At 41.6% G+C, this 576,716-nt stretch overlaps 1 protein-coding gene across 3 annotated transcripts; it reads left to right on the forward strand.

The window, feature by feature from the left end:
* The first annotated feature begins 4,202 nt into the window (after positions 1-4,202).
* NELL1 (neural EGFL like 1) lies at positions 4,203-450,144 on the forward strand. Of its 3 annotated transcripts, XM_065402716.1 has the most exons (20): positions 4,203-4,286; positions 10,589-10,714; positions 35,058-35,208; positions 63,612-63,782; positions 84,847-84,943; positions 91,261-91,333; positions 92,208-92,290; positions 100,229-100,363; positions 101,247-101,349; positions 106,085-106,158; positions 108,605-108,704; positions 118,069-118,197; positions 205,118-205,243; positions 247,283-247,405; positions 336,101-336,196; positions 413,787-413,927; positions 431,362-431,555; positions 439,039-439,215; positions 443,860-444,084; positions 450,094-450,144. In XM_065402716.1, the coding sequence occupies exons 1-20, from the start codon at positions 4,238-4,240 to the stop codon at positions 450,142-450,144; spliced, it is 2,424 nt and encodes an 807-aa protein (XP_065258788.1). In that variant the 5' UTR covers positions 4,203-4,237. The 3 variants fall into 3 exon arrangements, with proteins under 3 accessions (XP_065258788.1, XP_065258789.1, XP_065258790.1); XM_065402717.1 differs by lacking the exon at positions 413,787-413,927; XM_065402718.1 differs by lacking the exon at positions 63,612-63,782.
* Positions 450,145-576,716: the final 126,572 nt, after the last annotated feature.

Genomic DNA, 576,716 nt, shown 5'->3' on the forward strand with positions numbered 1-576,716 from the left:
GCGCTTTTGTGATGCAAAAGTCACTTCACCACAAACATAGCAGAAGTTATCTGCACTGTTCACACAAAGTGAGCAAGGCATCTCTGCTCACTTTGGCTAAACAGAAATGTGTCCCTTTGCAAAATCAAACACTGACAAATAAGAGAGCACGACACTGTATGATTTCTAGAGCTGATATAGGGCAATTTGTTCAGCAGAGTGATGTAAGCTTCGTTATGATTGCATCATCCATGACTTCTAGGAATAACATGATGCAATTCATATCATGTATGACGCAATACCAGCTTCAGATTGCATCATTCATTGTTTTGCCTAAAAAGCAAGTACTATCCAAACCCAGTCATAGATTTATTCATAGATCCAGTCAAAGATGTATTTTAGTCATTTCTGGTTTAAATTGAGATCCCTTCCCTTTATAACTCACTTATCCTCCGCCATTCCCAAGTCAAGGGTCGTATATACTGACCCAATAGCATATCTTGAAAACTAGAGCCAATCAACAATTTTAAGCATCATTTTCGTTCTCGGTGACCCAGAATTAGTAAAGTTTGACTACATTATTTCAGAAGCATTTTGGCTGTAGAGCAGTGTCACCTTACCACCTTCCAAGTGTTTGCAGATGATTTCCTTAATTACTTGCTCCATTATCTTCCCTGGCACAGAAGTTAAACTAACAGGTCTGTCGTTTCCTGGGTTGTTTTTATTTCCCTTTTTATAGATGGGCACTATATTTGACCTTTTCCAGTCTTCTGGAATTTCTCCCGTCTCCCATGATTTTCCAAAGATAATAGCTAGACGCTCAGATACCTCCTCTATTAGCTCCTTGAGTATTCTAGGATGCATTTCATCAGGCCCTGGTGACTTGCAGGCATCTAACTTTTCTAAGTGATTTTTAACTTGTTCTTTTTTTATTTTATCTGCTAAACCTACCCCCTTCCAATTAGCATTCACTAGGTTAGGCATTCCTTCAGACTTCTTGGTGAAGACCGAAACAAAGAAGTCATTAAGCATCTCTGCCATTTCCAAGTTTCCTGTTACTGTTTCTCCCTCTTCACTGAGCAGTGGGCCTACCCTGTCTTTGGTCTTCCTCTTGCTTCTAATGTATTGATAAAAAGTCTTATTTCCTTTTATTCCCGTAGCTAGTTTGAGCTCATTTTGTGCCTTTGGCTTTCTAATCTTGCCCCTGCATTCCTGTGTTGTTTGCCTATATTCATCCTTTGTAATCTGTCCTAGTTTCCATTTTTTATATGACTCCTTTTTATTTTTTAGATCATGCAAGATCTCGTGGTTAAGCCAAGGTGGTCTTTTGCCACATTTTCTATCTTTCCTAACCAGCGGAATAGCTTGCTTTTGGGCCCTTAATAGTGCCCCTTTGAAAAACTGCCAACTCTCCTCAGTCGTTTTTCCCCTCAGTCTTGATGCCCATGGGACCTTACCTATCAGCTCTCTGAGCTTACCAAAATCCGCCTTACTGAAATCCATTGTCTCTATTTTGCTGTACTCCCTTCTACCCTTCCTTAGAATTTCAAACTCTATGATTTCATGATCACTTTCACCCAAGCTGCCTTCTACTTTCAAATTCTCAATGAGTTCCTCCCTATTTGTTAAAAGATCAAAGCACAAGTCACAATATGGCTCAGGTAATGCATTAGAGAATGAAACTGCCCCATAATACAAAGGGTAAAACAAATCAACCTTGTTAGACTTTTGACTTACCCCATTGATCACCAAAGTAAAGGTACATGAATGCAGCATATATATTTTTCTTGGTGTCTTTGTGGCTTAAAAACAGCTGAATGGAATTTAAAAATTAGAATTCTGGACAAAACTGTTTTCTATGTGAACATGACTTATACCGAGCTTCCAGCTGAAAAGACACTGCCCATTACATGGGGAAAAAATCCTCTGGTTTTACAAAGGAAATAGTGACTTAATTTGAATGCTAGCAAAACTAGAATAAAATCTTCTGGGAGGTGGAAGGAGAATTAGTATGGCTTTGTATTCCCCAGGAATAGAAATCACCTTGTTTCTTAGTTTCTGATCCTGTTCCCCTTGACTTCAATAGGAGCAAGATCTGATTCCTAAGTTTTCTGTCAGAATGTTAAGCCATGTTTTATCAGTGAAACTCTATTAGGTAACCTTCATTCATGTGGTGTTATATATTTTTTGACATGAAGACATCCAAATGGGGGAGATGCAGACAAAAAATTGTTTGCAGTTCTACTGTATAGTGTCTTATTGAACATGCTGTCAAAAGCTTTTCAAAGGGAGGTTGTATCCCCATTTTACAGATTGGAAGACTGAGATAGAGCAACTAAGTGACTTGACTAAGGAGATGCAGCAGAAGATTCCCAAGTCCCCCTTCTTTCATCACTAAGACATAAATGAACAGATCCTACATTATTTCTTATCAGAAATAACATTTTCTGATGTAAATTATTTGTATCAACTAATGGTAGACAGAGGCAAATTTTCTGTGAATGAGGGACAGTTAGGTGTACCTTAGGCTCTGACCCTGTGTAAATGTATTGTTCAAAACCTACCAATGTTTAAATGCAAGTCAAAGACTTGAAAGGAGGGACACAATAAAAACAGCACTGTAGAAAGCTTTCACCGATGTGGAATTTAATTTTTTAGGCTGAACAACATATTCTTTCACCTCTCTTTTATGATTCTACATTTCCCATATAAATAATTTACAAGAGCAAGACAAACAGCAGGTTGGTGAATGACAGAGACAAATGTGGATCTAAACACTCTGGGATTCCTGTCATCAGGAGGGGCAGTTAGAGAGGTGAATGTCAGCACCTGTGGTGGCTCTTAATTTTGCATGAAATATTTTTGTTTTAATCAGCGTACAAAGCCCAGAATCAGGGTCAATGCTAAAAGACATTTTAAAGAAAATGATTAACATAGGCATGCAGCAGATGGAGGTTATAACAACCCCTCCTCCCCACACACTAGTTCTGCTTCCCATACCAAGACTTTTCTCAGCAGAAGGCAAATGGGCACCTTTTCTGTCAATCTTGGGATGTTAGCCATAAGGAAACGTGTGTGTGAGGGACAGAGGAGTAGAGTAAACCCACACCCAATGCTGGATGCTTTGGGGAGTTGCCTGATGGTCCTGAGGTTGCAAGGAATGCCATGGTGTAAATGGGTTCTGACATTCTATTTTATACCATTTCCTTCTGGATACAGTGAGTGAGATTACCTGGATGGTTCAAGTTTGAAGATGATTTGCTTTCCAAGATCACCCACAGAGACTTCTTTGTATCGTGCTCTTTACAAACTTAGACCTGATGCTGAAAACACAGGTGCTGAGCTTTTACTATGGCGAATAATCCACTTCATTTCAGCTAGACTACTCATCATTATAAAGTTAAACATCTGTGTGCTTGTAGGATGGAGCCACAGACTAAGAGACAGTCCCAGCGTTCACCATCGATTCGTGACAAAACACTCATGCCCATTATCTATTGATTACACACTCCCAAGTTTATCCCTCTTCATTACATCCCCCTAACATAGGGACAATTGGAATGGGGGGGGGGAATATATCTTTAACAATGCGGGGAATGGACAATTGCAGTTGATTATATATAGAATATGATCACATCGCCTCTGATTTCTCTAGCATCAAAGTGCTTGGCAGGCACCTCTATTGTAGTTTTGGCTTATTGTAGCCACGTGAGCGCACAGTGCGCGGTGTACGAGTGAGGGTCATTCCACGGAACAGGGATCAAGGCAGATCTCGGCAAAAAAACCCTTTTTGGATACTCGCCCCTGCTCACTTGTACCGTTCTTCCAGCAATGCCTCTGCCTTTCTCGATCTCAGCTTCTCCTTTGGGGGTGGGGGGGCTGATCCAATAGGCTCTGAGAGGGGGATCCGACGAGCACAGGAGTCTCCAGGCTGTCTCTGCTAACGGCAGGCAAATGAACCTGGGTGGAGAGGGGGCGTCAGGCAGAATGATGATGACCCGAGATGCCATGGGAGGTGGGGCTTGAGCCGCCCAGCCCCCAAGGAAGGGGCTGGGTGACTTGGGCAGCATCCCTGAGCGAGGCACATGGGCTGTTCCTGGGTAGCAGTACTGGCCGCTGGTGGAGCTGCTGCTCTCTCTCCCAAGCCTGCCAAAACAAGCTCTTCAAGTTTGGGGCTCTGCTCAAAAGAAACTGAAAGCGGGATTCCCTTGCCTGCCTCTCCGGGCTCTGCACGGGGCGCGCAGCGGGGCCAGCACAGATGGATTTAATTCTAGTCCTTTGGGCTTGCGTGGCCTCTGCGAGAGCAGGTAAGAGGGGGTGACCCACCCGCCGGAGGAGGCTAGGGGCAGAGCTGCAAAGTGCATCTTTGCAAAGGAGCAGCTCGCGTCCGGGCGGATGATTGTTAGTAAAGGGCTGGGCTGTCTCCCCGTGCAAAGGCGATTGGCACCTGCAGCTTGGCCAGTGGGTGCGGTGGGGAGATGCGACCCGCTCTTCTGTGCCTTCGCTGCGCTGTTCTTTATTGAATAGCATCGCAAATAATCAGTATTATCACGGTCATCCTCCAGCTGTGAGCTAGCTAATGCTCTGGGCTGTATGTGTGTGACTAGCGATGTCCGGGAGTGGATAGGTTTTCATGCAATCGTATCGGGAAAATCAGCCACATGGATGCAATTAGCTGCATCTGGGAAGGGAAAGTGGCACACTCTTCGGTGCTACGTACCTTGCTGTACCAGGGCCACCAGCAACACCCGAGCCCACGGCGCAGCTCCTCAGTGCCCTGGGAAGGGTTGGGTTGCATGCTGCAGCGACTGGTTAGAGAACTCGGAAACTTTCCTTTGCTTTGGAAATAGCTCGTTTCGGGTCATGCCAGTCTAGCTCCTACCCCACCCAGCCCGGTTGGAAAGCAGGCTTATTTCCACACCCGCTGCATGTTTAAGGTGGTAGCAGGCTGTACTATTATCATTAGTTGCTGCTGCTGGAAACGCCTCCGAGGCCGTGCCTGAAATAAACATGTGGACGCAGCGATATCTGTGTTCAGATTTCCCCCACTTAAAACCGTTCCCATGTGTTTGAGATTAGTGAGATCCGTTCGGACAGGGCATGCACCTGCTGAGGATTTCCCCCTGCTATAGGCTGCTGAAAGCAGCCGACTCCTTTCTCCCAAGGAAAAATCATTTTGCTTAGATTTCACTTTGGGGTTAGGCTGAGTTTTTGTGTGTGTGTGGGGTCCGCCACTGGGGGATTTCAGCCTCGCTTATTATTGGCTTTACAGATGGGTGGTTCCCCTAGCTTTACAGTGGAAATAGCACTTCGGCGAATATTAAGGTTGGGATAGGAACGGCTGGCAGTCTTGAAATCAGAGGTGAAATTGGCATATTAAAACTGCCCTTATAAAACCCACGGTCAATCGCATAAAAATATCAAGCTACCAGGTCTTTGTGCAGTTGCAACTGGCGAGTAGATCAACCCCCCTTATTTGTGTGGGCTCCTCACCCAGGAAAAAATCCTCACTTATTGACTTTTTAATATTCTTTATGGGGATCGTTCTTATTTCGCCAGTCTCCTCCAGGTTAGCCCTTGCTTCCTCTGTTCGCTATAGCAGTATTTAAGAACCGTTCTCTTAGGAAAGGCTTATGTGAGGCAAGATTCAATAATGAAAAGTTTCAGGAGTCTGCCTCTCTCGCTCCCTGCTGTTTGTTCACGGAGGGGAAGGATTTGAAGTAGGGGCAGGTGAAGGCTTAAGAAAGCACACTTTTGAAAAGGAAAAATATCAGCTCTCTCAGGGGTTCTCTTTGACTCAGGCAGACCACAACTGCAGGCAGAATTTTGTGGTGTAGTCTCTCCTTTAATAATGTTGGGAGCATCCTTTACAATGTTGGCATTAAACAGTAATTTGCCAGAGTATTCTAAGACGCAGACCCTTACAACAGACTGACTAAAAAGCTTCCTTATTTTTGAACAGTCTTTCTCCTGTATGAATATAAAAATACATTTTTATTCCGACAAGTGCAGGCTGTTTTTGAGAAGGACTTTACATAAAGTCTCCTGATCATTTTGAAAGCAGGCATAACAGATCACACATGAGCTTATATGTTGATATCTTTCATCTGCAAGTGTTGCTATATTGACTGCAATGGGGGCCATTTTAATTAAAATGTGTGTTTTAGTAGGAACAATGCTTCTTTGTAATATAGCCTCCATGGGCATTTAGGAATGGTTAAAGACCTGGCAAATCCATAGGAACAGTCAGGCTGAGAGTTCCAAATCCCTAATTTAAAGAATGAATAGAAATAATATAACAGAAGCATGACTTTCTTGTGGAGTCTTTGTTCCCTTTACTCTTGTGTAATTTACTATTCTAAATAGGTACTGATTTAGAGTATGTTAGGGGGATGTTTTCTTGAAGATGTGCAAATGATATTTTCAAGGAAACTACTTAGTAAAATTACTATATATTTTCAAAGGAAATCAATGTGTAAAATGGCAACTAACATCAGAAAGTATTACAGTATCACCCCATTATCTAAGATCACTAGAATTTGAAAGGTGTGACATAACAATGTCTAGGGAGAAAATATCTCTTGTTTTCACAGCTAATATAACACCAGTATTGTATGTTGACACTCCAAAAGGTAGTAAAGACTAATCTGAGATTAATTTATTTGGCATTGTGAAGCCATTTGGAAAGTTCTATGTGCAACAATTGCTATCCTGCTGTTAACAGTCAAAGGTAAAATACATGTTCTAGAGTTCACTTCCTGCTACCACTCAACTAGCAAATATTTGTATGAGACTGACTAGATTGTATCAAGACCGTTTCTACTTAAAGTTCCCTCCCCAGTGCAACCTAGATGTGTACATATGTAAAGTATAAAGGAATGTATAATCTTTGTTTTGTGTTTGTACAGTGCCAAGCATAATGGGGTCCTGCTCCATGATTAAGGCTCCTAGGGGGTTCTAAAAGTAATAATTTATATCACATAATTTATGCTTTCTGTGTACCAATCCATTTAATTACAGAGAGTTTCCCATGATTCCTGGACTCAAGTTTCCAAAGTGGTGATAAAGGAGCAAGTAAACAATGCAATTTGTCAGAGATGTTAGATTGATTTAATTTCTTTCAGGGATTTCTTGGTGACATCATTCATATTATTGAGTTATAGGCTCAATCCTGTAACATACTATATATACTACCTTCAGCTCTTCATTAATAAGGGCTGAGTTTTTTTCTGTCCTAACTCAGACAAAACTCTCACTAAGGCTAGGTCTACACTACCCGCCTGAATCGGCGGGTAGAAATCGATCTCCCGGGGATCGAATTATCGCGTCTCGTCGGGACGCGACAATTGATCCCCGAATCGACGCTCTTACTCCACCAGCGGAGGTGGGAGTAAGCGCCGTCGACTGGGAGCCGCGGAGGTCGATTTTGCCGCCGTCCTCACAGCGGGGTAAGTCGGCTCCGATACGTCGAATTCAGCTACGCTATTCGCGTAGCTGAATTTGCGTATCTTAAATCGACCCCCCCCGTAGTGAAGACCTGCCCTAAGTGACTTAAGGATTTGGCCTACTGATTTCAGTAGGAGTTGAGGGCAGTGAGTACCATGTGGGATCCTATCCATAGTTTGCACAACTTTAAAAGAAACAATATAAAGGCTAATAGTTCTCATTTAAAGGAGGAAATGGGATTTTCCAATTTTTTTGTTCTACTTAAAAGACAAAACATAAAATGCTTGATGCTAATAGAGATACATGTGATTTTCTTTGTATGAGTCTTTTACTTAAGATCTCTGAAAAAGAGAGTGGGAGACTCCAGGCGGACCAGAGACCTGCTTATAAAATAGAAGCTATTTGTTGTTTAATTATTAAATAACCAGGGTTTTGAGTGTCTGTGTGCAGTCTCAAGAGCCAGCTTAAGAAAATGACTAGGTATTTAAAACAAAGTATGGGCTTGCTAAAGAACTGCTATGATATTGTAATAGTTTCCTCTTTGGAAAGCTTGTGATAGTTGTTGGAAGGAGGCACAGTATAGCTGGTGGGCCAGACTCTCAGCTTGTGTGAATTGAAGTTAATGGAGCCACATTGATTTATACCAGCTCAAGCCTGCTGCTGTTTGGAATCAGTAGTTTAAAAAAAAAATAGTGAGGCTATTATGCTTAATGTGGTTATCTATTTTTGCTGTGGTAGGGCCCATTGAAGTCGGTGGTAAAACTTCCATTGACTTTAATGGGTTCAAAATTGGAGCTTATTGGGCATGGTTTAGTGGTCCATTGTTACAGTTTAAGACATTTTTGGACTGATCCAGCATCCAACGATAGCGCTATAACATCTCTCATTGACTTGAATCGGCATTGGTTTGGGCCCTTAGTATTTGGAACCACATATTCCAATCTCCGCTGGGTCAGCTCAGCCCTTCATTCTTCCTAAGTAGATCATTTTAGTATCATAGAGTTTATATGGGGTTTTCTTTTGAATGAGACCTTAAAGAAACAAAGTCCGATCTGTTTTGTGTGGACAGTAAAGCTCCCAAGATGCTTTTTTGCTTTGACGTCCTTAGCCAAAATTTGTCCTCCCCTGACTGTTGTTTTTTTTTTTTTTTTTTTTTGGTAAGCTGCTGACCTCTACCTAGAGATGGATGCATTTCTGCTGTATGCTGTGAGGCAGTGTAGGATGCTTTGAGATGAAATGCCCTATGTAATATAAGCTTTAGCATTACCATTTATTATCCTTATCTCTCTCCATTTTGGCCAAAGAGAGGTAGTTTAAAAACAAAACAAAACAAACAAAACCCCCCAACAGTTTCTAGTAGTGGGTTTAGCCAGACAGAGGTAAACTTGTTCAGGATGATTTGCAGTTAGAAGAGTTGGTTCAGTGTTAGGAGTGTTAGCTATCACAGGATGTGGTAGTGCCGGTCTGAAAGAGATGTCAAAGTCTCTTTGAAATTCAAATATTGTAGTTTCTGAGCATCTGGCCTGGATTAAGCCAAAGAGAACCTTAAAGTCCAGTGTTATTACAGAATTTCTAGGAAGTTTGTATCTCCCGGTTTATATTGTAAGATCAGTTTATTCCAGTTGTCTTAATTTTCTACAGAACTGTTTAGTCTTCTATTAATATGAAAGCATTAGGGCAGCACATACTAAATAAACTTAATTTGGCAAGCCAGAAGTGTTTTTATGAAGTCATATCTTCCTGTCAATGGGCTCAATCCTGCAAGGTGCACAGTACTCTCAATTGCCACTGTTGGAGTGAGGTTAAAAGAGACCACTTTCAAGTTTCCTTTTCAAGAGCTTTTATTACTCTCCATGCATTTTGTGAAATGCTGTCTTCTACATTTAGCACAAGATATCATACCAAGGTATTTTAATATTTGAGTAAAGGAAAAGGAGAAAAAAGTGTTTTGTGGCATAATTGATTTATAAGTAGAATTTCTGATTTATTCATGTTCATTATATACCCTGACAGTTTTTCAGAGAGTCTTTTAAAAACTCAAACCAGGATACTTGCTGCCTAACCGCTCAAAGTCCTGAAAGAGAAAAAGAATGAATTGAAACATAAAACTGGAGATCACTTAGTGGAAAGCCATCTGACTATACACTACAGGTGAATTCTTGGCCCCCTTGAAGTCAATGACATTGACTTCAGTGGAGTTAGGATTTTACTCTAGGAGCCTACTCCTTCTCCTAGAATGAAGTTAGTAGCAATGCTTGTTAGGAGCAGGATTGGATTCTACAATAGGTTCTTGCTGTATATGCCAGGCACAGATCTCGTATTACCTCAGCTACCATGCTGATGGATGGACCCTTGTAAGAACAAACCATGCTGGTTTCTTGCTATATCTCTTGTTCCTTACTGGATAAAGGTTGCATATTTAACCACCTAAAGTGTTCTGTGAACAAGCAGCTGTCCTGAGCGTCTGAGCCTAAATTAGTGCAGCAGTTTTGTTACCACTTGGGCATGAATACCCACTGTCACATGATTTCCATACCATCACTACATATATCACCCATTTCCATCAGGATGCTAAAGAATACCCTATTATCAGCAATTCATGGGGTGCATGTTGTCCAGTTTGGAATATATACTACATCTAACTTATAGTGAATGGTGGAAGTAAGTAACCTAATCTATTAATATTAAAGAGTAGCTGCAGCTCGACATGGAATGCTAGCATGCTTCAGTTGATCATGAAAGGAGTATTCAGACTTCAGTAAGTTCTTGATAATAGTATAGCTCAGTGAATATGAGCATTGCTGGTCTGAGTGATTACTCATTTCCTCTGCCTGCTGTTTTCTTTCTGTCTTCATTTTGTTGCTTTTTATTATAATTGGATAAGTTGTGTTTAATTGTGATAGTTCTTCTGCCATGTCATACTTATGTGTTAAATGTAGTGTTTCTATTGTGTTCTAAAATCTGTGAAGATTAAAGGTACTAGCTTAATGGTGGTCAATGGAGAAGAACATCTTTTCTTTACATCTGGGGAGGTTACTGTCTCTTAAGTGATTACTGTCCATAGTATCTGCACATACCCCATACTGTACTAGAAGTTCTTTGTTGTTGTTGTAATGCTTTGATTTAAAATAAAAATTGATTGAACTTTCATTTTTTTAAACAGTTGTCGGATTTGGAATGGATCCCAATTTACAAATTGATATTATCACAGAACTGGATCTTGTGAATACAACTATTGGAGTTACGCAAGTGTCAGGACTACATGCTAGCAAAGCATTTTTATTCCAAGGTAAATCAAACATCTTCATTTACCTAAGACAGCCTCTGTCTCCATGATTACTAAGAGACTGGATGTAAAACATATTCCCTGTACACAGCGCTTGCATTTTACTATGGGTTCTGTTGTTCCTAAGATACTGTTATTCTACTGAAATATGTTAATGGTGTTTTTACAGGGATGAAATCAGGTCATTTAGGCCCAAAATTTCAATGAAAACATTTTTTGGGTGTGTTTAAACATTCCTCTGTTTAATTTCCAGTCGAATACTCCCACTGAGTTCCCTTGCATGGGCCCAGTTGCATGCATAGATAAGAGGACAGTACTGGAGCCCTTTGTAGTGTATTGATGCACACTGATAGTAATACACCAGTCTCTGTCAACTTCAATGGAATTGCATGCATAAGAAAGGCAAGCAATATTTATCTTCACTCTCTGAGCAGAGTGACCAGCACAAAGTAAATGAATTCATGGTAAAAATAAGACTCTGATTTCTAAAGTAATTTAAGTTTCAGTATTGTAAGGTGGAACTGGTAAGTGATTTAAAAATGGGATTTTTAACTGACCAGTGGATGAAGTCCTGGCCTCCATGAAGTCAATGTTGCGTTTTGCCATTGATGTTAGTGGGGCTAGGATTTCAGCCATTGTCTCTTAAAGCCCTAAACAGCAGAAGAAATGAGTTGCTACAATATGATTACATGAGCAAGTAATATGAACAGAGAGATTTTTTCACCTAGCTTAGTATAACTTTTCTGTAACTTGCTTAATACTTACATGAAAGACTGTCTTCAATGGCTCTGGTTTTTTTGCTTTGGTAACAATGTAGAGGGACAAAGGGCCTGATTCTGATCTCACTTACACTGGTTTTATTCCATGAACTTCAGTAGTTATGCATGATTTACGTTCGTGTACATGATACAAGAATCAGACCTATAACTTAGCCTATTTACCCAGCTGGTAAATATGTACAATATGAAGAGAGAGAACAGGTGTTCTAGCAGAGAGATTATTGAAGATCACATTTAAGAAATTATGCAAGGTTCACCTTCCTTTCAGGACTCGGAGTCAAATGGTTTCTGCTAATTCCTAGATGCTGGAATTATTATCAGCAACATCTAGAATATAGACCAAGTTAAACATCTGAAATGTTTTGCTTTGGATACTCTTCCTAAAAAGTCAATTTTTTCATTTTGTGCTGGAGCACTCCGTAAGTAGTTGAGGCAAACAGTGTTAAAAGTGCAGTCATTTCTCAGCAGACTGCAATGTCCTAATTGGCTTAAACTATTTTAAAATTTCTCATGGTGTTTTTTTGGAGTTAATTGAGAACACATTGACAAACTGTCACCATAGATTTTCACAGTCTAATAGTGCCTAACGACAAAACTAAAAAGATCTGCATGTGCAACCCAGGGCTTGTTGCAACAGTTGATATTAAAAGTAAATTTTAAGGGATAATGATTGTGATCTTATATTTCTTTAGCTCCTTTTGTCCTGGAAGATCCCCAGAACACTTTATGAACTTTACAAACTAACATAAAAACTAAACATGCTGTGAAGTTCATCCACCACTGAAATGCAGCCACCTCTGGATTAAATGTTCCTAGAAACTCTGAACAAAAGTTCAGAACAGTAAGTGAAGAATAAAATTCAGGGTCTTAAATTTATTATATAAAGTTCTTTATAACTGAGATTCTCCCCAAGAACAAAATTCTGCCCTTAGGTGCCTGTAGATAACCCTCAGTGCTTGAGCAATTGCCTCTTGCATACCACCCCTCCCTGCCCCCGCTCAACAGGGTGGGTAGGGTTGCTCTAGGTATATAGTTTCAGTTAGGATTGGGTCTGGGACAAGACTCTTGACCCAAGGGTCCTTGGTTGTGTTACTCGTTCCCGGAGAAGGTCTGAAGGAGACCCTTTCCAGCTGCCTTTAGGCTAGGATGCAAATTCTAGATTATTCCTACCTAGTTTTTTGGGCTTTCCCCTCGTTATTTGTTATTTGTTGAAAACCAACAGTGTGGTTGGGGCTTTATAAGATGCAGAAGTCAAATAAAATGTTCCCTTTCATTGAGTAAAGTAGCTGACCATAGGACAGTGGTTTTCAACCTTTTTTAATTTGTGGACCCCTAAACATTTTTGAATGGAGGTGTGGACCCCTTTGGAAATCTTAGATATACTCTGTGGATTTAAAGGGGTCCACAGACCACAGGTTGAAAATCACCACCTTAGCACTGTGATTTGACCTTGTGCCAGATTGTTTGGTTCAGGATAACTCTGCTTGCATCTGGTTGTTTGTTTTGTTTAATGTACATGTTTTTGTATTGGTTTTACTATATGGCACTTGTATATTTATTATTAGCTGGGTTTCCACTGTATTAAATAAATAATAATATTTTTACCAGTTGAAACTTCAGGGAGAATTTGGGAAGGCAGAACATAAATTACCAGAGTTGGAAATTGGCGACACTAGACTGGAGCACTGAAAGATTGAAGTCTTGATCTTTGTGCTTATTTTATTTAACTTTTTCAATAGTTTTTCAGCATTACGGATTTACATTACAGTGCTCCTAAAATGAATGCCTTATAATAATGACTGGAAAATAGCATCCAGATTTTTTAAAATTGCAATATTTTGTTGGAGCATGTCACTAATACACTGCAATTTGTCTCTCCTTTTCTGTGTCCTCCAAGAGGTGATCCTGTCTTTCAGCTGAGCTTTGCTTTGATCATTTATTGGTGCACTTCACTCTTTAATGCCTGCTTTTCTTTGTTTCGCCTCCTTGCTGCACATTGCTCCAATACCTGGCATCTTTCTTTAAGCCTTCAAAGTGGGGGAGCACCTGCTCTCTACCTGACACTAATGCTTCTGTCTGCATAACTGGAAAGGGGTCTGAGACAGATTCACTGGATGGTTGGATCATTGTATCAAGACAACAACTGAGCACTCTCCACTATTTGTATATATTTTATCTGTGTGCCCAGGGAGGAATTCTGAGAGTCAGATCTCTGGACTGCAGTTTAAATGATGACTTTATTTTTTTTTTCTGGATTTCAAAGTCCCATTATACAGTCGCTTCTGAAATTCAGCCGCATTTAAATCCTGAAATGGAAAATGAAGGGGAAGGATTGAGAAATTGTTACTTTTAAATATAGGTTTGGCCTGTGTCATGTGATGAGACTACAACATGGTGTTGTTATGCATAGTACTAATAGGTGGCAGCAGAGCACCAGTTCTAAACTTTCTTGGGCCAAATTCTGCCTTTATTTACACCAGCATAAATTCAGAATAAGTCCACTGACTTCACTGGCATATTAGTTACATTGATGTCAAACCAGAGTAATTTTAAGAAGTCAGTGGAATATTCTGACTTTATACCCGTGCACCTGAGAGTAGGATATAGCTCTGGAATTTGGATTTCAATTTAATACAGACAGAGACATATTCAGTCCTGGAGTGTGAGCAGTTGATAGGCAGCATCCTCTACAGAGAGGAACTGAAGTGGGAGTCGGAAGACATGGTTTCTACCATCTATTCCCATAACCTCATTTTATGTCAGTTGGCAAGTTAATTAGGCTGTGGTCCAGCGAAGCATGTAAGCATGTGAGTAGTCCCATGGAATGCTGGCTGCAGTGCAACAATATGGCTTTTTTCTGTGTGTGGGAGTGCTAGGTCTCCCTCACTCCTTCCCCCCACAACACTCACAGTGAGGGAACCATAACTTGGCCCTTTTGTATTATATCCAGTGTTAGCACCACTTTTATTTAAGGTTGCCTGATGCTTCCCATTATAAGATCCTGTTTTCAGTGACTTATAACTTTGCTAAACTTGAGCTGTTCAGGCTGAAATGTACCGTGTGGGGTGTCTGCCTCAGGCTGAAGTTCTGCAAAAGTGACAGCCAAAACAGTTAAGCTGTTTCTGAGAAGGAGGCTAGGGAAAAATACATTGTTTGAAATGTTTAAAAAAGAAAACCTGTTTAAAAAATGTCTTTGGAAAACTCTAGTGCTCCCATGTTTTGGAGCAGGACCTTGATATTTGCCAGGGAAGTGGCCTATGTGTCAGGGATGTGCTGTTTGCCATCCTTGTAAAAATGCACCCAGATTTGTCCAAGTTTCAAGCCTTTGAAAAATCAGTTTGCACGGGCTCAGTAGAGACTTAGATGTAGCAGCTAAAATCTCTGAAGATTCCATCCTCACTGAGCATGTTTGGGGCTCTTGTGCTGACCAGACTGTGTATGTGCAAGCCCCAGAAAGTAACTGAGCATCCTCCATCCCCTGAAAACTCCTAAGTGTGACCTGACTGCTCATTTGCTATCCTCACTGAGGGATTGAGTAGGCACCAGTCCAAGGCTACAGGAGTGAAGGTGGACTTTCCCCATAACAGCTGCTCTGGGATGAGGCCAGGCACTAGGACTGAGAGCCGGGAGGCTCTCTCTCCTGTGTTCTGAATGACTCCCTTGCTGGTGCCCTGACAGGGTGGAAGAGGAGATGACTGCCTGACTCAAATACAGAGGAGACAAGAGCTGGACCTGGGGGCTGGCAGGGGAAGGCTGGGGAGTAGATGGGTACAAAAAGCCTGGGTGGGGGACTGTGACTGGAGGCTAGCAGGGGCAGAGTGGGAAATGGGGGCTGGAAGCTCAGTGTAGAAACTGGGACTGACTGGTCAAGAAGACTGAGGACAAGAAACTGGGATGGGGGGGGGGTCTGGGAATGACTGGGCAAGGATACTGGAACTGGGATCAGAATCCTGAGGCTTGGAGACTGAATGAGTCAGTGAGGAACATGAGACTGTAATGAGGAAGAGACTGAAATGGGACAGGGAGAGGTTGGAGGGGATGGGGCAGAAGGAGTCAAGTTCGGGATAATGAGCAGAAAAGTCTGTGCCCACTACAGTATGTTTCCCTCCAGAGCCAGGAATGGAACGAAAGATCCTTAAATCTCAGGCAATACCTTTGATGTCAGCAGATATCTGTGAGACCCATTGGCAGAGTGTCCCATCCTCCTCTTCTGCTGGTCCCCATAGAGAATGACATACTGCTACTAGTTACTCCATTAGCTCAAGTTCAGAGGTCTGTGTTGTAGCTCTGAAGGGTCCAGCTCTGCCAATGATCCATGTGGGGGTCATTATGAGGCCACATCATGGAATTTCTATTTTTTCAGTTTGCTTTTTTAAAAACCTGGGATATTCAGTTTAAAAAACAATGTTGAAAGAACATGATTAAGTTTGCAAAATCAAGCACTTAAAAGTTAGGAAATGTCAGAATTCAAGTTGCTTGTGTAACTGTGAGCTGAGGGGTGAAAACATTATCTACTATCTGTTCTTATTAGTTCAGCCCCTTTGTGCATATGCATTATGTTGCAGTCTTTAATTAAGTTATCCCATAATTGTTGTTTGCCCTATTCCATGGATGAATCAGGGTAGTGAAGAAGGCCGTTTGTGGGACTCCTGCCCCATTTGCTGCAGAAGTTGAAAGGCGTGTGCATGGATGAGGCAGGAAAAGAAAGGATATTTTCATGTTGAAGACAGTTAGATGTCATCCTGGAATCTATCCTCGACTCTGCGACAGATTTCCTCTGTGATGCTGGGCAAGTCACTCAAGCCAAACTTTTCACATGTGGTCACTAATTGTGTGTTCCTCATTGTCTGGGTGTCCAACATGATACTCTAAAGTCTGGTTTACAGAAGTGCTGAGTAGTCACAGCTGCAACTGAAGTCAATGAGAGCTGTGCTTTGAACATAGCATTATATAGCATATATTGATAAGTATTCTGAAAAATCAGGTCCTGGACATCTCCCGTTGGGCACCCAAAATTAGTAGATACTCCTAACCTTAATATCTCTGTGCCTCAGTTCCCCATCTATAAAATGGGGATAATACCACCCCTCACCTCACAGAGGTGTTATGAAAATCAATTCATTAATATTTATGAAGCACTGTAGTGAGAAGCATCATAGCAAAGTCCATGGGGAAAGTAATAATTCTGTCTTTAGAGCAGGGTTTGAATAGTGTGCTGTATATAAGACATGGGGGAGAAAACAAAATATTGAATACTTGCTCATTAAGTTAGTAGCATCCATTTTGTGCTCTGAATGAGGCAGGGGTCCTGTGGAGAAATTTGATCATGTAATTAAAGTCTGTATCGTAATGCATATGTAGAAGGGGCTGAATTAAGGTTGCATGGACAATTTTAATTCTTCTTCTCATCCCAAAGCATCATTATAGACACGAGAAGCCAAACAGCGGCATCATTTATTCCTGTTCATGGTTCATTTCTCCATTAAGCTCAGCCTGGTCATGCCCCTGCATATGATGTCCCACAATATAGTTGATGGTCAGTCTCCAGGTCTGAATGACCTTGGTTGCATTGCATTCTTTTCTTTGGCATCTTATCATTCGTCTTCTGCAGTGTCTCCATCACTGTAATCTCTTTGATTGCAGCCAATCCGGTACTCTTTCACATCCTACTCTCCGTCTCTATTTCATTTGTCTTAAAATCATTCCACTTTACCCATGCCATCTACCAAAGAACTCTCCTCTCCACTGCCTCCAGCCTTCTGATGTCCGTTTCATTTAATGGAGCTGCTTCCAGACCATAATACTGTTAGTAAACTGGTTTGATACATTTTCATTTTTATGGATAACAGCTAAACTCTGTGAGTTGGCGTGTTAAAACTTTAATGCTGGCATTTCTTAACTTCTGAGTGCTTGACTTAACAATCTTAATTTTTCTCTGCAAAACTCTAGCTATCTTCAGGAGAGAGAACTGATCTGGATTCAGCTTACAAAGAGCTAGGAGGGGATAAGTGAGATGAATCATCTTCATATGGAACAATTAAAGATTGCTTGAGACATAATTACTGAATAGCATCCCAAGGCTCTGGAGATAGATAAACTGCTGTTAACCTTTTCAGTACCCAAAAATGATGCCATGCTGAATAACCACACAGACTTTACATATCCCCCCATGACCTGACAGCCAATGAATGCTCCTGGGAAGGGTCAATTGTGCCAAGTTCTGTGAGAGACGAGCCCAGCCACGCTTATAAGGGTAGCTTATAAGAAGCTCTGTAGTTCAAGAAAGAGCCGCTTTATCTCTCTTGATGATAGGTCAATGAGAATACTAACCACACCTCTCTGTCTCCTCAGTTCTGGTAGCTAAATTGTAGCACCAGGGGATCAACATGTCCCATTCTCACTGACCAGTGCAGCTACACTGGCTGGGGTGGGAAGTATCTGGGGAGCCTATTGAGGTGATGTGTGCACTGTGTAGAGCTGGGCTCCAGGGTAGAGTTCCCTGTGCACCACTCTGTATTTGGAGGCAGGCTGCAGGATTGGTGGGACAATGGGGATTAAGGTTGTGTAGGGGCTCAAGCAGAATGGAGACCACTAAAACCATGGAAGATGTTCCCAGTTCATACTCTGGCTACTTAGGCTGTGTGCTGGGCTAAGGTTTTGTCTCATTAGAATGGATGGCTCTGGGTTCATGTTGAATTTTATGTGACATTTTGAAAGTGAGGTAATTTACAGTTTTGCCAGGTCTTTAAATAATGCAATTTCTGGCTTTTAGTGACATTTTGTGGTAGTAACCAAGCCAATTTTAGTGTTGTTTGTTTGTTTGTTTATTTATTTATTTATTTATTTATTTATTTATTTATTTATTTATTTATTTATTTATTTATTTTTAAAGACATATTTTTATGGCAGCCAAATACTCCTTTTTCTCACTGGTAAAGCTGACTGGCTGGAAGCTAAGGTCTAGGCCTCTTGTAGACTTTCATGTGGAGAATGGGTGGGGAGGGAGCTTGTCAATGGTTATGAAATTTCAGTTTCCAAATTAAAAACTCAGCCCAGTAATTTTAGCAACACTAAATGAAAATGATCAGTTTTTACCCTGGAGAAATGTGCAGGAGAGGTGAAAATATTGCTGAGCTGCCTCCTCCTGTTATCTAAATTATTTTGGGTTTCCCAACATGTCTGTATTGAATAGGAGAGAACTCTGATCATGTATTGCCACTGCCCTTGCGAGTTATTTTTGCTTTCCTGTGGGACAATAATTGTGTTGCTTGTCTGTCTGCATTGATACCGACGTACACATGGGGAAGAGGAGACTTTCTACAGCTAGCGCTTCTCTGATATGCTAAAAGCCATGAACTTTTGTGGCAATCTATTGACAAAGACCTTTATTAAAGATAAGCAGAGTGAAAACAAAGGATGTTTGTTCTCCACTTGATACAGAGTAGGACATAAGAGGTTAACTACTAATATTGCTAATGGGAGTTACAAGGTTCCAAACCCTAATATATTAATAGTAGCACGAACACCCCTATCTTTAAGGAAAAAGTGTTCAATTTAGATAAAAGTAATAGTAATGATTTTCAGGGTTCCTTGGAGCTCCATCAAAATGAAAAAAAGAATGTGTTGTGCCTTTGTCTTAAAGGGATGCTGTCAAGCTAAATCACATGGCCAAATTCCATTTTTCTTACTCAGGTTGAATAATACTTCATGAATAATCCCGTTGGAGTTAATGGAGTTACTCACTGAATAACGTACTACTTAACTGGAGTAAAGGTATCAATATGTGGCCCATAATAATTATGATAACAGTATCAGCTAATAATCATATATTCTTTTATTCAAACTCAAAATATTAAAAACCTAAATTACAGTAACTCCTCACTTAACATCCTATTTATGTTCTTGAAAAATGCAACTTTCAGCGAACCCAATTTCCCCATAAGAATTATTGTAAATAGGTGGGGTTAGGTTCCAGGGAAATTTTTTTTGCCAGGCAAAAGACATTATATACATATACAGTATAAGTTTTAAATAATTTTAAACAATTTAATACTGTACTCACCGATGTTGATGATGAAGCTTGGTTGAGGCAGGGGCGTAGCGGGGTCGGGGCATGAGGGCTTGCCCCGCTCCGCCCACCCGGCGCTCCTGCCGGGGAGCGGGGTCTCGGGGCGGGGGCTTGCTCGCTCCCCATCAGGAGCATTGGGCGAGCAGAACGGGGCAAGCCCCCGCATCTCCACCCTGCTCCCCGTCAGGAGCGCCAAGCGGGGGAGCCAAACAACGTTATAAGGGAACATTGCAGGACTTTAAAGGAGTATGTTCTCTAACAGGGCAGCGACCTAATAGTGAAACAACATTAACTGGGAGGACGTTAAGTGAGGAGTTACTTGTACTTCTCTTTGTTTATACTGTTTGCTCTTCGCTTGCTGAAGTTCATCCCCATACAGAGGAGCAGGCATATATGCTACTGAAGTTCTATGTATGCTTAGACGGGTTGTAACTGGGACTTTAGAGACTCATCAACCTTGGGCTTGCCCTCTGCATAGGGGTGAATATTGCCCAATGAATAATACTTACTTGGGCAAATAGTTCTAATGGGCCTGTTTCTTAGTTTTACACCTATGTATCTCCATTGACGTAACTTGATTGACACCAATATAAGTCAAAACAGAATTGGACCCATTACTGCTGGGTAAGTAAGGGGTTGTCTACATGGGGAATTATTCCAGAATAGCTATTCCTGATTAACTCCATATTTGGGGGATCTTATTTCAGAATAAGAGAACTTTGAGTGTCTACACATGCAGTTCATCTAGAGTAGTTAATCTGCTTTAAATTCCCACTCTGTTTTATTCCAGGTTAATTGTCATGTGTAAGTGAGCCCTTAGTACTACAAAGCATGAGAGAGGCTTGAAGAGTCAGGCTCTCAGCCTGGGCAATGAGGTGGTTGATTTCACTTTTGTTCTTGTGCACTAGCACCCACAACAAACACCTTTGTATTTGGGCTCAAAACACTGAAGGGGACTGTTAACAGTCGAAAATTCATTTTAATGGAAATTTATTTAAATCAAGTTGATGGAAACAGTTCTACTCACCTCCCGTTTTGTTTAATCACTTCCAAAAGAAGAGCAATATCGTAGACAAAAGCTAAGTTGACAGTGTTTCTTTAAAACAATTATATAGATAAAAATAGTTAAAAACCATTATGTATCTTTAACAGATTATGCTATAATCCAAGCATAATATGGTAACTAGACATGGGTACTTTCTTGGGGGGAGGGGGGAGCCTGCTATCTTGAAGTACCTGCACGGAATAAAAATTAGATGCTACTTTTGAGGCCTCAACATATTGCTTAGTTGCTAAAAATGCAGATTAGTCTTGCCACCAGATGCAATAGATTGTTCACTATGTGAGGTAGGGAAAAGAACTTTATTTTTTATTTCTGACACACCTAATGTTAGGTGATCATGTCATGTGTTGGCTTATGGCATGATGCAACATTGTGTAATAGGACACAAAGGCAAAGCAATGTGACAAAATGTAGTGTCTCAGAAATTACAAAAACATAGAATTATTAGGCACCTGCTAGTTAGTTCTGTAATTCCCAGAAGTATATGAGAGAGTTCCACATCACTATGTACTGAAGCAACCAAAACTGTAGTTGAGCATCTGCTTTTTGGCTTTCCAAAAGGTGCTGTTACTTTTTTCCTGCATTTCTTTTATAGTTACAGATGAATATCCCATTGATCCTTTGAGCTAGAAAAAGATAACCTAGGATCATAATACTTACAGCCATATTAGTCTATCAAGTCCCTCCCTCCCTGCATTTACAGGAAACTGCTCTTTGAAGCTAGGAATTTTCTTATTGACTTCAATGGGAGCAGGCCCTTGGTCCTAATATAGACAAGTTTTGATGTTCCCACTGTTACATTTATTAAGCTTAGTTCTTGTGCTTTTCAGATCTTGAATTTCTTGAATACCCACACTCTGAGTGAAATCAAAGGGAGCTTTGGATGTGCAAAGAATGCAGGATTGGATCTCAAATGTCAAATAATCATTGTCCAGTCACGAACAATTGAAACACAGAAATGCCTCTCTCCCATTTGTTTTATCATACAAATGTAATAATGTGTACTCCGAAATCAAAGCTCTTGGGGGGAGGGAGGGGCGGGAATAAACAAGCAAGCCAAGATTTGTGGGAAGAGAATTTTTTGTGTGTCATGATTTTTCATGTTCTGTGGAGATCTACACAGGTGCTCATTATGCTGCTTGGAAATGTGACACTTCTAGAATTATTTGATAAATGCCCATGATTTGCAAACCTGATATGCTGTACTTTATCTGGAGTGTTGCTTTCCAAGAGCGTACAGGGCTAGTCCTGGAGGCAGGACTTTGGGAAGGCATTAGTTGTCTTCGTGAGAAGTAGTGGGGAGGGGAGGAGGAAGGAAATAGTTAAAGATTACCTTTGTGTAATTAATTATGAAGCCAGTATGAAATTAACATTTGTTTTGTACTGCCTCATATTTAGAAGTCGTGCCCCTCTGTGTTACCTTTTGTTCTTTTAGTGGCAGTGCGTTTAATGTTTTTGATGTGTTGTGATCACTTGCTTTCAGATGGGATATTCTGTCTTTCTAGTTTTATACTGTCCTAATTGTTTTGAGATGTACTTTTTTTTTTTTTTTTTTTTTTAAAGAGTAAACATCAGTGCTGGTGTTATTGCTAAAGGCGAGAAATGCAAAAAGGGAGACACATGTGGCAGTTCTATTTAAATAAAAGCCTATTTTCAGAAACAAAGGCTTATAGAGCAAAAGGGAGCTCTTAGTACCCTGAGCACGTTTGCTGTTACGGATGAACCCACAGCTATGGATGCTATCAAACTTGTCATATTTTATTCATGAGTTGTGGTGTGCTTGGATGAAATAAGAAAAGCAATGCTCCAAATCATAATTATGGTGTAAAAAGATAAAACCATGATTATTGTGACATTTTAAAAAATTCTTAAATCTCTCAAATAATTCATATAACAACTTACAGGGAATGACTAAGTGTGTTGGCTGTGTTTGATTCTTTTTGTTTCTTTGCAGAATGTAGTACAAAGATACATCCTGAAAGAATCTATAAATGTGTGTGAGAGTATACCCACTCATCTAATACACACGCTTTTAAATTATTTCAGGATGTCTCTTTTAACAGTGTTCCACAAAGATACACAGATGATATTGAATTAAAAAATAATTGTAAAGAGGCTGACAGCAGAAATTACACATCAATAGAAAAGGGCTTTGACAAATATTACGTTCCAAGCTACTATAATACAGTTACTAAATAAAACAAAGCAATCCAGGATTTCATTTGCTTAAGTAGTAATGTGTTGTGAATTTTCTTATATGAAGAAATCATAGGAGGAGAATTGTTATGAAACATGTTCTATAGATAATTTGCTACACATTCTTTGCATATTTCTTAGAGTTTTGGATTTTCCTTAAGATGAACTAAAATGCTTTTAAAAAAATAATTTAAAACTCAAATCATTAAGGCCCTGATCCACCAAAGCACATATTTAACTTCAAACATATGAATCATCCTGTTTGATTTCAGTGGGACTACTTATGTGATTAAGAGCTTTGTTGGATCAGGGCCTAAGAAAACACCTGTGTAGACTTAACATTTTAAAATAAATACATTTATAAAAAAAAGTGAGGTTTTTGTTTGCCTGGGCCTGAGTTCAGGGATCTTCATCTGCTGGAAGAGTTGATGAGTTCACTGAGGTTCAGATTTGTGCAAATGCAAGGATCTGACTGAGCGGATCCAATTACAGGATTGAGCCTTACTACTTGGGGATCACACTGTGTGTTGATGGACACCACCTGTAATCCTCTTGACTTCAGTGGAATTGCATGGGGGCATAAATCAGTAATGAATGCAAACCATACAGTGCAATGACATGGATTCCTTAAGGAGGTTGGGCCAAATTCAGCCCTGTTGTAATTCCATGGACTGAATTCCTTGGTGCAAGGGCTGTCTTTGTGCTAGACACTGTACAAACATAAAACAGAATGTGGCCTTGGTCCATGACTAGGGTAACTAAGCTCTACAGCAATATAAATAATTTAACTTCTTAAGGGTCTGAGCCAAAGCCTATTGATTTTGATGGCTTTCACTCAAGCCTCAGTCATCAACTGCATCAGGAGACAGACAGAGCTCTGAACATAGGGAGGTAAGTAAAGAATTACTACTTTTCAAAAAACATATTTTGTTTTAAAATACCTTTATTTGTAATTAACAATAATATAGTGCCTTCTATCTGAGCAGTTCAAAGTGCTTTACAATCATGAATGAATTTGCCTCTCAGACCACGTCTGTTATGCATGTTAAGCAGCATTAAATATTGTAATCTCCCTTTTACAGATGGGGAAACTGAATCATAGAAAGATTACAATTTACCCAAGATTCTAAGTAGGTGTGTGGCAGAGGCAGGGGTAGAATGCTCGTATCTTGACTCAAAGATTCAGGAGTTGGCTGTCCTGTCAATATACCAAATTCTGCATTCCATGTGGTCCCACTGACAATTTACAAAGGAGCTTAAGTCAATTAGTCCCCTCAACTGCTATTCAATTTCAGTGGAAATTGGGTGCCCTGGATTCATTTGAAAAGCCCAGGCAGTGTGACTACTTACCTGAGGAAGGCAAGCAGGATTTCTCCTGTGGTGTTCATGTTGAATTTTAGAACCATAAAGCACTACAGAAGCACTAAATATTACCATTAATTTAGGAGATGTCACCCTGTTGGTAACATCCATTGTATAGGGCAATATTTATAGTCTTTCCCTGTAATATCGAGCTGTTCGGCCTAATGGGAATACTTTTTGATTGCTTAAAATATTCTCTGTTGTTTTTTTGCCTATACCTGCCAGCACATGCTCTTAAAATAAGCTGATATTTTAAAACACAATTCCTTTGTTTCTTACCCATGCGTGGTTAGCCAGCAAATTATGAAGTCATAACGTCAACCCTATCTGAAAATGTTCTTTAAAGGGATGAGGGGAAGTGCCAGGTTGGCCTTGGCAAAAAGCCGGAATAGAAACAGAATTTTCAGTGGCTCATTGTTTGGGGGGGGAGGGCTCAGTGGTTTGAGCATTGGCCTGCTAAACCCAGGGTTGTGAGTTCAGTCCTTGAGGGGGGCCATTTAGGGATCTGGGGCAAAAATCTGTCTGGGGATTGGTCCTGCTTTGAGCAGGGGGTTGGACTAGATGACCTCCTGAGGTCCCTTCCAATCCTGATAGTCTATGATTCTAGTGTGACATTAATGTTTATCATATTCTAAATTAGATCCCAAACGGACAAGCATTTCAGTGAAAAATATAATAAGTCTGTAATAAACCTTAGAAATCACTGCCTCTTCCCAGTGTTGCATACATTGCCTCTGGTGACAGTTCTTCTTGTGATTGTGTTGCCAGGGCGCTGTCTAGTTTCCATAATGCTCTTTAAATACTCATGTGCAAAGTTGGAAAACAATAATTGCAACATTTAGCTTTTGCAGCGATAACACTACTGTACCTTGTGGGCAATACAGATAAACAGTGGGAAAGACCTTATAATCAGTGAGTCCTGAACTAATTAGCTAACAAGGCATGTAATTTGATTAACTCATGATTTAAGAGCAGACGATGTGCTTTTAGTGGTACTGTGACTTCTCAAGCATTTTCACTGGCTAAGGAGTAGGTGTTTAGTTTAAGAGATCAAACAACTGCACGTGTCCTAAATAGTTTTGATTTCAGTGCTAGTATCTTTGGGGAAAACAAACAAAAACAAACCTTGCCTCAAAAGACAAGCCCAATAGCCACCTAAAATCTCTGAAACACAGAAGTAACGGGTGGTAAATAAAGCCGACCTACCTGAGGAAAATACCAGTGAGCCACACATTAGTTAATTGCTTGTGGTTGATCTGGAACACTATTATTCCTTCTTGATTCCTCTACCTCTGCTGATTTTCTGGCCAAATAAATTTTGCAATATAACATACTATCCAGGTCCTCTAGTTGATGGAATGTATGTATTCTTTTGCTGCTGAAGTGCCCTGTTGTTGTTGTTATGTTAGTTCATGTGAGGAAAAAGAAATTGAGGGCTCTAGAGATTTGAAGCCCTCTATGTACCTAAACAAGTACCAGCACCTGCAATGCAGACTTCTCCATAGCATTCTACTAGTGTGTCTCAACTGTCCCCCACAGGGACCTTTCATTGGTGGGGGCTGAAAGAGGTGGGCATTTTTTTTCCTCCTTACTTCGTATTCATTTCCAAGTCTCATATGAGTAAATACTGCTCTGTTTGTCCCAGTGTGCCAAATTTATGTAGTTTAGTTTTGAAATATTGTTGAGGCAACCAAAGGCATTTCTCTTAGACTCTCTGACAGCTACTTAATTAATATGATTTTGGTCATTCTTGCTGGTGCTCAAGTTAGACCAATTTCCCAGAGGTGAAAAGTCAGACATTAATCCACTAAACTAACTAAATTATTGGTTGGGGAGAGACTATGGTTTCATAAGTGGTCTCTTTCGGATATCTTAGTGGCTAAAAATCTTGATTTCTCAGAGTTTGGAATTTGAAATAGCTTCCCTTAAAATAAGATGGCTTTTTATTTCAAATACTAAGTTCATACTGTTAAGAGATACCTAGTCATAAACTAGTTTACAAATGTATGCATATCAGAATGACAGGAAAACCTGAATGTTTAAATCTGGTAAGATAAATTGTCAGGGTAATTTTGCATCATGCAGAAGGAAAGTTTATTTAGAAATAGACTGTTTTCCACCTTCTCTTCTCGAACTGCCTTTGTTGTATAGCCATGGGAACTTACCTTTGAAACATTAGCTGCTCACCCTGGTAATTGCTCCATCCTCTAATTTAATGAAAACCCATTAAACCGAAACAATAATTAAAATGAGACATCATCTCTGTAGGAGGTTTGCATATTAAAATCAGCGAGCATTTCAGTGCAGGCAGATCTTATTCTTGAGAAACAGTGTTTGAAGCAACATGTAAAAAGTGATTTATAATGAATAATAATAAATTAGAAAGCTGTGCTGTTGAACATGATGCCCTACTGTTTATTGAATCTGAGCAGAGCTGGCAACACAGATGCCAATAAAGCATTTAAAAAGACTTTTTTCTCACTAGTGAGACCTCCCCCTTAGCTTAGAAGAAGGGCATGCACGTGGCAAGACATATTACATCCAGGTCAGGCCTCTTTACTAATGTGGTTTTATAAGAGTTTTTGTTCTCTCCTGTGAGTAGGCTGGGAATCTGCTTTAAGTGGTTGTTTGCAGACTGTGATGTGTGTGCCTGCTGTACTGGTGTAGACGATGTTGGCAAGCAAGCAGTGATGGGTACCCTAGGTGATGAGTGCCCTAATGAAGACTAATGTGCTGCTTACTGCTCATGTTCCATGCTGCATAGCATGAGCTGCTTTGTGCTGACTCAGAGCTGTATGGGGATAGTAACCTGAGTACACTAGGGAATCAGGATGGTCATATATACCTGTTCACCTCAGCTCTGTCTGGCGCACATTGCAGATTCCCTCCAGCTCATATTTAAGATAGAAACTTCCACCCATTGTTTCACTAACACTACAAAAATACACACACCGGCCTGGAGACAGAATCGACCTTTCTGTGGGATGGGGCTCTCCCCCCTTGACTACTCCAAGCCAACTTGGTTTTGCCCACGTTTGGTAGGAAAGAATATCTCCCTGAGGCTTTTCTCCTTTTGGCAGCAAAATGAACCGTCACTGGTGACAATCCCTGTGGTTGGTGTTTTTGTCCTTGCATAGCCTTTTGCAGCTCTTTGAGAGTATTGCCTTTTCTAAGGAGCTTTTTTGTAATGGAAAGGAGGGATGATGTTCCTCTGAAACATCTCTATTTCCACCTTTGCTACTTCCATTAAAAGTCTTGTGTTGGGGTGAGCTGGATTTTGCTTTGGGATCCCATAGAAAGGGTTGTGATGAGTCACATCGTCATCTCCCAAGAGATACAAGGGCTCCTAAGATGTGGCTGTCCAGGGAACAAGGATCTGAGCTTAATATTCACATGTCCAACACGACTCCTGCCTGACCAGTCTCTTGTCCCAATGCTAAGTAACTAATCTTATCTGAAAAGCTGAATACAAACAGGGTGATTTCACTATTTTAAGTAATTATAAAAATGAATGTTGACTTAAAAATTTAAAGTTTATTGCTGATGCACAAAATAATGGTATCTTCTTACAAGGTGGGCAGGGGTGAACAAGTTAAAATAGGCAACAAAGGAACACTGCGCTTAAAAGCCAGTACTCTCTGAGCCCTGGGCTACACTACGAGTTTAGGTCGAATTTAGCAGCGTTAGATCGATTTAATCCTGCACCCATCCACACGACAAAGCCATTTTTGTCGACTTAAAGGGCTCTTAAAATCGATTTCTGTACTCCTCCCCGACAAGGGGATTAGTGCTGAAATCGACATCTCCAGGTCGAATTTGGTGTAGTGTGGACGCAATTCGATGGTATTGGCCTCCAGGAGCTATCCCAGAGTGCTCCATTGTGACCGCTCTGGACAGCACTTTGAACTCAGATGCACTAGCCAGGTACACAGGAAAAGCCCCGGGAACTTTTGAATTTCATTTCCTGTTTGGCCAGCGTGGTGAACTCAGCAGCGCAGGTGACCATGCAGTCCCCCCAGAATGTTTCTACGCTCCCCCATCATCTCCGTCCCTGAGGTTATCACAGATTAGAAGACGAAAAAAATGCACTCATGATGACATGTTTTCCGAGCTCATGCAGTCCTCCCGCACTGATAGGGCACAGCGTAATGCATGGAGGCATTCAGTGGCAGAGGCAGGAAAGAATTGCTGTGTTTGCTTAATGGCAAAAGTATCATGCCTCGCTAGCGATCCTGCCCGAGCCAGGTCGCTGTGTCACATGCACTCTGTGCTGTGTCAGCCTAGGCAGGGGCATGACCGCTTTGTGAGCAGGAAGGCTGTAGATATAGACATTGCATTAGGTAGCTTCTGTAGCTAGAGAAAACATTCCTGTGCATTTGGCAAAGTCTGTGGCAAAAAAAGAGAAGCCCCGTAGTGTAGTGGTTATCACGTTCACCTAACATGCGAAACATCCTTGGTTCAAAACCGGGCGGAAACAGGTCACTGTTCCTTTTTCTGACTCCCCTCCTGCCTTTTTAGTCTTAGAACAGACCGTGCCGTGAAACTTTACTTTGAATTATATCAATTATGAGTTAAATAATATGGAAGCTCTCTCTAAGTTATAGTCCCGAGTTCCTTTCAGCTGCTCTGATAAATTAATGTTTTTGTTAGGGGCGGGGGAAAATTTTCATGAAGCCTTTTATAGGGACTAAATGTTATCTAGGACTCTGAAATAATCTTAACGTGGCCCATAGAGTGTAATCCTTCATTCTGGATTTGTCATTCCACAAGTTGAACTGCTCCTTACTACTGTCCAGGCTTCATGAGCCATTGGAGCAAGGGGCAGGCTGGGGTAGGTGCGACTGCACGGTGCTGCCGGCTGGGAGAGCAGCCTGAGGCAGAAGCCTCCAGCTCGCATGATATTCCAGGCAGGACTGAATCTCCATGAGACGAATGACCTGGAGTCACTCCCATTTGCTGCTCTAAGAGGAGGATAGCCATGTCTGTCCAGGCACCCCTGATCGACCTCACTGAGGTCTGCCAGCTGAGTGGGGCTGGCAGGAGCCGGCGGGCTGAGCCGCTCAGACCCGGCGGCGGGACCCCGGAAAAAAAGGCGCGAAATGATTGTCTGTCATTGCTTTCACGGAAGGAGGGAGGGAGGGGGGACCTGAGGACGTACCCCAAACCACCTGCGACAAAGTTTTTGCCCCATTAGGCATTGGGAGCTTAACGCAGAATTCCAATGGGCAGCAGAGACTGCGGGAACTGTGGGATAGCTACCCACAGTGCACCGCTCTGTAAATCGATGCTAGCTGCGGTAGTGAGGATGCACTCCGCCGACTTAAAGCGCTTAGTGTGGACATACGCAATAGACTGTATAAAATCTAATTCTAAAAAATCGACTTCTATAAAATTGACCTAATTTCGTAGTGTAGACATACCCTGAGATTTGAGGTTTTAGTTTCACTGTCCAGTTTGGCAGTCATTGAAACCCAAGCTCTGATTTTGCAAACTTCTGCTTGCTTATCCAGATCTTTTATGAACGTGATGGAATGGAGCACCAAGCAGTCTGAGTATAAATGGTCCATACTGAAAATATATTGAATCAAGCAGCTTCCAAATGGATTGGGGTTAGCGGTATAGCAATAAACTCTCCATGCGCTGAAAAAAGAAACGAATCAGAAAGAGGCGCTTTAGTGCTTTCCCAGACAGGATATTTCAGAACATAGTATAACTATTGAAAGTCATTTAAGACCAGATCATGTCATCTTTACTCACAGGAGCAATTCCTGTAGTCTCATTAACTCCAGTGGGAGTGTTTGTTTGAGGAAAGATTACTCACCAGAGTAAGGATTGTTCACGTGAATTAAAGTTGCAGGTTTGGGACCACAATTGTTACACATTTCTTCCATTGCTTGTAGTACTGGGGACCACGGATTTGAATGGAGTACAGGCATTGATGTTGTGAAATGACACCTTCAGATAATTTGTTCCACTGTGTCAGCCACTTTTGTCCTTTCCCTACTAATTTTGTCCACTTCTATTTGGGGATCATTTTACAGAAGCCAACCTGGCTCTTTTGATTTACTTCCTTGTTGGGGGTTTTAACATCCTCTGGTATGTAAGTGGAAGAGCTTTAAGGATATTTTAGTTGCTGTGAACTGGGGAGAGTTGAGACCATGATGGGTCCATCAGAAATATATGGGCTGAGGGCCAAATTTGGATCCTAAGTGCTTTTAAGGCCTGAGCCTGTGAGATGCTGAGCTCCCCTAATTCCACCTAATTTAAAAGAGCACGGGCTCTCATCACCTCACAGGATCAAGCACTTATTGCAGATACTGTCTGTCTTGCTGTCTTTATCCTCCTCAATTTCTCCAATCACTGTATCTGAACACCCCCTACTCATTAAGAGTCTGATTCTTTGCCCATTGAAGTCAGTGGCACAGCTTCCAGGCCCTACTGTAACACTATAGGAACATTGTTTACGTGGACCTATATTTTGGCTGTCAGAACTACTCAGTGCCAGCAGCATGATCAATTCCAGTGTGGAAAAGGTGTTTAGGGTATTAAGGATATGTGCTTATGCATATGGGCCACTATCCACTGTGTCTCTGGCCATGAAAGAACTGTGGAGTGTGAGCATCGCAGGTTGAAAGAAGAACAACATAACTTGCATGTTGTGGTCTCTTGTGCATTGCTTTTCCGATGAGGTCCTATGTGGAGATTGAATTTGGCTCTGTATTTTGGGCTTTGTGTTCGTCTCAGTGCGTAGTTTCCTTTATTAGATTTATAGCAGTTTTCAGGTAGGCCACATTTTTGGGTTTAAATGACTTGACACTCACTTAATAGGCAAGTGATGGCAGCCCAAATATGTCTGATTAGCATCCATAATAATTATGAAGGATTTCATAAAATATACAGATGAGTATTTCAGATTTATTTGACACTAACAGAACAGTAGAGGCATTAAGCTAGTTATACTGTGTATATGTCAAGACAGAGCTTAACAAAGTGTTAAATGTCTGCAGACATTTAACCATTCCGCATTATGTATTGGTACATTTCCTAATTAGTATGTTCTCTGTGTCTTTAAACCCCCTGACAACAACTCCATCAACTCAGAGGATTTCACCAGAATTTGGCAAAACAGGAACGAACCCGTACTAAATCCCACAATTTGAAATTTATTTGGAGGTGCTTAAAGATGCTAAACACCATTGATAATTGCAGTTAATGCATACTGCTAATTCAGACAGTAAGTGGTGATCTCTTATGCTAAAAAGTAACGTTGCTCAGCATATTGACATTTCCTTTTAGAATTTTAGAATCCCATATTTTTTTAAACAAAAGAATCTTCTGTTTCTTTGCTTTGTTCAAGGTAGAAATCTCCCTCAGTAGATCCTTAGAGAGGGCTTATGATACCAATTTGTGCTTTCAAATAAATATACAGAGCTGCTTATTCACCTAGGTTTGATTTGAGAAACACGGTGACATGTTTAAAGAAACCCCCAAACACCCAACATTTCAAATTAAAAAAACACATAGCAGGGCATGAGAAAGTCATATCTTCATCTCTTTGTTTTTTGCTGAGGTTGCATTATCATTCAAGTGTGAAGTAATATTTCATTGAAGATGACTAGATAAAACAATACTCTATATTACAAAGAAAAGAATAGCACTTTATTACAAGGAGCCAGTCATTTTTTATAGATAATGTAAAAATTATTTTCCCCCTATGGGCAGCTATGTCCCCCCCCCCCCGAGTTAAAATTGACGGAAAATAGAACTCTGAGCGTACAATACTTACAATTCATTTGAATGACATTTTGTCTAGAGATCAGGTAAAACACAGAAGACGGCTCAAAAGCAGATGATGTACATGACAACCATGTGGACTGAATATATACACGTTCTTTTTTTTAGCAATATAGGATCAGATCCTGCAATCCGATCCATGTAGTTGGATCCCTGCACATGTGTGAAGTCCACTTGAACTAGAGAGAACTGTACACAAGCACACTCATTTGTCCACCTGTATGAGTCAGATGGCAGGATTGGGAGTCATATTTACCAGTCAGCCCTTAAAAATAAGCTCTCTGTTTCCAATATAGTGTATGTCAATTATGTTAAAAAGTGTGTCCATAATCTTTTCCATGTCAGAAAGTATGTTCAATTGCTAATGTAAGGCTTTCTCCTGCAAACACTCAACTACAAAGGCTAGTGGTCAGTAGGATTATTCATGGTAATAACAATATACGTGGTAGCTAAGTGTTTGCAGGATTTGGCCCTTACAAGTTATTTTCCCTTTTCAAGAATATACTGTAACAGTGGTCTAAAACTCTATATTAATATTGTTCCAGTGGTTTGAGCCACTATTCTAGAAAACTGTAGTATTTTACATCCATGTTGTATATTCATTTTAAAAGTAGCTGAATGCATAAGAGAGAAAGTAAAATATAAGATTATGACATATTCATGCACTATTAGAAGACACGGGAATATAATATTACATTTCAAAGTGTTTTTCTAAAATGAAGGCTCAGTGTATTGAAACTCAAACCATATGGATTAACAAAAAACATTCTTGAGGTAAATATCCTCATTTTGTTCTGGGTCATTTAATGACCTGGAGATTTAGGATTCTGCAAAGATTCTCTGAAATTTGCCAATGAAAATGTCCCTTACAAAACTACCATTGTTTTTAGTGTGAATTCATTATTATCTGAAAGAACTTCAAAAATGGTTTGAATGTCATATTCTCTTTTTGTTTGTTTGTTTGTTTGGCAGGATTTTCATGATATTGAAATATTTTGGAAACTTCAAATCAAAGAGCAAAAATCTTTTATTTTCAAGGTTTTGGGATTTTGTACTGAATTTTTCACACCTTAGTGGCCCAGACTAATTCCTGGTGTAATTGTGCTGGCTTTAATTTTATGTCCATTTTGCTCCACAGTTTGATGACTGGATCAGCAGACTGATGGTTTAAAAAAAAATTGAACTGTCCTTTCTATACCTTTTTTTTTATAATGGATTAAATATGAATTGAGTTAATTTATTGGGTATGGGAGCATGGAAGACCTTCATGGAGGATATCCTCATGTTCTCAAGGAGGCAGCTGAACACTAATTGACATTTGGATGTACACATTTATATCCCCTGCAGCTAGGTTTTAAAAAGAACTAGGTAATTTTATGACCATTCATAACATTTGTAGCTATGCAAGCTAAACTAAGATAATGATATGGATAATCAAATCTCCAGTTTAAGGTCATAAGCTGGTCACCTACAGTGGACAGGAAGGATTCCCGCCCCCCTCCCCCCCCCCATGGTAGTGTAGAATTTGCTGGCTATATTAGAGATTTTTTTCTGAAGCTTCATGATTTTGACAGGATACAAGACTAGACAGACTAATAGTCTGTATGGTGAATCTTAGGGGTGAGTTTGAGCCAATGGACCAGATTTTTAAACCTGACTAGTGATTTTGGATGCTCCACTTGAAATACCTTAAGTATGCTGGATTTTGAGTGGGGGAGTGGACAGCATGTTCTGAAACTGACTGCTTTAAGACTTTTCAGATTGGGCACCCCAAAACTGAGGTACCCCAAATCACTAGTCAGGTTTAAAAATCTTGAGCACAGAATTTGGATTCTCTCCATGGAGTGGAGTTCCTTCAAAGTTAAGGGGTATTTAGGTGTCAAATTTTTTTTCTGGGCCCATCTTCTGTTGTTCTCTTGGGTCCAATAAACATAATTTTATGGCAGTACATTAGCTTCTTTATAGTGAGGCTCTATGCTGTAAATTTCGTCATTTTTTTGTCCATTACCCTACAGCACTTACACTGGACCAGATCCTTCAATAGTGCTACTCTGATTTATACTAGTTGAGGAACTGAGCCAGAATGTTTGGCTTCAAAGAAAGCCTTTCCAAAGAAGCAGCACTTGGCTTTTTAATTGGTAATGGCATTTGGGAAAAGAAAGTGACACAGGCCCCGAAAATGTGTGACAAAGTGCCAGCATGAAAGACATGACAAAACAAAATAGCAGAGGAGGGTGAAATGATGCGTGATTCATTCCTTTAACAGATTTTCAGTGTTCCCTTCCCTTTTATTATTCACCATCGGTGTGCAATAAGAAATGGTGAGATAGCAGTGGGTGCGTTAGAACAGAGGTGACTTTGGGTCTAAGAAGAGCGGTGAGTGGGAAGGCATGCCACTGATGGACAGCAGCAGAATTAGCAAGACTGAAACATCTCTGGCCCTACCTGATCAGAGTGTAGATTAATAAATATTGTATGAGCTGTCACACATTGCTTGTTTAAACTGAGAAATCCCAGAAATGATAGTGTATTGCAAGCATGTCTTGAATTTATTTTTTTGGGCAAAGGCATAGCTATATAGCATTATTAGCAATAATACATCTCTGCCCTACACAGTGCAAGGACAGGGTCCCTCACATATATTGTGGAGAGATGGTAACTGACTCAATGGAAAATTGAAATCGGAGCTTGGTAAGTGGCATTGGGAGCAGGCAGTTCCTGAGATTCCTTGGAATTTAGGAGATTATTTATCTGACTGCAGCACACATTATTTACAGCAACTTAATCTGCTCGCAGCAGACCCAAATTGCTTAGCATCCTGTCAAAATTTCTGTCAGAAAATCAGTGGCTGGCCAATTGTGAACTTGTCCAAGTGACAAGTGGGCACAGTGACAGAGATGGCATTTTGGGTTTTCACATTGAATGAATGCAGCTGTAGCGTGCAGTAGGCGACTCTTGAAAATGAAAAATATTGATGGGGAGAGGAAAGTTAAAAAGTGTAATCTGAATCCTTCAGACTTAGCATTTTTACTGTGCCATTGTGTTTTTTCCCTCCCCTTCTCTTCTTGTCAATGAAACTCTTAGATGTAGAAAGAGAAATCCATGCAGCGCCCCACGTGAGCGAGAAGTTAATTCAACTCTTTCGGAATAAAAGTGAGTTCACGTTTCTGGCCACCCTGCAACAGCGGGCATCAACTTCTGGAGTTGTACTGTCCATCCGAGAGTTGGAGCACAGGTAAGAGGAAATCTCTTCTTTGCTGAAAGCTTCACTTTTCTTCTATAGCAGAAGTATCTCTGCACTTAATGGTCTAGCATGACATTGAGCTAAAGTAGTTGATGAAACATCTGAAGTGACAGTCAAAGTCTCTGTTTCATAGATTTCAGTCAGCTAATTTTTTGTTAAAACAAAAGGAGGCAGGATACTTTATTTGGTAAAATACTTCATATTACTTTTGATCTTTTAGTTACTTTTAAGCCAACGAGGTTGTTAATAATAATAATAATAATAATAATAATTAATTAATGGAGATATCCCATCTCCTAGAACTGAAGGCTCATTGAGTCCAGCCCTCTGCCTTCACTAGCAGGACCAAGTACAGATTTTGCCCCAGATCCCCAAGTGGCCCCCTCAAGGACTGAACTCACAACCCTTGGTTTAGCAGGCCAATGCTCAAACCACTGAGCTATCCCCACACCCCCCATGTGTTTAACACACCATAGAAGTTCTAGCCCCTGTAATGTCATCTCTATTCATCATGTGTTTCACTTCTTCATGGATGTTAAATCTACATACATTGCACAGTCCCATGCTTCCTACTTCACTTCATTTTGTATCATTTTAAATAGTTTCTGCTCTTTTGAGGTCTAGCAATTAGACCATTATTGAAACCTATGCTTTGGATGCCTTCCAGATGGTGATGCATTTTATGTTCCCTTCCTGAGATATAAATGTAGTGTGAATTCAAAAAGATTTGTCTTCCTTTACTTGCATGTTTTTGCTTTATTTTACTTGGTGACTTACTTTGTTCTGTCTGTTATTACTTGGAACCACTTAAATCCTACTTTTTAGTCTTAATAAAATCACTTTTGTTTATTATTGAACCCAGAGTAAGTAATTAATACCCGGGGGAGCAAACAGCTGTGCATATCTCTCTATCAGTGTTATAGAGGGTGGACAATTTATGAGTTTACCCTGTATAAGCTTTATGCAGAGTAAAACGGATTTATTTGGTGTTTGAATACCATTGGGAGCTGGGTGTCTGGGTGCTGAGATGGGAGTACCTGCTGAGTGGTTTTCAGTTAAAGCCAGGGCCGGCTCCAGGTTTTCTGCCACCCCAAGTGGCGGGGGAAAAAATCCAAAACGATCAGCTGCACTTTGGTGGCAGCTCAATCGCGCCATGCTCCATTCTTCGGCGGCAGTTCGGCGGTGGGTCCTTCACTCCCTCTCTTCCTCTTTGGCAGCAGCTCAAAGAGGAAGAGAGGGACTGAGGGACCTGCCGACGAATTCCCGCCGAAGACCCGGACGTGCCGCCCCAATAGCGGATGGAGAGCCGCCCCTTTGTATTGGCCGCCCCAAGCACCTGCTTCCTTAGCTGGTGCTGGAGCCGGCCCTGGTTAGAGCCTGCAGTTTTGGGGATGTGGTTCAGACCCTGAATCTGTGTTGCAGCAGGCTTGCGTGTCTGGCTCAACAAGACAGTGTTCTGGAGTCCCAAGCTGACAGGGAAAACGGGCTCAGAGGTAGTTTAAGGTGACCGTCCCAAGGGGGTATCTGTGACCGAACCCGTCACAGCTATCATAACCAGAATGGCAGACATTCAAGTTTCTCCAAAAAAGGAGGTAGAACTAATAAATAACAGGTCCAATGACAAAGTTATTCCATTGGTTTTGTGTGTGTGTGTGTGTATGTATGTATATGTAATATATATATAAAATATGTGTGTGTGTGTGTGTATATGAGAGAGAGAGAGAGAAGGCATTGTGTCAAGTGGTCAGATGAAGGGAGTGGGAATCAGCACTTCTGGGTTCTGTTGCCACCTCTGCTACAGACTCTCTTTGTAGCCTGGAGAATGTTATTTTTTCCCCTAGATTTTTAAGGCTGAAAGGGACTGGTGTGATCATTTAGTCTGTCCTCGAATAACACAGGCCATAGGACCTCGTGAATTCATTCTTGTTTGAACCAGAGCATAGCTTTTAGAAAAACATCCAATCTTGAGTTTAAAATTGCCATTGATGGAGAGTCCACCACAACTTTTGGTAAATTGTTCCAATAGATAACTAGCCTCACTGTTCAAGGTTTGAATGTTATTTCCAGCTTGAATGTATCTATCTTCAACTCTATCTTCAACTGCCAGCCATTGAATCTTGTTATACCTACTTACTTAAGTGGGGATGATAATACATGCATACCTTATTGGGGTCATGTGAAGCTTCTTTATTTAATGTTTGCAAAGGTCTTCACATTATAGACACTGTGTACAGTATTGTTACTCTAATGCATTGTCATATCCTGACACAGATGTTGCATTTCCTGACTCTTTATATTAAATGCTAATGTAACTCTGCCTTTTTGGTGGAAGTTGGACAGAGCTAGGCTTTGGCTTTCTATAGCCACTGGCTGCTAACCCTATGAATAATTTTATTAACTAGAAATTTTTCTTTAGATTTTAAGCATCAAATACAGAATGACATGTAAGGTGGTGTAAGTTAGACACCCCCCAGTTTACATTCACTTAGACACCCTAACTGTTAGTTCTCATCAGACCCACAAACCAACGTGTAAGGGAGTCTTAGTGGGTGGAATTTCCCAAAGAGGAACTGGAAGAAAGTGTATATTAAAGTAGGGTGAGGAGGATATTTTTTACAGCTTGTTACTCCCCTGCAGTTCGAGGCCTGATCGAGCAGTGGATTCTTGTGACAGAGGATGATGAAATTAGCATTTTTACCTGTAATTTTGTCTTGATTGAATCAGGACTGGGGCTCCATTGTGCTAAGACTATGAATGTCAGCCGAATCACTACAGATATTTCTCTTGCTCTTTTTGCATTACTGCTAGGCTATTTGTCCATCACTTAGGACAGAGCTGGCACTGCTTCCCTACATGTCTAAAGTTCCTAGCTAAGACGTTAATAGGAACAGTGTTTTTAAATCTGTAGCTCGATGGTGACTGTAGCAATTCTTCAACAGATGGAAAAAGGAAAAAAATACTTTTTAAGGCTGGTGAAGGAAAAATAAAGCAAAGATTTGGGGCATAATACTCCAGTCCTTAGCTTTGATTAGTCATAAGGTTATTGAAGCGGACACAGGCCCTTGACAGATCAGAAGACTGTGGGTTTCAATTGCTGCTTTTGTCAACCTTTGGATTCAGGGCCAGCTCCAGATTTTCTGCCGCCCCAAGTGGCAGGGAAACAAACAAAAAAACGATTGTTGGCGCTTCGGCGGCAGCTCAATCGCGCCGCGCTCCATTCTTTGGCAGCAGTTCGGCGGCGGGTCCTTCACTCCCTCTCTTCCTCTTTGGCGGCACTTCGGCGGCAGCTCAAAGAGGAAGAGAGGGACTGAGGGACCCGCCGCCGAATTCCCGCTGAAGACCCGGACGTGCCACCCCAATAGCGGACGGAGTGCCACCCCTTTGTATGGCCCCAAGCACCTGCTTCCTTAGCCGGTACCTGGAGCCGGCCCTGTTTGGATCATTACTGTTGTGGTTTTATTTTGATTACCAATAGCGTTCTTAGCTGCTCCTCATTTTTAAGACAATAGTCATTGCAAGGAGAGCATTGCCTTGGGGATGGCTGAAGAAGCAGCTGGGCTGGGGCTATTCCTAGCACTGTGCCCCGTGATGTTACTTTTGTAATCTAGAGTCAAAATTACACATAGGACAGGTCGGGGAACTGAGCTGATTCTTTCTTAGACACCTTGCTGCACTTTTAAACCTTGTTCATTACTTAGAGACCACAGAGATAGGTGCTGTATTAAAGAGAGTTTCAGAAAGCAAGGGTATGGAGAGCTTATAAAGACAGTATTGCCTTCATGCAGCTGAAATACTACATAAAATGAGTTGGCTAATCTTTGCCTAGTCTTCAGTGTACAGTAGACTAGAATGCAAAACTACCACATTGAATTTCAGCATGATATGGCTGTCTGTAACAGCTGTGGCAACATGCATACGCAGCACAGTTATTAGCTAACTGCATACAGCGATTGGCTATGAAAAAGCCAAAATATAGCCAACAGTTGCCACTCAGTTGTATCTGAGATTTCCCCTACATATAAAATAGGGAATAACTGTCATAACTGCATGGTATGGAGGATGGAGATGGATGGCAGGAGAGAGATCACTTGATCATTGCCTGTTAGGTTCACTCCCTCTGGGGCACCTGGCATTGGCCACTGTCGGTAGACAGATATTGGGCTAGATGGACCTTTGGTCTGACCCAGTACGGCCTTTCTTATGTTCTTATGTTCTTATGTATCTTTTAACTTTTTAGTGAAACCACTTCTGGCCTACAGAAGTCTGAATCTTCAGGTCCCTAACACTTGAGTTAATGGAGTTAATATTAGAACTATTGCACACTAATAAACAATTGAATAGGTCAGATTCCACCCAGTAGAGGACAGTGGTATGCATACCTCCAACCAGTTGATTACATTAGTGACCAGTTTAAAGGCTGGTATTTCTCAGGACACAGCTAAGATGATTGGCATGGGCAATATATGGAAATTGACCAGGTGTTGCTTTGCTTACACCACATTTTCCCATTATGTAGTTCATGTTAGTATCATGGGACTCCGATTCCAAGGTATGATGTTTACTTTAGAAATAACTAGATAGATAACAGACAGTTCTTAAGTCATTGTGAATAATAGCAAAATTAAATTAAGCAAAAATGAAATGACGAGTATAAAGGCTATTGAAGGAAGATGAATACAACTTACCTAGATGCATCAATTGAAATAAGCTGTTAACTTGTTTTAAATGGATACCTTATAACACTTAGTTAATAGTATTAAGCTATGTTGTTGTTTGATGGGTTTTATAATATATAGAAGGCACAATAAAATAGTAACAGATGAATTTATCTTCTTGAATTGTCTTAATGGTAATGCAGATTTAATGTTTGTTTTTCATGATCCAGATGTGTTAATCTGGAACTCAGAAAATGGAAAACCTAATTAACACAGATTAAGTCTAATTGAACAGTCTGCTAGTATATACATAACTATCTGGACATAATGGTAAATCTGCTGGTTTTCAATCTGACTTCTAAATTATGGATGAAATAAAATTTGAATGGAAAACAGTCTCCGCTGACCTCTAGCCCCAAATGGCCTTTCTTCTTCACTGAAAAACTGTGTTAGGCCCAGTGGTTCGGGTACGTCTTGTGGGCTTTGCTAGTCACAATCTTCTTCTCTCCAAACCTCCAAAACGTAGCTTACAGGGCCAGTGAGGCCTCTTGTGACTCTGAAGTGCTATCTATCACAAACCCCTGGATTTCACAGGGATCTAGTAGAGACTTTCATATTAAGCCTACTTAAGCCAAACGAGTAGTGGCCTTGGATGGCCTGGAACCCATGCTGCTTACCCGGCTTTGCATCTGCCCTTCTGGCAACAGACTTTCCTCAACAATTAAAGGACTTTGTTAACAAACTTTTTTTGATTTTCCCAGCAATAGTAAGTTGTGACGTTAGAAATTATAGTATAGATCATAAAGTAGAGATATTTATAGTTAAGGGTAGTTGATTGTGACTTCTATTTAATTCACCTGAATATACTGTGTAATATGTAAAATGACTTCCCAGATGTGCTGTTTTTCTGCTTTCCCCAAAGGTATCCTGGTAAGGTGATAGGCTAGCAAGCTTGAAAATGCCGAGAACTTTTGAATGCTGAGAATTTTTGGGCTGTAGAATTGTCTTCTAATGGAAATGATGGAAGCTCCATTGCTTTAGACATTTAAAGCTAGGAAGGACAAAGCCCTAGAGAATTGTTAGGGATAGTCCTGCACTAATGGGGGGAAGGACTAGATGTGACTAGGTCTTTTCCATCTCTAGTGAAGCGCATCCCAGAGGTCCGTGAAATGGGAGGAAAGCTTACAAAACAAACTGGGCAGCACAGTATGGGGAGGAGGTGAGCAGCCCTTAGTGGTGAAAGAACAGGTTAAGGATGATTTAGAAAAGCTGGACATACACAAGTCCATGGGGGCTGGATGCAGTGCATCTGAGGGTGCTGAGGGAGTTGGCTGATGTGATTGCAGAGCCATTAGCCTTTATCTTTGAAAACTCATGGCGATTGGGGGAGGTCCTGGATGATTGAAAAAAGGCAAATATAGTGCCCATCTTTAAAAAGGGGAAGAAGGAGACTCTGGGGAACTACAGACTGGTCAGCCACACCTCAGTCCCTGGAAAAATTATGGAGTAGGTCCTCAAGGAATCCATTTTGAAGCACTTGGAGGAGAGGAAGGTGATCAGGAACAGTCAACATGGATTCACCAAGGGCAAGTCATGCCTGACCAACCTGATTGCCTTCTACAATGAGTTAACTGGCTCTCTGGTTATGGGGAAAGTGGTGGACATGATATACCTTGTGTCAAGGCTGTATCCCCACTTTGAACTTTAGGGTACAAATGTAGGGGCCTGCATGAGGACTTCTAAGCTTAACTACCAGCTTAGTTCTGGTCCGCTGCCACCATTCCCTACCCTGGGAAGCTTTTAGAAACTTTTCACCAATTCCCTGGTGAATACAGATCCAAACTCCTTGGATCTTAAACAAGGAGAAATTGACCCTTCCCCCCTCCTTCCTTTCACCAACTCCTGGTGAATACAGATCCAAACTCCTTGGATCTTAAACAAGGAGAAATTGACCCTTCCCCCCTCCTTCCTTTCACCAACTCCTGGTGAATACAGATCCAAACCCCCTTGGATCTTAAAACAAGGAGAAATTGACCCTTCCCCCCCTCCTTCCTTTCACCAACTCCTGGTGAATACAGATCCAAACCCCCTTGGATCTTAAGACAAGGAGAAATCAATCAGGTTCTTAAAAAGAAGGCTTTTAATTAAAGAAAAAGGTAAAAATCATCTCTGTAAAATCAGTATGGAAAATAACGTTACAGGGTAATCAAACTTAAAGAGCTCAAAGGACCCTCCTCTGTCTTAGGTTCAAAGTATAGCAAACAAAGATAAACACTCTAGTAAAAGGTACATTTACAAGTTGAGAAAACAAAGTAAATCTAAGACGCCTTGCCTGGCTTTTACTTACAATTTTGAAATAAGAGAGACTTGTTTAGAAAGATGGGGAGAACCTGGATTGATGTCTGGTCCCTCTCAGTCCCAAGAGCGAACAACCCCTTAAAACAAAGAGCACACACAAAAGCCTTTCCGCCCCCCCAAGATGTGAAAGTATCTTGTCCCCTTATTGGTCCTTTGGGTCAGGTGTCAGCCAGGTTACCCGAGCTTCTTAACCCTTTACAGGTAAAAGGATTTTGGAGTCTCTGACCAGGAGGGATTTTAGTACTGTACACAGGAGAGCTGTTACCCTTCCCTTTATAGTTATGACACCTTGACTTTAGCAAAGCTTTTGATATGGTCTCCCACAGTATTCTTGCCAGCAAGTTAAAGAAGTATGGATTGGATGAATGGACTATAAGGTGGATGGAAAGTTGGCTAGATCATCGGGCTGTGATCAACGGCTCGATGTCTAGTTGGCAGCTAGTATCAAGTGGAATGCCCCAGGGGTCGGTCCTGGGGCCAGTTTTGTTCAACATCTTCATTAATGATCTGGATGCTGGGATGGATTGCACCCTCAGAAAGTTCACGGATGACACTAAGCTGGTGGGGGAGAGGTAGATACGCTGGAGGGTAGGGATAGGGTCCAGAGTGACCTAGACAAATTGGAGGATTGGGCCAAAAGAAATCTGATGAGGTTCAACAAGGACAAGTGCAGAGTCCTGCACTTAGGATGGAAGAATCCTATGCACTGCTACAGGCTGGGGACTGACTGGCTAAGTGGCAGTTCTGCAGAAAAGGACCTGGGGATTACAGTGGATGAGAAGCTGGATATAAGACAGCAGTGTGCCCTTGTTGCCAAGAAGGCCAATGGCATATTGGGCTGTATTAGTAGGAGCATTGCCAGCAGATAGAGGGAAGTGATTATTCCCCTCTATTCAACACTGGTGAGGCCACACCTAGAATATTGCGTCCAGTTTTGGTCCCACCTGCACAGAAGGGATGTGGACAAATTGGAAGGAGTCCAGCGGAGGGCAACAAAAATGATTAGGGGGCTGGGGCACATGACTTAGGAGGAGAGGCTGAAGGAACTGGGCTTATTTAGTCTGCAGAAGAGAAGAGTGAGGGGGGATTTGATAGCAGCCTTCAACTATCTGAAGGGAGGTTCCAAAGAGAATGGAGCTAGGCTGTTCTCAGTGGTTGAAGACGACAGAACAAGGAACAATGGTCTCAAGTTGCAGTGGGGGAGGTTTAGGTTGGATATTAGGAAACACTATTTCACTAGGAGGGTGGTGAAGCACTGGAATGGGTTACATAAGGACAAAGCCATCCCTAGGGGGCAGGAGCGCCGCCAGCTTTTCTGCCGCCCTAGGCGGCGGAAGGTCCCGCCCTGAAATGCCTCCCCCCACAGAGGCGGCAGAAGGTCCCGCTGCCGAAATACCGCCGTGGTCACCGCCCCCCAAATTGTAGTGCCCTAGGCGATCGCCTAGGTCACCTAATGGGTTGCGCCGGCCCTGCTAGAGGGTGCGGGGTCTGGGACATAGGTGCTGAGTTTCTATCTGATGGGGGGTGCTCCCCCTGGCTTCGCCCATGCCCTGCCCCCACTCCACCCCTTTCCCCAAGGCCCCAGCCCTGCCCCACCTCTTCCTGCTCCTACCCCATCTAGTTCTACTCTCCTCCCCCGATTGTGCTGCGCCCTCACTCTTCTCCCCTCCCCCCCAGTGTCTCCAGATGCCATGAATCAGCTGATCGGCGGTAGGCGCTGGGAGGGAGAGGAAGGTGCTGATTGGCAGGGCCTGCCGGCGGGCAGGAAACATTGGGGGAGGGAGAGATTGGTAGGGGGGCTCCTCCTTGCTCCCGCCTCCCTGCCCCTCCTCACGAAGCACGGGGACCAGGGTGGTCGCCCACATTCGCCATACCCTAGGGACGGCTCTGCCTAGGGAGGTGGTGGAATCTCCAACCTCAGAGGCTTTTAAGGCCCAGCTTGAAAAAGCCTTGGCTGGGATGTGGGCCTGGTCCTGCTGTGAGCAGGGGGTTGGACTAGATGACCTCCTGAGGTCTCTTCCAACCCATATCTTCTATGATTCTTCTATGAGACTTCTTTACAAGAAAGAGAATAGCAATGGAAGGGAGAAAATGGGTATACGAACAGTCAGGTGGTAAATAAGTTAGATTACATGCAGAGAATGCAAAAGGGGGTCAGGGAATGAAATTCAGTGTTTGGGGGTGGGGAGGAGGTACAGGAAGGGGACAATAAGGCTTAAGGATAAGAGGCAAAATGAAGCTCTATAGCAGTGATTCTCAATTTCTTGTCTATTATTCATCTCTTTTTGATAGAGATCTCCAAGAGAACTCCTCTTTCTCAGTCCTGATTCCACACCTTTATACTAGAGTTATAGTACTTGGTAACCTACAAGAGTGATATTAAGTCAATATTAAGGAGGAAAGATGAAAAATTCACTTTAATGTGATGAGTGAAGCTGCTTGCTTATGTCCCACCCACTATCTCCTATTTATTTCCCCTTGCTATATGTACCACTTTCCATTTTTTAGTACCAACTCTTCCTTCATGTCCTGCAGTTCTCTTGCCCGATCATGTTGAAATTTGGCATCCCGCCATCGTCAAACAATTTGATTATGGCTGAATTTATACCTGACAAAGAAGTGGGCTTCATGACAGGCTTCACAACTAATTCTGAGGCTTCACAGCTGGTTCTGAATCAGGAGCAAATTCATTGAAATCAATGGAGTTAAACCAATTGCCAACCAAGTGTTCTAAAGTTACAAGATGAGCAAAGAAGGCATGAGTTTTTTAAGAATATAGTATATTTTAGGTTATTTTTATTTGCCTCAGGGATTTGGCCCTGTAGGATTCATGTTTCCAAGCTTTTCTTCCCAATGATGAGGGATACCAACTTGTGCCCTTTTTTTTTTTTTTTTTTTTTTTTTTTTTTTTAAGAATGAAAGATGAGATTCTTACATTAGCACATGACTCTAGGAATTGGGGCTTTAGAAAAACAAGTACCAAGTATTGCAAGACTTGCAATAAAATTGCAGGAGTTAGCTCCACTGCTAGTGTAAAACTTATTTAATAAGATCTGAATTTGGCCCTTTACTTGCAAGTGTGGCAATCCAGACTGGCATAGGCATGCAAGGGGGTCTGCTAGAAAACTTTTGTATGCACAACTGAAATGTATTAAGGAATCAACTGAATGTTACTGCTGCATGTGTTGCACATTCTCCACCATTACAAGCAGAGCAGCTTTGAAGTTCACCTGGAAATGCTTTCTGCACCACTGGTCCACAGACCACAATTTTGGACCACTGTACAGTACACTTACCCCCTCTCCCCCCAGGATAAATATGAAAGAAGCTGCAAGAGAGCTAGTATAAAGGATTGTACCAGATTTTACAAGTAACAAACTAATTAAATAAAAATTGAAACCTAATTAGGAAAAAGGAATCTGCGCAAGGGACTTTTGACCCTAATTGCAAAACTGAAAGATCAGCTACTTAGTGTAGCATTTTTAGTGACTCACTCCAACTTGTATATATGCATATTAGATTCTGGGTTATACAGTATTCAGGAAATGGAAAAATGGCAAATATAGCCATTAACCTTTACGTTTTAGGGCAAAAGTCACAGCTTCATTATTTATATATTGAATCACTTAAGCTGTATGCAGTACACCCAGAATATTCAAAGAGTCTGGCTCATTTCACTTGCCTCTGAATTAGCAGGCATGCAGCATCTGCAAGGTGTACGCACACATTTTGTTTGTGTGGAGTAAAAAGAACCAGTGAACCTGGCTGATAATTGGGATTTGGTTTTCTGTACAGAGGGCCTGATCCAAAAGTCATTGAAATCAATGGAAAGGACTCTTATGAGCTACAATGGACATTGGGTCTGGCCCTGACTTTGTCCTTTGGATTCCAGAATGAAGAAGGAAAAAAGAAAAACAAGAAAGTTAAATCAGTGGGAGCTGTGTGGAGTTTTAAACACTGTGAAAGAAGAGGAACTACCTGCCATCTTGAGGCTTCCTGCTGAGAGCAGGTGTTTTACGTACAATGGACTGACAATTGTTGTCCATCTGAAGCATTAATGCACTGGCAATAACCAGCTGTTGAAACACAATGGCTGGACCTTGTCAGCAATTGGAATAGAAGGGATGACAGTCTGAAACTCTTTAAGGCTGAAATTGGACAGGGCTGAAATGTCAGGGTTGGCTAGAAGCAGGCTGTGTAGATTCCCCCTGGAGCCCTCCCCAGCATTTTGAGTTATTCGATTTGCTTGTTTTATGGCACTCTGTTGGAGTTCCCTGTAATTTAGACTGAAGGCAACTTTCTCAACCAATTGATGAAAGTTTTATAGCCATTCTGCTGGAATTTTGGAATGGATCTCTGCTAAGCAGTGTGTTGGTGTTGCAAATTAGTGGCTGCCGGAGCCACCAGAGGGGCCACACTAGCCGTCAAACTGACCTCTGTCCCATTAAATGGCCAGATTGGTTTTCTCCCTCTGTTTGGCTGGGCTGCAGGCAGTGCTGTCATTTCTGACAGATGCTATTGGGGAGTTAGCTAGTGGCTAACATCTTCTACTCTCAGGCTTCCTGCAGCCATCTGGGTTCAGGGGATGGTTATCACAAAAATGAGGGGAGAGGCAGCTTCCCAGGAGACATTTGGCCCACTTAAGGGGGAGGATATGTTTCCCTGGCACTAATTAATTTGACTCTTCCCCCACAGCAGTTTCAGCAACCTGCTGTATTGTAGACACAATCACTGTATGGTGTCATGGGACAGCTGCTCTTTTGGGGGAATTAAGTCCTAATCTGCCTGATTGCTTTATAAAGGTCGCATATGAGGGTGATTGACTGTCCCAAGTGGCTTATTAGTAAACAAGCACCTAGACCTGATAAGCGACCCAAGATCAGTTGGAGGGAACTCCAAAGGGAGACAGGAGGCTCCTATGGAAGGGAGATACCTAGAGAAACCTGAGCCAGAGGGTTGAGCAGGGACCCTAGAATGGGTAGGCAACCTATGGCACGCGTGCCGAAGGTGGCACGTGAGCTGATTTTCAGTGGCACTCACCCTGCCTTGGTCCTGGCCAGCAGTCCGGGGGCTCTGCATTTTAATTTAATTTTAAATGAAGCTTCTTAAACATTTTTAAAAACCTTATTTACTTTACATACAACAATAGTTTAGTTATATATTATAGACTTGTAGAAAGACACCTTCTAAAAACGTTAAAATGTATTACTGGAACGCGAAACCTTAAATTAGAGTGAATAAATGAAGACTCGGCACACCACTTCTGAAAGGTTGCTGACCCCTGCCCTAGAAGGTGAGCTCTTTAGGGAACCTACTGAGATGGAGAGTATGTAAGAGTTGCTTCTGGGTAGGGGAGAACTGCAACCAGCAGGCATCCAGGAGGGCCTAGTCTCAGCCAGGGGTCCCCCTGATGCTGGCCTGAAGCCCGGCCTGGGAAGGATCACCCATTGTCCTGGAGAAGAGTTGTAATGGACCAATGTCCCCAGACTCCAGAGTAGGATGTTACTTTGGTAGGGGCAAGAGGCCTAACACCAGGGGAAGAGATTGGAACCAAGAGAACCCTGGAGAAAGAGCCTGGGTAGAAGTGAACACTGGATTCAGGTGCGGGACCTGGACTAAGAATGGGATGTTGGTGTGAACGTTTTGTTTATGTTCTGTGTTGACTTTTCCATTAATAAATGAGACTTCCACAGGAGGTGCTCTTTAGCACTTAACTGGCTGTGTGGACTTGTTGATATCCTGGGTGAGAGGAAAATCAGTTAAGGGCTCATCTGCAACACTATGCTTCCTTGCAAGGGGGCACGCTGGGTGAGACTGGAATGGTGAATATGGCTGCTAGAGTGATCAGGGTGAGAGGAGCAGAGGGGTGGATCCTGCAGTAACTTATCTGTAAATTTTTGCCTACTATCTTCCTATTCAAGAACAAGCATCTTTTTCTGAGCAAAATAAGAGGGTTGAAACCCCCTTCCCTCACAAGAGGCCTGAGGTAGGGGTGCAGTCCTGAGTGTTTGTGCAGAACAGCGTCTTCTGTCCGACCTGAACAATCTGCTTCTGAAACTCTGCTATATGGTTACAGGGTTCCCCCCACCATGAAAATATTTTCTGCATTTCGATCAGTTCTACTCAGCATATCCCAGATCCTATTTGTGCCTTGGTGGTATATTCCACACTAGCACAGTGTGTGTCAAGTCCTCTATTAGTAGCTGGTCCATCAGAGGATAACAGCCTAGCACTGCGACCAGCTAAAGCAGTCATTACTTTACCTCAGAAGGTCTGAACTGTGCTGAAGGTCCTAGGTTTGCATGACTACCTAGCATTTTTCTTTTTAGCCAGAGGTATTTAGGTGGGCATTCTGCACACTGAGGAAACAGTCTAGAGTGCCATCTCCACTATAACCATAGGGCCCCATCCAAGGCAGAGCTATGCAAGTTCACCAACAGTAGTGTTTTCCAGCTAAGTTTGCTAGATGCAGATTCATGTTCCACCCAGATGGACTGAGGGTGAGTGGGTCCTTTTGAATAAAGATGTGATGTTGTCATTTTTTCTCTCTGCCATGTACCATCACCTTATTGGTTTAATATGACCAGGCAAGAGCTTGTGTCACCTTGACAGACAATGGGCAGTTGCTCCAACAGTGGAGGAAATGGATGTTCATACATCTGTGATAGGAGCCTAGAATATGTTGAAGTTAGTCTTTCTACCACATACTCTGAAAACAAGTAGTTATTTTGCACTGTACTCTGAAGGAGCTGCCTTTTTGTGCCAGTCAGACTTTAGGGTTATCATTTTCTTTTATGATCACACAAGAAAATAAAATTGTATTGAGATAAATATTTGCCTAGTTGCAGGTACACAGACACATTTGAGTGTCATAAAGGCTAAGTGCCATGCAGTTTGATATACCCCTCCTAAGATATAGAAGAACTATAGGACAAAAAGACACATATACCTTTAATGAACAAACTGTCACAGTGGAGGATTTTTTCATTAAACTTTTCAGGCTAGGTTAATATAAAGTACTCCAATAGAAAAAAAGGGCTGATTATAGTTATTTAATTGACTGTTCCTTTTATTTTAGGGATAGAGGATTTCATTCTCTCAGATTCAGATATTTGGATTTGGAGCATGGTAAAACTCAACTCAAGGAAGTCACATTTTTGTGCCCTCAGATTTCTAAAATGAGAGTGTTGGGATGCAGTAGAGTTACGATCTTAAATCTGCCTCACTTTTTCATTTTCCTGAGAATGATGGGGACTTTCAGAGTTCTATATAAGAGGTTAACCAAGTAATCCACACAGAGATCCTCTGAACACTGACCAAGCATTATGTTTACAAAGATCAGTAGTGGATACTATTGGTAGTCAGGATTATAGCTTTAATCCAAATGACATTAGTGTCCAGTGTTAGATGGCAGCACCGTAGAAGGCAGAATTGAAGTCATTTGTTGTTTCTGCAAAGGCTGTTTAGAAGAATCCATACCCTTTAGACCATCTTTAGTCAGCTGTTTTTCAGAACTGTAGAGCTTTCCTTCTGCCATTTTATTGAATGCATCCTGAGATCAGTAGCATTTTTGAATGAAATTTGTGATCATCTGGCAATTAGAGGTTAGGGTCTGTGCATCAGTAAAGATGGTGATTACATGAAGCTGATTCTCCTAAGGGTATGTCTACACTACGAGGGTATTTCGATTTCACTTAAATCGAATATGTGGAATCGATATTGCAAAGTCGAACTTGTGTGTCCACACTAAGGACAGTAATTCGACTTTGTGAGTCCACACTAACGGGGAAAGCGTCGACATTGGAAGCGGTGCACTGTGGGCAGCTATCCCACAGTTCCCGCAGTCCCCGCTGCCCATTGGAATTCTGGGTCGAGCCGCCAATGCCTTCTGGGTAAAAAAAAAAAAAGGGTCGAGGGTGCTTTTGGGTAATTGTCGTCATCCGTCTGTCACTACCGCCCTCCCTCCCTCCCTCCCTGAAAGCGCCGGCGGGAAATCAGTTTGCGCACTTTTCGGGTCAGTGACAGCGCGGACGCCACAGCACTGCGAGCATGGATCCCGCTGCGACCATCGCTGCAGTTGTGGCACTTGTCAACGCCTCGCAGGTTATCATCCACCTTTCCCAGAGGCAGATGCAGATGAACCAGGCGAGGAGGCTACGGCACCGCGGTGAGGGCCTGAACTCTGAGAGGGGCACAGACCTCTCACAAAGCACGGGACCCAGCTCCGAGGACATCACGGTGACAATGGGTCATCTGGATGTTGTGGAACGGCGATTCTGGGCACGGGAAACAAGCACTGACTGGTGGGACCGCATAGTGCTGCAGGTCTGGGACGAATCCCAGTGGCTGCGAAACTTTCGCATGCAGAAGGGGACTTTCATGGAACTTTGTGAGTTGCTGTCCCCTGCCCTGAAGCGCAATGACACCCGGATGTGAGCAGCCCTGACTGTCCAGAAGCGAGTGGCCATAGCCCTCTGAAAGCTTGCAACGCCGGACAGCTACCGGTCTGTCGCGAACCAGTTTGGCGTGGGCAAATCTACCGTGGGGGTTGTTGTGATGCAAGTAGCCAACGCAATCGTCAAGGTACTGCTCTCAAAGGTAGTGACCCTGGGAAACGTGGAGGTCATCATAGATGGCTTCGCCGCGATGGGATTCCCAAACTGCGGTGGGGCTATAGATGGAACTCACATCCCTATCCTGGGACCGGACCACCAGGTCAGCCAGTACATCAACCGAAAGGGCTACTTTTCAATGGTGCTGCAAGCACTGGTGGACCACAGGGGACGTTTTACCAACATCAACGTTGGATGGCCGGGCAAGGTTCATGACGCTCGCGTCTTCAGGAACTCTGGTCTGTTTAGACGTCTGCAGGAAGGTATTTACTTCCCGGACCACAAAATAACTCTTGGGGATGTGGAGATGCCTACAGTGATCCTTGGGGACCCAGCCTACCCGCTAATGCCCTGGCTCATGAAGCCCGACACTGGCGCCCTGGACTCTGAAAAAGAACTCTTCAACTACCGGCTGAGCAAGTGCAGAATGGTGGTGGAGTGTGCTTTTGGACGTCTCAAGGGGAGATGGAGAAGCTTACTCACTCGCTGTGATCTCAGCGAAACCAATATCCCCATTGTTATAGCAGCTTGCTGTGTGCTCCACAATCTGTGTGAGAGCAAGGGGGAGACCTTTATGGCGGGGTGGGAGGTTGAGGCAAATAGCCTGGCATCTGATTACGCCCAGCCAGACAGCCGGGCGATTAGAAGAGCCCAGCGGGACGCGCTGTGCATCCGGGAGGCTTTGAAAGCCAGGTTCCACAGTGAGCAGGGTAACCAGTGACTTTTAAGTTTCTGTACAGAGAAGCTGAACCTGCCCCCGTTTCTTTACCCAGTTAAGGATGACTATCCTCTCCAGTTACAGACCCCCTCCACTCCCTTCCAAAATAATAAAATCAGTTTTACTTTTGTTATTGAACACCGTTGTCTTTAGTACTGTTTTCGCGGGAATCTTTGAAACCGGGGACGCAGACTGTGGTGGGGAGCGGGTGTAGTGTACTGATGCAAATGATCCTTCTAAACTCCAGGAATGACAGGATTCACAGTAGCGGACTGGTTGTTTCAACGGAGCCTGCCAGCCCTCCTGAGTGGGACTGCGTGTATGTGGGGGCTATGTGACTTTATGGCAGGGGGAGGAGGGTTACAGATCCCCTGCTGCGTGGCTCTGTGATCCAGGACAAGGACCGCTGCATACGATCTGTAACTGCCCTCCCCCACCACAAAGTCACAGAGCAACTAACCCCCCCCCCCCCGCCCCCCACAGAACATGAAAACCACCTCCCAGACTGACCAAGGTAACTAGTCACTGCACTGTGTATGTGCCCCGCTGCTGGACCTGCCCCCGCCTCTGTAGCCTGCTAAAGGTGACTGTCCTGTCCAATTACCAAGCCCCTTCCCCCCCTGCAGACAGACTCTCCCTCAAAACAGCATGACTGAAACAGTAATGAACAGAAACGTATTTTTTATTAACAACCACACATGAAACTGGGGGGTGAAACTTGGACGGGGGCTTGGGTGAGGCGGCCAGGAAAGGACTTTTCAAATTTTGGGGAATGACAGCCTTCTGGTGCTTGAGCAGTCTGCAGGGGTGGAGTGAGAGTTTTCACGGACTCTTCCGTCCCTCCTTCTTTGGACTTTGGGCGAGGGGGGTATGGGACTTGGTGGCGGGGGAGTGCGGTTCCTGATAGACTGCAGCGGGGCTCTGTCCTCCTGCCTCCGTTCCTGCAGAACATCAACAAGGCGCTGGAGCGTGTCCGTTTGCTCCCTCAGAAGTCCAAGCAGCGTTTGAGTCGCCTGCTGGTCTTCCTGCCGCCACCTCTCCTCACGTTCCATGTGTGTCCGGTGCATTTGGGACAAATTCTCCCTCCACTGGTTATGCTGTGCTGCCTGGGCTCGGGAGCAGCCCATAAGTTCAGAGAACATGTCCTTTCGCGTCGTCTTCTTCCTCCGCCTAATGTGCCCTAGCCTCTGGGAGTGTGATGCCAGGCTGGGTTGGGAGACAGTTGCAGATGTGGCTGTGGGAATGAGGAAAAGGCAGTGAATTCCTCCGAAAGATAAATGTAGTTGTGAATCAAGAACATAGTCTTTTTCTGTGAACAAGACCATGAACCACACCTATCACATGCGCACTGAGGACAAGGTCGAATTTTCGAACCTCGCCTTCAGTGCCTGGGCTTTTGCACTGCCGATCTGGGAACCGGGGCAGGACACGGTACTCTCTGTAGCAGGCAAACATGGTAAGCCGTAGACTTGTGGCAGATTAAAACTTTAGGAGTACCACTGGCCACCTTTCACATTGAAAGCACTGCCAGTCTGTGCTGCCAGCAATCGGCCAAGCAGGAACTCTGGCCCTGTCCCACCCCCTCGCGGATGTGCCAGGGAAAGATCCCTGGATGCTGGCCCTCTCCCGCCCCCACCGCCTGGCTGTAAACCAGCGGTCACAGTTCTGTAAAGGAACTTGTTGCAAGCAGTCCCAATACTAACAGTCCCCTACCTAATTCAAAGCAGGTTGTCATGAGCGACATTACTCCCATGAGGATCCCGGACACCGAGATCCAAAGGATGCTTCGAGAGAGCCTGCAGAGACCGGGGCCCTATGCCGCCATGCTATGCAAGGCACTGATACCAGAGTACCTGCTTGTCTCCTGGCGCGGGAACGTCTCGTACTTCGGAGGACCAAGTAAAGCCGCTCTCCCCAGGAACCTGATGAACAGGCTATCCCATTACTTGCAGGAGAGCTTTGTGGAGATGTCCGTGGAGGACTACTGCTCTATCCCCGGACATATAGACCGGATTTTCATCTAGCTGCAGTAGCCGGGACTAAAGAGTGGAGCAGCTTGGGCAGCACAATCATGCACAACCGGACACTGTTTGATTTTTTTATAAATAGTTGTTACTGATTATTTAAGCGCCCAGGGGGAAGAAATCATGAATCACAGATTGTTATTAGTCTTAATATTCAAGTTTTGTAAAAAATAAAGGTTTATATGTTTAAAGCACTTACCGCTTGATCCTTCCCCTGAATCTGTGTCCGGGTTACATGCTGGGGAGGGTTGGTAGGGGATCTCTGTAAGGGTGATGAAGAGCTCCTGGCTGTCGGGGAAATCAGCTTGGTAAGCGCTGTCGACTGCCTCGTCCTCCTCATCTCCTTCCTCATCTTCCCCGTCCGCTAACATGTCCGAGGAACCGGCCGTGGACAATATCCCATCCTCAGAGTCCACGGTCAGTGGTGGGGTAGTGGTGGCGGCCGCACCAAGGATGGAATGCAGTGCCTCGTAGAAACGGGATGTGTGGGGCTGGGATCCGGAGCGTCCGTTTGCCTGTTTGGTCTTCTGATAGCCTTGTCTCAGCTCCTTGATTTTCACGCGGCACTGCGTTGCATCCCGGCTGTATCCTCTCTCTGCCATGGCTTTAGAGATCTTCTCATAGATCTTTGCATTCCGTCTTTTGGAGCGCAGCTCGGAAAGCACGGACTCATCGCCCCACACAGAGATCAGATCCAAGACTTCCCAATCAATCCATGCTGGGGCCCTCTTTCTATTCTGGGATTGCACGGCCATCTCTGCTGGAGAGCTCTGCATCCGTTGCCAGTGCTGCTGAGCTCGCCACGCTGTCCAAACAGGAAATGAGATTCAAACTGCCCAGACAGGAAAAGGAATTCAAATTTTCCCGGGCCTTTTCCTGTGTGGCTGGTCAGATCATCCGAGCTCGGACTGCTGTCCAGAGCGTCAACAGAGTGGTGCACTGTGGGATAGCTCCCGGAGCTATTACCGTCGATTTCCATCCACACCAAGCCTAATTCGATATGGCCATGTCGAATTTAGCGCTACTCCCCTCGTTGGGGAGGAGTACAGAAGTCGAATTTAAGAGCCCTCTATGTCGAACTAAATAGCCTCCTGGTGTGGACGGGTGCAGGGTTAATTCGATTTAACGGCGCTAAATTCAACATAAACGCCTAGTGTAGACCAGGCCTAAGTAGCTGATGGATGAACCCAATCAATCCTGCTTATAATCTTCCCCTCATCTATTTCAGGTGTTTATACGTTTTTGTCACAGGTTTTCTTTCTTTGGTATTGTCTATTCCATTTCCTTTGGTCACTGCATCCATAGCAGCTGTTTCCAGGTTACAGTATACTGCTGAGCATCTTATTCCCGTGACCTTGAACTGAAATGAGTTGTGTCAAGTGCCTGGTTAAAGCTTAAGCGTGATTATGATGAGAAAAGGATAATGATCAAGCAATAAACTTCAATAAGGCGGGCATTATCCCCTCTTAACAAGCCCCTTGTGTGAGGTACATAAGAGTTCCACATGCTAACAGAGGGATTGTAAAACACATTGAGTTGATTGTAGGATAATAATGCCCATCTCCAAAGGACTTGTAATTATTTTAAAATGTCCAACTTTTTATGTGCCTAAAACCCATTCTGCACTTAGCAACATAATTTGGTTTTTTGCTTTCTGCCACTAGAATTTGAATAGGCAACTGATGATACATCTGTAAAACATGATAATGTTCAGATGCTCTAATTATAAAAATGGGGGCTGCAGTAATTTCCATGCTAACAAATAATAGTAACTTCAGCCAGGCTCTCGTAACTGTTCACTCTGCTATTCCTCAAGCAATGTGTTTCCTTAATATACATATCTGAGCATTCTATCTGTCAAATCACATCCTGTATCTGATCATCTTCTTAAAAATATGTAGATCATCGTTCCTTAAAAATACAAGCCACCATCACTCGGTGTTGACCAATTTTCCATCCAGAACACTCTCTCAAGTTTCTTGTTCCTGAATAAGGTTATCAAAAAGGTGATAAAAGGCTGACTACAGCAGTAAGTTGGAATATAGAAAAGAAGACCCTTTTCATTTCAGCATCACACTGACATGTCAGAGAGGCAGGGCTGGTTATGACCATGGGCAGTCTCCATAGGGAGATGTCTGTCAGTATTTCTAGACTTGCTTATTGACCACCAGTTTTGTTCAGGAGAAATGAGTGCTGAGGCCTATCTTGTTTTTCAGTGTGCTGCATTTCCTCCAGGAAACTTAGATGCTGTCAAGAATCAAGACCTGCAACAGAATCATTCTCTGGGCAACCTAATGAGCACAGCTGGTCTGTAGTAGGCTGCCTGATTGACTGGAAGGGTCTGCAGGCCAGCAGCAGTTCAGCAGCAACTCAAAGCATTCACCCATGACCATGATAGCTCCTGTACCTGCTCGTTCCCAGCCCTGCTCCTGCCTTACCTCACTCCAGGTAGCCTGGTTCTCACCCTGGGCTCTGATTCCTGACTTCTGACTTTGGCTCTGACCATTGGCCCTAGCATCTGGCCTCTGACTGCGGTTCTCACCCTGAGCTCTGATTCCTGACTCCTGTTCTGATGCTTGGCTCTGACACCTGGCTTCTGACTCCAGCCAGCAGCTCTGGATCCTTCATAAAACTGAGTGGGCCATGAGGCCTGCCCCCTCTGTGGCTCCGCCCCTGTTCCCCCCCAAAGGCACCACCCCTGTCCAGGCCAGAAGCTGGAGCCTGGCTGGGGTAACAGCCTCCCAGGCCGCTATGGAGAGCCCTGGACCCTCCACCTGCCCTCATGGGCATAGCCCAGGGGGTGGGGACATGGGCCAGGGGCTGCTCTTGAGCCCCCCACCCAGGTCAGGTGGAGAGTCCAGGGCTCCCCACAGTGGCCCGGGCGGCTGTTACCCCAGACAGGCTCCAGCTTTTGTGCCTTTCACAGAAACACGGACCTGGAAGAGCAGTAGTTCACCATGTTAACAAGCTGTTGGCTCTTATTCAGAAGCTAAAAAAAGAAAATGCAGCAAAAGCCTCTAAAATGGTCAAAATTTGTCCCTGATGCAACTCCATTGATTTCTGTGGAGTTACAATAAGGATCAGTTTCCGCTATTTATGTTTAGAATCCAAGGTGAGATGTAAATGAAGGAGATTTTTGACTTCCGTTACTCTTTACTGAAGGGAGGGGGCAGAAATATGGGGGGTGTTGTTTACCCAGGCTTATATTTTCTCATTTATTTGCTCTACAACTCGCAGAACATACACTGGGTGTAACACAGAGCACATTTATTTCAGGAGCAAGTAGCCTCTCTTTGTCATTGCAATTGAGAGAGGCTTTCATCCACCTTCTAAAGAAAGAGGAAGAAAAGACAGTAATTTCATACTGAGGGAACTATTTCCAAGAGAATTAGTACTTTAGAATAAAGCCAGTAATATTCTTTGAGTTTGTTCACTTTTTGCCTTGTATTTGCTTGCTTAGTCAACTTGTGAATGTGGACAATGTTTGTGCAAGTGTATATGTAGCCAGATTCTCTGGTGGTGTGAACTGATGCAGCTTCCCTGAAGTCAATGGAGCAGTCTACACCAGCCCATGTTTTTAAACATCTGCATAGATTGGGCCTGATTCTCCACTCACCCCAGTTTAACTCCATTGAGTACAGTGGAGTTGTTTCTGATTTACACTGATGTAAGTGAGATAAGAACCAGGCTTAGGATTTGTCTAGTGGTATACTCCAGAGAAGGCAAAACCACCAGGGGCTGCATGCCATCCATGGGCACTCTAACCATATAACATATCTACACTATAAAGAAATGGCTGCACTTGCTGGTACAGTGAATCTTCTGAGACTGAATCTTAATTGGGCAATTTTGGATGTTGTTACTCAATGGCTTGACACCAAAATAGGAGGATCATCCCCAAAGGCCAGCGGTAACACCTGTTTTCATTCTCTGAAGTAACCATTACTATTAAAGCCTGCCAAGTGAGAAACCACTTTGTCTTGGAACACATTGTGCCAGTTGACTCATACAGTTACAATACATAATCGAATTTAATCTGACGGATTTTTCCAGAGCTGGGACGTTGTCCTTTATTAACAAACAAAACATTGTGTGGTAGGTGATTAGCTTTGTGGCTATGAGGGATTATGAAGAATTATTGCAGAAAGTGATGCATTTCCTATTATAGCTGCTTGTTTTGCACTCAGTCCTTTAAGCTTCTGCGATAAACCTCGTACATTTAAATATATATATATATTTTTTTCTGCCACATTATTTCTGTACGTGGGCCACCCCCCACTTCTGAAACCTTAGCCTCTTCCATGCTGCTTATGTGAAGAGGAGAGAGAAATCCATTTTAATGACTTCTTTTGTGCTTTGACAGCAGATGGCAATTATGAAACATTTAACTTCCTAAGTGCAACTTCATTGACAGTGCTTGTCCTACTGCTCTTCTAGCTTGCAAACTGCCAGCAGCAGCAGCAGCAGCAAGCAGCTCCTTTATATTGACAGTGCTCTTATTGAGTACCAAAAAATAAAATAATCTCTCCAGAATCTTCTTGATATTGCAGTTTTTAGGTGAACTTTTAAGGCTTTCCTTATCAAAGCTCTGCTCTTCCATTTAGAAAACCTAGATTCTTCTGCCTTTGTTTTGCCTCTTACATAAACAACAAAAGGTTAGATCCTCCACAATACCATCCTCGGTTAATTTTTTAATGTTATACGTTTGTAGAGGTGTGTGTGTGTGTGTGTCTCTGCCATGTTTTCCTTAATTTTTTTTTTATTTTGCTTTTTTCTGCCTCTGACTATCTTGCACCTTGCACTCGGATACGTAATTCAGACAACACTATAATGCTTAATTGCTACTTGGGAAATTTAGGGGAAAACTTCCTTTTGTGTCTGTCCTTCCCTCTGCCTTGCCAGACACACATTTAAAAAAAAAAATCCTAGTCAGCATTTTATAGTATAGGCAAATCCTAGTTCCCCAAATCTTTTCAATTTCCCTGTTCCGTGTTTTAAGTAGCTCTGCATACCTTTTTGGTGGGAAAAAACACTTAATTGACAAATTATGTAAGACTGGTGCAATGTACATTTACCCCCACTCTAAGGCCTATTAGTTAGGGCATGTCTACACAGCTCATGGCTTTGAGCCTTCCAGCCCAGGTCAACAGTCGGGCTTGCAAAGCTAACGCTAGTGCTCTAAAAATAGCTGTGTAGATAGCACTTTGAAGTTCCGGCTCAGGCTGGAGCTTGGGCTCTGAAACCTGGGGACACAGATGGGCTTATGGTGCCACAGTTGTGCAAAGAGTCCTCCATGTAAATGAAAATCAGGCCCAGAGTATTTTTTGTTGTTGTCAATAGTGTACAAGCCTTTTGTGATAGACAAAGCAGATCAGTGACAGGAAAGCATAAGGAGAACGAACGTGTGCACTTTTTGAAAGCAGATGTTATTTTATTACCCCTGCTTTATTCTGAGCTGGCAGTCAAGAACCAAGTGCCACTTTATGGGTTTTTGAGGTGGTAATATCTGAACATCATAAATTGCTCCTAACAATGTTAATTGTCATCACTGTCCACTAGTATGAGGAGATGTCAATGGGGAAACAGATGAAGTGTGGCCTAGTTGGGAAGCTAGGATTGGGTCCCTAAATATTACTGCTAGTTCTGATAGTGACACCCTGTGGGACCTTGGGGCAGATGGTTTAACCTTTCTGTGCCTTATGTTCCCATCTGTGAAATGGGGATGATGATATCTGCCTCAAAGGTATATCTTGTGGCTTAATTTATCAATATTTGTAAGTTCTCTAAGATTCTCAGATGGAAGGGGCCCTGTTCTAAGTGCAAAGTATGACTGGTCCAAATCCTGATTCTTCACTTTTGTACTCCTTTAGTGGCACTTATTATTTTATTTATTTGTGTTATAGCACCTAGGAGCCCCAGTCATGGACCAGGACCCCATTGTGCTAGGCACTTTACAAACACTGAACAAAAAGGCTGTCCCTGTCCCAAAGAGCTTACAATCAAAGTTTAAGACAAGAGAAAACAGAGGGATGCAAAGAGACAATATTGTATAAGGAAACGATGAGACAATATTGTTTAAATAGACAAGTCAGACACAGGGTGTGGGAAGGTATAGAACACACAAGGCGAGTGAACAGTGGTTGGCGGCAAACGGCATGTTAGTTCCACAATTTTTGTTTATTTGGGGAGCACGGTTACTTAGGAGGCGATCAGCTCAATGGAAAGAGAAGGGAAGTGGTGAGTGGGGCAGGGTAAGGGGGAACAGAGGGTAAAGAAGGGCATTGTGGAGTGAAGTTGAAGTGAAGATCCTGGTGAGGGAAATGGAGGGTTGGTGCAAACAGCCAATCAGCCCAGGCAGAGAAAATCAGAGAATATTCTATAGTCTTGACTGGAATGTCCAGAGGTCCCTGCTTTGGCTCCTTCTGCTACTACTGGCGGGACTTTCAGGCTGGCTGCTCTTGGCAGTTTTTCCGCAAGGCTACGTGCTGAGGGCAGAGCGGGAGGTCTCCCCTGCACAGTTCTGTGTCCAGAGGTATTTTAGAGTGAGGGGTATCCCTGGTTGGGCCCCATTTTCACTACTCCCCATAGTGCAACAGTCCCTGCTTTGGCTGCTTTTGCTCCAACCAGATGGAGTCTCTGGCTGGCACTTCATAGAGGGAGCACTCCCTGGAACCTCCCAGAGTAGCCAAAATGCATTGCAATCTTGGGGTGTGCACTAACAAAAGTCCCCTAGGGGACTGTTCTAACTGATATAAATTAGAGCAGTCCTGAGGCTTCTCTAAATTGTATCTGGAGTCAAATCAGTCCCTGGCTGCCTCCAGGGTCATAGGGTGAGACCAGGAGGTAGCAGAATGGGGCTCAGGTGCACCTTAGGATCTGGTTATGTAGGAAACGTAAATGAGAGAATGGTGTATATAGTGTTGGCGAAGAAAAGACAATAAGGAACAAGAAAAGGAAATGGCAAGGAACAGCTTTCTCTGTTTTGGGCTTGACTAGATTTGGTTGTGGTGACCTTGAACCAGTGTTCATATAGTGGGCCCCTTAATAAAAGGGACTACTTCTTTAGGATTAGCTCTCCTCTAAGCCCATGATTCCAGTCCCATACTTTTTCTGCAGCAGATTCTATTGGAAATCTCTCAGATGTTACAATGATGAAAACCACATAAGAACCTAGATAGAATGAAGATAAGCTCATTTTAATGCACTGGGAGTGGCTGTTTAGTTAATTTCCCCGTTTTCTATCTGTACTGATTTATTTCCTTTCCCTGGGCTCTTGGATTTAACATTTGTTAGTAATGACTCTCCCCTTGTTGCCTGTAGCTCCCACTACTCCAGTCTCGCCAGGTCATGCTGCAGTGTAACTCTGTCTCTCCTGTGTATTTGCTGCCCCACCAATTTTGGTGTCCTCTGTAAATTTGATCATGGCTGAGTTCACACCACAGGAACAGCTGACAAAGAAATGGTCACATGAGGTGCGGAGAGAGGCTTGTATTTTTGTTTTTGGGTTTAGAGTAATTGGTTAAAAACATCTCTGAAAATCCTAAAACAATCCGAGACTAAACTGGAATTAACTGGAAGCATCACTGCTCAAGAGTGCTGGTCTCCACACTTGGAGAATCATTGCCTTGAACAACTGGATAATCTGCATTGTTAATTCCCTCTATCTATTTGAAAGAAAATCAATAACTATGTGAAATGTGTCATGTGAAACAGTAGAATGTATCAGAGAATAATGGTTAAGAGTGTTTCTCTTCCATCCTATTTTACTTGCAGGGCTCCTCCGTCCATCGATTTGATGTTTAATTTCATTGTTGTCCATTAAGGGGATGAGAGGTTTGCAGTCTCTCAGATGGCTGGAATCCAGCATTTTAGATAGATATTTCTTCTTAGTTTCCCAATTAATTGGATTGGTACGTGGAAGGAAATCTGAACTGCAACCCCCCCCTTAAATGAAATAAGTCACGGCTCTTCTTTTTATTCCCTCTCTCCTCTTCTCTGAGTGCCTGTCTCTTCATTACAAACTGTTTTAGATTTTACATATTTCTACTGTTGAGTATTTTAGGCCAAAAAGTTAGATTTTTTTTTTTTTTTTTTTTTGGTAAAGATGGGGAAGAAAATATTACAAAACAAGCAAAACTGCATTACGTGTATTTGTCAATTGACGAGTGCAAAGAGTTTTCTGTTTGGATGTAGTCATTCCCGGGAAGCATTTATATCCCAAATGATGCACCATTGGGCTGCTACATGAGAACCAGAGAGTGAAATTGACTACAAACCAGAGTGAAACTGCCAATGCTGTGCAACATGAAAAAAGTAGACAAATGGCATGAATGGCCAAGAATAAATGAGCTGTTTAAAATGTTTTCATTTTTAATAACCTCTGGAGTTTTTAACTAATCAGGCATCTTTCTCCTTTTTATCCCTCAGAAAAGTTTCTCTAAGCCTATATATTTCAGTGGCTTTAAATGCTTCCCTATTTTCTCTCTCCAGTTCTTCCTATTTTTAGCTTTCAAGAGTTGGGCAGGTGTATTACCTTTCCTCCACACCACTAGTTCGTGTTTCAGTCTTTAGTCTTCTTTCAGTATGGGTCCCCGCCTTTCTTCTGTTCATCCTCTGTGATCTCATCTTCCTTCCAAATGCAGTATCATGGAAATCTCCTTTTGGCAGTGGAGAGCAAGGCCCATCAAGACTGATTTTCTTCCCTCTTTTGGAGAGGCTTGCTAGAGAGTGAAGCAAAGCACTCCTTCCTCCCCACACCAGTGATGTAAGCATGCAGTGTCCGGTGCAGCAATCCCAGCTCCCTTGGATGTACCACCAGCAAACAGCTACTGTCTCTTCCTCCTCTCCCATTTCCATTCTTGTCTCTTCCCAATAATTCTGTTTTCTCTCCTCTTTCCTCTTCTTCGAGTCTCCTTTCCTCCCTCTTTCCTACTGTTTAGCTTATGCCCAGTCCCCTCCCAAAGCCCCAGAGCATACCTACAGCATTGGAGGGCTGTGCATTTATGCTTCCTTCAAGGCCACAAGAATTGTGCAGTCCTCATTAGTTCCACTCTGCTCTTGTTAGTTTCTTCCCACATCCTTCCCTGGCAATTTTATGATAGGCCTAGGATTAAACAGGCATAGAGGTCAGTCTCCCCTCTTGTCCCTAGAGGCTGTCCCTGGTAGACCAGCTTGGGGAAGTTGCTCTGGTGCTGGGCGTGACTCAGTTGCCAGACTGCTAGTCTGGTACCTTTTACAGGGACTAAACTCACTTTAAAAATTAACTGGCTCTCTAGTTCCTCCCGCAAGTGTGAAGCAACTATTGATGGAAGTTTGAGCCAAATAAAAATGTTGTTTTGTTAGCAAGAAAGTGCTATCCTGTGACTGTTCTGTTGTGATATATGTCCCAGGGTTCTGCTTGACTGTGCCAGGTTTTGAGAGACCTACTCTATCTGGTGACTTTAATTTCCTTGTAAAGCTGAAACATTACAGCCTTAAAAATAAAAGTCAATACATTGAATAAGCACAAATTTTGGAGGAGAGATTTAAAAATAAGCATTTTAAAATGAGATTTGTGGCAAGTAGATACTACTCTGCTAATTAGCTGGTGCATTCTTCCTATAGTACCTCTTCTTTGGCATTAGTAATGTGAATAGAGCCCATCATTTCTAGGTTGCCCGTTCAAATCCAGCCCAGAGATGAAGCACATTGGTAGAGCAGTGGAGGGATGCTTGTACTGTGGATAAAAAAAGGGAACTTTGATCTTCAGGGCTATCTAATGGTGTTTTTAACATGCGCAATCTTCATATAAGTGATATTATTTAATATTTTATGCCCTATCTCACTCTTTTATTAAAAATAATAAACTACAAGATCTAACACCCATACTATGTAACCTGTTTTACATTTGTAACCTAATGTAGTGATTAGTTCATTTTCAAATGCATGAACTGTTTTTAAGCCTTAGAGCAGAAGGAGGGAAATGGTGGTGATAGCAGGGATAACACAGTCTAAAACATGGAACTGACTCTTCATCTTTCAAATACAGCTACTTTGAACTGGAGAGCAGCGGCCTGAGGGACGAGATTAGATATCATTACAGATTTAATGGAAAAGCAAGAACAGAGGTGTTCCCGTACCGGATGGCAGATGGACAGTGGCATAAGATTGCACTGTCACTTAGCGCATCCCATCTTCTGCTTCATGTTGATTGCAACAGGTAAGACATTGTGTTGTGTAAAATTTTTTTTTTTTTTTTTTTAGAGAAATACAAGCCATCTCTTTCCTCCCTCCCCCTCCTCTCCCCTGGGAACAAAACTGCAATTGGAGAAAAGAAAAAAGCTGTTCTGTATTCTAAAGTGACCAAACGCAATAGAGTAAGAAAGAAAACAAAGCATAAAAATGAAACGGTACATTGTGATTATGAACACATGTAGGAAAGGTCGATTGCTGATTGGGGAGTCTTAAATATACCTCAGTGTACTGTAGGTACTGGCTGATGTTATTTTCAGCTGTGATTACATTTAAGTGTGATACACGGTTGTGCAGTCTGTTCTGTCTGTGGAGTGCTTCACTCAGCATGCCTGGAAACTTGAAGAATATATGAAGATGTTGTTTGAGCTTCTAATTTCATTTCACTTAATCAAGTGTCCTTTTTAAAAAACAAAACAAAAGCCTAAATGCCTTTTCTAAAGGGAAACTTCTAAAAGGGGCTGCTCTTCTTAAAAGTTCAGTATTGGTACCATTTATTTTCTGGCTGCCAGTTCGCTACCTCCCTTTAAAAAGCTGTAAGGATTGCGTATTGCCACCATTAGTGTGCAGACCCCCCCCCGCAACCCTCCACCGCCCCACCCAACAAAAACACAAGCAGGAACAAAAAGCTACCAACCGAGAAACTGCTTGCATTTGGGACTTGATTTTATGATATACTGAGCACTCATCTCTCATTGAGGTTAGTGGCAGTCAAGGACACTCAACGCAACACAGGATTGGGCATTTGAAGACAGTTCTGTGTGTGGAAAAGATAATAGATTCAGTCCTGCTTGCACTGAAATGAACACCAAAACACCCTTTGACTTCAACAGAAGCTGGATCACTCCCTCCCCCCCATATGAGTTTTATTGTTGCGGCGCTTACATGATCTAGGGAGCATAGGTGATGGATCTAGGGGTGCTGGGGATGCTAGCTTTCCATTATACACAGGGTTTACAGTTTGGTTCAATGACTGTTAGCATCCCCACTATACAAATTGTTCCAGTGTCCCTGCAAGGGAGAAGTTATTGCCCTCTACATTCTGCATTTCATTTTAGAAAGGGAACTAGGATGTGATTATGGCCCTATTCCCTCAACAGTAGGATGCAGATCTGCTCCAGCACAGAGAGGAGAGCAGGCCATTATGTGAAAGTAGTGCAGCCTACACCCCCTGTGCTTGGGAAGGGATTCTTCTTCCTGGAGCATCCCCTGGGGTGGTGCAGCTCAGCTCTGCTCCCAGCATGCAGCCATATCTAACTACCTCTATTTGGTTCTATACTTTTGCAATAACTTCCAAGGCAATGGGAATATCTTTAAAGCATGGCTTGAGGGTAGACTGTAGTAGAGGTTTAAATGGAGAGGGGAAAAAAAGAGAGACGATTTTAAGTTCCTGGCTCAACTGTAGCATCTCAATTCAGTTAATTAGAGTTTGCGCCAAGTGTTGGCATGAACAGTTTGCTTTATATCTTAACCTCCTACACCTTTGCATTCGAAGAGGGAATCAACTTTTTTTTAATTGCACCGATATGTCCTGCTGAGACTTCAGTAAATTTCATAAGAAGGTGAAAGTGATCTGTTGTGCGTAAAAACAGAGAATTCCAGCAAAGGATACTGTTGAGAACTGCCAAAAAATCTGAGCCCTCCTAATCTTCAGTGGGAGAAAAACTACAGCTGAAAGTACACACAGAATCCTGTATTAGGTAGGGTAGATTTTTATATATAAATTTCAACGTTTTAGGATGGCTTAGTGTCATAGACTTTGAGCTAATTCCTGAATGTCTAATAAGAAGCAGTGCCCCTACGGACTTAATCGAACAAATTAAATCACAGGAGAAGAGAATGCTATTTTAGTCAATAGATGAATACTTTCATCTCCCTTAGGATGCGATGCTCTCCCTGCTCCAATCTTTCAGTTCAGCCTAAATAAATACTGGGGATGTGTATCTAATTAAATAACTACTAGCCAAGAGAACCACAAATACCACTCTGAGTAGTGTAGGGCCTGATTTTCACTGGGGCCTCAGCGCCGCCCCCACTTACATGTGTGCAGTTTTATGTGTGTGCACACCTCCATATATCCTTTTGGTGTACTAATATCATTGCATACGCTGGAAAGCATTGAACATCTGTGAGGGGGCAGATGGTGGAATTGGAATGTGCAAAAGTGTCACTTCCAAATGTTAGAAACTATCACGTGCACAAGTTAGAGCATTAAAAGAGTATGTGAAAAGGGGTGTGCGTGTGTGTCGTGAGTGTATGTGCAGTCAGGATCAGAAAATCAGCTCTCTAATTGGTGACAAGGTTTGGCTTGATACCCAAGGGTGGTTCCTGCCTATAAAAGTTAGAGAGAGGACCAGGAGGTAAAGGAGCCTGAAAGCCTTTAAATCTTGAACAAATCCTCCAATCCATTTTTATACCTCCCACAGCCCTTTCATACACATCCTGCTGACTCATACTATCACATTGACACCTGGTGCTTGATTAATCATTGACCTTAGTCTTTCAAATTCAGTGTAAAATTATCCTTTTTGTATCTGGATATACGAAAGGAAGATACTTGACAATTAGTGAAAGCCTTTGCTACCTTTTACTTTGCATTAATGAGAAGAATGTAGTGAGGTGAATATATCAAAGGCTGTAAGTTTGCCCAAATTTGTGTCATTTTAATATCTGCTCTTCCCATGTCTTGATTGCTCTTTTCAATGCTCTTGGAAGACTCTCGGAGTAAGAACTATTACAGAGTCTGATATTGGAGTTCTGAGGTGCTCACACAGATAGAAAGATTTGGACCTGGGTTTTGAAGTCTGATGAAGTCAATCGGAACTGTTCCATTAACTGCAGTGGCCTTTGCGTTGGGCCTTTGAATAGCAGTGGGGGGGAACAAATGTTTACACATAGCCAGTGATGTGTTACAAATATTAAGGGTTAATGGGAAATAGATATACCTGCTGACATGCCTTTAATACGCAACTGAAGTTTGTAAGGTACTTTGAAGATGAGCAACCTATAGTTTTGATGGATATTCTTGGTTATTTCCTTAATTTTTTTAAGAGAAATAGAAATAGAAACCAAGCAGACTAAGAAGTGGGGTCCATCTGAAAAAAATATTTTGTCTGCTCCTTTTATGTTTCTCCTGCTGGAGTAAAGCATCAGGGAATAAAAAGTGCATGAGCAATGAGAACTTTTAAATTGGAAACACAAACAAACAAGAAAACCAAACCAACAACATCCAAGTACAGGAATTAAAATGCCCTTTTTTTTTTTTTTTTTAAAGTAAGGTCGGCTGTACACTGGCTGTCATTTGAGATATATTCTAATCTAACACATTCCTTTGTTTCTTACCACTTTAATTAAAAATATAGTAAATAGTAAGGTGGGAAATCTGTTTAAAAGAGTGGATCTATTGCCTTACCTGCTGTACCAAGCTTTTTACTGGAGGAACAGAGGAACATTTAAATATGTGGTCCATGACCCAGTTCTGTTGCATTGTTTTCTTCATTCCTTGTTCTTGTCCTTTAAGATTCTGCCCAGCGGAGTGGCAGGAGCTATCAGAGAGGAGGTTAATCAGGTAGAGTGTTGTGTAGTGTGCTGTAGGCATACCCAGTATCTGGCCTAAAGTATTTATTGGAAATTATTTTTTCTACTTTGCCCATTGAAAGCCCCTTGAGTGTGTCATGAAGGAGCTAAACCTTTTAGAGTAAACAATATCCCCAGATAACATGTCAGTTGCTGTCATGTCTATGAAATTATAGTTATTGTAGTCAAGGTACAATAGGGTATTCCAGATGCGTTCAGTGTGACTCCATTGCCTAGAGAAGGATTATTTTTAACCCACTGTACATAAGCAATGCTAGATAATTATTCAGTAAAGGAAGGCTGGTCTTATGGTTAAGGCAGAAGGCTCTGAGACTGTACATCTTAGTTCTGGCTGTGGTTCTGCCAGAGACTTCCTGTGTGAACCTGGGCAAGTCTATTGACTTCAGTGTTTCTTAGTTTGCCTGTCTGTAAAATAGTGATATAATAGTACTTCCGGGTTTCATGGATGGGATGGGGAAGGCATTAGTATCTGTGAAGTACTCAGACACTGTATTATGGTGATCAGCACCAGAAGGAAGCCATGAAATAAATAAATAAATACATGTGTAGCTGTAGCCTTACCCAGCTGACACTGACAGCTCTGTTTGCTCTCTTGCAAGGAGGTAGCTGCATAAGGTCATCAAGGGGAACTCCATGAACATGCTTATGGAGCTCCACTAGCTTACAAGGGGCACTGGGATGGAGCAGAGATACCTTTCACATCTCGCTGCGTGTTGGAGCACAGCAGAGCACAGCAGAATCCTGAGGCAGCTGTTTTTTTAGGGCATGATCTTATTGCAATTGAAGTTGGTTGGAATTTTGCCATCAATTTCAATTGGAGGAGGAACAGCCTTGAAGTGTGTTTTTTTTTTTTTTTTTTTTTTTTTTTTTTTTTTAAACGTCCTAAATAATGATTTGGCTCCGTGACTGCTGAGTTGTAGAGGTCTACAGAGTTCCAGAACTTGGTAGCAGCAGAGTCTAACTTCTGTTCAATAGAGACCGTAGCAATGTATTTTTAGACTTTGAGACTTGCAGTGCTTTTTCATGAAACTGAAAATGTTGATAGACAGGTTCATGACTTCAGTAGGACAGGAATAATATTGTGTTATGCTTTACTATGACATCTTGTATTCATCATCTTTGTATGCTACCGGTGTGCCGGAGAGAGGATGCATAATGGTAGAGGAAATAAGTTTAAATCAAGACTGACAAGGCTCAAATGAGTTATTCAGTCATTTCCTTAAGTGGGGAAGGAGATATATTACGCCATTCTCAAATATTATGAATTAACTTTTTACATTATTCCAATATGTATTTAGATGTTAGTTATTGCACAGCGATAAACCCACACAATAGAGGTGGTTTCTTAGAGCATGGCTATGGTGAAATTGTGTTTCTGGGGATTTTTCAGAGGGAATCTTTTGTCGTTGCTTGTTTCCACTTTTTTGTTTTGTTTTGTGTGGAGGACTAATGGCATTGTGGAGACAGGAAGGAGATCGGGGGACTGTGAGAATCACAAATGCGTACGGTTTTTCCTTTTCAGATTGTAAAAATAATTATTGTATGCCATTCAGGCAGGTAAATTTAGTTCCCAAAAATAAAGGGACTGTCCTCTGTGGAGTGGTTAGCCAGCCCATGGAATTCAGTGGCGTAAGTGGTCGTGTAGTTGAATACTGGAGCTATATTTACAAAAGGGGCATTGGGCCAGAGCTGAAACAACAGTTCTGAATACCTCCTTAAATGTCTGTTGAAAGCCTAAATCTAGATCTGAGTCCCTATTTAACAAATATTCCCCAATCTTTCTGAATGATCTGAAACCCGCAAAGGTTGGGGATGTGGCGGGGTTAATTCTCTTTTGATGCTGATGTAAATCAGGAGTAACACTACCGGAGTCTAGCTAACCACCCCCAGATTTTCAAAAGCAACTAGTGATTTTGAATGCCTCCCTTTTTCAGTGCCTGATTTGAGATACTTTAATAGGGGCCTAATTTTCAGAAGGTGAATATTCCACTGTCTGGAAATTAGTCTACTTTAAGGTGCTCCAAGCTGGATACCCAGAAATGGAGGCATCCTAAGTAATGTTTAGAAATCTTGGCGAGCATGTATCTAGGTATTTAATTGGCTCGCATCACTGCAGTATCTGAGCACCTAACAAACATGGATGTATAGAAGTGTTGTTATCCCTATTTTACAGTTAGGGAATTGAGGCACACAGAGATCAAATAAAAAGTCTTTGGCAGGATAGGCTGTTGAACTCAGGCATTGGAATTACAGCTGGTAAAACTAGCGTAGTTGAGATCATTATGAAGTCTGGGGAAATCCAGATCCAAATTCTATAATTTTAGCTCAACCTTAATTTGTGAATATGCCAGTTGAGGAAATAAGGGTAATCTAATCTTATGCTTCAGGGAATAAACTGATTGCCGCAGGATTCAAGCAAGTTTTTTTTATTTTTTATTTTCCCTTTTCTCCATGGGCACATTGCTCAATTGGATAGTTGCATTAAGCTATTATTATTTTTTCTGATGCATCAAGTATTGGCCACTACTGTAGGCAAGATCCTGGACTTTATGGACCGTGGTCTGGTTTGGTATTTCCAATCAAATGTTCTTTTGTACTAGTTGGGGAGGAAAGAGAAGTGGTTTGATTCTGAGCATGAAAGCAAAAGAAAATGATGTTTCTATTTTTATGAATGGCTTTCATATCTGAGACCATTTATGGAGGGAGGAATCAGAGGAAAAATGTGGTGTTATTAATTAATTTGTTTTGCAATGTTTACAGTCTGCCTTCAGCATATAAACGATAAAAGAATTTAAAAACACATATAACGAATCAAGTTAACACAATGTAGAAAAATGCCACTTTGTCAAGCCAAGTCACTCAACCTAAAGGCTGAATGAATAGATGTGTCTTGCCCTGGGGTGAAATCCTGGCTCCAATGAAGTCAATGGAAAAACTCCCATAGACAGGTTTTCACCTCTGAAGTCTGTCAGATCCAGAGAGAAATAAGTTCCCGAACTGAGGGCCCTTCCTTGAAAGTGTTCTGCTCCCAATCTGTATATTATCTTTCTCAACACCCACATATCCCAGTTACTGTGAGATCCTGGGTGATCTGAATTCCAAGGTTATTGCATCAATAAATTGTTGTTCTTAACCACTGAGGACAGGACAAAAAGTAATTGGTTTAAATTGCAGCAAGGGAGATTTAGTTTAGACATTAGGAAACACTTCCTAACTATAAGGGTAGGTAAGCTATGGAACAAATTACCGAGGGAGGTTGTTGAATTTCTGTCACTGGACGTTGTTAGGTTAGACAAACGCCTGTCAGGTGTGGTTTAGATAGTACTTAGTCCTGCCTCAGTGCAGGGGACTGGACTAGATGACCTATCAAGGTCTTTTCCAGTCTTGCATTTCTATGATTTTATGAAATGAAAGATGCTATGTAAGTTATTCAGGGTCTAAACCATGTGTTTTACAGACTAAAACCAATACTTTAAATTTAGAACCAATGTAACATTTATTGCATACACTTGTAATCACGGCCAATTAGTCATTATGGAAAGTGCACAGGGAGTGCATCATTGCAGGAAATTAAAAAGGTGGATGAAAATATCATGGGAAAGCTGAGATGAGGATTATATCGCCTCACCACAAGTGAGTTCATAAAAACTAGCTAAGAATGTAAGCAATGCCTATGGAACGAGAGAAAGGAAATGGTTTATGGAAGAGACCAGGTTTGTCTCTGGAGAGACTGCCATGCCATTGCACAGTATCTTAAAAAAATTGGATGAGAAGAATGTTTGATAGGAACATGGGAGCAAATACATAATGCTTCAAAGCCAATCTTGTGGCTCCTCATCTTGTACTTACCTTCCCTTTGTGAGAAATTGACTCTGGAATATCGATGAGATTATTTTGATTATGGGCAAATTATTTAGTGATGACATTATTCTCTTGATAAGATGCTCCTGTGACAAGATATTCTGTAAGGCGATTAACTACTCGGCAGATGATTCTGGAAAGCAAAACTGAGATATTTAGCAGGGACTCTGACAGTGTCTGGCCCATGGTTTTCTTTTATTTTACATTTATTTTCCATAACCGCGTAGCTCAGTTTTGGAGGCTGGTTATTCTCTCACTTTCACCAGTTCTTGTTCTCTTCCTCCTCCTCCTCCTCCTCTTCCTCCCCCATTGTTTTTACCCATATTGTTTTTACCCATTGACTTTCTGGTTTACACAGGAGCAAGTAGGAGGAGAATCAGGCCCAGTATTTTCTAACTCATGCTTGTGGTGAGCAAACACTTAAGGCTTCAAAGGTATGTCTTCAGGTACACAGAATGGAGCTGTAGTGAGGCAGACAGCTCCTGTGTGCCACAGCCACATTGTGGGGGGATTTACTGCTTTGCAGATGTTGCATACGTATCTTGAGGAAGGTGTTTCAGGTTTGCCAAGGTTCACTTTTCGGTGCTTTGTTGCAAAACAGAAATAATGTCCTTAGATTTTCTGTGTCATGGTGGTAAAATATCCATGTAACAATGTTTTGACATTTTTGTTCTAAACTAGTGGTATTTTTGGTGCACCAGCAGTGCCATGTCCCAGTCACATGGGATCAGCGAGCATGAATCATCACTATCAAGTCATAGGATGGGATTATGTCTTTTTTTGTTTTGTTTTGTTTCATAGACACTTGTGTAGTTTTTATTTATTGCCCATCCCGATCCCCTTCTGCCTAAAGATTTCTCTTTTTGCTTTATTTTTTGGATTTTCTTCTTTCTTCCCCCTTTGGAGGACCCATCATATTCATTTCCTCCTTCACTTTCCAGGATTTCCTTTTCTAGTCATTCTTTCTTAGATTTTATGATGATTGGCATCTGAGACGTATTCTAGAGATTCAACTTCTAGGCGGTTACTAAGATGGTTTCTGGGAAAGGATTACTCTGGGGGGTATTGGTATGGTAATAACTGGGAAAGAGCATAATATTGATAGTTCTCCTGCTAGTAAAATGTAGCAGAGGCATTTAGGTGCTATTGTTTGGCACCTGATACAAAGCCCATTGATGTTAAGGGGAATTTTAGGCATTCCAGTGGGCTATGGCTCAGGTCTTTAATATACAAGCTGTTCTTTTTCCTTTGGAGATATGAGTTCTAGACCAGCTTTAGGTCACAAATAAAACAGGGTTTGGTGGTTGTCTCCTACTCCCTGGTGGATATTTGCATGCATCATAAAAACCACTGCTACATGTTACTACATTCAGACTGTTAGCAGTGTCTGCTTATGAGAGGTCAAAGACTGCAATAGCAGAAGTGTTGCTGGTGTTGCTGAGGTGTGTTTCCGGAACTAGGGGAAAGAAGCTTCAGCATATGGCTAACATTTTCAAATGTAGATGGTTAAAGTTAGTCATCTAAATTCATACTGACTTAAATTGGAGTTCAGCTCTTCTGAAAATCAGGGAACTTAGGCATATTTTGTCCTGTGTACTTTCCCACAATACTTTCCCACAGTGTATCTGATTCTAGTCATTCCACTGGGACCCTTTACTTTTGTGAATGCTCTACTTGTTAGTATGAAGATGGGGAAGCAGTGTGGCCTAATAGACTCAGAAGACCAGGGTCCTATTCATTCTATTCTGGCACTGACCAGCCCAAGTCACCTTGGACAAGTCACTTAATCTCTCTGTCTCTCAGTTTCCCCATCTGTAGAATGGGGATAATGATTTTGACCTCCTTTGTAAAGCCCTTTGAGATCAATTGATGAAATGTCCTATATAAGAGGTAGGTGCTACTATTAGTATGGATATTTACCCTCCATATTGTAGTCACCGTATGCTTTAAACAGGTCCTCTCCTCTTCTGTGCATCAATAATAACCCAGTGGCTTTTCTAGGACTGTTTTACACAATCTCCTGTTGATTCTTGCTGCGCTAATGCTCCTCTCACTTCAAAGACTTACACTAATTATGCTGCCCCTAAACTAGCAAGCACAGTCAACTTTTCTTATGGATATTATGTCAGTGGTCATTTGTAGTTTAATAGTCAAAAAAGCAAGGACAAAAGAGTCATCCATAGCTTTGTTAGAGGTTGTGATGGGATGTGTACACCATGTAGGCCATGGGGCCCATGTAGACAAGGGATTAATGGGGCCTGAAAGGCCAGTTTACATACCTGGCCCCTCTGCCAGAGAGAGAGAGAGAAAGCCAGTTGTAAAAGATGATGAAGCCAAGCTGGGGAAGGGATGGGTGGTGATTATAAAGCTAGGAAGTGGTGAGGCGCCTTTTATTTTTTTTTTAAAAGCAGAAAGGGGCTGCAGGGGGAGAATGTGTAGTCAGTCTCTGGGGAATAGAAGAGGTCCAGGGAAGCAGCAAGGAGTCTGAGGGAGTACACCTTGGCTGGGTAGGTATGGGTCTCAGGGCTGGAACCCACAGTAGAGTGAGGGCCTAGTTTCTCCTACCAGCCACCAAGGAAGTTGGGGTGAAACCCTCTGAGGTTAGGGGTGTAAGGGCCAGGGAGCACAGAGACAGACAGAAGGCCATTTAACTATAGGGTTGTTGAACTCTAGTCCATCCCTTCTGGGGTAACAAAGTGTGACCTGGCCGGAGGGCCAGGTTGTGGGAAGGGAGAGCACCCCTGTAAAGGAGTGATGGTCAGCAGGAGCACCATACAGGGAGACAGCCACTATGCCAGGCTTGGCCACAGGGAGGTGCTCCTGCAGTGAGTGAACCCATTTACAGACATTTTAAATGTCAGCTTAGTTGCTTACATTTGAAATATTTATTATTACTTAGATTTAAATGAGAATATTTTGCAAATGAACATTTTAAATAAAGACAGGTCAAACTGGACATGTTAACATCTCTTTGGGGTTTGCCCTGTGCACATGTGTTTTTTGTCAAAAGAAACACTCTACTGTTCTCTTCTAAACACCCCAATTTTGTTTTGTTATGTCTCATTCTTAGGCTTTTTATAGTGAATTGAAAGTTAACTTCCTCTGTTGTTGAAAGAGGTTGTTTAAAGAAACATTTTTGGATACACTTTTTATTTTTAAATTTTGTAGTGTGGGAGATCAGCAAGGGAAAGGATAATTAAACTGATAAGTAGGGAAGCTTATCTTGATGATCGTAATACGAAAATCAGTGAAATGGTTTATCAGAAATGTACCATTATAGTTTAAATGATTAAATTTGAGCTTGAAAAGAACTTTAAACCTGAGCAAGCATTTTCTAGTTTATTTAGCACAATGCTATTATATGACACCTCCCTTTTTCACCCTCCAGAGCCGAACAATAATTTTTTGATTAAACAGTTGGCTATTGTATGTTCCAAATTTAATAGCAACAGTCTTCCTACAAAACCTGAATTTTATCTAAATTGCTTTCCTCTTGTTCAGCGATTGTGAACTCCTATAGCATGACAGAGGAGACAGCATGAAAAATCAGAATTTCTCACAAGAAGATTATTTTTGTCAGAAACAGAGAGCTGAAATCTTGATGAATAGTTCAGTTAAACTTGTTACAAAACTGAAGACACGTCAAATAATGCATCCTATCTGTAAACACTATTAAAAAACAATCACATAGGTATTGGCACATTTTCATTGGGAAGAATATAGACAGCTAGTAGAAAGAGAAGCATGTAGAGACAACCTGGGATCCCTTTCCAAAAGGAGTTCTTAATCCTTTCAAAGGAACTGAAAACACAGACAAATGCCAGTATTGCAGCTAGAGACTTATTTAATGACCTGCTATAATCAGCACTTTCTTCATGCTGTTGGGATGCACAAAATAAACAGGCCAAACTTTCAAAGTTTGATTTTTGGGTGGCCTATGTTAGGAGCCTAGGGCATGACTTTCAGAAGTGCTGAGTACCTGAAACTCCAGCTGAATTGTGGGTGCTCAGCACCTCTGAAAATCAAACCCCAATTGGTGTCTCAGATTGGAACAAACATTGAGGCACCCAAACAAAGAGGACACTTCTGAAAACATTGGCTATGCTGTTAAAGACTATCTCGTTCAGGAACGTGACCTAAGCAATCACCAGCACATTTAAAGAATCTAAAGATATAGATGGATGCAAACAAGGTAAGCTAAAAGTTTGTTTACAGGGGAACATGCCTGTAATGGGGTGGCAAACTTTAGGATCAAGCTGAGAGATGTAGGACTCTTTTTTTTGACGATTCACCCTAGCGTCAGATACTAAGTCCCTGCACAGAAATGTACAGCTTCATCAGACTCTCCCTGGCAGCCACACCTGGTGGGGCCAATTAGCTCCAACCCTGGAGTATAGTAGGATCTGAGTGCCTCTTTGAGGAAACTAGGGATTGGGACATAAGGGTCATTCAGCTCGCAACTCTAGATGCAGCAAAACACAAGCTAAAGTTGGTTTGTTCTTATTAAAGTTAACAGTAAAGAAACCTCAGGAATCAGGTAAACCTAGTTCATATCTAAACCTAGTTCATATCAAGCATGGATGTACTGTTTTAAGAGCAATGCTGGAATATTTAATAATGCTGCTTATGTTTAATAATGTCAGGTATTTTAGATTGAAAAGAAGTTAAATGATTTGGGGGTTTTCTAATTGAAGTATTACCATATTGGATTTACAGTATAACCCATTTATCAGAGTCCTGCTTAATCACAACTCTTGGTTAATCCATGTTTGCTTGCATCTGCTGCCATTAATATGAACAAAGCAGTGTTTCTGGTGCAACCAGGTAATTTGGAATTCCCCAAAGTGTGTGTGTGTGTGTGTGTGTTTTTTCTCCCTAGAACTTGCTGACTTTAGCTTATTATTGCCGCATGTTGTATATGAGAAATCTCCATTGCAGGAGGAAACTATCATATTTGTTAGAAAGGAAGGATACTCTCGTGGTTAGGGAAATAGCCGAGTACTTAGGCGATCTGGGTTTGAATCCCTGCTCTGCCACAGACTTCTTATGTGAGTCACTTATGTTATGTCTACCCTGCAGTGTAAGCTCTGGGGTCAGTGGGATCCCGCAGGCTGAGTGTTTGTAAGCCTGAGCTTGAGTGTTCACACTGAATATTGACTTTAGGTTTAGAATTGCTGGACCTTGGTCTCTCACACATGCTCTGGTGTCTACACTGCATTATGCAGACCTGAGTCAAACCAGCCTTTCGCAGGTTTCCTAGCCCCTCCCCCAGCTCCATCTGCTCTAGCCCTTTGTTCGTGATTCATTGTGGGAAAACTTCATTGTCCATCTTGTGGCAATTGACAGGAAGTTGTCACATCCTGCCAAGAAATGTTTGGGTCTGTACATTTTCAGCAACTGGAGACATTGACATGTAAAAGTCACCATTTGAAGAACTTATCCTGCTTGGGCTGCACTGCAAAAGTTCATGGTGACAATGTTTTCTGCCAGTGGGGTGTCTACCTTCAAGGACAGGACAGGCCACTATTACCACCAAATAACATTGTCATAAATTGAGTAACTGCCCCCATTATTATTCTACCCCCTTTTACCTTGGTTTATGAAACCATATCCTGATCTGGCGAAAGGAGGTTTAATTACACTCTTATTGGGTGTAAAATTGGGTGTGGATTAAATGTGCATTTGACAGACTGAAATCCTGCTGGAACTGTTTACAGACCCGTTTGGATTCCATTGTCATCAATGCTGTCCGCATTATTATGCCTTTCTGTACTCTTTACAATCTTTGTGAATTCACAAAGTGGATAAGGAAAAGTTATTTACTTATTCCCATAATACAAGAACGAGGGGTCACCAAAAGAAATTAATAGGCAGCAGGTTTAAAACAAATAAAAGGAAGTTCTTCTTCACGCAGCGCACAGTCAACTTGTGGAACTCCTTACCTGAGGAGGTTGTGAAGGCTAGGACTATAACAATGTTTAAAAGGGGACTGGATAAATTCATGGTGGCTAAGTCCATAAATGGCTATTAGCCAGGATGGATAAGAATGGTGTCCCTAGCCTCTGTTCGTCAGAGGATGGAGATGGATGGCAGGAGAGAGATCACTTGATCATTGCCTGTTAGGTTCACTCCCTCTGGGGCACCTGGCATTGGCCACTGTCGGTAGACAGATACTGGGCTAGATGGACCTTTGGTCTGACCCAGTACGGCCTTTCTTATGTTCTTATGTTCAAAGGTGAGCTATTTGCCCATGGATGGACTTATGACAGTAATGCAGGGGTCGGCAACCTTCAGCACGTGGCCCATCAGGGTAGTCTGCTGGCAGGCCGTGAGACGTTTTGTTTACGTTGACCGTCCACAGGCCTGGCCCCCTGCAGCTCCCAGTGGCTGCGGTTCACCGTTCCCGGCCTTTAGCAGGATGTACATGGGAAACTGAAATCAGGGATGCTTAGTGCGCTTGCAATGGAAGAGAGAGAATAGTATGTTTATGGATCTATTTGTGCAGCAGTTTTTACAGTAAATGAAGTATTCTTGCTGTATGCTATGAATGGGGGTGTGTGATTGTCATGAACTGTTAATTGTGGATGAGTTGATTGCCTATGCAGTGTGGTGGGGGATGGTGGTTTGTGTGACATGAATTGTGGGGTTTTATTATGGATTGATCTGAATAGATGTATTGAGAAATTGTGTTTGGATGCAGCTTCCCAATTGTGTCTTTTCATGTCTTTATTTTTATTCTTCAAAATACATATTATATGATGTGATGCAGTGATGGTAATAGACTCCTTAAATAAAACAAAAGCCTTTGTGAGTATGGCAGTGTTACAAGAAACACTATTAAAGCATTTTCAGGCGGGCCAGCTGCTTATACAACATCAAAACACCAGTAATAAACCAACACCCAAACCAGTAATAAAATAAAGTGCATAACAAAAACGTTGATTAGTACAAAACATTGGAAACCAGTGCTAACAAGTTGCCAACATTTGTGTGTCCCTTGGACCCCTTCTCACCACCTTCTCCTTTCTAGCATGTTTAGCATACTCTTGGTGCTGCTGCACAGGGGTGGAGGACTGCTGGGGGTACATTTACCCTGTCCAACTAGTGTTCAGTCCCGCTTGCATGGGCCACCCAACCATGATTTTGTCTAATGCATTCCTGGTCTGCAAGACATGATGTTGTGGAGGGGACTCAGGATGTGGTGCCGGTGGAGCAGGAGTCTGAATTCTTGTGGTCATTAGCACAAGCAGCCTCTCAAACAGGTCTTTCTGCTGAGCTCTGTCTTCCTCCCTCAACCAATATTCCTACTCCAGAAACTGTGCTGCAAGTCTCTCCTCACATGCTGCAGTTCTCTCCTAGTGCTCTGCTGCCCATCTGTGCCTTTCCACTTGCCATGAATCCTTTTCCCTTTCATATTGTACCTGCTTGTTGGCTCTGTCCAGGAGGTCTACCATAAGTTCATCATGCAAATGCTTCGTCTTTGACCAGTCCATAACAGTTCAAAATCCCAGGATCCTGCTGGAGTCTGGCTGGGGTGCTGAGGCGAAAGGGCCTGAAAGCAGACCTCAAACAGTACATTTATTGTCTCAGTAATTCAAAAAAATGTTCGGAGCATCCTCAGAAAAAGGTGCCTGTGGAATCTCAAGGTCAAAAAAATGATACTTTGTAAAACTCAGGTTCAATATAGATTTAGAGGAATGCTTCCATTCCCAGAAGCTTCATGGGCCCAACAGAGTGAATCAGAGTGAAAAGAGTACGCGCAAAGTAAGCTGAAACATACATGTGCAATATGTTTAAAAATTGTAGACCATTGTAGGCAGGGGAGGAGAGGTTGCTATGGTTTACTACCTAATGTGACTCAGTTCTTTCAGGCATTCTGGAGAACATAACAATCCTGGAGGTTCCTGAATGGCAGAGATATTCTATTCCAAGCTACTGGTGGCAAGCCACACATGCATGTCACAGAGGTTTTCAAGTATATGGGGACTGAGCAACACATCATGAGTGGAGTGGGCAGGTGTCCTATAGAGGAGGGCCTGGAAAATATGCCCTTCTCTGAAATGTGACTACCTTTCTGGAGTTCCTAGTATGGAAAAAGTTTGCAGCTTATCAGCACCCTGGGTTGGGTTAAAATTCACAGGGGAATCAACGGGATGCTGTGCTAGTGTCCACATGGATTACTGACTCCCTACAGCTTACGATACAGCCTGCTCTGACTACATCTATCTGTGGACTATATACAAAAACACATGATAATATGAACTCTCAAAGAACTGCATAGACAGATACCCTGGCGCACTGGACTGCATACAACCCCCTGTTGTATTTAAGACATTGATTTTTGTCATCCAGGCTCTACATTTCCCCTCACCCCTGTACAGTTTGTTTATAGTTGGCTCGTAATGCTGTGGCATGGGCGAGTTCTCCAGTGTGGTGTGCTAAAAGGGAAGGCAATATATGGTTCTTATTTTGAGCACCCCAGTACATATTTGTAAGAAAATGTGAGTAGCTCGTTAAAAAAAATAATAATAATGTTGAGTGCTCGTTCAACTATTTGTGCTTCCTGGTCTTCATTTTGAATTCTAGTTTGTAGTGGGGTGATGTCAAGTTGCTGGTGTGCATTTCTCCATTATTGGATATACACTGCTACATACATAGTTTGTAATAAAAATTGCATTGGGTCATAAACAAACTCCCATTTGTATATTAATAACAACAGACCTGGAGCCAAACACTTACCTACTTCTGTGTCTTCTGTTTCTGCTGTTGGTTTCAACTTCCATGAAGCTGCTTCTCTGGAAGGTCACCACACAACTCCTACAACTATGGACCCAGGATGTGCTGCAGCTGCTCTGGTGCAAAGCCTCCTTGGGGACTGGTGTGAGCACCATAGTCACTTTGCTAGCCTGATCCAGCACCTGTTAGCTCCCCGTTTATGCTATATTAGATTCAGGGATCAGAAGGTCACCGTCCTGCTGACCAGGCTATTGTGAACTGCTGCGGGCTCAGGGCTTGGTGTAGTACACAGCACCCGGTCAAAGTCCTCGTAAAAGAGGCAGGATGACAGAAAGTTCCCAGAGGTACAGTTTTCATCCCTGGCTTTCTGTTAGTTACTCTTGAGCCACTTGATCTGCTCTCTTCACTGGCACCAGTCCATTGAATCCCCCAGACTGTCAACTTATCCGCTATTTCTTGGTACATGTGGTCATTTCTGATACTCTTACTGAAGTTGAACATGTTGCTCACCTTGTACCACAGATTTACCAGAATCTGACTGTGGTCCTGTGACCACATAGCCGTGTGCTTGGCAAAGGACTTCTTCCTGTAAGTGGCCGAAGCTAATGCAGGTTCACTCTGGAGCTCAGCAATCCATAATTAAATGGAAGAATTAAAAGCTGAGCAGCTGTATTTGAACCAGACACTTGCTTCAGTTTTCTGCAAGTTGATTGGCTAGTCTTGGGATAGGAAGCATATGAACAGTGGCCCATGTGATTGTGAGATACTCTCTGGACATGAATCTGAGGGACCTGGGACCAAGCTCTGTCTATGCTGTAAAATGATGCACTATGGAGCCAAATTCCACTGGGACTATGGCTTAAACCCCTCTTGTTGGGTCCAAGGGCTCAGGTCCAGAGGGCTTGCTGGCCTGAGTCCGATAGATGTGTGTGTGTGTGTGTGTGTGTGTGGGTAGACAGAAGGGGGACTTGGGCTTGAGTCTGAGCCTGGGCATACACTACAGTGTAGACATACCCTCTGACTCAGTTCCCCATCTGTAGAATGGTGATAAAAATACTTCTGTACCTCACAGGGCATTGGGAGGAAAAATACATTAAATATGATGAGGTAATGGAGGCTATGTAAGTACCTAATATAAATTATTATGGAGTGTGTTCATGTATGATGGGAAGTGTGTGTGTACTTATGGTGTTTTATGAACATTTTACAATTATTCCCCTGATAGATCTTATAATTTTAAAAGCAACGTTTTCTGTATTATTCTATTCCTTGTGTCATGGTGGCTATTTGAGATGCTTGCTTGTAAAATATGTTATTTGATTTGCATACCTTTCTTTGGTGAGCTGGAATGTGCAGCTAATGTAGGTATATTTTTTGTATGGGTATTATATACTTTAATCATTTGACAGAAAATAGAACAATGGTGGAGTGAGAGACAACACAAAAAAGGGAAGAGAAACAACCTAACATAGAAGGGAACTGGGAGGGAGAGACCAAGAAAAGCAGGGAAAAGGAAGAGGAGATACCCAGAGTGTGGAACAAGGGAGAGACATGCAAGGAATTTGTAAAGGTTTTTTTTGGAACTAGTTGGGGACAGCACACTGTTTCATGACCAGATCACTCCTTCTACCAGAAAATCCATGTGTGTGTGTGGGGGGGGGGGGGGAGGGAAGGGGAGCAGGGTTTGCTCTCCTGAGAAGTAGGGTACTTAGCCCCTCCCCCTCAATAACGAAAAGCATGGAAGGTCATTTTAGAGCTGCACAGATCTCAATGGATTTGCATGAGACATGGGATCATCAGCACATAGCCCTGTGTCTTTGCACTGGCTTGAGAGCCCCTTGCTCCCAAGTCCTCCTCCAGGGCTTCCCCCATTAGCAAATGCCATTCATAACTTTCTTAAGGGGCTGCGGGGGGCAGGCTTTAGTCTCAATGAAGTCTTCCTTTTCTGGTAGTGCTACAGAACTCTGGTAGTGCTCTCATGATTAAGGCATGAAACTGGAAGGCAGAAGATCTGATGTAGGGGGCAAGTCAGTTAGCCTTACTGTGCTGCTGTTCCCTGGGGATCTACAGGGTTGTGAGGCTTCATTCATTAATATTTGTAAAGTCCTTTGATTTAACCTTCATTAAATCCTCGGATTATTAATCCTTCACTGTATTATTATGAACAATCAATTCCTTCTTATTCATTGACACAAAAGCTTCTTTTTGATACTGGTTTTAGTTTTTGTTCATGTGGATACTTATCCTGTTATCAAAGGCATCTAGTTTGTCTACCTGTTGAGCTTTGCATTATTATTATTATTTTGTTGGCTGTGTGCTGTTTTAGTCTTGGATTTAGTTCTTACATGTTGACAGTGTATTGTATGCAGTATGATATTCCTCATGGTCTGCTATAGTCTGTTTCTTTCTTTAGGAATACAGATATGAGTTTTAACCTTTTAATTTGCCAAGAATGTAGCCTATGTTTTGTTGCAGTGATAGGCTGTGCAGTTTTGCAGTGGCCTTTTCATGTTTTGCTGACTTAAGCAATATGTGGTAATAAGGTTTGTTCACATAATCAGTGAATAAGATATCATCCAAATACCCTTTTTGTAAAAATTAAGCCCACACGGATCAATTTCTACAGTTGACACCTGCACATTAATTATAAATAGATTTAATGGTCAGATCTAGAAAAAATATATTTCATATCTGCCATGGAGCCTACACACACGAAGATCTTCCTAGACATCAAAAGCTACATGGAAGAAGGCACAAAGCCCTTTATTTTTAATCTGAGTGGTCGCCTGAGGGAGAAGCTAGATGCTCGAGAAATGCAATTAGAATGGAACAATGCACAGAGAAAAATGAAGTCAATTACCACAGAGCATATACCATATGAATGGGACCTTCTGAAAGGACACTGGAAGATAGGTCATTATAGCTTTCCCTCACAAAGGACAAAAACCTTTGTTATCTCCTCAGGAAAGCCAAAGATAAACCACTTTGGCCTGTATCTCATTTGTCTTCCTTATATTCTGTTATTGACCTACAGTATAATGCATGTCGATTTGTATGCTTTACATTGAAAAATTCATTCTTCTTATATAATTGAAGACAGATTTCATGGAGTCCCTTTAGAGCATGTTACCAAGCCAGGTAAATAAAAATCCAATATTCTCTCATAAGTAGTGTTGTAGAAGCCACCGTATTGCTTTGTTTAAAACATTGGGGCTTTGTCTGTTAGCAGAAAATGGAGTTCTTCATGGAATATTGACTAGTATTTTACAAAGACTAGACACTTTCCAGAGAGGATGTTATTAACCCAAGTCATGAATAAAGATGTGCTATATATCTAAAGAGAAATTCCTAATGTAATTGTGTAATTCAGTGACTCGCTTTCGCAAGGAGCATGTCAATTACTCTGTGCCTTGTTCAGCCTTTTAAAGCAGTTTTGCATTTGAGTAGATGTTTAATTTTGCATGTGTTTATAGCAGAAAGGAGATGCTTACATTTTAAAATATTGATAGAGATAATACGTGCAAAATTCCCATAATTCCCAAAACATGGTTTGGAAGAATACCGCCTTGTTTTGCTGTCCAAACAAGTAAAATAGCTCAGCATGAGAATTTTACAGATAGGATAGGTAATTACCTAGCAAAAACAAAAATATCCCAGAGCTCTGAATCTAACTTTGAATGCCTTTTTTGTACTGCAGCATGTTAAGAAGTGTGATGAATTAGGGTTGATTGTAATTACCATAAACTTAAGCAATTAACTCACGGAATTATTTGAAGAACTCTTTTGAACTCTCTGCTCATGTTCTTAAGTTGTCGAGTTTCAATGTAACTATTTTCTTATCTCTGAAAAATACAAAGTTTTTTTCCTTTCTGTGGCTTTTTAGACAGATTATTCTCCCATTATTCCGGCAAGCTGTTTCCTCCTCCTCCTCAGGATAAACAAATGTGCAAGGAGTATGTGTCTTTATTTTTGACTGCATTCATGTTGATGTTTAAATTTAGCAATGCTTTTGCTAAAGTTCTTCAAAATTCAGATCATTTTGGAGCTCAGGAAAATAAAAATCAATGATGACATTAGTTGAGCCTGAGCTTGAACAGACGGGAAAATTAGTGAAAGTGTAAATTGAAGGATAACTGTGTAGTGAGTTGTTGATGGACTTGTATTTTATATTGGAAACTGCTCACATTCATTTTAAAGCTACAGCTATAATGCTAATGTGGGAGAGAGGAAGAAAAAAAACCCTTTCATCCATTTCCTATTAAACATACAGATACATTACAAGTCAAAGAACTTGACATGTTCAGAGCCTATTCAATTGACTGGCTTGTTGGTATGATTATGGAACAATATGAGTTAGAGAGTAATGGAAATATATTTCATCATCTTCCTTAGCCTCCCTATAGTACCACACTTGTTCTGATATAAGGCAGAGGGTCTGTGCCTCCTGGCTGTAGAAGAGTGGTACTATAGCTAGCGGTCAAAGCAAAGGGAAGGGGAGTCCAGAGTCTTCTGTTGAATTCCTGGCTCTGCTGCTGGCACTTAACCTCTCCATGCTTGAGTTTTCCGTATTGTAAAATGGTGATAATATTTTACTCACTATTTTAAAGTGTTTTGAGAGCCTGAATAAAAGGTGTTATATAAACTGTCAAGGATTATTATTAATATTATTCATTACACTTTAGCAAAAAAAAAAATTAATTGGTACTATATATGGGTGTTTAATCATAGAGACTTCTTTAAGCCAAACTTTATATCATTTCTTTTTTCATAGATTTTTTTATTAGACTTTTCAGAAGAAAAGAAAGACTTGTTCCAACTAATGACATTTCCCTCCACAGGATTTATGAACGTGTCATAGATCCTCCAGAAATGAATCTAACGCCAGGAAGCAGTTTATGGCTGGGACAGCGGAACAGGAAACATGGTTTTTTTAAGGTAAGCAGATACACAGTAGCAAATGTAGGGCACTGACCTCACCTTCATTACCTTGCACACCCCCTTCATAGGAATTTCAGTAGGGATTGTAGGTATCTGAGGAACACAGGTATGGGTCCAACTTGTCACAAAAGGGCCTGATTCTGCAAGGTGTGGACTGTGCTCTCAACTAAGATTGATTCCACTGTGCCTGAGGAGGTATTCCTTGTCCTCCTGCAGTGTATTGTCCTGGATCACTTGTGACTGGAATGAGGTTGTGGAACATAGTTTTAGGAACCCAACCAAGAGTTACTATCTTAAAAACCTTCAGAATAATTTTTACAATGGTCTGGGTGACCAAGCGATGCATCTCCTAATATTCATAGACCAGTGGGAGCTGGACTTCTTCTCTATTGCATCTAGATTAGCCTCTCACTGTTATTGATGGACTCCATAGTTTCCATCCTTCACAGTTTAGGTCCCATTTGACTTCCATCAGGTAAAAGTCCTCTGTGGGCCTGACACTATTCCAATTGTGCACCGTGCATGTGCCCTGCTGAAAGGCCCAGGAGAGTTAACTTCTTTCCTTAGCGAACTTCCCCTCATTTTGACCTCTTTTCCACATGTCAGAGGAAGCTGTATCCCTTACCAGTGATCAACTAGTTCTGATTTTCTAGGCAGTGGATTTGATCCATGAGCTATAGTTTGTGCTTCATGGCTTTGAGGATCACAGTGGCACAGAGCATGAATCCTGGTAGTAGGGAGCCATACTATACTATCTCCCCCCTGTAGGTCCATGCACATTGCATACTATGTTCTCATATTTGAATAGTGACAGACACTGCTCTGACTGCCATTTACATATAATGAACACACAGGTCCTGGAAAGCTGACAACCAGTTGAAAATGGTTCAGGGCGCTTAGGTCAGGCTTTTGGGATGCACAAGTGGGTCTGGAAATGGATGTTGGAGATGCTCCTTGTGTAGGAGAGTGAAGATATCAAAACTCCCCCTTCAAAATTTTCCTTTGGTAACCAACAATAAGTGTGTGCCCTATGGTTCATCCTCACTGCCATAGCTGACAGAGCGCATGCCTGCTGGTTGCTCTGATCGGCTTGCCCATTTCTGGTTGCGAGACACCCCACGCCATCCGCATGGACTAGACCAATGTAGGGATGGAGACCAAAAAATGCATAGGGAAGGCGCAATTAATGTTGTCTTGGAGGCAAATGCCCTAAGACCTGGGAACCCTATTTCCCTTTTTGTTTCTCGCTTCTGTTCCCTTTATCCCCTGGCAAGCCTTGCTGGCATTATGGTCCAGGCTGAGTTGTTGTAAAACTTAAAAATTAATACTCTGCGTCGTAGGCAAAGTTATAGCTAAAGCTGACCAACTGTCAGATCTAATTTTGTGTCCAGTGGATCCCCAGGTATTGCAATGGATCTGTTGCTGATTAAAGAGCATGGAGTTTAGTCGGTGGGTGATATACAGCTAAACTCCTAATAATAAGTACCTTGTATCTTGGATAACAGAACACAGTCTAAGGATTCATTCAAATCAAAACAGCATCCATTTGATAAAATAGTCCATAGGATAGTGGTGTGCTTATTTACATCCTCTTGAGACTCGCATGGCTTTCCATTATCAGGATGGTTGACCACCAGTTCAGTTTCCTTTTGAAGCATTCATTATTTAAATTGATGTTGCAGTTACTAGTTTTTGAAGAACATCCCCTCTCTCAACTTTGTAGATTTTTTTCAGCGAGCCAAACGAAATATCAAATGCAGTATTGCTTAAATAGTGTAATTGGTGTGGCAACTCTAACTGTTTTACGTGTGTATGCATATGTGTATGCATGCACTACCTCCATCACTGTTTTGCTTTTATATTTAAGTTAAGGTCCAAGAATTGCATTTACGTGGACTTCATTTCTTGTTGTAACAGCTGAACTGTCACTGTGGAGTGAAATTAACGGCATGATTTTATTCTACAGCTGTTGTTTTTTACCTCAGCTGCTTCCCATAATTCCACAGATGGTAAACATATGTTTAGAGCTGCATAGAAAAAAGTAAATTATATTGGATTCACCCATCTTTAATTCTTATTTTATGCAGACAGCCAGATTCTAGGAACTCTGGGATACTATACATTTGTAAATTAATATTTCTACGCATTAACACTTTGGAAACAGCAGGGTAGCTAATGAGCTGCCAGTTTTTATTGATCATAATGAAAGTCGACAAGTGCCTTTCTTTGCTTTTATGTTTGCTTGAATATTTTACTAACTGTCTGCAGGGCAGAAATGCGTAATTGGTTGAATTTTTTTAATACGGCTTGTGAGTTTCAGAAGTCTTAAGGTTTTTTTGTTTGTTTGTTTTGGTTACCCATTGCAAAAGCTTGGAATTTTGCCAGTTTATGAACAGTACATATCTCCATCCATATATTTTCATGCTCAGTAGGATCTCCCTTCCCTTTTCAAAGCAATTTGTTTCAGTGTTTTAACGCATAAAATATATAACTATTTCCCTCATTGTAAACCGAGATCTTCAGGGAAATAAGAGTGGTAAAAAAGAATTAGCATTTTTTGTATGTGTGGTGGAGCTGTGCTAGTATTTGTATGTGAAAGAATTGGGTATTGTTCTGAGCTTTAGCCTAATCATAGTTATTCCAAAAATATTAGAATTTTAATGGTGTAATGTACTATTCATTTTGCTCCTCCTTCTTCTGCCCCTTTTAAAGAAATTAGAAGCTTTCTTAAATGAATATCATTAATGTCTGTTTTAGGTGAGGATTCTCCTGTTGTTCCTCACCTTTATGGAAGTGTCATGTAAGGATCTAAGTCACAATGGGCCAGATTCTGACCCTTTTATTTACACTGAGTGACTTCTTACTCCACAAGTAGTCCCATTTGAGTTTGTGGGACTATTGGTAGAGTGAAGGCCTGCTCAGCATAAGAGGGGATCAGAATTTGGCCCTTTATATAAACATCTAACAATATGTAACTTACCCTGTACAAATACCTCAGACCTCTGCCCTTCCAATGCCCCAGTTCTGCAAAGTGCTGAATGACTTCAGCTCTCATTCAGGTCAGTGGAATTTAAGGGTGCTCACCATCTCACAGGAAGTGCCCTGCCCCTTCCAGGATATTGGCCTGAGGTAGACAGTGGAGCAAGCTAATAACAGAGACAAGATGTTGTTTTTGTTTCCTCTACAAGAGGAAGTGCATGAATTATTCCTTCTGAAAAACAAGGATAGCATTTGTTGACCATTCAGGTTTCTTCAGTGTACCCCAGTAGCAAGATCATCTCTGTGTGCTAGGGATGATACTGGAGTCAGGTTAAGAAACAAAACTGAAGGGAACCCGAGGAAGAATCTTTTCAGTAGCAGGCCCAAAACTTTCAAACACCCTCCCCAGAGGAGACCAGGTAGAATTTTACCCTTGCTAACTTCAGACCATGCTGAAAACCTCACCTCTTCAATAATTTATATAACCCTCATGCAGTGCCCAGATACAATGTTGAATAGGAGCTTTGGAAATATATATTGATTAATAAATGAATAGAATGTACTTATGTGGCAGCACACATGCACAAGATGCTTTACATATAAAAAGCCAAGGTTCCCGCTCCAAAGACTATATAATCTAAATCAAATAAATATGATACAGAGGGCAACAGTTCGGGCACAGGAAAATGATGTGTGTTACCATAGGAAGGCTTTGTGAAAGAAGTGGGTTTTAAAGAGTGAGAATAGCAGTATGAAATCAAGTGAATTAAAATGCAGAAGGTGAGAGTGTTAGTGCACCCTGAATGTATCAACCCTTTCATATAGCATTAATGGAGTAGTTCATTATATAGAGCAATGAAAGGAGCTATAAACATGCCAATGCTTTTCTGTCAAATTCATATCAAATGAGGTTGATATTTAAAGCTCTGCTCCTGCATTGTCTCCACTAGCGTGGAACTCTGCTGACTTCATTGGGACTTCATGCAGCTGAAGGAGTCTGCCTTCGGGTGTGATTAGGTAAATATTTCATATGAAAGCCACATATAGTGATACCCACTTCTGAAGAGGAAAATCCTGATAGGTGCAGAACAACCACAGCTCACATCACAGGCTAAAACCACAGGTCCTTTCTTAGCTTTTACTCAGTCCTTATTTGGGTAAAAGTCCCACTGATGCCAAAGGACCTTAGGATTGGCCCTCATGGGAGTTTTTGTACACTCAATACCCCATATAGAAAACTCTGATATAGTGAAACTTCATTTATAGAGAAGTAGGATGGAAGTTCAAGTTTGTTTAAATGCATTGCAACAATTCTGATTATGCTGAACTTCCATCTATAATGAAGTTTTTCTCTAACAAAAATGACATTGGACAAATACTGCTCCCATTGAAGCTAATGGGAAAGTTCCCATCTGTGCCTGAGCACACCAGCTCATCTGTAGCTGTAATGTATATGATTATATATATATTAAAAATATAATTTCTCTTCCAGACTGTATTGTTCATGCTTTGTTAGAGCACCTACTGCCTTTGACAGGCATCTTTTAAATTATCATTTACATTGAAGTAAATAAATAAAATGAATATGTATTTTTATATTTAAATATAAACCTATCCAAATTGCAGTAATGCACTTAAACATGTACTTAACTTTAAGCACACACTATTCTTGAACAGGGATTCTTTCCTGAGACAGGGCCATTGTGCTTTCCTGGATGGGCTCCTGTCACTATGGTGATATAGTGTAGTGGAAGTCTATAATCTGAGTTATGCTTCTTTAATCATTTCATTGGAGAGAACTGAGCCTTAAAAATACATTTATGTGCTGCAGCTATTAATTGTTCACCAGTGGTCACTGGAAAGAAGTAAAGTAAGTAACATTCAGCATTGTTTTATAGGCTACTTCCCAACCAGTGACAATATCACTTCTCATTATTGTGGGGGCTTCATTATTCTCACAGATGAAAAGGTTAATAAATATATATTCTTCTGCTACAGAGGTGGTATGATCTGGTTATTTCTATTAATATTTCCAATTAATATTTGATCTTGAAATAACAAGCAGAAAGCAGTGCTTGCTGATTACTTTCTGCTGTTTCAGAAAATGAACACATAAATGTTAAATGTTACTGCATTTGCAAGGCTTCAAGTACTATCTGAGGCCTATATTTTATTTATAGATTAACCTCAGTATTCTGAGTAAGCCACTATGTCTTCTGTCTGCTTTTCAGAATCCATTCTATCACAATTTAACTGAAAATAAAACCAGAATACACCCAAATCAATATTTTCATTCTAAGACAGCAAACCTGACGAAAAATTTCTTCTTAAATTAGAGAGGTTCTTCCAGATCAGAGAGGAGGCAGAGCCATAACTCTCTTTGATTTACTGCGAGATGCTTGGACTTCTCCAGGAAAATTCCCAGTTCTTTTAAAGTTCATTAAGGGAAAAGAGATCGTCTAAGATGCTGAATGCCCTCAACTCCCATTAAAGCTAGTGGATATTGTGGGACATGCTTGTAGAGTCAGGCCCTGAGAAAGAGCTTCAGGATTTGGCTCGAAGGAGCAAACCCCAATCCCCAGCACTCACTGTGTGTGTTTTGTCTGGGTTCTGGGGAGATACACAGGAAAGGGGCTAAGATTTCTCTCTACAAAGATGGAAAATGACAACAGGCTGCATTGTGTGGAAGGTGCTTAAGCTTAGAATGTTCCATGCATATGGAGAAATGACATAGGATTCAACAGTGGTGGATCATTCAACCCTTTCACTTCCCCAGCCTGCCACTGCCCAGCTTCCAAAATCCCATGTGTGCTGTTGTTGTGAAGGGACTTCCTACAGGGCTGAGTTATATATGACCCCTAAATCCTGCCCCCTCTCCTTCCCGTATGCACAGGGGGCCTTCCTTACCTTTATGTTAGGAACAAGATTGACTCCTAACTGAGCAGCAGAGAGAATTCATTATGAAATGTCCTTTAAATATGGTTTGATCTCCTAGGCTAATTTGGCTCAATGAATCAATAAGAACATTTCTAGATGGTGTGCGATTTTTGCATATGTTTTATCAAATCCAATGCCATAAACTTTTTTCTTGGAGAAAGGAAAGCTTTTGTAACGATTCATATCTTGTTCAGCTTTACCTGAATTGTTCAGTTAGGGTGGTGCTCTTTAAAAAAAAAACAAAAAAAAAAAAAACCAAAACAAAAAACAAACAAACACAAAAATAATAAGCTGATCCGTTATTCATGGCCTCTTGGCAGAAAACTTGAGAATAATCTTGGAAGTTTTAACTGTCTGACTACAATCTATATTTACCAGCAATCTTTTCTTTTACAAAGGGTATCATTCAAGATGTGAAAGTCATCTTTATGCCCAATGGATATATAACACAGTGTCCTAATCTGAATCGCAGTAAGTAGCAATTTATTTACTTTGGCAGTTGTAGATTTAAATATTATTTCAATATTTTTAAAGATGATGATGCTTAGCTTTGTCCTGTATCATCTTTGTACACTTTCAATATGGTCAGTTCAGGGAAGTAGAAACTCTATTTAAGAAATTGCATTTATGTTAAGATAAGTTATGCTGTTGGAGGTCAGGCATGCCCCATCTCCTCCCGGGGTGGGGCACGAGTCTTGATAGGCCCACAGTTGTGCCTGCGCACACCCAGCTGGGGCTGTGTGGTCTAGTGGTCAGAGTCACTAACTGCCCCCTGGCTCGGGGCTGTGCAGCCTAGTAGCCTGAGTCAGTCTCTGCCAGGATAGGGGGACCCGGGCCCTCCCTCTCCACCAGGTCCCAACCTAGGGCCCTGTCGGTGGCGGGGTTGCCTGCCACCAGCTTGGCGGGGATCCGGCCGAAACACGCTGGGTTAGCCTCCAGTTGTCCAATCAACTCCTCGGGTTAGCAAAGACTCCCTGGGTTACTTCCTACCCACTTCTCCACATCTTGTGGCTTCCTAGTTACCCCGGTTCCTTCTCCCTCAGTAGCGTCCATAGCCTGGGGGTTGAGGGTTGCTGTCAGCTGGCTGGCCTCCGCATCATGAAGTGCCTGCAGCCCTTCAGCAGGAGCCTGTGGCACACCTCCTTCCCCTACGGCGGTCAGCCCAGACTGAGCCAGGCTGCTCCCTCTTATACTGGTGTTGCACTTTGAGCATGCACAGTGAGGGGTTAACCCCCACAGTTCCAGTGCAGGGCACGCACGCCCCATCACACACGAATTAAAGATGTTTTAACAGTAGATCAGTCTTCATTGATTTATGGTTCTTTTCCCCACTTCCTTTATTGAGCATGCCCAACCTGCAGTGATTTCTTAAGTCTGGTGCAAGGAATCATGGATTTACAAGAGCTCCTGGCAAAAATGACTGCAAAAGTAAGTACCTGAACTCCATTATCAGTTCCTCATCCTGTCCCTCATTTCCCTCAAGTTGAGAGCACTATAAAAGCATTTACACCTTTGCATCTGCATTACACTATCCTGGTAGAGTTTTATTCGGACTTCCAGTAGAGCTACCTGTAGTGGATTTTCCGTAATGCCAATAAAGCCTCATTCAACTTCTATAGGTTTCAGAGTAGCAGCTGTGTTAGTCTGTATCCGCAAAAAGAACAGGAGTACTTGTGGCACCTTAGAGACTAACAAATTTATTAGAGCATAAGCTTTCGTGGGCTACAGAATCCGAAGAAGTGGGCTGTAGCCCACAAAAGCTTATGCTCTAATAAATTTGTTAGTCTCTAAGGTGCCACAAGTACTCCTGTTCAACTTCTATAGTATTTTAGAGGACGTTTACAAATGCCTATTAATTAAAAGAATGTGGAATAACGAACATGCTTACTACTAAAGGGTCTGATTTTTAAAGAAACGATAGCATGTGTCCCTTTACGTGCCAACAGATAAGTGCAGGTACAGAAAAAGGGTAAACTCCCCAATGATCTTACTGCTGAGGTTTCCCCAAACTGTCAATATGTGCGCATTTGCCCCAAGTGGAACAGGCAGTGGCACTACCCACAAAACGTGAGGGCTCTTTGAAATCTTCAAGAGGCTAGGAGGGGTCTTCATACAGAGGCTTTGTCTCTCCTTGCCAGTTCTGGAGACCCCAGTGGACCACCCAAATCCAGGCAATTCCATTGGAGCCACTGCATTTGCTCTCTTCAACACACTCTTTTAAGGGAGATGTCTACAGTATGAAGATATTAACAGAAGAATTAACACATTTTCAGGCTACACTAATTCTCTTCTTCCTTGTGGTGGTGGTGAGGGTGAATGGGAAGATGTGCTTCTCCCTTAGCTCTGCTACAGCCCACAACCAGCTCTCATTTTAGCCATAGGACCTCCAACTGAGGGTGCTTGTAGAGTCTGGGGGCTAGGAAAGGAATGGGGTGATCTATTTTAAGGGGTGTGGACCTAAGGACCCTTGTTGCCCAGTGGCAGAGGTCACAGATTACAAGGATCATGAAAAGGTGTCATGTAAGGCCTCTATTGAAAGAATGTCATCACAATCATTGTGAAATGTATGAGCAGATAATGTGTAAGTTATGTATGTTATCTTTTTAAGGCCTTGTAGTTAAAGGCACGTCGCTCAAAGGTAGCATGCATTGAGACAGACTTTTCCAGATAGGAAGTGGGAGACACTTTTATCTCCCTGGTTGACTGTTGTGCATTGTTTCTTACAATGGAAGTCTATTTGCATATTGAGTCAAATGCTGATGAACAGATAGTGACTGCTGCAGGGAAAAACAAAAACAGCCAGGGTTATACTTTTAGGGGTATAACGGAGTACGGTGATACACCGGGCATCCTTCAGTCTTGGAAGACAAGCTGCCAGCAGGCTTGATCTTATGAAAGGAGGTTCTCAGCCATCCTGGTTGAAAATGCTGGGAAAAGGACTTGGGGTAAGCTATCCTTTAGGAAATGGGAATGTCTTGTGAGTTAAGTTTAGGCTCTAGAAAGCATGTTATGATTTTGTTTTATATGTAATCATTTGTTTCCAGTATTCTCTCTTACTTTCATTTGAATCTCTGTTATTTGACAATAAACTTATTCTTGTTTTCACTATAAATATATCTAAGGGCTAGTCTACACTACCGCGCTACATTGGTGAAGCTGCACTGATGAAGACACGCTATCCTGACGGGAGAGCGTTTTCCCGTCAGCATAATTACTCCACCTCAGCGAGAAGCGGAAGCTGTGTCAGTGGAAGAGTGTCTCCCTCCGACATAGTGGACTAGTGTGGACAGCGTTTAGGTCGATGTAACTTGCGTCGCTCAGGGGTTGGCTTTTTCACACCGAGTTTTACGTGGCTTTTTACATCAACTTAAGCGGTAGTGTAGACAAGCCCTAAATGCAGTGAGTTAAGCAGAGTGGCAATCCTGATTTGCATCTAGTAAATTGGTGTGTACTGTTCCTTTGGGAATATTCCATGTGGTTAACATTAGCAAAACCATCTGGCCTATGATTAATTCTATCATCTAAACAAGAATTAGTTATCTCACCTGGCATGCTGCTTATATGCTAATTACTTTTTGATCAATGTGTAACCACAGAATCACCTGTAGGTGCATTTAATTACTAGCATAGTTACTGAACATGATTTTCCAAAAGAATAATCTACATAGTAACCCTGTGTATATATAAAGATGGTAAACTCGTGATATTTTTTTCCTTGTGAATCGTACCTCCTCAGCTGCCCTTAGGACTCTTTCCTTCCTAAAATGAAAGGTTTTAATTTTAAGCACGTTTGTATTATACTGACACTCTGTTCACCCAGCCAGTGTATTTTGGACAGGCTCACTCAGAGAATAAGAAACATTAACCTTTTAGTTCACTTTACTGCTGGAAATGTGAAATAGAGGTAATTTATTTTAAGCCCTGCTGGTGGTATGAGCAGGTCCCAATTATGTACTGTATTGAGTGACTTGCTCTCTCTGCTGTTAATTATATTTTTGCTTGCTAATACATTTTTTGGGCCAAATAACATGCTGTTGATACTCCGAAGATTACTTGTTCCCATATAGCAGTGCTGGGATGATCTTTTTTTTGCTTGTTCCTTTCCCCCGATAAGGTTGTTTTGCTCTCCTTAGTAACGCATTAACTAAGTGTTTTGTTGTATTACTGTTGTCCGGAAAGAACACACACAGCCGTGCAAGAAGTTTTAATTGTGAGACAAATGCAAATTAAAGATGGTGGAATTTAAAAACAGACATTTTAATGGTGGATTTTCACACCACAGTCCTAGGGAGCAAATTCAGGCCCTAAGTGATATTTCTGCAGTTTTAGGTATACACTAATGTCGTGTTAAGATATGTCTGGGCTAGAAGTAGGCTTGGAACCAGTGCACAGCTGCCCATGGAGATTACTTTTGCCAGAGCAAGGAGTATGTATTATGAAATACATAACAATGACCCCTAATTCTCTCCCCCATTCTGGGAGTTGCAGAATATGAACTTGGCAGCATGCAAAAATTGTGTCCCATGTTTCCATGTGCGGCTGTGGTATACCAGAAGCTTGAATTTGTCTGTAGATTTGCATTTGGTTACAATTTAATTACAGACTCAAAAAATCCCAGTGAATGGTGTTTGCAATGTTAGTATGTAACCAAGAAAATTACAAATGACAAGTAAGGCATATAGTAAGTTAAGTATCATTACACTCTCTTTCCCCCACACTCTTCAAAGATTTGAAGTCAATTTGAAGTAGTCAATGTGTTGCTTTAAAAAATGCATAGAAGTGTAGCTTTTCTGAGTCTGAGGTATTTCTTTTCATGGTGGGGAAGGCGTCTGAACTTTTTGCATTACCGCCTACACGCCGCTGTTTCATCTCTTTAATTTTGCAACCTTAAATAGAAAAAGGTAATAGATCAAATTGTTAAAAACTTAATTAAAATATAAATTACCTTGGGACAAGATGGACAGGTTAATTTTCACCATGCCCAATTACTATGCTGGGTACGGAATGTTAGGTGGTGTTGACCCTAAATGGGTTGGATCCTCAGCTAGTGTAAATCAGTATAGCTCTACTGAATCAAGGGTCTTTGAAAATGGAGTGCAGTTCCTTTTTAATAAACTAGCAGGTCACACTAGGAAGTGTCTTTTTCCTTGTAATCAGATGTGTTTCTTTTAGTGGCTGGAGATAGTTACTGGAGATTTCCAGCCCCAAACTTCTAATTAACTTTACTTCTTGCCAAATCTTAACAGGGTAACAATCAAAAGGTTTAGTGCTTGGTTTGGTTGGCATAAATACCTAAATGTTTAAGGGCAGAATTTACTGTTGACATAATCCTATTGGCTTGGTTACACCATAGATTTATTTGGTCACAAACATTTATCTGAAATACATGAACATTTTGACTCAAAGTTCTCTGGAGCTCTCATGAGAACAGAGTTTTCTTTGTAAGATTTCTGGTACTTCCTGCATCCGGATGGCCCACAAGTAATATATCACAAGAATAGTCTTTTTCTTCATCTTCTGGTTTGGAAAAATGAAAAAATGATGGCAGAAATAGTTAACCACACCCCCATTGGTTCATTCCTACTCCTAATCCATCCAAGACTTGAGAGCCTGAGACTTTCCATTGATGTTTCAAATCTTTGACAAATCTTTTAATGCAAAATTGGCAGCATTTGGAATGGCATTTCAGTTTGTAACACATTTAATTTTGAGGATATCATTGTTTTGTTGAGCTTAATAGTGATTTTTCAATTATGTTTGGAAGTTTAAATACAAATGGAACATTTCGATTTGATTCCATATAGCAAATGCCAACTAAATAGTATTTCAGAAAAGATAAACCTGTGTGTGTTGAGATACATCCATTGACCTATTACTATCAGAAAGTTCACTGTTGCGTGTCTTCATATCTATAAAGATAACACTGACATTTTCTGTGTAGTTGCAAAGATAAATGCATGCCAAAGGTAATATTGATCATACACATCTCTGATTTACTAATAGATTCATTTTACATCCAGAGTCATTCTTCAGAGTAAGTGGTAGATGGTGTGTTTTATCAGTGAATTTATATAAATTCAGTGCGACAGTGAAAGTCACAGAATATGCAACTTTTAGTTGATTAGTATTAGCATTTGCTTCTCTTCTTTATTGCTGTTACAGGAATCAACACACACACAAATAAAGCATTAAATGCCTTTTTCAAACCTGGCTTTTGTATAACATCCTTTCTCTTTTTGTGTGCAGTTTATACACAATCATTATAAGAAATAAAAATGATGAATTTTACCTTTTTGTGTTTTAAAAAAAAAAAAAGACTAAAGAAAAGGTTCAGGTTAAATAAACTGCAACAAAACATATAGATTAAACACAATTTTAATGCAGCGAAATATATTCTATTTTATACATTATAAATATAGAAACCCTTTTCAGGTCACTGCTGAAAACTGGCAGGATTAGCAGTTCAGTGAGAGAGGATGATTTTTGCCTTTAAAGTGTGAAAAGCATTTTTGAAGTCACAAGATCATGCTGGCTTTGGGAGGGCTGAGTGTCAATTCCAGTAATATCCCAGAATACCGACTTAAGGAAAATCAAAAGCTTTTACTTGAGGCCCTTTACTCTGGAGAATTTAAGAACAAAAAATGAGGAAGTTTCCCTAGTATCTTCTGCTGATGCTTGAGATTTACCTGACAGGAAGTATGAGGATTGATGGGCAGGTTGGAATATTCCCATTAAAATAGATAATGGTGGAAGTCTTGAGAGCCTTTTTGCAAATGTATAAAATGCAGTAGATACCAATATAAAATTAGTACAGTATTTGTACAGTGATCTAAGCAGTGCAAAAATGCTATTGTAAGCTGTAGTATTTTGAACCATCCTGTAATATACTGTAGTATGCCATTTATAAGAGTGATCAGGGCTAGGATTCATCTCACTTTGGGCCAGATTTTGACACATTGGCTACTGTGGGACTACTCATGCAGTAATGTGGTGCTTAATGTGAGTAAAAGCAGCAGAATTTGGCCCTTTGAGAAGTTCCCACCTGCTCTGGGATTTGTGGATTTCTGGGAGAGATGGCTATTTTGGGGTTTGAAGGACGTGGAAGTTTAGTCCTGCCAGGAAGTTTGACGAGTTAGTAAATGGGACTGAGTAATTTGGTTCTTATTATACATAGAAGAGGATCTTGCATGTGGATATTATTCTCTGTGTTGGACCCCATCACAGGGTAGCTGGTCCAAGTGAGTAGACCAGGCTCAGTGGCCCTGTGTCAGAGCAGGTGTGCCTAACTGAGCCAGTTAAAGAGGTCAGGGCTACATGAGGAACTAACTACAAGGGTCTGTCAGAGGGCAAGAAGAGGAGTGATTGGGGCAGGCTCTGCCTTGGGAGAGGAACCACAGAAGAGTGCAGCCAATTCCTGTGGTGGATCCCTGGAACAAAGGGCTCAGGGAGGTGGTCCTGGGTTTGGTGTTCCAGAAGAGAAACAGAGCTGGCTGAATGAGAACTGGCTGCAAGAAAGGAGCTGGCTGGCACTGGGAAGTTGCAAGAGACCCCTGGGAAGGGAGGTTGTGAAACCCCAGGACAAAGGGTGGGCTGAGGAACTGTTTATTTTAATCTTTTATGTGGACAAATAAACTTATTTAAAGGAGACTGGGCATGACAGCAAGTATTTGTTAAGATGGGGAGAAGCCCTGCTCCAACACATACGATAGAGAATGTGGGCACTTTGATACAAGGTAGATTGAGGAGGATCTTTGGTGCACAGTGGAGAGAGGGAAAACGGAGGCAGGGGGCGATCGGCCGCCATATTACAGATCACTCGGGAATCTTCATTTGCATGGAGTATTCTTTGTTTGGGGAAAGCTTGGGATGACCTATGTAAACATGGTGACAATAATCTGTGTCATAAAGACTGGGAGTGGATGGGTCATTACAAAACCTAATTTTCCCATACTAATTTCCCCTACAGTTACTCACACCTTCTTGTCAACTGTTTGAAATGGGCCACCCTCATTACCACTACAAAAGTGATTTTTCCTCCCTTGGTATTCTACTGTTAATTGAATTGTCTCGTTAGACTGACCCCCCCCCACTTAGTAAGGCAACTCCCATCTTTTCATGTACACCTCTACCCCGATATAACACGACCCGATATGACACGAATTCGGATATACTGCGGTAAAGCAGTGCTCTGGGGGCAGGGGGGCGGGGCTGCGCACTCCGGCGGATCAAAGCAAGTTCGATATAACGAGGTTTCACCTATAACGCGATAAGATTTTTTGGCTCCCGAGGGCAGCATCATATCGAGGTAGAGGTGTACTATGTGTATATATACCTGCTATTGTATTTTCCACTCCATACATCTGATGAAGTGGGTTCTACCCCACGAAAGCTTATGCCCAAATATATTTGTTAGTCTCTAAGTTGCCACAAGGACTCCTTGTTGTTTTTAATAATCTGTGTGGGTGTGTTGGGAAGGAGCACGTGCGCAGAAGAAAATTATAAATTACTCATAGTATGGACAACAACTTGGAGCGATCACCTTCCCTTGTCTTTGCCAGCACACGAACCCCCTGCCTCCTGTTTGTTGTTACATGCACAGTCTCGCCTCCCATTCACTATTACATAGCATTCTTCAGGCAAATATGGCAATTGCTTGCCTGGAAAAATACTACTAGGAAAAGAATATTTTTAGCATCTGTTAATTCATTTTAGCAGCTGGCAATGAGGAGATGCTGACAGTATCATCTGACCAGCCCACTCTCTGCTGTCTACCAGCAAGTGCTCTGTGGGCCACCAGTGGTCCATGATCCATAGTTTGGGAAAATCTGTTATACAACACATTTAAATGTCGTCTTTTCCCTGTAAATCATAGTAGCTTTATATAATGTAAATGTCTTTCTGCAACCTGTTAATGTTAAACAGTGTGGAGATAGGTTGAACAGAAGGAATCAGAGCCAGACAGCATTCATGCTCTTAAATTACGTGTATGCCGGTAAATGAATAATTCAGAATATTACAAAGATTTCAGTTTTTGATGTTTGAACTGAAAGTACCCAATTCATTAATAATCTGAGGTGCCCAAGAGGTACATTTTTAATATCTTGCTGGGGTTCATTAGATTAGAAGAGCCAATCATACAGATCATCAACTGGTGTACATTAGCTGATCTCCATTGAAGTAAATGGACACAGGTTGATTTACACCAGCTTTGGTTCTGGCTCAGTGTCTTCTATTTAGTTTGTTTTTCAACTGGTGTAATAAAATTTGATTCAGCTAAAAGTCAGTAAGCTGCTTCTTTTGTTCTTTGCTTTGTTAAAACCATGTGTATGAATTACAGAAATTACATCAAGTAACTTTCACTTATAGCTAAATTATGCAGAAACGAGGCTTAGTCAATTGGAAAACTGTCATTGTGAGAAGACTTGTCAAGTAAATGGAGTGATCTATCGAGACAAAGACTCATGGGTAGAAGATGATCACTGCAGGAATTGCACATGCAAAGTAAGAATCTTCTAATGGGTGTAAGGGGTAGGATGCCTAATTATAGTGTGAATGGTCCTTGAATACATAATACCAACTCTGAGATTTATTATCTTTTTAGTTTGCACCCAATGATAATGTGAACAATTGAAAGAAGTAGCAAAGAATTGCCATTTCTTATAGGAATACTTAGTAAATAAAATCTGCTTTCCCTTGACAACTCTCTCATTTGTTCTAATTATATCTGGAAGAAGCTCACCATTTTGCAGGGGTGGAGGGTGGGAAATCATGGTGTTGTCTCTGTTTGGTTCAGAATAGTTTCACTGGATATTGTGTGTGTGTGTGTGTGTGTGTGTGTGTGTGTGTGTGTGTGTGCGTGAGAGAGAGAGAGAGAAAAAAGTATTATCTTAATTTTATTCATAGGTGCTCAATTGCATCCTGCATGGTAACAACATGCAGATTCTGTTTTGGGTGTTTATCATGTTGAAAACCTGTGGAACAGAAGAGAATTAGTATGTAAGTCTTGTCTGGTTGAAATTATTTGATAGATATCTGAAGAGAGCCTTTGTTTGCCTGAGAAAATAGAAAACTGATTGTTAAAATTTTGAAGATGATTGACAGAGCCTGCAAAAGGTGGTGTTTATATTCTTGTAAAGATGGTATTATTTTTTGTCTAATCCACGTAAATAGCACGCGCAAGTGGGATAAGACAAAGATGTATATCAAAATGGTAATGGGGGGGCTTTAATTCATATGGGTAGCAGTCAGATAAGACTTGTTGCTGTAGGAAGGATTTGAAATCTTTAATGCTACTTTTATTTTCTGGTACAGTATTTGTGCTTTATATAAAATATAAACTAATACACACACACATCTGAACTTCATCTTTCTAACCTTTGCTTAGAGTGGAGTAGTGGAGTGCCGAAGGATGTCCTGTCCCCCTCTGAACTGTTCTCCTGACACCCTCCCAGTGCATATGGGAGGCCAGTGCTGCAAAGTATGCAGGTGTAAGTACATTACATTTGATATTTTCCTCCCACCTTCTTTTTAACTGGAATCACACTTGTCTTGAAACTAGGAGCAGCTGATTTGTTTTCCCCCTTGATTTTTCACAGGTCCCAATAAATTAATGCAGGGAACATGAGTCATAGTGGCAGCTTTGGTTAAAAAATGAATAAATAACTATTGGCTGAAAAATAAAAGAATCACCTAGGAGATACAATGCAGTACTGCATGTTTCTAAGACTATATTGCTGCATTCTATTGGCATTTAAAAGGCCATGCCCTTGTTTGTACATCGCCAAAGGAAAAATGTCTGGCTTCTACTAGTAGCTGTTAAACCCAATTGATGTTAATTAGCGTGAAGCAGTTGGTCCGTACTTAACCAAACTTTAAGTTATTACCCCTCTTTATGGTATTTGTCATCCTGTTCTGAACTGAAGGTGGTTCTTTGGATATTGTAGTTTTTTTTTAAATAAAATGATGTAATCAGCAGAATAAGGAAAATTCATGGTCTTATCTAGCCTGTAATGATCTATGTTGTGTGCAGTAGTAGTTTATGTAATTTATTTCAGACCAAATGAATGTGGAAAAGAAGATGAGCAGTAAATTCTGTAGTTGGCCCAAGTGATGAAATTCTCTTATGTCATCTGCAAATGGAAGCCCTATGTGAAAAAAGTGTTTAACACTCAGGACTTAAATGGGGCTGAGGGACAAAATCAATTGAGCATGTGTGTGTTCAAGTACACAGGACTAAATTTCTTCTTGCTCTCACGTATGAAGAAAAAGTGAGACCTTTTTTCCTTATCTCGCCAACCTACACATTCTGGGCACAGCTCTTCTCCATTCAGACTAGTCAATGATGTAGCTGTTGGCTGATTTAGGATTAATTAGAACCCTAACCCTAACCTCGTCCCCCCCAGAAAAAAATCAGATTGTCACTCTTTGAATTCCCCCTTCAATTCCAAATGGACATCCATGAATCCTGTCAAAAAATGTGTGCACCTATTCTGCCTAGTTATGAACATGTGCACAGCTCACACCTTTCCTTCCATTATACCCTGGCCCATGAGTAATCTGTGCACAAAAGGACAAATAATTTATGTTGTAAAACCTGTGGATCAGGCCCCGACTCCTAACTTTCACCTCCCAGAACACAAGTACTTGTGATTCACCTGCTGAGAGTTTGTGAAGGGTTCTTTTCATGGATCTGAGAGCTTGAGCATCTCTCTCTGGCTCTGTCTTTTCTGATGTGCACTTAGCAACAAATCCCAGCCAAAATTTGGCTCAGAGGAATTCTGAAGGACTAAACTGTAGATTAAATGTAAGTCCCAAAGTGTAGACTGTTTCTGATTCTTTAATGGAAAGATGAACAAGCTCACTCTTAGTCAGTGATTGGCACCAAACTCAGCTTGTTATTCTGACAAGGACTCAGCATGTCAGTCAATGGAAAAAGATGTATGAAAGTTGATTGAAATTGATTGTAAGTGCCAGCTCCTTGACAGAATGATATGTGAGGGCCACAGTTAGTCATTTTTGGGTATGTAGTGGCAGCCACTGAGGCTATCCACATTATTACACTGCGGGTGTTGATTTCTCTGCAGTTTCCCCATTTAGTACTGGATAGAATCATTACTTGTAATTTTCTGTCTCTAGGAGTTATTGAACAGCTTGATGGTTCTTTTTTTGTATCAAAGTACCAAGCAGTTCTCACACATAAAATGTTTAGGGATTTTAAAATTGGTGTTTCTGCTTTCTTCTCTGCCATCTTGTGTTAACCTCTCCAAACCAGCCTTTGGCAAGAAGACTAAAACTTTATTTGAAGCCCGGTGTCTCTTTTCTGTTGTAAAATTCCTCACTTTCTCTTCTGTCCAGTGTAAGTCCAGCCCTGGGCTACAGGCAGTCAGGTGAGGCAATAGAGAAAGAGTAAAAGTACATCACTCTAGTTCATCTTTCCCCAAACAGGCATCTTGATGCCATCTAGTGTGTTTTTCTGAAGTGAGATCACAGTTGAGCTCATACTGAGCAATATAAAGCTAGGGCCACATTTTCAAAAGAACCTTCTGCATCCTCTTTGGATACCTAAATGAGGTGGATTTTGAAAGTGCTCAGCACCCAGCTTCTCACAGTGGAAGCTGAGTTCTTTAGAAAATCTGGCTGCTTTGCGTATGGTGAGAATTATTTAGATTCTCCCATTTCCAGCAATATGAACACAGAGAAAGAACTCTGGGAGACAGGATAGTGTCTGAAAGACTTTATGGGTTATTCTAGCATTTAGAGATATTTGGATGGAAAGTGCAACAAAAATCCAAAGTAATTTATTATGTAATACCTCTTTGGCACCAGAAGCAAGGGAAATATACAATTGTCATCACAGTATTGAAGAAGGCAGGTGAGGAAGGACCATTACTGGATGTGCCGTAAATGGCTTCATTGAGAAGCAACACATATCTCTCAGTTCTATAGACAAATGTCAAGTCTTACTGACTTATTGCATAGGACTCTAGGTCCCCAACCAGTGCAATAGAGTAGATGCAGGCCATACTTCGCTAGTCATTCCTCAAGAGAGTTGATGATGGGACTTTGTATCACTGTCCAATACACAGAAAAGAATGATATCAGTATAAGACAAGAATCATGGGCTTCACCAGTGATATAGAGAGTAGTGTGAGAACAGTGGGCCTCTTAACATTGTGTATGTGTGTGGACCTAGAATTGTTGGTCAAATTGTGAATGTTTATTTTGGGTACCAATGTTATCCCATTGGAAGGAAGGTGTACAGGACCTTGGGACATTCCTGTGTGTTCCTCAGATTGTAAAATCACCTCTAATTTGGTGAGAGTCCTCTCAGAATCTTCAGACAAGAAGGAAATTTGGACCCATCAAATATACAGACACTTGCACCGATGGCAGCCTGACAGGTTGGGCATATATTTGTGGAACAGTTTTCCATAAAATGATTGGAAGATTTAAGAAGGAACTGAGCATGTGTCCTGCAGGCTGGCCACAGTTGTGTACTTAAAGAATAAGGCTGGCACACAGAGCAAGAGGATGATGAAAGAAATGTCTCTTCACAGCAGTGGAGAAACATCTGGCGTAGACAGAGAGGTGTCACTTGGAGTTAACAGTGGTGTACTTAGCAGTTGGTTGCATAAGCAGGCCAGCTGGCTTAGTTGGTATCGGTTGCACCTGTGAGAGTGAAAATTAATAGTACATGGAATTCCAGGTTCCCTGCTGCCATGAGTGTGCCACAAATTGTTTTGTTTGCTACTCAGAAGAATTGGAAAGAAATTCTCTGTCAGCAGATAGAAGGAAACCTAGACCTGGGCAACAGGGACCTTCTCATGATGCTTGGATTGGAAGCTAGTTTATCCATGAGTCTTTAGTACTACAGTGACAGTGATGAGCCAAGATGATATTTGTGGTCAGGATGAACTGGTTCGTTGAATTCCTACAACTTGGAGTGGAGGAACACATGATGTGGCTCAGCACGTATGACGATAATTTGTCTTTCATATTAGGATCTCAAAGTTTCCCCTAATCCGTCATGCTAGTCTATCAATTCTAATGTACTTATTTGATCCCCATCATAATAGTATCGGAGAATCTCACAATTACTCATGGATTTTATCATCACGACTTCACTGTAAAGTAGGAAGTAGTATCCCCATTTTACAGTTGGGAAATGGAGGCACAGGGTAGATTAAGTGACTTGCCCAAGATCACACTGGAAGTCTGTAGCTGAGAATTGAACCCAGGTCTTTTGAGACCCAGTTGAATGCTTTGTTCACTAGAATATCCTTCCTAGGACTCTAGATCTAGCTATTTCTGATTTAGAGTGATATTGGAGAATCCCCATTCAGTCTAGAAAGCTGCCTCCTTTCTATAGAATATGGGAGCTTTTAAGAGGCTATTTTGACAGACCGCTCTAGGCGCAACAGAAGGAAGGTGTAAATATCTGCAATTAGGAATCTGGGGGCTGGGGGAACAATAGAGAGATTTTTAGGGTCACATCCCAATGCAATCCATTCCAAAAGTTAGTCCAAAATGTAGTGTTGCAGGCTGTATTTGTCCCTCCTTTGAGCCTTGGCATGAGCCCTCCTTGTTCCATCTGTCTGTTAAGACTGTTTCTGACAGTGATTTTTTTTCAGTTTATAGAGTCAGTGAGTTTCAGGCTTTGACTAGTTCTGAACCATTTCTGCAGTTTCTCAGGGACAAAGCTGTGTTAAGGATTCTATCCTCATTTGTCCCCAGGTACAGTCTGGAGGCTTAACTGAAACCCATGCACCTGCCAGTCTCTTGACATACAATGCACCAATGTCTGTCTGTCTGATTTTGAAGTGCTTTGAATAACCTGATGCAGACATATAGTAATACAAATGCACTCTATCTAACGAATGGGAAGTCTATGTTGTGAGTGATTCCGTTAATGAATTGGGTTCAGTATCTACTGAATAATGCTTTATTCTTGTTATCACTTCAGGGCATTAATAGGCTAGTTTGTCAGTATGAGGGGTATAATGTTTCACGATAATAGTTTTTTTTTAATGAATGTACTATTGCACTCAAAATAAATGAAAACAATCAACACTTACTTCAAGTGAAGGCAAAGGGACTACATCATATTTACCACAGTAGGCCCGTATTTGCCTATGTGTATATGCATTGATTTTACTTATATTAATATTTTGCAGTCACTTTCTACCAAAATATTAATTTGGGGGATTTTTTTTTTAATTATAGCTAAGTGCATCTTTGGAGGCAGAGTGTTAGCAGAAGGTCAGAGGGTTTTAACCAAGAGCTGCAGGGAATGCCGAGTAAGTTTTAATTTTATTAACTTCTACTGTTTAAATAAATATGCAGTGCCCATAAATTACAATGATAACCTGGTATATTACTTTAGGCTTCCTTCATGCATATGTGTTATCCATTCTTTTCTAACTCTGACCATAACTTCAGTGGAAGCCAGACATACACAGACAAAGCTGGAACATGGCCTATTTAGGATAATAAAGTGACTTAGGAGGGTATTCTCCTTTCTCTTTGCTCCTTACCTGGGTTGTGGAAAGAGGTGTCATTTTAGGGCAAGATTCTGATCTCAGCCACATTGGCTTAAGTCCCTGAAGTTACTTTGGATTTGAACAAGTGTAACTAAAAGTTTCTGGCCTTTATTTAAGCCCTGACTACTCACATGTTTAAAACTTAAGAAGGTGCTTAAATGCTTTGGTGGGTTGGGGCCTTATTCTAGTGATCCACAGCACTTCTGTTGAGTAGCGCCTCTTCATGTGAAGGAAGCCTATGTTTGTTCTCTGAAAAGTTACTGGCCCTCAGTGGATTAAATCTGAAATTTAATGTCAGTTTATATTAATGGAGCGACACCACTTTATGCCAACAGATTTTAACCCCAAAGTGCTTGTTTAAACATTTTCTTACTATAGAAATAAGGCAAAATGAACTCCTGGATAGGCGAGCTTCTTCTCTCTAGGGTGCAAGGTCACCAGTCACAGAAAATGGGGAAATTTTTAGAAACAGAATTGTTGTTGACACAAAGCAACTATGGTCAGACTTAACTTCATCTCTTTTCAGTGGTTCTCTAATGAAGACATGAGTTTGGTTTGAATTGGTTTTGAGCTTTTTCTGAGTGATTTGATTGTCATAGTCTCTCTTGATTTCTTGCCGTGTGTTTGACCTGACTTATCAGCACTTGCTGTTCGTACAGTAGTATACTGTACCTTTCCTACTGTAATTGTTTTGTCCGATCTTGCATAGGTGGTGAGTTATAGCCAATACCTTTCCAGCTGGGTAGTTTGATAAAATGATTGACAGTGATCACTCAGTTTGCTGGTTCTCTTCTCACCTATGCTGGTGTAACTCCATTGACTCCCGTGTGAGATTCCTGCTTTACACCAGTGAAAGTGGGATGAGAATCAGTCCTAATGTCTGTTAATTCCACTCTTTTCATGTGGGCACCCGCATAACATGGCATGTGCTGTATCCTCTGCAGGATGCCTTTCCTCTTTGCCTCCACTGAAGCATGTGTCCCCTTACATTTGAACACCGCAGTTGACGCCTATGGGCTAATAAAGTATAACTGGGTAGCACAGAGAAATGACTCGGCAGTTGTCAACCAAAGGAGGTCAGGGCTGGGGCGTCCAAAATTTTCCATTTCTTGCCTCTTCTGGAGTAAATTTGCTCTTTCTTTTACAAGTCCTGCCCGTTGTCCCACATCTTGTGTACCTTGCACTTTGTAGGCCTAGTATTGCCAGCCTCAAGCCTTCAAAAATCATGAGTCAGGCCCTAAAATCATGAGATTTATTAAAAGTAATTTTTGGTGGTCTTGTTATTTGCCTTCTTGTTTCTGAGCCTTTAGGGTGAACGGAGGTCACCTTTTCAAGCTTTTGTCTGCAACCATGAGGGCTAGGAATCTTTTTTTTTTTTTTTTTTTTAAATGAAGCTGAGTTCCTCATGTAATCTCTTGATTCCAGCATCTGAACCATTAAGAAAAACACCGAATATGGTGAGACTTATAATAAAACTGACAGTTGGCAATGGTGCTGGCAAACCTGCTCCCTCAATGAGGTCCAGCAGCCAAGGCTGTATGTCAAACATGCAGCAAGGCATCAGGAAGCTGGATGCCTTGAGCTGCAGCTGGGCCAGCAGGCAGCCAGGTGGCTTCTCTGTCTTCCTCACTTTGCCAGTTCCTGGCCTGCAGGGAGCAGTAGAGAGGAATGAGGCAGCAGTAGTGCCACCCAAGCTCCACTGCTGAAAATCAGGCCCTTTAAGGTGCCCAAAACTGAGGCACTGAAATCACTGGTCACATTTGAAAATCTTGGCCATCTAATCTCTCTACTTTGTTTCATTGGTAATTCACCTATCACCACAGTATACAGAATTTAAAATACCTAAAAGATAACAAACAAGTCTCATGTAAAGCAGAAAAAAATTCTTAAATAAAAATCTGGAGTGAAATAAAATACTTTAATTCCTACAAGTGCTTATGCAGCTTAAGAAAGGAAAAAGCAGCTGTACAATCTTGAGTTTAAATGTAGTGTCTTTTCCTTAAACTGTGGGAATAGAAATGTCCAAGTAGATTAATTTTAGATTTGAGTTTATAGTGTAAAAAATGAATTTAGCTTGCTGCCTGTCACTTTACTACCGTTGTTAGTAAAGATTGCTAGAGCTGTGGATAGAAAACTGCGTGACCCTTGCTGTCAGATACATTTTCATCAGTGTCATTTTTTTAAAACATTTATTTATTTTCAGAATGGAGTTTTAGTAAAAGTAACAGAGACCTGTCCTCCATTGAACTGCTCAGAAAAAGATCACATTCTTCCAGAGAACCAGTGCTGCAGCGTTTGCAGAGGTAAGCAGCACATGCTTGAATGGAATGTAGTCATTGGGTCATTTTGGGGATATGTTGTAATGAACCACGCCTCTTTAATTGATGGCACGGGCTACTTACATAAACCTGTGCTTGTAAACAATGTTCTCTATAAACCAACCTGTGCTGTTCCTTTGGGAGGATAAATTTACAGGAACAAGGCAGTAACTTTTCTGGGCTAACGAGAAAGAGGACAATGGACACAATGTCTCCTGTTGCCTACAAGACCCAGTTAATTATTAGTTATGTTTAAAATCGGTATGTTCTGAGATGCTAAATTCAGATCTGAATGTCCGGAGTTCTAAGATGTTTGGATATGGGATTTTTGGTTGGCCTATTATAGAGGTAAGAGCTAGTGTGAAGTTCAGATCTCAGTCCAGATCCAAACTTTGAAGGTGCTTGGATCTGGGGTTTTGTTTTGTCATATTGCTTCCTTAAGGGAAACTTCCATATTACTCATTAAGGGAAAACTCTGTTTCTATCTCTATATCTAGATATATAGCTTGCAAGATAAGGGCCTTAGTCAATAAATATTTAATTAGTGTATGTGTGTAATTAAATATTTACTGACGAAGGCCCTGACCTTGCAAGCAACTCCATGTGGTAGCAGGGGCCTGCACATTTGAAGTAGCTTACAGGATTGGTTTCTAACCATGTAGACATCATCAATTTTTAAGCTGTTTTTAGAAACACCTGTAGCTGTTGAAGTAAGCAGTAAACGTTGCTGCTGCCTATCTCTGAGGGGCCGCTGTCTTAATGACGCTTTATAGCAGGTGGTCCAGTTTGATCTAGTGCAGCTTCGTTACTTAAAAGCATTGGAAATTTGCAAACTTCAAAGAAGAAAGATAAGTTCTGTAACTATAGAGGTAGGTTCTATATTATTGTGGATACTTTTTTAGGTAGTCACCCTAGGTATGTTTTTTAATTATATTATACAGTGCCATGAACGTGCATGCCTACTGGTGGTTTTCAGACATAAAAGAAGGAAAAGTCCCTGCAACTGCTATGAACTCTGATTTCTAGTGCTATCAAATGGTGATGCTGACGTTCAGTCCTATTCTGTATTATCAGAATGTTAAGATGGCAGCTTCCTCTCAGATTGTTTATTTCTTGTTCTTTTTTTATTCGTTTTGTCTTCCTTATAACTGGATATACTGAACAGAATATCTAACATATTATACTGGTTTTTTTTCTTTAAACAGAACACATCTGTTGGGTTACCTCTTGAATCAGTTAGAGAAACCTGAAGAAATAGCAGTTTATGATAACATTTCGGGCTTCAGTTCCCACAAGTGTGAACACGTGGGAAGCACATGATTCTGTCTGTGGGTTTGATCTGCAGCGTTTTAGCACGCTGTCCCTGGTTTAGCAAAGCATTTAAGAACTTGGATTGGAGCAGAGTGCCCAGTAATCTGCAGGATCAACTGTTCTTTGAGCCTGTAGTCTACTTTTATTGTGTGAGAGAGAGATTTTGGGGCAAATTTGAAGAAATGTGATATTTAATATAGTCATTTGGAATCATTGCATTAACTGAAGTCCTAAATGGAGAGTTGTAGCAAATATGCAAAGAAACATACAGCAATTTACATTTGCCTTTCCGAATATATTTAATCCAGAAAACTTCAAAAAAATGATCAGTTGGATTTTCCAGTGGATGTTTATTGGTAACCAATAAAGTGTCATCCATAGTTTAATGGTAAATCAATCAGTTTACACTTATTGAACTATAGAGCAAGTCTTCATTTTTTCAAGTCTCTGTCAATTTATGTTTTCATTAGGGTTCAGTCATTTTATTGTAAGTGCTCATTTAGTACAGCTGTGGGCACTATGAAAAACCCAATGGTAGATAGGTAGGTTCTTACACCACACCTATCCGATGCTATCATATGCTTTCCTTCTTTTTCTCCTTTTCCGCTGCCCTCCCCAACATTTATTTGTCCAAAGCTTCTTACGGTCAGGTTACATCCCTGCTGCCAGAATTTTGGCAGGAAATAGAGTTCATTGTGCATTGCTGGTTGCTGAACTAAAGCAAAATTATTTACAGTCTCATGAATGAATAAATGTGGGGAAAGGGAAAAAAGAGGGAAGAAAATATGATAGCGTTGTGATAACAAGTTCTTACACCATACGTGTCTACCACAGGGTTTTTCATAGTGGCCATATCTGTACTAATTAAGTGCCTAGAATAATATATGATATCCCGTGGGAGAAGAAAAATCTGTTGTTTACATAGATTCACATTGTGAGTCAGCAAAGTACTAGTGAAATACTGTAATAGTCCCAGCCGGTAGACTTGCTGCTCACTCATTATTGTTGAAAATGATTAGAAAAGTCATTACTGCAGATAATTCTCTCTTCCTCTCCTTTCTCTTTCTCTCTCCCTCCCTCCCCACACATTTATAATATAGTGGCATCTAACTTATTCATATGATACCATTTCTGTGTTTTATTGAAATGACTGTGTATGGAGTACAGTATAGAAGATGTAGTAGATCTAATAGAATAAAGAGTTTTCCTGTACAGTGACACTCTCTAGAATAAAACATGTGGGGCTAGACCCCGCAAAGGGATCTGCCTGGATGCAGGGGTGTGCATGACCAGAGCCATGTGCAGGATCTGTCCCTGACCAATTACTAGTAATATATCCAGCTATGTGAGTTCCTCACCTGACAATGCATCAGCAGAGCGGACATTGATTTAAAAGTACAGTTGTAGTGTATAGTTATTTTATAACCTTGACAGGGAAAATTCACAGCTGTACCATTAGACACAACTTGGGCTTGTTTTAAAATCAAAGAAGAAATTTTCAGCACAAAAGGAACAAATTTGTAACGTACTTTCACAAAACTTTATCATTTTCAGTGTCACCTAGGCTTATTTTTATTGCCAAAAGGCAAATACAATAATAACAGTAAAATAGTTTGGCAAAAATGTGTTGTGCCTTTTTTAAATGTTGGTCTCTTTGCTAGAGATAGTGAGTCATTTTGAATGATAGATTGGATCCCACATCTCCTTCCCTTGTCCAATGAGCGGTTCAAATAAAGTTTCACAAGGGTTCTTTATGTTGCTGCTACTTACAGTTTCTTGTGTGTCGCCAACCCCAGCAAACCCAGATTATTCAATCATCCTCTCCTCCTTAAAAGAGTGGGGGAGGGAGAATAATGAAGTGGTGAGAAACGCTCAATTTCTATGTGAAGTAATTTCTATTCAGTATCTAGTAATATGGTTTGGCTGATGGATTTAGATTGGCTACTGACACTGGTTGGCAGCAATTGTAGAATACTCCTGATGAGCTGAAATGTGCATTTTATTGAAGAAAACAGTGGTGTAAGGCAAAAATATGGCTTCTGTCACCCTTACATTTATTGGTTTAAAAAAAAAATGTTTCTGATTTTTCAACTGCAGCTCAAGGAGACACTTCAATTAGCATATTTCTTATCTCTCCCTGTCTAGCTGTGAGGCTCAAGATTTTTCTGACTAGAAGAAAAACTGAGTGCATTTTGCATTCTCAGAACCAGAAATCAAACATTTCTTGTGCATTGCTGTGGGAATGTGAGCTGTTTCAAGATTTTAATTTTATTAAGACTCTGATGGAGGTTGAGACGTATGAATTAGTTACTTCCTACACATAGGTACAAGAATGCTTAAGATTTAAAAAGTGCTTTATATCCCCAAAGCACTCTTCACACATTAACTAATTAAACCTTGAAACACTCTTGTGTTGCTACATAACTACTGCACAACACAGATTTGTTGAAATAGTTTCCACATACATTAAGAATTAGTAAGGATGTTGTTTGATGTCACACCTCTGAGCTCGGGATCCGCAATCTCCAAAGATATGAAAGGAACCAGAAAAGTCTAGCTGCTCGTGGCCTAGTAATACTACTTCACATCATGAAAGGCTAAGGTTACTTGTTCACAATTATATGATTCTTCATCTGAGTTTGCCCTCTGATATTCAAGCTTATGTAATAACAGTTGACACAAATTTGCATTTGTAACAGTTTTGAGGGTGAAACTACTTTTGACATGTAGAACATTGATCAACCCCTGCAAATGAAACATCACCCAGACTTTAAATAAATAAATAAACATTAAAAGCCTCTGAAGTATGGAATAGTCAATGAGTATGATTTCTCCATAACAACCTGTGGGGAAGCAGGTGGTAGGATTTGGGGACCATGTAAGATAGATAGCCAGGAATTTTGGAAAGTGTAGTGAGAGCACCAGCGAAACAGCTAGCAAAGCCCCAGAAAGAGGAGAGATTTAGATGAAAGTTAAACAAGGTCATGGATATGTTGCTTCCAGCCCAATACAATGGGACTTAAGCATGTAGGTACTTTTCAAAAACTCACTGGGTGCCTATCTGCATCTTCAGGGATCTACGTATCTTTTAAAATTTGGCCTGTTGGCCCATATCTACAAAGGTATATAGGCTTCTAACTTCCTTTGAAGTCCATGGAAGTTAGAAGCCTAAATGCCTTTATGGATCTGGGTGATAATGTCTAACTTTAAATAACCTACTTTGAAATTGTTAGTCCTAGACAATTGTGCAGTTTCTTCCTGGCACCACACACCTGAAGCATGAAATTTGATTACTTTTATAGTTAGTTTAACTTATTGGTCACTATGCAGTCAATAACATCAAGGGACAGGCCCCATTTAGTAGAAATAGTAATAAAAAGACACAAATATGCTCTCAGTGGGGGGAAAATCAACTGTAAATCAAGCAAACAGTCAACAACATTGACAAAGGAGGTTGTAATATGATCAGAAATATTTGGAAAAAGAGAGGTCATCAGGGTCATGAAAAATCTAGACACTGTCTTCAGTATTTAATCCCTCATGATAGTATTTAATTGTATTGTAAAAGTCTTGAATGACTTTGGTGGGCTGTTCTGCGCATTCGTGACTTTCTGTGTGTGTGGGGGTGGGGGGTGGGGGGGGAATTGGTTCCTGACATCTGTTGTGAATGTGTTTATCTGTAATTTTAATTCATGCTCACTTGTCTTGTCATCTGTGTTAGACTGAAATTAGTTGAGATTATCAGTTCTGTTTAAGATTTTATATGATTCTGTTAAATCCTCTCCAAGTGCCTTTTTGCTGGGATACAATTATTTTCTTTTTAAGCCTTTTCTTATATCAAGAGAATGGCCAACAGTATTGGATCAGACATTCCTGAATATTCTGAAACCTCGACAGTTCAGTTTTTACCTACCCAATTTGGGTGTATGAACTCTGTTGTTCACTAGCCCTATTGGAAGCTGGGAATTCCAAGATCACATGGCAATTCAGATGATGGTTTCTACTGTGTTTGATAATTTAAGGAACTGGAAAAATGCATTATTACTGCAGAGATCTAATCAAAATTTGCGATTTGTATTCTTTTGAATTCATTATTTACTTGTTTAGTGCTCAGTAATTGCCATCATGAATAGATATGTACCAGCCCCATTCATCAAAGCATTGAAGCCTCTGCTATCCCTGTATAGTAAAGGATTTAAGCACATACTTAATCAACTAATCAGTGGAATGTGCCTAACTGTAAGCATGTGCTCATGTGCTTTGCTGACTATGGATGGATTTAAGCACATGCTTAAGTGCTTTGCTGAATCGGAGCCTCTAGGGGTGAGAAGAGCATAAGAATCCCCATTCCCCCCCAGTACATTCATACAGCAGGCACCCATAATTTGGCTGCTAGCAGGAGGGTTTGAGTACTGCTGACTGCAGTACTCCAGGCTCCAGAGAGTCTAGTACGAATGTAGAAATGGTTTCATTCCCCTACACACAGATCCAGAGCTGCAAAGATGTAGAATGTAGATGTGCATCTAGAAGAGACATAACTGTATTTCCTAGGTATGCTCCCCTGGCCTGTTAAACCTACTTTGCAGGCATTCTTCCTCCGCACATGTAAAGTCCCTGCTCAGGGGATGCTCCTAATCTCTCAAAGCCACAGTGCAGCACTTAATATTTTGTACCTTAATGTACATTCCTTTGCTTTCTAGCATCAATTTTAATTTGTTCTGTAAAAGCCTAGTGACAGATGGTGGATACAATATATATGCATTCACAAAGAGATTTTGCCACTTCCCATTTGTTAAGGTTCTTAACAAGTTTAGTCAAGTGCTTTGGGAAATGAGAAGTTGAGTCTAGCAGCAGGCGATATACTTTATAATCCAGGTCTGATGCTTGTGCTTCACAAGCCACTTGTAATAACAAATATTAAACCAGTCTACAGATGGACTAGGATGTACTCCTATATTTAGGAACTCACAGTGACACAACAAGAAAGAGTTCTCTAGAGTCTCTAATTAAATATAGTTAAGTTAGAGAATTGGAACATTAATTTTTTTTGTTCTGCCCTTTTATCACAGCCTATAAGCTTGGGAAAAAAATGATATAAGAAAGAGGCTGATTTTGAGAAGAATTGAATCTCCGATATTGTTGATAACAGGAGGGGAACAAAAGAATCGAGGACTTGCCTACAGAACTTTACAAGGTAGCAATTATAATGGTCCAAGATAGGTAATTAGGAGAGGGCACATCTATATCAAATTCCTTCTGAATTTCAGAGGTGGCAAACAAGCAAGTGACAGTCCTGTGATACTGAGAACTAATCAAGGACTTTAGACAAAATTCTGATTTAGAGATGGACAGTGGAAGAGATGATGAGCAAATCAATCTACTGACTCCTGACTGACCAGAAAAGGGAAGTATCACTTTTGTAAGTGTGTCGCTAATGAAGAAAAGTGCAATCACCAGGGTAAAGAGAAAATAGAAATCACGTCCAGGGCAGAAATCCAGATAAATGTAAGGACCACTGTTACTAGTGAAACATGCTAAGCAAGGTGAAATTTACTAAGTGTACATGTTTTGGATGAGAGAGAAGTGGTATACATAACAGTAAATCCTAGTGTAGTGTTATCTGCCCAGTTAAAGTAAAGCATTTTCCTATACTAGGTATGCATATGAAGAGGGTTTAGCACTCTAGGTAGCAAAAAATGGTGATATCCTTATTGATTTTATGTGACACAGCAAATGTTACAGAATTCCTTGTCTCGAGTATGTTAGCTAAAGGGCAAACAGAATTTTAATTAATTAATCCTAGTGAAAGGGTAGAAATTCGGTGTCGTTTGGATAGATGAACTTAGTGTTCAGTAGTGATTATAATTACTAAGGCAAAAGCGAGGGGTCAAATCCTCTGAGGGCCTAAATGGGTGAAGTCAAAAGCACACTGCCCTTTTACACCAGTAGAGAAGTTAGCCAGGATTGATAAGGCTTTATTTGGAATACCTGAGTGTTTTTTACCAGACTCTGAAATGAATGTAGACTAGAAAGAATATTTGCAATTTTATTAAAGGAGGCAAAAAAAAAAAAAAAAAAAAAGACAAAGATCTATTTTGTTGTAAGCAGGATCATAATGAAAGAGCAAGCCAACTGTTATCCCTGATTACTATTAATAAGATTAGTCAGAACATCAGGAATTTAGATAGACGTTGGCACTTGGAAAGTGCCAAAGTGTTACTTTTGCCAAGTGACTTCACACTCTGGTGGCGGACGTAAACCTTTCAAGCTACAAATAAAAGAGCACAAAAGTGACAAAATGTGTGTAAGGGTTTTAGTTTATTAATTGGTATTTGGAACTAATTTTATTTTTGAACATACATAGCCAGCCTTGGAGTAAGCCCACGAATACTTGCTTGGATTAGATAAAAAAAATGTCATTTCATAGATGCTAAGGCTTTCAAAAGTTCCCCAAAGACTGTCTAGGCAATGTAAGAGCAAGGGGTATGAAAAATCCAGTATATAAGTCTTAGAACTGTAGGTTTTCTTCTATTTCTTAGCTGTCTGTAGGGGAGCTTATGAAGCTTTAGAATCACTGAACTAGAACTTTTACACAGGGAATCTTTGCTCCATTCCTTTTCTAACCAAAATTGGCAGCACTAGAGTTGTACATTTCATACAAGCCCAAACTATGCCTTGCTCCTAAAGAACAGGGCCCGCTTGCAAAAATGAAGTGTGGGTTAGAATCATGATAAATTTAATAATGGCTTATTGGGAATTTTTGTATAAAATCTTCAAAGGTGTTTTTACATCAGAATCCCATGATATTCTTGGGATTCTGAGATGTGGAATTCAAAGTCCATACTTGTAATTGTATAATAATTCCTTTTTATTGGGAACTCTGAGTGCAAAGAAATGCATCCAGAAGACACGGGGCCAAAATCCTATTTACCTATCACTGCTCTGTAACAAAAGGAAATGGAATTTGGCCCAAGAAAATAAAGAAAAAAACAAAAATGAAAAAAACCCTACCATTACCATGTTCTCTAATCATAGAATCATAGAAATATAAGGTTAGAAGGGACTGCAAGGGTCATCTAGCCAAATCCCAAGATACAGGATGTGTTGTGTCTAAACCATCCAAGACAGACTCTCCCTTCAGTGACACTGGTGTAACTCCAATGTAATGATGTGAGTATTACAGAATTATAATTGAGCACATAATTTGGATCTCAACAGAGTGAATGAAGAGAGAGATTTTGAGACTTTGGGTTCACTTCATGTAAATTTTGTTATGAAATTAATAATGCAATACACCACTACCCTGATATAACGTGACCTGATATAACACAAATTGGGTGGTGGGGTAAATCCATCTTGATAGAAAAACTCCACTACACTGGAGTCACTACATCACAGCAAAATTAGAGATAAATCATATATTGTAAAAGTTTTTTTTATTAGTATCATTAATATTATTTTCAGGATAAATGATGGAATGGAACCCAGCTGGTCTGGCATGTTAATGTGTAGCAACATATTTAAGGAAGTCTTCCTTTTCAATAAATCTTCCTGTTCTAATGCAAAATTTCATTTGCTGTTTACGCTCTTCTAACCAAACTTTTGATTCTCCATTATCATATACAGATTTGTTGAAAAATAGCAATTTAGTATGGCTTAATAGTAACTGTAATTGCAATGATGAATTGTGTCCTGGAAAGGTGGATAGAAAGGAATGCACAGCATCTTTCCTTGGTCAATAAATACAGTAGCATTCATATTTGCTTGGGAGTTGGCTACCCTCCATACCTAAAACCTGAATACTGTTACCAGAGGCATCTAAGATTGAAATGATATTCCCCATAATGAAGTGGATTCAGAAAAGCTCATTTAGACCAGTCTTTGCCAGGCGAAATGAAAGGAGAATTCCACATTAGAATGCCTGGAGGATAGCATCGCAAAACTATACAGAGTGTGGCACAGTGAGGTATACATATTAATACTGATTATTTGAATTCAGCATGTTCTAATACAAGGTTTAATGTACTTTGTATTTCAGGTCATAACTTTTGTGCAGAAGGCCACAGATGTGGTGAAAATTCAGAGTGCAAAAATTGGAACACAAAAGCTACTTGTGAATGCAAGAATGGTTATATCTCTATCCAGGGGGATGCTGCATATTGTGAAGGTAAACAAGATATTCAATGAAGTAACATCTTAGCATCCACTGAAAAATTTACTGTTAAGTAAATGGCTGCAGAATGAATTTAGTTATGAAAGTCCAAGTTTTATGATGGTGTTTGTGATACTATGGATTTATGCGTGGAAACTTCAGATAACCAAGATAGGTGGACAGTATGCTGGGACACTGCCTATCCATAGGCAACCCCACTGCCATGTTATGATCTTCCTCAGACTATCACTTTCAGGCAGTGGCACTTATGCTGTAGGTGGTGTGTAGGGGATGGTGCATCTTTCTCAGATATAGAACTAATTATGGAGGTAGCAGTTTTGGGAATGATGCTAACTGCAACAAGAAAGAAATCCCCAATGCCTCTGATGGTTAGAGATGTTATGGCTGTGCACAAAAACATTAACCTGTTGTGCGTCCTTCAACTCCTGCAAGTCAGGTAATTTTCCAAAATGGTCTTAATGTTGTATAGAGGAGACGTATTTCCCAGGAGGCTCTGTTCTATGTTGCTGAGCTACTTCTATTTGCTAATGATGCACTATTCTGCCTCAGGAAAGAATGCAGTATGGCTTTGCTCTCATTCTCTTCTTTGTGGTGGAGAGAATCCATCCCTATTTCCTATAGCTTGCTCTTATTTTTTGATGGGTTACTCATTACTGTGTAATCTTTTTAGAATGATAAATCAACATACACAGCATTCTGTTTTGCCTCGAAAAGTCTGTGGGTTTTTTAAAAAATGTCCCAGATTTTTGGGTCTTAGTGTTGTGATTTTAGGCTTTTTTTACACTATTTCTCCAGCTTCCTCCTTCCATCAGTGCTGGTGATGGAAAAGAGATGACATTTTTGACAAGCTGATAAAAATATACTGTAAGAATTGGGAGACAAGACTGAAGAATATGAAACAGAGATATGTTATACTGGCATCAGCTGAGCTTAAATGATCCCATTGTTTGGAGATTTTTTTTAACCATATATAAGTGATCAGGACTGTTCTAGACATGATGAACAAAGGCAGTCTGCAAATTAAAGCAAAAATATTCCAAGTCTTACAACATTGTTGGTGCATCTCTTAAAAGAACAAAACCAAGCCCTCAATTCTATACATGCGTTCAGGGAATACAAAAGATTTCCAATCATTTACTTCTTGGGGTAATAGCAAAGATACAGTATATTAAGAAACTTCTGTACTAGAGAGATTGTGGGATTAGCTGCTGTATAGATACTACCAAGACTACAATAATGAACTTTGTCAGGGATGATACAGTACCCAGTAGGTATACTTTTTTTTTTTTCTTTTGGCTGCTCTAAATAAAACCAGAAGTCCCCATTTTGAAAAGTGCTTTCATTAGCATTTAGTGTTTTGTTAACCTTGTAGCAGTTTGTCTAATTCTTTTATCTGGCAGCATTTTAAACATCTTTGCTTAAAATAATATTTGAGACCTTAGCAATATTGGAATGGGGGGAAAAAGCCCAGAAAGCTTTCTGAACAAATTAGCTGAACTTGTGACATTGCCGGTCTCAGAGTCTCTAGCTCTACTATTTGCAAGGCAAATCCAGGCCCTATCTTATACGACTCTGTACTGAACAAAAGACAGCAGAACAAGATTGGGTCTGCTTCTTGGGGTCAGGAGATATGTAGATGAAGAGAACTACAGTGCACCAAAGAGTTGTGTTTCACAGAGCTAAATCATAAGTATTGATCCGCAGGTGAGATCCCCTGGTGGGGATCTATGGCCTGACAAATCCATTAGCCAAGGAGTGACTCTCTTATTGCCCTGTAATACGGAACCCCTAACCACCCACAGGGAACCCCTGTGCAAAGCCTGTTTATCTCACAGATCCGTCTCTCTTATCTAATTACTATAATCTATCTGCCTATTCTATTGAATAGCACTCAGTTCACAGTCATTTGACTAAATTCTGCTCTCAAAGGCATGCGCAGCTGCCATTGAAATCAATGGGAGCCATATATATGCCTTTGAAGGCAGAATTTGCCTTAGTATTGGCCACAGTATTGGGTGTCATGCAGATTTGTATTCATATGAGTATATCAGATTCCTGTATCTATTGTTTAATATTTAAACATAAATACTTCTTAATAGACTGAGATACAAATCTATAGAACCAGAGAAAATGCTCATGTTAAGCACTGGTAATGTTCCAAATTCAGTTCTGTTGTTCCTAAGCATAGAAATATAATGGCATAGAAGATCACTTCTTCTGAGACATGTAGGTTCAAATATCTCATATTATGACATATCTAGGTACAGTGGCACTTTAGTTCAGAATACTGTGGATCATTAATTCTGAGCTTCCAGGTTTCATATCTCCTCTGACATTATTTGAACCTTTTTTGGTGTGTTTTAATGTGTGGCATTGTTTTTCCTTTACCATATTGTACTGGCATTGCGGTTGACTTCCACTGATGTAAGTTTTGCCTTTCTTCATGTTACATTGTCACCCCTTATTTGCCTGCACATTGTTTTGACATTGTAGCATCTCCTCTAAAGACTTGCACAGTATATTCCTCATGAATATTTGTAACTTTGTACCATTATATTTTAAAAATTGCATTGCCATTGTCATGGGAGAACTTTACTGTGAGTCCAAGGTCCATTAAAAACGTTGATGAATACATCATCACATTTTTTAACAAATCTGAAACACATCTACAGTTCATTCTCCTCAACAGCTTCTTTTCAAATGGCGATGTTAAAGCATGCATAATCTATGTGAAAGCAAGCATTTTAATAGGAAAGATCTGGCTATGCCTTCGGAATAACCACCCATTAAAAACTGAAATTTTTTTAGAAATCAAGATGCTTCTTAGCAAAGAAAAAAGTATCCAGAATGAATAAAGAAAGTGATTAGAGATCTGTACTGTATTAAAGAGAGAACAAACCCTACTTTTTTTACTCATTAAAAGTAATAGGTTTTTTCTTTCACTGACTCTTCATCTACCCGCTTTGTGCCTCTATAATAAGCACAGAATTTGACATTTTCAAAGTGATGAACTAACGTTAGTTAAGTAGGCTTCACAGACCCTAGTGGGGAGGAGAATTAGTATTACCTCCTTTTTATAGATGGGGATACCGAGGCACAGATAATTTAAGGGCCTCGTGTTGAACCACACCTCTATTCAGCCATCATTTGCAAGTGATCAAAGTTGCATGTGCACAGACACACTTGAGGTCTTGCACATGTGGGGATTTGCAGTTGTAGAGTGAGGGCACATGGGAGTGTGCAGACTCATCATGGTTTGCCCAATGTGATGTAACAAGTTAGTGGCAGAACTAGAATTAAACCGAAGGAGTTCATAAGTCTCCATGCCATGCTCATTCTTCTTCTAGACCATGCTGCCTCTAAAATAAACATTGTAATACTTCACACTTTTGTAATGCCTTCTGTCCAAGAATCTCAAAGCACTTTACAAATATTAATGAGATCATCCCCACAACACACAACATGTGGGGATAGATATTTCTCTCGCTCACAGACCACCTAACTCCTAGTTCTGTGCTTTAGCCACCTGACTGTCCTTACCTTCTAGATGACGATAAGCAAGGGTCTGGTCTTCCTCTCATTGAAGTCAATGGGAGTTTTGTCTTAGATATCAGTGGGGGGACAAAATTGTTTCTAACTTTTCTCCACCGTTTCAGTTAGATGTTTCCCTCACTTTGTTTTTTAGTTTGTTGGGAGCAAGAGGCTGTTTATATGTTAAAATTATCATAAATGTGTAAGAGTTGTAGTAAAAATGTACCTTAAAAAGAAGTATTTGTATTTAAAAAACAACCAACCAAACACTCTTCCTCTGCAGGAAAAATGCAAGTAAAAATGATTTTAAAAAATCACAAGTTACCTTGTCATGCTGCACAGCAGTATCTTTTCCCACTTTGGTTAACCAATGTCATGCTGAACATTCCTGTGATAATGGATACAATATAAAAAGTCATCTGTTGACCAGAGTAAAGGGAACCTATATGATTCATATTCTCATTCTGTTAGTATTTTGCAAGCTATTTCCCCCCCTCATTTAACAAAGCTGAGTGACAGATGCACTCTAAGTCTTTTCCCAATGGGTCATTTATAGGATATAACTAACAAGCTTTGTGAATTTGAATTGATCTTTTTGAACCAAATAACCAAACAGCAATATTTTATAACAGAAAAAATAAAATTTCCCTGGAACAGCATTGATTGCTTATATTGGCCTATGCTTAGGACAGGACATCCCAGCCAGAGATCTGTAGCCCTTGGGAAGGAGGTGTAAAAGTTTCCTCAGGTTAAATATGGGGCTGGGAGTGGTTAGTACTTGTATCCCTTCTAGAACCAAAGTTGGATAGGTTAAGGCTGGAAGTATATGAAGTTCTGTGAGTTCTAGATATAATTCTGGTTAGTTTCCTTGTATGACCCATTAAATAGTACCTAGATAGGATGTCCTTGATATTCATTTTGTAGTATATGGCTAAAACAGAAAGGTCACAAAGTTTTCCAAAGTTACCATTTCCTGGTGGGTAAAAGAAGTCTGTTGGGTAAAAGATGAGTTCTTAAGTCCCCCATCAAGAAAGTTGTGCTCATTCCACTAGACCAGTGGCATAGGACATCATAGGAGCATCCTCAGCCAATATGGATTTTGGTTGCTAGATTCTCCAGACACTTCTGCTTGTATAATTATTTTATATCTGTTGGTTTCTTTCCATGCACCCACCTACTAACTACTTGGATTGGTGTTGTCTCATTCTCCAGCAAGTGAACCATTATTGTTTTATTTGTAAATTCATCCCATCTTGGGAATGAAGTTCAGCCAGTCCTGTAATTTGTTGAGTTTAATCATAGCAGTGTGCAAATCATGGGCAATCTATACAAATGTTGGCATTGAAACAGTCTCTATGAGAGGCTCCCATATGGCCATTGTCTCAGAGAATGTTTCCAAAGCTAGGAGAAAGGAAAGACAAACAAGAGAAAAGAAGGATAGGGATGAATATTATTAATGGATGTTCATTCAAAGAGAAGACAAACTGAGAGGTAAGACAAAATTGTTTCACTTTATGATCTTCAAGCTTTTATTATATTTTTACACCTTTTTACCTGGCTGCACTGTGAATCACTGATTGACTTCCTAATCCTAATGATAATGATTGCTAACTTTCTATAAGAGAAAATATTTTCATCTCCACATCACCTCTTTCTTGGCTTTATATGTTTCTATACATATCCAGTGTATCATAAAGGCTAGAGGTAAATAAAAATAGGTATCAAGAAGACTAAAGCATGTTACTGACCTTTAGTTCCTATTAAGAACCTTGTAATTCACTGCAGATAGAAGAAAAATTCATTCCATTTGAAATACTTCTTTTACTTTGATGGAGAAGAGACAGAGGACCTAAATTAAAGGATTAATTGGAAACCTCTTAGGTGCACTTGGTGTCTGGTTGACTGAACCAAAGTTCTTTTCTTGAAAGGTCAATGAGTTATTCAGTGATCCTTCATTGCTTAGCAAAAAACCAAAAAAGTACAACTCTTCCTGTTTATTTGTTTTGTAGACCTATTTTTAAGACACACAGTGCAGAATTATGGGCATGAAGACTGTATTCAAATAGCTACCATCCTATTATTTTAACATGGAGTCTTAACTTGTAGACCTGGATGGGAAGTTTCAATGGAAATTAGCTAATTTGCTATCTTTTTCACAGTAAAAAGCTCTGCAAGTCATTTTTTGTGTATACAGTTTTTGTACAATCAGTTTATGCTGTTAAATATTAATACCTTATTCTGATTATTTGCAGTATTTAAATGTTAATTGTTTTAATTTAGATTCCTTCTTAGAGATTGGATAACTCAGAGAATTGATAGGTTGAATTGGTATCTTCAACTCTAGATTATTCATTTCAGTCTGTTTCAAGTTCACAGTGACTGAAAGACATTATGATCTGATGTAGTTCAGCTGATAAAGTGAAGAGAGATGCTGATGTCAGTCTAGTTCACAGTTGGGTTGGCATCTTAGAAACCGCTATGATAATAGACACTAATTGACACCATAGTTGGCAATATCACCTGAGAGGCCAAGGATTGAATGGCATAGAGATTGAATTACTTTTCAGCCTTTAGATTTCATGAGTTTGTTTGGTAAAGTTGCATTGCTGCATCTGTTGAACCTGTTTTGTGGTGAAGTAAAGGACTTTACAAACAGCTTGCTCTTAATTGTATTGGTGTAAATCCAGATTGACTTAATTAGTGTTACCCAACATTTACCTTGGTATAAGTGAGAGCAAAAAGTTTGGCCTCAGTTTCTAATGCTTTCAGTTTGGCAACTTAAATCAACACTGAATTATTGCAGTCCTGCTTACATAGTATATCCGGTAAGGACTAGATTCTGCCACCCTTACTCACGCTGAGAACTACCTTACTCAGCAAGTGGTTTCATTGAAGAAAATAGCAATACTCAGGGAATAAGATATTATTCAGTGAGATTAAGCATGGCAGTATCTGGCCCTAAGTGACTAATGATAAACTCATTAAATCATTAAGACTTGTTGTGTCATTCGTTACAGAAGCCCTTTTTTGTTGTTGTGTTATGCTTCCCTCAAAAGAGATGTGCATTTTGCTGAAGGAAATTAGACTTGTCATTTATTTTCATACCACCACAAGCACTCCATTTGGAAAAAAAAATCACAATCTGGAGGTGAAAGGTTTTTGGACACTGCATCATTTTTCTTTTTCTTTTTTTTTTTTTTTGCTTCCCTCCAAGTTTATTTAGAATTGCTAAAATGCTGAATATGTTTAATTTAATTTGATGGCATTTTTGTGGAAACAAATTTACATGCTAGATTCAGAGTTAGTCTGAGTATATAAGCAGTAATCTTTTCTGGAATAACTTGAGTGAAATTCAGGTGCAGTGTCTGGGGTTATGATGTTCTTCTAGGTCAATAGATAAATTCAGTTCAAATGAGATCTCAATTATAAAATGGCATTGGCTGTTCTGATTTTATTTTCCCCTTATTTTAACAACTGGTCCTTCCCTTAAACTGACCTATTAATACATTGTACATTCATTCTAGGTGATCCGGATTAGAGTATTCTGTTGTTCAGTGAGTGTATCTATGTTTATTGAATGTTCTCAATATTTTCTCTTGGTTATTAGGAGTTTTGTGGCTATTGTTCTGTAAAAGGGACACATTCAAATACAATACTTTTCATCAAAATGTCAGCACTTACCAATTTTTGCCACACAGTGATTTTTAGGATGTTCTTGTAGTTAAAACACTGGACTGGAACCCAGGAAATCTGGATTCATTTTCTAGCTCTTCCACAGACTCCCTGTGAAATTTTGGGCCAATCATTTAATCTGCGTGCCTCCGTTTCCCATCTGTAAAATTAAAAGAACGCTTCCTTTCTCCCATCATTGTTTATTTAGATATTCAGCTCCGCAGGGCAGGACCTGTCTCAGACCAGGTGTTTGTACAATGCCTAGGGTACTGGGACTCCAATGTCATATCTTCTAGACACTACCATAATATAAAGAGTAAATAAGGATGATAATAACAATAGCAAAAAAACAGTTAAAATATCAGTTACTTCCTATTCTAAATATAGGGAAAGTTTGTGATAGCTCATAGTATGTCTACCCTACAACTGGGGTGTGTGGTTTGCAGCATGTGTATACATAGCTGAGCCAGCTTTTATCCAGCTCTCTCAGATATCAATAGCAGTGAAGCCATGGCAGCATGGGCAGTACAAGCCCTCGTGGGACCCTGGGTACTTACTCCAGCAAGCTAGCCTGCCCTGAAGTCCATGTTTCCATGGCTTCATTGCTGTCGGTATCTGTGCTACTTAGATTAAAGCTAAAAACATGGATATGTCGAGACGTGCTGCAGTCAGTCCTCCAATCACTTCCCCCAGATTTCAACCCTCAGTTACCACAGGGGAATGCTCTCTTTAAAGGATCTGCACCGGCCATTAAGAAATGAATATTCTTCCCAAGGCTCTGCTAACATTATTACAACTGATGGTGCTCCAGCAAGGATGTACATTTAAAGGGGTTTTGCTAGTTTCAAGTAGAGCTAGTCAGGAATTTTCCAGCAAAACTGAGTTTAATTAACATAAGAATGGCCCTACTGGGTCAGACCAAAGGTCCATCTAGCCCAGTATCCTGTCTTCTGACAGTGGCTACTGCCAGGTGCCCTAGAGGGAATGAACAGAACAGGCAATCATCAAGTGATCCATCCCCATTGATGGACCTATCCTCCATGAATTTATCTAGTTCTTTTTTGAACCCTGTTATGGTCTTGGCCTTCACAACATCCTCTGGCAAGGAGTTCCACAGGTTGACTGTGCATTGTGTGAAGAAATACTTCCTTTTATTTGTTTTAAACCTGATGCCTATTAATTTGATTTGGTGACTCCTAGTTCTTGTGTTATGAGAAGTAGTAAACAACACTTCCTTATCTACTTTCTCCACACCAGTTATGATTTTATAGACCTCAATCATATTTCCCCTTAGCCGTCTCTTTTCCAAGCTGAAAAGTCCCAGTCTTATTAATCTCTCCTCATACGGAAGCCATTCCATACCCCTAATAATTTTTGTTGCCCTTTTCTGAACCTTTTCCAATTCCAATATATCTTTTTTTGAGATGGGGTAACCACATCTGCACACAGTATTCAAGATGTGGGCACACCATGGATTTATATAGAGGCAAAATGATATTTTCTGTCCTATTATCTATCCCTTTCTTAATTATTCCCAGCATTCTGTTTGCTTTTTTTGACTGCCACTGCACATTGAGTAGACGTTTTCAGAGAATTATCCACAATGACTTTCTTGAGTGGTAACGGTTAATTTAGATCCTATCGTTTTATATGTATAGTTGGGATTATGCTTTCCAATGTGCATTACTTTGCGTTTATCAACATTAAATTTCATCTGCCATTTTGTTGCCAGTTTTGAGAGATCCTTTTGTAGCTCTTCGCATTCTGCCTGGGTCTTAACTATCTTTAGTAATTTTGTATCATCTACAAATTTTGCCACCTCACTGTTTACCCCTTTTTCTAGATCATTTATGAATATGTTGACTAGGACTGGTCCCAGAACAGACCCCTGGAGGACACCACTATTTACCTCTCTCCATTCTGAAAACTGATCATTTATACCTACCCTTTGTTTCCTATCTTTTAAACAGTTACCAGTCCATGAGAGCACCTTCCCTCTTATCCCGTAGCAGTTTACTTTGCGTAAGAGCCTTTGCTGAGGGACCTTGTCAAAGGCTTTCAGAAAATCTAAGTACACTATATCCACTGGATCCCCTTGGTTCACATGCTTGTTGACCCTCTCAAAGAATTCTAGTAGATTGGTGAGGCATGATTTCTCTTGGAAAATCCTGGTTCATTGAACCCAAAGAATGTGGCAGAAACATCTGAGGTTCAACAAATTTTTGTTGAATAACAGGGAATTTTCTGTTGGAAACCTGCCTGGTTCCTGGGGAACCTGGCTTTCCAGTGCCTCTGTCCCCAGGGCCCACATGGACTGCCCTGGGGTTGGGGATCCCAGGCTTCCAAGGTATGGGCTCTGCGGCAGCCCTGCCAATTGTACTGCCCAGTTTTGGCCAGCTCTGGCTTCAAGCCCAAACTTGGGGTGTGGAGATGGATGGACCCCAATGTTTGCCATATTTAAAGTATATTACAAAAAATTCCCATTGAGAAGAAGAAAAATCTCATTTCCTTGGGCATTAGAGAGGGCAGAGAGATGCATTCCTAACACAGGATTAAAATGTATTTGATCTTTAAAATCAATTGTGTAAACTTTACCTTAGACCTTATTCCATCCCATGCTTTGCTGCACATTGGGCTACCCACATTTGCCATCCTTGCCTGTCAACTGCCCTTGTCATAAACAAATAGTTAAGGGTTAATGCCTCTTTTACCTGTAAAGGGTTAAGAAGTTCACCTAGCCTAGCTGACACCTGACCAGAGGAACCAATGGGAGGACAAGATGGTTCAAAAGGAAGGAGGGAAATTCCCTTTGTCTGAGTCAGTTTCACTTTTGACCGGAGTGGGAAAGCTCCAGAATTCAGCCTCTTATCAAGTAGTGAGTATTAGTGAAGGGAATAAATAGCTTTATGTTTATTTTCTTTTGTAACTTGTCTTGTGCAATTAGGGAATAATCAAATTGGGTATTCATTTGTGTAACTAAGTTTTTGTCCAGGGGAACATCCTCTGTGTTTTGAATCTGTTGTCTGTGAGAGTAGCTGGTATGCTAATCTCTCCCAGAGGGTTTTCTTTTACCTTTCATTTCTTTAATTAAAAGTCTTGTTTTTAAGAACCTGATTGATTTTTCCTTGTTTTTAGATCCAAGGGGGTGGGTTCTGGATCCACCAGGAGTTGGTGGGAGAAAGGAGGGGGGATGGTTAATTTCTCCTTGTTTTAAGATCCAAAGGGTTTGGATCGGTGTTCACCAGGGAATTGGTGAAGGAGTCTCTCAAGGCTACCCAGGGAAGGGAATCAGTACTTGGGAGTGGTGGCAGCCAGACCAGATCTAAGCTGTTAATTGAGCTTAGGGGTTCACATGCAGGTCCCCACATCTCTACCCTAAAGTTGAGAGTGGGGAAGGAACCTTGACAGCCCTTCTCTCCAAATTTTTTCATTGCATGTTGAGATGCTTGATGTCATTCAGAACTATTTGTTTTCATGTTATTTGCGGTTGTCTTCTCTTTCTTCTTGCATTTTCTGGCTTCTATTCAAGGGCAGTATTTAGTAAGTGTTCTTTTTCTATTCTCCGCATGTGTCCCAGCCACTGACGTCTTCTTTTGTAGATTATTTGTGAGAGGGTGCCTTGTCCAGTAATTTTTCTGACTTCTTCATTCGTCTTCCTATCTCTTATTCCCAATATTCTTCTCAGACATTTGTGATGAAATGCATCCCGCTTTGGCATATCTTTCTTGGTAAGTTGCCATGTCTCACTGCTATATGTTGTGATGGCAATAACAATTGCTTTGTACATGTTCAGTTTTGTCTTGAGGGAGATGTTTTTGAGTTGCCAGATATTTTTGAGTCTTCCAAATGCAGCGTTTGCCTTCCCGATTCTTCTTCTTGTTTCTTCAGAAGTAATACCATCTTGGCTGATGGTACTTCCAAGATACGTAAAATTGTCCACCTTCTCCAGTTTCTCTTCTTCAATTTTGATTTCTGTCCCTATAGTCCCCATTAACATGACTTTACATTTCTTTGTATTGTATCTCAAACCTATCTTCTCCATTACTTGGTTTGTTCATTTTTGTAGTCCTTTGGCATCTTCATTGATAAGAGCGATGTCATCAGCAAAGTCTAGATCAAATAGCCTTGAATTGTTCCATTTTAGGCCATATGTATCACTGTCGCATTGTTTTAATCCACAGTCAATGACTAGCATAAACAAAAAAGGAGACAGGATGCACCCCTTCCTTACACCTGTCTTGTGTAAACATTCTTCCTCAAATCAAATTCTTATGTATGTATTCGGTGTCAGGTCTGATGACAAAGACACAAAACGGTTTTTACTGCTTTTTTTAAAAAAATTCCTGTTAGCCCTTCAGTGCCTGCAGTGCTAAAAGAGAGCGAGCTGGATTATATTCCAGCTCATGTGTCATCAACAGAACTGTTACTGTTGTTTGAAAGCATTGAGGTTGCATAGGTGCTTCTGCAGTCAGAGTTTGAAGAACAATGGGTTTGCACAGTTATAACTGATGGATAACTTGGCCTGCAAAGCCTTTGTGATATGCAGGAGGGAGAGAATCCAACTTGACTCTGAAATTCCAGATTGCAGAGCTGGCAGTTGCATGCCTCCCCCATCTATTTACTTGTAAACTGGGCACGTTTGATATAGAGCTCACTGAGGAACAGATTCGTATACCTTTACTCTTACAGAGTAGTGTCTGACCCTGGGAGTAGTCAGATAGTACTTCTTCAGTGGGACTAAGGATATCAGGACCTGGCCCTGAGATACCATAAACATGGATTCTTGAGATGCCATTGTAGCAGTCATTTTTCCAACTTGACCCACATTTCTTTTCTTTTTGGTGTGAAAGAACAAACTATTCTGGGCTGTATGCTCCCTTAAGACTTCTTTAGAAAAATGAATGGTACCATATAGGCTCCATCTACACTTATGGTGGCATGTAGATTATAGATACTGTCTGCCCAGCTAGCACAGGTATAAATAGCAGCGTAGATAGTGAGACATGGCTTAGGTGAGTAGCGTAGACTAGAGTGCTCTACATGCTTAAACCCCGAGGGTGTGTATATATACCCTACACAACTCTTGATGCGCCGAAGCAGGGTCTCCCATGTCTACACTACTATTTTCAGTGTAGTGTTGCGCTGCCTGTTCACTGATGGAGCCGTTCCCTGCGGCAGTGAAAAGTTCTGGCATGGGGCAGGCAATGGGAAAAGGTTCTGGAAGCGGGGAGGAAACAGGGAGCTCCCTTCTTCTGGAGCCTTTCCTCGCTGCCGGAGCCTTTCGCTGCCATATGTAGCTACACGTGGAGTGCCTGTGCTCTTACAAGCTGCTGTAAGTGTAGATGTAGCCATAGAAAATCCAGCGGCTGAACCTCCTCATATCAGATATAACCAAACAACTCTTTCCAGCAAAATAAATACATTGTAAATACCTCACTTTCACCAGATTTCAATCCTCGGATACCTCCACTTATCCCCAGAATATGCAGTAAAAATATATGTATTAGCTGGTTGCAAAATAGTAGGGCTGTTGATTAATCACAGATAACTCATGCGATTAACTAATTTTTTTAATTGCGATTAATTTTTTTCAATCGCGATTAATCGCAGTTTTAATCACACTGTTTAATAAATTTCAATTGGTATTCTATTGTTTAATATTTTTGGATGTTTTTCTACATTTTCAAATCTATTGATTTCTATTACAACACAGAATACAAATGGTACACTGCTCACTTTATTATTTTTATTACAAATATTTGCACTATAAAATGATAAAAGAGAGAGTATTTTTCAGTTCACCTCATGCAGGTACTGTAGTGCAATCTCTTTGTGAAAGTGCAACTTACAAATACACCTCTACCCCGATATAACGCGACTCGATATAACACAAATTCGGATATAACGCGGTAAAGCAGCGCTCCGGGGGGGGCGGGGCTGCGCACTCCCGGTGGATCAAAGCAAGTTCGATATAACGCGGTTTCACCTGTATCGATTTTTTTTGTTACATAACTGCACTCCAAAAAAACAAAAACAAAGGGCAAAACTTTAGAGCCTACAAGTCCACTCAGCCCTACTTCTTGTTCAGCCAATCGATAAGACAAACAAGTTTGTTTACATTTATTGGAGATAATGCTGCCCGCTTCTCATTTACAATGTCACCAGAAAGTGAGAACAGGCATTCACATTGGACTTTTGTAGCAGGCATTGCAAGGTATTTACATGCCAGATATGCTAAACATCCATAAGCTCCTTCATGCTTTGGCCACCATTCCAGAGGACATGCTTCCATGCTGATGACGCTCATTAATAAAATGACGTGTTAATTAAATTTGTGACTGAACTCCTTGGGGGAGAATTGTATGTCTCCGGCTGTTTTACCTGCATTCTGCCATATATTTCATGTTATAGCAGTCTCGGATGATGACTCAGCACATGTTGTTCGTTTCAAAAACATTTTCACTGCAGATTTCACAAAATGCAAAGAAGGTAGCAATGTGAGATTTCTAAAAATGCTACAGCATTCAACCAAAGATTTAAAAATCTGAAGTGCCTTCCAAAATTTGAGAGGGACGAGATGTGAAACATGCTTTCAGAAGTCTTAAAAGAGCAACACTCCAATGCGGAAACTACAGAACCCAAACCACCAAAAAAGAAAATCAACCTATGCTGGTGACCTATGACTCAGAGGATGAAAATGAACATGGATCGGTCTGCACTGCTTTGGATTGTTATCGAGCAGAACCTGTCGTCAGCATGGACGCATGTCCTCTGGAATGGTGGTTGAAGCATGAATGGACATATGAATCTTTTGCGCATCTGGCATGTAAATATCTTGCGAAGCCGGCTACAACAGTGCCATGTGAATTGTTCTCTCTTTCAGGTGACATTGTGAAGAAGAAGCAGGCAGCATTATCTCCTGCAAATATAAACAAACTTGTTTGTCTGAGTGATTGGGTGAACAAGAAATAGGACTGAGTGGTCTTGTAGGCTCTGAAGTTTTACATTGTTTTATTTTTGAGTGCAGTTTTTTTTTTACATAATTCTACATTTGTAAGTTCAACTTTCTTGATAAGGAGATTGCACCACAGTACTTATATTAGGTGAATTAAAATACTATTTCTTTTGTTTTTTACAGTGCAAATATTTGTATCTGAAATAAATATAAAGAGAACACTGTACATTTTGTATTCTGTGTTGTAATTGAAATCAATATATTTGAAAACGTAGAAAACATCCAAAAATATTTAAATAAAAGGCATTTTATTATTGTTTAACAGTGCGATTAATCACAATACATTTTTTATCATGTGATTAATTTTTTAATCTCTTGACAGCCCTAGAAAATAGCATTTTTAAAAAACCCTCACAAATTGTCGTTAAAATTTTTTGTTGAAATTTCAGTAATTCAAGAAATGTCTTCTGCCATCCTTTAAATATGGCTCTTGTGGCATGTCATGAAAGTCAGCAGGTTTGATTTCTTCAGAAGGAGGAGGAGAATCAGTTCCAGAGTTGAGGAGCCTGGCAAAATTTACAATGTGTACATAAGGGAAAACCAAAGAAAACAGTTGTATGGGAAAGAAAGTGTTTTCTAATTACTAAGGAGTTATTACCATCAAAAGGAAGTAAATACAATATAATTAAGACTGCTTAGAAATGGAGGTGCGGATGTCTGCATTTTTAAAAACGTTTTCAATTTTCATTTTAGGTAACCCTGTTGTGTAGTATGCAGCAACAACAAAATGCTCTGTGTGACACTGCACAGTATCTGTTGCAGGTAGAATTAGAAAACCACCCTCTCTTTCTTAGGTCAAACTTAATCCTTTGATTAAGTACTTGCTGAACATGAGCCACTATTATGTTGTGCGTACTCAGACAAAGCTCCCGTTGACATCACTATGAGTTTTAGTTGAATAAGGAATGAATAAGGAGTGCTGAATAGGGCCCAAAGGATAGAAGTCAATTAAAAATCTGCTGAGTTTCCACAACTGGACACATTTCCTGCTACACAAAATAAATAAAATCTATTGCTGCTTTTTTTCTTCCTCTATATAATGTTTTCATTGTAATGGATACAGTTTCATTACATTGTGGCTCCGGAGATAACATTAATGTTATATGGTATCACTTAAACCTTTTGCATGGCAGTGATGTATGACTGTATTTTTGGCTGATGTCCATTGGCTTGACTTCTGGATCAATTTTTAATGATTATCCTTCTGTTTGTCGTCTTCTCTTCACAAAAGCATTCCATACTAGATGTTAATATTTTCTGTAGCCAGCATACAGTTTATTCCATAATAAATCACACCCCAGATTCTCCTCTACCTCAAAATGTATTTATGAAAGCACACTGAAAATAAACATTATATTTTAAAAAATCCTCATTACTGATAAGTTGACTTAGGAGAACTTCTATGGTTTTAAAAATCCCATTTACCTTGCAACATATATGGTCTTGGATCCTGCAAAAACTTAACTTTACCCACCATGAGTAGACAATGAAGTTACTCATAGTGAGTAAAGTTAAGCATATGTGCAAGTCTTTGTAGAATGAGGGCCTAAATCCATTGTATACTTTTATGCACTGCTTTCATCTTGTCTTCTTTGGCCTTGTCTACACTACGAGAGTACTTCGATTTTAGTTAATTCGACTATGTGGAATCGATATTACTAAGTCGAACGTGTGTGTCCACACTAAGGACAGTAATTCGACTTTGTGAGACTTTGTGAGTCCACACTAACGGGGCAAGCGTCGACATTGGAAGCGGTGCACTGTGGGCAGCTATCCCACAGTTCCCGCAGTCCCCCCTGCCCTTTGGAATTCTGGGTCGAGCCCCAAATGCCTTCTGGGTAAAAAAATGTGTCGAGGGTGCTTTTGGGCGCCTGTCGTCATCCGTCCGTCACTCAAGCCCTCCCTCCCTCCCTCCCTCCCTGAAAGCGCCGGCGGGAAATAATTTCGCGCGCTTTTCTGATTACTGACAGCGCGGACGCCACAGCAGTGCGAGCATGGATCCCGCTGCGACCATCGCTGCAGTTGTGGCAGTTCTCAACGCCTCGCAGCTTCTCCTCCACCTGTACCAGAGGCAGCTGCAGATCAATCATGAGAGGAGGCTACGGCACTACCGTGACGGCATGAAGTCGGACACTAGCTCCGACCTCTCTGAGAACATGAGACCCAGCGCCCAGGACATCTCGCTGTCACTGGGTCTTGTTGATACTGTTGAACGGCGATTCTGGGCCCGTGAAACCAGCACGGAATGGTGGGACCGCATAGTGCTGCAGGTCTGGGATGAATCCCAGTGGCTGCGCAACTTTCGCATGCGGAAGGGGACTTTCCTCGAACTGTGTGAGTTGCTGTCCCCTGCCCTGAAGCGAAAGGACACCCGGATGCGGGCAGCCCTGACTGTCCAGAAGCGAGTGGCCATAGCCCTCTGGAAGCTCGCAACGCCAGACAGCTACCGGTCCGTCGCTAACCAGTTTGGCGTGGGCAAGTCTACCGTGGGGGTTGCTGTTATGCAAGTAGCCAGGGCAATCGTCAAGCTACTGCTATCTAAGGTAGTGACCCTGGGAAACGTGGAGCTCATCAGAGATGGCTTTGCCGAGATGGGATTCCCAAACTGCGGTGGGGCTATAGATGGGACTCACATCCCTATCCTGGGACCGGACCACCAGGCCAGCCAGTACATCAACCGGAAGGGCTACTTTTCAATGGTGCTGCAAGCACTGGTGGACCATCGGGGACGTTTTACCAATATCTACGTTGGATGGCCTGGCAAGGTTCATGACGCTAGGGTGTTCAGGAACTCTGGTCTGTGTAGACGGCTGCAGGAAGGTATTTACTTCCCGGACCACAAAGTAACTGTTGGGGATGTGGAGATGCCTACAGTCATCCTCGGGGACCCTGCATACCCGCTAATGCCCTGGCTCATGAAGCCCTACACTGGCGCACTGGACTCAGGGAAAGAACTATTCAACTACCGGCTCAGCAAGTGCAGAATGGTGGTGGAGTGTGCTTTTGGCCGTCTCAAGGGCAGATGGAGAAGCCTACTCACTCGCTGTGATCTCAGCGAGACCAATATCCCCATTGTGATAGCTGCTTGCTGTGTGCTCCACAATTTGTGTGAGAGCAAGGGGGAGACCTATATGTCGGGGTGGGAGGTTGAGGCAAATAGCCTGGCTTCTGATTACGTCCAGCCAGACAGCAGGGCGATTAGAAGATCACAGCGGGACGCACTGTGCATCAGGGAGGCTTTGAAAGCCAGGTTCCTGACTGAACAGGGTCTCCAGTGACTTTTTACTTTGTGGACACAGATGCTGAACCTGCCCCCGTTTCTTTACCCAGTTACTGTTGACTATCCTTCCAAGTTACATACCCCCTTCCCCACCTTCCCAACAAATAAAATCTGTTCTGTTCTGTTAATGAACAAGGTTCTCTTTTTTACTGTTTTCGCGGGAATGTTTTAAACCGGGGACGCAGACTGTGGCGGGGGGCGGGCTTACTGTTTTGATGCAAATGATGCTTCTAAAGTAAGTCCGGGAATGACAGGCTCCGCAGTGCTGCATTGGTTGTTTCAACGCAGCCTGCCAGCAGTCCTGGGCGGGACTGGATGTATGTGTCGGCCAAGTGACTTTCTGGCAGGGGGCGGAGGGTAACAGATCCCCTGCTGCGTGGCTCTGTGATCCAGGATAAGGACCGCGGCATAGGATCTCTAACTGCCCTCCCCCGACACAAAGTCACAGATCAATCCCCCTCGCACCCCAGAACAAGAAAACCGCCTCCCAGACTGACCAGGGTAACTGGTGACTGTGCTGTGTATGTGTCCTGATGCTGGACCTGCCCCCGCCTCTGTAGCCTGCTACAGGTGACTGTCCTGTCCAAGTAACAAACCCCTTCCCCCCCTTCAGACAGAATCCCCTCCAAAAGACACTCTCGGAAACAGTACTTAACAGAAACCGATGTTTTATTACGAACCGCACATGAAAAGGGGGGGGGGGGGAAGGAAACTTGCACATGGGCTAGTGTGAGATGGGTAGGAAAGGACTTTTCAAACTTTGGAACGAGAGCCTTCCATTGCTGCAGCAGTGTGCAGTGGCCGACTGACAGTTTTAACGGACCTTGCCGCCCCTCCTTCTTTGTACTTTTGGTGAGGGGGGTGTGGGACTTGGTGGCGGGGGAGGGCGGTTAGAGATAGACAGCAGCAGTGCTCTGTCCTCCTGCCTCCGGTCTTGCAGAACATCCACTAGGCGCCGGAGCGTCTCCGTTTGCTCCCTCATTAGTCCAAGCAGGGTTTGAGTAGCCTGCTGGTCCTCCTGGCGCCACCTCTCCTCCCGTTCCATGACTGCTCTGTGCATTTGTGACAAGTTCTCCCTCCACTGTGTCGTCTGGGCTGCCTGCTCTCGTGAGCACTCCATAAGTTCATAAAACATGTCTTCACGAGTTTTTCTCTTCCTTCTTCTAATCTGCGCTAGCCTCTGGGAGTGTGATGCCAGGCTGGGTTGGGAGACAGTCGCAGATGTGTCTGTGGGAATGGGAAAAAGGGAGTAAATTCCTGAGACAGATAAATGAAGTTGCTAACAAAGAGCATAGTCTTTCTCTGTGAACAACACCATGCACTGCACCTTTCACATGCGCACTCAGGACAAGGTCGAATTTTCGGCCCTCGCCTTATGTGTCTGGGGTCCTGCAGTTGCGATCAGAGAAGCGTTGCAGGACACCTCTACTTCTGCTGCGGGCAAACATGGTAAGCCGTAGACTTGTGGCAGCTTAAACATGTAATAGTAGCACTGGGCTCCTTTCGCACTGAATGCAAGGCCACTCTCTGCTGGCAGCAATCAGGGAAGCATGAGCTCTGCCCCTGTCCCACCACCTCGCGGCTGTCCCCGGGAAAGATCCCTGTATGCTGCCCCTCTGCCGCCTCCACCGCGTGGCTGTAAAGCAGTCCAAATACTAACATTCCCCTCCCTAATTTAAAGCAGGGCGTCATGTGTGACATAACCCTCATGAGGATCTCGGAGACCGAGAGGGGAAGGATGCTGCGTGAATGCATGCAGAGGCCTGGGCCATATGCCGCCATGCTGTGCCGCGCACTGATCCCCGACTACCTCATGGACTCATGGCGTGGGAACGTGTGCTACCACGGGGGACCAAACAAGATTGCCCTGCCGTTGAACCTCGTGCGCATGCTGGAGCGGTACCTCCAGGAGAGCTATGCGGAGCTATCCCAGGAGGACTGTCTGTCCATTCCCGGGCACATTGACCGCCTTTTCCTTTAAGTTGAGCATAACGGACTACAGAGTGGAGGGGCCGTGTTGTGGACTAATCATGAATATCCGGACAGTACTTGATTTTCTATACATAGTTAGTAGTAAAAAGTTTACTAAGCCAAATAAATCATGAACAACAAATTACTGAAATAGTTATTATTCCTGTTTTGTTATAAATAAAAGTTTCTATGTTTAACTGAGTGACTGAAAAGCCCATTCTTAACAATATAAATATTCCACTTATGTTAAAATGAAATGTTTAGATGTTTAAAGCACTCACTGCTTGATCCTTCCCCTGATTCGGTGTCCGGGGTAAGGGCTGTGGACGGTTGGTAGGGGATCTCGGTAAGGGTGATGAAGAGCTCCTGGCTGTCGTTGAAATCAGCGGTGCAAGCGCTGTCGACTGCCTCGTCCTCCTCATCTCCTTCCTCATCTTCCCCGTCACCTAACATTTCCGAGGAGGAACCGGTCGTGGACAATATCCCATCCTCGGAGTCCACGGTCACTGGTGGGGTAGTGGTGGCGGCCGCACCTAGGATGGAATGCAGTGCCTCGTAGAAACGTGATGTGTGGGGCTGGGATCCGGAGCGTCGGTTTGCCTCTTTGGTTTTTTGGTAGCCTTGTCTCAGCTCCTTGATTTTCACGCGGCACTGCGTTGCATCCCGGCTGTATCCTCTCTCTGCCATGGCTTTAGAGATCTTCTCATAGATCTTTGCATTCCTTCTTTTGGAGCGCAGCTCTGAAAGCACGGACTCATCGCCCCAGACAGCGATGAGATCCAACACCTCCCGATCAGTCCATGCTGGGGCCCTCTTTCTATTAGATTGCACGGCCAACTCTGCTGGAGAGCTCTGCATCGTTGCTAGTGCTGCTGAGCTCTCCACGCTGTCCAAACAGAAAATGAGATTCAAACTGGCCAGACAGGAAAAGGAATTCAAATTTTCCCGGGGCTTTTCCTGTGTGGCTGGTCAGAGCATCCGAGCTCGAAGTGCTGTCCAGAGCGTCAACAGAGTGGTGCACTGTGGGATAGCTCCCGGAGCTATTACCGTCGATTTCCATCCACACCTAGCCTAATTCGATATTGCCATTTCGAATTTAGCGCTACTCCTCTCGTTTTCGAGGATTACAGAAGTCGAATTTAAAAGAGCTCTATTTCGAACTAAGTAGCTTCCTGGTGTGGACGGGTGCAGGGTTAATTCGATGTAACGGCGCTAAATTCGATATAAGCTCCTAGTGTAGACCAGGCCTTTGTTTCACTTTCTGTACATATTTTCACATTCTCATTTCAAAGAACAAATCAAGTGTTGTTTTGGTTCATAACACCGTGGGGGATGTTTAAATTAAAAATCACTCTTTTCACTGAGACTTTAAAAAAGGTGTCTCAAACATTTGGGTTTTGTAAACCTTCCTTTTCTTTTTTAATTAAAGTCAAACCTACACTTTAGTTCCAAACTATTTGACAGTGCCAATTTGAAGATGCAGTTCTATTCTTCATAGCTGAAATTCACTCCTGTGGGATAAAACTAAACTTGAAAGCTTATGTCTCTCACCAGAAGTTGGTCTAATAAAAGATATTACCTCACCCACCTCGTCTCTCGAATATCCTGTGCCCAACACAGCTACAACAACATTGTATATTTTCACTCTTGTGGTCATCTTAATCACTGGATAATGTCAAACCTGTCTTTTATAAATGGATCACAAGCTACAGCTTGCCATTATTCAGTCAGCCTTATGCAGTTGTAAGTAATCAGCCTTTATTACAATGAGACTTCCATCTGCTTGATGTTGAGCATGAAACTTGTTGTGTAGGAGTCAGATTTTTCTAAATATCAGCAATCTAATGGGGCAGTAGAAGGGGAGAGCTCTGGCTTACTACTATGAATTCTTTCCTAAGCGTCTGGCTGGTGGGTCTTGCCACCATGCTCAGGGTCTAACTGATCACCCTATTTGGAGTTGGGAAGGAATTTCCCACCCAGGTCAGATCAGCAGAGACCCTTGCATTTTTACGCCTTCCTATGTGACATGCGGCACTGAGCACCCTGCTGGTTTGAACTAGAATAAATGGTGGAGTTTCTGTAACTTGAAGTATTTAAATCATAATGTGAGGATATCAGTAAGTCAGCCAGAGGTTAGGGGTTTATTACAGGAGTGGTGGGTGGGTGAAGTTCTGTGGCTTGCAATGTGCAGGTCAGACTAGACGATCACAATGGTCTCTTGTGGTTTTAAGATGTATGAATGACACATTGGAAAGGCGGAGCAAGTGCAGTCGCTAATTGGAAAACAGGTTTGGAAAGGAAAACATTAAACAAATTAATGATACCTTGTGAGTAAGAAATAAATTATGCAGGCTCAGAAACTTGTAGGAAAATGGTAACATTTGTGCCTGTGCTTGCCTGTAGATGGATTATTTGTGTGATCAAAAATAGCTTTTGTGTTTACAAGTGAATCGGTTTAAATTTCATATTGCAACTGCCAAGCCCTAGAACAGTTTAACTGAAATTATTTGCTGTCCCCTGGAGTTACTTCAGTTATTTTGGTGTAATATCATGCTGAGATTTATATGAAAATGAATTTTAATTTCTAATAAGGTAACCATATGTTTTGGAGTTGTTGTAATAAAGTGTCATAAATAATTATTGTTCCAAAGAAATTCAACCTTGCAGCCATACGTTCTTATGCTTAACAGTGAACATTTGAAATGGATTACAGCCATTGCCATAGATTAAAAAACCCCATCAGAATTGCAATAAAAAGCTTCTGCTGAAGTTGTGCAATTTTTTCCCTTCCCTCAGTCAAAAAAAAACATCCTGTGCTTTAGAATTACATGCATCATCAGAGGTGATCGGATGTCTATAAAGATGTACCCTTACTTTCTGCATTTTATTAATTGCCAAGAAGAAGCTGATCATTTTTTTGCATAGGATAAATCAATTTGATGATCCAGTGCCCATTGAAGTCCTTCAATAGCCCTAGGAGAACTATTTTTTGAACACCTGTTATATTATGAAAGGGAGTATGGTCTAGAGCAGTGGTTCTCAACCTTTCTAGGCTACTGTACCCCTTTCAGGAGAATGAAGCCTGAGCTCCACTGCCCAGGCTGAGCCCCCCCCAGGGGCTCATGACCCCCAGGTTGAGAAACATTGAACTGGATGAGTTGATATGCCCCCAGGGGTATGTGTATCCCTGCTTGAGAACCATTGGTCTAGACTCTAGAGCAAAGTTTCCCAATCTCTAAAAGCTAATTGACCCTCTTCCATACTTAGGTCATTTATACATTATATGGACTATAGTGGCATAGCTATGGCACCGTAGCTATGCCGGCATAACCCAGTAGTGTATAGACAGCCTACAGCAATGGAAGTGTTTTTTTCTGTTGTTGTAGGAACACCACTTCCTCAAGTGGTGGTAGCGAGGTTAATGAAAGCATTCTTCCATTGACCTAGATGCATCTACACCAGAGATTAGGTAGACATAATTGTGTTGCTCAGGGGTGTGGACTTTTTACACACCTGAGTGCTGTAGCTATGTTGACCTATGTTTTAAGTATAGTCCAGGCCTAAGAAAAGTTTCATAGTACCTTCCTCTTAGACTATTAACTCAAGCTTTTTGTATGGTACTTAGCTTAGTGAGGCCTGAATTCTGACTGGGACCTTGGGCCACTACCATAGTATCAATATTACATAACGTTGATCAAGCAATTTAAAAAAAATTCTAATTGCACCAACATCATTAATTATAAAGGCTTGAAAAGTGAACTTTATTTATAAAGGAGGGTTAAAGAGGATATAAAGCAGAAAAGGGGGTTAAATTACTGGTTCTCTCTCTCCCTCCCCTCTCTACTGTAAGTAAACTAAGTAGCCTGTTGAATTATTTACTTAGATTTCTAAAACAAAACGACACTCATCCAAAGCTCTATCCATACAGCATTATACAATCCACCCATAATTAAATAATATATAAACAAGCAAATTCTCCCTTTCATTTCAGACCCTACCCTCCAAAGTGCATAGTCTGTTCTTTAGGACTTTGAGTGGTGCCTAGGTAAATTTCACCCTGTATTTATGAACATGAATGGTAATTGTGAACAGACATCCTGGTGTATTACTGTCATCCTGCAACCACCTTGCTATGGAATTTGCAATGTGTGTTCAGATTTACCCCAGTTAATTCTAAACTCCTTCTGTAATTTTGATGGCCCATTGTAAGAAAGCCCGGGAGACAGATTCGAACTAGAGTGGCCCTTCATCTTGGCCCATAAGAACATAACATAAGAACATAAGAATGGCCGTACCGGGTCAGACCAAAGGTCCATCTAGCCCAGTATCCTGTGTACCGACAGTGGCCAATGCCAGGTGCCCCAGAGGGAGTGGACCTAACAGGCAATGATCAAATGATCTCTCTCCTGCCATCCATCTCCATCCTCTGACAAACAGAGGCTAGGGACATCTATGGATGTCGTGGGGAGGGATAGCTCAGTGGTTTGAGCATTGGCCTGCTAAACCCAGGGTTGCGAGTTCAATCCTTGAGGGGGCCATTTAGGGATCTGGGGCAAAATCAGTACTTGGTCCTGCTAGTGAAGGCAAGAGGCTGGGCTCGATGACCTTTCAAGGTCTCTTCTAGTTCTAGGAGATAAGATATCTCCATTAATTTTTTATTTTATCTTCTTTTTCAGAAACAGCTAGTACAAAGGAACCTGTAATTTATACATTCGCTCTGTATTCTCACATGACTGTGTGGATTATTTATTGGGTACATTGGTTCTTCTTATAAATGAGCCAGGGAAATACAACAGTCTGTTCTCCTAAAGAGAATTAATCCACAGGCTGATTCACCAGAGTGTTTTGAATGTCATTTGGTGGTTTAGTTCTGATACATCTCCCTTTCCCATTACATCTTACTTGTGTTAAACCTCCTATTATTTCTCCACTGTGGTAACTTTGGGAGTTTGCTATAAACAAGATTTCATACTCCTAGCTGTTTTGTTAATCAGGTTCCTCTTGTGCTGCCCTTTAACCTACTTTCTGTGCAATCAGTCCTATTATTACAAAAAATAATCTTCTTTCTCTAGGCTTATCAGGTTCTGGACAAAAACACAGCAAAATCTTATGGGCTATTGAATAGTAGCAGCCCCTAATTTAAAAGCACAAGGCTGGTCAATCATGCTGACCAATGGGAGAAAAATAGCAGTATTATGTCTTCCTGAAACCAGTGGGTATGTACTTGGCACAGCTAAGCCATTGCTGTTGCTGCCCATGCTAGAATGGCTATGCTGCTATTTTTGTTTGTACTGGGTCAATAAGGGCTAACTTGAGTATTTGTAGGTGAGAAGAGTAATCAGACCACTAGCTTGTAGTGTAGAGCTAGAGGGCAAACACCCATACTGTTGTTCACCAGACAATATAAGGAACACCCTAGTATTTTATGCCATTTCCCATGTTAATCCCACAGACCAGTTTAGAACATAAGCTTGTTTAAAATCTTATTGGACAAGTGGTCAAATGAGTCATTGGTGAAATTCACCTTTGTGCGTAGGGATATAACAAGGCTAATAACCACTATGGTAAACTCACAGCATAGGCTAAAGAGGAACTAAACTGGTGTATGTCGCGCTGTCCCTTTGCATAGATATACACTCCATGCGAGTATTTCTGGGAGCTATATCTACAGGAAAATCCAGGCAATCTCAGTGGCACTAAGTACAAAGAACATACATTTTGAGAACTCTCGTTTTAAAACAACTTTAAGAAATGAGAATGTCAGTCAGCACATGATAAAGTTGCTTCAGCTGTCCCTTTCTTTCATTAGAGTATCAAAGTTTTAGCTGCTAGTCTACCACCTGTTTTGTAAAGGACATTATTACTCCAGAGAGCATAGCTAATTATATTTCACTGCTTGAAAGGTCATTTCTTATAAATGCTAGTGTTTTGTGACCGTTTTATGCTATGTATCTTCTTGTCAATTTAGAGAGAGACAAAAACAAGTGAAATCCATGGACCCAGTGGTTTTTATTAGATGGTGGCAGAATTCTAAAATTATCCGTGGCATGACTGCACATGTGCTTAATAGACTTAATGAAATTAAATTTTGTTCTTTAGAAGACGAAACATGAAATGAAAATTTTCATTTGTAATTGAAATTTTAGTTTTGTTTTATTTTTGAAAATCAATAGTAAATAAAATTTTGGTACCATATTATGCACTATAGTTACTGACATGCCATGAAATAGTGTAAACATTAAATATAAAAATAAACAAAACAAAATAAATTTCAAAACTACAATTTGGTTTTGAAGCGAGTTTTTTCCAAAATGAAATTATTGAAAACTATTATTTTCCCTTTTGAAATGTTTGTTCTTTGGGACATTTTGTGAAATCAATACAAATTTTCAAGAAATTTGTTTCATTGTTATGGCATTTTTGCAACAGAAAACTGTTTTCATGAAAACTTTCTAACCAGTCAATTCTTTGGAATGAGTTTACTACATAGATATTCATAATACCTTCTGGGATGTTGGCATTTTGGTTTAGGGTCCTTGTCTTTACAAATGCATCATTTTTAATCCAGCTCCTTCATGATAAAGGCAGTTTTGCTTTTCTGCATTTACCAATACTTTTTTTCCCTCCAGCCCTGAGGTTAAAAACTTTCCAATGTCTCATTAAATCACAGCGTTATCTCACTTTTAACATTGATTATGCGCCTTCAGTTGAATCATCATAATTCAAGTAACTTTTGTTTGCAGAACAACATTTTAATGGTTATAGATGTTTCATAGATACTGTACTGAAACTATACAAAAAGGATTTCTGTAGATGCCACCTTTGCATATGTTATTTGTTAGTTTACATCGGGGGTTCTCAAACTGGGGGTCGGGATCCTTCAGGGGGTCGTGAGGTTATTACATGGGGGGTTGCAAGCTGTCAGCCTCCACCCCAAACCCCGCTTTGCCTCCAGCGTTTATAATGGTGTTAAATATATTAACAAGTATTTTTAATTTATAAGGGGGGTTGCACTCAGAGGCTTCCTATGTGAAAGGGGTCACCAGTACAAAAGTTTGAGAACCACTGGTTTACATTATGTTGTAAGTGTCTTACAGTAGAGTAACAACATCAAGCTTGAATTCGCATCTTCCCGGCATTGTAGAAATCAATTTATTAGTCATTAGATTAATTCATATGCATAGGCAGAGTGCATGTTCTATCAGTAGCTAAGGAAAAAATGAAGAAGGTTTACATGGCCACATATCAACATGAAGGCAGAAATCTAGGTAGTGGATTTACACCTGGCAATGGACCATTGATGTGGAACATGAATCTTCTTATATTCAGAGACTGGCCTATTAACATATAGAAGTTACACCATGTCCTATTCTGAAAAATATTCTTAGTCTCCAAACAGTCCCAGAAGTTTCATTCTGCACAAAACATATATAGTGGGCCAGATTTTTGCCCTCAGTTACACTGTATTTGCATCACTGTAATTGAGGACAGAAGCTGGTGCAGTAAATATAATCTTGCATCTTTTTCCTTATTATGTGAATGCATTTTGTTTTCAGTAGATGAAAAACAAAAATGGTTCTAGAAATCTAGATTCTTTAAACCTATGACAAATATTGATTCATAGTAACACATTTTCCCTGCAAGACATAATATGTGACACATTTGATAAGATTCTGGGTACTCAAAGCTAGTGTGCATGTAACAGGCATAGTGTATAAAACTGCAGAAATTATTGGAATGAAAATTATTGGTAGCCTAAGACTGCACTTTGCAGTAACTTCTGCATTCTCCTTTTGGAATTTAACATGCATATTTTACACCCTTTCTTGGTCTCACTCTTTGAAACCGTATATATTTTATGCTGGAGTAACTCAGACTCTAATTTCATTTTGTTTGTATGGGGCATGTCTGCATTAAATTCAAACCACCATAATGCACTCATTTAAAGAGACATTGAGCCTGAATCGTATGATGTAAACAAGGAGTAATGCCATAGATATCAGTGGAGTTACACAGGTGTACAACAATCACTAGATATATGCCATTCTCTCTCTCTCTCTCTCAAGTAAAAAAAATTTCATAACATAGATTTTGCAAGAGATTAATGTTTTAGTTTAAAAAAACCCAATTTTTCCTTTTCCAGTCGTACATTAATTGCCTAATTCTTTAGTTATTTAATATTTTTCTCAACATTTTAATTAAAAGTTTAAACAAAAAATGAAAAACATTTTGTTTTAAATGAAAGCATTCCGTTGCAATGTTGTGAACTGAAGTATCAAAGCATTGAGAGACATTGAAATTGACTATAAATAAAAGTGAAACTCGCCAGTTTAATTTAAGTGTTCAACTAGGGAAGGAAAGCACTGAACTGGGTCTTTGGATATCTGGGTAGTGTTCCTGGTTCTGCTAGACTTCCTGTGGGACCCTGAGCAAGTCATGTATTAAGATCTCTCTCTCTCTATCTTCGTTTCCCATCTGCAAAATGGGCATGTTAAAAATATCCTTCCCTGCCGCACTGGGGTGTTGTGAAACTAAATTTATTATTGTGCTCAGATTCTTAAGGTGATGGCCACCACAGAGAGCCTAGAAATAAATCAGCTGAATGAAGTGCAGAAAAGTAAAACAAACAGCAAACATAGTAAGACATAAGTTCCCCCCCCCCGCCCACATTTACTAATCTGAACTAGGTGTTAATAACACAAAGGCAAGGGACTTACATTTGTATATATAGAAAACCGTATTGAATTTTATATGGATAATCCCTCTTTAAATGGAAAAAAAAATCAAGTTTTGTTAGTTACTTGTCAGAGGGATCTATTGAAAGGCTCTGTGTAGGCTAAACCTTGCCCCAATGCCAGATTTTTAAAGGTATCTAGGAACCTAAGGATGCCAATAGATGGAAGATAGTGCCCAACTCCCAGACATCTATTGGCATCCATAAGTGCCTGGAACAAGAGTAGCCTGCACAGAGCCTTTCAGTAGCACTTTTGAAAATCCCACTAACTGCTTCTGTGAATCTTTAGGTTCCTAAATATCTTTAAAAATGGGGTGCCATCCAATGCCTGAACCATGTGTATGGAAGAAAGAATCACAGTAAGAGTCCAGGCTTGCATAGCTAGCAGAAGCAGGACAATTGAAAACGTATTTTTAACAGTGAAGGAGATTAAAAATTGGAACAATCTGCCAAGGAAAGTAGTGGTTTCTCTTCAGGTCAAGACTAAGAAATGCCTTAGTCAAACAATAATACAGGCATAACTGGGTGAAATTAATGGCCTGTGATATACAGGAGGTCAGACTAGATGATCTAATGGGTCTCTCTGGCTTTAAACTCTATGAATCTATGAGTAAGCATGTCCAGTACCTAGGAAGATACACATTTATCTGTGTTTTTATCAGTGTGCCTTTTTTTTATAGAGTCAGCAAGTCCACTGAAAACATTAATAAAAAATGTGTCCACTAAGCTACAATTCTACCCTGCAATAGCTCGTTAGTTGCCACACTCCCTTTCTATCTAAAGTATCGTTTTCAGGTAGCATTGTGTTTAATGTGCTACCTTTTTACTTTATTTTTCTAACCTCTTTTTGTCTCCTACTTTGACCTACTATTTCTTTTGTAATTTTCCCTTTTATTTCTACCTGAGAAATTTCTTTCATTCTCACCATTTATTAACTTGGTTGATGATTATAGTGATGCTATGCCTTGATATTGTGGTCAAATTCAGAATGGTTTAATTACATCTTGCCAACCTAAAATTCTCCCTAATGTTACTGTTGGATATAGTACTATTTCTACTTCCAGTCGTAAACTTTTCTGCAGCGTGGCTGTGCATTTTATGGCTGCAACTTGTAACCATAGAGGTAGCTGCATTTCAGTAGTGGTAAGTGAATTTATCTTTGTATTTAGTTTTTAAAAAGTGCTGGGAGATTGTTTGAATGAAATCAGCTATATTAAATGAAAGCCAGGTTTATGTGTTCTTATTGTCATTACTATTTATTCTCATTAAGCTGTTTTTTTTTCTTTTCTTGCTTTAATATACCACACTCCTTTTATTCAAAAAAAAATTATACTTTTTTTTGGCTAATTTTCCTTCATATCTTCATGTTGTTTGTTTTGTTTCCTTCATTCTGATGTCATTTCTTCCCTGCAAGTTTTTAAACAGAGATTGTAACTGAATGCATTGGTTGTATTTCTTGCTGAAATCGTGATGTAAAATACATGCAATAGCATCTTCAGAGGTAAATGTGAAGTGTCATCTCAGATTCTGATCTTTGTAGGTTCTCATACCAAACTCATCACTGTAGTATTTGAGTGCCTTCCAGTAGTGTACTAAGCAATGGGACTAACATCTGTCACCAAGTTGTTTGTCCTTTCACCCTTTCCCTGAGGGAAAAGCATGTGTCTTGTTTTGATAGGGTTTTACGTTTTTGGAATAAAAAAAAAATAGGTTGCTATGTGTTTGTTAGAGAAGGCGAAATCAAAGATACGATCCTTGTGCTTGGAATGGAATGTGTTGAGGTTTGGGATGGTTCTTTAGTTCATGGGGAAGTTCATTCACCATCTCAGACCAGCTCCTCAGAAAGCTCTGTCTCCTGCACAGATGAGCTTTGCCTTCATTGTAGAGAGTTCTGTTGTGCCAGTTGAGTGCAGTTACCAACCCAGTCTTCCTCCCAGCTCTTTAGCTGGGCTTTTTAGATACCTTGGTTCCAGACTATGGAGCTCCTTGAAGAAAAGGACCGAGGCCTTAAACTTAATTTGAAATTGTATGTGAAGCCAGTGTAGGGAGTGGAGAACAAGTTTGATGTGCTTGCGGTAATCTGTGTTGCTGAGGAGACAAACTGCAGCATTTAATACTAGTTGGAATCTTGTAGGTGCTGAAGGCTTAATTCCCAGGTATATTACATTGCTATATTTCAACCAAGAGTCCATGAGCGAGCCACACCCCCTGGTAGAAATTTAGACTTTATTGGTGGAATCTGAGGCACATAGGGACTTTGTGCCTATAGTGTTAAGCAGCTGCTGAGCAGGGGGTTTTGTGAATGCCAGTGGTGCTTATGTTGGATTTATGTAGCCAGTTACATGTCTAAGAGACTGATCTTGCATTGAAGGCAGTGGAAGCAAAGAGTGTCTAGTGCTTTGCAGGATTGGTCTGTGAGGACCTGATCCAAATCTCATTGAAGGCAATAGGATCCTTTCCATTGGCTTCAATAGACTTTGGATCAGGCCTTAAGGGCATAATCCTGAGAAAGTGAGGAAAAGCCAAGTAAAAGAGCTGTGTTTGTATAACTGTCATGGAGCTAGGGCACTGAATACTAATACTCAAACTGAAAGCTAGTCACAGGCTCATTTAGCATAGCATATGTAACTTCCCCAAGTTGTGGGGAAGTATTGGGTACAGATTGCTGCTTCCTTCATTTGCCGACTTGGCCTGCATGGATCAGCATTGTTCAGTCACCACAACCCTGGCTTGCCTACATTTATCCTTCTCCTGTGTTTTGCAGAGACCAACCTCTGAGGTCTCCTTGGCAGCAGAGTCCTTCTGCATGGGTTCTAAATAGCTTCACCCACCTTAATTTCCTGGAGTAATGTAATACTGTACGGTGCCCGATTCTGCTATTCCATAAACTATGGTAAATCCTGAATATTACACTGATATATAGGTCTGATTCTCCATTGCCCTGCCCCTTGTGTGGTCATTAACACTTATACAAAGTGGCTGTAAATCATTACTGTTCTGATATAGCAGCATTTTACACATGCTTTGTATAGATGTATGTGAATAAACAAAGTGGCAGGCAGTGGAGAATCAGGCCCAATGTAAAACCAGTGTGAGAGGAGAGAATCAGGTCCATGGCTTTTAAACTGGCTTTTAGTCCTTCTTCATCCAAGTGACAAACCTTAGGGCTGACATGGAGCAGAAAGGCACTCGCCTTAGATATGCAAAGTTGATGTGTACAGATTGTTTTTCAGCAGAATGCACACTGCTTTATGAAGGAACCTGCACTGGTGATAAACACTCTCCTCCATTTGGTTTGGGGGCTGATGACATATGAACCTTTGAAGGTCAAGCTTTCTACTCTGTTCTGCAGCTGGCTTTAACCCGTTACCCTTAGGTGACTTTATTTGCTTCTTGGCTTTTCAGTCCTGCTAGCTGAATCAATGCTATTGTGAAAAGGTCAGCAACGTTTTGAAGTGCCTTCAGTTTGTAATGGAATGCAAGGCACAGTTTCCAGTCTTTCTTTCCCACAGGAATCAATGCACTGCTACTATGTGTGTGGTTTTCCTATAATGATTTTTCTGTACAGGTGTTAATATCAAATTTGAGTAAAACATGGTCACATCTCCCTTTTTAGTAGGCCATTTCTTGCTTGACTACAAAATGGGCACAACATCCTAGCATACCTTTTAGTAATTAGCCCCTTGCTGTCTTTGTGTTTTCTGTCAGTGATATGCTACATAAAAAGTCACTGAACATTGGTTTGTGTGAAGAAAATGTACAGCTTTTGTATGTGCAGGGAGCTACATACTTTGCGTGGGTTGGTTGGAGTGTTTTGCTTGTGTGTTGCAACTACAGTGATAAAGCAGTAGCTCACCTTGATCTGTGTGTTTGTGTTTGTTTGTATGGAGGGGTAAAAGGTTCTATCAGTTGTTTTTTAGTATTGGTATTATTGGATATTCCTTAATGGGCAGCAGGCAACAAATGTTGAAGTAGAATGAACCCTCCTCTCACAGTAAGCGTTTGGGTACAAATGAATGTCAGTGCAAGGTGAGTGGAATTGCTTTTTCTCTATTGAACAAAAAAAATGTAATGCTCAGTTGTATCTGTTTTGAAATTCACAGCATCTTGTAATGAACTAACTTGGAAATGAAAAAAGAAAGCTATATCTCGCCCTACATAGGAATCTAATCAATATAAATCCTCACGAACTGTATCTGACATAGTGTGTTATACCCCTTGATTTCGAAAACATTTTAATCATTATTCTCTTTGTTGAGGAATTTTAATTGTTTTCCCCAGCAATGTCTCCTACATTTTAATTGAATTATAAAATAAGTTATCTGGAACGCTATCTGTTTTATAAATGCAAATGAGGAAATTTCAGTACATTGTCTCCATACCTCTCCATAGGACTGATTATTGTTCCCATTGGGAGTAGAAGTATTGCCACTGAGTTCAGTAAGTTTTGGATTGGGACCCTTTTGCCCTTAGGTGGAAGTATAGGTGTTGAAGTCAGGACCATGATCCTGATTCCTATGTGGTGGTGTATTTCTTTGTTGCTTGACCACTGCATGAGCTGTGGTCTGTCTGTCAGAGAGTGACCAGCCCCTTTAAGGGGAGACTGGCCCAGCTCCTCCTGTGACTGATCAGTTGCCTCCCCACTGAGGCTGTCGAGAACCTGAAGAGCACCACGTCCTTATAAAGGATAGCAAGAGCTCAGTTGAGCTAGAAAACTGAAGGGAATTAAAAAGGCTCCTGTGAGTGTTCCTTGGTCCCTGAGAGAACACTCAGGGAAAAGCCTCTGGGAATTGTAACCCACGTGGGGTGGAGAACTTTAGCCTCAGTTTTTGTTTAACCATTACGTTGTTACTTGAGGCAAGGTACTGAAACAGATTCTGGTGGGGGCATCGATCCTTCCTGAGCTGGAGAGCTAGCCCACCGGCATAACACCATCATTCTAATTGGAATACACAGGCATCATTAATAGGCTTTTTTTCCCTGTTAATTTGGATTAGATTAAAATGAAAATTTAGGACCATTTGTTTGGCCATGACATATGGTTCATTCTGAGGAATGAAAATTCCCCACACTGGCTTCACATTACAGAACTCCTCAACCCTTCTTTTATAAAGCCTCCTAGATTTGCTGATTGCTTAGCATTACCAGTGGTTTTAGATGGAAGTGTTTTGCATTATGTTGTTCCTGATCCTGTATTCCCTGGGCATCTAAAATTCTGCTTGATTTAGTGGGACTTGTGGGTGAGGAAGGAATAGAGAAGATCAGAACCATTGCTTATGTTATATTGAAGGGTAGTATTAGATGTTCCTGCACGCCTCATGAAAATGAAGCTCCCTCTCATGTGGATATCCTAGTGAGAGAAATTATAGTTTTTTTTAATTTACCATAAATAAATTCGGAATTTATAGTGGTGCACAATTCAATAGAACTTGCTACCTTTTATTGGTTTCAAGGGTCTATCTATAGAGGGCTTGTAGAATCCAAAAAATGCTGGAGCTAATGCTGGGAATCAAAGTCATACGTAATGTCGTTACATTCCCAGTATTCCAAATTTTCTAACATTAACAAAATTTGCTTGCTAGATTTCTTGTTCATGAGTTTGGTTTGATTGTACTGATCAATGCATTTTTCTCTCTGGAAAAGCATTTATGAATTCAGTTATTATTTTGGTAATATAGATAATCTGAAAGTGTTTTGCTGTGTTGGGGAAAAAAAGAAAAATATCTAATAACTAGCGTGAGAGCTGGCAGTGCCATAAATATAAACATCGCAGTAGGAGATATTTTGGCCAGTAGACAGACAGGCTATCATCTGTTAAACCATTTGGAGCTACAGGGGACAAACTGTGTTAATGTTGTTAAAGCCACAGCAGTGTCAGATGATAGTGTTTGATATTCTTGATTCGGAGTACATTTAAACCTTAGGGGAATTTTGTTTTACTGTGTGTCAGTTGTGTCTCATCACAGATGGTTTTTGTGAGGCGGGGCATAGTAGAATACGATTGCACGGTATTAAAAATGAGTTAGTTCTTGAAAAGTGGAGAACACATATTGCCCTTGCAGTCATTTAACCACCACCCAGTCAGTGTAGAAGAGAAAAATCATTCGAAAACTCTTCTGAGGCAGGATTAAACAGACATGTAACTGAGTCAGATAATTGCAGGAGTAGTCTATCGTGATGTGCATATACACATGCAACATACTTTATATGCATAATGTATACAATATAGTAACATATAATTCAGATTTTGATCTTGAATAATGTGTTTGCTTTGTGTTGTCAAAATACTTTTTTTGGAATTGGGCCTTACTGAGATGCCATTGTAGCTCAGCAGTCTCTGATTACTACTTTCTTATTCATGGATAGATATGTTAGAAAGTGAGTACGTGTGCGATAGCATGGAGAGTCCTAAAAACAGAGGGGCTGACCTCTGCAGCAGGCAGAATGGTTTATGCCTAGGATGTACTGTGCAATATGGATGTATTGTGCAAGTGTCAGACATATGTGGCTACATTCTGCTCAAATCACACTGATTTAAATCTGGAGTAAATTCATTAATTTACACAGAATTACATGGATATAACTGAGAATAAAATCTGACGCAGGAACTTTGAGTGTTCTGGGGAGATCACACAGCATTGATTACTGCTGTAGCATTCAGCAGAGGACAAGGTATACTTGCATATGTCAGCTCAGCCCAGTTTGCTGGTGGGGAAGGGGCCAGAGCTGAGGAGATGGCCCTGCCCCATACCCTCCTTTTGGGTTTCTAGTGCCACAAGTGGCATTGGAGAGAGTCAGTCTAATGCCAGTTCAGGGACACACAGAAATAGGAAAGGCTGCTTGTGCTCTGTGCCTTCTTTGCACCCTTCTGTAAATCCATGATCTACTCTCTAATCTGCATACTGCTAGCCAGGCTTGCCTATGGGATTACCATGCAATAATTGTGGACTAGCATTATAGCCTGAGCATGGAGAGATGTAGGACATGAAAATAATAAAAAGGCTTTTGCCCTGCAGGGTTTAGTACTTCCGAAGCATAAGTGAGCTACAGTACAAAGTTCTCAATACGTGGTGAAATAGGGATTATACATACTTTGGCTGCAGCTGTATAAAAATGAGCTAAATTTACCTAAAGAGTTGAGATTAATTTTAGCTTAAATATCCAGTGCTGTTTTCGTGTTCCTCTGCATTCTGATTCTAGCCCCTTTAATATTAAACACCATGGTTAGTTTGAATGGCAATGTGTAAACAGAGATGTAAGTATGAGTTTAAAACTTTAATATTTATCTGAGTGGGAGAATTATGTACCACATGGTTGTGTAATTGCATATTCTCTTTTAAAGAACTTCAGCCTATTTGAATTTATCTAACTACAGCACCCTATGACGTATGTTTCCCTATAGAAAACAAAATTCTGCCCTTGCTTACCTATGCTGAGTGACTGAGGTTCTCTCGGTTTCATTTAACTAATGGCAGTGTTTAGTCACTAGACTATATTATAATGAAGTTATCTTGTGGCAGGGGGGAAAGAAAAGTTTTGGGGGACATGTATGAAGGACATATGAAGGTGCCAGAAAGTGGTGAGTGTTAAAGAAGAGTGTCTAGGCGTGATCACATAGTTGCTTGTTTATAGAACATGAACACATGCCACAGCTACACGTGTGCTCTTGCATATTTATGCATTAGTATATGTTAGTTGTTTGCTGCATCTATACCTTCAGGCTGTTGTTTTGCCTCTTGTAATTTTGTTGCTGTAATTAAAACATCAGAGAAACAAGAAAAATAAAACCCCAGCACATTTTAGTCTAATAGAACGTATGGTGCGTGATTTGTGTCAGATGAAGGTAATTAATCCACGCAGAAGAAATATACAATAGAATCTGCCATCTCTTTTATAGTATCCCCAAGGTTTCAAGTACAATTTTGTGGGACTTTTAGTTAAAGTCCAGTCTCTGGTAGGCAATCTTAACTTGCTCTTCCCCCAGATGGTGTAGGAGTGAGGGTGATAGGCAGAACTATTTACCCCTGTAAAACACTAGAGCCGTAAACATCACAAAAAAGTTACTCCGTGTTACTGCTGTGGCTGATGATTTTTGGTTTCTGACTGATTCAGAGAGAGGTCATAAAATTCAGCCTTGCCCCTAAGAGAATGAAATTAAAAGGCTTCTAAATCCTGTTGAAAACATGGGATAAGCTTAGCCACTCAGGGAGCTGCAGTATCAAAGCCCATATAACGTGATCAGTCATAACAAAGGAACTCCGTTTTTTTAATTTTTTTTTTATAATTTCTATAATAAATTACAGGAAATAAATTAAACGAAATTACATTAAAATTGATAAATTTGATAAAATTGCTCCAATTGCATGGGTTCTTTGTGACTTTAAACCCAGCCCATATGATGGGGGAGAAAAGAAAAAACATAAGAACAGCCATACTGGGTCAAACAACAAACCCACTTTGTGAGGTTTACATGCTTCTGAACCCTAAGAAACCATCTGCTAAGGTTTAACTGACTGCTTATCACCTGGAGGAAGGTACCAGTAAGAAAGAGTTGAACTTGCTGATATGCCTTTCTCCTGCCAATTTTTTCATCTTGGAAAAACGTCAAACAAGGGTGCAGAAAGAGGCTGACACCTGGAAGTGAAAAGTTCAGTGACTCATGAAACCACTGGTTTTTCTTTGCAAGGTTTACAGAAATCTCACGTAGTGTAAATGGTATGTTTCCTTCGGCAAATGCCAGTGATAAAGTTTTATTTTAAATTTCACATCAAAATTATGACAAGCCCTAAGCTCCTCTTCTGTGATTTAAGCCTCTTATCACTTTGGTCAGATTGGTTGTATAACCACCCTATCATTTTTTTTATTAGATTTCTTTGTATTAGCTGGGATTACTGGTTGATTTGATTCACTTTGCCAGAACCCGACCTATGCACATGTGTCCTAAAAGCTCAATCCCAGCAATTTCAGCCATTGGGGACTGACCCTGGATTGGAAGCGAGTTATTTAGCATGTTGCTTCTGCTGCACTTGCCTTGCTCATCATTGGTGGGAGGGTTGAGTAGGTGATATAACATTGACAGTTTAAATAGGAAACAATTACTTTCCTAAGTTTTCTACCATCGTTTCTGTCTCTCAGGACATGGCAGTATTTTTCTAAACTAGTAAAAAGGTTTCTAAGACTCCCTATGTGATCCATAAACTCCACTTTCAGTGGAACCAAAAATCAATGTGGTCCAACAGAGAGAGAGTACTGCACAGGTCTGTCATTGTTCTGTTGCTGTAGTCCCCCACATGCTGGATTCCAAGAATATGTCCCCTAGTGTACCTGAAGTTAACTTTACAAAGCAGTAATGATACAGTAGCTTGCATAGAGACATGGGAACAGTGCTGGCAAATGATCAGATTAAAAAATGTCTTTTCTGTTTTCAAGGGAGATGGAAAATTTTCAGCAAATGCCATATTCTAACAAAAGGAAAAAATATATGTCAGGGTATAATTGGCCACTACAGAACACTTTTCTTCCATAAAAAAAATTAAGCCGAATCTCCACAATCTAATTGGCATGATTTAAAAAGCTCAGGAGGTCACTGAGAGTCACTAGGGCATAGTTAAATCAAGTTATCTAAGACTTATTATGATACTTCAGGTGACAGGAACCTGCACATCTGGGAGAGGTGACAGTCTGGGTCACTGAATGTTATCTTGTGAACTGAACTTTAAAATTATATTAAATATTTATTTTTAGGGTCAGCAAGCAATGCCTTCGTAGGAGTGCAATATATAGTAAGAGACTTGTAAAAACCAAATTATAACCACCTTTCCATGTCTGTAGATTAAATACCAAGGTACCTGATTTTACAGCTTGTTCTGAGCCTTGCTTGGTTTTGTGGTGTTTTTTTCTTATTGACACACATTCCTAATGTTCTAAGACACATAGGCTCAGTTTCTCAAAGATATTTAGATGCCTAAGTCCATCATTTAAGGGCAACTGACATTTTCAAACTGCCACTCAGCTGCTATCTAATCCCTGAGGCCCCTGCATTTTTACAATGTTACCTAGGCCCTGACGCCGCCCCACAGGTGATGAGCAGCTCAGAGCCTTACCTCAACAGTTGGGAGTACAGGGTAACATAGGACGATCATGAGAGAGGTATTAAGAGCAGGAGACAGTTTCAGCTGCTAGGGCATTGGGCTACCTAAACAGCCGGCTTAGGTGCCTAATGCCAGGAGAGGGTTTGTGACTGAGGGTCCTGAACAGAGGTGTATGAGGATCTTGTCAGCCAGGCATGCCAGGTAAGCCCTTAGGGTAAGTCTACACTGGGAAAAAAAACCAGTGGCAGTAATGTTCCCTGAGAAAATCTAGGGCATCCAAGGCTGGTTTAATATGGGGTGGGGTGAGTTGGGTGGGGGCTGATCAGGTCTCAGGCCTACAATAAATCAGAGTCCAGGGCAACTGATTCAGACTCATTCTAGAGGACTAAAAGTAGCAGTATAGAAGTTTCCGCTTGGGCTGGAACCTGAAGTTTGAGATACCTCCCTCCCCACCCCCCTTGCTGGGTTTCAGAGCCCGGGACTCCAGCCCAAACGGGAACATCTACACTGCTATTTTTATCCTCTTAGCATGAGCCTGAGTCAATTGACATGGACTCTGCTCTGTCCGCTGCTCAGTGACGTTTAGCATTTTATGCATTTTAATGCATAGACAATTGTTCTCTTTGCACATTTGAACAAGATAAAGATGTGGTAGTAAAATTTACTATAGTTCTTATTGTGTTCTGAAGTTATGTATAAGTAAAATAGGTAGAAAATGGAAGATCATGAAATAGTCCCAGATGCACAATAATTTCTTAGAATAGTTCTTACAACAACAGAAAGGACTCCAGATGATCCTAATATTGGTGATTGATGACTAATATGAATGACTGCTCAACAATGCATGATGTGCACATACCTATATGCCCCTGTTTCACTTGTGCCTATCAAAATTCCTTTGAGGCACACACAAAGTCAAATTTATCCTAACTGATGAAATGACAAGTGAAAGGAGCCCCAGTGTTACTGGTGGTCAAATATCAAAGTGGCAAAAAATGCCTACTTCTGTCTCTGAGGATCCAGGAGATTCTGTCTGCCAGCCACAGATTTGGCCACAGTGATCCACACATTCCTGGCCTCTAGGCCAGGTTATTGCAACTCATTGTATTAACAATGAAGCCCCAAGCCATGAAAAAGCTTCAGGCTGGTGCAGTATGTAGGTTTGTTTCTGTTGGTGTCCCTAGATCTCTTGTCCAAGTGGGACAGTCTGTACTTAGTGGTTTGGAATATGAATTTATGATTGAGGATGACTTTGAGTTCTCTTATGAAATGAAGTTGGTGTTAGAATCCAGCAACCATCTGTTAAGAATTACGCACTGAAGAGGAAACATGTTAACATCTCAGGTTTGTCTGATTTCAGTCATGTTAAAATTTCTTATGGCTGATCCTTCATTTAGAGTCTCCATCAAGGGCAAAATAACTTTACATCCTCCTCTGAAATACTTGCCAAAATTAGGCTTGGAATTCTATTTGACTCAGGCAATTTACAAGCGTGTTTTTCTTTCCCCCAGTCTTCCTAGTGATGCCAAGTTTCATGATTTGGATTTAAAAGAACTATTAGTTACCACCTGGAAAGATCAAAGGTCTTTTGGAAGTCATCCCAGTTATTTGTAACTTATAGGGAGAAGTACAGTGGGAAAACAATCTCAGTTCTAAGTTTGTCTGTATAGTTGTACTTCACCCATCACTGTGATATCTAAGGACGAGGGTACCTGAATAGAATCAGCTTCTATATCTCAGCCTGTTATGACCAGATTGGATTCAATATCAAGGTTCATGACTCAGAATTTATTCCACTAGAGCTGCAGCTGCCTCTGTGGCTCATCATCATAATGTGTGAGATCTGAGGTTTGTAAGGCTGACACCTGGAATTCCATCCTCTCAATACTGATCTCTTGATATTGAAGCCAGATCAGATGATTATTTGGGAGGGCAGTTCCTCAAAACTTTTAAATTAATACTCGTCAGAGAAACTGAGTATTTCTATTATTTGCTAATCTCCTACATTGGGATTAGAAAAGGGAATTTGTGATGGAGAAATGAAGGTTGTTTACCAGCAGTTAGTTATCTGAATATATTGACTTTGCAGATCCACACAGATGCTTCCCTCCTCCCCCTTATTCTTTAGTATCCAGAGCTAGATTTTGATCAGATAAAGAGGATTCTGGGAGAAGACCAAGGACAAGAGCCTCTTACAGTCTTGGTGAGGATGCTCAGATCCACTAGCAATGCATATACCCGGCCCCAAATGGTTCCAGGACCTGCAAGGCACAGCACAAGATTCATGCTGTATAGATGTACAGAGGCAATATATTCAGAGAATTCTTGTTTTAAATAATCCCATGGTTTCACCTTGGAACTCTCCTTCCCTTTTCAGCTTTTCCTTTTGTTCCCCTTACAAACATTGCTTTTATGGGGAAAGCAAGAGAAGACAAATTGGTCTGAAAGCAGCCATTTTATATGTAAAATTAGTGTTAAATTATAATCTTAGATTTTCCCTTAAAACACAGTAGATTTCATGCAGCATTTGTCTTCTTTCAGAAATAGTACAGGTCTTCTCTGATCTGGTAACTGCTTAGAATAACTCTGGGGTGAGGATAAATGGCAAGCGCAGTAAATAAGTATGTAAAATGCTTTGTAAATTGTTAGGTTCAAAGTTACTGTTATGCTGAGGCTTCAAGATGCACTATTGATTCTTTACTCAAAAATTGTCTTCATTGATTATATCTATCATGATATGAATGCTCCTGGTGGACTCCATACCCTTTGGGAGTAAAGGCAACATATCCTCAAATGGTGTAAATCAGCATAGCTCCATCAAATCCTAGGGCGCAATTCATCAAAGCACTTCCGTATGAGTTCAGCTTTAATCAGGTAAGCACTCCCATTGAATTCATTGGAGCTATTCAGGTGCTTAAGGAAAAGCACATGCTGAAGAGCTTTGCTAGATCAGGGTCCTGGTCAGTAACACTTTATTTTCATAAAGCACATTAAGTTATTTCTGTGCCTTGTCTGATGCAATTATTCTCATAGTTCAGTATTTTCTCTGATGGATCATAACTTTCTAAACGGCAGTGCATTAGAAAAATAGAATAGATAAGGCTGTATTTTGCAGATAAAGATATCTTAACCACCCCACAAATTCCTGATTCCCCAGTGGTAGCATTTACTCTAAAAATATGATTGTATGGCAATGCAGTACAAATTGGAACCATTTTTTACTGTGAAGAGGCTGCTCCTTCAGTTACTATGCTCATGTGCTCTTCTAGTCATTGTTGAACTACGCTGAATTTGTCCTGAACATTGCTGGTGGTGCTGCTTAGATTAAATGAGTCTCCCTCCTCCAACCATTTTTGAATTTCAAACAGCATGCCTAGAAGAGGAATTAAAGTATCTGTTCGCATTATACATGTGGGTCAAGGTTGTTGAAGATTCTCTCTCACATTATGGGCTCACTGTACTGTGAATCATTATTGTCAGTGTCAGTACAAGTCTCTGGAGCAATTGGTTGCCTGAGTAGCTGGATTTTCGCTGTTGTAGATGGTTAAGAATAGGAAATGATGTCATGTCCTTAGTAGCAATTGCTGTGCATTGTTATGGGTTCTTTCTATGCTTTTAGTCTTGACTAATATTGTACAAACCAGATAATACTGCTTCCAATGACATACTAGACGGGGACTGAAACAATATATATTCTGAGAGTTGGATTGTAAATGAAAATTCTTTTACATTCAGAATGATTAAAAATGTTATCTGACATTTCATTTAAACATTGTGGTGGTTAGCAGCAGATCATCCTCAACACGCTGTCTTGAGCTTTTCCCTTGTTATGTTATGAACGAAACTTTCAGAGCATTGCTGCATATCTGATGGGAAGCACGCATATTAGAATCTACTTGAGAGAGAAATTGTTTTAAATGTGGAGTTTTGACCAAAAAAATCAGAGAATCAGTAAATACTATAATTGTATTTCTTGGTCCTCTGTCTATAGCTGTTAATAAAGAGCCTCTGATGGTTTGTCAGATTTTGATGAGACGGTGAACCTAATACATGTCCAAGCGTTTATGAAATGACTCTTTTAACAGTTGAAATGAATGGGATTCAGGAAGAAATATTTTTTTAAAAAAAACCTAACATTTCCCCCTCATAAATAGGCCTAGTTAAAGCAGACTATTTTGTTTCATCTTTTAAAAAACAAAACACCCCAAAACCTTGCAGTTATGTATGGCCTATGTGCTAAGCTTTATGAGTGCAAATACATCTTAGGAATTAATGGTAGTGGCCAGCTGTGTAACACTACACAAGAGTTTAAAGTTAATTTTTTAAAAGAATCTTAATAAAATGTTAGCATGACGACTGATGAGGTTGCACAGAAGCAGAATGTCAATCAGTGACATTCATAGATGGAGTTAAAAGCTTTGGAAGCTTTTCTTTGATCAAAAATAGGAAATAATTGGTGTCTGCCATGGTAGCAATATTATTTATCTTGACTTTTTCCTTTTGTTGCAATGGGAGGATAGGTATAATTTTTTTTCTTTAGCCTTGAGATATTGTTAATAAAGCAGTGTGTTAGGAAGCTATAAAGTGGAAATGGGGGAAGGTTGACTGGAACTTCTTTCTGTATGTATTTATAATTTAGTAATATTTCTATAAATTAAAATATGACTAGAAAACTTAACTATACATGTAATTTTCAAGATAGTACAATGTTTGAATCTGACTTTCTCAAAAGTTGATTCAATAAGTGCTATGTAAATTGTACATTGTAGCAGACTTAGGGTATGTCTACACTACGACATTAGATCGAATTAATAGAAGCCGGTTTTATAGAAATCGGTTGTATACAGCCAATTGTGTGTGTCCCCACATAAAATGCTCTAAGTGCATTACGTCGGCGGACCGCGTCCACAGTACCGAGGCTAGCGTCGACTTCCGGCGCATTGCACTATGGGTAGCTATCCCACAGTTCCCGCAGTCTCCGGCGCCCATTGGAATTATGGGTTGAGATCGCAATGCCCGAATGATGCAAAACAGTGCCGCGGGGGGTTCTGGGTACATGTCGTCAGGCCCCTCCCCCTCCGTCACAGCAACAGCAGACAATAGATTTGCGCCTTTTTACCTGGGTTACCTGTGCAGACAACATACCACGGCAAGCATGGAGCCCGCTCAGCTCAGCTCACCGTCACCATATGTCATCCGGGTGCCGGCAGACGTGGGACTGCATTGCTACACAGCAGCAGCAGCTAACTGCCTTTTGGCGGTAGACGGTGCAGCATGACTGGTAGCCTTCATCGGCGATCTGGGTGCTGGTAGCTGTGGGGCTGGCAGCCGTAGGGCTGCATTGCACCAGCCCCTTACCTTTTGCCTTTTGGCAGTAGATGGTTTATTACGACTGGTAACCGTCCTCGTCGTACAGCAGTGGCTATCAATCATTGGCACCTGGGCAGACATGCTCTGTCCTATCGAACTGTCTTGACAATGATGGCTATCAGTCGTAGTATACTATTTTCTGCCAAGCGCCCAGTATTTTCTGCTAAGCACCCAGAAGAGGCCGAGGGCGATCTGGGTGCTGGCAGACATGGGGCTGGCAGACGTGGGGCTACATTGCTACACAGCAGCAACCCCTTGCCTTTTGGCAGTAGATAGTATATTATGATTGGTATCAGTCATCATCATACTGCAGTGGGTATCAGATCGTGCAATAGGCCTGAAGGCTAACTGCCAAGCGCCCAGTATTTGCTGCCAAGCACCCAGAAAATGCCGAGGGCTATCAGTCATGCTGCACCGTCGTCTTAAGATGTAAAAAATAGATTTGTTCTGTATTCATTTCCTTCCCCCCTCCCTCCGTCAAATCAACGGCCTGCTAAACCCAGGCTTAGGAGTTCAATCTCTGGGGGGGGGGGGCATTCTGTGTGACAGTTGTTTGTATTTCTCCCTGATGCACAGCCACCTTTCTTGATTTTAATTCCCTGTACCTGTACGCCATGTCGTCACTCGCCCCTCCCTCCCTCCCTCCCTCCCTCCTTCCCCTGGTCCTTCAGATACTAGTTTCGCGCCTTTTTTCAGACCAGACGCCATAGCTAGCACTGGGATCATGGAGCCCGCTCAGATCACCGCGGCAATTATGAGCACTATGAACACCACGCGCATTGTCCTGGAGTATATGCAGAGCCAGGACATGCCAAAGCAAAACCAGGACCAGCCGAGGAGGAGGCGATTGCAGCGCGGCGACGAGAGTGATGAGGAAATGGACATGGACCTAGACCAAGTCGCAGGCCCCAGCAATGTGGAAATCATGGTGTTCCTGGGGCAGGTTGATGCCGTGGAACGCCAATTCTGGGCCCGGGAAACAAGCACAGACTGGTGGGACCGCATCGTGCTGCAGGTGTGGGACGATTCCCAGTGGCTGCGAAACTTTCGCATGCATAAGGGCACTTTCATGGAACTTTGTGACTTGCTTTCCCCTGCCCTGAAGCGCCAGAATACCAGGATGAGAGCAGCCCTCACAGTTGAGAAGCGAGTGGCGATAGCCCTGTGGAAGCTTGCAACGCCAGACAGCTACCGGTCAGTCGGGAATCAATTTGGAGTGGGCAAATCTACTGTGGGGGCTGCTGTGATCCAAGTTGCCAGGGCAATGAGAGACCTGGTGATATCAAGGGTAGTGACTCTGGGAAACGTGCAGGACATAGTGGATGGCTTTGCTGCAATGGGATTCCCAAACTGTGGTGGGGCGATAGATGGAACCCATATCTCTATTTTGGCACCGGAGCACCAAGCCACCGAGTACATAAACCGCAAGGGGTACTTTTCAATGCTGCTGCAAGCCCTGGTGGATCACAAGGGACGTTTCACCGACATCAACGTGGGCTGGCCGGGAAGGGTACATGATGCTCGCGTCTTCAGGCACTCTGTTCTGTTTCGAAAGTTGGAGGAAGGGACTTTCTTCCCAGACCAGAAAATAACCGTTAGGGATGTTGAAATGCCTATCGTGATCCTTGGGGACCCAGCCTACCCCTTAATGCCATGGCTCATGAAGCCGTACACAGGCAGCCTGGACAGGAGTCAGGACTTGTTCAACTACAGGCTGAGCAAGTGCCGAATGGTGGTGGAATGTGCATTTGGGCGTTTAAAAGCGCGCTGGCGCAGCTTACTGACTTGCTCAGACCTTAGCGAAAAGAATATCCCCATTGTTATTGCTGCTTGCTGTGCGCTCCACAATATCTGTGAGAGTAAGGGGGAGACATTTATGGCGGGGTGGGAGGTAGAGGCAAATCGCCTGGCCGCTGATTACGCGCAGCCAGACACCAGGTCGGTTAGAGGAGCACAGCAGGATGCGGTGCGCATCAGAGAAGCTTTGAAAACTAGTTTTGTGACTGGCCAGGCTACGGTGTGAAACTTCTGTTTGTTTCTCCTTGATGAAATCTCTCCCCCCCCCATGCACCCGGTTAACTCTACTTCCCTGTAAACCAACCACCCCACCCTCCCCTACCCTCCCCCCTTCAAGCACCACTTGCAGAGGCAATAAAGTCATTGTTACTTCACATTCATGCATTCTTTATTAATTCATCACACAACTAGGGGGATAATTGCAAAGGTAGCCCGGGATGGGTGGGGGAGGAGGGAAGGAAAAGGGGACACTGCAGTTTAAAACTTTAACACTTATTGCTCGGGAAATCATCTAGGGTGGAGTGACTGGGTGGCCGGAGGCCCCCCCACCGTGTTCTTGGGCGTCTGGGTGAGGAGGCAATGGGACTTGGGGAGGAGGGCTGTTGGTTACACAGGGGCTGTAGCGGCGGTCTCTGCTCCTGCTGCCTTTCCTGCAGCTCAACCATACGCTGGAGCATATCAGTTTGATGCTCCAGCAGCCGGAGCATCGACTCTTGCCTTCTGTGTGCAAGCTGACGCCACCTCTCATCTTCAGCCCGCGATTCAGCACGCAACCTCTGCTCTTCAGCCCGCGATTCAGCACGCCACCTCTCCTCTCGCTCATATTGGGCTTTTCTATAATCAGTAATTGACAGCCTCCACGCATTCTGCTGTGCTCTGTCAGCGTGGGAGGCAGTCTGTAGTTCTGTAAACATTTCATCACGCGTCCTTCGCTTCCACTTTCGAATATTCACTAGCCTCTGTGAAGGAGAAAGATTTGCAGTTGGTGGAGAAGGGAGAGGTGGTTAAAAAAGATACATTTTAGAGAACAATGGGTACACTCTTTCACGTTAAATTTTGCTGTTCACATCACACAGCACATGTGCTTTCGTTACAAGGTCGCATTTTTCCTCTTATATTGAGGGCCTGCCGGTTTGGTGTGAGAGATCACTCACGCAGTGCCAGGCCACAGATTTCAGCTTGCAGGCAGCCATGGTAAGACACAGTCTTTTGGCTTTTTTAACCTTGTTAACATGTGGGGATGGTTTAAAACAGTACTGCTCTCATTAACCATACCAAGCACCCGTTGGGTTGGCCATTTAAAATGGGTTTGCAATGTAAAAGGAGGGGCTGTGGTTTCAGGGTTAACGTGCAGCACAAACCCAACTAATTCCCCTCCCCCACACACCCAATTCTCTGGGATGATCACTTCACCCCTCCCCCCCCACCGCGTGGCTAACAGCGGGGAATATTTCTGTTCAGCAGAGCAGGAAGGGGCACCTCTGAATGTCCCCTTAATAAAATTACCCCATTTCAACCAGGTGACCGTGAATGATATCACTCTCCTGAGGATAACAAAGAGCGATAAGGAATGGATGTTGTCTGCATGCCAGCAAACACCGGGACCATACGCTGCCATGCTTTGTTATGCAATGATTCCAGACTACGTGCTACTGGCCTGGCGTGGTAAAGTGTCCTACCATGGCGGACGGGATAAGGCAGCCCTCCCCAGAAACCTTTTGCAAAGGCTTTGGGAGTACATGAAGGAGAGCTTTCTGGAGATGTCCCTGGAGGATTTCCGCTCCATCCCCATACACGTTAACAGACTTTTCCAGTAGCTGTACTGGCCGCGATTGCCAGGGCAAATTAATCATTAATCATTAAACACGCTTGCTTTTAAACCATGTGTAATATTTACAAAGGTACACTCACCAGAGGTCCCCTGTGTGCCCACAGGGTCTTGGGTGAGTTCGGGAGTTACTGGTTCCAGGTCCAGGGTGATAAACATATCCTGGCTGTTGGGGAAACCGGTTTCTCCGCTTGCTGCTGTGAGCTATTTACATTATCTTCATCCTCATCTTCCTCGTACCCCGAACCCGCTTCCCTGTGTGTTTCTCCAGTGAGGGACTCATAGCACACGGTTGGGGTAGTGGTGGCTGCACCCCCTAGAATGGCATGCAGCTCCGCGTAGAAGCGGCATGTTTGCAGCTCAGCCCCGGACCTTCCGTTTGCTTCTCTGGCTTTGTGGTAGGCTTGCCTTAGCTCCTTAATTTTCACGCGGCACTGCTGTGCGTCCCTGTTATGGCCTCTGTCCTTCATGGCCTTGGAGACCTTTTCTAATATTTTGCCATTTCGTTTACTGCTTCGGAGTTCAGCCAGCACTGATTCGTCTCCCCATATGGCGAGCAGATCCCGTACCTCCCGTTCTGTCCATGCTGGAGCTCTTTTGCGATCCTGGGACTCCATCACGGTTACCTGTGCTGATGAGCTCTGCGTGGTCACCTGTCTCTCCACGCTCAGCAAACAGGAAATGAAATTCAAACGTTCGCGGGGCTTTTCCTGTCTACCTGGCCAGTGCATCTGAGTTGAGAGTGCTGTCCAGAGCGGTCACAATGAAGCACTGTGGGATAGCTCCTGGAGGCCAATAACGTCGAATTCCGTCCACACTAACCCAATTCCGACCCCCTAAGGCTGATTTTATCGCTAATCCCCTCGTCGGAGGTGGAGTAAAGAAACCGGTTTAAAGGGCCCTTTAAGTCGAAAGAAAGGGCTTCGTCGTGTGAACGTGTCCAGGCTAAATTTGATTTAACGCGGCTAAAGTCGACCTAAACTCGTAGTGTAGACCAGGCCATAGAGAGGAAGTGCTGAACTAAAATATACAGTGTTGACTGATTCAATAAAAGAAACTCCTGTGTTTCCAGATCTATTTTGGTTGTATTCAAATATAAAGTTCTGTTGTATAAATTTTGAAATTTTTTTCTTTGACACTGACTTGGGAACAATGCCATGTGATCAGTGCACCTTCTGGCAGTCACACCATGCCAGTCTCTGAGCTTGAAAGATCTCATACTGAGCAAGGGTTGAGCTGGATTAGAATTTGGATGGCAGAGCTCCAGATTGCAGTCAAAACTGGTGATGTTGCTTCAGTAGGTACTACTTTTACCGTTGAGCAATTACCTCAGAGGGGTGTGTGTGTGCAGGGCCGGCTCCAGGCACCAGGCAACCAAGCTGGTGCTTGGGGCGGCACCTGGAGGGGGGCGGCGCGGCGCTCGGGCGGCCGGGGAGAGCGGGGCCACAGCCGGGCTCGCCGCCCTCCCCCCGGCGCTCTGGCCGCCCTCCCCCCCGCGCCCTCCCCCCGGCTGCCGGGGGGAGAGCGGCGAGCCCCTGCCGGGGCTCGCCGCCCTGCGCTCTGGCCACCAGGGGGAGAGCCGAGCCCCAGCCGGGGCTCGCCGCCCTGCCCCCGGCGCTCTGGCCGCCGGGGGGAGAGCCGACCGCCGGGGGGAGAGCCGAGCCCCCGCCGGGGCTCGCCGCCCTGCCCCCGCCGGGGCTCGCCGCCCTGCCCCCGGCGCTCTGGCCGCCGGGGGGGGGGGAGAGCCGAGCCCCCGCCGGGGCTCGCCGCCCTCCTCCCAGGGCTCCGGCCGCCCTCCCCTCCGGCGCCCTCCCCCTGGCCGCCGGGGGGAGAGCGGAGCCCCCGCCGGGGGTCGCCGCCCTCCCACGGGCTCCGGCCGCCCCCCCCCCGCGGGGGGGGGGCGGCGGAGGCTTTTTTGCCTGGGGCGGCAAAAAAGCCAGAGCCGGCCCTGTGTGTGTGTATGTGTGACGGAGGAAATGTGTGAAATGTAAAACTGTCCTGGCTAGTTATGGTTACTAAAGATTCCATGATAGGTTTGGTAAGTCTTGGTATCGTGTCTTATTACTGGTTTGCGTAACTTCAGTCTGTCCACCTAAATCCCCTTTGAAAGTTCAGCTGTAGCTCATGTTCTTCAGTTCCTTCCTAAACCTGCAGTATGGCTTTGGGCTGTCTAACAGTTTCTGCATTCTGGGTTTTAAGGTGAAATTTGAATGTGGAGGATGGTTGGCACATATTGCAATCCATAATCTATTGTATTACAAAATCCTGGATGGATTTTACATGGATGCTAATTCAATAGGGAAACAGCAGCTATTGTGGGCCCAATCCTGGAGCTCACTGGCTTTAGTGGGATTACTTAATGTGTTCAAATTATCTTCTAGTGTCCTTGTTTCTTTAAGAAGGTATTTTGTTTCCCAAAGACAGAATATGCACCAAGTGGCCTTGTGGTTGCTATGGTATTTCACTAGCAAGCTACCTGTTAAATAGCCACGGCATAGAAAATGGTCTTTCTAACTAGGCTTACTCCTTATGGAAGTATTCATTTTATTGAGCTGCACTCTGTTGTTCTGCATTTTATAGTTTGGTGCAGGAAAAAAAAACCTCTATTCTTTCAGTGAGTTAAATTGCTTTTGACAAGTATGCTTTTCAGTTGGCTCCCTTTTGTACATTCATTGAAGAGTGGGATAAACAGTCTTTTTCTCCTTAGAGCCTAACTTAGTAACCAGAATAAACTTTGAACAAGTTCCAGGCAGGCTTAAATTACACAACTCCCATTTTGGAAATTAATTTTCTGTAGGTGTGACTTGTTCATTTGAGAGAGTCCAATTTCATTTTCAGTTGTAATTTCTTTCTTTCTTTTCTTTCTTGTTCAGCTCCAGGATGTATAATGGAGGAATAACCAGCTGTGTAGAAGGGAGTGCAGAGTCTAAGTGTGGATATGTGATCAGAGGAATGGAGAGAAATAGTTAAATCCCTATGTTTTTTTGCAGATGTGAAATAATGTGAAATAAAATTAAAACCAACGTATAAAAAGGAAAAAACCCTCATGCAGCTCTTGGCCTACGGGCTTGGGTTCCTGCTCTGGGCGTTGTGATTTGGTGCACGGGGTTTCATGGTCGCTCAAGTTTGGCCAGGCACGCCCCCTATCATGATCTTGGGCTGGCCAGGCAAACCTTGAGTGGGGCTGGCCAGGTTACAATGCCCAGAGCAGGGAGCCTGGCGCAGCCCCATGTTACAGGAGCTGCCTCTGCGGGGTGAATGTGCTGTGCAACCCCTCCTCAGAACCTCCCATCCACCCTGGGGGCAGGGCCCACCCTTCCCCCCACAGATAAAACAAAGTAAGATGAAATTCCCAAATGAAAAATTGTAAAAAAAAATAAAATAAAATGATGATGATAATAATAATAATTAATAATAATATAAAAAGGAATTTCATATGGCTCTAGAAATAGTTACCAAACAGCAAGAGAGCATCGTCTGAAAGTATATTTTTCCTCTTCTCTGATCCTTTGTCTAAAAAGTCAACATTATTTCTTCAGATAGACTCCTTAGTTACTGAAAGATCTTAAAAGGGAAGAAAGTTTTTTTTTGTTTTTTTGTTGTTTTTTTTTTTTTAAGGGAAAAAAATCTATATTTTACATATCGAAATATCCAAAATAATATGGTTATTTATCCTGCAGAAGAGAGTCTGAGTAAGAGGTGCTGCTTAAACTGCATAACCCCAAGAGCAGCCACAGAAGGTGTTATGTCTCAGAAGCACCTCTTCAGGGTGCATCTACACTGCAGCTGTGGGTGTGCTTCCCAGCTACAGCAGACAACTCTTCTTGAGCTCACACGCTAAAAATAGCAGTGTAGCTGGGGGTAGCACGGGCAATCTGGGCAGGCTTGACTCAGACAGCTAGCCTGAGCTGTCACCTGTGATACCCCCAGGTTCACTGCTATTTTTAGCTGCTATTTTAAGTGCACTACTATCTTGAGCAGAGCTAATGTGTGTCTGACTGCCTGAGCTGGGAAGCATGTTCTCTGCTGCAATGTAGATGTACCCTATGTCACAGTTCCCTACTGCTACTACATTGTTCCGGGAGCTGGGGTATTGTGGAGGAGTAATTTCTTGCTGGCCTTTACGAGCAACAAATTATGACTGCTGTGCTGGCTAATGCATGGAGAGTGGGCAAGTGGGTCTTGGCTCCGCCCATTCCGCATCCCACATCCTCTATCTGGTCAGGAAGGTTAGAGAGATCTGTGTAGCCTGAGAAAGCTACATTATTGTCTTACACCTCTATGTGATATGTACTCCAAATCTCAATGTAGACCCATGGAAGGTTTGACTAAGGTGTTCAGAATTATGAAGGCAGTGGTGAAACTGATCAGATGCTTATTTTAACCCTATTCCATGAAAACAAAAGGCTAATTTTAAAAACCAATTACTGACCAAATGCAGAATGCATAGTAAACTTGTGGTAGTCGTTGCTGCAGGTGGTCATCAAATCAAATATCGTGGCTGAGTTTTTAAAATGCTTGGATAACTTTATGACCAACAGTAGCATTTGTAGTTATGAAAGATAAGATAAAGACAATCAAATCTCATGCTTCAAGGCATAAGATAATCACTGCAGTGGTCTAAGAAGAATTCCCCCCGACTCTGTGCATCATTACACAGTTGGTTATGTGCCTTCCTCTGAACTAAAACATTAGCCAAAGGCATGGTTCTGGACCTGGTAGGCCAATGGTCTGATCTATTATGGCAAATCTCGTAGAAGAATGCTTTTATGTAGGTTTGGCAGAATTAGATTTTTTTTAAAATAACGGTTGATATTATCCGTTGAAATTATTTTAAAGTAGTTTTTTCTGTTTTATCAATTTAAAATTTCACAGTTGTGGAAAATTATAAGGGGTCTGACAGTATAATGGAGTCAGACAGTAATTATGTAATGACACTATACATTGTGAATCAAAAGTTAAAAGCTTTCTAACCATTAAAAAACAAATGGTCAATAACACCTATCAAAATATACAAAGTAAATATCCGTAAATCAAACTTTAATAATTTCTCAAGTACTGTTTTTTCTGACTTTTCCTATCTGTAAATTTTGGTTGTTATTGATAAAAGTATATTTTTGTCAGTTTGCATGTGTGTCTTGAAATCAACGTTTACTGACATTTACTGATAAAAATCTAAGCTTTCCAAGCCTACTTTGTTGCATTACATTATCTTAGCTGGTGTTTACATGAATGTCAATTAATTAAAGAAACAGTAAGGATTAGGACTTGTGATGGGGCGTCCACCCCATATTGACATGCAAGGGGCCCTAGGGAGGCTGTGCAGGAAGCAGCCAATAGGAGAGGGGTTGTGAGGAACAGCCAATCAGGGCTCAGCAGAATCATCTAAGAAGAGCCACAGGGCAGAGCAGGGTGAGTGACTCCCTGGGGCTCAAGGAGGGAGAACTGGGTGCCTGGCAGGCAGAAGGAAGCTAGTTCCCTGGACAGAGCAGTGCTGCTAGCAGGGACCAGGGTAGTTAAACAAGAGCTCCTTACTGTCTGCTGGGATTTTCAGGCTGAAGCCCTGAGGCAAGGGTGAAGAGGATGCTGGGGCAATGGGGAAGTGGCTAGACAATTGGCTGCAGTTCCCACTGTGGAAGTGATGGGACAGTTGGACTGCAACACTTGCCCCCAGAAGGAGGGAGCACAGATGATATGGCCGAAGAAGGCCAGCAGGAAGCACCAGTGTGGTAAGTGGAGCCCTATTACAGGGCTCCAGTTCTGGACCTGGAGACCAACTGTGACTACACCAAGGCCACACTGACTACTAACATATACAGATGCTCCCCGAGTTACGTAAACCCGACATACGCAAATCCGAACTTACGGAAAAAGTTCCGTAAGCTAGAAATAGGAGGGTTTTTTCCCCCCATAATGGTCGGAGATAAGTTTCTGACTTACGCAAAATTCGAGTTAGGCAAGGTGTTCTGGAACAGAACGCTTGCATAAATTGGGGAGTGTCTCTACAAACTCATCTATCTCAACAGTAGAACTGGCCAGATGTGTTCTGGGTGTCTTTTTTTCCCTTTACTTTGAAGCATGAGAGGTTGGCCATAGCTGGAGATGAGACACTGGACGGGATGCTCTGAGCTTGTACAAGAATCCTCTTTTTAGATGCCTGGCTGCGGTTTCTTGCTCAGGTTCTCTGGGTTTAACTGATTTGCCAGATTTAGGTTCGGAAAGGAGTTTTCCTTTAGGTCAGATTGGCAGGGACCTTTTTTGCCTTCCTCTGCAGCATGGAGAATGGTTCGCCTGATGGGATTATCTGGGCGTATCTCACCTAAGCAATTTTCTGCCATTGCAGGGGCCTCAGGCATGGTGGCGCTTTGGTCTCTCCTTGTGTACACGGTTTAGTTTCCTGTGGACTGAAATGGTTTAGTTAGACTAAAGTCTTTGGGCTTAATATGGGGGGACTGGGTGAAAATGGCCTGATATATACAGAAGGTCAGACTATATGATTTAATGGCCCCATCCAGCCTTGTACTTGAAACTACTGCAATAATAATAAAATTGATGGTTTCAGCACAGTCAAAATAGAAAATGGCAAGTTAATGTTGTTTTTCCATTTTAGATTGCCTTTTGTTTATTTATTTATTGTGGTTTATATTTTTGTGTAATTTTGATGTGCTCATGCTCTTGTTTAATTTAGAAAATAGATATTACATGGAAAAGAAGGTTAGGGTGTTATTTCCACCCTTTCACCTGGTTTTTGAAGCTCAAAAGCATGATACGCTTCCAGACTCTTTGGGTGCATGTGTCTGAAGCTACAAGTTACGTTTTCAAAATGTGGCTGAGTAGAACAAGTCCTGAAGGCAGAAACTGAATGTGGAGTCTCCATGCTTACTAAAAACTGCTTTCACTTAATCTGGAGTGGAGATTACACTTGCAGGCCAAGACCTTGATCCTATAAAGATTTATGTAGGTGCTTATCTTTAGTCATTTTTCCATTGGTTTCACTGAGGTTAAGTGCTCTCTTGAATTGGGCTCATGGGCAGAGAATATGTTCGTGTTACTTGTTCGTACAGTACAGTGAGGCATTGGTTTCTGATCTCTTAGATGTAGTGCAATAGAAATAAAGTAATACTGATGTTTTCATGAAGAACAAAATGCAGAGCCTGGCTGCTACAATGAAGAATATTTTGTTAATTTAATCGTAGCTCTTACAAAAATATTATCTGTACCTCTATATCTTTATGATGTGGTGGTGGTTTTTAAATGCAGCTCTTTTCTATGGCCAACACTCCCGGTTTGAAGACCATAACAATTTAGGATTTTTTAAAGAGTGGCATTTTGGGTCTACTGTATCCACTACTGTCTGCAATTTACTTTCTATACCCAGTCAGTCACAGCACATGAGAAATTATTAAGCGGATGTGAAAGGGGAAAGACAAAAACATTGATTTTTGCCCTTGATAATAAATTTTCAATTTTCAGTTTTTTTCGATTGTTTGATTGCACGTAGCAAAATTTGAGATTAATTTTCATATGTGGTACAATGCTTAGGGCACATTATGGCCATACCAGTCCAGGTGCTGCCATAATCTGGCTGGCTGCATGGTGTAGCATGGGGAGATGGTTATTACTGTTGACCATTCTAGTTGACCATGTTCTAAGAGACTAGGAGGAGTGCAGGGAATGTGTAGCAAGTCCTACTGTCCATTATACTTCACCAGTCCCTGTCATGGCATTTTTCTTTACAAAATCCCCCCACCAGTCCCAGCATAGAATACTCTTTAAGGCCAGATCCTATTGCTCTTACTCATGCGTAGGAGCGCCTCGTTCTGTGATTAGTTTCACTGAAGGCAGTATGAGAGTGACAAAATCTGGCCCTCTGAAGCTGTAATTGAACATGCAGGATTGAGTTCTGGGTTAGACTACTGTATATGCTTTCATAAAAACAAAAAAGCCCCAATTAAAACAGTTTATTTCTAAATTTAAATATTACTTGTAGTGTTGGAAACCCAGACAAAACAGTGTTTTGGGGGTACATGAGAACAGACTGAAAAAGTGAAAACAATTATAAACAGAAAAGGAAAGTGATCAGTGTAGAATGCAGTTGAATCCAGTTGAAGATGGTTCATGTTGGTTCCAGATAATCAATTAGGTTTTGGTGCAGTGCAACAAATGTATTGCTTGAAGGGTTCTGGGGGCTAATGGTCCTATAAGAGAAATCAAGAGGAGACCAGTGGAAGGGTTCTAATTTGGTCTACTGGAACTACTATTAGGGTGCATGATGGGTAAAAAGTAAACAAACAGCACAAATATAATTTTAAAAATTATTTTGGTTTTACCAACGTAAGGTGTTAGTAGTAACAAAGATAGAAGGGCATTTTAAAGAAAATATAATACAGTTGTCCTCTACTTCCGGTTTTGATTTTGACTCGTGGGACCAGCATTGGCTCCAAAGAATGTTTTCTAAATAATCTAGACCAAACTCTGCTCTGACATTGGTGTAAAAATGGAATCGTTTCTTGAGTCCATTTGAATTACTTCAGATTTACGCTGATGTAATTAGAACAGAATCTTGTCCTCTAGGATTATATCTTTTGTTAACATTATGTTGTTAGGTTATTTTTCTTTCTTTCTTTGGTATATGGCTTTCATTTAGAGTATTGGATTTTAAACCTGTCTTGTTTTAGGGATGCATAGACTGAAACATTGTTATTAAAATTCCAAGAATAGAATTTCTATTGATACATCTTTACATAGAATATAGCTCTCTGAATGTAGTTCATCAAATTTTATTGCCCCCTTTTGTCTATTTGCTTTGGAATCTTCTCCAGTAATAAAATAATGGATTTTTTAATCTGGACATTTAGAAGATAAATTATATCGCTTTTTGTTCAGCCCAGCAATTTTAAAGGAGGACACAGAACAGTCACTCTGCATGACTAGCTAGGCAAAATTTTTACTACAATAACCCTTCTTATTAAAATCCAGTTCATGACCAGGTAACAAATGAAAGTAGAGTAAACAGTACATAGGCTCATTTGCTACACTGCTATTTTAAAAACAAATGATTTGTATTTATGTAGAGCCATTCTATCTAAAGGATAAACATTCACGGCAATGCTACAGCTTCTGAGGTTGTGTGTGTTAAGTAGCTCTTTAACTGTACATGATCCACAGTCAAACTAACCACATTTTAGGTCAGGAAGTAAAGAATTATTCCCTGACCTACTGAAACTTCATATAGGGTGTTGGATCAGTAATGAATAAAAGGAGAGAGTGCCAAATATGGAGTCACCCACACCTAATGCAACTGTGTTTTTCCTTGAGGTTTTTCCATGTAAATGATGACCCAGCCTTTCCTGCTTAGTTTGTGAAATCTAACAAGTTGACAGCCCAAGGTCCTAAGAATGTGAAGATTCTTCCTATATGAATTTCATGTATTATTTCTTTTAAAATAACATTTTGATGAGTGAATTAGTGACAAACTCTTATTTAACATATAAGCATGTGTTTTAACATTTGAAAACATATAAGGAATGTAATATATAAAAGGAAAGTAAGTGATCAAGTGAAACATCTGCACATGGAAGTTTCTCAGGTGTCCTAGATTCAGACTACACAAGGGAGTCTAAATATTTTTAGATTTTTAGGCACTAGATTTATAGAATGTCTTGCATTTTTAAGCAGTGTACATATCCCTAGATGAGACTAGAATGAAAAGAATATCTCTATTTAATTGGGATAAGACTGCTTCTGTTGAAAGGCTCAGTATGAGGGGGAGAAAGAGACAATTCAAAATTCACAGAGGAATATCTTAAAAAAAAAAAATCATTGTAAAAATAGTATTAACAGTCTCAGGGAATGCAGTATGGTGTCCGGTATAGAAAAGGATATAGAGAATAGAATATTTGGGGAGGGGGAGAGGTGTCTATAAGTGAAAACTGACAAAAACTGACTAAAATGGAAAATGACTGTTAGCTGAAACTGTAGATGTATCCTGAATAAAATATGGTTCTAAATCAGATTGTCCCCAAATTGACTTCTTATAAAATTGGCACATTATAAATAGATTTTATTTGTAGCCATTACAGCTGACTGGTTAGTACCGCCCCCCTCCGACTTGTGAGTATTTGCATAACTAGGAATATGTATTGCTTTGCAGTAATTCTATTTCCATTCTATTCTAGATAGATACTTATACCACAATTATCACCACAGTATCTGAGCACCTTCCAGTAATACGTAACATAACTACACCTCTTAATATGTTTGTTCTCTCATCTTCTCTTCAGGAGAAGGAGTTTGTGCAGTGGAGTATCTTGTTTTGGTAGATTTTTGGGGATTTTTATTTATTTATTTTTAAATATACTTGTTGATGTTAGAGAAGGCAAAGTCAAAGAAATGTGCCTTCTACTTACAGCAGAAGGTAGTGAAGTTGGTGATGTTCCTTAGTTCTTGCTGAAGTTAAATCCACAGTCTCAGACTCACCTCCAAGAAACCTCTGTCTCCCACAGAGATTAGCTTTCCCCTTGTAGTAGAGTTTTCCCTGGTGCCAGAGGAGCATAATTGTCGACCCTGGTCTTTATTCTGGATCTTTAGCTGATCTTTTAGAGATTGTGGGCCCAGGCCATGGAGCGCTTTGAAGATAGGGACCAAGACCTTGAATTTGATTTGATATTCTGTGGGAAGCCAGTACTCATATCCAGCTATGGGTAGCAAGTGGAGGACATGTTTGATGTGTTTGCTATAGCATGTGTTGCTGAGGAGATGCACTGCAGCATTCTGTACTGGTTGCAGTTTCCTAAGCACTGAAGGCTTCATGTCTAGGTATATCTGCGACACTGTACCTCAAAGCAGCACCCTGGAGCCCCCATATTCACCACTGTCATATAATTATGATATGTTTTGTACAAAGTATGCCTTGCAAGATATCATTTTAAAAGTCTTGACCTGTTGAACATTAATATCCTGTTGGATCGTATGTGCTATCATTGTATGTGGAGTTATGAAGTTTTGCTATGAGTGTGTGTTAATGAAGTATGTTGTGAGGTTGGGAACACCAACAATCAGCCTTTCAGGTACAACAATGGAATAGCCAGATGTGCTAATGGCCCATTAAAGGGAATTCACTCTCCCAAAGGCCATCCCAGAAGACTTCTCAGAGAGATCGCGTAGACAATGGAGACTGCTTGACCAATGTGGGTGGAGCCAAACATCATAAGCATAGATCTTTCCAGTAAGCTGGAAGAAACTATAAAAGAAGGGAAGTGACATCATCACTTGGCTTCACTCAGCCCACAATTCAACACCTGGAAACATTTTTGGAGGACAAAGACTTTGAATTTGGGGAAGGTGGTCCCAGGCCAGGAAAGAGTTTCAGCCTGTGTATTGAGGATCTATGACCTGTTCATACCATCTGTCAGGTTGAGATATTGCTTGATTCAAATCATGTTTAGTTTGTAGAACTCACATTGTGAATTTATTTTTATTAAGTTGCCAATTTGATCTCTATTCTTGCTACTTCTAATCAATTAAAATCTTTCTGTAGTTAATAAACCTGGTTTATATTTTGCCTAAAACAGTGGGTATTGGTTGAAGTGCTTAGGAAATCTCAGCTCAGTTTACAAAGGCTAGTGTGTGTCCTCTCCACATCAAGAGAGGGGTGGACTGGATAATAAACTTTACACTGGCCAGGCTTTTGACCAGTGCAAGATGGTACAGTTCTGGGGTGCAAGGCTAGGAAGCTGCGGGGAATTGGCTGGAGTTTCTCTATTGTTGGTTCATGTGTGGCTGCAAAAGCATTCATGTAACTCAGTTGGGTGTGTCCCTGCCTGTAGATGTCTGTGTAAGTGCAGTACCTGTAAGAGGTTTGTGGCTTGACACAGCATCACAGACTGAGAGGGATACCCCAGGTTGGTGAGACAGAGAGCTCAGCAGTCCCATAGTCCAGGTTGTACCCTGAGACCCCGTCACAATGTCACATTACTATAGTCCAGCAAAGGGATGACAAAGGTTTTAATAACTGAGGCAAGGTCATTTGCCAGGATGGGGCAGTTTCCTAGCCAACCAGAGATGATGGAAAGCTTTACTTGTGTATGCTGCTGTGTGAGAGTTTAGTGTCAGTGAGAAATCCAAGAATACTCCTAAATTACAGACCAAATTTTCAAGTTGTGGATGCTACCTTTAACTATGGCTATGAACTCTTCTAACTGCTTTCCTCTGCCCATCAGTATCACCTCTGTCTTGCTTGGGTTCAGCTTCAGCCATCTGTTCTTCATAAGCTGATTTTATCCAGACACTGGGGTATCTTGGTGGTAGTGAGGTAGAAGGAGGTCACCCACCAGTGCCATTAAAGCAGTTTCAGTTCCATTTCCTGACGTGAATGCAGATTGTGCTGGGTATAGAATGTTAGCTTCAATTAGATGGTCCTGTAATTGACCTTTGGTTAGCTTCCCTATGAGCTTGATCAGGAATGGGGAGTTTGACATGGGATGGTAGTTGGCTAGAATCAATATATCCCGGACGGTTTCTTCAGTGTTGGTTGGACTACTGCATGTTTGAAGGAGGAAGTGATGAATTGGCTGTTTTGGGCAGGAGTGGCACTTGTTCATGACTCTTTCACAAACAAGGAAGGACATGGATCACATTCACAAGACTTAGATTGAGACTCATTTAAGGTGTCCAGAACTTTTTGATGAGTGAATTTACTGAACTCTGTGCATGCAGATCGGCTTTTGGTTGGTGTGGGTGAAGCCAGATCCATGCCGTTCTTGAAGCCTACCTGTGTGTGTGTGTGTGTGTGTGTGTGTGTGATTGCATCAATAAATTAGGATGATAGTTTTTTGCAGTGGTTGGTACTCGGTTCTGATGCAGGTTGTGAGCATTTAGGATTGAACAAATGGTTTAGCACCCTGGATAACTCCTTGGGGTGGAAATGGCATTTTCATTTGAGACTGCTAGGACGATTCTTTTGAGGTTGTATTACAGGCCAACAAAGGCTTTGGCTTTGGCTTATTTGTTATATTTCATCCTGTTTGAATTGGCCTTTGTTTTCTGCCATTGGAACTTGAGTTTCTGCTCCCTGTCTTCATCTGGTGCAGGGTGTCAGAAATCCAACGAGATCTCTGTATGTGATGAGGAGGAAGGGGCCCTTGGGAGCCAGCATGTCAGTGGTTGAGGCTAGTGTACAATGATGATGACTCACCAAGTTCTTTACTCCTTGTCCTGCTGATGGAGAGCTGTTATTTTTAGCGGGCTCTGGAATTTGTTGGATTCCATGAGAATTGGAGCAGGGGGACTGGACCCTGTGTCTCCTACCTCCCTTAACCACCAGGCTACAGAGTCATTTTCTAAGGCCCAATAAGTCTTTAATTATAATTATTTATCCACAGTGAAACAGCTGGAACAGAAGAGATTGAAGGAGCCCTACATCAGAATATCCCATAGCTCAATGGTTAGATATCTCTCCTAAGAGCTGAGACCCCCTATGCAAATCCTTTCTTCCTGATCAGAGGGGAGGAATTAGATCTAAATCTCCCATATCTTACTAACCACTGAGCTAAAAGTTAGAGTGAGCCCCTCCACCTCCTCTGGCTGTCTTGTGTGGAGTGAGTAACTCATTTTCACGGAAACCAATTTAAGTGCCTAAGCTGCCTGACTCCAGGAGACGGGTTTGCAGTTGTGGATCACTAACAGAGGTAGGCACCTCCTCACAGCCTGGACTTAGGCACCTACATCCATGAGAGGGGCAGGACTTGGCATACTCCCCTCTCATTGGTATCTCCCACTGGCTAGCTTAGGCAGCTCTCTGCCTATTGTGCTGGCTTTTGTGGATCGCATTCTAAGCGACATATCTCTCTGCATTTATTTTATAGGGAGCCTAGCAATCTAACTCCTCCTTTGTGGACTGCAGTTTTGTTCCTGTGATTTTTCTAGGCACTGAGTGTCACAACACCTAAGTCCCTTTGTGAATCCATGCCTCAGTGCCTTAGTTCCCATGGAGCTGCTATATAATAATTTTATAAATACTATATGTGGCCTAGTTATTGAGAGACACTGTATATTAGGGTTAGCATAATGATTATTATATGCCTACATTGCTTTAATTCAATGGGGGCTGTCTCCATGAAGAAAATAACTCCTGGATAGAAACATCCCAGCACACTTTAAAAGATAATAGGAAAACCATAAGTTTTGAAGATCCTGTCTCCAGTGAAGCTACTAGGCATATTTGCCAGTTATGAGAGCTAATGTATCCAAGGGCTATAAACGGTTAAAAAAATGACTTAGTCCCTTTTAAGGCTGGTGATCAAAAAGACTGAAGAGGATTTAAAGACACAATTCCTGAAGCAAACAGGAGTGAACTGATTTGTAAATTAAGGGAACAGATTATGCCATCCAGACCCTAGATGTCTTGGGGTTTCTTTAGGAAGCTTAGACATACCAGGAGCCTCTTGTGGAAGATGGATAAGCACCTGATATGCTGGACATGTGTATAGTTCTTTTTATTTACAAATCTTTTTGTCTGAAATGTTTTGGTTCTAGATAAGCAATATTTGCTTTAAGAAGGGTGTCACTGGATGCTACTTGCTAAGCCTTCTGGAGAAAAGAGAACTGTGGGTATTAAACCTAATTTAGGCTTGTTAAATTAGCAGCTCAAGGCCCCTCTGAGAGTGGAAGAATTGCATGATTCCACCCTGAGAAAGCTAGCAGTTGGAGCCCTGAGACCTAAGAGGGGTGAACTCAAAGAAAACAGGAGGAGTCAGGGGGTCATTAGGTCAATAACTGTAACATTCCCCATGTGTAAAACAGGGATAATAGTACTTCCCATCCTCACTGGGCCTTTTGATCTACCACCCAGACTTCTTGCCTTCTTTGCTCCTATCCGATATACTTTATATAGACTCAGGTTCACTGAGCACCTTCTTCTTTAATAAATTTCTGAAGACCTAATTGTTCCATGAACCATTCCTGTTATAAGGACCACAAACCTACTCTGTGATTGTTATGCATTGTGTTGTACTGTATTTTACCCACTTATAAATTCTTCAGGGGAGGGACTCTGTTCTTTATATGGCTCATTTAGCCCTTGAAAGGCACTCTGTAAAGCATTTAGGGGGCTATATAACAATAATGAACACTACAGTTTAATATGACTCATAATCTCTGCTCAGGTGTGCTAAGACTGCATTAACAGGGAAAGCTATAATTCCATATTAAGTACATATGGAAGGTTGCGTGTTGACTGTTTGCACTATGTCTGTCTCGAGTCTCATTATCAAATGAGAAAAATGTCTCATTTGTATAGGGACCAAATTCATTTTTTGTCTTGATTAGAAAATAGGTAAAATCAGGTATGTTAGAATGAGCTTTTCATGTTTACATTTGGTACAACTGTGAAAAGACAGGGTATTGCCAACCTTATTAACAATGAGTGTCTCCTTACTCCATGAGGAGTGTCATTCATTTTAATAGGGCTACAATCTGATTAAGGGCCCATAATAAATCTAAATTTTACATCTGTGGCACTCAGTATTAAAATGCCACAATTTGCCATCAGTTAACACCTCCCTTTACTCTATATTTAGAGTAGGCAATAACTGTAGTAATTAGGTGATAGAAGTTGGCAAATGTTGACTTTTTAATGGTGACCTCTGTCTGTCTGTCTCTACTTTACTTTCTCTTTTGTTCAGAAGACCAGGTTTAAAGGTTCTTTTCTGTTTAAAAATTCTATGATCAGTAAGTCTCATAGTCTCAGATGCTAAAAGATTTTGCAGAGAAAAAAGGCTGTGAATTCTGAAACAAACGTGTTTCACCTTCGGATCACTCATTGCACATGAAATTGTTATATAGTGTAAATGCCATTTGTTGATATGCTTTCCAAAGCTCTCACTTCCTCTGAGAGATCACAGGTAGTGCATCTCTTTGAACTCCAGTTTTGAGCGCTGGGATGATGACAGGCTGTTTTAAGGCTGCTTTTACCAGCAACTTTGATAGCTTAGGGTGTTGTCAGATAGATATCAATGGAGGCTTACAAAACTGCTTTCCAGTGCCATTCTGCCTTAATGTTTAGGGGGTTTGTTTTTTTACATCTCTCTCTCTTTTACAGCTGGAGAAAGTCAACCTATGCTATTCCTGCACTGTCATGTCCACCAGAGATCCAGGGCTCTTTCAGTGTGCTATTAAACTCAATTGGGCTGTTCTTGTTAGGTGGTTTAGAGAGCTATAAGGTGCTGGGAACCCCTTGTCCACTAACACAGTTATATAGAAGGCAGGCAAAATGCTGCTGCTTCCTGATTGCAAGGTGAAAATAGGGGCATGACTGGATGGGATGAGGGGTATGGGTTCAGGCATGACACCTAACCCTGTATAATCAGTAGAGTCTCTAAGTTTAGCAGTGGGGAGTCTGCATGCTTCTCTCTAAATAGGTGGCGCAAAAGCTCTTGAGCATGTTCCCTTAGCTGCAAATCCCTCTGTACCCTCCTCCCCCACCTCAGACCAGCAGTACAATCCATAACTGGGATCATTATTCTCCGTTGACCTGAAGTAAAAGAAACACTTCCCACTGGACCTTCCTCTAATGTCAATGTGAGCAGAATATCAAAACTGGGAATCACCATGAGGCTCTAAGTGCAAAATTTGGTCCCAATCAGCGAGAACTTTTATTTCCTTTTTGGGAGGCATTCCTTATAAAATGTGAGATCATCCACATCAGGATCTCTCTCCTTTGTCATTTCTTGCAATACTGTCTTCCACTAGTGCCTGTGTCTCATCCTGCAGCACCGAAATGCATTGACGTGGCATGTGATTTTTGTATTTCTGGGTCGCATTGGCTGGTGCTAAATCCATGAGAGGCAATGGTAATTGGAAGTGACAGCTCCCACATTATCATGAAAATGCAATTGTGTTAGCTCCTGATAACATGGAAGTTGTCACTACTGTGTGCAGGGGAGAATGTATTTAGGATGGCAATTAAAGCATGTTTATCAAACCATCTCAGTCTATTAAGTTGCTTGGTTTTGCACAGGGAATCATTACAGCTTTTAATATGCCAAGGGTGGACAGGTAATGCAGAGGTAAAGTCAGAAAATATTCCTTAAATTGCAGTGTTTTTATCTGTAACAACAGAAATACATGGTTTGTACATAATAGCTGGCTAGGAGATTAAAACATCTGAATTATGGGCACCAAGACTTCCCTATTACTGCATTCCTGTACTATACATCCAGAAGGCCTGATACTCCTGATTTTCACCCATGTGGGTACAAGGGGATATCTCCATTGAACCTGATGGAATTTCATCAGTGTGAAACAGTGAAGTTGAGATCAGAATCATGTCCCTCTGTGTTTTTTACTAATTCATAAGCTTAGCAGACAAGAACACTATTATTTTAAGCAAGAAAACACTGTCTTGATTATGTGTCTTCATATCACACATCAACTTGCATCAACAGTCTATTGTCCAATGATGTACTTTATGCCTTCAAGATGTTTGGGGCTTTTTGTGCACAATGTAATGCATGAACAATTGTTCTTTATTTATATGGACAGGAGATAAAAAGTGACAGGTTAAAGTTAATGTGTTAAATTGCAGAAACACATTATAAATCGCTGAGAAGATTTATACTGAAAACCAGAAACAGTTTCCTCATCAGAATAAAAAGTAGGAGATCTCAAAAAATCAGGTGGGGGAAATATGTGGTGGGGAAGAGGAAGCATTTATGTTTCAAGGATGTAATGAGGTAACTATGCCTAAGGGAAATTCAGTAAGGAATAACATGTTCCATTTTGGTTGCCTAAGAAGCAAAATATTTCTCTATCATTGAATATTCAAGACAATTTCTTTTACATCATTCATTAGCCATATCAGCAATGCTGGAGGATTCCGTGCTTTAATATTTGTCAGTGAAATAAGCTCAATTTACTAATAGGACTTCAGGAATGACTTCAGGATTTGGGCAATAGTACATTGTGTATTCTCTTAATGTTATTCTTTACCAGCCATTTCTCACTTTAATTACTCAGACAAAATTCCCATTGACTGAGTAAAGATGGCAGGATTTGGACTTATTTATGTAATGTGTGTATACGTTTCCATGTGTTTGACTATCTTTTGATACCGATTTCTGCATAATTTCAACAATTGCTGTCTTGCTGTCCGTTTAATTCCATGCATGTATCTAGGGTGGCTGGATGGGGGTCTTTTGTCTTCAGAATTTGAAATAAGCCCCTGATCCTGCAATTGGATGTGTGCAGATGGATCTCTGGCTGGGTACTGGGATCTGCCAGGTTGGAAGCAGTTGGGGGCTAAGTGAATAAATACGTACATTCCAGATCTTCAAATGGTGTAAATCCATGTAGCTCCATTGACTGTATTAGAGCTACAGTGTTTTACATCAGCTGAAGATCTGGCCCATGAACTTTCCATTTAGCCTAATGAGTTGCATATTGACTTTATCAGTAAAAAACAGAACTCTGCCATCCATAAGATAATCTGTTTCCCTGTTTCTGGTAGTGTCAGCTTTAAGGTAGGTTTTTATGATTAGATGAATTTATTACTGAATGCTTTTTTTAGCCTAGTTGGAAAACAGCAAAAGGATTTGTATGACCCAGAATTTGCAGGTGGTCGCAAATTACATGTTACATAATTATGATTATCAGAGCTTCGCATGAGCTTTCCTTTGATTAGAAGATCTTTATGCCACTGTGCAAACCTCAAAGTAACTCAAAACCTCTGATTTTGTTATTTCTGTGCAAATTTCCTTTATAGTACCTCAAAAGTTAATGTATATACTGTTAAACGGAACCTTTTTTATATAGATTTCCAAGGTCAGATTAACAAATAGTTTTAATTTTGCATAATCTTTATGCAGCTTTTTGAGCAGAGTTCAAGGCACGTGGAAGGCTGAGGCAAATGTCACAATCAAAAGATTTAAAATTAATAAATTGAAAGATATTCAGAGAAGAACTATTAAATGATTAAAGGCTAGATGAATTAATGTATGAAGGAAGAATAAAAGCTGAATACATACAGCTTGGCTGAAAGGACAGATGGAATCTGTTTTCATGTTCTTCAGGGATATAAATACTTATCACCTGATATTGCTGTCTCTACTCAAGGAAACCTCCCAATGAATTCAAGTGTGTGGAATCTGGATGCAGAGGAATTGCTTTGGTGGGGGGTCAAGCTGGGGATGAGACAATGAGTGATGGAAAGTTATGGAGAAAAAGAAAATTTAGACTGATTGTTGGGAAGAAATTCCCTTATGCTTAGATCATGAAATAATCTCCAAAAGGAGGGAGTGTAAATTCCATCATTTAACTCATTTAAATCTAGACTGGGGAGATCACTTGAGGGGAGCTGTAGGGAATTATCCTTCATCAACAGGATGAGACTAGGTCTTTTCCAACTTTAATTTCAGTGCTTCTGGAAAAGGCTGGATGTTCAGGGAGAGCTCAGTGTACCATGCCAATTTCACATTATTAATTTTTCCTCTGCATTTATTGAATTCAGGTAACATCAGTGCAGTCTGACATCCATGGGTATATTAGTCACAACATTCCTTTGAACTACTAGGATTTCAAGTGGATTGTAGTAAAAAGTGCTGATACTTACATTAAATGAATTTTCTCATGGAATTAGGTTTTGAGCCCATCATATTTTAATGAAAAACAATGCCTAATTAATTAAAGTACTGCTGGCTCCCCATTAGCTTTATCCTTGAAAGATTTACATGTAGTGAGGATTTTCCAATACAGTGACTTTTCTTGAAAACTCATTAACTCACCTTCCCTTATATTTAAATGGCCTCTGTGTTCCACAGATACTGTGCCAGTGCCCAATTAGTATAGTAAAATTAGATGATAGACAAAGAACATAGAACATAAGAACGGCCATACGGGGTCAGACCAAAGGTCCATCTAGCCCAGTATCCTGTCTTCCGACAGTGGCCAGTGCCAGGTTCCCCAGAGGGAATTAACAGAACAGGTAAATATCAAGTGATCTATCCCCAGTTGCCCATTCCCAGCTTCTGGCAAACAGAGGCTAGGGACACCATTCCTGCTCATCCTGGCTAATAGCCATTGATGGACCTATCCTCCTGGAACTTATCTAGCTCTTTTTTGAACCCTGTTATAATCTTGGCCTTCACAACATCCTCTGGCAAGGAGTTCCACAGGTTGACTTTCTCTTGTGTGAAAAAATACTTTCCTTTGTTTGTTTTAAACCTGCTGCCTATTAATTTCATTTGGTGACCCCTAGTTCTTGTGTTATGAGAAGGAGTAAAAAACACTTCCTTATTTACTTTCTCCATACCAGTCATGATTTTATAGACCTCTATCATATTTCCCCTTAGTCGTCTCTTTTCCAAGCTGAGAAATCCCAGGATTATGGTGAGGGCCAGAAAGATAAATCTTTGGGAACCCTAACATTGTTACACCTTCCTTGTCTCCCCCCAGAAGGAAAGATCCATTTTAAATAAAAATGGTCATTGCAGAAAAGAAAATATTGGGGCCATCACCAGCTTTCTCTGCTGCAGGAGAAGTGAAAGACATTCACTGTTTCTTTCATGTTTATTCCTGCTTCTCTATTGTACATCCCCTTTGGTCTTGCTATTACCATGTTATATTGTCACTCCACCTAGTCTGCCCACTTTGTACCCTATATTCCCACATCTGTGCATATCTGTAGTCCATTGTCTCTCCCTCCCCCAACTGGATCTCTCTCTTCAACCCAAACTCTGTCTCCCTTTCTCTGCACATCCTTCTCTGCCTCCACCTTTCTCTCCCTCCCCTACTTCTCACCAAACACGAGGACGTCTCCTCTTTTCCTCACTCATCATGGTTCCTCTGCCTGCACTCTGAGGTTCCTCTCTTCCTCTCCCATTGGGGGCCCTGTGTTGAGGCTGGAAGTGGAGAAATTGTCTTTCCCCCCATGGAGGGGCTGCTACTACAGTGCATGGAGGCAGAAGTATGGCTCTCCTAGCTCTCTTCCTAAATTGTCTTGTCTCCTCACCCTTCTGGAGGACTTTCCCTGCTGCTGCTAATAGTGAGGTTTATGCTGGTTCCCTGCCCACAAATATTACTGCTCCTCTCCCTGGTAAGGAGAGGCAGCTGCCCTCACTGGAAGTAGCAGAGGAATAGGTCCCCTCATCCTTTGTCCACCTTTCCCCCCCCCCCCCATATTGTGCTGGCTATTTGCAGATGAGCCAGCTTGTCCAGTGTGCTGCTTCACCATGAGGTCACAGGTTGCACTTGCAGCTCGGTGGGAGGCTAGTGGGTCAGAGAGAGATTATGACTGCCCTAATGCCATCCGTAGCAGCCCCAGAAAAACCCGCACAGTCTAGAACGGTGTCTGTGGCAGGGACTATGTATGTATCCCTTTAGGCATCATGACCGCAGAACAGAGTAAGGGATACAGCATGCTGCTTTGCCATTCCAGGAGTATCCTAACAAAGGAACTGTGGCTGAGAACAACCAATTCCATCCCTATTCCTCCCTTGTTCCAGAGGGGTAGTAATTTACTGCTGGCCAGCATGTTGGGAAAGGTAGGCAAAGCTCACTCATTTCCTCTCCACTCAGCATCCACCCATCTGCTCCAGATTCTTATGCCCAATTATGTGCTGGCATGGGCAAGCTGGGGATGACAAATTTTGAATCCTAGGGATTGGTTTTATATTTTCAAGATTATTTATTCAATAATAAAAGTCAGAAATTTAAGTTTAAAAAAAAAAGAGAATGAGGGGTACCTAATGTGAAGGGGCTCACTAGTCATAAAGACTGGAGGTGCTGGAGCCTTTATTCAGGAAGTTTGTTCCTGTGCTTTTACATGGCTCTGTAGCCATTATATGGTAGCACATTTCTGTTAAAGGAGAAGCATCCTACCTGGTCATATTGTGTGGGTTACTTGATGCTACTCAGAACACCACAACTAGGCTAGAGTAATATAAGCATGCTCTCCCTCACCCCCACCAACACAGTAGCTTGAAATGTATCTGTGCTGAGGGAGGGAAGCTGTGCGAAATGATGAAGCTTTTTAAAAATTCTTCTTTTTGATATTGGTTTTGCTACTCACATCTCATTTAGTTGTGCACTGTGTATGCAGCTTGAATTTTTTATAGGTTATTTACAGCTACTCTAGAATTGCCAGTGAAATCGGATTATAATTTTACTACTTTTTAATAGAGGTCAGGTAAATGCATCGTGGGTATATATGGAAATCTCCTACCCCCTGGTGCATAACAGAAGCTTTACACTGATTTCATAACCGTTTTCTCCAGGGACAGAAAACACCAATCTTCCATCAACATTCATCTCAGAATCAGAATGTTTTAAATAAAACTTACTGTAACTTTGGAAATTGAGTGGCAGAATTGGCCTAGTGAACTGCATATAGTGCTCAAAGCCAGGAATTGCTGAGTTCTAGTCCCATCTTTTCTGCTCACTCACTGTGTGGTCTTGAGTAAGTTACTTACCCTCTCTGTGGCTTAATTTTTCCATCTGTAAAACATTTATCAGTTGGCAAGATGAATTAAGCAGCACTTTGTCCAGTACTGTAGGCTTGATCCAAAGCCTGTTGTAGTCAATGGGAATCTTTCTGTTAACTTCAAAGCACACTGGCTAAGGCTCTCTTGGACTAACCTGCTACCCTAATGCCTATTGGGTAGTACCAGACTTAAGAGTCCCATTGATTTCAATGGAACTGCTCAGAGAGAGCGAGAGTCTACTATCCTTACTCACATTGAATAGTACCAAGCTTTTCTAGTAGTTTAGTTGAAATGGACGTGTGAGAAGGTGGTAGAGTATAGCCCAGAGTAAGGTACTGCCCAATATTAATGTGGCTGGTAGAATTGTGCCCTATGTAACTTCTACCTAATATTGCTAATGCAATAGTAATTGAGGGCCAGAGTGATACCCTTACTCATAATGAATAGCACTGTGATGGGTCCCTGTTCCAGAACCATACTCACAAACATCAGGACACAGTCTATTTGGGAAATAAAAAACCTTCTTTTGGATGAGTCTCAGGGAGCCAACATCCAGTAGAAGTACTGATTCCTTTAATGACTTACTGTAAATGCCAGGCTCCCAAATGCTTAGTTAGAAAGCCCTCCTATCAGGGAATAAAGAGTTGTTTCTTTCTGGCCACCTTCTACCAAGTTTGCCTTTTTATATCTGCTCCTAGTAATTGGGTCCAGCTGTTCCAGCTTCCTGCCCTGTCAATACCTGGGAGAGCTGCTAATCTTGTAATCCTAGGTTTCTTTTGTTTGGGCACACGTGCTTTTAAAAGAAAAACTGGGACATGGGGGAGCCATGCCTCTGAAGGTGCCCTTTTGTATCCCAAAGGGTTGGTACTGTCTGTCATAAGCACCTTGTTCCATGAGTGGCCCCTCTGATTTCAGTGGGCCTACTTGAGGAGTAAGGGACTATCCAACATGAGCAGGAATATCAGAACCCTGGCCCTGGTGCAGCATGTACGAGGGAAGGCACGTGTCATTGACTGGAGATGGTCATCTTGGATGCAATCATTCAAACCCTTAGTGATATTAGAAAAGAAGTAGCAAAGAGTTGAGAGTATTCCAATTTAATGCTTTTTAACTACAGCAAAACTTTGACTGTGTTATCGAAGAGAGAAGAATTACATTGCTAGTTCAGTTTCATAGCCAAAAGCAAAGCAATTAAAATAAAATTTCTTACTAAGCATTGAGGCAAGAATGAAGGTGGGGGGAAAAGTCTTATATGATCATTGTTGGATAGGGTTTTTTTTCTTTGTGTTTTACAGCTCTTCTAGTTCAACTCACCTGAGGTTATGCCTAAGGTTAGTGCTGATGAGATCTGCAGAACTAAAACGCCTGTTCTAGTAACCAGTGTTATAAATCATGCTCGATTACCAAATTTGCTAGGCTGAGAAATCTATCTTCCGTTTTCAGTTATGCTGATTAAGGTTATACTTATAAGAGAAAAATGATTTTTAAAATGTGAGGACTCTTTTTGCTGACACTATTATTATTTTTGTTTATGAGAGACTAAATAAACTGTACCTGGATTTAAAAATACATAAACAATAAGGACTAGATTGTGTCTGAGGAACACAGCACAGGAAAAAAGGGTACAGCGTGTTGCCATGTGCCATTCCACGAATGTTCCAAAGAAGGAATTGTGGTTTTAGCACCTAAAATTCCATCTGTGTCCCCTTCATCCCTTGCTGTGGGGGGTAACAATTTACTGTTGGCCAGCATGTTGGTGGAGAGAGGCAGAAGCTCCATCCCTTTCCCACTTCCTCCTCACTCAATCTCCGTCCACCTGCTCCAGATTCTTATTCCTGGGGCAGACATGCATGTTGAGGGATAGTTCTTGCCCTCTGGAGCTAATGGTAGTTCTCTTTGCATGTGGGGAAGAGACTATAACTCCAAACCTTAAATACCTGAAGGCTTATAATGTACATTTTATTCAAATCTGGTTCAGGTCAGTAGTAGCTCAACTTGGTTGCTTTTTTCAGGCAGTAAAATGGCCTGTGTGAAACAAGGTGAGCATCTCAGTACCTGCTGCAGAAGGGGACTAAGAGGGAATGAATACTGCTTCAGTCAGGATTGACTCTCATGTGAATACCTGCTGGGTTATCGGCAAATGGTGCCAGAACAAGTGCTCTGCCCCCTAACTGCTCGGAAATCTGATGAATGTGGAACCACAAAATATGGGGCGAGCACATGAGATTAAAATCAGAGAGTCAACTGGCATCTTAAGTAAGCTGATATTCTTGCAACTTACTTTAGGAAGGTGGTGTGGCCTTTAGCTACGTTAGCAGTTATGTTTTTGTCAATTAATAAACTTTGCTGTTTCATTTTGGGTTTTGCTGCAGAGGTCTTGTTGATAGATGACCGAACGGATAGATGTGAGTGATGATGGCTCTTGATGAGCGCTTGAAAAGACACAGAGACACAGTTTAGGAAATGTAAATAGTCTTGTGGAAGCCATAAATAGGAAAGATAGGACACAACAAATGTATACCAACATGAGACAATATTTTTCCATTAACTGCATGCTGTTTTACACTGCATGGATTGGTCATCAGGTGAATGAGTTATTTCAGCAGCAAAGTGGTAGAGTATTAATTTTGTATGATGGCTTGCTATTAATGTATCACATTTCTCATTTGTTATAAAGGTATACATTAGAAATGGCTATGAGATGTAATACCAATGATTCTTCAGGGACTGCGGATATTCCTAGGTAGGGCAAAGACAAAAAAAATCACAGTTTTCATCACTATTTAATTTTTCAGAGAGATACAGAGTCCTTCAAAATGCCACAGTAAAAGGTTGCCAGGGGCACAGGGATTCTAGATCAATTATATGGGTAGCCTGCAACAATTTATCATTTGAAGATAGCATCTATGTGGATTTGAAAGAGTAAGCTAGTCAATATCACAGGACATAGAGAGAAGGACACAAGGTAAGAGTATTAGAGATAAAAATAGAGCAGCAAAGCAAAAATTGTGGGGGATGGTATAAGATAAATGCTGATGGAGCCAGGTATTTTAATGTAATTGCTTTGGGTATAGCAGTGTTAGGAAAGAATTATTCATTTTGAATACAATAATCCATTGTTCATCTGGAGCCATTAGTAAAATCAGATAGACTGGAAAAGGTAAAGTATGTATTAGCTAAATGAAAATGGATATAATTATTTTAATATATCTATCTTGCTTAACTAATGTAGGTGAATGAAAGAGCTTAAAAAAATCTGAATAGGAATCCCCTAAAATCTATAAGAAATCTTTGAGAGGATTAACAGAAAATGACAAATTAGGTTGTAAAACTATTAGATAAGTCCTTCACAGCCCTTGTGAAACAGCAGTCCTTATTTCATCACTGCTTATTGAGACCCAACAAGAGAGTTTCATAAGCAATATCAAAAAAACGAAGCAAACAACGTGGTGGAACTCATGTATATAATCAGTAAACCAGAGGCAATTTTTCTAGAGAACATGGTTTGATTTGTAAGAGTGAAGTGATTATTATACAGGTTTGTTTTCTAATGGGTTACAATATATTTGGGAGCAATAGTACTATACTTTTATCTCTTATAGCCAAGCATGAAGTAGCTAGTTTTAGAATGATATCTGAAACATAAAGAGCCCGTGAAGAAGAGAGATGGCAAAAGAAATGGTATTAAAATGCTAAGGGAGAGTAGTCTAGTTAGATTTATTAGATATAACTCTGCCTCCTTCTATTCCTGTGGTAATTTGTTGTCATGGGTGTTAGCCAGGGAAAGGCGGTTAACTCCCTCTGTGTTCTGGACAGGCAAATTATGTTGTCCTGATGAGCACCATTTAGATAATTGAAAAAGTCTTTATAGACTATTCACCTGTTTGTTGATTTTAGTATATTAATTCATTGTAGGAGCATGGGGTACATCAGACACACTTCATCAAATTCAAGACTTCATCCAAGAAATAGTGGAGAATAGTTTCAGAGTATTGATCTCAATCTTTAGAGCTGTCAGTTGGCCAGATTCATGCTTTCTCACAGAGTTCATCTCCCTACAAATCCCACTGCAGCAGCTATGAACGGTTGGGACAACACTGCCTACAGGGTTAAATTTATCAAATAATGATCAAGATGAGCCCTAGTCTTGTCATGTTTAGGGATCATGGTGAGTGGATGACCAGGATTGTGAGCTGGTTAGACCTCACTCCCTCCACAGTCTGGAGATTCCCAACCCTTTTTCACCTGAGGGGAGGATATGAAGGAAACTCTGTGAGAGGAGCCTCATGGAGATGTCCTACTTCTGTAGCCCTCTTCTGCAGGATGGAAAGATCCAGCAGCTTTCCTACTATGGGGTATCATTCCACATCTGATGAACTGTCAAGAGTTGTCTGCTGTTTAACTTCAGCAACATTTTCTTTTCTCCTCTCCACCAGGAAATATGTCATAGGCTTTTGCCTCGTGGCCTTTACCCCAAACCAACATATCCATTGGGATTTTTATTTATTTAAGAATTGGCATTCAGATGGCAAAAATTTAAATAATCCTGGTCTGTTTAAAAGGAACTGACATGTACAGAGGAAGTGGGTGGGGACTCCTCTGATTGGTACGGCAGGGACCCAACCCCTCCCCACCCTAGTCTCATAGCCCACCTTAACCCTCTTCTGAGGGTGGTGGATGGTAAGGTCCAAGCCATGGGTTGGCTGGGGACCTAGGTGAAAACAAAGGGGGGGCTGGTGGAAGCCCTGGAGAATTGATTTGAATAAGCATGGATTTGCCTGCACTGTACACTTTATCTTCCAGGTAGTCTCAGACATCTAATAATAAAGTTGCGGCCTGATTAAAATCCATAACAAGTGTCTCCTGTCCTTCTTGTGGTGTACCCAGACAATGGTCTGCTGTTGAACTTCAGCAACATTTTCTTTTCTCCTCTCCATCAGGAAATATGTCATAGGCTTTTGCCTCATGGCCTTTACCCCAAACTAACATATTCATTGGGATTTTTATTTATTTAAGAATTAGCATTCAGATGGCAAAAATTTAAATAATCCTGGTCTGTTTAAAAGGAACGGACATGTACAAATGTGGGTAGCTGAATCTTAGAACAAATATATAAGTGGAGTGACAGGGAATATTACGTGCACTATAGAAACATTTGTCCACCTATGGAATGCAAATATTTTGGGTCATCTTCTAAGACAGACAAACTCTGAATGGATTGTGTAATAGGGAGGTTAATAGCATTTGGGACCATTTTTAAATGATATTTTAAAAATGCATCCTATACTTTGTGCTGTTAATCTTTACTCTTCCTTTGAATCCAGCCCTTTTCCCATTATCCTGTCCTTGGCAATGATGTCAAATGTGTTACTTTGCCTACAGATGGAGGCAGGTGCAGAGAGATGGCTTCCCACTGCTTAATTACAATGCTTCCTTCTGGCCTTGGAATCTATGCATTAAGCAGCCTTGCTATTAAGTGCCTGGGTGAAACAGTGACAGCTTTGCATCCCACCAAGCTTCTTCTGTAAAGTTTTATCCAAAGAGACAGCTCCTTTGCCAAGAATGGGCTTGGTCTGCAAAGTGCCGAGAGCCCACAACTCTTAGAATATCTCCATTTATTTATTTATATCTATCTCCTAGAACTGGAAGGGACCTTGAAAGGTCATCGAGTCCAGCCCCCTGCCTTCACTAGCAGGACCAAGTACTGATTTTGCCCCAGATCCCTAAGTGGCCCCCTCAAGGATTGAACTCACAACCCTCGGTTTAACAGGCCAATGCTCAAACCACTGAGCTATCCCTCCCCTGGGCCTGATTTGAGTTAAATCCAGTAATTTGAGAATAACTCCATTTTTTTAGTTAATGGAATTACACTGGTGTAAGTGGAATCTGAATCAGACCCATTAGTTCAGCTGTGGCTCAGGGATGCTTGACACAGCTGAAGATGACACACCAAGTGCCCTTTGCACTCCTCTGATATTGGGGCTAATGTGTACTGGGCCAGTCCCCTGGTGTAAATGAGAGCTCTAACCTGTGGCAGCTGCCAACAGTCTGTTAAGGGTTTGTTATAGCAGCTGACTATCAGAAAGGAGCCTTAGCTATTTCCCCAATCACCGGTCATGTCCTCTATAATAGTAGCCTTGAGCGGTGATGGTACAAGGAGGCAATATAGCAATCTTACGCCATCCAAAAATTCCCCACTGCAAGGGTGATTCTCTGGGTTTAAGGCTGAGTTGCTCTGGTAGAGCAGTGCATAGCAGCCAAAGCTGGCTCAGGATGGGGAACCATTTATGGAGCAGGAGTTTAGGTTATTCACTACCTTACCGGCTCATACTCAATCATTTGAGAAAATACTTCTCTCATTACCATGGCCTTTTGCAATACAACTTGTGGAGGAGGCAGTTAAACAGAGGCTTTGAAGAGAAGTCTTTACACCCACTCAGATCCACCACTTTATAACCTTTTGTGTTGTGCTATCTTCTAAACACATACTCATGGCACACGTCCAAAGAGCAATTTAAAAGAGTAAAAGGCTGAATAATACTGGGTAAAAACAATTGGGATTTCAGTTTGGCTCTAAACACTGGTGACTTTGCTATTATTTTCAATTTAAAAAAGGATAGTCTTAATTTCTTTTAGTTAATTGCTATGATATATTTGAGCAATTGACTGAGTGTGTCCTGTTATCCAAAACCTGGATTTCCCCAATGTTTCCATTCTGCTTTTGATTATTTTTAATCTGCTTTCTCTAAGCTGTATTATCATATGTGAATTCCAGCTGCATATTTTTAAAAATAATTTATTTGTAACTGTCATAGCTACCTTATGAATAAGTTATCAACCAACCCTGAGAACTATACTGGCAAATATTTTTTTAAAATAATGTTTATACGACTATGAATATTTCCCATTAATGCATTTATCAAACAGTTGCAGCCATTCACTTAGGTTTAAGAAAAGATTTCCTTTCTATTAATGCCTCCTCCCCTGCAAAAACCCAACATTACTTGATTTTTTTAATACTAATGCAGCAGCATTCCAACTAATTTTAATTATCTTTTACGACAGCAATTTCATCTTATATAACCCCTTCTGCTAAGAAAGGCACTTAAATATACAGACCCTTAATAATATACCCAACTGTACCAAGCTAATGATGAGACGTGAAGGGAAAAATGAGGGCATCTTCAATCATGATTTAAAAAGTGGCACTGTTCCTGATATCCTCAGGCAGGGAATTCTAAAAAGGGATTATGCTAAATTTAGGTACCAGGATGATGGGATTTTGGGGGAATGGTGAGACAAGTGACCTCAGCTGACACATGCTGGGTGCAAGAGGGTGACCAGATTAATTGAGGCTCAGGTTGTGATGAGCTTTACAGGTTTAAAAAAAAACAGTGTAGCATAACTAGATTGATAATTGGTGCATCTGAGCTTGAACTGAAATTGTGAGAACATTAACAAGAGAGAGGGGATGTGGAGAAGTAGGCACGTGCTGTACCCTGGCAATATTCTGAAGGTGACAGAAGGCCAAATTCACCAAGTCAGAGCACATTTTAGCAAGCAGATGCCCTGTAAGAATGGCTGCTTGCTGGACTGTTCCCAAATGTAATAGAGAAAATAAGCACTTTAGGAATATTAGAAGTCCTTAGACTGAAGACAACTATCATCTGAAAGCGTGCCAGTGAGTACCTCTGCTTAATGTAGCCAATAGGTTAAAAAAAACTTCAACCCCAACAGCATTAAAATGATCATTTATACTTTCAAAACAGCTGTAACAAAACACCATTTTCTCCAATAGAGAGAAGTTGTTTATATTTACATGGCTGGAAAGGGGAGGAACATGCAGGTCTGATTTTGGTTTTTCAATGGGTGTAAAAGGGGACAATGTGGCCTGTACTATAGAGAATACTGTGCCTGCCTGAGGCACCATGGCCTCTAGAAGCTTCCACACAGCTCATGCCACACTGCTTTCCAGCCTCAGTTTAGTCTTAACAGGAGTTGGAATTGGGAAGATTACAAGGTCCATATGATCATGTGCAGCTAAAATTCAAGGAGTTTCTGGACAGTTTCCAAAGGAACAAACACTGGGAGAGCTTAGGTTAAATCATTAAATTAATCATTCATTTAGCTTATCCAGGGCCAAATCCAGAGGTGAGTCTAAGTAGGTGTAATTTACACACAAGTATTATAATTTATTATTAATGTTACAGTGGCTTTTAGGAACCTCAATCACTGTGCTAGTGCCTGACCACCGGGGAGTCTATATGTCAGACAAGAGCTAACATCTAAGAGGGAGAGGGAGGATAATTTAATTCACACTTTCTTTCATCTTCTCAAGAAGTATGTTGTTCTAGCTAAGGCCTAGCCTACATATGAAACTTTTACCAGTAAAACTTGTTCAGGTAGGGGTGTGATTTGATTTTTTAAATCAGTATAATTATACTGGAAAAAATCCTAGTGGATTTATGGATTTATACTGCTATATGGCTAAACAGATGTAGTTATACTGCTATAAAGGTGACTTATTCCTCTGCCTGTACAGAAATAGCTATATAGGTATTAAAGCACTTTTGTACAGCTATAGCTGCACCCACCTGCAGGGATTATGCTGCTTTGATTATGCTGGTATAGTTAAAGAAGTACAACTTTCTAGAGTAGGCAAGGATCTAGAGTCTCTTTAGATTCTCTTAAGGCTTTTTTTATCATTCATTTATTTATTATGTTTTATTTTTGTCACAGTGGCGACTAACCATTTGGAGCATCCAAATAGAGACTGACAAAATGCTAGTAGAAATAAGTAGGTTTTGAGGCAGAATTTGAAGATGAAAGGCTGTGGAGAAATGAGTCTCTCTCAGGCATGGGGTGCAGTGGATCTGTGTGAAAAGAATGCACAGTTGTGAGTGGGAGAAGGAGACTAAAGGAGCTGAAATCAAGTGAAACTGGTAAAGGATGGAGTGACTAAGAACAGTTAGAAATGAGAGGCAAGATCTAAGAAGGGCAGAGTGATCGAGAACATTGAAGATGAGGAGTGAATATGATAGGAAGCCAGTGGAGCAAGAATACTCTGATATCTGGGGTGGGTTTTTTTAGGTTGTTTGGGACTCCAGGATACCTCTTATATTCCATTATTTAGAATACTTTACTTTTGTGGTATCACCAAGCTTTCAACATACATTAAGATCTGCTGTGGGCCTTTCAGGAGCTTACCAGTGAGGCTGTTAGTCCTGCTGGCAGAAAAAAGTCCTAGGTCATTTAGACCGGAGGCTAACATGACTGTGGACAAGGGCAAGGTACAGCATATGTCTTAAAAACAACCCATACCCCTTTTTCATGTTCCACATAACAGGCAGCATCCATTTCTAGTGGCAGGGGTCAGAGAAGAGAAATTTTGGAGTTGGGAAGGGGAAGAGGAGTTGTGGGATGTGCTCCCCTTCAAAGTGTTTGCAGTTTAAGATGAAATTTGGCACAATGTGATCCCAAATAAGAAAGCAAATAGGTTTTGAGAGGAGTTTTTTAATGGCAGCATTTGATTCTGAAATTAAGCCCGGCAGGTAGAAAGATCCTGCATGGATTTCCAAAGATATTGCCTATTGTTGTGCTGGAACACTTTTTATTTATTTTGGTAAATAAATGTTACTGCCTCCCATTAGATAAGCACTAGAATCTCAAACAACTAGTGATGACGTTAACCCTGTCTAAGAAGGTTATTTTAAAATGCATGCAATTACCAATGGGTCATTTGAATTGTTTTGCCTGCAAGGTTATTCTGACAGGCTGCATATTTGTATTACACCTAGCAGCCTCAAAGATAGGGGTAAAAAACCCACATAATTTCATTAGGGCACCAGGCATCGAAAAAGGAAGATCTGGACAGTCTCTTTTTTTTTTTTTTTTTAATTGCTAATGTTTTTACAATATGGTGGGGCAGTCTGAGCAATCAGGTGGAAGACTCACCTCAGTGATTAGACTGGTGAAGGGAGTTGGTCTGCATATCAATATATACAGAGGGTCATATTCTGTGTCTGCTTACTTAGGTGCTTATGGGGTTAACACAGTGAAAATAATTAGTCCAATTCATCCCAAGGGAAAATAGACACAACTCCCTTTGCCGTAACAGGAGTTGCACCCACTTTACGTTAAAGATGAAGTTGGCTTGATATGACTCAAAACAGCAGAGAAACTGAACAGAGTACATCACTGTAAGCTGTGTATAATATATATTTGTGGCAATATGTCTCCACAGTGAAACTCTGAGAGGGGAAGTGGGTCCATTCACTGTAAAGATCCACATGGCCAAACCACATGTAGGAGAGGAGCAGCTGGCTACATGAGCTAATTTGCTCCCAAACCCAGCATTAGATACTATCATGTCTATTTGCGTTCCATAGCTCCACAACACATTGGGGCTGAGGATTCATTGGCTGGTCTACACTGGGGGGGGGGGGGGGGGAGATCGATCCAAGATACGCAACTTCAGCTATGCGAATAGCGTAGTTGAAGTCGAAGTATCTTGGATCGAATTACCTGGGGTCCAGACGGCGTGGGATCGATGGCCGCAGCTCCCCCGTCGACTGCGCTACCGCCGCTCGCTCTGGTGGAGTTCCGGAGTCGACGGTGAGCGCGTTCGGGGATCGATATATTGCGTCTTAATGAGACGCGATATATCGATCCCGGATAAATCGATTGCTACCCGCCGATACGGCGGGTAGTGAAGACATACCCAGACCACTGTATTTCAGCACATTTGCAGGTGAGGAAAAACTCTTTTAGAGTGAGTATTGCTTTTTTCAGCATACAAAAACCTAATGTTGTTTTAGCGCTAGAAATGTACCAGGGGTACATACTCAATATGTTAATTTATCTTGCTTTCTTTCATCTTGGAGCAGGCTTGATTTTTCAGGGTTTACTTCCGAATTCATTTGCCATCCCTATTGTACCTAAAATGGATTTCTCCCAACTTTTAACTGAATTGAATGTGTTTACCTGATGTACATTTAATAACTCAATAGTATTACAATTTATATATATTTAATTATTTTTATAGTAATAACATTTCTTTTCCCTTGACTCTCTAATTTTCTCCTGCCTCCCACCGCGCACCCCCCCTACCCCCATAGATGTTGATGTCAAGGAGGGCTGCACAAGAATAAGGTCATTCATAGTGATATTTTCTGGCATTTAAAAAAAATTAGGAATGATTAGACAGCAACTCTTCAACACTGAGGCTGATAGGGGACTGTCCTATGCTGATCACCCGGAAAATAGAGGGTCAGATCCTCTGCTAGTGTAAATTAAGGCAGCCCCATAGAGGTCAATGGATCTATGCTGATTTGCACCAGCCAGGCATCTGCCCCAGAGTAGTGCTTCTGTTTCCATTTTTATTATTAACATCACCTTTTTGAGTACATGAATCCTATTTTAGGGACAGAGGAACTATAAACCCTAAGTGGGCTGCTATATTGTACTGAGCATTGCACTAAGGAGCAATACCCTCGCTCTCCTTATGAAACCAAACTATACCCCATAATTCAGTGATCCTCATTGAAAACCTCTAGCCCAAATGTGTCTTTGTTATTGTAGAGAACTAGCTTATGCAGATGGAAGTTGGTGATATGTGAAGGATCATTATGCTGTGTCAAGTTTCATTTTAAAGACCATATGTAGACCTTTTTCAAAGGAAAACAAACTACTTCACCAGCCTAGAGAGAAACATAAATCATGTATTTTTTATCACCTCAAAAGACCACCAGAAGATGAGCTCTGATATTTCAAATACGACAAGCAATCTATACACATGAATCACAATGAGTTCTATTACACCCATGCTGATGCATACCACTGAGTGGTTTATGGATGCTACTCTAACAATGTTAAGTAAAAAAACCAAAGCTTTTTGTCGTGGATATCTAGTCCTACACAAGACTTTGCCAGAAATTGTGGGCTAAGTAAATGGCCCTAGCACTACTCCTCAGACTTTGTCCCAGTAAAATACTGTTGCCAACTTGTGACTTCTGATCACTACCCCCTGAAAAAGCAACACATTGATTAGGCTTAAAAGTACTACAAAGGCAGTGGAGAATATAAAGAACTGAAAGTTGTAGCCCAATTTTTTAATGGTTATTAATTATTTTTGATTTCCAATTAATTCTCATTTAAAGATCTGGGGGATTGTGGAGTTCTAGTCTCTGAATTAGGCACAACAGAACCAAGGTTATTAAGTTCAGTATCTGGTTGGGAACCTCATTGCACAATGAAGCAGAGTTTTAACAACTTTTATTAACACAGTTAGTAAAGACACAAAAGCTCCAAACCTCATAAAAAGATAGCAAAAATGCAGCATTAAGGTGATGTCTCATACCATTCCTCATGTATGTACTCATATACTTACATACTCACACCCTTCTTTGGTGATCTGGTGCCAAGAGACTAAGAAACTGCTCTGTCCTTGGCATGCCAAATGATGGTCCAGGTCCAAATCAGTTGATGACAACTTCCTGGTACAAGTGCTGGAGGAACCAACTAGGAGCCATGCTCCTCTTGACCTGCTGCTTACAAACAGAACAGGGAAGAAATGGTAGGGGAAGTAGAAGTGGGTGGCAACCTGGGCAGCAGTGACCATGAGATGGTTGACTTCAGGATCCTGACAAAAGGAAGAAAGCAGAGTAGCAAAATACGGACCCTGGACTTCAGAAAACAGACCTAGACTCCTTTAGGGAACTGATGGGCAGGATCCCCTGGGAGGCTAATATGAGGGGGCAAGGAGTCCAGGAGGGTATTTTAAAGAAGCCTTATTGAGGGCACAGGAACAAACCATCCCCATGTGCAGAAAGAATAGCAAATATGGCAGGTGACTAGCTTGGCTTAACAGTGAAATCTTTGGTGAGCTTAAACTCAAAAAGGAAGCTTACAAGAAGTGGAAATTTGGACAGATGACAAGGGAGGAATATAAAAATATTGCTAGAGCATGCAGGGGTGTAATCAGGAAGACCAAGGTACAATTGGAGTTGCAGCTAGCAAGGGATGTGCAGGGTAACAAGAAGGGTTTCTACAGGTATGTTAGCAACAAGAAGGTCAGGGAAAGTGTGGGACCCTTACTGAATGGGGGAGGCAACATAGTGACAGATGATGTGGAAAAAGCTGACGTACTCAATGCTTTTTTTGCCTCGGTCTTCACAGACAAGGTCAGCTACCAGACTGCTGCACTGGGCAACACAGTATGGGGAGGAGTTGAGCAGCTCTCAGTGGTGAAAGAACAGGTTAAGGACTATTTAGAAAAGCTGGACATGCACAAGTCCATGGGTCCAGATCTAATGCATCCAAGGGTGCTGAGGGAGTTGGCTGATGTGATTGCAGAGCCATTGGCCATTATCTTTGAAAATTTGTGGTGATCGGGAGAGGTCCCGGACGATTGGAAAAAGGCAAATATAGTGCCCATATTTAAAAAAGGGAAGAAAGAACCCCGGGAACTACAGACCGATCAGCCTCACTTCAGTCCCTGGCAAAATCATAGAACAGGTCCTCAAGGAATCCATTTTGAAGCACTTGGAGGAGAGGAAGGTGATCAGGAACAGTCAACACGGATTCACCAAGGGCAGGTCATGCCTGACCAACCTGATTGCCTTCTATGATGAGATAACTGCTCTGTGGATATGGGGAAAGCTGTGGATGTGATATATCTTGACTTTTGATACAGTCTCCCACAGTATTCTTGCCAGCAAGTTAAAGAAGTATGGATTGTACGAATGGACTATAAGGTGGATAGAAAGCTGGCTAGATTGTCGGGCTCAATGGGTAGTGCTCAACGGCTCAATGTCTAGTTGGCAGCCGGTATCAAGCGGAGTGCCCCAGGGGTCGGTCTTGTTCAACATCTTTATTAATGATCTGGATGATGGGATTAATTGCACCCTCAGCAAGTTCGCAGATGACACTAAGATGGGGGAGAGAGGTAGAGAGGTTACCTAGGGAGGTGGTGGAATCTCCATCCTTCGAGGTTGTTAAGGCCTGGCTTGACAAAGCCCTGGCTGGGTGTTGGTCCTGCTTTGAGCAGGGGATTGGAGTAGATGACCTCCTGAGGTCTCTTCCAACCCTAATATTCTATGATTCTATGATCCCATGCCCCACTCCCCCATCTTAAATGGTGGTCTGGCCTATTATAGGGCCTAGAGCCTATCATGAATATTAATTTAAAATGCCTATCCTCCCTTGTCCATATCTAACTTCCTCACCCGAATAATGTTGGAGTTTCTCTTTCCTATAGATTAGTATATTAATAATGTCAACTAATTATCATATACACCTCTACCCCGATATAACGCGACCCGATATAAAACGAATTCGGATATAAAACGGTAAACCAGCTCTCGGGGGGGGGGGGGGGGGCTGTGCACTCCGGCGGATCAAAGCAAGTTCGATATAACACGGTTTCACCTATAACGCAGTAAGATTCTTTGACTCCCGAGGACAGCGTTATATCGGGGTAGAGGTGTACATCAGTTTGTTGCCAAGGCAAGTTCATGGTTAAGCATTTGCCAACATTTTATCCTAAAATATCCAAGCTTAGCATCAGTTCAGTGTTCTTGTGATTACTTGGTATCATTATGCATAAACTCCCGACTTAAGCTATTCCCTGTTCCCCAAGACTCAGGATAACTGTTGGGCCATTTACCTGGGCAGAAGTTCAGTGGTCTCAAAGTTTTATGCTAACTGCTTAGTTAGTGTCTTATGAGATACAGGCCTGACTAAAATAAAATGCTAAAGCTAGTTTTGTGGGCTACAAGGGGCAATATGGAATATAAGAGAAAAAGGCACAAAACGTGATTGAGGATGGGCCTATGTGAGTGGCAAAAGAGGGGAGAGGGCTTCATCTCACTCCTTACACCTCTTTTGCCAGGCGCAGACTCGGACGAAGTCTTTTCACTACCTGAACATAAGGACTGCTGCTGCAAACTAGTAATCAAATCGACTTTTGAAGTTCTTAGTCTCCTTTATGAGTTTTAACAGGATCAATGTGCCACATAGATATTTTTCTCGGGGGTTGTAAATTTCCTTTTAACCACTGGTAACCTGGAAGCAGCCTTATTTATTTATTTATTGGGGGGGGGGATTGTTAGCATTTTTCTTATAGTGAATCAAAATGCCAATTAATTTCTCCATCTTCAACATTTTCCAATACCCCCATTTTTATTTTTTTGGGTCATTGTCCAAAGACTTCCTTAATGAAGCTAGAGACAAGTGTGGGGTAATTTTCAGGTGAATTGGTTTCTGTTTTGATGTTCTTGTGTTTTTTCAGGCATCTTTCTCTTCCCTCTTATGCCAGAAAATTAGTAGACATGCAAGAGCAAAATCCCTCAAAGCTAAGCCAAAAGCCTGTTAAAAAGAGGCAGCAAGTGTAGCAATGTATGTCCCAGGTGGCCCTAGCATGCACTGATGTGATAAGTAGACATGGGGGGATTTTTCTTGGCATTTGCCTTTTGTATCCTGCTGCTTTTGACATTTTTATACATTTTATCAAGAGGCTCAGCATCAGAAACAACAAGAATGAGGATAGCGGGCTAGCTCAAGGTTTTTTTAAGGGGATGTGGAGTCCTTTGCTTCCAGGCCATCATTTCAAATTCAGCCCAGGTTGGTAGTGATCAAAAGTCAGTACCAACTAACAGCTGTTTGGTGGCCAGTATGAAATGATTTAGTTAGTGGTCCCAGTCTAGTTCCTCGTGGACAGCTGTCCAATAGCATAGAAACCATGAGCACAATTGGCATGTTTGTTGAAACTCACAGCACAAAGCCTAGGGACTGTATCAGCATGGAAACAGAACTGCTTTCTCACCCTTACAGGTTCCTTCAGACCAGAGTTGTGGCATGTGGTAGGAGGGCTCTGGGGAAGCATGCAGTGTTGCTGTCTGATCTGTACCTATACAGTGGAGATAAAGAGACTTCAGTCTCCAGTGCTGCTGTCAATTCAGTTTCTTGAGCATGGACATTCAATAAAATAACTTGTAAGGAGAATGTAATAAGAAAAAATGGGTCTGAGTCTCCTTTCACTTATTCTGACATACATAAATCAAGAGTAAATCTTCTGAAGTCAATAGAGTTGCTTCATAGAAAACTGGTGTCAGTGAGAGAAAAATCAGTCCCAATCAGAAAAAAGCCATTGTTCAGTCCTGAAGTAGAAGTACCTTACATTTTGGGGGAAAAGATTGCCTCTAAGTGAGCTCTACAATATTTAGTTAATGGCAGTTTTAGTCCCCCTTCTCCAGCAACAAAAATTGTATTGAGTTGTGGCCTTGCAAGAGGTACTGTGATCCACTAATAACAAATAGAGTTGTAGGGCCAGGTCCTTGGCCCTGCTAAATCTGCTTTGTCCCACTGGGATGATGCAAAGCAGATAAAAAGCTGGTTTAAGTGGCCATGTGAGATTCCTAGTTGTGTAGGAGGATTCTTCAGTGGCACAGCGCTGAAGTAACTGGCCCAGTTCTACCTACCTTCTTGTAGTCCACAGCGTAGGGCTGTGTCAGGGGAATGGAGACATGACCTGAAGTGCTGTTGTGTTATAGTGATCCTAGGCTCCCGGAAGGGCCCCTTGGTAGCTGTTACAGCTTGTGCAAATTAGGAACTTGCAAAATCAGAACACCTTTTTGCTACATAACAATATTTCATATCTGTCCAGCACTACTCCTGACTGATACTCTGTGAGACTTGGTTCACAAAGTATCATTTTATGTGGAGCTACTGCGTCTTCATATTCTAGCTTCTTTATGGGGGCAGAACTAAAGTTGTCTGGGTGTATTGTTTGGGAAGCAGTACCTGAACTATTCATCTCCTGGTTCTTTTTAGTTTGTGATTATTTTTGTTGTAATGCTAACATTGTCTAAGAAAATATGGGGAAGGACCTTAATTCAGTATTTCCTGGTTTTCCAGCAGTTAAATTTAGGGTTTGGAAGTGTACAGCAGAGAGACATTATTGTGTTTCAGCAGCCTTAACTCCACCTTAAGAAAGCTTTTGCTACTAAATTTATGCTAGTATTAGAATTTAAGACGTTGCTTTTTTGAGGTTCTTCTGGGGCTTGTAATTGGAATTTCTCTTCTCTTATTTCAGAATTGAGTCACTGTGAGCATTTAACTGTGCAATTGACTGGTTCTTTCCCCCCCCTCAGATATTGATGAGTGCGCTGCGAAGATGCATTATTGTCATGCCAATACAGTGTGTGTTAACCTGCCTGGATCATATCGTTGTGACTGTGTCCCCGGATACATCCGTGTGGATGATTTTTCATGTACAGGTGAGCTTTTTAAGTCTTTGTAAGAGCACCATGGTACTCTATTTCTTGTGTACTGACCAATTCGCTAACAAATCACCCCTCTGGAATACAAATTATAGTTGGCCCTGAGCAGGTATGTAAGTGGGTGAGAATGCGCAAGGAGCCTTCCTTCCTTTGCACACTTTTAGGGGACAGATACAGAATGACCCAAAGAGCTCAGGCACTGTTCATGGTTAACACCATCAGTTTAGGTGGTCTACCTGGGAGGAATGATGGTGGCAGTATGGCATCTGTCCATCTTACTTCTGCATTGCATGTCCAATGGAACTGACTGAGTGTAGGGGAAGCTCATAATTCATCCAGTTTCTAGCCTTGAAGGGTACCATGATGTTACTCCACACACCCATCGCTTCACTACAGGGCCGGCTCTAGGCACCAGCAAAACAAGCTGGTGCTTGGGGCGGCACATTTTTAGGGGCAGCACGGCCGGCGCCAGAATGCCGCCCCTAAAAATGTGCCCCGGCCGCCCTAGCTCACCTCCGCTGCCGCTCGCGTGCCGCTGCTCCCCCTCCGGCCCAGGCTCTCAAACCTGGGAGGGAGGGGGAGATCCCGAGCGGCCGCGGCGGCGAAACAGCCGTTTCGCGCGCCGCTGCTCCCCCTCCCTCCCAGGCTTGGGAGCCTGGGAGGGAGGGGGAGAAGCGGCGCCCGCGCCGCGGCCACTCGGAGTCTCCCCCTCCCTCCCAGGCTCTCAAACTTGGGAGGGAGGGGGAGATCCCGAGTGGCCGCTGCTCCCCCTCCCTCCCTCCCACCCAGACTTGAGAGCCTGGGAGGGAGGGGGAGAAGCGGCGCCCGCGCCACGGCCACTCGGAGTCTCCTCCTCCCTCCCAGGCTCTCAAACCTCGGAGGGAGGGGGAGACTCCGAGTGGCCGCGGCGCGGGCGCCGCTTCTCCCCCTCCCTCACTCCCTCCTAGGCTTGAGAGCCTGGGGGGAGGAGGCAGGGCTGGGGATTTGGGGAAGGGGCGGAGTTGAGGCGGGGCCGGGGGTGGGGTAATTAAAAAACGGGGGGGGGGGGGGGGAATTGTTTTTGCTTTGGGCGGCAAAAATCCTAGAGCCGGCCCTGCTTCACTAAGGCTGAGAATTATCCATCCCATGCTTCAGACCAGTGCAATGTTTTTTGTGGTGGGGAGAGGATAGGGTATTCCACATGTTTCTGAGGGGAAGAAGGAAATGTTTCTCTAGCAGTTCTTTGGAGTTGCTCAATGGTTTGAAACACCAGAAATAGTCATGGAGGAGATGAATTAATGAACAGAGTCAAGGAGCAGTGGTCAAAGATGTGAAGCTGTAGGTGAATTGTATAGGTCATACCAGACGAATACTGATTAAACCTTTATTCCACACCACACAATCCTGTATTCTGTAGAGGCTACGTTTGCTGCAGATAAACTAATCAAAAATGTTAGAGAGTTTGACAGTTTTACTGAGATTAAATTTTGTATCCTTCTGCTGTAAAGCCAGTGGCCTTAGTTGCCATGAGTCCAACACTACAGGGCTCAAAGGAAGAAGAAAATTATAATCACTATAACAAATAAAATGACCTAAAATCGTTTTACTATACATAAAAATATCATGACTTTACAATCTGATATCTCAGATATTCTGGGACAGAAAGATATAATTATATCAGTTTACCACATAGATACCATCCTAGATGTAGTGATATTTGTGTCCATATCTGTATAATGCCCTTAAGTATTTGTTTGTCTGACTGTCTGGAACAAGTTAGTGTTAATGCTGGGAGTTCATATTTCTACTGTTTCTAGGTCTATGACGCAGATTACTCAAGGGTAGAGAACAAATACAATAGTTTTATACATTGAAGTAGATAAATTTTTAATAACTGTCAGCAAAATCAGTCCTTAAAAGTCTTAGGGGATCTTGGATGACTCTTTATTTCCATGTACACATCTGAAGGAGGTTTCACTGACTATCAGAAAAACTATTTCTCCAGAATGTGAGAGTCTCTTCAAGTGCTCTGTCCTATCCATACCTGAAATAACCTCTTTCAATGAGAGCCCTCAATCAAGGCTGTGTTCAGAACTATTTTGGTGTGTCACAGCCTCATATGGTAGGGGCAGCATCAGACATATTTACTGAAATAGAAATAAGAAAACTTGACACAACCCCAGGTTTTGATATTATATTGGGCAGTCTATTCTCTCAAGTAGAAAGATGGCCAAGAAATGTTCAATATGAGAGTGATTATTTCAGGGTAGAAATCATGCTATAATGTACACATTATCCTTAGGGAAAGTCATAGACACTATCTATTTCATGATGACAGCACGTCTTATCATTATATCTAGCACCAGGTAGCTTATAGAAGCTTTAGAAAAGTCCTCCTCACTTCTTGACAATTTACATTCAACAGACATTTTTTTTCAGACAGTTGTGTGTCTCTAAAGCCCTTTCTCTGCCTTGTAAGTAAGCCCTGAGTTCTCATTGATCTTTTACAAACTATTATGCAGGAAAAATGTCAGCCATTGAATTTTGTAGGGTGCTTTCTTCTGACCCCTTGTACACCAAATAGGGTAATCATTTTTATAATGACGGTAAACCTTTTTGATAGTCTGACACTAGCTTTCTAATTCCCTAATAATCCTTTCATTCCAGCAAGACAGTGTCATTAGACATGGAAATGATTTAAAACAGAGTATTTGTGATTTACAACAAAAGTGTGGAGTAATAAGACAAGTGCTTGACAGTAATGGGTGAACAATCATTTGCTGCATAGACACACACAAATCTCTGTAAAAGTAAGAAATAATGGAATGAGTGAGAACAAATATTCCATGCAGTTTTCATTACCTTGCTAAAACCATTTATTTTTTGTCATCACGAGTAGGAATACTGAAAGGGAGCATGCATTCCACATAGTTTAGGAGAAGCTTGGTTGAACTGGTAGTTCATAATTAGAAATAATAGCGAGTTAAAATGACAAATGTATTTAAATTAAGTAATTGCGCAATGGAAGAAATATTCCTTTCTTCGTATTTGCCTTATATGAATGTAGCTTAGAAAATAAATGTAGCAAATACTTAGCTTATGCCTCCAGACATCAGTTGCTGCTACTGATGTCTTTACAAGCAACATTGAATGCAGCAATTACTCAGCTATCTAATGTATTCCTAGTTACTGAGTCAAAGCAAATGGGAAGCTCTGGTTTTGGTGAATTATGTATTTTGGAACCAATCCTGAGAGCCTTGCTTATGTGAGTATTCGGATTTCTTCAATGGTACCACTTATGTGTAAGGCAAGCAAGCAAGCGTGGTCTCTTTAGACCCAGAGACTTATCAATATAAACCTTCCTGGGTTTCATATTTTATTTTCCAAGATATGGGAACAGTGCTGAGTTTATTTTATATAATACTGAGCTAAAAGCAGAAGTTCTAGTGCATAGAGTAAGTAGCATCCTTCTTCTGGAATAACTGGCAAAGGGCCCAATTGTGCAAAGTACCGTGAGCTTTCAACTGCTACTGAAGTTATTGGGCCAGATTCGGTGAAGTCCAGAGGACCATCAATTCCCATTGATATCAATGGGAGTTGAAGGCACTGACTACCTCAGAGGAAGTGCTCAGAACATCACAAGATGTACATTAACGATTAAGGCATGAAGCTGTATATTTAAAATGATAAACTGAATGCAAGTGATGATTATCTCAAACTCTGCATTCAGTTTTAAAATGATATAATGTAGATTGGAGTCACTAAACAGCCTTAGCTCGCATATAAGCACCAGAGCTGGTGTGATGGGGTTCGCCCCAGGGTATTTTCTCATCATTCTGTTCAGTCCTGTGATGCTCTTGACCTACATTCATCAGCAAAGGTATGTTAATATTTTGTAGTCTCCTATTCCTGGAGCTGTGAGTTGTGTATGTTAATTAAGCCTTTCCATGAAAGACCGCTTTATTAACAAAAGTTATTCCTCAATAAGAAGCTTCTTGCAATCTTACTTCATTATATTCACATGTTGGTTAACTACTGTAAGTTAAATCGTGTCCCAGCCCACTCAGTAAGTGGGAGCAAAAATACTTCTTTGTGTCTTCAATTACTGGAATCTACTGACTAGAGAAATCTACTTCCAAAAGTGGCACCATAGTGTGAGATTTACAGTCCATCTGTACCATTTGCCAGTTAGTGCTTGCTGTTGACCACAGCATACTAACCTGCTGGCTGATAGAGATAACCATGCCATCTAATAGGTAAGCCAGGCCATCTCGAGAAAACAGGTGGATGCAATAGCTGCCTTTTCCTAGCCATATATTTACTTTTGTGAAAAGATTCTGCCCTGTTGCTTATATTGGAAAAGAAGTCCAAAAGAAGCCCCTGTGATCTTTCTTGCTCTAATACACTGGCACAGGAGTTATTCCCAAATATATACTACTCTTTTCTTTCCTAAAGTGTTGTTATAAATCTTGTATTTTCATTTTTGAAGGGTTGCATCTATCCTTTGAGATTTTAGATCTTATCATATAAGCGACTTTCTCTGTATCATTCTGTGCCACAATATATTGCTTCTAACCTGCCTTCTTCCATTGCATCAGCTGAATGAATCAACTGTTTTGAAGTCTTCAAATTCTAATATCTAAATATATAATATTTATATGTAGAGCATGCAGGGTGAAGTCTGGCCTAGCACATATTAACACAATACGGGCCTCTGTTATGCAAGAGATCAAACTTATTATCATAATAGTCCCTTTTGGCGATAAAAATCTATGACTATCAGAGAAAAGGTAAACCTAGATTTGACAAAGGATTCCTCAGGGCGGGAGGAAAATCTGAAATCTTCATAAAGTCATGGTTTATGGATTATTGTAATGTAATCTAATGTGGAGTCTTTACAAACCTGATCCAGGCAAAACTCCCACTGCAGCCAGTGTAGTTGCACCTAAATGAAAGCTGTACAAAGGCCTCAAGATTTGGCCCTGTGAATATAGCAAGCATCAAAACCATTGCAAAACTGGCAGTTTTAAGTTTGAAAAGCGAGTTTTGTATTTGTACCTGGGCCGACTTAGCACGTAGATACCATAGTGATGGGTGCTATAGACTTGCTGATAATTTAGATAGACAGAATAAACTTTCGGATTTCATTCCTGCTTAGTGAATGTTATATAATTGTAGTGTTTGACTGAGATCATCGCAGCTTATACTGTTACCACATCACTTAGCTCAGAATTGCCTGTCAGTCTTTGTTTTGGTTTGTATTGTTTGTATTATTTCTTTTTTTCTTTAGCTTTGCAGAAGCGATGAATCATAAACAAATTACATATTTCCAAGAAGCAAACTCTTGTGTACTGTAACGCGACTGTTATTTTCAAAATATATCATTTACCCTAGTGTTTTTTCCTCTTGTGAAAAAAATGACCTTTGATAGAAACACACTGTTTAAAAAATAGCCTTACGATTTAAATGTTACTTAAGTTGCAATTTGAGGTATAGTGTGGTGAGACAATAGCAGATGACAGAACCTAATGACTTTTGTGGGTTATACTTAAGCCCTTTCCTATTTATTCTCTGTGGTATTTGGAGTAATATGTAATTTTGAATCTAATGCTTTATCCAAAGGGATCACAGTGCCTCCTGTATTACTTGATGTTGACAATAAGCAGAATGGGAGTAAAGCACAGAAGTACCTGGAATTCTGAAAAAGCTGGGCTTTGAGGGAACAAAAACTCCAGAATAGTATCTCAAAATTACAGGAATTTGATCCTATAATTTGAGAAAAAGTTGGAGAAATTGTTTGCACTTGCAATAATCAGTGTCTTTACAACATGGCTGTTGTACTTTTCCTGTCAGAGCCCTGAAGTGTTGTATTTGACCCAGTAATAATAAATAATAATAATAATAATAATACAGCAGCTTTCACAAAGGTGAAGCGGCAGTCTGAAAGGGCAGACAACCAGCCGGTTAACCAGAATCAGAGTGTTGTTGAATAGGTCTCGAATGGACATTTTCAAATCCAGGCAACAAATAGATACTACAGCCATTCTTGCAAGGAAAACACTATCACTGAAATCTTTTCCACTAAACCCATTACCTCCCCAGCTTGGTGAATTAAATAACCATTCAAAGAGGAAGCATGAACATTTTAGGTGTAAAGGCACAGATTTGCAAAGGTCTGAACAGTGTGTGGTGCATTTGCATAAACCAACACATATCATAACTAAAAATGTGGTTGTCTAGAATGAAAGAATTGAGAGAAACGAAATGACATGTACTGAATGAAGGCCTAAAATTTGGGCCAGTGAGCAAACAAAAATGTTCACCGGTTGAAAAGCTTCCAAAAATATTTAGAGGGGATGTTTAAAACATTCGCCCTTGGTGATATATTGAAATTTGTTTCTTGTGGATAAAAATATTATTTGGCACTTATCTAGTGCTTTATAATTTCCAAAGAGTATCCAATTATTAACTAAGTAATCCCAACTACAGCGCAGAAAGATTATTACAGAACTATTTTTCCCATTTATAGACTGGGAAATAGACCCAGCTCCAATTTATTTATTATAAATGTGTATTGTGTTAGTGACTAGAGGTCTCAAACAAATCAGGGTCCCACTGTACTCATGGGAATGACTATCACGGCCTCAAAGATTTTAAAATTATTCTCCCATCTGGAAAAACGCATAGAATATGTTTAGTATGGAGGAAATATCATAAAGGATATCAAAAACTGTATAGTACCCCAGTGTATTGGGACCCCGAGGACAGAATTTGCTCTCTTGTTGTCCCTCCCCAAGCTCTCTTTAGGGTTGTATAGCTATGCACCTCCCCTTTCTCAGGGATGTGTCTTAAAAGTCCTATTTAGTCCTAAATGCTTTTGGAAGCTGATGAGACAAGGTGGGTGAGATAATATCTTTTACTGGACCAACTTCTGTTGGTGAGAGAGACAAGCTTTTGAGCTATACAGACTCTTCCTCAGGTCACTGGTCTCAGGCCACTCTTTCTTCCTTAACCAGAACTGAAGTCTAAGAAGTTTCAGTGTAAATTTATGTAAGGGTTATTGTTAACACAGAATATGTGAAATTTAATGTCTAATATACAGCATGAGATTAAACATCTAATCCCACATGCTGAATTTTCAACTTTGAAAACTAGTCCCTGAGCATCCTGAATGGAAATACGTACCCTGTTTTTAAATAATTACACAAACAACTCTCTGACTGTGACTTCATTGCCTTCCTAATACATGTAACACAAACATTAGTTTCCTGGTCTCTTTCCTTCTGGAGATCCCTGTATCAGGTGTTGGAGCGAAGGACAACACTTTGTTTCTGGTGCTAAACGGTACAATATTTTGGTTTACAGTCACGTTGGCACTTTTTCTTACAACTGTGAAGAAAAATGTGAGTTCATTCCTGGAACCTTTAAAATGCAGCTACATTTGTTTGAATCCCTAAATTGGTTGTTGGTTAAATTTAGCAACATGAAATCTGTATGCTGATGGGCATTGCCATCACCAGCGAGCATTCATCTGCTCGGTAGGGCAAGTCAACATAAGACAGAGGCAATTTAGAATAAATCCAGCCAAATGAAAAAGGAGGAACCATAAATAAAATCACTTCAAATGGCTTAATCCGAAGCCCATTAGCTCAATGGAAGTCTTTCCATTGCCTTCATTTGGCTTTTTATCAGGCCTTAGTAGTAAACATGTGCCCAAGCTCTATTTATGACTATACTAAGAAGAAGAATTTGTTTGTATTTCCAGATCACTTTTTTTCTAAGGCCTGGAAAGTGGTGGACTAACATTAATTAATTATGCTTGTCAGCACGCCTTTGAGGCCAATAAATATTTTAATCTCCAATTTACAGAGGGGAAGTTGAGGCACAGAAAAACTGAGCAACTTGCTTATAGTCGTACTGAGGCAGGGATGGCATTGGAGACTCCATTTAATCAAACCATAAAAATTAGAGGTGGAAAAGACCTAGAAGTATGTTTACAAGAATTGAATCAACAATGAGATTTATTTCATATGAATTTACATTCTGTACAAAATCAACACAAATACATTTAAACACACTGTTCATGATCTATTGTTGTACCCTTGTCCTTCTCTCCTCATGCTCGCCATACAATTTTGTAAGCTTCTTTTTGAATCATCTGAAGTTATGCCCCAATCCTCCAAGCTTTAAATGACTCTCTATATTCTTTAATTTCCAACCTACCCCATATCATTCACTAAGTTTGATCACCAGGCGCAGTGCCTTCCTCCCTTTAAAAATTATCGGGTCAGACTGGCTTGTTGTTTGTTCTCGAAGCCTTACACTATTGTGGGAAATATATGCCAAATAAACCGAATCTATGGTTGCAGTGACATCTGCCTCGCTGGTAAATTTCTGACTTCAAACTTGAGACACAATGGAGCTACACGTGGAGGCAGTGCTAGGTTATCAAGAATATTTGGTTAATCTTTCAAGTCTTCTTGTCTAATTCATTTACTATAACTAATACTACTAAAGAACTTAATTATAGAACAGCCTGACTGAAACAATGTAAATATTTAAATTTCTTGAAACTGTGTTGCCCTCTAATTATTAAGACTAAAAATTTAGATAAATATGTATAATACAGTCTAGGATAATTAGTATTTGTTAGGTTTTCGTAGCTGCCAAGTTTTGTGCAGCTCCATTTGTGACATAATTATTTAGTGAAGTAATTTGCATATTTAAAAGAAATTTGCTTATGTATGTCAACATCAAGTTAAAAAATTACGCGGTCTTATTGCTCCTTTAGCGCCAGTGAGTGAAGCTCTCTGTTTATCTACAGGGAAGCAGCAGGGCATGCTTCTCACATAAACTGCTATGCCAGCATGCCTCAGCCTTATCTGGGAGGATTTCCCCTAGGAGATACAGGGTAGTTCTGTCTTCATGGCCTATGAAGTTCTTGTCTTGTCTCCTGAGTCTGTCAATTAGTGCACAGTGTGGGAGTGCATTTGTGACATGGAGGCTGGATCTGAGACCCCAAAAAACTCATTTCCTATAGGGCCACCAACATCCATTAGAAGGGAAAAACTTGTAATCCCTGCTGAGATGGACTGGAGTCAGACTGGTGACCTACAGACACATGGTGCTGAAGCATCATAGCAATATCTTGAAGCAGCCAGTTCCTCTTCATGAGTGAAGTTTGCTTTCTGGAAAGATAAGACTTGTTAAATCTTTTGGGGGAAAAATCCATGTTCCCTTTTAATGTGGAAGAGCTTTGGCTAACAGGCAGATTTACTTGGGGCATAAGACAGACAGCCTTTGGGCTGAGAGAGAGAGAGAGAGGTTTTGTTCTGCCATGTGGGTAGTTTGTAACATGAGCTTTTTGCCTCCTAGCAATGCTTCTGGACAGAAAACCACTAACTACTTATAGTTGGGATGAAACTTTCTTTATAGGAATATTATTACTTTTAATAAAAAAATCCGTAGCTGGGGTTTTACACCTTTCTACAAAGTGTCTGTTGCTAACCATTGTCAGAGAAAGGGGACTAGACTGCGGACAACAATGGCATGATCCTGTCTTGCAAATCCTTCTTGTAGTCAATTGGATTTATTTATTTATATTTTTCTTTTTGTGTTGGTAATTTTCCAGTAAAGTTCAGTTTTATGAACAACAGCTCAAATTGGGGTTAAGATCCAGTTAGTGACTGGGATACTCACTAGCTTCAGCCAGTAGTTGAACTTTGTTCTCCTGGAAGGAAGTATCAGAGATGGGTAATGGCTGGAAAACAGAGTCACAGGTAAAGGAAAAGAGTGGGCACAGGGAGAGCTGACTGACTTGAAAGGTGCTATGCAGTGACAGAATAACTTTATTTTTCCTATCTAGTGGTACTAAAGAGTTGTTTTGAGCAAAGAGCAAATTCATTTGACCTACTGTGTGCTTCTCAAAATTAAGATAGCAATTTCTGAAAGTATATTTGTGCTAAAAGGTAGATTACAAAGGGGAAAACATGGATTCCTTTTCTTGCTCAATTAGGCTGTATTTTAGTAAGGCCTGAAAGTTTGTTTGTATTTAATTTGTTTATTTTTTACCTTTTAGAAATATCTCAGATGTTGAATCTTCTGTCGCATAGGCAACATACTAAACCAATTTGCAGTCCCTCTATTTCTGAGTTTTTTTTTTCTATACTAGAAAAGAAATGATACACACAAACTTGTGTGCCAGAAGCAGGGAGAAAGAACCCTGTCATTGTTGGAACTTTCAGTGGTTTCTTTTCGAGCACTGAAGATATCCGTTCACTGAAAGATGTCTAATCTAACTTCAAAAAAAAAAATCAGTGTTTTACTCCTGCTGTAAACGTGCCTGTGCAAAAAACAAAGATGCTCAAAATGCAGTCACATTTCAACTAATTAGCTGTGAGACTCCTGCCACAATTCTAAACTTCATAGTATTTATTTTCATAGCAAGGAAAATAGCTGAGCACAAAACCAACAAATACTCTATACTGGTGCTTCGGGATCTACATGCTTGTAGGAATCTATGAAACAATTCCATTTATGCTAAAAAAAATAAATAAATCTTACAATCTTAGCCAATGGCTTTATTCAAAATAATAAAAATTAATTGGGGCTGGATTATGCCCTTTGTCTCTGAGTTGATATTGCCAGTTAGAGGGTCTCCTTTTGGGCAGTTGTGATATGGACATCTATCCCCTAAGAACTGGACAGAGATCATAGATTTATTGCACTGAAATCATTAGCAATCCTGAAACTAGATCCACTTGGCAGACCTATGAAGAAAGCTTACATTAATGTTGCTTTTTCTTTCATACTTATTTTCTCCCTTAGAAAATACATATTTGATGTTCATAAATATTTCTGATATCTCTATCCAGGATTTAAAGAAATACAAAACAAAACACCCCCACCCCAGTTGTAAAATGTACAGTTTATTTATTTGAATTAAGGACCCAGACAATATGAAAACTCTTATCACAAACAGAAATCATGGGTCTTAAAACTGAATTGTTTGATCTCTATGGATATACAATGGGGTGTAGTTTACATTTTTTCCTTTGGTTATTGGCACTTCAAGAAAATACATGAAACACTATGTTTTATGATGGCAGTAACAGAGTGGACCGCTTCTGTCCTGGGATGCCACAAAGCATCACTGGTTTTTGAGGATTAAGTTTCCATAGCTGAAACATGGTTGATGATGATGGTTAGAAATTAGCAACTCAGATTCCTTATACCAAAGGGGCTGAAGTAGCTGGATAGAACAGAATGGTTAAACAAAGTTATCTGAAAAGACCATAATCCAAGATTTTAATGAAATTTGAGAAAATCAGAAAAGGAGAAAAATTGCCTCCTGTAATGTTACCATGAATAAAAGTTCTAACATTTAAAAATATGCAGGGGCCAGGTTTTCAAAAATGCCATCTTTTTGCAAATTTTGCATCCACAGATGCATGTATGTACATTTTTGCCCTTGCAGTGAATTATTAGTGTAAATATATGGCAGGTAGACTTATTTTTGCATGCATGTGGCTTCAGATGAGGAAGTTTGATGTGTAAGTACTAACTTAGGTAATAACTGCAGATGCAGCTAAAAATATGGTCAAGTTGCATGTGCAAAAACATAGGCTGGGTTGATGATGCTCAGCTGAAAACCAAGTTGTGGCTGCTTATTTAGCTTCCTTTTAGATCAAATTCTGGGAACAAGTCTAAGTTTAACAAGGTACATTTGATTAGTTGTGGTTAGATTGATTATTTTTAATAAAATAATCTGTACCATTAGATTATCTCTCAGCATCAATAAATTGGGTTCAGGAACAAGGGCAGTTATTACCCTTTCTGGGTTTTGTTTTTGTACTGGAGAAAAAGGACAAATTAATTCACCGACAAAATGAATTTCTAATCAGTTTGAAATGTGAAGCTCTTATCTGATTATTTCCATGGTTCATAAGGGTATTTATTTTACTTAAATTACTTCATGAAGTTCAATCCCTTTAGGTTCTGAATTTCCTGTTTTGACGGAAAGTTTAGTGTCCTAGCTGATTTTACCCGAGATCTTGAATTTAAAACAGGCTAACAAAGTACAGCAAAGTATGGAAACTAATGCTGCATGAAGGTTAAGTACTTGATTTAATGTGCTTGGCACATCAGTATATTCAGACAGCTCTTGAAGGACATTGGTGAATCAATTTTGCGTACCCGGTATAACTCGTCACAGTTATGTAGGTTTTCCAGCAACAGATGTCTTAGGGGTAATACATTTAGGTTAACAAAAAAAATGAGCTTTCCTATGGTGTGAGTGGTGCTGCAACAAAAACTTTAGTGATTTTAATACACAGTGCAGATCAAATTCACGCCTATTCAGAGGGCCAGCATAACAATGTGAACTGCTTATGTCAAAGAAAAGATCATGAGGCCCCCTTAAGTGATACTAACTTGAGAGATGCTATAGGACTTCAGTGGTGCATAATCCTCATGCTAACCCTCTGCACAGATGGAATTTACCCCACATGTACACATGCAAGTGGGGCTTTAACTTGCAAGGTGCTGAACAACAAATAAGTATGTCTACATTGCAGCTGGGAATGAGTCTCCAGCCCAGGCAGAGAGACTCATGATAGCAGGGCTTGCGTTAGCCTGCTAAAAATAGCAGTGTGGATGTTGCAGCTCTGAAGGGGGTCTCTGGATAGTCACCTGAGCTCAACCTGCTAGGATGAGACTGTCTACCAGGCTGGTAGGCTCACTTTCAGCTGCAGTGTAGACATAAGTGCACTCACTCTCCTAGACTTGAATATGGGTTGAGGGCTATCAGCACCTCTCCAGAGACACTTTGTACCTTGCAGATCAGGTCCATTAAAGGACTGTTTTCATCTGAAGGCAGTGTAACTAGTACTCCATGCACTGGTGAAAACAGGACTCTGAAGGTAAAGTCAGCTTGGGCTGAACCTAAGTAATGGAATGTTGGCTCAGGAACTGGAGAAAGCTCAAAAGAAGAGTTATCAGAATATACTCCCCCTCCCCCCGTCACAGACTCCTTTTCTAATCTAGTTTCTGTGCCTGAACTGGAACACTCGATCTGATCCCTTGAACTCCATGAAATGGGGGATCCAAGAGATTTCCCTTACAATAGGACCAAACAGAACACAGAATCTGAACACTCCCAGACTTTTTGACTGTCTCTGGTTTCTCTGTGTTATGAAGGTCAGAAAACTAAACAGCTTTAAACAGTGATTATGGGCATTAACTCTGTTGACAGTTGGACAAAAAACTACTAATATTTTAGTCTTTTAATACAGCAGTTTTCTTTTCTATCCGGCTTATGGCAGAGAACACAAGCAGCCCTCCGCACAGAAGCTGTCAAAATTGAGACATTCTTTAATAAGGCATCAAAAGTAGAAATACATTTCTACTCTGAGAATGAACATGAAAAAACATTCATTCAATTTGGCACATCAAAGCTTCTTTAAAAAAAAAAAAAAATTCTCCAGTCCCTGAGGAGTTTGTCTAATTGTTTCTTGAATGATTCCTGCCTGTGTACACTTTCCTGGGAGACAGCTCTGCACATGTAATAATTCTGTGCACGGAAAGGTCCTTCTTCTGATATCTACTCTGACTTTGTTTCCTTTAATTTTCATTTATGTCTTTTCTTTCCGCATTCTCTGGAAAATAGTACCTTGGGCTGACCTTATCTAAACCATTTATTTTATATTCTTCAATTAAATCCTCACTTGGCAATTTAAAAAAAAAAAAAAAAAAAAAAAACTGCAGCCTTAAACTTCACAGAGCTCATGAATTTTGGACCAGATTCTTTTTACATTTTTGTACCCTTTCTATTACCTTCTCAAATTATAGTTGTGCATATATACAAATATTTGATTAGATGTATAAGAGATGGACAGTATAATAGGAGTCCACTTACACATTTTTCTCTATGCCACGTTATAAAACGCTATGGTTTGCCTTCAGACACAGACCTGAGCAGAGTGTGGGCATATATTGTACTGCCCCAAGAGTAACTCCCAGAGTCACATATGCTCCCCTGCTCCCTCCTTGCTCTGGAGGGAGTAATAATTTATATCTGGCCTATACAAATAACAAATTAACTCACTGCCCTTTATACAGTGTTGTGGTCAGTGAGTAGTGGGGGTGGATCCACAGCCGTACCCATTCCCCAATCCTCCCTGCCCACCTAGCAGTGCCCATTTACACCCCTGTGCCCAGACCCAGGTAGCCCATATAGAGCATAAGGGGGTGGTTCTTATTCCCTTTCACTCTCCTGTGTAGGCGCATAGACAAAGATACAACCAAGACTTAGGTTGGTTTTTATATATGAGAGTTTAGAAGACAAAATTAGAAGTTGAATAAAAAGAATCAGAACCTTTCATCTTTGCGTCATGAGTTCTAATCCACTCCATGTTACTAGTGGCTGAAATTCATAATGATCAGGAGTCCTTAGTGACTGTACTGGAGTTACACCAGTGTAAAATAGGAGTAAGACAGTAGTGCATCAGGCCCACCGTGTACAGGAGATTGTATTGGCCAATTTACAAGGGACTGGTCCAGGAGGCAGGAAACCTGAGTTATATTCTTGGCTAGGCCCCTGACCCATGTGTGGTCTTGGGCAAGTTACTTCATTTTTTTTTGGTCAGCTGATCCATCTGTAAAATGGTGAGATGAATACCTTCCCTTGTAAAGCACTTACAGATCTGTGGATAAAAATCACTATATGAGAACTAAGTATTATTATAGTGTGTTGATATATATTATATTTTTCAATTATTCTGATGACTATCATGACTAATTATAGATGGTTATAATCATGTTGATTCTTCTGTGCTCAAATACTACATCAATTTTCTATTAACTGGCATCCTTGTTGGCAGTCCTGGCAGACTGGAGGCTGAACTATTCTCTCAGATCTAGAGGTGGTTTCTTCACATCAGAACTAATGCACTGGCAGGGTAGTGTGTAAATGCTTGCCCAGATGATGCCTGTGTATAGCTGGCTTTAGACCACTTATTCCCTCTTCCCGCCCCATTACATATGCAGAGCATAACAAGGGTGGAAGGGGACAGAGTGAATAGTGCGCTGCTAGATCCTCTGGCTGCAGCCAGTGTAAATTAGAACAGCCCAGGGCTTCTCTAAGTTACTCAATGGGTCATTTTAGTCCCTAGGGTGCCCAGTATAATGGCAATGGGAAGATGAGTGGCAATCAACTTCCCCTCCCACTTGCACCTCAGTTACACTGAGTGTAAACTTGGTGCAGATGGAGACCGAGCCCAGAGAACGCAAGCCATCTGAATGCAGGTCTCAGTTAGAAAACCAGATGTTACAGATGTTAATGAAGAATGCTCACATCCCTGTGACAACCAAGATCTCTTGAGAGAGCAGTCTAAAATTCATGATTTGTTTCTTTTCCCAGATAAAATCCATCACCATTTTATTAGGAACTGCCATCTTGAACAATGGTCTGTCTAGTGTTTCTGACAGTGGTCAATGTTGGTTCAGAGGAAGTGTAATCCTCCATACAGCTATATCATTGGAGGAAAGTTCTTCCTGGCTCCATCTGGCTATAATCTTGGGACTTGTACCATAAGTACTGATAGCCTTTATATTAAATCCTAACTAGAACCCTAAACCTATTTTTGAATATTATTAAAAACTTTCCCTCAGTAATATCCTGTTATGGAGTTTCACAAGTTAATTATTTTTTGTTGTTTTTTTGTAAAGGAGTATACTTCCTTTTATCCATCTTAATTTTTTTGCCTTCTAATCACATCAAGTGCATAGTTGTTAAACATCAGAAAAGGAGTGCCTTCTATTTACAATTCAGCATTTTACATACTTTTGTCATATCTCTTACTCATCTTTTTGCAGAATATTGAATAATCATAATCTTTTAAATCTTTTTATTCATTTGCTTAAAGAAAACAAATGGGATCTTTAGAGGAAGCAAGTTAAGTAGATACATGAATATTATAGTGACCTTAGAGCAATAATCATTTTTATCTTTTCATTTCTGCTCAACAGAGAAAAGGATAATTGCTGCTATCTATTTAAATCCTTCTGATTCTGTTTGTGGGTGTGTTTTCAATTGGCCACAATACGTAATTTTGAATGCGCTTGGATTTTAATCTCTAACATAAAATTTTGATCACTTAAATTTTAAAAAGAAATTTGTCAGGATGATTCAGTCAGGTCATTATGAAATAAGTAATTAGATTAGATGAATTTGATGTAATTTAAATAAATCTGCCAGAACCAACAATATGGGAGGAGAATAACAGCCAGAAGGTTTTTAATAATAATAATTGTTTTATAGCGTTTCCATCTGAATAGCTCAAAGGTCTTTAAGAACAACAGTGGATTGAGCATCCTGTCACCCTTGTGAGGTAAACAATTATTATTATCCCCATTTTACAAATGAAACACAGGTCGTATGGAAATCTGTGGTAGAGCATGCCAACCCTTCCTCCTTTTATTTTAAATCACTTGGGTCCAAACTCAGCCCTTTGGCTGCGTCATGCATGCATGTTGTGACGGGGTTCACTCGCTGCAGGTAGTGCCTTCTCCTGGCCATCCTGGGAATTAGCTCTGCCAGGCACTGATCCCTCCTGTGTTGGTGTCTTCCCTCGTCCCTCCCACCCTGTGGCCTCTCCCGCTTCAGGAACCGTAGCCTACTCTTCATGACCCAGCCCTCTGGCTGGGTCACTTTGTGGTTTCACCGTCCAGGGGTTACCCAAAGTCCTTCCACACAAACCATCTCAGTCAGTCTTCTCCAGCATCTGGAAATGCCCTGATGGTGCCACTTCCCATGTGGCCAGCAGGGGAACCCGGGCCTGCCTGCTACTTGGGGGTCCAGCCCAGGGACCCTATACTTGCAACTGTGGCCTGCTTTCCCACAACCCTTGTTGCTCCTTCCTTCGACTCTTTCCTACAACAACTGGTTCCTCGCCTTTCCCTGTGTTACCAGCTCCAAACCCTCTTCCCACTTTCCAGGGAGTGGCTGCAGCCTTTCCCAGCAGCCTTTGTCTGTTGCCAGCTTCCTGGCTTTATAGACCCTCCCTGTTCCTGCACAGCTGAGCCTGCTTTCAGTCACTTCCCTGCTCCCTGGCTCCATAGTGCTGGAACTAGGGGTGCCACACCACCTGGCTTGAAGTGGTTTCCATCATATACAGGATTAACAGTTTGGTTCAATGGCTCTCAGCTCCCTCACTGTACAAACTGTTCCAGTGCTCCTGCCTGGCTCCCCCTTCAGGTGCAGCCCGTGGAGTTAATTGGCTTGCTTTGCTATCTTAACCGCTTCCAGTCTTGTGGGGGTAGACACATGTATATCGGGGTGGAATTTGGCCCTGAGAGGGTATAAACTTCATATGCAGTATAATGAGTTCATTTATATTTTTTCTGTGTTCTGTTGACATTCATGCCTGAGTATAGGTAATTATCCTATTGATTCTTCTTTTCTTTTTCAAGCGCGATCTCATCTCTCTTATAATGTGGTAATCAGAACCGAGTAGATGTAACTTCCTAAGAATTACTTCTATACACTGTCTTAGTTACGCATCCTTGCATTCCGTGTGACATTTCAGCTGTGACACGATATTGTCTAGACATGTTTTTGGAGAACTCTTAAATCCTCTTGATCTAGTTCATCCCAGTTAATTTTTCATTTGTTTGTTCTATTTGAGCCCGACTCCACTACCTCAGATTAGTTAATATTAAATTCCATTTGTTATTCATTAGCCCCATTTTTAAGGTGCCTTTACAATCTATTTACATTTTATTAAACTATATTCTGTGTGACTGCCTCTCTCTTGTATTGACAAGTTATTGGCAAATGTACACAATTTGTATCTCATTCCCCTGCCTTTATCTATCTCTGTAGCAGATTGAAACTCATCAGAGACATGTTGTTCCTGTAGCAACCCAGAAGGACTCAGTTTAGAGTTTTTGTCCCTTTTCCATTCTTTTCTTGTCATCAGCACTATACCCCTGTAGCTGCTTTTGCACACTCCAATAAGTACAGCGTAATGAACAGTTTTGTGCTTATTTTGGTTTAATCTGAGCCTTGCCCCCATGCTAGCAGTGACCATATATGTAGAAGTCCCTGTCAGTCTAGAGAGCAAGTGACTGAAGGCTGGCCCAGGAAGCGGTGGTACTGAGGATGCTGCAGTAGTTAATTGCCTTCTTCTGATAGTGATATTGTTATCATAGAATCCCTGGTGTGCCTTGTCAGGCAAGAAGTGAGCAGGAGGAAGAATCCACAGAAAAATAGCTGTTGCAGTATGAAAGGGACATTGAAAACCTCATAACAACCATACCCTTGGGCTATAATATCCGAAGTGATTCTTGAAGAGGGTGAAAGATCCAAAGCATGAATTCTTCCTTGCCTGGGAGGAAGGGCACTCCAGGGATAGTGATGCTTCCCAGTAATTAGAAATGGAAATGACCTACTGGGTTAACTAGTTCATCCCCTCTCAGTTCAGTATGTTATCTAATGCTCCAAGCAATGGGGCTTCCACCATTTCTCCTGGGCAGGGGTTCTCAAACTGGGGGTCGGGACCCCTCGGGGATTGCGAGGTTATTACATGGGGGGTCGCGAGCTGTCAGCCTCCACCCCAAACCCCGCTTTGCCTCCAGCATTTATAATGGTGTTAAATATATTAAAAAGTGTGTTTAATTTATTAGGGGGGGGGGTCACACTCAATGGCTTGCTGTGTGAAAGGGGTCGCTAGTAAAAAAAGTTTGAGACCCACTGCTTTATATGAATACCCTGTAGCTAGCAACAGAGAGTCCTGTGGTACCTTTAAGACTAACGGATGTATTGGAGCATAAGCTTTCGGGGGTGAATGCCCACTTCGTCGGATGCCACGAAAGCTTATGTTCCAATACATCTGTTAGTCTTAAAGGTGCCACAGGACTCTCTGTTGCTTTTTACAGATCCAGACTAACACGGCTACCCCTCTGATACCCTGTAGCTAAGTATTCACACAACCTTCAGGATTGAGGGAGTGCTACCAAGGCTGCTTGATCCATGATAATTTGACCTAGTTATGGGATGGGCACCATTTAGTCTGCTAGACCCATGTAGACTGCAAACAGGCTTCCAGCATGTCTTTATCTGCATAAATTGAATACACCCTGCATAATATTAGATAAAAGAATCCCATCAGGACAAAATAAACAAAGGAAACTATATTGGAAACAATTTATGCTTAGACATTTTGTCGTCTTATGGGATGGAAAAAATGAGCTTGTTGCCTATTGATAGCTTCCCTTGCTCATTCTTCTACTGCTATCGGATTCCTGGCTCTGCAGCAGTGAAAACATCAATCAATTTATGCCTACTCTGTCCCACTCTTAACTTCTGTTCTGAGACACTAGTTGACAGCCATAAGGTCAAGGCAAGTCCCTCCTTCCTGCAGGGTAGAGGAGAGGATGGCCACACATTCATTTTCTCAAATCTTTATTTGTTGCTTTTCTGTTGTTTGGGTATTCTTAAAATGTAACAGCATGATTTACATTATTGTAAATAGCCATAATCCAGTGTCTTTAATATCACTTCTTGGCAGACTGAAAATGAAAATTTTCAAAATTTTTGGCAATTTGGAAAGTTTCATTTTGGGTCAAACAATGTTTCATTTTGAAAAAATCAAAATGTTTCATTTCAATTTCAATTATTTTAAATGTTTTTGATTTTTTAAAATAAAATTAAAGGAAATTTTAAAAGAAAGTGATTTAAAAACAAAAAAATTAAAACATTTCATTTAAAAATGTCAAAATGAAATGTTTCAGTCTTTTCTGAATTTATTTCTTAAACAAACAATTTGGTGACATAATTTTCAGATTTATTCTTGTGTTTTTAAAATGTAGTCCATGTTCCTAGAAACTTTGTGGCAAGTGCAGCATATAAATGGGGAAGATAAATAAAGTCGGCCATGTTTTCTAGTGATTTAAGTAAGAGGCTGGATCCTGGCTCGGAGTTCTGTTCCCAGCTGTGACATAACTTGCTGTGTGATTCTGGGAAAGCCATCTAATGGTTCTGTGCTCCAGTTTCCTCATCCATATAATGGGGATGATAATTGTTCCTTACCTTATGAGGGTGTTGTGAGACATAATTTTTTAATGTTTGCAAAGTGCTTTGAGCTTCTTGGATGGAAGGCACTGTAGAGACTGCAAGGTGTTATATACCTGACTATATTTCTTCAATTTTTTGGCAGGAGAGTGGGGCCCTCTCTTGCTTTTTTCCCCCCCTCCTGGGGGTTCTGCTGGGACTTCACTTTCATCCTCTGTCCGTGGAGTGTTCCTGGAGGGCACAATCACATGAAGAAGTGTTTGTGTTGAACATTGTCCTGCAGTGCTTGGGGTCGAAACCCTCTGGCAGGATGGCCATTTGTTCCATAAAACATGTTTGTATGTATTATTTTTTATTATGAAAACAAGACACAAGTGCAGACTGAGAGGGAGATACTGACCATTGCCCCAGTTGTCCTCATAACTACACTCTTTTACAAAAATATATGAAACTTTTCACAGACAGGAGGGTTCCTCTGGAGGGTTCATAGCTATCTCATTCCATGGAAGATGTGGGTGCTGAAAAAATAATATGGTATTCAAAAGAAGGCATAGCCTGCAACTGCCAGGCTAGCATGGTGTCATACACCCACCCAGCATGCACACTACCTCGTTTGCCAAAAGCGTGTTGAGTGAACCAGGCAGAGGCAGCTGAAAATCATGTTCAGCAGCATGAGTATCCTCGCCCTGAGCAGAGTTAAAACAGAGATGCACACTGTCATCATGTGCAGCAGCCAAGGCATATCTGTCAGCCCAGAAACAGTCAGCACCTTTGGGCTATGCATCTCTACACTTGTGTTGGTGAATATGGATACAGTAAACATTTGATGGGCTTTCTGTGGGACATCGGGATTAATGTGTCTGTAATGCTCTTTAGTGAGTGTATCCCCCTTGGGTTGTGCTTCAGTACTCTGTGCTCCATTGGTGTGATGATTTTCCTTTGTTAATATATTGTCAGTCACTTTCCCAGTGGACTTGTCTGATTTGCTTCAGCTATCTCCTGTACCAGTAGATCATTATCTGCTATGCTCTTCAGGTTGTCACTTGATTATTTGCTGTCTTCTGTATTTACCAGCCATTTCTGGAGTATTAGTTCCATTGCCATAGGTCATGAACCTTCACCTAACTCCACCTAGCTGTGCTTTGAGTATTCTGGGTCCTGATCTCTTGTTCCAAATACGCTGTCCTCCAGAACCAGTCTCCTGGCCATTGTGTGGCCGATGATGTTGGTAAACAGTTTGGTTACAGTGGGGAGTTAAGAGATTTTTCTTACACTTTGCACTTGAATACTATCTTTCAAACATTGACATCAACACATTTTACAGAATATGTGTAGATTGCACAACCATTTAAAAGAACAGGAATAGAACCCATGTCTCCTGACTCACAGCCACATGCCCTAATCACTAGATGTGACACTACCTTCTTTGTGATGCTGTTCAGACAGACCCTTTTACAACACTACTATTAGCCCCCTGCCCCCTTTTCTGAGGTACAGTGCTCCTATACTCCTGCTTTTGTTGCCTGTCGCTTATGCTGGAATAAGCTTTTCAGAAACACAATAGCACGTAATGTGCACTAGTATTTTGGTGCTTCGTTTGGAGGCAGTTTTCTTTCAGACCCTGCTTGCCTGCTTTTTAATTCACTTTGGGATGATCAGGCTATATATAATTGGTTTTATTTCTAACCCTTACCAAATGCTGTATGGCCAGACGCTTGGTCATACTGAGTAGCACCTTACTTTGCAAATAGTTCTATGGAAATCAGTGGAGTAAGGGTACTGCCCAATGTAAATAAGGGTGGCACAATCTGGCCCTAAATGTGCACATTGTAAACACTTTATTTTTATTTTAGTTATTAATATAAAGCTTTCTTCATATATTTTTGTCTCATTTCTTCTGCTCACCTTAACGAAGTGTGATGTCACATCATTCAAAGAAAAAGAGGGATTTAAGACCAATTTAAGACCTAGGCACATTGCACATCTGGACTGGACTTGGAATTCAGGCTGAATCTGAATCAGGGAAAAAAAGTTCCTTAACTGGCCCAGAGCAGGGCAGAGAGAAGTCACGGAGACAAAATACATAGGATTAACTTGCTTCTGAGGCTATTTTACCTTGTATTTCAACATTTCTTGTATATGAAGTGGTGCATAGGTCATTCCCAGAGACATCACTCCTCTCTAGCCAGACTTGATGGCATGGGGAGAGTTGCACATTGGCAGCTCCCTTCCTGCAGAAGACAGTTGGCTGTGGTTAGAACTTCCCCCTGAAATTATTTTGGGGGTACAAAATGTATGGAAAATATAAATAGTATTAAAAGATAAAGATACTTATTAAAGCTGGCAAATTTGTAGTAATTTTTTATTAGGAATCTAGCTGCCGGCTTGCTGGGCTTCTCTGGCTACACAGCTGTAGAGACTGCTCTCCCTTCCAAGGAGCAAGCAGGTACTTCCTTCTCAGTCATGGTCACAGCTTTTCAGATTCCATCTCTTCTATTCTCTTGGCCTATGGCTTCCAGCTCTCTCAAATAAAACACTCTAATCCCACTCCCTGAGGCTACTGGCTTCCCTTGTACTCAGTTGTACTCCCAGAAACTTAGTCATTCACTCTCTCTTCACTTCTTGCCTTGTAATGAATTTGTGTGAAAGTTTCTCCTGTCTGGCTTCCTAGACGCACAGAATGAACATGTAAAATCTAAATTTACATTATTTTTTACTGTATCATCTTTTGTAAATGGATTTTTGTAGTGCGCCTTTTGCGCTTACATTTTTCTTGCCTTTTTAATGATCTTCTCCTTTGCCAAAGGCTGCCTACAGTGGTATTTTCAGGTAGTATTTTATGAATCAGACAGTGTTTAGTGCTGAAAAGAAAGGGCAGCAAGTGAACCACTCCCTCCCTCCCTGAAGGCCCCTACCTTAAATCTGTAATGCACTTGTACCGCTGTCCTTAGATTTCTCCACTTGATATTTCAGGTTATTGCCTCTATCCCTCCTAAACTCCTGTGCTAAGCTTTCCTGGAGAAAAGACACTTCTCTTACAGCTGTCGTCTTGCATAATCCTGTGCTTAAATTCTTATTTTTCTTGGCTAGCAACATGGTTTGTTAGCACTTCCCTATGGCTGCCTGTGACTTTTTCATGCATTCAGAGTATAAATCCTTTAGAAATGAGCTCCCTATTTGGATTAACATCAACCAACCATGTATTTTTTCAATGTAGTGCATCATATGTCTGGATATTTAGGTTATTTTTATTTATTTTTTTAGTTGTGATAAGTTTATGGAATAAATTTGTGCTGTGATTATCTAGTGGCAAGTGAGTCCCAAATGCTAGAGCAATAAACAGCATATAATGCTGTCTGACCTAGCTTTCAGAGTACTTTAAATATTTCACTGATATAATATGTTGTGTAGCTGCAGCCAAAACAATTCAGGCTGTCATGGGTCAGATCTCATTAGCTCCCCACTTTCCCCCTCCCCTTCACAACAAGCAGGAGGCTCCTGGGAGCAGCTGCAAGGCAGAGGACAGGAGCAGCACATGGCAGTGGAGGGAGGGACAGCTGAACTGCCGGCAATTGGTAGCCTGCTGGGCGGCTGCTGCACAGGGAACATAGGAGAGCGGGGAGCTGATGGGGGGGCTGCAGGTCCACCCTGGTTCCAAGACCCCACGAGCTAGCTGCAATGGGCTGCTCTTCCTGCAAGCAGTGGACAAAGCAGGCGGCTGCCAAACAGCGTTATAAGGGAGCGTTGCACAACTTTAAATGAGCACGTTCTCTAATTGATCAGCAACATAACAACGAAACAACGTTAACCAGGATGACTTTAAGTGAGGAGTTACTGTATGGATCTAGAAGCCTAACTTTAGGCACCTGCTTTTTAAAATCTTGGCCCAGGTATCACAGCCAAACTCCAGTTTAGGTGAGACATTCTGCATATACACCTCTACCTTAATATAACGCTGTCCTCGGGAGCCAAAAAATCTTACCGCGTTATAGGTGAAACCGCATTGTATCGAACTTGCTTTGATCCGCCGGAGTGCGCAGCCCCCCCCCCCGGAGCACTGCTTTACCGCGTTATATCAGAATTCATGTTATATCGGGTCGCGTTATATCAGGGTAGAGGTGTATAACAGTGTCTCTCTGTGTCCATCTGTACTATCAAAAAGCTGCAACGTTATGACCCAGTTCCTGAAAGGACTTAAACTCATCCTAAAGTTCAACCTTCTTCTGGAAAACACCAGATATAAAATACACCAATGTAATACATCAATATAAAATACACCAATACGTTTAGTGACATTTAAGGTTGTATTGGGACACATCCCCCCAACTCAAAACCTGAAAGGCATGGAAATAGTCAGTTAAGGGAAAAGTCTTCTGCAATCTTTACCACTTTCACATTGCCCGCAATGCTGTCAACACTCACTCCAATACTCTACAAAGCTTCCAGTCCAACAGATACCAAAAAGTAATACGTGCCTGAGTTCATCAGATTTGCACTCTAACACAAAACCTTAACAGTGACCTCAGATACTTTTCAGATCAACAGACTGGCACATCTGATTGTCTCACATTCCATATTTTTGGGAAGTGATTCTGTCTTAATATTGCTGAGAGGTCGCTGTTACTCTTAAGCTAGAGTGCAAATTTGATGAAGTTGGGGTATATGCTGCTTTTTGAAGTTTGGTTCAGGTAGAAGTGAAAGCCTTCTGGAGTGATGGCGTGAGCCAATGGAGTGAAAAACTAAAGGTGGCGGGCGGGGTCCTTTTTTTTTTTTTTTTTTTAAGAACTCTTATTAACCCAATTTTCATCAGGTCACCATGAAAAATGTGTCAAAGTTTATATTGTGTGTTTCACTTTTATCTCTTGAGATTTCTACTAAATAAAAGTTTAAAGCTCCTGTTAAACTGAAAACTTCTGACTCAATGTTAATGATGGAGTTGCAACCAGCGACTCCATAATAGGTAAAGCTTATTTCATATTACCCTTTACTTTCCTTTGGTAATACGGAATGAAAGTATTTGAACCATCTCTTGTATATTTTTACAACACATGGTCAAAATAAAATGGTCTCCTAAGATGTAATGGTAACAGACACATTTCTGTAAAGTGTGAATTAAGCAGTTGTAATTGGAAGACACATTCTCAGTTTGCTGAATTGTGTCATTACCTCTGATTTACTAGTTGCACCTGATTCTCCTCAGTGTTTAAATTTACAGTATGTCTGACATGATTTTCATCAGAAACTTGCTTTCTACTTCCGCATGCTGATAACTGTTTAAGTATTGTGAGGAGAAAAGATTTTATGTATTAGTTTTTCCGTGATTAAGGCAGGTGAGAACTTCATTGTCCTGTCCTCTTCTTTAGCTTGATTTTGATTAGTACAATTCCTTTAGTTGACAGTTGGCTTATATAGCTGGAACTATGCATTTGCTCTCCTGTTTAGTATGTTAAACTGAATTCCAAGACTCAGGGTATACAGTATATACATTCAACCTGGGGGGTAGATGTATGTGTGCTAGCTTTGATTGTGCTGGCGCACTAAAAGTAGAAGCGTAGCCATGGTGGTGCAGCGGGTGGGACGGGCTAGCTGGCCCCAGTACAGTTCTTACTGTGGTGGCTAGCCCATCCCACCACCCATGCTGCTGTGGTTACACTTCTACTTTAGTGCGCTAGCTTAAATTAAATTCAGATGTACCTTAGATTGTTCTCTTTACAAGACTCAATATTCCATTTTCACAATTAAAAAAGCAATAATTACACAGAAAATGCAGACAGGCTGTGCTTTCGGGATAATCACATTTCAGTAGTTTGTGGTTCTGAGTTTTGGGAAATTTTTTTTTTTGGTACGGCTAATTCCTGATTCCACTGAAGTCAGTTGCAAAACTGTCATTGACCTTAATGTGATCAGACTATAGCCCATAGAGAATGATTCATCAACCTCCTTGTATACTGATTAACCAAATGATTTGTAGAGAAGGGGGAGTTTACTTTCTAAGTATTATCTCCAAAACCAGCAGTGCTAATAATGAATATAATAATACTTAGCACTTAGATGGAATGTTCCCATCCATATATCTCAAAGCCTTTACCAAAGATGGTAAGCATAATTATTTCTGCTTTACTGACGGTGCAAATGAAATACAGGTAGGATAAAGTGACTTTCACAAGATCACAAAAGACAAGAGTGGAATCTCTTGACTTCCAGACCTGTCCTCTAGCCATTGTACAACACAGCCATAACATATCATACACAAAGGCTACAGAATGTATCTGGTTATCTAAAAGTATGAAATTACCAAGCAAATTAATAAGAAATATTAGTTGTAAACTTCCAGAAATTGACACCAATCATTCTTAAATCTTCATGTTTATAAATCTCATCAGACTATGATACAGTTCTACAATATTCAGCACTGTGGATGTTTACCCTCTTTCCATTGTTAAACTTTTGGCGTTTTTTTCTTTTGTGTCTTGGTAACTTTGTGGTAGGTCATTGATATCTCTTAGTACAGTGTAAACCCTATTTACTGAACTGAGATTAACTACAACTCTTGACCAAGTTAAACTCCCCAGGGTTGCACTGTGTGTAGAGCTAAGATTTGCAGAAGCAGAGCTTCAGTCCAGGACTGGCAGCTCCTCTGTAGCTCAGTTCTTGTGAAGTTTAGGAATTCCTCGGGAGCTTTAGCTTCTAAATTCTGAAGGGCTCGATCTAGGTGCCAACAAAGTGCCTAAGCGCCATATAGCTCAGCATTTAAGCTCTGCAGGTCTGAAGCTACCTGGCAGCCCTCTCCTTTACTGAGGCCAGGTGTACACCGGAAAGAGTTTGCTGGTATAGCTGTACTGGCAAACCTCCCTAATAGAGAAGGAGAGTGTCTTTTCGGTATAGCTTATACCAGTTCCCCAAGTGAAGTAAGCTATAATGGCAACAGGACCTTTTTTGCCAGTTTAACTGCCTCTATACCATTTTGCTGGTGTAAAAATGTCATGAGGAATCACACCCCTCACTGATACTGTGACATTCCCTAGGATACAATCTGGACTATTGAATAGCTGTGTCCCCTCAATTCTCCAACCTGGAGTGCCTTTTACACTACTTCACTCTGAGAGCAACAACTACTGATCTGCCCACACACAGCCTCCAGCATATAATTCACTCCCAGCTATACTCTGAGTGTTATAGCCAGCCACCCATGAATTACACTGCAGGAGACACCAGGAACCTCCCAGTCCCAGACTTTCCCCCAGAAATGTTTGTCTTGTACTGCCCAGCCTGCTCCTGGACAACACAAACTCATATCAAATCTGTCATTTCATTAAACACTTCAATCGAAACACGTACTGAGGAACTCGTTTGTGTCTGCTTTTCTAAACTTGAGCATGTCTCAGCAATGTCTTACAATAGAATTTAAAAATGTTGCCACACACATTTTATCAGGACAATAATGATCATCAAATTGAGTTTTCAAATGATGCTTCACAAGGTATACATTGTACAAAATCCATTATAGTTTTGTAAAGAGGGTGAGTATAGGGATACAGACTAGGGTGAGCAGATGTCCCGTTTTTATAGGGACAGTCCCATTTTTGGGGAATTTTCTTATATAGGCGCCTATTACCCCCCACCCGCTGTCCCGTTTTTTAACAGTTGCTATCTGGTCACCCTAATACAGACTGTCTCAGATGATGATATAGCGGGAAATGTTTTTAGTGTAGACCTGGTCTGAGTTGAATTTGATCATCCACACAATTTCACACAGCTTTTGGTGTCCCAATGTGTAAAATTAGGTTTCCAGAGAGAGAATGGGTTAGTTTTCTTACATAGAAGTATGCTAAGGTTTGATTTTTCAGCCCTGTTTGGAAATAATAATAGATTTAATTTCTAGCACCCTAAGAATGAGGAGGGTCACTTAATTGAGGGCCCAGTTCTAATGAGAGCCCTGTTGTCTTTGTCACTAAATCTTTTCACAAGGTTGCTTTTTAAAATTAGGGAGCAATAAAACACTAGAGAGGATTCTCCAAATTTATTGTAAAACCTGCGAAGTCTGAATCTCAAAAAATTCCCCAAAACTCCAGCGAAGATAAGCATCTGACTTAAACTGAGGAATTTATCAATTTTATTGCACGTTTCACCACAGGAACATTCACTTGCTAAGGGCTCATTTCAGAATTTCATTAAATATGTCATTGCTGTTACTGTACCAGTCACTGGTATACATATCATACACATTAAATGTCAGAAGAAAACTGATGCTGTGAGTGTTAACACCAATAACCCAGTAGCTATTTTTCTATATTAATAAAAAGATTGGGAGCACATTTGTGGGACAAAGTGGTAAAGGATGAGAAAATCAATCAAATGTATTTTAAGAAAGAAGGGAAATAAAAGGGCAAAAAAAGTCCACATGAGAAAATAAAAGAGAAATGGCACATGAATTACACCGCCACTGACTCTATCTTTAGCTAGAGCTTGAAGCAAATCCCCTTCTAGTCAATGGTGATCTTTGCACTGACTTCAGTGGACTCTGGATTAGGCCCCTAGTGTTCAAAATTTAACAGTATCCTGAAGGCCAAATTTTCAGAAGTATGGCCCTCACATTCTGATGTCTCCCACCCTTTCCCCCCATATGCACACATCAAAATATTTTGTATTTGCTGATTGTACCCGCAGAATCCAAATTTGTGCACATTAACAGGCATTTGCTCATAAAGAATGGATAACACGTAAATATCCATTTGCATACATAATGGGTACCACAATTTGTAGGCATAAATTAGGATTTTTCAGGGGCCAAGTGATGCAGCAGATGTTTTGGAAACAATTTAGAAGCCCATTTTTGAAAATTTGGCACTTAGATAGTGATACAAAATATCTGGTAAAATATATTCATAATGAACAATAATTGCCTAGTACTAGATTGATGAGTTACCATGAGCCTTGTGTAAGGGGCATTATGCAGATGCCTTGCAGGAGACCATGGACTGAATTGTGACCCAGGCCTTGTCTTGACTAGATAGCTTGTAGTAGATATGCCTGTCCTAAAATTACTTTTCCTAGTCCAGATGATGTCCCAGACAGTCACAGTTCAGTGTCCCAGAGGGTCAGCAAGCTGTGTCCGCCCTTGACATGGCAGTTTACTTCACTAGCCAGTGAATTTAGAGGGATGCAGCCACACCTCTGCTCACTCATTGATCTCCCACACTCCGTCCACCTGTACCAGATGGGGTATAGCAGCTCTGCAGAGGCTGCTCTCTCCTCTGCAAGGGTGCTCAATAATGGTCACAAGTTGACCCATAATACGGTAGGTGAATGAAGTACAAACAGATACAAATAAGTATCCACCACCATCCCAAAAAACAGACTCTGTTTCTCCTCACCACTGTTTGACTTCTGTGTAAAAATACACACACAAGGTGAAATTTTGGCATGGAAAGTCAAATAACTGCTGAAGAAGAGGTTACTCACCTTTAGCAATTTTCACAAAGTTGTGCAGCAAAGCAGATTTCATGGCACAGAGTATGATTTAAGATTGTCCCTGTGATAAGGACAAACCTGAGGATATGTACTGCTGTCTTATATATTAAGATGCCTATTGCATGAGGAGCTCAGAGCAAAATGGCTTATGGTTATTGATAGGAAATAAAATATATTTGTGTGAAGATCTGGTATATTAGTTATTTCAGGTAAATAAGAAATTTGAGTTTTATGCTTTGCGCTCATTTGTAGAACTGAAAACAAAATATGAAATGGCAAAAATGCACTATTAAAATTAACTGGATAAGGGTTTTTAATTTGGAATCTGTGATTGATATAGTTTTGTGTATGAAGTTTGGAATGTAAATTGTATTTATATTGCTTTGTGAAGACAAAAAGTAAAAGGTATCGTAAATGCTTCTTTTTCGGACATCTTCCTTACCTAGTTTTTTAATTAAATTTTAACTCAGAATGCTCTGAATGGTAGGGTTCTATATGCTAAATGAATGTAAGTATAAGGGAAAGAGCACAGTTACAGAATATTGTTTGGGATCTTGCACAGTATAGAAGCTCTCGGGGAAAATGTAGATCACATTTTGTACTTATACTATTACATGGTATAAAAATAATATATATGACTTTGTCTGCCGGGTTATTCTCACCTGTTTATGCACATACTTGGCCAGTGGAGCTATTGGGATTTACGCCAGCTTGAGACTGTGGTATACTACATCAGTGATTATTGTTAATGAGATCTATTTACACATATTGTGAGGCAAGGACCCTGACGTTTGAAATCTATTTTGTTTTTGTTGCTAAGGGAAAATGAGGGAGCCTGGATTGCTCAGGGCATTGGCAGTGGGATAGGAAGTCTTTTAGCTCTAGGTCACCAGTTAAACCCCAGTTCAAGACAGTGGTGACCAAAACCCATTACCATCTGCTGGCTGTGAAGTGACCTGTGTGAAATGAGTTGGTAGTCTCAGTCCAGTTCCTCCTGGATGTGTCCACACCACTGACATCACCATTAAACTTGGCATTGAGTATCTTGGCTTGAATCAGTGTGGGGAGACACCACTGCTCTTTCACTGTTAGATTTGGTTCATCTGGGTCCAGATTGGGTCATATTGGTAACTCAGTATGGGCAAGATTGCACTACTTCTGTCCACATTACCCTGTTATGTGACTAAGACCTGGTCTACACTAGGGGGGGTGTTGATGTAAGATACGCAACTTCAGCTACGGGAATACCGTAGCTGAAGTCGACATATCTTATTCCGACTTACCTCCTGTCCTCCCGGCGTGGGATCGACGGCCGCGGCTCCCCCGTCGACTCCGCTACCATCGCTTGCTCCGGTGGAGTTCTGGAATCGATGGGGAGTGCGTTCGGGGATCGATATATCATGTCTTAACGAGAAGCGATATATCGATTCCCGATAAATCGATCGCTACCCGCCAATACGGCGGGTAGTCTGGACGTACCCTAAATAGAGGACGTCAGTCTTCAGAACATCTAGAACCTTTCACAAGCACATATAAATTCACAAGAGTAGAAGGAAGAAATATGTATGTATGTACATATATTTATGTTTAGAGTAAGAGATAAATCCTTGGAATAATCTCTCACTTTGCATGTATTTTCCAAATCTATTTCTAAGGCCCTCTTGACTCTACAAATACTTCTGGAAAAAGAATCTCTGTATAACCTATTGCTTTGGATATAATCCCCTCACGCGCTTCTTACTACGCATCCCCAGCTGAATGCAGCATAATATACAGGGCATTTTTCAAGTGGTAAAATATCCACCTCAGTAAGAGGACCTAGTTTTGTAGCTTTTCACCAAAAAATTAGGCCAGAAAAGTTGAGAGATGGGGGATGTGAAAAGGAAATGGGTGCCCTAATATTGCTGACTTCTTTGGGTTTTGTCAGGTTTTGTTTGCCTTATCCAATTTACACTTTTCATTGGTGTTATTTGCTGTCAACAGTGTTCTGTATTTATGAGAAAGAAAGAAAACTCAGTTGGAGCAGATAATGCTTTGATGTATGCAAAATACTGTATTGCTGTCACCTACAAGCACTTTACCCTAATTCACATAAAGTTTCCTGTGTTTTGAAAAAATGCTAAAAATCTGTTTAAAATCTAAATATGCGAGTCCACAGGAAAAGACTCCAAACTCTGATATGCCCAAGAGGGCATTGTGAGACATATTGCTGTCCTTAACTTCAATGTTCAATCTTTCATAGTGAATTTCTCTGATGAGATGTATTAATGACAAAACTTACCTGTAGGGTTTAGTTCTATTGTCTGGACCATAGCTGCCCACTGCCTAAAATCTCACTCATTTATTGTTTTAATGCACATTTGCACAATGAGTGATTTTTACATGACTAGTTGTAGAATATACTTGTTGAGTAAGTGGAATTGTGGGGAACCATGTGGTGTATATTTAGCTATCCAATCTAGCTAGGCTCGGTCAGAATTCCTCCAAGGGGTTGCACTCGCGTCTGGCAGTTGCATCATCTTTGGCTCCATGCCTGGCCAACTATGCCATGGTGATTGGGGATTACCTGTCTCTTTACCTTTTCAGGCATCTAATGTGGTTGGGATGCTAACAAGAAACAGGGCCTGTACTCTCCCTCTACATTATGGCTAGCTCTTCCATGGAGCTCAGGAAAAGGGTTGACACTTCATGTGCCCCTCAGCCCCCCATTTGTATTCTTACAGAGGTACCAGACAGACACAAATTGTCTTAAATCTGTTCTTAATACTTAGGCCTTGTCTACACTACGAGAGTACTTCGATTTTAGTTAATTCGACTATGTGGAATCGATATTACAAAGTCGAACGTGTGTGTCCACACTAAGGACAGTAATTCGACTTTGTGAGACTTTGTGAGTCCACACTAACGGGGCAAGCGTCGACATTGGAAGCGGTGCACTGTGGGCAGCTATCCCACAGTTCCCGCAGTCCCCGCTGCCCATTGGAATTCTGGGTCGAGCCCCAAATGCCTTCTGGGTAAAAAAATGTGTCGAGGGTGCTTTTGGGCGCCTGTCGTCATCCGTCCGTCACTCCCGTCCTCCCTCCCTCCCTCCCTGAAAGCACCGGCGGGAAATCAGTTCGCGCGCTTTTCTGATTACTGACAGCGCGGACGCCACAGCAGTGCGAGCATGGATCCCGCTGCGACCATCGCTGCAGTTGTGGCAGTTCTCAATGCCTCGCAGCTTCTCATCCACCTGTACCAGAGGCAGCTGCAGATAAATCATGAGAGGAGGCTACGGCACCACCGTGACGGCATGAAGTCGGACACTAGCTCCAACCTCTCAGAGAACATGAGACCCAGCGCCCAGGACATCTCGCTGTCACTGGGTCTTGTGGATACTGTTGAACAGCGATTCTGGGCCCGTGAAACAAGCACGGAGTGGTGGGACCGCATAGTGCTGCAGGTCTGGGATGAATCCCAGTGGCTGCGCAACTTTCGCATGCGGAAGGGGACTTTCCTCGAACTGTGTGAGTTGCTGTCCCCTGCCCTGAAGCGAAAGGACACCCAGATGCGGGCAGCCCTGACTGTCCAGAAGCGAGTGGCCATAGCCCTCTGGAAGCTCGCAACGCCAGACAGCTACCGGTCCGTCGCTAACCACTTTGGTGTGGGCAAGTCTACCGTGGGGGTTGCTGTCATGCAAGTAGCCAAGGCAATCGTCAAGCTACTGCTATCTAAGGTAGTGACCCTGGGAAACGTGGAGCTCATCAGAGATGGCTTTGCCGAGATGGGATTCCCAAACTGCGGTGGGGCTATAGATGGGACTCACATCCCTATCCTGGGACCGGACCACCAGGCCAGCCAGTACATCAACCGAAAGGGATACTTTTCCATGGTGCTGCAAGCACTGGTAGACCATCGGGGACGTTTTACCAATATCAACGTTGGATGGCCTGGCAAGGTTCATGACGCTCGGGTTTTCAGGAACTCTGGTCTGTTTAGACGGCTGCAGGAAGGTCTTTACTTCCCGGACCACAAAGTAACTGTTGGGGATGTGGAGATGCCTACAGTCATCCTCGGGGACCCTGCATACCCGCTAATGCCCTGGCTCATGAAGCCCTACACTGGCGCACTGGACTCAGGGAAAGAACTATTCAACTACCGGCTCAGCAAGTGCAGAATGGTGGTGGAGTGTGCTTTTGGCCGTCTCAAGGGGAGATGGAGAAGCCTACTCACTCGCTGTGATCTCAGCGAGACCAATATCCCCATTGTGATAGCTGCTTGCTGTGTGCTCCACAATTTGTGTGAGAGCAAGGGGGAGACCTTTATGGCGGGGTGGGAGGTTGAGGCAAATAGCCTGGCTTCTGATTACGCCCAGCCAGACAGCCGGGCGATTAGAAGATCCCAGCGGGACGCGCTGTGCATCAGGGAGGCTTTGAAAGCCAGGTTCCTGACTGAGCAGGGTCTCCAGTGACTGTTTACTTTGTGGACACAGATGCTGAACCTGCCCCCGTTTCTTTACCCAGTTACTGTTGACTATCCTTCCAAGTTACATACCCCCTTCCCCACCTTCCCAACAAATAAAATCTGTTCCGTTTTGTTAATGAACAAGGTTCTCTTTCTTACTGTTTTCGCGGGAATGTTTTAAACCGGGGACGCAGACTGTGGCGGGGGGCGGGTTTAGTGTTCTGATGCAAATGATGCTTCTAAACTCCGGGAATGACAGGCTCCGCAGTGCTGGATTGGTTGTTTCAACACAGCCTGCCAGCAGTCCTGGGCGGGACTGCGTGTATGTGTCGGCCAAGTGACTTTCTGGCAGGGGGCGGAGGGTAACAGACCCCCTGCTGCGTGGCTCTGTGATCCAGGATAAGGACCGCGGCATAAGATCTCTAACTGCCCTCCCCCGCCACAAAGTCACAGATCAACCCCCTCGCACCCCAGAACATGAAAACCGCCTCCCAGACTGACCAGGGTAACTGGTGACTGCACTGTGTATGTGTCCTGATGCTGGACCTGCCCCCGCCTCTGTAGCCTGCTACAGGTGACTGTCCTGTCCAAGTAACAAACCCCTTCCCCCCCCTTCACACAGAATCCCCTCTAAAAGACACTCTCGGAAACAGTACTTAACAGAAACAGATGTTTTATTATGAACCGCACATGAAAAGGGGGGGGAGGAAACTTGGACGTGGGCCAGTGTGAGATGGGTAGGAAAGAACTTTTCAAACTTTGTGGAACGAGAGCCTTCCAGTGCTGCAGCAGTGTGCAGGGGCGACTGAAAGTTTTAACGGCCCTTGCCGCCCCTCCTTCTTTGGACTTTTGGTGAGGGGGGTGTGGGACTTGGTGGCAGGGGAGGGCGGTTAGAGATAGACAGCAGCAGGGCTCTGTCCTCCTGCCTCCGGTCTTGCAGAACATCCACTAGGCGCCGGAGCGTCTCCGTTTGCTCCCTCATTAGTCCAAGCAGGGTTTGAGTAGCCTGCTGGTCCTCCTGGCGCCACCTCTCCTCCCGTTCCATGACTGCTCTGTGCATTTGTGACAAGTTCTCCCTCCACTGTGTCGTCTGGGCTGCCTGCTCTCGTGAGCAGTCCATAAGTTCATAAAACATGTCTTCATGCGTCTTCCTCTTCCTTCTCCTAATCTGCGCTAGCCTCTGGGAGTGTGATGCCAGGCTGGGTTGGGAGACAGTCGCAGATGTGTCTGTGGCAATGGGAAAAAGGGAGTGAATTCCTGAGACAGATAAATGAAGTTGCTAACAAAGAACAACACCATGCACTGGACCTTTCACATGCGCACTCAGGACAAGGTCGAATTTTCGGCCCTCGCCTTCATTGCCTGGGGTCCTGCAGTTGCGATCAGAGAAGTGTGGCAGGACACCTCTACTTCTGTTGCAGGAAAGCATGGTAAGCCGTAGACTTGTGGCAGCTTAAAAATGTAATAGTAGCACTGGGTTCCTTTCGCACTGAATGCAAGGCCACTCTCTGCTGGCAGCAATCAGGGAAGCATGAGCTCTGCCCCTGTCCCACCACCTCGCGGCTGTCCCCGGGAAAGCTCCCTGTATGCTGCCCCTCTGCCGCCTCCACCGCGTGGCTGCAAAGCAGTCCCAATACTAACATTCCCCTCCCTAATTTAAAGCAGGGCGTCATGTGTGATATTACTCTGATGAGGATCTCGGAGACCGAGAGGGGAAGGATGCTTCGGGAGACCATGCAGAGGCCAGGGCCGTATGCCGCCATGCTGTGCCGTGCCATGATCCCGGACTACCTAATGGACTCATGGCGTGGGAACGTGTGTTACCATGGTGGACTGAACAAGATCGCCCTGCCGCGGAACCTGATGCGCATGCTTGAGCGGTACCTCCAAGAGAGCTATGCCGAGCTATCCCAGGAGGACTGTCTGTCCATTCCCGGGCACATTGACCGTCTTTTCCTTTAAGTGCAGCATAAGGGACTACAGAGTGGAGCGTCCTGTGGTGGCCTAATCATGAATATCCGGACATTATTTGATTTTTTTATACATAGTTAGGACTAAATAGTTGACTAAGCCAACTAAATCATGAACACCAAATTGCTAATATAGTTAATATTCCTGTTTTGTTATAAATAAAAGTTTCTATGTTTAAATGAGTGAATGAAAAGCCCATTCTTAACAATATAAATATTCCAGTTATGTTAAAATGAAATGTTGAGATGTTTAAAGCACTCACTGCTTGATCCTTCCCCTGATTCGGTGTCCGGGGTAACGGCTGTGGACGGTTGGTAGGGGATCTCGGTAAGGGTGATGAAGAGCTCCTGGCTGTCGGGGAAATCAGCGGTGCAAGCGCTGTCGACTGCCTCGTCCTCCTCATCTCCTTCCTCATCTTCCCCGTCACCTAACATTTCCGACGAGGAACCGGCCGTGGACAATATCCCATCCTCGGAGTCCACAGTCACTGGTGGGGTAGTGGTGGCAGCCGCACCTAGGATGGAATGCAGTGCCTCGTAGAAACGTGATGTGTGGGGCTGGGATCCGGAGCGTCGGTTTGCCTCTTTGGTTTTTTGGTAGCCTTGTCTCAGCTCCTTGATTTTCACGCGGCACTGCGTTGCATCCCGGCTGTATCCTCTCTCTGCCATGGCTTTAGAGATCTTCTCGTAGATCTTTGCATTCCTTCTTTTGGAGCGCAGCTCTGAAAGCACGGACTCATTGCCCCACACAGCGATGAGATCCAAGACTTCCCGATCAGTCCATGCTGGGGCCCTCTTTCTATTAGATTGCACGGCCATCTCTGCTGGAGAGCTCTGCATCGTTGCCAGTGCTGCTGAGCTCTCCACGCTGTCCAAACAGAAAATGAGATTCAAACTGGCCAGACAGGAAAAGGAATTCAAATTTTCCCGGGGCTTTTCCTGTGTGGCTGGTCAGAGCATCCGAGCTCGAAGTGCTGTCCAGAGCGTCAACAGAGTGGTGCACTGTGGGATAGCTCCCGGAGCTATTACCGTCGATTTCCATCCACACCTAGCCTAATTCGATATTGCCATTTCGAATTTAGCGCTACTCCTCTCGTTTTCGAGGAGTACAGAAGTCGAATTTAAAAGAGCTCTATGTCGAACTAAATAGCTTCGTGGTGTGGATGGGTGCAGGGTTAATTCGATGTAACGGCGCTAAATTCGATATAAACTCCTTGTGTAGACCAGGCCTTAGGCTGTTTCGAGCTACTGTGTAAGATGTAGTACTACTTTCTTTGAGTCTAAATGTCATATTCAACTTGCTATCTACTTGAAGCTAACTATTGGTGGATTAATTTTGCTTTTTATATGATTATTATTTATGTAAGGGCATGTAGTGTTGAAAAATAAGTAATCCTCTTGGATTACTTGTTAGAAGATACGCCAAAGTGTTCTAATAATCAAGAGAAGCGGTTAATTTCATTAGGTTTCCTATGAGCATGGTAGAAATATCTACAGCAGAGATCTGTAATTACTGTGCATAGCATTATATATCTCTAATGGTACATAAACAACTTTAGTTTTCCCAAACCCATAGTGTTATCGTTGTAGATTTCTGTTCAGGTTTATGCTATCTCTGTTGCCTGAGGCAGGTCGTTAACCGGGGCTGACTTTCCAGTGACAGCATTTTCAAATGGAAGTTTTCTGTGGGGATTTTACTCACTTGATGGGTATACAGCGGGCTTTGACTTTGGGAACAACAAAGGCAGGAGGGGGAACATTCTTCCTCAGAAATATTTTTGTAAAATAAGTCTAATTTCTTGGAAGTAATTTTTCAAGCATACATGAAAGCAAGAGTGCTTCCCTAGTCAATGGCCAAGGGGAGAATATGCCATTTTTGTCTTTTCTTCGCAAACTATCTTGCTGCAAATATGAACTGAGAAAATACTGTGCTTGTAAAATAATCCTCTTGTGGATTTTGGGAAAGGTCATGAAAGGTTTTGAAATTCTAGGAGACTTTTACTGACAACAAACAGCTTAGTAATAAATTATTAGTTTGTCGATTTTGGTTGTGGCTGGCTGGATAGGCAGAAGGAAAATGTGAGGTGTTCTTTGTGCTTAGTGATCCAACAAGGAAGAAGTAAAAAAGCAAAAGGTAAGCCAGCAGCAAACACTTGATTCTCAGATTTATACCAATAAAGTAGTAGTAAGAATACCCTAATTGTCTACAGTATCTTGCATGTGAGCATTTCAAAACAGTTTATTATTGTTAGTTAATCCTCAGAACATTTCTGTGAGATAAGTATATTTCTGTGAGATAAGTATTATCCCCATTTTACAGAAGGAAAAAATGAGGCAAGTCTCTAGCACAGGTGAGAATGTAATCCAGATCTCCTGACTCCAGGGCTACTAGGCCACACTTCTTCCCCATTATAGGTTAGTATATTATTTAGATACAAGATATCTAAGACCTGAAAAGACAACCTCAAAGGATTTCATAAAGAAATTAACATGTCTATAAGGACAAAGTATTATTATAATAATAATTATTGCTCTTGAATGGTTACTGTTTCTTGAAATGTATGTTTAATACTCCAGGGAATGACTTCAACTTAGGAAATCAGTAAATCACATCTCTCATTATCTCTGTTCCCAGTAAGCCACCCATGCTCCCATTGGGTATGTCTACACTGCTGTTAGGCAGCCCTGGCTGGCCTGTGCCAGTGGACTTGGGCTCTCAGGGCTCAGACTGCAGGGCAGTTTAATAGAAGCATAGATTTCTGGGCTCGGGCTGGAGTGTGGACTCTAGGACCCTCCGAGGTGGGAGGGTCCTAGAGCTCAGGCTGTGGCCTGAGCCCAGAAGTCTAAACTGCAGTTAAACAGCCCCTAGCCCAAACCCCATGAGCCTGAGTCAGCTGGCACAGGCCAACCATGGGGATTTTAATTGCAGTATAGACACACCCTTTGTCTGCTGCTAGCTCTTTCACCAACTTCAACTTTTGTCAATATTGTATAGTAAATCAGGGATAGATGAAACCAGTCAGGTAAAATAGTGACCACCACCCCACATATACGATCTCTGTACCTACCCTGAAAATCCACTTTTTGAGATTATATTTTTTTTATTTTTACATGCCCCTTTCTGCGCTTCTGGGTTCCAGCTAAAAGAGTAATTGCCAAAATAAGACATACTTTCAACAAGTAGTGACTCTGAATTCTCTTACCTCAGATCTTTTGTTTTCTTTTTAATTTCTTTTTCTTTTTCAGGATCTTCACATTCCATCTTGGGTTGCCATCTTGTCTTGTAATTCTCCCCTTTTGACGCTGAATTCCACAGACCTCACTGAGCCAATGATGCAGCACGGTGTTAATTGCCCCATGCTGCTGGAGGAGGTGTCTTTTGAATGAATTGCCAAACTAAGCCATTTGTCGCAAAACACTTGCAATAATTAAAAATATCATGGCAGTTTCTTGCGAGAGTAGCAGTGCTAATCCTGGTCAGTCTGATTTGTCTTCTGTTCTGCTTCTTTGAAATTCTCTTTGTAGATTTATTTCACTTTCTATGGACACTGATGTAGGTTTTCGGGCTACAACTAAGCACTAGAGAGTTTTGCTAATACACATTATGAATCATGCCAAGGTGAGGCCTTAAGGGAATTTCTCCAAAATGCTCTTTTAAAAAAAAAATAACATCGCTCTTTGGTGAAATTTTAAAAGGACGAAGGAAACACAACCAAAGTAGGATACTGACAGGGTCTTAAGCATTTTTCCTTTTCTCACAGGTTAATGTGTTTGAAATACAAGACTTTTGTTAACCTGACAGAAGATCAATGCTGACTCATTCTCACTAGGGCTGTAGCTAACTCTTCTATAGACTTGTCTACACTAGGGAAATTTAAAAAAAAAAAATTCCCACCGTTGCAGCTGTCCCACAGTTATCAATTTTGGAAATTCTTGCATGGACAAGGATCCCTTAGTTGCACTGGTGTTAGTAATGCTGGGTTCTCTTGTATAGGGCACTTTCCCATGGCCAGAACCATTGTTAACACCGTGCCAATTAAATTTCTCAGAACATATCTAATTGACATCAATGTTAAAAAAAGGCTGCAGCTATGGAACCTTGTCTACATTAGAACCCCTATTGTTGTAAACACCTGGGAAGAGCTCCGAAGGGGTGAAGGTTTTGTATGTTTTGGCAAACCCAAGTTTTTCTCTTCAGATGGGATATTGTTTTTACTGTAAATGGTGAGAGGGGAATCTAAATAGATTGTCAGTTCTTTAGGGCAGGGTTGATTTTATTGGGTGTGTGTGTGTGTTTATAGTGCCTAGCACAATGGGGACCCCTGTGTTTCTGGTGCTACTGAAATACAGATCAATAATTATAATTACACCAACTTTCCTCTGTAGGTGAGATTTAGGGGAAAATGTTGTTTTTAAAAGAAAATATGTTTTAAGAATAGAATGGTCTAATTGCCTCCGGAGGTGGTCAGAGGGTTACCACTATAAAAGCTTCTCCTTAATCTGCCACCATGGGCTGAGCTGTGTGTGGTGCTTTTCTTAATTGAGACAGGAGTTGCACAAACTAGGCTGCTGCATAGTTTCCTTTGAGTTCAAGAAGAAGAGTTTATAGTGCCCAGGAAGGAGCCTAACATTCAGAATATCTAAGGGTCTGAAAAGCAGAGAGTAGCTAAAGTGAATTCTGCAGCAGAGCAAGGGACCAGCATAAACTAAAGAGCATAAACATAAGTCTGAATTTATCAGCTGAAGCCAGATACATTTTTATGTATGAATTTTCTGTTTTAAAAAAAGTGAAAAGGAAAGAGCAAAATATCCCTATGATACTCCTTTGAAAAATTATGTAAATCCCATATCACTTAGCTATCGAATGTGTTTGGAAACATTATATACCCAATAGATAATGTGCAAAGACATATTTATGCTCTTTTAAGAACATTTATTCTAGCGGAGCCTTTGCAATCCGTCACTCAGACAGTTTGAATTATCCTGAAGTACAGTGTCAACCTGGAATTTGGGAGAGTCTGTTTATAAGGCATAACCCTTTTCCCACTAGAGGGTACCTTTCAGCTACGAGTGTCCATTAAGAGAAGTTCATAAAGACTAACTTGACTTTTGTATTAGCAACAATAAAGACAAACACTAGCAAGAAGCATTTCAATTTCTGCTTTGTAATTACACCCATTTTCTTGCACCCATAGCTATGCTTTCTGGAAGCATCACTGCACTGAGATTCCTTCCCATAAAGAAGGAGTTAACAAATTAACTTCAGTTAACATTAAATCATCATCCTCTTAAAACATGCAAGAGGCAGGCAAAGCGTCACCATATTTCATCTGGGATGATGCGTCAGCGGCTCTTCTTTCTTCCCCTCCCTCCAACTCCTGCCACATATGCAGAGGGAGGAGCTGGCTGAGCTATATGAGAAGTGGGAGGCTGGCAACCTTAAACTGGTGCTTTGCTGGAGCGGACTGCAGCATCACACATATGGATGGGAGGGAGGAGATGGAAGGGAGGGGAGAGTAAGTTGCAGGCCCTTCAGCCCTGTTGGCAGCTTGAGTAATGAGAGTAACACATGGCCCATATTTCTGGAAGGTGCTTTGGGAACCGTTGGTCTGGAAGGTGCCTTAGAAATACAGAATATTATTATTTTATGCCAAGCTTTAGCACAGCATACATTTGTGCATGTGAATGGTTTTAATGGAAGTGCTGTTAGACCTTTAAAGACTATGCCGTCAATACGCCCCACTGTAAGCACTTATCTTGTATTTATATTTACCACACTTGGTAGTGGGCAGTGATGGTGAGGCTTATCACATCCGAGATGCTGCAGTGATAATCTTCTTCCTGTGATTATTATGGTAGTAGCCCTGTGTAGTCTGCCCAGATAGTTTTTTCCTCTTCAGTCTGAATAAACAAGCTACTCCTGCCATGAATATGTCATTATGTCGTGGAATTGAAGCAGTCCATATTAGGCTCTTACATTTGAATCCCTGCTGTGTTCAGCCATTGTGGCATCCTTAATATTAGTTCTAACTCAGTTTTCAAATGTCAGATCAGCAAACTGAAAAGCAGATCTTTTTCTCTCTTGTATTTTTTTTCTGGTAGAGCATGATGAATGTGGCAGCGGACAGCACAACTGTGATGAGAATGCAATCTGTACTAACACTGTCAGGGGACATAGCTGCACCTGCAAACCTGGATATGTGGGGAATGGGACCATCTGTCGAGGTAGGTCTGTTAATCTAGGAACTTGAGAAAAGCCACAGACTCTATTAATATTTTTTGACAGTCACCTAAGTTCTGGTAGCGCATGATGCTGGGCTCTGTCAAAGCTTCATTGTCTGAATTATCACCTGGCAATTGTAGGATGCATAGAGATAACTGATTTGTGAATAACCTCCTATCACAGGACAGTATTTTTGAATTGTTTTTAAAAAACCCTTTAAGTTTATTGCCAATTGAAGTTGTAATTTAAGTCTGTTTCATGCAGCTTTTAAACTGTGTTTTGTGTCTTAAACTGAGTTAGTGTCAGATATGCCATAAGTTACCACCTTCATGTTTTAAACTAGGTTCATGTAGCCTTTAAACTGGTATAATCTTGTAGCATCATGTAGCAATGCCATGGGCTATTAAAGTTACAGAAGTGATTGATGGGGATGTTTTTGTCCATGATGTGTTTTAATTTACAGCACACCTATAAAGTGAAGATCTGCATTTGGTAGATTTCACTGTAGCTTAGACCATGAGTATCTGGAATCAGTCCATCTTGCTGTAAAATGGCAGTTTTTGTTGGTCTTTTTTTAAGAAAGAAAGATTAAACTGTTTCATAAAGATAGAAGAGGAAATATACACCATCAACCAGCTGGCTCACTAATGACTGCAACTTGGAAATGTCATTGAATTGTGCCTGCAATGCCTGTTGTTGTTATGTGTTTTAGGAATGTCTCACGGTTGTCTCATAAAATGCTATTAATTGCTCCATCATTGATTCCACAATTCCTGGCTTCCAAAACATTATTGCCATAATGGCTAATTTGTTGGAAACTACTGCTGATGTAAAGTAATAGTGCATCCAGAAAACATTCATATGCACTTGGCATTGGGGAGAAATATTAGCTTTCTTTCAGTGTTATGAATTGGTAGAATTGTCTTGAAGTGATGGATGGTGAACCACCACTTCCAGATTAAATTCTTCACCAAGGTTTTCACAGTCTATCATGTGTCAAAGTAGCATGTGTCATGTGATAATCTCTCCATCTGACTAACTCTCTGGAATGTACAACAATGTCAAGATATTTAGAAAAAATAAAATGGTTTCTAAATGAACATAGCAGGGACTGCAAAAATGAGAATGTAATGAAGACAATAGTCCAGATTCATCCTATAGAAGTCAAAGAAGTCACACCAAGAATCAGTTTTGCCCAGTATTTTCCCAATTCTTGCTTGCATGGATTGTAAGTTACAACATTTCCAAATAAAGTTTCAAGCAGGGGTGAATGAATATACTCTCTAAGTTTGACAATGGCTTTTTCCCCCTGTAGACTATAGGGTGTGGGACAACTCTTGACCCCGCTGTGTGCAACAAGGACATTTTTGATTGACTCAAACAGGACATTTTTTTGGTTTTACTTTGCTGGATTTGTACACCCAGAGTTTTACTTTGAGGTTCAGGTTGAAAGGGCTGAAAAAACTTGAAGCAAAACTCATCCAGCCACCATTTAGTTTAACCTGGTAGTTTAATAGGAAAATATTCAGGGTTCTTTTTTTTTTTTTTTTTTTTTAACTCTTTTAATGAACTTGTGCTGAGATTCAAGCTTGAAATGAAATCCCAAAGCAGATGAATTTCCATTTCATTTTCAAATATTCTCCCAGCTTTGTTCTCAACATGCCTAGAATTACACAACTGAATGAAGATATAACTGCCTTTTAAAAAAAAGTGGCTAACATGGAAATGCAAAAAACAGAGCTGTGGAATTTTGTGGTTGTTTACGTCCCAACTGGGAAATATATCTACAGAACCCATGTTGAAAAATTTTGGACCTTGAAAAAGTGAGTGATATTCTCTAATATTCCAGATGGGAAGAAGCCCCTTCATGGGAAGCTATGGAGAAATTCTTCTCTCTCTACAGAAGGAGCTATGGATAATTTAGATGGTACTCGAGTGGTAAGAGACTTGGTAATCAGTAAACACAGAGGCTGTAAAATAATGGGCTAGATTGCTTAGTAGTAAAATTGCATAACACCAGTCAAGTCAAAGGAGCAATGCTGAGGATAACACCAGCTGAGGATCTGGCCCATATCATAATTTACTTGAATGGTCTAGAAGTGTTTTGTAAACTTTTACAAATGGTATATATACACAACAATCATTTCAGCCACTAATGACGTGATCCACCTCTAGGGTGGATCAAGGCAGCTTATTATCATCACACAGCAACACCACATGCCAACAGGGAAAGGATGATTTTGTAGCCAAAACACAGGCGTGGGAGTCTATTCCTGGTTCTGCCACATACTTTCCACGTTGCCTTGGGCAAGTCACATGACCATTCTGTACCTTATTTTCTGTATAAGTAAAATGTGGATGATGAAAACCATGTTGTGAGGCGTAATCAACAAACTCAGCAATCCTTGGAAGGCTCTATAGAAATGTAGAATATTATTCTTAATATTTTAGGATAGCAAGTATAGGGGAATAATGCAGCCAAATGAAACTACATGGAGAGCTTTGGAGTAGGCATAATGAAAGTAGCCTGATAGGAGTTTGTCCAGGACACCTGAACTAACGCTCTGTGTAGGGAGGGGGCGGGAGGAGGGTGAGAAAGAGAGAAATAGTCAGGTAAAGAGGAAAGTAGAGAGAATCTGGGAAGTAGAGACGGCAATCTGTTTTGATTTATGAATAAAAATATTAGGAAGAGGAAAACAAAATCATTAATAAAAGTACACAGTAACAGGCAGCAAGTAGGAACATTTATTTCATGCACAAAGGATTGTGTCTACTTCATAAATATAGTGGACTAGAGAATTTCAGAATGTAATTAAGGACAAGATGCTATCAAAGTGGACATGGAAATAATCAGTAAGAAGAATGGTGTAAAAGGATGCAGACAAAAACAAAATGCATGTCTGTTTAAAAAAATATGTAACACACAAAAATATGTACTACTTAAGTTTAATTGACATGAAAATAGCAAGAGACCTGAAGATGAACAAAAGTAAACCTTTATAGATGCATAAGAAGCAAACACATAGGCAAAGAGACAGGAAGGTCACTGCTGGGCAAGTGTAGCACTGTAAAGACAAATGTGGCCTTTATTTGCTGTGGGCATAAACAAATTCTTGGTCTCAATGTAGAAGTGGACTATAACATTGCAGAGAGGAACATCTTGTTGGGGGAGAGATGGGAAAAGAAGGTTGAGGTGAAGTGGAATGGCAAGACTGTGTGATATGGTGTCACAGCAAATAATAAACTTGACAAAATACCAGGTGCAGAGTCAGATAAATTACATCCTGGGACTTTTCAGGCAGTAACAAGGAAAATGGGAAAGCCTGTGGCAAAAGTATTTATAGCGCCAAAGACAGAGGACTGGAATGTGGCTAATATAATATAGATTATATACCTATAAAGTTGCTTTTAGCTACAGAAAAAATGTTGGTAAGGAACAAGAATGTATAATATTATATATTGCAGTTCAGAAAATAGAAACTAGCACAGATACATAAAGGAAACTCATGCCAAGCAAGTTTGCTTGAATGACTTGAATACACTATGGAATTAGTAGGTCAGGATGAAACCATGGCTGTAGAGCAAATCAGCTAGACTTCAGGAGAGGACTTAATACTGTAGCACAAAGCCAATTAATTTACAAAGACAGAATGCAAAGTAAAGTGGTTTAGTAATAGAGTCTCAAGAAAATGGAAAAGTTTGAGGGTAGAGGATGGAGAATCATAAAATTGTAGGACTGGAAGGGACCTTGAGAGGTTTTCTAGTCCAGTCCCCTGCATTCAAGGTATGACTAAGTATTATCTAGACCATCCCTGACAGGTGTTTGTCTAACGTTCTTTTAAAAATCGCCAATGACAGAGATTGCACAACCCCCTAGGCAATTTATTCCAGTGCTTAAGCATCCTGACTGTAAGGAAGTTTTTCCTAATGTCCAACCTCAACTGCCTTTGCTGCAATTTAATCCCATTGCTTCTTGTCCTGTCCTCAGAGGTTAAGGAGAACAATTTTTCTCTCTCCTCTTGTAATAATATTTTATGTACATGAAAACTATCATCATGTCCCTCCTCAGTCTTCTCTTCTCCAGACTAAACAAACCCAATATTTTCAGTCTTCCCTCAAAGGTCATGTTTTCTAGATCTTTAATAATTTTTGTTGCTCTTCTCTGGACTTTCTCCAATTTGTCCACATCTTTCCTGAAATGTGATGCCCAGAACTGAGGCCTAATCAGCACAGAGTAGAGCGGAATAATTTCTCGTGTGTTGCTTACAACACTACCGTTAATACAGCCAAGAATGATATTTGCTTTTTTTGCAACAGCGGTACACTGTTGACTCATATTTAGCTTGTGATCCACCATGACCCCCCAGATCACTTTCCGCAGCACTCCTTCCTAGGCAATCCTTTCCCATTTTGTATGCATGCAACTGATTGTTCCTTCCTAAGTGGAGTACTTTGCATTTGTTCTTATTGAATTTCATCCTATTTACTTCAGCTTGTCCAGATCATTTTGAATTTTAGTCCTGTCCTCCAAAGCACTTGCAACTCGTCCCAGCTTGGTATTGTCTGCAAACTTTGCCCTTATCTAAATAATTGATGAAAATATTGAAGAGAACCAGACCCAGAGCTGATCTCTGTGGGACCCCACTTGATATGCCCTTCCAGCTTGACTGAGAGCCACTGATAACTACTCTCTGGGAACGGTTTTCCAACCAGTTATGCACCCACCTCATAGTAGCTCTATCTAGATTGTGTTTCCCTAGTTTGTTTATGAGAAGGTCATGTGAGACAGAATCAAAATCCTTACTAAAGTCAAGATATACCACATTTACCACCACCCCCACCCTCCCACAAGGTTTATTACCTTGTCAAAGAAAGTTATTAGGTTGGTTTGACCCAATTTTTTCCTGACAAATTAATTGGTTAATTATTTGCTCCATTATCTTTCCGGGTACTGAAGTTAAGATGACTGGTCTGTAATTCCCCCGATTGTCCTTATTCCCTTTTTTATAGATCGGCACTATATTTGCCCCTTTCCAGTCCTCTGGAATCTCTTCCACCTTCCATGACTTTTCCAAGATAATCACACTAATGGCTCAGATATCTCTGCAGTCAGTTCTTTGCGTATTCTGAGATGTATTTCATCATGCCCTGGTGACTTGAAAACATCTAACTACAGATGTTCCACTTCTTCAGTTTGCTGTACATGAGTGATCCTGTAACAGGCCATCATTTCAGTAGTAGATAGAAATAGAACCAACAAGTTTGAAAATTATTTAAGAAGATCAAATTTATGGGGAAAATGTCACCCACTGATTTGTCTAGAGAAGAAATAAGGATAGGCATGCTAAAGTGTCTTGAGGGTTACAAACATATCTCTGTGTTAGTGGGGGAGATGATGATGTAAGAAGCCCTCTTCTGGTCCCTGTTTACAGCTGTGTAAGAGTAAAGCCACAGTCTTGATTCTTGAACAAGGTCTGGGCATGTGTAGCACAGACAGTAGCATTAGGCACACCAAAGAAATCAGAGTGACTGTATTATAGAGGAAGGCATGCTGCTCCATTACAGAGATTTTAGCTCCTGATCAGCGTGAACTCTTTTGGTGTTCCTGTGTGAATTCTTCTCAGGGCTTGAATATGGGTTTTGTGTATGTCAGTATGAAAGGGGTTTGCAGACCTATTTCTCAGAAAGAAAAGGCCACTATCAAGTGTGTGTTTGGGTTGAGATGAAATGGATTGGTTTGTATTTTCTTGTTTTATGAGCTGAGACCTTGACGCAGTATGCTGGCCTTTCCTAGCTCATAGTTCCTGTTCTACAAATTTTTTTCATAGGACCAGATTCTGCCCATGGATGCATTTAAAGTGATTTGATTAACTTCTTAAACAAGGTAAATCTATAGCTATTCCCCTTAGGGATGAGAGATAAGTGATAATCCTTGTAGCTCTCGCTCCTCCAGAGTGAGCTGAACTTAGACAAGTGCCTGCACTTGTCTATTGCATTTTGAGTACTGTGTCTAATTGTTAGAGTTACTATTTTATTAATATCTCATTTTGGGTTTTCAATGAGGTGTAAATTTAGGAGAAGAGTTAAACTGATTTTTAAAAACCCCTCAGAAACATTGGAAGCATTTTCTTATTCTCTCAGCAAGATTACAGCTTCTGCATTAGACTTTAGTCACTTATTCACTGATGAATTTAAAATTATGGAGCTATACTTATCTCATAGAACTGGAAGGGACTTGAAAGGTCATCGAGTCCAGCCCCCTGCCTTCACTAGCATCCTACTTTCTATAGATGGAGGTTCACATAGTTAGATTACAGTCCTAAGCATTGGAGCAAACAGGTGCATCCTAATCTTGGTACCTGGACAGTGAAACCTCAAAAACTTTCAGAAGTTCTGGTACCAATTGTTAGGGACAGCCTTATTATGATTGTCCCTAGGAAAGGCTGAGATTTGGTGTCTCTTTTGTTATATTCCCATACGTTCTCTCAGCAAATTCACCAAGTCCATGATTTTTCCAGTGGCCACCAGGCACTTTTATTTCCCAATCATGTTTCATAACCTTTCAGTGCTGCAGCTTGTGTAAAAGATGGTAGGGTGCAACCAAGTCCCAAAGAGGAATACCATTATTTTAAAATGTGGGGAGGGGTCAAATGCTACTGGAAGATCAGGGAAGATCTGGACTGGCCTGGAATTTAGTTCTGATCCCTTCATAGATATGTGCCTTGGAAGATGCCTATGGCTACCACTGAAAGTTGTAATTCCACTTAATGGCCATCTCATTTGTATGTATAGACAGCTGTGGAAGAGTGACAAAAACACAGTGGGCAGTAGGCTGTGTCTTTTACAAGGTAACAAGAATGTGGAGATTATAATTTTAATACTTTCAAGGTGGCTACTGGATGATAATGATAGGGGCTTGAAAATGACTTTTTCTAACTTACATCAATAAAGCAATTCTTTTTCACATTGTCTAAATAACATTTTAGATAAGTGGATGGACAACTTGTTTATTCAAACAGGAAGTACTGTCCTTTCCGTAATTATACCCTTCTTGGTAATTTCAAAAATGGCTATGTTTAACAATATTGAAATGCAATACATGAGCTGACAGAAATGTCACCTAAAAGAGGTTTAATCTGAGTGTGTGAACTGATAACATTTTTAATATGGGAAAAAAACCTACATGCTTATGGGAAATGATAGTGAAACAGATAGAGGAGAGAGAAAGTAAAATGAACATAGAGAAAATACAGATGAGAAACTATTGGGTGAAGAGAGTATAAGTAAAAGGACAGGTAAATCTTGAATGGAAAAGAGGAAACATGAGATCATATTTGTCAGAACCTGTTTCCACATTAGGCAGACAGAGAAATGCCATCAAGTTGAGTGTAGGGACCTGCTTCACTTGCCCAATAATAGATAATTATAATTAGTTGATGTGTATCTCATTAGTTGTTATTGTTAAATAATGTATTTACTGCACAGTAGTAAAAAAGTAGGAGAATTTTTTTACCAAAATGCAATAATAAAACCACTAGTAGATATGAAACAGGTAGTGTTTCTACTGATTTCAGCAGGTACGAGCCATCAAGACTCCTTTATTCAGATTTTTTTCTCACATTCGTTTTACACTGTTGTAACTCTAGTGGTTTAATTGTAACTATTCCTGGTTTTTGCTGGTGTAAATGAAAAAAAGATCAGGTCACTTGGTTTTATTTCTGCCTCTGCCACTGACCCACTTTGTGACCTTTGGTAAGTATCATTGAATCTCTTTACACCACAGTTTGCCCATCTGTAAATAGGATATTCTGCGCTTTAGTTATTGTTGTGTTACAGAGTTCAATTTTAGCAAATGTGTGATGGGGCATTCTCCCCACACTAACCCTGTAGCAGTTAATATAAGAAAGAGAGGCCAATTAGCCATAGGCTGCACCTGGGAGGGCACTAGGATACAATATGGCTTAATTGGGAATGAAGTTTACCTGGGCAGAAAGATATGGGACTTCTGCAAAGCCAGGGAGCTGGCAACAGAGCCTGCAGTCACACTCCCCGATACAAGGGAGGAGAGTAGGCCCTGTAATAGGAAGTGTAGGAAGCAGTCCAAGGAAGGAGCAGTAAAGGCTGGGAGAATAAAGACCTGAGCTGCTGGGTCAAGGGTCCCTGGATTGGAACCTGCTGGAGAAGGCAGGCGTGGGTTCCTCTACAGTACGCTGTAGGAGTGGCATGCCAGGAGCAGCCTATTTGGGGACTGCTGGGGACAGTTTGATAGTAGCCCAGGAAGGGGGAACTTCAATGTGTTTTAGCCGGAGGGCTAAACCATGAAGAGGAAAGCTCCAGGAGCATGAGAGAGCCCATGCAGTGAGTGAATGGCATGATGGACTCAGCAATCGTCAGACTATGTGGCAGGGCCGCCCAGAGGATTCAGGGGGCCTGGGGCAAAGCAATTTCGGGGGCCCCTTCCATAAAAAAAAATTGCAATACTATACAATACTCTATTCTCGTGGGGGCCCCTGTGGGGCCCGGGGCAAATTGCCCTACTTGCTCTTCTCCCCCCCCCCACCCCCCCACATAGGTGGCCCTGGGAAAAATAAACCTTCCGCATCTTGGCGCAAACCCAGTTTTGAGAAAACTTCTTTACAAGGTATCACTGGTTCTCAGCATCAGCTAGTGCTAAAAGGCACTAAAGCTCATTAAAAGGGTTGGACAAATATTTTCCGTCAAAACTTTTTTTGGATCGAAAACTAGGGGTTTTTAAAAAGCAGAAAAAATCACAGACAATGTCTGTTTTCCTTCAAAATTTGTTGTGGTTTTTTTAATTGAAAAGCTGAAATTAGTCTGCCAAAACCTGAATATGGTTTGGGGTTTCAGAAGTGTGTGGCCAAATATTTGCTGCTTGCTGTGTTTGATTGTTTAAAGAAACAATAAAAAAAATTCTGCTTAAAAAAATCCAAAACTTTTGAACCACCTCAGCTTGTGACCAAACGCCTGAGCCCATCCAGTCAGAGATGTTTCCAGGTTTCTGATACTCTGCTGGCTTCCTTGACTCATATCTGTCTCCATAACTTTGGGTTAATTTAGGTTAGAACATAAGAACAGCCGTACTGGGTCAGACCAAAGGTCCATCCAGCCCAGTATCCTGTCTACCGACAATGGCCAATGCCAAGTGCCCCAGAGGGAGTGAACCTAACAGTTAATGATCAAGTGATCTCTCTCCTGCCATCCATCTCCACCCTCTGACAAACAGAGTCTAGGGACATCATTCCTTACCCATCCTGGCTAATAGCTATTAATGGACTTAACCTCCATGCATTTATCTGTTTCCTAGAGACTAGCTCCATGGGGTCCCTCACAAACTGGAGACGGTTACTGTGGGTTTGTCTTTAGTATAGCTTATGTACATACTCCACGAACTGAGCATTTGAGCTTGTTCCAGAATCTGGGATGAGCCTATGTTGTGAAAACTGAAATGCTCAAAATAGCACATGCATGTGAATGGACACAGGGTGCTAAAATTAAATTAACCCAGGCGGTCTCAAACTGGGGGTCACAAGGTTATTACTGGGGGTCACGAGCTGCCAGCCTCCACCTCAAACCCCGCTTTGCCTCCAGCATTTATAATAGTGTTAAATATATAAAAAAGTGTTTTTAATTTATAAGGGGGGGTCACACTCAGAGATTTGCTATGTGAAAGGGGTCACCAGTACAAAAGTTTGAGAACCACTGAATTAACCCCTCTGAAGCCTCAGGGAATGCAGGGGAGGGGGATCTCCCTTGGTAGGGTTGGGAAGGAGGTAGGTAGTGTAGGATATTGCTCTTCTCGTATGATCCCTCCCCCAGTGGCTAATTTTAAATGAAGCTACCCTCCCCTGATATGAATCTCCCTATAGCACTGAAATTAAATATAGACTATAATTTGGCATTTGAGAAGTGAAAGGGACGGCAGCCCTAATGGAAAAGCTAACAGCTTGGCTCTTCTGCAAGCCTCAAACTGCTGATAAGCTTTAGGGTAGGGAAAGCTGTGTCTCCCAAACAGCCTGGCCCTGCCCCCCGACTGCCCGCCCCCCTCAGAATCCCCGACCCATCCTGCTCCTTGTCCTCTCTGTCCCCCAGAGACCCCCCCAACCACCACCCCGGGACCCCACACCCACCAACCCCCCCTGCTCCCTGTCCCCTGACTGCCCCGACCCCTATGCACCCCCGCCGAGTCCTGACAGACCCCCAGAACGCCCACGATCCAACCCCCCTGTTCCCTGTCCCCTGACCGCCCCCCCAACCTCTGCCCCCTCCCTGCCCCTTATCCAACCCCCCGGCCCCCGGCCCCTTACCCCCGGCTCCCCGCTCACCCGGAGCCTGAGCGCGTCGCATCCAGGAGCGTCCCTGGACAGCGCTGCAGCATAGCTCTGGCGGGGCTCTTTAATCACTTGCCCCCCCCCGGGCGGCCCTGCTATGTGACAAGCTAATCCCCAGGAGCGCCAGAGCAGCAAGAAAGCGTGCTCTGTCACAAAGCACTTTAAACCTTTATTTTGTAAAAACCTTATTGGAAATGGCAAAATCCAAAATGTAGAATACAAACTTTGAACACAATTTGAATTTTTCATGGTGATTTAATGAAAAAATGAATTGCTAAGAACGAATAATAAAAGTTTCAAAATCATCCCTGTTGACAATTTTTTCCCACTGGATTGTCTCACTTTTCTTTGTGTCCCTTTTGCACTGACCTTGACAGCGTTAAGGCAGACTGACATCCCAAATGCCTGTATTGTGTGACAAGCAAATGTGCTTGTGTGTTCATATAATTGCTATAAAAGCATGTGGTTTTGCTGAGGCATGGATGGCTTTTGGTATCCATTGGAGGTGGAATTGAAAGCCTTTAATGGCATATTGGATTATATTATTGACAGCATTATAGGTAACGTGAAAGTGGAAAGGAATGCACAAGGCTTTCTCCGTAGCTTCTGATTGCCGTGCTTTTGTAGGTTTGGGGTGGACTAATGTGTACATTTAAACTACAGGTTTTTTCCCCACACTCTTTAATCTACTGCCTAAATAAAAATTTTAAAATGCAATAATACAGAAAATTCTATATTTTAGGTTTGTGATTATACATCAACTCAGCCTGCTGGATTTATTATAAGTAAGAGAAAAGACTTCCTCCAGTTCATTATTTTCCTCTCTTTTCCTTTCTCAGTATGGAATGCTAGATTTTTTTTTTTTTAAAGTTGCGTCCATTGAGATTCATGTAGTCTGAAGAAAGACATTTACACAAATAGACTATGTAAACTTTCTAAACTATTGCAGCTTTGAATGCTGTCCTTGCATTGGTTTTAGAATGTAATAAAATTAATTTTTTTCTTGTCCATAGAGCACCAAGATGTAATAGAACAGATAATCTGGCAATGAAAGAAGTTGAAAGTCTAGGGAAATATTTTTACATTCAGCTCTAAATTATACCACACAGTCTGAGTCTTCAGCCTTTACAGACACATAAATAGTTCTTCTAAATTTTTCAGGACTCCATCTCTGAATAAGAGGCTGGAGAATTGCATCCATGAATGGATCCAGTACTACTTGTGAGCTTGTTAAAGGTGGTTTATTAATTAGTATAAATCATGACAATGTATCTTTTTAAAGTATGTATCATGGGCCCTGCCAGGGGCCAGATACTGCTCCTTTTACTGGTCTGTACCATCAGCTAGTGGAAATCAGTGTAACACTGATTTACATTGGCTGAATTCAGAGTGGGCCAGAGCAAAACAACTATGAATTGTATACAAGAAACAGCCTTTGGGTCCAAATGATGTAAAGCACCTATTTGCAAGGGAAATAATTTATAGCGTGATCCTGCAGTGTCTTACTCCTGTGAGTAGTCCCATTGAGTTCAACAGGATTACTTAAGGCTGCTTGTAAAAGAAGCAGTGAGAGGAAAAAAGGCATCTTTAAAAAGTGGAAGTTAAATCCTAGTGAGGAAAATAGAAAGGAGCACGAACACTGGCAAATTAAGTGTAAAAAGACCAGTAGGAAGGCCAAAAAAGAATTTGAGGAACAGTTAGCCAAAGACTCAAAAAGTAATAATTTTTTTTTAAGTACATCAGAAGCATGAAGCTGAACAACCAGTGGGGTCACTGGATGATCGAGGTGCTAAAGGAGCACTCAAGGATGATAAGGCCATTGTGGAGAAACTAAATGAATTCTTTGCATCGGTCTTCACAGCTGAGGATGTGAGGGAGATTCCCAAACCTGAGCTATTCTTTTTAGGTGACAGATCTGAGGAACTGTCCCTGATTGAGGTATCATTAGAGGAGGTTTTGGAACAAATCGATAAATTAAACAGCAATAAGTCACCAGGACCAGATGGTATTCACCCAAGAGTTCTGAAGGAACTCAAATGTGAAATTGCAGAACTATTAACTGTAGTCTGTAACCTATCATTTAAATCAGCTTCTGTACCAAATGACTGGAGGATAGCTAACGTGACGCCAATTTTTTTAAAGGGCTTCGGAGGTGATCCCGGCAATTACAGGCCTGTAAGCCAGACTTCAGTACCGGGAAAACTGGTTGAAACTATAATAAAGAACAATATTGTCAGACATATAGATGAACATAATTTGTTGAGGAAGAGTCAACATAGTTTTAGTAAAGGGAATCATGCCTCACCAATCTACTATAATTCTTTAAGGGGTCAACAAATATGTGGACCAAGAGGATCCAGTGGATATAGTGTACTTAGATTTTCAGAAAGACTTTGACAAGGTCCCTCAGCAAAGGCTCTTACGCAAAGTAAGCTGCCATGGGATAAGAGGGGAGGTGCCCTCATGGATTGGTAACTGGTTAAAAGATAGGAAACAAAGGGTAGGTATAAATGGTCAGTTTTCAGAATGGAGAGAGGTAAATAGTGGTGTCCTCCAGGGGTCTGTTCTGGGACCAGTCCTATTCAACATATTCATAAATGATCTGGAAAAAAGGGTAAACAGTGAGGTGACAAAATTTGTAGATGATACAAAATTACTAAAGATAGTTAAGACCCAGGCAGACTGCGAAGAGCTACAAAAGGATCTCTCAAAACTGGGTGACTGGGCAACAAAATGGCAGATGAAATTTAATGTTGATAAATGCAAAGTAATGCAGATTGGAAAGCATAATCCCAATTATACATATAAAATGATGGGGTCTAAATTAGCTGTTACCACTCAAGAGATCTTGGAATCATTGTGGATAGTTCTCTGAAAACATCCACTCAATGTGCAGTGGCAGTCAAAAAAGCAAACAGAATGCTGGGAATAATTAAGAAAGGGATAGATAATAGGACAGAAAATATCATGTTGCTTCTGTATAAATCCATGGTACGCCCACATCTTGAATACGGTGTGCAGGTGTGGTCGTCCCATCTCAAAAAAGATATATTGGAATTGGAAAAGGTTCAGAAAAAGGCAACAAAAATTATTAGGGGTATGGAATGGCTTCCGTATGAGGAGAGATTAATAAGACTGGGACTTTTCAGCTTGGAAACGAGACGACTAAGGGGAGATATAATAGAGGTATATAAAATCATGAGTGGTGTGGAGAAAGTGAATAAGGAAGTGTTGTTTATTACTTCTCATAACACAAGAACTAGGGGTCACCAAATGAAAGTAATAGGCAGCAGGTTTAAAACAAATAAAAGGAAGTGTTTCGTCACACAACACAGTTAACCTGTGGAACTCCTTGCCAGAGGATGTTGTGAAGGCCAAGGCCAAGACCAAGGTTCAAAAAAGAACTAGATAAATTCATGGAGGATAGGTCCATCAATGGCTGTTAGCCAGGATGGGCAGGAATGGTGTCCCTAGCCTATGTTTGCCAGAAGCTGGGAATGAGCAACAGGGGATGGATCACTTGATGATTACCTGTTCTGTTCATTCCCTCTGGAGCACCTGGCACTGGCCATTGTCGGAAGACTGGATACTGGGCTAGATGGACCTTTGGTCTGACTCAGTAGGGCCATTCTTATGTTCTTATGAATGGCCTGATCTTACTCTGATAGGTTCAAATTCTGATACCTTTACTCACATTGAGTATTGGTTTGCTCCAGATTAGCTCCATTGAAATGAGTGGGACCATTCTGGGCTCAGAAGTATTGTACAACATGAATAAGGGTATTACAGTAAAGCTTACTGAAATCAGTGAAGAGATTCTCAGTGTCTTCCTTGGGAGTTATATTGAGTCTTGTGGAAATATGGTTTTACAGGACCAGATCCTTGATTTTGACATCGTATTGTGTATTTTGGGATGTAGCCCTTTTTGGTCTGGACTTCTCAACATGAGGCTTGCAAATGCAGACTGGTGTTCTAAATATTTATTTATTTACTTAAACAGCATAAAAGCACCATGTTTTTCATGCTGATGATGCCCTCTCGTCAATTTAAAAACCCAGTTCAAAATTAAGATGGTCCAAACAAAAGATTTGCTTTTTAAAAGGGAATAGTAGCCTCATTTGACCTCACACATTGAACTGTATTGATCCAGTAACCTTTATAGGCTGGGAAATAATTCTGGGAAGATATTTAATTCCCCAGGCAGGTTTTTCTTTTCTTTTTGTACTGAATGATCCACATGAGATAAGCTTGCCAGTTTAATTCAAAGCAATAGCAATTTCATAACCACTCAGTCAGTATCAACAAACAAGAAGCTTAAAAAAGACCCTGCCTTTATATATTGGTTCCAGACAATACATTCTGTTTAACACTGCTGGGAATCCAAGACTTTCAATATTAAACATATTCATTGCTTTTCTCTTGCTTTTTTAAAAGAGGCTGTGCTTTCTAAAAGCAAAAATATAATGATTTTTCTTGGTTTTAATCACATTATTATCCACTTTTCATTTACCCCAGTTCTGGTCTGTTGTGACACCATTTCCATAAATAACTGTTTCCATAGCTGGGGGTCCTGAGACTTCTCAGAACTCCAGTATAGCAAAGGAGACTGATCTGAAGTCCATTGAAGTCAATGGTAGTCTTTCCAGGTGCCATTGAATGGTTGAAACTCACAGATGCCACCTTACTTAATATTTTCTTTCTTCCCTAGATATTAAGATCTTGTTTGAGTTTTCAACAATATCTAGAACGGTTCAAATCCTTGAACATGCTCTTCACTTGAAAGGTTGATTTGCTGTCTTTGAAACAATAGAGTTTATGCTCTAGTCACTCAATCTTCAGTATCTAGTTGGTTTCAGTTTGTAATTGTTAGAATGTACTGTTACATTCCTAAATATGAAAGGTAGAGCTAACTGCACCAGGGAACATGAGGAGCCTACCTGCAGTTACTTGGAACCAGAGTGCTTAGTCTTTTCATGATGGGTGTAAAATCATTTTACCGGGAGCATCTTGAAATACCTCATTGCAAAGAATCTATCAGGACATGGGCTCAATCTTTCTCCTGGTCCCAGTGGTATGCAGCTCTCTGTGTCATGTGAAATGAGTTAGTTATGCAAACAGTTCAGCACCAGTGTATGTGAACCAAACAGCCCATATTGAATGGCAAAATGAGGCCATGAATCAAAGTATGAATTCCTATGTATTCACAATAGGAAATAACCAAACAATATTCAAAATTGAGTGTTCGTAGCGCAGCCAAACATAACAATAATAACTGCAATGTTAATTATAATACTAGTTGTTATTATTTAATTTAAGGGCAGATGCTATTGTGGATGAATTTGGCCCACTAATTTATCCTTACAATAGGTCGGTAAGGTATGTAAGTCTTATTATCCACAGTCTACAGATAGGAAAGTTGAGGCAGAGAAGTTAAGTGGCATGTCTGAGGTCACAGAGGGAATCAGAATCTGAGCCAGGATTAAAACGCAGAATTCCTTGATTCTCAGTCCTATTCTAAACCACTGGACCTAATTTCCTTCTATTTATAAATTGCACCCAAAGTATGTTAAAAGAACAATGTTTGCAAAGTAAAGCATTCAAAAGTTAGAAAATGCCAGCTGAGTTCTCATTTCAGAAAAAATCAGGGGTTGTAGTGGGCAAAGTTGTGTCTGCATATAGAACATTATATATAATTATATCCTGCAAAGTTGGGGGGGAGGGGTGGGAGAGGCAAAAAATGGAAGACATAATGGAACATATAGACCTATGAAAAGTCAGAGGGCAACTGTCGTCCTTGCCCCCAAAGCAAATGATGACCCTGATGCCAGCATTAGCTCCACAGCACGGTCCTCTATTGTTTGAGCTGATGGGGTAACTGATAGCAATAGCAGGCGGATATCTTCTATGTGTACCTGCCGCTAGAGGGGGTGGAGTTGCACTCTTTGCTAGCATGTTTCACAGTTGTTTGCTAGGCAGCAAAGGAATGTTGAGACTTGGGAATAATAGATTTGGATTCCATGTTGTGGAATGGAGTGTGCTGTAATGGTTGTAACACTTCCTGGGGGTACCCAGGGTTGTGAGGCACCTGCTATTGCCTGACCTTAGCAAGAGAAAGCTTTGTCTGTGCCTGCTGTGGGTCAACTCCTTGACTCCACCAGCCGTGGGCAACACAAGCACTGCCCTCTTAGCCAATGTAGGCTCTGCTGTCTCTCTGCAGGTTAGCAATAGGCACGCTCCATCCCCCAAGCCCTCTGAGCAGCCCACTGGAGCATCCACTCCCTGATCCATGGGACACTTGCAGTATTCATAGATCTGTTGTTCCCAAAAGATGCAGTACTCCCCAGCTTACCAGTTACATCTCAGATGACCACTGCACTGAACATCTTAGTTAAGAGTATAGTAAAAACAAGTTTATTTAACAAAGTATGGGTGATAACAAGTAGAAATATTGGAAACAAATGGTTACATATCAAATAAAACCATAACATGCATTCTAGAGCCTAGATTTAATTAACAAATTAACATTAACATTAATTAAGCAAAATTGTCAGCTTGTCTCCTCGGTGAAGAGACTCTGCACCCCCAAATATACACCAATGTTCCTTCCATTGTCTTTACTTGTAAAGATAATGCCCTCCTGCTGTTTATTTTTTCCTGTGGCCTCCCTCCCTTGTCGACTTCACAAGCTCTTCATTGGCATTTGACTCAATATACCAAAAGATACCCATTGTAAGACTACAATGCCCCATACGCTTGTGACCAGAGGGAGAGAGAAACCTTGTCTGCATTCTGTTTTAAAGACGCATGTCACCTCTTGGTAACCTGCTTTAACTTCAAGGCTTTGAGAACATAATTTCCAGTTTAGATACATAACTCCTTAAATACTATCCTTATATACATTTTGAAATAATTATTATGATCAGTGGGCTACTGGCTCTTGATAGAGCTCTTGCATGCCACCATTTGGTAAACTTAATATGCCTACATCTGACCCTTTAAAATTCTATACCCCTGGAACCAAGAGGTCCGTAGGTCATAGTGGTTACATTACAGACCTCTCTGCCTCTCTCCCCTCCCCAGCTTCTCCCTGCTAACTTCTGCTCCTATCTCCACTTTCCCTGCCCACGTTCCTTTCTCTTCTGTCTGTTTCCTATGCTCCTACCCATCTGCCCACTCCACAGTTCCTGGCCCTCTCCACTCTGTTCATATTCTCTCCACCATCTTCTTCCCCCACCAGGTTCTCATTACTCACCCCTCGGCATTCAAGTCATGCAGCTTCCTCTTTCTCTTCCACTCTGCCTGGGCAACCACAGAGGAAGCATTAAAAATACAGAAGAGACATTCTCCCCACTTTCAGTTCTGGTGCCTAGGGCCACATTGGCCCCTAGTAAAAGGATGGAGTAATGGCAGCCCCTTTAATCCTTGGATGGAGCATCTCCAGTTGCTCTGTGCAGATGACACGTACAAGGTCTTGTCAGCATGTCAGAGTTGTGATATGGTAGAGCATGCTCAGCCCATATGGAACCTTGAGGGAATTCAACTTTCAAACTCTTAATAGGTCTGTACTAAGATTTTTCAGAGGCTCATAACTTGGCCGAATTTGGTTAGATTTTTACAGGGATGGGAAAAGGCACAAAAAGGCTGACACAAATGTCACCCTGATGCCAAAATTAATGTCTCTGCTTCAAAGCATGGGGGAACTGGAGCTTCTTGTAAGAATGGTTTTAATATGGGCAAAACATTGTACTGTTCCCTATTTTTTTTCTGAGAAATGACTGACCTGTTTTTGTTGAAATTTTGCAAAAAAAAAAAAAAAATTCAGTATATTTAATATATACTGAATATAATATATAAAATTTAATATATAAAATTCAGTTTAAGTTGAGCAATGTTAACCGGGTACTATAATGTAGAGTATTGGGCAGCTTTAACTATAGGCATCTACCGTTCTGCCTAGATGCTTAACAGGTTTAGATTAAGCCCTGCTGTTGAAATTGCTACTTATTTGTTGAGTATTAGATATGGGAAGTCTAGAAGCCATGTGGGATGCTTGACAGGCCCATTTGCATGCTAATACCCAGAATGCTTTTCCATCTCACAGCTGTTTCACAGTGGTGCTGGTGTCCTAGCTCCTGGAACATGCTGAAAAGTTTAGGCACCCTTGTGTGTTCAGAGTTTTTATCTATAGTGTTGTGCAGTAAAAATAATAAATGTTTCTATGCTAAGTGAGCATATGCTAAGTACAAGACTAATTGCTAGACTAAATAGTATACCCATAATGGTACCTGAAAAAAAATGCAATGGTGAAAAACATCCATTTCAGAGTCTACTAAAAAAAGAAATTGTTATGAAGAGTGTGTCATCAAAATGAATGATTGGACAAATTCAGTGCATAAACTGCAATGAAGATGCAAGTTAAAATAGCTTAGGACACATTACATGTAAAGAGAATGAAAAGTTAAGATACATCAAGGAGATGTAGAGGTTGAAAGGGGCCGCCTTTAACATCATTTGAGATTGAGTCATCCCAAAGGTAAAGCTGAATGTTTCATATCTCAGAAAAACTGGTGGGCTTGCCTTAGATATTTCTGAAGTGGTAGAGCTCCATGAGTTCTATGGTGACCTACCATGGCCTGCATTCATCACCTAGCTTGTGAAGACTTCAGCAGCCAGGTGCATCACCTTGATAGTACTTGCAGCTTTATCCTTTAAATTGTGTCCATACAGATGGAAATTGTTGGACTGAGTTTTTGAAATTAAGCTTCCTTATGACTATTTATCACCAGAACCCTATTCCTACATGGCAGATTTAAACCTTGACATATAGAATCCAGATAGATTTCAAGGCTATAAGATTTTAACTACAAGTAACACAGGATCACTTATGAACTTTTGAAAAAGTCTGTTGCAAGCCATGCTTTACCTGTGTATACAGCATGTATCCTAATTAACTGAATAAAAGATCATATTTTCTTGTTTAATCTTTTCCTACTGTAGTTCTCTTAAGAACCATTTCACAAATATAATGAAATTCGTACTCTTTATTCCCCTGATCTTAAACTAAGATGTATTTTGAAATTTTAAAGTACACTTAGTACAGCAGTTGAAGGATGGACTTCTGGCTAGGCTGCTGCACTAAGGGACTGTTTGATAGCTGTGGAGAACCCAGCTCTACTGTCCCCCTGTCCAGCAGCTTTGGGTTATAAGACAGGAACATCTAGAAACTTATTTTCAATTCTGTTGTAGGACAATGGTTGGAACCAGAATAAAAATGGATGGGAATTTGAAAAGATGTTGTCCCTCGAGCCTGACAAAGTGATTTTGAATGCTCCATTTTTTTCATTGTATAAGCATCAAAATTCTGAAATGGCTCAGGCATTAAATGTTTTCCCATTACATATTCTGTTTAAAATTGGCTTGGTTGATTACTCATGTCCCTGGAAGAGTTACATCAGTACCTGTTGTAAACAACAATTTACACCCACAATCCACATCATAAGGAATCTAATAAGCCATCCATGCTAAAGTTAGATTTTACAAATCTGGAGCAATATTTCTTCATGTTGGGTGCTTAAATTGAAAATAAAATGTGCATATTAAGCAGAAATATGATATACACGTGGAGACATGATTTTGGATGTTTTTATGATGTGTTGCTAAGTTCTGAATTGTGATTTTTTTTTAATATAGATTTTAAAATCTTTTATATTGCTTTTTCCTGGCAGCCACTGAGAAATATACAGGCCTTCAGTGCTAATAAAATATGCCATAGAGTGTGACAGAATTTAATTTTAAGCAAACCTGGCATATTATATTTGCATCTGAATATAGTTATTTAATTCTTATCACTTAATATTCTTCCTGACATTCCGACACTGATGAGCACATAAACCATGTCTCCTAGGTTATATCAGACAGGCCCAGTCATGATTGCATTCATTTTAGATAGGCTTGTTGAGCACATGTTAATAAGGTAATATATAAGTGGACAGATAGTCTATTCTTCCCTTTGAAATTAGGTTTGACAGACAGTATTTCAAGTTGCCTCATGAGCCTAAAATATTACTACCCATGAGATTGTCTAGGTATCATGAAAGAAAGCATCTTCATTAAGAGTTCGTTCATGCAGTCTAAAGAGTGCATGCACTTTCCCTGAATTTTCACAGTTTATTTGTAACATAGTCTAACACTGAAGTGCTTCATAATACTGATTGTCCTGAAGCGTAGTAGATTGGTGTTCATGTCTCATATTGATAATTTCAATGTATTGCAAAAACAACATTTATCTCCACTTAGATGAGCCATTTAAGTATTTTCCCTCATCTAAATACTGATTCACAACTGGTGCACAAGGTTGAAAATACTTCTAATATAAGGGAAATTATCTTAACCTTCAGCTGGTAAAACAGCAGTTTATTAAATATGCAATAGATTAAGGTTTCTGAAGTTTGTGGCTGTACAAGCAGTTATTCATGTTTATGTAGAGAATGATATTTGTTCCTGAGGGCTGCCGAACACATGCTCCCAGTCTGATCTATCTAATGATGAATCAAATGGCTGTGGATGTGAATAATTCAAAAAATTAGGCAGTTGTATTGAAAAGCAAGAAATCAGAAACCTTCTTGGGGGCTGCTTAAAAGAGATATCAATCAATTCATCATCCATTTATCATCCACCAAGGCAAAAGACTAAATGTGAATTGAGTTATTTTTGGTTTTTGTCTTTTTTTACTAAAAGATGTACTAATATTTTTCCTCACACTTTCTAAAACCATTAATTGTTTATGTAATTAGGTATAGAGGCTTTAAATGTTACATTATCAGAGGAGCGATTGGTGAATGCAGTCTAACTGTCTCTTCAATGAAAGTTCACAGTTCAGTAATCAACCTTATTCAATCATGTAGGCATTGCTCATTAAACTTTAGTAATTATATATTTTGGAACGTCTGCCAGTGATTCTGGTGAGAATTTCTCATGAATCTATGGTGATTATATTGGAGATGGATTGAAAATAAATGTTCCCTACATCAAACAGAAGTTTGTTTGCATTTCGCTTGTTTTTGCAATTGGCTTATATATAATCACTGTATAGTATATTGCATTTACTCAAGCATGGGGGGAAGAGGGGAGGGGAAGGGGGATATAAAAGAGCTTGAAACATATGAAACTGGTAGGTTTGAACTAATACAGAGCCTGTTATGCAAATCATTTAACAAGCCACAAGAAGACAATACTTGTAATTCTAAAGGCTCAATTAGGACCTCTAAAAGTCATATATATGACATAAAATAATGTATATCATATCAGTCCATTTGAAGGCCTAATAGACACTTCTGTGTTATATAATTGTCTCATTTTTGAAATGTAACTCCTGGGTTGCCAAAATACAGTTGTACTAGGAAACTGCTGGGTTCTGAAATGTCATTAGAGAGAGAGAGAGAGAGAGAGAGAGAGAGTGTGTGTGTGTGTGTGTGTGTAATTAGTGATACATAAACTATAGACCTTTTTTCTTATGTAATCCAAATATAATTCAATACAAATTATAAGCAATAATAATTTATAATTTTCAGCTATTTCAGACCAAGTGTGGGAGCAAACAGCAGAATAGACAAAAGAGAAGTGACTCCAGCTTGTTTTGACATGTAGCTGGCCTCATGATGTAGTGAAGAACATGTCATGCTCCATTTTCTAGTGAGATATGCAATAGCCTAGGTGATGTCACAATGAAACAAGCAGTTGATGTCAAGACTTTCACTTTATCTAGAGATATGTCAACAAATCACAAAATGATATAACTGTAACAGCAAAAGATTTCAGCACCAAACTGTAATGTTGCTGAACGGAGTCTAATTTGTGACTACAACAGTAAAAGCTGAGATAATGGGACAAGTATTGTGTGCACACACACTCATTGCTTTTTGATTAAGAAATGCCCCATACTTTGTAGATATGTATGCTGTATACATATTTGCTATATGGTGGGCATTGTTAGCACTGACTTTCTGAAGTTGGCACTCCGGGGTTTGTGTTGTTTCAGGTCCCCAGGGTTTTGTGTGGCCCAAAGGGGGTTAGGTCTTTGCGTTTGAGGATTCCAGAATACTCAGGTATTGTCAAACGTTAGCACTTTATGACAAGCAGAACAATGCACATGATGGATAGGCTAGAAGCAACTATCTCAGAGAAGATACAGAGAAGGGTATAGGATGAACATTGACTGTATGAGGCAGAAGCACAGATATGGAAATCTTCCCCATGCCCAGATCAGCAAGCACATATATTGAGTCAAAAAGATCAGTATATGGTTGAAATTGTGTGCCCTCCCCTGATGCTGCACTTACTTTGCCCAGTTCAGTTTTTGCCCAGAGATCCAAACCAAGTCCTTAGTTTGTTAGCATTGTTGTCAGTGTCTCGGAACACCAATTAAGGTCATTGAAACAGAACTGGTTACCAATGGCTGTCACTGCTTGCAGACATCAGTGTAGTTATAAACGAAAGGAAATGAGAACAGAACACATAATAATTTAAGCAAGCAACATAAGCAATTGTCAGGTTTTTTTTTTTACCTTATCAGAATCAGAAAGGGAAATATGTCTGACACAACTAGGGGTTAGGATCTTGACCGCTTTGTTATTTTGGTCCATCTTTGGTCATTTCTTTCCTCTCTAACTTCTAAATAGATGCCATCATGACACAGGAGCTTCTTCTGAAAGGACAGGGTTTGTGAGTTATCCCAACGGTGTCCTCTGTACTGCTTCACAGAACAGCTAGCTAATTGTGTTGTAGAACAGGGACTCTGGCTTCACTCCACTACAAGATGAAGCACATTAACTGTTTCAATGCATTTATTTTCCATTAGCTAGGTAAGAGGGCATGTTAAGGTTGCTTCTTAACCTGGGCCTCCCAGATGGCAGCATGAAGTGTTGCTGCTTCACCACCATGGTAGCTTTTCTTTCACAGTCATATGATTCCAAAGGTAATGTTGCCTTTTGTCAGTCTGGATGGAAAGATAGATACCTTTGCATATTGGGTTTATTGATTTGAAAATACATGCTGGGAAACTAACTGCATAGCCAAACATTAAGTGAATAGTAAAGAATGTCCCTAAGTGTCTTTCAGATTAGCATTCATCAAGAGAGAGATTTCATATTTTAAATCCAGCATATAAAGTATTGTTTTCTTTGTTAGTGTATATGATGAAAGCTGGATTGACAGTCCTCTATTTAATTTATTCACAGAGCAGGTACAAGACAGCAGTAGGGAAACCTTTTCTACACTCCCCAGTCTTTAGTTTTCTTCTGGAGGGTAGTATGGTATCTATGGCCCATCAATCACTGGTATGATGGGCGAAAACGGCAGCAAGATCACCAAATAGTACCTGTTATTTTGGTGGGGTTTGTGATTAGGATATCTGTCTAATGAAAGCTACCTCATTTAACAACCTTTCATATGTTAATTCTGTAAGAATCTTAATCCCCATTCTTTCATCCCAGAGAACCTTTATGAATATCTCATCCTAATTAAAGAAAAATAAGCGATTGTAATTTGTGTGTCAGAAAACCAAATTTAAGATGGAATAAATGTTTATTTAAAATGAACACCTGCTAACATAATGTCAGTTTTATGCATTTTAAGCAAAACCATTTTCCCTTATGATTAATTTTTCTCCCAACATTAGAAGTTTCTGTAAATCTGAACTTTAAATTAGAATAGAAGTGTGGCCAGTTTACATTTAGAGAAAATGTTTAATTTCCAATTAAATATGAGGGCTGTGATGCCTTTGGGGGAATTGACTGGCTTCAGTTGTCGACTGTGTGATTATTAGCAATAGAAGATATTGAGACTTAATTATACTTCTGTGTATTATGATTAATTATGTCTGGAAAGCTGGTATTTCACATTTTTTCTTTTAATTGAAATGTACTGACTTAAAGAAGCAATATTTTTAAAGCTTGCAAATTTTAAAGATTTGAGCAGGAGGAAAAAAGAAATATTGCATGCATTGTTCTGAAACCAAAACATTTACAAAGGTATGAGCTAAGAGAGAAAAAGAAAAAGCGCGTTTTGATTAGAGGAAACAATTGATGGCCTAAAGGAAGTTAAATGGCTGTGACAGGGCAGCTGCCCCTCACTGGTTGGCAAAGGGTTAATAGCAGCTCTTGGAGTGGCTGAGCAGAACCCAGCCAATCAGAGGACGGCTTAGAAGCAGCCAATCAGGGCCAGTCTGGGCCCTATAAGAAGGGCTGCAGGGCAGAAAGGAGCTCGGACTCTCCCTGGAGCTTGAGGAAGAAGTACTGTCCACCTGTAGAGAGAAGTACCTGGGACAGAGCAGTGCTGGTCAGGGGAGCAAGCGGAGCTCCAGCCTGGCTGGCTCCCAGACTGAGGCCTTGATACAGGGGCCGAGTAGGTGCTGGGGCTACGGGGAAGTGGCACAGGGAAAGCAGGTAGTGGCAGAGGGGAAGGAGAGGCAGTGAACAGCTGCCAGCTATTGGGTCCCTGGCCCCATTGGCCAACAAGGGAAGTGGCCAGCCATAGGACTGCAGTTTGCCCCTGAGCGAGGGGCTGGACTAGGGGCAGCAGTTCGCCACTGTGACAAAAGGACAGGCGAAGGACTGCCGGTTCCTCCGGCAGGGGGCAGACAATGGAGTTGGGGCACAGCCGGAGGGCCATGCTCTGAAGAGGACGCCGTGGTCTTGGAGCAATGCAGGTCCCCACAGACAGTAGAGATGGTGGAGAAGCAGTGATGGAAAGTAAGACACCAGTAGAGGAGGGTGCCCTGCTGATGGACAGAGCTAATTCTTCTAAATCATTACTAGGCCAGTAATGTGGCACAGTGTGCTGTTGGATGAACCATCTTCGAGATTAAACCAAAGCCCCAGTCCTAGGGAGCATGAAGGATCTTGTGTTGGCACATTTTGCAAGAGTTCAACTGTTAGCCCTATGTTTTGGCCAAATCCCAGTTGCTGTTAGTATTACTTTGTACTTTTGAATAGTTAAACTCCAGAGATGGATACATTTCAGTAGTGGAATAAGCGATTCCTGTAACAGCTTTTACAACACATATTCAGGATTAAATTAATTATTCAGGGCTAGACCCTGCACAATTTGAGTGGAATGTTACACATATAAGGTAAAAAAGGATGAATAGTACAGGAAGCACACAAGAACCCAGGTGAGAGTTGCTTCGAGTTTGCTGAGCTGTTTTGAAGTTACTTCTAATATTAATTGCAAGAGTATGAATCATAGAATCATATGCTCACCTGTATCTCCATTGCTGGTACATGGACGCTCCTCTGACCTCCAGAAGAAGAAAGAGGAGCGTCCATGTACCAGCAATGGAGATACAGGTGAGCAACCGTTTTCATGTTCTCTCCACTGGTACTAAAGCGGAGAGTGGACTAGATTATACATCTGAGGGAAGGGAGCAGAAGGAGACTCCACCGATTGGAAGGCATGAGATGCACTGTCCTAGGGATGGGGGTTCCACGACCACCGCTCCCAAGAGAAGGAGGCAGGTGGTGGTGGTCGGGGACTCCCTCCTCAGGGGGACTGAGTCATCTATCTGCCGCCCCGACCGGGAAAACCGAGAGGTCTGCTGCTTGCCAGGAGCTAGGATTCATGATGTGACGGAGAGACTGCCGAGACTCATCAAGCCCTCGGATCGCTACCCCTTCCTGCTTCTCCATGTGGGCACCAATGATACTGCCAAGAATGACCTTGAGCAGATCAGTGCAGACTACATGGCTCTGGGAAGAAGGATAAAGGAGTTTGAGGCGCAAGTGGTGTTCTCGTCCATCCTCCCTGTGCAAGGAAAAGGCCTGGGTACAGACCGTCGAATTGTGGAGTCAACAAATGGCTCCGCAGGTGATGTCGGAGAGAAGGATTTGGATTCTTTGACTATGGGATGGTGCTCCAAGAAGGAGGAGTGCTAGGCAGAGATGGGCTCCACCTAATGAAGAGAGGGAAGAGCATCTTCGCAAGCAGGCTGGCTAACCTAGTGAGGAGGGCTTTAAACTAGGTTCACCGGGGGAAGGAGACCAAAGCCCTGAGGTAAGTGGGGAAATGGGATACTGGGAGGAAGCACGAGCAGGAGAGCGCAAGAGGGGAGGACTCCTGTCTCATACTGAGAAAGCGGGATGATCAGCGAGTTATCTTAAGTGCCTATACACAAATGCAAGAAGCCTGGGAAACAAGCAGGGAGAATTGAAAGTCCTGGCACAGTCAAGGAACTATGATGTGATTGGAATAACAGAGACTTGGTGGGATAACTCGCATGACTGGAGTACTGTCATGGATGGATATAAACTGTTCAGGAAGGACAGGCAGGGCAGAAAAGGTGGAGGAGTTACATTGTATGTAAGAGAGCAGTATGACTGCTCAGAGCTACGGTATGAAACTGCAGAAAAACCTGAGAATCTCTGGATTAAGTTTAGAAGTGTGAGCAACAAGAGTGATGTCATGGTGGGAGTCTGCTATAGACCACCAGACCAGGGGGGGTGAGGTGGACGAGGCTTTCTTCCAGCAACTAACAGAAGTTACTTAGATCGCAGGCCCTGGTTCTCATGGGAGACTATTGTTCTTCCAGCAGATATCAGGGTGATTATACAGCGGTGCACAGACAATCCAGGAAGTTTTTGGAAAATGTAGGGGACAATTTCCTGGTGCAAGTGCTGGAGGAACCAACTAAGGGCAGCGCTCTTCTTGACCTGCGGCTCACAAACTGGGAAGAATTAGTAGGGGAAGCAAAAGAGGATGGGAGGCAGTGACCATGAGATGGTCGAGTTAAGGATCCTGATACAAGGAAGAAAGGAGATATGGACCCTGGACTTCAGAAAAGCAGACTTTGACTCCCTCATGGAACTGTTGGGCAGGATCCCCTGGGAGAATAACATGAGGTGGAAAGGAGTCCAGGAGAGCTGGCTGTATTTTAAAGAATCCTTATTGAGGTTGCAGGAACAAACCATCCCAATGTGTAGAAAGAATAGTAAATATGGCAGGCGACCAGCTTGGCTTAACAGTGAAATCCTTGCTGATCTTAAACACAAAAAAGAAGCTTACAAGAAGTGGAAGATTGGACAAATGACAGGAAGGAGTATAAAAATATTGCTCAGGCATGCAGGAGTGAAATCAGGAAGGCCAAATCACACTTGGAGTTGCAGCTAGCAAGAGATGTTAAGAGTAACAAGAAGGGTTTCTTCAGGTATGTTAGCAACAAGAAGAAAGTCAAGGAAAGTGTGGGCCTCTTACTGAATGAGGGAGGCAACCTAGTGACAGAGGATGTGGAAAAAGCTTATGTACTCAATGCTTTTTTTGCTATGTCTTCAGGAACGAAGTCAGACTGCTGCACCGGGCAGCACAGTATGGGGAGGAGGTGACCAGCCCTCTGTGGAGAAAGAAGTGGTTCGGGACTATTTAGAAAAGCTGGATGAGCACAAATCCATGGGGCCGGATGTGCTGCATCCGAGGGTGCTAAAGGAGGCGGCGGATGTGATTGCAGAGCCATTGGCCATTATCTTTGAAAACTCATGGCGATCGGGGGAGGTCCTGGATGACTGGAAAAAGGCTAATGTAGTGCCCATCTTTAAAAAAGGGAAGGAGGAGGATCCGGGGAACTACAGGCTAGTCAGCCTCACCTCAGTCCCTGGAAAAATCATGGAGCAGGTCCTCAAGGAATCAATTCTGAAGCACTTAGAGGAGAGGAAAGTGATCAGGAACAGTCAGCATGGATTCACCAAGGGCAAGTCATGCCTGACCAACCTGATTGCCTTCTATGAAGAGATAACTGGGTCTGTGGCTGAGGGGAAAGCAGTGGATGTTTTACTCCTTGACTTTAGCAAAGCTTTTGATACGGTCTCCCACAGTATTCTTGCCGGCAAGTTAAAGAAGTATGGGCTGGATGAATGGACTATAAGGTGGATAGAAAGCTGGTTAGATCGTCGGGCTCAACGGGTAGTGATCAATGGCTCCATGTCTAGTTAGCAGCCGGTATCAAGCGGAGTGCCCCAAGGGTCGGTCCTGGGGCCAGTTTTTTTCAATATCTTGATTAACAATCTGGAGGATGGCGTGGACTTCACTCTCAGCAAGTTTGCAGATGACACTAAACTGGGAGGCGTGGTAGATATGCTGGACGGTAGGGATAGGATACAGAGGGACCTAGACAAATTAGAGGATTGGGCCAAAGGAAATCTGATGAGGTTCAATAAGGACAAGTCCAGAGTCCTGCACTTAGGACGGAAGAATCCCATGCACTGCTACAGACTAGGGACCAAATGGCTAGGCAGCAGTTCTGCAGAAAAGGACCTAGGGGTTACAGTGGACGAGAAGCTGGATATGAGTCAACAGTATGCCCTTGTTTCCAAGAAGGCTAACGGCATTTTGGACTGTATAGGTAGGGGCATTGCCAGCAGATCGAGGGACGTGATCATTCCCCTCTATTCGACATTGGTGAGGCCTCATCTGGAGTACTGTATCCAGTTTTGGGCCCCACGCTACAAGAAGGATGTGGAAAAATTGGAAAGAGTCCAGCGGAGGGCAACAAACATGATTAGGGGGCTGGAGCACATGACTTATGAGGAGAGGCTGAGGGAACTCGGATTATTTAGTCTGCCGAAGAGAAGAATGAGGGGGGATTTGATAGCTGCTTTCAACTACCTGAAAAGGGGTTCCAAAGATGATGGATCTAGACTGTTCTGAGTGGTACCAGATGACAGAACAAGGAGTAATGGTCTCAAGTTGCAGTTGGGGAGGTTTAGATTGGATATTAGGAAAAACTTTTTCATTAGGAGAGTGGTGAAGTACTGGGATGGGTTACCTAGGGAGGTGGTGGAATCTCCTTCCTTAGAGGTTTTTAAGGTCAGGCTTGACAAAGCCCTGGCTGGTTTGACAAAGCCCTGGATGATTTAGTTGGGAATTGGTCCTGCTTTGAGCAGGGGGTTGGACTAGATGAGCTCCTGAGGTCCCTTCCAACCCTGATATTCTATGATTCTATGCATTCACACTACAAAATTAACTTAGGTGATCTACCCTTGTGTTAGTGTATCATGTATCTCCTTCCCCTGTGCTTACATGGAGGTGGAGTGAGGTAAGGCTGGCCAATGCACTTCTTTCATGCATGCACTGCCTGAGCATGGACTGCCTGAGCCCCACTTAACATGCATAATCTGTGTAACGTGATAACATGGCGTTGATGTGATTGGAATCTGATTTCGGCCACTACAGTTAGGCGGGTGTGTCTTGAAGTGTGCGGTCAAATATTACAGAGTCTCTCAAACATGTCCCTTTAGTAGCTGCAGTTTCTTTCCTTCATTTCCTGTTCTTGTTTCCTCATTGCCCAGTCATTCTGCAGATAGTTGTCCACTATCTTCTCCTTCCTCTCCAGTATCTTCTCTGCTGTGGTCTGGTTTTGCAGTTCCGATTCACAGAGCTTCCCCACTCTGCTGGCAAACTCCCTTTTGCATCTCTGCATCAAGTTTTTGCTACTGCTGCAAAGATTCAACAGCCACTGGCTTATTGCTTATTGCACAGCCAATTGCTTCCTGGGCAGAAGCCTATTCTCCTTTGAGTTTGGCCCTGGAAATGAAAAATATATATACAGACAAACATTTTCACTGTGTTTCGAGGAAAAAAATTCTCTTCCACTTTCTGCATCATAAAACCCCATAAATTACAAGTTTTATTTCACACTGAATTCCATATAGCCTTTCACTTCTCCGCTTGCTGCCTGCTCTGAGCCACCGTTTCCCCTTCACAGCAAGAAAATGGCAAGTGATTTCTATATATTTTACCAAATGTTTTGGTTTTACATGGCAGGGGAGGCACACGTATAATCTGGCCAGGACTTTTCAGAAGAGGGGGGAAGAAGCAGAACAGTACTAGTGATGATCTTAAAAAAATGCAGATTGTCGTGGTATGAGATGATATGAGCTTTAGCAATCCTAGAATGGAAAAGAGGACAGTAGTGCAAGACCTCTGATAGAAAACCATCCGTTTGTGCCATGGAAATATTTTGTCATCTGGTGCCCAATTGACATATTACTGTGGGTAGAGTGTGTGGGGGAGATTGAGAAAAGTTGACCCAGGGATCTGACTGGTATTTGTTAATGAAAAACTCCCCAGAATCAGTCCACAAGAGTGGACCAGAATGAGAACCTACGTAAACAGGGTGCTGCGCTAGGATGCAGCAGCAGAACCACCATGGATATGCCATTACACGTGCTTTATTCCCTTCGATTGACGACAATGGGACTGCTTCTCATGCTTAAAGTTGTGCTTAAGTACCTTGCTGATGCATGGTCTACATGCCTAATTTTGCATTTTGAGGATTGTGTTTAAATCCTTGTCTCTTCAGACAAACACTTCTTTGTCTTCCCATGGCATGTAAGGGACTTGAGATTTACAGCTGAATGGTATCGAGGACTATAACCTTACTTGTATCAGTGCATAGTTTCCATTCACACTTGTACTGGAATGCAACAGGTTTTGCACCCTGCTGTTCATCACACAAGTGTCTCTAGGATAAAGGGCATAAGTCATAGAAATTAGAGCCAAAGAGGATTTATAAGATCATCCAGGGCCTGATCCAAAGCCCACTGAAGTCAGTGGAAAGACTTTCATTGACTTAAATGGGCTTTGTCTCAGAACCTTACTCTTTATCACTCCCAATGCAGGACCATTCCCTATAGTATATATTTTAGGTTTGGTTTATTTAAGATATTATGTTATTGCTGGTATTATATAATCACTTTATATGTCAGGAGAAGGAATGAGCAGGAAGGCTTACAAAATGTTCATTACAGCAACATCCACTGCAGCATCATGAATGTTTCTTTTTTAAACTGGATCATTGTATCCTGCAGTGATTTAAATGGGTTAAGGCAAGGTTGGAATTCTGTCCTCTGTTACCCATAATTTACAGCTTTCCCAAGATAATATGGTATCATTAAATAAATCATCCCCATTTGTAACATGGGACTTTTGGATATGTTCACTGATCTCCCCTTTATCTCTTTTATTAAGATCATCAGACAGCTAGGCTGTAGATAGGGTCTTGCTTTATCTAAAGATGTTGTTAATGAGTTAATTAGTATAGTAAACTTGAACTAAATGGTAGATATTGTAGCCCTGATAATAAATAAAGTAACATAAAACCACTACATTTCTGAGTTACTTTTCTGCTTTGCTTTGATTAGAAGTACTGCTGACGCCACTGGAAAGTTAGCTCTTTCAACTGAGCTATCCCTTTTTCTCTCCCGTCTTTGCAATGCTTTGTCTGTTTTGTTTAAGCATACATTTATGACAATTTTACAGCTGTCCTCTTTTTGGAAATTATATAATCCAAAATTTTACCATGTATTGTATTTGTTTATGTATATGTTTTGCCTGATTATTTTGCTGTTGCCACGTAGGAGATGGGGTAGATCGATGTATGAAAGCATTATTTTATTGAGGGCAGTTTGTGCACAGGACTGAAAAAAGAATGACAGACTTCATTCATGAACAGCTAAATGACAATAGTCTTCTAAGGGGCAGTGATTCTGTAAAAGTAGAACTTTCTTACTCAGTAGGTTCCCTTCTCAGTGAGACTGCTGGATAAGCCACATAGTCCAGACAGTGGGACCTCAAGGTCATCTCTGTAACCATCCATAAGTTGAAAGAACATTACCTAGCAACTTGGGAGGTCGCTCTGGTTACTAATCCACAAAAGTCTTCCCAGAGATCCATATTTCAGGCAAAAGTGATTTTTGTTTTGTTTTTTGTTTTTTTGTATTCGGAAGGTCTCTGTGTCCCTGATCCTATGCCATTAAAGCCAATGGGAGTTTTGCTATTTACTTTAGCCCTGTGTGATAGTATGAGTGTGGCTGGTAGCACTGTTTATAATTAAGGTTGTTTGGCACTTTCCTTTGTGAGACCCTCTTTTCAATTGCTTATAAATTTGCCAAAGTTGGTTTTCTGTCCCCTTGAAAACTCCTTGGCTTTCTGTCCTCTTGAAACCCTGTTGGCTTTGGGATCAGTGGAACTATTTTAAAAGGGGTTAAAAGGAACAGGTAGCAAAGCAGAAATATGGGTTGCATTTCATCAGGAAAGGATCAAACAGACAAACTATCCTCATGTGTTACATACTCTTTAATAATGTAATGAACTAATGGATGAGGAAAAACTAGACTACAAGATAAGTGCTGTTGAACCAGAAATGTGAATGAAACTCTGAGGAGGAAAAACAGCAAATGGAGAAATATGGGAAGGTTAGTTTCTCATTTCAGACAGAAGTTCAGAGTTGTATACATTTTTTCCCCCTGCACAAATGATTTTTGGAGTTGTCCCTTGGAATGCAGTGTGTGGGAGGGGAAGGAAGAAGGAGGGATGTGCAAGAAGAGTGCGGCTAGCAATTTGAAATTTGTATACATTGGTCCCCTGCTTGGACTATGTTCCTATCCTTAGACATAACATGATCCTTAATGTAGTGGTTGTGGTTTAAGATGTCTGTCTCTAGGTTCTTATATGGTCCTCATTACTGGAGCGCGTGTGATAGAAAAATGTATGTGTAATGAAAATTACATCTTCTCTTTCATCCGAAAGAATCCCAAGGCTGTACTTTATGCCACAGGGCTCAGTTTATCTGCTGTTGAAATGCAGTCACCTCTTGACTGAAATACAACAGCTGTGAGCAACACCACTCACAATATTTTATAACAAGAAGTGAAGAAGAATGTTGCATCCAACTGAAACTACTGGACAAAAAAACCAAACACCCTTATTGCCCCTCTATGCTGGCTCCATGAAGAGAAATGTTGACTCAGGAGATTAAAAATAATGCCCTGTGCCAGATTCTTAACTGCCTCTATCTGTGGTTGTACTAGTGTAAAGAGGAGCAAAAACAAGACTTGACCTGAATGAGGAAAATTGATATTCACAGGGACAAAACTGTTGAAAAATTGGGATCCTATCACCACATTTGCAAATGTTTAAGAATCAACACAGCACAAGCCAGAACAGTGAATAAAGAGGAGCATTGAAGTCAGAGCTTGCATCATTTAAGCATCTGGTCTACTACTGTTAATGCCAAATTTAGTTCATGTAAAATAGATGTAAATGAATGTGTGTTGCAAAAGAGAATAAAAAGTGAATATCTGCTAAATGGAATGGAGCTGCGGCAAAGTGACAAGAAAAGAGATTTCAGAGTTATTGTATAGAAATCCCAAAAGCCGACAGCATTTTATGCAGCTGCAGTGAGGATGGCAAACAGGATTCCGAAATGCAATGGTAGAAAAATTCAGTCAGATGTCAAAAGAAATGATATTAATGCTATTTAAGACACAGGCTAGGCCTCACCTAGGATACTTTATCTAGCTTCTGTCTGTGTTCAGAATATTAATTTACCTTGAAAAGGTGCAGCACATAATACTCTGCTTCAAATAAGATTCCCTCTCCTATATGCACTTAGGTCTGGGCACAAGAGAAAGCAGGAGCTGTGTGCCTGGTGCGTCTTCTCAAGCAGGTGGGCAGGAAGAGAACAGAGAGGGACAGAGCTGAGCCAACGCATGATTTGGGGGGGTGGGAAGGAGTTGCTGAACCAAATAAAGGCTGTAACGAATTTCTCTCCCTTAGGACGAAGGAGGGAGAAGGGTTTAAAGTGAGATGAGGGTATTTCTACACTGGCATTACAGCACAAGTAGACTTTAATCTAACTAGCTAGCTAAGGGATCAGTTGTAGTGAAGACATGGCAGGGCTTGTACAGTTCATGCAGAAGTCCATGCTGCCACAGCTTCACTGCTATCTGTACCCGAGCTACTTAGATTAAAGCAAGTTCAAGTATGTCTACACATGCAGAAATCACACACACACTGATTGTAGTGTAGAACTACCCTGAGTCACAACTGCTCCTTGGCTAGCACTGCCCCATATTCAGGGCAATGAGAATAGGCTCAATTAAGCCCTCAAACATTGGACTTTTGGAGAAAGAAAAATCTCCCTGAAAGCCTTTTTGAAATATAACAGCGTTTAGGGTTGAGATAGTTAACACTGAATGGTAATTTGTTTACACTTGCAAATACGGAGAGTGGTGTTTGTAACAGAAGCCACTGGAGTCAGTTGATTGTTCCCCATGCTGTGTGACAGGCCTATGTAATGTTTTGCAGTGCTGATCCATGTCAAGTAACTGAGTCCAGGAGATAATAGATCAGTCTCTTGCCAGTGATCCTGTGCAGCATCTTTATTATATGACATCAGAAGAAAATTTCTTTGGGCAAAATAATGGAGCAGTAGAGTTGGATCTGACCCTGTATAGCTTAGACTCTCCTATCTGAGGGGTCACTTATTTCCTGAAAACCCACCATGGCAGCTCAAGTCCTAAATAATTTCCAGGGTTAGACATGAGGTGGCTAGTGCCATTCTAAGTGGATTACCTAATGCACTCCTCTGGCTGGTCCAACACAGGCCAGATTTAAGACTCCCCACGCAGCAGGATTGGGAAATCTCAGACTCTGCCTCCAGATAAAGTGAGTTGTCACTGGGAATCCTCAGGACATCTTCCTGGACAGTAACTGAGAAGAATTGTTGCCTCTGGATTTGACTGGTCCCTTCAGGCATAGAATCATAGGACTGGAAGGGACCTCGAGAGGTCATCTAGTCTGGTCCTCTGCAGTCATGGCAGGACTAAGTATTATCTAGACCATTCCTGACAGGTGTTTGTCTAACCTGCTCTTAAAAATCTCTAATAATGGAGATTCCACAATCTCCATAGGCAATTTATTCTAGGGCTTAACCACCCTGACAGGAAGTTTTTCCGAATGTCCAACCTAAACCTCCCTTGCTGCAATTTAAGCCAATTAAGGACTCTTGTCCTATCCTCAGAGGGTAAGAAGAACGTTTTTTTTTCTCCCTCTTCCTTGTAACAACCTTTTATGTACTTGAAAACTGTTATGTCCCCTCTACCTTCTCTTTTCCAGACTAAACAAACCCAATGTTTTCAATCTTCCCTCATAGATCATGTTTTCTAGGCCTTTAATCATTGTTGTTGCTGTTCTCTAGACTCTCTCCAATTTGTCCACATCTTTCCTGAAATGTGGTGCCCAGAACTGGACATAGTACTCCAGTTGAGATCCTAATCAGCGCAGAGTAGAGCAGAAGACCCTCTTAGTCAAATAGTGGACCTCTGGCTAGGGTCCACACCTACTGAATGGGGGGAATCAGGTTTTGGCCTATGGTGCCAAGTTCAGAGATGATGTGTAAGATAATGTAAAGCAGATTCTCATTTGACTTCAATGCATTGGGTGCAAATGTAAGGGGCTCGGTGGGGAGGCTACTTTACACTACTGACCACTTCTGAACTAGGTCTATGGCAGTGGTTCTCAAACTTTTGTACTGGTGACCCCTTTCACAGAGCAAGCCTCTGAGTGCGACCCCCCCTTATAAATTAAAAACACTTGTTAATATATTTCACACCATTATAAATGCTGGAGGCAAAGCGGGGTTTGGGGTGGAGGTTGACAGCTCATGACCCCCCCTGTAATAACCTCGCGACCCCCTGAGGGGTCCCAACCCCCAGTTTGAGAACCCCTGGTCTATGGGCTTTAAGGAGCATACTCACCTATTTCAGTACCTTTACAATGATGAGGAAAAAAAGAGCCAAAGATGTTGGAATGCACCTTATAACGAATGCCTGAGGGAGGCAAAATCACCCCACAGTTCCCCCCTAATGAAAATTTTAATAATTTAGCTTGTGATGCCCATAGTCACCAAATGAAATGTTTTCCTATCCTCAACCCCAACTTGAAAAATGTATTCCTTTGAGGAGAAGATTTGGAGTTGAGACTAGAAGCTATTTCCATACAATTTTTAGAAAATTCTTTTCTTTATAGGTAGCACAAGATAACCTCCACAAATCAGGGCATCTCTTGAAGGAAGGATGGGGTGGTGGGCTCTTTAAATTTACAGCTCTTGAACTCACTACCTCTCCAGTAATTTTGGTAATGTAGCTGTAAGAAATGTAAGATCCTTCGATTCTTTCTGTGGGGAGAAAGGACTGTATAGTTTGGATGGCCTCCACCTCAGAAGAAGGGGAACCAATCTCCTTGTGAACAGGCTGGCTAGAGTAGTCAGTAGGGTGTTCAACTAATAGCAAAAAAGGGGGGTAAAATACAGAAAATACGAGCACTCAGCACAAAATCAAGATGTTGACAACAAAATTAATCAAGGAACCAAAGGACACAAAGGAAAAAAATTCTTGAATTGCGTGTACACCAATGCTAGGAGCCTGGGAAACAAACAAGAATTGGAATTGCTCATTTATGAGCATAAATTTAATCTAGATGCTATTACTGCAACCTAGTGGGATGATTTGCATGATTAGAATGTTAAAATCAAGGGTTATAACTTATTTAGGAAGGATTGAGTGGGCAAAAGAGGTGGGGGGAGTGGCACTCCATGCATCAAAAATGGCATTACCTATTTCAGACTCATTAATAATTCAGACAAAAATGACCTTGAATGCTTATGGATCATTGTCCTAACAGATAACGCACAAGATGGGATTAGTTGGTATCTGCTATGGGCCATCAAATCATACTAGAGAACAGAATGACCGCCTCCTTAGCACTTCTTCTCTATAATGTGTAGGGGGGGAAATGAAGGATCATGGGGGACTTCAATCTGAGTGACACACGCTGCAGATCTCATGCTGCCAGTACTAAAATATGCATGGAATTTCCAAATATTCTAGATGATAATTTCCTAACTCAAAAAGTGTTGGAGCCAACACAAGGAAATTCTTTGTTAAACCTTGTCTTTACACATAAAGAAGAACTGATCACAAAACTAAAAATTAATGGTAGTTGAGGTACAAGTGATCATGAGTTGATCACATTTATAATGTATAAGCAGAATAAAGTGCAGACCAGTAATATATATATATACTTGATGCTTTAATAGGGCCAATTTCAAAAAGCTGAAAACAGCGGGGAGGAAGAATTTATTTAGAAAAATGTGAATGATACTGGGAATCATTTAAGAACATTTTACTAGATGCCCAAAAAGCCAAAATGCAGGAAGAAGGTTGTACTGGTTAAATAACAGACCTGGTTTAGAGGGGAAGTGAAGGCAGATACGTGCATCTGCCTTCACTTCCCCTCTACACCAGGTTGGTTTTATATATTTGTGTGTGTATGTGTATGTATATGCATGCCCTAAAAAATTATGTATATATATTAATGAATATATGAAAATAGAAGAAAGGGGAAGTTGATCATAATGAATATTAATCAGAAGATAGGAATTGAAGAAAAGTGATAAGAGAAGCAAAGAGACACAAGGAGAAATCTATTGCTAGCAGAGTTAAGGAAAATAAGGAGTTTTTAAAATATATTGGGAGCAAAAAGAATCCCGAATTGAACACCTCTCCCTTTTCTGCATTATTATTGATAATTCTACCATTTCTAGTAATGGATCAACGGTAATGGTAGAATTATCAATAATGCAGAAAAGGCAGAAGTGTTTATTAAATATTTCTGTTCTGTATTTTGGCAAAAACATATATAGTCTCATCATTCCACTGGTATTTCTGGAGGATGTTAAACAGAAGCTAATAAAGTTAGGCATTTTTAGATCTGTAGGTCCAGATAACTTGCATCCAAGAGTTTTAAAAGAGCCGGCAGCTGAGCTTGCTGGGACAATTAATGTTGCTTCTTCAATAACTCTTGAAGCACTGGGGAAGTTCCAGAAGACTGGCAGAAAGTTAAGGTTGTGTCAATTTTTAAAAAGAGTGGATGACCTGGGTAATTAAAGGCCTGACATTGATCCTGGGTAAGATAATGGAGCAGCTCATATGGGACTTGATTAACAAAGAGTTAGAGGAGGTTAATACAATTAATCACATGGGTTTATGGAAGATAGAGCCTGTCAAACTAACTTGATATATTTTTGGATGAGATTACAAGTTTGATTATTAAAGGAAATAATGTTAATGTAATATACTTAAACATCTATAAGGCATTTGGCATGGTACCACACTACAATTTGATTAAAAAACTAGAACGATATATTAACGCGACACACATTAAATGGACTAAAAATTGGCTGATGAATAGTTCTCAAACTATAATTGTAAATGGGTAATTTTCATTGAGCGGGTGTGTTTCCAGTGGGGCCCCACAGGGATCAGTTTTAGGCCCTAAGCTTGTTAACATTTTTATCAATGACGTGGAAGAAAAATAATAAAATAATAAAATTGTGGGACTGGAAGAGACATCGAGAGGTCATCTAGTCTAATCCCCTGCACTCATGGCAGGACTAAGTATTGTCTAGACCAGAGGTTCTCAAACTGTGGTCCGCGGACCAACTGTGGTCTGCGAGCTCCATTCAGGTGGCCGCGGATAGTTCCCCCTAAGGTGCGCGCCTGGGCGGCCGCACACAAAAGAATGAAGGGCCATCCACCTAATTAGTGGAGCCGCACAGGCGTGGCTTCACTAAATAGGTGCCTGGACCCTGGAGAATATGCACAGGTGAGGTGAGGTGGTGGCCTTGGGAGGAATAGGTGGGAGGGGGCAGTGGGGTGATAATGAGGGGGGCAATTTGGGATGTGCAGGGCTGTGGCGGCCAGAGAAAGAGGTGACTTTCCCCAGCTCCAGGGCTGCGGCTGCCGGGGAGAGATGGCCCTCCTTCCCAGCCTCAGCTCTGTGGGTTCTGTGGCAGGGGAGAGACCCCCCTCCATCCTAGCCCCAGCTCGGGGGATGCTGCGACAGGGAGAGAGGGCACATCCATTGCATTAGAAAGGTAAGATTACCAATATTAAAATATGAGTTGTGTGCTTTTATTTGTAGAACAAAAAAAATTAATTAAGGGTTTTTTTATATAGCATTTTCATCCAAAGCGCTTTATAATAGTTAGCTAATGGTACAAACAACATTTGAAAAGATCATTAAGTGGTCCTCAGCAATTTTCAAGTGGTCCGCAAAAAAAAAAGTTTGAGAACCACTGATCTAGACCAACGATTCTCAAACTTTAGCAACCTGAAGACCCCCCATTTTTATTTAATTTTTTTCAGGGACCCCTAAGCCCGCCCCGCTCAGCCTTTGCCCTGCTTCCTTCCCCAAGGCCCTGCCCCTGCTCACTCCGTCCCCGCTCCCTCCGTCGCTTGCTCTCCCCTACCCTCACTCACTTTCAGCAGGCTGGGACAGGGGGTTGGGGTGCAGGAGGGGGTGGGGCTCTGGGAGGGAGTTTGGGTGCGGGATGGGGTGTGGGTTCTGGGTGGGTTTGTTTAATTGTAGTGTAGATGTTTTGGCTCAGGAGTCTGAGCTCTGTGACTCTCTCACTTTGCAGCATCCTAGAGCCCGCACTACAGGCGAAGCCTCAGGGTAGGTCTACACTTACCCGGTAGTTCGGCGGCGAGCGATTGAACTTCTGGGTTCGACTTATCACGTCTTGTCTGGACGCGATAAGTCGAACCAGGAAGTGCTCGCCGTCGACTGCGGTACTCCAGCTAGACGAGAGGAGTACCGCGGAGTCGACGGGGGAGCCTGCCTGCCGCGTGTGGACTGAGGTAAGTTCAAACTAAGGTACTTCGAACTTCAGCTACGTTATTCACGTAGCTGAAGTTGCGTACCTTAGTTCGAATTAGGGGGTTAGTGTAGACCTGGCCTCAATGTCTACACTGCAATTAAACAGCCTCTTAGCCCAAACCAGCTGGCACAGGCTAGCCACGCATGTCTAACTGAAGCGTAGATATATCCAAATTGCTCAGTCTATTTAGCTTAAAAAAGAGAAGGATGAGGGGTGACTTGATTACAGTTTATAAGTTTCTGCCTGGGGAATAAATATTTAATAATTGTCTCTTCAGTCTAGCTCTCAGGTGTAGTGACTTTTTCATGAAGCCACATTCTTCAGTGACAGAGAGCTCCTTGAATATTTTCCCCCACAGTCATTGATTTATAACTATTAAAATGAAATGGGCAAACTTCTTCTGTTTCACGTGTGAAACCGCCTTGAAATCAGTAGCATTGTTTGGGTATCAGAGAGAGCCTAACTTAGCTCATTGTTTATATCCATTTTGGTTTTTAATGATAATAATGAGAAAAACTTCTCTTTCAGAATTCTTTCCACTTCTGTGTGTTATATATAAGAGGGTAGCGACTGTCTCTGTCCCTGAAATTTCTCCCAAGGTTACCTCTCTCATTCCTGTGGAGTGTTTTGGGGGTACAGACCAGTACACCCTTGTTTGGGGTTTTCCTCCTTTATCTTTCCAAGTAGACATTGTTGACTTTCCTCTGTGATTAGTCATCAAATATGAGAGGATATTGTTATAAAAGAGTTTGCTGCTAATAAATAAATATTCCACATGCACCTCCGAGTGATTGGTATTTAACCAGTTTAATAGCAGTTGTTGGCCCACCATTTTTCTTATTGATATCCTTTCCATGGTATTTCATTTTTCTTCCACTTTGCCACTTTCTTACACCAAAGATTGTGGGTTCTTTGTTCTCTTGTGCCTCCCCTTTGTCTTTTCTCTCTGAAAAGAGAATTAAACCAGACCAGCCTCTTTTGCCAGTGCAGAGTTCCTGAGTAAGAGTCCAACTGCTCTCGCTGGCCTTTTCTCCCTTCAGAAATAGCTCAGGAAGGTGGTATTGGAAATTCTACCTGAGTCATTTGTGTCTCAGTTCCAAAATGCTTTGTTGTCCTCTCATGTGTGATTTAGCATGTACTTGTAGGGATGAGTTCTATTTAGTACCTCCTATTATCTGCTGATACTGATATGCTTTTTCAGTGATAAAGGAGAAAGATGGAATCTGTGCCTCACTGTCAGCCAAAGACTACCCACACTCCCTTTATAAAGGAAAATCTTTCTAATAAGGATTGATTCCTCCTTGTTCCTTTAGGCATTTTCTTCCCTTTGTTTCCAGTAACTCTCATTCTGGCAGATAGGACAGTAAAGTTTCCATTTTTCAGATAGGTTATTTAGACTGAATGTTGTACACTGAATTCCAGTATACATCCTCCAGAATATTAGCATCACTTTGCCACAGTTATGGTTTTTATCCAGACTGGCAGCTGCTTTTACAGGCATGCTGAACTTCATAGAAAACTAACTTAAAATGCACAGAAAGAGAAAAATGCTTCTTTTGTAGGGCTCCTGCTGAGCTGATAACAGTCTACAGGAAGACATCTATTTAAACAGAAATAAACATGCCTTAGGATGCTTGGATCCTATTTTCAGCTTTATTAAGCTATTTTCAGCTTTATTAAGAATGCTGTGTTTAATTTTTCCAGCATATCCAGCCCCATTAATTTAGTTTACACCACATTTGGATCAATTAGCACACTGATGATAATGTAGTATTTGCCTCTCTGCCTATTTAGAACAAGAGAAACAAGATGATGGATTTTGATTGGATTAAAGATTCTGGATTTCTTCCAAGGGCTCTGTTTACTAAAAATATTAAATCTCACAGTCTGGTCAAGTGGAAACTAAAATCTATGTAGGGTGGCTGGTTAATGGATCTGTCTCCTTTCTCCAATGGCTTCTCAACTCTTTGGCTTGCATCCTCTTATTTTTGTTTTTAATCTGATGTTAGTGTGATCTAGTGTGATGGCAGATTGCAGTTAGCAGAAGAAAAAACAAGTGACTCACAGTATGAACGACAACTATTAAAACTAAAAACAAGGAAAATTACTTTAAATGTGAAGATGCTTAACCATTCTGTGCTCTGTTGCATGCATGCAACCTCATTAAAAATTAGTTGAGGTTACAGGCTCTTTGTAAGTCTGTACTCCATATTTTCAAGAAGATCTTTATACAGCTCCTTTTCAGAAGATTAATTACTAACCTCCTTTTTGTTTTAAAAAAGCAGAATGTTTGGACAGAACTCAGTCATCTCACCCTTACTTGAATTGGCATCTTGTTACCCCATTAGGTCCACATTCAAAAAAATGCATCAAAATGCCAGTGTTAAATTTGGGTCTCATTGGTCCTTTCTAATCTGTCATAAATGTGGGTTGAAGTACTCTTGGTTTTCTTGTTTTAATTGCCTTTTTAAAAAATGCCTACCATAAAAGGCAAATGAAAGACTTTTATTTTATTACAACATTTGCAAATGTAAGTTAGTACAATTCCAGACATTAACACTGAAAGTTCTTGCTCTCTATCCAAGGTTATTGGCAGTTTGCACTAAGATTTTATTTGGGATATTCTCCCTCGTATGCTATGCAGTGTTAAGATACCAAGGCAAGAGAAGTGAATTCTAACAGTCGGAGTATGGGATTGACAGGATCCTTAGGTTCTGTTTCCAATTCTGCCAACAACTTTCTGTGCAACCTGTGACATGTCACTTAATCTAGCTGTGCCTCAATTTACCTAGCCGTAAAATGGTCGCAATAGTATTCAATAACGTCATGGTGGTTTAATGGCCCAGGTATAATAATTGTTTGCAAAGCACTTTGAGATACTTGGATGAAAAAATCTTTAGAATGGCAAACTCCTAATATTTTTTAGAGATTTTTTTTTTCTATACCTCTGTATTCTGATACTTTTGGTTTTGTACCACATGAACAAATACCCAACCTTGACAGGACTGTAGGGGCATGTATTGTTCCCTTGGACTTGTTTATGCTCCATTTATTGCCACTTTAGCTGACACGAAACATTTATGAGTTTCCATATGTTGAGTCCTGTAATCCCATTTGCCTTCCCAGGCTTTGTATGGAGCTCTGAAAAATATTTGTTATTCATTGAAGTGCTTGTTGGATGGCAAAATATAGAAGTTGGATACAGGCCACAGGAAAATCTGTATTGTGATGCTGAATCCATCATCTTATTCACCAGTAAAATAACACAAAGAAAATTGTTACTGTACCCAGGCTGAGACTCCAGCCAACATCTGAGTTTTAGATTCCTCTATGTCCCTTTTGGGAGATATCATTGCCTTCCTAAGCATATATGCCCAGTTTGTATTAAATTGGTGGTTCCAACTCCCTTATACAGAACAGCTGAGTATAATGTAGTTGTGGGATACTGAAAAAGCAATGGAAATCTCAAAAGCCAATTTTATTTGTGTACAGTATTCCACTACAAGTAGTACGTTAAATCCTTATCTTATCCTTCAGCAGTTTTGATGCACTACCAGCTCTCCAGAGCTTGAGACATACTGTGCTGGGTAAATAGCACATAAAGCACAGTTTAAAAGGTTTATTTTGGAGTAAATATAAAAGTCCAGTTCAGTATTGAGGCACACTAGTATGGTGACATGAGGGAACTTGCACTGCCACTGACTATATCTTTTTTTGAGGATAAACAGATGACTTCGGACTCAAGGGATGTCAGTCTGCACACTTGAGTCACTAACCAAATTATGTGAAGGAGGAACAAGTACCCAGTCAGATGTTCATCCATATGCAGAAGACTTTCTCTGTATGGGTTCTAATTTGATGTTCAAGTAATTTTCCCAAGCTTTTTCAGTACCAGTACACATACTAGAACCCAAACTTTGCTGCTGTGGACCCTATCCAGTTAATCATATGGCATATGCTAGAATGAAGCTCAGTTTAACTGGATGTTTGATTTCCCCTCAACATTTATTTTTGTTAAAGCTTTCCCTTGTCATTTATCTAACAGCAGGAGACCATTATCTTATTGTATTATCCTGTGGGAACTTTTTTTTTCTATTGCCATCTCTGATTATATACATTGTAAGTGGCTTAATTTTTTCTTTCTTTTACCTATTATGTACAGTGTAGTCCAAAGCTCTCTAGCCATTTCATGTGTGTAACAATAAATTGCAGGAGGTTCAAAACAATACCAATGTATCAAAGTAGCATGAAAATATTGCAAGTAAAGCTAAAAGCTTTTTGCTGGGAGTTTAAAAATAAAGAGGGGGAAAAACCATCACCACACATCTAGGTACAAAGTTTCAGAAAGCAAAGAGCTTCACTCCCTCTTTCCCCCATCCATCTGAATCTTGTCAGTGTACATTAGAGATGACCTGTTGACATTTTTCTCAGTAAAATCATACTTTTTTCAAAAGATCAAACCCGGTTTAACTCAAAGATGACTTCAAACAGACATGGCTTTTGTTCCTACCCAGTTTCATGAAAGTGAATATGGTAAATTTTGAACTTTCAGCGTTTTTCTTTTATTTTCACTTGAATGGAGCAATTCATTTCAAGAGGTATCTTTCCTCTGCTAGAGTTGGCATTAGTTAGAGCAACCTTAATGATGTCAGACAATATTTAAGTATTTGCTTTTTCACCACTCCAATTATATTTTCCACTATACATTATTAGATATGTTTTCAGCTTGGCACACAGGTAATTGGACATATCAATCCAATTTGTTTAAAAAAAACAACTAGTACTGCTTGTTTACATTTCCATGTATTTCACTTCTGGCATAAGTAGCATCCCTTGGTGCTAAGCTAGCTCTCATTTTAGATATGCATAGGATACAGTGATTCAGAGTATGACAGAGAAATAGATATAGAGGAAGAGGGAGAATATATGATGGTGTAGTGTATTATAACAATTTTATTGGCATGAGTTTGGTATAGCTTCATTATACACAAGTGATGAGTGACATGGTAATGTCTCACTAATAAGGTGTATAGTGTTGAGCCATGAATAAGGTAAACATTTCAAAATATGTTTTCCTTTTGTGTCATTTAGAATGAATGGATCAAATAAATATGGTCTGCTGTAATTTCATTTCCAGACTTGATTCTAATTATTCAGGATAGTCCTGGAATATTAGGAGGTAATATTCTGCAACAATGGGTAAATAAGAGCTTGTTTTTTCCTTATTATAGAAGTATTTCTCCTTCTCTGTGTGTCTGTTTGATGAGTATTAAATGAACTTTTAACCTGTTTTGGGGGAAGTTGTTCCTATTATTCATCATGTGTTTCAGGGGAGGTCATGCTATGGAACTTATTGTCCCCATTTTTTTAAGGTGACATGCTGTGGTTAGCAAATTGAAGGGATATATTTTTGGAAATACATTTTTAGGACTGAGAGTTTAGCAAAGCATAATGGAGCTCCACCAACAAGCCTTTGTGACATCCCATTGAGAGCTAATAGGAGTCAAATTTTTTGGGTGTGGCAAGACCAGGAGCTCACCATGCACAGGAGCTGATGCTGTTAAGGTGCTGAAACAGTTAGCATGAAGAAGATTGCAAATGTGCGCACATGCGCACACCCCCACGCACAGTCATCTTGAAAACTGCCTTACAATCCATGACAAACAAACCCTAGGTCACTGAACAATTGGTGCAAATTGTGGCTTCTCATGTAAAAAGACCATAAGTCCCACCTTCTTCTATGTTACCCTTTATGTGTGAAATGCCCTCCCAAAATCAAGCTACAACCTTTTCTTTCTTCAGATCTCTTCTTAAGACCCACCTCTCTCATGTTGTCTATAGTAAATGGCCTAATGATAATGGCTAGCCACATGGACTGTGTAGTGTGATTCATTAAAAAAAATATATATGGAGATATACCTATCTCATAGAACTGGAAGGGACCCTGAAAGGTCATCAAGTCCTTGTCATATCCTATTATTTTATTAAAAAATAAACCTCATGAAGCCTACAGATTGTACATACAGCTAGTATACACAATTTTCTCTTACTGTTATTAGCACCCTTGTCTTTCCACTCCACCCCCAGCCCTACTGTCACTGGTTGCTTCGAGTGTCCATATGTAGGGCCTATTTGTGATACCTGTATTCCCACTGAGCAGTGTCTTATTCCTCAAGCAGTCCCACTGAAATCAGTGGAATTATTTACGGAGCAACATTACTACTAGCATGATTAAGGGTATCAGAATATAGCCCTTAAGCTTTCTCTGCACTTAAACCGCTACAGTGGCACAGCTGCGCTGCTGTCATGTTTCAGTGTAGACACTTGCTACAGTGATGGGAGGGGTTCTCCCATTGCTGTAGTTAATCCACCTCCACAACAGGCAGTAGCTAGGTCTATGGAAGAATTCTGCTTTGATCTAACGCTGTCTATGCCGCGGGTTAGGTTGGCTTAACTACATTGCTCAGGGGTGTGGGTTATTCACACTCCTGAGCAACATTGCTGGGGCGATCTAACCTTTTAGTGTAGACCTATCCTTGGACTATAAACTCTTTGGGACAAGAATTAACATTTAATTTATGTTTATGCAGCACCCAGCACATGGGATTCTGATCCTGCTTGGAGCACCTGTATGCTACTATAATAAAGGTTAATAATAATGTCTGTAATGTAAACTAATGTGCTGCTGCCTTGTTAACCCAGTTTTGCAGAGTTCGAAACAATAGTGGCCAAATAGTATCAACAAAGGTGTGAACTTTCTCCCCCTCTAGCCCATTCATCTCAAAGACGTGTGAAACATATGTGTGTGTTTTTGCTGAAGGTGTAAAAACTGTTCTTCCTTAAAAACATTTTGGTCTCTTTTGTAAGTAAATCTCAGCCTCCAGAGTATTCTCTATAAAGTGAATTTCAATGCCATATATTCAGTCCCATACAAAGGGCCAGGACAAGGCCTAAATTGAAGTTTTATATTGGATTTAAGTGTATTTAGGACTTCTGTACACAGTAGTAAATTTAATCTTATATAGAATACTTTGGATACTGAGATTAAAATGTTTAAGAATTTCATTTTAGTAATGTTAGAAAACACTGGGAATACCACTGTAATATTATGTAGCTGCAAATGCAAAATTGGAACTTTTTTTGTGGGTAACCTCTGTGCACATATATCTCTCTATATATAGGTGTGTGTGCTTGTTGCTTTGTAGTGTGTGGGATGTATAGAGTTATGAGCAGTAGATTAATCTGCATGTTTCAATAACAAAAATAAATACCATAGTTTTACTAGTTTCCCACACAGTGTTTAATAGCTATGAAGCAGTTTATTGATGATATCAGGGAACTGATACATTTGTTAAAATAAATATATTATCCATGCCATAAAATTAAATGGTGCATTGCAAAGTAATTTACCAAGTATCTCTTTAGTCAGTTTTTGCAAACTAAATGTTGTGATATGATATTGGAACAAAGATGTATAGAAACATATTCTATTAGAAAATATATTCTTGTAACATGCACTGCATTTGATATATGCACTACTTTTGCACCAAAAATGTACTGCTTCCTGTTAACAGGCTTCCATTATGACATTTTAAAAAATCCTTTACATTTATATAGAACCTTATCATTAGAAGGGAACCCAAACTATCACATAAGAGCAGCTCTATTGGGTCAGACCAATGGTCCATTTAGCTTAATATCCTGTCTCTGACAGTGGACGGTGCCAGGTGCTTCAGAGCGAATGAACAAAACAGGACAATTTTGAGAGATCCATCCCCAGTCATCCAGTCCCAGCTTTGTGCAATTGGATTTTTAGGGATACCCCGAGAATGGGGTTGCATCCCTGACCATCTTGGCTAATGAAGATTGATGGATCTATCCTCCAGGAACTTAATTCTTTTTTGAACCCAGGTATATTTTTGACCTTTACAACATCCCCTGGCAACGAGTTCCACAGGTTGACTATACGTTGTGTGAAGAAGTATTTCCTTACATTTGTTTTAAACCTGCTACCTATTAATTTCATTGGGTAACTCCTAGTTCTTGTGTTATGTCAAGAAGTCAATAATGCTTCCCTTTTCACTTTCTCTGCACTATTCATGATTTTATAGACTTCTGTCATATCCTCCGTTAGTCATCTCTTTTCTAAACTGAATAGTCCTAGTCTTTTTAATTTCTCCTCACATGGAAACTGTTCCATACCTCTAATATTTTTGTTGCCCTTCTCTGTACCTTTTCCAATTCTAATGTATTTTTTTTTACATGGGGTGATCAGAACTCTATGTGGTATTCAATGTGTGGGTGTACCATAGATTTATAGAGTAGCATTGTCATATTCTGTTTTCTTATCCAGCCCTTTTCTAATGGTCCCTAATATTCTGTTAGCTTTTTCAATTGCCATGCACATTGAGTGGAAGTTATCAATGAACTATCCATGATGACTCCAAGATTTCATTCTTGAGTGATAACAGCTAATTTAGACTTCATCACTTTGTATGTATAGTTGGGATTATGTTTTCCATGTGCATTATTTTGCACTTATCCACATTGAATTTCATCTGCCATTTTGTTGACCAGTCACACAGTTTAGTGAGATCCCTTTGTAACTATTTCCAGTCAGCTTTGGACTTAACTATCTTGAGTAATTTTGTATCTTCTGCAAAATTTGGCACCTCACTTTTTTAGATTGTGTATGAATATGTTGAACAGCATTGGTCCCAATACAGATCCTTGGGGGACCTTGCTGTTTACCTCTTTTCATTGTGAAAACTGACAATTTATTCCTATTCTTTGTTTCCTGTCTTGTAGCCAGTTAGTGATCCATGAGAGGACCTTCCCTCTTATACCATGATTGCTTAGTTTGCTTAGGAGCCTTGGGTGAGGGGTCTTGTCAAAGGCTTTCTGAAAGTCCAAGTACACTATATCCATTGGAGCACCCTTGTCCACACGCTTGTTGACTCAGTCAAAGAATTCTAATAGATTGGGGAGGCATTTATTTCCCTTTACAAATGCCATGTTGACTCTTCCCCAACATATCATGTTTCTGTATGTCTGATAATTTTCTTTACTATAGTTTCAACCAATTTTCCTGGGGCTGACTGGCCTGTAATTACCATGATCACTTCTGCAGCCTTTTTAAAAAATCAGCGTTACGTTAGCTACCCTCCTGTCATCTGATATTGAGCCTGATTTAAGTGATAGGCTACATATCATAGTTAGTAGTTCTGCAGTTTCTTATCTGAGTTTCTTCAAAACTCTTGGGTGAATACCATCTGGTCTTGATGTCTTATTACTGTTTAATTTATCAGTTTGTTCCAAAAACTCCTGTATTGACACTTCAGTCTGGGACAGTTCCTCAGATTTGTTACCTAAAAAGAATGGCTCATGTGAAGGCTGATGCAGAGAATTCTTTTGCTTCTCCATAATGGCCTTGTCTTCCTTGAGTGTTCCTTTAGCATCGGAATGGTCCAGTGTACACAAGGTATACATTTAGTTTGAGCCTCTATTATGGTGTTTTCAAATAGTCTCCATGCAATTTACAGGCACTTCGCCCTTTTAATGTCTCTTTAACTAGCTGCTTCAATTTTGTATAGTTCCCCTTTTTGAAGTTATGTGCTACCATGGTGGACTTCTTTGGCATTTCCCCCCGCTCCACAAGGATGTTAAATTTAATTACATTATGGTTGCTGTTACTGAGCGGTTCAGCTATATTCACCTCTTGGACCAGATCCTGGGTTTCATTTGGACTAAATCAATAATTGCCTCTTTCTAAGCAAACATGTTTATTTTCAAGGTAAAAGAATAACAGAAAAATCATATTAAAAGCAATACAAGAATTTTACATGCAAGCATAATAAGCTTACTGGAGATCACCCCCTGTCTCCAGCAAGGGCTCTGGCTGGTGAACAATCCTCCAAACCCACCAACAGGTTTTTCTGTGGTTATCTGGTCATAACCACTTTGGCTGAGAACCAGCAAACTCACGAATCTAAGAATTCCACCTTTATGCTGTTTGGGACTTTTGATCCTGGGAATAGGTAAATCGTAGACAAAGGTCCCCTCCCCAGGGCAGCGTGTCAAAAGAGCATGTCTCTTCTCCCAAGTATTTACTAGGAAATCTCCACAACTAACAGTTGATTCTTGTTTTAGCCCATTGCTTAAAAAGAGTCCTTTGGCGCTCATAACGCTTCCCAAGGTTTACATTAGTCATGTCTCCTACATACAGTCCCCCAGTAACATACAAAACATTTTCATTTTTCATACAATGAGCTTCTAAAATACTTAATTCAATAAGAGTTAATTTAATAAGGTTTGTCCAGGATATTGCAGGAAATTGTGGCATCTGTCATAGCAGCTTGCTGGGCAGCTGTAGGTGAAGGGAAATTTTGGTCAAACATGGGAACATGAAAAGTTCCAGAGGATCTTTAATGTGCCTTAGGCCCTGATCTGAAGTCCATTAAAGTCAATGAGGGCATGTGTACACTGCATAGTAACCCCAGTTGGGGACCTGTGCCTACAGACTTGGTGTTTCCAAGCCCATGCTTGAGCATCCACACTGCATTGTAAACCTGGGCCTCACAACCGGTGCTAAGTGTCCATACAGCATGAGGCAGACCTGAGTCAGAAGAGTTTCTAGCACCCTCATGAGCTGTAGCATGTAGCCCCTCTAAGACTTAATTCCTCGTGCATTGTGGGAGAACTTGATGTAGGACTTCTTGTTAGTGCTGGCCACATTGAGCAGCTTGTGTGGAAATTAAGGGTTAGATGCTGAGCAGCTATATTCAAACCAGGATGTTGGTTCTGGTTCCTGGGAATTGAGTAGGATTTTGGGGGGATGGAAGGGCTGGGAAACTCAAGCCCAGGGGATTATGGGATAGCATTGGTGGACTTTTCAGGCACAAGTCTGGCGACCTAGGATTGAGCTGCAACCACACTGCAAAATGCCCAGGCTTGGCCCCACAACATAGTGTACTCAGACCCATACTCCTGGCTGGGTCATTGTGTCCAATTCCTGAGTACTTTCTGGCCCAACTCACAGATTTGTGTGTAGATGGTAGAGAGGCTTGGCCTTAAACCTGAGTCTGAGCCCGTGTATACTATTCAGTATGTACATACCTGGAGAGTCTTTCCACTGACTTCTCTGGGCTTTTGATCAGTCCCTGGGGCTGGATTCACAAAGGGTTTTAGGCATTGTAATGCTAAGCACTGCAGTGCCTAACATTTAGGTGCCTTGTCACCCAGTGGAATCCCCAGCCTCTCTATCCGATACATGGGGAGAGTTAGGTGCCTAAAGATAGAATCCACAAAAGCAAGCATATTGAGCAGGAAACTGTGCTAAGCTAGCCAATACAAAATGTTGAGGAGTGGTGCCCCTCTCCAGGAGATAGGCATGCAAGTCCAGGTCAGTGGAAGGTGCCTGTCTCTGCTTGGGGTTCTCAGCTGTGAACCTTCTCCTGAAGCTAGGTGCTGAAGCATTTTTTTGCAAGAAATGTGGGGTGCGGTGTGGTAGGGGGGAGGAAGAAGAGGCAGCCTCCCGATAACCTTTAGCCCAGTGGTTAGGGAACTCATTTGGGATGTGGGAGATGTAGCTTCAGTTCTCTCTTCTACCTGATGTGGAGAAGAAGGGCTTGAACTCACCTCTCAGGTGAGTGCCTTAACCATTGGGCTCTGGGTCTCTCTGGTCTATTGAAGCTGTTTCACTGTGTCTAAATAATTAAATATGCTTTGGGCCAGAGAGAGATTGATTCTCAGTCTATAGTACAGTGATTAGGGCACTCACCTGACAGGTGGGAGACTCAAGTTCAAATCCCTTCTCCACATCAGGTGGTGGTGGGGTTACGAACCAGGTCTCCGACGTCCTGCATGAGTGTCCCAATAAGGGAGGTCACTGCCACCTCTTCCTGAACTCTCACCCTCAGCTGTTCTGTGTGAGTTGAGGCATGCGCTGAGCACACCAACAGATCAGGCCAGAGCTGGGGCAATTCTAGCTTGATGATCCCACTGGTGCTTAGGCATGAGATAGGTGTCTGTGTGCCTAGACTGAAGTGGCTGTGCACATGCTCAGTGGCAGAAACTTAGGTGCCTCGGGTACTCTAACAGTAGAAATTTAGTTGACAAAGGACTTTGGGTGCCCACAGGATTAGGCAGCAGCTGAATGGGCAATTTGAGAATTTCAGTGCTGTCACTTCAGGCACCTTGTCCTCTCCTGGTCTAGCCCCTGGTGTCATGTATGGTTGTGTACACAAGAAGGGGGACATTTTCAAAAAGAGCAACGGCTCAGTCTCCCTTTTTGTGGACTCCGATTGATCTCAGTCTTTTGCAGATACAAATTGTGTCACTTACCCTCTGATTGAGGGTGCAAATCACATAGCTACAGGCACCAGTAGCCTGACTTCCTCCAGTCATTCAGCTTGTGGGTGCAAGAACCCAAAATAGCTTCCAAAATGGAAGTGCAGGTACAAGTTACACATGCAAAATTGGAGGCCACTCTTGACATTTTGCTCCAAAATGTTGTTTTTTATTTTTTTAAACAAATCAGTCCTTTGCCTCCTTACTTCGGCATTGTATGGAAGGAAGCAAGACTCCCTATGATCCTTGATACACACACACACTCACATATGTGGTATGTTAGTTGATCCTATGACAAATTACCATGCATGCATGAAGTACATTTTTAAACATTTATGTCCCGTTGACAGATCAGAACCAATTCCACTGAAAGGGACATCTGTGACCTAGGAACCACGTCCCTGCCAAATTTCGAATTTTTAATATTTACCGTGTGGCTCTAGAGGTATTTTAAAGAAAGGTCATAGAGCTTATTTTTTTAATAATGAGAATTTTCCCTTTCTACACACTATGTATGCTTTCAAAAAATGGTAGAACAATTCTAGTTCAAACTAAAAATAAATATCACTCCTGAGTTAAGAAAAATATGACCAATAATCTGAAAGGTTGAATTTTCAGGAAGTTATAAACATTTGAAATAGAAAAGCTTTGGCATCTTAACTATAGGTGATATGCTTAAAATAGTTGTCTTTGTCTGTCTGTAACTATGGATCAGATTCCTGGGTTCAGCTGAACTGTGTTTTGCATAGGACCTGAGAAGAGAGAGAAAGATGACCCTAAGCAACAATTTCCCCAGCTCCCGGTGTTGGGGTCAGCTGTGGGGACCAATTCAGTACCCTAACCTATCTTACAGCTGCCTCAGCAGGCCATTATTCTAAGGCCCACTCCACTGGCTCAAGATTGCTGGAGCACAACATGCTCGGATAACATACACTACTTTCCTTGGCCCACCTCCTTATGCCAAGGAAACTAGGAGTAAGTGGCATAGAGCCATCTAAATCAAATTTATGCCAGCTGGTCATTCTTTATGGGGGGGAGGGGCGGCAGCTGAGGATCAGACTTTCTATTTCATGTTCCCCCATTTACCGCTGATTTCATAATCCAGTCACTACAGAATGAACTCTCCCTAGAATAACGGCAAAAAAAGAAGAGTGGAGATAGATGGCAGTAATATTATTAGTGTTTTTTATTTGTATTACCATAGTGCCTTGGAACCCTTGTCATAGACCAGGATGCAATTGTGCTAGGTGCTGTACAAACACAAAACAAAAAGTTGGTCTTGCCAGAGAATGGCTGTACATATTTTCACAGTTACTAGCTTAGGTATGTCTGTTCATGTATATCTATATCCAGAAAATGACATTAATGGCATTTTAGATTGTCAAACAAGCATGCACAGTACATTCTGGAAATGCAAAGACTAAGGGGCCAAATTCTCAGTGAATGTGTACATTGGTGTAGCTTCACTGCAGTTGCCAGTTTATAAAAGCTGCGAAACTAGCCCTTAATGTTTCTCAGTAATGTTAGCTTAGCTGCATTGCACAAAGATAGTATTTTCTATTCCTCGTTTTCCTGTTAAACATGTAGTTTAATATAATTTCATTTGTGTAGTTAACTCTGTGTCATAAACGTACCTAGAAGGATCAGATCTTTAATATGTGTCTATTTCACAGGGGGTGTTGTAAGGTTTAATTGTTTATAATGGGTGTTGAGAGCCTCAGATGAAAGGAGTTATGTTAGAACAAAGTATTATGATGATTATAATGATGATGTTGATACATACCGTACCTGCTGTCACACCAGATTGAACAAAGCAGTATCAGCCTTCTGACTTTCAGATTTTTGCACAGCAGTCACTACAGCATAATTTCTTCTGTGTAGTTTTTTTGTTTCGATAATAATGTGCTTAACTAAACTCCTTGGAAACAGATATAATAATAATAATAATAATACCTACCTCCTCTATAGCACCTTTTCATCAGTTGACCTAAAGCACTATACAAAGAAGGTCAGTATCATTACTCCCATTTTTACATGTTGGCTGAATCTCAGTCGAGTGCTCTCTGCATTAGGCCACAATTGCCTCAGTGATTCATGTCAGTTTTGGGGTCATAAATAAGGGGAAAATAATTTTAACCCAAACTGCCATCCAAAAATAAGTTTGTGTATCTGCATTGTCCATAGTCGTGGAAAACTCCCCTAATGGAATATGTTCAAATTTACAGAAATCTAAAGGATTTTGAAAAGCTGGATAGTTTCCTCACATGTCTTTCAGTAACTCCTATGGCACTTGCATGTGAATATCATCATGATTCACTCTGTGTGAGGATGTCCCAGCCCCAGAGATGTTAAATGACTCTTAAATGAGAAGTTCACACTTCAGGATTTAACTACACCACTACCTCAATATAACGCGACCCGATATAACACGAATTCGGATATAATGCGGTAAAGCAGTGCTCCGGGGGGGGGGGGGGGGGGGGGCGGGGCTGCGCACTCCGGTGTATCAAAGCAAGTTCAATATAACACGGTTTCACCTATAACACGGTAAGATTTTTTGGTTCCCAAGGACAGCGTTATATCGAGGTAGAGGTGTACTACGCAAATCATTAAGTAATGAATGTGTGTAGTCTGTTGGTTCGACGATGTTTTCATACTCTCTCTTTTTGTGGATTCTGGAGTGACTCAAGTCCAAAGCATTACGTGCATGCTCATGAGCAGATTGGGCAGACAAAGTCATCGGTGAGTGTCTTAATAGCTATAGCAGTAGTATGATGCTTTTCCCTTGCAGCTAACAATCAATTATTTCTGTCCTCTTCTGAGGCTTGAAAAGCTCTAAGTGTTGTGTGTTGCCATGCTGATCTATTTAATGCAGCCTTCTCAAGATCATACAGTTTTATTGCACTAGAGTGAATACTGTTCTTGATGCTGTCCTTGTAGCCCTTTCTGGCGCAGCCTTGATTCCGGTGTCCTTGTGCCAATTCTTCATAGAAATTTTTTCTGAGGAGTCGATATTCAGGCATCCTAATGACGTGTCCAACCCAGCGTAGATGGGCTTTTATCAGCATGGCCTTGATGAATGTGGCATTTGACTTTTGGAGAATCTCCAGGTTGCTAATTTTGTCCTGCCAGTGGATCCCCATAATGGCACGCAGAGACCGCATATGGAAGGCCTATAGCTGTTTGATATGCCATTTGTATGGTGCCCAGGTCTCACAGCCGTAGAGGAGAGATGTGAGCACAAAAGCATTGTGAAGTTTTATTTTTGTTGAGAGGGTTATGTTGTGGGATTTCAGGACTTTATGTAACTTTCCTAATGACTGAGAATCTTTCTATATTCTGTTCATGATCTCTTTGTCAAGAGATCCATCATGGGAGATGTTGCTGCCAAGATAGGTAAAACTGTCAACTTGCTTTAGTTGGTTTCCACTAATGGATATGCTAGGGGATATAGCACAGAGCAGTGAAGATGATTGGTGCAACACCACAGTTTTCTCCAGGTTGATTGTGATGCCAAACAATTTTGATGCTTCAGCAAAGCGATCTACGATGCACTGGAGATCTCCCTCTGTGTGTGCTAGGAGAGCACAATCATCCGCAAAGAGTACTTCTCTTAGTAGTAGTTTTGTTACTTTTGTTTTTGCTTTAAGCTTTGTAAGATTGAAGACTGAGCCGTCGTGTCCGTATCTGATGTATATGCCTCTGTTGAGCCCATCTGTAGCATGGTTGAGAACTTGAGTGAAGAAGAGGTTGAACAGTACAGGGGCAAGGACATAGCCTTCTTTGACTCCATATGAAATGGGAAAGGAGTCAGTGAAATCTCCATTAAAAAGTACCTGACCTTGCATCCCCTCATGAAATAAACGAATGATCTTTACTACCTGTTTTGGTGGGCAACCAAGTTTGCTGAGGATCATCTATAATCCTTCTCTATTGACTTTATCAAATGCTTTTGTCAGATCGATGAAAACACTGAACAAATTTAATGTTTTGTTTGATACATTTTTCTTGTATTTGCCTGATACTGAAAATCATGTCTATGGTTCTATGACCAGGTCTGAATCCACACTGAGTCCCAGGTAGACTGGCTTCTGAGACAGATTAAATCAATCGTGTCAGGAGGACCCGAGCAAAGATTTTTCCCGCAACAGATAGGAGAGAGATCCCATGGTAGTTCTCACAGACCATTTTGCTGCCTTTGTTTTTAAATAAAGGAATAATTGTGGCATCTTTGAAGTCTTGTGGCATTTCTTCATTGTCCCAGATGTCAGTAAGGATCTTCTGGAGTGTTGTTACCACTTTTGGACCCGCAGATTTATATATTTCTGCTGGTATTCCATCTCTGCCTGAGGACTTTCCTGAGCTCATCAAACTGATTCCCTTTTCTGTCTCTTAAAGTGAGGGTGGTGAGTCAGGGTAGTGCTGAATAGGCTTTTGAGGTATCCGATTAATAGCACTTGTTTCAACTGAGGATGGTCTGTTCAGTAGTTGGCTGAAATGTTCAAACTATTTCTGGTCCATGCCATGTTTGTCTTTGACTGTCCTTCCATTAGCCATTATGAGCAAACCTGTGCCCACCTTTGAATGTCCATAGACTAGCTTCAAGGAATCAAAGAACTTCTTTGTTTCATTTTTTTCTGCATATATTCGAGTGTCTTCTGCTATCTTCTCCCATCATTTATCTTGTATCAAGCGTAGTTGTCTTTTTGCCTTGCTTTGCAGGTGTTTAAATCTCTCTCTCTTTGAGGAGGACTGAGTATCATTTTGCCAGATTTTTTTTTCTTTCAAGAGTACTGTGATTTCCTCATCATTTTCATCAAACCAGTCACAGAGAGCCCTTTTCTTCCATCCAAGGACGTCAGTTGCAGTTCTTTGTACTGTCTCTCTAAATTCCTCCCATAAGACAGGATTATCACCAAGGTTGGTTTCTAGTGCATTTTGTAGCTTGTCTCAATAGGATGCATGGTTTAGCTTAACAATATCAGGGGATATCTTGATTGTTTTGGGGCGTTTCAGGCGTGTGGATACAACGTGTAGATTCAGTATTGACCTAATCATTCTATGATCCATCCAACATTCTGCTCCACGCATGGCTCTGGTGATCTTGACATCCCTTATTTCACATTGTCGGACAATGATGTAATCTATTAGATGCCATTGTTTGGATCTGGGGTGTATCCATGTAGTTTTATATTTGTCTGCCTGTCTAAATATGGTATTTGTAATTGTCAGGCTATGTTCTGCACACTTGCTTAGGAGTAGGAGACCATTTTCATTCATTTTTCCAATGCCATTTTTCCCAATGACATCTTGCCAGTTGTTGTTATCTTTACCTACTCTTGCATTAAAATCTCCTAGGATGATTAGTTTGTGGTGTTGACTTGAAGAGAGAATCAAGATCAGAGTAGAACCGTTCCTTAGCATCGTCAGGATTTGTTAAGGTAGGTGCATATGCACTGATGATGGTAGCAAATCGTGACTTATTTAGTGGTAACTATAGTTTCATGAGTCTTTCGTTAATGCCTATTGGAAAGTCTTCAAGACATTGCAAGAGTTTGGTCTTCATGGCAATTCCCACTCCATAGATTCTATCTTCGTGGGTTCTTTTCCCTTCCAAAAGAAGGTGCAACCCCCAGCCGGTTCTGTAATAATGCCCTCATCTGCCAATCTAGTTTCACTGAGCGCTGCAATGTCAATGTCATACCGGGCTAGCTCTTTTGAAAGGAGAGCTGTTCTTCTTTCAAATCAAGAGGTGTCGTCTTTGTCTATCATAGTCCTGATGTTCCAAGCAGCAATCTTTAGTGCTTTTTTAGTCATCTTTGGTTTTCAACCGCATTGAGGATGATCTGCCAGCCACGGTAAGCTGGCCAGATTTAATTTGGGCAGGCAGTATTTGAGGCACCGTTTCTAGCCCCTTCCCTCACAAAGGAAGGAGCAGTGCAATCCTAAAAAGGGCTGCTCTGTCACTGGGGAGTTGCCGAGCTTCCCTGTTGCCCTTGGGTCAGGGATGGCCAGCCAATGTCCCAGGCCGCCTGCATGCAGGCTTGTGGCTACGACTGCCAGTAATTCTCTTCACCTGTCGCTTTGCCACTCCCCCATCGCCACAGGACTTTTGACGAGAGATGTGCATGAATGAGGCGTGCGTGAAGATTAAAATGGGAGAGTCGTTGCACTGGGCCCGCATTCTCTTGGCTGTTGAAGCTTGGCCCAGTGCAGGGGTGGCTCTAGGCATCAGCGCAGCAAGCACGTGCCTGGGGCGGCAAGCCGCAGGGGGCGGCGTGCCGGTCACCATGAGGGCAGCAGTCAGGCAGCCTTCGGCGGCATGCCTGTGGGAGGTCTGCCGGTCCCGCGGCTTCGGCAGCAATTCGGCGGCGGGTACGCCAAAGGCGCGGGACCAGCAGATCACCTGCAGAAACGCCGCCAAATCCGCGTAACTGCCGAAGGCCGCCTGACTGCCGTGCTTGGGGCAGCAAAAAACATAGAGCCGCCCCTGGCCCAGTGGCCCAAAGACTGTTGCAACTGGAGGCTTCTTTAGCTGCAGTGGATAGCCATGACTTCTGTAGTGCTCCATCATGCCTTTCACCTTTCACAATACGTTGCTGCACTGCTTTTCAAGCTGTTGGACCAATATATGGTCTTTTTCACCTTGGCTACCAGAGCAGTCTTCGTATGCTTGGGAGGACAGTCCTGAAATGACCGTCAGTTTCCACACTTCCGGTTACCCTAATTGGGTAACCAGTAATCAATAGATACAAGTATTACCCTGTGAGGGGGAAAGGAGGCTAATTTAAGGATGTGGGATTATTTATTGTGCCATTCACATGTTGAGTTAAACATTAAATATTAATCAACACTTATCAGCTGACTCTGGGTGGCTAGTTATGATCCAGCTTTGAGATAAGAAATGTGAATAATATATCAAACTGGTGTAAATTCCACATTCTAGATGTGATAGAAGCTCTGCAGCCAAGAGACATACAGCCCAGACACAGAGCAAAGCAAAGTAGCTGGGGGGGGGGGAAAGAAACACCTGCCAAGTTTAAAAATGTAAACATAGCTGTTAGTAGTACTAACCAGGATAGAACAGCCTCAAAAATGGACAATGTCCTAAACTTTAATGACAACACTTCTTCATACTAAGGCATCTCAAGATGCTTCACAATAATATTAAAATTAAAAGATGATCCATCCTATGGAATTAAATTAGTTAAAATCAGTTACAGTCCAATGAAACAAATACATTGTGTGTTTATACCATTTATACCATTTCCTCAGCCCTACCTAAGTCCCCTTTGTACTTACTGCTGCAGTGGTGCAAAGGGAACTACAAGCTGATTCGAACAGGCGGCTGATTCCCTCCTATGCTTTATACTATTTGCTCTTCCCAGTTTGGGCATAAAGGGGTGAGTCAGGGGCATCCCAATGACAGGAGGAGCCAGCCAGGCTGTAGTGCACAGCGCTCCGGGCTATCCTTGGCCACTACAGCAGCCACTGTGGGACTGCTCTAGTCAGCATAACTTAAAAAGGGAGCCGTTTTGGTCCCCAGCATCAGTGTAATGGGAAAGTGGCTTAGAGCCCAAGAGGAAGCTATTAGTAGGTGTCAGTGCACAAATGCTCAAAATTGTTGCCATGCAATATGACACATTCTGTTTCAGTTAACCTTTGTCAGTGGCCAGTATAATTAAGGGATCACTGATTTGGAAAAAGAGAATAAAAGCACCGGGACAAATTCTGTTAGTTACATTTGTGTGACCCTATGGCCCAAACTATGTGATTTGAATGAACCAGAGGAAGCATGCAGGTCTATCATTCACAGCTACAATGGAACTGATGTTAACTAGAGATGTTCCTTTTGGAAATATCTGGTTTTATTGAGGGTAAAGTGGTATCTTGTTGCTCATAACCTAGAGTGCACGCCTGCATGCTGAGAACTGGGATGGCCCTAAACAGTTTCTGTGAAGAATTGGAAAAAAAACTTTTATAAATATTGTTTTACTATATTTTTAACCCTAAGATATTTTCTTGTTCCATTAATGGAAATTTGTCCATGTAGAACTGTACCCAGTTGCCTATGAATTCCTCCTTCTTAATGGTTCAAGAATACTAATCTTGAATCTTTGAAACAGGTGCCCAGTGCAGATAGCACTAGCATTAAACACTGTAGAGTTCTTCTAGTTTCCAGAATTGATATCAACTCTTCTTTGAGGTTGACCATGGTGACTCATCTGCAATTCTAAGTGGTTGTAGATGGCACTAGAAATGACAACTTCTCAGTCCTACATTTTTTTTTCTTTCACTCTTTTGTTCCCTGATTTGCGAGTTTTGGAGGTGCTGTCAACCAATAAGAGGAACAAAGAAAAATATATCAGCTGTTGGATGATCTTGCTCCAAAGCTTGGCTACTATAGGGAACTCCCATAATTTATGTATTAAGATTCCACATACATTGAAACATTTTCCACAAACTGTAGATTGTAGGAGGCCATCCTATGATTTTGTAAATGTATTTCCTAAATAAATTAAGCACAGTTCCTCTTGTACATAGATCCATGCAACCATAGAGAGAACAGCATTCCACTTTTTTAACAGATTTTGCAAAAAACACATTTGCTGTAGAAAAAAAACAGTTAAGACAAAATATTCCCAACCAGTTCTAGGATTAATACTTGCATTCTCTACTCTTTGCATTCTCTTGTACCCTAACCCAAGAAATAGAAAGTTAAAAGTGGAGCAAATGAGTGCAGAATGTCCTACTGACCCACAAGGGAAACAGGAGATGAATCAGCATTAAATATTTTGTCTGTGAAGTCAAACCTTTCCTTTTAATTTTTCTTTTTCACTGCCTTAATCGTTCTCCCTTTCCCTTATACAAATTTGATTTGACTGGGACAGGATGGCTTGGGGCATTGTTAATAGAATGCAGAGCTGTTCATATTTGGACCAATTCATTAGCGATTGCAAATCATTATATGTTAAAGGCTGCTTGGTAACCTAAAGGAAATGGGTTGGTAGCCTCTTAAGTCATTTCCTAGAGGGAGATGTCTATATCTAATTTGGCATCCTTCTTGATAGTCTCAGTGGGAGATTAAGGACTGTATGGACATGGAGAATGAGCTGCCTTGTCATCCCTGCTTTTTGAGCAGAGCTGGGCAGGAAATATGTTTCCCAAAAAATGTCCAAGACACTGAAAAATGTCCCATCCCAAATGGGGATGAAAAGCCAATATCAAATTTTTTTGCAAACTGAAAATCCAGGGAAAAAATGGGTTCAAGTCAATTGGAACATTTCATTTTGATCATTTTTTTGTTTTACATTGTTTTACTAGAATTAGCTTAAATTTCAAAATGAAGTGTCATTTCACACTTGAAAACTGGAATTTTTCTTTTTGAAAATATCAAAACAAAACATTTTGACAGTTTCAAAACCTTTTTCCAAAATACTTTTAAGTCTAAAAATTTGTCAAAAATGGACCCTTTCCTGCAAACCCCCCCCCCCAATCAATTTCAATGAATTGGCATTTACCAATGAAAAAACATTTTCATAGAAAATTTCTGACCAGTCCTGTATTTAAGTTCCATTACTTAGGCATTGTGAAGATGCTCCTTTCTGTGTTCTGTCTGTTGTGTGGACAGGGGACTTCAGGGCTTGTCTAAACAAGCAGTTAGGGCATGGCAAGTTCCAATGGAAATCCGCTGAAAGTTCCCAAGTGCGCGTTGACGTACTGCTGACGTCAGTGTACACTATGGAACTTTTGTGCATGGCAGCAGGATCCATGTGGATGGTTAGCATGCGACCCACTGGAGCGCTGTAGGTTTTTACCTCAGCTTGCTGTGCACTGACTGCACATTTTGACATGCTCTTAGTTTCTAGAGCTTGTTAATCCAGCACCTTTCTTTAGTATTAAACAGTTGATTTAAAAGAAGAAATTTGACTTTGTGGGGGATATCGGCCAGGGATGGGTGAGATTTAGAAGATGCAAAAACACATTTCAGGGCATTTTCAGAGCTGCAAGCAGGGACTTAACTGTGAGCCTATCACAAATATCATGTAATGTCAATATGCAGTGTTGGTCACAGAATGTTAGAGAGAGAAGGTGGATGAGGTAATATCTTTTATTGGACCAGCTTCTGCTGGTGAGAGAGAGAGGCTTTTGAGTTCTGTATAAGCTTGAAAGCGTCTCTCTCTCACCAGCAGAAGCTGGTCCAATAAAAGATATTACCTCATCCACCTTGTCTCTCATGCAATGAATGTCAAGATGGTGACTAAAGCTCAGTGTGATTCTTTGAAAATGTTTGACCAAAGGTCTCTTAAGGACTTGTCTGGCTTTTAATATAGTTGTGAAATTGCCATTGTCATTTTACTTCTGGTGTACTTTTTTTTTTTTTTTTTTAACTCCGCTGAGCTGTCAGTAGTAACTTAACAAAGCAGAATCAGAGTCAAGTGCGGTGGAAACAGAAATAAACAGTTGATTTCAGTTCCAGTTCTTATTTTCACTCTAAGACTTTAGTAGCCCTTTAAAAAAACCCAAACAGTTGAGTTTAATTCTGTAAAAGTTATGATTATTCCAAGAGCAACACCATCTTCACTCCCAACTAATGACAAATAAAAGATGCACTCCCTTCCAAGTTTCCTTTTAGTGTTCAGATGATAATGCCCTTCACCCAGAGAATTACCAGTTTCCAGTAAAGTGATGTTTTATTGAAATGCTGGGCATATTTTGCAAGTGGTGAGACTATTCTGCACTCAAACTGTTTAATAAAACATGATTATTTGAGTTGCCATGAAGTTTCCATTAGGTACTATACAGTAAATATCTCAAACTGCCTTATTTCCTATAGATAAAAACAACATTATGGTTTGTTGGTAAGGTCTCCCATCGACAATGCAGCAGTATTTAAGGAGAGTGATTTTAGGGATTGTAATATAATAAGTATGTATGTAAATATTTTCATTTGGGAATCTTTTACATGGATAGGTCATGTGTATTTTTGTGTGTGAAACTTTTAAACTGCTTCTGTTATATTTGAGTAGAATATATCTGCTCTTGTGCTGTATGCGTGTGTAAGGCCAGGGAGAATATAACTGCTTTTCTGGTGAATGTACCATATAACACGGCCAGTTGGAACACAGCTGCTGTGCTGTTTGAATGCGCTTTGTACCATATTCTGGAAGCATGCTTCTGGGACTTGATCAAACAAAAGTTCACCGAAGTTGCTCTTTCTAAAGACTTTAGTGGGCTTTGAATCAGGCCTCTGTGATGCTGGTAGAATGTACCACGTAAAACACTCCTGTTGTGCTGCCTGGAAAATGCCATCTACCAATTCCCTTGATTTCAGAAGAAACTTGAGAGGCACAGGATCATTATGCACATTTGTATCCACCTAGAAGAAAAGGAACAAAGGCATACAAATATAAAACAGGAGTTACTGTATGTTTTCTCAGTCAGAAACAATAAATATTCAACAATAGGGCCAGCAAATATAGTAATACCATCAAAGTGTATGTTGTCCTTCAAAATAGTGCCAGCAAAACACAACTGACTTTATTCCGGCTTTGTGTCTATAACTGGGGGTTGAATTTTACGACAAACTGGGATATCCAGTTTTTTCTGGTATGTGGGAAATGCTTTATTACACCCTGTTTTGTTGGGTTTCATAGCAGAGATCTGGGAATAGTGCTCCTGCTGTCCTATAACCATGTATTGAAATTGTTAGAGAGCCTTGCTTTAATTATACAATACATAGAAAGCATGGCAATAAATTGGCAAAAACACCATTTGTTTAAGATACCATGGTTTGAGGATATGGAAGAGAGAGTTTCAAAATGATATAATAATATATCAAAATACATATTTTATTACAATTTTTTGTCTTTTATTGTTTCAATTAATTTTATTTATATTCATATACATTGTTTGATGCATTACGCCCTTCACGAGAACTATAAAACAACCTAGACTTTAACAGATATATTTCATCTATGTATTTTACCCAAGAGCAAAGAGTGTGAGAGATCTTTAATATTTACATATTGTATTCATTCCACATACTTTGTCAGTTTATGTAATAAAATATATTTATATTTTGTGTGTCCGTTCGTCAGAAACGTTTTTTGCTGTGAGAGAATAGTGTTAATCAAAGCAAGTAATTTATGCATTTGAAAATAGGCTCCCCTGTTGGTAATCCAAGCAAAGTAATTAGTGTTTATTACTGTGGAAGTATCAGGGATTCATTTTATTAATTGTGGGGAGCTGATGTTTCAGCGTTCAAAAATATAATGTCCCTAGCCAACTGCACTTGACTCTAGCCTTAAAGTATCCTATAGATGAAGTGCTACCTCTGCAGTCTAATGGTCACAGCTTGATTATAGCATGTTGATCAAGCAGATGTAGGGGAGAAAGGGGAGTAGTAATTTTAAACTGTTGGATGCTGAGTAAATTCATTTAAAAATACTAAAAATACTAAAAATATTTACCCTATAGAACAAAAATGGAAGACCAGCTCTTACTAATTGTGTCTCTTATTACCAGTTCAGGCATGTGACCCCCACTATTTTAGTCACAGAGGTTCTTTTACATACCTCAAGGGATACCGTGTTTAAAATAAAGCAAAATAATCATAGTTATTAACCATGGATATTTTATTATTGAAGAAAAGGAAAGAAAACCTTAAACGAATACAAATGACAGAACACAAATGATAAACTGGTTACTTCCATTACAATCTCTTCTGTACGCCTCTCCATGGAGAGCTTTTAACAGAAATTATACCTTTGAGAGTGGATCTGCCTCTGGGGGCATTCTTCATTTGGTAAGTTAAGACCAGAGTATATTGTTACCCATGTTTATTGTGAGCCCATCTTAGTATCTTACAGATACTTAAACTGTTTATAACTGAGCAAATAATTTGTTTATGGAAAGGTGGGTCCTGTCTAGTCTGTCACTGATAACATAACCCATTTATAATTGGGCAAAGTAAGCAACCTTAACTAAATCCTCTGAAATCAAAGAAAATATTTAAATCAGTTACTTAAAAAAAGCCATTTAAGGAATTGTCTTAAGACAGGCCCATTATGAATATTCAGAATGTTAAATCCAGTTAAATCCATACGATTAGTATAATAAATTACAATAGGATTTCCATATGCAAATAAAATCATTACAATAGTTTTAAATGTAATCCCTTGGCATTGTCTTTGTTTAATTTCTCTCACCAATTTATGCCGAAGTCTTGGAGTGGTTTACCTTGGGTAGGTTTCTTCTTGAGTCTTAGCTGTCTGTGGCAGGTTGCTCGTAGAGATGGACAGGATGGGTTGTGTTGGGTGCTGTGTTTGAGCACTGTAGCAGAGGGCATGTGCATGAAGTGTGCTCACTTCAGAGTTTTTGTACTCTTCTCCTCCCTATTTCCATGGAATTATTGGAATATCCTCCTCTTTCAGACTTGTTTAAATGTAATGATAATTGCTGTAATTCTTTCACTGTCTCAGTACTTTCAGGCGATGTCCTTAGGACCCTCTTCATCTTATGAGTAAGTAGTTTTGTTAATGCATATATGCATTAGAGTTGTAATTCTTTTTTTGACAGTTTTATTTCCTTTGTCTTTATGGCAGGAAATTCTCAGAACTCTTTCTTTATATTGAGTCTGAGATATTTCTTTAGTTTTATTGGAGTTCAAAAGGATTTTTTTTAATTTAAAAAAAACAGACCAAAGACTCCTGTTTTTTAGTCATGATTTTAGTTCTCAAAACAGGGTTTTTTTTAAATCAGTAATTCCTAAAGAGAGTCTTTATCTTAGAATCATATGAGTGGAAGGGACTTCAAGAGGTCATCTAGTCCAGTCCCCTGCACTCATGGCAGGGCTAAGTATTATCTAGACCAGGGTTCGGCAACCTCTGGCACGCGGCTCGCCAGGGTAAGCACCCTGGTGGGCCGGGTCAGTTTGTTTACCTGCCACGTCCTCAGGTTTGGCCGATCGTGGCTCCCACTGGCCACGGTTCGCCGCTCCAGGCCAATGGGGGCTGCGGGAAGCGGCGCGGGCCGAGGGATGTGCTGGCCGCGGCTTCCCGCCACCCCCATTGGCCTGAAGCGGCGAACCGTGACCAGTGGGAGCCGCGATCAGCCGAACCTGCGGACGCGGCAGGTAAACAAACGGGCCCGGCCCACCAGAGTGCTTACCCTGGTGAGCCACGTGCCAGAGGTTGCCGATCCCTGATCTAGACTAACCTGCTCTGTTTGTCTAACCTGCTCTTAAAAATCTAAATCTCCAATGATGGAGATCCCACAACCTCCCTAGGCAATTTATTCCAGTGCTGAACCCTGACAGGAAGTTTTTCCTAATGTCCAATCTAAACTGCCATTGCTGTAATTTAAGACCATTGCTTCTTGTCCTATTCTCAGAGGTTGAGAACAATTTTTCTCACTCTTCTTGTAACAGCCTTTTATGTACTTGAAAACTGTTATCATGTCTATCATGTCTCCCCTCAGTCTTCTCTTCTCCAGACTAAACAAACCCAATTTTTTCAATCTTCCCTCAAAAGTCATGTTTTGTAGACCTTTAATCATTTTTGATGCTCTTCTCTGGACTTTCTCCAGTTTGTCCACATCTTTCCTGAAATGTGTAATCAGCATGGAGTAGACAGGAAGAATTACTTCTTGTGTCTTGCTTATAATACCCCTGATAATACAGCCCAGAATGATGTTTGCCTTTTTTTTTTCTTTTTTTCCCAACAGTGTTACACTGTTGACTCATATTTAGTTTGTGATCCACAATGACCCCCCAGATCCCTTTCCGCAGTACTCCTTCTTAGGAAGTCCTTTCCCATTTTGTAGGTGTGCAACTGATTGATTGTTCCTTCCTAAGTGGAGTACTTTGCATTTGTCCTTATTGAATTTCCTCCTATTTACTTCAGACCATTCCTCCAGTTTGTCCAGATCATTTTGAATTTTAATCCTATCCACCAAAGCACTTGCAACCCCTCCCAGCTTGGTATCGTCCGCAAACTTTATAAGTGTACTCTCTATAAAATTATCTAAATAATTGATGAAGATATTGAACAGAACTGGACTCAGAACTGATCCCTGCAGGGCCCCACTCATTATGCCCTTCCAGCCTGACTGCGAACCCTTGATAACTACTCTCTGGGAATGGTTTTCCAGTTACGCACCCACCTTATAATAGTTCCATCAAGGTTGTATTTCCCTAGTTTGTTTATGAGAAGGTCATGCAAGACAGTATCAAAAGCCTTCCTAAAGTCAGTATATACCTCCTCTTCTGCTTCCCCCTATCCACAAGGCTTGTTACCCTGTCAAAGAAGCAATTAGGTTGGTTTGACATGATTTGTTTTTGCTGACTGTTACTTATCACCTTATTATCTTTTAGGTGTTTGCAAATTGCTTAATTATTTGCTCCATTATCTCTCCCGATACTAAATTTAAGCTGACTGGTCTGTAATTCCTTGCATTGTCCTTATTTCCTTTTTTATAGATTGGCACTATATTTGCCCTTTTCCAGTCCTCTGGAATCTCTCCCGTCTTCCATGACTTCTCAAAAATATCTCCTCAGTCGTCCTTGAGTATTCTAGAGTGTATTTCATCAGGCCCTGGTGACTTGAAGACATCTAACTTGTCTAAATAATTTTTAACTTGTTCTTTTCCTATTTTAGCCCAATGTTCACTGCCATTCACTATGTTAGATGTCCAAACTCTACTATCCTCCTTGATGAAAACTGAATCAAAAAAGTCATTTAGCACTTTGCTGTTTCTACATAAAATAATTTTTAAATACGTTGTTGATTCTTTACAACAATTTTGGGAGATATGATTCTTCTTGACTTCCTGAATTAGGTGAGAGAGTAGCTTGACTGCTGCCAGTAATTAATTAATTCCCCATTAATATAAATATTCTATATTTAAATGGCTTATTGTTTTAGTAATCAGTTTAGCAAGGTCATTAGATTTCAGGTTGGGACATAAAGCTTTTTACCAGTTAGATAGCAATGATATTAGGAATTGTATTAGGAGCTTTGCATTTAGCTAACTAGTTACAAATATGCATTTCACAAAGGTATTTGCCATTTTTAACATAAACAAAAGGTTTTAAATATTTCCAGCTACACTTTCCCCCTAGAGGCCTTTCTTTGCAAAGCGGGGAAGTCAGGACTCACTTTACCCTTAGGTTTTTATGGTTTGATAAGTATCTGCAGTGTTACTTCTCTTTGAAGTTCTTTTAACCAAATTGTGTTTACCAGTTGCAGTCTTTACAGTTAAAATATTCACAGCACCAATCACAGCAACCAAACTTACATCAGTTTTTCAAAACACAGTATAAAAGAAATTGGTATAGAAAGTTAAAGCACAATAAAGTTTAAAATGCAGCTTTTCTCAATTTGTATGAAAGTACAAGATCCATAATATAAACTCACAAGGCCCTGCAAAATCTAGTTCCTCCCTACATCTTTGCCCTCATTTTTCCTATATCGCCCACTGCTACCTATGCTCCTCTGTCATTTCTCCTTACTGCCCCTTCATATACTCTCAGTTCATGCCTTCTGTCATACCACCCCTTAAACTTGGAAGTGTTTCCCCCGTTTGATGTATGCTAAGTGCTCTCAGAAAATCCCATCTTCAAATCCTCCCTAAATCCCTGTTTATGAAGCTTTCCTATACTGATCTGTCTACATATTTTCCTATCTATACCCATATCTGGGCTGCTGTCGAGTCTTCTGACTTGACTGTTCTACACCGGGTGGGCACTACGTCTAATTATGTTTCGTAAAGTATCTTGTACATGTATGGCCAATGTAAATATAAAACGATGGTAACAACATTGCAGCCAGATATTAAAATGTCTGAGTGTCATGGGCTCTTCCTGAACTGAACTAAACTTGACATGTACCATGTATATAATATGAAGAGTTAAATGCCCAGCTAAAGAGAGATCTTCTCATCCTCTGTCATTGAATGACCTGTTACACTCCTTCCCACCCCAATACATGGGATCGGATTTTTTCTAAGAGTGTTCTATTGGCCCACAACTTTCTCTTACCACGTTTGTCCTTTCCTGACTCCAGCCAGCTGTAAAGGGGCTTCAATGGCATTTTGCAGGCTTTATGTTAAATAAGTCTGACCCTGTAACCAATGGATTCAGTTCACTGAACCAAGAGAGGGTCTTGTACTTTTATAAATGGTTATGTCACACTTCAGTACTGAGAAAGAGAACAGAAACTCTACCGTTCCTTTGTTTTGCTTGTTCCTTGTCCTTGGTTTTTCAGCTCCCTTCTAAATCAGTCTCAGTAACTGCTGTGATCTGATTATTCTGGTATTTGGCATAAATTATTGGAATACTACCAACTACCATCTTGTGTGTATTTGGCTGGCTAAACCCATTCTGCTAATGAAATTATGATCTCTCCCTCAAATGGTTATCAACTTGCTCAGATGGTTCACCTAGCACATTTTTCTCTTCCATATCTTCCTCTATGCATATGATACATATGTAGCCTTTACCTTGCCCTTTCTTTATGCCCATCCTTCATTAGCATATATACCAATAGTATTCAGTCTTTTTATCTGGCCAAATGTCAGTGGATTTTTTAGTTACAGTACTTGCCAGCCTGTTGGAAAAGAGTGTAAGTCTGTCAAATATGGAATATATACCAATTGTGACTTGCTTCATATTTTAACTTAGAACTTGGTTCCCTTTGAGACTATGTCCATATGTAAACATAACACTGGCAAGCACGCATTTGCCTAACTTAGGGCCTGATTCTGCTTCCCTAGTTCACACTGGTTAATACCATAAAAAGAGCCAAATTCTGCCTGGCACTTACAAAGGGGTGCACATTTATGTAAGTAGGTACCAGGAATCTGCCCACCCTAATATGGCAGATGTAAGGGCTGCCACAGTTGCTGTCCTTGTACCCAGAAGTTCACAGTGACTGATTTGTCCCTACTCCACTAAGGGCCCACAGCAACTGAAAGGGGGGCGTGGAGCCATGACTCTACTCTCAAACCAGCCAAAGGGGGCTGTAATTTGCATCTCATAAAAGGGTGTGGCAGTTGGTTTGTAGCATCTGTTCAGAGAGCCCTCAGTGAGCAGCCCCAATGCTTTCAAAGATGATGCTACCCAGGGCTTAAATTCTCATATAGTAATTCCTGGAGTCCCCCTGACCCCCACGTTCTCCCACCATCCAGGGGTCCAGATTCAGCTGCGGGGTAGGGGGTGTCAGGGCTTTAGCCCCATGGGTTTGAAAATATTTACCAGAGCTCTGCTCCAGACCACTCCAGCTGCCACCCTAACGTGTCAAGTAGTAACAATTTCAGTGGGGCTAGTTGAATATTATTAATTTAAAGGAAGGGTGGCAGATTGACATTCCTTTGAATTCATGCTTCCTAGATAATTACTGTGGGTTCAGTTGTCACTGTAAAGCATAGCCATACATTGGGGATATAGCTGGAGCAGATTACTTTTTCAACACATGTGCCTTTGTAGCCCAGGCACCCAGGTAAGGGTCAGCTACCATCTGTTTCTGTATGAATGAGTGTTACTATGTAGTAGTTTGAATTGAGCTGCAGAATTTAGAAAGGCTGTGGTTTACTTTACCACTGCAGCACACTAAAAACTGGCATCACATTATGACACATAAAGTGCATCCCCTCATCTCTGGGCCACAGCTAAATGTATTGGGATCACAGGAATTGCCATACCAGATCAGACCAATAGTCCATCTGGTCTGATGTCCTGACAATTATACAACTTGCCTATGGGGGCAAGTTAGTAATTGGCTTATATCCTGAAGCATGAGAGTTGACATCCCTGGTAAATCTTAGCCAATGTAATGATGGCTATTCTTCTTATTCATATAAGTATATATATTATTCCATATATCCCATCTGGCAAACTTCTGTTTGCGTGCTTTGATTAACAGCTTCTTCCACTGTGATTTGTTTTGAAGCACTGCTGCATTATTTGCTAACTCTGAGCAGGCTGAAATACATATTCTTTTTCTGTACTGCTGCTCCTTTTGCTGCTAATGGAACCTATTTCAACATCCTAAATATTTTTCCTACAAAACTAAATAAATACGTACATACATAAATCAGGGTAAAAGCAATCAGGAATACCCTCAGCTAAATGTACTTATTTTTGGCCCACTTCTAAATCTGTGTGTTGCCAGATTAAAGAGGTCGGCTGCCTAGTGAACTAATTGTACAGATGCTTTTAAAGCACTTCTGGAGATGGATTTTCTCTTACAGAAGATGCTGTTTAATGTTTGCTGGTGTTGCTTTCTTTATGTGACATTGGTAGGGAAGCGATCTACCCACTTGGAATAATTCCAGTCGGATGTTTCTCTCTCCAAATATTTGGCTCCCAAAGAATGAAAGATAAATGGAGAAATTTTATTTGTTCTTTCCTAAAGTAAAGGGAAGATAGGTTGAAGGAGAAGGGGACATATTGAAGACTGTATAACCGTGGATAAGGTAAAGTGTTCAGTAATACAGGCAGAAAAAGAGAAGGTGCATTATGCTATGTCAGACGCACAACAAGTATATAAAAAAAGACAACAAATTACCCTTGATATGTCATTAATCAGTCATGTCAAAAGAAGAACTGCACACACTTTGACTTTGAGAGGAAGTATTTCTTCATAGTCTAGTGGGCATTGCTCTTCAAACTCATAGAAACATCTCCTGTGATTGAATCTTCTTTATTGGGACATGGCATTTGAGTTAATAGATTCTCTTTATGGTGATTATTGCATTACATTTGGGAGTATGAGGCATCCAGTGCATCATAGGTAGGTCATGCCAGAGTTCCAGTCTCCAATTCCTCGTACTGTGAAGAGTTATGGTTTTGTGCTACTTTGCAGCAAAGACAGAGCATCATCGAGACAACTATTCCAGCTCTGTGGAAAAAGAGTTATGGACTGGCTATAGAGCTTGCATATACACACCAGATGTGTTCCTCAGAAGGCTCTTTAATGTTCTCCCTTATATGGCAGAGGTTTGTTTAAATCAGTGGTTCTCAACCTGTGGTCTGCGGATTCTTAGGGGTCCACCAGTATAATCAAGAGGGTCCATGAACATGCTAGCAACCAGAGGTCACATGCCCCCCATCCCCCCCATTTCTGCCTTCCATTTGGCCCTGCTCCCTGAAGTGCTGATCAGAGAATCATAGGACTGGAAGGGACCTCGAGAGGTAGTCCAGTCCCCTGCACTCGTGGCAGGATTAAGTATTATCTAGACCATCCCTGACAGGTGTTTGTCTAACTTGCTGTTAAAAATCTCCAGTGATGGAGATTCCACAATCTCCCTAGGCAATTTATTCCGGTGCTTAACCACCATGACAGTTAGAAAGTTTTTCCTAATGTCCAATCTAAACCTTCCTTGCTACAATTTAAGCCAATTAAGGACTCTTGTCCTATCCTCAGAGGGTTAGAAGAACATTTTTTTTCCTCTCTCCTTCTTGTAGCAACCTTTTATGTACTTGAAACTATGTCATTTCCCCTCTGTCTTCTCTTTTCCAGACTAAACAAACCCAATTTTTTCAATCTTCCCTCATAAGTCATACTTTTTAGACCTCTAATCATTTTTGTTGCTCTTCTCTGGCCTTTCTCCAATTTGTTCACATCTTTCCTGAAATGTGACACCCAGAACTGGACACAATACTCCAGTTGAGGCCCAATCAGCACGGAGTACAGCAGAAGAATTAGTTCTCATGTCTTGCTTGCAATACTCCTGCTAATACATCCCAGAAGGATGTTCACTTTTTTTGCCACAGTGTTACACTGATTCATATTTAGCTTGTGGTCCACTATGACCCCCAGATCCCTTTCCGCAGTATTCCTTCCTAGGCAGTTATTTCCCTTTTTGTATATGTGCATCTGATTGTTCCTTCCTAAGTGGAGTTCTTTGCATTTCGTCCTTATTGAATTTCATCCTATTTCAGACCATTTCTCTAGTTTGTCCAGATGATTTTGAGTTTTAATCCTATCCTCCAAAGCACTCACAACCCCTCCCAGCTTGGTATCATCCGCAAACTTTATAAGTGTACTCTTCATGCCATTATCTAAATAATTGATGAAGATATTGAACAGAACCGGACCCAGAACTGATCCCTGTGGGACCCCACTCGTTATGCCCTTCCAGCATGACTGTGAACCACCGATAACTACTCTCTGGGAACGGTTTTTATGAGAAGGTCACGAGAGACAGTATCAAAAGCTTTACTAAAGTCAAGATATACCACTTCCCCCCTATTCACAAAGCTTATTACCCACAAAGCTATCAGGTTGGTTTGAGACGATTTGTTCTTGACTGTTACTTATCACCTTATTATATTCTAGATATTGGCAAATTGATTGCTTAATTATTTGCTCCATTATCTTTCCGGGTACAGAAGTTGATGTAGTAGGGCAAAGCAGGCAGGGCCGGCTCTAGGATTTTGGCCGCCCAAAGCAAACACAATTATGGCCGCACACCCCCCCCGTTTTTTAATTACCCCACCCCCGGCCCCGCCTCAACTCCGCCCCTTCCCCAAATCCCCAGCCCTGCCTCCTCCCCCCAGGCTCTCAAGCCTAGGAGGGAGGGAGGGGGAGAAGCGGCGCCCGCGCCGCAGCCACTCGGAGTCTCCCCCTCTCTCCCGGGTTTGAGAGCCTGGGAGGGAGGGGGAGACTCCGAGTGGCCGCGGCGCGGGCGCCGCTTCTCCCCCTCCCTCCCAGGCTCTCAAGCCTAGGAGGGTGGGGGAGCAGCGGCGCGCGAAACGGCCGCTCGGGATCTCCCCCTCCCTCCTAGGTTTGAGAGCCTGGGAGGGAGGGGGAGACTCCGAGTGGCCGCGGCGCGGGCGCCGCTGCTCCCCCTCCCTCCCAGGCTCTCAAGCCTGGGAGGGCGGGGGAGCAGCGGCGCGCGAAACAGCTGTTTCGCGCGCCGCGGCCGCTCAGGATCTCACCCTCCCTCCCAGGCAGCAGCAGCGGAGGTGAGCTAGGGCAGCCGCGGCACATTTTTGGGGGCGGCATTCTGGCACCGGCCATGCCGCCCCTAAAAATGTGCCTCCCCAAGCACCAGCTTGTTTTGCTGGTGCCTAGAGCCGGCCCTGAAAGCAGGGGTGTGTCTCTTTGGCTAGCTGCTGCCTGCTTGTGGAGTCAATGGCTTTGAGGCAACCCTTTCTGATGGGAGAGGGAGATCTCTGTTTGCAGTGACATTGCAATTTTGGATTCTGCCCCCCCCCCCCCCCCTCCGCACAACCCGGACAGGCAGGATGGCCCACTGAGATGGTGCTCTCTCCCTGCTGAGCCCCACTGTGTGGGGCTGGCCCAAGCTGCCTGGCATCAGTGCTAGCCCCCTCAAACCTGCAGTTGGAAAACCTGTCTAGGAACAAAGATGCTAATAAATTAAAGAATGTGCCAGTATGAAACAACACCATTAAAAGGCGAATTACAGATGTTGCAGCTGACATGAAAGACCAGTTGTTACGCAGGATTCAAGCAAGTGGGAAATGCAGCTTATTACTGGACGAATCTTTGGATGTGTCAGGTGAGGTTCAACGTTTGGTTTATGTGATACATTTGTGATGGGAAAATAGAAGAAGAACTGCTGTTTGGCAGATCACTACTGACAAAAACAACATGTGATGAGAGTTTTAAGTGCCTGAATAATTTCATGATGAGCAATAATCTAGACTGGGGCAGTGTTATGGTGTGTGCACAGACAGTGTTTTTGCAATGACAGGGAGGCATAGTGGGGTTGCAAAAAAATTACAGATGCTGGACCATTTGCAAAAGTAACTCATTGCATGGTTCACAGGGAGAACCTAGTCATGAAAGAGATGCCAGGTGACCTGAAAGATGTACTTGACGAGACAATAAAAATTGTTAACTTTATCAAAGCACACCCATTAAATGCATATATTTTTTCAGCAATGTGTGCAGAAATGGGTGAATTGCATCACAATCATCTCACTGAGGCCACATGGCTTTCCAGGGAAAGGTTTTGAATTGTGTTTTTGAGCTTCGTGAGTCTCTGAAGGTATTTTTAATCAGCAGATAAATTCTCGGAGGAAAACTGGCTTGCTCAGGGTGCTTATCTTGTGGATATCTTTGATCACCTGAGTCAGCTTATTATTAGCATGCGAAGGTGCCAGTCAATTTTTGTCACACTGTTAAACAAAGTGACTGCATTCATTGAGAAACTGGATCTAGGGCAGAAAGGAAACATGAGCATGTTTCTGCTCCTTCAAGAATCTTTGAACTTTGATGAAGTCAAGGCCAACTGCCTGGCTTTGTGCTATTATGACAGAACACATCGATTCCCTTCTTTACCAGTTCAGAACATACTTCAGCGACGTGGTAAGCAATCCTGAAATGATGTGGATCATAAATCCCTTTTTATCTACTTATGTGGAATTGCTTGAAATGATTCCTAAAGAGGAGGATGAATTTATGGAGCTGAAAAACAACACTGATATGAAATGTACCCATGAAACCATGCCTGTTGTTGAATTCTGGTTGCATGTGTCTGGTAAATTTCCCAAACTGGCTAACCATGCTCTGCAAGTCCTCCTTCCCTTTGCTACCACCTACCTTTGTGAAAATGGATTCTTGGCCCTCACCAGCATTAAAAATAACACTGTTCACGAATGAATGTTGAAGATTACTTTCGTACTTGCCTAACTGAAATTACTCCTCAATTGGATAAGCTGTGTGCTGCCAAACAAGCCCAAGGATCATGTTAGTATCTGGTAAGATGTCAATATTTTAATTTGCTGTGTTTTTTTATTTATCTGTTCAAATAATATTAATTTCTCTACAGTAATATCAATGATAACTATTAAAGTAACGTGAAACAAACAAGTTATGAGCAACAAAATAATGAGGGAGGAGTTTGGGGTCTGCAAGTTTTTCTATTTAAGTTTACGGATCCCTGGGTAAAAAAAAGGTTGAGAACCACTGGTTTATATCAGGTTTCAGAGTGGTAGCCATGTTAGTCTGTATCAGGAAAAACAACGAGGAGTCCTTGTCGCACCTTACAGACTAACAAATTTATTTGGGCATAAGCTTTCGTGGGCTAGAGCTCACTTCATCAGATGCATGAAGTGAAAAATACTGGAGCAGGTATAAATACATGAAAGGATGGGGGTTGCTTTACCAAGTGTGAGGTCAGTCCAATGAGATAAATCAATTAACAGCAGGATACCAAGGGAGAAAAAGTAACTTTTGAAATGGTAAGAGAGTGGCCCATTACAGACAGTTGGCAAGAAGGTGTGAGTAACAGTAGGGAGAAATTAGTAATGTGGATATTAAGTTTAGGTTTTATTCCATCAGGTACCATCCCCGATACCATCACGGCAATCCTGGTGGCTGAACTTTGTGACTTTGTCCTCACCCATAACTATTTCAGATTTGGGGATAATTTATACCTTCAAGTCAGCGGGACTGCTATGGGTATCAGCATGGCCCCTCAGTATGCCAACATTTTTATGGCTGACTTAGGACAACTCTTTCTCAGCTCTCATCCCCTTACGCCCGTATTCTACTTGTGCTACATTGATGACATCTTCATCATCTGGACCCATGGGAAGGAGGCCCTTGAGGAATTCCACCAAGATTTCAATGATTTCCACCCTACCATCAGCCTCAGCCTGGACCAGTCCACACAAGAGGCCCACTTCCTAGACACTACAGTGCTAATAAGCGATGGTCACATAAACACCACCCTATGCCAGAAACCTACTGACCGCTGTACTTACCTACGTGCCTCCAGCTTTCATCCAGACCACATCACACAATCCATTGTCTGCAGCCAAGCTCTAAGATACAACCACATTTGCTCCGATCCCTCAGACAGAGACAAACACCTACAGAATCTCTATCAAGCATTCTTAAAACTGCAGTACCCACCTGGTGAAGTGAAGAAACAGATTAACAGAGCCAGAAGGGTACCGAGAAGTCACCTACTACAAGACAGGCCCAACAAAGAAAATAACAGAATACCACTAGCCGTCACCTACAGCCCCCAATTAAAACCTCTCCAGCTCATCATCAAGGATCTACAACCTATCCTGAAGGATGATCCCTCACTCTCACAGATCTTGGGAGACAGGCCAGTCCTCACCTACAGACAGCCCCCCAACCTGAAACAAATACTCACCAGCAACTACACACCACACAACAAAAATACCAACCTAGGAACCAAACCCTGCTACAAACCCCGGTGCCAACTCTGTCCACATATCTATTCAAGGGACACCATCATAGGACCTAACCACATCAGCCACACCATCTGGGGCTCGTTCACCTGTACATCTACCAACGTGATATATGCCATCATGTGCCAGCAATGCCCCTCTGCCATGTACATTGGCCAAACCGGACAGTCTCTACGCAAAAGAATAAATGGACACAAATCTGACATTAGGAATCATAACATTCAAAATCCAGTAGGAGAACACTTCAATATCTCTAGTCACTCAATAACCGACCTAAAAGTGGCAATTCTTCAACAAAAAAACTTCAAAAGCAGACTGCAATGTGAAACTGCAGAACTGGAATTAATTTGCAAACTGGATACCATCAGATTAGGCCTGAATAAGGACTGGGAGTGGTTGGGTCATTACAAAACCTAAACTTAATTTCCCCATTACTAATTTCTCCCTACTGTTACTCACACCTTCTTGTCAACTGTCTGTAATGGGCCACTCTCTTACCACTTCAAAAGTTATTTTTCCTCCCTTGGTATCCTGCTGTTAATTGATTTATCTCATTAGACTGACCTCACACTTGGTATAGCAACCCCCATCCTTTCATGTATTTATACCTGCTCCTGTATTTTTCACTTTATGCATCTGATGAAGTGGGCTCTAGCCCATGAAAGCTTATGCCCAAATAAATTTGTTAGTCTCTAAGGTGCCAAAAAGACTCCTCGTTGTTTTTGGTTTATATCCGGTATTTTACACATACTGCCACCTAATGGCTGAACAGTATAATACAGTTTAGCATTCCCTTACATCTCCACCTTAGGTTCTATATTTCAACCATTTACAATATTTACACTATCACACTGTCTTTGAAGTTCAGAACATATCAGTCTGTTAAGTGTCTCTGAATCATACTGGCTTTCTAATTACATGACCCAAGCGCATAACAGCTTGGTCATCTGGCTGGCTGCTAGTTGCAGTGATTGTCTGTGGGGTCTGGAATTCTTGAGTCGTCGTCTTGTTCTGCATCTGCCTGCCATCTGTAGAGTTCGCTCTGTTGATTGTTTTTTCTGAGTAACAAACTGCAGTTGTCAACAGTTTCTGTTGAACTCTCCACTGTCCGTCTCAATCACATATGATCTGGGCACTGAATTCATTTTCTTTACAACAGCTAGAGTTGTCCATTGTTTTTCTCCATCCAATTTGACATGAACATGGTCACAGATTTTAGAACTGACAATTCTCTGAGTTGTGTTTTTTGTTTATAAGCTCTTTTAGCCTTTTTATCGAGTTTGGCTACTCTCTTCATGTCTTGCCACTTTGGAGATAGTTTCATTTCCAATGTTGGAACAGTAGTTCTGAGTTGTCTTCACATCATAAACTATGCTGGACTATATTTAGTAGCCGCTAGTGATGTTGATCTGTAATTCAGAAGAGCAAGGAATGGAGCTTCCTTCTGTAAGATTTTCTTGGCTGTCTGAACAGCTGTCTCACCCTTTCCATTCATATTGTGGGTAACGTGGCCTGCTAGTAATATGATCAAAATCGTATTTCGTTTGAAGTGACTTAAATTCTATTGCAGTGAATTGTGATACGTTGTCCATCACTCGCTGTTCTGGAATACTGAAGTGAGCAAAAGTGCACTTCAGTTTCTGAGAACACTGTGACATGTTATGGCTTTCAAATGCATTATTTCTATATACCTGGGAAAATAGTCCACGATGACCAGGTAACGATGTCCTCAGGTGGTGTTACTAAAGCTTCTTATTGCTGTGTTGGTCTGTTCATTCTGCAGTGTTCACATGCAGATACTTTTTTTCTGTATGTCCTTTGTGGATGAGATTTAGGATTGCTCCTCTCATTTCATTTGGAATTGCATTGTAATTGCCTTTAATCATGAGTCCATTCCACTCATTTAATTGTCCACGCACCACAAAGTAGTGTCCCGTCACTTCCATAGTATCCTTTAGATATGTGGGCCGGCTGCCCCTAATGTAACTTAGAAATCCCTGAAGCTGCACGTCAGTCAAGGTTGCTTTTTGTAGCTGGAGTAGTCTCTTTTCTGACTTTGGTCTGTATGCGTCTACAGTATCCACATATGCCTTTCTGTCATCATTGATCTCACGGGTAGTTGAGTGTGATGCTGGGGTCCTTGACAGAGTATCTGCAACTATCAGATATTTCCCAGGAACATATTTAGCAATTGGGTTAAATCTTATTAATCTTAGCAATAGATGTTGGCATCTCAATGGTGCTTTTCTGGTTTTGAGGGTTACAAACAGTTTATGGTCTGTAAATTAATCCAGTCCACACAGATATCCATGAAAGTTCTCACATGCACATATGCTTGTCAGACTCGCCTTTTCAATCTGTGCATATTGTTTGTCTGCTTCTATGCAAGATCAAAATGCAGCTGGCTTCCACTCAGAGCTACTCACTTGCAACAATACACCTCCTAGGCCATTGCTGCTTGAATTTCCACTGACTTTTGTGACATCAATGAGAACTGGAGCTGTTAAGATAATTTCTTTTACCTTTTTGAAGGTGATTTCTTGATTTGGCCCCAGAGCTAAGATGTGTTGGACTTTAACAGTTCATTCAGTGGTTTTGGCACCGTAGATATGTCTTATAGGTATCGGCCAAGGTAATTTACCGTCCCAACTATGTGTCTCAGTACTGGTACATTAATCGGTGCATTCAATTCTCAAATTGCTCTTACTTTCTCAGGGCTAGGATTGATTCCATCTGTGTCTGTCCTAAAAACTTGATTTGGGGGTAGGTGTAAAACGCATTTTTCCTTGTTTAACTTCAGTCCAGACTGACTGATTAGGCTTTGGACTTCATGGAGGGTTTTGTTGTGTTCTTCCATCAAATATCCATATATCAGAATATCGCCCATGAATACTACAACTCCATTTGTGTTAGTAAAAATTCTGCTACCTTTCTTTGGAAATTTTCAGCTGAACTGGTGCTACCAAAAGATAACCTTTGAAAGCAAAATCTCCAAAAGAGCATGATAAATGTAGTCAGTTTGCTAAATTCCTTGAGCCAAAGACAGTGCTAGAATCCGCTCAAGGCATCCAGCTTGGAGAAAACTGTCACTCCTTTCACTTTGGGGAGGAAGTTATCCAGTGTTGGGAGGATATATTTTTTTCACTAACAAATGTTTCATTAAGTCTTTTAAGAGAGACACATTCATATTTTCCCCCTTTTCTTTATAAGTGGTACATTGGGGCATACTATGCTGTTGGTCAAAGATTTTCTCGAATATCCCAACCTGCTCCATTCTCTTTAACTCAATTTCTACTTTATGAAATATTGGGATAGGAATCCAGTGAAGTGTATGTATACTCTATGGTTCAGCGTGGTCTCTTAAGGTGTACTGGATCACCTTTCAAAAGTCCACTATCACCAAATATTCCATTGAGATCTTCCACCTTGCTTGTTAGGCCTATCATGGCTTCCATGCTACAGCTATGAAGGCTGTTGGTCTGTGGTCCTTTGACCACACACACTCTGAACATATAGCTTTTGTCTTTTAAGTTGTTTCTGTGGTGAACTGGCCCATGCAGTTCCCAGGGCTAGTCAGAGCTGTGTCAGGTGACTTCAGCTCTGGGAGGGGTTGAAGATGATTGTAAGTCTCTTCTGAGATTATTATGATTGAGTCAATATTAAAGTCATAATCTTCCCATGAATATTCAGTTTCACTCCAAGAGAGAGATCCCAGAAACAATGGCTGTTGATTGTATCCAATATGAGTCAACTCCCTGACTGCAAACAGCTGCAAAATGTCCATATTTCATGCATGTATTACATCATGTGCCTTTGGCTGGATGTGCGTCATCTCTTGGGCTCTGATTTTTTTCTACACCTTGTGCATGTAGGCTGGAATTTGTCCCTCTTAACCTGGGAGTTCTCTCTCCTTGGGTCAGGGTTTTTTATGATAATGACTTTTTACACTTAAGTGTCTGTTCTATAGCTTCTAAGCTAGTTTCAGGTTTTTACAAGATGCTCCTGCCTTTTGTTCTGTTTGACTAATTCTGACTTTTGCTATCTGAATAGTTATGTCTATGGTTAAATCTCTTCAGTTGTAGCTGCTGTGAAATGTTTTCATCTGCTAACCCAATAACCAGCCTATCTTTGATATTTGCATGTTTTGCATTCCCAGAATCACAGTTTTAAGCTACTGTAAGCAGAGCTCTTATAAAACATTCAGCAGTTTCTCCTGGTTCTTGAATTCTCTAGTGAAAACAAGCTCTTCATAAACCACATTTCTCTGGGGTATAAAGTATGCATCAGACATAGCTAGACCTCTTTCATAGTCATCCTTGTGGCTGTCTTCAGTAAAGTCAAGGAATTTAAAGATACGCTCTGCTTGCTTCCCCATAGCATAAGTTAAAGATGATATATCTCTAGTTTCTTTGTGCAGCTTGGTAGCAATGCAAAATCTTTTTTCCAGTCTGTACATTCTGAAGGTTTGTCAAAGCTCAAGTTCTCTGGGGCATTGAAGAGTAGCCTGTGTGATAGAGCTCTTTCTCTGCCTCGGTGGGTTCCACACTTCTGCTTAGTGGGGGAGGGATAGCTCAGTGGTTTGAGCATTGGCCTGCTAAACCCAGGGTTGTGAGTTCAATCCTTGAGGGGGCCATTTGGGGGATTTAGTTGGGGATTGGTCCTGCTTTGAGCAGGGGGTTGGACTAGATGATCTTCTGAGGTCCCTTCCAACTCTGATTTTCTATGATTAGGGTGACCACATTTCTCAAAGGGAATAACAGGACACTGCATGGGGCTGGCATTGCCGCTCAATTAGGGGTGGAGGGATAGCTCAGTGGTTTGAGCATTGGCCTGCTAAACCCAGGGTTGTGAGTTCAGCAGTCCTTGAGGGGGCCACTTAGGGATCTGGGGCAAAATCAGTACTTGGTCCTGCTAGTGAAGGTAGGGGGCTGGACTCAATGACCTTTCAAGGTCCCTTCCAGTTCTAGGAGATAGGATATCTCCATTAATAATTTTTTTTTTTTTTTTTTTTTTAGTGGCAGGCTAGGGTATTCCGCTCTCCCTCTGAATTTCCCCATGCCCCTAGTCTACACCTTGCCTGAGCAGTGTTCCTCCCGGCCTCCTTGATAGGGGGAGGGGAGCCTCTTAGTCTCTGGTAGCCCCTCCAGGCATGGGAGTGACAGACCAGACACTCAGTTCAGTCTCTCCCCTCTGGCAGGGTCTCTTCCCTCAGACCTCTGGGCCTGGAAGGGCTGTTTGCCCTGTTGGGCAGGGTTTCTCCTGCTCTTTGCCTCTGTACCGGTGGGGTTTCTCTCCTGGTGCTTATCAGTGTCTGCACCATCCAACTCTCCAGTAGCATGCCTTCCTCCCACAGCTCCTATCACGTGTCCCTATCTGGTTGGAGGGGAGGCTCTTAACAGGTTCTGGCAGGCCCCTTGATTGGCCCCAGGTGTCCTATTAACCTGGAGTAACCCCTGTTCAGTTACCAAGGGAGCAGGGATCTGCTTATCCTGGGGCTAATATACCTGACTTCCACCACTCTCCTTTAGCCATCTGGCCTGACCCTGTCAAACATGTTAATGTCACATGTGGAGAATTACATGGTATCAGGAATAAGAACAGGAGTACTTGTGGCACCCTAGAGACTAACAAATTTATTTGAGCATAAGTTTTTGTGGGCTAAAACCCACTTCATTGGATGCATGCAGTGGAAAATACAGTCGGGTGTCAGGAGTAATGGTGTCAGGAGTAAACTAAGAACAGAATGAACAAAGCAACAAAGAATTCCTACATCCCACTGCTAACACCATATCATGCTCCTGTACCAGATATGGACTGGATACAGAGCTTGCTTATACACACCAGATGTGTTCATCATAAGATCCTTTAATGATCTGCCAGGTATGGCGGAGGTTCCTTTAAATAAGGTATTTTGCACACAGTGCCACCTAGGGGGCCTGAACAGTATAATACAGTTTAGTGTTCCATTACACTTGGGAAATAGAAGTAGAAGAGCTACCAAATTCCTTTCAGGTAAGCCCTCATAGTTTGATGTTGGGGTTGAGGGAACCTGGTGAGATACTTTGAGATCCAAAGCTCTGCATTTCTGCAACCTTCCCACTGGCTGTAGGGTTCAGGAAGTGGTTCATTCCAGAGCAAGTCACCACAGTTCCTTTTTGTTGTCCTTGGTGAGAGAGAGAGAATTTTGGAACTCTGTATTCAACTTGGATAATGATCAAGGCAGAATTTCCCTTTCATACAATGGTCAACATGCTCCTCTTTTGCTTCTAATGATTAACATATGAGTGTCAGAAGCCTCACTCCAGTTCCCGAAGCAGGGACACCAGCCGATTGCTAACTATGTTGCAGATTTTTGGTGTGGGAGCATCAAAAGGACAAAGGAGACAGTCCCCTTGCTCTCCATGCCTGTGCCCAATGCAATTACAGGCAAAGTCCTGCTCCACCCCCTGTGGTCCCAGGCTGGAGCATGCTCAATGCAGATGGATTTTTGGTGAATTTAGATGCCGTTCTCTAACAAGCCTCTCCTGAGCAGCTGTGAACTGAGATTTTTCAGAGGCCTTAACATATCTGGGCAAATTTTCACGGGGACAGAAAAACTCACATTCCTGACATTAGGGCCACTCTTCTGCCAAATGTCAAGTCCCTGCTTCAAAGCACAGAGTTTAGATCTTCTCAAGGAAATAGTTGTACAGACTTTTTACCAAGGGTGAAACAATGTATTTTTTCCCAAATCTTGTTCTAGGAGGGACTGAACAACGTTAGCGGAAACATTCCAGAATAATTCAGCCTTAAGCAGAGACCTGGCATTGGTTGTTTCACCCCAAATGGTTAAAGTTTGGCAAAGTTACAAGCAACTGAAATCAGGGTCTTATAACGAGAAATATTGACTTACCTTAATTTTAGGAGGTGCTACCAACTCTACCTATAATGCTGCAGACTCTTTCCCCAGCAGTTAGAGAAAGTAACCTTCAAACAAACATCTCTGCTTTCATAGCCACTATTTTCTGGGGGGTTAACAGGCTGATTCCATTCCTTACAAACCCAGATTAAAAGGATTAAAGGGTATGTAGCCAGTGGGCAGAATCACCAGCTGTGGAAGATGATTAATGCTCTTACCACTAGCAGAGTTTGTGCCTTTCCTCAGGCCGTTCTTTTACCGAGTCATAAACAAAGGATAATAAACAAAAACAAGTTACTCAGAACAGTGGGTCTGAATTTCTAGAGATCTTTTTGGACAGCAGGGAGGGGAAAGGACTCGCCCTGCCACAGGTAACTGTTGCCGAAGCCTCTTTTCCTCTACCTTAATATCCTCACCCACGATCACTTATGTGACAAGCAGGTGTCCATGCACAGGGGTTTGTGGAGTGCCTTTCTTCCTCACCACAGGATCGTGCAATAGCATACCACTCAAAGCATCACTATATTGACATTATCACTGTGCGATGATGTTGCAGCTCATCAGTGATGTGGCATTGTGATGATGTGACAAACTGCAAAATGCTGATGCAGTTGTGATGCTCCCCATGGGTATCCACCTAGCCACTACTTGTTCTTAGCGTGAAACAGTCTTGTCTGTGCCTGTAGTAGTTCCAACTCTCTGAAGTAACAGCCTCTGGGCACACAAGCACTGCCTTTCTGGTCTCTGCAGAATCAACCCTCTTTGTGCAAACTGGTAATAGGCACACACCAACCCCCAAGTCCTCAGAGTGTTCCGTGCAGTGTCCAGCCTTTAACCACTGGACACTCACAGAAATTACCAGGTAAGCTGTCCCCAAAAGGAACAGTGCATACAAAAGCTTGTTTGTTTCAACTGATGTTCAGCTCCAATATAACAACCCAGCACTGAAGTACATGTATTGTAAAAACAGTCATAAGTTTATTATAGAGACAAGTGGATGAGGTAATATCTTTTATTAGACCAACTTGTGCTGGTGAAAGACAAACTTTCAAGCTACATGGAGCTCTTCTTCAGAACAACTTTTGAGCTGTGTGTAGTTCGAAAGCTTGTATCTTTCACCAACAGAAGTTGGTCCAATAAAGTATATCATCTCATCTACCTTGTCTCTCTAATTCCTTGGGGTCAATGCAGCTACACCAGCACTGAAAAAATAATGTTATTATCAAAGGCAAAGCTTAAGAGGGAGGGAATAATGGAAATAGAAATGGTTATATATAAAATAAAATACAAACCTGGATTTACACTTATCAAAGGTTGTCTTTCCTATTTAATAGAGTAGATTTCCCCCCAAGGATTCATTCTTTTGGAGAGCTAACAGGTTTTCATTCAAATCAGGATCCAAGCATTCATGAACACCCCCTCCTTTTTCAAGACATTTTTTCAGTAACTGAAATAACAAAATGTCTCCTTGCATTCTATTTATATTCTTCAAAGTTCATTTTTTCTCCCAGAGAAAGGATAACCCACCGTAGTTTAGTCTCCAGTGTTTTTCTATCCTCTTGCTTACTCCGTATGCAGATTTGGCTTACATTGTATTGGCTTGCAGTGCTTAATTTATATAACTGATAGCAAGACAAATGAAGCAACTTCCTTTGTCTGATTCAAAACCTGTTTGTCAACCCTGCCTTGATTTAGACATTAGAACATATGTTTAGTACATGTATACGACGTCTTCAATATCATCCATACAGACATCACACAATGATTATGAGGATCTGTGTGATACTGGCTTTAATTTAAGATCTCACATGACATTCTTAATAGATAACTATTATGAAAGCAGTGTGCTAGATGCAGTGAGTTTGTCAGGCCTGATAGGACAGTTACAGAACAGTGAATTCTTTGCCAGCTGGTACCAATGGGCCTCTATGTCACAGCAATGTCATCACATTTTGCTGTACGCACCTCAGTACTGTGAGGCATGGTCTTGTCCCAGTGCCCAAAGCCTCAAAAATGGCAACCCTGTTCATAAACCACTTCCTCCTGGAGGAGGAGCATTCTTTGGTTAGCATGAAGGATAGCAAGAAAGTTAACCAGTTTCTATACAGATCTAGAAATAAGTGTCATTCTAAGAAACAAACATGTCATATTCAGACTCAATTATAGCAGTAAGGAAACACAAGAGACAATCCTTCCTAATTGAGGTTGTAGTCTACCTTCACTACATATGTGTATATCCCATTGGCTCTAATAAGTCTTATGTATGTGTATTATGAGTTATGAGCAATAAACCTCTGTGTCTCTTCTCCGCCTTCTCTTGTCTCTCCTATGTATTTGAATGATCTGTCACTTTTATGAAATAGTACAGTATATGCTGTTGATAGACTGTTTACTTTTTGATGGTGAAACTGATTGAAAAACAACAACCTGTTTTTTTCTTTTCTGTATGACTTTTGCTTTTTATAACCTCTGTGCTGCAAATACTAATGATCTTCATGCCACATAGAATTTTAATGTTACTTCCGTAAGGTCCCTACTTAGCTATCACTTTCAAGCAATAAAGATTAAATGTTTTAGTTTGCACTTTGTCAAGTGCTAAGGAATTTATTTTCCCTGAGAATGCTAAGATTGGAACTGAACACAATATTCTAGGAAACATTGCATAAGGAAATTCTGTAATCTCATCATGTTTTTCCTAGATTTACTGTCTTTGTAAGGCTGTGTGCCTTAATATTCCTTTCTGTCTTGTGTGAAAGTTCTTTTTTGTTCATATTTTGGAAAATATTCAGTGAGAAATCAAAATTAATGTTGCTCTTTAAACATCTCTCTGCCCTGTACTTATGAGTTAGAACATGACTGAGATGAAACTAGAGTAGATAAACTTCCAAATGACTAATACATGGAATATGTGCAGCAGGAAATAGCGGATATCATTCAGCATGTGGTTCCCCCATTCCTAGAATTCCTTGTGTTCTTCCATTACCATTTTTATACATCAGTTTAGGATTCCCCTTCCCACACATCTTCACCAAAACAGAATGCTGTGCTACAAGGTATATTGATAGAATGACAGATCATTTTAGCAATTAATTCAGTCAGGAGATATGATTTGCTTCTCTCACCTTCAAGCAGTTACAAATTACAAGATAAATTTTCTTAATGTTTGGTATTTTATTCACCTTGTTATTCTTGTTAGTACTTTGCACACACACAAAAAATCTAAAACACCTCATCTGTTATGTAACACTTTAAGTCTTTTCATACTGTTTGTAACATCTCGTTGCCAACACTCCATCTGTGATTTTAGCTTGCAGATGCACTTTGTGCTTCTGTTATTAACACAGATGCTGAATTCTGTTTAAATATTAAATTTAGCTTCACTCACTAGTGGGGTTTAGTCTACTGAGTGCCTCAAGAACTGCAATGTGTGTTGAGGAAGGGGCAGGAAATATGCTCTTAAGAATGTGCTTCGCACTGGGACCATTCTTGCTCTCAATGAAGTCCTTGCCAAAGCTTTCTGTGGGAGCAGAAGCAGGCTCATTTTGACCTCTCATTGAAAAAAGTAAGAATAGTTTTTGAACAGAAGGCCTGATTCTCTTCTCTTTTAGTGTAACTGCATTCAGTTGGTGGAGTTATTCCTTATTTACAGTGGTATAAGAGAAGAACCAGAAGCATTGTTTATAAGAATGGGCCTGATACATTGGTTTTCTTAATCATAATTACTGGATAGTTAAGTTTAGGGCAGGGGTTCTCAAGCTTTTTCATAGTGTGAACCATATCTCCATAGAGAAGTTGTCTCATGATCCATCTCCCTTCCTGTTTTCGACTGTGGAGCCCACTTAGCCTCCCTTTTGTGATTACATAACTTCTTTATGGCAACTGCTTAAACAGAAAAATGAGTTCAGGAGAGAGTTGTATTTTGATGGGCTTCGAATGAAATTTATAAGCTGGGAGCAAGGAGGAGGAGCCAATACCATGTGACCAGCCAGCTGTCTGCTGGCCACCACCAAGTGCTGTGTGGATCAGTGCACCACAATTGCAAAACTCCTGCTGAGTTCACTTGAGCTAAGATCAGCTCATTAAATGTTGTTTTATACTCTATTTTTTCTCCTCTATCATTTGCAACAGGTGGATATTAATCTTTTATTAGAAGGGTGCTTTGCCATGAGGGCAGTCAGGTGACCTTCCATACCAGCTACCTGGATTCCCTGCTCCTTTGTTTGCAGATGGGTTGGATTTTAACATTTTGAATTCTGTTTTCTGTTATACAATATTAGGAAGATTTTCTTTGGCACCTCACAAATGTATAATAAATGTAGAAATTGTGTTGTACAGTAGCCTGCTTTTCTCTTTCAGCATTCTGTGAAGACGGATGCAGATACGGTGGGACGTGTGTGACCCCTAACAAGTGTGCCTGCCCTTCTGGATTCACAGGGAGTCATTGTGAGAAAGGTAAAACTCTCTTGAAACTGTTCTTTTGTAATAAGAAAAAGATTACTTTCAATGGTCAACTGTTGCTTCCTATTGGGGAGGGATAGCTCAGTGGTTTGAGCATTGGCCTGCTAAACCCAGGGTTGTGAGTTCAATCCTCGAGGGGGCCACTTAGGAATCTGGGGCAAAATCAGTACTTGGTCCTGCTAGTGAAGGCAGGGGGCTGGACTCGATGACCTTTCAAGGTCCCTTCCAGTACTAGGAGATGGGATATCTCCATTTATTTATTTAATTTATTGGTTTAGATTCTGGATGTTGTTCTTTCTTCAGTGAGTGTGTAAATTTTGATTATTTGGTAATTGACTTTCCCTACCTGGAACACACTGTTTCATTTAACACGGGTAATTTTAAAAGATCAAGGCAGTGCCTGCCACTGTTTACAGTGGACTTCGTTAGTGCTTATTGGAAATAAAGCCAGATGAACCAGAATTGCCACACCTGTCATGCCTGGGGTGTCATCTGAAGGTGACCTTCTGATTTTCTCTCAATCTGTTGCACAAATTAGATCTAAATTTGGACTGTTTGCTTGCTTGCTTAAATTGTCATTAAATAATCCCACTGGCAGTTTAACCTGTTGCACTCTTGGGATTTGATTTAAACATGAAGTTACTGAGATCATCATCACTCACAGAAGTGAAAATGTACAAATGTATCTGAGTGATGCAGGTTAGGCTCTTTTCAGCGCCATCCCAAGTCTTTTTCTTTCCAGGCTATTTGGTGTTTACACGTTGTAATATTTACTGCACTTCACTATCATCATCATTCCTCTCAAAATCCATCTCAGGGAGAGACCAATTTGGAAGCATCTGATGCATCTGATGTCTGTGCAGATATTGACTGACTCCAAATGCCAAGAAAGGGCTAGATTGTCCCAGGCCCTTGTGCCAGTCCATGGCTGAGGGAAGGCAGACTAGGCCTTCCACCCCTCCTTTTACATCCCGTTCAAAGGCTACCGACAGTTGCAGTCTCTGCACTCAAGAGGTTTCAGGTATTGTTCCCTCCTACTGGCTTTAGGGGTGCAAACCAAGCCAAGTGTGAGGGAGGGGCAAAAAGAAAGTATGGCAGTGCTTCTGCCGTGCCAGCCAGAACTGTCCAAATTTGCACCCTGCTGAGGGAATGTGCATGCTGGCGGAAAAATCCCTGCGGAACCCGCTGGGGGTGTATGATTCCACATCACACTTCCCAGTATGGTTTTGTGTAATTTGCACAATCTGGTCCCAAATGTTTAGTATGGAAACTAAAGAACCTATCTGCAGAATAAAGATGATAGTACATGTACCTTTCTTGCTAAATAGATGTTTATTATAAGGGAAAAGAGAAGTAGAAAGAAGCAATAATCCAGAGACTGATAAGATGCGTACATTGATTTAGCTAAGTAAATGCTTTAAAATGTGTAAGAGATCAGTTGGGACAGATTCTATGCCCCATTCTGTTCTTTTGGGGCTGCTTAGATGGCACATAGAGAGCAGAGACTGGCATCATCCCCCAACCTGGGGATTCCTTCAATTCCCTGTGGGTTCAGAGGTAGCATAGATGCTCCTACACCACTCTGCCCACAGCTCATGACTCAGGGAATAAATGTGTGTGAGGAGAAGGCCTGGGTGTAGTCGGCTGTGCTCTGCTGGCAGATGGTCTCTTGGGGGCTGTTGTCAGCTGGCCCATATTAGAGCATTCCCAGCTGCTCTGTTCTGCACCTTGGGCCAGAGTTGTTATTGGCTCCTTGACAGCACTCTCCCCTGGGCCCTTTTTTCTGTGCATTCAGCAGAGACCCTGGTTCATTTTGCCTGTTACTAATAAGAAGAAAGGGATGCCAGAGGAAGATGTAAACCTATTTGCTCAGGATACCAAGACAATAGACTTTAGATTTTATTTTCTGTGTGTTTCAGTGTCTTCAGTGCAGCACATTATGTAGTAAATGCTGTGTGTTTGTTCTTCCAGTCTGAAGTGAGGCCAATACTGAAGCAGGCTACATTCTGCTGTTTTGGGTCATAATTGGCTGGGTTTAAAAACAACAAACAAATGGAACCATTTCTTGTATAAAAACTGTCCAGTAATTAGTGTATTGTTATTGTCTGTCTAATATATTGGCCATGCTACTATAATGCAAAATGACTTAAATAATTTCTTGACAATGAGGCTTATCTTTTATCAGTTAGCTTTGACAGTGGATATATTTTATTTTTGATGCATATACTAAAACCAATTTTAGTGGACTGTTAGGAATCCCCATAAAGATGTTCATATTTAGTTGATTCTATTGTGTCTACAGTCCACCAGAGAAGTCTCATTCCTGTAACTTGAATTCTTAATCTAGCTTGCTCAATCAGTTCAAGCACATGAGCTCTCAGCTCTGGGCTGTGGTCATTATTCAGGCTTTACTCATTTGAAACTCCCATTGATTTGGGACTCAATTATAAAGTTAACATTTGTTGACATACTTGTTTGGTACCTGTGTTGATGGAAATACAAAAAGATCAGACGACTTGCATAAGGTTCACATGGAGTCAGCTACTCTGAGTTAGCTCCTTGGGGCATGTCTACACTGCATCTGTGGGCAAACCTCCCAGCCCAGGTTCCACAAACTTGTGCTTCGCAATAGTGCACTAAAAATAGCTATGCAGATGTTTGACTTGGGCTGGAGCTCAGGCTTTGAAGCCGGGTGGAGGGGGGGAGCGGGCTTGAGAGCCCAAATCCCAACCCAAGCCCTAGTGTCAGAGCAATGTCTACACAGCCATTTTTAGAGTGTTAGCACAAGCCCTGCTAACACAAATCTGTGGACCTGGGCTGCAAGGCTCACTTCCAGATAGTGTAGACATGCCCTGGGTTCCTCTACTCTCTGTCCCTTTGTTTCACCAATGAATCTTACAGTTTCCTTCCTGTAGGGGTTCTAGGAGCCTCAGTGAAAAATTTTGATTAAGGACTATAGTCTTGAACTCTTAGATTTTACAAATGTAGGGTTTCTCAGCACTGCTAGAGAGGTCTGAATCCAGCTCTGCTGGAACCTATACTTTTCACCATCGCATCAAATAACAATATAAGAAAAGTCTTAACTATCTCTTGAAAAGAAAATAAGTAGATGAGAGAATGAATGGATGAACAAAATGCAGGTAGGTACAGGACAGGGAGGAGGCAGATCTATAATTCCATATGCTATCACCTTAAGAGTAAAGAGACCAAGTGGAGAAAGAGTGACAGTGGCAATACTCCCATTGTGCAGTGAAAACATGGTTATTACCTTCTACTGAACAATTAGGGATATATTTCAGGAGAGTGGCTACCGTTTTGCAGATACAATCTACACAACTGTGAGCTATGAAAGGGGATCCCTTTGTTGTGGAGATATGTAGGATGTGCCACTGGACTGTGGAATTGGGATCTGTTGCACAAAGCTGACCTAATCATGAGTGAAGTTTATGAATCTGGTATGCAAACTGATTGCAGAATGAAATGGAGCTGTGCATCTGTGAAATCATTGCATATATGTAGTACTAGAGATATGTCTGATTTTCAGATGTGGCCTCCCACATTGAAGGCACAAACAAATGTATGCACATATCAAGTCACTTACATGTCTCGCTAACTGACTCTATGAAAATCAGGATTATGTAGTAATAATTTCACCCAGAAATATGTGTGCCTGAGAAAATTACAAGCTCAAAATTGAAGGCTGCATTGAGACTCTTTTACAAAACAGGCCTCCAGTGCCCACCTGCTTAAGGATCTTTGGAAAAAATAGCAGATTTGGTAAAAGGAGAATTAAAGGGAGCGGGGTTACTTCATTGAGAAGTTCTTCTTTTTCACCACAATTTTTACAGCATGATTTTTGTGTCTCCTCTAAACAAGCCTGTATTTTTCTGCTGCGTGTGATGCTAAAAATAGATACCTCTGTATACTTTAACATGTGGTATCATGCTCTCCATGACTGCTATATTGTCCAAAGAGAATACAGTGGTCGTACGCTACTTTAAATTAAAGCTTAAATCTTTCTGGTGAAATCTTCTACGGAAGCTCATTGTAAACTGATACACATCTGAAACAAAATGACACATATCAATAATGTGTTCTGTTTGCCACACTGTGTTTGAAGATGTCCTTCAATAACACAGCAATCCCATATATGTTATTTGTAAGATGAGTGCTTTCCTCATTGGCTAAACTTGCTCTGACCCAAATTGTCTTTAGCACAGAGAAAAGTGTAAAATGAACTGGCAATTAAAATCCCCATTGAAAAGCAGGTGGCTTTATTTTTTGAATGTGGATAGTCTATAATTTATGACTTTAGGCTGCCCTACTGAAGTGATGATATCAGATTCACTGGGAATTCGGTGATGTTGAAATAGTAGGATTTATGCTGATAATTGCCTCTGGTTAAAAATGAAATTAATACAGGCATTTAAGTCAAATATGCAAATGCATAATGCAGCATGATGTTAAGGAAAATGAACCACTGCTGGTGGCGTTTGCAATCTAGATCCAAATTAAGGAAATATTACAGCCCAACTGTGGGACTACGTGTCCATGTTGCAGTTCAGGTGTACTTGCAGATAGCTGCAGACATAGGTACTGTCAGATAATTTTTTTTCTAATGTTTAATTTTTGTGTTGGACATCCCATTGCTTATATTGTTGTATTAGAAGCATGGATTCCCCCACCCCCACTTTTCTATTCAGCAGTTATTGTCTGAACTGTACCTGTATTTTGAATAGAGATCAAATTTAATGGGGGTTTTTTGGTTTGCTATCAAGGGGGTAGACAAGATGATCCATATGCTGATTATCATTTGTGATCATCGTATGAAACACTTAAAGTCAGATTCTGAGACCTTTGCTCATGTTGAATAGTATCTTACTCCTTGAGTGGTCCCACTGAACTCTAGGTGAGAGAGGATGGCAGAATTTGTGTGTTAGATAGTGTCTTGGCATGCCAACGCATATCTGCTGTAGATGCCTTTTTATTTAATATTTAATGAAAAACAGATGAAATAAAATTATTGTGGATCCTACAAAAAATAGCTGCTATTGTGTACTCTTTCAGTATCTCAGTGGTGGAATGCTGAACTACATTTTTTTAAATGGTACTTAGAAATATAAGGGGATACCAGTCTATTAAGTTAGTGGGTATGTGCCTTCATAGGCCAGGAGAGCCATGAATTTGGCTCCTTAAATATTTCATTCTCATTGAAGAGCAAAGATCTTTACAACAAGCAAACCAACATGAAATGCTTTCAGTATATCAGAAGCAGGAAGCCTGCAAGAAAATGAGTAGGTCTGCTGGACCTCCAGTAAAATAAAGAATAATTAAAGGCATAATAAAAAAGCTAAACAATTTCTTGTATCAGTCTCCACAGCAGAGGATTTTGGGAAGATACCTACTGCAGAGCTACTCTTTTCAGGTAATAAAGATGAAATACTATCGGGAGGAGGTGCTGAAACAAACTGATAAATGAAAGATTAACAACTCACCATGACTGGATGGTAAAGATTCAAGGGCAGCTGAGCTCCTAACAAAAAAAAATGCAGTCTGTCATTACATTCAGCTACTGTACTAGAAGATTGGAGGGTAGCAAATGTTGTGCATTTTTAAAAGGTGCTAGGAATAATCCCAGGAATTACAGACCAGTGAACCTTACATCAGTGTGGATCAACTGATTTGAAATTATATTTTAAAATCGACTTAGAAAATGCCTAAATGATCGTGATGTGAAAGGGTCTAGCTAACATGGCTTCTGCAAAAGAAAATCATGGCTGTCTAATTTATTAGAGTTCAGTGACTGTATCAACAAAGTATTGGATCAGGAGAATCAGTTGGTACAATTTATTTGGTCTTTCAAAAAGCCTTTGAGAAGGTCCCTCACAAAAGGGACCTTGAAGAAAGTTGCCCAAACTCCAAGACCCTTAAGCAAAAGATGGCATATTCACTAGTTTTACTAGTCTCTTTCTAGAGTAAGAGGGATGCCATGTGTTCAGGCTAACACTAAGCTTTACCATGCCAAATGGAGCACTTGGAGGCATTCTCTCTCAGGATGTATCCTGGAACAAATTTGTGCACGACCTTTCCATGCCCATTACTCCACTCTGTAGCGGGGCAGTTACCCCGCTCCTGAAAAACAAGGAGAAAAGGTAGGCTGATTGGGAAGACAGCCACAGCTGGGGCCGCGCCCAGTTAGGCCATAGCTGGCCCTATAAAAGGGCTGTGAGCCAGGAGCTGGGTCAGTCTCTCTCTAGCTTTGGAGAGAGATGGACCTAGCTGCCTGAAGGAGCAAAGGGTACTGTGGACAGAGCAGTTCTGGGGAAGGGGCAGGCTGAGCTGGGGAGCTCAGGCCTGGCGACTTCCCAGGCTGTGGCCTGACAGGAAGGCCTAGAGAGGTACTGGGCTGCAGGGAAAGGCAGCAGGTCCAAACCCCCCTTGCCAGTGATGAGTGGCCATTACACTGCAGTCTGCCCCAGTGAACAGGGGCGGTAGCCACTGAGGCGAGGTGAGCTTAGAGGGTTGGGGGTTCCCCTGGGAGGGGAGACCCAGAGCGTGGGGATACTGCTGGGGCAGAACCCCAGGATAAGGGGCACCAGGGTCCAGGAGGGACACGGGGGCCTGAGGCAGGTGAGCCACTGGCCAGCAGAAGGCGCTCCGAGCTGGAATCAAGCTAATTCCCAGGACAACCAGCAGGAGGCGCCACACCAGTGAGTCTCACTTCGCTACACACTCCTTTATGGGGTGTGCAGCTGCTGTGTTGCTGGTCAGTTATGCTGTCAGGTACATAGGAAATAGGAAGGGATTGATCCCTGTATTTCCCAGAGCATGGGGCTGCTGCACTTCTCTTTGACTCTTTTGCAGGCATGTGTCAAGGTTTGTAAAGCACCCTGTGTCCTCCTCCTTCCACTTTTCCTCAGCTTCACAGCTGTGCAAGGGCCAAGTATAATCTGGCCATTTAGTGCTTAAGGGCTAAATTATGCCGCCCCAGTTTGGATGTGCTAACTGTGTTAGAGGGCATGCCCAGACACGGGGCAGCCATAACGTGGCTGGAAGATTGGAAAGCATGGCGGTGGGGCTGCTAGCATTCACGGACAAAATGAAGTTGTCTGTGTTTGGAAATGATAGAACCATGCTGCTCCCTTCCAAACACTGTCATGTTCATGCCATGAGGAACCTAGGCTACACCAGTTGAACAGGTAAACAACCAGTGGGGCCCCTTGACAATCGAGACAAAAAAGGAGCACTTAAAGACAATAAAGTCATTGTGGAGAAACTAATTCTTTGCTTCAGTCTTCACAACTGAGGATGTTGGGGAGATTACCAAACCTGAGCCGGCTTTTGTAGGTGACAAATCTGAGGAATTGTCACAGATTGAGGTGTCACTAGAGGAGGTTTTGGAATTAATTGATAAACTTAACAGTAACAAGTCACCGGGACCAGATGGCATTCACCCAAGAGTTCTGAAAGAACTCAAATGTGAAATTGTGGAACTACTAACTATGGTTTGTAACCTGTCCTTTAAATCGGCTTCTGTACCCAATGACTGGAAGATAGCTAATGTAACGCCAATATTTTAAAAAAAGGCTCTAGAGGTGATCCCAGCAATTACAGACCAGTAAGTCTAACATCAGTAGTGGGCAAATTAGTTGAAACAATAGTAAAGAATAAAATTGTCAGACACATAGAAGAACATAACTTGTTGGGCAAAAGTCAACATGGTTTCTGTAAAGGGAAATCACGTCTTACTAATCTATTAGAGTTCTTTAAAGGGGTCAAAAACATGTGGACAAGGGGGATCCAGTGGATATAGTGTACTTAGATTTCCAAAAAGCCTTTGACAAGGTCCCTCACCAAAGGCTCTTACGTAAAGTAAGTTGTCATGGGATAAGAGGGAAGATCCTTTCATGGATTGAGAACTGGTTAAAATACTGGGAACAAAGGGTAGGAATAAATGGTAAATTTTCAGAATAGAGAGTGGTAACTATTGGTGTTTCCCCAGGGTCTGTCCTAGGACCAGTCCTATTCAACTTATTCGGAAATGATCTTGAGAAAGGGGTAAACAGTGAGGTGGAAAAGTTTTCAGATGATACTAAACTGCTCAAGATAGTCAAGATCAAAGCAGACTGTGAAGAAACTTAAAAAAAATCTCACAAAACTAAGTGATTGGGCAACAAAATGGCAAATGAAATTTAATGTGGATAAATGTAAAGTAATGCACATTGGAAAAAATAACCCCAACTATACATACAATATGATGGGGGCTCATTTAGCTACAACTAATCAGGAAAGAGATCTTGGAGTCGTCATGGATAGTTCTCTGAAGACGTCCACGCAGTGTGCAGCGGCTGTCAAAAAAGCAAACAGGATGTTAGGAATAATTAAAAAAAGGAATAGAGAAGAAGATGGAGAATATCTTATTGCCCTTATATAAATTCATGGTACGCCCACATCTTGAATACTGCATACAGATGTGGTCTCCTCATCTCAAAAAAGATATACTGGCATTAGAAAAAGTTCAGAAAAGAGCAACTAAAATGATTAGGGGTTTGGAATGGGTCCCATATGAGGAGAGATTTAAAGAGGCTAGGACTTTTCAGCTTGGAAAAGGGGAGACTAAGGGGGGATATGATAGAGGTATATAAAATCATGAGTGGTGTGGAGAAAGTGAATAAGGAAAAGTTATTTACTTGTTCCCATAATATAAGAACTAGGGGCCACTAAATGAAATTAATGGGCAGCAGGTTTAAAACAAATAAAAGGAAGTTCTTCACACAGCGCACAGTCAACCTGTGGAACTCCTTGCCTGAGGAGGTTGTGAAGGCTAGGACTATAACAGTGTTTAAAAGAGAACCTCCATGAATTTATCTAGTTAAGTCCATTAATGGCTATTAGCCAGGATGGGTAAGGAATGGTGTCCCTAGCCTCTCTTTGTCAGAGGGTGGAGATGGATGGCAGGAGAGAGATCACTTGATCATTACCTGTTAGGTTCACTCCATCTGGGGCACCTGGCATTGGCCACTGTCGGTAGGCAGGATACTGGGCTGGATGGACCTTTGGTCTGACCCAGTATGGCCGTTCTTATGTAGGTATAGCCGTATGGAACCCCTCTCTGCACTACCCGTAGTGCTCAGAAATCATTGGTATCATCATAGGCACTTCTAGGTGTAATTTGTTTATTGACCGATAAATTATAGTCATGGAAAATATCAAAAGCATTTTTGCAAAGGAGCCGTGTGTTTAGAAAGAGAGAGTTGGAAAAACAAATAGCGAAAAGTCTGAAATCAAATCAAAACCCTTTATTCCTCTAAATGTTCTTATAGCACCTAACCCAAGAAATCAGGTTGTGTGCAGTAAACTTGGTTGGGGTAGACTTCCTGCTACAGGCTTTCCCTGCATGTATTCCCTTCTCAGAGGTTCTCAGTCACTGGATCTGCTGAGTTATCCTGTTCACCCTAACCCACCACAACCCATTCCAAGGCTCCCCAGCATGGCTACTTCTTCCATAGTCCCTCTGTACAGTTTCACTTTGGGTCTTAAGGAGAACATCAGATATCAGACTTTTCAAGTTGCTAAATTAGATGTTCCTTTTCAAAGGGTGACTATATTGGTGAATGTATTTTAAGGGGCCCAATCACTAACTGAACATACCAGAGAAACATACAGTGCTGCAAGGCACTTGACAAATACTATCTAATTGGAGCAAATGCATATGTAATTAGGATTTTACAAGAGATATCTATCTATGAAGCTTTCTTGTAATGGTGTTCAAAGTGCAGGAAAGGCTTTTGCTACATTGCTCACTATCTCTAACACCATGATGAATCAAGCTGTAAGATCTGTGCGTTCACTGTACTTAGGTTTAAAAAATCACCTGCATCAGGCTCAGTGGACTAATGCAAACATTGTGCATCCTATGGTAATTTCTGCTTGTTATTTAGCCAGTCCCATATCTAGTCCCAATATCTAGTCCCATATCTTTCTTTGGACATTGCTGCTTTTTGCCTGGGTTCTGCATGAGAGGCTGGTGTGTGAGGAAGCAGACAAGTAGCTTAGCAGCAACAAAACTCACTTGCTGAGGCTGAGTGGGGTAACACAGGGACTCTCGGGTCTGGATTCCCCCCAAGCAGGATATCACAGGGAGGCACAGCCCTTCTGAGAGGCGAGGAAGCAATTGATGGATTGCATCAAAAAAGATGGTAAACAGGTGGACTTTAGTGCCTCCTTGAACAGATGAAGAAGATGGATGCTTGAACGGTGACCTGACACCAGATGGTGGGATAAGTGAAAGAAGAGGAAGAAGGCAAATTCTTTATATTCAGTATTAGACCAATGCATTTATGTAGAGGAAATATATAATCAGAAATGTTGGTAACAGAAAAACAGGCAAACCCCCTTCACACTTTCTAAAACTTTTTATGTATAATATGAAACCATTTTTGTTGGCATGAACCTATTTGGTACGCCTGTTCTGCTGCTGTATGTATAAGGTTCATCCTACTGCTCCTATAGTTCCAGTGGAGTCTTACTGGATAACTACAGCATTGCAAGTGTGGTGGATTGCCAACTATGCAGAGTCAATAGGCTCATGTTCATTAGACGTAGAAAAGAACTATGAATCCGTCTCCCCACAAGTGTAAGATATAGGATCTGATTCAGATTGAGCCCATTGAAGTCAATGAGAATCTTTGCATTGATTTCAGTGGGTTTTGGATCAAGCCCATAATCTCCAGAGAGAGAGGAAATAACAGATATTTAAGCTGATACTACGTTTGATATTGGACAACTAACAAGCATAAAAACAGTCGTGGTCTTCATGTTATCTTAGCCAGTTGCCTTGTGTTTGATATAGCTTAAATGTAACAAAAATTACTTTACCTCAAGGCAGTAAGCATCAAAGATATTTCAAACTTCTTATAATGTTCAGATGAAAATCTGTCCAACCCTTAAGCTTTGCTGGAATAAAGAACTCCCTAAGTACAGCAATCATTTCTCCCTTTGAAAAGGAGCATCTAATTTAGCAACTTGAGCAGTCTGATATCTGGTATTCTTTACTATTTAAGCAGCGTAACATCTGACTTAGTAGATATTTCATTCTGAAAGGACTAAGTGGATCACACGTTTCAGAGTCAAACATAAACGATGGGCTTTTTATGTGAAAGAGTGAAATCTCCTTTCTTATTTGAACTTCCTGATGAGCCATTTTCTGTACGCTAGCAGCCTCGTGTTTTGCACTTTGGAAATGATACTCATCCATCTTTCGAATGAAGCATAAAACAAAAGACCTAAATGCTTGTGGTCATTAAAGATCCAGTGGAACCTGGATCCAATTCCAGCTTGGGTAATTACATTTTACGTTCCTTAGTGGTTTCAGTCAGTTTCTCACTTGCCCTTCTGAAATTGTTGTGTTGTGTGGCTGGCACAATAATGACCGCTATGGTTTTACCTCAGAGGTGGCTGCATTTTACAATAGTTTAAATACAGAGTAATTCCATTGAGCTACATGTTCAAGATTCTTCAAAATCTAAATCACTATGATTACTAGCAGAGGTAGTTGGATACTGAGGGGGAAATCATGAATATTTCACAAATACTAGGATTTTGGTAAAATTCAACCATATTTGAACCCATAAATATTCATGAATTCATGAAGTGTCAGAACTGATCTAGACGATTCAATCAGATTGAGTATGTCTATGTCCACTGTGTGGATTCTACCCACTAATGACATGAATGACCAATTCTGAAGCTCAAATTCCAGGGACCAAGGTTATATACTTTGCAAAGAATCCATAGGCTGTCATGTGTTCTCTTGTGATATTTGTTGAATCTTTTCAAATACCAAATAGATTTTTAAATACGAGGACAGGTTTGCTTTGCGAAGCCAAGACTGCTGGGGAAAATATAGTAGTCATAATAGTAGATGATTATTTGTTTGGCCAGATGTAATTATCATTGCGTTTCCTGAAGAAATGCCACTGGACATTTTTCTTTTTACTAAAAAAAAGAATGTTCCATGATTTGGGTCAGAGCCCTACAGAAATTAATTATGTTTAGCAAAGCCCTCCACTCAGTGACTCCCTAAAACAGATGCCCAGTGCACCTAGTGTTGCTTCCTTAGCTATAGAGACACTACTAGTCAGTCCAAAACAAAAAGTATCTCTGCATGCCTACCAGAGCCTTGTGTGCTGAGTCTTTTACAACTCAAATGGATGGTAAGCCCTTGGTTTACAACATCTTTGCTCCCAAAAGTCTATTGAGAAAATAGATAAGACTTATATAGCGGCTTCTTTCTCCATTTTCCAAATCTACTGCTTGTTTTCCTTTAAACTATTCTGCTTCCCACTCACTTTCCCCTCAAAATCTCTCATCTGCTTTGGTTAAATGTGTGTGTGAAATATAGACATAAAACCCATACCTGAGAAACTCTCTTCCATTTTCTGATCTAGATTCTTGATTGTCTGACTTTTTGCTAGTGAGCTCACAGCTGAGGCAGTTTGTGATATTTGAGGGTTGATGGCAATAACAACCCTCTGTGATCCTATTAATCATTGCTAGGCTAGTGAGTCAGACACAGTGTGGTGGTGCCTAGCTGTTCGTATGGCCTTCCATTTCAGATGAATACGTGAGTCATGTGTCTCTTTTTGTAGATAATTTCTGGGGGGAGTTTAAATGATTTTTCTCTTCTATCTTTTCTCAGCAGACTTCACTAGATATATTCATCCTCAAGTCAGATGAAGGAAAATTAACAATAAAGCCAGATAGTAACACAGTATATAGCAGGTGTGGCCACACTGCGGCTCATGAGCCACACGCAGCTTTTTTGCAGTTAAAGTGCGGCTCACAGAGCCCTCCCCACCCATTCTTCACCTACCAGACTGGGTGGGGGGTTGGAGCTTGGGGCTTCTGCCCTGCAGAGAGGTGGTGGGACCATGGGGCTTTCTGCCCTGCGGGGTTGGGGGGGGGGTGTCTCAGGGCTTTAGCCCTGTGCCCCGGTAGCCACCATCCCGCAGAGCAGGTTGTGCATGTCTTGCGGCTCTCAAACTTCTGAAGGTTATCATATGCGGCTCAGTGGGTCAGTAAGTTTGGCCAACCCTGGTATATATACTTTTACCTCTAAGTCACTGAGGAAATAGAACCTGATCACTAGTGACTAAAAGCTGTTACCATCTAATGATTGTTTGATTCCTTGTTTGAATGAGTAATTTGTTTTTCAGCTCCCACCGTGGTGGGTGATTTATAAACATGTAAAGAATCAAATACAAAGTTACACAAAACAGGTGAAGTCCAATAAATCACCAGCCCTGCCTCTTCAAAAAGACATCTGCAGCTATCCAGGCCTTATGCTGTCATCTTAATATGTACAGTTAGATTGCTGCCTGTGAAATGAAATTGCTGCTTGGCTTGGCTTGAAAGCCAAGTCCACTTTTTACAACCACCACAATAAAATGGCCCTCAATTAGCATCCTTGTTAGTAGTCTCCATAGTGAGCTGAATGGCCATAGGAAATAAATTGCTGTTTCTCCAGTTGAGGGGGTACCTTCAGGACAGGACTAAGAGACCCATTGACAGGGCTATATAATGGTGGTGCTCTTTTCTTTGCTGCAGCTGTCCTAGGTTAAAACAGAAGACATTAGTCTTTAATGCATTTAATTTGACACTTTTCATGAATGCTAAATGCAATTTAGACCAAATATATAATATAGGATGTTCACCTTCTTAGATTTAAGTTTACAGTCTTTTCATTCTTCATCGCATTGCCAGATATTCACTGCCCCATTTAAAGGACAGACGAGGTTTATAAGTCCAATTGAGAGATAAAAATGGGAAGGAATTATAAAAAGGGCTTTGTATTTATCAAATCTAAAAATGACCAATTTCATAAGCTGGCCATAGTATCAATAACACATTTCACAATTTGCCAGAGTACAGAGGACAGTATTTTTGAACCATTGTAAAAGGGACAAACAAACCAGGAATAAGTAGTCCCTAATGACCTTTTTTCCTCTTAAAGTTTATGATCCTCCTGTACAAATCATATTCTAATTCCATTGAAATGCTGCACCATATCTGAACCTTAATGTAACACACAAAATATCTTACCTATGAAGAGATAAAAGTTGATAGGTTTTGTGGTTTCTACGACAGTTTGACAGCATTTCATTCAGAATAATAAAATCATAAAGTATCACAGAAGTGTAGGACTGGGAAGGACCTCCATAGGTTGTCTAGTCCAGTCCCCTGTACTCAAGGGAGGACTATGTAATAACTAGACCATTACTGACAGGTGTTTTGTCTAACCTTTTCTTAAATACCGCCAATGACGGAGATTCCACAAGCAATTTGTTCCAATTTGTACCCTGATCATTAAGAAATTTTTCATAATGCCCAATTTAAACCTCCCTTGCTGCAATTTAAGCCCACTGCTTATTGTCCTATCCTCAGAGGTTAATGAGAACTTTTCAGCCTCCTCCTTGTAACAATCTTTTATGTACTTGCTAACTGTTGTTATGCCCCTCCCCCCCCCCCCCCCAGTCTTCTCTTCTACAGACTAAACAAACCCAGTTTTTCCCATCTTTTCTCAGTCATGTTTTCTAGACCTTTTAATCATTTTTGTTGCTCTCCTCTGGACTTTCTCTACTTTGTCCACAACTTTCCTGAAAAGTGGCACCCAGAACTGGACACAATACTCCAGTTGAGACCTTATCAGCATGGAGTAGAGTAGAAGAATTACTTCAGTATCTTGCTTACAAAACTCTTGCTAGTACATCCTAGAATGATGCTCGCTTTTTTTTTTTTTTTTTTTTGGCAACAGTTACACTCTTGACTCATATTTAGCTTGTGATCCACCATAACCTCCAGATCCCTTTCCGTAGTGCTCCTTCCTAGGCAATCATTTTCTATTTTGTATGTGTGTAATTGATTTTTCCTTCCAAGTGGAGTATTTTGCATTTGTTCTTATTGAATTTCATCCTATTTACTTCAGAGCATTTCTCCTGTTTGTCCAGATCACTTTGAATTTTAATCCTACCCTCCAAAGCACTTGCAACCCCTCCCAGCTTCGTACTGCCTGAAGACTTTATAACTATACTCTCTATGCCTTATCTAAATAATTTATGAAGCTATTGAACAGAATTGGACGTAGAACCGATCCCTGCAGGACCCCACTTGATACGCCCTTCCAGTTTGACTGTGAACCCTTGATAACTACTCTCTGGGAGCGGTTTTCCAACCAGTTATGTATGCACTTTATAGTAACTCCATCTATATACCTGGATGCTTTGTATCATTTACATAGCAAACTTTCAGACCAGGTCACAGTTGTGTCATTTCTGTTGTCCCCAAGAATTATGCTAAGGTTCTAGCTATCTCAGCAGATTGTTTCAAGTTTCCGGGTGCTATTGTTTGATTCAGAAAGTTCAGATTGACCAAAATATATTCCAAGCACTTGCTGGAATTATGAAGAATTGAATGGCTTAATTCAAAGCTCTGAAGATCTGCAGTGGATGAGTTTTAACATCTTCAGCAGTGTAATGACACTTAATAGAAATTGATTTGAAGAGTTCCAGGGATAATTAAACTACTCAGGGTGGGGGGAAATAGACATGACCATATAGTTACAAATTTGACATCTATTAAGTCCCAAAAAAGAGTACATTTAAATAATGCTTGGTTGGAGGGCCTGACTAAACTTCACAAAGGCAAAGAAATTTAGAGTTAAGACTGCAATTCCCATTTCTGTCTCCTGTCACTTATTGTATATAAGTATCAGATTGCACATTATGCAAGTGCATGCACTGTTTGCAAGCCACTCCAGTACTAGGTACCATGTTACAAGTAAAATCATAGTGGTTAATTGGCTCAAAACATTTTTCATTTAGTTTAAGTCAAGAAGCATAACCTCTTTGAGTATTTTTGCAAGGTGTTTAACTCACTTTTTTTTTTTTTTTACAGTAGAAAAAAGTGAGAGGAAGGCAAAAACACATGGAAGTCTCTGAAATCTGGCAAAGAATTAGCATAGGAGATGATTTTATATAGCACTTTGCATTCTTTATAGCTGTACAATCTGTCTTAAAAACCTATTTAGACACTATAAATAGGGACTGTAGAAACAGAATTTATTTACCAAGCACACTCTAACAGTATGCTAGACACTTTTAAAAATTGGATTTTAAATTTAGACTGGCTATTCATTAGTGTGTTGCTTGATTCTTTGGCACAATATTTTGTAACCTATTTTGATCCAGAGCACAGAACCCTTGTTGGTTATACTGTACTAATTATACAACTCCATAGGAGTGCATGGAACTTTACAGGCAATTAAAGATGTTGTTTCCTCTCTGAACAGCCATTATTGTTCATGAATCTGGATGTTTATGAATCCGGAGCCTGAGCAATAGTGCATCAATTTTAAGAAGTCTGCCATTTTAAAAAAATCCCTCTGATGTCATCCCTAAGCCACAATATGTGTTCCCTCAGTCTTTAGGCAGCCCTCCATTGGCCACTATGAGAACTACTCCAGCTTACTCCGGCTGTCTGTGGCCCCAGATGGCAGTTACAATACTTGGGCCTCCGTGTAGTGCTAAACAAACACCCCAGACCAAACTGCTGTCGTCTTGTATCATCCAGTGCACAGGCTGTAAGGTAAGGAGGTGGCATAGCTCTGCTCAGGGAGTAGCTGGTTAAGCTGGCTTTAAAGAGAAGTGTCAAACGGCAGCCCAGGATTTAGCCTCAAGTTTTTACAGCCAAGGTTCTAACTCCTGACAAGAGATGTTTAGTTTGGAAACACACGGTTATTACTGTGCTAGCAGGGACTGAGCTACAGTTGAGACAGTTTACTTATACTAGAGCCAAAATCACAAGCACTGCATTGGTGTGGGGTTGGGTTTTGCAGCTCTGCATAAGACTGGAGTAAGACTGCAGAATTTGGCTGTATATGTTGATGTATGACTCCAGCATTTATGACTTCCCACCATTCTTTTTTCTTGTCTTTTTTTTTTTTTTTCAGCACAAAACACCCTTGTTATAATTAGCTTTCCATTATTTTCAAAAGTGAATTTAAAAATCTAATCTATTCTAAATAAATTCTGTCCAAATATCCTTTCAGGACTAAATTAGGGATAAAGGTTGGGTTGCATATTTGAACTTAGATGACAAAACAGTTTTTGGTTTACAGTGAATTGTACATTGCTAACTGTTAAGCATGGTTTATAATCTCTGTATAAGCTTGCTTTATTCATTGAAATTTTATCGAGATTATTGCAAAGAGCATACAATATAGGTCATTCTGCTGATTTATTTTTCTTACAGTTTGGTCACAAAAATGTGACATTGGAAAGAAAAATGTCATAGATTCATATGGCCAGAATCTGGTGCCTGGCTGAAGTGAGAGACATAACGCATGTAAGGGAGTGAAAAAGTGGCATAAAACCTGAATGCTACTCTGATTTATACTGGCTGACAATGGCTCCCAGGGCTGAAATAGCAGACAGAAGTAGGTGGGGCATAAAGAAACCCTTGTCATACCCTCTTTCACTTGGCCATGGTCTCTACATTGGTGGCAGAGGGGTGGCCAGGCTGGCATAGGGCCCCCTATGATGTCTTTGTGCCATTTGACATTTCCCTGCTCTGATGCAATTCTCCGATAGCTAATTTAGCCAGCTTTACAAGCAGAACCCACTGCTAGAGTAATGCAAAGCCATCACATGACACCCTCATAATCTGTATCATCCCCTTCTAGTGCAGTATTGTTCCCTACAGGTCATGTTAGTATGAAATTCCTTTTGTAGTACTGTATGCATGGCTAAATACGTACACTGTACCGATTCAGGTTGTGGAAATATATGCATTTTTTTTCTCTGTAGCTAGGGAGCATGCCTAAAGAGCTTGATAAACAGCAATTTAGTGGTGAAAAGAATAGCATTTTTAAAATGATTTATTTCAAATCTGGCTTCAGGCTATCATCCATCTGTGTTTTCACATATTGTAATAGCTATGTAATATGTTTAAGAATTATCAAATGAATATTATTGCGTAGATGTCTCAGGTGGACTAAACGAATCACAATCTGTGCTTTCATATTGTAATGCAGAATCCAGTATACAAGGTAACACATTCATTAATATTTTAAAATATTTGAGTAGATGTAATTATTTGTGTTGGCAGGGAGATTTAAAAGTGAGAAATTGTCTCCTGAAGTGGAGTTATCCTAATGCTCCTTGGCTATGAATACGTTGTATATCTGTAACTTCATATACAACTTTTCCATCCTGCAATCTTCATTTAATACAACTTCATTAAAAATTTTCCATAGTTTTCTGCTTTATCCATAGCCTCTCAGTAAAATGTTGTGTTTAACACAAATTTACATTACTGAACATGAGTAGGACATCACTCATTTTAGTCCCGAAGTTACCTACACATTTTGTATCGTCTCATTTTTGTTTTTAAAATTACTTATATCAGAAATAAAGACTAATGAAAATGAGGTTATAGAAAGAGTTATTAATACTAAAGAAACGGTTTTCAACCTTTTTTCATTTGTGGACCCCTAAACAATTTCAAATGGAGGTGCGTACCCCTTTGGAAAAAGGAATGAATCCCAACAGCATTTTCTGTTTCCTGCATGAAAAACATTCGTGTGCCCTTCATTTTGGGTCTTTGTCAGATGCTGTGTCCTACATTTGGTCCTTGACGGACTGAGAGGTATGTTGCTGAAGATAGTTCACAACTGAACTCCAAGTTTTGGGAGGAAAGCCAAAGGTAAAAATACCCCTAACTAAATCTTAGGTGCTGGTGTGTGTGTGCGCGCTCTGGGGGATGCTGCTGCTCCCTGGGTGGGGGTGGCCCAGGGCCCTGCTGCCACCCCTCCAGCCTGGGGGGCAGCCTGGAGCCCTGCTGCTCCTCTGGGGCGGGGGCGGGCTGGGACCGTGTCGCTGCTCCTCTGCCCGGGACTAGTTGCCTGGGACCACTGGAGAAGCAGATGGTGTGACTGGCCCCAGGGCTGCCCCAGCTGCTCGGGCAGCCCTGAGGTCATCCACACCAGCTGCTGCAGCTGTGGAAGTCACGGAGGTCCCAGAAAGTCACAGAATCTATGACTTCTGTGACCTCTGTGAAAGACTTGCAGCCTTATCCATAATGCATGCAGGTGCTGGGCGAATGTACCATGTACATTTCTGAAAGCTCACCTACAGGATTCCTGCTGTTTCAGTCTTCAGACCCTCCTGACTTTCATTCATGCTGAATTTTGTAGTGGTTACTTGTGTCCGCTAGGGGTTAGGATAAGACTTGCCCATACATTTCCCATTATGACCTACTTGGATTAGGATTTGAATCCAGGGCTCCAGGGAGGGAAAGCAGAGGATTTTTAAGCAGCTGGCTGGCAAACAGGTCCATTTGGTGCATGGACATAGCATTTTTCAAAAACTGTCTGTTCAACCAGAAAAGAAGAAAAAGCTTTTGGCATTACTCATGGACCTGTATAAACACACACATTTTCAGTTTTGTCATAGGTAAATTTCTTCATTGGAGAGAAGTTCTCTGAAGATTAGTATGAGATGTAGGTGCATAATAATAGACTGAGGAAAATAAAATACATTACTTGAAACATACTCATTATCGTGAGAAGCTGATAGTTTGCTCATTGTATTGAAGTGGGGTACAGGATGAGGAATAAGGTGCAACATAACATATGAAGTGCTGTACTGGATCAGACTAGTGGTCCATTTAATCTAGTGTGCCATCTCTAGTATTGACCAGAGATGCTTTGTTGGTAGTTATGGAATAACCTGCACACAGGGAAGCTTTTTCCTAAAGCCCATTAATAAAGGTTGGCTTACGCTCTCAAGCATGATGGTTTACAGCCTTACCGACTCTTAGGTTTTATTTTAATCCTTGCTATTGCAACTCTAAATGTTCTCATTATTCATATAAAAGTCCAACTCTTTTTTTTTATTATTATTATTATTTTTTTAATCCTGCTAAGCTCTTGACCTCAATGTTGTTTTGTGACAACAGAGGTTAGAGCCCTTGTTTTTTTTCAAGGCGGTATGGAAATTAGGGAATAATGAAAGAAAATGTAAATTTCTCCAGCAAGATGGTTTAAAAGCTGTAAGGACATGTCAAAGGTGGCAGTAAGGGTCAATGCTGAAAGAAATTGGTTGAAACCTTATTGTTTTCTTTAACAAACAGTGTAGCAACTACTCCTCAAAAATCTTTTACCTGTGTCTGACACAGAGGAAATGCAAAATGTAGAACTGTCATACCAACAAAGGCTGCTGTTATTTCACCGAGGTCATGGAAGTTATGGATCCTGTGGCTTTCTGTGACCTCCATGACTTCCACAGAGGGTGGTGGGGTTGACTTCAGGGCCACCCGAGCAGCTGGCCCCAGCGCCCCATGGCCAGCTGCACCAGCCGCTGCTGGAGTGAATTAGGGCCAGCTGCTCCGGCAGTCCCCAGGGCTAGCTACACTGGCTGCTGCTCCGGAGGTCTTGGGCCAGCTGGCTCCAGGGACCATTTGAGTAGCGGCCGGTGGGCCCAAGCAGCAGTCCAGGGGGCTGCCCCAGAGAGCTTCACCACCCACTGCTTGTGTGACCCCAGACAGCTGGCTCCAGGGACTGCCGGAACAGCAGCTGGTATGGCTGGCTCCAGTGGGTGCCCAAGCAGCGGTCCCGGGGTTGCCCTGGGGACCACCCAAGCAGCAGCAGTCCCGGGGTGGCTGGAGCAGCGGCCCGGGGCGCCTGGAGGCCATCCGGAGAGTGGTCCCCAGGAGCAGCAGCCAGGGGACAATCAACCCCCGGGTGATGTCGTGGTGGGCGTGTGCTATAGACCACCGGATCAGGAGGATGAGGTAGACGAGGCTTTCTTCAGACAATTAACTGAAGTTTCCAGAACACAGGCCCTGATTCTAATGGGGGACTTCAATCACCCTGACGTCTGCTGGGAGAGCAATAAAGCAGTGCATAGACAATCCAGGAAGTTTTTGGAGAGTGTTGGGGACAACTTCCTGATGCAACTACTGGAGGAACCAACCAGGGGCCGTTCTCCTTTTGACCTGCTGCTTACAAACAGGGAAGAATTGGTAGGGGAAGTAGAAGTGGGTGGAACCTGGGCAGCAGTGACCATGAGATGGTTGAGTTCAGGATCCTCACAAAAGGAAGAAAGGAGAGTAGTAAAATACGGACCCTGGACTGCAGAAAAGCAGACTTTGACTCCCTTAGGGAACTGATGGGCAGGATCCCCTGGGAGGCTAATATGAGGGGGAAAGGAGTCCAGGAGAGCTGGCTGTATTTTAAAGAAGCCTTACTGAGGGCACAGGAACAAACCATCCCCATGTGTACAAAGAATAGCAAATATGACAGGTGACCAGCTTGGCTGAACAGTGAAATCTTTGGTGAGCTTAAACACAAAAAGGAAGCTTGCAAGAAGTGGAAACTTGGACAGATGACTAGGGAGGAGTATAAAAATATTGCTCGAGCATGCAGGGGTGTAAGGAAGGCCAAAACACAACTGGAGTTGCAGCTAGCAAGGGATGTGAAGGGTAACAAGAAGGGTTTTCTACAGTTATGTTAGCAACAAGAAAAGGGTCAGGGAAAGCGTGGGACCCTTAATGAATGGGGGAGGCAACCTAGTGACAGATGATGTGGAAAAAGCTGAAGTACTCAATGCTTTTTTTGCCTCGGCCTTCACAGACAAGGTCAGCTCCCAGACTGCTGTCCTGGGCCACACAGTGATGAAAAGTATCAGAGGGGTAGCCGTGTTAGTCTGGATCTGTAAAAAGCAACAGAGAGTCCTGTGGCACCTTTAAGACTAACAGATGTATTGGAGCATAAGCTTTCGTGGGTGAATGCCACGCATCCGACGAAGTGGGCATTCACCCACGAAAGCTTATGCTCCAATACATCTGTTAGTCTTAAAGGTGCCACAGGACTCTCTGTTGCTTTTTACAGTGATGAAAGAACAGGTTAAGGACTATTTAGAAAAGCTGGACATGCACAAGTCCATGGGTCCAGATCTAATGCATCCGAGGGTGCTGAGGGAATTGGCTGATAGGATTGCAGAGCCATTGACCATTATCTTTTAAAACTCATGGTGATCGGGGGAGGTCCCGGACAATTGGAAGAAGGCAAATATAGTGCTCATCTTTAAAAAAGGGAAGAAGGAGAACCCGGGGAACTACAGACCCATCAGCCTCACCTCAGTCCCTGGAAAAGTCATGGAGCAGGTCCTCAAGGAGCCCATTTTGAAGCACTTGGAGGAGAGGAAGGTGATCAGGAACAGTCAACATGGATTCACCAAGGACAAGTCATGCCTGACCAGCGTGATTGCCTTCTGTGATGAGATAACTGGCTCTGTGGATATAGGGAAAGCGGTGGATGTGATATATCTTGACTTTAGCAAAGCTTTTGATACGGTCTCCCACAGTATTCTTGCCAGCAAGTTAAAGAAGTATGGATTGGATGAATGGACTATAAGTTGGATAGAAAGCTGGCTAGATTGTTGGGCTCAATGGGTAGTGATCAATGGCTCAATGTCTAGTTGGCAGCCGGTATCAAGCGGAGTGCCCCAGGGGTTGGCCCACATCTGGAGTTTTGTTCAACATCTTTATTAATGATCTGGACGCTGGGATAGATTGCACCCTCAGCAAGTTCGCTGATGACACTAAGCTGCAGGGAGAGGTAGATATGCTGGAGGGTAAGGATAGGGTTCAGAGTGAGCTAGACAAATTGGAAGATTGGGCCAAAAGAAATCTGATGAGGTTCAACAAGGACAAGCGCAGAGTTCTGCACTTAGGATGGAAGAATCCCATGAACCGCTACAGGCTGGGGACCGACTGGCTAAGCAGCAGTTCTGCAGAAAAGGACCTGGGGATTACAGTGGATGAGAAGCTGGATATGAGTCAACAGTGTGCCCTTGTTGCCAAAAAAGCTAACAGCATATTGGGCTGCATTAGTAGGAGCTTGCTAGCAGATAGAGGGGAGTAATCACTTCCCTCGATTCGACACTGGTGAGACCACATCTGGAGTACTGTGTCCAGTTTTGGGTCCCCCACTACAGAAAGGATATGGACAAATTGGAAAGAGTCCAGTGGAGGGCAACTAAAATGATCAGGGGACTGGGGCACACGACTTACGAGGAGAGGCTGAGGGAACTGGGCTTGTTTAGTCTGCCGAAGAGAAGAGTGATGGGGGATTTGATAGCAGCCTTCAACTACCTGGAGTTTGGCTGTTCTCAGTGGTGGCAGATGACAGAACAAGGAGCAATGGTCTCAAGTTGCAGTGGGGGAGGTTTAGGTTGGATATTAGGAAACACTATTTCACTAGGAGGGTGGTGCAGCACTGGAATGGGTTACTTAGGGAGGTGGTGGAATCTCCTTCCTTGGAGGTTTTTAAGGCCCGGCTTGACAAAGCCCTGGCTGGGATGATTTAGTTTGTGTTGGTCCTGCTTTTAGCAGGGGATTGGACTAGATGACCTCCTGAGGTCTCTTCCAACCCTAATCTTATATGATTCTAACCCAGGGATAGGCAACCTTTCAGAAGTGGTGTGCCAAGTCTTCATTTATTCTCTTTAATTTAAGGTTTTGCGTGCCGGTAATACATGTTAACATTTTTTAGAAGGTCTCTCTCTATAAGTCTGTATTATATAACTAAACTATTGTTGTATGTAAAGTAAACAAGGTTTTCAAAATGTTGAAGAAGCTTCATTTAAAATTAAATTAAAATGCTGATCTTACGCTGCTAGCCTGCTCAGCCCGCTTCCAGCCTGGGGTTCTGTTCACCTAGGCCTGCAGTGGGCTGAGCGGGGCGACTCGAGGTCCGGGCAGAGGGCTGGGGGGGGGTGCAGGGCAGAAGGCTGGGTGTTTGGGGGAGGTCAGGGCAGAGGGCTGGGGGTGTGTGGGGGTGCAGGGCAGAGGGCTGGGTGTTGGGGGGAGGTCAGGGCAGAGGGCTGGGTGTGTGTGGAGGTGCAGGGCAAAAGGCTGGGTGTGGGGGGCAGGTCAGGGCAGAGGGCTGGGGTGTGTGTCGAGGTGCAGGGCAGAAGGCTGGGTGTTGGGGGGAGTTCAGGGCAGAGGGCTGGGGGGGCGTGGGGGTGCAGGGCAGAAGGCTGGGTGTTGGGGGCGACTCGAGGTCAGGGCAGAGGGCTGGGGGTGTGTGGAGGTGCAGGGCAAAAGGCTGGGTGTGGGGGGGGTTCAGGGCAGACGGCTGGGGGTGTGTGGAGGTGCAGGGCAGAAGGCTGGGTGTTGGAGGCGACTCGAGGTCAGGGCAGAGGGCTGGGGGCCGTGGGGGGTGCAGGGCAGAAGGCTGGGTGTTGGAGGCGACTCGAGGTCAGGGCAGAGGGCTGGGCGGGGTGGGGGGGTGCAGGGCAGAAGGCTGGGTGTTGGAGGCGACTCGAGGTCAGGGCAGAGGGCTGGGGGGCGTGGGGGGTGCAGGGCAGAACGCTGGGTGTTGGGGGGAGGTCAGGGCAGAGGGCTGGGGGGGTGTGGGGGTGCAGGGCAGAAGGCTGGGTGTTGGGGGGAGGTCAGGGCAGAGGGCTGGAGGGTGTGTGGGGGGTGCAGGGCAGAAGGCTGGGGTGCTCGGCTCGTGGGGGTGCTCCCAGCCCCCTGCCCTAAGTGGCTCATGGCAGGGGGCTGGGAGGGATATGCCCGGTTACACCCCCTTCCCCCAGGCCTGTCCCTACCTCTCTCGGCCTCCTCTACAGAGCAGCGAGCACGCTGCCGCTCTTCCCCCTCCCCTTCGCTAGGGCCATCGCGGGCAGGGAGAGGGAGGAGGAGGGGCAGAGGGGCCAGAATGCAACAAGCCGTGGGAAGAAGCAGGGGAGGGGGGAAGCTTGGCTGCCGCAGGACCAAGCTTCTGCCTCCTGCCCCCGCAGGGGAGAGCGGTGGACTGAGTGGGGCGGAAGGCCAGGACCTCCCCCCTCCCCCGCTTCTTCCCCCAGCGTGGCGCTTTCTGGCCCCTCCGCCCCTTCTCCTCCTCCTCCTCCTCCTCCTCTCACCGGGCAGGCAGCGTGCCGTGTTTGGCACGCGTACCGTAGGTTGCCGACCCCTGTTCTAACCTTTAGCACTGGAGCAGGGACCTCCCCCAGCAGGTGCCCCTTGGAGCAGCGGGGCCCCAGAAGTAGAGATTTAGTCAGGGACTAGTCACAGGCCGTGAATTTTTATTTATTGTTCGTAACCTGACCATGACTTTTACCAAAAAGACTCAATCTTAGCCTTAGTCATACCTCATGTGTGATATCTCTGTTTCTGACATCCAATTAAACTCTTTAATTCATACATTTGGCTGTTTTATTGATGTTGGGGGAACAGGATTGAGAGTTGAATAATATAGTAAAGTAAAGCAACTCTGATGTGAGTAACTTGTAGACTATACTTGCTCTTGCTTCTCTGCTGCCTTCTGCTTTTCTCCATGGGTGTCAAATGAAGAGCAGTCCCACAACTAAAATGAGCCTTTGTTGTTTGCCTTTCTGATAGGAAGGTCTCTAAATCTCCTAAATCTGCTCACTGCAAATTGGTTGTGAATATAGGATTATACAAGGCACACCTTGAAGCAGAACATCTCATGTCTCATGGCACTCAGCATCTCTAAGAAGATGTGTTCTACTTGCCACTTCAAAATCTGAGAGTTGCTTTGCTATTGTTTTTAGAAGTTATTCCTTTTGCTGTAAAGTTGGAATGTAGCTCTTCACAGTATTGAAGAGAACATAATATTCTGCCTGCTTTACCCTTATGCAAGCTGTTGTCATGGTGTGAAAAGAATGACTTACCCAGTGCAGGCAAAGGAGAGAGTCTTTTTCCTGGTTTAGAAAAGAGGATTGAATTTGTCCGCATGTAGCTAATAACATGAGGCAGTTTGGTAGGTTTTAATACTTTATGATTGACAAGTTTCTACTCTCTCACTATCTGCATGGGTCTGGATTAAAACTGCCATGAATGATGACTCTCATTGATCTGTACCTCCTTTGTTTTTTTTGGGGGAGGTTGTTGTGTGTGCGTGTTTCTTGGTTAGGCGGGGCATTCAAGCTGTTACTGATTCTCTTTATCATTTCCTATGACCTGTACTGTACTTAATCTCTGTAGCTGAAAAGAGTAATCTTTTTGGCATTTGTTTTCACCTTAAAGAATGAAAGGGGGGTAGAGTGGGAAAAGGAAGCGTCACATTAGCTTTCAGGTTTTGAAACTTTAAACAGGAGGCAGAACTAGAGGCTTATGATTGTTTCAGATCTGTATAATGTTCAAGGAATGCTGTGTTCACTCAGCAGTTACTAATTAGGTATGGTCTACCATGTATTTTGTGTCTCTGTGCTCCTTAAAATTCAGTAAGCATTCCATCTCTGGAAGGGTGGAAGAGGCTGCTTTGTAAAGGCAACTTTTGGTGCTCTGTGTCTAAAAGAAATTATGGTTCTTTTGGGTTTGAGGTACATATTCTTGGTCTTGCATAGCTGTCCTGCTGCTCAAATACACTGGGGGGAAAAATGCATTTCTCCTGTAAGAGAATAAAACCCAGAGTTAGTCTTCTCAAAGCCTGTTTTGATCCTAGGCTGAAAACAAGATTGTCTGTTTCCCTGCCCATGTTGGCTGTTGATCTTTCTTCACATGGTCTGAGAGCATGTTATGGAGAAAAAATGAGTGAGGGAGGCAGTGATGTCAAGGAGATTTGTTATGACCAAAATCTTTAATATAAAACTTGAGTGCTGCTAACCTTCAGATAAATCCACTTCCTTGATAAGTAGCTCTATACACGAATTCGCTTCGTCTCAAGGAGCACAGTCCTGTATATGGCTAGAGAGTTATTATATTATAGAATCATAGGACTGGAAGGTACCTCAAGAGGTCATCTAGTCTAGTCCCCTGCACTCATGGCAGGACTAAGTATTATCTAGCACTATCATGAATTAGCCATTGTTAGGAAGAAAACATCTGAGCTAAATCACACATTTAAACCTGACTTTTGTTGAAGATGTTGACCACAGTGGACATAATTAAATAGTAAACATTTACTAACATTTGCCACACAACAACATATCAGGTATCTGTGCTGATTAGATCTATCACTTGCTTTTGAGGCATAACCTCAAACCTAATGTCCTATAACCACTTTTATTCAGTATGTTTATGAGGCCGTGAGGAGATACCAGTTGTTCACTATGCTATCGCATATTTCTGTTCATCCAGCGCAGAGTGTGTAGTTTAATATCTCCCTGGAGTCTGCATGAGATTAGGGCATAGAGAGCAAATTGGTTTAGAGTTAATCCTGAGAAGACTCAAGATTTTTGCAGTGAATTGGGAGAAGCATCTGAAATCAGCTGGTGGAAATAATATATTCCTGGTTCTGCCATTGGCCTGCCAGGTGACCTTGGGTAAGTCACTTCACCTCCCTGTGCCTCGGTTTCCTCGTCTGTAAAATGGAGTTAATGATCCTGACCATTGTGATAGACCCGGCCAGTTGGGTACAGCAGAATAGCAGAAGGCAGATATACTGGCCACTGGATTAACAGTTTTCTGTTCCCTGACTGACCAGAGCAGGGGCTGCTCCATGCTAATGAGAATACCTGACTCCATTTAACCTGCAAAGAGTCAGGTGAGGCCATTAAGCTAATGTGACCACCTGACTCTAATTAAGGCCCCGCTGATACTATAAAAAGGGCTCACTCCAGTCAGGCAGAGGAGAGCCAGGGAGCCAGAGGAGAGGAAGTGCGGCTGAAGGGCTGGTTAATGAAGACACCCTCAAACCATCAGTAAAGGAGCCCTAAGGGAAGGGTGAAGAAGGGAGAAGCAAGAGAGCTGTGGGGAAGTGGCCCAGGGAAATGTAGCAACTCTGTCAGTGAAAGGTTAGCTGCCAACAGCTGCTACCATTAGGGTCCCTGGGCAGGAACCCGGAGTAGAGGGCGGGCCCGGGTTCCCCCCAGCCCACCACTACAGGAACACCTCCTGGGAGGGGAAGTCAGGCCCCTGTCAGGACAGGAGGCTAAACTGTTCTAAAACAAGCCCTAGGGACAACAGAGACTGTGGGAATTCTCTCACCAACCTCCTTGCTGGCTTATGATGAAAAGGGCTCAGTAGACTGTAACCCTGGCCCTAGAGAGAGAAGGGCTACGTGGAGGGTCACAGAGAGCCACTGAGGCTAGCATATACCGCCTAGAAGCGCAGGACCCACGGGGACAAGGTCAGAGCTCTGCCACACCATGCTTTCATTACCTTCCAGGTTGGGTTAGTACAATATGCTATATGGATTGCTACACCTAAAAACCATTCAGAAACTTCAGCTAGTGCAGAATAGATCAGCCACTTCCTTACCAGAGCTTCTCACATGTAACCTCTTGTGTCTGTGTCCCCAAGACTGCACGCATTTCCAGTTCATTTCAGAGTGCAGTTCAAGCTGTTGGGTTTGATCTTTACCACACAAGCTGACAGTGCCCAAACAAGTTTGTCCCTGGGACTTAGAGTATTCTAGGTGGAGAGCATGCTTGCTGAGCATGTTGCAAAGGTTATGTATTTTTCCAGGCATTCTCTAAGGTAGCAGGATGAGTGGAAATGAAAAGGTTGGGATGGATTTTTATTGTGACCATATTTATTTCAAATATTGTGTGTTTTTAAAATGTCTCAAACTCTGGATTGGTACTTTTAAAAAACGGAAATAAATGAAATCTGAGATCACTGATGCTGCCTATTCTTCTTAGTACAGGTGAATACAACTGTATGGTAACTGTTGGTAAGCACTGATATTTTAATTGAGACCATTTTATTTAATATGTCTCAATTTTCAACCACATATTGTTCCCTGGGACTTGTATCCTACATGTTTCTGGGCTCAGGATATTGGGTGAGATCTTCTGCTATAGCCAAAGTGCCAAATAGGCCAGACATTACTTGGGGCTGATTTGTAAAAAGCTCATCTTTGCAGTCCCAAGGTTCTGCTACTGCACTGTGCAGGGCCCCTTACCTTACTCTGAATTAGGGCAGCCTATTCACTTCTGAATCTTAGCCCCAGGGTAGAAAATGCCGCCAAAGACCATTCACATGTATAAGTAGAATGGGATCTGGCCATTAATTCATGGAAAAACAGAGTCCTTTCATATAAACACATTTCTGATAAAATGCCTCACAATTGTAAGGCAATGATTATCTTCCTTTGCTCAAAAGAAAAACCTCAAAAATGTATTCACTTTTATGGGGTTTGAGTTATTAGTCTTTCATGTTCCTGAAAGAACCATAATGACTACCCTTCACAGGTGATCTGTCACTGTTTATAAGAGATTGGGTAATTTATATGAAAAAAGTACAAAAGGGGAAAATAATTATGTCCAATTTAAAAATGATTAAAGTAAATCCAAATGAGAATCTAGCCTGAAACACATTCAGCTGACCTCAAAGTCACTAAGAGGCATGTATCTATGCAATACACAAAGTTGTTCTTTGATTTTTCTTGGCCTCAGTAACTTATGGATCAGCTGCCTGGTATTGTTGTGCATTTGGTGTAAAAAATCTCACTAAGCACTAATGTTGTAATTTTGCATGGAAGTAGTTAAAAGCTCTGACAGCCACTTCTATTACAAGCCTCTTTTTCCAGGGGTCTCTTTTACATAGTCATAAAAAGTCACTTGCCATTCAGGGTCTGTGCCTGGGAACACGTTTCTTTTAATACAAAAGTTTGAAAAAATATATTTTACTATTTCTGAATTAGAAAAATAAGGTTTTTTCCCCCCAATTAAAGGGAGAGAATAGATCTTAAAGACATGTTTTTGCTCCCCTCAGGACTAAATCAGATGTCTGTGTTTTTTAAACAATGAGTTACATTATACAGTAATGTTTAATTGTTCTGCCCCAGGCACTGCCTGAGAGGTCGATTGTGGCTCAGTGAGTCACAATTAGAGCTGGGTGAATAATAGATTTTTCAGTTCTCTGGCAATTCTGAAACATTGAAAAGATAATGTTGGATCAAACTGAAAACTTTTCAATATTTTCATTGAGTCAAAGTGTTTAAAAAATAGTTTTTGGTCAAACAAAATGTTTTGATTTCAAACTTTTTTTATCTTACATTTTTTAAAATAAAATTAAAGGAAATTTTGCAACAAAAATCATTTTGAATAAAAAACCTCAATATTTTGTTTTGAAAATGTTGAAATGAAACATTTTGCATTTTCTGATTTTTTTCTGATTGAAACAATTTGGTGAAATCAACATAAATTCACGAAATGTTTGTATTACTGAATTGGTGTTTTTCCCTGAAGAAAGTTGTGGTCAAAAAATTTGCCCAGCTCTAGTCACAGTCTCCTTCCTTGTTCTCCCGTTGCAGAAAGAACTACACAGCCCTCTGCATGTGTGCAGGGGTGAGGGTGGAACTATGACTTTGCTAATTCCTTTCCAACTTGTTACTCTTTAATTAAAAGCATGTGGCTAACAGACACCATTCTAGCCAGATCACAGAGCATGTGCAGTCAGCTTCTTAACTGAAAATGCCCTGATAATGATTTTCTAACATCCCTAAACTTTCTTTGTATATAGTATTTTATTTATTTATGGTTTGTGGCATCTGAGCACTTAACATTCTCAAAATCAATAATTACCCCATAAAGATCATATAATTACCCAATAATTGCCCTTAAAATGATCAAATATGTTGCTGCCCTCAAGACATGGAGCCTGATTTTTCTTTCTCACTTATGCTGGTTTTATACCACTGTAACTTTACTCCTGACTTACATTGGTGTAAATTACACCAGAAGCCACCCCTTTAATATTTGCCACCTTCCACTAGTGGCCTTAGCTTAAAGCCATTTAAAATACTATAGCCTGGCTGAGCAGATGTCTTACCCTCTGCTCTGAAGGTCATGGGACTCTGGCTGTGGTGAATAAATAGAGAAGCACAGGTGAGGCTTCTCAAATGATAACATTCTGCAGCCAATCCCTAGATAATCAGTGTTCAGATGCCATGATGAAGGGTGCAGTACAAAGAAAGAATAGAATAGAATCCTATAAAGCTAGATCCTATGGACCAGCAGCAGAAGCAAACCACTGAGTACCCAGTTAGGAGAGGAGGCAGCGAGCAGCGGCCCCCAGGAGCCGGCCAACAGGGCTGCTAACAGGGGAGTTTAAGTGGGAGTTTACAGGGGGAGGTGGAAGGGGAGGCAGGTGTGCTCTGTTCCCTCAGAGGCTGCAGGCAGAGACCACAGCAGCCATGAGCCAGGCAGCAGGGGACACAATGCAGATGAAAGCATGTAGCAGCTGCGGTATGTATATAGTCCTAGCAGGTGCACCTGATCAGAGGTATGTCTGTATGAAATGCCGCCTACTTGCCCTGTTAGAGGAAAAGGTTCAGGGGTTGGAGATGCAGGTAGAGACCCTGGTAGAGTTTAGAAGGGGGTTTGAGCAGCTAATGGAGCAAAGGCAAGGGGTGGCTGAAGGGGCATGCTCAGGGGTGCAGGTGGAAGCGGGGGCTATGGTCTGTGAGGGGGGAATGTCGGGGGGAGAACAAGAGCAGTGGAAGCATGTGACCGTGAGAAGCAGGCCAAGGAAAAGGAGGGCTAGTGAGGGGGAAATAGAACTCAGGAACAGGTTTGGGTGTTTGGCTAACGAGGAGGGGACGCAGCAGGTGGTACCTGATGGTGGGAGGCAGAGGAAGAAAAGAAGGGCAGCTAGTCCAATACACAGGGGGGAAGAGTTGATGGAAGTAGCATCAACACTTGGCCCCGGGAGGATTCAGGATGGCAATAGGGGGACTATAAGGGAAAATAGAGACAGACAGGAGTTACGGCCGCAGGGAACAGGGGATAGATTGGTAGATTGCGCTGCCCCCAGGCAAAGGCAGGTTTATGTGATTGGGGACTCCTTACTGAGGAGGTTAGACAGGCCTGTGACCAGGGCGGACCCGGAAAACAGAAGGGTGTGCTGTCTGCCGGGCGCTAAGATACGGGATGTGGACCTGCGGTTGAAAAGGATCCTAAAAGGAGCGGGTAAGAACCCCTTGATCGTCCTTCATGTAGGAACGAATGACACGGCTAGGTTCTCGCTAGAGAGAATCAAGGGAGATTATGCCAGGCTGGGGAAGACGCTTAAGGAAGTCGAGGCTCAGATTATCTTCAGTGGGATTCTGCCTGTTCCTAGAGAAGGACAGCAAAGGGCAGACAGGATTGTGAGGATAAATAGCTGGCTAAGGGAGTGGTGCTATAAGGAGGGCTTTGGGATGTATGGCCACTGGGAGGCTTTCGGGGACAGACAGCTGTTCTCGCGGGATGGACTTCACCTGAGTAGGGAAGGAAATAGACTTCTGGGAGGGAGGCTGGCTCATCTCATCAAAAGGGCTTTAAACTAGGAACTTGGGGGAGACGGTTGGGAGATGTCCAGTTGATCTCCACGCCAGATTCCAACACTGAAAAAGAGGGCGAGGAGAAAAGCACAGATATAGGTAGGGGTAGGGAATTGGACATAAGAAGGAGGGGGCAGATGGACACTACTGGGTCCGTACCAAAGTGCATAACTAATGGGAGAATGGATAGACAGCATATGGTAAGATGTTTATACACCAATGCGAGAAGCCTAGGTAACAAAATGGAGGAATTGGAGCTCCTGGTCCAAGAAATGAAACCTGATATCGTAGGAATAACCGAAACGTGGTGGAATGGTAGTCATGACTGGAGTACAGGTATGGAAGGGTATGTGCTGTTTAGGAATGACCGGAAAAAAGGTAAAGGTGGGGGTGTGGCATTGTATGTCAATAATGAGCTAAAATGTAAAGAAATAATAAGTGATGGAATGGATAAGACGGAGTCTGTCTGGGCAACAATTACACTGGGTAAAAGAACTACTAGAGCCTCCCCTGAGATACTGCTTGGGGTGTGCTATAGACCGCCGGGATCTAGCCTGGATGCGGACAGAGAACTATTTAATGTTTTTAAGGAAGTAAAAACTAATAAGAGCTGTGTGATCATGGGGGACTTTAACTTCCCAGACATAGATTGGGGAACAAATGCTAGTAACAATAATAGGGCTCAGATGTTTCTAGACGTGCTAGCAGATGAATTCCTTCATCAAGTAGTAGCTGAACCGACGAGGGGGGATGCCATTTTAGATTTGGTGCTGGTGAGTAGTGAGGACCTCGTTGAGGAAATGGTTGTAGGGGACAACCTTGGCTCGAGTGACCATGAGCTAATTTGGTTCAAACTAAATGGAAGGGTTAACAGAAATAAAACTATGACTGTGACTAAGGTTTACGATTTCAAAAAGGCCAACTTTAATAAATTAAGGCAACTACTTAGGGAAGTGGATTGGGCTAACATACTTAGAGAGCTAAAGGCAGATGAGGCCTGGGATTATTTCAAGCTGAAGTTGCACGAGCTGTCCGAGGCCTGTATCCCGAGAAAGGGGAAACGGTCAGTAGGCAGGGGAATTAGACCCAGCTGGATGAGCGGGCGTCTCAAAGGGGCGATTAAGAAAAAACAGAAAGCGTACAAAGAATGGAAGAGAGGAGAGATCGGCAAAGAAACCTACCTTATTGAGGTCAGAGCATGTAGGGATGCGGTGAGAAAGGCCAAAAGCCGTGTAGAGTTGGACCTCGCGAGGGGAATTAAATCCAATAGTAAGAGGTTTTATAGCCATATAAATAGGAAGAAAACAAAGAAAGAGGAAGTGGGGCCACTGAAGCTTGCAGATGGAGTGGAGATTAAGGACAATCTAAGCATGGCACAATATCTAAATGAATATTTTGCATCGGTGTTTAACAAGGCTAATGAAGGGCTTAGGAATAGAGGGAGCGGGACAGAGGGGAATAAAGGAGGGGCAATTGACATTAAAGTATCAGAGGTGGAAGCCAAACTTGACCAGCTAAATGGGACTAAATCGGGTGGACCGGATGATCTTCATCCTAGAATATTGAAGGAGCTGGCGCGAGAAATTGCAAGCCCCTTGGCGATAATTTTTAATAAATCTGTAAACTCGGGGGAGGTACCGATGGACTGGAAAATAGCTAATGTGGTTCCTATTTTCAAGAAGGGGATAAAAAGTGACCCGGGTAACTACAGGCCTGTTAGTTTAACTTCTGTAGTATGCAAGGTCTTGGAAAAAATCTTGAAGGAAAAAGTAGTTAAGGACCTTGAGGTGAATGGCAATTGGGACAAATTACAACATGGGTTTACGAAAGGAAGATCGTGCCAAACCAACTTGATCTCCTTTTTTGAGAAAGTAACAGACCTTCTAGATAAAGGAAATGCGGTGGATCTAATTTACCTAGATTTTAGTAAAGCGTTTGATACTGTGCCGCACGAGGAATTACTGGTTAAATTAGAAAAGATGGGGATCGATATGAAAATCCAGAGGTGGATAAAGAACTGGTTAAAGGGGAGACTGCAGCGGGTAGTACTGAAAGGGGAACTGTCGGGTTGGAGGGAGGTCACCAGTGGGGTTCCTCAAGGTTCGGTTTTGGGTCCGATTTTATTTAATCTATTCGTTACTGACCTCGGAACCGAATGTAGGAGTGGGCTGATAAAGTTTGCGGATGACACAAAGTTGGGAGGTATTGCCAATTCGGAGAAGGATCGGGATATTTTGCAGGGAGACTTGGATGACCTTGTAAATTGGAGTAACAATAATAGGATGAGATTCAATAGTGGGAAGTGTAAGGTGATGCATTTAGGGATGACTAACAAGAATTTTAGTTATAAGTTAGGGACGCATAGGTTGGAAGTGACGGAGGAGGAGAAGGACCTCGGAGTCCTGGTTGATCGCAAGATGACTATGAGTCGGCAATGTGACGTGGTTGTGAAAAAAGCTAATGCGATCTTGGGATGCGTTAGGCGAGGTATTTCTAGTAGGGACAGGGAGGTGCTGCTTCCGTTATACAAGGCGCTGGTGAGACCTCATTTGGAGTACTGTGTGCAGTTCTGGTCTCCTATGTTTAAAAAGGATGAACTCAAACTGGAACGGGTACAGAGAAGGGCCACTAGGATGATCCGAGGAATGGAAAACCTTTCCTATGAAAGGAGACTCGAGGAGCTCGGTTTGTTTAGCCTAACCAAAAGAAGGCTGAGGGGGGATATGATTGCTCTCTTTAAATATATCAAAGGGATTAATACCAAGGAGGGAGAGGAATTATTTCAGCTTAGTAGTAATGTGGATACGAGAACGAATGGATATAAACTGGCCGTGGGGAAGTTTAGGCTTGAAATTAGACGAAGGTTTCTGACCGTCAGAGGGGTAAAATTTTGGAACAGCCTTCCGAGGGAAACGGTGGGGGCAAAGGACCTCTCTGGCTTCAAGATTAGGCTTGATAAGTTTATGGAGGGAATGGTTTGATGGGATAATGTGATTTTAGTCAAATAGGCATTAACGGGCCATCGCGGGTAAAATGAGAGTCCGGCTGTAGAATCTTGCCTGTATGCTCGGGGTTCTGCTGATCGCCATATTTGGGGTCGGGAAGGAATTTTCCTCCAGGGTAGATTGGCAGAGGCCCTGGAGGTTTTTCGCCTTCCTCCGCAGCATAGGGCAGGGGTCGCAGGCTGGAAGATTCTGTTGTGGGTGAGTCAGCTTTTGTGGCCTGCATCATGCGGGAGGTCAGACTAGATGACCATATTGGTCCCTTCTGACCTTAAAGTCTATGAGTCTATGAACTGCAAAGACTTTTTAAAATATGGAACGCCGTTTTTAAGATCTTAACAGAATATATGTGTAGACCTTAAAAAGACAAATACATCTTGAAACAAAATAACTGAGAAATCAGTTCTTTCTCTGTCAAGATCTGAGTTCAGGATTCTGTTTTCCCCTGATAATAGTTTATAGCGTCACAATGCAAGAAGTAGATTGAAACAACCCCACACACACTTATTGGTCCGATCCCAAACCCACTGAAGCCAGAACTGGTCTGTTTGAGTAGATCTCTGACAGGTGACTTAACACTGATCTCTGTTTAGGACTAAGAATGAATTTTAAAAAATTATGAAGCCACTGAGATGGGGACACACATTAGCCCCGTGGTATGTGACAACCTTTAGGCACCTGAGTTTGAAAATATAGACCATAACAACTCTTTACTAGGACATACACATTTACTTTGTGTGTGTAAATGGTGCTGTGTGTTGGCCAAATTTCTGTTGAATAGATCAGAAGGTTTGTGTGAAATTGCTTCTGAGCAGTGTATTCAACGAGCATCATAAACTGACTGCTAATCAGCATATGGAATGATGAGCCTTTAGGTTCCATATACTCCCATAGACAGGTGGATCATATTTAGGTTAAATGCAATATTTGGATTTGCCAGCAGAACTATATTAATTGTTCCCATGCACTTGAACAGCTACATATGCCACAAGGAGATGAGTTTTTAGCTATGGGGACTGCAACAGCACATCAAGATCTCACACTTGGGCATTCCAATTGGACGTGTCAGTGCCGCTTTTATGTTCCTTTGTGACTATCTGCAGGTCCAAATATGGAATTGGTATAACCTGTAGTGGAGCCAGTGGTTGAAAATTGAGCCCACATTGTGTGCACTCTGAAAAACGTGAATAGAAAAGCAATGCATTTCCTTCTCATGTATTAAATAGCGATGGCTGCTCAGAAAAAAGAGCAAGTCTGCATTTTGCTTCCTATCCCCCCTACTTTGCCTCTCCATTTTTTCCCATTACCTGCTAGGCATTTCTGCAGTCCAGCATCCCCCACAATTCTGAGTGATACTATTCTATTCCCCTCCCATCTGCAGTTTCTAGAGGTGATTCAAAGCTGTAGCATAGCAGCTTTGGCTTGCCACCAGATCCTCTGCAGCAGCAAAGTGTCAGTTCACTTTGCTTCCACCTTTAAATTGCATTCATTTTTTCAGGCAGTAGCAAAGGGATTTCTTTGTTTTCTCCTCCACCACCATGGCAGAACAGCCTCACAAGCAACGGGCTAAATCCAGATGGTGTTCCATTGATGAGGAAGGTTTTACAGGCTTTTCAGAGGGCAAATTATGTCCTGCCTGTTCTCAGCCAGCTGACCTTAGCCCTGATAGGGCATGGGGCTCTGAGTTGGAATGCCTTAATGCCCCCAAAAGCCAAAACTCCAACACAAAAACACCTGGCCAGGAGAGACGGAGCAGAACAGAGAGAGGCTCTAAGGATGAGGAGAACTTCAGCCAGCCATCCCAGGGGGGTAAATCTGAGGGTAGCACAGGACCAGAAAGATAAGGCCCTTCTAGGGCTCCTAGTCCCGTCCCTCCAAGTCCTAAAATAAATCCTAAATTTTCTGTGGCGAGAAGCACAGCTCACATCTAGCTCCCCTCCTTTCAAACTCATGTCAGGGAATTCTGGCAATGAAACCCCGCTGGGTAGGGGGAGTGGGACCTTAATGGGAGGACTAGGGGGGAGAAATTTCTAGAGAGCTCAGGGCTTTGCATAAGGCAAGTTGCAAAAGACCTCACCCTGGCCACTAACTGGCAGCAACACCTGCAAAGTGTGTCAAAAAGACACAAACTCAAAAAGAGTAAAAGGGATGGAGGCAATCATGATGTACTTGTTCTGACTTACAACAGAGGGGAATCGGATTCTCTGAGCAGGTCTTGGGGGGGAAAAATGCAACAAAGTGTTTTGTCCCACTGGGAGGTTTGAAACAGTGTACAAAAAGGTTGTGTCCACAATCCAGATTCACCCTGAGCAGGTTCTTAAAGACAAGCCTGAAAGCAAATACCTTCCTTCCAAATCCATCCCTGAGGCAACAATTCCCTTGCACCCATCCTTCTAGAATGTGATCAGAGTAAGCACATCTGTGTGGGTAGGCACACATGCAGGCATGCACTTAAATTTTACAAACTGGGAGAGCCAGAAAATGCCAATCCAGGTGCTCCAAAGATCGATGCTGAAGTGACATCTTTGGTGAAAGAGATATCTATTGCATCAGAAAGGGATTTCTTTCCTGAAGATCCAATAGATAGGAAGGTGAAAGCCAGCCTGTAAGAGGTCGGACTCACCCCTGCGGCGCCTCCTACTGGTTGCTTCGGGGAATCCACTCAATCCAGCCCGGAGCACCCTCTGCAGGCCAGTGATCTGCCTTGTCCTCTACTGGCCCCCATGTCCCTCTCAGGACCCTGGTGCCCCTTGCTCTGGGTGCTGCCCCCTGGCAGTACCCACACACGCTGGGTCTCCCCTCCCAGGGGAACCCCCACCCACTAACCCCACCTCAGAATAAGGCTATTGCCAGTCACCATCTAGCCCCACTCCCTGGGGCAGACTGCAGTATCAGCCACTAATCACAAGCAAGGTTGGGTTTGGACCTGCTGCCTTGGCCTACCTCTGGGCTGCCCTCTGCAACCCCCAGTACCTTTGGCCCAATGCTAGGCCGCAGCCTGGGGCTTTCCAGGCTGGGGTGAATTTCACAGAGAGGTGAATTGGCTTGTTCAGGGTCAACGAGCAGGCCAGTGGCAGAGCCAGGAAGGGAACATCTGAAATTTCCCAGACCTCCTGATTTGCTGTCCAGTGTTCTAGTCAGCAGTCAACACTGCTTTCTTTTTTCCTAGTGAAGACAAAGCCATAGTAAAAGCAGTCATAAGGGACAAAACTTGCACTGTGTTCTGAACTTGGTTTCTGAATCAGTCTGACTTCTGGAGGGAAGGTTTTTAATTGGCTGCAGAAGGGGCCAACAGTGTGGGGTGTTAAGTCCCAGAATCCATGTGGAATCCCAGCTCTAGGGGTGACCAGGAATGCAGTACTGGGCTCACACTAAGGACCAAGAGAGATTCGTGGGGTCACATGACTGTCTTAGTGGAGTGAGGAAGCAGAACTGATGTAGCAGGAGACAAGCTCTCCTTAATTGAGCTAGCATGCTAAATATAGTAGTGTAGCTGCAGTTGTAAAAGCAGCAACAAGTAGTGACGTGGGCAGCAGTGAGCGGCAGCATGAGCTAGCCACCCTGAGTACAAACCTGCCAGGACTGCATGGGTACATACAGGTGAGTCGCATCATACGTGCTTTTAACTTACGCAAATTCAACTATACGCGCTCGGCAAAAAAAAGAAAAACAACAAGATCCCTGTAAATAGTGCGGGCGATTCCACCCAATGAGCGTATGCCCCGGAGTGAGCGTGAGATGGGAGACGTGAATCTGCTGTTCCCTCAGTCCGTCTCAGTTCCCGCGTGCCTCTCATAGTGGGAGCATCTCGCCGCGCTGTGTGTGATTCTAGTGTTTAAAGATACGTATTTTTCATACAACATGGCCCCTAAACGCAAGCCAACTACTTCATCTGGTGCTCAACCGAAGAAACAGTGATCTGTTCCAACGCTGGAGGAAAACCTGGCTGTGTTGGACTTATTGAGAGACGGTATGTCGGTCTCCAACATGGCGCGTAAATATGGCTGCAACGAATCTAGCATCCGTGCCATCAAGATTCGAGAGAGAGAAGTTCGTCAAGCCGTGGCATCAAGTGCTCCAATAACTGCTAAGGTGATGAGCCAGGTGCATGATAAGACTTTAGTGAAGACTGAAAAGGCATTAAACTTATGGCTGGAAGACATGAATCGTAAACGTGTGCCTATCGATGGCAACACTTTGCGAGAAAAGGCTCTTAGCCTCTATGCGCTGTTCGAACCTCCTGCCAAAGAGGGACAGCCTTCTGATGAGAAGGAATTCAAAGCCAGCCAAGGTTGGCTTAACAGTTTTAGGACCTGCTTCAACCTCAAAAACGTGCATACTGGTGAAGCTGCATCTGCCAATGAAGAGGCAGCAAAAGCCTACCCCGAACAATTAAAGAAAATCATAGCAGAAAAGGGCTATCTTGCATAACAAGTTTTTAATGCTGATGAGACTGGGCTCTTCTGGAAAAAAAATGCCCAATCGCACTTAAATTTCAAAATCAGAAAGCCAAGCCCCTGGCTTCAAAGCAGCTAAAGACCATGTGACTGTGTTGCTTTGTGGAAATGCGGCTGGGCATTTAATAAAGCCGGGCTTGCTCTACAGGGCTGCAAATCCCCGTGCCCTAAAAGGCAAGAACAAAAATCTCCTGCCTGTGTTCTGGCAAGCAAATAAAAAGGCTTGGTTGATGGCAGCATTATTTCTGGATTGGTTCCACAAGTGTTTCATTCCGGAGGTCAAGCAGTACCTCAAAGAGAAAGGACTTGACTTTAAACTGTTGCTGATTGTAGACAATGCTCCTGGCCACCCTGCTGCACTCCTGTTTGCACATAACGACGTTGAAGTCGTCTTTCTCCCCCCCAATACCATCTCCATCCTTCAACCTCTTGACTAAGGTGTGATTTGCTGTTTCAAGGCCACGTACACGAGGCTTACGTTCTCACGGAGACGTAGCACTATGGATGCTGATCCCAATCTTAACGTGATGGAGTGTTGGAAGTCCTTCAACATTGCTGATTGCATCCACTGCCTGTTTAATATAAGTGATGCAATCAAGCCTGAAACAGTCAATGCATGTTGGCGAAACCTATGGAAAGAATGTGTGAATGATTTTAAGGGTTTCCCGACCATTGACAAAGAAGTGAAATGCATTGTTCAGGTGGCCAGGCAAGTGGATGGTGATGGCTTTGTCGACATCCTTGAGGAAGAAATTGAAGAATTAATTGAGAGCCATAGAGAAACATTGACTAACAAAGAGTTAGAGAACTGATAAAATTGTCTACAGAAGACGAAGATGATGACGACAAACAGGAAGAGCCAGCAAGTTGGAATCTTCATAAATTTGCTCAAGTGTTCCAAGCAGCGAAACACTTGAATGATTTAATTTTTGAATACGAAGCCTCAAAATCACATGTAGTATTACGGATGGTTTGAGACCATATTAAGAAATGTTTGAGCAGCTCGAGACAACAGCGACAGTTGCCTATCACCATGTTTTCCAAGGAAAAACAGCCAGCAGCAGATAAGCCTATGCAATCAACTTCTTGAGCTGAACCAGAGCCAACCACTTCGTCTACGACTCGCTCTCCATCACCTAAGCTCTCCGTCACCTCCATTTCCTGAATCGACATCAAGCCCTGACGACCCCCTGTAATTACCCCCTGTAATTAAAAATACAGTACTGTAAAATTATATTTTGCATATGTACTCTTTATTATATACTGTACATTACTGTATACATTTATACATATTACTGTACAGGGCTGTATACACAAAACCATGTACAGTATACATGTTTATTTATGGGCGATTTAAGGGATTTTCAAGGATAATTTTTACTATACGCAATTTTCGCCTATGCACTGACTTTAGAACCTAACCCCCGCGTAAGATGCAACTCCACTGTACAGCAGGTGGCCTCACAGTCAATACATCTTCCCCAGAAATGCGGGTAATTATTGGCAACTCTGTATGGAAAAACACAAAGGGGAAGGAGAGCAAAAGAAGAGGATAATATACAAGCTAATGAGTTGAAGGCAGAAGAAGATTCAGCAGCCATAGAAATGGCTAATAAAATAGTGGCACATATTACTGCCAACTTTAGTGTGGTTCTGGAAACCCGCTTCAGCAAGTTTGAAGAAAAATTAAATGATAAACTGGACACCATGAATAGTCAAATAAATGGACTACCAGTAGTCATTACAGATGTGAACTCAAGAATTACCACCATAAAGGACGGGCACAGTTGAGAGAAGAGATTTGCAGCCCTGGAGTCTCAAAACAATGGCTGAAAAACTAGTAGATTTGGAAAATAAAGACCATAGAAAAAATATTAGGATTCTTGGGCTGCCAGAGGGAGCCAAATGCAAATACCCCATAAAATACGTTGAAATATGGATTCTGAAATGTTGATGAAATCAGATAAAATTAAGATTGATAGAGCACACCAGATTGGTGGACCAGTAAACAACAAAAGTTTAATTAGACCACATCCTGTCATAATATGGCTATGCAACTTTCAGAGACCAGGTTTCAACACTCTACATAGCCAGGAAGTTGAAAGAAATAAAGAGTGGAGGACAACTGAGCCTCCTTCTATCAAGACTGCTCTTTAGCTTTACAGAGGAAAAGGGATGAATTTTCAGATGTCCACAAACAGGTCCCTAGGAAAAAGCTTTGATTTGCATTGATTTTTCCCAGCAATCCTGAAATACATCAAACAGGTCAAAGTCACATCTTTTATATGCCAGTAGAAGCACAAAAATTCCTGAACTCAGTCCTGGAACCAAGCACAGGAGACCAAAACAAACAAACAAGTGGTGACTACATTGAATGTAAATGCAGGGAAGCTGATAAAAAATACTGTAGATATTTGAGGAGGTGGGGTGCAAGGGGAGGGGGGAAAATACTACATGGTAATGACAATATTGAATTGTTGGGAAAATGGGTAAAAAATAATCAGCAACAATCTGTAAATTTTCAGTTCCCATTAGAGAGAAGTGGTATACTAATATGTAAACAAGTATCATGGCAATGTAGAAGTACCAAAACCGATTGAGAAAGCAGAGCAGATGGGTTTTGGTGCAGGTATGTGAGGATGTGTAGAGGTTAAACCTGTTACAATATGTCCAACATCTGTGCCCAATATGAGGAGAATATTTCATTTTAAATATTATTTTTTGAATGATTATACCCCATTCCAAAATTCATGGGTGATAGTGGCAGGTCATTTTAGCTGTTGTCTTAACCCAGTGTGGGACAGGCTACAACTTAGATAAGGAGCTCCATCCAATAAACCTGTAATGAGCATATATAAATAAGACATGATAGGTATTTGGAGCCTCCTATACCCCAATGCGAGGGACTTCCCTTTTTTCCCTCAGGAAATGCCAAAGTTTGATATCAAAACGTCTTTTACATGAAATGTTTATTGTTCTAATTGGATTAATGCATATCCTTGACAGTGCACCTCGTTTCATGAAAATAAAGTCTAATTCAGGAAAGAAAAAAAAAAAGAAGTTTGATACTGTTAAAAGACAGACTTTGTGAATAAAATTGAAGACTACATTGACAATTATATTAAGGTTAATCCCCTCCTGGATATATCCCTTGGAACTAGGTGTGAGGCCTTTAAAGCAGTAATAATAAGACATATTATCAAATACAATTATAGGGAAAAAAGACATACACAAAAACAGGCTTGTCTACATGAACATTTAATTGGAGACAAGCTGGGATGTGAATCTCTCCAGCACTAGCCTGCTGCGGCCTAACTGTCCAGGTGGACCCTGCTGACATGCATTAATAGTTCATTAGTGAACTTTGATATTTCCTTTTCGAAATGGGACTTATCAAAGCACATTAGCGAACTGTTAATGTGCGTCAGCAGGGTCCCCCGGACAGTTAGTCTGAGGCAGGCTAGTGTGGGGAAGATTCACAACCCAGCTTGCCATGAACCAATTGTTGGTGTAGATAAACCCTTAGAGGAACAAATTTACATTTTGCTGAAGCAATATTATGTGACTAATAATGCAGAGTTGTTGCAAGGGATTAAGAATGCAAACAGAACACTAGAAGCACTGTTAACAGAAAGAACCCAGGCAGCTCTCTTATTTGGCAGAAGACCCAGAACAGCCAGACCATAAATTAAGGACAAAAATGGAATAGTCCAAAAACAAAGGAATTAACAAAATACTAGTTGAATATTTCTGAGATGTATTTACTGGCAAATATGTAAAAGTGCACTTACTATTAGGCATATATGAGACACTTGACCAAATGGAAAAAAGCACATCTCAGTAATATTAAAAAAAAAAAAAAAAAAAAAAAAAGTAGTGCTTTCAAATCTTGGCTGAATACGGTAGCTTTTAGATATTGGGGAACTATCACTATGATAAGTAGAAGGAACTCTTTACAACTGAACAACCAAACAGGTGTAGTTGATATACTTAAAAAGACAAGAATGTACAATATGAGTTTAAAAACACCTTCAGAGAAGAAAGGAACCATCAAAGCTATCTTTATTAGAAGATGTCATACACGGGCTTGAAATTTCAGCAATATATGGAGATATACCTACTTCATAGTGGCCCCCTTAAGGATTGAGCTCACAACCCTGGGTTTAGCAGGCCAATGCTCAAACCACTGAGCTATCCCTCCCCCCAATCAGGATTATGTCTAGAACATATAATCTCATGATCCTTTTTTTAAAGGACAAACTGCAGAAAGCTATTTGTTATAGAGTGCAGGCTCTAACTATGAAATAACAGCAAAAGAAGGAAAGAGATAATGCAGATGATGAAGAATATTGTCTCTAATACCAAATACACCTCTACTCTGATATAACGCGACCCGATATAACACAAATTCGGATATAACTCAGTAAAGCAGTGCTCCAGGAGGGGCGGGGCTGTGCACTCCAGTGGATCAAAGCAAGTTCGATAACGCGGTTTCACCTATAACGCGGTAAGATTTTTTGGCTCCCGAGGACAGCGTTATATCGGGGTAGAGGTGTATTGTAAATTCAGTACCATTTAATTTATGGAATATATGTTTCCCCATCTCTAAATAATAAAATACATAATATTGCCCCATATATCAGTATGAAATGCAAAACAGCCAATGCCACTTACATACATGTGATGTGGGGCTGCAGGATGGTTTAAAAAAAAAATGGAAAGCCAACCTGAAAAAAATACTAGAGATAGAAATTGAACAGGATTTAAAGATGTGTACTGGGAGTTAGCCTTTTCAATAGATTCAAACTGGGATCAAGGAAGCTACTTCTAGTTTTGCTCTTTATAGGAAAAAAACACAATCTTAAATTTGTGAACCCAGGCAATGATTCCTACTGTAGAGCACAGGGGAAACAAAAAACTATTAATAGACTTCCAATACTGGAAGACTTAACAAATTTTGTGAGAACAGTGCCAGACAACTTCACAAAATAAATAAATAAAACAGTAAAGTAATACTGTACCGTGCACAGGAAAACAGTGTAATAGAAACATTGAAACCATTCGGATGCTCTGATACCAATACTGGAATCCTATACTTATAGCATAGTCAAAAAGGCTGTGTACCCATAATAATAATTGAATTACATGCCCCTCTCCGCTAGTTTCCTTTCTTTCTATTCTGCTGAGACTCTTTTCTTCTTGCTCCCTACCCCAGGAAAACATTCAGCTTGTCTGCTGCCTCCCCCGCAAAAAAAAAAAAAAAAAAACCCCTAAGGTTGTGTTTAAATAATTTTTGTGGGAAAATAAGGAACGTTAATGAGATAATATATGCTCAATATAAAATGTTACTTAATACTGTTAATTCTGTATTGAGATATGTGCCTAGATATATTGAGACCATGTAACTGTATTGTTTTAAATGAACCAAAATATTATATATAAATATTAAATATATTTTTTTCTCCACAAAAAACAAGAAGTACTTGTTCTTTGTTGCTACAAATTTGCATGGGTCTATGGAACATGACACTTTACAGTGATGAAAAGCAGAAATCAGGCAAATTTGCAGTCAGCTCTGTGGCATGCTTATAAAAATGCTTCTGAATTAGATCCATTTCAGACTATAAAACAGCCTCCTTTAGGATTTCTGTATGTGGTAGGATACTCAAGCACAAATTGGTCCATTATCATCCTAGTTCAGGTGCATTTTCAGTGAGTTCTATATTTACTCTCACTTTCCTCCTCTTTTCTTTCCCCTTTTTCTCCTCTCTACCTCATACCACCCTCATAACTTCTGAAGGTTAAAGATGTCTGAAACTACCAGTTTCTGCCTGCTTTTTCTGCACAAAAGCGCCCTTTTTTGCCTTCTCTCCAACTAATGCTATCTCACCAGTTTCGCAGGTGCTGGGATTTGTGTTTATGCCATTCTATTTTGAGTTTGGATCTTTGTACTAATTACCATGTAATTAGAATGGGGTGGGATCAGGGCTGGCTCCAGCACTTCTGCCGCCCCAAGCAAAAAAAAAAAAAAAAAAAAGCCACGATCGGCGGCGGCAATTGGGGGGGGGAAAAAAAAAGCCGCGATCGGCGGCGGCAGTTCAGTGGCAGGTCCTTCGCTCCTAGAGGGAGTGAGGGACCTGCCGCCCCCGAATTGCCGCAGGTGCCGCCCCTCTCCCTTGGCCGCCCCAAGCACCTGCTTGTTAAGCTGGTGCCTGGAGCCGGCCCTGGGTGGGATGCAATTTTCTCATCTGCAAACTTTTCAAGAATTCAAAAACTTTCCCATTCCTTCAGGACAAAACAGACCTTGGAAATATTTCACAAAAACCCAGCAGTAGACGAGAATAACTAATAACCTGGTGCTTAGGGCTCACCCAGGTTCAAATCCCTGCTCTACCATTCTCCGCCCTGCTAGGTGAGTGCCCTAGCCACCAGACTATATGGTATTCTGGGCTGGGGAGAAGGGGGACGGGTCTCTCTCAGTCTCTCCTGATGAAGCTGTTCCACTTTGTATAAATAATTAACCATACATTGGAACAAGTATTTGAACTTGGGGTCTCCTATGTCCCAGGTAAGTCCCTTTTGCCAATTCTGGAGTAGAGATGAGTCTCTCCCTCTCTCTCTGATTTTTGACTAGAAGTTCCATCTTGGACCTGAGAAATCTGTTTAGTCAAAATTGGTATATTTCTGTGAAAAGTTTCAGTTTTGACAAAGCATCATTTCTGACCAAAAAAAAAAAATGTTGTCAAAGAATTCCCAATCAGCTCTACATGTAATAGCCTCTCTATCACACTTATGAAGTTTAACAGGGTTAATGGTGGCTAGTGCATGGCACTAGAGTCAGAGTCTGGGTTTTATTCTTGACCAGTTCACTGATTTATGTGACTATGGGCAACTCACTCAACTACTCCATGCCTCGGTTTACCTACCTGTGAAATAAATATAATATATATACTTACAACATATGTCTGTGAGACTTAATTTATCATGCTGAGGCAACTCAAAATTCCCAGAGATGTAGAAAGAGCATAAGATGAGACCCGCAGTTTTTGCCTTTCAGGGCTTGTTTATGCCCGGGTGGAAGGAGGGTGGCGTTAATCCACAGATTTTTACTGCATTACGCAAACTGCAGTAATAGCATGCATACAGGACGGTATGCCCTCTGTGAATCTTTATGTACACATGGCAGCGGTTTACTGCGAACTGAGGGCGTAATGTTCGCGGAGGATATACCATACTCCTTTGCTTCACTGCTGAGCAGCATTCTGCGACTTTTCTCTCTGTGCATTGTGGGATACATACTGAAAGCCAGGTTAGATCAAATTTATTAACAAATCCCATGATTTCTCTGGCTTCATCCTGTTACTGCCTTTGTGGGTGGACTAAGGCCATTTTCGAATTGCTGTCAGCCAACATAGATCCAACAATGCTCCACACAGTTGTGCTGGCAACCTCAAATGCACAGGCATTGCTTGGGCCATATTTCAACACTCAAAGCTGAATGAATTCCAGCTCAGTAGTTGCAGAATGACAGTGGGGTGTTTACTTGGCCATTTGTGGACTAGTTTGGAAGCAACAGAAATACAACACGCTGCTATAATCTTTGGCATGTTTTATTTTGTGTGAAAGTTGTGAGATAGCTTAGGATATTTGCCTACAATGGCATGTGGCCCATCTGCAACTGCTATTAGCAAATATCTCCAATGGCCAGAGGTGGGACACTAGACTGGGAGGGCTCTAAGTTACAACTGAGAATACTTTCCTAAGTGTCTGGCTGGTGGATCTCGCCTGTGTGTTCAGGGTTTAACTGACTGCCATGTTTGGGGTCAGAGAGGAATTTTCCCCAGGTGAGATTGGCAGAGAATCAAGGGAGGGGGCAGGTTTGCCTTCTTGTGAAGTGTGGAGCATGGGTCACTTGCTGGCTTGAACTAGATTAAATGGTTGATCCTCGGTAACTTGGAGTCTTTTGAGGACTTTAGTAACTCAGCCAGAGGTTATAGGCCTGTTGCAGGAGTAGGCGGGTGAGGTTCTGTGGTCTGCAATGTGTAGTTCAGACTAGATGATCATGATGGTTCCTTTTGGCCTTAGTCTATGAGCGTAAAGGAAAAAGTCTGAGCGATGGGTGGGAGGTTGGAGTGTAGAGACTTGCTTAGTAGTTCGAGAAGCCAGCAAGGCATTCAAAACAAATGTGATCAGCTGGGGCAATATTACTAGGGATGCCCGTTGCTCTTATTTTGAATCTCAGGCCTAAAATTGTGCAGCTATACATCCTGCTGTTAATATACGGAGGTGCGGGTGGAAGTTGTTTGTGCAGTTCAGTGTTCCTGGGTTGTGGAAGTGTAACATTGTGGCAATCTCTATTGTACCTTGTGTCTTTGCCTACATCTGTTTGTAAAACCTTATGAATTATATTAACTTTATTATTTTCTGTGTAAAAATGAACTGTTGACTCCTTTATGAATGAAATTTTAAAGGCTTTTTATTATTAAACAATCTATTTTGTAACAAACAGAAATGACCCTTCAACTGAAATGAAAATGAAAAGCAGCTTTTAATTATGAAATGGCACATTATAAACCACTCCATTATCTAGCTCCAGGGAAACCTTTCCTTAAACCAGCAGTGAAACAGAACAACCAAGTGCAACAGTGCTACACTGGGCACAATGCAGGGGGCAGTGGGGTTTAAAGCCACAGGCAAATATACATCTTGGCTCTGCCTCTTCTGGTTCACGGGGCTTCTGGTGTGGAGTGCCAAGGCTCAAAGTTACCAGGGGCAATAGAGGACTCAAAAGAGCTGGCGTCCCAAGTGCCGCTTGTTCAGTGCCGTGAACTGGGGTGTAGCAGGGGAATAGTGCCTGGGAGGACTGTGAGGAAGGAGTTGCTGTTGTTGCCAGTAGCTGTATTGTCCGGGGGCTGCATAACATGTCTGGGTGTTGGTTTACAGTACTGCACTGCCTGCTGCCCTAATAACAACATATGCTCAACAGGGCATTTTGGCTTTGTATTGTCTCCAGGAGTTGCCTCTGCCTTCAGCCGCAGCAGTGCTTTCCCTGACAACTGCCACGATCTCTTTAGCCACTGCAACGATCTCCCTGAAAAGCTCATTATCAGTTTCCCTCTCAGTCTTCAGATAATACCTCCACCTCTCTGCATTTTTGGGTTTTTTTTGGACTCTGTAATGAGAACTGCAAACATGGCATCGTAAGTTTTCTGTTCCCCTCCCTCGGGTTTGCCAGATGCTCAGCTGTTGATAAAATCCCTGTCCTTGAGCGTTTGGGCAGTGCAGTGGGGGTAATTTTTTTTTAAAGGACAAGCGGCTATGGTTCATGTTCTCGGGAGGCCAAGGTAACATTTTTTACATGCATTTCTAGCATTACATCCCTGAGATTCTTCCCAGACTTGGGAGAACCTCAGAGATGGTCAGCGGTGTGTGCCTTGGGATTTTTGCCAGTGCAGTATATGCTGTGTGGTTTTGCCATTGTGCCTTGGAGGCTGCAGGCGAGGGGGAAGTTGGGAATTATGTTCCTGGTCTGGATATGTAGTTTTGCCATGCCTGGAGGTGCTTATATGGTGTAGGAGGGGTTAGCGGGGTGAATCTGAGGGTAAGATGGATAGTAATCCCCTATAGGCAGCCAGAGTAGCCACCATTTTGGAAAAGTGGACAGTGGTGGACAGATAGCAAGAGCCAATGGAGAGAGGGAGGGAGGGAGGTGGGGACCTTGGACTCAAAGGGCTTCTCATCCACCTACAATTGCTGTGCTCATGGATCATTTGGAACAGTATGTCATAATGACCATAATAATAATAATATTAATAATCAAATAGTAAATTATTTATAAAAAATAATTTTAAAATGTACATGCTGAGGTTCCCTCAGCCCTGGTCTGGGATGCTTCCTGGAAATTGGGATTGGTTGCTGCAGGGGAGGAATTGGACTCACCTTCTACCTGGCCAGAATCAAGATCCCTAACAGATCCTGGCTTTCTAGGGAGACCTTGTTACTGGCCGCCTCATACTTCTCCCACAGTGAGTCTTACTGGTTATCCGCAGAGTGGGGGAGTGGAAAAGGCAGCCAGCAGGCTCCATAAGCTGCCTGGGTTTGGTGGTCATGTAGTTGGGTAAAGTCCTGTCAAGCTGCTCAAAAAATGGGCAAGTTACATGTCTCCTGCTGGATTTTTTTCCTGTTGTCCTTCGTTTGAATGTAGATGCTCCTGACCTGTTTGCTCTTTATCTGGCATTGTTTGGCATCGCAGTAATGGCCCCCCATGGACACATCTCTAGCAATGTCAGCAAAAGGGTCTTTATTCCAGTGGCTGGTCATGAGAGCTTCCCGCAATGATGCTTCTCCCCAGATGACGTTGAGATCCAGGGTCTCAGCCCAGCTCCAAGAAGCTGCTCAAGGCATGTTGTAGGGCTTCTGAAGTATTATCAAAGCCAGGGCCGGCTCCAGCCCACCAAGCTTGTGCTTGGGGCGGCACCTGGAGGGGGGCGGCGCGGCGCTCCGGCCGCCGGGGAGAGCGGGGCCACAGCTGGGCTCGCCGCCCTCCCCCCGGTGCTCTGGCCGCCGGGGGGAGAGCCGAGCCCCAGCCGGGGCTCGCCGCCCTCTCGCCGCCCTGCCCCCTGCGCTCTGGCCGCCGGGGGGAGAGCCGAGCCCCAGCCGGGGCTCGCCGCCCTCTCGCCGCCCTGCGCTCTGGCCGCCGGGGGGAGAGCCGAGCCCCAGCCGGGGCTCGCCGCCCTCTCGCCGCCCTGCCCCCTGCGCTCTGGCCGCCGGGGGGAGAGCCGAGCCCCAGCCGGGGCTCGCCGCCCTCTCGCCGCCCTGCGCTCTGGCTGCCGGGGGGAGAGCCGAGCCCCAGCCGGGGCTCGCCGCCCTGCCCCCTGCGCTCTGGCCGCCGGGGGGAGAGCCGAGCCCCAGCCGGGGCTCGCCGCCCTCTCGCCGCCCTGCGCTCTGGCCGCCGGGGGGAGAGCCGAGCCCCAGCCGGGGCTCGCCGCCCTCTCGCCGCCCTGCCCCCTGCGCTCTGGCCGCCGGGGGGAGAGCCGAGCCCCAGCCGGGGCTCGCCGCCCTGCCCCCTGCGCTCTGGCCGCCGGGGGGAGAGCCGAGCCCCAGCCGGGGCTCGCCGCCCTCTCGCCGCCCTGCCCCCGGCGCTCTGGCTGCCGGGGGGAGAGCGGAGCCCCCGCCGGGGCTCGCCGCCCTCCCCCCCCCCGGCGTCCTCCCCCTGCAGGGGGGGGGGGGCGGCCGGAGGCTTTTTTGCCTGGGGCGGCAAAAAAGCCAGAGCCGGCCCTGATCAAAGCTATTGTGATAACCTGGAAAGCAGGAGTGAATGGACAAAATCTGGCTATGTACTAGCTTTTAAATGGGAGAGAGGGCATCTGAGCTACTTGATCCTTGAAGGCACACAGGTAAAAAAGAAGTCAATAATCTGCCACAAAGCATTATGGAATAGCCATTGGAAGACTGCTAGACTAGTTTCTGGCTGCATTGTGTGCACATGAACAATAGGCTGAACTAATATGCTTCACAGCAAAGTTAGTTCACTTTGAAAGAAGACTCCAGAGTGGTGATAAATGCAGAGTCAGGGTGTTATGTGTACACAAGTGTTTTCAAAGGAGATTAACTTGAAAAACTGTGGATTCATCCTACTGCAGACAAACCCTAAGTATTGACAATTAAAGGTTTATGATTCTCACCATATAATCTTAAAGACTTAATCTCCTTTCATTTAGTTTGTTTTTTCACCAGTGTAATTCCCTTAACTTTAATAGAGTTACTTATGATTTACACCAGTCTGAGATTAGATTCAGGACCACAGAATAAGCACTTCACTTTTATTGATTGGCAGTCATTTATTAAAATCGACAAATGTTTCCTATATCATGTGCAAGACTCTTTCTTCTGCTGACTTATCAGTAAGTAATACCAGATGTATGAATACAATTTGTAGGCAAATTATAAATCAATAAAAGCAGAAGTTTATGCTAGAAATGTTTGGCCTGGCATTTACTTTAGTGGAGCAAAAGACACAGAATAATACCCTTGCATCATTTCCAAATGCATAGTTTTGCTTTGTTTTGCTGTGCACGGTTCATGGAAGTGAAGTGGACTTGTAAAATTAAATAGAAAGTGCATAGGTTTTCAGAACCTTAATGAAATCACAGAATAAGAGCAGGGATGAAAAAGATAATACACAGGACAATGAATGTACATCTGAACAATTCAATTGTTTAATTGTACATGGAAATTGTTGTTTTTTCTGTGGGTTTTTTTTTTGAGATGACAAACACTCTTTTAATTCAAAGCAATAGACAAAGGCATGATCCATTGTTCTGGATGACATGGGTATGCTCTCTGTTGTAGCAGTAAGCCAGTTACGTGTTATATTCTGCTTCAGTTATAATCCTTGTGTTGGAACTATAAAGAAGAAAAATTATGAAAATGATTACTGAAGTGGATTTATTTTTACAGTTGAATTACCGTGAGTGTTGATGTGGTGTCTGCAAGTGCCCTTTGGTCTTTTTGCACAAGAAAAGAATGAGATTGCAAGGTTGTCACAGTTTGGATATGTCCACTGAGCATGTGCAGTAACTGACCTTTCTAGAGCTAGAATGTGGCTGGCTCTTATACAGGTGGGCAGGGTCCAAGCAGCCTGCTGACCTCCCCTTGTACGACCAACCTGAGGGCATGCCATAATTGCATTCCTGCTCTTAGGTAAGCACAAAGGACTGCTTCCTCACTATGCTCCTGTAGACTTGGTGCCCCAAAAGAAATGTGGAGGGAGCAGAACCAGTGCACCCTGGGGACAATATGCTGCTCCCCTTCTAGGGTGCAGGAATAGGCGCACTCCTCCTGCGTGCTAGAGGATTCTATGCACCACCCCCAATGGGATGTGCAGATCTCCACTGCCCCCAATGCAGGGCTGTGCATAAATGGCACAAGTGAGCCCCTAAAATTTTCTGATAAGCTTATCAGTACAAATGCTGGAATGCTTCCAGAAGATGCACTATTTTAAAAGATGCTGAGATACACCTGTACATGAAACCCTTAGACAGACCGCAGCATATAGCGGTAACTGATATCGTTTGGGAATTGTGCCCAGGGCTGCAGCATATGATCCATAGTGTGAACAGTCTCTGGGCAAGCTTCTCTGCACAGCTTTGCTTATGCATCTTGAGCTGGATCTGGTGAGACTCTGATTTCATCACATGAGGCACTAGCTCCTAGCCTGAGCACTACTGCTATTCCAGTACGCAGGCTCTTGGCTGAGAATACTAAATATGCTAAATTGTATGATGGTTTTTCAATATGGGCAAAGTCACTTCATCTGTGGTGCACATTTAGGACCAAATTCTGCTCTTAGTCTGGACTACCTCTGTTAATTTAATGGATTTGCTCTGGATTTACAGCAGCATTGTTGAGATCAGAATCTGGCTCTATATGCAAAGTGGAGAATTGGTGCCTTACACAACTGAGCCAGGGGCAGTACTATGCTTCAGTTGTGTCGTTGTCATGTCTTGTAAAATCAGTAGGGTTGGGCCTTGTTGAGATGCCTGAAAGGAAAGTGCAGGTGATGCAGTAGCTGCTTTGTGCTGTCTAACTGGTAGATGATTTCCTGAGTGTAACTGCAGCTCAGGCACTGCTCAGTATTTAAGACATAGTACTGAACTGATCAGTATTGCATTAACACATTGTACTTTTACAGGTGCTTTGGTTAATTGTGCCCCTGAATCTTTGTGGCCATAGTTTAACACAGACCCTTTCTTTTGCAAGATTGAATTATTGCCTTCAGGACAGTATCCTGGCCAAATTGCACTTTGGGCAATGACATTCTGTCTCCAGGAGGTTTGCCTGCCATTTCATTTAATGGGATATTCTTCTTCACTTTCCATCCTAAATTGTTGTTTAACACAGTTGTGTGCCATGAAATAAGTGCTGCGTTCCACTCCAGAGAGTGAGCTGTATTCCATTGTTTTCCAAAGTGATTCCTTAATATACTGTGCATCATTTGTAAATTGCTTTGGGATTCTTTGGGATGAATCAAACTGAAAATGGTATTGGTAAAAAGCACCTAGTATATTAGATAGGAGTTATATTTAACCTGAAAATAAAGATTCAGTTCTATTCGGGGGGCTTGATTCTTATCTCACATTACCGTTATGGTATAATTCCTTTGACTTAAATTGAGTCACTCCTGATTTACTGTAGTATAAGTGAAATCCGAATTAAGACTCAAATGAGGTAAATACAATATAGAAATGTATTATACTAATTGGCTAAATGATGGTCCAAGCTCAGAAAGAGAGTATTTGATTTAAAAATCCAGGATTAATTTCTGTGATTGTTTATTACTAAAAAGCTTTGTGGCAGCAGTGTTTTTAAATGAGGGATTTGAATAATGAGTCGGTGATAATTGTAGTATATTAAAAAAAAAAAAAAAAAAGAGGGAGCCAGTTTGTTCTAACATTTGCCAACAGAACATAAATTGACCTTTGCTTTGAGGTAACTTTGCATATATTCTTCTGGAATTTCCAGAGCAACCAGAAAAACCCAATAAAATGTACTAAAAATACGTCAGACATCATCCCTGAAATCCTTTAAACCCAGGTCCTCCTTTCCTGTATGTGTAGCTGGTCTCTTCATTTTTATTTTTACTTCTACCTGAATTTGTTGATGTATTGTTTATACGTTCCTGTTTTTTTTTTTAAAACATGGATAAATGAGCCATAAAAACCAGGCAAAGGCTTATTGTAGTATATATCTTCCTTAAAGCATTGTTAGAGGCACTATTGTTCATATCTTTCCTACTGCTTCCTTGATCTAATATCTCCCGTTAGTACATTAAAGAGACCAAAACAGCCCCAGTAGCTTCCTTATGTATAAGCCAGCCAAACAATGCCTCCCTAAAGAAGATCTCTCCTCATTCATCTTCAGCTTGCTGAGCAAATGACCTCACATCAGTACTGCAGAGTCCTTCCCTGTAGCTGATGCAAGCTATTAAGATTATTATTGCTGCCAGGACTAGGGAAGTCCATCAGCTGACAGCTCACAACATGGTGGCTCAAAAGGGCTCATATGAGTGTCCCACAAGAGTCTGGCATCTACAATGTAACAAGCAAAGGGAAAAGCAAAGGAAGCATGAAACAGGCCTTTAAAACACCAGCAGTGGTCAGGGAGTAGGCAGCTGCCTGGAGGAAATCAATCAGAAGGAGACAACCAGCTGCACAATCAACCATAGCAAACAAAAGGAGGAAGAATTTCATAGCCCACAGCGAAGCCAGTCTCTAGCAAGAGGAGGCTGCTGAGTACTCTACCCCCCCCCCCCCCAAGTACAGTCAGCCACTTGGATCACCCCCTCTATCTCTCAGCAGGATAAGCTGCATTCAACTCATCGGCATATAGACTAGACAAAAACATTAAGTGAAATGAGAGTACTGCAATAAATAACCTGATGCATTATATAAATGCAATTTTTAAAACCCCTAAGTATTAAAAATTGTACAAATGACCAGATACAGTAACTTACATAAATATTGTATTATCCTCACAGTTCATATACTGATATATTCAACATGCACATGTACAGTTTCACTATATGCATTCTCTTTACAACCTTGACGCTGACCCATCAAATACACTTACAGACCTTTTAAACATAGGCATCACTAAGTGATTACTTTACATAGTAGAATATATGCATATACTAGTGATGCCTGTGTTGAAAGAGTTTGTATGTCTTGTGGGTCATATTTAAGGTTGCCATGGGAACACTGAGGATAGAATTAGGCCTCACAAAGATTAGTTTTTAGCCATACAGAATGTGGAATAGATCATGAGCACACTGGTGGAAACTCAGAGCCCAGAGAGACCATTTTTAAAACTAAGAGTCAGCTTCTCTGCTGGTGTAAAAGCCAGTGGAGATGTGCAAGTTTACATCAGCAGTAATATGGCCCTTTATGTTTGCTTGCAAAAACTGGGAATAGTCATGCCTACTATCTACTGCTGGCTACGCCAGCAGCACTTCTGTGAAATGGGTAAACCTCCAGCTGTATGTTCTCCAGCTGTATGTTCACTTTTTCCTAGAGGGTGAATGTGAAGTGGATGGTTGGCAGTAGTGGGCTGTAGTAAAAATGCTTCAATGTAACATCAAGGATACAAGATATTGGAACAAAAGTAACTTTTTCCAGAACAGAAATCATGGGTGTGATGGGTTGGATCAAAGAAACCCCCTTGGGGCTGCCAACTGATGTGCCAAGACTACTTCTGACCCCTGCTTTCCTGCCCTGGCAGCTTGGGACTTCAGTGCCCTGCCTGGTTTGAGCCAGGCCTGCTAGCCTGCTGCAAACCCAGACCCAGGTCTGAACCACGTCCCCTAACAGCTGTAGGCTTAAGCTGAAAGCAGCTTAAGAAGTGTTCCTGTCTTTAACACTCAGATGCCCAACTCCCAATGGGGTCCAAACCCCAAATAAATTCGTTTTACCCTGTATAAAACTTATACAGGGTAAACTCATAAATTGTTCACTCTCTATAACACTGATAGAGAGGTATGCATGGCTGTTTGCTCCCCCAGGTATTAATACATACTCTGGGTTAATTAATAAGTCAAAAGTGATTTCATTAAATACAGAAAGTAGGATTTAAGTGGTTCCAAGTAATAGCAGACAGAACAAAGTGAATTACCAAGCAAAATAAAATAGAACACACAAGTCTGTCTAATACAGTAAGAAGATGAAATACAGATAAAAACCTCACTCTCAGAAGAATTCCAGGAAGCTTTCTTGTACAGATTAGTCTCCTTCTAGTCTGGGTCCAGCAATCACTCACACCCCCTGTAGTTACTGTCCTTTGTTCCAGTTTCTTTCAGGTATCCTTCAGGGTGGAGAGGCTATCTCTTTAGCCAGCTGAAGACAAAATGGAGGGCTCTCCCAGGGGTTTAAATAGACTTTCTCTTGTGGGTGGAGACCCCTTCCTCTCTCCTATGCAAAGTCCAGCTCCAAGATGGAGTTTTGGCATTACATGGGCAAGTCACATGTCCATGCATGACTCAGTTTTTACAGGCAGCAGCCATTGTTTACATGATACCCTGAACGTCCTCAGGTAGACTTCTTATGTGGATTGGAGCCTTCCAAGATTCATGGTCCTTTAAGTGGTTCTTGATTGGGCACTTAATTTGCACATTCCTTTCTCAAGAAGCTCACCAAATGCTTTACTACTTAGAAATCAAGCAAGTACACAGCCAGTATTCATAACTTCAAATACAAAAATGATACATGCATACAAATAGGATGAATAGATTCAGTAGATCATAACCTTTACAGAGATATGTTACATGGCATATGTATCATAACACATATTCCAGTTATGTCATATATACATTCTTAAGCATATTTCCATAAAGCCTTATGGGGTGCACCATCACAACGGGTTAAATTAATTAAATGCTGGAGGGGCCTTTCAGGGACTCCCATAAGCCCCTTGTAAAATTCTGCCACCAAACTGAAGGGAAGGTTGGACTGCCTCTGATGGCATTTAGCCCACTCACTGAATGCAGCTAAATCCTCCCTGCCAGAGCTGACTTATCCTTGGGGTAGTTGTGAACAGCAAATATTTTGCCATTGGAATGCATGAGATTGCAATAAATAGCCAGTATTTTCAAAATATTCCTGGTGACTTTAGCCTCAAAACTTTTATTTGTAATTACAAGATGAATTCTGTGGTACATCATCAATCTACACACACTAATTTTTAGAAATAAAGAACTGTTTTGCTGCAAATGCACTTAAAACAAATTTGTTTGCCAAGCAGGGCTGCTTCCCTCCTTGGTTATAAGATGACAATTTGGTTTAAATGGAAAAAAGAATGTAAAAGATTCCCTGGTTTCTCATCCCCTTCTGGTCTCCACGTAAATGCCCCTTCACATCCTTTTGTCTACAAGAGATGGTGAGAATTGCAGCCTATGATGGAGATGGTATGCAATGTCTCATGTGACTGACTAGTCCAGTCCAAGATTTGTATGATCTTTGGCAGTTATTGCAAATGTATGGATTTTGGTTGGGAGCTGCTTGCTTCCTATGGGCTCTTTGCTCTTCAAGCTGTAGGAGCCAGCTTCTGTCATGGACTTTGATACCCTGATGGAGACGATGGTGCCGCTTTTTACGATCACTTGCCAAGATTTCCCATTGGTCAGGATCATTTCCAAATTCCTTCATATCTCGCTTGCATGTGTCTTTATAGCGAAGCTTGGGACATCCTGTTGTTCTTGTTCCTTCTGATAACTCCCCGTATAGCATGTCCTTGGGTATTCGTCAATCTTCCAACCTACTCAGATGGCCCAGTCAAAACAGTCATCTTTGCTATCACAGAATAAGAGGGATATTTTTGTGGGAGCTCCTGGTTAAAATATTGGGACACATTACCATTTTAAAATGAGTGAAGTCAACATTTTAAAGTCTGTGGCCTTTTTCTCAGGAGTGGTATTGAGCCAGATTATAATTAAGATGTATGTTTGGATACATTGCTGAGCTATGGTGTTCAAGCTGCAGATGGCCTTTGAACTAAAAACATCTTGGTAGCTGAAAATTTTGGAGGACAGGGTCAAATCCACAGTTAGTGTAAACTGGGTAGCTCCACTGAGGAAATGGCCCAAGGAGTATAAGAAATGATTTCTAACAAAACAAAACACAATTGCCACTTTGGAAAAAAAAATATAAGAGAGAAAAACTCAATGTAAAGCATGTGTATTTTGTGGATCATGTAGCTTGTGTGTAAGTAATGAAGACCTCTCCTTGCTATATTTAATAAGTTAGAACAGAGCTTGTAGGATTTGTGAACTTTAACAAGAAAGTATCAAACGAAATCAAAATTGTCCACTTTATCATTGTCATGGTTGGGGCACGGTCAGGAACCCAGAACCAGAGCCCAGAACCAGCCTCAAGGGCCAGGAGTTAGGAAAGGGAGCTGGCCTGGAGCAGAGTGGAGCAAAGCTGGAGAAAGGTCTGTCATAGCAGCTAGCTGGGGCTCCACCTAGTTGCACAGACAACTGCCAGGCATTTCCTCCAGGATTGGGTAGTGTATTTGGACAATCAGGGACCCTGGGAGCACTGCTAGTCAGCCCTCTGTGGGTGACACATCATGTGGTGCTTGGGCTCACAAGGCTCATAGCCTGTTAATCAGGGATTTGCCAAAATTGTTGGGTGGTGGTGGCGATGCGTCAGTCCCTCAATGCCAAGCTCTAGAACCATGGATCTTCCCAGTCATGTCCTCATATTTATTTCACTATTCGTCTGAAGGCCTCATTGCAGACAGCGAAATACTTTCTACATTGCTGCATTTAAAAGGCTATGAATTTTTGTAGTTGTTTTAAATAGATTCGAGTCCTCTGCCTTTACATACAAATTTGCTTTTGTCTGTGATCCAGAAATCCTTTGAGAATGAAAGTGTACAAGCTTTAAAATATATTTTATATCAGAATAGAGAGTTCATCTGAGTTCTTTTTTTAGGACTGACTTTTGCAAGGGGTCAGTATTATGCAGAGAGAGTAGCAACTTTTCTGATGGTTTTCAAGCCCCATCGGCTTCACAAAAGCATACCGTGCTGTCTCAGCACACAATGTTGATGATAAAACTTCCTGCCCATTTACACTTGCTGGCTCAAGTCATACTTCCAACTTTTGGAAAAGCTTAACATTCTCCTTGCTCTGATCATCATCCCTCTTGTTCTTCCTTTCCAACATTTGACTGCAGCTCAGTCAATCATTGTTTCAGGTGAAATAGTTCCAGTCTTATTACAAAATGATATTTCCCTTTTGCAGACATCATTGTTGAACTTTAAAGGTGTGTAGACATATAACATTATTCTAACTTATGCTACTCATTCTTTTTTATTGTGACATAAGCCACAATCTTGTCATTGTCTAGTGCCGTGTTACAACTGTAAGTCTTGGTTAGGATTTTATGATACATGGTGAGAAATGTAGTTGTCATAGACGGATTATGTAGACTTTGTATAAGAATAAATTACCCATTGTAATTAGGAATAAAAATCCAGGAGCCATTTGGGATGTTTAATGAGACAGTTGTATAGAGATTTCAGCTTTTGATGAAAAATTATTTTGTCAAAGACAGTAAAATTCTTCCTCCTAAAGACAGTGTGCGGTATGTGCGTATCCCAACATTTTCAACAAAGGCTATTTATTTTGCATGCTTCAGTAAGTGGGTGTCCAATTTGCCATAGCTCAAGTTGAGCACCCATAGATTAAAACACTGAAAATCAAAGGCTGTGTGTATATATACACAAATGCATTTGTAGTACTGATATTGTGCCATATATCCATTATCTAATCTTCATAACCTTCGGAGGTAGATGCTGGAGGCTAGATTCACAAGGGGGACATAAGCTCCTAACTTCTACTTTAGGCACCTAAATCCAACATTTATGCCAGCTCCCCTCATTAACAAAACCACCACCTAGCTCTGTAAGCACCTAAAATCACCAGGCACCTAAGTTTTCACTGATAAGTCTCTTCTGGCAAATACCTCTTTTACATGGTAGATTGCAGGGCTGCTACTAGCAGGTCAGACTCTTGTACCTGATATGGTCTGACTACAGAGCTTCCTTTATAGAGAGAGAAGCTAGGGGTGTGTCTTACATTGGTGACTCTAGCTATTACCAGCTCAGGTCCCGGTATGTGACACATAGCGCCACCTAGTGGGTGAACTGTATAATACATTTTAGCATTCTATTACACCCTCAGCATGTAAATTTCTGCAGATGGGAATGCCCACAGCCACCAAATTTGGCGCTGTCAAACTGCTCAGCGCCTAACTCACCCCTAAGCCCTAGCAGAATTCACACACTAAGAATTCTCCCAACTCTCTCATCTGCAGGGTCCAATTTTATTGGCCTACTCACAGCATGCCTAACCCGCAATAAACAGTGATGCTGCTGCCGCCCTCCCTCTTATACCCAAAAGCCCAGTGGTTAAAGCAATCACTCAAGATGTGGGAGATGCTGGTCCAAATCCCCACTCTGCCTGATTCTAGGAGGGAACTTGAACCGGGGTCTTCCATCTGCAATGTGAATGCCCTAGCCATGTGGCTCTAGGATATTCGGAAGGGGGAGGAGGGGTCCTCTCAGTCTCTAGTGTTGAAGCTGTTACACTGTATAGGACATACTTAAATAGTCATTGGGCTAAAGAGAGAGTAAGAACGACTCTATAACTCAATGGTTAGGGCACTTACCGTCTCCTCCTCCTCAGTTTTATTTGAGAAAGGGCTTAGATACCTAACTTCAGGAGAAGGTTCATGGCTGTGAATCCCAAGCGGGAGATTGGTATCTCCCTTCAGCTTGGGCACCCAACTTCCTTTGAAAAGCACTAAACTCATTGAAGTTCTACAAAATTCTGGACTATTTTTTCCCATTCTAATTTTAATAAAACCTAATTTCAGTTGTCAGCTTTTGCAGAACGGTTGCAAAACTTAGGATGTGTTTGCAGGATGGCTGTCATAGGCAAAGCTACTAAGTTTTGACAGATTGAGTTGTTCTGCTCCAAAGTTCAAGGAAGAAGAAAAGCAGCTATTATGAGAAATTTTGTATTCATCTGAATTCCTTTTAATCTTACTTTATTTAATGCTGTTGACTAGCAACAGTGTTCAACCTCAGAACTGACTGAATTTCCGTGGTGAACAAAATCATGCTTACATATACACCTCCACCCCGATATAATGCTGTCCTCTGGAGCCAAAAAATCTTGCCGCGTTATAGGTGAAACCGCGTTATATCCGAATTCGTGTTATATCGGGTTGCATTATATCGGGGTAGAGGTGTAGTAAAATTTTGTTTACCCAAATGAAACGAAGGAGACACAACTTAATTTGGATAAATGAGATTTTGATGAGTGGAGGACTTCTTATTCATTTAACATACACCGGGAACTATAACTCCATGTTGGATATGAACATTCTTTGGATAATCAAGTAAGCAAGGCTTCATTGTTCCCCTTACCTTTCTCATAAGGGTGTTGTGAGGCACTATTATTATTTAGTGCTCATAAAGTGCTCTGAGATCTTTGCATGAAAGGTGCTATATAAGTGCAAAATATTTTTTTATTATTAAAACTTAACAAGTGCCTTGGCTTCTCTTGCAGGATTTTCCACTTATTTCAGTTGTGCCTTTTTAATTACTTAGAGAAATGATGAAATCATATCTCTGTGTTGGTTTAATTGGAATTATTGATGTCTGAAGTAGCATCTACTCTGAGAGAATTGAGTTTGATCAAAGTCTAACACAGAATGGTTTAGTGAAGTTAAAAATTCAGCTCCTAATTAAAAAAACAAGAGTGAGAGCACACCCCAGATGCACATTTTCTACTCTGGAAATGGTTAATTATATTTGGGAAAATAGAATCCTCTTAGTGCTTTTCAAAAAAAAAAAAAAAAAAAAAAAAAAAAAAGTAGACAACAGTGACTTTCAGCTTCTAATCCTGGATATTTGCTAATGACTAAAACACTCACTACTCCACTCTTCTTTGGATTTTCATCTAGATACATTAACAGACACATCACCTAACAGTCTCTTACATTTACGCATTCTTTAGTTTAAACTAGAGCTGTACGGTGATTAAAAATTCCATTTTGCAAAGAATTTTGAGAGTTCCAAATATGTCTTTGTTCCAATATGGAATGAAAATCAAAAATTTTGACATTGTCCAGGAAGGAAAATGCTGGGGGGAAACATAGTTTTGGGTTGATCTAAACTTTTAGTTTTGATTTTGACGTTTTGATTGTCTGTTATTTTGTAATATATGATGCAAAAGAAAACAAAATGTTAAATAAAAAGTCATTTCAGAATGAAAAATCAAAATGTTTCATTCGAAAGATGTTAAAATGGGACATTTTGACTGACAATTTTTTTTTCAGTTTTCTTCCAAAATGAAGTTCTGGTGAAATCAATTGGTTTCACAAAGCACTTGATACAGCTGGAACTGCCTAATCCAGCAGGATATGGCTTTGTCGAACTTTCTCCAACTAGCTTTAGTTTCAACTTCTCAGACTTCCCAAACAAGAAGATGTAATAAACAAAAGAAAAAGATATTGAATGTATTGACTGGATTGTGTGTGGGATATGCTCTGCAGAAAACCGCTTTCATTATAGTGCATGTTGAGAAATGCAAATGGGCTACAGAGGAAGCTTTAACACCATTGGGGTGAGTGTGGTTCCAAGCAGGGCACAACAGAGAGAGGCTTGTACTGCCATTGTGCACACAAGGCAACTAGAATGCCACCGATGTGTGTGCTGTATGTAGGGTGACCAGACGTCAGACAATAAAATCGAGACCATCCCGATATTTAGGTGTTTGTCCCGCGTCCCAACCGATCTTTGTCCCGATACTTCGCTCCGCCGGCAGCACTTGGTTTTTTTTGTTTTTTTGCTTCGCCGGCGGACCCCCTCCCCCCCATGTGTCCCGATATTTTCTTCCTCTCATCTGGTCACCCTAGCTATATGGTCTGTGTTTAATTTTCTCCAAGCAATCCTTCCAGCCCTTCACAGTCTGACATTTCAAATGGTCTTTCTTTGTAGCCTCTCCTCTATGGAAAATAAACATGCTTATTCCATGATGGACAACACTAACCACGAATGATCTCTGGAAGGCTTTTTGCATTGTCTGTTTGTGGATTTATTTCATAGAATCAATCATAGAATCATAGAATATCAGGGTTGGAAGGGACCTCAGGAGGTCATCTAGTCCAACCCTCTGCTCAAGGCAAGACCAATCCCCAACCTAATCATCCCAGCCAGGGCTTTGTCAAGCTTGACCTTAAAAACCTCTAAGGAAGGAGATTCCACCACCTCTCTAGGTAACCCATTCCAGTGCTTTGGAAAGTTTAAGACTATTGAAAATGCTCTCCTGAAGCTTAAAAAAATAGTGTTTGTTTTTTTTAACATTCAACTGGCTTGGAGGCTTATTAAAGAGACTGGAGCTGTCTATAGGGCATGGGTACTATATACATTTAAGTTAGCATTTGGCTTCTTTTCTTACCTTAGGGTTAGATACAGGAGTTTTGAGGATGACAGCTGACACTTTTCGTAGTGGAAATAATTTGCCTTTTATCGTTTTCTTACCAACTGCTGCCTCCTGTTAACAGTGAAATTGTTTTGAAAAGTATGCTGTGGTATTGTTGGTGTTCTGTTGTGAGAGAGACACATTTTTGAGCTTACCATTTGGTCCCTTGACGTGTTATCTACTTATGCTAAACAGACTGTTCCACCTTGTACTCAGATGTGACTTTGTACTCTGAGTTCATTTCCCAGACCTGAAGAAGAGCTCTGTGTAAGCTCAAAAGCTTGTCTCTCTCACCAACAGAAGTTGGTCCCATAAAAGATATTACCTCACCCAATCTGTCTCTCTGTTTTGAAAAGTGTTATTTAGTCTCAACCATATTCTCTTATGACAAGGCTCAAACTAATCAAGAGAACTTCCTAATAATGTGGATGTAAGCTTCCCAGTGAAGTGGTAGGAGCTCCATCACAAGTCTTTTTGACATTAAACTGGGAAAAACACTGAAGAATATCTTGTAGGGAATATTTCTGCACTGTCACAGGATGGGACTAGATGAGATAATTAGCTATTCCCACTCCTCTGTGATATTGAACTTAAACATTTTAAGTGCTGGGTTTAGTGATATATTAGCTGGTAGTACACCTGAAGATTGCCCATGGGATAGTCTCCTTTCAGCAGTATAACAATGCTAAGGCTTATCAATGAAGCTATTTCCACCGGAGAACTGTGTCATTTGAACATTGTTTGTGGAGCACTTTATTGCTGGGCAGTTGGTGCATCAAAGGTTATGTGGAATACGGTCTGTCAGTATGCTAATGCATAAGAGGCCAAATTCATCCACTGTGTAATTCCCAGATTTCACTGGTGAATGGAGTTAAACCATGGATCATTCACTTAATTTAAGAACTCGCTGTGAAGTAACAATTTCCTCTGACACAATCACTTTCTTCATTCCCTCAGATATTATCCTTTCAGCTACCTCTGTTAGGCAACTGTTGTCAACATTTACGATCTCTGGTAAGAGTGCTAAGTCCCTTAATTTGTAGTGTAACAGAAGGTTCAGATCAGGTTCCATTTCTGAACTTCAAAGCTAGCCCTTATTTTTCTAATAAACCAGACCAAAACTCCAGATGCAAGCACCCCAGAACTCTGGGAAGTTCACATCCAGTTGTGAACATTGCAGCTAAGGCACATCTCTCTCCACCTTTTTTGGGTGGAATCATTTTCTCCTAACTTCTCTAGTCAGTTTTGATCTAGTTTATTAGAAACGTAAACTATGTTTTTGCATTCCTAGAGGAGTTTTTAAACTAAAGGCTTGGGGAAAGCCCACAGGTGCGGACAGAAACTTCACTTAAGGGAGGATTTATTAAAGAGGGTCCTCTATATCATAGTAAAGAGGAGAGGCTAGAAGTTGATAAAGTACAGGTAGAAACTGACAAACAAAAAAGAGTCCCATTCAATTACATTACATAAAGGCAGACAGCTACATATTGACAAATTTTATAAGTGCTGATGCAAATGCTAGAAGCCTAAGTACTAAGTTGGGTGAATTACAGTGTGTGGTATTAAATGAGAATATTGATATAATAGGCATCACAAAAACTGAAGGAATGATGATAATCAATGGGACACAGAAATACCAGAGTACAAATTATATGGGAATGACAAAGTAGGTCATGCTAGTGGGGGAGTGGCACTATATGTGAAAGAAAGAACAGAGTCAAATATAGTAAAAATCTTAAATGAACCAAACAGTACCATAGAATCTCTATGGATAGAAATGTCATGCTTGAATAATAAGAGTATAGCTGTAGAAATATACTACCGACCACCAAGCCATAATGGAGAAGATGACTGTGAAATGCCCAGGGAAATTAGGCTAAAAAAACAGAAAACCTAATAATCATGAGGGATTTACAACTATCCTCATGTTTACTGGGTACATGCCACCTCAGGATGGGATGCAGAGAGAAAATTTCTAGACACCATTAATGACTGCTTCCTGGTGCAGCTAGTTCTGGAACCCAAAAGGGGAGAGGCAATTCTTGATTTATTCCTAAATGGAGCACATGATCTGCTCCACTATTTGCCAACTGTTTGGGAATAGCAACCATAATGTCATGAAATGTAACATCCTTGTAGGGGAGAAAATACAAAAGAAATCCACCAGAGTAGCAGTTAACTTCAAAAAGGAGAACTATGCAAAAATGAGGAAGCTAATTAAATGGAAATCAAAAGTAATAGTCACATGAGTGAAATGTCTGCAAGCTGCATGGAAACTATTTAGAAACACCATAATAGACTCAAACAAAATGTATACCCCCAAATAAAACAAAACAGTAAGAGGGACAAAAAATGCCCCCATAGCAAAACAACAGTATAAAAGAGGTAAATAAAGGCAAAAAGGCATCCTTTAAAAATTGGAGGTCAAATCCTAATGAGGAAAATAGAAAGGAGCATAAACTCTGGCAAGTCAAGTGTGAAAGTATAATTAGGCAGGCCAAAAAAGAATTTGAAGAGCAACTAGCAAATGACAAAAAAAATAGCAGCAAATGACAAAAAAAATAGCAGCAATTTTTTTAAAAATGTATCAGAAGCAGGAAGCCTGCAAAATAGTGGAACCATTGGATGATCGAGGTGCTAAAGAAGCACTCAAGGAAGATAAAGCCGTTGGGGAGAAGCTAAATGAATTCTTTGCATCAGTCTTCACTGCAGAGGATGTGAGGGAGATTCCACACCTGAGCCAATCTTTTTAGGTGGCAAATCTGAGGAACTCTTCCAGACTGAAGTGTCAGTAAAGGACGTGTTGGAACAAATTGATAAATGTAACTGTGAAAAGTCACCAGGACTGGATGGTATTCACCCAAGAGTTCTGAAGGAACTCAAATATGAAATTGCACAACTACTAACTGTTATATGTAAACTATTGCTTAAATTGGCCTCTGTACCAGATGACTGGAGGACAGTTAATACAACGCTGATTATTTAAAACAAAAAAAACCAAAAAGTTCCAGAGGTGATCCTGGCAATTACAGGCTGGTAAGCCTCACTTTAGTACCAGGAAAATTAGTTGAAATTATAGTAAAGAACAGAATTATCAGCCACACAGATGAACATGATATTTTGGGGAAGAGTCAACACGGCTTTTGTAACGGGAAATCATGCCTCAACAGTCTAATAAAATTAATTGAAGGTGTCAAACGTGAAAAAGAGTGATCCGGTTGATATAGTTTACCTGCACTTTCAGAAAGCCTGTGATAAGTTCCCACACCAAAGGCACTTAAGCAAAGTAATCAGTCATGGAATAAGAGGGAAGGTCCTCTTATTGATCAGTAACTGGTTAAAATATAGGAAACACAGGGTAGGAATAAATGGCCAGTTTTCACAATGGAGAGAGATGAATAGCAGGGTCCCCTATGTATCTGTGTTGTTCAATTTATTCATAAATGATCTCGTAAACAGTGAGGTGACAAATTTTGCAAACAATACAAATTTACTCAAGATAGTAAGTCCAAAGCAGATTGCAAAGAGTTACAAAGGGATCTCACTAAACGGGGTGCCCTGGGCAACAAAATGACAGATGAAATCCAATGTTGATAAGTGCAAAGTAATCCACATTGGAAATCATAATCCCAACTATACGCACAAAGTGATGGGGTCTAAATTAGCTGTTACAACTCAAGAAAGGGATCTTGGAGTCATTGTGAATAGTTCTCTGAAAACATCTGCTCAATGTGCAGTGGCAGTCAAAACTAACAGAATGTTGGGAATCATTAGGAAAGGGATAGATAAAAAGAAAGAAAATATAATACTATTATATAAATCCATGGGATGCCCATAACTTGAATGCTTCATGCAGTTCTAGTCACCTCATCTCAAAAAAAAAAAAAAAAAGATATATTAGAATTGGTAAAAGTACAGAGAAACGTCATAAAAATGATTAGGGTTTTGGAACAACTTCCATATGAGGAGAGATTAAAAAGACCGGGACTGTTCAGTTTAGAAAAGAGACAACCAAGGGGGATATGATGGAGGTCAGTAAAATCATGACTGGTGTGGAGAAAGTGAATAAAGAAGTGTTATTTACCCCTTCACATGATACAAGCCAGGGGTCACTGGATGAAATTAAAAGGCAGCAGGTTAAAAAAAACCATAAGGAAGTATTTCTTCACGTAACGCACAGTCAACCTGTGGAACTCACTGCCAGGACCAAAAGTATAACTGTTTAAAAAAAAAAAAAAAGAATTATATAAATTCATGTAGGATAGTCCATCAATGGCTATTAGGTAAGATGGTCAGGGATGCAACCCTATGCTCTGGGTTACCCTAAACCTGTGACTGCCAGAAGCTGGCAACAGAGGATAGATTACTTGATAATTGCCCTATTCTATTCATTCCCTTTGAAGCATCTGGCACCTGCTGGAAGAAAGGATACTGGACTAGATGGACCATTGGTCTGACCCAATATGGGTACTGTTATGTTCTCCTCATTCCATACACTAGATCAATGAAATTTGTGGTCAATGATGATTTTTGCTTCTGGAAGCAAACAAATTGTCTTTTTAGTTTTAAATACAGGTAATATGGCAAGATTGGTGCTAAAAGTGTCTGCTATGGTCATCGTGGATTAGAATGGATCTCCCTTATTAATTTTGTTCTTTCATTCCCAAGCAGTTTTTGTCCTAGTGCTCCTATCTAGTATACTGTAGCACTGCTTGGGTATTGCACATGCAGGTATAACAGTATAGTGGCCTAATTGAATTGATTTTCAAGGGCCAAGATTTCCAATATATCTTTAAAAATTGGACCAATTTTTGCTGATGACTCACCAGTACAGGTAACACTGCACAGCCTTGGGTCTGTTTGGTTGTTTAAGTATCGGCTTTATAGTAATTATGTGGTGGAAGGATGACCTCACTGTTAAGACACTGGTCTGTGAATCAAGAGATAGGAGTCTATTCCTGGCTCTATCATAAGTTTTCTGTGTAACCTTGGGTGACGCACTTAACTCTTTGTATCTCAGTTGTTCCATCTGTAAAACAGGAATACTACCTACCTACCTACGCTACTATAGGAAACCCTATAACCTACCAACTTTGAAGCCAATATTTCTTTGTGGCTTACAGAGGAATGGCTAAAATCTAGTTCATATCAGAAACTCAAATACAACCTTAATTGTGGACTACTATGGTTACTCTCATTCCCTGATAATTGGCTGCTAAAATTTTCCATTAAATACTATGGCAGTATTCGTGTTTCCTAAATAAGTCTTTATGCTTGGTATGAAAGAATCCAAAACTTTGTCTTAGATAATATATTGTGAATTGACAACCATCTGGCTAGCTCAGCGACTTTTAAATTGCAGCCTTCAAGTGTACTGCAGATTTAGCATACAAATAGACTAATATGAAGAGACATGCACTAAACTGATAAAGAAATCAGTTTGGAGTGTTTATAAAAATGGATTTCAGTAAATGAGGTGTGATATATTAAAAGAATTAATCTTAAAAATTGCTGGCATCCAATAGTCTGTTATCCTGATAGCTTCAGTTAATCTGCTCTTGGGTTAAACTAATACTTTTAAATTTACACACACATTTTCCAGCTGATTAACAATCCTGATAACACTAATCCACAGTTGCACAATAACTATGTTACAGCTGCTCTTTAACTGTAATAGGTGCCCGGGCACACCATCTACCTCTGAAGTACCATGTAGCTGCTACATATATTCAGTTTTTATTGGGACCTCATGAACATGAGTTGTATTTGTTATATTTACAAACTGCAGTTTTTTATTTTACTTCCCTGTCCTCATGCCCTGGAGCCTGATCCTACACTGATACCTAGAACAAACTGCCACTGCCAGAGTAAGGACAGTAGGATAAAGCCCAACGTAAATATGGCATAACTAAAATCACGACTTGAAAAGTGCCACAAGTATGGAGTAGGGGAAAGAGAAAGAGGAAAGAATGTTAGCACCATTTGGTGCAGACAACTTGCTCAATATCTCTTAATGGGATGAAATTAAGAAAGTTAAAAGTAAGGCTCGATGGAGAAGGAAAACTTCCCTTGAGTGACTATTCCAAAGACAACCACAAGCTTCCACCAGAAAGCAGTTGAAGCTCCATCACTTGGAACATTTAAAACTAGATTAGACAAAAATAGACTCTAGGGAACAATGTTGAATGGGAAAGAGGTTGAGATGACCTAGTAGCTCTTTTCTATCTCAAATATCTGTGATTCTGTGATGTACTGATAGGTGTGAGCTGATTTCTCAAGGTTGAGAAACACTCATTAGTCCTTATTCAGTTGTTACCATTAGAATGCTGTCTATTGGTTCAGATAACTAAGGCTACATCTACACTACAGGGGGGGGGTCGATTTAAGATACGCAAATTCAGCTACACGAATAGCGTAGCTGAATTCGACGTATCAGATCCGACTTACCCTGTTGTGAGGATGGCGGCAAAATCGACTGCCGCGGCTCCCAGTCGACGGCGCTTACTCCCACCTCCGCTGGTGGAGTAAGCGCGTCGATTCGGGGATCGATTGTCGCGTCCTGAGGAGACGCGATAAGTCGATCCCCAAGAGATCGATTTCTACCCGCCGATTCAGGCAGGTAGTGTAGACCTAGCCTAAATTACTTTACCTGAGTATTATCACTATTGTAGGTATTTACCCCTATAGTAAAAATATAGACGTGTAGAGAATGCTGCAGATAGTGTAGTAAACTTACATTTTCCTCTAAAGCAAAACTGGCAGGTTTTAAAGGGTGACCACTAATGACAGAATTGCAGTTTTCATTATAAACATTTGAGAGTAAGCATAATTTCTTCATGCCAGCTGGAAAGGGGCACCAGGGCCAACAGAAAAGGTAGTACCATAATAATAGACCAAATTCAATCCTGAGATAAGCAGATGCAACTATTGAAACTAGAGGAGTGATGGCCACTTACATCAGGACTGAATTTGGCCAAGTAAGGTTTTAGGGGGTTGGTTTGTCTGAAGTTTTTTTGGTTTGGGGAATGGCTGTTGGTTATTGTTTTAATTTTTAGCTTATTAATCTGCCAAATGGGTAATAGTCAGATCACATGCCCCTGCTTCATGCCGTTTTTTTCAAAGCAGTTGTATTCTGTGGGAGCATGGAGGGCCTCTTGAAGTGGGTGCATGTCTCCTCTGAGGTGTGTGGGGGAATCACATTTGCATAAAGCTCTTATCCATATTCAGTTTTCCCTGTCTTAATTTTATGAAAATGGAGGGAGATAGGATTCATGCCTCACTTGTCCAGATGGATGGTCATTAAGCAATTTTATGATGAAGAGACTCTTTAGGGTGATGTTCCTTTGGAACATACAGCTATGATACTCTCCTGGAATTAGTATACTTAACAATCAAAGAGTGTGATTTCAGTTTAGGATGTCCGAGACCTTTGTGATGCTGTATTAATTGGAAAATACCTTAATTTTGTTTTTACCAAGTCTCCTATTCAATAAAGAGCTAAAGAAAAGGATTTCATACTTTTTTTTTTTTACATGAACAGCAATACTCTAGAAATTTGATGAACAGAGGCTTTTATTTTAAAAACTCTGCTGTCTCATTTTGTGTAGAGCCTCTGGTAAAAACAGCATAAGAGTATAATCACATAATGACAGAAATATGGTGAAGCATTTTAGAAGATTGACTTATTTTAATTCTCCATTTTTCATCGGGTTCTGAAACCATTGTGTTTTATTTTGAGGTAAATTATCCTATTTATCATGTCTGCGTAAATACCCCTATGAATAATGCAGGAAGCTGGAATGGTAAAAGTAAAAACTACAGACCTGTCCTCAAAGGACAGGATTAGCATCCTGCAAGAGCTTATTCAAAACCAACTGGTGTCCCTGTTGTACAATGGAAAAATGCACCACTTCATACCTTCTGCAAAATCACCATAATGGAGTGTTGTCAGATCCATTAACAATCCTGTGCTAATGACAGTTAAATAACCAAGTGGGATAAAAGCATGCATTCGAACCTGCTGTACAGTAACTCCTTCCAGATGGGCATTGTGAGCAGGGCTTAAACTGAAAAAAGGTTGGGAGGAGAAGGGCACCACGGGGTGGTGTGGGGGGAAGAGCTGCAATGCCCCTTGTTAAATTAGAGTTAAATAGAAAATGTAAAAATTACATTAATGCAGACTTAATGTTCCACACAGCTGAAAGTCACACATTCATGATAGACAGAAGTTGAGATTCCCACAAGAATATTCATTTGGCTGGGTTGCACATGCACACTATTTTTTTTTATACTATATATTTAAAAATGTAGCGCTTGATCCAAAGTCCATAAAAGTCAATGAGTCAATGGGAGTCTTTCCATTGCTTTCAGTGGGTTTTGGATTAGCCTCATAAAGATGAATATACAGTAAAAGCTGTTTTATCCAGCACATTACCACCCGGAAAACTCTATAAATTGGCATTTCTGACCTCCATTGAGATTCCAGTTTATAGTCTGGTTGGTGCAGAGCCGGAAGGGGGTTGGGGCGTGGGAAGGGGTGTGGAGGGCAGGCTCTGGGAGGGAGTCTGGGTGTTGAAAGGGACTCAGGGCAGCGGGTTGGGGCGCAGGAGGGGATGCTCTTAGGAGGAGGCACCACCTCCGCAGGTCTCATTGGCCGTGGTTCCCAGCCAATGGGAGCTGCAGAGCTAGCGTTCAGGGCGGGATGGGGTCAGAGCCGCCTGCCGCACCTCCGCTTAGAAGCAACCAGGACAGGTCGCCGCTTGTGGGGAGCCACCCAAGGTGAGCACCCACCGGATCCAGCACCCCGCACCCTCTCCCGTGCCCCAACCTGCTGCCCTGAGCCCTGTCCCACACCCAAACTCCCTCCCAGAGCCCATGCCCTGCACCCCCTCCCATGCCGCAACCCCCAGCCTCGCAACCCCTCCCACACCCAAACTTCCTCCCTCTTAGTTATCTGGAATTTTTCACTTACCAGCACCCCCATTCCCCCAACATGCTGGATAAAACAGCTTTTACTGTATTAAGCTATATATTTAAGGGGGCATCCTACTATCTCCTTTCCTTTCCTCCCACTCCCTGCCCCCATAAATGCTTGCAGAGGGCATTAATGTAGTGGAACTTTTGTGCTTCTCCAGCGATCTGTGCCCTTAACATACAGAGAATGTGGAACATTGGTTTGGGGTGGGCTGGGAGAGGAGCAGCGCACATGGACCTGTGACTGCACAGGTCCAGCAGTCATTTCCCGACAGCTGCGTTAGGGCATAGTCCCAGAACAGTTTTGTAGTACTTGTTTGGGGAATCAATACAATTTTGTTGTACAGTACTGTTTTTATTCTTAATTTGTTGCTATATATTTTCCTCCCTTTACTTCCGTTTAACACATCTTTTTGTCTGGAAATCTATATATAATACGCACACTATAGCTTTGTAGGCAATTGAATCATATACTGTAGTAAAAAATCTGGCACTGATATATGTGTACCATATGCATATAAATACTGTGTACTTATGGCATCTTTGATCCAGTGATCTGAAAGTGCTTAATGTGAGTGTATAAAGATGGGAAAACAGAAGGGTGAAGTGACTTATTTGAGGGGGCCAGTGACAAACCTAGAATAGAACCCAGATCGCTTGATTTCCAATCGTCTTATCCAGCCATTAGATATTGCAAAATCTTCTTATATACAAATACCCCACATAAAAGTGCTTCCAAAAACCATAGTACGATAAGATGGAAAATATCCAGCTAGGTCATCTAGCCAATGCCCCTGACAGTGTGGGCTTGCTGTCTCCATTATATGATTTATATACTTTAAAACATCCCAGTTTACAAAGACCTCTTTGTTCTTAAATCACTCAGTATTTACAGAACAAATTCATAAATATTGTCCATGTACGACTTGCTAAAAATAGGGTAAGGGACAATAGGATCAGCTGAAGAGCCTTTTCTTTTTTTCTTTAGCCTTTGTGGACATTTGTGCAAGTGTGCGGGCTAACCAACTGTAATGCATTAGACAAATGGAAAGGCTGCTTTTTATTTTCCCCTTTGCCTTGCATACAGTACTCTAGACGTTTATCAAAATTTCATCGTCTAACCCTTTTCTCTATTCCTGTAGGAAGCTACAGACAAAGATGGTGTTGGTAGGTTAAGGAAGTAATCAAATCGAGAAATAATCAGTGATATCATTTTATTTTTCCCAACATAATGTGCATAGCCTCATGTTCTGACTCTCTTCTCCATTCTTTAAATAGGAGCAAATGCTCTAAGCAGGAGAGCTCTCTAAAAAGTAATCTACTAATGAGCATCCTGTACCATAAACCTAAATCAAACATTCTTTCAAAGGGACTCTGCTTTGGAGATAAACTTTAGGAAAACTCTATTGATTTCATAAATTAAAAACAGTAGAATTGAAGGGAGGGGAGGTCAAGTAAAGGACTGACCCAAGTAAACAATTTTTAGATCAGAGCGCTCTTGGATTCAATACAAGGGAAGAAAAAGAAGCAAGAAGGAGGATTCATTTGCAAATAACCTGCAGTAGCAAAGTCATGCACTTCCCAAATAGGATTAAACTTGTTCCATCAGCCATGACATGTGAAAAGATCATGGTTATAAATTCCATTTGCTATAATGAATTGAAAGCATCTGAATTTGCAAGCAGCGCTCATCATTGATGGACAGTTAGATTTGTACATTGTTTTTATGCTAAAATTAGCTTCCACAAAATATAAAGTACAGAGGGGTGGCAGCAGCAACAGAGTTTAAAGAGTAAACAAGCTGACTTTATTATTAGACAGATGTTGAAGAATGCTAGAAATAAATGGTAGTTGTATGCCAGCACTGTAGAAAATTACATTGCTTCACTTTTAAGCAGAGTATGAACACAAAAATGAAAAGGGGGCTTTGTTTAGATTCCTCAGTTAGATTTAAACAAGAATAAATACTATTATTAAACAAAAGAAAGATGGATCTGTCCTTTTGTGGTGCACTGCTAATATAAAATAATAAATATAGTTAAATTTGGAAAATACTAGGTTCTAATCTATACTGGTCTACATCAGAATAAATTTCACAGAAGTCAATGGAGCCACACTGGTGTATAATATTTGTAAATGGAGATAAGAATCAGACTCAGATTGCTCAATAAGATCCCAGTCTTGCATCAAGATCCAGGGGTGAGAGCCCTGCACCCATGCTCAAGGCAGAATTGAGGCCAAAGTCTGCAGATTTCCATTGTGTTTGTGATACAAGCTTTTATTCTTGTTTTATATGCTGTTGACTAGATAGGAATAATTCTCAGTGGATGAAAGCAGCTCATCCTTGTTGAGGAAAAGACATTCATTTATAATTGGAAAGATCTCCTACAGCGGTGCTGAAAACTGTCCAAGATTTTTTTAAAATGGTTCTGGCTAAACAGAAGAATAAACCATTTTTTATGAACATCATGAAAATATAACAGCTTCTTAATTACTGGAAGGTTAACATAAAATTAATTTGCTAATTTTAATTATAACCCTCCAAAATATACTGCATAAATGCTCAAAGGAGAACAACAGCCAGGTGCCAGCACTAATCAGCCAAGGTTGTTGCAGATTATGATGTTAAAGAAGGTTTAGAAAAATCCTTAGTAAAAGCAACACATGTTTACTGGAACTCTGCAGGGAATCAAACTTTCTGTATATTTCCACTGCTACAAAATTACAGGTATATTGCCATTTGTTCACTCTTTTCCAGAGGATCTTATAACTGCAGCTGAAACATATGATTGCCTTTTCTTTCTGTCACATGCTATTACAATGTATTAACTTTCATCACAGAAACAGTGTGAAAATTGTAATTTCAGCAAGGTGTTAGTTAATTTTTGTAAAGTCTGTTGAACAAATAAAGTCCTGTACAGTGGCCAAGTATTAACTCTAGAGCAGAAATCCAGTTGCTGAAAATTTGTCGTCTTTTGCAGGCTGTACTGGGATGCCCAGTTTGGAGATTAGGCATATTATTAACACTGATTAGGGACCATTTCTATCACCTTTGCTCACACTGCATCAGACTGTCTGGTCCAGCCAAACTCTAGGGCCCAGAGGGCCTTCCTCAGTCCTTGACCAAGCTAGTGACCCGGTCTGGTTCCCAGGGAAAGTTAAAGTAGTGCTGTCAAGGCTGTATCCCTACTTTGAACTATAGGGTACAAATGTAGGGGCCTGCATGAAGACTTCTAAGCTTAACTACCAGCTTAGTTCTGGTCCGCTGCCACCATCCCAAAGCTAATTCCCTTTCCTGGGTAGCCTTGAGAGACCTTCACCAATTCCCTGGTGAATACAGATCCAAACTCCTTGGATCTTAAATAAGGAGAAATTGACCCTTCCCCCCTCCTTCCTTTCACCAACTCCTGGTGAATACAGATCCAAACCCCTTTTGGATCTTAAAACAAGGAGAAATTGACCCTTCCCCCCTCTTTCCTTTCACCAACTCCTGGTGAACACAGATCCAAACCCCCTTTGGATCTTAAAACAAGGAGAAATCAATCAGGTTCTTAAAAAGAAGGCTTTTAATTAAAGAAAAAGGTAAAAATCATCTCTGTAAAATCAGTATGGAAAATAACTTTACAGGGTAATCAAACTTAAAGAGCTCAGAGGACCCCCCTCTTCTGTCTTAGGTTCAAAGTACAGCAAACAAAAATAAACACTCTGGTAAAAGGTACATTTACAAGTTGAGAAAAACAAAGTAAATCTAAGACGCCTTGCCTGGCTTTTACTTACAATTTTGAAATAAGAGAGACTTGTTTAGAAAGATGGGGAGAACCTGGATTGATGTCTGGTCCCTCTCAGTCCCAAGAGCGAACAACCCCTTAAACAAAGGACACACACAAAAGCCTTTCCCCCCCCAAGATTTGAAAGTATCTTGTCCCCTTATTGGTCCTTGGGGTCAGGTGTCAGCCAGGTTACCCGAGCTTCTTAACCCTTTACAGGTAAAAGGATTTGGAGTCTCTGGCTAGGAGGGATTCCATAGCACTGTACACAGGAGAGCTGTCACCCTTCCCTTTATAGTTATGACAAGTGCCATGGACCTATCAGCCAGTCTCAGAGGCTTCCAAGCCATGATTCTTTTTGCCCGGCCATCCTACCTATATTTGGGGTCAGGAGAGGCATCATGGGAGTCGCTACAGCAGCCCTACACCAACAGAAAATTTCCCCTATGCCAAGAGAATCTTAGAGGGATGGAGCCAATGATTTTAAGTCTGCACTGCTCTGGAGGACTAGTACAAAGCAGACCGGGTGGAATTGAGATCATACCCAGTAGGACTACTTTTGTCGTTAAATAATATTCCATGTAATGGTGGTAGAGTAGGGCCCTTAGGATCATAATTGTACACCACCTGTACAGCACTTTAAAACACCACCAGCAGCAAGAATGATCTCATATTTTGTTTTAGATCATTAAGCTTTCATTCTACAGTGATACTTCAGGATTCTCAGAAAAAGATACAGGGCCAAATTCTCAGTTGAGAATCTTCCTCAGAATGTTTTATGTACATGGAAAAAATAGTTCCTTACCTCTGAATAAAAACACCTTATTTACGTATTATAGTAAAAATTTTATTTACTTTTTATGTTTCAGATGTCCTACTTGTTGTTTTTGCTGTTGTTGAACCAACTGTGTGTTTGGAACCATAACAAAATACAATCCATATTTTAAAGGAAGACTTAAAAAAAAAAAAAAGCATCTAAAATGTTGGTGTCAAAGGAAATTAATTTTCTGGCTGGCTTGTGTTTTTCTCTGAGGCAGATATTGATGAGTGTGCAGAGGGGATCATTGAGTGTCACAACCATTCACGCTGTGTTAACCTCCCAGGGTGGTACCACTGTGAGTGCAGAAGCGGTTTCCATGACAATGGAACCTACTCATTTTCCGGGGAATCCTGTATTGGTAAGCAAAGATCAGCATAGAACTTTTTTTCCTTCTGCATGGTGTCATACACTGACTATTTGAGACAGCATGTCCTGAATGGTTATTATATTTAAGGCAAAAATTAGGATGTAACTAACCATTTGTTAAGCTCATCAGCATCCTTAGTAATACAATGTAGACATTGATAAAAGAGATCCGAACCATTGCATTTCTGAATGGTTATGTGGAATACGGACAATCAGAGGCCAAACGTCTGACTTACTGTCCTTAGCCATTTATCACCATAAGTAAATAACAGGGCCCCTTGTAGGTTGTTTTGCAAGTGTGACAGGCTACAGAATATGAACCATCGCTTTCAGATTTCAGCACAAAGATTTGGGAACACATTTAATCATAAGTCAGTGTTATTCATTGTGTATTATCATTTGTATTTATCTTGTTTTATTTTTAGGGCTATTCAAATAGCCTCAAATGCTTTCTATGCTGTACGTACTGTATTTGGAGGACAAGGTCATAAGGACACAGATTGAAGGCATTTTTGAAAGTCTGTAGGAATCCCATTCTATCGTTAGGCTCTGTGATCTAGTGCTGAAAGTGGGGACCAGGAGTCAAGATGCCAGGGATAAAGTCCTGGTTCTGCCACTTTTATATGCTATGTGTAAACTTGGTTTGGTCACTTTACTTCTGGGGCACAAGACTGCATGTAAAAGTGCCAAGCAGTGGGAACACCACAGAGCGGATATTGAGCAGGATATACCTCTTCTGTCACCACATTACTTCCCTTCCACCACCATAGATGTGACTCTTCACTGCCTCTCCATATGACAGTGTGTTGAAGAGACCTTGGCTAAAGGACAGGGAGGCAAGACAGAAACACATACACCAGCTACTATGTTGCATTCTTCTGAATACTGTGTTCTTAGGAAAATCTACAATGTAAGTTTCTATAGTTCCTTGTAGCAATTTCCCCACAAAAAACCTCACACCCAATAAACACCTTGGGCCCTGCTCCCAAGTTCATAGAGTCATAGAAGATTAGGGTTGGAAGAGACCTCAGGAAGTCATCTAGTCTAATCCTCTGCTCAAAGCAGGACCAGCACCAACTAAATCATCCCAGCCAGGGCTTTGTCAAGCCAAGCCTTAACAACCTCTAAGGATAGAGATTCCACCACCTCCCTAGGTAACCCATTCCAGTGCTTCACCACCCTCCTAGTGAAATAGTGTTTCCTAATATCCAATCTAAACCGCCCCTACTGCAACGTGAGACCATTGCTTCTTGTTCTATCATCTGCCACCACGAGAACAGCCTAGCTCCATCCTCTTTGGAACCCTCCTTTCAGGTAGTTAAAGGCTGCTATCAAATCCCCCCTCACTCTGTAGACTAAATAACCCAAGTTCCCTCAGCCTCTCCTCGTAAGTCATGTGCCCCAGCCCCCTAATCATTTTCATTGCCCTCCGCTGGACTCTCTCCAATTTGTCCACATCCCTTCTGTAGTGTGGGGACCAAAACTGGACGCAATACTCCAGGTGTGGCCTCACCAGTGTTGAATAGAGGGGAATAATCACTTCCCTCGATCTGCTGACAATGCTCCTACTAATACAGCCCAATATGCCATTGGCCTTCTTGGCAACAAGGGCACACTGCTGACTCATATTCAGCTTCTCGTCCACTATAATTCCCAGGTCCTTTTCTGCAGAACTGCTGCTTAGCCAGTCAGTCCCCGACCTGTATGTGATTCTTCCTTCCTAAGTGCAGGACTCTGCACTTGTCTTTGTTGAACCTCATTAGATTTCTTTTGGCCCAATCCTCCAATTTGTCTAGGTCACTCTGGACCCTATCCCTACCCTCCAGCATATCTACCTCTCCCCCCAGCTTAGTGTCATCTATGAACTTGCTGAGGGTGCAACTCATGCCATCATCCAGATCATTAATAAAGATGTTGAACAAAACTGACCCCTTGGGGCACTCCGCTTGATACCGGCTGCCAACTAAACATCAAGCTGTTGATCACTATCCATTGAACCCGACAATCTAGCCAGCTTTCCATCCACCTTATAGTCCATTCATCCAATCCAAACTTCTTTAACTTGCTGGCAAGAATACTGTGGGAGACCATATTAAGAGCTTTGCTAAAGTCAAGATATATCACATCCACATCCAGCTTCTATATGCTCAGGTTCCGGATCATCTCCACTCTGCATGCCCCTCCAGTGCCTTCAGCTTTCAATCTACTATCTCTCATTCTGATTTCTACCCTCCCTTGTCTCTCATCAGGCTCTTCAACCCCTTGATGCTCAGTTTCAGCACCCACTCACTTTCCTGTGTAGCCACCCCGAGTTCCCAATTACACTCATTGTCTCTCCCTCAGAGATTTGCTCACATCTTTCATACTGGTGGAAGTTCCACATGAGGAGATATGCATGCTGAGCAAACTCTGCATCTCCTTTCCTCCTGGTGGCCCCAGGACTCTGGTTTGGCTGTATGTGTGGACTGTGTTCTTTCAAAATGATGTAGATTCTGTATATTTCCTCTCTGATTCAATGGAAAAGATGCTAGTTTGAGTCTGATCTCTGGCCTGATTCAGCACCATTGACATCCATGGGAGTTTGCCCTTGACTTCCAATGGGAGCAGGTTTAGGCCCTTGTGCCACTCTTTACGCCTATAGAAACCAGTGATTTCAGTGCAGTTTCTTCCCATTGTGTAAATTAGATCAGAATCCGTCCAGATTCCATAGATAAATGTTAAATTTGAAGGTGCTAAAGTAATATTCATTTTAAAATTCTGCCTTTACGGAAAAGTCTGATAGATTTAATAGAGAATTACATCTTCTTTACAGAACTTTTAAACCTGTCTATATAATTCTATAACAGGGATATAATATCTCTTTTAAATTTTATCATTTGGTTTAAAATCTTTAGAAAGGAGAGATTTAGATTAGCTTCTTAGAATTCTGTTTGATTTCTTTAGAATTCTGTTGATTTCATCCCTATTCAATTCTGTGAGAGTTTTCCATAAAGGTGATATTTGTGACAATGCTATATATTTACCATGAAAAACTTTATTTTGCACTGTAAATGCATTTTGAGGTTTTGTTTTGTATACACAAGTGAGAAGGTTCTCCCTACTAATAAAAAATGAGAAATTGTAAATTTCAGTTGTCCATTGAGAAAAAAATTAGCCAATTAAGGCCTGATTTTGTGCTAAGTAAAGTTAGTGGAAGTTTGATGGAAGACTGGGCCTATAATTTAAGAGAAAAATCTACAATTAACATTCAAAAGCAATACTTTATAGACTGTCCAACAAAATTATATTAGCTTTTTATGCTTTGTCCTAAACAGACTCTTGCTACCAGGCAATGTATGTACATAAATTCCCAATGGTCAATTTCATGAGGGTGGTTGTGTCAAAAATAATGAATTTCACAGCATTTCATGGTTTAATAGATACAATTCCACATGAAAGTCATTTATACTCAAACATATTCTTAGATATTTAAAATTCTGCTCTATTTATTTAAGTATTGTAAAAGGAGTGTCAGAGAGTCTAATTTTATCACAAAGTAAAGCAACATGAAATAACCCCAAAAGGTCCCAAAGAGTACTAAGCATAAAGGACAGAGTTCCTTCATGCCTGCCTGTCTCAGATATTTCAGAGATGCCTACCATCCTGCTGTGTAAGCACTGGTAACAAATGTAATAAAGGCCTTGGACCAAACCATGATTGTAATTCCACTGTCTACAGTCTACACCAAGAATGTATTTAGTCCAGTGTTGTCACAATTTTGCATTGTCCAATTTCCTCTTTTATAGATGGGTGCACTACCTGCTAAAGTCAGTAGTCCGAGTTGCAGATGATGGGAGTTGTGCTCATGTAGTAAGGGCAGAACTGAGCCCAAAATGTTACATTCCATGATATACTTAGAAGATTGAAGAGCAGTGTGCTTTCTTCAAAGCAAACTGCCCTCGTTTTGACCTGCACAGTGTGTTGGAAGTTCACGAGGTGAGACATTTTTCTCACCATGTGTAAGCAGTAAATGGAATGTGAAATCGATGGGATTTTTTTAATTAAATAGCTTTTCTGAGCCATCTGCTGCTGAGCACCACAGCCAAAGAGAGCAAACCAGTTTCTGATAATCTTTTATACTGGTTTAACAGTTAGAAATTAAACAGAGAATTCTGCTATTCAAGTAGATCATTTAAAGATTAAACTGTTAAATTCTTTTAAAAAATATTATTATACTATGAATGAAACATGGATGTTACAAGCACATTCAAGCTGAAGATAAACTATAGCCATGTTACCTGAACACTGATTTGAACCACTTTATAAAGTTTATTTCCATGATAAAGTATTTAGAGTCAAGGCCAGAGTCATTGAGCTATTTATTCTAGATGAGAGAGGTTTCATCTGCATAGCAACTGTCTTTGCTTTACAGTCCCATGTGCATGAGAAATTGTGGGCCAAAATCACAGTGGAGTTACTCCAGGGATGAATTTGGCCCAGTGTTTAAATATTTTGTGATTAGTCTAAGAACATAAGAATCTAAGAATGGCCATACTGGGTCAGACTCAAGGTCCATCTAGTTCAGTATTCTGTCTTCCAACAGTGGCAAGTATCAGATGCTTCAGAGGGAATGACCAGAACAGGGCAATTATTGCATAATCCATCCCTTAATGTCAGCTTCTGGCAGTCAGAGATTGAGGGACAACCATACCATATGATTGCGTCCCTGATCATCTTAACTAATAATCATTGATGGACCTATTCTTTTTTGAACCCAGGTATATTTTTGGCTTCCGCAATATCTGTTGGCAACAAGTTCCACAGGTTGATCGTGCGTTGTGTGAAGAAGTACTTCCTTATGTTTGTTTTAAACCTGCTGCCTATTAATTTCATCGGATGACTCCTAGTTCTTGCGTTATGTGAAGGGGTAAATAAAAACTCCCTATTCACTTTTTCCAAACCATTCATGATTTTATAGACTTCTATCATAATCCCCCCTTAGTCATCTCTTTTCTAAATTGAGCAGTCCCAATCTTTTTAATCTTTCCTCATATGAAAGCAGTTCCATACCCCTCATCATTCTTGGTTTGTTTGTTTGTTTTTTGTTTGTTTGTTTTTTGCCCTTCTCTGTACTTTTTCCAATTCTAATCTTTTTTGAGATGGGGCAACCAAAACTGCATGAAGTATTCAAGATGTGGGTATTTCATTGATTTATATAGTGGCATTATGATATTTTCTGTCTTCTTATCTATCCTTTTCCTAATGTTTTCTAACATTGTTAGCTTTTTTGACTGCCGCTGCACACTGAGCAGATGTTTTCAGAAAACTATCCACGATGGCTCCAAGATCTTTCTCGAGTGGTAACAGCTAATTTAGACCCCACCATTTTATATGTATACTCGGGATTATGTTTTCCAATGTGCGCATTACTTTGCATTTATGAACATTGAATTTCATCTGTCATTTTCTTTTCCAGTCAATAAGATTTGTGAGATTCCTTTTTGGCTCTTCACAGTCAGCTTTGGACTTCACTATCTTGAGTAACGTATCATCTGCAAAGTTTGCCACCTCATTGTTGACCCCCTTTTTCACATAATTTATGAATATGTTGAACATCACAGGTCCCCATGCAGATCTTTGGGGACCATGCTATTTACTGCTCTGTACTTTAAAAACTGGCCATTTATTCCTACCCTTTGTTTCCTAACTTTTAACTAATTACTGATCCATGAGAGAACCTTCCCTCTCATCCCATATCTGATTATTTCACTTAAGAGCCTTTGATGTGGGACATTGTCAAAAGCTTTCTGAAAGTCCAAGTATGCTATATCCATGGTATCACCCTTGTCCATATGTTTGTTAACCCCTTCAAAGAATTCTAATAGATGATGAGGCATGATTTCCCATTACAAAAGCTATGTTTACTCTTTCCCAGCATATCATGTTCATCTCTGTGTGTGATAATTCTGTTCTTTACTATAGTGTCAACCGATTTGCCAGGTACTGAAGTTAGGCTTACCTGCCTGTAATTGCCAGGAACACCTCTGTAACCTTTTTTTAAAATCTGCATTACATTAGCTATCCTTTAGTTATCTGATACAGGGGCTGATTTAAGCAATAAGTTACATACCATGGTTAGTAGTGCTACAATTTCATATCTCAGTTCCTTCAGAATTCTTATGTTGATATCGTCTGGGACTATCATCTTATTACTGTTTAATTTACACCTCTACCTCAATATAACGTGACCCAATATAACACGAATTCGGATATAACGTGGTAAAGCAGTGCTCCGGGGGTGGGGCAGGCTGCGCACTCTGGTGGATCAAAGCAAGTTCAATATAACGCGGTTTCACCTATAACGCGGTAAGATTTTTTGGCTCCCGAGGACAGCGTTATATCGAGGTAGAGGTGTATCAGTATATTCCAAAACCACCTCTATCAACATGTCAGTCTGGGACAGTTCCTCAGATTTGCCACCTAAAAATATCAGGTGTATCAGGTGTGGGAACCTCACATTCCCTGCAGTGAAGACTGATGCAAAGAATTCATTTAGCTTCTCCCCAATGGCCTTGTCTTCCTTGAGTGCCCCTTTAGCACTTTTATCATCTAATAGCCCCACTGATGGATTTGCAGGCTTCCTGCTTCTCATGTACTTAACTATTTCCTGCTGTTAGTTTTTGTGTCTTTTGCTAGTTGCTCTTCAAATTCTTTTTTGGCCTAATTATACTTTTCTTGGCAGAGTTTATGCTCCTTTCTATTTTCCTCACTAGGATTTGACTTCCAATTTTTTAAGGATGCCTTTTGCCACTAACTGCTTCTTTTATGTGGTGGTTTAGCCATCATGGCATTTTTTTGCTGCTCTTATTGTTTAGTTTTTATTTGGGGAATACCATTAGTTTGAGCCTCTATTATGGTTTTTAAAATCATTCGATGCAGCATGCAGGCACTTCTCATGACTGTTCCACATTTATTGTGTAGTTTCCCTTTTTGAAATTAACCACTACTCTGGTAGGTTTATTTTGTATTTTCCCCCCTACAAGGATGTTAAATTTAATTACAGTCACTATTCCCAACCAGTTCAGCTTTATTAATCTCTTTTGGAATATTGGAGCAGATCCTTGCTCCATTTAGGACTAAATCAATATTGCTTCTTCTATTGTGAGTCCAGGACTAGCTGTTCCATGAAGCAGTCATTAATGGTGTCTAGAAATGTTATATCTGCATCCCATCCTGATGTGACATTCAACATGGGCATAGTTGAAAATCCTCCCTTATTATTGGGTTTTCTGGGGGGTGGGGGGGGGTTAGCATCTCTAATCTCCCTGAGTATTTCACAGTCACCATCACCATTCTGGTCAGGTGGTTGGTTGTATATTCCTATTGCTATATTCTTATTATTCAAGCATGGAATTTCTATCCATAGAGATTTTATAGTACTGTTTGATTCATTTAAGATTTTTACTATATTTGACACTATACTTTCTTTCACGTATAGTGCTACTCCATCTGCGTGACCTACTCTATCAGTCCTATATATTTTTTACCCCAGTATTTCCATGTCCCATTGATTATCATCATTCCAACAAGTTTCTGTGATGCCTATTACATCAATAGTAATAGTAATAATAGTCTGTTGAATAAACAGTGTTGGATGCAACACTGAGGGCCAAATCCTGGAGAACAGAGTGTAGCCCAAGAATTTTTCTTTAGTAAAGTTCACTCAAAATTCACAGTGCAGAAGGAAGGATTCCTCAGCCCCAACAGACAGTACCTGGTGCACAGCCAGTGCTACTGCTAAATATTGGGAAGTAGTGGAGATTGCTTGTTGCTGCTTAAAACTCCTTTTGGGGATTTGCAGTTATGGATCTGCTCTGTGTGGGCTCTCTATTCTGCTCTCCCCTCCCTCATGGTAGTAGACAGATGGCCATGGAGCTGAGCCATCTCTTGAGTGGGTTATCTGTCTTCTGATCCAGAAACACAGAAGAAATCCATAATTTCTGCTATGTTTGGATTTTACAGGGTAACTTAAGAGTTCAACCCAAGTCAGTATTAAAATGGAATATGTTTCCATCCTGATATTCTCACAAATGATGTCACTTTAACAAAATGGTGGCTACCAGCAAGGAGCTCAGAATTGGAGAGTTTATTTTTAGTTCCAGTATGTGCATGATATTATATGCCTTTTATAATACCATGTTCAGGGCAAATGATGGCTGCTTTTGTGTGTTGTTTTCAGAGTTCATTGTGGAAATCAAAGCAGATGGGCTGTTTTATTTCCCCAATCAAAAATCCTGCAGTTATACAAGTAGGAAACCTTCTACTTTCTGGTCTTTACTAATGGAAAGGCCATTCAGAGAGTTAAGAATGTTCATGTGATATATTGTGTGTGTTTTGCCATTTAGTGGTTACTACACACAAGTATTTGAGATCTTTCACTATTTCCCTATTCTAAGTACCTATCAGATGCTGCTGTCTGGCAAGTGTATGTAAATGTTGACTTCTTAATGGCAACCTCTGTTGTTACCACCACCAAAACAAGGAAACGTGAATCAAGGACAACACTGTATCCTGGTGATCTTATACTAAATGAAACATATTCCTGTCAGGCCACATACACCTGTCTATTGGAGACAGATAAAAAGATATTAGTCCAGTCCATACAGATTAATCTTTACCCAATTCTCTGTACATAAAATGCTGCTCAGCAGTGCAAGGCTGCTCAAAGCCTGAAACACTCACTTCCTGAAGTGGTTCAGAGCCTCACTCTTGCAATTTGTTTTGCAAGCATTGGAAGCAACCCAACCCCTGTAGCAGGTCCCTTGCATGTTTGAGCAGAATAAATTCCAACCTCCTAGGAAAGCCCAATGCACCTACTCACTGTACCAGAACACTGCAGGATTCTGTCATTTTAATCTTAAAGGGGTGTGTGAGCCAGGCCTTGCTGTAGCGATAGGATGGCTTGTGTTAAAATGAGGGAGACCATCTAGGGAACAGGAAGAATCACTGGCTTTCCAGCTCTAAGAGAAATCTCAACTCATGTTTGTCAGAATTTAGCATATTCTGGGTGCAAGAATGCTTCAAATCCAGGGTTTGAAATTTGATTAATATAGCTCTAATGTATAGCATGCGACAGCATTGTCTCTTAGCCACTGTGTAGATTTGAAAACAAAAGAAGAAAAAAAGCTTTCTCTGCAAAAGATTTCTTTTGAAAATCCTCCCACATAATGAATTGCTCTTCTGTCACTTCTTTACTGTTAGATGGGTGGGTTTGAACCAGATACAAAAACAATAAGCCGAAGAGATATCCAAGGAAAACCTCTAGAACTTACTGTATTGTCATTGCTCTTATCTATTGTACCAACTTAATTTATTCATGCTTGTAATATCGGAGCCCATATCTGCTGCAGGTAAACTATGAATAACCATAGCTCACTTCATAAATATCAAGAGACAACCTCTCACACATTCACTGAGGCTAACTTATCCCTCAGTACTCCTGATGCTATCACAAGATTGTCACTTAACCTCCATAAAATCTCAGAAGCAAGCTTCATTTGTCTACTTTCTTTTTCAGTATCTGAAGTGCCTTAGCATTACCATACATTTAGCACCAGCTACCTGACTCCTGAATAATCAATCACCTTACTGTAGGAATTTCTTAGTAGAATATAGAATAGCTAAGGAAAACCTGCTTGAGGGTTGGGTGGAACTCATGATTTAAATCCCATTTGAACCAATGGCACTTTTCACAACAAGAGCTGAAACAGAAGTGTTTTGTTAGGCAAGTTTTGTATCTTACATGTATCTATCTCAAAATTCCTTAAAGAGACACTTCCATGACAAAATTCACAGAGTAGATTCTGTACTCTGGCCAAGCTTTGCTTGTTTCAAGACTGGTATGGAAGCAAACATGGCTATAAGCCAGGATGACACCTTCATGCTTGCTACCTGAGCAAGTCCCCCAGGGTAAAGTAAAGCAACCTCAAGCTATTGTATTTTGTACTGACTGCCAATGGCCAGGGTTTGTTCCAGCAACTGGAGATTGCCAGGACTTAGGGTTGCCCCATCCACATCCTTGGGACAGCCCATATAGTGGCTTGAGCAACTGGAGAATTCCCCTATGTGGGAGGACTGGATGGAGGGAGGGTTTTATATCAGGGGGTAGCCGTGTTAGACTGTATCTACAAAAACAACAAGGAGTCTGGTGGCACCTTAAAGACTAACAGATTTATTTGGGCATAAGCTTTCGTGGGTAAAAAGAAGTGAGGTTTTTTTTGGAGGGTTTTATAGCTGCTCTGTACCACCAGACTGATAATAAGGAGCCAAGGCTCACCTGTAAATAAGACCCCATGTGTTTACTTCTGGTGCAATAAGACCTTAAATTGAAAGACTGAAAGAATTTTAAAAATCTGCTATACTTTTCAAACAGTTATTCTGTTTGTTTCCTTTATGGATGTCATGCATACTTTCTGTTCACAGTTACTTTTTCTGGTTAGTTCTCATGCACTAAAAAAAACCCTGCCCTTAGATTGATTTTTAAGTAAGCACTTTTAGTCATCTCTGGATTTGTATAAGGAATTTTTAAAGCAAAACCTACATTCTGAACCTAACATACTTGACACTGTTCTTTTAATAGGCTGTTATGCCTTTATGGATAAAAGTGATAAAAAGTTTTTCTGAGTAAAAATGGATCTTTTTTGTTATTCCCTTTTAAACCACAAGCACCTTCCATTAATTTTGATTTAAAAGAATAGCAAATAAAGTGCTAAAGTGACAAATTTCTTGTGAAAAATAATTTGGTCAGAACAGTGTTCAGCTTTAACTTGTACATACATTTGTTACATCAGATTATATTTTAGTGTCTTAATGGACTATAGAAGTTGAAATTAGCACTCTAGTAGGGTTTTTTTTTCTGCAACAGTTTATCATGATATCAGAGTACCGTATTGCGCTACTCACATGCACACATTGCAAGATGCTATAGAAAAAAATGAAAATTGAAGTTTGGTGGCAAGGGATCAGTTTAATATTTCAATGAAAACAAGCTAATGAACTTGTGTTGGTGTGTATATTCATAGAATCGTAGGACTGGAAGGGACCTTGAGAGGTCATCTAGTCCAGTCTCCTGCACTCATGGCAGGACTAAGTATTATCTAGACCATCCCTGACAAGTGTTTGTCTAATGTGCTCTTAAAAATATCCAATGATGGATATTCTACAACCTCCCAAGGTGATTTATTCCCATGCTTAACTACCCTGACGGGAAGATTTTCCAAATGTCCAACCTAAACTGCCCTTGCTGCAGTTTAAGCCCATTGCTTCTTGTCCTATCTTCAGAGGTTAAGGAGAATAATTTTTCTCCCTCCTCCTTGTAACAACCTTTTATGTACTTGAAAACTGTTATCGTGTTCCCTCTGTCTTCTCTTCTCCAGACTAAACAAACCCATTTTTTTCAGTCTTCCCTCATAGGTACATATTTTCTAGACGTTTAATCATTTTTGTTGCTCTTCCCTGGATTTTCTCCAATTTGTCCACATCTTTCCTCAAATGTGGCACCCAGAACTGAACATAACACTCCAGCTGAGGCCCAATCAGCATGGAGTAGAGCAGAAGAATTACTTCTCGTGTCTTGCTTACAACACTCCTGCTAATACAGCCCAGAATGATGTTTGCTTTTTTTTGCAACAGTGTTACACTGTTGACTCTCATTTAGCTTGTGATCTACTATGACCCCCAGATCCCTTTCTGTAGTACTCCTTCGTAAGCAGTCATTTCCCATTTTGTAGGAGTGCAATTGATTGTTCCTTCCTAAGTGGAGTACTTTGCATTTGTCCTTGTTGAATTTCATCCTGTTTACTTCTAATCATTTCTCTAGTTTGTCTAGATCGTTTTGAATTTTAATCCTATCCTCTAAAGCACTTGAAATCCCTCCCAGCTTGGTATCATCCACAAACTTTATAACTGTATTCTCTATGCCATTTTCTAAATAGTTGATGAAGATATTGAACAGAACCAGACCCAGAACTGATCCCAGTGGGACTTCACTTGGTACACCCTTCCATCTTGACTGTGAGCCACTGAAAACTACTCTCTGGGAATGCTTTTTAACCAGTTATGCACCCATCTTATAGTAGCTTCATCTAGGTTGTATTTCCCTAGTTTGTGTATGAGAAGGTCATGGGAGACAGTATCAAAAGCCTTACTAAAGTCAAGATATACCACATCTATTGCTTCCCCCCATCCACAAGGCTTGTTACCTGGTCAAATAAAGCTATTAGGTTAATTTGACATGATTTGTTCTTGACAAATCCATGCTGACTGTTACTTACCACCTTATTATCTTTTAGATGTTCACATCCTTCCACAATACAATGGCCATGGGAACTTTTGTAATACCTGAGGCAAATTACATCTGCATTAAAGGAAGAGGGAAGCTGGCGGAAATTGCATTTTTTGATAAATGAATCCTTCCCTAATCTATATATGTTCTTAATATGCCCTCCTCACTATAGTATCCTCAGAAACATTCATGCAACCCTGTGACAAACATCTGTCACACATGGTTCATTCTCTCTCTCATCCTCTCCCCTTAGGGACAATTATGTGTACAGTGGACTGTTTTGTTTTGGTTGGAGTTTATTTGTTTTAAAAGTAATGTTCCTATGTGTTTAAGTTAGAGAAGGCAAGGTCAAAGAAGCGTGGCTTGCATTTGGAGTAGAAGGTGGTGACATTTCTGACGGTCATTAGTTCTCTGCAGTACTCTTGCCACCCCTTAACATAGGTTGTGTCCTTGTGGACAATCTAATACAAAGATTGCAAGCAAGCAAGCCACTGAAGGATCTATTCCCATGCTATCTCAATTTGGCATTATGTGCATTTGTTGAGGGGAGCAGTGATTGTGCCACCCTTACTCATATTGAGTAGTAACTTACTCCACAAGTTCTCCCATTGAAATCTGTGAGAGATACTGCTTAATCAGGCCTCATGTGTTTTCTGTAAATGAATTAGACATATCCAGAGGAGAAAGATGGGAGTTAAATTAATCTCACTTCCTTCAGTGGACCCTCAATGAATTTGTCCCAAGAAGTGAAGATAACTGCTAGTGTTGTTCTAATCAGAAAGGGGCTAAGCAGGCTTGCTGCTTTGTATATAGTACCTGCCTCTTCAATCATAGCTGCCTAGCTTTATTAACAAACAATTTTTTCCTTCAGTACCACCACATAGAGCTGCTATGGCTGGGAAAGAGCAGCTTTTGCACAGCAATGCCTCATGCATAATTAACAGAGTTCTCAACTCTAACTGATCCCCTTCCCAGAACCTTTATGGCTGATAACAGAGAAAATAGCAGTTGGTTTCACCAAGTGGGTGGTGATATGTTGGCATTTATCAGATATTCTCAATTTAAGTCAAGCTAGGATTTCTGTGATAATGATGGAGATGATATATGAGACTGTGATATCATTTTTATCACTTAATTTCAAATTCACATACTTGAAGTTCTATATTGGAATATTTAGGTCTGTAAATTGGGCTAACTTTTTGACAGCATTGTCACTCAACAAATTATTTGAGCCTAGTATCACTTGGACATCATAAAATGACTTTAAATTGCTGCAATATCCAAGGCAGAGCCAATTCACTATAATGGAGAATTCAGTCCACTTTCCTGTGGCTATCCCAGCAAAGCCACTCTTGTAAGATCATTTAGTGGTAAATATGGATTATTTTCTTCCATATTTTAAAATTGATTCTCCATGTTCTTTTACTATGTATTCAATTACTCATTTATACCTGAGTAATTCAATTTGCTCTCATTTATAATGGAATAGCTCTATTGAGATAAGTGAGATTGGAATCAGGCCCTTAATCTGTTTACAAAACGCTCACAATTTAATGTCCAGTGGTGCAAAAAGGAGAATATCAAATTAAGCTTAAACTTTTTTTTTCTGAAGTTATTGGCAATGTGGATGGTTTATTCAGATGCTCAGAAACACAGTCCACAAAGAGAGAAAACTGCCACAGGGATGTTCTGAGAAAATTAGTTCTATTAAAAGTTCAGCTATCGAATGGATGCAACTTCTAAGCTTTTTATATTTGATTAATGACTAAAATATTTAAATAATAAATGCAATAAAATAATAGGGAACCATCATTTGCATTAAGAAAGAAAAATGAACTGAGCAGTGATTAGAGATTTGCGTAGAAAATATGTTGCTTGGCTTTTGCTTGATTGGTTCTTTTATCATGAATGGCCTGCTTGCTAGTTTGGGCAACTCTCGGTAGGGTATCGTCTTTGTGTGCACTCAGCAGAGAACAACAGTTGCAATATGTAAATAGGGTACTTCTTCCCTTTTGGATATATATAATAGATTAAGTTGGCTTTGTTCAGTGCAAACAGGTCTGTAGTACTGAGAATATGAATAATGTCAGTTTCCATAATTGCTAACATCTGGCTTTCCATAAATCTGTTAAATTGCACGGAAGCAGAATTAGATTTCTGTGTCATAAGTAAAGCAATTACATGGAACTCTGTAGGCAATATGGCTCTATATTCATCTGTGAAATCCTTTTAGTTTTGAACAGTAAAAGCTACTCTTCTAATCTGCACTCTAATCCTGCTGCATATTATATATATATATATATATATATATATATATATATATATATATATATATATATATATATATATATATATAATATGCTATTCAGGGAGGTCTTAACATTGTGGGGAAGAAAATATTGACAATGCTTGCATCTATTAAATGTGAAATCACCAAAGGCAAAGAGTATGTCACATTTGTTTTCAAGACAAAATACAAGGTCAAGCACTGAAGAGACAAGTAGAAGAGAGGTTTTTTCAAGAATGCTCTTAGACTCATTGTAGCTAATTGGTTATTGTCTTCCATTGAAATCACTGATTCAGTATCAGCTTATTCATGGCCCAATTTATGTCACAATTTGTTTTTGTTTTTTTCTTGTCCTTTTGTCTTTTTCTTTTCCTGGTACTCTGTCACCTGAGAAGTAATGGGACACAAGATTTGTTTTTCATTCATAAAGCCCCTTTTCCATCACCTGTAGTGGCTCTTCCAGGTGGTGTCCTTTATTATATGAAGATTGGGGAGAACACTAAGGAGGGTAAGGGTGGGTACATGGAGATACTCCCCCCAAAAAGTCAAATTATAACTAGTTGCTTTGTCAGAGATAACGCAGCAAAATAAATCAGTGCCAGGGAAGTCTAAAGGCTGAATTGTGCCATTAGAAACACTTCTGAGCAAGAAGAACAGGAGTACTTGTGGCACCTTAGAGACTAACAAATTTATTGAGCTTAAGCTTTCATGGGCTAAAATCGGATGCATGCAGTGGAAAATACAGTAGAAAGATATATATATACACACACAGAGAACATGAAAAAATGGGTGTTGCCATACCAGGCTCTGTCTACACTACACAGCTTTTAGCGACATGGTTGTGTCGCTAAAGCCCTGCCGCTAGAAATCGTGCAGTGTAGCTGCTGTTTGTCGGCTCTCCTGCCACCAAAAAACTTCCACCCCCAAAGAGCGGCGTTTGCATTGTTGGCAGGAGAGCGCTCCAGCCAACAGAGCACTGTTCACACTGGCACTTGTCACCGGAAAAACTTTTGCCTTCAGGGGTGGGGTGGGGGTTAACACCTCTGAACGACAAAAGTTTTATTGTTCAATTGCCAGTGTAGACATAGCCTTAGAGACACCCCTCTGAGGCATGACTCACTCTCTGCTTCACCTTTTTTATCTTCATAACACCCCTATGAGGTAGGAAAGGACTACTTAGAGATGGGGACCAGAAGGTCTAACTGACTTGCCCAAGGTCACAAAGGAAGTCTGTGGCAGAGCAGGGAATTGAACCCAGTCTGCCAAATCCTAGGCTAGTTTCCTAACCACTAGATCACTGTTCCTCTCTGGGGAAGGTTTTACTCAAAAGAAAACCAGGTTGATATAGGAAGTACTGTTGGCGATGGAGTAGATAACAGTCTAATTTCTGAGTTAGAACTAGCTCTGTACCCTTTGTGTTTGAGAGGATACCATGCTTATAGAAATGCTTCTCTGGGATAAAATGTAAACCAGGGTCCTGACTGCTTGTGGAGATCATTAAAGATCAGATGGTACTTGCCACAGAAGTATCTTCATTAGCCCTATTATCCTGGCCAAATTCTAGATTAGGTTAGGTTACTTACATAAATCCCCTCAGCAGTTTCAAATGCATATTATATCATTCACTTCTTTCCCTAAACTCTTGTGTAGTGGTGCTGCATGAAATTAAACAGTTGCCATATTTCAGCCCAGAAGTAGCTGCTTCAACTGGTAAGTGTAGTGATTCTACGGTGTGTTATGTAAAGTTTTATACAAACGAGCTTTAGAATTCTTCAGGATGAAAAAAGCACTGTGTAAGATTTGATCATCTATTCCCATTCATATTTTCACATTTACTTGTGTGTGTGTGTGTATATATATATATATATATACACACACACACACAAAATGTATTTCATATGTATATGTATATAAAATGCTTCATCTCATCCAAATCCAAAACTTTGTGCTGCAATGTGGTTAAGCTTTTGGCAGTTATATACAGTATGAAAACAGGGGTAATCTATTCAATTGCATTTTAGCTGGAAATTCTGTCCATATCTTCTTAAATACTGCTCGAAAGATCTGCTGGAGAAACATGCCTATTTTCCAGATTGCACTTAACTCAAAGATCTCATAGCCTTGTCTCCAAGAGATCTCCTGGCCACATTCCAACTTGGAATAATTACATTCTGTCTATCAGCATGTCCCCAGCAATTTCAATTGGATACAATATTTCACTTCTCCTCCAGCATTAAGTTTGGTAGTTTAAAGTCATCTATGAAAAGTAGATGCTTTCTCCAGATTTTGTTTATGCTAAATTCCCTGGTGCCTTCCTCAAACTTGCTTTTACTGCGTGGCTTTGTATAGCTTGGGAGCTCTAGGATTTCTTTTCTATATAAAGTACCTTTGATTTCTTTCCTTTTATTCCCTTCCTCCTCCTCCTCCTCCTCAGTGGGTAAAGACTGTGATTGATTGCCTTTAGTAGGGGGAAGCTTAGATCATGCTTGGAGTTTATGAAGAATTGTGTCTTTCTAATTCAGTCTAAAACTCAGAACAGAATGTGGCCTAATTGCAGAGTCACTCTAATTGTCCACTTGCTCCTGATCACTGGGAGATCACTTTACACCTTGCCTGGCCGATGAAGTTTGTCATTGCTATTTAGCCCCAGTAGGAATGTCAGCTTTTACAATTAAGCATACGGTACAGGTGAAATTCTGTGTTTCATACTCTCGCACCACCAAGACAGACAAGCAGTATCTATTCAATAACAAATTCCATGGTACAATTTCTCACTTGAAACCAAGATTAGCACTATAAACTGGCTGTGTTTTGCAGATATTGATGAATGTGCCTTAAGGACCCACACCTGTTGGAACGATTCAGCCTGTGTGAACTTGGAGGGAGGTTTTGACTGTCTGTGTCCCTCAGGACCGTCTTGCACTGGTGACTGTCCACACGAAGGTGGCTTGAAGCGGAATGGTCAGGTGTGGACACTGAAGGAAGATAGGTGCTCTGTCTGTTCCTGTAAGGTGAGTTCCACAAGGCCTGCGTTTGTGTTTTCTTAGATTTTCTAGTGTTTTCTCTCTATGAAGAAGCTGAGCTTTAATTCTTATACACTTTTGCGGAAGCTAGTCATAACCGAAGTAAATCCACTTCAGAACTAAGGTTTATACTGATTCAGTAGCAATCCTGTTTTGACTTAACCAGACCTCTAGGAAACTTAGGTTAAAAGGTATTGGGCCTGATTCTCTTCACTTACATTGGTCTAAGAGAGGAGTAACTCCACTGAAGTCAGTGGAGTTACACAAATGTAAATCTGGTTTCAGAGAGACATTCAGAACCGGATTTATATCTTAGTTATACCTGTATAAATCTATGTCCCAAACCCACTCCATTGAAGTCAATGGACATGATCCTATTGGCTACAGTAGGAATAGGACTGAGCCCTTGTATAGGTATAGGTGAGATGAGAATATGGCCCACTGGAAATATGTTGGAAGGGGGGGGGGGGTAGAAATGGAATATTGCTCCAGCTGGTGAGGGTCTGTGTGCCAATTAAGGTCTGTTTGTTGGAAGTTATAAAGAGGCTTTTAACTCCCATAAAACTAGAATAGCACAGTGGCGGATCAGGCCATCAGAATCAATACAACACTCAGAATTCACTGCTATTTGTTTTAGGTTAGAATGGAAACATGGTCAGATTAACACCGTACTGTGTTATTACTTCTAGCATTGCCAGACACCATACAAATCCCTCCCTTCAGAAGTGGAAGTCTGCAACTCTGTTGAATATATAGTGAGCTTGTATTGTAATCGTAGAGAATGTCTGGTTCTATGAAAGGATTTCCTGTCAATGGAATGAACAGCTTAATATATGTGAAGACATCTGGTCTGCCTTTGTAGAGTTTTAACGATTCGTATTCTCATCTTAGTTAGTCTTGTAATTTATGCCTTATTTGTCATGTTCTCATTGTGACTATTTCTTATGCCAAGTTCCTCTTATTAGTATTTGAAAATATGTGATGTGACCAGCTAGTAGATAGCGGCATATTATGTAGCCATTGTTCCTCCTTGTTTTATTTTTTTTCTTTATATCTTCCTCTCTCACTCTCATTTCTTTCTTCTTTAATATTTGCACTTTATTTTATTTCAGGATTTGCTTTATTTTCAGGAGCCAAATCCTGGACCCTTGCTCAAAGCCAGCTTAAGGGGGTGTCCTTGGTCCTTAACTGCTAGTGCACAGAGCACCACTTGAAAGGCTCTTTCAGCCCATAGGTTGCAATAGCAGCCACTTTGCTCCCAGTACACCCAGGATTGGTCAGTGAATCTGCAAAATCTCAGACCCACTAGCCACGACTTCACCCGTTGACTGCTGCCACAACACTTAGGCAGTGTGGAATCCCTCTGCATGTCCTGCACTTGGGGATCATCCACTCTTACAATCTGGGGGAGTGGGATGAGGGACAGGATAGGGCCAACTATATTATTTCTTTTACTTGTGTCTATCTGAGCTTTGAAAAATGCTACTCGTTTTGCCCAGAGCAAGTAAATTATTGTTTTGTATATATGACTAAAATACCAAAAATCATTAAATAATTTTTTAAAAGGTCAGGTGAGTAAATTTTGTCCCTGGTCTGGTACATTTCTATGATACTTTTGCAAGCCTGGTTTGTATGAAAACTAACATAAAATTCTTCATTCAAGAAAAGACATGCTGTTCTTGGTAAAGGCTATGAGAATTATGTCATTGACTTCAATGAACCAGCTTCTAATACCTTATTCCACAAGTAGCCCCATTGACTTGACTTCAGTGGGGCTATTCAAGGAGTAAGGTATGAGCCAACATTAATAGTTATATCAGACTCAGAAGCCATTCCTGCTCACCCTGGGCCTGAGGGGATACAGTCTTTTTTTTTTTTTTAAGTGAAAGACAAGGGATTACGGTAGCACTTAATCAAACATAATATGGTAGATAATCCCTTGCAACCATATTTATTCCCATGCATGAGGACAAAATGAATAAAAACATTAAAATTCATAAAGCTTGATAGTTGAATGCAATAATTAACAAAGTAACCTGAAGTAGATTGCTTTGCCTTCTCCAAGTGCATCCCTAAAGTCTTATGAGAATTACTATATAGGACTGGCAGAGACTTGTGTTTTTTAATCCTGGTTTGTTGTTGTTCTAGCATTTTGTGAATAAAGCAGCCTGGCTGGAATTATATATTTCAATTGTTTCTTCATATGCATATACTTCTACTTTCCCTTTAAAGAGAAAGAATATACAGTTTTTGCAAGTGAGGAGGACAAGCATAGTCCCAGAAGGGGTGGGATGGAACTCTGAGTGAAAGTGCATCCACTTTAGAGAGTGCAGTGTAGTAGATTACAGGAGGATCTGGATTCTATCCCTGACTCAGATTTAAAGGTCAGAAGGAACCATAGTGATCATCTAATCTGACCACCTGCGCATTGTGGGCCACAGAACCTCACCCACCCACTCCTGTAATAGACCCCTAACCTCTGGCTAAGTTACTGAAGTCCTCAAATCATGATTTAAAGACTTCAAGTTATAGGTAATTCACCATTTACACTAGTTGAAACCTGCAAATGACCCATGCCCCATGGTGCAGAGGAAGGTGAAAAAAACCCCAGGGTGTCTGCCAATCTGACCGGGTGAAAATTCCTTCGCGATACCAAATATGGTGATCAGTTATATCCTCAGCATTTGGGCAAGACCCACCAGCCAGAAACCTGGGAAAGAATTCACTGTAGTAACTCAGAGACCTCCGTACCTAGTGTCCCATCCCCAGTCATTGGAGATATTTGCTGCTAGCAGTCGCAGATCAGCTACATGCCATTATGCCCGTTTTTTAATTACCCCACCCCCGGCCCCGCCTCAACTCCACCCCTTCCCCAAATCCCCAGCCCTGCCTCCTCCCCCCAGGCTCTCACGCCTAGGAGGGAGTGAGGGAGGGGGAGAAGCGGCGCCCGCGCCGCGGCCACTCGGAGTCTCACCCTCCCTCCGAGGTTTGAGAGCCTGGGAGGGAGGAGGAGACTCCGAGTGGCCGCGGCACGGGCGCCGCTTCTCCCCCTCCCTCCCAGGCTCTCAAGTCTGGGTGGGAGGGAGGGAGGGGGAGCAGCGGCCACTCGGGATCTCCCCCTCCCTCCCTCCCAAGTTTGAGAGCCTGGGAGGGAGGGGGAGACTCCGAGTGGCCGCGGCGCAGGCGCCGCTTCTCCCCCTCCCTCCCAGGCTCCCAAGCCTGGGCCGGAGGGGGAGCAGCGGCACGCGAAACGGCCGCTCGGGATCTCCCCCTCCCTCCCAGGTTTGAGAGCCTGGGAGGGGGGGGGAGACTCCGAGTGGCCGCGGCGCGGGCGCCGCTTCTCCCCTTCCCTCCCAGGCTCCCAAGCCTGGGAGGGAGGGGGAGCAGCGGCGCGCGAAACGGCTGTTTCGCCGCCGCAGCCACTCGGGATCTCCTCCTCCCTCCCAGGTTTGAGAGCCTGGGCCAGAGGGGGAGCAGCGGCGCGCGAGCGGCAGCGGAGGTGAGCTAGGGCGTCGGGGGCACATTTTTAGGGGCGGCATTCTGGCGCCGGCCGTGCCGCCCCTAAAAATGTGCCGACCCAAGCACCAGCTTGTTTTGCTGGTGCCTAGAGCCGGCCCTGTCTTTGATTCTCCTCTTATAAGGTAGATTTTTCCATTCCTCAGATCATCCTAGCAGGCCTTCTCTGCACCTGTTCCAGTTTCAATTATGAATTAATCTTTCTTAAACATGGGAGACCAAAATTGCACACAGTATTCTAGATGAGGTCTCACCAGTGCCTTGTATAATGGTACTAACACTGCCCTGTATCGTAGGATTGCATTAGCCTTTTTCACAGCCGCATTACATTGGCAATTCATAGTCATCCTGTGATCAACCAATACACCCAGGTCTTTCTTCTCCTCTGTCACTTCCAACTGATATGTCCTCAGCTTCTAGCTTCTAGTTGTTAATCCCTAAATGCATGACCTTGCACTTTGCACTATTAAATTTCACCTCATTTCTATTACTCCAGTTTTCAAGGTTGTCCAAATCTTCTTGTATATGATATTCTGGTCTTCCTCCATATTGGCAATACCTCCCAACGCTGTGTCATCTGCAAATGTTATTAGCATATTCTAACTTTTTGTGCCAAGGTAAAAATGTTAAATAAGAATGGTCCCAAGACCGATCCCTGAGGAAATCCACTAGTAACCTTCCTCCAACCTGACAGTTCACCTTTCAGTAAGAGTAGACTCTTCCATTGACTCTGTGTGAGAACCTCAGTCACTTATAAATCATACCATGCCACTGTTTTTACATCTTTAATACTACTACTACTTTACCCCAATTAATTAAAGTTTGTGAAGCACCTAGAGGCTGTTGGGTGGCAAGAACTTTTTAGCATCACATGTATTGATTGAAGCCTTTGTATGCATATATTATTATTATCCCACCAAAAGAAAATAAATGATTTTCTATATCTTCATTTTTACCATTTGTACTTTTATTTGCCAAAGTTATTTTAGAAATAGCAAATTAGAATTCCAAAGAAGTAAGTGGGATGCTGCATCTGAAGAGGCTTTTTGACTTGGAGAGGGTGCCATGATTCTTGCCTTGCACAGACATACCTGTGCTAGCTCTGCTTGAACTAGCATGGTGAAAATAGTAGCATAGCTATAGTAGCTTGGGCAGCAGCGAGAGGTGGCACTCTAAGTACAATCTGCCTTCATCCCATGAGTACATACTTGGAGTGGCTGCCCATGCTACCACATCTACACTACCGTTTTTAGCACAGTAGCTCAATGAAAGCTAGCATGAGTACATGTACTCGAGCTGGGAATCGCTCTCCCAGCTCCAAGCGTAGTTGTAGCCTTTGTGTCATAGCATCGTGGGAATCAAAATGCTTTCTGTAAAGCATGAGGCCTAACAAGGTTGCAAACAAAACATGTGATGCTAAAAAGAATGAAGAGGGAAGTAGTGTGGTGTTATTATCAAAGGCTCTCCAGCAGAATCATGAAACATTATCAGTGTTCTGAAATAAATAGAGTGACGGCAATGTAAAAGGTTAGTTATTTCCTAAGGAATGCAGGAGTCGTGAGTAGCACAGAACCACCAGCGCTGTTACTAATTAAGAGGGGTAATTTTAAAAATAATCTGAAGGCAAAAGGATGTAATTCTGAACAGGATGGACAGGTTATTGCTAACAGTTTTTAATCAGAACTCCCACATTCAGATGGTGAAATTATTTGTCACTGTGATTACCTCCAAGTCACATAGAGGGCCTGCACATCCCTGAATGTATGGAGCCAGTCATCATGTTGGAATGCTTAGGCAAGATTGTAACTTTACAATCTCCCTGAGTGCGGGGCAGCACATAGGTCAGATAATCATAATTCCTCCTCCTCTGAGACTCGCAGTTCCTTGTCTGTTACTCACTTGCTCTAGGGAGAGAGGAAATGACTTCTCTCCCTTTCCTGAAATAGTTTATTCCTTTTGCCACCCTGCATCTAGCTTGCTGCTCTGGCCAGCAAATCTGATTGGGGAATGGAGTCAGAACTCCTCCTGCTTTCCCTAACATTTGCTCTCTGGAATATCAAATGAATAGACCCTGCTCTCTCCCATACAGGTGGAGTGACAAGCTCAGCAGCAAGCAAGGGAGAGCATTAGTGCTTCATACTACCCTGCATTGCTGAGTAAGGGATGTGACAATCTAGCCCTTTGCACTGTTGGTGGAAAAAACAATTGAGTCCAGCATTTTATAGGTGTTGTGCTCTCTACTTTTCCATGCTTCAGTGATCTGTTTTGTTTTGGGTTTTTTTTGTTACACATAATAAGCAATTTTAATTATTCCTGCAATCAAATGTAATATGCTAATCATTTCAGGAATATTATTGAACACCTGCAGTGTCATTAGCTAAGATGAGCATTATGATTCCTTGCCGCTGGTGTTCTGCGCATTGCTTTGCAGCAAAGTTTGGTTTTGTTTTATTGGATTTTTTTTTACAAATTAAAACTTATGAATACAGAAAATCTAAGCAACTGCCAACACAACTTAATGTCGTTTTGGCTATTTAGCCTATTCAACCTGCATATGGAGAAATCAATTTTGGCTTATCCCCAATCGTCTTAGTAATCACCCCTTACAATAATTATGGGGGCTGATTTAAGAAATACTCTGATTAGTCAGTTCAGTAATATCACTCTAGGAAAGCTCCTTTTACTTGTAAGCATGATGTGTGAAGGTGGCATTATTAATGGATGTTTGTATTTCTGCTTAGTTCAGGTACAGTCCTACAGCTGTTATTCAGTAACTTAATTCAGAGTAACTTAATGAATTTACTCAGGAATTAAACCAGTGTAACTCAGAGCAGAATCTGGCCCTCATTCCTTACTCAGCCAAGCCTTTCCTTGCCTGCAATTAAAACTTTTCATGAGTAAGAATTGAACAAATCAATAATCTAATTAAAATCAAAATTTTTCAATAGCACTCTTCATTATAAACTAGGATTTCAGTTTCCCATTCTGTATATAGAGTAACAATGTGTTGACTCACCTATAATGAAGGGTATAATTTATAACACCGTTTATCCCTACAATTTTCATCACTAGAATTAGAATTTTGCACCAAATGGATATGTCCTCTCCATTTTACATTCAGAAGACATTTCTGTGTTTAGTATGAGAATTCTGATTAACAGTATTTATCACACTGTGTGTAAATACTTAGCACCTGAAATAGGAAAATCATATTTTAGGGAATCTGTAGAATAAAAATACATCTTCAATGCATGATTCCAGATTATTATGCGATGTGATATGTTGTGGCCGAGTAGTTTTTGTCTGATAAATGGAAGGTCCAGATTTAGAGTATAACTAGAGATAAATTAAGATTAAGGAATACTTCATGCCACATGATTTTGCTATATTAAGTTCCTTTGACAGTACTGGCTTTCACTGAGTTTTTAATGTAGTGTGTTCCTATTAAATTTATCGGGCCACCTGCACAGTTTCAATTTATATAAAATGTTCTTGACAATCACACAATTATTCAAAAGACAGTGCAAAGGAAACTATTGTTCTGATACGTGCTAGAAAAAGAGGTAAGATTTCATTCATAAAATTACTTCATTCCATCTGAACCTGAGAGGCTGTTCATTTTTTTTATCTAGTGGGTTAGGAACAAGAGGGGACACAGTAACATTTTTCTCAGCCTCAGAGGATACTGGTTTAAAAAAAAAAAAAAAAAAAAACAACCTCTACAGATAGCTAAATGTCCACTAGTATCAGTGGGGTGATTTTTACAACAATGGGAGCTAGGGAGGCTCATTTCTTGGAGGATTGGGCCCTATACGAATAACTTCTGGGTGGTCTGCAGTATCTTCCCTGAAATACCAATACATGCTTTGCTATCTCTGATGACCTTTCCTAGTCATCTGATAGTCTTCTGCTATTTACCACTTGCATGATACCAGTGACAATTTGTTCTCTACAGAATGGGAAGATATTCTGCCGGCGAACAGCTTGTGATTGTCAGAACCCCAGCGTTGATCTCTTTTGCTGCCCAGAGTGTGACACACGAGTGACCAGTCAATGTTTAGACCAAAATGGTCATAAGCTGTATCGTAGTGGGGACAACTGGACCTACAGCTGTCAGCAGTGCCGTTGTCTGGTATGGAAATAAATTAAACATTTTCGAGAGAAACAAAAGTAGTAAAGATTTTGATTATAGCAACATACTTTATATTATGACATTATTAACCCTATCGTCTCCTCCCTTCCGCTATTTGACATATTAAAGTGATTTTAGTCAGAAGCAAGGTCAGTCAGAATATTGGCAGACCACTTCTCAGCTCTGTGTAAATAGACCTGGACAACAAACAAACAAATTTCACAGAAAGCTTGAAAATTTTGAAACTGTTTCCATTTTGTTTTGTGTAAAAAAAATTGATGCTTTTCTCAATTGCAGAATTTATATTGGGATTTTTTCATTTTGAAGTTGATGGCTTTTGATGGGGTCTAAATTAGCTGTTACCGCTCAAGAAAGAGATCTTGGAGTCATTATGGATAGTTCTCTGAAAACATCTGCTCAGTGTGCAGCGGCAGTCAAGAAAGCGAACAGAATGTTAAGAACCATTAAGAAAGGGATAGATAACAAGACAGAAAATATCATAATGCCTCTCTATAAATCCATGGTATACTCACATCTTGAATACTGTGTGCTGATCTGGTCACCCTAACTCAAAAAAAGATGTATTGGAGTTTGAAATGGTATAGAGAAGGGCAACAAAAATTATTAGGAGTATGGAACAGCTTCCATATGAGGAGAGATTAAAAAGACCAGGATTTTTCAGCTTGGAAAGGAGATGACAAAGGGGTGAGATGATAGAAGTCTCTAAAATCTTGACTGGTGTGGAGAAAGTAAGTATTATTTACTCCTTCACTTAACACAAAAACTAGGGGTCACCCAATGAAATTAATAGGCAACAGGTTTAAAAATAAATGAAAGGAAGCACTTCTTGACACAACACACAGTCAACCCGTGGAACTCTTTGCCAGAAGACCAAAAGTATAACTGTGTTTAAAAAAAGAATTATTTAAATTCATAGAGGATAGTCCATCAATGGCTATTAGGTAAGATGGTCAGGGATGCAACCCTATACTCTGGGTTACCCTAAACCTGTGGCTGCCAGAAGCTGGGCGTGGACAACAGGGGATAGATTACTTGATGATTGCCCTATTCTGTTCATTCCCTCTGAAGCACCTGGCATTGGCCACTGTCGGAAGACAGGATACTGGGCCAGATGGACCTTTGGTGTGACCCAGTATGGCCGTTCTTATGTAAAATATTTGATTTTGAAAAAAATCCAACCACCTGACTGCTCTTCCTTATCAAAACTGGCAGTGCAGAAATAAAAAAAACCAAGTCCTACAAACTACCATTGAAAAACAACAAAAGAGAATGCTGGTGAATAGTGACCTAATGCAAAAGGGAAGGATGAAGAAAACTGGAAAAGACCACCCAAACATACATACTAAAAACAAAAAAAGCAGGTTACCCTTTTAATTCCCAATTGCCATAAAAAATAAAAATTATTCCTTCACTTTTTTTAAATCAGTCTAACAATTTTTATTTAAAAAAAAGGACCATTTTTTATTTGAAAAATTTGCTCTGCTCTGTATAGAAAACTGTCTTGGTTTGGAGAACTCAGAATCCTCTGCACATAATGGATTGAGTTATAACATACGGAGTTTTGTCCTGTAAACTGAATCACCAGTGCTTTGTCGGAGTACTGCAAACCCTTTACTTGAGGTTTTGAGTTTACTTTCCTGATCTTTTTTTAAATGCTTGCATAAGGAAAGAAAGGGGAAGAGATTTTCAGGTACATATTTAATTATATTTCCAAGGTATGCACAACTCAGTTGCAGTATCTTGTTTTCAGAAAGATTCCTGGTTTTACCTAATTTCATAGCTGGGTTAACAGTCGTAAAAAGGCCAAGAGATTGAAGGTAATGCACTAAGACAGTGGTATAGCTGAGATTTGGAGCCAATCCTTAATCAAAATAGTTTAGACTTTCGGTTTTTTTGTGCTAAGCAATGCCCAAACGCAGCTTTCATTGCTAGTCTATTTTATTATTTTTTCCATTGAGTTTGTAAAAGGCATGCACAGCCCCAGTGGGAATGTACATTTTGTGAAACACTGTCTATTTAACAGACCAAATCTCTAAAGTATGTACTCAAAGTTTTTTTTTAATTTTGATTATTTAATTTTCAGTTGTGGGAGAATAGAAAAATAACTTTTTTGTTTTAATACTTTCTAGCATTCTTTTTTCTATGGTGTGCTATAAAAATGACTGGAGTTTGAAATCTGGTATGGACACAGTTCTAGTGAGGGCTGCCTCTTCTTGGGGTGAAAAAAATCATTTTCCTTTAACAAAGTAAGGGGATTTTTTAATAAGTTATATAAGACCATCTGCTTCGGGACAAATCCTTTTCTTGACATCTGGCTGCTCAGGTAGCACAAAGCAGCTGAAAGCTGCCTTAACAGAGTGTCCAGCTGTAGAGAATTTCCTGAGTAAAGTAGGCATAGCTGGCTTTGCTTATTGCTTACCCTTTTCTCAGAGTGTGTGGGGGGGTATGGGGCGAGGAGCAGGAGAGGGTGTTCTGAGGTAGGCCGGAATCCCCTGCACTCCATCTGATGCTCTCTGACATGATGGCCCTTGAGCAGCACAAGCAGTCTGATTCAGGGATGGGTATTTTCCGCCTACTGCATACAGCAGGTACATCATTTAAAAACAATCTCGTAACTTTGTTAAATGAAAACTAATTCCTTCACCCCAAGCAAAGGTGCTGCTGACTAGAAATGTGTCCGTACCAGTTTTCAACCTAAAGCCAGTCCTGCCCTCAGGTTCCTTTCACGGGCTTGGGTTTGTCCTTTGGCTGCTCCAAGGATGGGCAGGAGCGGTTGAAAGGTAGTTTCAGAACCAACCTTGCTTCCTGCCAACCTCATTGAGAAATAGTATGTGATCACACTATATTTTAACACCAGGCATGCTATTTAAAGTGCTTATATCATCACACACACGTGTGTGCACACCCTAGTATTTAAAAATTCCAATTGAATAATTACAGCAACCTTATCCCTGTAGCCAGGGGCGGCTCCAGGCACCAAGCGCGTGCCTGGGGCAGCAAGCCACGGGGGGCGGCCTACCGGTCGCCAGGAGGGCAGCAGTCAGGCTGCCTTCGGTGGCATGCCTGCGGGAGGTCCGCCGGTCCCGCGGCTTCGGCAGCGGGTACACCGAAGATGCGGGACCAGCGGACCCCCCGCAGGCATGCGGCCAAATCTGCGTTACCAGCGGACCTCCCGCAGGCGCGCCACTGAAAGCCACCTGACTGCTGTGCTTGGGGCGGCAAAATACATAGAGCCGCCCCTGCCTATAGCAGATTGTTTTAAAGAAAAAATACTTTGTTAAGGGATCCATTTAAGAGTGTATTTGATGTTCCTTTGAAAGTACCAGTACATAGACACGGGGAATGCCCATTGGTGAGTTATGTTAGTTACTAGCTAGAACAAAGTCTTTTGTGAAATGTAACAGCAAAGGGACTGAGCAGGCAGGTACCCAGAGATTGTTGGGTGCTACACCATCTTCACTTACCAATCTCTTCCATGTGTATCTTAGCTTTGGAAATCCTCATGAATTTGCAGGTTTGGGATTACGTACATATCAGAAATGGTAATATTAATTCAAGCAGCATTGTAGAGTACTTGTCCCAGAATACCTCAAGACTATTTACATTATACTACAGTGATTCACTCTAAGCATTAGAGACAAGATTTAAGGCCACAGCATCTATGTACTGTCTTTTCATTACTCTAATCAAACACCACTTAAATCCATGAACTGGCGTGATTTCGAGTATAATGCATCATTAAATATGCTTTTTTCATTTGTTTTGATAATTGTAGTTTAATGTTTAGCTACTAATTATATTAAGATATTTGGCAGCATATTTGTTACAAAAATATGAAGTTTGGTAATAAGAGATGTTACTTTTAAAATTTAAAGATTGTAAATTAGCAAAATGCAGGTTAGTAGTAATAGTTCAATGCAGAGGATCTCAAAGTGTGATGCCTGGATTCTTTAGCTGGTCTACACAGAGCTGGGTGGTGACAGATTCTGGCTCCTCCTTATTTCCAGCTGTTAAACTGCTTTTAAAGAAGTTAAAAATATATTTAGAATGGGATTTTCAAGAGTGCCAAGCCCTGGTCCAACTGTTCCTTTTGAAATCAATGGTAAAACTTACTTAGACTACAATGGGAATCGAGTTAGGCCAGTGTGGAGCGCTTTTGAAAGTCCCTTCCCGCTTCCGCTAAATATTTTCCTAATGTTACTTGTCTGTGTAAGCAATTGCTGTAGCTGCCACAGGGATGTTATGCAACCATGAATGGAAGACTAGATAGTCTGCAAAGCAATAACTATATTGAAGTATGGTCCATACTTTTTCACAGTATTAGTGCCTGAGTTTAAAAAAAAAAAAATCACTAAGCCAGGAAGTCTATCATGATGAGGAAGCTGCAGATTAGGTTGCTTCATTAAAAAAAACAAAACAAGAAAATTATATTGTACTGTACATAGGAAACCTAAGTTTCAATGTCCAATGGTGTGGCATTCAGTCTAATATGATATATATCCCAAACATTAATCTATTATAATTTGATGCAAAAAGGAGCTTTCATTATATCAGAATTTATTTTTTTCCTCAGTAACTAATGATTGGAAGAAATTTTCATGGGCCTTATTTCTATTTCTACAGGAAGGGGAAGTGGATTGTTGGCCTCTTTTATGCCCAAATCCAAACTGTGAGTACACAGCAATCTCAGAAGGAGAGTGTTGCCCCCGCTGTGTCAGTGATCCCTGTCTGGCTGATCAGATCACTTACGATATCAGAAAAACCTGTGTAGACGGCTATGGAATCACAAGACTCAGTGGCTCCATATGGACAATGGCTGGATCTCCGTGTACAACTTGCAAATGCAAGGTATTATGAGTACATAGTAGTGATTTGAACTGGATCATAAATATAGAGTTGTATTCTACCCCTGGAAGTTCACACACAACTCCCATTGAAGTAAATGAAATTCAAGGGCAGAGAATGTAATCTACAGTATACACGTTTTCAATGTATGGTATGCATAGTGGAAACAAATCGTGGTAATTCTATAGTTATTTTCTTGGAAATTTGAGCACAGATATTTAACATCATTCTGCAACTTTAAAATATTCCATCTGAAATCCCTGCAGATATATTTAATATGAATCTAGGATAGCTATTTTAAAAATTGCCAAGTTTTATATTTATTAAAATGTATTTTACAGAATATTTATTAGAAGCTAATACAATAATAAAAATTGCACTGTATATAGAACTGGAGGATTTTAAACCTCCTTTGCCTCTTCTCCAAGACAAACATTTTGAGAGCATGACCAGATAAGGAATCACTCGGACAAACTCAGAGGTGATATGTAGGAAGGAATAATTTACATGTTGGTTTCACAGATGTAAATGACTACACATGGTATAAGATGGTAGCAAATTGGGCCCTTAGTCTGTAGGTTACATTAACTTAGAGTCCCTTACATCTCTTCTCTGTTCATTCCCTTAGCACTTCTTAATTTCCTCACAATTATAAGTCGGGGCAGAGGGGAAGGAACATTCTTACAGTAAAAACAGAAAATACTATTTTCATGAGATTTCCAGTCTAATTTTGAAATGTAAGAAGCTTCACGTAATCAAAGCAGAACAGTAAGGTTCTGCCTTCATTATATGCAATATAGTGAAAAATCAATGTGGAATGATACTGTTTCTAAACACTATAAAGCTAGATCAATGCTCATGGGAGTCTTTCCATTGATTTCAGTGTGGTTTGGATCAGGCCCTTATATGAGTGGGGAATTGAGGGAATACACTGTATTTGTAATCAGTGTGTTGCAAACAGGCATAATCATTAGATAAATCACACCCATTTGGGATGCTGAAACGAAAATCTTGGTCCTTGAACTTCAAAAATCTATCATTTGAATGGAGGGAGAGCTTGCTTAATTCTCTGTGTAGGTCATAGAATCATAGGACTGGAAGGGACCTCAAGAGGTCATCTAGTCCAGTCCCCTGCACTCATGGCAGGACTAAGTATTAAGTACTAAGATAACCCACTAAAAGGCAGTATCACACATACATAAACTAGGGAAAGCAAATAATGGAAATGTGGTCTAGATGAAAATTCTATAAAGTGATTGCAAAACTGGTTGAAAGACCATACTCAAAGAGTAGTTATCAATGAGTCGCTGTCAAACTGGGAGCATGTATATACTGTAGAGTTCTGCAGGGGTCTGTCTTGGGTCTGGTACTCTTGAATATTTTCATGACTTGGATAATGGAATGGAGTGTATGCTCATAAAATTTGCAGATGAAACCAAGCTGACAGGCATTGCTAGCACTTTGGAGAACAGGATTAGAATTCAAAATTACCTTGGAAAAATTGGAGAATTGGTCTGAAATCAGCAAGATGAAATTCATTAAAGAGAAGTACATTTAGGAAGAAAAAAATCAAATGCACAAGTAGAAAATGGGGAATAACTGGCTAGACAGCAGTACTGTAGAATAGGATCTGGATGGTATAGAGGATAACACATAGAATATGAGTCAACAATGTGACGCCATTGCTAATATCATTGTGGGGTGTATTAACAGTGGTGTTGTATATAAGACACAGGAGGTAATTGTCCCCCTCTGTTCAGCAATGATGAGGTCTCAGTTGGAGTACTATGTCCAGTTATGGATACTACCTTTTAAGAAAGATGTGAACGAATTGGAGAGAGTCCAAAGGAGAACAACAAAAATGACAAAAGGTTTAAAAAACCTGACCTATGAGAAAAGGTTTAAAAAGCTGGGCATGTTTAAGTCTTGAGAAAGGGGGAACCTGATAAGTCTTCAAATAGTTGAGTGCTGTTATAAAAAGGATCAGTTTTTCTCCATGTCCACTGAAGGAAGAGCAAGCAATAATGGGCTTAATTTGCAGCAAGGAAGATTTAGGTTAGATATTAGAAAAAGCTTTCTAGCTAGAAGGATAGTTAAGCACTAGAGTAGGCTTGCCAAGGGAGGGTGTGGAATCCCTGTTCGGGATTTTCTAAGGTTAATTGGAGGTTTCTAAGAACAGGTTAGACAAACACCTGTCAGGGATGGGTTGTTTGTGCTTGGTCCTGCTTCAGCACATGGGGCTGGATTAGATGACCTCTCAAGGACCGTTCTACCCCTACGTTTCTATGATAAACACAATTACACACTGTTGAAAAATCCAGGCCTAACTTCATATTCAGCGGCATGTACAAGATTTCCTACAACGTGCGCCTCTTAGTCCAGAGTAAAGCAGAGATCACTTAAGTCTATTCTACAATGAAAAGTTATATTGGCACATCTACGACGAACAGGGGTGTGAAAAAACACACCCCCTAACTGATGCAGCTACGTCAATGGAACAGGGCTCTGTGAACACAGCTAACTTTGGTCAGGGAGGTAGTGTTCCTACACCAAAGAAAAACCTCTTCTGTCAGTGTGTGTTTACATTGGGCGGTATGCCAGCATATATGTGTGCTCCTATAGTCTCCCTAGTGTAGGCATACCTTTAGAGCAGTTAGTGTTACCTAAGAAGATATTCATTTGTATAAAAACGGGGACTAAATGAACATGGAGCAAAATAGTCCTTTTTTACTGCTATTAAAGCATAGCTTTCTAATAGCATATGGAAGGTGAATTACAATTGTCTGTGCTTTATATCACCCACACAGAGAAGTGCTTTCCCTTGTTCATTCCTTGATCACTGAAAGTACTGAATGTAGTTTTATGAAACTAAGTGTGTTATATAAAATGCTGTATGAAGTTCCCCCCCCCCTTCCTGTGCCATACTGTAGAACAAGGGTCTCAAACTTAATTTACCTTAGGGCCAGTGTCAGTCCTCAAATCCTCCCAGCAGGCCAGTGTCACTCAGGCCACCCAGGACCTGCCCCCAAACCCCCCCCCCCCACCTGCCTAAGGCTCTGGGAGGGAGTTTGGGTTGGGGAGGAGGTCTGGTGTGGGGGATTGGGGTGCAGGCTCTGGGAGGGAGTTTGGGTGCAGAAGGGGTGAGAGGTTGGGTGGGGGAGGGGGTCTGGGATGGAGTTTGGGTGCTGGGTGCAGGCACTGAGGTGCAGGAGGAGGGGGTGGGGTTGCAGGCTCTGGGAGGGGGGACAAGATGGGGGTGGGGAGGGGGGGTGTGTGGGAAGGGGAGAGGGTGTAGGCTCTGGGAGGGAGTTTGGGGGCTGGGGTGTGTGGGGAGGGGGTGCAGGCTCGGAGGGAGTTTGGGGGGCATGTGGGAAGGGGGTAGGGGTGCAGGCTCTGGGAGGGGGTCGGGGGATGCGTTGCTTACCTCGAGCTCCAAGGCGGGGCAGGGGGCCTCCGCGTGCTGCTGCCCCCAGACACTGCCCCCGCAACATCCCATTGGTCGCAGGGGCGCTCGGGGTGGAGGCAGTGCATGGAGGCACAGCCTTGCCCCACCCTGGGGCTGCAGGGAGTGGCCGGCAGACACATGGAGCGAGCAGGCAGAAGCCGCTCAGCTCTGCTGCGCTGCCAGTGGTGGGCGGGGCTCCGGGCCATTGTAAATTGCCTGGGAGACCCGGCTGGGTCTCTCCCTTGGCCCTGCCACATGGCGGGGGGGAGGGAGCACCCAGGGGTGGCAGGCAGGGCCAAGGGAGAGACCCAACCCCAAAATTGCTGGAGCCCTGCGGACCACATTGGGGAGGTTCTCGGGCCGCAGATGGCCCGCGGGCCGGGAGTTTGAGACCCCTGCTGTAGAAGGAGGTGTAGCTCTTCCTTCTGGGCTTTAATTCACCATGATTAGCTTTCCTGCCCCTTTTTGGTGGCATTTCCCCTGAGGCTTTGTGATGGGTTTAAATGATACTTTTCTATCAGTAAGATTCCTGGGCATTTGACTAGATGCCGCAGACTCAGCTCCATGTCTGGTGGAGTTAAGCTTGGTATGGCATGGGAATTGCTATCACAGTTCTCTTCAGCAAATTGAGAGTCTGGACTACTGGCATATGTTCAAATAGGCCGGAAATCTCTTTGTTCAACAGATCTTAGCAGAGCTTATTTTTGACTGGTTTCAGAGTAGCAGCCGTGTTAGTCTGTATCCGCAAAAAGAACAGGAGTACTCGTGGCACCTTAGAGACTAACATTTATTTGAGCATAAGCTTTTGTGGGCTACAGTCCACTTCTTTGAATGCATAGAATGGGAGATATATATACACATACAGAGAGCATGAAAAGGTGGGAGTTGTCTTACCAACTCTGAGAGGCCAATTAAGTAAGAGAAAAAAAACTTTTGAAGTGATAATCAAGATAGCCCAGTACAGACAGTTTGATAAGAAGTGTGAGAATACTTACAAGGGGAGATAGATTCAATGTTTGTAATGGCTCAGCCATTCCCAGTCCCTATTCAAGCCTAAATTGATTGTATCTAGTTTGCATATCAATTCCAGCTCAGCAGTTTCTCGTTGGAGTCTGTTTTTGAAGCTTTTCTGTTGCAAAATTGCCACCTGCAGGTCTGTCATTGAATGACCAGACAGGTTAAAGTGTTCTCCTACTGGTTTTTGATTTTTATGATTCCTGATGTCAGATTTGTGTCCATTAATTCTTTTGCGTAGAGACTGTCTGGTTTGGCCAATGTACATGGCAGAGGGGCATTGCTGGCACATGATGGCATATATCACATTGGTAGATGTGCAGGTGAATGAGCCCCTGATGGTATGGCTGATGTGATTAGGTCCTATGATGATGTCACTTGAATAGATATGTGGACAGAGTTGGCATCGGGCTTTGTTGCAAGGATAGGTTCCTGGGTTAGTGTTTTTGTTCAGTGATGTGTGGTTGCTGGTGAGTATTTGCTTCAGGTTGGGGGGTTGTCTGTAAGCGAGGACAGGTCTGTCTCCCAAGATCTGTGAGAGTGAGGGATCATCTTTCAGGATAGGGTGTAGATCTTTGATGATGCGCTGGAGAGGTTTTAGTTGGGGGTTGAAGTTGACAGCTAGTGGTGTTCTGTTATTTTCTTTGTTGGGCCTGTCTTGTAGGAGGTGACTTCTGGGTACTCGTCTGGCTCTGTCAATCTGTTTTTTCACTTCAGCAGGTGGATATTGTAGTTTTAAGAATGCTTGATAGAGATCTTGTAGCTGCTTGTCTCTGTCTGAGGGATTGGAGCAAATGCGGTTGTATCTTAGAGCTTGGCTGTAGACAATGGATCGTGTGGTGTGTCCTGGATGGAAGCTGGAGGCATGCAGGTAAGTATAACGGTCAGTAGGTTTCCGGTATAGGGTGGTATTTATGTGACCATCGCTTATTAGCACAGTAGTGTCCAGGAAATGGACCGCTTGTGTGGATTGATCTAGGCTGAGGTTGATGGTGGGATGGAAATTATTGAAATCATGGCAGGGCCTGAGGAGACTGATAATTTGGGAGAAAATAGCAAAATAAAAGATCAACTATTTTATTTTATTCAGGTATTCTCTGCCATTTTAATATTGTTGGGTTTTTTAGAATATATGTTATGCTCATGAAAGGGGACTGGATGGCTCCAGGCATTTGTAATGAGGACTATTGAGCCTTTCACACATACGTTTCTGGTTTAAGCGCAATTCAGGTCAGATCTGATGCAGAATCATTACAATCTGACCAATGGGAAATGAGTTGGCGATTTCAGTCAGGTATATAACGGAAAAAGATGCCACATCATAAGAAAAATCACCATAACTATCTCCTTTGAGAAATCTCAGCAAAAAGGCCATGGCCTGAATGGGCATGGCAACTGTACTAACTGCTATGGGGGCCAAAATCACACATTCCTTTCTGTGTCTTGTGAATATATATATAGGATACCCATCTCCAGGTCTTATAAGCCCCATGTTTTCTGTTTTTTAACATTGTTCTGTGTGGATAAGTAACACTGATTTGTTTGTTGTACAGAATGGGAATGTCTGCTGTTCTGTGGATTTAGACTGTCTTCCCAATAACTGAAGCATTAAGATTGGACTCTTCTCTGTGAGGAAAACTGATGCAGTTAACATCTTAATGAAGTTGTAAGAGTTGATGTTTTATACAACAGACAATTACCAAAGTCTCCACCTGAGGAAGATGTTTGGGAGTTGCCTTTGGGACCTACCACTATGCTATCCTTGTCTGGGTGACTTTACAGTACAAAGCATATAAGTCTATAGTTGTTAAAAAAGTTTTCAGTGTTGTAAATTATACACTTTTCCTGTCAAATCATTTACAAATACCTTTAAATTATTTCATGGGTAAACTAATGATGTAATTTTGGTTTAATTTGTGTATTGACAACATGATTGAAACTCAGATTATTTTACTTTGGATCTAGATTCTACAACTAAGGCTGCCTGTTGTGATTTTGTCCCATAATACTGCATACTTAGTTCTGAGGTCCCTGTCAGATGTATTTATGAAAATATGTATGTATGTACAGTCAAATTGCATAATACTTATATTTCATAGCTGTCACACATTGTAAAACATTCCAAAGTACATTTGACTTGTACAGGCTGGGAGTAATCAAACCTAAGTCTACCTTTAAAAAAAACCAAAACACACAAACGCATTTTCTTTTCCAAACATACGAACTAGTAGCAGAATTCCTGTATTGAGCAGTAAAGCACATATCCAGTGCCCTTTCAACACATATCCAGGAAACAATGCCCCTTATTGATATCAGGTTTAGCAGAGTGGTCTAGTTTGCAAGTGACACTACAAATACTGGATGTTGGTGGCATTCATCTGGATTGTGAAGCAATCAAAGGGCTTTACACTTGTATATTTAGAATGGGGTGGGCATGTCTATACTGCAGTTGAACATGCACTGCTGGTCTGTGGCAGCTGATTTGTGGGGGTCAGGCTACTGGGCTATAAAATTGCTATGTAGACATTTGGGCTCGGGCTGGAACCTGGGCTGTGGGACCCTCCCCATCTTATGGGGGATCCCAGAGCTCAAGCTCCAGCCCAACCCTGAACATCCACACTGTAGTTTTGCAGCCTGAGGCAACTAACACAGGCCAGGTGTAGATGTTTAATTGCTGTGTAAAAACTTACCTAGTTCCACCAGTGTAGATGAGTTCACCATCTCTCCCAGTGTACTTGCTTTCCTATAATGAAACCTACCATTCATAACAGGCTGAACCATTGTAGAGATGACAAGAAATGGTGTAAATGACAATTACATTTAGCCTGAATTTCAGCAGGCTGCGTGCTAGCCCTGGGAGATTGGAGACATTCTATGCTACAATTTTTATTACATGTAACATATTCAAGAAGCAATCTGGCCCCTTTTTGTACTCTTCTGACGTTCAAAAGAACATAATCTATTAAGTTAAAAAGCATTTTATGCATGGTTAAAACCCCAAACCTAGCCGGAAGTCCTAATTAAAACTCGAACAAAAGGTTAGATTTTTGGATGTCATCAAAGGAAGATGTAACTCTTTCTTTGTTTTCATGAGGCTAGAAAGTTTGTAGTACTGGAACAAAAATCTATTTCAAATCTGATGGCATATACACCTTAAATGCCACATTTTCGATGTGCTGTTGTACTCTGTTCTGCTTATTTGTATAGTGTTCTTTGCCTCCCCAACCCCTTTTTCTTTAATTAACTAAACAGCAGGTGTTTGGGAAAAGATTGCAGATATAAGCATAGTGGCTATACTTTGGAAAAGTATACATTTGTGAGTTTTTCATAGCTTTATCCAGGAAATGTGAAATTGATTTATAAGAATGGTGTGTGACTGTATATAATGGAAGAATATTAGAATATTCTTTTAAATAATGTACTTTCATGTTTCCCCTAAGGGGTTTTTGCAAAATGCTATAAAAATTACTTGCAATCATTTAGCTATTTTTAGTCCACTATTCATTATTAGCATTGATAATTTACTTAGGTTTGTTCATGACTGGGATCCAGCTTAAACATACAGTCATTATTTTCTTTAAATGTCCAGTCGTTTTCAGCTTCTCATGTGTTGTTTACATTTGCATTGTTTTAATGATTGTATTATAAGGGAAACAGTTGTGTTTTATATGATACTCAAAGGATGTTTGTAAATCATACTGTCAGTTCATTTTGTAAATCACATTGTAAACCCAAGGGTAATTCAATTGGAGGAGACAGTCAGTGGGCTGGCATACAAAAGGGAATGATTTAAAACTTGTGGGCCTCTAAATAAACTCCTATGTACAGATTGCCTTTCCTTAATCTTATTAACAATATTGTAAAAACCCAAAGATGGTTTTAAAGCCCAAGTTTATTACAAACATTTTTCCTTTCCCAAATGCATTAGCAGAGTAGTAAGTTACTGCTATGGCTACAAAGAAGGATTGTTTGAGATTTAGCAACAGAGCTCTAGGAAATACTTCCATTCACCCTCAAACCAAGCCCTGTGTTCTAGGTCTGGTCCATTTGCAAACCTCACCACCTGATGTTCTGTGGATGCATCTGGAGAGTTTGGAAGCCAGCAAGTCTTTCTTCTCTCAAAGAGCCCTTATTTCTCTGGATGCCTTCCGACAGTCCTCTGACTTTCCAGGAATAAGGCAGAGCCCAGCTGAGGAAACTTGAACCTGGGAGGTTCACGTTCTGTGCTCGATGAACCCTCAGGGGTCAGTTAACAACCCCTTGGTGTACTGAATCCTGCAGGCTTGTGTAGCCCTGTTTAGCAAACACTATCTCCTGAGTTATAAAGATTTACATCTAGGCAGAGAATGGATACTAGGGTTCTCTTATTTATACTGCGTTAACTTGACTATGATGAATAATTCCTTGTGGAGAGAGAGTTACTGGGGACACCAGAATTATGTGAACACAGAAAACCTATAGAGAGAAATATTCATCTCAAACAATAGTGAAGGACCATCAGTTCACTATGTTTCATTGTCAAAAGAATGATGAGATTTTGTAATATTTTACTTTAACTACAAAGTCTGGGAAGACATTTTTCACCTAAAAGCCTATTGAGACAATGAAAACTCTTCAGAGACCAGCCTGTGTATTTTCTGAATTTCTCTTCTTCATTTGGAGCGTAGTTTTGATGCTAACTTCACTTGGGGCACAATAGGCTCAGATCATTATTAGAGATATCTGCACAAAAGCAGGATCTTTGCTGCTTAAGGAAACAGGCCTTTTGTCCTTACTAAGGACAAACTCTCACTAGGGCCTTGGCTACACTTGCAGCTGTACTGCGCTGTGAGGTAAACCTGTCTTCGTAGCTGAATAGGGAAAGCGCTGCAGTCTGTCCACACTGACAGCTGACAGCGCAGTGGCGTGGCCACACTTGCACCATTTGCTGCTGTGTTGGGAGCAGTGCATTATGGGCAGCTATCCCAGCATTCATGTGGCTGCAACGTGCTTTTCAAAATGGGGTGGGGGGGGGGTGGAGTGTGACAGGGAGTGTGGGGGGAGAGTGAGTGCTTTTTGGAGCGTGTCAGCATTCTATTTTGCAAGTTCCGAACTCCCGGCCCCCTGCTCATTCATTTACTCACTCAAAGCAAACAGCAAACTGTTTGCTTTTTCTCTGTGGTCCGAGCTTTGAAACCAGCACTTCCACATTCCTGCAGCCGGTCACAACAATGGAGAGGATTGGGCACTTGACAAGGTGATCAGTACAGCGCTGCAGGTTGATTCCTGGTACACACTCACAGGGAAGAGTCGTAGCCACTCCGCTGTATCTCTTATGCTTCTCGGAGACGTGGAGTACCTGCAGCGGTGTACCCAGGGAGAGACAGCGCTGTAAGTGCCCTGCCAGTGTGGACGGGGAGTGAGTTACAGCGCTGGGGGAGGCTTTACAGCGCTGTAACTTGCAAGTGTAGCCAAGGCCTAAAGGTAGTTGTAAGCATTCAGCTGATGACGATGATGATGATCACGTCTCTCACAAAAAAATTGTGGCTTCAGCTAATCATTTCAAAGGCAGTTAATGAGTTAATGTTGCAAAGGAGTCTGGCTTCATGAATAAGGATTGAGAAGTAGGGGAGCAAGACCAAAGAACAGCAGCAAAAATGCAGAGGAGCTGTTACTAGTAGAACTATGCAAAGTGTGAGAGATGCATTATCTCAGTGGTTCTCAAACTTTTGTAGTGGTGACTCCTTTCACACAGCAAGCCTATGAGTGCGACCCCCCCATTATAAAGTAAAAACACAGTTTTTTTATATTTAACACTATTATAAATGTTGGAGGCAAAGCAGGGTTTGCGGGTGGAGGCTTACAGCTTGTGACCCTAACAACATCGTGACCCCCAGTTTGAGAACACCTGCATTATCTAGTGGCCTGAGTACAGGACTGGGACTCAAGAACTCTGATTCTCTACATGGGCTTGGGTAAGTCACTTAATTTTCAGCCTCCGCCTCTGAGTTCAAATGCTGGCTCCTGGAATCATCTCCCGTGCAGCGTAACTCCACTAGTTACACTATATCAGGACCCTCCGCACTCAAAGGGACAGTTTTACTCCCCTTATTCAATTCCCCCAATGTTCCTGTGAGGTAGATGTGTAGTGCTTCAAAGATGAAGAGCTAAACATTGTCTCTAAATAAAATGTTTTGCTGTGTTTTCCATTATGAGCTGTCAGTGAATTTACAAGCTTAACGGTAAAACAGTAAAACATTTAGCTTAATTAGCATTAACTTTCCAATCATATTGTGGCTTCTAAAAAAATTAAATTACAGCTGGATTTCAGTGTAGCAGACAAGTTATATTTCACAAAATGATAGGTAAAACCTCAGGAATAATTCAATAAATGGTAGAGGAAAGGGTGTAAACCATAACTCCTGCTAGACATGTGAGACGTCTCACATATGTAATGGCACTTCCATAATCATAATTAATTAAGAGCAATCCGTGACACAATTTGATGCAACTTTTTTCCTAAATGTTAGACAATTGTTTCAGGAACACATTCTGCTCTTGGAAAGATAAGGGCCTAATGTTCCTCTTGCTCACATCATGTTTAAACTAGTGCAACTTCAGCTTTATACTGTCACCTATGTCAATCAAGGCTAATTCTACTGGAATGTAAATGGGTCAAGAATAAGGCCCAAACTGTCAGGCACAAAGTATTCTGACTTTTCTCTCACACAAGTGAGCATCGGCAATAACTCATTTAAGTCACTGGAATTACACCAGGGTAAAAGCAATGCCAGACAGACAAGCAAGGCCACATTGCTGCAGAGATCTACTAGTAAAAGGCTGATCTTTCTTTGAACACAGGAAGTAAATGAGTTAACACAGGACTTGTTTGTGTTGCTGTTGGAATCCACCAAGTAATATGTCAACAGTAGTTCTGCTCATGATTATCTTCTTGCATACATCAGCCCAATATAATAGTCAAGAAAAAGAATCTTCAGGCATCCACTCACCCAAAGCATCAAGGCAGCATTTCTGAGATTTTGTGGAGAAGTGATTTTTTTTCCCTTCCAAAACCGTGACTGGTAAATCCATCTGGAACATTTTCAACAGGTTGAAATCCGGTTATTCCCCACATGAGTCTCTATCAGGGAACCATTCCAGTAACGTGGGATTGGTGGTGTATAGCAGGCTCATATATGAATAAATTAACAAGAGCCAAATTCTGCTCCCAGTTACCCCTGGGCAACAGTATTGAAGTAAATAGAAATGCATGGGTATAAGCGAGATTAGGGTTTGGCCCTAAATACATACATCATTCTAAAAATCTTTGCTGCTATTTCAAATGCACTATAGCATGAGTACTTATAATTTTAATGAGTGGGGTTCTGGGTGATCAAGGTTCCTGCATTGGCTGTACCACAGATTTTTTCATCCTAACTTTGTATGTGAGTTGTTTTAGTGTTCTTGAGAGGCAGCCATGGAGTCTCAAATTCTCTTTCTGAAGAGAGCAGCAGCAGCACACACTTCTCCTCAATGACTCTAGTGCATCTATTCCTTGTCCTGGAAGAACCAACTCTAGGAAGCAGAAGGTAAGTTACTCTCCGTGCCCATTCAATGGGATCTCGGCTTCTACCACCATCTAGACTGATCATACAATGAAAACTGCCACCCAAAATGGACACACTGTCTACCAAGAGCTGGCCTGGGATCACTGACACATTTCACATATTCCACTAAACAGCTCTTTGACAGCAGTGGCATTTAGTTATCTCCCATAGTATAGCTAGTTTTGAATGGACTCTTTGGAGGAGAGACTCTGTAGTCATCCTACATATATCATAAGATCTGCAGCTTTGTATTTATAAATTCATGCATGAATATATAGAGACAAGGTAGGTGAGGTAATATCTTTATTGGACCTACTTCTGTTGGTGAGAGACACAAGCTTTCGAGCGTACTCAGAACTCTTCTTCAGGTCTACGTACTCCAAAGAAGAGCTCTGTCCAAGCATGAAAACTTGTCTTTCTCACCAACAGAAGTAGGTCCAATAAAGATATTACCTCACCTACCTTGTCTCGCTAATACCCAGGGACTGACAGAGTATAACAACACTGTATATAACAATGCATCACACATACACAAACACACACACACACACACACACACACACACACACACACACACTTTACCAGCCAGTGAAGTGCACTGGCATTTGGAAGGCAGCTGATATTCAGCAATGCGTGAAGATGATAAAGTTTCCCTTTGTAGTTTCAGCAAAGTTTGAAAACAGTCAGCAGATCCTCTCTGTTTCCAAACAAAGCAATTATTTACGGCTCTGAGAGTGCAAAGCCAGCTTTAAAATTTATCTGACATTAATAACCAAACATCTGACTTAATGTAGTGCCTCTTTGTACTGGTTTTTGACAGATTTCCTTTTCACACCTTTTGGTGTTACATATGCTATTTGGTTTGTTCTATGAATATGTATTCTTACATCACATCTGAGTGCTGGGAAGCATGATGATTTTTACTATTGTCATGTCTTTAGAGTTGGGTTGGAGAATTTCAGCATACATTGCAGTGTGCTAACCCTGGGAGATTGGCAACATTCTAAACTGCAAAGTTTTATTATATCTTCTAGGGCTTCCCTTCAGTTTTGGTAACCTAGACTGTCCTGTGATTTAACATTAATAGCATATTTTTCATCTTCAAATCAAAAAGATTTCAGGCAAAATTCTGCTTTCACTTACGCCCATGAAAACCCATATAATTTGTTGCTCTGGGTTTTCATGATGTAAAAAGGATCCCAAAAAGGCTGAAATTAGAGTTGTGGGATCAAATGTATTATTTATGTGAGAAACCCACATTACGCATAGAAATTTGTGTTTAACACTTCAGATGTCAGTTTTAAGGAAATGCTTGGAATCAGGTTATTTGCTACACAGTTTTACCTTTAAAGAACATTCAGCAAATATGCGTGACAGTGATACATGCAGGTGTAGCTTTGGTCAAGCATCCAAAGTGAAACAAACCCTTGACCTTTCCATTTCAGCTGCCGCACATGTTCAAGTCTAGGATGTATTGAAAGATAAAAAATAAACCCTCTAAAACAAGCAGGTTGAGTAGCAGGACAGCATGATATCAACAGTTCGCTGGGGAGACTAAAACTAAAACCCAAGAGTCCTTATACTGCAACCTGTCACACTGTGCTATTTCCCACCCATAACCACAACTAAGTTTCCATCCAGGTCTTAGAACGGAACCGGAGTGAAAGTAATAGACATCTTAGAATACAACACAAATTATCTCTCTCTCTCTCTCCTTGTGGTCCAGCACTTACTAGTCCAGTAGCAAGAATTATTAATAAATCTAATCAGGGTAGGACAATATCACTGAAGAACTACTAACATCATACCTCTTTTAAGAAAGGGAAAAAAGCAATCTGGGCAATTACAGGTTTGTAACTCTGCAGTAGTATGCAAGGCTTTAGAACAAATTATGGAGGCAAGAATAATTAAATTCATGGAGATAAATGGTAAAGGGGATGTAATGCAATGTGGTTTACCAAAGGTAGATCATACCAGATTAACCTGATTTCCTTTGTTGAGAAAAATAAAGGATTTGTTTTAGATAAAGGAAGATGTAATATATTTGGACTTCAGTAAAGCATCTGACACAGTACCACATGGCAAATCATTAGTTAACTGAGGGAAGATGGGGATCAGTACAAGAATTGTAATGTGAATAAGAAACTGGTTAAAGGCAACAGGTTGTGCTGAAAGGGAGGTTACTTGTGGAGTTCCTCAAGGATCTGTCTTGGGATCAATCTTATTGAATATTTTTATTAATTACCTTGGCACAAAAAGTAGGAGTGCACTAATGAAATGGGCTGCTGATACAAATTTGGGAAGCAGTCAATACCGGGCGGATCGGAACATCGTACAGGCAGGTCTGGTCTGGATGCCCTAGGAGGCTGGAGTGATAGAAATGAAATGAAACAAAACTCAGCAGTATAAAGTGCAAGGTCTAATAATAAGAATTTCTACAACAAACTGGGGGGGATTGTCAGTTAAAAGCGACACAGGAGGAAAAAGACCTGGGTGTGTGGTAGCTGTGAAAAAGGGAAACGTTATTCTAGGATAGAATATAGAACTGGAAGGGACCTTGAGAGGTCATCTAGTCCAGTCCCCTGCACTCAAGGCAGGACTAAGTATTATCTAGACCATCCCTGACAGGTGTTTGTCCAACCTGCTCTTAAAAAGTCCCAATGATGGAGCTTCCACAACCTCCCTAGGCAAGTTATTCCAATGCTTAACCACCCTGACCATTAGGCAGTTTTTCCTAATGTCCAACCTAAATGGCTGCAATTTAAGCTCATTGTTTCTGGTCCTATCATCAGAGGTTAAGAAGAACAATTTTTCTCCCTCCTCCTTGTAACAATCTTTTATGTACTTGAAAACTGTTATGTCCTCTCTCTGTCTTCTCTTCTCTAGACTAAACAAACCCAATTTTTTCAATCTTCACTCATAGGTCATGTTTTCTGGACCTTTAATCATTTTTGTTGCTCTTCGCTGGACTTTCTCCAATTTGGCCACAGCTTTCCTGAAATGTGGTGCCCAGAACTGGACACAATACTCCAGTTGAGGCCTAATCAGCGCGGAGTAGAGTGGAAGAATTACTTCTCATGTCTTGCTTACAATACTCCTGCGAATACATCCTAGAATGATGTTTGCTTTTGATCCACTATGACCCCCATATCCCTTTCTGCAGTACTCCTTCCTAGGCAGTCATTTCCCATTTTGAATGTGTGCGACTGATTGTTCCTCCCTAAGTGGAGCACTTTGCATTTGTCCTTATTGAATTTCATCCTATTTACTTCAGACCATTTCAAATTTTAATCCTTGCTTCTCAAGGACATATCAAGTGAGGCATTTCCAACAGACATAGAGAAGTACAGTATTACCACCATTATACAAGTCACTGGTAAGACCTCATTTGGAATAGTGTATACATATGGTCACCCATGATCAAGAAAGATTAATTCATATTGGAACAGGTAAAGAGAACAGCTAGTAGTACAGTCAAGGGAATGGAGGGCCTATCTTATGAGAGGAGACTGGAACTTTGGCTTGTTCAGCTTAGCAAAACAAAAGGCTGAGATTACGGTCTATAAATACCTCAAGGGGGTAAACACCAGGGTGGTTCAAGAGCTATTTAAACTAATGGACAATGTTTGCATAAGAACAAATGGTTATAAACTGGCCACAAATTCAGGCTGGAAATTAGAAGGTTTCTAACCATCTGAGGGGTGAAGTTCTGGAACAGCCTTCCACTGGGATTTGTGGGAGTAAAACAACTTAATTAGTTTTAAATGAGACCTGTGCCTTTATGAGTGTATTTGTATGACAGCGTTGCTTCCTGTGGTAGGGGGCAGGGCTTGGCAGACCTAGTTCACATCTGGTTTATGTTCCTAAAAGCTCATGTTTCAGGGCTTTAGCTGGCCACCTGTAGGGGTCATCAAGGGATTCCTCCCCAACCCCAATGTATTTGGGGGAAGGTCGGTCATTGGTTGTCTTCCTCTGAAACACCAGAGATGGCCCCAGCTGAAGATGGGACACTGGATGGGGTGCTCTGAGGTGGCACCAAGCATCCTCTCTCTCTCAGGTGCTTTGCTGGCTGATTCTTGCTCCCATGGTTAGGGTTTAACTGATCACTGTATGTGGGGTCAGGAAGGAATTTTCTGCTAGGTCAGATTGGCATGACCTTTGGGTAGGGGGTGCAGGAGTTGCCTTCCTCTGCAGTGTGTGGGTGTAGGTCACTTGTCAGGATTATCGAGATCTACCTCTCAATCATTTTCCTGCCATTGTGGGGGCCTCAGGCATCGGTGCACCACAGTCCTTACTATTGTCTTGGGTGGGGCACCATAGGCTACTGTCCTGTGTACTGTAATACTTGGCCTAATTTCAGTTGTTGGGTTTAGTGTGTTGGGTGATATTGGTGTCCTGGGATACATAGGAAGTTGGAATGGATGATCTGGTGGTCCTTTTCTCTACAACCATGAGGACTAGATTCTTACCTTAAAAAAAAGAAAAAGCTGAAATTCTTACCAAAAAAAAAAAAAAAAACAACCCCCCCCCCACATACACACATGACTCCAGCAGCTGGGAACTTAAGAAAAACACTAGCTATTGTGAGAGTTAGCAGTGCTAAGTGCAGCATGCTGAGGCAGTGCCATTTGTCTCCCTGCCACAGCACCCCAAGCCTTGTATTCCTTAGTCTCTAGTCACACTTATGCATGTCCCTCTTGAAACCTTCATCCTCCCTCTCTAGTTCCAGTCATCATACTGCAGAATTCTCAATCCATTTCAGTGCAGACAAGTGGGCATTCTTCCCAGCAGTCTCAGGAGAGGCCATAATATAAATTGAATGAGAATAGAAAATAAACTATGTTCATGTCACAGCTGATTCCCCACTCTGGCACTTCGAGTGCAGAATGTGGGGGCCCGCAAGGACTCTAAATATTAATACTTGCCACTCCAGGCTTGTATTAACCTCCCAAGGTTACAAGGTCAGAGAAAAGCTGGATTAGTAGATGCTGCCACCACCCAAGTGCAGAACCCCTTTGAGAGACCAGGAAGGCTCACTTGAGAAATCCTTCCTTTGGGGTACCCTCCAGCCCTTTCACCCCCCCCCACCCCCTCCGGGGAAGAGCTGAGAAAGAAAAAAAAATGGAAATCAGCTGTTGCCACCAGCTAATTAAACATCTGCACAAACCTCTTAAGACACAAAAATTAAATTTTGTTCTTAAAAAAGGTAAATTTTATTTTTAAAAAAGGAAAGAAAATACATCTGGAAACTCAGCTATTGCTAGATTTTAAAAGAGCAATTACAAGTATTAAGCACCAAGAATAGTTTTCTTGAGGTCCAGCTTAAAGGTTACAAGCAAAACAAAAGTACCGGGGTTAGCACAGAGGAATTCACAACCCATAAAGAAATAAAAGGGATAAACCTAATTGCGTCTTCCTAGACATTTCCTGATCTACTTACATAGCTGGGGTTTTTAATGAGTAGTTTCTAGGTATGATTCTGATCATTTTTCATACCTGGCCCCAAGCTTCTTACAGCATCGCTGCTCTTTCCCCCTCTTCCCAGGTGAACAACCACAGACAGACAAAGGGGAAGTTTTTTCTCAATTTTAAAAAGTTCTACCTTCCCATTGGCTCTTTTGGTCATGTGCCCACTCACTTTCTTTTACCTATGCATAGCAGTGAGACTTTTCAACCCTTTACAGGTGAAGCAAATAGAGAACAGCTACTAAGAGGGATTTTATAGCTAGCTGGCTGGCTGGGTGTCCATAGAAGGGAGCTACTGCCTCCACCCCCTTAATTTCTCACAGCTCACCATAAAGATTAGTCCCTTCAGGTAATGTTGCTATCTGATGGGTAGTGCTGAGGGACTTACACTGCCAGTAATCATCATCACCTACCAGAGCTGTGGTAAAAAGAAGATTTTAGGGGGAAACTTTCAAAACCTACTATGCATTTTAGGAGCTGACTTTCAATGGGAATTGTACTCCTAAATCCTCTAAGGGCATTTGAAAATCCCAACCTTAGTCTCTATGGCTCTTGATTCAGAACTGGTCAGAAGCACTGACAATTCAATCAAAAATGTTAGGAGTCAACGCTCAGGATCAGCAGGTGGCCTGAATGGTGAGATTGTGCACTGGCAATCTTTGCAGGATTTGGCGGAGTGAGATGAACCCTTCCTCAGGCTTTGAAGAGGTAGCAGAGCCATTGTGCATCCTCATTGCTCCAAAAGCAACCATAGCCAGAGTGTAGTGGAGGATAGCTAGAGCACAGGGTCCTCAAACCTGTCCATAGTGGAATGGCACCGGTTCTGGGGCCTCCACACACACACAGAATGGGGAGGGGAAGACTTGGCCCTGAAAGAATTATACAAATGTTTGGCCAGTCACTGACACGCTTGCTCTCATATAATTCTGGTCTGATGCCCTCTGATCCCCAGAAATGGTTTGCAGGTTACCACATTTCTTTTTCTTTACCTTGTAGCAATTATGAAATAATAAAGTACGCTGTATCAAAGGGGATTAAGAAAAGCATCTTACTAAACTATAAATATGAAACTACCAGCAGAAGAGCTGAACAAGAAAACTATTGCATGGTCCCTGTTGTGAAGGATAGCTCAGAGTTTGAGAATAAGAAAAGCCACAAATAGGTGAGAATGATTTAGGAGGGCACCAGCCAACCCTGTAGATTTGCTTTGTGGGAAAGATGACCCCAAATAAATTCACACTGATTAAAAGGGTGGGTAAACGGGATTGGTTAAGGCATAGGCATGTGCCTCTGGCCCCTGCTCTTGGAGTTATGGGATTACATCAGAATCTCAGTTTATTTCTTTAAAAAAAAAAATTCTAGCTCTTACAGCTGAGAAAAAAACACTTGAAACTGAGACTCAAGTAGAACAGGAGTACTTGTGGCACCTTAGAGACTAACAAATTTATTTGAGCATAAGCTTTCATGGGCTACAGCCCACTTCATCGGATGCATGTAGTGGAAAATACAGTAGGAAGATATATATACACACACAGAGAACATGACAAAATGGGTGTTACCATACACACTATAAGGAGAGTGATCAGTTAAGGTGAGCTTTTATCAGCAGGAGAGAAAAAGAACTGTTTGTAGTGGTAATGAAAATGGCTCATTTCCAGCAATTGACAAGGAGATATGAGGAACTGTGTGTGTTTGGGGGGGTGGGGGGGAAATAAGCAGGGGGAAATAGTTTTTCTTTGGTCCAACCACTCCCATTCTTTGTTTAAGCCTAATTTAATGGTGTCCAATTTGCAAATTAAATCTAATTCAGCAGTCTCTCGTTGGAGTTTGTTTTTGAAGTTTTTTTTGTTGTAATATTGCGACTTTTAGGTCTGTAATCGAGTGGCCAGGGAGATTGAAGTGTTCTTCAACTGGTTTTTGAATGTTTTAGTTCTTGACGTCTGACTTGTGTCCATTTATTCTTTTACGTAGAGAGTGTCCGGTTTGGCCAATGTACATGGCAGAGGGGCATTGCTGGCATATGATGGCATATATCACATTGGTAGATGTGCAGGTGAACGAGCCTCTGATAGTGTGGCTGACGTGATTAGGTCTTATGACTCAAGTGTATCCAATGCAGGGATGCCTGCCTCAGTCTGTAAAAACCCTGATACAAGTGCTCTGAGAGAGGTGAAGTGCTCAGTGAATCTCAGTGGGGAGTTAACTGCAAGACCTACTCTTCTGGAGGCCACACCACCACTACTCTGGGAGAGGACTGTGTGTGTGGAAAGAGGAGGAGGAGGAGCACAGCAGATTTGGCCCACTCCTGCTACTGGGTTAAGTACAGAGGAGGGCCCCCTGCTCCAACCCCAGCCTCTCATGGGAGGCCAGAGACTGCCCTGCTACTGCTTCTTGGATAGAAAAGGGGGCCCTCATGTTGCTACCCCTGCCTCGGCGGGAGAGGAGAAAGGGCACTGGCCACTACTGTTATGATAGATAACTTTCCAACTGGGGTATTATAGCATAATTATGTATACAGCAATATCTAGGAACTTAGAGAATGCTACTTTCTGGAAGTGCTTGATATGAGAGACCAGTATGTGGGGAGGAAGGAATCAAGCCAGAATATTCCAGTGTCTTGACTGACTCTTTTTACGCTCACACACTGAATATGGTGGCTGAAGTGAATCAGCTTCTGCAAAAAAAAAAAAAAAAAAAAAAAAAAAAAAAGCCACATACAAAAGGTATGTTTTCAAAAAGGCAATCAAAATTCTAGAGAAACAATAGATCAATATGTTGTGAAGTGTGAAAATGGCTGCCTCGTGTGATTAGGGTTTTTTTTTTTTTTTTTTTTTTTTTTTAAGATTTGATAATTTGTGATAGATTAGTAATCTGGTTGAAAGGTATCAGAGTTTGAATGAGAATGCTTAGAGAACCCACACTAATGCTACCACGACAGTTATAGAAACGTGCAATGCTAGTGAACAAGCTCACATCCAAATGCAGAGCATACGTGGAGCAGACAGATAATTTGCCAGGTAGCATAGGGACAGCATGAAAATTTGTCTAAAAGCAAATGCACAAATACAAATCAGAGATGACAAAACAAAATGCAAAGGAAGAACTGTGGGTACTGTGGACAGAAACCAGAATAATGTCTTGCACAGGGGTAATAGGCAGTAATTGTACCAAGAGAAATAAGGTCAAGGTTTATAGAAAAGAAAAAAAGGACCATAGCAAGGAAGCAATCAGTGACTCAGAGGATGAGAATTTGCACATGTATGACATCAGTGCAGTACCAAGCGGGAAAAATAAAATGATTTTGTAAAGCTCATACCAGCACCAGGTGCAAAGACAAGGCAGCAGCATACAAGCAGGCAGGAAACCAAATGCTAAATATACAGTATGGGATGAGTAAATGTATTAGGCTACATAAGAATTCCTCAGCATTATACAAGAGAATAAAGTGAAATTGGAACCACGCAAAGCAAATTAAAATTTTATAATGGCACAATCAAAGTAGGACAATGTAAATTAAAGAGCACCATCATGGAAAGTATACAGGTTGAAATTTCGGATAATACAAACAAAACAGAAGCTACTGCTTTCAGCTAAAACAAATGAATTCACAAACCTAGTGACACTAAACCTAGGACAAACAATTCATGCAATAAAGACACAAGCAAAACTAAAAAACAAAAACTATATCCAGAGCAGGCAATGCACTGTGGCATCTCTGCAACAAAGGGCAAGTCTATACTATAAAATTAAGTCAATTTAAGTTACGTCGACATACAGCTACTGCAGTAATAAAAATTGATTTTTCATGGCCACATTATGCTCCTTCTGTCAGCGGTACACATCCTCACCAGGAGCGCTTCCACCAATTTAATGGACATTGTGGGGCAATGTGGGGCACTGACAGCCCGGAGCTCTGGGCTGTCAACCGGAAGAGTCAATGCAGTATCTACACTTGCACTACATCGACTCAATCACTACGCCTCTCGCAGATGTAGAGTTATTAGGTTGGTGTAGAGGGCAACTTAAATTGGCAGGAGCAACGTTGTAGTATAGTCACTTACAGAGTAAGATTGACGTAAGCTTTCTTATGTTGACCTAACTCTGTAGTGTAGATCAGGCCAAAGCTGCCTAAAGATTACCAAGATGTTCTTGAAGGCCTGAGGTGCTTTGAGGCATGGTGCACCTGGAAATAGATAAAATAATTCAGTTGGTACAGCACCTGGTTCACAGATTAGCCATTGCATTAAGAGGAAAAAATGGGAGCAATAAAACAAATGTAAAAAGAAGGCATCATTGCTAAGTGACAAGCTGGATAAGCAGCATGGTAGCCATCGAAAAGCCAGGCATGTTGTGCATTGGCACAGACTCAAGCAATTTAAACAAAGCAGTAACAGAGCTCTCTACAGATGCCTACATTTGAAGAAGCAAATGCAAAAATACTCTCAGTACTTATTGCCAAAGACCAATATTGGCAAGTGCTACTGGATAAGGAAAGCAGGTACCTCACCACATTTTATACACTAGCAGAGAAACACCAATGGTCACTGATGCCATTTTGGCTCAGTCCTGCAGCAGAATACCAGTGCCACTGCCCAGATGTACCAACATGACTTGCAGGGATCAGCATCATAGCGGATGACGTTCTGATACATGGACACAGGGACAGCATGGCAGAAGCTGTGGCAAATCGGCACCACAACCTCATCTATGCGCTAGAAGGAGCCAGGGAAGTAAATCACAAATTAAACAAACACAAGATGGAATTGTGATTGGCTGCAGTACCACAGGCAGGCCACTTGCTGACCTCCCACGGGTTATGACCGGACCCTGAAAAAGTAAAATAATACAGCACATATCCATACCTAAAGATATTATATAAGTTCAGGGACTATTTGGATTTGTGAACTGACAAAATTTCTTCCACGCCTCTCTGATGTATGTGAATTCCTGAGGTGACTACTGGACAAAGATACAGTATGGACATGGTTGCATCAACATGATACAGCCATCACCTGTGTTAAGGATCTGGTGATCAACTATCCCATTCTAAAATACTGCAATGTGAATGAAGAGGCAACCATTCAATATGATGCCACTGAGACAGAGCTTTGGGCATCACTCACACAAAAAGGGGCAGCTGGTAGCTTTTGTGTGTGTTCAAAACAGCAGTCGTGTAGAAAGTGATCATAAACCACTAGAGAACATTTTTAAAGAGCCACTGCTAGCAGGCCCCAAAACATCTTCAGATGCTAATGAAACTGCAACATTACAACTTGTGTACGCTACAAGAAAGGAACTGAGATGTACATAGCTGACTTCTTACACAGGGTAACCTTGCAGCAGTTGAACAAGAATATGAAATCCTCAGCTAGATAGAAATACAGAAAACACAGAAAGACCTAGAAAGCATCAGCCAAGCCAGTTAAGTACCAGTTTTCAAGGCAAGTCTGAAAAGAAACTGTAGTTAAACTATACAACACAAATATTTACAGCCATATCACACAATCACCATATCACAGGCAGTCAAATAGGAAAGCCAATCTCCAACGTAAAGAAAGCATATTGCAAGCCACTGCTGGAGAACGACTTGACAGGAGTCACTAGTAGCAGCCCCGTACAATGCTTGATGTCAAGGCACATGTGAATCTTGATACCTATGGCTCCAGTTTTACTACAAACAGCAGAGGAGGAAGGAGTAACAGACAAAAGGAAGAGAGAAAGACAAAGGCCAAAGCCCACAAGCTAAAGACCTTCCAGAACTAAAAATAGGAGACGACATTGTCTAGACCAAATTATATCCTCAGGACAAATCATGCACTTAAAAGTAAGCTACATATACAGAACAGATAAAACCTTGTTCATAAAACAGAGGAATGGATGGGCATATATTTCACCAAAACAACAAATGCACTCACCAGCCATGGACAGAAGACAAATATAGACTGAGGATGGGGAAATGTACAGTCCACTGAGAGTATGTCTACACTATGAGAGTAGTTCGATTTTACTTAAATCGAATATGTGGAATCGATATTAAAGTCGAACATGTGTGTCCACACTAAGGACAGTAATTCGACTTTGTGAGTCCACACTAACGGGGCAAGCGTCGACATTAGAAGCGGTGCACTGTGGGCAGCTATCCCGCAGTCCCCGCTGCCCATTGGAATTCTGGGTCGAGCCCCCAATGCCTTCTGGGGAAAAAAATGTGTCGAGGGTGGTTTTGAGTAACTGTCGTCATCGAACCGTCACTCCCGCCCTCCCTCCCTGAAAGCGCCAGCGGGAAATCAGTTTGCGCACTTTTCTGGTCAGTGACAGCGCGGACGCCACAGCACTGCGAGCATGGAGCCCGCTGCGACCATCGCTGCAGTTATGGCCGTTGTCAACACCTCGCAGCTTATCATCCACCTTTCCCAGAGGCAGATGCTGAGAAATCGGGCGAGGAGGCTACGGCAGCACGGTGAGGACCTGAAGTCTGAGAGTGGCACAGACCTGTCACAAAGCACGGGACCCCGTGCCGAGGACATCATGGTGGCAATGGGTCATGTTGATGTTGTGGAACGGCGATTCTGGGCCCGGGAAACAAGCACGGACTGGTGGGACCGCATAGTGCTGCAGGTCTGGGATGAATCACAGTGGCTGCGAAACTTTCGCATGCGTAAGGGAACTTTCCTTGAACTTTGTGAGTTGCTGTCCCCTGCCCTGAAGCGCAAGGACACCCGGATGCGAGCAGCCCTGACTGTCCAGAAGCGAGTGGCCATAGCCCTCTGGAAGCTTGCAACGCCGGACAACTACCGGTCAGTCGCGAACCACTTTGGCGTGGGCAAATCTACCGTGGGGGTTGTTGTGATGCAAGTAGCCAACGCAATCGTTGAGCTACTGCTCTCAAAGGTAGTGACCCTGGGAAACGTGGAGGTCATCATAGATGGCTTTGCCGCGATGGGATTCCCAAACTGCGGTGGGGCTATAGATGGAACTCACATCCCTATCCTGGGACCGGACCACCAGGCCAGCCAGTACATTAACCGAAAGGGCTACTTTTCAATGGTGCTGCAAGCACTGGTGGACCATAGGGGATGTTTTACAAACATCAACGTCGGATGGCCGGGCAAGGTTCATGACGCTCGTGTTTTCAGGAACTCAGGTCGGTTTAGACGGCTGCAGGAAGGTATTTACTTCCCGGACCACAAAATAACTCTTGGGGATGTGGAGATGCCTATAGTCATCCTCGGGGACCCAGCCTACCCGCTAATGCCCTGGCTCATGAAGCCATATACAGGAGCCCTGGACACTGAAAAAGAACTCTTCAACTACCGGCTGAGCAAGTGCAGAATGGTGGTGGAGTGTGCTTTTGGACGTCTCAAGGGGAGATGGAGAACCTTACTGACTCGCTCTGATCTCAGTGAAACCAATATCCCCATTGTTATTGCAGCTTGCTGTGTGCTCCACAATCTGTGTGAGAGCAAGGGGGAGACCTTTATGGCGGGGTGGGAGGTTGAGGCAAATAGCCTGGCTGCTGATTACGCCCAGCCAGACAGCCGGGCGATTAGAAGAGCCCAGCAGGACGCGCTGTGCATCCGGGAGGCTTTGAAAGCTAGGTTCCTGAGTGAGCAGGGTAACCTGTGACTATTAAGTTTGTTTACAGAGAAGCTGAACCTGCCCCCGTTTCTTTACCCAGTAAATGTTCACTATCCTCTCCAGTTACATACCCCGTTCACCCCCTTCCAACACATGTTTAAAAATAAAATCACTTGAAATTTGTTAATGAACACCGTTTTCTTTATTACTGTTTTCGCAGGAAAGTGTTGAACCTGGGATGCAGACTGTGGTGGGGAGCGGGTGTAGTGTAGTGATGCAAAGGACGCTTCTAAACTCCAGGAATGACAGGCTCCGCACTGGAGGACTGGTTGTTTCAACGGAGCCTGCCACCCCTCCTGTTCGGGACTCTGTGTGTGGGGGCTATGTGACTTTGTGGCAGGGGGAGGACGGTTACAGATCCCCTGCTGCGTGGCTCTGTGATCCAGGATAAGGACCACTGCATAAGATCTCTAACCGCCCTCCCCCGCCACAAAGTCACATAGCGCCCCCCCCTCCCCAGAACATGAAAACCACCTCCCAGACTGACCAGGGTAACTAGTGAATGCAATGTGTGTGTGCCCTGCTGCTGAACCTGCCCCCGCGTCTGTACCCTGGTAAAGGTGACTGTCCTGTCCAATTACCAACCCCCTTCCCCCCCTTCAAACAGACCTTCCTCTAAAAGAACATGATGGAAACAGTAATTAACAGAAACGTATTTTTTATTAGCAACTACACATGAAACTGGGGGATGAAACTGGGACGGGGGCTTGGGTGAAGCGGGAAGGAAAGGACTTATCAAATTTTGGGGAATGAGAGCCTTCTGGTACTTGAGCAGTCTGCAGGGGTGGAGTGAGAGTTTTCACGGACTCTGCCGCCCCTCCTTCTTTGGACTTTGGGCGAGGGGGGTATGGGACTTGGTGGCGGGGGAGGGCGGTTAGAGATAGACTGCAGCGGGGCTCTGTCCTCCTGCCTCCGGTCCTGCAGAACATCCACAAGGCGCGGGAGCGTGTCCGTTTGCTCCCTCATTAGTCCAAGCAGCGTTTGAGTCGCCTGCTGGTCTTCCTGCCGCCACCTCTCCTCCCGTTCCATGTGTGATCGGTGGATTTGGGACAAGTTCTCCCTCCACTGGGTCTGCTGGGCTGCCTGGGCTCGGGAGCAGCCCATAAGTTCCGAGAACATGTCCTCCCGTGTCCTCTTCTTCCTACGCCTAATCTGCGCTAGCCTCTGGGACTGTGATGCCAGGGTATTTCGGGAGACAGTCGCAGCTGTGGGATGGGAAAAAGGGAGTGAATTCCTCAGAAAGATAAATTTTTGGTTGAACAAAGAACAGTCTTTCTCTGTGAACAAGACCATGCACAGCACCTATCACATGCGCACTCAGGACAAGGTCGAATTTTCGGCCTTCGCATTCAGTGCCTGGGGTCTTGCAGTGCAGATCAGACAAGCGGGACAGGACAGCGGAATTTGGGTAACAGGCTGACATGGTAAGCCGTAGACTTGTGGCTGCTTAAAACTTTAATAATAGCACTGGCCTCCTTTCATGTTCAAAGCAATGCCAGTCCCTGCTGCCAGCAATCCGGCAAGCATGAACTCTGCCCCTGTCCCACCCCCTCGCGGCTGTCCCAGGGAAAGATCCCTGTATGCTGCTCCTCTCCCGCCTCCACCGCGTGGCTCTAAACCGCCGGTTACAGTTCTGTAAAGGAACAGGCAAGCAGTCCCAATACTAACATTCCCCTACCTAATTCAAAGCAGGTCACCATGAGCGACATCACTCTGATGAGGATTTCAGAGACGGAGAAAGAACGGATACTTCGGGAAAGCCTGCAAAGACCAGGGCCGTATGCCGCCATGCTCTGCAAGGCTATGATCCCCAAGTACTTGCTTGTCTCCTGGCGCGGAAACGTTTCCTACCACAGAGGACCCAATAAGGCCGCTCTCCCCAGGAACCTGATGCAAAGGCTTTCCAATTACCTCCAGGAGAGCTTCGTGGAGATGTCCCAGGAGGATTTCTGCTCTATCCCCGGACATATAGACCGGATTTTACTGTAGCTGCACTGGCAGGGACTAAACAGTAGAGCGCCTAGGGCAAAACAATCATGCTAAACCGGACATTGTTAAATTTTTTTTCAGTAGTTGTACTGCTAAGGACTGAAACGTTAAGCGCCTAGGGCAAAGTAATCATGAAAAACCCATTGTAAATATTGTTAATATTCCTGTTCTGTTAAAAATAAATGTTTACATGTTTAAAACACTTACTGACTGATCCTTCCCCTGATTCTGTGTCTGGGTTAACGCCTGGGGACGGTTGGTAGGGGATCTCTGTAAGGGTGATGAAGAGATCCTGGCTGTCGGGGAAATCAGCGTTGTAAGCGCTGTCGACTGCCTCGTCCTCCTCATCTCCTTCCTCATCTTCCCCGTCCGCTAACATGTCCGAGGAACTGGCCGTCGACAATATCCCATCCTCAGAGTCCACGGTCAGTGGTGGGGTAGTGGTGGCGGCCGCACCTAGGATGGAATGCAGTGCCTCGTAGAAACGGGATGTCTGGGGCTGGGATCCGGAGCGTCCGTTTGCCTCTTTGGTCTTCTGGTAGCCTTGTCTCAGCTCCTTGATTTTCACGCGGCACTGCGTTGCATCCCGGCTGTATCCTCTCTCTGCCATGGCTTTAGAGATCTTCTCGTAGATCTTTGCATTCCGTCTTTTCGACCGCAGCTCGGAAAGCACGGACTCATCGCCCCACACAGCGATCAGATCCAAGACTTCCCGATCAGTCCATGCTGGGGCCCTCTTTCTATTCTGAGATTGCATGGCCATCTCTGCTGGAGAGCTCTGCATAGGTGCCAGTGCTGCTGAGCTCGCCACGATGTCCAAACAGGAAATGAGATTCAAACTGCCCAGACAGGAAAAGGAATTCAAATTTTCCCGGGGCTTTTCCTGTGTGGCTGGTCAGAGCATCCGAGCTCGAACTGCTGTCCAGAGCGTCAACAGAGTGGTGCACTGTGGGATAGCTCCCGGAGCTATTACCGTCGATTTCCATCCACACCTAGCCTAATTCGACATGGTCATGTCGAATTTAGCGCTACTCCCCTCGTTGGGGAGGAGTACAGAAGTCAAATTTAAGAGACCTCTATGTCGAACTAAATAGCTTCGTGGTGTGGACGGGTGCAGAGTTAATTCGATATAACGGTGCTAAATTCGACAAACTCCTAGTGTAGACCAGGCCTGAGACTTAATCAGCAGGACATGGAAGAAATAAAGGCTGACAAATGACCAATTAATAGCAGAACAGACTCTCAAAACACCACCAGAAGAACCAAGTGCAAGGGAGTCACCTGTTATCACAAGACAGACTTTCATTTGCTCTAACATCATATTACCTGCAAGGTATATGAAACAGTTTATATAATAGTAAGGTATGGCAGAACAACCTTCCCAAAACCAGAGTTGCCAAGCAAATTAAGTTAGACATAATAAAACAAAGAACTGGTGTTAAATTACATATGTTACAGATTTTAAGGGAATACAATAGTGTTATGTAAAAAGATTATGGTATTCATTTTTAATTTGCTATCTCAAATAATTGTGACAAAAGGATTTTATGATAGCTTCCCAGTATTATGGGGCATCATATTACAATTATGAATAGGATAATGTCTAGCAACTTGAACAACTCTGCTTTCAGAAAGTGCTTGATGAGAGTGCTATGTAGAGTTAGGAATAAAGCCTAAATATTGCAGTCTTGTCTATCTTGTTATGCATGCACACTGAGCAGCTACCACTCTTAGAGGCATGGCATAAGGATGGGGTTGGAGCCCCATGTCATGCTGCACCTTAGCCATAGATTGTCTTAATCCAGATGTGTGGGAAAATACAATTTACTGAAGATGAGGCAGAGAGCACCTGGGAGAGAGTGATTCCTGACTGCTAGTCCAAATAGATGGACTCTTACATCTGGTTGCTTGGGATGAGGTTAAGACACACACAGAGAATCAGAGTGGCCAGTGCTAGGTCAGGGTGATATAAAAGACAAAAGACATGGCTGTTAGGTAAAAGTTTGCAGCTGGAGTTCCTAACGTGGGATTCGTTGTTCCAGGCAAACAGGACTTATGTCAATAAAAGAGAGTAGGAAGAGTATCCTGAGCTTCTGCCTCACTCTTTTCGCTCCTGATGAGAAATCAACTCAAAGAAGCCACAATCCCTTGGGAGTTTAAATAAATACATTACTGTCATTGCTGAAGACTTCAAACCTTTGTAAACCCGCAGATTCACTTGTAAGTGCAGTTCCTTCTTCACCCTCCTCTAGTCCTTCCATAGGTGTTTGTGGTTAGGAATCCACATGTATTCTAATTGTTGAGTAATAGTACTGCAGTAAGATACAGTGGTGAGGAATTTGAAAAGGAAGGAGGGTCTGAGAGCAAGGATGTTGATGCAAGTAGGGCACAGGATGACGACTCAACATTTGGACTCAGTTCCTGGCTCTTCCATAAACTCTGTGTGACCTTGGCAAATCTGTTTAAGCTCTCTGTGTTACAGCCGCCATCTGTAAACTGAAGACAATACCTCCTTTTCCCTTGCCTGTCTTGTTTATTTAGATGGTAAACTGTTTGGAGTGAGGACAGTCTCTTATTATGTGTTTGAGCAGCACACAGCTTACTGGGGCTCTGATCTCAGGTGGGACCTACTGGCTTTATTGTAATACAAAATAATAAAGCATAATAATAAAATTGCTATATCAGATGGAGGTTAAATAGGGCGGGATGGGGTGAGGGAATTGTAACCAACCAAGAATGACAACAGATGAATTCTGTATCCTAGCCTTGATTTTAAAAGCTAAATAAAAGATTTTCAAATGGTGATGGACTTTTATATGCAATTTCTTTCTTTATGCAGAATTTCTTCATTGCTTAACCATTTCACTTAATTTAAAAAGGGAATTAAAAATTCTTTTGATCCACTATTGTCTTAGGCTTTATAAGAGAAATCAGTTGATAGTGTGGCAGTAAAGGCTTTATTGAAACAGAGCATGCTTTACAATGGTAGAAGCAGATGGTTTACAAAGTTACTGAATGAGAACTGATTATTGATTTGCTATCCTCCTAACAACATCAGTGTCGAGTTATAATGTACTGTACGACTTGTTACCAAGTAAATAGCCATTTTTATATTACTTTCTTTCTTGTAAATTGGCTACTAGCAGGGAAAGTAAAATATATGGCTGTCTAGTATCTTGAAGCAGAATACAAATTGCACTGGGGAAACACTAGTGAAGCACCACAGAATATTTGCTGATGTTTATAATTTTGTCTCTGTCAAAAAACTCCAGATCAAAAAGTTCACTATTCTCCCAATACCTGGTAGAGTCAGTACCCTGTTGTTTCCTCAGGTACGCTCAACACATTTAATATTCTGCTAAAATAACTGTATATGTTCTATTTCAAACAGAACTCAGGATAGATATTTTGTTTCAAGCAAAGTGGAACATACAGAGATGTATAAGATTTAGAATGTTTATTGGCTGATTTATTCTTTTAAGGTAAAAAAAGGAAAAAGGCTGATCTCCTAGAAAGTTAAAAAGCTTAACTATAGAGGAAGGATAGAGAGGAAGTGGTGTTCTAATACAAAAAGGCTAGAGTTACAAAGGGAAGGAAGTGCTTAGCTGCCACTTTAACAGTGGTGCCTGATTCTGGAATTTAGTTGCCTATTCACATACCTCATCTCAGCTGCTGTTGAATTCTGTAGACCAATGGTTCTCAACCTATTTGCCACTGTGGGCCACATATGCAGCTCTCTATGTTTCATGTGGGCCACATCCACACAATATATATACTACCTGTATGGCCCTAAGGATGTCACATGGGCCATAGCTGTGTGGTGATTTGGTTGCAAGTGGCCTGCAGGCCACAAGTTGAGACCCACTGCTGTAGACTCACACAAGGTATATCTACACTGCAATTAGACACCCATGGCTGGCCCATGCCAACTGACTCGGGATTGCGGGGATCAGGCCAAGGGGCTTTTTAAGATGTTCAAGCTCAGGCTACAGCCTGAGCTCTGGGACTCTCCCATCTTGCAGGATCCTAGAGCCCGGGCTGCAGCCCGAGCCTGAATGTCTACACCACAGTTGGATAGCCCCTTAACCAGACCTAGCTGCAGGTTTTTAATCGCAGTGTAGACAGAAGTGCCTAAGTCTTTACACTCTAGGTGGCACCTGTGTTTCAGCCTCTGAGCATGTGCACTACTGCTTCCCTCTATACATCTAAGCCCTAGTGCAATTCAGAAGCCAGGAGAAGACAGGTGTTCCTCTGCCTAATTTGCTGCAGGGCCCAATCCAGTGGGCATGCTCTGAGCACACCTAATGTCACACAAAACAGCTGGGATGCAGAGGGAGGATAACCTCCCTTATAACTTTTAGCCCACTGTTTAGTGTACACTCACCTGGGATGGGGGTGACCCCCCATTTCAAGTCACCTCTTGGCCTGAGGGGGGAAAAGAGATTTGAGCAGGAATCTGTCACCTCTTAGATGACTGCCCTAATCACTGGGCTCTGAGGTATTTTGATGTGGGGCTCTTTCAGTCTCTCCTGTTGAAGCTATGGTACTGTGGATAAGTAATTAAAGAGCCATATTAAAAGACATATTGTTCACTTGCGTCCAGTCTATTGAGATCCAGATTGCTCTGAATCAGCAACCTATCCTTTTCATTATTTAAACATGCCCCTAATTTGTGTGTCATCTGCGAACTTTATCAGTGTTGATTTTATGTTTTAGCCCACGGAACATTTTTTGCTAAAATATAGGGCCAGATCATCAGCTAGTATACAATGACATGGCTACATTGACATCAATGGAACTATATAATCAATTTCTAAACAGAATAGATAATTTCCTAACCCAAAATTTTTTTGCAGACAACATGGGGGAATTCTACCTTAGATCTTGTCCTAACAACAGATAAAAAGGAACTAATCACAGGAAAAAAATAGGTACAACTGATCACGACTTGATCATATTTACAATATACAAGCAGAATAAAGTCCAGATCAGTAATATATATATATATATATATATATATATATATATGCTTTACTAGTACCCATTTCACAAAGCTGAAAACAATTATGAGCCTAATCAGCCGGGGAAAAGAATTTAGGCATAAAAATGTGAATGATCATTGGGAATTATTTAAGCACATCTTACTAGATGTCCAAAAAGTCACAATCAAGGAAGTGGTGATGGTTAAAAAACACCAACTCGGTTTAGAGGGTAAGTGAAGGCAGCTGTTTTATAAACAAATGGAAGAAATGGGATGTTGCTAGAAGTGACTATAATTCAGAAGTTAGGAATTGTAGAAAATTGAGAAAGGAAACAAAGGGACATAAGGAGAAATCTATGGCCAACAGAGTTAAGGACAAGGAGGAGTTTTTAAAATACATTAGGAACTAAAAGAATCCTGATAGTGGTATTGGTCCATTACTAGATCGAAGTGGTAGGATTAATCAATAACAAAGAAAAGGCAGAAGTGTTCAATAAATTTCTGTTCAGTATTTGGGGAAAAAACAAATGATATAGTCTTATCATATAGTGATTAGACTCTTTCCTTTCCACTAGTATTTCTGTAGGATGTTAAATAGAAGTTACTAAAGTTAGCCTTTTTTAAAAATCAGTAGAACCAGATAACTTGTATCCAAGGATTTTAAAAGAGCAGGCTGAGGAGCTTGAGGGAATATTAATGTTTCAATAAGTCTCGGAGCACTGGGGAAGTTGCGGAACACAGCTAATGTTGTGCCAATTTTTTAAAAGGGTAAACACGGTGCCAGGGTAATTACAGGCCTGTCAGCCTGACATCAATCCTGTGCAAGGCAATGGAGTGGCTAATGCAGGATAGGAAAGTAAAGGATGGTAATGTAATTACTGGAGATCAAATCTAAGGATCCTGTCAAACTAACTTGATATTGATTTTTGATAAGATTACAAGTTTGGCTGAGAAAAGTAATAGTGTTGACATAATATATTAAGACTTTTATAAGGCATTTGTTGGTATTGCACAACATTTTGAATAAAAACCTAGAGCAATATAAAATTAACACAGCACACATTACATTAATTTAAAACTAGCTAACTATTAGATCTCAAATTGTAACTAGCTATTTAACATTTTTATCAATGACATAGAAGAAAAACAAAATAATCACAGATAAAGTTTGCAGAGGACAAATATTGGGGGAGTGGTAAAAATGAAGAAAACAGGTCACTGATTCAAAGCAATCTGGATCGCTTGGCAAACTGGGCACTAACAATGTGCATTTTAATATGGCTAAATGTAAATGTATACATCTAAGAACAAAATCTTGGCCATACTTACAGGATGGGGACTCTATCATGGGAAGCAAGGACTCTGAAAAAAAATGAGGGTGTCATAGTGGATAATCAGCTGAACATGAGTTCCCTGTGTGATGCTGTGCTAAACGAGCTAATGTAATTCTGGGATGCATAAACAGTAATCTTGAGTAGGAGTAGAGAGGATATTTTACCTCTATATTTGGCCCTAGTTCAACAGCTACTGGAATACTGTGTCCAGTTCTGGTGCCCACAATTCAAGAAGGATGCTGATAAATTGCAGAGGGTTAGGAGAAGAGCCACAAAAATGATTAAAGAATTAGAAAACATGCCTTCTAGTGATAGACTCAAGGAGCTCTATCAAGTATAGACTGCTTGATTACAGTCTATACATTTCTACATGGGGAATATTTAATAAATGGGCTCTTCAGTCAAGCAGAGAATGGTATAACAATCCAATGGCTAGAAGATGCAGCTAGACAAATTCAGACTGGAAATAATGAACACATTTTTAATGGTGGGAGTAATTAACCATTGGAACAATTGACCAAGGGTGATGGTGGATTCTCCATCACTGACAATATTTAAATAAAGATTGGATGTTTTTCTAAAAGATGTACACTAAGAATTATTTTGAGGAAGTTTTATGGCCTGTGATCTTGATATAGTAGGCATCACAGACATTTGGTGGAATGAGGATAACCAATGGGACACAAAAACAACGAGGAATCCGGTGGCACCTTAAAGACTAACAGATTTATTTGGGCATAAGCTTTCGTGGGTAAAATACCCACTTCTTGAATGCAGTGATACCAGCATACAATATATATCTAAGAATCACAGAGTAGGTCACTCTAATGGGGGAGTGGCACTACACGTGAAAGAAAGCATATAAATAAAATAAAAATCTTAAATGACAAACAGTACCACAGAACCTCTATATACAGAAATTCCATGCTTGAACAACAAGAGTATATCAGTAGGAATATATTACTGACCACCTCACCATGATGGTGATGGTGATGGTGATTGTGAAATGCTAAGGGAGATTTAACAGGCTACAAAACCAACAAATGCAATAATAATGGGGTATTTCAACTATCTTCATACTGACTGGGTATGTGTCACCTCAGGAAGGGATAAAATTTCTAGATGCTTGAAAGGATTGTTTCTTGGAACAGCTCATCCTGGAACCCACAAAGGAAGAGGCAATTCTTGATTTAGTCCTCAGTGGAGCACAGGAACTGGGACGAGAGGAGAATACAGGAGAACCACCCAGTAATAGCGACCACAGTGAAATAAATTTAACAACCTTGTATGGGGGAAAAGTGCCAAAGAAAACCCACCACCGTAGCACTTAACTTCAAAAAGAGGAATTACAGAAAAAACTAGGAAACTAGTTAAACAGAAATTAAAGCAGTCACAAGAGTGAAATACACGTAAACTGCATGGAGACTATTTAAAAACACCATAATAGAGGCCCAAACTAAACGTATACCCCAAATAAAACAAAACAGTGGGAGGACCAAAAAAAAAAAGCAGCCACCATGGATTAACTGCCTCCTTTTTTACTCTGCTGTTTAAGTAAAAAAGGCTTTTAAAAATTGGAAGTCAAATCCTAGTGAGGAAAATAGAAAGAAGCACAAATGAAGTGCCAAAGTATAATAAGGCAGGCCAAGAAAATATTTGAAGCCACAAAAACTAACAAAAAATTTAAGTATATGAGAAGCAGGAAGCCTGCCAAACAGTCAGTAGGATGATTCAGATACTAAAGGAGCACTCAAGGAAGACAGGGCCATTATTGATAAGCTAACTGAATTATTTGCATTGGTCTTTAGAGCAAAGGATGTGGAGGAGATCCCCACAACTGAGCCATTCTTTTTAGATGACAAATCTGAGGAACTGTCCAGGACTGAGGTGTCAGTGGAGGTGATTTTGGAACAAATGGATAAATTAAACGGTAATGAGTCACCAGGATGGTATTCACCCCAGAATTCTGAAGGAACTCAGATATGAAATTGTAACCAGTTGCTGAAATCAGCCTCTGTACTAGATGCCTGGAGAGTAGCTAATGTAATGTGGATTTTTTTTTAAAAAGGTTCCAGAGGGGATCCTGGCAAGTACAGGATGGTAAGCCTCACTTCTGTATCCGGCAAATTGGTGAAGACTATAGTAAAGAACAGAATTATTAGACACAATGACTAACACAATATGTTGGGGAAGAGTCAACACGGCTTTTGTAAAGGGACATCATACCTCACCAATCTATTAGAATTCTTTGAGGGTGGCAACAAGCCTGTAAACAAGTTTGATTCAGTGGATATAGTGTACTTACACTTTCAGAAAACCTATGAAAAAGTCACTCAAAGACTCTAAAGGAAGCAGCCTTGGCATGAGAGGAAGATCCTTTCATGGATCAGAAACTGGTTAAGAGATAGGAAATAAAGGGTAGAAATCTATGATCAGTTTTCACAGTGGAGAGAGGAAAGTAGCAGGGTTCCCAAAGGAACTGTACTGGGACAAGTGCTGTTCAACATGTTAATAAATGATCTGGAAAAGGGGGTAAACAGTAAGGTGGCAAAATTTGCAGACAATATAAATTTAATCAAGATAGTGAAGTCCAAAGCTGAGTGTGAAGAGTTACAAAGAGTCACAAAACTGGCTGACTGAGCAAGAAAATGGCAGCTGAAATTCAATGTTAATAAGTGCAAGTAATGCACATTGGAAAACACAATCCCAGCTATACATAGAAAATGATGGGATCTAAATTGGCTGTTACCACTCGAGACAGATCTTGAAATCATCATGGATAGTTCTCTGAAAACATCTGCTCAGTGTGCAGTGGTGGTCAAAAAAAGCTAATAAAACATTATCTATCCCTTTCCTAATAGTACACCACAAAATAAATCCATAGTACACCTTGACCACATTGTGCAGTTCTGGCTTCCCCTTCTCAAAAGGCATATTAGAATTGCAAAAGGTACAGAGAAGGGCAACAGAAATGATTAGGAATATGGAACAGCTTCCATATGATGAGATATTAAAAAGACTGGGACTGCTCATCTTAGAAAAGAGACAGCTAAGGGGGATACTATAGAGGGCTATGAAGTCATCAGTGCTATGGAAAAAGTGAATAAGGAAGTGTGTTTTACTCCTTCACACAACACAAGAACTAGGTGGTCACCCGATGAAATTAATAGGCAGCAGGTTTAAAACAAACAAAAGAAAGTACTTCACCCAATGCACAATTATTGCCAGGGACTGTTGTGAAGACCAAAAGTATAAGTGAGTTTAAAAAGAAATAGGTAAATTCCTGGAGGATAGATCCAATCAATGGCTATTAGCCAAGATGGTTAAGGATACAACCCCATCCTCTGGGTGCTCCTAAACCTCTGTCAGAAGCTGGGGCTGGATGACAGGGGATGGATCATTTTAAATTGCCATGTTCTGTTCACTCCCTCTGAAGCATCTGGCACTGGCCACTGTCAGAAGACAGGAAACTGAACTAGATAGACCATTGGTCTGATCCAGTATGGCTGTTCTTGTGTGTTATACAAGAGGCCATCATAATTGTCCCATCTGGCCTTGGACTATATGAAACATGAGCAGGCCCATGTCACTCCAGTACCACTGTAACCAGAATTTATATTATCCATATTCACTGTGCTTTTTGCTGTTTTAGTTTCCCCAGAAGGGTATTCATGGGGTGCATGCCAAAAACATAGCTGGCTGCTCATCTTGTCCTGGATTAAGAGGAGGACTTTCCAGACTCCACACTGCTGACCCAAAACCACTGAATGGCTAAAATGTGTGATGCCTAAGCCCTTCTGCCATTTTCCTTGCTTTGATTTATACAGCTCTGCTTTGTCTCACGACTTTATATGTTGAACTTCCCCCCCCCCCCCCCACCTTTTTTGTACCACCTGTACATTCACTAATTATAGCTGACCCCTAATGTGGGAGGAAGAGAGTATTGTCCTCTGTTTGAGGCTACAGATTGGGATGCAAGAGAGCTGAATTCAACTCCCAACTCTGTTGCAGCCTTCCCTTCTTCCTCAGAGACAATCCCCACATCCTGGCTAGATATTCCACACTGATCTCTGAACTGCTTTTGTCTATTGAGACTCCTTTGAATTGCACATTCTAAGCAATGAGTGGCCACCTCTGAGTGGCTCAGCTGAGTCTTAAAGATCTCTGGGTTGAAGAAATCGCACCTCAGGATCTGGGGGTGTTGCCATTCTGTGCTCTGAGTAGTCACTTCTATTTCCCCATGCCCACCTTTACCAGGGAGAAGCATAGCTAAATCCTCTGAAACTACACACAGGACATAGGCCTCAAGTTATTTTACAGTATGCGGTCTACATGCAGCAAGCAAATCTTGTTTAATTAAACCATTGACACTCTGTGTTAGGAATTCATCGATCACTGTTGATTGCCATCCAGGCTGTGACCTACAGTGTCAAGAGGTTAATGGTTTGCTTTTTTTAATATAGGCAATTCAAAGTATTAGCGTATCACTGAATGGCCTCTGGGGAGAAAAGAAAAATCTGTATTTGCAAAAGAAAAAAGATTCTGCCTTCTCATGATGCTAATTTAGGATGAGGGCCCAATGTCTTTTGATCTTGTTGAATAAAGGTATTGCATAATTTCTTCTCTAATTAAAAAAGTGGTGTGTTTTTAATTACAGTTGGCTCAGAAAGACCTGCTGACCTATACCCTACTCATATATTAGTCTGAGTGCATACAAGATATTAGAGTATAATATACGTACTGATTAGGTAATAACAGAGCAGGGAAAAATAAAAGATTTTATGGGGAATTTAAATAGCAGTGGATTAAAGTTCAGGAGGTTTGAGGATTTAAGAAAAAGATTTCATCTGGTCATAGTAGATAGTGGCCATTCAACTCTCCTGTGTGAGATATGCTGAGCCTTGACTAATACAAGCACGTTTTTGGTATATGAACTTTTACACTTATCTTTCTTTTAATCAAACACTGTCACAAATTGCATCTATCCCTCTCCAAACTTGCTTTCCTTTCTCTGCTGATGGGCATCCTGGGGTACTCCACTCACCGCTGGGCTGGTGACTACTCCTGGTCTGACGCAGTATGGCTGTTCTTATGTGTTATACAGTAGGCCATCATAATTGTCCCATCTGGCCTTGGATTATATGAAACATCAGCAGGCCCATGTCACTCCAGTACGGGGTAAAAGTAACTTAAAGGACTTACCGGTATGCCAGAGTCCTGAGCAGGGGGCGTGTCCTCAACCAGAAGAGGTGGGGCCTTTAAATACCTGGGCCCTTTAAAAATCAAGATTTAAAGGTCCAGGGGCTCCGGTTGTGGCTGGGAGCCCTGGGGTCTTTAAATCACCCCCGGAGCTCCCAGCTGCAGAGGTGGCTGGGAGCCCCGGGGTGATTTAAAGGGCCCAGGGCTCCGTTGCCGCTACCGCAGCGGAGCTCCGGGCCCTTTAAATCGCCGACGGAGCCCTGCCGCTGCTACCCCAGGGCTCCAGCGGCGATTTAAAAGGCCCAGGGCTCCGGCCGCTGCAGAGAGCCCCACACCCTTTAAATCGCCAGCCTAGGGAAGTCGGTGTTGTCCGGCACGGCATACTGGCTCTTGCCGGTACACCGGACCAGACCAGCTTACTTTCACCTCTGTTCCAGTACCACTGTTCCCCTACCAGCCTCTGAGGGAGTGGTACCATGGGGCAGTGAGAGAGAAGACTGGGGGAATTAGCTCTCAAGGCCTAAACCCCCTTCCTTGGTTTGCACAGCGTTACTCCTCCTCTCACTTCAGGACCCGCAGCATCCTCTCCATGACTCAGCCCTCCAGCCAGGTTGTATTTTCCCCTTCTGGGGTAGTAAAGTCCCTTCTCTCTAGCAGTCCCAGGCAGTCTTCCCTCTCACATGGTACCACTCCCTCAGGGGCTGGTAGGGGAACTTGGACCCACCCTCTTCTCCAGGTTCCAGTCCAGGGACCCTCAGCTCAGAAGTTTTGGGCTTTCCTTTCTCAACCCTCACTGCTCCTTCTGTGGACTGCTTCCTACTCTCTGGCTCCTCTTCTCTCTCTGGATGCACCACTCCAAAACCCTCTTCCCAGGGAGTGAGTGTTGCCTGCTTTCCTGCAGCCTTCCCCAGCAGCACCCTTCTGTGACCAGCTATTTTGCTTTATACAGGCCCCGCCTGTTCCTGCACAGCTGAATCTGCGTCCCATTAGTTCCCTGCTCCCAGGCTCTCCTCCCTCCAGGTGCAGCCTGTGGAGTTAATTGGCCTACCTGGTCACCTTAAACATCAGTTATATGTAGGATGGGAACCCCATCACAATGGACTTATAAGTGGGAAATATAATTTAACAGATATAGACTGCATATTCTATATTTCACAATGGTGACATAGCTAAATTCAATTATGCAGTGGAATATAACACATGCCATCTCATCAGAGTGCGCCTTGCCAACAGCAAAGTCCATTTGGTTTTCCTGTTGCTGCATGTCCTACAGTGATTGGAGTGGGGGTGGGGGAGGGGAACAAAAGCTAGTGCATGTGTAAACACTGTAAAAATACTTTGGCTCAGATCCTCAAAGATATTTCGGCAGCTTTTGTGCATACAAGCCATGTCTCTGTTACCATTGTTATTAATTTGGAGTGTGCATGTTTATAGAAGTGGTGTTAATTAGCATGCTGCTGAGAAAAATCTTCTCTTGTACCGATAGCACTTTGATAAAGCCCAATACAATTAAAAAAAATTTCTAAGTGGCTCTTTTTTAAGCCATGCTTTTTCCAAAAAAATAAAAAGGGTATTGGAATTTATTTTTAAAGCACATCTGACTTCTTATAAATATATCAAAACTGCTTTAAAATATATTTTGGCTTTTGGAGTTTTGTTTTGCACAAATCCTTCTAGACTTATTAGCCAACTCATCTCTTTCAGGCCTAGGAAGGAACTAGAGGGCATAGTAGGAATCCTTCAGGGCTACACATTTCTTTATAATATCCTGGCACTGGATGCATTAAAAAAAACTTGACAAGAAAAGCCTCCAAAAACTCCAACCTTTAGGAATAGATACAGACATGATAATGTGTTGATTTGTGAGAACTAGACTGGCTGGAGTATAATATACATAAAAGATGTCAGGGAAAATGCTAATAAAAATTGGTACTGGAGCAGGTTATGGTACACAATATCAATTTATGAAACCCACTTCATATGGTTGGTTGGTTACTGTGACAGAAAGGTTGCAGGCTGAAAAACAGCTCTGAAAGCATTTGGAGACTAACCTGGGGTTCCTTTGAATATCAACCTCTTGCATTTTCTGTGCATTGCCTTTGGGCACCTTCGAGGTATTTATGTTAAAAAAAAATGCCTGGGGGTTCAACCCAAATCCTTGGGCCTCAAATGACATTCAACTAGTAGTTGGTAGGCACCATACAATTTGTAAAAAATAATTTCTTAGTTGTCTCCAGTAGCAAGGGTTAGTAGGGAAGTAATACAAAGGTGGTGGGAAACTGCACAATATTAAACAAGGAAAAAACGAATATGTGATTCTTTAGTGGTATAAAACATTTCCACTATGTTTTTAAATGTAGGTTGTCAGTTTGTCCAAGGGAAAATATTTCAGATTGTCAATAAACAAACAAAAATCCTACGAAAAATTAAGAAACTCTCCAAATGGATAGAATGTATCTCCCAGTCCTTCAGTATAATCATTGACAAGTAACACTAGAAAATTGCAGGCTGCCTACTTGTAATCCCAGCCTTCTACAGCATCCTCTCCTTTGAGAGTTGTGGAGTTGCTCAGGCATTTAGGTAATTCATCTGAATGAGCTCGTACCCTTATGGTAGTCCCCACATATATGTGCATCCCCTCCTTCCCCCCGCCCCACCCCCAGTTGGGGCCACAAAGGCTGTAAGTCTGTTATATTGCTCCAGTGGGAGAAGAGACTGACAAGTATTCTTCTTCTTCATTTGTAAGAAAGTAAAACACATTTTACCTTGTAAGAAGGAGCTGGGAAGAGGACACAGAGGCTTTCATCTCTCTCCCAATTGCTGTGGGCTTGGATACATTCAGCCTGCTGTCAAAGCTTTCGGGGAGGGATAGCTCAGTGGTTTGAGCATTGGCCTGCTAAACCCAGCATTGTAAATTCAATCCTTGAGAGGGCCATTTAGGGAACTGGAATAAAAAAAAAAAATCTGTCTGGGAATTGGTCCTGCTTTGAGCAGGGGGTTGGACTAGATGACCTCTTGAGGTCCCTTCCAACCCTGATAGTCTATGATTCATGGTTGAACTGCCAGCCATGTAGATTGCCTCAGGCCATGCAACTACCTCGAACATCTTCTCAGTTACCCATGGAGGAACCCATGATCCCACAGGGACATGAGAGATAAACTGCACAGTCCTTTTCCTGATGTTACCTCCAAAAACACAATTGTATGTGAGCAGAGAGGACAAAAGTCACAGACTATGATGCCAGGAAAGTGGGCAGCCACATAATTCAACCAAATCAGGGGGAGCTTCATCTGCAGCTTGGGAGCCTGGTTGGAGCATGAAGCTACTCTGGGCTCCACAACATGAAAACTATTGGCCCAGGATTGGGCTGAATAATGTCTGACAATATATTAATCTCTCTCTCACCTATTAGGTGGCTGTCCCCACACGAGACATGCAACTATTCTAATACAATGCATTTTTTGCTAAGGATTTTTAAAAGCTATTCTATTATATGTAATGTAGTTATAAAATTATGATATTCTACATCCTAAAACATGATACGGTTGTGATCATTTTAATTTATGTTTTCTTAAACATACAGATTAAATCTGGCCACAACTGAGATATCCACTGCCCAGAGGTGCTCCTAAAATATCTGTGGATTACCAAATCTGCTTGATACATGATGAAGTCAGAGATAGGTATTGGGTACCTCAACTAATTACCTCAGAAGGGCTGCCTGAGGCTGGATCAAGCCTAATCTTATTAGCATTCAAGGCCAGTGCTAGGAAATGATGAAGAACTGAAACAAACAAGAGCAGCAGAGATGAAAGGAAAGCAGCCAGAGAGAAAATGCTTTCTACCTGCCCTTTGGACTCTCTCTCTAATGAATCCCCTTTCCAATCCACTTTATTTAAAGCAACTGGCTTGCAGCATGTTCAGGAGATGGGTCCATAGTGACATTTATAGCTGTGCATATCAGACAAATAGGCTTGAGTTTCTATGTTAGCTAGCTAAATCACTCAGCTGCCAGTCATGCCATGGACAAATCCTCATCATCTTCCAGATCCTGACCCATCCTCTTGGGAATGAATGGAGGAGTTTGTAGTAGTTTTGACAAAGTAAGGACTAAGATCATAACCTGTTTGTGCTGTAGTTGTAGAAAGTTTAACAAAGAAGATTCAGAATGCCAATTCCTTGGCTGGTTTTATCAATATAATTCTGTTGAAGTCAATATATGTATACCAACTGAGGATGTGGCACTAGATTTTTTGATATATAGCCACATCAAGCACTTTGTTGATAGAAACCCGGTGCTTTGTTGTTTCCTAAATATGGATGTGTAAAGTGTTGGGTCATTGGTGAATTAGAATGTGACTTTTTCAATGACTAGCTATGATACTTTGTGGAGCTCATGAAAACAATCCGGACTTTCCATGGGCAACAAGAGACCTATACTGCATACAAACTGATTATTATTAATTTATTTTTTTAAAATAAAATAAAGGCTTTCTGTGATTTGGGTCTAGTTTAACACATTTCTTTTTCTTAGTTTATTTGCTTAGTAGCTTTGCAGGAAGTCAGTGATTGAATTTATGTATATCTGATTTAACCAAAGAGTTATTCTTCATTTTGGATTTTCAGAATTAATTGGATTTAAAAATCAGATGTAAAAAGTGACTTCTGAGGGGAAAAATACCCCCAAGCATGAAGAGACTGCCAAATATATTTTTTTAAAATTTCACCCCTCCTCCCCCAACCTTTCACTAAAATGGCAGTGGTGATTTCTAACTTTATGATGTGAAAAAGGTACACTCAGAAAGGTTTGCTAGAATATATACATAGATGTGAAATCCACATATCAACTATATTAAAAAAAATAGAAAGGGACACATTTTCCCCCAATCAGATCTGTGTCTTAACACCTGCTCATAAAAGCCTGGCAATTAGATCTGTGTAGGAGGGAAATCTGTGGGGTTCCATATGGATACAAGGACTGGCTGGAGTGTATCCAGTCACAGGATCAGGACCGAAATTTGCAAATGTGAAATTTGGATAAGGATCTAGAATTGGATTCACACATCTTCAAAGGTCAGGCAAAGTTAGAGTTGGTTCCCAATTTGGGCCTGTCTCTGCCTACGAACAGCATAAACGATGTTAATACACTGCTAGTAATTTCTGACCCATAATGAAATAGTAAAAAGTCCTGATTAGACGCCAGAGTAGCTATATTAAAAAACACCATATGTCAATAGTCTACATTATATATTTAATGCTTTTCACATTTGGTTTTTAAAGGGTTGGATATACAAGCCCAGAAATTTCTCTTCATGGCAAATAGCCCTCACAAGCACCAATATGGTAGGAGGAAAGGACCACTCCCTGCCTCCACTCCCAACAGATCTTTTGTTGGGAAACTTCATAAACAGCTTAAGCAGACCAAATGCAGGAAAGTCCCCCTTCATCAAGCAGCAAAACCACAGGCAAACTTTCAGGGTAGAAACATTCCTACTCCCCAGCTACAGGATGGAGGAAAGGAGAGGAGAGGAGAGAGCATTAGATCTAGGGCCAGGTATTGCTCTCCTCACCTGAACAATTCTATGTCAGAGCTTCCTGGATATAGGTATTTTTGCCCTTTCAAATCACAAAGGACAAACAGGCCTGTCAACAAGTCAGTTATCTATGGCTTTACGGGGCTTTCATGACCTGGAATGCTGTGGATATTATATGCAAGATCAGGTCTTTCTTTCTGTATATAAGGCAGGATGAATTTACAGCTGGTGGAGAATGAAGTAGAGATTTATAGCTAGATAACCCAAGAAGTACAATGATAGAAGGTGGAGGAATTAAAAAAATTTCCAACAAAATGCATGTGCTTGAGGGGCTTTGGCAAGGAGTACAACTACAAAGATAAGAGGAGACCGAAGGAATAACAGCTACTGACGCTGAATGTCTATGATCATCTTTCTCATCAATTATTCAGATAAGAACGATCTACATTAAAATTAATCATTAAATTCTGAATTGCCTCTTTACATCAATAATGAAACAGCTGCACCAAATACAAACAGACAAAGGGACTAGAGTAAGAAATCATTCCTTAACACACAAAGAGAGAAGTAATATTTTAAAGAAACACTATGAGGCTAATTACTACTTTACAATGGTGGGTTCTTGTCAGTGACCTAGAATAGGGAGCTTTATATGCGGAACATGAAACTTTCTGTTTAATCTGTGGCATTTGAAGTTGGAACATGAAAAGTTTTGGAGTGGATTCACTTAATGTTCCATCTAGCAAAATGTTTTGAGTAACTTAAGCAGTAAGTGGAACTTGCATCATTTTCTTATTCATGTTATGGAAAGTAAGCAATGCCCTCTATCCATGTGTCTCCAGAAATGTGACAAACGGGATAAGGGGACATGGGCAGATTTGTCTAAAAAGGGTCTGGAAAATGCAGAAAGTGAGGCTGGACTTATTGAAAATGATCAAGTTACATTTACACTTTTTTACAAGGTCCATGTAACTGTGGAAAAATAGGACATGGAATACTGTGAAATGTTCCCATTTTTTGGTTGAAATTCAACATTGTAAGGAAAAATTTCCAACTTTAAAATATTTTTGACCTGCTCTGTTGATATTTCAAGTTGACATTGTCCCTTTAAAACCATCCAACATTTTTTATTTTTAAAAAAATCTTGTGATTTTCAGGGTGAATATCATGATTCTTTAACATTTGGGGTTGGCAGTATGAAAACTGAATCAATATCTCATGCATAGTAGTGAATACTGATAACAAGGTTGACCCTCTTCTTTTTTTTTTTTAAATACATCCCAGTGCATCTTTTCCTTCCAGGAATCTCGCATATAACCTCGTGGGTCAGACAGCATCCTACATTTGAAAATGGAAGACACTAAATAAATGCTAAGTATTATTATTATGACAAAATAACCTACAGAATATGCACAATACTTCTAATCAACAGCGATATCCAAAAGGTAAAGCAAGCATTTGGCAAGGACACTGAACAAAAAGCACATTGATACATTGTGCTAAGTTGTATTTTAAACTTGGAAGTAAACATACTACAGAATATTGGGCCAGATCTCCAGGGGCAATGTATGATGCACTGCTGCCACAAAACCTGTCTTAATGGCCCAGAGTAGACCACCCCAAGTGCAAGGGTGATCCTGAAGGGGTTTACAAGAAATGTAGTGGCTAGTATGCCACACATCTTCCTTGCTGCCTGCTTAGCAGGGAAAGTGAGGCCTGGTTAGAGAGAGGACAGCACAGATAGCCCCTGTACTACAGGAAAGATTTGAAAATCCTTTCCTCCCCCATGCCAGTGCAGGCTATTCTAGTGGTTGTTACAGGCCAATGTAAGCTGTCAAGCTGCTCTAACAAACACAGTGTAAAACAGAATCAGTAATCAGAGCAGCACCAACATCAGAGCAGTCCCCGGGAGATCTTTACTCTCTACACCACTTCCTGAGTTGTACCAAAGGATCTGCCCCTTGTTTTGATGCTGATTCTATTTTAGTAATCAGTTTCTCGTGATGTTTTTCACCTTTACACAGAGCTTGCTTATTTAATTTTTTCTACCTACATTGAATAAAGCAAAGACAAGCACCAAATTGATTTCACTTACTATAATTCCTCAGTTCTGAAGAGAACTGCATTTATTTTGTTTGCAACCTATGATTCCATGATGATCATTCATTTCATAGTTAAGTCCTATTTTCCATCATTTTATTCTGAAATGTGTCGTTTTATCCACTTCTTTCTCAGCTAGTAGCTTAGCCCCTGCACTTTCCTTGATGAAAATTCATTTTGGGAATTCAGCACACAACGGGTTGGACAGTGGGGAAACAGAAGTTCTGTGCCTAGATGCTATGGTGATTGGCACCACATACCTATGTGGTCTATCAGTCTATGGCATGTATGTCTACCCAGCAAAGAAAAACCTGTGACTGGCCCATGCCAGCCGACTTGGGCTCAAACAACCCTTTGGCTCAAGGGTTGTTTCATTGCTGTGAAGACTTCCCGGCTTAGGCTGGAGCAGAAGCTCTGGGATCCTCCTACCTCACAAGGTCCTAAAGCCCAGGCTGCAGCCTGAGCCTGGAAGTCTACACAGCAATGAAACAGCCCTGCAGCCCGAGCCTTGCAAACCTGAGTCAGCTGACATGGGACAGCCGTGGGTGTCTAATTGCTGTGTAGACATACCCGATAAGGCCTCAGGTTGTGTTGTGGGGTGGAGTGAAAGCATGCTGAGCATTACCTTGTGCAACTCACTCCCTCTACTGTCCTTGAGCCCTTGGAGTACGTGGTCTGGAAAGGCAAGCACTTCGCAACACTTTCGGTCCTCTTGGTCCCACCCCTTCTGATGCAAGGAGTGCCAGCGGGTACCTCAGACATCCAAATAACCTAGCAACCAAAGGAGGTCAGTAGTCTAACTGCTTCCTGCATGATATTTATCCCACATTGAGCTCCCTCACAGAAGCAGTCACAATTTAGCCTTTGGAGTCTTATTAAAGAACAATGAGGTTTTCTTTAGTCCATTTCACTGGGAGTTTTATTTTGGGGAACATTAAGTTTAGAAAGTAATCAGCCCACAGTTTTATCACTAGTGTTAAGTCTTGATAGCACTGTTATCCACACAGTGAATTATTTTATCACCACAGGTAGATGTTAAACAGAGAGTTGTTGGGGCAGGTGGTTATTCCGTTAAAAAGATATCAGTAAGAGAAAGCCAATAAGTAAATATACAATTTAGGTACATAGATACAGATTGTTCTAAATACTCCACATATCTGCAAAGAATCATTGGAACTAATTAGAAAACCTTCAGTTATGCTTACAGTGGTAAGAAAGTGAAATCAGATTTAATTATACAACGTCCCAATAGTGCCAAAGGTGTTATAAAGAAAATCTTTATTAAGGCAATCACTATACACATCTGATCCTTGCTATTATTAGTATGTTCAGTTACACATTTTCTTTATATTACAGGAATTTTAATGATGGTATTTATATGGCTAATTAGAAGGAAGCAACACAGCAGTCACTGTGATAAATTATCAAAAGAGATGAAAAAGTAGCATCCGTTTCTGCAAAGACAAGTTGCTTGTACATTTTATTTGCATTTCCAAAATGAACTGTGGCTTAAAATCTTAGTGTTTAATCCTTTATCTCCCTGGTTTGCACCTGTAGTCAGGTAGCTGAAGTGCAAGTACCTGGATTGGCATCTGCAGTTAAATTAGGGGCACAAAAACGTGGGTGCATTGTGTAACTGCAAAAGGGAAGCAGAACTTTTTTAAATGTAGGCATTGTGTTTTCATGAAATGAGTCTCACGTAGGTTAAAATAACACCACCTGCCCACATCAATTGTCAGTGATGGATCGGGGGGTCATTCCAAAGTTATACTGTACATAGATAGCAGGCTAATGCTATGGAATAGCTCTATTAATATCGATATATTTAGTTGTGGGTTTTTGTTTGGCCCACTATTGATGTTAAAACTAGTTGGCAAAATTTGGAACACGATCTGTATTGGGACTTTCCCAAAGTGTAGAGGTGGAACTGGGGTTTTTGACAGGCTTATCTCTGGATTTTATTACATGGACTTTGAAACTACCGGTGCACTGATGCCACAGCTGTATGCGGAGTAGAACTAGAGGAAAAAGGTGTCTGGTTTCTGGAGGAACCTGGTTTGGTGTGTCAATAGAGATTCAGAAAGAGAAGCAAGAGCATAAACTGCTTGCACTCAACCTCTAGAGTCCCAGCACACAACTCTCCTTGGTTTTCTGACACCCAGATAAAGGGAGGGGGGGGAAAGAAATTCAAGGGCTGATGGCAGAAAACAAAGGCCAGTATAGACAGGATGAAACATAACAAATTCCTCCAAGCCTATGCTGAAGCTGTATTACAAGCCAAGAGAACCTTTCTATCAGCCTCCACTGATGCCACTCCCACACCAAGGAGTTATTTAAGGTGGTAATCGCTTCATCGATCTCGGTGCCTACAAGCTGCATCAGAACTGAGAACCAAGCACTGTGAAGAACTATCATCCTACTTCACTGAAAAGCTCACGCATATTTGGGAAGGCTTCCCAAACAACCTGAATCTGCCCTCACCTGCACCCATCAACTCATAGCCTACCAGCATTCCCAGATGTCAGTGTAGTCACTCATCAAGAAGTTTTGTGACTCCTTTAGGGTGTCCAGCTCATGACTTATGAATCCAACCCATGTCCTTCCTGACTGGTGAAAGAAAGTCATGAGCAATTGGTGTCACTCAAACAAAATAGCCAATGCCTCATTTAGAAAAGGACTCTTCCTTTGTTTCATGCTTGAAAGAGAAGTCTGACCAGCACTGAAGAAACTCACCCTGGACAGGTTGGTTCTAGCCAGCTATTGCCCAGCTTCAAACCTTCTGTTCCTGAGCAAGCTCATAGAGAAGCTAGTCAAAGGCCAAGTGCAAGCTCATCTCATGGAAGCGAATATTCTAGACCTGACAATCTGGATTCAGGTCAGGACATGAAACTGAAACCATTTTAATAGCACTGATCCTCCTGGACGTCTCTGCAGCATTTGAATGGTCAACCATAAGATACAGCTTTCACACTTGAAAGAGGTAGCCAGAGGCTCTGACATGGTTTGATTCTTCCTGAAGGGATGCACTCAAAGCGTAGTAATGGGAAATTCTATCTCCACCACTAGACACTCATTTGTGGAGTGCCACAGGGATCAGTTCTCTCACCATTCCTAGTCAACATCTACATGCAGCCACTAGGTGAGCTGGTCAGACAACATGGACTCAAGTGTGAGCAATATGTAGATGATACACAGTTTTACCTATCCTTCACCACATACGACCACATTGCTACCACCAAGATGGCCCTGGGCTTGGATGAGATCCAGTCACGGATGTAGAACAGTGGGTTGCCTCCAGCATGTGGGAAACTCCAACTAGCACAGAATGCTGCAGTGCATCTCCTGAACAACACTGGCTATTGCTAGCTCATCCAACCTGTCCTCTGCTCCCTACATTCCCTGGAAGGCCATATCAAATCAAGTTCCAGGTTTTGGTCCTTATTTTCAAGGCATTCCATGGCCTGGGCCCAGTGTACCTAAAAGGTAACTTAAAGCTCTGGGATGAAGATTGCGGCTGACAACTTCGCTCCTCTGGCACAATGGAACTTTAGAAATAAGGGAAAATTCATTTGTGCAGGAGACTGAACTTTCTTGGGGGTCTGTCTGAGACCGTGGAATGAACTTCCCCAGGAACTAATGACTATCATTAACCTCACTACCATCCAATCCAAATACAAAGGGCAATTGTTTGACCTTGCTGTCTCTAACGTACATATATAAAACTTCTAAGACAAGACACTCTGCTGCACACTTCTGCCTTTGGAGAGAGGATAAGAGAATAAACAACACATGACAGATATTAGTCATGTTGCTTGCTTCACTACCGGAAGGTGTTCACACTACAGTGGTGAACCTAAATAAAATGGAACAACATGTAACAGTGGTCACTCAGCATATTTAATAAAGATTTCTGTCCTATAACTGTGCCTGCCTGCTGCTTTCCTTATGGCTAATGAAACAGACACTTAAGTTCCAGGTCTTGTCCTATCTTTAGTTTTCCTTTGCTCTTAGCCCTTTGAAAGGTGGGAGGGATAGCTCAGTGGTTTGAGCATTGGCCTGCTAAACCCAGGGTTGTGAGCTCAATCCTTGAGGGGGCCACTTAGGGATCTGGGGCAAAAATCAGTACTTGGTCCTGCTAGTGAAGGCAGGGGGCTGGACTTGATGACCTTTTAAGGTCCCTTCCAGCTCTAGGAGATGGGATATCTCCATTTAAAAAAAAAAAAAAAAAGCATTAATTGCTATGAAAACCAAGATGCCATTGGTGTGAGATGGGAGAAATGCCCACAACTGCAGTGAGCTCTGCTCCATTGGAAGTCTACAGCAAGGCTGAGAGCCATATATATGCTCACAGACTGTCTTTTCTGCCCTTTGGGGGTCAGAAATAAGGCTGGCCTGAAGAATCTGAGCTCAGCACATCCTCAGTGCAGAGCTCTACCCCCACCACAGAAGATGCCCAGGGAGCCCAAGGAGGGCCTGGGGAAGGCTGTGGCAGAGTGTAATTCAAAGCATCTATGTATTCTTCCCTACATCAACTCATTGATGGCAAATTTTGAAGCAACATCTGGGAACGTACTCTCTGACGCTGAAACCACTGAGTGCCACACGATGGGAAAGTCGAGTGGAGGCAATAAAGCCTATCAAACACCAAATTGGGAAGATAGATGATGCTATAGTTGCCAATATGGAGGATAATGCTATGACAGGAACTGTTTGTGGGAGAACAGTGGCAGAGGGAGTTGGAATCACCAGAAACATACATAACTTCAAATTTCTGTGTGGCTTAGTGTTGTGGCATGACACTGTTTGAAATAAATGTTGTAAGCAAGAGACTCCAAAGGTGTTGACCTTGATATATCTGGATCAATGGAACAACTGGACAAAGCAAAGTCATACCTACAGTCTTACCGGTCAGATGAGGGATTTCAAAACTTTCTGAAATGTGCACAGAAATTGGCAGAGGATTCACACTGAAGCTATTTTCCCACCAACTCAAGAGTCACCAAAGAAGACGACATTTTGATTACGAGGCACGGGATAATCCCATAAGAGACCCCAAACAACAATTCAAAGTTGAATTCTTTAACCAGATGCTAGATTGTTCTTCTGCCTTGCTCTGCATCAGTGAAGTTACTCCTGTTCTGATTACATCATTATGAAACTGAACTTGGGCCCTTATGTTTTATTAGCTATGGATTTCAACTTCAGTCTTGAATAGTTTAAAATACAACTGGACTTCACAACTTAAATGATCTTTTTACATTTGTTTACATTAATAACTTTTTCATTGCCACTCTAGTAATTTTGACCTTACTGTGAATTGTGAAGGAACTATTTACATTCAAAATAGCTGTGTACAAATGCCAGATTTTTCTTGATTAATGTACCTATCTATTGGCATTTATAAAGCACTTATGAAACTGAAGAGCTGACATTATCTAAGCGCAGATATAAAAATATCACTCCACTCTACAAAAAGAATACTGAATTGCCACTTAGATACATTTATTTCTCATTTATTTCACAAAGTACTTTGTCATCCGTTAAATCCCCAATCCACTTATTATTAGAAACAGTCCCTAACCAAAATCCCAGGCTCAAACAGATCCAGACTTCAGATCCATATTCATATCCAACTTTTGCAGCTGGCAATTATCCCAACAGTGGGCCAAAGCATATTCCTGGTGCCCTTCAAACTTTGAGAATTTTGGGTTTTGGATCAATCTTCCAAAGGGTGGCTTGAGTTCTTGTCTAGTCACTACTCTAATTTTCCCCTGTGCTCTTAAATAGCAATGCCATCTTATAGCTGCTCAACTAGCTGAGCATTATTCTCTATGGATGGTGTTGCACTGCTTATGGCTGTCACTGAGGTGGAACAAAACAGTGTCTTTGCTGCAAGAAATACAAATCTCTCTTGGGGTGGAGGGGGGAGGATGGAGGGGTAAAGTAATTTGGATTACATTCCCCAGCATTCTGGAGCTTTCTTATGAAGAGACAGAGGCATGTCAGTGGTGGGTGATGTGAGTCCTGAATATATGTGAAATTTGTAAAGCACTTGGGGATCTGTAGAGATGAAAGTCAATTTTGACTGTGAATATGAGTTGTTATTCCTTTGGCTTTGTAGGAATTCACTGCTTTTCTATAAAATGTTGACCCATTTCTCCATGTCAAGGACTTGTACACTTTCTACAGAAATTATAAATTGTTTCTTTTCCTTCCTTTGCAAGGAAATATTATCAGTATTTAACTTAATGTTACTGCTGTGACACTGGGTTGTTTTTCATTTTGCTTCGGAAACCCATTTCAGAACAAAAATAGTGGTCTTGAGCTGTGCTTGTGAGGGGCCATCTCCCAAAGGGAATGGTAAAGGAGCTGAAGACAAAAGGAGAATTGCATTTCAGTCTTTGTGACCTTGTTGTGTTGATAAATGTCTGAACCAAGGATGTGTGGCTTTCAGTTTTCCTTGATGGTTCAAGCAAGGCTGACAACTCCTCTTACTCTCTGTCAGACATTTCATAGCCTGCTAATAGTAATAACCTTGCCTTCAGGCTGCCAATATTGCCACAAGGAGGTGCTCTTTTTCAAGGTGTTGTAGGTTCCCATTTCTGCCAGAAATACAAATAGATATATTTCTTTTGAGGATATGTGCAGTAGTTGGAACATGCATCATCTCCACTGACACTACCCAGTTCTGAGATTGGTTGTGGCTTTCACAATGTCTGAGAATCTAGTTATTAAATTTCAATGAGGTATAAATCTGGGCATATTCCTTGCCAACCTTGCACCTCTTTATATTCTCTAAAATAGCTCTATGAAAAGTGACGTGTTGTAGAAAGAGCCTGAGACATGAGGCCTGGTATAAGGGGGCTGATATGAAGCCTAAGGCCTGAACTAAAAAAGCCCTGCTGATATAAAGCAACGTTAGCAAGAGGCCCTGTCAAAAGCAGCTTGGCTGCAAGTTCACTGTCCAGTACATGAACTCAGCACCGGTATTGCTAGCATTGCTAAGACACACTGAATATGTAAACTCATTCCAGCAGGCCAGCACAAGAATACCCCAACCTAGCACACGATAAAATGGTTTGACAGAAGTGATGAATAGGGACATTTTGTCTGAAACATCAGGAGAAAGGTATAAGGGGAGGTAACAAAGATGTCATGAAATGGGTAAGGTGATCGGTAAGTTGTTTATCCCAAATAGTTTGTCTCCGTCTATAAATATTAGGGTGCCTCACCTTAATCCTTTGTCTGGCTGGGGGGGGAGGGGGAGGGAACGGAAAGCCTCACCATTCACTGAACTGGTCCATTGTAATGGGCATACATGTCTTAGCACCCCATAGACTCTACAGGGATACTATCCTCATGCTTCATTGACAATAAACCTGGCCGAGCGCCTTCATTGCTGAACTGAGTCTGTAGTCTTCTTGGGCAGTTTGATCGAGGTCTGCTGCATCAGGTATCTGCGCAGAGCTGTTGCAACACCCAGCGAGAAGACAGACAGCCAACAACTGACAATATGATGTATTTTAGAAGCACACTTTACTCTTCAAGTAGAATTTCAGTTCTATCAAACTTCCTGGACAAGCTGATGGGTGCATGGGTTTTTTTTGTTTGTTTGTTTTTTCTCCTCTCTCATTCCCCCCCCCCCCTTCTTTTTTTTTTTTTAGTTTAGTTTAACAAAATAACTGAAGTTACTGCACACTTGGTGATAGTGTTTGCATATTTTACCATCTCCTATCAGGTGGTATTTATACTACTGTAGCAAGCAAAGGCCTGTGGGACTGTGACATTGTGCTTTACAAGCATATATTAAGAGAAAGTCCATCCCCAAAGCACTTGCAGTCGAATTGACAGGTGGAGCATTGATTCATCTAAATAACTGCAAAATCCATGGTTGGAAAACACTATAGAAGTACAGGGAATGAATCATTTATGTCTTATTATTTTATTAATAATCTAATCCTCTGTAATATAGGTGATGAATAGCTTATACTGGAAGAATTGAAGAGAATGTCCCTAATCATGCCTGGTGTTTGCTGATTTATGAACAACTTTTGCAGACTGCGTTGTGTTCTAATCATTGCACACTTTAGAGTTCTGCTGGAGATAGTTAAAATGGAAAGGACCTGTTACATCTCTTTCCCTGCAGAATTTCCTCCTGGAGTACATTTTCTAGTGTTTATCCCAGTCTGCTTTTAACTGTCTCAAGCAATGGGGCTTCTACCGCTTCCCTTGGGAGGCTATTCTGAAATCTAATATATCTCCCTGTCAAAAAGGCATTCCTACTATTAATCATACAGCTTCTTTTTCTTAATATCAATCATTTGTGATGGGTTGTGCACCACACACCACATAGGGTTAATGAGGGCACGACAGGCCAGTTAGGTCACCTGAGAGACGATGGGCCAGGGTAATTGATGAAGCCCAGTTGGGGAAGGGCTGGGCTAGCACTACAGCCAAGAAGCTGAAAGGGGTTGAGGGGGAAAGGGTCTAGGGAGGAGGCAGACCATCAGGAACAAGGAGGAAGTTCGGGGGGGGGGGGTGGGTGTCAGAGTAAGCCCTGGGATTCTTCCAGAAAGTAAGGAGTCCGGCAAGAGGTTAAGAGGGGTGAAGTAGTCATGTGGAGTATAGTAAGATCTACTGGTTAAACCCAGAACCAGGCAAGAGAAGATAGGAAGGCAAGGTATGAAGGAGCCAGGGAAACAGCAACAGGGATGGAGGACTGACGACCTGGATTGCTGATTGTAGGGTACCTGGGCTGGAACCTGGTGTAGCAGGTGAGCCTGGGTTCCTCTGCCAGCCACTTGTATAGTGACATAGAGTCCCAAGTTGGGGCTGAACATCATCTGGAATGGCATTTGGGCAGATGTCCTGTTGGACTCGAACCTTGGAAGTGATAGACTAAATGGTGACCTGGCTAGCTCCAAGTTACCAGGAGAAAGCCTATTGCAGAGTGAGGAACAAGCAACAAGGGGGTACTTGATGCGGTAAGAGTAAGGCGGAGCATTAGGGGTAAGAGGCAACCCCATATACACCATTGTTCCTAGTTATAACCCCTTGTAGCACTTTTTTTTGCTTACGCCTTTCAAATTATTACCATGTTTTTCTCCATAGTCTTCACTTAGCCAATCAATTCCTACTTATTTTCTTTCTTTATATTTATAAATCAGTCCCTCCAGCCCCTTGTTGTTTTTGTTATTCTTTTCTGAACTTTTCTCAGTGGCTTTTTGTGCACAAGGGGCATAAAAGGAGAAAGTGGCTCATATGCCCCTTCTGGGGATTTCCTGCTGTGACAGAGTTCCCAGTGGGCATAGCCACTGCTCATACCCTCCACTCTGTACCACCTTAGTCAGTTTAGTCAGGGAGACTGTGTCTGGGCATCCTGTTTCTGTTGAGATAGACACACAAATCAGAGGCTACATTTAACTCTCTTAGATCAGTTATCTTCTTAGTTCATGGATGCAATTCCCATTGAAGTTAACTGGAATTATAAACTGTCCCAATCCTACAAACACTTCTGCATGTGCATATCTTGACTTATCGAAATAGTCTCACTGAAGTCAATGTAGGATTGTAATTCTACCCCCAAATGAATTCTCATTGCAGGAGATGGCTGTTAGCCAAGTTGGTCAGGGACACAACCCCATGCTCTCACTGCCAGATGCTGGGAATGGATGACAGAATGGACCACTAGACAGTTGCCGTGTTCCGCTTATTCCCTCTGAAACATCTGGCATGGGCCACTGTTGGAAGATGGGATACTAGGCTAGATGGACTATTGGTCTGACCCAGTATGGCCATTCTTATGTTCTTAGTAAAGCCACTTCTGATTTATACCACTGTAAGAAGAGAGAGCTAGTCCTACTTCTATCTAGATTTCTGCCATTGAAATGGCCTCATCTGAGGTACAGCACAGCAACATTAACCAATCTTCAATAATAAATGAAGACTATCATATGAAACTGCATAGGGGAGTGTAGGGGAGCCCCAGACAGAATGGCTCCATTGGATCTGCATTGCCAGAGAACAGAATGTGGGGTGATGGATTAACTACCCAGAGCTAGTAACAGTTCTCATTTAGGCACCTAAAGAAGTGGTCAGATTTTTCAAAAGAGGTCAACAACCATTAATGCACCTAAGCAAAGGCTGTATTTTCAAACATGTTAATCTGCCCCCAGCTCCTAGACTGATGGTTATGGCCAGACTTTTAGTGTGCTGAGCAATTTTGAAAATCTGTGCATGTATTTTGGTGCCTAAATGGAAGCCGACTGTACTTTTGAATCTCTAACTATGTCTGTCTGTTGAGTAGAGTTCCGGGCAGAGTGTGGTCGAGGTAAAGGGAAGGGGGGAAAAGCTGCAAGTCAAAATAAAGCGGTCAGGAAGCCTTTTTGTTTACGTCTGTTGAAATTGTTTTGTTTAATAAACAACTCCTGTTGAAAGTCTGTAATTCTCTCTCTGATAGTCCTGGCTTCTTGTGGATACTGACAGATATAGGTGGTTAGGGCCACACCTCCCCATCCCTTGAAAGCACAGCAAGGCCGTGAGTTTTCCTCCCTCTTAATCTTCCTTCTGGGTTTTACTGAGAGAAGGTGCAGTCTGGCTCAGGGTACCCTCTGTGCATGGATGAGTCCACTTTTAAAGGAGGGGGGTGGGGGCTGCTTCAGGGGACCTGAGTCTGTGTGGAGGCACTGTGCCTTTGCATAAACATAGTGCTGTGCCTCCAGCAATGCATCCTAAATCCTGAACACTTCATTCCTGTGTAGCTTTCTCTTAAAAGGCAACCAATAACATAAAGCTGTTTTGCCCTGTATTCCAGTCACCTAGCTAATCCCCCAAGAAGCAAACACTACTGTAATGTGCTCATCATTATCACATGCAACAATATCAAAATCCAACAAAGAGGCACCATGCAATTTCCTCTTGAGCTTGACAAGTCAGAAACTCTATTTGCCTTGTATTCTAATAAGGTCTCTCTCTAAGATAATTACAAAGCAAATCGTTTACTGCTTGGATTGAAGTAAATAAATATTAATTGTTATTAACTGAAATGAAAGCTGAATGCTGACTGAAGGAAGGTTGAATGGAATATTTACCTCAAGGAACAATGAATTATACAACACATATAAAACAAGTGTGACTTGTCAAAAGGCATATGCTCTGTGCAGTGTATTTGGCTTACTAGACAAAGTTGAAGTCATTTACTGATGGATGCTCTGCAAATGCTTAACAGAAATCTATTTGGCAAGGTTTGATGTGCAGAGGTGAGGCAGATGGAAAATGCTTTAGGTTTAGCTCATATCCTCCTTATACAGCAAAACAAACACCCTATTCTAGAAATGCTTGTTTTCTGAATAAAAAGGGATGGTATCTATTTTCTGTAATTATCTCCTTGCTGAATTATATTTTATGTGCAGTGGAGGAGCAGAAAAATGTCAACTGAGATCACCCCACTTTTGCCGGCTTTTGACTCTCCAAAAGCCTCCAGAGACATATGGTCTACCCTGACAGCTGAGGTCTGGTAGGGCACGCAAGCCTAACCCCCCCCATCCTCCCAAGAACCCCAAATGTACAGCACAGGCTGACTCCATTCAATCTGAGTTGGATCAGACCTCTGTTCAAGAGGGGACCTGCCATCAGGGTATTTTCAGTGAGACTCCACTCCTGTCTCTTTATAGTCTGTAACATTCATCACACTGGAAATCCTCTCTTTTAGCAGAGGCTTTTGCCAGAGTGGGGACTAATTAGGTTGATTTTTGGTGGTGGGGTTAGAGTTTTCCAACTGATATTGAGTCAGTTGGTGCCTGGAATGATTGTTTAATATGTGTGTGTCAGCTAATTTGCATGTTAGAGTTTTGTTGGGTGCTTCATATAAATATAAAAATTACATATTAAAAGAGAGGCATTAATGCTGTAAGCCAGCTGCACACCCAAACCTATCTTTAATTGGGAAACAGGACAGAAGTGGTTGAGGAATATTTCTACAATGCATGCTTGCAAACCAGATGAAGTCATAACTGAAGGCATCCTCAGAGGTTTGGGAGTATCTGCTTTTTAGTGGATTCCTTGATGTGCATAGGGCTGGATTGATACTCAAGGCACAGTCCTGACCAAAGGGTGACATGTAAGCTAAATTACTCTAGGGGGCAATGTGCCTCAGAAACATGTCTCAGACCCAATTCCCTCTCTGATTCCCAGTGTTAGTTATATACTGCTAATTTATACTAGAAATTAATTAAACCCAGCCCATGCCAGCTTAAGTACTCTGACCAGCAAGAGGGGGGAAGGAATAGAGTCAAGGTTCCACCCACCTGCTCCTGTAAGTGAATACATGAGTGAATAACCCTGTGTCTTCCTATGCAGATAGAACAAGTACATACAAAAGGGGGTGGTTTTTCCCTTCTTTGGTTGCATTGTGTGAGTCACTATCTAATCCATAGTTTTTAATCGATTTTAGGATCCTTTAGGTTTTAATGTACTGTATTTATTAGAATTAATTCATATTCTCTCTCTTCTGTTTCCTTTTCTTCTTTTGACTAGTCAGAAATTTTGGGGAGGGACAGGAGCAGAAGGAGGGGTGATCTAGCCAGGAAAAGGCAGATCCACATCCCAGGAAATTGGCAAGGGAAGGAAAACATGGCTATGCAGATGAAATAAAGTATTCATTGCCCCAGGGCTAAATTTGTCCCTCAGCAGCTTGCACACAACTCCTTATTTATTTCATTGGCAGTCGTGTGAGAGTATGGTAGCTGAGAACACAATCTAACCCAAATGAAGAGAGCTGGGAAGTTAGGCATCATGATCTTACACATAAGAAAGGTTGGAGGTGAAGGAACTAAGGGCTCAATACTCCATTTTGGCTGAGCTTCACTCAGCACATGAGCATATGAGGGTGGAGGCAAAAATGACTTTGGCCCAGATCCTCAAAGATATTTAGGCATCTAGCTCCTATTGAAATCAATGGGAGTTAGGGGTGCAATCCACAAACTTACTCTGGTGCTTAAATGCCAAACTTTGACACTTAAAGTCTCAGGCTTAGGTGCCTAAACCACAGCTTTGGCTCCTCTGCAATCTATAAAACTCTCACCAAACCCTGTAGGCACCTAAATTCACTCAGTGCATACATTTTCAGGGTAAAAGCTCCCAACACACTTAAGTTTCAGCCTCTGGGCATGCCCTAAGCACTGACCTACAGGGCCCAATGACTGTTTTTATTTATCCACAGTGGAGCAGTCATTGGGCCAGAGAGAGAGAGAATGAATCTATAGTCCAATAGGGCAAACACCTGAGAGATGGGAGACCCTGGGTCCAGCCCCTTGCTCCAATGATTCTTTCATTATTTATTCTCAATGGAACAGCTTCAGCAGCAGAGATTAAAAGAGCCCCACATCAGACTATCCCATAGTTCAGTGAGTGAAGCACCCTACTGCAAGATAGGAGACCCCTGTTCAAATCCTTTTTTCCCTTCTGGCAGAGAGAGGGGAGTTGAACTTTGGTCTTCTGCATGCCAGGCAAATGCTCCTCTTCTCATTTTCTGTGGAGCACCTAATTCTGTCCCACAAAAAATGCCATAGGTACCTGACTCCAGGAAAGCAGCTCCCATTTGTGGATTGATAGCAGAGATAAGCATTTAAGTCCAGGTTGTGGGGAGGTGCCTATCTCCAGGGTGGAGTTTAGCACAGACCTCTCTCCTCAGCATCTCCCATTATTTAGCTTAGGTGGCTCCCTACATAGGATGCTGGCTTTTGTGGATCACATTCTTAGGCACCCATCTCTCCCCATTCATTGTATAGGGAGCCTAGGCACCTAACTCTGCTTTGCGAATTGCAGCTTTGTTCCCGTGATTTTCTAGCTGCCTAAAAGTTAGATGCGGTGACTCTCCGCATTACAATATTTAAGTCCCTTTGTGGATCTCACTGCAAGGATCTGGGCCTTCAAGCCTTCTTTAGGCTTGATCTATTCACAGGGCAAACCATTCCCTGAAACAAGTTAAGCAACTTCTGAGATGCCCTAACATGTGCACAATTGCCTGTGGTAGTAAAGGGCCATTCTGTCTACTGGAAATATCCAGAGTGAAGGCCACTCCCTCCCTTTTTGCTTTTCTACTACAAAGGGCCAGGAGAGGAGTGGCATGAAACTATCCACTACCTTGGATCTACACCACCCAGACACTGCCCCCTACCAGGGAAAATCCCCAAGGGCTGGTTGGATGGGATTTTTACAAAAGTGTAAAGGAGGACATAGTGGAACAAAGACTCAGGGCCTCTACCCTCATTCAGATCAAGTAGACAGGAGTCCAAGAGACTTCATGGACTGCAATGGTGGTTGACCCTTACGGGAAAAGACAGATTGGAAGAAACTTCTTGCTGCCATCCCTTCCCTTTGCTTCTGTGTAGGTGCACATCTACAATCTAGCTTATATTCAGTAAGAGAGAGGGCAACAGATGTTCAAGTGTGTGTGAATGTAGCAGCATAAGTTATGGGTTACGTATGTATAGCTACTGCTACGATAAAAATCATCAATGGCTTCCTTTAATCAGCTCATAACACTAGCTCCATCTTTCCTCAAATAGTTCAGCTGTTCGCCTAATGCACTCAGTAACAGTCTTCAGTGCTCTTAATTCTTTTCTCCAAGAGTTAATAAGTACAGTGTGTGCTTGCAAAGGGGCTTTTATTCGCATGTGCTGCGAATGCAAACCTGAGAAACTACCAGGAGTATTATATCAATTATACTAATTTGGTCTTTTAAAAAGATGATTATATAAGTCACCAAGAACCCTTACCCCCATCCTTCCTACAAAACTAGAGATGAGGTTTAAAATTAAAAAAGGGGAGCCTTCAGCTTGACATACATATGCAGAAGCACATATTTATTCATTCAACTCAAACAGATTGAAATGTGTTACTAATAACTCATTTGCTTTTTCACCCTCCCCCTCTTCTTTTTAAGATGCATTAAAATACTTGATGTACGGACTTTTAGAAAAAAAACTCTTCTTTCCATTCTACACCAAGGTTAAAAGCTTTTTATTTCCATCCAGTCATTGAAAATAGGGTTTGAGATAAGCAGTGCTGGTAGCAAGGATTGCAACAGGGTTGGATGAACAATTCAGATAATGGTTGGACCATCCAGCTGAATAATCATTTTGATAATGATTGCTGTCTTGAAGGCTTTTATGAGGTATAGAATGAAAGGAAAAAATCAAAAGGAATTCCCTTTGAATAGATGTTTTTCATGGCTGAGTGCTACAGCGACACATCTGAATGATAAAAGGATGTTTGCTAAAACAAAAGGCACATTCTTTGCTAGAAAATAAGAGGACTTAATTTGCTGGGATTAGTCCTTCCAAATCAACATTTTAAATGCCAAATACTGCTTTTCCAGATCACCATTTGTCTCAGTACGTCAGCAAAGAAAAGCTGAGGACTAAATCATACCTTTGCTGTTCCCCAGCATAGAAGCGGGAACCAGCTGCAGAGAGGATGTAAAAGTGAACTCTGCATTCCACGGGGCATTATGAAGCAGCGCTTCTCATCCAAATATCACCTCAGAGCCCTTCTGAGCTAAGATAACAGGAGGAGGCTGGGACATGGTTAGTGAGTGCTCAATTACATGTATATGCTAGTCTACAGCCTCCCCTAGAATAGGCACAACACTACAGCAGTCCACGGTCTGCTAATCTTCCACTCTCTAAGAGGAAAGCCTCAATTTGCGTTCCCAAATCCCATGTGCAAGCCCCATACTCTGGCATTGTATAGGGCTCCAGAATTTGATGCTTAGTATTGGGTCACTCAGGTGTCAAAGTGACAGGGAATAAGAATACATTTCCTTGGCATCACCCAGCTACAGCTGACTAGAGACCCAATAGCATTCTCAGTTAGGTCAATAGCTGTTGTGCCCCTGGGAACAGGCTAAGGCCTAGATTAATATGTGAATCCCTATTAATTCATCTTGGGTTTATTTATAAACTAGTATAACACAAGTTTGGGAGCCTGGTTGTTAGTGCAATGGGCTTGAGAAAAGCACTATGCTAATGTTAGATGTAATGTTTCCTTTTCCTTTCCTGTGCCTAGCTTACCTCCCTGCTTTGGCACAGAACAGAGTTTGGTCTTTTCGGGACTTTCACATTACATATTATAAAGAGTTAAATCTCTGATAGCTGGAAAATAATCTCTAAAGAAAACATTTACTCTCCATCTTTGCATACTCACATATAACCCCTGAAACAAATTGTGAATATTATGAGTAAATTCTTATTTACAGACAATCCTTTTTGTGGGATCCCCTCAAGTTTTAGCACTTGTTACTATCACACATTCACATGCAAAATATACTTATGTGCACACTCTCCCCTAAAGCTCTCCTCTGGGAGAACTTACCTTTCTCAGTCCCTGTGGAATAGTGTGGCCAGCTCCTTATAGTTGGGAAAACAAGAGATAGTCCCACAGTCCCCTTCAAAACTGCCCTTGAGTCTTTGCAACAACAGTCTGCAATTTGCACAGACTGCAGCAAATTCTAGTCTTCTTCTCCAGTGCAATAAGTGGTCCTGCAGTCAAAACCAGCAAACTCCCTTGTGAAGAGGCAAACCTCAGGTGGACAGGAGACTAACAAGCTCTTCTGGGCTCATTCAGCATTAACAAGGTACACCTGTAAGGCATGCTCTGCTTGGTAGGGTTGAGAATGAGGAGAGGGAGCTTAAAAAATTGAAAACCTGCCACAGGAAGAAGATTACTATACTTCAGAGACTACTCAGCCAAGAGGGAGACAGTCACAGGCCTTGTTGCCCTTGAAACAGCTGTAAAGCAGGGTACCCTGAGAGGAGGGACTAGAGGTAGACCCTGATTAAAGACAGTAGGTCAGCTGGTAAACCTAAGAGACAGACCACCTGAGACTTTTTTTCCCCCTTTACTTGGATCCCCACTTCTCAGAAGGGAGAGAGAGGAGAAAGGAGCTTTTGTTTGTTTGGAGAAGCCCCATGTCTTACACACAGGGGAAGGACACTATTAACTTGTATAGGAAACTGGTGGGGAATCAGGGAAGCCCCAACTACCCCTCCCCCACCCCACTCTGGACACAGTCCTTACAGCTGACCTTCCTTGTCCTTGCAGTACTTCACGGAGTTCTTTCAGTGTTGCCAACCTCAAAGTTTGATTTTGTCAAGTGCATGTGTAAAGTTGTCCCAAAAGGTTAACACTGCTCCCTTCCAAATCTCCCCTGCCCACCCAGCAATATTCTTCCCCTCCTCCTCTGGAAAAGAAATACACTTCTCCTTTCCCCTCCAGAAGTAAAATCTGTCCCCGCAACCCTCCAGAGCAAGAGCCATCCCACCCCTACAAGTTAGGTATAGAGGCATACATACAGGGGCGACTGCTGCTACTTCACCTTGCTTGTACCTATGACTGCAGCATCCCCCCACCCTCTCTCTGCTGTCTGCCTGGCTTTGTTTCCTGCCATGGGCCAGATAGGAGAGCACAGCCCCCCTGCATCACAGAAATGGTGGCACTACCAGGGCAGGGGGCTACAGCTACTCACTCTCTCATTCACCATTACTGTGCTGCATGGAGGATGGGGTGGGGAGTACAAAAGGTGGCAGCAGCAGTAGCTGTAGGGTGAAGGGAAAAGAGGCACTGTGGTTGGCTGGATACAATAGGTGCTGGGAGCTTCTGTGCCTGTATGCTCCATGGAGGTATCACAGCAGCAGCAGCTGCCACTCACTTCTATGTTGGTTGCTTCCAGATTAATACACCATCCCTGTTTCCCCACTGGCTGTAGCCCAGTGAGTGAAAAGTTGCTGAGGTGGGCAACAGTGCCTCCCTCTCCTCCTATGTGTATAAACTCTTCCACCTCCCCTTGAGTTCCCAGTGGTTTCCCAACTTTCTAATTGCACAAAACCTAACACCCTTGCCCCGCCTCTTCTCAAAGGCCCCACCTCGTTCACTCCATCCCCCCTCCCTCCGTCGCTCACTGTCTCCCACCTTCACTCATTCGCTCATTTTCACCAGGCTGGGGAGGGGCCCTTTTTGACCAGGTATTCCAGCTGAAAACCAGACACCTGGCAACCCCAGGCTGCTTGACCACAACAAAAGTCACCTAACCTAACAAAAGTCAAACAGCTACTGAGTATGCCTAGTGCCTGCACACCCAATCCCTGGATGAGTTTAGTCCATCCAGCTGAGTCACTTCACCTCAGGCTGGCAAGTCTGCAGACACATATAGATTCCCCAAAGCAGATATAAGAAGTTATGTACCCTCCCCATTGTCTCTTCCTTTATTTATACCACTAATTGTTGCAATGCAAGCATGTGGGTTACATTCGCACAGCAGATTCAGCCTTGTTATGCTTTAAAAATCTTCTGTTTTAAAAAGGAGGGGGGGAAATTACCCATGCACTTTCTTCCACCACTAGAAGAACTGAACGTTCCTTTTTTGTTGGCCTTAATGAGGCAGTACTCTATTCCCAAAGCCCAAGTGACATTCTTCTGGAATAGTTCAAGCAGAATTTATTGAACATTTATCCTTTGCAGTATTGTTGCTACATAAGTAAATATTTCAAGTAACCTTTGCCAGCCCCCTGCAATTATCAAGAGTATTAATTAAGGTTCAGTGAGAAATTCCATAAGGAGTTATATCAAAATCTGGGGTAAATTCTTTGTAACATAACTGGCTTTCTTTAGGAGTCAGTTCATTGACAATAGGGGTTGCCCACATCTAAATCCTCAATCATCAAATCCAGGAACTCTGAATTTCTATTTTAAATACCTACCAAGAGCTATAACAGCATGTTTACATTTCATTCAAAATAGTGCAAACCATCAGATGCTCTGAATCTATTTAGATAGCTGTCTTTTGCAGGTCCACATCATGTTTTTTCTCTCAACATCATTTGTTTGAGAAAAGTGATTGTTTCTCCAGAAAACTCTCACTCATTACTCTACATGCTCCCGATCAAGATTAAAAGACAAAAAAACTTGTCATAAGTGGGCTTTATTAGATTATCTACCTAAGTATCATTATCCTTTCAACAAGAGGAGCCACATAAATACATCTATCATCTGAAATAAAATAAAGTAAAAATGCCCTCAAACAAGCAAGCCTTTCAATTCCAGTAGGAATATTCTTTTATCACATAAATCATTAACTTACATTTCAGCTCAGTGACCTGGTGAGTTAGCACCATGCCTTTAATCTATGGAATCCATTTTACTTAGGGGTATTCACATCCATGTAAATATCAGAACCCAAAACTATGACAGTTGAGCATCTCTGATTTCTCAGGACAGACTTAGAATGTGTATAGTTATATTTTTCTGGCCTCTCAACAGGGTGACCTTCTCAGATCTAGTAAGGTCCTTGGACAGGACAATACAAGGAAAACTGAACAGAATCCAGCTGATCATAATCTGGAGGTGCAGGAGAATGGATTCATGATGAGTCTGAAATTCTCTTTTTATCCAACAGCAGTGCAAGCTTCCTCAGACTGTCCCACCAATGCATTTCTATGCTGTCTTGGGGGGACCATCTTTAGCATGTAATTTATTCTCTTGTAAACCCAGTCAGGAATGTGGGGGATAGCCTCAGATGGTGCAAATTCTTATAGCTCCATTGACTTCCATGGAGTTATGACAATTTGCACCATCTGAAGATCTGCCCCTTGGTTTCTTGAGACTGCAAACAAGAGTATCAGGTATTGCCACTTGTGACACCAGTCTTGTGATGTGGATATCTATCTACTGGGCTTCATGAGACTAAGAAAATAATTTGTCTTGGCAGGTTTATATCCTTCCTTATACGAGACAAACAAAACCTGCCTTCAGAAACATGAACACAGCACCTATCATTTTCAGTTGGGCAGACGCAGCCCTTTAACACTTAACACTGTAGCTTCTGCAAGTTCAGAGAAATAGTTCTATACAAACTACATTTAACTGGACTTTCCTAATGAAGTTCTACACTCAGACCAGACAGGTGCAGATAGCAAACTGAAGACTTCATCTAATTCATTAATTCAGTGTTTTACATTTTTTTTAATATGAGAAGAGGTATCAAAATATGAAGTTGAATACAAAAAAGACAGGATGAAAACAATGCTTAGGGACAAATAAACAACAGTCAATTTCAAATTAGGAGTGAATGCAAATCTATGAATACACAGGAAGAAGAGACATATTGGAATGCTTAAATGACTAAAGGTACTTAATTTCTTTTGTTATCACATAATAAGTAGAGAGCATTTTTGTGCTTCTCTCCCTTCAGGCACTGGTGGCAATTGTAAGATACTTATTCCTATTTTTTGTCTGCTTCAATCACTGGCCTTGTTGCAATTATCCAGTTCCTAAGAAGAGGAGATTGAATCTGTTCTTTTCAGTGGGGAGTGAACGAGTGGAGTTTTCCCCTAAAATGGTTCTTTTAAATATCTTATTGCAACAAAATAAAGATTAAACTGGATAAAAGGCTAAATACATATATAGGACCATGATTTCATATCAGCTAAACCATAACTCAGTACTTCTTATTTTGATCACAACTATAATGTCCTCCTGGCTGACAGCTTGAATACAATGGGGAGATAATTAGGTATAGGTGTTAATGTCTTGTCAAAGTTATATGGATTCTTTTTGAAAGAGACATCTGGTTTCAGTGTTCAATGCCAACTGCATCCCTATAACCAAAGGCAATAATTGCTTGCTGCTGATGTGTATCCATGAATAATTGAAGGAACTTGCTTTTCTCTAGCCTTGCATTGGCTCCTGGGATTGAAGGGACCCAGGCTCTGCATTTATTAAATAGATCTAATCTTGTTTTTATTTAATTTCCATTTTTATTGTATTTCTGTTCTGTTCCCATTCATGTTAACATTCTTCCCCCACTGTTACACATGTAGCTGTTTATGTAACAACACTGAAGCAAAAAGGCACTTGAAGGCTTCTCTCGTTTCTAACACTTGCATTGCTTTAGAAACTCAAGTTTGTGAATTTCTAGGGTGAATCTGTATCTGAAAGATCCATAGAAGAGCCTTTGAAGCACCAATATGCCATTCCCAAAATAAAATAAAATAAAATAAACAAATGCAGCAGTCAGGATGGCATCCTTTGCTTGTAATTGAAGAAAGTCCTCCAAATACACTTCATAGTATTAATTTGTTTTAAAGTCAGGAAACTGCAGCAATTTTAGTTCTGCTGTTTCTCTTTGAAGTCTGTTTCTGAAGTTTTTTTGTTCAAGAATAGTTACTTTTAAATCTGTTATAGAATGTCCAGGGAGATTGAAGTGTTCACCTACTGGCTTTTGTATGTTACCATTCCTGATGTCCGATTTGTGTCCATTTATTCTTTTATGTAGGGACTGTCCGGTGTGGCCAATGTACATGGCAGAGGGGCATTGCCGGCACATGATGGCACATATAACATTAGTAGACGTGCAGGTGAATGAGCCCTTGATGGTGTGGCTGATGTGGTTGGGTCCTCTGAAGGTGTCGCCAGAGTAGATATGGGGACAGAGTAGGCAACGAGGTTTGCTACTGGGATTGGTTCCTGGGTTGGTGTTTCTGTGGTGTGGTGTGTAGTTGCTGGTGAGTATTTGCTTTAGGTTGGGGGGTTGTCTGTAAGTGAGGACTGGCCTGGCTCCCAAAGTCTGTGTGAGTGAGGGATCATTTTCCAGGATAGGTTGCAGATCGTTGATAATGCGCTGGAGAGGTTTTAGCTGGGGGCTGTACATGATGGCCAGTGGTGTTCTGTTGTTTTCCTTGTTGGGCCTGTCCTGTAGTAGGTGATTTCTGGGTACCCGTCTCACTCTGTCAATCTGTTCCCTCACTTCCCCAGGTGGGTACTGTAGTTTTAAGAATGCTTGATAAAGATCTTGTAGGTGTTTGTCTCTGTCTGAGGGATTGGAGCAAATTCGGTTGTATCTTAGGGCTTGGCTGTAGACAATGGATCGTGTGATGTGTCCTGGATGGAAGCTGGAGGCATGTAGGTAAGTATAGCGGTCAATAGGTTTCTGGTATAGGGTGGTGTTTATGTGACCATCACTTATTTGCACTGTAGTGTCCAGGAAGTGGATCTCTTGTGTGGACTGGTCCAGGCTGAGGTTGATGGTGGAGTGGAAATTGTTGAAATCCAGGTGGAATTCTTCAAGGGCCTCCTTTCCATGGGTCCATATGATGAAGATGTCATCAATGTAGCACAAGTAGAGGAGGGGCGCTAGGGGACGAGAGCTGAGAAAACGTTGTTCTAAGTCAGCCATAAAAATGTTGGCATACTGTGGGGCCATGCAGGTACCCATAGCAGTGCCACTGACTTGAAGGTATAAGTCATCCCGAAATCTGAAATGATTGTGGGTGAGGACAAAGTCACAAAGCTCAGCCACCAGGCATGCTGTGGCCTCATCAGGGATACTGTTCCTGACAGATTGTGGTCCATCCTCAAGTGGAATATTGGTGTAAAGTGCTTCTACATCCATGGTGGCCAGGATGGTGTTTTCAGGAAGAACACCAATGCATTGCAGTTTCCTCAGGAAGTCAGTGGTGTCTCAAAGATAGCTGGGAGTGCTGGTAGCATACAGTCTGAGGAGAGAATCCAAATAGCCAGATACTCCTGCTGTAAGAGTGCCAATGCCTGAGATGATGGGGCGCCAAGGGTTTCCAGGTTATGGATCTTGGGTAGCAGATCCTGGTCGGGGCTCTGGGGGTGTGTCCATGTAGATTTGTTCCCATGCTGTAGCCGGGAGTTTCTTGAGCAGATGGTGTAGTTTCTTTTGGTATTCCTCAGTGGGATCAGAGGATAGTGGCCTATAGAATGTGGTGTTGGAGAGTTGCCTGGCAGCCTCCTGTTCATAATCCGACCTGTTCATTATGTCTACAGCACCTCCTTTGTCAGCCCCTTTGAGTATAATGTCAGAGTTGTTTCTGAGGCTGTGGATGGCATTGCGTTCTGTATGGCTGAGGTTATGGGGCAAGTGATGCTGTTTGTTCACAATTTCAGCCTGTGCACGTCTGCAGAAGCATTCTATGTAGAGGTCCAATCTGTCATTTTGACGGTCAGGAGGAGTCCACGCAAAGTTCTTCTTTGGTAGGAGGGTTCCTGTGGGTCAGTGCACTGTTCAGTGGTGTGTTGAAAATATTCCTTGAGTCGGAGAGGACGAAAGTAGGCTTCCAGATCACTGCAGAACTGTATCATGTTCGTGGGGATAGTGGGGCAGAAAGAGAGTCCCTGAGATAGGACAGACTCTTCCGCCAGGCTAAGTGTGTGGTTGGATAGATTAACAATATTGTTAGGTGAGTTGAGGGTACCACTGTTGTAGCCCCCTGTGGCATGTAGGAGTTTAGATAGTTTACTGTCCTTTTTCCTCTGTAGAGAAGTGAAGTGTGTGTTGTAAATGGCTTGTCTCATTTTTGTAAAGTCCAGCCACGTGGAAGTTTGTGTGGAAGGTTGGTTTTGTATGAGAGTCCCCAGTTTTGAGAGCTCATTCTTGATCTTCTCGTGTCTGCTGTACAGAATGCTGATCAGGTGGTTCCTCAGTTTCTTTGAGAGTGTGTGACACAATGTCTCACCATAGTCAGTGTAGTATGTCAATTGCAATGGATTTTTTACCTTCAGTCCATTTGGTATGATGTTCATCTGTTTGCACTTGGAGAGGAAGATGATGTCTGTCTGTATCTGTGCGAGTTTTTTGTTGAGGTTGATGGATTTCCACTCCATATGGCTAAATTTAGTGCCTTGCATGGTGTCAAGTATCAGGGGGTAGCCATGTTAGTCTGTATCCACAAAAACAACAACGAGTCTGGTGGCACCTTAAAGACTAATGGATTTATTGGGCATAAGCTTTCGTGGGTAAAAAAACTCACTTCTTCAGATGCATGGAGTGAAAAAGAAAGAATACACTCTGCTGAACCCTGTAATCCACCGTGACCAGAACATCACTGTTTGTTCATACAGCTCCCACTCATTCCATAAAGTGGAGGCTACTTTCAATTTATTTCAATGGAGTACATAACCTTTTTTATTGAAGAATAGCTTGGCAATTCAGGTTATTTCAGTGGACCCATCACATTCACCATCTGTTACACCAGCAAGTGAAAATGAAAACCATTCACAATTTCATTAGAAACCTCAGGCATATTCCCTGTGCCATGCAGCCCATGTTTATTTTGTTTTTCCTCATGACTCAGGCTCAAAGTGGGGAAAAGTGCTCTCCCCTGGTATAGTAAATTCCTTGGTAAGGCAATTGTAATTTGTAGAAAGGAATGTCCTGTCTATGAGACACCCTGTATAAGTGCATGGTACCTTGTATTTGAGGGTGCCAATCTTCTTTCCATCTATTCTGTGTTTTTCCCACTCTGCTTTTGTCCCTAGCAAATCATAAAATCTGCTAGTACAAAAAACATCCCTACTGCAAAAAAATACCCCATAGGTGTATTGTGATATATTCTCCCAGCCATTGTAATGGTATGATGTTGCCCTAAAGAATGTAAAATAAGTGCACCTCTCTGAGAAATTAAGATATATCTCATGCATTTTTAGGGTCTTCCTTTCCTTGGAGAATTAATTTCAAAGCAAAATCCAAGCAGAACTCAGACTATTTTTATGCCAAGGAAGCTATTGAACAGAATCAGACAGTGTATGAATCATTATACTCCCTTTGTTCTAGCTCCTCCTAAAAGCCCAGGAACAGTTCTCATAAGGAAGTCCATGTTTTCTTTTTACCTTAATTGCAAATATAGAGTATTCAAGTCTAGCCCATTGTGCTTGCTAAAAGCAGCTTTGTATCTTAACCTGGAATTCTGCATAGTTGCATTTCCTGAACTGTCAATACTCAATCCCAATTTGTCAGCTAAATGGTACAATTTGGCTGCCTGACTGTATTTCAGCAAAAGAAATCGTACTGTTTTACTAGCTTTGCAGCTTTAAATTTCCTTGGCATCTTAAGACCAAACCAATGAAGTCTGTTATTTTTGTTTTATTTCCCCTCAGAAGTCTCTCTTTGGGATAATGCAGTTGATTGGTAATGAGAGATAGTGTCTCATCTCCACGATGCCTGTTCAGGATGTCAGAATTCAGTCCAGAATGTGACCTAACCTCATTACGGTATCCTGGCTGAGTAGTGGCCTTAGTACACAGTAGTTTCTAGTGGGTAATGTTTGCATCACATAAGAAAAGCATCACCACCATTGTTGCCAATTCTGGGAAACATGCCAAGGACTGGATTAGGCCATGGAATTCTTACCTTTACAGCTGGTCCATCCAGGCCAGATTTAAAACACACTGATGGGACCTTTTTACTGTCAGTCTCCCATCTCTAGGGTATAATAATTAGAACTGGTCAAAAAAAATTCAACAGAAAAGTTTTCTATTGAAAAATGAAGTTTTACTGAAACTGAAATGTTTCATGGGAATGTGTTGATTTAGACTATATTGTCAATGGAAAAAATACAATCTCTGACATCAGAATGTTTTGATTCATTTTCTTTAGTCTTATATTCAAATATTCAGTTAAATATATTTATAAATTATGTTTCATACACACATACTGAATTAAATTTAATATTTGAATTTTATAAAATTAAAAGTGAAATTATTAATCAAAGTGAACGTGTCTGAATGAAATGTTTTGATGGTCCAACAATCAAAAAATATTTTTTGAAATGTTCATTTTAGTGGGAAGTTTTGAAATTTCAGCTTTTTGTTCCAATTCAAAATGGATTTAAAAAAGAGACAGTATTGCCCATGGAATAGAAATTCTGTTTACCGAACAGTTAGTATAGAAGTCAAAGTATTGTTATTCTGCCGTCCATCCAAGAATGTATAGGTATTTTACAAACATTAATATTTATTAGTTTATGAAATGCAACCTTCAGCACCTGATCTCATATATAAAATCACATCCTTTGTTGTTGTGATCTATGTATGAAACAATCTGATCCAAGCCACCTCTTCAAACAAATGTCTGAGTGCAGTACTTAGCAGCATGTCCTGGGAGGTCAACACAACCCCTGGAACTGATCAAGAAGGAAACACCAGAGCCACTTAAACACAATTCACTTTTCTCTGCCAGGATCCAGAAAAGCATCAACATAATGATGAGAGTCATCAAAAGGCTGCTGACTAAACTAGATGATCAGATACTTTCATGAATTAGACATCTTGCCACTTACGTGAGGTATAAACAGATACGAACAGTTTTAAAAATTTTTATTAAAGTGAGTGTTTAAAATTAAATATACACAAGTTAAGAGGGAAGGTACTATACATCTGGGGTCAGGCTTGGGTTATGAGGGATTACAGGTATCGGTTGCAAGGGTGAAGAGATATTACTAACCCTACTTAACTATTGGGGAAATTAGACAGATAGTGTAAGGGTCAAATATAATAGTTTCACTTTTGGGGAGCCCAACTTTACCAACCCAATGCTGGATTTTCAGAGAAGCTAAGTACCCACAATTCCAACTGAAATCAATTGGGCATCTCTGAAAACCACAAGTGATTAAAGTTGGGCACTTAAAATTAGAAGCCAACTTTTGAAACTGGGGCTCAAGGTCAAAAAGAATGTCTGCGCCAGCATCTGAATTATAAACCACATCTCCTTGCTCTCAGCCTTATGCTTTAATCACAAGACATTTAACAAAATAAAATATAAAGAGTTTATTGTGGCTTATAAAGAAAAGTGAGGTATGTCACTAGAATGATTTTACTCATACTAAACTATCTAGTCTGCTTATCCTCTGTTACAGAATAAAATAAAAATGGTCATAAACTCAGGATGAAAAATAAACTTTATTATTTTTTTTGTATTTTTGATGGGTATTTTAAACATTCTCTGGGTAATACCTGACTCTCTGATATAATGGATAATAAAAATATTTCTCTGATGATACAAGTTAATTCTTGATTTATTTGTGGATATACTGTCTGATGACAAGTAGCTATCTATCAAAACAGTAGCATAATAGCTGTTCATGACCACAGAAATAATTGTCTCTTGGTCATGAAACTCCAAAAACCTATTACAAATAAATGAGGAAAAAGAAAGATTTTGTAACAAAATGACTTTGTTAAAATAGGTCATTCAAAAATCTAAATTTAAATCTAAATCAAAATACTAACTTGACAGCCTAGTATAGATCTGGATCTCAGCCCTTGGAGCGCTCAGGCCCAGACACTTTCTGATGTTGGCTACCATATGTAATGTGTTACATGTATAGTGGTCTTTCATATGAGGAATCTTTACCTTACTGGATCTATGAGATATTGGGTTAATCCTTTTTGACTACAGTATCTCATTCCCCAGTTGACCACTGTATTCTGTTTAAAATGCAGATGTCTTTTAATGGTAGATTTTTCTCTTCATTGGAACAGCAAATCATAACTCCATTGATTCTGTAAAGTGCTTTGGGATCTTGTAGGATCAGAATGCATTATGTAAATATTTTCCCATTCTGTGGTAAATGTTGTGAAGTGTGTCTAGACACCATGGTGATGAGTAACTTATAAAATGGATGTAGGTAATATATAATAATTATTATTAATGAATTTATCCATCCATCCCATCCTGGAAGTAACCAAAAGCTTTTATAATATGATGACTGTTCAATGGCTTTGTTAAATGAATTAAGTGATCTCAATTTAGTTCCCGTGGAGAAGTGTGCATGTCAAAAAACTTCCATTGGAAGTCAAATCCTAGTAAGGAAAAACAGAAAGGCGCATAAACTCTGACAAGTTGAGTGTCAAAGTATAATAAGGTAGATCAAGAAAGAATTAAGACATAAAAACTAACAGCAACTTTTTTTAAGCACATCAGAAGCAGAAAGCCTGCCAAACAGTCAACTGGACTGCTGTATGGTTGAGGTGCTAAACGAGCACTCAAGGAAGACAAGACCATTGCAGAGAAGCTAAACAAATTGTTTGCATCTGTCTTCACTGCACTGGATCTCCTGCACATCTGAGCTATTCTTTTTTAGGTGACAAATGTGAGGAACTGTCCCAGAATGAGCTGTCAATGGATGAGGTTTTGGAACAAATGGATAAATTAAACGGTAATAAGTCACCAGGACAAGGTGGTATTCACACAAGAGTTCTGAAGGAACTCAAATGTGAAATTGCAGAACTGCTAACTGGTATGTAACTTATCACTTAAATCAGCCACTTTTGTAAAGGGAAATCATGCTTTTGGCTTTTGTAAAGGGAAATCATGCCTCACCAATCTATCAGAATTCTTTAAGGTTGTCAACAAGTATGTAGACAAGGATTATCCTGTTGATATAGTGTACTTAGACTTTCAGAAAGCCTTTGACAAAGGCCCTTAAGCAAAGTGAGCAGTCATGGCATAAAAGGGAAGGTCCTCTCATGGATCAATAACTGGTTAAAAGATAGGAATAAACGCCCAGTTTTCACAATGGAGCAAGGTAAATAGCAAGGTCCCTCAAGGATCCATATTGGGATCTGTGCTGTTCAACATATTCATAAGTGAGCTGGAAAAGGGGGTGAACAGTTCAGAGGCAAAATTTGCAGACAATGCAAAATTACTAAAGACAGTCAAGTCCAAAGCTACTGTGAGGAGGCACAAAGGGATCTCACAAAACTGGGTGACTGGGCAAGAAAAAGGCAGGTGAAATTCAATGTTGATAAGTGCAAAGTAATGCACATTGGGGAAAAGCAATCCATCTATATATAAGAGATGTGGTCTAAATGAGCTGTTACCACTCAAGAAAGATCTCAGAGTTCCTGTGGATAGTTCTCTGAAAACATTGGCTCAATGTGCAACGGCTGTCAAAGAAAGCTAAGAGAACGTTGCAACCATTAGGAAGGTGCTAGATAATAAAACAGAAAATATCATAATGTTACTGTCTAAATCCATGGTATGCCCACATCCTGAATACTTTGTGCAGTTCTGATTGCCCCATCTCAAAAAAGATATATCAGGATTGCCAACAAAATGATTAAGGGTATGGAACACCTTTCACTCGAGGAGAGATTAAAAAGACTGGGTCTGTTCAATTTAGAAAGGAGAAGATGAGGTGTGGGGTATGATAGAGGACTATAAAATCATAAATGGTGTGGAGAAAGTGTTACTCCTTTACATAACACAAGAACTTGGAGTCACCCAATGAAATTAATAGGCAGCAAGATTAAAAACCAATCATAAGGAAGTACTTCTTCATGCAATGCACAGTCAACCTATGGAATGTTGCCATGGGATGTTGGGAAGGCCAAATTATAACTGGGTTTTAAAAAGAAATTAGGTAAATTCTGGATGGGTTTATCAATGGCTATTAGCCAAGATGTTCAGGCACACAAGCACAATCTCTGGATGTCCCTATACCTCCATCTGGGACTGAATGACAGGGGATAGGTCACTCGAAATTGCTCTGTTCTGTTAATTCCATCAGAAGCATCTGTCACTGGCCACTGTCTGAAGACAGGATACTGGCCTAGATACACCATTGATCTGACCCAGCATGGCCATTCTTATGTTTCACCAAAATAGGCACTAATAGGCTGTCTAAACCCAGGTACTGCACTTAACTTTGTACACTGTGTTTAGTTCCAATGGCTTCAACTGGGCTACTCAGCACATAAAATTAAGGTCATGTGTAAATCTTTGCAGGATCAGGGCATTAGTGAATAGAAAGGAGATTTTCAAAGGCACAAAGTAGGGGAGGAATCATTTGGAGTTGGGAGCTTAACTTTTCTTTGCTCCTTTGAAAAATCACCTCCTGAATTCGCTATGCTCTGTGAACAGAGGACTTCATTCACCAGGACTGCCATTTTCAGCACATTTCACAAATGCTAAAATTAACAATATTAAAAAAAAAGAAGAATAAAAGTAATACTGAAGGTTGTCTGGATGGAGTTCTTCTCTGCTCTTAGTTGGCACTGAAGTTTCCATTTATTCTCTTGGCCTGTTCACTGTCTGAGCTTTCCAAGTTTTAATAGCTCATTTTGATGTGAGAATTACTATGTCCTCTTACTGTTGCCAACAATGTGAAGTTGTTTCAGATTTAAAATCTGTTATCTACTGCTGTAATTTTAAATTATAGATTTGATTACCTTTTAAAGTACTGAAATTAAAGTCCATTTTCAACAATGAAAATTAACTTATCTTGCCTGAAGACCTTTTTTTAAAGGTAAACTCTCTCACTCATCAGTAACATCCGTTTTTGTGTCTCTTTCTTTCTTTATGGTTATTGAACCGTAACTCTAAGGTAACATGTATTTTTAAACAGAAGCTAAAACTTTATTCACTAGGGAGAGAAAAACCATTGTCATGCAGATGAGTTATGTAATAGATACAACTGGGTAAAGAAAGAGACCAGAAAAATGCTAAAGAGGAAAGACATTGTGATGAAAGGTCTGATCATACATTTATATGTTGTGACACAGGGTCATTTGGAGCTTAGAGGTTAAGGTTTTAAGGTTACGGTTAAGAATTGCAAAGACTCAAGGGACACAAAGGATAAATCTCACTTTTATTAGCCACAAAACAAACAAACAAAACCCACAACTAACCAATTAAAAAAAATATGAAGGACAATCCATACCTTCAAATTAGCTCCCTCACAACAGTTCTTGTAAATATTTCCTTCACCAGAGCCAATCCAAACTGGCTTTCCTCAGGTAGCTTTTCTTATTTTGTACCTGTGGGAGAGTTCCCAGCCTGCCCCGCTCTTAAATGGATAGCAACCAATCACAAATGTCTAGGGTCTGATTATGGCATCCTTACTTAAGCAAAAGTGAATTGGAATTTTGTATACATATGGGCAGAAGGAGATCAGGCTACAAATGTGGAATTAATTCAGAAATTTGGGAAAATATATAGGGTTTGATTTTCAAGAAAGATGTGAAATTTCATGCCTAATTTCCCTGAACAATTACTGCAGTTGCATGCAAAATTTGGCTAACTCCATGCACAAGGAATCAGACATGAACCTTTCCATGCATAATTATCCAGTAGTCATGTGCAAGCAAAGATACTGTAAATATGTACTGACATGACTGCACAATAATTTTGCATATGCAATTGTGTAACTAATTTTTTTCCATTGTGAAGCATACAGACAATTTGTTACATTAAATAGTGCAAGTCAAATACCATGCACAGATACTTTTTGCTCAAAGCTTTATTTACCCAGAATATTAAAGTGTCACAGTTTAAAATATGATTTGTTGAACTGTCAGTCTTCAAGTTCTTTGTTTTTGTCTCACTCTTTTTTTTTTTTTTTTTTGCATTGGTTGTTGCATGATAAAGCTTTAGTGGATGGGCCAGCCGAGTTTTATGTACAATAGGGCACCCAATAGCCCACTGTGTCCAAAATACTCCATGTCCCCAGAATGGATAGGAAGGGGTCAGGATTTGCACCACACGGAATATTGTGGCTTGGTCAGTGCTTGGAAATTGCACTCCAGGCTTGATTATACTAATTGGGAAGGAAAAGATGACTTTTTGATCATTCTTCTTTATTATCACTGTGCTGGGTCACATCTCCGATTTCAAAGCCATTGACTGTACAACACTGCAGTAAATCCATTTGAGCTACTGTCATAATCTCATCATCACAAGCGTGTTGCCACCATTTAGAAAATATCAACAATTAAATACCAAAATGCAGTAGTGAGATGGAAGAAAGATATTGATTGGTTTGGCTAGATTTTTTAAAGAGTTTTATTGGTTGCACAGAAATCAAGTTTTTGCAGATGAGGGAAATGAGCATACAAATATTAAATCAAATATGAAGTAGCTTAAGAGTATGATCTCAGGAAAAGTAACCCCACCAAGGCATCTGTAATCCATTGCCTTTTTATGTAGGATAGAATGAATTAGAAATAATCTGTTTTTCCTAGACCAAGAAAATCCTAGAAAGGTCAAGGGATCTATTCAGACTGTACTTGAACCTAACGTAAACCCAGTTTGAGGGAGGGGGGTAACTTAAATGGAAAACTAGCTGAATTCAGCTCTCATGTGTCATTTCTCTAAAACTGACATTTCACTGCCTTGACTCTCTAGCATAAAGCAGAAGCCTCGGAAGAATGCAGACATTCAAAGATGGAGCAGGAAACTAGAGTAATCGGGGGGAACAGTTGCACAGGTGTACAACTGGGCCACAGATAAGCAAACTGGCAATTTTCTCAAGACAATAACATTTAGATCAAAGAGTGGATGTATAAGCTAAAGCAGCTTTGGTGTTCTTCATATGGTCTGTCTCCTGCAAACCAGCTTGTGCAAGCCCACTCTTGCTGAAGTCAGTGGGAACCTGGCACATTGGGCGGGGCCCAGACAGCCCATAGTCTCATTACTGGGCATTCCTCCTAAGGGTAAATCATTCCTGAATAATTTCTTCAACTTTTTAGATAGAGATGAGCTTCAGTCATGCCATCTGGATTCAGAATTAAACCTGAATCTGGTCCCACACTGGTTTAAAATAGATGTTCCACTGAGTCAAAGTAGTCAAATGGATGATTTGGGGCCCATTTCTGTTGATTAAACAAACAAATGTTAACTTTGGACCTACATATTTCCTAGTTCTACCTCTTTATTTTCTTGAACAAGTCTGTTTTTGAGTTTAATGGAAAGAAGATCCTCTCTCCTCACAATGGAGTCTGAATAGGGCAGCAAATCTGCTGACTGTTACTTTTCTCCAATTGCTTTTCAGTGAGCTCTTGTTCAGTCTGATGATTTGAAAGGGAAACAAAGGAATGCAAAAGTAACAGAAGCACCTTTCAATGAATCACAAATCTTAAAGTTCAATTTATACATTGCATGAGAAAATTGAAATTTGAGCGGTTGATTATGAAGGTCTGATGCATTCAATCCAATATACAGCAGCCTATTAAATAATATGAAACAGCTTGGAAATAGCACAAGGCTGAGCTATATCATAAAGCCAACCACTAGAGCAAGTGTTCCAAGATAGACTGCTATAACCACTGGAACTTAAGACTTGTGTTTCAGCACTACATTACTCATGTCATTCTTTGGAGTCCCACCACGTTGGGTAGAGGTAATTACTCCTGATTTGGAAATCAACAACACACACGATGCCAAAGGCCAAGATTTGCCCCTGGATGGTGGGAAGCTGGGGGTTTGCAATAGATTGAAATACTGCAATAAAAAACTGTATAGTAGATTGGTTTGTATTAAGGGCTTGATCCAAAACTTATGACTTCAATGGGAGTCTTTCCATTGACTTTAGTTGGCTGTAGATCAGGCCCACACTACAATGCCAAAATAAAAACCAAACAAACAGTAGGGACCTTAAGGGTGTGTCTTAAGTTAGTGGGACTTGAGTCAGCTGACCTGTATCAAGGAAACCTGAGCTTGAGCATCTACACTGCATTTTAACCCTAGGTTAAGGATTTTCTGACCCATGCTCAAACCTAGGGCTCTGGTGTCCACAATGCAGTGCACAGACCCAAGTCAAAGTGACCCTAACTCAGGGTACCTAGTGCCCATGCCCCTCCCCACCCAAAGTGTTGACACTCTAGTCCTAGGAACATGGTGCACTGTGGGAAAACTCCACTGCCCACCCTGTTTCCTAATTGTGGCGGGGCTACTGATGGGACTCAGATGCCCAGAAGGAGCACATAAACTGCATAATTAGCTCCTTTGGTGGCTGTCTAAGTAGAATGCCTGCAGTTTGAGATGGTTTTATATTGAACTGCTATCTAATCTGAGAATAGGGTTCTCCACCTCCAGGCTGAGTCACATTGGCAGAAAAATGCCCATGTGCACCTGTTCTGTGGATAATTAGGACATCAGGTTCCAGGGCTGTCAAACTATTAAAACAAAACTTTGCAATTCTTAATTTTTAAAATGGGATGTTCAGTGAAGGCGTTTTTGTTTGGTTGGTTTTTATTTGTTTTTGTCTGTTTGTTTTGAAGTTTGACATAAAATGTAGGTTGCAGAGAAAAAGACCCCCCTCTCGTAGCCTGGCTGTGGAGCAGTGAAGTGTATCCCCAGGGCTTGGGATGCAGTGTGCTCCAGCACCCCGCAGGGATCACTTATCCCTGCCCCCACCACAGCCCGGGAGGCTGGGATAAGGGATCCACAGGAGGTGGTGGTGAAGTTTTGGGGTTGGTGCCCACTCACTGCCCTCACAGTGCATGCTGCCCAAGCATCTCTGCACACACAGCCCCAGGGAGGGCGGTGGAGCGGGGGTGGAGTGAGTGCAAGGGACAGACATTAGAGCAGGACCAAGCAGCTGCCCTGCAGGGAGGAGGAGCAGCCAATCTCCTGGCTCAGCATGGTCGGGGGGGGAGGGATGACCCGCAACGAGCTGGGAGCTGCCTCCCACCTATCAGCTTTGCTCCCTGTGCAGCAGGGAGGAGGAACTGGAGCTGCCGCAGGAGGCTGCAGGGAGGTTTTGGGGCTGGCTTCCACCCGCCGCCCTGACAGTGCAGGCTACCTGGGCACCCCCCTACATGCTCCTCAGAGTGCGAGGGGGGGGGAGAGAGAGAGCAGAGTGGGGACTAAGTAGCTACCCTGCAGGAAGGGGGAGGGCTGGGAGCTCTGCCACTCCCCTCCCTGCAGGGCAGCTGCTTAGACCCCACTCTGCTCTGTGGCCCAGGCCCTCCAACCCTTTCTGGGGCAGCATGTGCAGGGCCCCTGGGCAGCGTGCACCAAAATCTGACTGTGCTGTTGTGATCAGGAAGCAGCTCTCTTTGCAAAAAACTTCTTCTGATCTGTCTCCATTGAAAACCCTGTAGGTTCTCTGATAGTGTGATTGCAGACCAGTGGTCAGCAGACAATGGATTAATGCTGACCTGAGTGGCTGCCATTTGCAATAGAGTACAATGGGCTGCACCACAAATTGTCTGAAGAGAGAGGACTGAGGAAGTTGCCCAAGGAACTCTGGGATACACCTGAAAGACTTCTGGTACCCAAGTTACATTGGGACCGCCAGGGGCGGCTCTATGTTTTTTGCCGCCCCAAGCATGGCAGTCAGGCTGCCTTCAGTGGCATCCCTGCAGGAGGTCCGCTGGTCATGCAGATTCGGCGGCATCCCTGCGGGAGGTCCGCTGGTCATGCAGATTCGGCGGCATGCCTGCGGGAGGTCCGCCAGTCCCGCGCCTTCGGCGTACCTGCCACCGAATTGCCGCCAAAGCCGTGGGACCGGCGGACCTCCCACAGGCATGCCGCCAAAGGCAGCCTGACTGCCGCCCTCACAGCTACCTGCAGGCCGCCCCCCGTGGCTTGCCGCCCCAGGCACGCTCTTGGTGCACTGGTGCCTGGAGCCGCCCCTGGGGGCCGCATGCACACAGGGTCCAAGCCCTGTTGCTTTGCTAGGTCCCAGCTTAACATGGGCTCAGACCCTCCAGCCTTGCAGGGTCCTGGGACCCTAGGTTTGAGCCCTAGTTTAACACAATTGGAGTGTGAATACACTGAGCCCAGGCTAACATTGCTGTGTAGACATAGTGTAGTGTAGGAGATACTCTGCCCTTTACCTTCATTCTTCTATTTGCAGGCCACTCTCTCTCCCTCGAAGTCAGTCTATTTCATACAGGTCATCTCTCTCTTTCCTAAATCCTCATATGCTACTGTAGCAATGCACCGATCCCTATCCCCACTCTTATGTGACTTCCTAAAACCACTGTTTCTATTTATTTACATGCTACCATCATCTGCCTATATTACCTCTGGCTGTTGCTGTCTGTTCTGTGCTCTGCTACATTTTTAGTACGTAAAATGCACAGAGACCAGTTCAAATAGGGAAACTGAATAAGAGCTTGATGGATTTGGTACTGTGCAGAAATTTCCTACACTCTGGACATCTCTGTTCTTCCTTAAGTTTCCTAATTCAAGATGAAGTGGCATTGGTTAGTGTCTTTTAATTGCAAGTAAGGATAACAACTGATGCATAAGATTAATGTATATTCATGAGTGGAATTATAGCTGTGCATGAAAGTACTACATTACTGCTTGGTAATCAACATCTACTTTACTTTCTTTTTAAAAAAAGTTAGCACAGTCACTAATCAAAGATAATTACACTATTACTATTTAAAATGTGTATCAGGATTTTGTAGGGGGAAGAACAAGAGGTACAATTTGTACTCTGCAATGACAGGTAGTACTAACTAAAGATGAGCTGAGGATTCTGTGTTCTGGTTTTACAAGCCTTGTTAGTAAAGGGTTGGTGTTGCAAAATAAGAATCATATAACAGACGTACTTTTCATTCCAATAGGGCCTTCCATCTGCGAATCAAAGCATTAATGATCTAATAATCACCACATGCTATGTGATGGAGATAATTATTGTTCTCTCTACTTTACTGATGGGAAAACTGAGGCACAGACAGAGGTGAAGTGAGTTGGTCAAGGACATGCTGTAAGTCGTTGGCAGAACCTAGACTAGCACCAATGTCTACCAAGTCCTAGTTCTGTGCTTTAGACAGCCTTTCCAAAATTAAAATTAAGAATTTGATCTGGATTGCATTTTATCCAATCCCCTGAAGTTCAAAGGATTCAGATAAAGGCCCATTTCGCGTTAACTTAATAAATGGGACACAAATGGGACAACTTAAACAAACATTTTATCTTAAAATAGAGAAGTCATAAATACTAGGCATGGGTGATTCTCAAATGTTTCCAAGTTTGGGTTCACTTCATGTAAACATCCATATTTACTCAGCATTTTTGTCTTTAAGGAATGCCCCTCCACAAGTGCATGGACCCTACTGACCTCACAATCTCCATGATCCTCTCCCTAAAGAGTGCCCTCCTTCCCACCATCACAAGATGCTCCTCTCCTCAGCAGGACCAGGCTCCCTTCTAACACTTATTTTTTTATGAGCAAGCAGTCCAATGGTCCTTTACCAGCATTTTCATTGATCTGCTACATCCTCCTGCATTCTTTGGGCTGGGAAGATACATTTCCTTCCCAGTCCTTTCTCCGGACATCTGGACATCATTTCTCCTGTGATAGAACCCTGGATATGAGAGACTCCAGGGTTCTGCATTAGGTTGTGAAATCGCTGCTCCCCCAAAAAGACTTGTGGGATGATAAGAGGAGTGTTTTGAGGAAGGGGATGTAATTTGGTATTTTATCAATCTTGGTTACCATAAGAAAAAACAAACAAAAGATAGAAACGGAAAATCCAAACATTTCAAAATCTCAAAGGTTTGGTTTGGATTTATTTACTCCTTACTGATACGTAAGGGTTGGCGTGCTCCCAACATGGAGACACCAACCATCATAAGGGTGTTTTAATAACCACATACACTTACCTAGTCCCAGAATGAACTTCTGAAAGTGCATTAAGTAATGGCAGACCACTGAGCATTGTGGGAGCACCACAAAGTATCCGACATGGCTGTTCTATTAGTACCCAGATACTTCTAATTTAAAACTCCCACCAGTTAACTTTCACAAGCAAAAGCAACATTAGGAGCCATAAGTCACCTTAATGTGCCAAGAAATAATGACACACAAAATGTATGCTATAAATGTTAATGCAGACATTATATGACATAAATTTTGTATATATGTAGATGAGCTGGAGATATAAATGATATTTAGCCTTTACCCGCAAGGCGTTATCCATTTTCTTCTCTGATAATCCTAATTTTAGACGTTTTCTGTATTTATTCATTCTAATTTGTCTGCAAAATGGGTCAGTGATTTTCTATTTTATACTGGCACTGATTTTCACACATGCTAGCACCACAACATGGATCGACTTTAATGGGAACTACAGGTGCTCAGCACTTATGAAAATCAGGCCCTATTCAGCCAGAGAGTTAACAGTTGCCACTCATTTTCACATTCACTGGACTGCCTATGTATGCTAGAATAGCCTTTAGAACCCCTGGATTTGTTTCAGGCATTGTAACATGGTGTTATGATGCAGCATTATTTTGTGATTACAGAACTCAATAAATTATATAATCATCATTATGCTGCAGCTATGTACTGGCTCATCAGAGTCAAGCCGTGTCCTTGTTTTCTTCTAATGGTATTCATTTTTTCTCCCCCATCCCCTCCAAAGTGGGCAACATTAAAAACATGCTATTTACCACATTTAACCATTTAAACTGAGTGATGATTTCAATAATTTTCCATTCTAACTGCAGAGAATTCTGCAAATACCATGACTAATTATCTAAGAGATAATTGTCAACTTTTTAATGTTGAATGATAGAATGATATTAAGATGGAGTGAACTGGCCTGTCCAAACACCCAGTCCACCCATAAGCACTGAAACAGGTTTGCCACTATTAAAAAAAAAAAAAGTCAAACCAAAAGCCATTCACATGAGTTATGCAAAGCTGCAGTTGGATGATCTGGTTTACTGGCTTAAGCCTTAGGTTTGAACTACATTAAACTCCCTAGAAATTCAGGTTCAAATCATGCTAGCGTTGACTGAACCAATTATCCTTTCAGAACAGATAAAATGGAGTTCCATGCAATTTACTCTGTGGGTCATTCAGAGTCAATCTTTAAAGCCAAGGTGCTATCAACTGTCTATGTGTGGTGACGATCCTTTGGTACTTTTCATGAGTGAGAGATTCCCCTGAATGCCTTAGAATAAAATTAACCTCTGATGAAGAGGCTAAATCCTCACACCATCTTCAGCAAAGGACACACACGCTCTAGGATAGTGTCCAAAAACTCATTTATCTTCCTGTGGTCCTTCTTTTATTAGTAGTTGAAACAATAAAAACACAACATAAGCACAACCTAAACTTTCAGACTCAATCTAGGCTGTGCCCAGGGTTTCGCTGTTCCAGACATTAGTTCAGTGATTCTCTGAACTAACATTATACCCAATGTAGTGTTAAGATGCTGCAGTGGACACAGTAAATCAGCATTCTAATACAGGACTCCAACACCTGCTAACCTAGTGGTCAACAAAAGACCTTGCCACCCTATTCCAACACCCCAAATGATATTTAGCACGCCAGCTGGTTGCCATATGGTGGCCAAGGCACTAGGACAGATTCTCTCAGCGTGGGCAAAGGCCCCAGCAACAGAAAGGCTCTGTGGGGTGTGGGGAGGAGAACTGCAGCAAAGCAATGAAGTCACAAGCTCACATCCACCTAGGACCTGCATAGTACCAGTGCTGACCAAAGAGTGGGAAGCACTGGCTAGAAAAGGGCACAGCTAGGGTACTAAATTCCAGTGATATGATGGTAACAGTAGAACTGAAGAGTTATTGGGGAGATAAAATAAGTCCTCTCCACCTTACTACATTATTAATTATTACACACGTTGTGGGAACACCTTGTGGCCCAAACGAGGCCAGGATTCCATTGTTTCAGGTGCTATATAAAAATAGAATAAACAGTTCCTTTCTCAAAGAGCAAACAATCTAACATCACCAAGGATCACAATGTAAAACAGAAGGATCCTTAATGAGGCTCAATATGAAGTTTGAATCTCATTGTATATGGTTCCGGGCCTGGACATGTGGGAGGTATTATAGCTGCCTGAAAAACTAGGGGTAATGAAAAGTTTTCAATAACAGCAGGATGAAACTGACAGTTCTCTAGGCATTGACTTTGTTAGATGTTGGATCAGGCCCTATTTTGCTGACCTATATTTTGTGAGGTGGTGATGAGCATTGCAGTTGCTCATAATCTTACAACACTGAACTCTATTGTGGAGTAATAAACACATCAACATGCCTCTTTATACATAAATTACTGCAATCCCAGGGCTTGAAAATTAATAGTGGGGGGGCGGTGAGACACGAATTGCATTCATTGAGAGCAAGGAAGGCTTTTTTATTGGTAGTATCCACCGCTGCCCCTTTTGCTGGAAGTTCACATTGCTCATGTGCATGATAATTAGATTCCATTAACGATGAGGGGAATAGACAAGGGGTTGTGTGAATTCTGGCAGCATGTTGTGTGGTTGTGGGGGGAATACACGATTTCTTTGTTTTAAAAGAACAAACCTTACCATTTGCATGAAAATGGACTTCAATATTTTTTTTAATCTGTGCATTCAGAATCACACTATTACCAGGGATTCAGTAGTACAGCTGCTCAATGAATCTTCATATTTCAGAAAATGCTAATACAGCTGCCTGTAAAAACTGGAAAGGCAAGACACAAATCCCAGGATGATCTGATTTCTCAATCTTGAACTTGCTGTTGATCATTCCTGAGTAGGCTGGCTAATCTCACAAGGAGCCATGCGGTGATATTAGACCATAGAGGATTGTAAGTGTCACCAGGTATTTTACAATGGTGGGGACATGGAAAGTGAAGAGAAATAGCATGTTAGTTAGACCACAGGGCTGTGAGCCAGGAACTCCTGGTTTCACAATCAACACTTTTACTATATGACTTAATGATCTGTGCCTCAGTTTCCCATTTGTAAAATGGGGATAATAATTAACAACCTCATATGAAAGTTGAGAGGATGAATTAATGTTCTGTTAAGAATAGTAAAGAAGTTCCAATAACTGTGTGATCTGGACAATAGCTGTAGGAGGTCAGCACATTTTTGAATAACAGCTCTCAAGTTTGTCTTCAGGCTACTTAGATAAACACAGGAGCAGGCCAGAACATTAGTTGCAACAACACAACTTTCACAGCTTCCAGGCATTTCTAGCAAGAACATAATAAACATGGAATACAGTTTGGCCCCTGCAATAATTTATTTTTCTTTTTTTCTTTGAGTTGTTGGAAGTTTGGACAGGTCATATGAAAACTATTTCTTGTCGTTTATATAAACTGCATGCATCAGTTAAAAAGCCAACAACAATTGAATGTAAAAAAAGAGTGCTGTGCTTTCTGAAGTCAGGTGCTTGGATCCAGCTAACACAGGAGAGTAGTGTACCACATATCTTGTAAAATAAGTGATTTTTCAGGATACAAATACACATATCTGAGGGCAGCCATGGCTAAAGAGTAAAGTACCAATCCAATCTGCTATTAAATGGGAAGAGCTGTTATTAGATCAAAACATGCCATTTATGATGACAGTGATAAAACTAATGTAAGTTACTTTTAATTTAAGCACCTCCTGGATTAATTGAGGTTGCACCAGTATCTTACATTTCCTAAGTTACCACTGTCTCCTAAAGTGCATTCACTGATGAATTTCTACTTAGCTTACTATGCATTTCAAAGAGTTGAGCTGTTTCATTTTAGCCATTTTAATTATGTGAAGCCATAAGCTACTTCATGAATTACAAAAAAGCATTTTCATTCTTATATTGCAATTATACAGTGAATGCAAAATCAGATAAAAATGCTGCGGTTCAAAGGCAGACCTGCAAAAATACCATACATCGTATACTGCATGCATACCATCCCTAGTTAATGGGCCAAAAATACCAACTGGGTGCAACCCAGTTCAGCCCACTCGCCCTAGCAGCAAAGGTTAACGTTTCAAAAAATTGCAGTGTGGCTGTAGCCATGGCAGCTCCAGGATATTAGAGAGAAAAGGTGGGTGAGGCAATATATTTTATTGGACCAACTTCTGTTGGTGAGAAAGACAAACTTTCAAGCTCCACATAGCTCTCCTTCAGGTTTTGAAAAAAGTATTTCTTTACTTTGCATTTTATAGGCAAAATATGCTGGGATAGAAGCTCCTGACCCTTGCACTCTTCGGTGGAGTGCAACAATGGAAGGACCCTGCACTTGCCACGACTCCAATACAGTCACTAGGCGCACTTGTGACCCGCACTCTCTTAAACCCCAGGTTTGCTGCCTTCTGGGTGACAGGAGGGAAAAGGAAGCCAAGTAAAGGCTCTGCCCTTTCCATCAGGAGGGGAAAGGAAGCCGAATAATGGCCCTGCTCACTCCACACTAGCCTGCAGAAGGGGCAGTAGACTTCATTTCCATAGGGGTGCTGCTCCTGAGTGCTGGAGAGCTTTGGAGATGCTGCCCCCTGGAGCTCCCCCTGGGATGGTGCAGCTCTGAGCTAGCCCAGGCAATAGCACAGTTTGGCTTTCCCTTAAGTGATGCTTGATACCATAGTTATGCAAACTAAAATATTTAATATGGCTTTTGAAATGTAAAAGCCCTTGCGAAACAGATCTATTTTCTGCGGATAATTCTCCACACCTGTCATCCTAAGTTTTGGCAGCAAAGTCAGACATGCTTAAAAACAGGGGCATCAGAACACATTAAAGCAACGAATATGCTAGGAAAATTCCCAGAGACGTCAGTTTCTGTAAACGGGGATTAAAAAGGATGCTGGTGTGCAACAAAAGTGTACAATTGCAAATTTGATTCTCACACCATGTATCATAGCATAATCCCCCATAAAGAACTGTGGCTAAAACTTCTTGACCTGACATTATAGAATGGGGATGCTGGGCCAATCAGAGTCATAGAAGTCGAAGATGAGAAATGCCTAGGAAAGAGTTCCAGAGGTTAAGAGGATTGAAACAGGAGAAAGAGCTCACCACAGTACCTAAAGGAGAGAGGGAATTTTGCTCCTCTGCTTCTCCCAAGCCAGGGTGCCAAAACAAGGCTGTTTCAGGGCCTTCCTTCTACTTTTAGTAAATAAGATTCTCTTCTCTTCCTCCTCCTGCTGCTGCTTCCATTTACTAGAGGCTCTGGATTCACCCCCACTAATCAAGGTTACAAATTACACCTCATTGCGCCAGGGAGGCATCTTCTATTGCACAAGGGTTTTCCTCTCAGCAAGGCAGGCTATACTTCCTCTATGAGGAGGGCAGCTTTCATTTCTGACAGGGTTTCTTAGCAGCCCATGGTGGGGGTGACTGGAATCAATGGCAACTTCTCCCCAACTAGTCCTGCCCACTCTTTGGGCCCATGCAGCCCACACCTAGAGGAGACAGCATTGCACTGGCACAAAAGCAGTGCAGTCTCCCCTGAGAGACAATCCACTGCACACAGGTTTGTGCCTCCAGAAGCTAATGTAAAGCAGTGCTTAGGTGAGCCCTTACCATATCAGACTTAGGGTATGTCTACACTACGAGAGTAGTTCGATTTTACTTAAATCGAATATGTGGAATCGATATTACAAAGTCGAACGTGTGTGTCCACACTAAGGACAGTAATTCGACTTTGTGAGTCCACACTAATGGGGCAAGCGTCGACATTGGAAGCGGTGCACTGTGGGCAGCTATCCCACAGTTCCCGCAGTCCCCGCTGCCCATTGGAATTCTGGGTCAAGCCCCCAATGCCTTCTGGGGGGAAAAATGTGTCGAGGGTGGTTTTGAGTAACTGTCGTCATCGAACCGTCACTCCCGCCCTCCCTCCCTGAAAGCGCCAGCGGGAAATCAGTTCGCGCACTTTTCTGGTCAGTGACAGCGCAGACGCCACAGCACTGCGAGCATGGAGCCCGCTGCGACCATCGCTGCAGTTATGACCGTTGTCAACACCTCGCACCTTATCATCCACCTTTCCCAGAGGCAGATCCTGAGAAATCAGGCGAGGAGGCTACGGCAGCGTGGTGAGGACCTGAAGTCTGAGAGTGGCACAGACCTGTCACAAAGCACGGGACCCCGCGCCGAGGACATCATGGTGGCAATGGGTCATGTTGATGTTGTGGAACGGCGATTCTGGGCCCGGGAAACAAGCACGGACTGGTGGGACCGCATAGTGCTGCAGGTCTGGGACGAATCCCAGTGGCTGCGAAACTTTCGCATGCAGAAGGGGACTTTCCTGGAACTTTGTGAGTTGCTGTCCCCTGCCCTGAAGCGCAAGGACACCCGGATGCGAGCAGCCCTGAGTGTCCAGAAGCGAGTGGCCATAGCCCTCTGGAAGCTTGCAACGCCGGACAGCTACCGGTCAGTCGCGAACCACTTTGGCGTGGGCAAATCTACCGTGGGGGTTGTTGTGATGCAAGTAGCCAACGCAATCGTTGAGCTACTGCTCTCAAAGGTAGTGACCCTGGGAAATGTGGAGGTCATCATAGATGGCTTTGCCGCGATGGGATTCCCAAACTGCGGTGGGGCTATAGATGGAACTCACATCCCTATCCTGGGACCGGACCACCAGGCCAGCCAGTACATTAACCGAAAGGGCTACTTTTCAATGGTGCTGCAAGCAGTGGTGGACCATAGGGGACGTTTTACAAACATCAACATCGGATGGCCGGGCAAGGTTCATGACGCTCGTCTTTTCAGGAACTCTGGTCTGTTTAGATGGCTGCAGGAAGGTATTTACTTCCCGGACCACAAAATAACTCTTGGGGATGTGGAGATGCCTATAGTCATCCTCGGGGACCCAGCCTACCCGCTAATGCCCTGGCTCATGAAGCCCTATACAGGCGCCCTGGACACTGAAAAAGAACTCTTTAACTACCGGCTGAGCAAGTGCAGAATGGTGGTGGAGTGTGCTTTTGGACGTCTCAAGGGGAGATGGAGAACCTTACTGACTCGCTCTGATCTCAGCGAAACCAATATCCCCATTGTTATTGCAGCTTGCTGTGTGCTCCACAATCTGTGTGAGAGCAAGGGGGAGACCTTTATGGCGGGGTGGGAGGTTGAGGCAAATAGCCTGGCTGCTGATTACGCCCAGCCAGACAGCCGGGCGATTAGAAGAGCCCAGCGGGACGCGCTGTGCATCCGGGAGGCTTTGAAAGCTAGGTTCCTGAGTGAGCAGGGTAACCTGTGACTATTAAGTTTGTTTACAGAGAAGCTGAACCTGCCCCCATTTCTTTACCCAGTAAATGTTCACTATCCTCTCCAGTTACATACCCCGTTCACCCCGTTCCCCCCCTTCCAACACACGTTTAAAAATAAAATCTCTTGAAATTTGTTAATGAACACCGTTTTCTTTATTACTGTTTTCGCGGTAAAGTGTTGAACCTGGGATGCAGACTGTGGTGGGGAGCGGGTGTAGTGTAGTGATGCAAAGGACGCTTCTAAACTCCAGGAATGACAGGCTCCGCACTGGTGGACTGGTTGTTTCAATGGAGCCTGCCACCCCTCCTGTTTGGGACTCTGTGTGTGGGGGCTATGTGACTTTGTGGCAGGGGGAGGACGGTTACAGATCCCCTGCTGCGTGGCTCTGTGATCCAGGATAAGGACCGCGGCATAAGATCTCTAAGCGCCCTCCCCCGCCACAAAGTCACATAGCCCCCCCCCCCCCCCAGAACATGAAAACCACCTCCCAGACTGACCAGGGTAACTAGTGACTGCAATGTGTGTGTGCCCTGCTGCTGAACCTGCCCCCGCGTCTGTACCCTGGTAAAGGTGACTGTCCTGTCCAATTACCAATCCCCTTCCCCCCCTTCAAACAGACTCTCCTCTAAAAGAACATGATGGAAACAGTAATTAACAGAAACATATTTTTTATTAGCAACCACACATGAAACTGGGGGATGAAACTGGGACGGGGGCTTGGGTGAGGCGGGAAGGAAAGGACTTATCAAATTTTGGGGAATGAGAGCCTTCTGGTACTTGAGTAGTCTGCAGGGGTGGAGTGAGAGTTTTCACGGACTCTGCCGCCCCTCCTTCTTTGGACTTGGGGGGTATGGGACTTGGTGGTGGGGGAGGGCGGTTACTGATAGACTGCAGCGGGGCTCTGTCCTCCTGCCTCCGGTCCTGCAGAACATCCACAAGGCGCCGGAGCGTGTCCGTTTGCTCCCTCATTAGTCCAAGCAGCGTTTGAGTCGCCTGCTGGTCTTCCTGCCGCCACCTCTCCTCCCGTTCCATGTGTGATCGGTGGATTTGGGACAAGTTCTCCCTCCACTGGGTCTGCTGTGCTGCCTGGGCTCGGGAGCAGCCCATAAGTTCCGAGAACATGTCCTCCCGTGTCCTCTTCTTCCTACGCCTAATCTGCGCTAGCCTCTGGGACTGTGATGCCAGGGTAGGTCGGGAGACAGTCGCAGCTGTGGGATGGGAAAAAGGGAGTGAATTCCTCAGAAAGATAAATTTTTTTGTGAACAAAGAACATAGTCTTTCTCTGTGAACAAGACCATGCACAGCACCTATCACATGCGCACTCAGGACAAGGTTGAATTTTCGGCCTTCGCATTCAGTGCCTGGGGTCTTGCAGTGCAGATCAGACAAGCGGGACAGGACAGCGGAATTTGGGTAACAGGCTGACATGGTAAGCCGTAGACTTGTGGCTGCTTAAAACTTTAATAATAGCACTGGCCTCCTTTCACGTTCAAAGCAATGCCAGTCCCTGCTGCCAGCAATCCGGCAAGCATGAACTCTGCCCCTGTCCCACCCCCTCGCGGCTGTCCCAGGGAAAGATCCCTGTATGCTGCTCCTCTCCCGCCTCCACCGCGTGGCTGTAAACCACCGGTTACAGTTTTGTAAAGGAACGGGCAAGCAGTCCCAATACTCACATTCCCCTACCTAATTCAAAGCAGGTCACCATGAGCGACATCACTCTGATGAGGATTTCAGAGACGGAGAAAGAAAGGATGCTTCGGGAAAGCCTGCAAAGACCAGGGCCGTATGCCGCCATGCTCTGCAAGGCAATGATACCCGAGTACTTGCTTGTCTCCTGGCGCGGAAACGTTTCCTACCACTGAGGACCCAATAAGGCCGCTCTCCCCAGGAACCTGATGCAAAGGCTTTCCAATTACCTCCAGGAGAGCTTCGTGGAGATGTCCCAGGAGGATTTCTGCTCTATCCCCGGACATATAGACCAGATTTTACTGTAGCTGCACTGGCAGGGACTAAACAGTAGAGCGCCTAGGGCAAAACAATCATGCTAAACCGGACATTGTTAGATTTTTTTTCAGTAGTTGCACTGCTAAGGACTGAAACGTTAAGCGCCTAGGGCAAAGTAATCATGAAAAACCCATTGTTAATATTGTTAATATTCCTGTTCTGTTAAAAATAAATGTTTACATGTTTAAAACACTTACTGACTGATCCTTCCCCTGATTCTGTGTCCGGGTTAACGCCTGGGGACGGTTGGTAGGGGATCTCTGTAAGGGTGATGAAGAGATCCTGGCTGTCGGGGAAATCAGCGTTGTAAGCGCTGTCGACTGCCTCGTCCTCCTCATCTCCTTCCTCATCTTCCCCGTCCGCTAACATGTCCGAGGAAGCGGCCGTCGACAATATCCCATCCTCAGAGTCCACGGTCAGTGATGGGGTAGTGGTGGCGGCCGCACCTAGGATGGAATGCAGTGCCTCGTAGAAACGGGATGTGTGGGGCTGGGATCCGGATCGTCCGTTTGCCTCTTTGGTCTTCTGGTAGCCTTGTCTCAGCTCCTTGATTTTCACGCGGCACTGCATTGCATCCCGGCTGTATCCTCTCTCTGCCATGGCTTTAGAGATCTTCTCGTAGATCTTTGCATTCCGTCTTTTCGATCGCAGCTCGGAAAGCACGGACTCATCGCCCCACACAGCGATCAGATCCAAGACTTCCCGATCAGTCCATGCTGGGGCCCTCTTTCTATTCTGAGATTGCATGGCCATCTCTGCTGGAGAGCTCTGCATCGTTGCCAGCGCTGCTGAGCTCACCACGATGTCCAAACAGGAAATGAGATTCAAACTGCCCAGACAGGAAAAGGAATTCAAATTTTCCCGGGGCTTTTCCTGTGTGGCTGGTCAGAGCATCCAAGCTCGAACTGCTGTCCAGAGCGTCAACAGAGTGGTGCACTGTGGGATAGCTCCCGGAGCTATTACCGTCGATTTCCATCCACACCTAGCCTAATTCGACATGGCCATGTCGAATTTAGCGCTACTCCCCTTGTTGGGGAGGAGTACAGAAGTCGAATTTAAGAGACCTCTATGTCGAACTAAATAGCTTCGTGGTGTGGACGGGTGCAGAGTTAATTCGATGTAACGGTGCTAAATTCGACATAAACTCCTAGTGTAGACCAGGCCTTAGTCCAATACCCACTTCCAGTATCTAGTTGTTCTACAAAACAAGTATATTTAATGCTTTGTTCAAAGTGTTGGGTTTTTTTTTAAATCTCAAATAATGGGATTGCGCTATGTCAGGAAATCATGGGTCTGCAGGAAATACATCTTCGTTGCCTCTGGCACTTTGGGCCTGGTCCCCTCTCTGTGCTGCAGGCCATGCACGCTGTACCAGTTCCTACAGCCTTAGGGATGGATTGATTGCCCAGCTGTCTGGTGTGCAGACTCGCTCCCTGTTCTTTGCCTAAAGATGCCTGAAGAAATCTTTCCACCCTACCATTGGAGTTGTGGTGGAGGTGAGGCAGTGCCAATTCCCACCTGAGTTCTGCTGCTGGCAGGAGGTGGATGCTCTCTTACCTTCAGGACATATATTCCAACTGCCAGTTTTATAGGCAGAGGACATGAACTCCAAGGAAATACGGTCTTTAGAAACTTCATCTCATTGGCTGACAGCTCGGTTTCAGAGTTCGGCCAAAGAGTGACAACACGAGGACACGCGTTTCCTCTAAATTTCTTCCTCAGATGACTGACATTCAGACTGCTGGGAAACAGGCTTAGTAGAATGTAAGAGGAGCACAGTGGCATGATTTATTAACCACAAATTCATTCCTCTGAGCCTAAATGCCATATGTTGACAAGACCTCTGACTTTTACTGATGAGGATGGAAAATCCCATACTATGTAAATATTGCCTAAAAATTAGCCTTCTCCTGAAAGTGTAAGAACACTCTAGAATAGGTAATAACTTTTGTGGCTGCTGGATTTCACAGGCATCAGTTCTTGCCCCAGCGGGATAATGACAGTCTCCCACTCCAGTGGGATTTATCACCCAAGGGGTTTCCACTATTCAGCAGCCACTGAGATGACTTTTTGGCCTGGATCAGACCAGTAGACTTCTCCCCCTTCTTGCTTCTTATTTTACCGCATGGATGCGAAAGAGAAAAATGAAGCAAATTCTTTATTCCATCACACTAACATGTCTCCATAAGCAGCTGCCCTGCTAATCGGTTCTTTGGCCATTGACCTTTCTGGAGGAAATAGCCTTACTTTGCTACACCATTTATCACGGGGCCCAAGTGTCAGTGGAAGGTATGGTGTTTGTTAGCAGCACTTACAATGGCTTGCATGTAATTCTGGAAATATAGCTTCCACTGATGTCCTGGTAGCGATACTCTAGTTCATCCAGGACAGGCACAAATAAAATAGGTGGTTATGGAATATCTAATTCATTCCACATATACACCCCACAGTATCAAGACTCCCAGCTTGAATAGAAAAGGTCAGAAAAGAATTTTATTGCTAAATATATTATGTCTATGAATGCAATAAAAGCAGCAAGATATACTAAAATAGGATTTCCCCGCCTCCTCCCCCACCAGCACATGACTGGATCTTCCAATTTTCCCTTGCCCTTTGTTCTTCTTTAACCCGTGCAATGACCCTATACAATAAATTGAATTCCTATATTCATTTGAACTATATATAACATCGCTTAGCGTGATTACTTTTCTCCCCCCACCCCCCACACACTTTTCCACTTCACTTCAAAAAGTGGCTGTTTTTTAAAATCAATATGTAGGATTTTCTAGCTATAAAAACAGATCTTGTCAATATATCTTGCATGTCATGTTACTATTGATCCTGTAAAGCATTCGACCAAGCACAAATAGTAATATGACTGACTAAACAATTATTAGCTCTAAATTTAGCTAGGGAAAGACTACGCTTCCTACAGCTACAGACAAGTATGATCTGCATAGTTTATCATTTCCAACAGCCTCACTCACGTGCAGCTCATGAACAGTGCTCCATATTTCAGTACTGATGCTCTAGCTTAAATATCTCTAGCAAAGAACCTAAAACAAAAACTCCAGCAAACATGTAACATAAGGAAACCCAACATGACTGTCTCACCCAGACAACAAAATATAAAGAAGATGGGACCAATGGAAGGAAATGTCAGATGGACCATTGCAATCTGAATGTGGACTGTTTACTCACTGGTCATGATTCTTCTTGGATGTACACTGGTTTCGCATTACTTCAGTGGCGTTACTCCAGGTTTAAACTGTAGAAACTGAGATGAGACACAGGCTAACTGTTTTGAGGCAATATTACACTCTGGAGGTCATTCTGATCTCTCCTAAGTCACTGAAGTTACACCAGTGTAAAACTAGTGTAAGCCCAGTGACTTATATTAGAGTAAGTGAGATCAGAATCAGGCCTGCTATTTTCAATCAGTTTATCATAGTTGAACCAGTGATTCAAGAAACTCAAGAGGTGTGTGTATGTAGTGCTTATGTGCATAACGCACCTCTTTAGATCATTATTTATAGTAAAAATTAGGTCTGAAATGATGTCCTGCTTGTTGTATATCCACATATGATATTTTCCAGAAGCGAGCCTCTTAACTTTAAGTATCGCACTCCTCCCCATTCTTTGTCTAGAAATTAAAATCTAGCTGCAGACTATCAGATTTGTTAGGTTAGGTCCCAGATCTACAGATAAGTGACTAAGGAATATGTCCTGTGGCACCTTAGAGACTAACAGATGTATTGGAGCATGAGCTTTCGTGGGTGAATATCCACTTCGTCGGATGCATGTAGTGGAAATTTCCAGAGGCAGGTATAAATATGCAAGCAAGAATGAGTCAGGCTAGAGATAACGAGGTTAGTTCAATCAGGGAGGACGAGGCCCTCTTCTAGCAGTTGAGGTGTGAACACCAAGGGAGGAGAAACTGCTTTTGTAGTTGGCTAGCCATTCACAGTCTTTGTTTAATCCTGAGCTGATGGTGTCAAATTTGCAGATGAACTGAAGCTCAGCAGTTTCTCTTTGAAGTCTGGTCCTGAAGTTTTTTTGCTGCAGGATGGCTACCTTTAAATCTGCTATTGTGTGTCCAGGGAGATTGAAGTATTCTCCTGCAGGTTTTTGTATATTGCCATTCCTAATATCTGATTTGTGTCCATTTATCCTTTTACGTAGGGAATGTCCAGTTTGGCCGATGTACATAGCAGAGGGGCACTGCTAGCATATGATGGCGTATATTACATTGGTGGATGTGCAGGTGAATGAACCGGTGATGGTGTGGCTGATCTGGTTAGGTCCTGTGATGGTGTTGCTGGTGTAGATATGTGGGCAGAGTTGGCATCGAGGTTTGTTGCATGGATTGGTTCCTGAGTTAGAGTTACTATGGTGCGGTGTGTAGTTACTGGTGAGAATATGCTTCAGGTTGGCGGGTTGTCTGTGGGCGAGGACTGGCCTGCCACCCAAGGTCTTTGAAAGTGAAGGATCGTTGTCCAGGATGGGTTGTAGATCACTGATGATGCGTTGGAGAGGTTTTAGCTGGGGACTGTATGTGATGGCCAGTGGAGTTCTGTTGGTTTCTTTCTTGGGCTTGTCTTGCAGTAGGAGGCTTCTGGGTACACATCTGGCTCTGTTGATCTGTTTCCTTATTTCCTTGTGCGGGTATCGTAGTTTTGAGAATGCTTGGTGAAGATTTTGTAGGTGTTGGTCTCTGTCTGAGGGGTTGGAACAGATACGGTTGTATCTCAGTGCTTGGCTGTAGACAATGGATTGTGTGGTGTGTCCGGGATGGAAGCTGGAGGCATGAAGGTAGGCATAGCGGTCGGTGGGTTTTTGGTATAGGGTGGTGTTAACATGACCGTCACTTATTTGCACCGTGGTGTCTAGGAAGTGGACCTCTCGTGTAGATTGCTCCAGGCTGAGGTTGATGGAAAATGTTGGCATATTGTGGGGACATGCGGGTGCCCATAGCGGTGCCACTGGTCTGGAGGTATATATCGTCATCAAATTTGAAATAGTTGTGTGTGAGGATAAAGTCACAGAGCTCAGCAACCAGTTGTGCTGTGGCATCATCAGGGATGTAGAGGCTCTTTACACAAACATCCCACACACAGATGGAATACAAGCTGTCAGGAACAGTATCCCTGAATATGCCAACATTTTTATGGCTGACCTGGAACAACGCTTCCTCAGCTCTCGTCCACTCACGCCCCTTCTCTACCTACGCTACATTGATGACATCTTCATCATCTGGACCCATGGGAAGGAGACTCTGGAAAAATTCCACCACGATTTCAACAGCTTCCACCCCACCTTCAACCTCAACCTGGACCAATCTACACGGGACTCTTTGCTGCTTTTACAGATCCAGACTAACACGACTACCCCTCTGATAAGGAATATGGGAATGATAATCTTCAAAGCTCACACCCAGGTTTGTCACTTCATCTCTCTGACAGTACAGAAGTGAAAATTATTTAGACACATTAACCTGTTTGAGGATGAACATCCTATTTTGCTTTTGTTTACAGGTTATACTCTGAGAAGGAGCATATGCTAAGCAATAAAGCCTTATTTTCATCATAAACGGGGAATTTAAGACTCAAGCAGTATCTGCTTTCTCAAGGTCCATGAAGATGGTAAATAACAGTTTAAGCAACTGTTAAGTTGACAACAGATTTTTTCACCCTTTGTCTGCTGTGGTTTAAATACAGTAAGATGCCAGCAACATACTTTGGCTAGCAAGGTGTTTAAAGGGAGGAAATGGAGCTTAGTTGCAAAAGTTAACAGTTCAAATCATGCATGCTAATGGTTCTTAGTAAATTGATATGTTATTATTGCTTAATTTTGGTAAACATTCTTACTGAAAAGTATTCTGTCAATTGCAGCCCATCTAAAATAGGCTCATTTATGCTAATGTCTTTCTCCTTGACACTCGGTAAATTCTTCCTAATGCATTAATTATGACTCCAGATAGACCAATGATTATTTCATATATGCTAATTAGGAATCATTTTATTCAGTCTGCCGCACACATCAGTAAACAAGTGGAATGAATTCCCCACAGAGAGGATAAAAAGACAATGATTTCCTTTCCACTGCAGCTTAGAGAATTTACCCCACGATCAAGAAGTAATTAGAGAAGAAAATGAGGAGTTAGAAAAAATACATTTACAGGTGTGAGGCACCAAGAGCCTGTTCCTTCCCAGAGATGGAATAAAAGCAGACAGCTTCATAGCTAATGAGTTTTTACCATATATGATTAGAAACCCTAATCTCCTTTCCATAAAAGTAAATTAAAAAATACAATCAAATTAGTTCCATTTGTAGTAGAACAAATTGATATGAAATAGTCTTGTTTGAATGCTGGGATTGAAAGAGATGTGAAGTTGAAACAAAATGTGTGATGCTCTATTCTCAATTCTAATCTCTAGATGCTATGGTTAGGATTTAGCTAATTTACAAGAGTTTTTCTTTGCACTAGTTAAGAACCACTTCATGTGGTATCAAAGCCCCCAATCCTACCACTGGATCCACCTAGGTCCCTTTGTAGGGCCCAGGTGACTGCTGTATAGGTACAAGGAGTTTATCCACACAGATCTCATTGCTGGATTGGGGTCAAAGTGAAATGGAAAGTCAATTAGTAAAAATGGTATCTCAGGACTCCATACTTAAGCCCAAATTTTCAAATATGCACATGCCTAAGGGCCCAGGCACTTAGCGTGTAACTCTCCAATGTGCATGTGCAGGTCAGGGCTGTATGTATGCCTACAGGCATATGCCCAGAGAATGTGGACTTGTGTGTGGATTTGCATGTCTAATTTGGGTGAATGTTTGAAAATTTATACTTTATTTTTCTCTCAATATCTTTCAAACCAAGTTTACTCATTTTACAAAGTTGCACACTCATCCTAGGATCTGAGAGTCAAACTGGGCACTCTCTCTCTGTGACATCATTAAAAATGAAGATTGTACAATTATGATGCATGAGCCAGACTAGAATCCAATTAAATCCCCAAAGTTGTTCAAATACTTCAGTGATTGGGGCCTGATTGATTAACAGATGGGGTGAATTTTATGTGCATTTGTGTGCTTACATTGTAGGAAAGTCTAGCCCTAAGGTGGCATAGTTTGGTGCCTAGTTTGGATCGGGGTCCAAACTATCCCAGAGTTTAGGAGCATTTAGATAAAGGCTTTTAGTTTCGGCCTGTGCTTACTACTTAATGAACTGAACTCCATATTAATCATCCTTAGGAATAGCAATTTGGTATTTAATTGATGTTGTTGGAGGTACTGTACATTAGTATGCTATTTAGGATATAAAAAGGCTTGTTGCTTTTTTCTTTTAATACAGGGGATACCAACAAATGGAAACTTAAAGGAGGATTGTGGTTCATGCTCTGTAAGATGATTTGGTTCTGGGTAAAGACGGCTCCATTTCAGTAACATTGACATCAGCATCAACACATGACATTTCATAACTTGTCCTGCACATCAAGCTATGTTCTATAGAATTTTCAGTGATATCTGTGTTTATCCCATGGAGTTTGATTAATTGGAAAATGAATATTATACTGCTAAAAACAAAAAGTACTTTTGTGAAATAACTTCTATGCTTTTGTATTTTCATCATAAGTAGTTTGGCAATCTTCCTAACTCTTCAGCCTGAAGGTCTATATTGTTATCCCTAATGGCAGAATAAAGAGATGAATCTACTAACTTCTCTATGAAACAATGATGGGGAGAAATATTCAAGATTATTAAAATTAACATCAATCAGTTTAGACAGATAATCAATAATTGTCCACTTAGGTTGTTCAGTCATCCACAGTGCCAAGAAATAAAGGTTGCTATAGTCTGTTTTAGCTGACATTACACTTGTAATGAATTCAGAGTGGGCTCTTTTGGAAAGCACCTTGAAAATAAGATCCTGGGAAAGAGTAGAGTTTAAGTTAGCTCACATATTCTTGTCTACAAGTGCAAAATGCCACTGTTTGATAGGGTAGCCATTGGAGCTTATGAAAATGATAACGAAAGATCAGAAGGATATTGTTCAACAGCATTAGTCATAATGATACCATTCTAAACTATTAGCAGTTTTTAAAAAAAATATAATTGCTAATGGACTGTGTGTTTATCACACCATAGCAGAACTATTTTTTGCCACTACAGATTATTAGAGAGGAGAGACTGGAATTCCAGCTATCTGAATGGTGCTGTTTTGAATAGCAAAGTTATTGAAAGCTAATTAAACAGTAATGGTGGTCCCTGTATGGTGCTGAGGCAATAGTATGCTTCTCTAATTTTTTGATACACAGTCCTAATTTTTAGATGTGTGCATCTCAAAAACCATTAAATGAAGCCATGTGGAAATTGAAAGTCCTAGTCAGTCTTTTAATATGTAAAAAGTACTAATGCTTTCTTTGTTCTGCTCAGAATCAAAAGCTGCAGGAATCTTTAAATACATTTTCATTTTTAACAGCCATCTTGTCACTAGCCACCATGCCCTGGAAATTTGAAAAAAAAGTTCATTTTTTTAAACAAAGAAACAAATTAAATAATACAGACAAAATTTGAGAGGGTACTCAGTTTAACACCACTGTGTAGCAGGGAGGGACACTCACCTCCCAAGTGCCTACAAGCAGCTAAGTTTGGTACTGCAATCCTTGTCCACTTCTGGATTCCTCCTGTAGATTACCGACCTTCCTAGACAGGTCTTCAGTGGCTCAGCCCTCCAGTCAAGCCACAGTAAAAATGGACCCCTTCCCATGTATTCAAGTCCAAGACAAACCCAAAACAAACGTTTGCCAATCCCAGTCTCAAGCTGGACCCAACCTCTACTTCCTGAGGGTTACTTCTCTCTTCCGGCCCCCTAGTGCTCCTTTGAGTCTCTCCCTGTTCACCAAACTATCTGCCTTCACCAGAGTCTTCGGTGCCCATCTCTGGGCCTTTTAAATCCATCCCTTTACCTAGGCTTCTGAAGGAGCCTTATGCCTGTCTCAGGCTTAGCTCACTTTGCCAGTGGCAGAACCCAGGCCCACCCACTACTCAGGTTCCAGCCCAACGACCTTATAAACAACAGCCACATAGTGCTGCCTTTAATTAGCATTCCCCAGGCTTCATTCTACCTGGTCCCTTTGCCTTCAGCCTTTACCCTAGGGTTAGAGTTTTCAGGACCTCTCAGTCCCAGGTTTAGAAAATGCAGCCTGGAAAGCTCTTTTGTCCAGAGCAGAGCCCCCTTCTTTAGCCACAGACAAGAACTGACATGCTCAGGCCCTGCAACTCCATTTAATCTGAGCCTGCTGGGCTGATTGGCTGCTTCCACGCAGCCTTTCTAGGCAGGCCCGGAGGACCCATCTTTGCTGTTCTTCCTGGGGTGGGATGTAGTAGAACTGCAGAGCCACCAGCAGCAGGCCCCGAAGGGCCAAGTACACCCCATCACACACCTGCTTAATGCTATGCATAGGAATAGTCCCGGTGACTTCAAGCAGGTCAGAATAACAACTAGTCCCAACAGATTTGTCTCTAGTGCCATGTGGACTGTACAAGGACCAGATAGTCTGTTCTAAGAGTCCAACGATGTTGCCCAGTGAATCCACCTAAGCACTATGGTAACTAGTTGGATGGCCCATAGTCAGGACATAAAGAGGTTCAGTTTGCTGCTGCCTCCACTGCCCTTCTGCCAAAATTTCTGCAGTTCTTTGGGTAGGCAGTGTATCCGTTCCTTGGCTTTGGGTGGACTGAGGTGGATGGAAACCTTGACTTGCTTCTCTCACTCTTTTGGAGGGCATAGGCCTCCCTCCTTCCATTCTTACTCAGATGTTGGGAGTTTTCCTGAGTAAGAGATGAGTAAAAACTGATTGAAGACCTCGGGGTTTGTCCATAAAACAATATTTCGAAAAATTGCCTAAGATTAATTTGCCCTGTTTGGTTTGCTTTTTGTCAGGAGGGAATACCCCATATGTAAGTTGCAGATAGGATTTTATGCAGTATAGAGGGAGCCTAAGAATGGTGAACCTTTTCCAGTTAAGCATTAGAAGACATGTGGATACAGTGTTGGAACAAAATGGCTCATATTAACTGTAGGCATGGCTAGACAAGAGTAATTGAACATGTGGGAGGCCTCATTCTTTGGAAGACAGGATTAGGGAGGTACATAGATCAGCAGGCTAAAAACGGAATGTTTGTGCTATCTAAAATAGGTAAATAGGTCAGTAAGCTAAGAGACAGAATGTCTGAGCTAGCTAAGATAAGAGGTGGAACACCCAGGAAACCATTTACCAAGAACAAGATAAGTCAGGTGCATAAAGATGAGGTAAAAAATAAAGTTGAGCATAGGCAGTGTGTGGACAGAACATACTATAACCTATAAAGTAACCAAGCCAATCCCCAAATGTGTGATGCAATGTTTAGTAAATGTAAAGTAATTTGTAAACATATAAAGGAAGAGGTTTGCTGTGTAACTTTGAATGTATGGTATGCCTTATACCCAACTCAGTGTAGACTTGCTGTATGCCAAATAAAGATGCCTGAGTGACGAAGTCCAGTGTTGAGCTGAGTTCTTAGGAACAAAGTGGATACGGTCTCAGAGGCTACTGAGTGAATAAGGTCTCAGAAGCCACCTGAACATATTCCTGAGTGGATAAGGTATCACAAGCTACCCCAACATTAACAAAGCCTCATACTCTTTCAAACTGCATCTGCTCTAAATATTGAATGTGGAGCAGGCATTTGAGATTCCAGTCCAGAAATTATAACTTGTAAAGCATCAGCGGACCAGTATGAAACTACAGGCCTCCTATTCATCAGCTCCATGCTGTATGAACAAGCCCCATTTCTGTAATCAATCTTTTAGTGTTTGTAACTGGTACTGAGCAGCTTTATGCCTGTGCTATGTTCCAAGTGAAAACCAACCAAGGAGAAAATAGATTTCTCAATCAAAAGTTTTATTTATATTCTGACATACAAATCAGCATCTTTCATTTCTTCATGCAGATTCGTATTCCCTAATGCTCTTTTGTTCAGAAGATACTATGTACCTGTCTCAGCTATAGCCTTTTACTGGCGACATTAGAATAGATTTTGGATGGACATTGTGAAGGTTGCTTACTAAATTACTACGTTTCAAGCCACATTTATTTAGAAGACTATTTACAGATTTCCTTTAGGGGGGTGATGGAGGGGTGTTGTTAAAGCCAGGCTGCTTCATTTTCAAATTTGGAAAAATATTATTTCTCACTGAAGAAAAAAAATCCCACTCTGGACATGTCTGACATCAATTATGTGGAAATTTTTAGAGCATTCAGTGTAATGGATGATAGTTTTAATTACTTAAATACATAATTGCCTGACGACTAATCCTGATCATGATTGTGTTCCCTTTTTATCTGTACAAGACACTTACAAAACTAACATTGATGCATAATTGTTTATTTTTATGCTATGTTGGTAATTGCATTACATGTCATTTGTTGAGAATTTTAAAATAGCAGGAGGGCTTTGAAAGTGCCTGGGAGCTGGGCCCAATGAAGGCATGGACTGGACCAGGGGGGTTGGCATGCTGAAAGTATCACAGCCTGTCTAGTTAATGGCCATTAATTGAGCCTGGATGAGCATTTTAAATTGTGCCCAGCTAGGAAAAAATAATGGTCATTTAACCAAAAACATAGTGGTACTATATGATGGTTCGGCTGATTTGCAAAGGAAATCTCCTCAAAGGAGGAGGCATGTTTTCTGTGGCTTGTGACTCCTGGCTATATCTTGTTTATTTTCACCACAAGCTTCAGTTGCTAATAATGGATGGCATGTTACTTCTGCATGAAATTTCAAGCCTTAGAAATAGTGACATATTGAGCTAGAAGTGGAGTTTACAAGTTGATCTACGCAAAAGGTTTGGGTTCTTAAAACACATTAAATGCATAGAAGGAAAATACATTAAATGCAGAAAAGGAAGATTTATTGTAAAGTTTTAATCCATTTTGTTCAGCTGTCTATATTTAATACACACCTCTGGTTTTGGAGTTCTGTTCCTCACGGTGCATGTAATAAAGTTAACTGCAACCATGTGACCATATGAGTTGATACAAACACTGTCACCACAAAGTCACTATTGCACATTAGTGGTTAAAAGCGAAACACTATTTCAAAGCTCCATATTTTAAAGATCAATAAAGGTATAAAAGTTAATGAAGTGTTGCCGCAGGTGAATAATGCACTAAAAGGACATAAGCAAGTAAACAAAATGGCAAAATATTAGCTAACTTCTAACTAACTTCTTCTCTGCAACCAAGGTCCACTGGATGCAGGGAGAATATATCTGGGGAAAGATATTGTCAGGGAGCTGGTTATGAATTCCTGATACTAGAAGCTGATCTATGCTAGTCCCAGCATAAATTAGCACAGTGTAGGGTCTGTAAGGGAGGATCACCAGAGCACAGCATAGCTCTCCCATGACTTTCCTCGCTCCCTATCTCTCCTCACTCCCAACATACTCCTTACACCAAGGAGAGAGGGAGCATTACTGGCACCGGAGCCAGCCTTATGCCAGTAGGATATGCCTTATGTTAATCCTTCAGGGGAATTCTTCACTGGCCATTTATAGCTAGGATCATGATCAGGAGCAGCCCTAGCCATTCTACCAGCCACCAATGGGCAGAAAATAGTTTTGCTCTTCCCGAGCAACTGAACAAAAGCAACCAATCAATGAGCTAAAAAAGCCTAGAGGCACAGCAATGTGGAGCCTCCTGAAAGTTGGCATCCAGGGTGACTGTCCTGCTTGCCCACCCCTAGAACTGGCCCTGGTTAGAATGCTGTCTCTTTGCATGGCCTTAGTGCAAAAGGTCCTGATCTTAAGGGCCAGTCTGGCCCCCTGGGGTTATGAACTTTTATTTTTGAAAAAGGACACCAGGGCTGAAATCCTCAGGGATATTAAGTATCTAACGCCCATTGATTTCAGTGGGGCCAATTGCTCAAAACTGAAAACTCTTATCCATCTGTCTAGTCCCACTGATGTCACTGAAAGAAGAAATCCCTGTATTTAAATCAATGTGATCACTCTCACGAGTGAGAATCAGGTCATAAGAGATCACTTCATACTGAAAAGTAAGCTGTTTGAAAGCTCTTAACAAAATATACAGTGTGTGGACAGGATCAAAACCACAGTGATTGGAAGGAGGCATTACAACAAATTTATCAAGCTTTTGATTTGGGATTTGCTTTATTGCTGTCGCAAATGCATCTTTATCCTTCCACAGACTATTAGCAAATGCCAAAAATAAATAAATAAATAAAAGGAAAGACGCATGGACATGAAGACTTTTCCAGTTGCTCTTCACCTCCTTTATCATTACAGTTCCCAGAATTTCAGGGAGGAGTACTTTGCTTGATCACTTCTTTAAATTGCTCAGCTACAGTGCTCTGTTTGTCCACAAATCACCAAAATGCATTTCTCTGAACAGAATATCTTTTAGCAAGGAAGGGGAAATGAGTACAAATCCTCCCACTACACTTACAAATGGGGAAACCCAGAAGGCAATCAAAAAGGCACAACATACTGAACTATCACCAATCATTTATTTCTCTCACGCATGGCAGAAGAATAATCCCTTTGCTCACAGCAGCATTTACAAACACCACGGATTGGGATTGGAACATCAGACCTGACTCTTTGTGATTAGCAGGTAATTCGTTTTAATTTGTTGTTAGTGATAAAAGAATTAGCAATGGTGGTTTTTCGGACCATTTTTAACCATAATTTTTGGTAAGCCCAATTTTTTATGATTCTATAAACCTACCATTCCTGGTTACATTATTGCTTCCAGTTCATACAGGCATAAATCTTTCACGGGTAGTGTAGTCTATTTCTAATGAAAGTCTTAAACCTTAGAATAAGAAGCACTCAATTGAGGTGCTTTAGAAATAGTATCTCATTCAAACTGCTTAGGAGGCTGCTTAAGTACCTCGCTGCCCAAATGACTTAGGGAAATTAATGGACCAAATTAAAGTAAAAACCTCTATATTCCTTTCTTGTTACAAAACCAGGACAACCTAAAATTGCTGGGGGAGATTATATAAACAATCAGCTACTAACAATGCTTTCTTAAGTGAGCCAATATATCAACATTATTTGGAATTCCAGATTTCACTGGGAAGAGCAATTATATTAGTGAAAAGTAATGGGGTTTAAAGCTTTTCAGGATTTTAAGAATTTTCCTTATGTAGCTAAGTAAGTTTTTTTTTTTAATCTATATAAGTTTATTAATTTATTTAGATATGGTACTAATTAGAACTGGACTCGATCAGCAGAAATATAGATCCTGATTCCCAATGTCTCAAAGTTTTGTGTGTTTGGAGCCAGGTATGCCATATCTGTATGAATTTATAAACTCTATTTTATATGATGTGTTCAAAACATGTCTGTGAGTACTTATTGTATTGCATTTCAGACAGTGTCCTGCGCAGAAAGGGCACCTCTGTGAAGGACTAGTGTGGAGAAACCATCAAGATAGCCATTTTGGGCCATCCATTTTGAATTAATCAAATGCTGGCCCACCTCCATGAAACAATGTTTTTTCTACACAGGGACCTACAGGTAGGTCATGCCCAGGGGTGAAAGTAACATTGAAAACTTACCGGTATGGGGGCCAGCTCTGCCCCCTGGAGGGGGCGGGGCCTTGGGTGGAAGGGGCAGGGCTGGGGTTCAGCATCCCCCTGCCAGCCCTTCCAGGCTGCCTGGCCCGCGCCGCCTGGGGCTCCAGCGGCAATTTAAAGGGCCCGGGGCTCTGGCCGCTGTTACCGCTACCGCAGCAGCAGCCGGAACCCCGAGCCCTTTAAAATCGCCGGCCCCAGGGCAGCTGTTCCTTTTCCCACCCCCCACCCCCGTTGGCAGCCTGTGGGGGCAAAAGGGGCAGCAACGATAAAGCGCTGCTGCAGCAGTGCTTTAAGCAGGGTACTTAAAGCGCTGCCGTGGCAGCGCTTTAAAGTAAGGCGGTAGGGGCCGGTACCAGCAGCCACTTTTTACCGGTACGCCGTACCGGCCTGTACCGCCTTACTTTCACCCCTGGTCATGCCTGAGTCAGTGAGGGTACTGAAGCTTCCCAGAGGATCACATAGCAAAGAGACAGAGGCTAGGTCTGTGCTACAAACTTTGGAACATAGCTGTGTCAGTCAGGGGTTGTGAAGAGGTGTGATTTGTGACTGACACAGCTGGGCTGGCAAAAGCTCCTAGTACCGATGCAGCAATTTTGCTTATATGAGTTATTTTACTGGAGGGGCTGGAATAAACAAAAGCCAAGCTTTGCCAGTATAAGCTGTGTCCGCACTTAAAGCACTTTGCAGGTGTAGTACACTAAAAAAAGTTATGTTTCTCGAATAGCTGTTTTATCCAATAGCCCAGTTTTAATGTGGAAATTAATATGCCCTTCAAGTAAATGATAAAACCTTTGCAATAATATTAAATGCATTAAAATTACTGCTTTCATTCAGTTGTGATTAGAGTGCTTTTTAAAAGCTATAAAATAACAAGCCACAATTGCACTTTATTGATTTACATTTTTAATTACAGTTTATAAAATGGAAAATTAATCTGGAGATGATTATCTAGTTAGTAAATATTTTAGCTAATTAGAAAATTGGAAAATCTCTTGGGCAATGTAGGAAAGAAAAGGGTGAGGAAAGGGTTGACAGTACAAGATGTTTTAAGTATTTTGACCATTATATACTTGTTATGCAGTTTTGTGATGTCTGCCAGTGCCAATGGAGTTTAGACTCATTATTTCCACTGTAAAGACAGTTTCCAAGGGCCTATTTCTAACTTGGCCTTGAAAATGTTACCAGTGAGAAAACAAACATGTACATCTCAGTTAAGATTTTTTGATTAAGTAAAAGAACCTCTAGGCTAAAAATCAGGACAACCCTCTTGACTGTTTTCCAAGGGAAATCGGGGAAGTCCCATCTCTGGAAAGATTTAATCTAGACTTGGAAAAGAACCAGAAAAAATGCTGGAGGGAAAAATCAAGTAAATATGGGGATTGGTATGAGAAGGGACTGAACAGATCTTTTTCCATCTCAAATTTCTGTTAATCTAGCATTTTATTTTTGTAATTAAATTTGAAGTAAAATAATTTGGTCATTTAAAAAAAAGCATAGTGTAATAGGAGTGTTGTGGCGTCAAATGTATTTCTTTGCCTTTTGTAGATTAAAAAAAAAGAGGGCTGAATGTAAATTTTCCAGGCATAAGGTCTATATTGGACTAATGTCTCCGGGTCATTTTTAAATGGTTTAGAATCATAGAATCATAGAATATCAGGGTTGGAAGGGACCTCAGGAGGTCATCTAGTCCAACCCCTTGCTCAAAGCAGGACCAATTCCCAACTAATCATTAAGATTTAGGATAAAGCAATACATGTTTTATATATGGGAATTCACTGCTTTTATTTTTGCTTGTATTTTATCTTTGATTGTATTACCAAATTTTGCCACCTTCTTCAACTGGCCAAATGTTAGTTTGCATGCCAGCAGTCTGGTTCCATTGCTGCACTACAACCTCCAACCTCACAGGCCATTTCCCTGATGTGTAGAGGCAATCAAATGGTGCCTTGAAATTCTGAGAGCAGCAGCAAATTGCCTGGATCAAACCAGCACCTTTGTGCGGGCCTTAGTATATAACCTCCTTTTTCACTGTACAAATGATTCTCAGCATCAGCTCCAGCACCAACTGATAGGCCTGAACCAAGTTCCTTTTAGAATTCAAGTAATGCTGACCCTGTTTTTGTCTGACATTTGAACTCATGTCCTGTATACAGAGCAGCACTGAAAAATTCTACTTACCTCTTTATCTGGGCAGAGTACATTTTGGGGGGAAGGAGGAGAAATTAAATACTATTAGCATAGTTTTCTTATTGTTATCATATTGTAGTAAAATGTGTAGATTTGTGTCTAGGCTGATAAATTTCCATAACTATTTTGGTAGGCTGACGTAGTGCCTGATCCAATGCCCACAGAAATCACTGGGCTTTCCACTGACTTCAAGGAGCATTAAAAAAGTCCAAAATGCATAGCATCACCCCAGGACCAGGCCTCATAAAGATCTTTTTTATGCATACTCAGTACTTGAGCAGCACCGAACATCAGTTACACAGTACATTATTGCTTTTAAAACAATGTCATTATAGACCACAGCTTTTCAATGGTTGAAGAATTGTCTCATTCTTCTACCATTGCTGCCAATTTCCTGAAAGAAATTAACTGCTGATGTAAATGTATCACAGAGACGGTGATGGGAGCTACTTCCCCAGCTTAAAGCTATTGAGCAGGGCGAACAACTACATAATGTGGCAACCTGTGCAAGCTAAGATCAAGAGGAAAGTGGCCAGCAACCAGTATTCATTAACCCAAGAGGAGCATGGCCACTCTGTGCAGGCTTTGATGCTGTGCTGAAGTCCAGACATTCTACACTTGTTCTACAGGTGCAACGGCTGCTGGTCACGAGGATGCTTCCCTCAACATGCCTGGAGGCATTATGCTTATCTCCAAAAGCATAATTCCTTCATCCGTTGCTGCTCAGGCAGTGCATTACCTTCTTCCCACCCAGCACACCCCAGGATCTCAGGGAATGTCTACACTACTGTTTCTCAAATGCGGCCACCAGGGGGTTTCTCTGCGGCCACAACAGCTTCCTTGGCGGTGATGTGGGAGGCGGCAAAGCGTTGGCCCCTCTTCCTCCCTCCCTGTTGCTCCTGGATGCACCACTCTGCACGTCTCTGGAGACAGGTGGGGCATAACACTGAAGAAACAAGGTGAGTTCTCTACCGGGGTTGCGGGGGGACCGGAGGCTTAGTGGGGCTTGGACTTCAGCCCTGGGATGGTTGGGCGGCAGGGATTTAGGGAGCCTGGCTGCAGATTATGGCTCCAGCCTCGGGGCTTCAGACTTCAACCCCTAGTCATGTGGTGGCGGGCTCCGACCCTTGGCTCTAGCTGTATGGTGCCAACCCCCAATCCCACCAGCGGCCACTGGCCAGAGCCAGGGATCAGAGCCCACCGCCGCACGACCAGGGGTTGGAGTGTGTTCTGACCCCCAGCCCTAGTCACTGACCCCATGTGCTGGCCCCAGGCACCAACCCTGAGCTCCAGCAGCTGCTGGCCCTGGGTGCAGATCCCCGGTGCAGGTCTTGGGCTCTGGTGGGTGTTGGCTGTGGATGGTGAACCCTGGCCATGTGGCAGCAGGCGCAGACCCCAAGCGCCAGCCCCAAACTCTGGCGGCAGTCAACCCCCAGCGGCGCGCTCTGACCCCCAGCCCTGGCCATTGCTCTTGGGCACTGCTCCTGGATGTTGACCCTGGGTTCCGGCAGGTGCTGGCTATGAGCGCCGATCCCGAGCCCCAAGCGCCCGTCCCAGGTGCAGCTGCCCAACCCCAGGCATGCATCAGCAGGCACCAACTGCAGGCTCCGGCGGGTGCTGGCCCAGAACACTGACTCCTAGCCCTGGCTGTGCAGCAGTGGGCATGAACCCCAAGCGCCGACCCCCAGCCCTGGTCGCACAGCAGCAGGTGTCAGCTCCGGGTGCCGCCCCTCGGCTGCATGGCAGTGGGTGCTGATCCCCGGCCCTGGGTGCCTATCCCCGACCCTGGCCACACAACTGCAGGCACCGACCTGGGCACTGATCCCCAGCCCCAGGAGCTGACCCACAACTCCAACCACACGGTGGTGGGGCCCCCCATCCATTGCCCCCGGCTTCTGCTGCCTCACCCCTCCATCCAGGTCTTAACTTGCCAGGATTTGCTGTAAAAAGTGATATTAACAAATATACAAATATCACTTTTCACAGCATTATTTTATTGAGTCTGCAAAAAGCCCCTACATAAATAAATTACAATGATCTGGACGTGTACACATGCATATTTATTTGTTTTTCCTAAAGTTAATTAAGTATTTTAGGAAAAAGTGTCAGTGCAGCCACGAGCAAGAGTTGGTGACCGCACTCTGTGAGAACCCCGGTCTACACTGCAATTAGGCACCTGTGGCTGGCCCATGCTATCTAACTTGGGCTTGCAGGGCTATTTAATTGCAGTGTAGACGTTCTGGCTCGGACTGAGCCCAAACTCTGGGACCCTTCCACCTTGCAGGGCCCTAGATCCTAGCCTGAGCCTGGAAGTCTACACTGCAATTAAATAGCCCGACAGCCAAAGCCCCACGAGCCTGAATCAGTTGGCATGGGTCAGCCATGGGTTTTTAATTGCAGTATAGCATAATTAAGCCCTTTAACTGTACATAGAGTAGCAGGATCCAATGTGAATGTTCAACAGCAATCCACAGAATCAAATATCCAGAAAGGGTTTTGAAGTACCACATCTGAAAAGAGTTTGTAAATGAGGAGAGCTCAGCATCTACTCACAGACTCCAATAAATCATTCCCACCACTTTGATTGCATCAGATTATGTTGGAATGTTTCAAGTCTGAGGCTCACAGAAGTTAATCTACTCTTTTAGAGAACTAGGCAGATAATCTCAGTCTTCCTCTCTTCTGTGTTGCACCAAACATTTGAAATTTGCATAGCTTATTTTTCAGTTTAATCCTATCTAAATTCTCTTCCACTTTGATTTATTTTAATAAAATCAATTATGTGATAGTGTGATTATTTTTTGCTTTTATAAAACCAATTGTAGTGTTCTTCATTAATTTCACTGTGTTCTAAAATGAATGATTATATTAAATGAATTAAATCTGTCTCTTTCTGTCTCTTCTATCCTCTCCCATTTCAGTGCAACTACACTACAGAATTAACTCAAACGATCCACCCTTGTGTTAAGTCCCTCGTGTTAGCCTGTCATACTACAGGCCATACTACAGAGAGTAACAATCAACTGCTAAGAGAGGGAGGGGCTACTAAAATGTCCACATTGGTGCTGTCCTCACTTGTGTGTGGCAGGAGGGAGGGAGGCCCCATGATGCATAGCCCCACAGTAACAGTGCCACTATGAGTGCTTCCACAAGGTATTGTGGGAGAACTTGTCTATACCTTCTGGTGATTGTAGCAATGTGCAAGGAAATTGGAGGGAGGCATACAGGTAGCTGTAGGAAAGAGCCTAAAGGAGGCATCGGGAAGCCAATCTATATGCACACGGCTTTAATGCTAGCAGTAGTTGCAGCACCTCTGTAAATAGTTCTCTTAGTAGAGAGCCAGGTTAGTTTTGGAGAAGCATGGAGTCCTCTTGTGTTATTACCCAGAATATCGTATATGAAACAGCGATCATGGGCAGAAATGATATGAACCTGACAATTCACAAAATTAAATCAGTTGCAGGTTAGTACCCTCTAGATTTTTCTCTGTGATAAAGACTGGATCCAACTTAGAGCAATGATTTGTACCAAATATTGACACTAATACAACTCTAATTTTGGCAAGAGGAGGAAGAGTAGGGTATCAGACATAATGTTGGGTATTTTGGCAGTGTCTTGATATAACCGATACAGAGGTGTCTCCCTGAGATTTCAGATAGCTTGAAATGATAGCTCTGAGAAGTGAGCAGTCACATTCAATTCAATAGGTGCTAAATAGGATGCCGGTGATGATACTTTAAAGGTCAGCATTGCTTACTAAGGGCTTGTCTTCACTGCAGTTTTAGCTTGAGGCATAACTTGAGTGTTGCTACCAACTCGAGTCTTCACCACACCCAAAGATCTGTAGCACAAGTTAAGTGATGCTTTAAACTTAAGATAGCTGCCCCATGCTTGATCAGACACTAAGGCCTTGGCTACACTGGCGCTGTACAGCGCTGCAACTTGCTGCACTCAGGGGTGTGAAAATGCCCCCCCCCCGAGCGCAGCGAGTGCAGCGCTGTAAAGCGCCAGTGTAATCAGCACCTGCAGCGCTGCACGCTCGCTCGCAGCGGTGCAAGCTACTCCTCTCGGAGAGGTGGAGTACATACAGCGCTGAGAGAGAGCTCTCGCAGCACTGGCGGCGCGACTACACTCGCGCTTCACAGCGCTGCTGCGGCAGCACTGTGAATTCCCAAGTGTAGCCAAGGCCTAAGTAAATGCATTTTAGGCATACACTTCCATGATAAGAACCTTACCAATGTCAATTTTTACAACAAAATAAATCTAATTGTCTAATCAATGGATGAGCTGGTTGTGGTACTTAAAGCCCTGGAAAGCTTAGTGACAAGTCAGCCTGAAAATGAATTGGGGTTAAAGCAGAATTCTCCTAGTCAGCGATTTCAAACACATTGCAGACTCTAATACTATAGCGGGTGACCATTCACCCAAATTTTTGGTGATTTAACCTATCTCAGCTCTGTTGTCGATAGCATGGGAAGCCACAAAAAAGAAGTGGGAGCCTGAATTGCAAAAGCATCATCAGTAATGGGGTGCCTCATCAAGAATGTCTTTCACAAAACCGAATACCGTGATATAGACAAAACTGCTTTAGGGGTCAGTATTCTGACCTATGGGTCTGAAACATGGCCCCTCACTGTCAAGATTGGACCCCATTCAGATGAAGGATCTGCAAAAGACTGAAAACATCAAATGGTATGAATTCAAGTTGAATTAAGAGATCCACTTCCTAACTTAATGGGTCCCTCTTGCTCAAATGGTCACCCAAAACTCTCTACCATGGTACAGTCATATGCACCAAATGCCTACTGGCTTCTTTGTGAGAATCATTTTCAACTTTGACCCAATGAAAGCAGGCTGGAAATGACCTCCAAGAAGACCTAAAACATGATGGCTGGACAGCATCAACAGACACCTGTCCCTCACAGGCATTCTATCCCATAATGTGCCAGATTTGGCCCATTGCATTAGGTGGCCACTACACTATTCAAGCAATAGCATGAAAAGTAAGCTAGCTGACCTGTCCAGGGGAATGGGTTGAAGCTTCAGTGCTGCTGCTGATCAAGCTGGTAATGCAGCAGGGAAGCAGCTACAGGCTACAAACTAGAGTTAGCACAACTCATCAGATGTTAATCCAATCACTCTGTGCTGCAAATCTAACAATTCTGCATAGCTCAAGGGTTGCTTTGCAGTGTGGCTGATCTCATTCAAGCTAGGCTAGCTTGAATTGAGTAACTCGAATGTGGTAACTTGAGTTAACTGTTACAGGGAAGACAAGCCCTATGTTACTGTTCATCAAGGGCATGTAAGAAAGAGCAGGAAGTATCACATACTGAAGATCTAGACTAGCATTTCCAAAAGTGGTGGTGGTGGTGATGGGTACTGGGAGGGTGAAGGGCTGGCTGGGGATGTGAAAGATGTATAAATTAAGATGTGGGACTTTAATAACACATGTTGCGGGGGGTGGGGGGGGCATAATTGGTTTCATTCTCCAGAAGGGGGACTGAGCTTTCAAAGTTTGGGAAACATTATTATACAGTATTGTAACAGAGTGGGAAGGCTTTTAATGACCCAGCCTGTCAGTAGGTGTTAGAACCCTGAAAGCTGCTTAATTTTTCACTGTCTAATGGGGGTAGGTAGGGCTCTTTACTTCCAACTTGGATAGAATGATATGGAAGTGGATCTCTAGAGAACAAGAGCTAAGAAGCTAGGACAGAAGAGGAACTGGAGGGAAATCCTAGAGATAGCCAAGCTCAGGCAGTGTCATGTCCTGGTTGTGGGCGGTGAGACCTAGTGGTCAGAGAAGGAGTCGGGAGTCCGGCTGAGTTGGGTACCAGTGGGCAAACCAAGAGTCAGGCATCAGTAACTAGTCAGGGTGCAGTTACCAGGAGGTCAGAGTCCAAGATAGGCCAGAAGGTAAACCAAGAGTCAGGAAGCAGGCAGAGTGAGAAGCCAGAGTCTGGGATTTTACATGCACAGGGTCTGAAGCAAGACAGGCAGACAGTCTGTATTGTTGCTCAGACAACTCCCTTTCAAGTCTTCCTGGCTTAAGTACAGGTGCCAGCCAATCAGTGGGCTGTGAGGAGCTGCCACTCAGGTCCTGCTGGGCAGTACTTCTTGCTGGTCCCAGCCTCACAGGGTCCTCCCAGAGAACCTAGCCTAATCCTCCCGTGGTGATGTGGAGGCATAAGTGGCCCTATGATCCCAGGTTCTAGCCCTGCAGGTTCTTACAGGGAGGAAGCTTAGACTTATGTTCATGCGGTGTTACTGATCCAAATTCTATGTTCAGATGTGACCCCAAATGAAATCAGTAGAGTTACTCCATATATACTCCATAGACTCCTGGTCAAACTGGCAGCAACATTTGGGCCATTGTTTTTTAGATACCTGTAAAGCTAAACCCCTGAAAGGTGTGTGTTCTCTGTTGAGGACCAGGTATGAACAAAGTAAATATTTAACACTAGAGTTGCATGCAGTTTTTGATTGTTGCCCATATTGTTTCCTGCTGCAAATTTATCTGGAGATTTATCTTATACCCATAAGATCAAGAGTATAAATGCTTAGTTAAGAGTCTCTAGTGGGTAATTAGTGTGCAAGCACTTGTATTCAAATACCATATATGTTAGTGTAAGAAAGATCGAGATTTCATTCTAACAAAATAGAAGTGATTAGTGCTAGGTGAAAGATGTAATAGACTGGGGACCAGAGTATCTACAGTACTGAAGTATTAGCCTATACAATAGTAGCAACGTGTTTTCTTTTCTAATTAGCATTATTAACCACTGGGTATTTAAATTAAGAGTTTAAGTTAACCGTTCTAAGAATAACTTTTAGATAATATACAATGATTGATGGTTATGACAGGGACAAATAGTGCTCTTCCAATGAAACAGATATACCTCTACCCCGATATAACGCTGTCCTCTGGAGCCAATAAATCTTACTGTGTTATAGGTGAAAGAGCTTAGGTCAGAAGCTTTAAGAGTAAAGTCATGGTAAGATAGTGCTATAAAGAGTGCTGATCACAATTAAAAACATTTTGTTTTTATTTACTGCTTCACAAATACTTCAATGTAGCTTTCCTTAATGTTCCCAAGTTGTTTTTGTTGAATTTTGTTTTGGGATGGGGGTAAGGGTTGGTGCTGTGTGTATGTATCTGAAGTATATTTTGCTAAAAGTATTTTTAAACAAATTTAAATAGTGGAGACCAGGACATGAACTTGTATATCCTTAGTCACATTTTTCTCTACACCTATTTTAACTGTTTTTTTCCCTGCTTGTGTGGCTTTTAATTTTAATAATTTAAATTAGGCTTTTTTTACAAACAGCATTTTTTCCATAACAAGTCTCATTGCACATATTTTAAACCCTCCCCCTCCCCCTGCTTTAGCCTTTACGTGCATTTAGCTGCAGTTCTTTATCAATTCTAGGGACAGTGAATGCTACTTATCTGTCACTGAATTAGGGCTGCTAGGCCATTTAGTTAACAATTAGATTTATAAATATCTATTTTCTTTTAATACGTCTCTTTGCACATATTATAAAATATCTCTCTCTTTTCATTTTAGCTTTTTCATGCATTTAGTTGTGTTTCTTTATCATTTCTAAGGGTAAAACTCCTTGTCAGGCACTGGTTTAGGCATTATTGGTTTCCCTCCTATGTAAGATGAGCCTTCTGGTTGCATGTCAGGGGTCAAAAAGGATTAGGCCAAATCCCTGAAGGATATTTCCAGTGAAATTGCCATTCCTGTGACATCTTCATTTTTGGTGACATGACTTCCAGTACAATTAAGTAAAGTGGGACTTCTGGTTAAGGGGGGACTTCTTGTGATATCATCCTTATCCATCTATTTACATTTGACTGATAGTAGGATCATCCTGCTACTAATAAATACTGACAGTTTCTTAGCTGTTGCAGCAAGTAAAATGCAAAGATAATAGGTTGTGAAGTATTTAGAAGTCCCGAGAAAGAACTATTAATAGTTTAAAATATTGATAAAGTGACTTGGAAATTTATTCTGAGTATATTTGTTTATAGATCGTTGATTTTATTGCTAGTCTCTTTTCTGTCTCAGGGCTGCTAAGCCTTACTTCTGATTAACTAGCCATAATTCTGTTTAGACCAAAACTGCCTGTTGAAATATCCCCTGCAATATCACTGAGGATGTCTCCGGAAAAGCTAGAGGCTGGACCAATGTTGTGAAAGGGAGGGGGTGAAATGCTGATGTAAATTTACTATTAACATTTATTTTGGTTGCTAAAGGACATGGCTGACAAAGATGTTTTTCTTTAAAAGAACAATCATCCTTCTGTTACTGAAGTTATGAGAAGAGATTATATCATCAGAAGCCCAGTCCCACAGTAATGTCTGTGATTTCTTCACACTTACTTTCTTGGAGTAATGCTACAGAACATCTGGCTTTCTAGAGAGATGAGATAATCTTTTGCTGTTTAATTGAACTTCCTGGAACATTCAGGAAGGAATGTTTAGTTTATCCCTACTCTAGGATCTGTATATTTTGTAAATTGCACTGAATTTTCCTAAAGTGTATTTTTTTTTTTTAAATTCAAGTCTTTCATGAATTGATCTTTACAACTATTTGTTTCCTTTTCTGCAATGGCTCTGCAATCTGCCACATCCTTGTGGAATGTAAACCACCACACAAAAATAGGTGCTCCAGACAGGGCCGGCTCCAGGCACCTGTGAAGGAAGCAGGTGCCTGGGGTGGCCAATAGAAAGGGGCGGCACCCCGTCCGGTATTGGGGCAGCACGTCCGGGTCTCTGGCGGCAATTCGGTGGTGGGTCCTTCACTCCCCTTCTTCTTCTTTGGCGGCACTTCGGTGGCAGCTCGGTCAGGTTTTCCTTTTTTTTTTTTTTTCTCTTTGCCGCTTGAGGTGGCAAAAAAGCTGGAGCCAGCCCTGGCTCCAGATACTTTACATGGTAAAAATATGTTATTTCGGTACTCAGCACTGTTAATTCTCTTCAAGGTCTGAAATGCTGTGATTCCCAGCATTCATTTTGATTGTATTTGATTGTATTTCTTTTTCTTTTAGAACTCCAGCAGTTTAAAAAGAAGAAGACTGACAAAATAAAATACACAGGGTCACATCAACTGACAGTGACAAATGTGTCATAATACACAATATATGACTCATCTTACTGCACAGGAGGTTCAAAGTTTCCTTTTGTTTTGCTCCTGTTATGTGAAATTCAGCAGAGTGATTTTTTTCAATTGCACGTGTCTCAAAAGTTGGCATTTTTGTTTTCCACCTCTCTATATACTTATTGCAAATTGAATCTTAACCATGTATGTACTAAGCAATGATTCACTGCTTAGTATTAGTCATGGGCTGGAAAGCACAGAGGTCATAATGATGACCTTTACTTATTTTTATTTCAAACATTCATTTTCTTTTAACTATAGCATTACTGAAGCAGACTTGCTTAAGAGACAGAGGTTTGCAGAAGGAAAGCCATTACCACTAGGGAAATCCATTGGCTGGTGTTGTAGGTAATCTAACATAATTAATGAACATTCACTTGACTGGTACTGATAGGCTTCTTTTCTGACTTATATCAATGTAAATCAGGACTTACTGTATTGAAATCAATGTAGTTCTACTGATGTAAAACTAATGTTAGTGAGAGGAGAACCTTAAGCCCACTGATTTCAAATAATTGACTCAGGTACCAGGGTATTGAGTGTGATAGAAATCCCTACCTAGACAGACAGTGTGGACTGCAGAATAGGACAATTAAACATTATCTTAAATGCCTATACACAAATGCGAGAAGCCTGGGAAACAAGCACGGAGAACTGGAAGTCCTGGCACAGTCAAGGAATTATGATGTGATTGGAATAACAGAGACTTGGTGGGATAACTCACATGACTGGAGTACTGTAATGGATGGATATAAACTGTTCAGGAAGGACAGGCAGGGCAGAAAAGGTGGGGGAGTTGCATTGTATGTAAGAGAGCAGTATGACTGCTCAGAGCTCCGGTCTGAAACTACAGAAAAACCTGAGAGTCTCTGGATTAAGTTTAGAAGTGTGAGCAACAAGTGTGATGTCGTGGTGGGAGTCTGCTATAGCCCACCAGACCAGGGGGATGAGGTGGACAAGGCTTTCTTCCGGCAACTAACAGAATTTACTAGATTGCAGGCCCTGATTCTCATGGGAGACTTCAATCACCCTGATATCTGATGGGAGAGCAATACAGCGGTGCACAGACAATCCAGGAAGTTTTTGGAAAGTGTAGGGGACAATTTCCTGGTGCAAGTGTTGAAGGAACCAACTAGGGGCAGAGCTCTTCTTGATCTGCTGCTCACAAACAGGGAAGAATTAGTAGGGGAAGCAAAAGTGGATGGAAACCTGGGAGGCAGTGACCATGAGATGGTCAAGTTCAGGATCCTGACACAAGGAAGAAAGGAGAGCAGCAGAATACGGACCCTGGACTTCAGAAAAGCAGACTTTGATTCTCTCAGGGATCTAATGGGCAGGATCCCCTGGGAGAATAACATGAGAGGGAAAGGAGTCCAGGAGAGCTGGCTGTATTTTAAAGAATCCTTATTGAGGTTGCAGGAACAAACCATCCCGATGTGTAGAAAGAATAGTAAATATGGCAGGCGACCAGCTTGGCTCAACAGTGAAATCCTTGCTGATCTTAAACACAAAAAAGAAGCTTACAAGAAGTGGAAGCTTGGGCAAATGACCAGGGAGGAGTATAAAAATATTGCTCAGGCATTCAGGAGTGAAAGCAGGAAGGCCAAATCACAATTGGAGTTGCAGCTAGCAAGAGATGTTAAGAGTAACAAGAAGGGTTTCTTCAGGTATGTTAGCAACAAGAAGAAGGTCAAGGAAAGTGTGGGCCCCTTACTGAATGAGGGAGGCAACCTAGTGACAGAGGATGTGGAAAAAGCTAATGTACTCAATGCTTTTTTGCCTCTGTCTTCATGAACAGGGTGAGCTCCCAGACTGCTGCACTGGGCAGCACAGCATGGGGAGGAGGTGACCAGCCCTCTGTGGAGAAAGAAGTGGTTCAGGACTATTTAGAAAAGCTGGATGAGCACAAGTCCATGGGGCCAGATGCGCTGCATCCGAGGATGCTAATGGAGTTGGCGGATGTGATTGCGGAGCCATTAGCCATCATCTTTGAAAACTCATGGCGATCGGGGGAGGTCCCGGATGACTGGAAAAAGGCTAATGTAGTGCCCATCTTTAAAAAAGGGAAGAAGGAGGATCCGGGGAACTATAGGCCAGTCAGCCTCACCTCAGTCCCTGGAAAAATCATGGAGCAGGTCCTCAAGGAATCAATTATGAAACACTTAGAGGAGAGGAAAGTGATCAGGAACAGTCAGCATGGATTCACCAAGGGGAAGTCGTGCCTGACTAACCTAATTGCCTTCTATGAGGAGATAACTGGCTCTGTGGATGAGGGGAAAGCAGTGGATGTGTTATTCCTTGACTTTAGCAAAGCCTTTGATACGGTCTCCCACAGTATTCTTGCCGCCAAGTTAAAGAAGTATGGGCTGGATGAATGGACTGTAAGGTGGATAGAAAGCTGGCTAGATCGTCGGGCTCAACGGGTAGTGATCAATGGCTCCATGTCTAGTTGGCAGCCAGTTTCAAGCGGAGTGCCCCAAGGATCGGTCCTGGGGCTGGTTTTGTTTAATATCTTTATTAATGATCTGGAGGATGGTGTGGACTGCACTCTCAGCAAGTTTGCAGATGACACTAAACTGGGAGGCGTGGTAGATACGCTGGAGGGTAGGGATCAGATACAGAGGGACCTAGACAAATTGGAGGATTGGGCCAAAAGAAACCTGATGAGGTTCAACAAGGACAAGTGCAGAGTCCTGCACTTAGGACGGAAGAATCCTATGCACTGCTACAGACTAGGGACCGAATGGCTAGGTAGCAGTTCTGCAGAAAAGGACCTAGGGGTCACAGTGGACGAGAAGCTGGATATGAGTCAACAGTGTGCTCTTGTTGCCAAGAAGGTTAATGGCATTTTGGGCTGTATAAGTAGGGGCATTGCCAGCAGATCGAGGGACGTGATCATTCCCCTTTATGCGACATTGGTGAGGCCTCATCTGGAGTACTGTGTCCAGTTTTGGGCCCCACACTACAAGAAGGATGTGGAAATTTTGGAAAGAGTCCAGCGGAGGGCAACAAAAATGATTAGGGGTCTGGAGCACATGACTTATGAGGAGAGGCTGAGGGAACTGGGATTGTTTAGTCTCCAGAAGAGAAGAATGAGGGGGGATTTGATAGCTGCTTTCAACTACCTGAGGGGGGGTTCCAAAGAGGATGGAGCTCGGCTGTTCTCAGTGGTGGCAGATGACAGAACAAGGAGCAATGGTCTCAAGTTGCAGTGGGGAAGGTCTAGGTTGGATATTAGGAAACACTATTTCACTAGGAGGGTGGTGAAGCACTGGAATGCTTTACCTAGGGAGGTGGTGGAATCTCCTTCCTTAGAGGTTTTTAAGGCCCGGCTTGACAAAGCCCTGGCTGGGATGATTTAGTTGGGAATTGGTCCTGCTTTGAGCAGGGGGTTGGACTAGATGACCTCCTGAGGTCCCTTCCAACCCTGATATTCTATGATTCTATGATTCTATGATAAGGATGTGGAAAAATTGGAAAGAGTCCAGCGGAAGGCAACAAAAATGATTAGGGGGCTGGAGCACATGACTTATGAGGAGAGACTGAGGGAACTGGGATTGTTTAGTCTCCAGAAGAGAAGAATGAGGGGGGATTTGATAGCTGCTTTTAACTTCCTGAAAGGGGGTTCCAAAGAGGATGGATCTAGACTGTTCTCAGTGGTAGCAGATGACAGAACAAGGAGTAATGGTCTCAAGTTGCAGTGGGGGAGGTTTAGGTTGGATATTAGGAAAAACTTTTTCACTAGGAGGGTGGTGAAGTACTGGAATGGGTTACCTAGGGAGGTTGTGGAATCTCCTTCCTTAGAGGTTTTTAAGGTCAGGCTTGACAAAGCGCTGGCTGGGATGATTTAGTTGGGGATTGGTCCTGCTTTGAGCAGGGGGTTGGACTAGATGACCTCCTGAGGTCCCTTCCAACCCTGATATTCTATGATTCTGTGATTCTATGAACACATACATGGAAAGTGCTCTTGTAATATAAGGTGAATAAAAAAGAAACAGAGAATATCAGGATAAGAACAAGAAAATAAAATGAGGAGAAAAAAGAAAAAGGCATAGCTGTGTACTCCAGAGCCCATTGGAGGCATCAGGAGTTCTTTCATTAACTTCGGTAGACTTTGGATCAGGCCCACAATGAAGTATGTAGGAAAAATCTTCCAAAATAAGAGTATCTTTGAGGGATGATCCTAAAGCATGCCTGGGACACCAACAATAAGCAATACTCAGACATGCAAACAAAAGATCTGTAACTACACCCCAATATATAATTTAGCTTAGTAGTATTAGGTCCAAATTATTTGCAATATTTATGTTTCTTTAACATTTGTTTTTCCTAATGTTATAATTTGCTCCTAATTATTTCTCCTTTTCTGACAAATTAATGTTATGGTCCTTAACCATAGACTCAGACTCCTTTATTCTTGTTAGAGATGGGTTATTATTTTATTCCTTTTTTTTTTTCAAATGATCATAAGTAATACATTTTGGAAAGGAGATTAGATGCAGGAGAAAATTTGGGCTAATTAATTCAATCAGACATAATTCTACCTGGCAATCTCAGCTGGGAAATTGTCAAGAAATCTCAGTCTTGGTTCATTTTTCCTTTTGGCATGCCTGGAAATGTGGAACAACTAAGGTAGAATTTTATTTTCTGTATAGGCAATTCACAGTAGCCTTACCAGAATGTCCTCCATATATCGTCATCTTTAGCTGATTATTAACTAAACATTTACTGATTCTTTGACTTTTTAGTTTATCCACAACCTCTATGGCATGAATCTATTGCCAGAGGCTGTACTAGATGTTTTAAGATACAAAAGTTATGTCTCTTAATCAAGTATTGAATTGAGCCTGAAATGTCAAATCTTGGGAGATCTTCTTTTCTCTCTGCTTCCTAGCCATCTCCCAAACAAACCTCTTCCTCCTGGCCCCATCTTTACATTGCTTTTATCCTCAGCTCCACCTTCCCAACCCCAAACAGACTCACTAATGCAGTTCATGTTTCCTAACCCAAATAGTAGCCCTGGACACAATTATTTAGCCTAGTCCCACGATTGGTCTCCCAACTCAACTTCTTCTCAGGACTGGTACTATTTCTGCTGGGCTCTGACTGGAGGCCATTGTGAAATCTTGCACATTATGAGGATTATTACCTGATGTTGCATTTCCCCATATCTTTGCTTTGGAAAGCTCTGAAGTCATAAGAATTGAATATAGCACGCATCACTAGTGTCTATATCTGCTGAGATTCCAAGATGGATTTCACCAAAACTGGGCTGGGGTTGGGGGCTCAGAAAAGGGAGAGATTAAACTTATCAGAATAGTTTCAAACCTAAAAAAGATTCTTTCTGTTCAGTTAAAATGTTGAACAGATTCTTATTTTCTTTACCTGGCCGTATTATTATGGATCCCTAGGGTGAGCTTACTTCCAACCTTTATACAGTCTCTCAGGGAGCATACTCTTTTTGTTGCTAGGTCCTGAGTCTCCATTTGTTTGCAAGAGGGAGACCTCTGGCCCCCACTACCACAAGTCTGGGCCCTAACTTTGGCACCATTGTTTCTCACCATGGCTTCTCCAGAGAGTCCAAAAGAACTTGAACTCCTGTTAGAGGCTTTACCCCATTGGGAGCGATGCAAACAGCAGATGTTTGCAATGGCAGAGGACAGCCTTTTCCAAAGAAGACAGCTTTTATTAGTCAGCTGGAATACAGTATGTTAGGATTCTTAGGTTAGAATGAAACAACAAAGCTTACACACCTGTCCATACTGGCAGCACTCCTGCCATTCTAGCCCAATTTTTATTTTATATTAATGGAGATATCCTATCTTCTAGAGCTGGAAGGGACCTTGAAAGGTCATTGAGTCCAACCCCCTGCCTTCACTAGCAGGACCAAGTACTGATTTTGCCCCAGATCCCTAAGTGGCCCTCTCAAGGATTAAACTCACAACCCTGGATTTAGCAGGCCAATGCTCAAACCACTGAGCTATCCCTCCCCCCAATTTCTCTCACTCTGCACTGGGCAGCAGAGTTCTTATAACATTTCTCTGACATCTCAGTTTTTCATTTCAAGCTCTAGTCATGCTGTTTTTATATGCTCTGCCTCAGCCTTGGCTGCCAGTCATTAAAAATATCTGGTCATTGGTCTTTTCTTGTAACTCCAAGGGAAGGCTAGTAATGTGGATAGTTCTTGATAGTTCATTCATACCAACCCAGACGTGCCTATGTGACCAACACCCATCTCTTAGGGCTTGTCTACCTGGGAAATTCATGAGGAAGTTAGTGTGAAATAGCTAGGGTGTAAATTTAAAACACAATTACTACTCTGCACTAACTGTGCCTGTTTAATACTTATTCCTCATTCAGAATGCCTTTTGGGAAGTGGTTTAACCTAAACTGCACAAAGACATTCATAGTGTGGAATATGAGGTCCCATATGGGGAGTTAGAGTGGAATAACTATTCAGCTATGGCTATTCCAGGCATTTCCCCCATGTAGACAATCTTTTATGCCCTTGTCCCAGAGAAGAAATGAATCCCTTTCAGTCCTAGTAGATCACAATAGAAAAGTGAGTGGGTAAACCAAGTCTCATATTTTTCATAAAAATTATGCAGAAATGTCCTATGTTCTCCATACCTACATTTTACAAATATAGAACTGGCATTAAACAACACAATTTTAGCCTTTTAATTATGTAAGCAGACTCATCTGCCTTATACTGTGGGCCAGATTCCAAAGTTTCTAGTCATTTCTTACTCAGGCAAAACTTCCATTGATATCATTGAGAGCTGTAGCTGACTGGAAAACCATTAGGGACTTCAGGATACACCCCTGTGATCATAAAAGCATGTGATCTCAGACATTGTTATGGTGGTACAAGAGCAGGTCATTGGCTTTTATAAAAGAGAAATTTGCCTTTATAATGATCCTGGATATATCACCACACTCAAAGAATAACTGAAGGTCTTGCTTTCTGAGATTATAGTAGACAGCTGTCAATGTCAGGTTAATTCTTTTATTAGTCATCATTGTGCTAAATATGTTCAAAAACCTAGAATTTTTTTTGTGAAAAAGGAAAAGACTCTTCTGTTCACAGCACTTAAGCCTTATTTTTGGTGATAACACTTGTTCAGACAACTGGCAGAGTAAATGCAGACAAACCACCAATCCTGCTTAGAGATCTGTAAAGTCTCTCAAATAGAGCGGGTTGTAAAAGGGGGACTTTATTTTGTGGAAAATGTATCAATTTCAGCAAAAACCTGAAAACTGAAAATGTTTGTCTGACCTCCTCCCCTCCCCCCAAAAAATTGTCTGAAAACTGAAAAATCCAATTTAGAAATGCTGCTGTGGTGCCTCAAAGGAGTTCTAGTTCAGGTGCTTCCTATCCCCTTTGTCTAATGGGGTAATAATAGGCCTGACATGGATCCCAGGCATAATAATGGAGTGGCTGATAAACAGGGGAATCTCGAGTAGGAGTCAAGAGGTTATTTTACCTCTATATTTGGCACTGCAACTACTACAGGAACAATGTCCAGTTATGATGCCCACAATTCATGAAGGATGTTGATAAACTGGAGAGGGTTCTGAGAAAAGCCATGAGAATGATTAAAGGATTAGAAAACATGCCTGATAGTGATAGACTCAAGAGCTCAATATATTTAGCTAAACAAAAAGAAGATTAAGGGATGACTTGATTACAGTCTATAAGTATCTACATGGGAACAAATATTGAATAATGGGTCTTTAGTCAAGCAGAGAAACATATGGCTGGAAGCTGAAGCTAGAAAAATTCAGACTAGAAATAACATGTAAATTTTTAATGGTGAGAGTAATTAACCATTGGAACAATTGACCAAGGTCATGGTGGATTCTTCATCACTGACAATTTTAAAATCAAGATTGGATGTTTTTCCAAAAGATCTGCTGTAGGAATTATTTGGGGGGAGTTCTATAGCCTGTGTTATACAGGAGGTCAGACTAGATTATCACAATAATTCCTTCTGGCCTTGAAATCCATGAGCTCACCAAACCAGTCTGTGCCAGTGAAGGGGAACCACCTTACAATAGGACACATTTGGTATACTAGATAATATAGATACAGATTTGTCAATACCATATCTACAGTTGCCCAGGATTTTTTAAGGGTCTTGAGTGACAAGCAAGGCTGATTTTAATCCCATATAAATTGCATGCTAAAGCCTATGTATTTGAGCAAAGAGTGAGGGAGAGACCTTGAAAGGCAATAGACTAATGATATGTCAATCTTCGGCAGATATTCATTTTGGCCATTTCTATTCTCCCCAGTAAGGATAGAGGGAAGGGATGCCACTTCTTCACATCTTGGAAGTTTCCTTTAATATATAGTCCATATGTATAGAAACTATTTTGGGAAGATTAGGACAAATTTTAATACCTGAATACATTTTTTCCTTGCTGGATTACTGTGTCCAGTGTTGGGCACCAGCAAAGATGTGGACAAATTGGAAAGAGTTCAGAGGAGAGCAATAAAAATGATAAAAGGTTTAGAAAACATGACCTATGAGGAAAGGTAAAAAAACTGGGCATGTTTAGTCTTGAGAAAAGAAGACTGAGGGGGGGGGCTGATCATAGTCTTCAAATATGTTAAGGACTGTTATAAAGAGGATGGTCAACAATTGTTCTGCATGTCCACTGAAGGTAGGATGAGAAGTAATAGGTTTAATCTTATGAGAGAGCCTTAGGTTAGATATTAGGAAAAAATGTCTAACTATAATAGGAATATGCTTCCAAAAGAGGTCATGGAATCCCCATCATTGGACACTTTTCTGTTAGGGATGGTCTAGGTTTACTTGGGCCTGCCACAGCACAGGGGGCTGGATTTGATGGACTTAGAAGTCCTTCCAGACCTACATTTCTATGATATTTCAAGTGGAAAATGCTGAAACTGAGAAGGATCTGATCTTTTGGATAAAACCATTGCTTAGGCTGACCATATTTCCCAAAGTAAAAACTCCCCCCCCCCCCCCCGGAGTCTTGCCCCTTACCACCTGGGGATGGGCCTGACTGCCTAAGCCCCATGCAGCTGGGGGCTGACAGCCTGAGCCCCCCTGCCCGGCACCTCTTGTTGCTGCTCACCACTGCACCAAATGTTCCTCTGCACCCCCCTAGGGGGGAGCACCCCACTTTTTTGGCAAACTGGGCATTCGTTCTATTTGCTTTTGCCAACTGATGATCAGTTGGAAAAGAGCAAATGGGACAAATGCCCATTTTTGACAAAAAAATCAGGACGTCCGGGACAGGTCTTAAAAAGGGGACTATCCTGGCTAAAACAGGACATATGCTCACCCTACCATTGCTTGTGATTTATTCCAGTTAATGAGAAAACCAGAGATCTTTCAAAAATATCAGCTACATTCAATAATGATGGGATTGATGAAGATGGATTCTTCAATAGTACAAAAATGTTATCAGCATATAAACTTAGTATTTTTCATGTTTATAGTCACACCTTCAGTGCTGATGTATGTATATTGCCAGTGGTTCAAGAGAGATTAAAAAGGAGGAGTGAGGGGAAACAGCCCTGTCATGTCTCTCTTTCTAGTTGAAATGTGGGAGAAATAATTGCATTAGTTTATAGTGAAGCAAGGGGTGAGTTGTATAATACACTGACCCAATTCAGGAATATTCTTCCAAATCTGAATATTTTAGGACAATCATTAGATAAGGCCATTGAACCTTATCCAAAGCTTTCTCTGCAGCTATAGGTAAGGCTATAAAGGGAACATCTGAGCTAGCTGGATCACGTGAGCAATTTTTCTCGTCTTATCAGCAGCCAGTCTTCCTTTAATAAAACCAACCTCATCTGCATGTATAATTGATGGGATGATGGTGTTCACTTGTGTTGCTAAAACATTTTCAATTATTTTTTAATCTGTGTTCAATAGAGATATGGGGCAGAAGTCACCTCAATTGTGACCATCTTTGTTCTTCTTTAGTATTAAAGTAATTAAAGCAGTTCTCATCTTATGAGACATGCTTCCTTTTTCAAAGAGACTGAACTAATAAAGTTTTAAAAGAGGGTAGTATAATGAATGAATAGAATGATACAAAATTAACATGGCAAACATTAAGTGGATTAAAAATAAACAAGGAATCATAGCTGAGCAGATGTATTTCTAGTGGGATCCTGCAGGGAATGGTTCTTGGCCCTATGCAATTTAACATTTTTCTCAGTGACCTGGAAGATAACCTAAAACCATCACTGATACAAGTTTGCAGGTGATACAAAGATTGGGGGAATGGTGAATCATGAAGGAAACAACCAGGAAGCAAGCAAACAATACATGTTTTAATACATCCAAATGTATACATCTAGGATCAAAGAATGTGGGCTATGCTTACAGGATGGGGGGAAGTTATCCTGGGGAATAGTGATCTCAGTGAGGCATGTTGGTAATCAGTTGGCCATGACCTCCCAGTGCAATGCTTTGGCCAAAAGGGCTCATTGAATCCTTGGATGAATCTATGAGACCAGCTCCCTGGCCAGGTCACATCTTCTGTGTTGCACTATGGTCTCTTCTCTTGCTGAGCCACTGACAGTTCATCATGAGTGATGTTGTCAACTTGGGAACCCATCCCATTGAGGAGAATGGGATGATGAGGCACTGAATAGATATTTTTCAACTGAAAACCAAAATCTTTTTGGGTTCTGGGTGTTTGGACAGTAGACACTTTTTGTGAAAAAGTTTGTTTAGACAAATACAATTTTATTTTTTAAAACCTATTTTGATGGAGAATTTTTGACCAGCCCTACTCTCAACCTCTATAATGTATTCAAAATATGACCAAGTTTATGAAAACCAAACGCATGTAATTATTTATATCTTAAGGGAAACTCGTCAAAGAAACAGACAGCCTATTAGGAAAAATATGCTTAGAATGAAGTCTATTCAATTAGGCAATAGTCTCCAAGGGGTGTGAAATGGAAGCCCATCAGTGGAAGTCACCATTACATGATCCTAGATGATAAACATGCACAGGAAAGGGGGTAAAACAGAGCTCTTCAGATTGTCACATGGCATAAATCAGTGTAGCACCATCGCATGGACCTATGCCGATTTACAACAGTAAAGAACCTGACTAACCTGTGTCATATGTCTGAATTTTTTTAAATGTGCAATATTCTTACTTTATATCCAGAGCTGTTTTTTTTTTAAACTGGCCAGATTCAGAGGAGTGCATAAAGGAGTCTAAGCTGTAACTTCCACTTTCTTCCAGTTTACTCTCAAAATGTAAGTTACACCAACTCAGAATCCTCTAGATCTACTTACAAATCTGTAATATATAGCCGTTTATTTATCACGGCTGAATCTGGCCCTAAGACTAATTCAAAGGCACCTCTCTTTTTTCAGGTCTCACGGGAGATGAGCTACTGAAAAAATGTCAAGCACGTTAGAACTGTGTGACAGGGTTACAAGAGGAAGAGCCTTGTGGGATTCCAACTCTCTAAGAATGCTTGAGGGCTGAACCTGTTTGAAGCTTTAAACTTAATAACACAGTTTAAAAAACACAGGTGAGGTGATTACTGTTATTATTTTTAAAGAAAATGCAAGCAGTACCTATTTGGGCTGTCACTTGTAGCTGGTTTACTGTAATTCATTTGTTAATCTCTTACAATACCAATGTCGCCAGTCCTGTAAAAGGCATACAATTTATATGACTTCAGCCTCAAACTGAAATAGTTCTGTTAGTTAAACAGAACCCATATCGTTACTTAGGGAATTATAAACGTCAAAACTAAATGATCTATTTTATCTATAATTCTGAAAGTACTAGTCACGATTAAAACATAGTCATGGACTTTTTTATTAGAGCTGTATGTTTCCTAATTTACTTCAAGGGATGTTGAATAACCTGGCTAGTGTGCGTCCAGAAAAGCATTTATCACAAGTTCAGTTACTTCTCGATACTTTCCCACTTGGATTGCTCCCTGCAGAGCTAATCGTATCTCAATGGAAATTTTATTGGAAATCCAGCTACTAAAGTTACTGATATAGAAGTCACCTCTGCCCTTTGTTTCCCTCTGACACATATTTTCTACCTATGTTTTCCCTTCCCCCACCAAACAGCTCTAGTTTTGGCCCTATCTGGCTTCCCCATTTTTTGTTTGTATCAATCTTCTCCATGTTTTCTCACCTTTGCTTTCATTGTTTTTTTTTCTTCTATAGCATTCTGTATTAAGAAACTGAGTGGAATCATAGTACCATTCTACAACTACATGGATGTTCCCCCTGACCCCAGGTGCTAATATATTGTTTATGGTGGTTAGGATGAAGCAAAGCCTTTTGTGCATCATTAAAAGCACTATTCAGGTGGAAGCAATAATACAGAGTGGCTGATTACAACAGTTCTGAATAAAGATCTGGAGCCACTAGGTTCTAAACAAAAAACCAGTTCAGGGGATGCTGTTAGTAGGACCAAGAGCTCTGGAAGGCGGGACAGCAGGGAGCCCTGAAAAACGATATCTTTGTTGCAGGTATGGGGTCATCCCATAGTACTTTGTGAGCCTATCGGATTATAATAGAAAGTTTAGCAGAACGTGATAGGTGAGCCTCAAAAGATTTTGAGTTGGACAACTGAATGGGCAGTCCTAGATGCTGCAATATATGTATTGCACTTAAAAACCTTTACCATCTACATTGAACATTCATGATGGGATTACTGAAGGCACCTAAGGGAGTTAGGCATCTAATTGGAACAGCTTTAATGTTTAAAGAACTTTTAAAATATTGAGACACATTCTCAGCTGGTGTAATCAGCATAGCTACATTGATTTCATTGGAGATACATTGATGTACACCAGCTGTGGATCAGAACTAATTTAATTTATCCTCACCACTTCTGTAAGTAGGCAATATTAATTTCACAGATGTGGAAAGGCTAAGTGAATTGCCCAAGATTTCAGAATCACTATCAAAACTAGTGTAATAACTCATCAGTTCCTGATTCCCAGCAGTGAGCTGCAATTACAAGAGTACACTTCAGCACACAAGGTCCTATCCGATTCCCAGTGAGGCCATAGGGGGGATGAATTGGACCTATATAGAATCCTATATAGAATTTCATAGAGAAACCAAACCTCTTGCCAAATTTGCAGGAACCCACTTCTGTGAACTAATCCTTCAGTGTCAGGTATGTTTAACCTCTATTAGCCAAGCATGCAAAGTATGATACTACTTGGACTTGCTCATTCCAATAAAAACTATCCACCAGTTCTGCAGAGAGACAGGATGCAGTAAGTCAAAGTCACAAAAGGAGTACATAATGACACAAAGCTCAAGTATTGACCCAGTGATGGATCTTTGAAAAGCTACTCACTTGCTGGTGCAAGAAACAGAGGCTATCCCCACCATACCCTCACCCAGAAAAACACACAAATTAGTTTTTGTTTTTTAGCTATCATACTCCAAATCAATTGGAAGCTATGCACCAAATCTACACAGCTGACTATGTGCTGCAGTTGATCCATCTGCTACACAAGCCATATGTCAGTTGCTTTATTTAATGTGGTTAGGGAGATAGAAATATTCTGAAAGGCAAATTAATTCTAATTGCTGTGAATCTTAGAAACTATTAGAGACCTAAACTTGCCAAGCAATTTCATATCTGTTAAAATGATGTGCATACTAAGAAGCATCAATTTGCAAAAAATTGCATTCATTATGTCATCGTATAGGAAAAGGGTCTGTAAATATTTCATACCAATCAACCCAAACAGAGTCTTTGCTTTGCTGACAACCACCCAAGCCACACAACTAACCTCTCCCTACTATGTTTTT

The sequence above is a fragment of the Emys orbicularis genome, chromosome 4, assembly GCF_028017835.1.
Source record: "Emys orbicularis isolate rEmyOrb1 chromosome 4, rEmyOrb1.hap1, whole genome shotgun sequence".
NCBI classification, from domain to species: Eukaryota; Metazoa; Chordata; order Testudines; family Emydidae; genus Emys; species Emys orbicularis.

Excerpts from the sequence above, each read along its gene's own strand:
- NELL1 (XM_065402716.1), top strand. The coding sequence starts at position 4,238 with ATGGATTTAATTCTAGTCCTTTGGGCTTGCGTGGCCTCTGCGAGAGCA. Across the intron at positions 118,198-205,117 it reads GGATGCTGCATATTGTGAAG|ATATTGATGAGTGCGCTGCG; the intron begins GTAAACAAGATA and ends CCCCCCCCTCAG. Across the intron at positions 205,244-247,282 it reads GGATGATTTTTCATGTACAG|AGCATGATGAATGTGGCAGC; the intron begins GTGAGCTTTTTA and ends TTTTTCTGGTAG.